The sequence below is a fragment of the Pleurodeles waltl genome, chromosome 4_1, assembly GCF_031143425.1.
Source record: "Pleurodeles waltl isolate 20211129_DDA chromosome 4_1, aPleWal1.hap1.20221129, whole genome shotgun sequence".
Classification (NCBI taxonomy): domain Eukaryota; kingdom Metazoa; phylum Chordata; class Amphibia; order Caudata; family Salamandridae; genus Pleurodeles; species Pleurodeles waltl.
The window spans coordinates 830,510,033-830,935,809 of NC_090442.1; the positions used below are offsets into that span (position 1 = coordinate 830,510,033).

The following is a 425,777-nucleotide window of genomic DNA, read 5'->3' on the forward strand; positions in this document are numbered from 1 at the left end:
GGCAGGGGCCCTTTCCCCAGACACTCGAGCCATTGTCTCTTCCAGACCGAGGTCACAGCAGAACTTGCAGTGTAGGTCCTTTCCTGTCGAAGATCAGGTATCAAGTGATTGAACAGATAGAAAATGGCGGTCACGTCCGCGGCGGTGCGTACCATCACCGTCGGCGTACATCGTCATTGGCTCCTGGGACTCATAGGGTCCAATGTTAACCAATGCAGCATTGCGCCGCTGTCTTCGACCGCCTACCGCAATGGTGTACAACACCAGCGCAGTTACCTCACATCCCATTGTCCCACTTTAGAGGTCAGGCAGCCGCCATTTCAGGGGCCCACATGGCTTCATTTTCAACTGCGTCACACAGACCTAGGCCTAGACTCAAGACACATACAGGCCACCTTTTGGGGCATATTTATACTCTGGTTGCGCCGGAATTGCGTCGTTTTTTTTACGCAAATCCGACGCAAAACTAACTCCATATTTATACTTTGGCGTTAGACCCGTCTAGCGCCAAAGATCTTGGAGTTTGCGTCATTTTTTAGCGTGGACACCTTCCTTGCGTTAATGATATGCAAGGTAGACGTTCCCGTCTAAAAAATGACTCAGAGGCATGTGCGCCGTATTTATACTCCTGGGCAAAAATGACGCCCGGGAGTGGGCGGGTCAAAAAAAATGACGTCCAGCCGATTTAGCGTCATTTTTTAGCACCTGGTCAGGGCAGGCATTAAGGGACCTGTGGGCTCGGAAGGAGCCCAGGGGTGCCCTCCCATGCCCCCAGGGACACCCCCTGCCACCCTTGCCCACCCCAGGAGGACACCCAAGGATGGCGGGACCAATCCCAGGGAACTTAAGGTAAGTTCAGGTAAGTATATATATTTTTTTTTTGTGGCATAGGCGGGCCTGATTTGTGCCCCCCTACATGCCACTATGCCCAATGACCATGCCTAGGGGACATAAGTCCCCTGGGCATGGCCATTGGGCAAGGGGGCATGACTCCTGTCTTTGCTAAGACAGGAGTCATGTCAATGGAGGGTGGGAGTCGAAAAAAAATGGCGCAACTCAGGTTGAGGCAGATTTTTTGCCTCAGACCGACTTGCCCCATTTTTTGACGCCCAAGCTCCATTTTCCCCTACGCCGGCGCTGCCTGGTGTAAGTCATTTTTTTTTACGCACACCAGGCAGCTCCGCCGGCTAACGTCATTCCATAAATAAGGCGCCCGCATGGCGCTTTGGAATGGCGTTAGCCGGCGTTCAATTTTTTGACGCACAACTGCGTTGGTGCAGTTGTGCGCCAAAAAGTATAAATACAGACCTTTGTGTATGAATGGTGTTCTGTGTAAACTGTGGGTACGTACCTCTGAGTTGGTTGACTCTGTGCTCGCTGTTGTCCTTCATAGGCACCGTCCGCTAGGACATGTGAGGAGATGGCGGCATCCTCCCATGTACCGACCGTTGGTGGACCTGTCGATAATGGAGGAGCGAAATTTGATTATCACATACAGGCTTGACCGTGCCACAATCCAGGAACTGTGTACCCAGTTAGAGCCAGACCTGATGTCAGCAATCCGCCATCCCACAGGAATCCCCCCTCAAGTGCAGGTGCTGTCAGTGCTCCATTTCCTTGCAAGTGGCTCAATTCAAACAACTGTGGCCATGGCATCAGGGATGTCCCAGCCTATATTTTCCAACGTATTGTCCAGAGTGTTGTCTGCCCTTCTGAAACACATGCCGAGCTACATCGTTTTCCCTCAGGTGGAGGATGTGCCTACAGTGAAAGGTGACTTCTATGCCCTGGGATATATCCCCAACATCATAGGTGCCATTGATGGGACACATGTGGCTTTGGTACCCCCCCACAGGAGTGAACAGGTGTACAGAAACCGGAAGAGTTATTCGATGAATGTACAGATGGTATGTTTGACAGACCAGTACATCTCCCATGTGAATGCCATGTTCCCTGGCTCAGTGCATGACCCCTACATCCTGCGGAATAGCAGCATCCCTTATGTGATGGGTCAACTCCAGAGGCACCGTGTGTGGCTATTAGGTGAGTACCTGGAAGCAAGTCATTGGGAATGGTTGTCTGGGTCTGGGGTTATCCCTACAGGTTAGTGTGTGTCTAACAGTTGTCCCTCGCCATTTGCAGGTGACTCTGGTTACCCCAACCTGTCATGGCTACTGACCCCAGTGAGGAATCCCAGGACAAGGGCAGAGGAACGCTACAATGAGGCCCATGTGCGAACTAGGAAGGTGATCGAGCGGACCTTCGGGCTCCTGAAGGCCAGGTTCAGGTGCCTCCATATGACAGGTGGATCCCTATTCTACTCACCAAAGCAGGTGTGCCAGATCATCGTGGCCTGCTGTATGCTTCACAACTTGGCTTTGCGACAACTGGTGCCTTTTCTGCAGGAGGATGGTCCAGATGGCGGTGTTGTGGCTGCTGTGGAGCCTGTGGACAGTGAAGAGGAGGAAGCAGAGTAAGAATTCATGCACAACAGGGACTCAGTGATCCTGCAATATTTCCAGTGAGACACAGGTAAGAATACAAACCTGCCTACTACATGTACTTTAACACTACTACCTCTCTACTATCTGTCATTTTCACCCAGTGTATGGTCACTGAGTTGTCACTTTCCCTTATGAATTCACAGATGTGGGTGCCACTGTGTGACATCTGCTTAGATTCCTCATGGACTAGAGCTGTGTGACATAGGTATGTTGACATTACTATTTAAAAAGCAGGTTGTCACTGTAATTGCTAATACACTATTTCGAAATCACAGACAGACTCCAGATCGTTTTGTGCTTTAGGTGTGTTTATTTATGTGCTCAATATTGGAAGGGGTAGTGAAATGGTGAGGGGTGATGGTGGAGGAGTGTCCATGGCAGAGTCCAGTCTATTAGTCTCACAGGTGCATTGCCCATATGGGCATAGGAAGTGGAGCTGGGGCAGTTTAAGTATGGACAGGGTGACAAAGTGAGACAGTAGGATGACAATAAGGGTGGTCTCATTTCTTGGCGGGGGTCTTAGCATCCTGCTCTGTATTTGTCCTGGATCTCAGGGACCGTTTGCGGGGTGGTTCTCCCTCTGCAGGGGGTGGGGTGCTGGTGTGGTGGTCCTGTGGCGGGGCGTTCTGTCCACTAGCGCCGGCGGAGGTGGTGGGCAGTTCATCGTCCATGCTAGTGTCAGGGGCCCCTTGTAGTGCCACAGTGTCCCTCCTGGTGTTGAGTACTTCCTTCAGCACCCCTACGATGGTGCCCAGGGTGGAGCTGATGGTTCTGAGTTCCTCCCTGAAGCCCATATACTGTTCCTTCTGCATGCGCTGGGTCTCCTGAAACTTGGCCAGTACCGTTGCCATCATCTCCTGGGAGTGGTGATAGGCTCCCATGATGGAGGAGAGGGCCTTGTGGAGAGTGGGTTCCCTTGGCCTGTCCGCCCCCTGTCGCACAGCAGCCCTCCCAGTTCCCCTGTGTTTCTGGGACTCTGTCCCCTGGACCGTGTGCCCACTACCACTGCCCCCAGGTCCCTGTTGTTGTTGGGGTGGTAGGTTATCCTGGGTTCCCTGTAGTGGTGGACACACTGCTGATTGACATGTCCTGGGGACGGAGGTATGGGCCCGCTGGGTGGGTGCTGTGCTGGTGTTTCCAGAAGGGGGGAAGGTCTGTGGTGGCCTGTGCCTGTGTGAGGGGAACCGACTGTCCCGAGGTCCCCAATGGTCCGGGCTGGTCATCTAGATCCAATTGGACAGAGGTGCTGTCATCACTGTGGGCCTCTTCTGTTGGTGGTGTGGACATGTGTGGACCCTCCTGTCCGGTGACATTGGGTAGGGGTCCTGCAGGGGTATAAAAGGATGTTTATTAAATCTGTGTGTGCAATGGTGTGCAATGGGTGGGTGACCGTGTACCCCAGTGCTAGCATTCCTGTGTGGGATCTTGTGTGATGTGCAGGGGGCATGCTTTGGTGATGGGTGTCCATGCTTTGTTGATGCATGCAGGGCTTGGTGTTGGGACATATGTGAGGAGTTGGGGTGCTGGGGGTGAGGGTGGGGGTATGTGATAGCATGCAGGTAGGGTGGGGGATGTAATAGTAAAGCTTTGACTTACCAGAGTCCATTCCTCCACGTACTCCTGCGAGGCCCTCAGGAAGCAGAATCGCCAAGACCTGCTCCTCCCATGTTGTTAGTTGTGGGGGAGGAGGTGAGGGTCCGCCGCCAGTCCGCTGAACCACCAGGTGGTGTCTGGAGACCACGGAACGCACCTTCCCCCGTAGGTCGTTCCACCTCTTCCTGATGTCCTCCCGATTTCTTGGGTGCTGTCCCACTGCGTTGACCCTGTCCACTATTCTTCGCCATAGCTCCATCTTCCTTGCAATTGAGGTGTGCTGCACCTGTGCTCCGAATAGCTGTGGCTCTACCCGGACGATTTCCTCCACCATGACCCTGAGCTCCTCCTCCGAGAACCTGGGGTGTCTTTGCCGTGCCATGGGGTGGTGTAGGTGATGTGTGGGGTGGAGTGTGTGGTGATAAGTGTGGTGATATGTAGTGGTGTGTTGTGTGAAGTGCGTGGAAGTTGTGTGGGTCATGGTGTTGTGTGCCTGTGGATGCTAGTTTGTTGATGGTGGTGTCTCTCTCTGGCCTTCTCTCTGTGATTCTGGTCGTTGGGGTTTGTGGGTGATGTGGGTGTGTGTTTTATATTGTAATGGGTGTGTGGGAGTGGTGTGTGTATGTGAATCAGGTGTGTGTATTTTGAATTGTCCAATGTGGCTGTGTTTTTGAAATGTGTGTGTATTTTGAGCGCGGCGGTGTGTACCGCCAATGGAATACCGCGGTTGAAAGACCGCCGCATGGATTCATGTATCGTGATAGTGTGGGCGTATTTCTGTTGGCGTGACGGTGTCGGTTTTGTTTTTGCCAGTTTATCACTGACCTTTGGTTTGGCGGACTTGTGTGGGTGTCTGAATTTTGGCGGATTCCGAAATGTGGGTCATAATAGCTGTGGCGGAATTCCGCGGCCGCGGTGGTGTGTTGGCGGTCTTCTGCACGGGGGTAAGCGGCTTTTACTGCCAATGTTGTAATGACCGCCTATGTCTTTTTCCCCGCACAGTCATTTGTACAAGGATTCGGAAATGTTTGACATAACGATTTGTGCAAGTGCACACTGAAGGGATAGTCAATTTGCCCAAGAGGTCCCCTTCGTTTTTTCTTGGGCACTTTAGTTTTCCTGTGAATTTTACAAAGCAACCGCTATCTTTTTCCTTGTCACAACTGTTGGATCAGTTTTACCTTTGGGTTTCTTTTGGCATTCTTTTACAAAATGACCCTTTTTCCCGCAGTACAAACACTGACCATTTTTTCGTCGCATGTCTTTCTCCTCTTTGGTCAGTGGTGGGGGAACAGATCTGATATTCATAGGTTCAATCATAGAATCTGAAGACAATTGAAAGTGTCTGGATCTTTCCATTCGCCAGTTATTTTTTTCCCATTTTTCCTTACTCCTTTTCTTTCACAAAGTCTGTGATCTATCCGTAGGGTTAGATTAATTAAATCAGTACAAGTTTCTGGTTGTAGTTCAACTTGGGCCAATACATCTTTTAGTTCGTCTTTTAGCCCTTGATAAAATACTGCTGACCTTTTTTCCTCAGGCCAAGCGGTTTCCACCACTAACCGGTTGAAGTGTGACAAATACGTTATCAGGTCTTTATTTCCTTGACGTAATTCTAGTAGCTCTTTGTCTGCAGACATAGTGATTGCACGTCTGTCAAAAACCTTTACGAATTCTTCTACAAAACGACGCCAATTATATAAGAGAGGACTGTCTAATCGGACTAATGGCACTGCCCAAGTAGCTGCATCACTATTTAGATATGATATAAGGAATGCAATTCTAGATTGTGCGTCCAGAAAGGCACTAGGCCGACACGTAAAATGTAGTTCCACCAGTGTCAGAAAAATTTGAAACTTATTGGGGTCCCCATAATACCTCTCTGGTGCAGTAAAAGGAATCTGTGTCGGCACATTCACAGCTATGTTAGTAGGTGCAGGAGGCGTAGGACGAGACTAAGGTTCAGAACATCCACTTTACTCTGTAACTGAGTTACTTTATTCACTAAATCAGCTGTAACATTTTTTGAGTCTGTCAAATCCCTTTGCATCTGAGTAACTACTTGCATTAGGGTATATAGGGTGGCCATTTTACACAGCTCCCATACAGACCAAGAGGAAAGTATAAAACTTGTGGACTCACTATTCTGTCACAGTGTCCTTTCCTCGGGATCTGCACGTCGCTGAACAAAAGGCCCACCTTCCGGCATCACCAACTCAGAAAGCTATTATAGCACAGAGTTATGAGACAGGGGGAAGGGAATTAGGGTAGGGCACAGCAGGGAGAGAGATCTGAAAAGTAAAGGTTAGAACAAATATGCATTTACTCATTCATAGAAATGTAACTCATCAATAGACTCTTGACTAAATGCGTCTCCAAGATATCAGATGGAGACCCCTTTTGAAATGAAGGCAAAGCCCCGTCTTTGAAACATGGAACAAGGGTAAACTACGACCTCAGAATCAAGAGATGGCAAGAACTTTGGACTACGATTATACTCAGAATATCAATCCTGTAACATCTATGCCTTCACAACATAAACCTTTGATCATGACTTAGAAAATCTCAAAGAATTAAATATGCTTTCCACATCTTAAGCTTTTCAAAAACCACAAAGAAAATTGTGATTTGCTTCTCTCCAGAAATACTTTCATTTCACAACAATAAATGCCAAAACGTTTTACTCATTGAACTTGAAGCGCTTTACTTAATAATACCAGGAAGAGCTTTTACTCAAGTAGCCTGAATCACTTAGATTGTTGTGCCAAGAACCGTTTACTCCTGTGAATTGAAGCGCTTTGATTGCCGTGCCAAGAGCGCTTTAAACCTGAGGACTGAAGCGCTTGAATTGCTGTGCCAAGAGCGCTTTATATCTGTGAACTGAAGCGCTTGAATTGTTGTGCCAAGAGTGCTTTACCTCTGTGAACTGAACCACTTTAATTACTGTGACAAGAGCGCTTTGCATCTGTGAACTGAAGTGCTTGAATTGCAGTGCCAAGAGCACTTTACATCTATGAACTGAAGCGCCTGAATTGTCGTGCCAAGAGGGCTTTACATCTGTGAACGAAACGCTTTGAATTGTTGTGCAAAAGAGCGCTTTAAATCTGTGAACTGAAATGCTTTGAATTGCTGTGGCAAAAGAGCGCTTTACATCTGTGAACTGAAACGCTTTGAATTGTTGTGCAAAAGAGTGCTTTACATCTGTGCTCTGAAATGCCTTTGATCGTCGCGCCAAGGCCGCTGTGCTCTAGAAACTGAAAACGCTTTGCTCATTATGCTAAGGGGGCTATTTACCTTTTGGAAGTAATAATTTCCTCCAAACTTGGATTCAGCAAGGCTTTACCGCTACAAGTACGACCTACTCATTTTTTAATGCACCATGGAAACAAGGATACTTTGATTGGACGACACTCTGCCATTCAGGAACTCTGCTTTTCTCCAGAGAAACCCCCACAACGTCTGGCTGCATCGAAGTCTTCAAAATAGTGAGCAACGTGCTTGGGTGTGGCTAGGCTCTATAGGCCTGCCACACCCCAAGATGGCTGCTGCCTCTAAAAACATGGGAACTGTAGTCCCTTCATAAAATAGCACTGATAAGTGCATCTTGTCCTCCAATGTCCTGAACCTGCGGCTCTATGAGCTTTGCCACAGGGCAGACAACACTGATGGTCACCTTTGGAAAAAGAGGGGATGACAAGTGGTGTGCATAAAGCGCCGCAGAGTCACGTAGCGGAGTTTCGGACAAGACCTAGACCGCACCTGGCCTTATTCCTGACACAGTGTATGTATCAGTGTGTATGTGGGTGTGTCAGTGTCTGCATGAGTGTGTGTTTGGGTGCCTAAGCGTATGCATCAGTGTGTGCCTAGATGTGTCAATGTATGTATCAGTGTGTGCCCTGGGTGTGTCAGTGTATGCATCAGTTTGTGCGTAGGTGTGTCAGTGTATGTCAACATCAGAACAGTGCGCACTCTGCAGGTGACGTAATGCAAAAAGCCAATCCTTCTGTAATGTAATAATTCATGCATTGTGTGTTGATGCAGTATGTTTACCTTTTGCGTTGCAGAGATTTATCCTGAAATGTCTTTAATACTGTTTGCAATGTATTGCTCATTTTCAAGGCTTTGCTGCAGGACTGCAGGGTGTGGTCCTTATTCTGAGCCCTTCTAGAATCCCTTCCTGTAGTCAGACTGGGTGTGGCACGTGGGTGGGGCTTGGGTCAATTTAAGGGAACCAGCCTAGCTTCATGTGCTCACTATTCAGAGGTCCAGGTGCAGAGCAGCAGCATTTTCCTGAGCTCCTGTGCCAAAGGCCTACCTAGGCTTTTCCAGGCCCTGTCCTCATTATCTTGGTGATCCCCCAGCAGGGCAGTAAGACAGAGCTGGGGTTAGGCCCCCAACTCCATTATCAGACATATTCGAGTTTTGGGCCTTTTGGGTTGATCAGCAGTGTGCGCGATTCATTCCTGGCATTTGACTCTTGCAGTTCAGATCGGCAGAGTGTGCGATCGTAATCTTGGCATTGAAACATTGATGTTCGAATCAGCAGCAGTGTGTGCGATTCATTCCTGGCATTTAACTCTTGCTGTTCAGATCGGCAGAACGCACGATCGTAATCTTGGCATTTAAACTTTGATGTTCGAATCGGCAGCAGTGTGCACAATTCAGTCCTGGCATTTAACTCTTGCAGTCCAGATCGGCAGTGTGCGCGATCATTTCCTGACATTAAAACCTTGTTGTTCGAATTGGCAACAGTGTGCGCGATTCATTCTTGGCATTTAATTCTTGCAGTTCAGATCAGCAGAGTGCGCAATCATTTCATGGCATTTAACCCTTGCAGTACTGATCGGCAGAGTGCGTGATCATTTCAGGGTTTTTCGCCTCGCTACACAATCTAACATTAAGGTGTGCAAAAGGTTTGACAATTGACTCTTGAAACCCAAAACCAAAAAGAGTGATATCCAATGTTCAGAATATTCTTGAAACTCAGATCGAACAGAGTGTTATTCCATGTTCAGAGTATTTTTGAAACCAAGATTAAACAGAGTGTTAATCAATGTTCAGAGTATTCTTGAAACCCAAATTCAATAGAGGGTTATTCAATGTTTATAGTATTCTTGAAACCCAGATTCAACATAGTGTTATTCAATGTTCATAGTATTCTTGAAACCCAGATTCAACAGAGTGTTATTCAATGTTCAGAGCATAAGATGTTATTCTAAAAAAAACAAAAAAACAAAAACATGCTCCTATGAAAGTTTGCATAATCCTTCTTTATTTTCCAGGTACCCAGAGCTAATAGGTCATGTTATAGAGAAGCTTTTGATCATTCATGTTATCAGTATATAAATATTTAGGAACAAAGTTTATGAAAGTCAATGTGCATACTTTTGCTATTGTGTTTTTAACTCTTATTTCCACAGGTCTCCTTCCCCTTTGTTCCCAACCTAAAACCCCAGCCCCCATTTGGCCATTCTTTAACTCTGTGCTATAATAGCAAGTAGAGTTTGGAGCTGCCAGAAGGTGGACATATTGGAACAGGCGCAAACCCCGAGAATCCAGTCTCCCTGACAGAATAGTGAGCCCACAAATTGTTAATCCTCCTGGTTTGCGCTAGGTTCTCAATATGGCCCCATGGGACGAGTTACTTCAGGTAGTTACGCAACTCCAATTAGCTGTAGTTGAATCTAGAAACATAGCAGCCAATCTAGCAGAAAGGGTGGGTCAGTTACAAAACAGAGTGGGAAAAATGGAGCAAAGTCCTTTGGGTGCGGGTGGGCTCAATCCTTCAACTAACATTTCACTCACAGTTCCCACATCCATTCCTTTAACTCCCCCAGAAAGGTTTTCAGGTGATCCTCAGAAAGCAGAAACCTTTTTGACTCAAGTAGAATTGCATTTTGCATGTCGACCAAACACCTTCCCTGATGCCCAATCCAGGGTGGCCTTCCTGCTATCCTATTTGACTGGAGACGCGCACACCTGGGCAATCCCTCTTGTGCGTAAAGACAGTCCCCTGCTTTATGATTGGAGAAACTTTGTCCGGGAATTTGAAAGAGTGTTCGATCGAAGAACAGTTACTCTATCCGCAGACCAAGAATTGCTAGAATTGCGAAAAGGCGTTAAAGACCTAGTTTCTTATTTGGCTAGCTTTATTCGGCTGATGGCAAAAACATTTTGGCCTGAAGTAAAACAAGCAGCCCTGTTCTATCAAGGACTCAAAGATGAGCTAAAAGACATTCTTGCCCAGCTCGATCCTCAACCTACGGATTGTCAAGATTTTATAAATCTTATTCTGAGACTAGACCATCGTCTTGCTGAAGGACAAGGAACACGCAAAAAGACTGAGAACAATTCCTGGCGTGTTCATGAACGCAGAGAATCACGAGTTCAGAAAGAGGATAATCATGAACCAATGGAAATTGGAACTATTAAACGGCCCTTCACGAATGAAGAGAAAGATCTACATAGAAAAAACGGACAATGTCTGTACTGTGGTCGAAAGGGCCATTTCGCCAAAGAATGTCCTGCAAAACCTAAAAGACAAACAAACTCCTACCAAGAAGGTGGTAGCAAATGCACAGATCAAACCGAAAAACTAGAACACCCAAGGTGATTAGAAGAGTTGCTCTTGGGTGTAACCGTGGAATCTTCACAAGATTGTAGAAATGTTTTACTAGCGTCAAGACACTTAAAGTTAGATCTAGAAGTACTGGTAAAACAAAAGACTTACCTAAAGAAAGCCATAGTAGATTCTGGGGCTACTGGAAATCGAAAATTGATGCACAATCGATCCAAACATGGGGGATCCCATGTAAGAAGAAGAAAACACCAGAAATAGTACAAGTCGTAGATGGAACACTCCTATCTGGAGGTCCGGTGACTCTGCAGACCTTCCCCTTGTCTGTGATCTGTAAAGGGGAAAATCAAGGTACCAAACACAAAGAAAAAATAATCTTTGATGTCATCCATGCTCCTCAGTATGGGATCATCCTTGGAATGCCGTGGCTAAGCTACCATAACCCTGTAATAAATTGGCAAGAAAGAAAATCAAGTTTTCTTCACTCCTGTGTAAAGAAAAATGTCTCCAGACATCAAGTGTCACAGATCCTCGCAAATCCCACATAGCAAAAGCCGCTGAAACAGATGTAACGCTGCCTTTGCAGTATTCATCATTCCTTGATGTTGTTGAGAAAAAAGAAGCCTTCTCCACCGCCCCAGTCTTGACTCACCCAGATAATGACCATCCATTCAGAACAGAAGCAGATGCTTCAGACATGAAAATTGGGGCAGTGTTATCGCAACACAACAAAGGTAATCACCAAAAGGACGATCTATTCAGACAAGATTCTACCATCTTAGCCACAATGCAGCCCCCACAAGCTATCATTGCTCCAGACAAAATCCTTTGTATCATCAAAACCGAAGACTTTTTTAAAGAGATTCGGAATTCCTTCACCATTGGAAAATGGCAGAAATGGGCCCAAGCAGATCCCAAAAGATCAATCAAACAAGGCCTGCCTTTTCATGATGCATGCTTATTTGTTCCAACTAACAAGTTGTGGAAACTAGTGTTTCATTGGCTACACGTTATACCTACGGCAAATCATCCAGGCATTCCTAAGACTCTTGAACTAATACAACGGTACTTTTGGTGGCCGACTTTGACAAAAGACGTCAAACAAATGGTTGATAACTGTGAAGTTTGTGCTTGCATCAAGACAAGTCATTCAAAACCAAAAGGGCTGCTATAACCTTTCCCAACTCCACTTCGACCTTGGGAGAATATATCATTAGACTTTATTACAGGACTGTCAATTGTTCAATCTCACTCAGTAATCCTTGTGGTGGTAGATAGTCTCACTAAGTACGCACATTTCATTGCTTGCAGGAAATTGCCTACTTCCAGTGAATTGGCAACAATACTTGTAAATCGAGTGGTCCGTTATCACGGATTACCAAAAGTGATTCTCTCCGATTGAGGATCACAATTTGCCTCTAATTTCTGGAAAACGTGGTGCAAAACACTACAGGTTACATCTACACTATCTACCAGTCACCATCCTCAAACAGATGGCCAAACTGAGAGACTCAATCAAACATTGAGACAATATCTGCGTGTTTACGCTGAGAAAGCACTTCATTCCTGGAAATCTATGCTTTGGTTAGCTGAATTGGGCTACAATAACTCGTATCATACTTTCACCGGTGCAACGCCCTTTTTTGGTCTATTTGGCTACCATCCTGATACCTTGCCAATCACAATACCACAAGAAAGTTCACTTACGCCAGCGATGTCAGAAACCATACGACAACTCCATCAAACCCAGAAACAAATCCAAGAACATCTAGATAAAGCAAAACAAACATATAAAAAACATTATGACAAAAAACATTGTGAAGAACCACAAAATAAGCCAGGAGACAGAGTGTGGCTTTCCGCTCGCCATATTGATTTCAAGAAGAAACACATGTTTAACCCAAAATTTATAGGTCCTTACACAGTCCTTCAGCAGATCAATCCAGTAACCTATAAACTGCAGTTACCAAAATCACTTCGTATTCATCCAGTGTTTCATACTTCTCTCCTGAAAAGAGCGACCCAAAAAACCCGCTCTCAACCAGCTCCAGTTCTAATGAAAGGAGAATTGGAATACGAAGTAAAACAAGTTCTGGATTCAAAACTTAGAGGTCGTGACCTCTAGTATCTAATATCTTGGAAAGGTTACGGTCCAGAGAACAACTCATGGGTCTTCGCATCTGACATTCATGCTCCACGACTAGTGCAGTGTTTCCATTGCCTAAACCCAGATAAGCCAGGCCCTAGAGCGCGTTCGGGAGTGGGGAGTACTGTCGACATCAGGACAGTGTAAGCTCTACGGGTGACGTAATGCAAAAAGCCAATCCTTATGTAATGTAATAATTCCTTCATTGTGTGTTGATGCAGTATGTTAACCTTTTGCATTGCAGAGATTTATCCTGAAATGTCTTTAATACTGTTTGCAATGTATTGCTCATTTTCAAGGCTTTGCTGCAGGACTGCAGGGTGTGGTCCTTCTTCTGAGCCCTTCTAGAATCCCTTCCTGTAGTCAGGCTGGGTGTGGCATGTGGGTGGGGCTTGGGTCTATTTAAGGGACCCTGCCCAGCTCCACATGCTCACTATTCAGAGGTCCCGTTGCAGAGCAGCAGCATTTTCCTGAGCTCCTGTGCTAAAGGCCTACCTAGGCTTTTCCAGGCCCTGTCTTCATTATCTTAGTGATCCTCCAGCAGGGCGGTAAGGCAGAGGTCGGGTTAAGCCCCGACTCCGTTGTCAGACATATTCGAGTTTTGGGCCTTTTGGGTTGATCGGCAGTGTGCGCGATTCATTCCTGGCATTTAACTCTTGCAGTACAGATCGGCAGAGTGCGCGATCCTTGCAGTACAGATCGGCAGAGTGCGCAATCGTAATCTTGGCATTTAAACTTTGATGTTCGACTTAGCACCAGTGTGCGCGATTCATTGCTGGCATTTAAGTCTTGCAGTACAGATCGGCAGAGCGCGCAATTGTAATCTTGGCATTTAAACTTTGATGTTCAAATCGGCAGCAGTGTGCGCAATTCATTCCTGGCATTTAACTCTTGCAGTTCAGATCGGCAGAGTGCGCAATCGTAATCTTGGCATTTAAACTTTGATGTTCGAATCGGCAGCAGTGTGCGCGATTCATTCCTGCCATTTGACTCTTGCAGTTCAGATCGGCAGAGTGCGCGATCGTAATTTTGGCATTTAAACTTTGATGTTTGAATCAGCAGCAGTGTGTGCGATTCATTCCTGGCATTTAACTCTTGCTGTTCAGATCGGCAGAACGCGCAATCGTGATATTGGCATTTAAACTTTGATGTTCGAATCTGCAGCAGTGTGCGCGATTCAGTCCTGGCATTTAACTCTTGCAGTTCAGATCGGCAGTGTGCGTGATCATTTCCTGGCATTAAAACCTTGCTGTTCGAATCGGCAACAGTGTGCGTGATTCATTCTTGGCATTTCATTCTTGCAGTTCAAATCGGCAGAGTGCGCGATCATTTCATGTCATTTAACCCTTGCAGCACTGATCGACAGAGTGTGTGATAATTTCAGGGTTTTTCGTCTTGCTACACAATCCAACAATAAGGTGTGCAAAAGTTTCTAGACAATTGACTCTTGAAACCCAAAACCAAAAAGAGTGATATCCACTGTTCAGAGTATTCTTGAAACTCAGACCAAACAGAGTGTTATTCCATGTTCAGAGTATTTTTGAAACCAAGGTCAAACAGATTGTTAATCAATGTTCAGAGTATATTTGAAACCCAGGCTCAACAGAGTGTTATTCAATGTTCATAGTATTCTTGAAACCCAAATTCAACAGAGGGTTATTCAATGTTTATAGTGTTCTTGAAACCCAGATTCAACATAGTGTTATTCAATGTTCATAGTATTCTTGAAACCCAGATTCAACAGAATGTTATTCAATGTTCATAGTATTCTTGAAACCCAGATTTAACAGTGTTATTCAATGTTCATAGTATTCTTGAAACCCAGATTCAACAGAGTGTTATTCAATGTTCAGAGCATAAGATGTTATTCTAAAAACAACAACAACAAAAAACGCTCATATGAAAGTTTGCATAATACTTCTTTATTTTCCAGGTACCCAGAGCTAATAGGTCATGTTATAGAGAAGCTTTTGATCATTCCTGTTATCAGTATATAAATATTTAGGAACAAAGTTTATGAAAGCCAATGTGCATACTTTTGCTATTGTGTTCTTAGCTCTTGTTTCCACAGGTCTCCTTCCCCGCTGTTCCCAACCTAAAACCCCATCCCCCATTTGGCCATTCTTTAACTCTGTGCTATAATAGCAAGTAGAGTTTGGAGCTGCCAGGAGGTGGACATATTGGGAACAGACGCAAACCCAGACGATCCGGTCTCCCTGACAGTGTATGCATGAGTGTGTGTCTGGATCTGTCAGTGTATGCAACAATGTGTGTCTGGGTGTGTTAGTGTATGCATCAGTGTGTGCTTGGTTGTGTTAGTGTATGCATGAGTGTGTGTCTGGGTATGTTAGTGTATGTATCAGTGTGTGCCTGGGTGTATATGTGTATCAGAGGATGCAGCTAATAGCACCAAGGAAGTGAGTGCATGCAGCAGAAAGTGTGTTATTATTTTGACTGCCAGCATTCTCGTAGACTCTGCCTGGAGGCCGATGACCTCTTTGTTAACCACTTCTTTGCAGCAGTAAGCCCCTCAGAGAAAGCTTGCCTACTTCCAGCTCCACAACGCCAGTAGAAAGCAAAATGTAGCAGACCTGGCAGTGGGTGAAGAAAGCAGTGGAAAGTAGCCTACAATGACAGGCCAGTCCATAATGAGGTAGTTCCATAACTGGAGCAGCAAGAATATATAGCCAAAGTGGCCACTGAAACCCTGTTGTCACTGGGTCTTATATTGTGGGGTGCTGGGAAGAGGAGCAAGTTATGTGCATATTGAATACCAGTGCTGCAGTATTTGGCTAGGCCTTGTTATCTAAACTGTGGTGTGGAGGTGGTGTTATGCAGGAGCAGGTGTCATGTAGGGAAATACTTCCAGCTACCCAGAGTGTAGTGTGGCTACTCCAGCCACCCTGGGATCTTGTTGTAGTGGGAAGGATGAACTTTATTACCTGGTTTTACTTACTAGAAAGTGTCACTGTAAGAGTCACATATTTGGCATTGAATGACACTCCTAAGTACATTAAAACTATGAAAATGTCACAGATAAGCCATCTGAAAACATGGCAGGTATGTGTTTCCCCTGGGTAGGTTTGGAGGGTCACTAAATACATGGGGTCTTCTGATGTTGAAAAAGGCCTCAAGAGATCTCAAGAGATCACTATTTTTATGCATTGTAATTGGTTCTTATTTTATTTGTGTGCCTGGGTGTGTCAGTGTATGCATCAGTGTGTACAAGGGTGTGTCAGTGTATGTGTGAGAAGAAGCCTATTTTGACATGGTTAGCCCCCCCCCCCACTTTTTGACTGGAAAAGCATGTGGTTTCAAACTGTAAGTGCCCTGGGTCCCTGCTAAACAGGTTCACAGGGCCAGATCCCTTTCCCCAAAACTGTACTATGTTTGGCAATCCAGCCACCTATGTAAGTCCCTAGTAAATGGTACCCCTGGTACATAGAGCATGGGTACTGAAGAGGCCCCCCCAGAGCAGCAGTACCAATTGTGCCACTCTGAAAGGCCCCACACCAGCCTCATGCAGTCTGCCATTGTAAGTGCATGACAAGGTGTATCCAAAGATGCAAACTTGACCTGGCACTCAACAAGAGCGCCATGTCCACTAACACTGCATACACTATAGGTAAATCACACCTCTGGAAGGCCTAGAGGCCCTCAGGCAGGGTGCTCTATGATGCATGCAAGGGCATATGTGTGCATGAGAAAATATGCCCCTAATGAGTCTTTGCTGACTCTTAGACATAGTAAGTGTACAGGGAAGGCATAGCAAATGCATGTGCTAGAAACTGGTCATTACAAATTCCCCAGCTACATGATGGCCTCTCTGAACCCTGGGTTGTTTTGTATCGAACAACTCAGAATAATAAACCCACACTGATGCCAGTGTTGGATTTATTATTAAATGTACCCAGCGAGCACCTCAGAGGTGCCTCCTAACCAGCCTGCCACCACCAAACATGATTCTGGACTCTTGGGGTGATAGCCTGTGCTCTCAGGAACAAGAACACAAAGCGTTTCCTGGGTGGAGGTGTCACACCTCCTCCCCCAGGCAGGCAACCTGAACCAGCAGTCGACTCAAAAGCGTTGCTGCCTTTGAAATCTGACTCCTGTCTCTACTGCTAGCAGCAGATGGCCACCCAATGGTTTTAACTCCTCTTTAGGTGAGAAAACTGTTGGAAACCCTAGCAAGGATAGGAGTGGCCATCACTAGCCTGCATGACCCCTCAGGTGACGAGATGACCACTTCATTTCTTTTTCCTCTATCTTGGATGGTAGGAAAATAGCTAATCGGGGTTAGGGATGTGACCCATTCCCACAGGAAGTCGTCACTTAGTGGGTATATCCACCCTACGGTAGGTGGCCCAATGGCCACTACGAGGTACTCCTCCTAATGCCCCCTAAATACAATATTTAGATGGCATCCCTAGACCACACCCTCAGATTCAATGGACACAAAGAAGACCCAAAGCATGAGAAATGAAGTCTTGCTGCACAAAGAAAAATGCGTCAAACCCTGCCTGCTGCTCAAAGGACTGGACCATTGCTGCTGAGGTGTCGCCTGGAAACCTGAAGGACTCTACAAAACCCCAGAGCACCTCCAGCCTTCTGAAAATTGCCCAAAATCTCCCTCAGAATGAAGGTATCACTCTCCTTCGCCCTGCAGGCAAGGAACCCATAAAGTCTAGTAAAGTGACCAGCGGCTGACCAATGACTCACACCCAGCAGCCCAGCCAAATTCCGTACAACAACCCTAAGGACAGGACCTGCCAAGTTTGGTGGCACTACGACTCTCTAGGGCTGTGGCGTACCACTACCTGGGGTACCGGACCCCCAACTTCGGACACCCATAAGCACAGTCCACTCTGGACCCCCAAAAGCCCCGAAGAAAGCACCAGCCGAGGGACTTCAGGACACCCATCAACCATTCCCCAGAGTGGCCCTGCTGTCCTGCAATCCCCTTCAAAGTTGCCTGCTCCTGACTCCAAGGACTCCAAGACTTACGACTCCTGGCTGACCTATCTGTGCTGCAACCGTCCTCCTTGCATCGACCAGCCAGCTATGCTCTAGGGGTCCCTAATTCCTTGCAACCTCCACCCTCCAAGAGGACCCAGCGGATCTACCTTTAATTCCATCTTTGCAGTGTGTTTCCAAGTGATCCCCTGTTTTTTTGGGGCGCAAACTCCAAGACTTTTAGCCGCTGCTCCCACTTGAACTGGGAGCTGCCAGATGTTTTCTGACTGGCCATTTAACACTCCAGCAACCTCAACCTAAAAATAGAAGGTGACACTTGTGAGAGCATTGCCTGATTTTATATGCATTTTTCTAAGGTTTTCCCATTGATTACTATGGTGTGTAATTAGGCACAAAAATCAGAACATTTTCTAAACTTTGAAAAATTATAAAAAAAGAAGTACTCGCCATATATTGATGATCTTGGTCTTAAAAGTTTTATAAAAATCTGAAGTATTTTTGTAAAATGGTCTCGAGTTATTCTTCTGAGTGTGTGTCCACATTTATTGATACTGTGAGTAATGCAAATGCTTAGCTCATCTCCTGGATTAGCCTAACTGTTCGCCCATACTATCACAAAAACAGAGCATTAGGTGGTCAGCTTTTTATCTCTGGATACCAAGGTCGGGTTGCTTTGAGGCTCTGCACTGTACACGTCATTTTTGTACACAATATAGAGAGCCAGCCTCCTACAGTAAGCATTAATGTGTGCTTAGGTGTTTATGAGTGTAAGTATCAGAGTGTGTCTGGGTGTGTTAGTGTACGCATCAGAGTGTGACTGGGTGTATTAGTCTAAGCATCAGAGTGTACCTGAGTGTGTGAGTGTATGGATGAGTGTGTCTGGATGTATTAGTGTATGTATAAGTGTGTCTCTGGGTGTGTTAGTGCATGCATCAGTGTGTATTAGGGCTTGTCATTGGATGCATCAATGTTCATCTGGTTGTGTCAGTGTATGGATGAGTGTGTCTGGATGTATCAGCATATGAGTCAGTGTGTGCCTGGGTGTGTCAATGTATGTATCAGTGTGTAGAAGGGTGTGTGAGTGTATGCATGAATGTGTGCCTAGGTGTGTCCGTGTATTTATCAGAGTGTGTCTGGGTGTTTTAGTGTATGCATCAGAGTGTGGCTGGGTGTGTTGGTCTATGCATCAGAGTGTGTGTGGATGTGTTAGTCTATGCATCAGTGTGCACCTGGGTGTGTCTGTGTATACATTAGTGTGTGCCTGAGTGTGTCAGTGTATGTCTCAGTGTGTAAAAGTGTGTGTCAGTGTATGGATGAATGTGTACCTAGATGTATGTGAGTGTATGTATCAGAGTGTGTCTGGGTGTGTTGGTGTACGTGTCAGAGTGTGTGTGGGTGTGTTAGTCTATGCAATAGTGTGTGCCTGGGTGTGTCAGTGTATGTATCAGTGTGTAGAAGGGTGTGAGAGTGTATGCATGAATGTGTGCCTAAGTGTGTCAATGTATGTATCTGAGTGTGTGTCAGTGTATTAGTGTATACGTAAGAGTTTGTCTGGGCATGTTGGTGTATGTGTCAGAGTGTGTGTTGATGTGTTAGTCTATGCATCAGTGCACACCTGGGTATATCACTGTATGCATCACTGTGTGCCTAGGTGTGTCAGTGTATGTATCGGTGTGTCTTTGGGTGTGTCAGTGTATATATCAAAGTTTGCCTGGGTGTTACGTGTCAGTGTATGCATCAGTGCCTGCGTGGCTGTGTTACTGTATGCATTAGTATTTGCCTAGTCGTGTCAGTATATGCAAATGTGTATGCCAGGGTGTGTTTTAATGAGTCTGTATTGCTGTTGCAGTATTATTACCTATTTGTACAAAGCATATGTATGTATGATGTACGAATGAACCAAGATGAAATTAGTTACCTACTTTAATGCAAAAAAGACGTCCCGTAATCTGTGTTGAAAGAGAAAAGATAAATAAAAGTTTAACTTTTGTGTTATTAACTTATATATTAAAGCTTCACAATCTGTAATAAAATAGTTATTGTCAATAACAAAACACAAGAAATGTATATAATTGTATGTCAATTACATATATTATTTAAGCATTGAATGTCCCTTTTCCACTGTTCTCAGATTCTATACTTTTGCACTGTAAATGAAGTGTGTATAGATACTCATCACTGATCAGTGGGGGAAAAAAAAGTCATATGGACTGTAAAAAAAAACGAAGTACATAACACGTTATTTCAAATTAACATTACTATGTATCACACTCACTACAAATATTTACCAAACTGTTTTACTTATAATTGTTAAATAATATAATGTATATTGTAGTGTTATAATATAATTAATATACATGAATCATATTGGTAGGTGAAAAGGCATATAAAGACATCACCCTTAGTAGGCCGCATGATTTCATAAAATCTGGTAATCCATTCAACAGGAGTAGAGTATATCAGTGGTGTTATTATTTTTCATAGTTTTCCAGCTGTCCTTCAAACAGAAGTTTAGCAGCCTTCCTTTTTCTCTTCTGTAGAACTTTGTCCTAGTTTATACTTTGTGAACTGCACTTTCAATTTAGAGCTATCTCTGTTGTTTCCTGGCAGGGGAAGTAGATTTCCAAATTTAGAATCCTTTATAAAGACATCACCCTTATTAGGCCGTATGATGTCTTAATTTGTTGAGCTAAATATCTCCCTTGTTTGGCGGTATGATATCTTAAATTGTTGTATTAAAAATCCCAGAGGTGTACTATTCAATTTTTCCAGTAGTAATCCTCTTTAGAACATAGGTTCAAGAAAGAGAAGGTAAGAATTTGGGGCCAGATGTATCATCAAGGCCATTTGCGATTCGGAAATAGCCATTTTTAAGAAATCGCTATTTCCGACTTGCAAAGTGCCATGTATCACATTTGCGAATCGGTAATAGCGATTTCTTAAACATCGCAAATGCTATTACTGAATCGCAAATTGCGGTAACGGCCCCATTCCCAGCTATGGGCCTGTTGGCCCATATCTGCGAATTTTTAGCATTTCCAAAATTGCGATTTCTGAACAAGAAATCGCAATTTTGGAAATGCAAAACCCCAGGGTGCTGGGGGTCTAAGGCCCCCTCTGCTGCACCCCAAAAAATTTTGGGGGGACATGTAAGGTGCACACATGCCAAAAGGGCATGTGTGGTTTACATGTACAATTTAAAAATGCTTTTTAAATTTTGCACATGGTTACCACCAAGTTCAACTTGGTGGTAATTAGCGATTCCTAAATGCCAAAATCGCATTTAGGAATTGCTTCATACAAGTGCTAAGGAATCGCAAATAAGGAATCCTTATTTGCGATTTCTAATTTAGAGAGTCGCAATTTGCAGCTCTCTAAACAGGGTCGCAATTTTAAGGAATCGCTATTTTAGCGATTCCTTAAAATTGCGTTCAGAATGTATTTCATACATTCTTAAATGGCATTTTGCATTTGCAAACGGGCACTCGCACTGTTTGCGAATGTAAAATGCTTTCATACATCCGGCCCTTGGTAACTTATGGGGTAATCTTTGCTTTAATGTAAGATTACTATCATTACACTCTGTCCATCCAGTTGTATTTTTTACGTAGATGGTGTAATGTTCAGATGTAACATGAAAAAATAATGGCTATATAGGTATAGATTGTGCCAGAAATAGAGATTTGTCCAGCTTTAAAATTTGGGATTTGAGTTTCCAATTTAGGGCCAGATGTAGGTACAGAAAATTTTGCGAGCTGCAAATTGCGAGTCATACTGACATTGGACCACTGCCTGCTCTGAAAAAATATTTTCAGCGACATTCACAAAGGGGAAGCGGTCCCATGGGGACCCCTTCCCGTTTGCGAATGAGTTACCACCCACTTCAAGTGGGTGTTAACTGCGAATTGCTTTGCGACCGCTTTCGCGGTCACAAAGCAATTCTACATCGCGGTGCGAGTCGCAAATAGGAAGGGAACACCCCTTCCTATTTGCGAGTCGGATTCACATTTTGCGAGTCGCTACCGACTCGCAAAATGTGAATCAGCGTCACAATGGCCGTTTTGCATGTCGCAAACTGCGTTTTTCGCAGTTTGCGACATGCAAACCGGTTCCTACATTTGGCCCTTAGTTCCATCTCTATTGCATCGCTCTAGCATTAAGATGACATACTTCGCAGTTTGTCTCATGTTCAAAGTTGATAGAAGATCTGACTTACATTTTGTGCAGGTTTTGTTTTGTGATGCATCTTAAAACAATTTTTCAAAACTGACAGTTTTACAGTATGGTAGAGTTAAATAGATGAATCTATCTGGATATATTTCTGTTTTTGAAGAAAAGGATCAATTTTTACAAACATGCTGCCATGAGTAACTTAGTCCAAATAGCTCATCAATAGCTACTTCCTCTTCTACTAAGATACCAAGTAGGACCATCCAGAATTCTTGTGCATCTTCTTGAGTGTTTGAGTGAAGTGTACAGATCCAGTGCACAGGCCTGCAAGATCTCTAATAAAAGATGCAGAATATGTTTTTGTTCTATCACCGCACAAGTGTTTTAACAAGCTAAAGAGTGCAGAGCACAATCTATTATTCTTTTCTGTTTAATTGCATGAATCACAGGAGGTAAAGAGAATAGTGCATTGAGAACTGCATTGGCAAAGCAGTTAACTCCAGGAAGGTTGAAGAAGTGGTACCAACAATTTAATCAGTAATTTTAGTATTTTTTTCTCCAATACCTTTTTTTCTTCTCTTTTTTCCTCTTTTTTGCAGGAATATCAGTATGATCCTTTGTAGTCTTTCATTTTGGTAAGATTCTAGGCTTTTCATAAACTGGGTAGTGTCCTAAATGAGGAACATATAGGCTTCTCAAATGGTTATAATCTATCACACAACTGAAATCAGCATTTACTTTATTGTCTTCAAACTCTATGAGATACAAACCAGACAAAGATCTAGCCCGTGAAAATGCTGCATATGACACCCCTTCTTTGAATACAGTGGTACCAATGTTAATAAATGCTGCATCTACACTTAAAGCTTGAGACTTATGTATGGTTACAGCATATGTTGAAGACACCAGAAATTGCTTTCTGAGAACATACACGTCTTTTACAAGCAAGAAGTGTGCAACAAACCTTGCTCTCTGTTTTACACCTTCAAGATCATCACATTTAATTGCTAGGTATTGAACCTCATTTTTGTCTGGATACAAAATGAAATCTATTATTTTACCCATGGTTCCATTAACTAACCCTTCCTCAACATTTAAATAACGCAGCAAAATCACCCTACAGTTCTTACAAATACGTAACCACTTTTCTAATCCCACAGTTTTGGAAACAGACTTCTGCAAAGAATTGCGTTTTCATTGTAGTTTTTCGCTCAAATGTATTGTCACTCCTCGGTGTTGCATTTTATCAATTGATATCACTTCCAATAATTCTTCATTGAAAGAGGTACATTCTTGAAGAGTAGGTACTAGACACACATTGGATTTTTGTTGTTGAATATATTCAAATATTAGCTGTGCTGCAGATGTTTTGGAAAGAAGTATGTTCTTTATAAGTCAAGTTTGTAAGCAACATTTTCCTTCTTTTGATAGTGTTCCTACTCTAATATCCTTTAGAATATTTACATATTGTATATCAGATGTTTGATGCATGTTTCGATTTAGTTCTTTGTATTGGAAACTCAAACAAATAGTCACATTTCTAATGCTTCCTTAAAAATTAAGAGTTTCTACATGTAAAAGTGTCTTAACAACAGGCCGTTCTTTCATGGGGATACGTTGTAATAAACTACCAAAAACATACATGTACATGCTTTCTTATGTATTCAATATCTGTTGCATTCTTGAATGTACAAAGGTGAGCATTAAGTTTGAGACAATGCTCACCTTACTGATGATTAAAAGTTTTAATTTCTTCAAGACTCTTGCAACTTCATGACAAGCTTTTCCAGATAACTTTTGGTACTTCAGTTTATTATTGTGTTCAACAGAGAGCATAAGTAGATGATGTAAGGTAATTCCTTTGACGTTGTGTGCAGCTAAACCCATACGGGTTGTTACTGCACATGATAAAATGGATTCTGTAGTCCTTTGTACATAAGTGGTTAGAACTTGTATTAAAAAGCTTTTTTTTCCCAGTGTCAATTTGTCTGCTGACATGCAAAAGAATTGGCTTAACTTTACCTGAACATTTACCATGATTGTTTTTGTGGAGGAATCCATGCTCTATTTTTTTCTTTAACTTCCATATATATTTCTTTCTGCTCATCATTGAATAGTTCTACTAACTGTTCTAAGTCAAAATTTTCTTTTCTTGCTTGTTGCATTGCTGTCTCCACCTCATTCATCGCTATGGCAGCTTCATTTTCGATTATGGGCTGTCCAAGAGGATCTTGACTGAGAGGTCCAGAACCCTGGCTACTCTGTGAACTATCCTTAGCTATCTCAGTAGCAATTGTTTCCTCTTGTTCAACTTCTTCATTTAACATTTTCAGATAGTAGGAAAATACTGGACATTCAATGCTGTCTTTTATAGCATTGAAGGAGTCTTCATAGCAGTCATATTGTTGAAGTAACTCTGTTTCAGAACACCAAGGTTTGAATAGTTGGAGAAGTGCTAAGTAGAAAAAAAAAAAATTCTTAGCAGTTTGACAAGTACATTTTCTATGGTTTATTAGATTACCTTTTGCATGCCAAACCCAACAACTGTCGTAACCAGCTACACCATATTTGCCTTCATCAATGTTTGCTGAAACGTTATTTTTGTACCTCTGTTGCTGCAGAATTTTATAAAGACACATTATTTTTTAACCTATAGTGCGGCAGAATTTTGTAAAGACACATTATTTTTGTACCTATAGTGCTGCAGAATTTTGTTAAGACACATATTTTCGATTTTGCTTGGGTAGTTGGTATCCAACATATTTGTTTTTACAATCTCTGTACTCTCCAGATCAAACTCTCCTAGGTACTGAATTTCTGGGAAAGATTTCAACACTCTGCCTTCATGTTGGCAAGGCCTAGACTAACCCATACAATTTCCCTAGACTTCGAAAACAAGCTAGCTGAACTCAACCTGTCACAACAGACAAATGAGCGTATCTCCCTATGCAAGAGCATTTTCAAGCTGAAACTGTATAATTCTTTTGATAGAGATTTTTCTGCAGAAATCTCCTGACACATTTCCTTGATCTCTGTTTTATCTGATATTGTGATGTATGAAGTGACATAGGGAGCAGCAGCAATGGACTTGTCTGCAACAAACTGTGGGGGTCATTCTAAGTCTGGCGGGCGGCGGAGGCCGCCCGCCAGACTTCCCCCCTCCAAAATACTGCTCCGCGGTCGCAAGACCACTGAGGGTATTTTGGCTTTTGCACTGGGCTGGCGGGCGGCCGCCAAAAGGCCGCCCGCCAGCCCAGTGCAAAAACCCTTCCCACGAGGACGCCGGCTCAGAATTGAGCCGGCGGAGTGGGAAGGTGCGACGGGTGCAGTTGCACCCGTCGCGAATTTCACTGTCTGCAATGCAGACAGTGAAATTCAAAGTGGGGCCCGCTTACGGGGGGGCCCCCAGGGGCCCCACGACACCCCATACCGCCATCCTGTTCCTGGAGGGCGAACCGCCAGGAACAGGATGGCGGTATGGGGTGTCTGAATCCCCATGGCGGCGCAGCGAGCTGCACCGCCATGGAGGATTCAGAAGGGCAGCGGAAAACCGGCGGGAGACCGCCGGTTTTCCTCTTCTGACCGCGGCTGAACCGCCGCGGTCAGAATGCCCTGCGGGGCACCGCCAGCCTGTTGGCGGTGCTCCCGCCGACCCTGGCCGCCGGGGTCAGAATCACCCCCTGTATGTCCATATTTACATTCCATAATTTTAGAATGACAGGACTATAATCATTAACATATTTGGAGGCCTCTGATCTTTTCAGATTATAAATCTTTTTGGGCGATTTTCTTGTCAGTGTGTGCCTCACTGCAGATAGAAAGCTGTTCACTCTTCCTAGGGCTTGGAAATCCAAAACGACACCACGTATAATATTTTCCTTTACATTTGTATATTCAGCAGCAATACTTGCCACATCTATTTGTTTGGAAGTGTAGAACTTGCTGTTGTAAGTTTTTTTTTATTATTCTCATCAGGGATGAGTATGATCAACATACTGTTGTATGAAAGACAGAACAAACTCATCAGTATCAGTTCCAAATTTTGGTGCATCCTTTATCCATAAGAGCATGTGTATGTGAGGAGCACCTTATGCCCGTTTTTCTTTTCTCCAGAAAAGAAATCTGCAATTTCTCTAAGAGGAAGATTTGTTTTATTGCATATAAAAGCCAGCATTACTTGAAAATTGTGATTAGAATACCTATATACATTAGCAGCATCCAAGGCCAAAGTTCTCCTGCAGTCTTGAAATTGATATTGTTAACATTACAGTTTGCTCCTCTTAGAAATTCTAGTGAACCATCCCATGCATAGTCTGCTCAACTGTCACAAACCAAGTAGGTGGACCTAAGTTTCAGAGCAAACATTGATCTTCTACATTACAATGTACCAGTATTTTCAGACCAGTGTTGACATACCATCGAATTAATTAAGTTGTACTCCAGATTATTATCCTCACCTTATACTTTATCAACAAACTCCCTAGCAGAATAATTTTGCAGATGGACTCCTGTCTTCAGAATATGGTTCACCACATAAGGGAGTCCTGACAAGTCACTCTCAAATAACAGATGGAATATATTGGGAAATATATAGGGAATACATTGACAAAAGCTAGGGCCGTCTGAATATAATCTTTTTGACTTGTATTCAGCTGCTGGTATTTTTATATGTCAATCACCGCAGCGGCCACCTACTACTGTGGGAAATAGCTGTGGGAAGCAACGAGCCTCTAAACTTTTTTTCCCACACTCATTGGAGCTCCTCTAGCTTGTTTCGTTTGAAGCAGATCAATAGCATCCCCAACAATTTCTTTTGAGTGTAGCGAGTAATTACTATAGTGCTCATATTTTTCTTCTGACCTCTGCTTATCCACTTTTTCTATTCTTCCACTTAATTGCAGTGCTTCGTCATCGATACAACTTATATCTCCAGTAGCATCAACATTTTTGTAAAAAAACATTATTTTCTTTCAAGTACATAGGGGGTCATTCCGACCCTGGCGGTCATGGACCGCCAGGGCCGGGGACGGAGGAAGCACCGCCAACAGGCTGGCGGTGCTTCAGGGGCAATTCTGACCGCGGCGGTAAAGCCGCGGTCAGAAAAGGTGAACCGGCGGTTTCCCTCGGTTTTCCCCTGCCCCAGAGAATCCTGCACGGCGGCGCTGCAAGCAGCGCCGCCATGGGGATTCCGACCCCCTTCCCGACAGCCTGTTCCTGGTGGTTTACACCGCCAGGAAGAGGCTGGCGGGAACGGGTGTCGTGAGGCCACTGGCATGGGCACTGCAGGGGCCCCCTAACAGGGCCCCATTAAGATTTTCAGTGTCTGCAAAGCAGACACTAAAAGTCGCGACGGGTCCCACTGCACCCGTCGCACACCAGCAACTCCGCCGGCTCCATTCGGAGCCGGCTTCATCGTTGCTGGGGCTTTCCCGCTGGGCTGGCGGGCGGCCTTTTGGCGGTCACCCGCCCGCCCAGCGGGAAAGTCAGAATGACCGCCGCCGTCATTTGACCGCGGTGCGGTCTTCTGGCGGTCTCCGCCCGGCGGGCGGCGCCCGCCGCCCGCCGGGGTCGGAATGACCCCCATAGTGCCTTTTTTTACTTTATTCATATCCACTAATTCTTGCCAGATTTTTTCTCTTTTGGCGGGAACTCCATTTACCAAAAACTTTTTTTCAACACCCACAGTGTCAACATTTTCTTTAAACTCTGAAGGTTAATACACAACTCTTCATTTAAGTCCATTCTGTAGTTCTGTTGGTGTCTGTTTACCTATTTATGGCTCCATTTGAAAGATTGCTTGAAATGGATGCCCAGTTGGTCTTAGAATTGATTCATGCACATTTAATTTACTAAGTTCTTGTGGCACTGGTACTAAATCTAATCTATTGTGAATAGCTCTAGCTGACATTTTATTATTCTCTAATTTGTCATGGTAATACTTACATATTGCTTGCTTTGTGTCTAGAAACAGATATGCACAAAGTTCCTGCCACTCATCATTGCTATCTTGCTCAATTTTAGAAAATTCAAACATTCAACTAGATTACGAGTTTGTTTTTTGTAGTGAGTGAGGCAAGAATAAATACAAACCTACTCAAGTTTCTCAGAACACAGTGTATTGACCTTTCCTATCTCCATTCTAAATTTTTCAATACTAATCTGTGTATCCAGTTCCTCTACAGCTCCCCTTAGTACCTCCTAATTTTTCCTCTTCTCTTCTACAGGGCAAAATAAACTGAACTCAATCTCTTCACAAACTTTCTCAACCTTTGCCACAGCATCAGGTAATACATCTCTGTTCATTCCTACTACAAATAGAGCCGGACATTTTATATAGTAAAGCCTCCTAACAAAAGTTTGCATTCTAGAGTGGTATACAGCTAACATTCTGAAGAGATGAAAGGTGCTGTAACACACTTTCTTTGACAAACATTCTAGTGAATGACCTTGTAAACTGGTGTACTTTCTTACTTTGCATGGAAATAATCCTTGTAACACACCTATTTTCTTCTTCAAACTTTTACAAGGAAATGTACAAAGAAAACTTTTGAATAAATCAATTGATTCCTGTTGAGTACTGCATATACTGCTACAGTTACATTTATACACAGGTGCCTGTCTACACCTTCCCTGTACCTCTTCCGCTATAACTTCCTCTACATTTCGAGGTACCATCTCGTCTTTTGGAATTGGACTACAATTGTTCGTATAATAACGTCATCCAGATGTTGCAACTGCATGCACAAAAGTGTTCTCTTGGAAGTAGGTTTCCTCATTAAAATAAGGTTGTGTACTGGAAGTATGATTCTATTCGCCACTGAAAACTTTGCAGAAATTAGTTCTATTTACAAATCATTTTCTTTGGTTTCTCTTCTTCATACTCAACACTATTTTATACAGTATTTTCATTCCATTCAAAATCAAAATAAATACTTTCCTCTTCAGAACAAAGACCTAATCAACTACAGCTTCAACATAGTCCTTTAGTTTGCCTAATTTTCGTCTCCTTTTATATTTCTTCCTAGTTGTTATAAGATTCCAAATTAGAATACAGTAAAACATTCTAACTCTTATTCCTTTAAACACCTTCTGTCCTTCGGTTAAAGTATCTCCTTTACCTTTCAATGTTTTTCTGTTAATATCATGCACTTTTCCACCTTTTTTAGAAAGTTTTGAAACATGCCTTTCTATTTAATTGTTTTTGGTCACTTGCTAGTTTTCCACATACTCTTCTCAGAAAGGTTTTTATTCTCTTACCTTCAGCTCTTTTCCTTTCTTTCCATTTTTTGCTTTTTGTCCTTTTTATTTCTCATTTACGAGGAGATAATAAACTTTTCTCTTTTGCTTTCTTGTTACAGTTTTTGATGGCATTGTGATTTTCTTCTTGTAATTGTAAGTAAATCTCTGTAATGAGAAAATAAATCAATTATTTAACTTTTCTTGAGATATTCTTAAATTATATATTTAACCATGTAACTGTTGTTATGAACGGTTATATTTTGATGCATAGCACCATGTCACATGGCCGACCTACAACCTAAGCGAGGGGTGACATTTCTGCAGTATGAGATCAGTTCAAGACTTGTCAAGCAGGTTTTCTACTCTTGTGGATCAGATTCTAGCTTGAGGCCCAACACATGCATACAGAATTACTTCTCTGGGTGGGATACTATCTTGTCTCAGCAGTTGCCTACATATGTGAATGAGTGTATCAGCAACTGGTTCTCATACTGCAGGACGCACATCTGCTCCTTGCATGTGTGCATGAATGTGTGAGTGTCTCTTTCAGTGTCTGACTGGGTGTCTGAGTGCTTCTATCCTTTTATACGTAGGTACATGAGTTGAGTATAACAGGGCTTCTGCATATATAACTGGGCATAGGGGTGTTCCAGTGCAGGTCTGTCAGTGAAAGTCTCAACCATATGTCTCACCTTTTAATCACATAGCACCATGGCTCATGGCCTACCTACAGTCTAGGTGAGGGGTGACATTTCTGCAGTAAGAGTTCAGTTTAAGACTTGTCAAGCGGTTTATCTACTGCCCAGTCAAGCTGATGTTGAAAACTACACACTGAGAGTCAGCAATAGTAGTCCCAACTCATGTATAAAGCACTACTTCTATAGATGGGAGACTATCTTGTTTCAGCAGTTGCCTACATATGTGAATGAGTGTACCAGTTAGCAACTGGTGGTACTCATAATGCGGGATGCAGAGCTGCTGTTTGGATGTGTGCAGGCTCTTTCATTGTCTGACTGTGTGTCTGAGGCTATCCTTTTATAAGTAGGTACATGAGTTGTAGTATAAGAGGGATTCTGCATATATAACTCGGCATAGGGGTGTCCCAGTGGAGATTTAATTCAGTGAAAGTCTCAACAACATGTCTCATCTTTTAAACACACAGCTCCATGACTCATGCCCCACCTACAACCTAGGTGAGGAGTGACTTTTCTGCAGTAAGAGGTCAGTTTAAGACTTCTCAAGCAGGTTTTCTATGGTCCAGTCTAGCTGACGTTTAATACTACACATTCAGGGTCAGCACTAGTAGACCCAACTTATGTATAAAGCACTACTTCTTGTGATTGGAGACTAGCTTTTCTCAGTAGTTGCCATCATAAGTGAATGAGTGTATACATTAGCAACTGGTTCTGATACTGTAGTACGCACAGCTGCTGTTTGCATGTGTCCATGAATGTATGAGTGTCTCTTTCAGTGTCTGTGTCAACATCAGGGCAGTGCGTGCTCTACGGGCGACTGGAATGCAAAAACCCAGCACTTATGAGATAACGTAATTCATGCATTATGTTGATATGCTGTTGTTTAACCTTTTGCATTGCAGAGTTTAATCCTGAAGACTTATATTCAAGGTGCTTGTAAATACCGTTCATTTGCAATGTATTGCTGCAGGCTTTCAGAGTGTATCAGGGTGTGGTCCCTTTCCAGGGCCTTCTAGAAGCTTTCCCTGCAGCATGACTGGGTGTGGTTTGTGGGCTGGGCCAGACTCCATATAAGGGAGCCAGCCCAGCTCCACGTGCTCACTATTCAGAGGTTCCGGTGCAGAGCAGCAGCAACTTCCTGAGCTCCTGTTCCAGAGCCTACTTTGATCTTCCAGCCTTTGCCCTTCACTGTGTTGGTGATCCTTGATCAGGGCGGTAAAACGGAGGTCGGGCTGGGCCCCCAATCCCGTTCTCGAAGGCTTTCGAGTTCTTGGGCCTAATTTTCATGATAAAAGATGTTACCTTGTGCGTGTGAATGTGCGCTTGGCTTTTTCTGGCATTTGCATGCTGATATTCGAATCAGCAAAACGCGCTATTCATTTCCTGTGTTTAACTTGTGGTATTCAGTGTGCGCTACCATTTCTTGGCATTCACATGGTGGTTTTTGAATCGGCAAGACGCGCAATTCATTTTCTTGTGCTTAACTAGTGATATTCATTGTGTGCTACCATTTCTTGGCATTCACATGATGGCATTCGAATCGTCAAGACGCGCAATTCATTTCTTGTGCTTAACTCATGATATTCATTGTGCTCTACCATTTCATGGCAATTACAAGGTGGCATTCGAATCAGCAAAACGCGCAATTCATTTTGTGTGCTTAACTCATGATATTCATTGTACGCTACCATTTCATGGCAATTACAAGGTGGCATTCGAATTGGCAAAACGCACAATTCATTTCGTGTGCTTAACTCTTGATATTCATTGTGCACAACCATTTCTTGGCATTTGCATGGTGACATTCGAATCGGCAAGACGCGCAATTCATTTCCTGCATTTAAACCTTGATGTACTGATCGCTTACAGTGTGCGCGATCATTTCTTGGTATTAGCCTGTACTTGTGAGAATCGGCAGTTTGCGCAATTCTTTTCCCGCATTTAAACCTTGATGTACAGATCACTTACAGTGTGCGCGATCATTTCTTGGCATTAGCATGTACTTGTGAGAATCGGCAGTTTGCGCGATTCTTTTCCCGCATTTAAACCTTGATGTACAGATCGCTTACAATGTGCGCGATCATTTTCTGTCAATCAAAACTTTGATGTGTAATGTTTCTGGAGGTGCACACAATTATTCCAGCCCCCTTGAATTTTCTGCAGAGGTGTTAAGTTAAAGATGTTACTTTCTATGTGCATGTTAAGTCTTTAGTACAATTTCTATTGTTTTTCTAGGGAATGTTTGGATTGCCTTTTTGTCCTCATGTAACGAGGCAGTGTTTGTTCTGGGACATTGTTCTAGAAGGTTCTTGTATTCCTAATGAAACATTGTACTAACCATTCTTGATTCTTTTCCAGGTACCTAGATTTCTTGAGACCTAATTGGAGTCTAGTTCTAGGCCATTCATGTTTCCTCAGTCTAAGTGTTATTTCATGTTCCGAGTATCACTGAACTCTAGACTCAACAGAGTGTTATTTCATGTTCCGAGTATCACTGACCTCTAGACTCAACAGAGTGTTATTTCATGCTCCGAGTGTCATTGAACTCTAGACTCAACAGAGTGTTATTTCATGTTCTGAGTATCTTTGAACCCTAGATTCAACTGAGAGTTTTTATGAACCTAAATGTGATTTTATTCTGATGTTGTATTGTTTAACCTTTTGTTTCCTACAGGTCTCCTTCCCAGCTGTTCCCTACCTAATCCCCTTTTCCCCACTTGGACTCTCTTAGACTCTGTGACATTCTAATCAGAGTATTGGAGCTGTCTTGTGGAGGACATGTTGGGAACGTGCGCAGACCCTGAGGATCTGGTGACTCTGACAGTCTGACTGCATGTCTGAGTGCTTCTATCCTTTTATAAGTAGGTACATGAGTTGCAGTGTAAGAGGTATTCTGCATATATAACTGGGCATAGGGGTATCTCAGTGCAGAACTAAGTCAGTGAAAGTCTCAAGCATATGTTTCACCTTTTAATCACACAGCGCCATGAGGGGTGCCATTTCTGCAGTAAGAGGTCAGTTTAGGACTTGTCAAGCAGTTTTTCTACTGCCCAGTCAAGCTGACATTTAAGACTACATACTCAGAGTCAGCATTCGTAGGGCTAAAACATGTATAAAGCACTACTCTGGATGGGAGACTACCTTGTCTCAGCAGTTGCCTACATATGTGAATGAGTGTATCAGTTAGCAACTGGTTCTCATACTGCATGATGCAGAGCTGCTGTTTGGATGTGTGCATGAATGTATAAGTATCTGTTTCAGTGTCGTTGTGTCTGAGTGCTTCTATCCTCTTATAAGTAGGTATGTGACATGCATTATGACTGGTGCTCTGCATATATAACTAGTCATAGGGATCTGCCAGTGCAAATCTAAGTCAGTGAAACTCTCAATGACATGCCTCACCTTTTAATCACATCGCACCAACTTCACATGGCCTACCTACAGCCTAGTTGAGTGCTGACTTTTGTGCATTAAGATGTCAATTTAAGACTTGTCAAATACGTTTTCTAGTGCCATGTGAGCTCACATATAAAAGTACACACTGAGCCTGAGCAGTAGTAAGCCTGAATAATTTTTAAGCAATAATTCTCTAACATATCTACTCCGTCACTGAAGATAATGTAGTACATATCTTTCAATTTTTTACATATAAATGCATGATATAGTGTTGCAGTCTACTATTTTTACTATTAATTCTGAGACTTGTAATATTCATTGACCAAGGAATTAAGGACTCCCGATATGACAACATTTGAACAAAAATCTTTCTGTACATAACTACATGACACATATCTATGTGAAAAATACAAGTAGACCCACAAGTAGGTACAACACTGTTGCACTCAAATATTTCTACTATGAATTCTGGGACTTGTTGTATAGATTTACAATGGAAGAAAAGACTCTGCAACTGACAACATTTACACAAATATAGGTATGTACATATGCACATCACACATATATCTATTAAATATGTAACATGTGTGAGAAAGGACCTCTTTTGACATGGTAGCCCCCCACTTTTGACTGGAAAATGAGGTGGTTTCAAACTGTAAGTGCCCTGGGCCCCTGCTAAACAGGTTCACTGGGCCAGATCTCTTTCCCAAAAATTGTACTATGTTTGGCACTTTAGCATCCTTTGTATGTCCCTAGTAAATAGCACACCTGGGGCCAGATGTAAGTAGCCTTTTGCGCCTCGCAAACGGCGAAAAACGCCGTTTGCGAGGTGCAAAAGGCCTCACGCGATGCAGAAACACATTTTGCGAGTCGGTACCGATGTGTCTCCGACTCGCAAATAGGAAGGGGTGTGCCCTTCCTATTTGTGACCGCATCGCGATGTAGAGTTGAATTGCGGTCACAAATCAACTCGCAGTTACCATCCACTTGAAGTGGATGGTAACTCATTCGCAAACGGGAAGGGGTCCCTATGGGACCCCTTCCCCTTTGTTAATGCAAACAAAATTATTTTTTCAGAGCAGGCAGTGGTCCTATGAACCACTGCCTACTCTGAAAAAAACCGAAACAAAAAGGTTTCAGTATTTTTTCTATTTGCAGCTCGTTTTCCTTTAAGGAAAACGGGCTGCAAAAAGAAGAAAAAAAAACTGCTTTATTCAAAAGCAGTCACGGACATGGTGGTCTGCTGTCTCCAGCAGGCCACCATCCCCGTGAGTGCCTAGACTCGCTATGGGGTCGCAAACTGCGACCCACCTCATAAATATTTATGAGGTGGGTCTTTGCGCCCCCATAGCGAGTCGCAGAAGGTGTCTGAGACACCTTTCTGCATGACATTTTGTGAGGTGCAAATTGCGAGTCGCTAGTACTCGCAATTTGCACCTCGCAAAATGTTTTCTTCCTACATCTGGCCCCTGGTACCTAAGGCATGGGTACTGGAGAGCCCCCCCCAGAGCTGCAGCACCAATTGTGCCACTCTGAGAGGCTCCATACCTGCCTCATGCAGACTGTCATTACAAGTGATTGACAAGGTGACTCTAAAAGTTGCAAACTCAACATAGCACTCACCTAGAGTTCCATGCCCACTGACACTGCATGCAATATAGGTATGCCACCCCTCTGGAAGGCCTTGCCACCCCAAAGCAGGGTGCACTATATTGCATGTGAGGGCATATGTGTGCATGAGCAAATATATCCCTACTGTGTTTTTACAAACCGTTAAGACATAGTAAGCGTACAGGAGAGCCATAGCAAATGCATGTGCTGCAACAGTTCTCTGCGAGTTCCCCAGCTACACAATGGCCTCTCTGAACCTTGGATTGTTTGGTTTTAAACAACTCAGAATGATAAACCTAACAGCCCTGGAATGGTTGCTGTCTGATCCTAACCAGCCTGCCACCACCAGACATGAGTCTGGACTCCTGGGGTGAGTGCCTTTGCTCTCAGGAGCAAGAACACAAAGCCTTTACTGGGTGGAGTTGTTACACCTCCTTGCCCAGGCAGACACTCTGCACCAGTGGTCAGCTTCAAAGTCTTTACCTTTTTTTAAACCTGAACCCCAAGCAGATAGCCACCCAATGGTTTCTCCACCACTTTGGGTGGGAAAACCAGGGAAAACTAGCCAGGCTAGGAGGAGTGGCCATCCCCAGCCTGCACTACCCCTCAGGTGGGACAGGCGAGGTGACCACTCCATTTTATTTTCCTCCATCTTGGATGGCCGGAAAATAGCCTTTTAGGGATAGGGATAGGGATGTGACTCCTTAACACAGGAAGTGGTCACTTAGTGGGTGTAGCCACTGTGAGGTTGGTGGCCCATTGGCCACTACCAGGTACTCTCCTTAATGTCCTCTAAATACAATATTTAGTGGGCATCTCTGGACCTACAGATCAGATTTGATGGACACAAGAAGACCAGTGACAAAGAAGGCCTGAGGCATGAGAACAGAAGTCCTACTACAAGAAGAAAAGGGTGTCATACCCTGCTTGTTACACTCAGAACTCGAAAATCGCTGCTGAGTGATAAACTGGACAACTGAAGGACTCTAAGAAACCCCAGAGGACCTCCAGCATTCTGAAAATAGCCAAATACCTCCCTCTGAGTGAAGGCATCACTCCCTGCACCCCACAGTCAAGAAACCAGTGAAGTCCAGTTCACTGACCGTCCGCTGACCAACAAACTGGACATATTATCCTGACCAAACTCCTACTGATGGACCCAAAGGACAAAGCCTACCTGTGTGCCATATTTGGTGGCACTGCGACATTCAGGGCCTGAGACATACCTATAGCTGGGGCACTGGCCCCTAATGTCAGACACCCAGAAGGAAAGTCCACTCTGGACTTTCAAAAGCCCAGAAGCAAGAACCAGTCAGGGGAGAACCACCCCACAGAATGGGCCTGCTGACCTGCAATCCACCTTCCCAGTGACCTGCTCCTGGATCCACGGACCCTAAGAAGCATGGCCCTTGGCTGACGAATCCATGCTGCATCCTGCATCCCTGGCCTCTGCATCGACAAACCAGCTGTGCTCTAGGGGTCCCAAACCCCTTGAGGCTTCTACACTCCGAGGGGATCCACTGAACTTACGTCCATCTGTGCGGTGTGTTCCAAGTGGTCCCCTTCACTGTTCTGCACCAGCTCCAAAACATTCAGCCACTGCTACTGCCAAAATGGGGAACCGCCCGAACTTCTCCGGCTGGCCCACAAGACATCTCAATGACCTCGACCTAAAAACAAAAGGTGACGCTTGTGAAAACATTGCCAGATTTGATATGCAATTTTTAAGTTTTTCCCATTGATTCCTATGGTGCGTAATTACGAACAAAACCAGAACATTTTCTAAATTTTGAAAAATCATAACAAACAAAAGAACTTTCCTGATTTTGATGACCTTGGTCTTAAAGTTTTATAAAAATCTGAAGTATTTTTGTAAATTGGTCTCAAGTTATTCTTCGGAGTGTGTCCACATTTATCGGTACAGTGAATACAGCAAATGCTTAGCACATCTCCAGCATAAGCCTAACGGCTCACTCACATTACCACAAAAATAGAGCATTAGGTGGTCTATTTTATACCTCTGCATACCAAGGTGTGGTTGCTTTTTGTACACTATTTAGAGAGCTAGCCTCCTTCAGCAATATTTATACAACCATTCACAGATTACTGTACAGTATTTCACATATATTGTTGTAAACCTGAGATATGCATTTCCATTTTGAATAACCTTTTTTATCATTTAATATATTGTAAATACCTGTAAATTGAGTTTGTTGGTCAAAATCTTTGTTTTTCTGCTCCTACTAGATACTTTCAAATCTCTTAGAAAATATAAAAATTTAGCATTACAATGGTATGCCATTCTCACACCAAGCAGCCATTAATGGCAACCTTTTCAACTTTGCACTTTCTGATATTGCAATTGTTAATGAATCAAAAGATGCCTTCCATTTTTATCTTTCTTTACTGCAGTTTTGAATGGCTATTCTTTAACACTTTCTTCACTTTTCTGAGTAACCTAGAATGACAGGCTATGTATCATTATTTGCAAATTCTTTGTCACTCTCACCGAGGACCCCTCCACATCTAACTTTGCTGTGAATTCACAAATATTTACAGGGATCCAAAAACATACTATACAACTCCACATTACGGAAGCACTTAATCAATCTAGTATAAAAACTGAAAAGACGTTTAATTCCACTTAAATGTAGTACTATCTCTCTAATACCCTACCACCGACAATCCTTTGATGGGGTTTCTATAGCAACCTAGTAGAACCACTAGGTCAAAAGTACAACTTATGTTTTAGAAACTGAACATTACTCTCCAAGTGAATTCAGCAGGTGTGCTTGACTCTAAGAAAATTTAAGTTCATCAAATAATACATTACTTTTTTATTTCAAACACAGCCAATCATAGACGTACTTTCTTAGTTTCAATAATCACAACCAGAGTTGAAGCATCTGCATATTAAAATCATCCAAGTGAATTTATTATTTTTTTCAAACAAGTGCTCCTTCCAAGTTAACTGCCTCATTATACAAAAATCTCATTCCTGTTCAGCCTTCTCCTGTGAGATATTCATCCTTCTCTTCACAATGCTCAGACTGTAGATTGTAGGACACAGCTTTGTGTTTTTGGCAAGTGAGTTTGCTAGAAAGAATGGCATTGACAGGTACCTGGGTTTGTCAAATGTGTAGATAAAATGGTTTGGCCAGAGAGGTCTAAAGTGGCATCAATTGCTGTTTTTGATAAAAAGCATTAGAGATTGCCGACCCCCTCACCTCATGATTGTGAACTGTTGTGGTAATGGCCTGGGCACACTTATTGGGGTAGGATTGAAAATCCTAATGAAGGATACCTTTGCAGAATTAATGACTCTTTTCCTCCACTGTCTTTGTATTTTCCAACATATGCCAATGGCAAAAATAGAAATGGTCTACCAAATTCTGTCCACAGAAAGACAAAGCCTGGAAACATGTTAATAAAGCGGATTCTGCATTCCTCAGAGACCACAGCATGGGCTATATCTACAATAACAACCACCGCTTTGACATAGATGGAATTTATAGAGGTGATGGTGTTCACTTAACAGACAAAGGCAACAGGGAGTTTCTCACCAACTTGAAACACTGCATCCTATGTTATGTGTAGTTTTCATCCTCTACACAATAAACACAAAGGTTCATTTTAGAGCCACTTTGTTTCCCAAACACTAAGTCATTTTATTTTAACATTTTTTTCACCCTTTTCAAAATTTGCGAATCTGTAGCAAATACAGAAAACAAAAGCATGCATTCAATGCAAAGTACCACTTTTATATTTTACTCCTACTTTAATAATTCAGTACACCACAATGGGAGTCTGACTGGATCTGTGAGTGGGTGCGTGAGTGTCTGATTGGGTCTGTGACTAGGTGCGTGAGTGTCTACGTGGATCTGTGAGTAGGTGCGTGAGTGGCTAAGTAGGTCTGTGAGTGGCTAGGTCACTAGCAGAGTAAATCTGTGAATGGGTGCATGAGTGGCTGACTGGGTCTGTGAATGTGCGTGTGAGTATCTAACTGGGTCCGTGAGTGGCTTTGTGAGTGTAAGAATGGTCTGTGAGTGGGTGCATCAGTGTTTGAGTGGGCTTGTGACTGGGTGTGTCAGTGTCTCAGTGGGTCTGTGGTGGTGGGTGAATATCTGACTGGGTCTGTTACTCAGAGCGTGAGTGTATGAGTGGATCTGTGAGTGGGAGCATGGTTGGCTGAGTGGATCTGTGAGTGGGGGCGTGACTGGCTGAGTGGATCTGTGAATAGGTGCATGAGTGTATCAGTGAGTCTGTGACTGGATAGGTGACTGGCTGAGTGGGTCTGTCAGTGGGTGCATAAGTGTCTGCGTGGGTGCATTAGTATCTGAATGGATATGTGAGTGGATGCGTGAGTGGCTGAGTAAGTCTGAGTGCGTGAATGAGACACTGAGTGGGTCTGTGGGTGGGTGCATGAATCTCTGAGTGGGTCTGTGAGTGGGTGTGTCAGTGACTGAGTAGTTCTGTGAGTGGGTGCATAAGAGTCTGAGTGGCTTAGTGACTGGGCGCATAAGTGTCTGAGTGGGTCTGTGTGTGGGTGCATGAATCACTGAGTAGGTCCGTGAGTGGTTGCATGAGGGTCTGAGTGGGTCTGTGACTGTGTGCATGAGTGTCTGAGTGGCCTGTGAGTGGGTGTGTGAGAGTCTGAGTGGGTCTGCAAGTGCATGCAAGACTGGCTGAGTGGATCTGTGACTGGGTGCAAGAGTGTCTGAGTGGGTCTGTGAGTGGGTGCATGAGGATCTGAATGGGTCTGTGAGTGGGTGCATGAGTCACTGAGTGAGTCTGTGTTGGATGCATGAGGGTCTGAATGGGTCTGTGAGTGGATGCATTACTGTCTGAGTGGGTGTGTGAGTGTCTGAGTGGCCTGTGATTGGGTGTGTGAGTGGGTCTGCAAGTGCATGCATGACTGGCTGAGTGGATCTGTAACTGAGTGCAGGAGGGTCCGAGTGGGTCTGTGAGTGGGTGCATGTGTTTCTGAGGAGGTTTGTGAGTGGGTGCTTCAGTTTCTGAGTGGGTCTGTGAGTGGGTGCATGAGGCTCTGAATGGGTCTGTGAATGGGTGCATGAGTGTCTGAGTGGGTCAATGAATGGGTGCATGAGTCACTGAGTGGGTCTGTGAGTGGGTGTGTCACTGTTTGAGTCGGTCTGTGAGTGGGTGCATGAGGGTCTGAGTTGGTCTGTGGGTGGGCGCATGAGGGTCTGAGTGGGTCTGTGACTGTGTGCATGAGTGTCTGAGTGGCCTGTGAGTGGGTGTGTGAGAGTCTGAGTGGGTCTGCAAGTGCATGCAAGACTGGCTGAGTGGATCTGTGACTGGGTGCAAGAGTGTCTGAGTGGGTCTGTGAGTGGGTGCATGAGGATCTGAATGGGTCTGTGAGTGGGTGCATGAGTCACTGAGTGAGTCTGTGTTGGATGCATGAGGGTCTGAATGGGTCTGTGAGTGGATGCATTACTGTCTGAGTGGGTGTGTGAGTGTCTGAGTGGCCTGTGATTGGGTGTGTGAGTGTCTGAGTGGGTCTGCAAGTGCATGCAAGACTGGCTGAGTGGGACTTAGGGTGCATGAGTGAGTGGGTGCATGAGTCTCTGAGTGTGTCTGTGAGTGGGTGTGTAAGTGTTTAAGTGGGTGCGTCAGTGACTGAGTGGTTCTGTGAGTGGGTGCATAAGGGTCTGAGTGGGTCTGTGACTGGGTGCATGAGTGTCTGAGTGGGTCTATGAGTGGGTGTATTAGTGTCTGAATGGATCTGTGAGTGGGTGCATGAGTCACTGAGTGGGTCTGTGAGTGTGTGCATGAATCTCTGAGTGGATCTGTGAGTGGGCGCGTCAGTGACAGTGGTTCTGTGACTGGGTGCATAAGAGTCTGAGGGGGTCTGTGACTGGGTGCATGAGTGTATGAGTGGGTCTGTGTGTGGGTTCATGAGTCACTAAGTAGGTCTGTGAGAGGTTGCATGAGGGTCTGAGTGGGTCTGTGAGTTTGTGCATGAGTGTCTGAGTGGCCTGTGAGTGGTGTGTAAGTGTCTGAGTGGGTCTGCAAGTGCATGCATGACAGGCTGAGTGGATCTGTAACTGAGTGCAGGAGGGTCCGAGTGGGTCTGTGAGTGGGTGCATGTGTTTCTGAGGAGGTTTGTGAGTGGGTGCTTCAGTTTCTGAGTGGGTCTGTGGGTGGGTGCATGAGGCTCTGAATGGGTCTGTGAATGGGTGCATGAGTGTCTGAGTGGGTCAATGAATGGGTGCATGAGTCACTGAGTGGGTCTGTGAGTGGGTGTGTCACTGTTTGAGTCGGTCTGTGAGTGGGTGCATGAGGGTCTGAGTTGGTCTGTGGGTGGGTGCATGGGGGTCTGAGTGGGCCTGTGTGTGGGTGCATGAGTGTCTAAGTGGCCTGTGAGGGGGTGTGTTAGTGTCTGCGTGGGTCTGCAAGTGCATGCATGACTGGCTGAGTGGGTCTTTGACTGGGTGCATGAGTCTCTGAGTGGGTCTGTGAGTGGGTGCATGAGTCTCTGAGTTGGTCTGTGAGTGGGCGTGTCAGTGTCTGAGTAAGTCTGTGAGTGGATGCATGAGGGACTGAGTGTTTCTGTGAATGGGTGCATGAGTGTCTGCATGGGTCTGTGAGTGGATGCATGAGTCACTGAGTGGGTCTGTGAGTGGATGCATGAGGGTCTGAATGGGTCTGGGAGTGGGTGCATGAGTGTCTGAGTGCCTCTGTGAGTATGAGCATGGCTGTTCGAGTGGATGGTTAATGTGCCACTGTGTTTTTTTGTGTGTTTCCGATATATAAAAAAATTTGTTGCGATGGTACACTTGGAGCAGCGCTGGGTGAATTTGCAAATATTCACAGTGTGAAAAAAACACCTTCGTGTTTTTCCAACACTTCACTTGTCACATTATCACTTTCTCATTTCATTAATGAGGTCAGAGTAGCTCCAACCCTGACCCCAAATCCCACCTTGCCCATTTTCTTCCACCTTATTTCAGCCATAGAGATCATTCCCCATTTTGCAAAACGGCAGCCACAACTTTCAGATCAGGTTGCGGCGAGCCAATGAGAGCATTCCTGTGGCTCGAGGGCTTGCGAATACGCAGCAAGTATGTTCTCAAATTGTTCGTGCCTTCAGATATCTATATATATATTTTTTTAATATCTCAAAAACTACTGAACAGATTTACACCAAACAACAAAAAGGCTTCTTTCTGGACCAAAAGCTACTGTTCTGTAAAATTTGGTGTAATTCCGTCCAACTGTTCGGGCTGTAGTCGTGGTCAAAATTCCTATGGGAATTATAATGGGAAATGCACTTTATTTTGATCAACCATTTTTCTCAGCCCCCGCTTGACGAATCACCCCAAAACTTGCCACATACAACAAGATTTTCTGGAACACTATTTTGGGAAAATTTCGTGATGATTTGTCAAACGGTGCCAAAGATACAGGCAAGGTAATAACCAGAGCCTTGCAAGGGCGTAAATTATAGTTAGACTTTGAGATTATAAATGCTGAATTTCTATGATTTTGTCTGAGTAAATTCAGAACCTAACTATAACGTCCTTTTGGCTTTTTCAGTGAGTTTCAGTGAATTTTTAAGTTTTTTTATACTATTTCCTAACTATAAGGTCCCTGTAACCTTTGTTGTTACAAAGAATTTCTCATTTTTTTAAATGCAACAGGATTTGTCCACAATGCCATGCTAAAAGGGAAAAAAAATGAGTAGGTACTTATGAAACGTGGCAAGAAGGAAGGAGAAAGTAGAGAAAACTGGGGCAAATGAACGAGAAGGCACTTAAAAAATAAGAAAAAGTGCAAGAAAATAAGTGGAATAAAACTAGAAGAAACCATTGATAATGTACATGTAGGTAGATACATTGTATTCTTTAAAAAAAAATTTTGATCCGCGGATCCTCTGCGGTTCCACAAACATAGACAAGATGGACCCTACGATTTTAGTTCATGTGATCGCATTTATCTGAGGTTCCGGATCTGCGGTTTAGCTGTATTTACAAAAAAAAAAAACATCTTCATATATTAGCAACACTAGGGCCCAGATTCTCAAAGGTTTAGCGTCGGTTTAGCATTGCTTTTTTAATGCTAACCGATGCAAAACTTTTTGGGGCATTCACACACCAACGCAAATAGGTATTTGCATTGGTTTGTGTAGCAAAGTGAGGCAAAGCGACGCAAAACCCTGCTTTGCGTTGCTTTGCGTCAAGGGGGTGTTACATGGGTGCTACAAGGGCATACCCATGCTACCACCCATGTGTTTTGCCCCTAAACCCTATTCTGTAAGATTAGCGCCCAAAATTAACACCTTTAAAAAGCAGGAGAAATTTTGTCATTTTTCCCTGCTTTTCCGACTTTGCATGTGTTCTGCATTGTACAGCACGCATACAAAGTAGGAAAAGCATTTGCACTTGTCTAGGCATATTATTTTGTACAGGACGGATACCCTTACTGCACAAAACCTATGCTAGACTCAGGCACACACCGTAGCAACATGGCGCTAAGGTGTGTGCGTGGCACTCCGCTGCTGAAATCAGGGCCGGTACTAGGAAGAGGGGAGGAGAGTATCATTTTTATGTGAATATGGTGCTCTCCTGCTCTCTCCTTGTCACGCAGCGCAGCTTTTTTGGATGCTGCGCTACATGACACCTACCAGAATCTAGGTATAGTACTACCAGTGTTCTGCTATTGGTACTTATCTATAGTGTACCCTATACTTCATATTCTAAATATTACTGTAGGTTACGTGCTTCGGGGAGCCACAGATCCACGTGCTGGAAATGCAGAGCCTCCTGATGTCCAAACCAAACCTTCTCATTTCATTGGCTGCATTTGGAATCCACCCTCTGACAGTTGTAGCCACCCCTTACAGTAGTTATTTCTGGTTTGAGCTCTCTGGAGACAGAAGTCATATCCAGTTTCCCAGTGGTCTTGGCTATTTTTGGGCTCTTTTTTTTTTTTTTTAAGTGGCAACTAGTACATCAGTGGAGCAACCTCTGCAAGATTCTACCATGGTTGAAGAAGAAGAAACAACCCCTCCAATAAAGGAGATTGAAGTGTGGAAGCACTTCAGTATACCAACAGGAGAGAAGAAGGTAAGCGCCAAATGTGTTCAATGCAAAATATATGAAAAGCAACTCTCTCATGGAATATCAAAGAATTACTTGCATGGAACGAGTTTGTATCAATGTGTGCCTGGGTGTGTTAGTGCATAAATCAATATATGCATGGGTACATTAGTTTATGACCAGTGTGTGCTTGTGTGTGTTAGTGCATACATCGGTGTGTGCCTGGTTGTGTGACTGTATGTATCTGTGTATGCCTGGGTATGTTAGTGCATGCATCAGTATGTATCTTGGTGTCTAAGTGTATGCAACAGTGTGTAACTGAGTGTGTTAGTGCATGCATTAGTGTGTACCTGGGTGTTTTACAGTATCCATCAGTGTGTCCCTGCATGTGTCAGTGTATGTATCAGTGTGGCCATGGGTGTGTTAGTGTATGCATGAGTGTTTGCCTGGCTATGTTAGTGTATATTCAGAGTATGCCTTGGTGTTCTAGTATGTGCATCAGTGCATGCCTTGGTGTGCTAGTGCATCCATCAGTGTAAGTCTGGGTATGTTAGTGCATACATAATTGTGTGCCTGGATATTTTAGTGTATTTATTACTGTGTGCCTGGTTGTGTCAGTGTATGCATCGGTGTGTGCCTGGGTGTGTCAGAGCATGCATCAGTGTGTGCCTGGGTGTGTCAGTGTATGCATGAGTGTGTGCCTGGGTGAGGTAGTGCATGAACAGTTATGTATGGAGATGTTATCAGTGTTTTCATTAGTGTGTATTAGTGTATCACATACTTACCTGTCTGGTTACGGGTATTTATGGATGGTCTATGAATGGAGAAAGACGTAATTAGTTACCTACATTACTGCACTAAAGGGGTCCATTAAGCTGTGCAAAAAGAAAGAAAACATAAATAGAGGTTAAAGTTTAATATTATAAATGTGTTCATTAACATTTCACAATCTGTAATGAAAAAGGTGTTGTTAATAATAAAACACATCTAATGTATATAATTGTAAAGAAATTATAAATGTAATTTAAGCAATTCATTTTCCCTTTTTCACTGTTCTCAGCTTCCATACTTTTACACATAAGTGAAGTGTTGTATACAGTGCTTAATTTGTAAATAAAAACGTGTCAGTGTCCAAAGCTCTCCTTTGAAACAAGCAGCTGCTGCATTTAAATGTACGAGCATGGAATAATGAGGCAGCATAATCCTGAAGTCATCTCGGGCCTCTTTAATACATTTACAGCCACTCCCTGCCCCTTCAGCTTACTCTTGTAGCGTTCTGTTTTCTCTCTTTGTGAAACTTTTTAGTTGTTCTCTTCCTCTGTCTTTCCTATATGAGTCTTTAGCTCACAGAAAATGCTTGAGGCAGAAAATTAAGTGCCAGCCCTCAAAAATAAGTGTTGGTGCCCAGTACCGCAAACCACTGGCTCAAATTAAGCACTAGTTGTGTAGAGACTGAACAGTGGGGGGAAAAACAATCATATAGACTGTAGAAAATAACCCATAAGTGCATAGTACGTTACTTTAAATTAACATTACTATGCATCACACTCACTACAAACAAATACCTAACTCATTTACCTATACTTAAGTAATAATATATATATGCTTAAGGTAAGTATTTTTTTAAATTAAGAGTGTTATAATACAATTAATATGTATGAAGAATAGCAGAATATGAAAAGCCTTATAAAGACAGCACCCTTGGTAGGCTGCATGATGTCAAAGTGGAGTTGTAGATCAAGTAGTAGAGTATGTCAGTGTTCTCATTCTAATTCTTTTGTATAATTTTTCAGCTGTTCTTGAAATATCTGTTTGATTAAAATGCTCTTCTTATGATTCTCTGTTCATCCAGTTTAACTTTTTAACAACAAGTTCAATATCCAAAAAGATGTTTAACTTAAATATCTACAGTTTTATTGACTTTTCTATAAAATAGTTGCTTGTTCCCATTTTTAGTTGGTGATCTCTATTTGGCATTTAGTGGTATCTCAGTTTTTTTGTTCCCGGAGTGAGTGCATATCATTATCTAGAATTCTTTATGTAGACTTCACCCCTGGTAGGTCGTATGATGTCTTAACGTATTGTGTTAAAGTCCCAGAAGTGTATTATTCCACGTAATCTCTGCTTTAAAGTAAGGTTGCTGTTGTTACACTCTGTCCATTCAATTTTATTTTTTAAGTAGGTGGTATAGTGTCCAGATGTAATATTTAGGCCCTCATTATGAACATGGCGGGATGCACCGCCACCGACCGTGCTGACGGTCGACAGAAGACCGCCAGTGGGCCATATTCCAAAGCATGGAGCCATTCGCCATGCTGGTGGTCGGTGGCGGGGTGGATGTGCTCCACCCTCACCGCCACGTCAGTCCATACTCCGCCACACCTATAATGATGGAGTTATAGGTGTAGTGGTGTGTGGAGGCGCGGCGATGCCGGTGGAGCAGCATCCAAGGAGCCCATTGTCTTCCGGAGCAGCCAAAGGAATAGGTAAGTGCTGCCCGAGAGGGAAGGGGAGGAAGGGGTGTGTGTGTTTGAGTGTGTGATACATGGGGGTGTGCCTGAGTGTTTGTGAAGGGGGGATATGTGTCTGCATGTATGAGGATGTGAGGGTTGGGGTTTTGGGAGTCCTGTATGTAGGGGGGTAGGCGGGGGATGGTGAGGGGGGACATGGGAGGCGTACATGGAGATTTTGGGGGGGACAATTGGGGGGGTTGCTTTTTGGGGTTCAGTGGGTGGGGGCGGATCTAGGAGCATGGGGGTGGGTGGGGGTAGTGGCAAGGGGGGGCCTGGCATGTCACATACAGGTGACAGGAATGTGAATTCCTGTCAATCGTATGCTTTCCGCCAGGGATTACCAGGCGGGATATCCCGCCAGGAAATCCCTGGTGGAAATGGGATCATAATCCCACCGCCGGTCCGGCCTCCACCGCCGGGTCAAATGTGCCTACCGTCGGTCCGGTGGTCGATTCTGGCCTGGCGGTGGGTGGTAGTGAACTGGCGGCTTTGCAGCCAGTTCAGTACTGTGTTCCGAATATGGCGGTCTGGACCGCCATGCCATTAGCGGTAATGACCGCCACCGCCGGCGTGGCATTCATCACCGCCATGTTCATAATGACCACCTTAGTCTTTCATGAAAACTAATGTCTATACAGCTATATGTTTTACCAGAAATAGAGATTTCTCCAGCTTTATAAATTTGTAATTTGTGTTTCCAATTTAGTTCCATATGCTGTGCATCGCTGTGGCATTAGGATGATATATTTGCCAGGTGTTCTTATAGTCAAAGTTCATAGAACTTCTAAGTGACATTTTGTGCATGTATTATTCTGTGATGCATTGTTAAACAATTTGTCAAAATTGGCAGTTGTACAGTCTGGTAGAGTTAAGTAGATAAATTGTTCCAAATGTATTAGTGTTTTTGATGAAAAAGAACAATTTTCACAACCATGCTGCCATGAGTTAGTGAGTGCAAATAGGTCATCAATAGGTACCATCTCTCCTTCTAAGATACCAAATAGTACCATCAAAAACTCTTGTGCATCTTCTTGGGTGTTTTGAGTGAAGTGTACAGATCCAGTGCACAGATATGCAAAATCGTTAATACAAGATGCAAAATGTGTTTTTGTTCTATCACTGCACAAGCATTATAGCAAAGTAAAGAGTGCAGAGCACAATCTTTCATCTTTTTTTCTGAACCAAAGGAGGTAAAGAAAACAGTGCATTGAGAACTACATTGGCATAGCAGTTGACTCCAGAAGGGTTTGAGATATGTAACCAACAATTTCATTTTTAGAATTCTTTTCTCCAAAACTTTTTTCTTCTGTTTCTTGCACTTTTTCTCAGGAATGTCACTGTGATCCTTTGAAACCTTTCATTTTGCTAAGACTCTCGGCTTTTCATACACTGGATACTATCCTAAATGAAGAGCATATACACTTCTCAAATGGTTATACAATTTTACACAACTTGACTCAGCATTTACATTACTGTCATCAAGCTCTATTAGATACAAACTGGACAACGTTCTAACCTGTGACAATGCTACACATGACATAACGTTCCAGAATACAGTACTACCAATGTTAATGAGTACTGCATCCACACTTAAACCTTGAGATTTATGGATTGTTACAGAATATTCTAGAGACACTGGGAACTTCTTCCTCTGAACATACAGCTGTTTTACAAGCAAGAAATGCGCAACAGATCTTGCTATCTGTTTTACATCTTCAACCTGACCAAATTTAATTACTAGGTGTTCAAACTCATTCCTATTAGGAAAGACAATTAAATGAATTATTTTTGCCATGGCACCATTAACTATTCATTTCTCAACATATCAATAAGGCTGCAAAATTACCCTACAGTTTTTACAAACATGTAAACAATTTTCTAATCCCACAGTTTTTGAAACAGACTTCTCCAATTAATCCAATTTTGATTGTAGTTTTTCAGTCAACAGTACTGTCGCTCCCTTGTGTTCCATGTTATCAATTGCTGTCAGACCCAATATTTGTTCTTTTTCCAGTTGAAATAATTGTTGATTAAAAAAAGAACATTCCTGAAGAGTAGACATTAGACACACAATGGATTTTTGTTGTGGAATAAAGTTATACATTAGCTGTAGAATTTTTTGTTAGAAATTGGGCCCATATTTATAGTTGGTTTGCGGCGAATTAGAGTTTTTTTTTTTACTCCATATTTATACTTTGGTGCTAGAGACGTCTAGCACCAAAGTTATGGAGTTTGCATCGGTTTTTGCTTGCGGAAAACTACTTTGTGTCAACGAGATGCAAGGTAGGTGTTCCCGGGCAAAAACCCATGCTATGGCCCTAGTGCCATCTTTATCCTCCTGTGCTGAATTCACGCACAGTCGGAGGAGGGCCATAAATAATGGCACTAAGCCTGCTTAGCGCCATTATTTAACGCCTGGGTATGAGCAGGTGTTAGGGGACCTGTGGACCTTTTCCCATGGTCAGCGACCATGGAAACAGCACACAGGTGCCCTTCCCTGCCACCAGGGACAACCCCGCCCACCTGCACCCACCCGCACCCACACCTGGAAGTCACCTAAGGATGGGGGGGGACCCATCCCAGGTAAGTCCAGGTAAGTATTTACATTTCTTTTCAATGTGCCATAGGGGGGCCTAACTTGGGCCCCCCTACATGCCAATGTGCCCAATCACAACGCCCAGAGGACATAATTCCCCTGGGCATGGCATTGGGCTGGGGGCATGACTCAGGCCTTAACGGAGACAGGAGTCATGTCCATGGGGTTCTAACATCAGAAAATGACGCTAGTCTGGGCAGAGGAATTTTTTTTGCCGCTGCCCCTACTAGCGTTATCCTCTGAAGCTAAACCCCCTGTTCTCCCTACGCCTCCCCCAACCAGCTAGCGTCCTTTTCTATGACGCTAGCCGGGCCTTACCGCCATCTAGCGTCATACCTTAAATTGGACGCCCGACCGGCATCTTGGTATGGCGCTAGCCGGTGATAAACTTTTTGACGCTGAACTGTGATAGCGCAGTTCAGCGTCAAAAAGTCTAAATATGCCCCTATATTCTTTATGAGTTGATTTTCCAAGCAACGTTTTCCTTCTTTTGAAAGAACTCCTACTCTAATATCCTTCAGAACATTTGTGTATTCCATGTCACATGCTTGACCCATTCTTCTAAGTAGTTTTTTGTTTTGGAAATGTAAGCAATGCTTCCTAAAGAAGTTCGAGTTTCTTCATGTAGAAGTTTCTTAAACACAAGCTGTCCTTTTATAGGGGTAAATTGTAATAAATCACAGAAAACAATTACATGTTTTCCTTCAAAATGTACATCATACTTTGTCTTCAGTATCTGCTGCATTCTTAAGTGGACAAAGGCAAGCTTTAAATTTGTGACCATACTTACATCAACGATGATTAAAAGTTTCCATTTTTTTAAAACTCTAGAATCTTTGTGACAAGCTTCACCGGATAACCCTTGGTACTTAAGTTTATTATTGTATTCTACAGGTAGCATACAGAGTTGATGCAAGGTGATTACTTTGATATTGTGTGCAGCTAATGCAGTAGGTGCTGGGACTCCACATTATAAAATGCACTCTTTAGTCCTCTGTAGGTATGTGGTGAGAACTTTGATTAAAAAGCTGTTCCCAGTGCAAGCTTGTCTGCTGACATCCTATAGCATTATCTCAAATGGTGAACATTTACTTTGATTCTTTTCGTGGAGGAGTCCATGCTCTATTTTTTCTTTCACTTCCAAATATATTTGTTTCTGCTTATCATTCAGTTGTCCAAATAAGTGTTCCAAATCAACATTTTCTTGTTCCATTGCAGTCTCCACCTCATTCATAGCTACAACAGCTTAATTTATAATTATTGGCTGCAGCTGCGGTCTGTCCTTTGGGGCTGAGGGCCCCCCCCACCTTTTGCCCCTCAAGAATAGTGTCTGTCAGGCTGAGGAAAGGTCAGCCTAAAAGACACTTCATTTTCAGGTCAGACAGCCATGAGCTAGACATGCACTATTTGCACAGGCTCCCGGCCCGGCTGCCTGAGCTGAACTTTGCTGGGCTGAAGAAGTTTCAGCTCTGTGGGCTTGACCTCTTCAGCCTATCAAAGGTGCCTCGAGGCTCTCTCCTTCATGACGCGGGGAAACATCACTGATTGCTTAGGACCTGGGTGCTTCAGTTTTAAGCCCTGAAGTGCCTAGGGCTGAACGTAAATCAGTGACACCTTGTCACAGAGTGGGGTGTGGTTCAGTCAGTAGTCCCACTGACCCCATCCCACTCTGTGACCTTAGGTTAGCCAGTGAGGGAAGGCAGCAGTCCCAACCCTCCCGGGACCTCCAAGGCAGAGCTGAAGGTAAGTGTGTGTTTTTTTTTTTTTTTTAAATGAATGTTTGGTCCGTGCGTGTATGTTTGAATATTTGATAATGAGTGTTGTGAATAGATGTTAACGTGCCTGTGTGTGGGAAAGAATGAGTGTGGGTTTGCATGTGTGCCTGCTTCTCCCACCCGTCCCCCTCCCTCCTAAAATTACCGACCACCACTGATGGCTATCCAAGAGGATATTGACTTAGAGGTCCTGAACTTTGGCTGCTTTGTGAACTATCCTTTGCTATCTCAATAGCAATTGCTTTGTCATATGCAACCTCATCATTTAACATTTTCAGGTAGTTGGGAAAGACTAAACTCTGAATGCTATCTTTTGCAGCATCTTCGTAGCAGTCATACTATCCAAGTAATTCCGTTTCACACCACCAAGGCTTTAACAGTTGCAGAAGTGCTACGTAGAAAAACTCTCTTTTCTCAGGAGTTTAACAACTAAGGGCCTCATTACAACATTGGTGGGCGGCTACTCCCGCCCGCCAAGCTGTAACCGCCGGGCGGCCGCCAATGCAGCCGCACTCCCACTGTGCCCATTTGGACATCCCCGCTGGGCCGGCGGGGATGTGGGCCGCCACATGGGAGCCGGCTCCAAATGGAGCCGGCGGTGTTGCGGCCGTGCAACGGGTGCAGTTGCACCCGTCGCGCTTTTCACTGTCTGCTGTGCAGACAGTGAAAAGCCGCATGGGGCCCTGTCAGGGGGCCCCACGATTCCCTGTACCGCCAGCCTCTTCCTGGTGGTGCAAACCGCCAGAAACAGGCTGGCGGTAGGGGAGTCATAATCCCCAGGGCAGCGCTGCCCTGGTGGATTATCACCGCCGGGGCTAAAATGGCGGTATACCGCCGGCCCCAGCGGTGCAACCGCGGCACTTCCGCCGCGGTCGTAATACGCCTGGTAGCACCGCCAGCCTGTTGGTGGTGCTTCCGTCGTTTTAGCCCTGGCGGTCCCGTACCGCCAGGGTCAAAATGACCCCCTAAGTTTTCTATAGTTTATTAAACTATCTTTTGCATGTCGACCCAAACAACCTTTGCAACCAAGTACAGCATATTTCCCTTCATCTACATTTTCCGTCACATTATTTCTGTACCTATAGTGTTGCAGAATCTCATAAAGACACATGTTTTCTAGGTGTGGACTTCGTCTTGGATAGTAAGTATCCAACATATTTGTTTTTACCATATCTGTACTCTTTGGATCAAACCCTACTAGGTACTGAATGTCTGGGAAAGACTTCAAGATTCTGCTTCACGTGTTGGCAAGGCCTAGACTTACCCAAACAATTCTCTTAGACTTCAAGAACAAGCTAACCAAATTCAACCTGTCACAGTACTCATAAGAACTTCCTATGGCACAAGCATGTTCAAGCTGAAGCTGTACAATTTTGTTGATAGAGATTTTTCTGCAGAAATCTCTTCCCACATTTCTATCATCTCTGTCTTCTCTGATTATGTAGTGTACGAAGTGACATAGCGAGCAACAGCAATGGAGTTGTCTGCAACAAACTGTATGTCCATATTTGCATTCCATAAATTCAGAATGAGAGGTTTATGATCAATATACTTGGAGGCCTCTGCTCTTCTCGATTTTACATATTTTTGGGTGATTTTCATGTCAGTGTATACCTGACTGCTGATAAAAAGCTGTTCTCTCTTCCTTTGGAAATGATAGGTCTTGGAAATCCAAAATAACACCCTGTAAAAAATGTCCTGTACATATGTATCTTCAGCGACAATACTTGCCACATCTATGTGTTTGGACGCGTGGAACCTGGTGTCTTAGGCCTTTGTCATCATTGTCTTCTGGAATGGTGCATGTAACATACTGCTCTATAAAAGACAGTACAGAATGACCACTGTGAGTTCCAAATTCAGGGCATCCTTTATCCATATGAGCATGTGAGCACTTGTCTGGTACTCTTTACACCAAAAGAAATCTGTAACTTCACCAAGAGGAGGATTTGTTTAGTGCATATGAAACCCAGCATCAATTGAAACTTGTGCTTAAAATACCTACATACATTAGCAGGATCCAAAGAGCAAAGTTCTCCTGCTGTCTTCAAATTGATATCCTTAATGTTAGAGTTTGATTCTCTTATACACTCAAGCAAATCATCACATACACACGCTGTACAATTAAGTGTAACAAACCAAATTAGGTGCACCTAAGTTTCTGAGCATACATTTAAGTTCTCCATGACAATATCAATATTCGTTGGTACCATATTGACATTCCATCAAATTAATTCAGTTGTATTCCAGGTTTTCGTCCTTACCTTGTACTTTGCCAACAAACTCCCTTGCAGAGATATTTTGCAGATTAACTCCTGTCTTTAGAATGTGGTTCACAGCATAAGAAATATTAGATGGAATATGTAGGGAATACACTGGTGAAACTTAGAGTCCTCTGAAAATAGTCTTGTTGACTTGTACTCAGTTGCTGGTATTTGTACAGGTCGGTCATCGTATTGGCCACCTACTCCAGAGGGAAATAGCTGTGGAATACAGTGAGCCTCTAAACCTTTTTTCCACACACTCATTGGAGCTCCTTTAGCTTGTTTCATTTGAAAGAGATCAATGGCATTGCCAAAAGCTTCTTTGGAATGAAGTGGATGGATACTGTAGTGTTCATATATTTCTTCTAACTTCTGTTTATCCACTTTTTCTATTTGTTGACTTAATTGTAATGCTTTATAATCGATACAACCTACATCTCCAATCATATCAACATTTTTGCAAAAATTATTATTTTCTTTCAGGTATAATGTGACTTTTTCACTTTACTTACATCCACTAACTCTTGCCATATTATTTGTAACTTTTGGTGGGCACACCATTTACAAGAATGATGAGTGGTTCATCAGTATCGCTCTCAAAACCCACAGCCTGAACATTTTGCTTAAAATAGAAAGGTAAGTAGATCACATCATTTCTGAAGCTTTGTTGGTGTCAGTTTCTCTGTCTTCGGTTCCATTCAAACTATTGCTTGAAATTGATGTGTAGCCAGAATGAGAATTGATTCATAAACATTTAATTGTTGACGTTCTTCTGGGATCAATACCAATTCTAATCATTTATGTAATGCCCTAGTTGGCATTTTATTATCCTCTAGTTTATCATAACCATACTTACATATTGTTTGCTTTGTGGCTAAATCAAAGAGTTCTTCTAAAAATAGATGTGCACCAAATTCCTGCCACTTATCCCTGTTTTCTTCCTTGGTTTTAGAAAATACAATTACTTTACGAGTGTGGCTTTTGTAGAGAGTGCGGCGACAATAAATACAAACACACTCTGGTCTCTGAAGATAGTTTGTTGAACATGGCTATCTCTTATGCAACTTTTTCAATACTAATCTCTGTGTCCTATTGCTCAACACCTGCAGTCATTACCTCCTTATTTTCCCTACACTCCTCTTCCGGACCAAAGAAAGGAAACTGTACTGTATATCTTCCCAATCTTTCTCTATCTCTGCCACAGTACCATGAAATTGGGCTCTATTTATCTCTCCTAAACATAAATCCCGGGCCGTAGCTGGAGGGGAGTGGGCTGAAGGGGCCAGACACCCCCTTAAAAATGCCTGTACCCCCAATGCAACTGCCAGAATGTCAAATATTGCTTTCAGAATTAAATTATTTTTAAAACTCTTTTAATTGAAAATTTGTCAGAACAAAAGCTTGCTCTACCACAAGTCATGGGACTGCTGAAGTTCTCAGGCAGGCAGCGATCCTAATAAAGAAAGGCCTCATTTTTTAAATTGATGACTTTTGTTTTTGCTGAGGATTGAGATAGAACCTGCTTGCTGGGAAAGGTGCTGCTCCAGCCAGGAATAGAGGCTTTTTTTATATGAAAAGCATTGTAATGAGTTTGCACAAAGCAGAAAGAGGAAGCAGACGTTTCCCGGGTTCTTCGCCACACTTCTAGCCATGCAGGACCAACATTTCTCTTCAGTCAGAAGCACCTATTGAGCACCTATACAACAGCGCAAGACACCCTGGCCAGGAATCAACCTTACGGTCAGGTTCCGATTCTGTTTATAGCAAATTAAATCATACCCATTCGCTGTGTTGGAAGTAGCATTAATTTAATGAATAATCAGTCAACTCATCCCAAAGCGCCTGTTGCTGTTATATGGGGCTGAGCACGGTAAGTCTGGCCTGTGGGGCAATTTACCAGTAGCAGAAGGACTGGTCGGACAGTTCAGTAGATTGGTTATTTTTGGCTGCTTGTAGTCTGTTTTATGGTATGGAGGGCTGTTTGTTAAAGTTGATTTAATTGATATTACAGCAATCAGTGCCTAAAGCAAGCACAAATTCAGGCAGTCTCCCATACCTTGCAAAGCACCCAAACAGCTTGTCTTAAACTTAAAACTTCTCTGATTTGCAAATGTGGAATTTTTTAGCAATCAAATTTTCTAATGGGTCGCATTTATTTTGGTGCAAGAGCCTTTTTTCTGTCACAGTCCAACAGTGGGGCTGAGAAGGGAGACTGAGGTCCTGTCTTCTGTGATCTCATGACCATGGCATCAAAACTGTTAAAAGAAGAAAGCAGGTCTTGGGAAGTGAGTGGATGAGCGAGTAAACACAATCTGTTTGCATTCTTATGAGGAAATCAGTGGGTGAAGTAGGTTTCCTCTAGTGCTTCAGTGAATATGTTTTAACCCCTAGCCATTCGAGTCCTTCTTTGTCCTTAAGGACTAGCTACCTGACATAACTTTTTATCTTTGAAGGAGGACTCTCCCCTTAGTGTTAGAAACAAATGTTTGTCAAAAATGCTCATTCCAATGGCTTTTTGTAGCAAAGAAATACATGTTTGTATGTCTCTAGAGCTACGCAGATCTACATGGTTTATGGGATTGGGTTGTGGTGTTAGTAAACTCGATGAAAATACAACTTTCAATATATTTCTGAGGGCAGGAATAAGAGTTTTTGGATAGTGACATTCAAGGCCAGTGCTTGCTTTGGAAGGGAAGGGACAGGAATGTCAACTGCAGGAAATACAGATTGTGGCATGGCACAAGCACTCAGCAAAACTAACTGCAGTAAATCTGCATATTATATTGTAGTGAAATAGCACTTCATACTATTAACAAGATGTCAAACTGTGCACTGATATGTATGCTGGTCGGTGTTTCTCTGTGTGAATATATTTTTGTTTCTCTGTGTATTGGGTGTGGGTGGATAGGCTGTCTTTCCATTCCCAACCTAAGGCAGGCATACACTACTATTTTTGTTGAGTCTATAATTGTTAAGACATAAGAGCCTTCATTTTAGCTTTCTTCACTTTGAAAAAATCCTCTGCGTTCAATGTGAATTAATGGAGAAAATAGGTTTCTATGACTTCTTTCATACATATCCTTCTCACCTATTCCAACATGTTGGTGTGTATGGTCATATGTCCACTTTCACAGGTATCACTGCCCAGCTCACTTTTATGCCTGTTTATTGGTTGAAGTAACAATTAATTAATGAGAAACGTCTGTCCGTTGATGATGCCCAGAATCCCCCAGTACCCAACCTGCCACTGAAGCATTGTAAGGTGAAGGGGAATGCTTTAGTATGGCATTGTATTCAGAACCATGTCAAATTGACTTCCACAGCCGACCTATTCCCTGTCCTGGATGCAAGAAAAAAACTGCCTTTTGCAGTGATCTGTGTGCAGGAGAAACAAAGACTGATAGAAAAGCATACAAGATAAATGTTAGCAGCTCCAAAGTTGAGCAGTGCTAGACCTGACATCCTTGGTGTGGATTCACCTAACGTTTTGCCCTCTGACCTCCTGTTTTTCTGCTCGTTTTTGCTGACTTTTAGGATTCTGTGCAGTTTACCACTGCAGACCAATGTTAAAGTGCAGGTGCTCTGTACTATAAAACATGGTAACATTGGCTTCTACACAATTGGCATATTTAACTTACCTGTAAGTCCATAGTAAAATGCACTATATGTGCCCAGGGCCTGTAAATTAAATGCTACTAGTGGGCCTGTAGCACTGATTGTGCCACCAGAGGCAGCTGGTAACTTTTCAAAGTGCTGGGGTGAAGTTTTTCATAAATTAAAAAAAATGTTTGCACATCAAAAACTGGTGACTTCTGCCCAGAAATTGGGAAGTGAGGTGATTCTGTCGCTCCGGCAATGGGAAGAGGGGATGGATCGCTACAAAATTATGGAACAAGAGGTTTATAAGGGTAGAGGTTGTGAGAAGAAGCTTGAGAAGTTCTGGGGCACATGGGACTCAGGGGAATAAGATTAGCTGGCTGTTGGTAGGCATTGCAATTGGAGTTGTAGCATAGATGGGTCGGGTAGAGCAAGGTTGGCGTGAGTGGATATGGTGGAATTGTCATACACTAAATGATGGCTAACCTGTGACTGAATCAGTGTATTGTTCAATTGTTGTTATTGTTCATAATAAATACAAATAAAAATGTTTTTAAAAAACTGGTGACTTCACTTCTTTCACCCAATTAACTTTCAAATTGGATTAATTAGTGGGATCAATTATACACCATATAGTGTGACATATTTTTATTTTAGTTGTATTTTTTAGTTTTAAAAAGTCACTGACCGAAGCAGCTCCCAAATGGCAACAGCTGTTCCTAGAGGAGACCAGACCTTAACTGCTTCTCTTGAGCACAGTATACAGGCACGGCCTCTGCAGGCTGGAAACATGCGAGGTAAGGCGACTTCTCTCTTCCTTTACACTTGTGTACAGTGCAGCCACTTGCACTGTGTGCAAAGAGAAAGAACATGTTGCACATTACAAATGACTGTGTGCCTTAAAAATAAAGCCACACAGTGATCGGCCGCGTTCTTCAATCCACACTTTGCTCTCATGCTGTTTTATAATAGTAGCAGCATGAGAGCAGCAGCAGTATTAGCTGGGGCAGCAAACACAGTGCTCCAGAGTAGACTGACGACAGCAGTGATCACCCCTCAGCTCCCCTAATACAAGGCAGGTTTGATAGGCTTGAAATCTGCATGTCAGGCTGGCCTGAGTAAGAGACCTGTCCAACCTGACATGCGCACCTGGCACAGGGCTTATTACCCTGCTGTGTGCCAATCTGGTACCCTCCCCCAGAAACCTGAATGATGCTGTGCAAGAAATGAAAATAAGAAATCAATTTAAACTAATTATGCAATATCTCATTGCAGCTCGAGCTCTGAGGGAGGGCAAAGCTCCAGGGCTTCCAAAGAGGAACCACTGCTGTGTGCCACCCTCTACAGTAGCCTTTCAATCATGTCTCAGGCCTGCCACTGATGAGCCTATGTGTGCAGTATAAACTGCTACTTCGACCTGAAAAATTTACCCACTTGCCTGGGCAAATCTTCCTTATTATTACATGTAAGTCCCCCCTAAGGTAGGCCTTGGGCAACCCCAAAGGCAGGGTGCATTGTATTCAAAACTTTGGACATGTACTTCCAACTCTTAAATTCATTTTTCACTATTGCAAGGACTATCTCTCCCGTAGGATAGTATTAGGATTACCTTAAAACATCCTCTACGTGTAATTTCCAATTGGGAAGAGATAGAAATATAGAGCTTGGTGTTTCTGGACTCACAATCTAAAATCAGAAGTCAGATTTTAAGTTGTAAGTTTGAAGATGACACTTTTAGGAAGTTGGCATTTTCTTACCTTAAACCATTCTGTGCCTTAGCCTATCTCTGAATACACATCTGGGTTAAGCTGGGTGACTGCTACACTTTGTGAATTTCCTCTAGATATCCACAAACAGGACACTTAGCTGCATATGCATTCATCTGAATACTGATGAGTCTTCTTGGGCAGGGGAGGGCATGACTGTCTCCACACAAAGGACTGATCAACCCCCAAAGATAGCCTGCCACACAGGGCTGAGATGAAAGGGACTCTTGTGCACTTTAGAGAGCTCCTTTGAAGTCTCCCCCACATCAAATGGCTTCTTGGGTATACGTACTGGACCCCAGACCCTGCAAATCAGAACTCTACTGGGACCAAGGACACTCTGCCAGGAAGAAGGGCTGCTGGGCTGACAGGAGGGACTGCCACTCTGCAACTGCACTGCTGTGTTGCCCTACCGCTACTGTGTGCTGTGCTGTAGAAGATACCACCACCTTGCTGTTTGTTCTGTTGGCCTGCTGCTTGCTACCCCTATCGTTGGGTGAGATGGACAGGACTAATTCTCTATATCTACTTCCAAGAGTCTCCAGGGTTTTGCTGGCATGCCCCCGGTTCTGCCAAGATGTCCCTGGGACATCAAAGATCTCATCTATCCGCTGAGCCCACCAGGTACAATTCTAGCTACCAGAGTGTGTCTATTAAAAGGGACTGGGTGTGGCACGTCCCCCTCGGCCTTGCTGGGCAGTGAGTCGGTTGTGCAGGGACCAGAAGATCAAGCACTGTGTTGCAAGCCCCGCTGGGAGTCCCGTGCAGCGTGAAGGTCTCACCCGGTTGCCTGGCAACGTCAGCACACAATCGCCGTACTCCCTCTAAAGCCGAACCACACCGTGCCCCCAGCCCCACCTGCACCTTTGAGCGTGGGCTCCGTGTGTGAGGCTGCCCTGCCACAGCCCAACTTCACTGACAGTAACACGGGCCCCGGGAGCGAGGCCCACCGACGCCAGCACAACGGCTCCGTAGGGTGCTCTGAGCCTGCGAGGGCCGAATGCCTCTCCCCGTCCCCAATAATACAATCAATCAATTAATCAAAGAAATTTAGAGAGCGTCCTACTCACCCGTGAGGGTCTCAAGGCGCTGGGAGGGAGGAGTGGGGGGGAAAGAAGGGTCACTATTCGAACAGTCATGTCTTGAGGTTCTTTCTGAAAAGCAGGAGGTCTTGCGGAGGTTGGTGGGGAGGGAGTTCCAGGCCTTGGGGGCAAGGTAGGAGAAGGATCTCCCTCCTGTGGTGGCGCGTTGGATGCGGGGGACTGTGGCGAGTGCGAGGTCGGCAGATCGGAGGTGGCGGTTGGGAGTGTGGCGGTTCACTCTTTTGTTGAGGTAGGTTGGGCCGGTGTTGTGGAGGGATTTGTGCACGTGGATGAGGATTTTGAAGGTGATCCTCTTGTCGATGGGGAGCCAGTGAAGGGATTTGAGGTGTGATGAGATGTGTTCATGGCCAGGGAGGTCCAGGATGAGGCGTGCGGCTGTGTTCTGGATTCTCTGGAGTTTGCGTTTGAGTTTGAGTGTGGTTCCGGCGTAGAGGGCATTTCCGTAGTCTAGCCAGCTGCTGATGAGTGCGTGGGTGACGGTCTTTCTGGTCTCTTTGGGAATCCATTTGAAGGTTTTTTTCAGCGTGCGGAGTGTGTTGAAACAGGAGGAGGTGACGGCGTTGATTTGCTGGGTCATGGAGAGGGAGGGGTCCAGGATGATGCCAAGGTTGCGTGCGTGGTTTGCGGGGGTGGGTGCGGGGCCTAGGGCGGTGGGCCACCAGGAGTCATCCCATATGGTTTTGTTGGGGCCGAAAATGATTATTTTGGTTTTGTTGGAGTTGAGCCTGAGGTGGTTTGCTGTCATCCAAGTGGCGGTGTCAAGGAGTGCAGCGTGGAGGTTGGTTTTGGCTGTAGTAGGGTGCGGGTGAGGGAGATGATGAGTTGGGTGTCGTCTGCGTAGGAGAGGATGGTGATTCCGTGTGGTCGGAGGATGTTGGTGAGCGGGGTCATGTAAATGTTGAAAAGGGTGGGGCTGAGGGAGGACCCTTGGGGGACTCCGCAGATGATTTTGCTGGCAGTGGAGTGGAAGGGAGGGAGGCGGACTTTTTGGGTTGTATCGGTGATGAAGGAGGTGAGCCAGTCTAGGGCTTTGTGTCAAAACCCTGTGTTGTGGAGGCGTGTGCGGAGTGTATGGTGGCAGACAGTGTCAAGCCTGCGAGGGCCGAACGCCTCTACCCGTCCCTGACAATACAGAGCGCCGATGTGGGAAGATTCACCTGCATTCCGGTCCCCGTGAGGCCGCTTCTGAGAATATGTGTTCCCAGAGGCAGAGCCGGGTATGGTGGGGAACGGGGCATAGTATCCAGTGCTGTAAATCCCCTGAAGGGAGCACTGCAACTTTCTCCCCCAATGTAAATTGATTGAGGCACTTCCCTAAGGACAAGCGTGACCAGCACAGAACAAGGTAAAGACAGGCTCCTGTACCTTTGCTTCGAACCGGAGCGGTTCCAACGTTCTCCACGGCGCTCCTCACAGTCACTTCTCATAACACCGTACTTTCCCCAATTGAAGCGCACAGGCTTCTAAAATAACCAGAGTTTATATCTAACTGAATGTTTTGGTAACTGAAAGTACTTTTTCGCTAACCAGTGAACAGTGAATTTTGCCTGATATACTAATTGGATTTTTTGTCGTTTTTGTCTTATTTTAATCAGATAGATTATATCTATTCTTCTAAGCTGGTGTTGAGTCTTTTTGTAGTGTCTTTTGCTGTGTTGCTGTAATCAATTGTTACACAAATACTTTACACATTGACTTCTAATTTAGGCCTGCCTGTTCTGAGCAAAGATAACAGAGGGCGAGCACAGGTTTATTTAGGTTGCACATCTGATTTACCCTGACTAGGATTGTGGGCCCTACTTGAACAGGGTGCATACCTCTGCCAACTAGAGACACAATTTCTAACAAGCAGTTCACCGGGAATTCATATTAGAGCACAAGGACAAAACCAGGGGTGCTTGAACCATGATTTCAGTGACTGTGCTATGGCTCAGTAGTTTCATATTTATAACAAAACAAAGCACCACAGCAAATTATGAGTGACATGAACGCTTTTCATTTAATGAATGGAGAAGCGGCAGTGGTACCAATACCACACAAGCACACCCCCATCACCTTTTAGGCCTGACACGCTTGAAGCAGGCAGGGTGGTCCAGGACAATCAGTAATATGACAGAAGCTTCCTGATCTGGTGTTTGCAAGGTTGTATTTACATTTAGATTTAATTTAACACCTCTGTTAAAAACAAGTAGGAGCTCTGAAGTCAACTTATGAAATACAAGTAACCTATGAATGTGATTTTTTTTAATCAAGTTTTTAGTAGATTGACATTTATTATATATTCAGGATTACAAAAACCAGCATGCAAAGTAAAACATGAATACAAAAGCTACTACACCAAACAAAGAACAACTCTAGGCTAATCCAACATTTCATGAATGTGGAATTCTGCAAAGTCTGGAAGAATTGCAGGCTGCAAAGTCTTGCAACATATGTACTTATGTTCAAACCTAGTTGGACATCAGTAAGACACTGTACATTGTACAACTGTGCAGTGTATATTGTACAACACTGACAATAGTCACGGTTGAAAGATGCTTGCTCAGAAAATATTTGGAAGCTGGCATTTATCTTAAACCAGTAAGAACAGCAAGCTTCACATCCAGCTCGTCACCCTCAAAAGAGACTGAACTCATAAGCCTCCAGGATAATCAGCTACTGTTGAAAGATTTACAACTAACCATGTGAACCATCTTTTACATACCCAATCATACTCGCAGCACACACAGACTTCAACACACCACATATGTAGCAAAAAGACAGACCACAGACACACAAATAAGCCATCACGATTACAGCACACAGACAGAAGTCATGCACACTAAGCAAATAGAAAACATGTGACAACACAACAAACAACACACAAGCATACACACATATCAAGTACAGCTATTTTTCAGCTGTACTTTGTCTCTCCGCCAATTGACACAGGTACAGAAAGCGCTCCTGTGTACAATCAGTTATTAATGCTTCATTGAAAAGTGGCCTTTTATTGTTTACACACCACACCAATTTTCAGTAAATCTCTACTGTCAGTCAGGGATCTATTAGGAAATAAGGGGCAGATTTACAGAGAATTGGCGTAGGGCAGCTCCGCAAGTCTTTTTGCTGTGCTGTCCTATGCCAAATCGAATGAGCAGGAATGCACAATACTTATGAGATGCAGTGCATTCCTGTCCTTTCAGCCAGCGCTGGCACACAATTTGATTCCCCATGCCAATACAGGCATCCTTGCACCATGGTGCTAGGGTGTCTGCGTTGTTGGCAGATTTTTTTTTCGGGCAGGAAAGGGCACCATCCTTCACAAAAACAATCTATGGAGGCGTTTTCCTCTATCTATGTGTGCTGCAAAGTACAGCACACATAGAAAGAGGAATAAATGAGGCAAAATAAAGATATTTCTCCTTGTTGCGCCTCATTTGGGGAGCTTATGGTTTTCACGCATTCTCAGGTTTGCACATCCTTGTAAGTCTGGGAATGCGTCAAAACTCATGGTGGTTTCATGGGAAAACCCACCGCAATGCCCATGGAATACCCCTCTTACACAGTGCAAGGCAATGCAGTGACTTGCGTGGCGTTGCCTTATACCATATCTATGAGGCCATGAAAAACTACGCAAAGCGCCTTTGCCTGACCTAGTAGATATGGGTCTGCACTCTGCGCTGATGGAGTGTCAAAAAAAGTGACGCACCGGCTGCACGATGGGCTTTTAAATATGCCCCTAGGTGTTTACCAGTCTTGACCCCCAGCCTCAAAAGGTCATTAAGAATATCACTTTTGCGCATGTCTTGCACCACATACAATGGCTAAGGCTTTATTAATACTGATAAGTCCAATCAGCTCTTAATAATAATGCTCACAATGGTTGAATCAGCAGCATTGTAAAAACAGTTGCTCTCCCCAACCAAAAAAATGGCCATCAAAGCAGAGTGCCATTTCAGATGAATTGGCTTTCTAGCCAATTTAATTGAACATTGGTCTAGGGCTATAAAAGCACCATTTGACCCACTTGAAAAAGACAGCCACACTTGAAACAATCTTATTTTGAGCATTATCCATGCAGAAAGAGTAATGGGTGGCGACATTGGTAAAATTGGGAGGCACTTGAGAAAGAAGTGAATGGCCGCCTACAAACACTTTTGGAAGTTGTGCTTATTTATTTATTTATATTTTTTAAATATAAGCACTGCTCCGCTGCATTGTGAAACAAACCTCAAACTGTCTCTTTAATTTTAGAATGATAAGAGAAACTGCTACCGCATGGCTAGCTAGAAAAATGAGCCTGATATGGTAATAATTAAAATATTGCATGGATCACTTTAAGGTATGTACTAATGAAGAGCTTGTTTTACTTTTCAATTCTCCTTTTTTTTAAAGGGTCTCCTCCCTGAAATGCTATTTCATACTTTGTTTTTTCAAACTATACTTCTGAATACACTTCATCATCCCTGATTCACGTTTTATGTAACCAAATCGTGCTGCATGTGTACCATAGGCCTTGTGAATCTTCTATCCCCTTGGTGCTCTGAAGGGGACCTAGGATGGAATAAGTAGTTCATAAGCAAACAGTGCCATCTTGTGAGACACTAAGGCTAGTACAGTGACACAGTGAAGGCCTACACTGAAACTAGGAACTGACACAGGAACAACAGGAATGACTCTGGGGCACTTATAAACGGCCTCCAACACTGTCACTAGCACACTGCCAAAGGAGAAGTATCAGTTACCTGGGGGCACTGGTGTGGCCACAGTCACAAATAGGCACTTATACTTGAACATTAACGAGGGGACGCTGGCACAGAGGCACAAGCAAATGGTAACTGTTAGTAAGATAATGAAAGACACAAATCAACACTGACACTAAGGCACTGGCACAGGGTGACCGAAATAGGGCCATAAATACTAACATGGGATGAGTGACATTGGGACCCGGACATGGAACACAAACACTAGTGCTGGGACAATGACACTGGGTAGTTAAGCTGAGACATGGACAAAAGGATGTCAGGGCACAAGGATATTGACACTAAAGAGTGGGACCTAATAGACATGACATACTGACACAGAGACGCTGACTGGGGGACACATCATTAATGTCCCTGTGGATTCTGGCAGTGGTTACTGATGCAAGGACACTGACATGAAGACACTGCCACTGAGACATGGACATTAGAACACTGGCACAGTGGCATCAGCAATGGCATGGGGGCGTTGACAATCGGCAGTGGAAGACGTTCATTGACATGAGTCAAAAACATTGACACTGCGATACATTAGGACATTAACACACCGGCACCAAGGTGATGCAGACACAAGGGCATTTCCACTGGGACAGTTCCACTGGGACACAGATAACTGAATCCTAACATGGGGATATTGACTGTAGACACTGGCACAAACATTGAAGCTGGTCCAATGCCATGGGGCAGTGACATGGGAAGATTGTCATAGGGACCTTAGAATATAAACACTTAGATACTCCTGCTTGAACACAATAGCAGGTGATACTAGGACACTAACACAAGGGCACTTACTGGGAGAAAGCAACACTCAGGCACTGATTTGTGGTTGCTGACATAGATCACTGACACTGGGATACGGACACAAGGGCACTGACATGGGGGCACATATATAGAGTCACGGAACCTGAAATTAACACTGTGACACTGACATGGACTTTGGGCACTGCAACACTGCCAATGGGTTACTGTCCCGAAAAACTGTTTGGGAACAAAGACAGAGACTAGGACAAGTGGGCACTGACACAGAGACACTGAAACTAACATTGTACATTGAAATTGGGATACTCACGTGGGCACATGGACGATGGCACAGAACAAAGTGACATGGGGACATTGACACTGGGACACTGGTGCCAGAAGACTGGGACATGGGTAGATGCGGGAATAGGGACACTGACAATGCTATTGGAGCACTAGTGATGGAAAATAAATAAAAGGACACATAGCCATATGCAGTAACAGTGGCATGGGGTCACTAACCCAGTAATACTGGTAAGTCTACAAACACTGCTGAGGCATTTACACAAGGGAACCAGCATTGCGGCACAAACAACAAGCATGGAGGTACTGACACTTGGTAATTGTCAGTAGAGCACAAACACAGAGTAACTGTAGCATGGACGAAGACCCAGGGACACCAACGGAAGCACACTGTCAGGGATATAGTGACACAGGGACAAAGTGATATCAATACTAACCGTGGAACACTAGCACAGCAATAGGGATGTTCATTACTGTCACTGAGACACAGCCACAGATTGTGTGGCACTGACATTAAAAATGTGACACTTGGAAAATGACATTGATGGGGACATTACCAATGGGAAACCAACACTCTGTCACCTGGAGGTCAAAGGGATCCATTTGTACTTGGGGCACAGACACTGGTATGGAATAATTGATATTTGGACAGTGAAACGGAGATACTGAAAGACACACACACTAAAATCGGATTATTGACACTGTGGCATTCTAGTTAGGAAATAGGGCTTCATGGGCAAAGAGACACTGACACAAGCACTAAATCATACAGAGGATCACTGATACAGAGGCACTTATAAATGGATAAAAACATAGGGAGACACACCAGAGACCATACATGCTCAGACTATAGACATAAGAATAAGTCTATGGTCCCTTTTAAACAACATTTTTTAACAGCACCAGGAAGGCATAATATTACCATGTGGTGATCGTCAGCAATACATTCTAACCCTCTCTTTTTGGATAATATGGCAGCCTGTCAGCAATGACCCCTCAGACCTGCCTAAATTAACCCCAATCTCTGCCTATTACAGTTTGGGATGACAGAATACAACTTTGGTTTCTAGAAATAGTGAAGGTGCATGATTTCCACTGTCACAGTCCAGTTGGGCCTCAATGAGGTCAGACCTGCTGCAGATGGAGATTTCTGAATACTAAGGCTGATTATTCTTGATTCCACCACATCCCTCTTTCTTCCACCACCCTACACTTTCTGCCTCTTTTTGTTACTCTTGCAAGATATTTTTTGTCTCTCAATTCTGTCTTGTCATTATTTTCCAATACTCCTGTTCCTCTTTCTTTCTTTTCTGCCAATTTTGCTTCTCGTGTGGGTAAAAATCTGATAATGAAAAATAAGTCTGGGACCCTAAAGATAAGTGCCTCTGCCCACTACCTGCAACCAACTACACAAATTAAGAACTGGGTACAAGGCTCTAAAACGATGAAAGGGCAGCTCCCTGGCACGTTTCTGCTGTTTAAGTAGTAGAAGGGGTGCTACCACACACCCACTCCCTATCCTGTGCCCACGCTCTCCCAATACCTTATGCTTACTTTGTCTATCTCACCTACGAACTGTTCCACTTGCCGAAGATGATTTAGAACTGCCTTAAAAACGCACTCAATTATTGCCAATGTTTTTTTAAATATTGTACATTGAAACATTGGATTTGTGTTACTTTTCCACAGAGGTGCCTTGAATGAGGGCACACTGGCCCGTGCAGAATTGCATTTATGCTCCATTTAGTTTTCTATAATTTTACTGGATATAAGTGTGTGGAAAATACCCTTCAACCCATGTAATGAACATTTCCCAGTGTTCGGTGCTCACTGTGCTTTTAAATGTACCATTTCCAATTTATTATCACTAATAGTGGTAAATGTAGAATAATGGTAGTACTTTAGAAAAACTTCAAAATATGCTGCATTCTTTAATATGTCACCACAAAATACAGGAGGGTGTCTGACCCTCCTCACCACTTTCTCCGGACTCTCAGGCCGAGCTTGTGAGTGCCTGCTGCCTACTGTCCCTCCTTCTCATCGCTTTCTCCGGGCTCTCAGCCCCATTTTGTCCGGGCCTACTCCTTGACATTTCTTCCTTCGCACCAGTGCCCTATGCTCTGCCATCCATGAGGTTTCTGCTCCTGCTGTTTTCTTCAGCAAATCTAAGAAACTTGATTGTATGCACTTGCACCCGAGCAAATCTTTTCCCAAGGTCAGAGGGACACCATCCTCCAGCACAGTTCTCTATCAAAAGGCAATGTGCATAAAAGTGTCTATAGAAAATTTGGAATGTGGCAAAATGAGAAAAATATGAAAATAATTATGACCACGTATTTTTTCTCAGTAGCTGCTGAAAATAATGATACCCACTACCAAGGGTGTGTAGTCTTGATTCCCCATCAAGCATCTTTAGTCCATCATCAGACACTCCCTGCCTCTTAAACTCACTTCTGTACTTTTTCTTATGCCTTCTTTCCCTCTTGTCTGTTTTTCTCTTTCTTGTTCTGGGTCTAAGAATGATGAAGAAAACATAAGTGCTCATGCCCAAAAATAGGTGCCGTTGGGCCCAACAGCAACAACCAGCTCAAGTTAAGCACTGGGAGAGATGCGGTGGGTACTTGAGAAAATGCACACATTGCAGCTTGAATGAAACATACGATGGGAGAAATACACATTGAATACATCATGTGGGCACAACTCCCTGTTAATCCCATCTAATTGCTCTGAAGCTAATGCATGCCTATAAAAATGAAGATTAACCCAATGATACATGAGCACATGCTACATAAAAATTGATTGGTCGTGGAAATGACCCCTCTTTACACATTGTGAAACTGAAACGTGTGATGAGAGGACATAGATATGCATGTCATTTACAACAGATTTGTTATTTACATTCAGGGCGATGACATCTGTGTGCACATGCAACAGGTTTGATTGTTGTGGATTTAATGAAAGGGGACATGATGACTGGATGTGTCTACCTGCAGTGATCAAACATTTCATACTCGCCAAGGTGTCTCAGGGAAATAGCAAATGTACAGAGCCATTTTTCCTCATTCACACATGAAAAGTCACATGTTATTGGAAGACATTACAAGAAGGAAACTCGGGTGTAAAGGAGGCACCATGTGGTTCCTCAAGTCCACTCCTTGTCACCTTGGCCCTGCAACATAATGGGGGCCAGGGTTAGGACGGAGACCCATTTCAAGTCAATTTGTATGGTTTGACACAATTCTATATCGTGCACTGTACACCAGTCAAAAACATACTACCAAAGTTCGTCAGGGCTGCAGATATATTCCATTGTTACATGTGTAGCTAACCCTAAGCTGTCACTGTGGGAATGGCGCATTGTGTCCGGTGCGGCTCCCCGCGTATAAAAATCCAGTGCAATCTCAAAATTGAGAGCATGCGCACTTGGTGTCTTCAAAGGTATTTTATTTAACAAAGTCCAGCCCCTGCAAAGCTTTTCTGCGTAATAGCCTTGCTCACACATGGGGTGGCTGTGTTCATTCGGATTTGGGTAAATAAAAAACTTTTGAAGACACCTAGTGCGCGCGTTCTCAATTTTGAGATTGCTTTGGATATACATATATATATGTAGAGACAGATGTTGATTGAAGACATCTCCCTTGGATTGGGACCTCACACTTGTACCATTAAAATGACTACAGACTTGTTTTATACCTATGATTAGAATGTTCTGTCCCCACATAATATATCATGCACTTTGGATTATAAACCTTCAGGCCCAGATTAGAGAGGGCCTAGCGCCATTCCAACGCCACATTAGCGTGTTATTTTTACGCTAATGTGGCGTTAGAAGGCCAAAAACGCTGCACCATATTTACAAATTGGCACAGTGCATGCATTCCGCCACTTTGGAACCCCTTGTGCTACATTCTGCCGGTGTCAGGCATAATGTATGCACTGGGGACGTTCCCCCATTATGGGGGCTGTAAAATGGTGCAAAGAAATCTAACAGATTTTTTTGCGTCATTTTTCCAAGGGATTCTTAATGCCTGCTCAGGGCAGGCGTTAAAAGGAGCTCCTATTGATTTTAATGGGCTTCTGGGTGTTTTCCAGAATTAGTGTCAACATTTTTGATGCTAGTCTTGCAAAGTGCTGAACTAGCGTAAAAAATTATGAATTAAGAAAAAGAAATAGTTCCCTTACTACCGTCGTAGTGCGTCATATTTTACTATACGGTGCACACAAGGTGGAGTCAGGGGGGTGCTAAGGGGCACAAGAAAAGTGGCGCTGCAAAAGTGCAGCACCGCTTTTCATAACCTTCCCCTCATTTTTTAAGACTGGTACATTTTTTAAAAAATTATTGTCCAATGTTCCTACAGATCATAAGAGTTTTGTTAGGAAATGCTGTTCATTGGTATGTTGACTTGTACTCATAGGAAGCGCCAGTACTTTAATTTCTTTTTATTTTAGTATATTTTGTAAGCATATTAACTTGAAGAGGAGTGATGTGTGAGAGTGCCGGGTAGCTGAAAGGAAATGTAGTATTTGCATGTTATGAGTGTTCTCTAAGATGTTAATTCGATCCACACCTACACCTAGAACCAGCATTCCCTGTAATATGGGTGAAAGGGGTATGATGCCCAATGTGCTCAATATCTTGAAGAGCTGTTTAGCTGAACGGCAGCTCTTATTTATAAGGGGACGCCGTGAGAAGCATTGATGATTGTTTTTCTGTGCATTGTGTTGACTTGCACTTTAAGAAAGCGTTCAGCACTTTATAAGCACTTGATGAGGGTTATTAACAATGCTCTCCTAGTGCATTATGCCACCTTGCAAAGAAGCATTAGCACTTTATAAGTCTTTTTATCAGGATACATACAGTAAGGGATTTAGAAAATTAACTTTAGTCGATTGTTTTTTAATTCAGGTCGATTAGCACTTCAAAATGGCATTAGCATTTTATATGCATTTAATGAGGATTACCAGTATCTGGTCTTTAACACACTATGCTATTTTGTACTATACCAAAATATTAGCCCTTTATGTGCCTTTTGGATATTAACAACGGTGCTGGTACTTTGCGGGTTGGGCTCGCTTTGTGTATCTTTGCATCAGCTATTATGACTAACGGATAATGGGCACTGAATTGTGTTATTTTAATTAAGGTTGGTTTTATGCTTACATATGAAGTACACATGCCTGATAAGACTCTCTGGTGACCAATTGTGAGAGTCATATCACTAAAGAAGTTAAATGAAAGAAGAACAAAGTTTGAAAAAATGAAAATAGCGGGCAAAAAATGAGAATCATTGACAAAATGACATGTGGGATATGTATTGTTGAAGATAAATATTTTGAAGTATTTTAAGAGGGGATTTGATATATTCCATTTATTTCGAGATGTTTGTGCCACTGAACTATGCTTCTATACACGTGGGTGTGTAATACATTATTGGAGGGGTCGACTGGTGGCAAATGGAGCAATGCTGAGGGTTTGCTTAGTGTTTAGGACCATGTAAATGATTGAAGTACAATGTGTTATAATGGCGCCCGTCATGGCGTACATACAGGCACAGCGGAAGGTGTCAGGACGAAATGCGTGTGCCGTGGTTAGTTTCAAGTTTGTTATGTCTAAAATAAAACATTTATTTTTTAAATAAGCTGGATCCACTTTGTAGAGTGTATTCATGATTGTGAAAGAAACCGTGAAGTGGAGATGTAGAGATATATATATATATATATATATATATATATATATATATTTTTTTTTTTTGTTACAGGATGTTACAGGAAATAGAATGAAAAAAACCTTAGAAATTCACTGACAAAACCAAAGGTTACAGGGATGTTATAGTTAGGAAATTAAATTAAAAATCCTTAGAAATTGACTAAAAAAGTAAAAGCTACAGGGGCCTTATAGTTAGGTACTGAATTTACTCACACAAAACCAGAGAAATTCAGCAGTTATAGTTACCGTCCCTAACTATAACTTACGCCTAAGTAATGCACTGCTTATGACCTCACATATTACATCACTCATGACATGGTCAGTGAAATCACTGATGACATCAGAGATGACATCTCAAGTGAGTTAGTCATCCATTCCCTTATCATGCTTCAGAAGACCGAGACATCCACAGTAGCTGGCTGTAGTCCCTATGAGAGTATTATTCTATAAAATCCCCACTGTACCCCCAACATCAGTGGATTGTGATTAAATATGGTCTTACTGAGATATTCTGCCAGTATAACTGATTGCTGAAACTGGCTCAATCAGTATATTTTACCCAAAATAACATGGATATTACGGGCATAATAGAAATATGAGAGTTCTTTAACATTTGGGTTCATGTACTCTGCAGGAATTTATAAGGTCTCATATAGAAGATCATCCCCTCATTCTTCTAACCAATCACAATGCTGGAGAGGATGGCATGGGTGGTGAGATCTGTTTCTGACTTTTCTGTGTTTATTTTAATCTGGTGGTTCTTGGGCCAGTAAAATCTGTTGCTTTTAAGAAGATAATGTGAGATTCCACTTTATGCTGCTTAGCTACACTGGTCAAACCTCTAAAGTTCCATGTCATGAAGACATATTTCTGTGGAGCAGTCATTGCCACTCATTCCTGTAGGGCCCCAATCACCCGCCTTCTTTTTTTTAATTGCAGCTCTCAGAAGGATCTGAAATTCTTTTTATCAAGATTTCTTTAGTCTGACATATAAGGCTTTTGATCAATGGGCCTTAGACCTTACACTGAAAAAAACCCAACTAAACTGTCATCCAGGCCTGAAACTCAATGTACCAGTAATAAATGCTCTCCCAGCCTGCTTCATCAGGATGTGGGACCTGTGGGAGTGTCTGCCATTGCACAGCAGCTCTCTCTACAAACCTTTAATATACACTCAAACAGTCTAAGACTTCCTTAATCATGAACCCTTATGCAATATGATTTGTGGCTGATGTTCTGGAGAAGAGATGATGCCCCCCATGCTTTAGTAACTTTAAAGATACCTACTTGGATGGGAGAGCTCATTTTGTTTTTTTCAGAGTTGTTGGGCAACTGGATCTTGGTTACCAGTGGAATTTAGATTAAAGATAAATATTTGAACGCTGTGAAGATTCTCTCTTAGGGATGTTCAATGTGTGCTTTCATGTTACACTTTGGGCCCTTACTGAATCTTATTTTTTGTTTTGCATGCAGCAATCATGTGAGGATCTTGGCCCCAGTATAAAGCAAGCTGCCCACCTGATTGTGCTGACTAGGCGGGCTCTCAGCTCCACCTTCACAGAAGACTCATATTTGTTAGTGATTGTCGTTTAATGGAAAAAGGTTCTTAAAAAAAAACCAATAATGGATAAATGCATCAAAAGATAAAGGAGAGGATCTGGCCTAATTGCCAGAGCTGCTGACTTTGGAGCAGGGGAACAAGGCTTGACCATCGGCATAGGCTCATCATCCTTTGATTATGGCCAAATAAATCCCTTAGGGCCTCATTATGAGTCTGGCGGTACATGGACCACCAGACTCGAGGTGGTGCTCGGACCACCGTCCTTTTATGACCTTAGCAGAGCTGCCATGGTCCAACTGCCGGCACCACCAGGTTGCCAACAGCTGACAGCCTGGCTGTGCCAGCGGTCTCAATCTGCCAGGGCAGCGCTGCCCTCAGGATTACGAGTCCCCTTTCTGCCAGCCTCTCATTGGCAGTAGCACCGCCATGCAAAGGCTGGCAGAAAGAGGGTGCCGGGGGCTCTATGAGGGCCCCTGCACTGCCCATGCATTTAGCATGGGCAGTGCAGGGGACCCCATGGACAGCTCCGTGGCTATTTTCACTGAGTTACAGGCAGTGAAAAGCGCAACAGATGCTGTCGCACCTGACGCACCGCCACATTGCTGACAGCTCAATTATAAGTCGCCATCAATGTTAAGACCCTGTTTCTGCCCGGCGGCCCAGCGGGGAACTTCTAATAGGGCCGGCGGGTGGAAGACCGTCATGGCGGTCTTGCTTGCAAATGAGTTTGGCGGGCGGCCTCTGCTGCCCACCAAACTCATAATGAGGGCCTTAATCTCCCCATGCCTACCACAAATTAATGTTTACTTGTGCAATTTAACTGGTGCTCTTGTAAAGCGTTTCAATACCTTTAGGTCGAGTTTGTGCTATATAAGACTGAAAAAGTACCCCAGGCCACTTCAGTTTGGGTAAAGCTTAAACTTTGGAGGATTTACCCAGGAGTTAAATACTCATGGAGAAGTAAAGTAATTCTTATAGATGTTACAGGACAAGCTTACCCTTACTCATTGATGCAAGGAGGCTACAATGTGTGCCGTCTTGGATCAGGGCCAGCACTTTTATAACATGTGGTAAGACAGCATCCTTAAGGTTCCACCTAGTGGTAGTGCTGACTTTCTGCATAAGGCATGACAAGTGTTTTTTCCACTTTATGGAGATGGTAACAGAAGAGTGAAAATGTTTGCAATCTATCTACCTCTGGTGATTGGTTATACGTCAGACTAAGAAAAGTAAGATAATGGGATGGGAGCCTAAGCTTGGCTTCACCCTTATCGGTCAATGGAGTGTGACCCAAAAGTAAGTAAAGTCTGTTACCTGGTATTCAAAGACAAATTCACAACATATCAGAAAACAGCATGATGTGGTTATTGCATTCACTAGGAGATTCTACCTTTAAGGGTGAGCGCCTACAACTTTCCCTAATATTTCTAGGGTCAGTTTAATGGTAGGGAAAATAGGTAAGTGGTTGGGTGATGAATTTTAAGTGTTAAGCTAGAGTCGTTTTTATATGATGCATGAGTGCAAGTCAGGTTCTGCCTTTGGTGACAATTCTGTAATTAGTTTTATTGGAGCAAGTACTCATCTGCACTGTGAAATCACAGTTCAAGTAGGAACCAATGTGTACTTGACTAATAATACACCATAATTGAGTATCTTGTTTCCAAACACGTTTGATCTCTCCCACTATGAAGGGTCTCACTCAACATACCTAACAAAAGACGGATATTCCGACACAGTTGAAAGAATTATAGTGCTGTACCATTTGTTTACAGTAAACACATCTCATTAGAAGAGATCAAAAGACTGTGATAAGAAACAGAAGGATAATACATTATGCTCAAGACGTTATAATGGCATTGCAAATCTGTGCACTCAGGCATTTGACTAAGTTGAGTTTTGCACACCAAGAACTGAACACCATTTGTAGTTACTTACAACATGTTGAGCATTTGCTCGCAGAGCTGCACAATTTTGTGCTGCACCTATGGGTTTTGAAAATGGTAAGTAAATTGACTCAGCCTTTGCACCACGTGAGCGCTGATCATTGGTATCAAACATATAAAACAGTTAGCAATTTTGTAGGTTCTCCATTTTTCTGCAATAAGATACACAGTATGCACCGCAATTACACTTTTGATCCATCCTACTTGTTTAATTATTTGACGATATTCAAGAAAACGATGTGCCATTCTCTCCTGCTAGCACTGTTTCTGTGTACTGACCTGTACTTATCTGTGGTTTTTTTGTAAGACTTTACTTTATAAATATAACTGTTTTTTCTCTCCCAAGCACGCACTCACTAACTCAAAGCTATGGCTACTAGGGATTCTCACAAGTGAGAATGTGCATTGAGAACGAAGGAGGGAAGTATTTTTTTATTCTTGTGCTTGTGTTATCCTTACTTGAAGATTTTTATGTGGGCTAAAACTTTTGAATAGTACAACAGATTTATACTATTCAGACCATTGGTTTATTGTGCTACGTCTTGGTAACAATTGTTAAACAAAACATTGCTTATTGTACCTGCCGTATAATAATAATAAAAAATAGTTGAGCAAATAAGATTTTTCACCATTACATAACACACACACAAGAAATACATTGATTTTGCAATAATGAATGTAATCTGATTTTTCATTGGCGCAAGAAGTGGCACACACCTAAAAGCAAAATATTTGGAGATATAGAAATTAAATCTGTGATTTGTTCCAGTACTAATGGTACTGAGAAAAATGTTTATAAACATGTTTTTACTTTATTGTTTTATCAAATGTAGGTAAGAATTCTTTACACCAAACACTTGATGAATACAAACAGATAAAGAAGGGATGGTATTCCTGGCGCGAATTATCTAAACTGTGGCAAGTACAATGCATATAAATTACACCATTTCTTGCATTATTTCAATCTTCTCCAATAATTTATCTAGACTGCTCCTTAGCTCCTCGATGGAGTCCTGCATAGACGATAAACTTTTTTCATTGCCTCTAATTTGATTTGTTAGATCTCCCATGTTCTCTACTTTATTTGAAAGTGTTTGTAGATCAGAATCTAATTGTTGAACTGAAGATTCTATACCGCTTACGACTTCTTGCACATTAACTAGTTGTTCAAAATACTTTTCTGTGACTATACTGCTTTGCAGTTGTTCTAAGTCATCTGACATTTGTTCTTGATTTGATTGCAATTTCAATATTTGGTCATTCTGACCATCGTGCAGACTGTTTATTTCCTCCTGCAGGCTTTTCAATTCATCAGATTTTGCATGGATGTGCTGTTTTAATTCATCAATGCCATTAGTGAGAGCTTCTTGTGAATTTGCAAGTTTTGTCACCATTTCCCGCAGTGAATGTGAATCATTATCTGATGCAAGTCTTTCAGCTTGTATTCTGTCTAAAGTATCTAGCCTCTGGTGTAATTCATCTTGCCCCAAAATAAAAGAATCAATTCTCCCAAACTGTTGAGAAGCAATACCATTTAAAGATTCCATATTTTCTTCTGTACTTCTTAATCTAGATTCAAAATGTTCACTTGTATTTTTATTCATATCAATTATTGCTTGCTTCTCTACTAATAAAAGATGTTCTTGTTCAACAACAGTATCTTTCAGCAGTCGAAACTCTGTGTTCAGTTTTTCTATCTCATTTGGGAGATGCTCTATGTATTCTTCTACTTTCAAAACGTTACCTTCCAGAGCTTGAACGGCTGAATATTGTGTGGTTAAAGCTTTGTTGAAGGTGTTGTGTTCCTCTTCAAGTAATGATACTTCTTTGAGTTTATTGTATAACGACGTTTCCACCAACTCTACTGAATTTTTTAACAAGTCTATTGCATTTTTATTAGATGTCACAGAGGTTTGTAATTCGTTGACCCCATTTTTTATTATGTCCAAGTCATTTTCTAATGAATGGGCTTCCTCTAATGATGCAATCCTTTTTTTAATATCGGTAATTTCATTTTGACTTGTTCTTTGTACCTTTGTGAATACAGCAATATTATCATTTATTGATGTAGTTAAATCTGTTAATTTTTCATCCACAGTTTTCTCAAAAAAGGGAACATCTCTTTCTCTGGCATTCTTAACATCCTGAATTCCATCAGAAAGGTCTTTAAGAATTTCATTTTGCATTTTCTTCAGAATATTATCAATTCGTTTGACTTCAGCACCTGAATGCTGCACTGCTGTTTCAGTCCATTCTTGTCTTTGCTTGGTGTCTGTTAGGATTGCTTCAATATTTCCAACTGTGATTTGTAGTGAATGCACCTGAAACAAATACAATTGATTTAGTTTTAAAAATAGGCATTATCAAGAAACAAAACTCAAATTTGGCATCATGTGAACTGGCACAAATAATTTTTAGTTTTCAAAAAGTTGAAAAATAATTCCGAAAAGTAACATTCCCAATTTAATCTGCAGGAATAAACAAACATCCAGGTGCACAAGAATGTAGTGAAATCCAATATTCTGCCTACTACTACCGACTTCAGACAACTAAAATTGCAATAATACTTGGATCAATACTTGGATCAATTGTGTATGCACTATAGTTATGCAAAAATAGATTCTCCTTACACCAAAAGAAAGGAAATTCTCCTATCGTAATGCATAGTAATCAATACCTATGCAGGCATATACCATGATTTTTTTTATTTACATCAAATGGAAAACAAAGGTGGAAAGACAATAAGGAAATGTCAGGTAAAACGAATGATGAGGGCCAGGCACAACTCCGAACATTAATAGAAAAGATAAGAATGGGACTGAAAAAAACAGAAAATAGCAAAGAGACAGGAATTTAAAGACACTAAAAAGCAAGATGTGAGAGAACAGCTTCTGTACAGCGCCAAGTCAAGTCAGTTCTACATACCTGGTGATCTAAGGATCTAAAAAGAACTGTATCTCACAGAAAAGGTTCAAATTGAGTTGAGATAATTTGATTTGTGAATAAAGCTGGAATACTTGAGATATACTACAGGAAAGACAGACCAAATTCCCAACACTATTTTGATTTCATCTTCCTGAAAAAAGGATAAATGTTTCTATTGTAGATTAGTTCCAGTTCCTACTTCCTGAGATCTGAGAGGAAAAGAGCCATGCTGGTGTTGGAAGCTGAGTGAGAAGCATCTGTGACTGAAGAACTAAAGTGGGATATCAGCTGTTGCATCCTAATGGAAGACACTGTTGCGATCACAGCTCATCAACCCTCCAAGGCCTGTTGTGGGGAGAGGGCCACTTTGGACGATGTTAGTCGGGGCCCCCACTCCAGCGCTGTGGAGGAGGCCGCAGCAGAACCTGAGATGATGGCACCAAGGGAGGAGGACGATGTGCATTCAGGTAATGCTGTACCAACCAGTCCCACGCAGCCTCTGGGGTGTCAAAGAACATAGGCCCATATTTATGATTTTTTTAGCGCCGCATTTGCATAATTTTTTGAGGCAAAAGCAGCGCAAACTTACAAAATACAATTGTATTTTGTAAGTTTGTGCAGCTTTTGCATCAAAAAGCGGCACAAATGCGGCGCTAAAAAAGTATATGTATGGGCCATAGTTTGTTGATCATGTATGACTTTTCTGCTTTCACACACATGGATTCTTAGATTGAACATGTGGAAGATACACTGCAGGACAGCAATTTTGGGTTCCTGGGCTACCACAATAGATTTTGGCCCAGGTGTCCCTTAGCACAGCCAACAAGAGATCCCTGGGTACAGAGATACTCCCAGCTGACTCTCCCTTGTGGTTAGGTGAGCAAAGAGTACTGCCTTTTCACCTGACATCTGCAATTGACCAATGTGTGCAGAGATAATGTTATAGTGAAACTGGAAGGCATTCTGGACAGAGAAAGGGTCCTGAAGAAAGCGACTAGCAAATGGGAGATATCCATCAAAGGTGAACTCATCCTGCTCTTCAGTGACTACAGACAGTCCCGAGGAGTGGCTGATCTCTCTCAGATCAAACTCAGATGGTTGCCATGTGACTTAGTCAGATGATGACTGATAGACTCTGTATTTTATTGTGTCTGCTCAGTTCAGGTGTCCATGTTGCCAGAACCTAATGGATCACTACTGTTTGTTTATGGACAGTCCTTCTACACCCTGCTCTTGCCCACCTACAACATTCTCCCTACATGAGGCCACGTGCTTCAGCTCAGTATGATGTGTAAATCTGTTACAGAGTCTCCATGATTTACAACAGAAGTAGAAGCCATGAAGCAGTAGAACTGCAGACAAGAAACTGAATATCGCAAACATAAGTGCCTCAATAATAGAGCTAAAACTATGCATAAAATTGTAAAATAAATTCTTCTTGCTTGCAAATAACATGTAGGACTTTACAGTAAGAAACACTACAGAAAGTAAACCAGCTAGCATATTAAAGTTAGCCTATGCTTCTGCAGTTACATATGATCGGTGACTTGTTTACGAATGCCACTCTCCACTCTGTGGCTAAAATATGGAGGGTCACCAGTCTTCCCACATGGAGAGATTCATTTTGCATAAACTATACAGTACATTACGTTCGGCATTGCCTACATACCCCACAGAACCCAAAGACTTTCCCCTTCTATCTCTGCTTATTTCTTTCCCTGACTGTGCAGATATAATTTCTCAGTTGTATCACTCCTCACTACAGCTTAGACCTAGTGGGCTGGAGAAGTCTAGGGTGGTCTAGGAGAGGGACATTGGCGGATTCCTACCAGATAAGATCTGGTACTATTGCTGCATACAGACCAAATTGGTGTCCAACAACTACCTTCATAAGTTGCTGCACTTTAAATTCCTGCACCACGCCTACACCACCCCGCAAGCATTTGCTAAAATAGACCCCACACAATCCCATCAATACGTTAAGTGCGGAGCTGACTTTACGGACTTCATAGACTTGTCATGGACATGCCCTTACATCCTCGCTTATTAGGAGGATATTCACTCTGCACTGTCACATATGTTGGGACAAGAGATGGTCCTCTTCATGCTTTGCTTGGCTATGTTAAGCTACTTTCACAATCTACTTGGCGATTCGTTGACATAGCACTGCTACTTGCCAAGCGCCGGATCAGCCTACTCTGGGGCAGCAGTACCTGTCCCACAAAAGATGCATGGTTGCAGGATCTTACATACTGTGATACTACCAGTGAATTATACACCTCACTGCAGCCGCTAACAACCCGCTCTAAGGTTATCTGGCAACCGCTCTGCCCCATCTCCAGACACAGGCATGCTTCCAACACCCTTCCCTCTGAACAGAGCGGTAGCTCGTCGCCATTCCCTGGTGCCAATTTCTGACTCTTATGTTCCACATGACATACTGCGCGTAATTTCTGATGTCTTCTTTTACTCTTACAGTGCACATTTGTCTGTTGCAGCGCCTGACTGCGCTCAGGGCATTGTTATCATTTCTGCACCTTGTATAATGTGGATATTTTGTTGTTGTATACAACTTACAACGAAATACATTTAAAAAACAAAAAAGTTAGCCTATGCTGCCATAGACAAACAGGCCACACTAAATATGCCCATCACGTTGTTCATCTATAAAATCCATAAGATATATAAAGCTTTGTCTCCGACCAAAAAATTGTCAAAGCCCAGTATTAAAGTCTCGGTGGTAAAGGTCAGGTCCTCCACAGCCCCAAACCTTTTTAGACCCTGCATGAAAGGGCACCTGATGAGACCCATGCCTCTTTAACAGCCCAAAAGTCAACTAATTCACTAATATTCCCTGCATTTCCTTGGCTGCTGAAACGTGCCATACTTTTTACTCACGCTATTAAACACTTGATCAGCTTTTCCATCAAAATGTCACTTCACTTGAAAGAGGAACATGTAACTCCAAAACTGAACAAAGCTAACCTCTTTATAAAAGAGCATGTCAACTCTTGTATCATCAGTTATAGCAAAGGTTTTGCTAAAACCAATTACCCAACAGTTCCCAGGCTTCTTGTAAGACCTCAACCTCTTGGCTTCAATCGACGCAGTAGACCACCATGTTGGGCACCTTAATTGAATTGACAAGTGTTATCAGCAGGTTAAGTTGTGTCCTCAGTCGGGAGTCAGCATGCTGGAGTGTGGAACTCCGAGGGTTCAGCGTTGTCTCCAATACTGTTTGATATTTACTCGCATATCCTCTTTGTACCTTGAAGGCCTCCAGGTGTGCATACAATCAGACATTGATAAAACCAAGGTGCATATTACATTTTTCTGGTAACAGAACAAGGCATGCATGGAATCTATGTTAGAAAATATGTAGGGCTGGATTGTCCAAATGTTGCCAAAACCTGATTAATCATCTTTGTGTTGAGAGGGAGATCTAGCAATCACCTCTATTGCCTCCAAAGAAAAAAAATATATATTTTAGTCTGTCTTCGGAAGAACAGGTAAAAAATATCAGATGCTACACAGGCCCCTCAGATGTGGAGTATAGCCTCTGTGACTGATCGACTTCTGAGGGCTCAAAATGCCAAGATATCACTGGGCTCAAGGAAGGAAAGGAGAAGTGGTTCTCTGGATGTTTTATTGGCACTCAGTGGTACTGCTCATTAAGATTGCTTGCTTATCTAGCTATCAAATGACTCATTCAACTTGCCCTTTCATACTATACATGAATGTATACTGCACCAGACACATTTTCTAGCAATATGAAAGCTGATATGAGAGGTAGAAGTGGACACCAGAGTGAAGGGATAAATATGCAAATAGGTTACTTACTTTCACTAATTAGGCCTGACATTTTATCTGTGGTTTTAATTATATGTTGTAAAAAATTGCATGAGTTGAAAGGGACCCAAAATTTCATAAAACGTTTGGTATTTCTGGCGTCTAACAGTCTTCGCCTACAATGTTGACAGATTATTGTGCTGAATGAAGGACAGACCATTCAGAAATACCTAGCCCAGCAAAGTTTCCTTGGTCCATGCATCACTAGCTGCTCCACTCCAAGTTTTTTCTTTGAATTATGGGACTTGTGCTCTTGTAAATCAGGCCTACAATTCTCAGAATTCAAAGGACAAGCATGGACCTGAGCAGCTCATCATGCATGGCCTTGCTTCAATTGGAGGGATGTTTCAAACTAAAACCTTAAAATAACCAGGTTTTTAACATTTTTTTAAAAACTACAGACTTTTGGCCGGTGCAACTCGGGAGTGGTAATATATTTCAATGGTGCAAAGCCACAAAAGAGAAGTGGTGGCCTCCACTGTGAGTCGTTCGAATAAGACAAGGGAATGCCAGTGCAGCATTAGGGGAATCTAAGGCTCCTGGTTGTATGACAAAACCTTCTTCTAGACTGAAGAGAGGCTAGACCTTCCCTGTACAAGGTTTTGCGGACATGACAAAGAAACTTACAAGTGCAACACTTTCTTGTGGAGAGCTAATGTAGGGATCTTAAAAGAAGTACTGGATGGAAATAACCAGTTTGGCTGCTGTGTTCTGTATGCAATGTGTTTGTATGTTGTTGCTATACGTGCAAATGAGAGTTTTGCCATTCAAAGACGATAAGTAGTAGAGGATTTCATACCTGCTCTGCTACTTTTAATGTATACTGAAGTCCTCAAGCCTTAAAATCCACTTTTAGCAGTGGTGTGTATATGACCCACATACAGTACAAGGTCCAGTCCGTGGACTGGAATGTTACAGAAATGTTGTCTCTACAACTTGCTTTGCTGAGCAACATACCACACATATATTACAGACACACTGCCTCAAGCAACAGATGAGAATCTTCTAACACTCAGGAAGGAGGCAACTAAGGCAAGGTTATTACATTTAGTGCAGTCACAAACGCAGATAGAACAGAGTTCAGCATGGCTTTCTGCTTGACTAAGAGGTTACCAAAATCAAAGTACAGCATTATTAAAAGGCATCAGATAGGTAAATGCTATTGCACTTCCATTTTGCTACGGCCGTGAAAACCATTCAAAGCATGGATAGAAGCCATGATCCTTATCATCATATATTCAGAGCCCAGAAAAGGCACTCACGATGAAAGAGCACTCATGGCAAAACAGGGAGAACAGGAACTATGAATGAAAAGCAGGAGACTGAGGTACCCGGGGGGAATGAATCTCTATGACGCTGCACAAAGTAATTCAGATGAGTAGTGTGGCCTAGGCAGGATGATTAGGGATAGTCTAGTTTGCCCTGGGGGTGGGTGCAGATGACTGTGGGGAGAAGTTAAGGGTAGTTTCATAGTGGTTGCCAAGGTGAACTTGGGTCCTGCACGGAACGGAAGTTTGCTGTGTCATGGAAGTTTGTGGGTTTTTTTTGTCACTGAGTTTAGTTTCACAGTTACTATGGATTTGAATATGGTGGTGAGGGAAGCTCTGCGTACTCTACAAGACACTGGCAGTTAGGATCTAGTTAAGCCTGACGTTCTGAACCAGGCATGGGTGGGCTTGGCGAGACCCAAGTAAGAGGTGGCAGGTGCTGGCCTATTCTCCACCACGCTTGTGGACTAAGTTTAGGCCTGCTGCATATGTGAGGCAAGGGACAGTAGGTGTGGAGCGGGCCCAAGGAGGCAGCGTTATTAAGAAGGCAGACTCTCCGGCTGAGCTGCAGAAGTGCGAGAGCGTAGAGACTCAAGGGTTGTAAGGGAAGCCCTGTGTAATCTACAAGAAGGTGGCAGAGAAGATCTAATTCTCAGCAATCTGGAAACAAACACTTTTACGCCAATTAATGCTGGAAAGCTAAATGCATGGTTAGCTTTTTACCTATGCAGAGAGGCTGCATTTTTGTTGAGTTGGCTTTCAGGGAAGGGTTTCAGTTGGGATACCAAGGTCCGAGGGTGAAAAGATATGCTGACAATCTACAATCCGCTAGACACATGCCAGAAGCGTTAAGGAGAAGCTTTACTAGCTTTGACAATTGACCTGTTGACAATTTGATGATTTCACCACTTTAAGTTGAATCTACTAAAAACAACACCCGGCTAGATTGATAAACTGTCTGTTGTGGCCAGAACGACAGTCTACAAATGATTTAATTGTCAAAGAAGACACAGCGGTACAGTTTGCTTCAGTGAATGAGGCCATATATTTGGCCAGGTTTTGTGTAGAGGGTGCTGAACTTGTAAAATTGGACAGCAAGACAGCTTTCAGGCTTTCACCTGCTCATCCTATTGACTTTGCTTTACTTGACATCGCTTTTGAGGGCAGATATTTGTGGACAGAGTGCAGCCTATAGCTGTGCAATTTCATGCAAGTTGAGACGTTGAGATGTTTAGCACTTTCTTACAGTGGTGTTTTGTGGCAGGTTATGGCCCCAATTTGGTAACATTTGGAAGATTTTTTTGTTTGCAGAATAGGCTGGATCCGGACAGTGTGATCAAGCATTAATGAATTTCCAGTTTTTGGCAGGGGAGATTGGGGTGCCCAAGGCACCAGAGAGCACTGAAGACCCCAACACACATTTAATATTTCTTGCCATTGAAATAGATACAGTGGCAATAGAGGCAAAGCTACCAAAGACCAAAGCTGGAGAGTTTGCAGGTCTGTTTGGGAAAGCAGTGGTAGAAACAAATTTAAATTGCAGAAAGTAAAAAGGTTTCTGGGTCCTTCAAATTTAGTGTGTAGAGTGGTGCTTGGAGGAAGAGACTTTTGTAGATGATTAGTTTTTGCAATGACTGGAGCTAAGCTTCCACATTACGGAGTGAGAATTTCAGCAGCTGTAGGGGCCAATATGAAGATATGGCCTGGTTTTATGAAGGATTTCAGTGGAATGACAATATGGTACGTGGAGGACAAATACTTGTGATAAGTGCGGCATTGGTGGATACGTCTGCTTTCTTTTGAGACAGAGGATGGTATTCTGAGTGTTAGCATAAAAAATGACATGAAGCATGGAAAAGTATATAATTCTCCGAATTTCTCCTTTATAGACCTTGTCTCTTTGCGGTAAAAAAAAACTAGCTCACAGAAGAATGATTTTTAATGTGCACAACGAGACAAGGAAGGCTCTGGTGAGTGATGAGAAGGCAAAAGGCATGCATCTCTTGAGGTTATTGCAGTCATTCATGCATGGATGCTTGATGTTTAAAATTTTCTTTCAATCAAAACACTTGCCAGATGCACAGGATAACACTGTTGATACTTTATCACTTTCACGATGGCCAATATTTTTGGGACTAGCACCTGGAGAGGATGCACAGAAAGCAGCAGTTTCACAAAAGGTCTGGGCTTTAGGAAATTGAGAGTACTGCAGTTAGTTGAGAAGTTGTTTGTGGCATCAACTAGAAAGAAATGTAAATAGGAGTTGTCTGAATTTCTGGCAGGTGGTGTTTTGTGAATGGCTCAGACAAAGGAGGACAGGGTGGCAAGGAGACAGGATGTGGTAAATTTCATCATGTAGATGACTGAAAAGAAGATGTTAGCATTGACAAAAGCAGGAAAGAGTTTGGGGATTGCTTTCGGGTGCTGTTAGCCTTCTGTGCCTTCTAGGTAACAGAAGACTTCTAGGTAACAGAAGACTTCTAGGTAACAGAATTAGACAAGGGCAGACAAAGGGAAATGGGCCAGCCAAACGTGTAAGGGAAACCTTTTACAACTGAATTGTTGGGGGCGCATGTTAGGGTGTACAACTCCTTGACCCCCTAGTTTCTGGTACAGGACTATGCCATATCCAAAACATGAATTATTTCTTATTTCTCTGTTCAAATAGCATTCAAGTAAATCTAATTGTCCCATCATGCATGTTATAAATTAAATGACTTGCTAGAGTGATATATAAATTCAAATAGATGTATAACTAATAAGAAACAACATATTTCTCCCTTCCCCTAATTAATCCCGTTGGTCATGGTTCGTCCCTTTCCTCTCCCCCCCTTACCCACTGTCCACTTGGAACCTCCGGGCGCCTGGCTTGGAACGTTGACAAAACGAACTGGTGTGAGAGAGTGAAGTGGAGGTGTCAGATTGAAGGTTAAACTTCTCTTCTTAACTACCAGTGTCTCCTGAGGATTTCTTAATTACAACAATGCACTAATGTGTTATAACAGAACAAGTATCTTGCTTTATTGCAAATTACACTAAAATTGGTCTCTCTAGAGAACTGGTAGACTTTCTAACATACTTTTTTAAAACATACAGTAAGAAGTGATTTGGAAAATAGCATTACTCCCATGACTGAAATCCACTCTGTGCACGAAAAGAAACATAGGTGTCCGTGCCATATCGTGGTGCACAGTCATCTAATATATCGAAGATGACAGTTTCAAAGTAAATGCTTTCAAAGTGGCAAAAAACAAAAGAGAACACCAGTAAGCAAGAGTCCACAGAGCATGTATAGGCCTATTTCTATGCAGATGACCTCAAAAGAGTTTAACAAGTATTGTTGGTAGCCGATTAACTGCAGTTTCGGCTAGGGCAGATATTTTCAATGCGTAAGGGACAGCCAGAACGGAGACTATAGAGTGGCAGGCACTTGTTTAATCTTACATGCCTTAAAAAGGGGGCACACAATACAATACATGTACAACTTAAACCTATGTAAGGTTCCTTTCGAAACTTCATGTTATTCCTTTTGGTTTGTATGTAGATGAAACAACTTTTGTATCATCACAAACTCATTTTAACCAAGGTGCTGCAAAAATCAATTACTCAACAGTTGGCTGGAATGTTACAAAAATGTTGACTCTACAACACCCTTTGCCCAGCAACATACCATACATACATTACAGACACATTGTCTCGAGCTGTGGATAAGACTTTCTGATGACATTTAGGAAGGGGGAAACTAAGACTAATTCATTACATTAACTGCAAACTCAACAAGCATTTACAATGCAATGGGTCTTGCGTTTGCTCATGTTAGAGCTGATCGCGTTGTAAACTCCTAACCCGACTTTTCACCTATCAGGCAAAAGTGCATTTATGTACATAACCCGAAAAAGTGAAATTAACTATGTAAAGTGCTCGACTTCTGCCAAGCGAGATCGCGCTCGTAAATTAGAGAAAAAGAAGTCCACGAGCCCGATGGAAAACAGCGAGCCTCGCATGTTTTCTGTACTTGGTCGCTGCGCTCGAGGAGGGCTAGCTACCGGAAAAGGCATGACGTATGCGTGCCTTCGACTAATGAAAGCAAGCAGATTTTATTAGGCAAGCCCACGAACCAATAAAAAACACTGACGTTAAGTTGACAGGGCTCCGAGCCCTTTTCTAAATACTAAAGCGCCTCGCTGCGATACCCATGCGCGAGCGCATGCAACGCAGGCTCGACCCTAAAAATGGAGGCAGAACAGAGCTCAGCCTGGCATTCCGCTACACTAAGGGGTTACCAATGTCAAAGTACAGCATTATTAGGTGGCACCGGGCAGGTAAATGCTATTGAGGCTCCATATTGCAAATGTCCTGGAAGCCATTCCAAGTAGGGATAAATGTCTTGAGTTCTTATCATCATCATCTCTCTGATAAAGTGGCTAAAAGCCAGGAGTTGGCACTAAGGAAAAAGTAGAGTATAACACACTTGAGGCAGAACAGTGAGCACAGGAACTGTGAAAGAAAAAGAGGAGGCTGGGGTACCTGGACAGTTGTCACCTTTTGGTATAATTGTCCAGGAGATAATTAACCTTTTTGGAAAATTGAAGTGAGGGGCCTTACATGGTGGTCTACCACGCTGAAGCAAGCCAAGAGGTGGAGTCTAACAAACACGGATTCAAACTGTTGGGTAACTGATTTTTACAACACCTTTGCAAGATCAGGTTTCTGATAATACAAAAGTTGTTTCATACACCTACAAGGGAATACCATACAGTCTTTGAAAAGAGCTTTATATAGGTTGAAGAAGGATGGGTATTGTATGGAGTGCCCCAGGTAAGGCATGTATGATGAAAGATGTGCCCGCCAACCTACACTCTTCTCCAGTCTAGCTGTCCCTTACATATTGAAAATACCATTCCTAGCTAAAAATAAAGGTTACATGCTATGATCCGTACTTAATCCTGGTTGAGTTCCTCTGCATAGAAATAGTCCTATGCATGCTCTGAGGACTTGCTCACTGGGGTTTCCTAGTGTATGGTTTTACTATTTCGAGAGCATTACCCTTTAAATTGTCAGCTTTGTTGTAACAGGAGATGATTCAAAATTACTGGAGGACCACCTCCGAGGTTCCTTTCTAGACATAGATAAAGTCGCTGGTACTAACATCCTAGGATTTGTAAGATGAGGCAAAACATTGTCTGAATTGAGTAAAATCTGTTGTGACTCCTCCATAATTTCCAGGACCCCCGTTACATCAGCCCTCAATCTAACCCAACATAAAACAAACAACAGAGTTTTTTTTTAAAATATATCTTTTATTGTTTTTATAAAGAAGATAACATAAATCAAACCATTAAAATAAAGATATTTCCCAACTACGTAACCCCTCCCACCCCCCATCGTGCACTAAGGACATCCAATGCAGGTTTGAGAACGACCAGCCTCTGAGGTCTTGATGTAGGTCAAAGTTTCAGTGTTTTTATGAAGCAGTTGTAGCCAACTGTTCGGAGTCCGAGTCCGATGCAGAATTGTCTTCCTCCAAAGAAGGGGCATCCACATTCTTTAGATTCTCCCGCAATAAGTCCCATTGTGTTACGCTCTCTCTGGGTCTTTGGCCCCGTAAAGCTTCTTTCGTTAACACTGTGCTCTCAATTTCCGCCCACTTTTCTAGTGCACTTTGCCATCTATTTGCCAATGGACCCCCTGGATCTTTCCAGTGTGAGGTTATCTCTCTTTTCGCTAAGATAAGGGCTAGGTCTATGAATTTGTTTGAGGTTTTAAGTGTCGTGGGGCGTGGGAACTCCCCCAAAATTGCTGCTATAGGATTTGGCAATAGGGATCTGTCAGTGCAGCGGGCAATTTTCCTGAATACTTCCATCCAGTATGCACTAATCTGAGGGCATTTCCATAACATGTGCATTAGATCAGCTGCCGGTTCGGCGCATCACGGGCAGCAGGAGCTATTTGTGTTATATATTTTGGATAACATTTGGGGGGTAAGGTAAGCTCTATGGAAATGTACTAGTTTATCAGTTTAAATCTTACATTCCTGGATATGGCATAGACATGAGCTGTTATTCTGGACCATTGGGAATCTTCCAATAAAATACCATTGCCATCTTACCTTGAGTTTGTTAAGTGGGGTACAGGTGCTGTTCTGCATGAATTTATATGTCCCTGAAATTATTCCCCTTTGGTCTCCTATGGAACAGAGGAGCTCACATCCCCTGTGGATCGGAGGCTCGTTGGCTCCTGCGCCCCACAGTTTTTGGACGATTCTAGTGAAGGCATTGTGGGTGAGGAACAAGCCAGGTGGGAGGGCGAATCGGTCTTGCAGTTCTGCAAAAGAGCAGAGTTTCCCGTTGAGAAACAGGTCGCCCTTTTCCGTAATATTAAAAGGGGCTAGTTTATTAATATATTTGGTAGTTTGATTGCTTGGGGGGCGATTCAAGCCCCCAAAGGGATCTTAGTGGCGTAGGGGGTCTTTGTATGCGAGCGTTTGAGGTAGAGTTCCCAGCAGTATCTAGCAGCTTCCCACTCCAGAGGGAGAAGCTCTTTTGGTTTCCTGGGGCACAGTGAAGGGCTCGGAAAAGGTGCCACCCGTACGTACTCTCGCTGTGGGGTTTGTGTACAATAATTTCGTCCATCGAATGAAGCCCTCCCCCAGTCCCAATTTTAGAATAACTTGCTCTAGGTAGTCCCATCTCAAGCTATCAAAGGCTTTTTCAATATCTATTGAGATTATTGCAGCTTGCGGCATGGTATCAGGTACAGAGTGGAGAATTGAGATTAAGCGTCTGATGTTTTGCGCTGTACTACATAGAGGGATGAAACCCGACTGATCCTGATGAATCAGTGAGGTCATGAAGGGTAAGAGTCTATTAGCTAATATACTGCTTAATATTTTATAATCTAGGTTCAGCATAGATAGTGGTCGGTATGAGCGGACATCAGTGGCCGTTTTTTCTGGTTTTAATAACGGGATCATTATGGCCTCATTGGTGGATTGTGGCAATGTATTATTATGCCACGCCTCTGTGTATAGGGTACAGAGTCTAGGAGCTAGTGTATCCTGGTATAGCTGATTGAATTCTGAAGGGAGACCTTCTGCTCCCAGTACTTTACCCTTTGCCATGCTTTGTATTGCAGCTTTAATTTCTGCTATTGAAATAGGGGCAGCTAGGGTTGCACTTTCTTCAATTTCCAGTCTAGGGAGAGCAAGTGCCTCCAATTCTGTGATCTGATTGATGTTAATTGACTCGGTGGGTGAAGCATAAAGGGAAGAGTAGTATTCGAAGAAGCAGGCGTTAATTTCTTTTTGGCTAAGTACTCTGTCGCCTGGGGTCCTCTCAATTTCGAGTATGATAGTTTGTTGTTTGGAGGGTTTGGCTAACCATGCCAATAAAGCGCCTGCCTTATCTCCTTCAGCGTGTCGTCTACTTAAGTACTGTTTGTAGTTGAAGCGAGAGAGCCTAATATTTTCTTCAACTATTTTCGTTTTAGTTTCCCGCAACAGAGGGGACAGCTCAGGGTGTGAGGGGAGTTTGCGTTCAGTGTCTCTTAGAGAGTCTTCCCGTTTTTTAAGCTCAGATTCAATAGATCTTTGCACTCCTATATTTTCCCCAATACAGTTGCCTCTGGTTACTATTTTAAAAGTTTCCCATTCTAATGTTCTAGTGGATGCTGTTCCTGTTTAGTTTGAAATAGTCTTTGATACTATTGTGGAGGAAGTGTTTGAAAGCCTTGTTCTCTAGAGCTTCTGACCTAAGTCACCATGTAGGGATCACAGGTTTTTCCCTATGCCAATCTAATGAGATCAGTAATGGATTGTTGTCTGAGATAGTACGGCCCAGATATTCGGCTGTGACTACGATGTGTTGTAGCTCTGGGGAGGCCAGTACGGTGTCTAGTCTAACGTGTAGGACATGTACTGCTGAGGAGAAGGAGTATTCTCTACCATGCGGATTGAGGTGTCTCCAACAGTCCCTAATTTGCCAGTGTTGTTGCCATTCTTTAAAAGCTTTAGCAGTTTTAAGTGTTTGAGTTTGTGAGAGGGGGTGTGTGATCTATCCATATTGATATCTGTTATGCAATTAAAGTCCCCACCGATCGATTAACTTCGGGCTCGCTAGGATCGGGCTCAGCTCCCTAGATAAAGTGTCAAAGATTTTTTTTTTATCCTGGTTCGGGGCATAAAGGCCCCCTATGGTTATTTTCCTTCCATCTAGCCTTCCCGAGAAAAAAACGTATCTATCATCTTTATCTAAGTCTGTGTGAAGGGCCTGGAATGGAACGCCGGGGCGTATCCAAACCAGAACTCCTCTTGCAAACGACGAGTAATTGGTAGCGAATATTTGGCCTCTCCACCTTTTCTTAAGTGCCATAACCTCCTGATCTAGTAAGTGAGTTTCCTGCAGTATAGCAATATGGGCTCCCCTACGTTTAAGGTAACTGTACACCCTATAACGCTTGGCAATATTATTTAACCCCCTGACATTCCAGGTTATTAATTTGTATCCAGAAGTCATAGTCTTGCTTTACTAGTTGTTGGTTATAATTAGGGGGAGAGTCCCAAGGTAACTTGTTGCTATCAGAAGCTGACAAGAGTTGGTTCTAGAGAAATTGACCATTCTAGGCCTCAGTGCACGGTTAACCCCTAATACTAATTGAGTAAACATAAATCCCAACTCCCACTCCCCAGGACCGGCTATTAAAACTCTTCCCGTCCAAACTGTTAACAATCCCATTCTAATATCCTATAGGTGTGTGGCGTGGTAGGGGCCGAGAGCGTGTGTCCTGAGCCACTCCCGGAGCCCGGCCGAGACACAAACAGCTCTTTGTAAAGTCCGCTTTTATCACAGGATTTTTACCAACAGAGTTCTTGAGTTAGTTCTGAGTAGGATCCATAGTTGGAATTTATGATTTTCTTTTAAGTACTCACGGTCGGGTTAAGCTGCACTTAACAGAGTCAAATAATTTCTCCCGAGGTTCCTGGAGTTAATATAGGTAAGCTGGCGGCAGTGTCTCGTGAGGATATCGATGAGCCCCCGCAGCTGGAGTCGGGGTCAGAGATGTTACCAGATGTTCGAGGTCTGTGAGAGGTTCCCCGGCTAAGGGCGGCAGCTGCATCCACGGCGTCTCGCATCTCCAGAAGAGATTGATGTTTAGGGGGGGCTGCCTCCGTGGTCCGCCCAGAGGTGCGACTACATTTCGTTCCCGGTACGTGGTGGGATCCGGGGGGAAGGGCCGAGATGGGCAGGTTCAAGGTATCCAGCCACTCGCCCACCAGTTGAGGTGATAGGAAGAAATGCGTTTTACCTTTGTATTCTATTCTGAGCTTGGCGGGGAAAAGCATTGCATATTTTATCCCATTTTCTCGTAGGATACGTTTGTGATTGTGAAAAGAGGACCTTTGCGCTTGGGTTTCTCTAGTGAAGTCCGGAAAGATCATAACCCGCTGATTATTGCATACAGTTTCGCCTAGTTGTCGTGATTGGGAGAGTATATAGTCTCTGTCTTTGTAATGTAACAGTTTAGCTATAATTGGGCGAGGCCTGGATCCCGGAGGCGGCGCCCTGTTGGGCATCCTATGCGCTCTTTCTATTGCAAAGTAAGCTGAGAGGCCTTCAGGAGCTACAGTGTTTCTAATCGAGTTTTCCAGGAAAGATTCTATATTAATTGCTGAGGATTCTGACTCTTCTGGCACTCCAATAAATCTAAGGTTGTTCCTACGAGCTAGATTTTTAGCATCTTCTGCCCTAGTTTCCAATGTCTTGACTCAAGCAGTTATATGCGCTAGTTCCTTAGTTGTTGTTTGTTGTGCAAGGTCGACTGTAGATATTAGTTTTTCATTCGTCCCCACTCTCTTTTTCAGTTTGCGGTGGTCATCTCTTAGTAGTGAGAGGTCAGACGATAGGCTATCAATTTTTTTCTCAAGAGCTTCGCGGGATTCTTTAATAGCCAGTAGGACAGTGTTCAGTGTTGTTTCTTGTGGGTTCAGATTATCTGGGCCAGCCAAGTTGGTGGGTTGGGAAGGTTGTTTCGTATATACAGGATCCGTTTGTGGTTGGTCTTCTCGCTTTTTAGGTTTCCCCATGATTAAGAACTTTGTTGTGGTCGGAGAGGGGCAAATCAAGTTCCCAAGCCACTGCTGGGGACCGGCTGGATCACCCTGTTTACCCTGATTTTTCTCCTTTCTCAGGGTGAAAAAGGGAAGCGACACCCCCTGCTTTCCTACTCCGCCGCTTCTTTTTACTGGTGTCGTCTGATGGGTCCTGTTAGGTTCCGGGCATGTGGTGGTAGTCAGAGCGCGAAGGGCGTTCTATGCCTCGATCTCCGGCGAGTCCACACAGAGTCTGTGAGGTCAGTGTCCGGGCTCGGTTGTGTTCCCTCTGTGTCCTTTTATGCTTGGGGTCCCATTCAATGCGGTCCCCAGGATGGTCAGAATCAGCTCCTCAGGGTGCGAGTCCAGGCGATGGCCCCACTCTGGGAGTCCATGGATGTACTGCAGGAGCTCCCTGTTCGCCGGCCTGGGGTCCTCTGTAGTGTCTCAGTTATGGTTCTCACGGAGGGGGCGAAATGTAGGAGCAGGACGTGCCAATCTCGGCCTCATCTACGCAGCCATAATTCCAGTCCCTTTAGTTTGCGGATGTATGGGTGGGAGCATCGTTTTCAACATCGGGGGAGTCTCGAGGGGGGACCGGGCGAGACTCCGACGAGGGCCCTCCCCGGGAATTCACACGGTCTCGGGTTCTGAATTATTCAAAGCCCCAGCGGTAGGGAGGTTCCGTCGCTCCTTCCCCCCTTGATGTCTTTCAGATGCGGATTCTATTAATTTCAGGCCGGGGGTGGGGCCCGAGAGTCTCTTTTGGAAGCCCCTTTTTATGGCTTTTAGTGGAACCCAGGGGTCACTTGTTCATTAAGATCCCCAGGTAGGCGGATCCCCGTTCGCTCCCCGCGCTCCGGCGGGGCCTCCCCGTCTTCCTCCGCCCGCGCGCTCCCACTCTTACCGGCGCCCGCACCAGATCAGGGTAACCAGCAGTCTCAGCGGGCTCTTTGAGTCGCCGCTATTGGTTCCAGGTCTACACCGCAGCTCCGGGCATCCGAGCCCCCTCCGTCTCACCAGCAGCCGCCGAGTTCGCCACGGCCGCCATTTTGATTTCTATATTTTTCCCCGGGGCGCCTGATGCACTCATCCAAAGACGCCTTCGTGGGGGCCGTTCCGCCCAAGGAATGGATGTCTCCGACGCCAGGAGCCTACGGGGAAGGATCCCAGTAGGTAGTAATTGAATCGTGATCTCTGCGCGGTAGAAGCGTCGGCCGGGCCCCGATTCTAGCCCCGGAGCTTCGCGCTAAGCTTGCAGCCTCATCGGCTGACGGCCACGCCCCCACAAACAACAGAGTTTAAAGTGGACACCCATACTTGGTGCCCCACCCAAGCCTGAATGGGTCTGAAAGCACCCCATTTAGTTTCACTGCCATTGTTGGTGACTCATAAAGCAGGGCCACCCATTTGTGAAAATTCAGGCCAAACTTGAACTTCCTCAGAAGTAAGTTGGAACTGAATGCCTTTTCAGCATCCATTGATGTAATGCCTAGTGGGGCCTGAGAATTTTTGATTTTGTCTAGCTCCATATGCAACATTTTAAGGTTGAGTCTAGTCGCACTACCTGGCACAAACACTGCTTGATCCATATGTTTACGTGGATTGATAACTTTTACAAGGCACATCCCTGTATTTTTGCTAAAATCTCTATTTCGAAATGGCCCTGTAGGAGACACGGATATTTTCAGGGCTACTTTTTTGCGGCATTACTACAGTTATTGCATGTCTTAGGTCATGTGCCAAGTCCCCTTTCTTTCTGGATTCCTTAAATATTTAAGAGGTGTAGGACCAACAAGTTTTTTATATATTTTTACGGGAAATCATTACATCCTGGTGTATTCCCATTCTGCATTTGTTTCAGAACTTCTGATATCACTTTTATGTTTTTTGAAGAACTGAAATGTAAGAATAACTGGTATATGAATAATTCTAGTGAGAGGTGTTCTTCCAATGCCCGCTAACTGGTTGGTTTTCCTCTGTGCACATTCATCTGGCTTTGTATAATGTCTGGTAATATTGTGCAAATGTCTGTGCTATGTCCCGATCTGTCATGGCTTTGGAGCTGTCCTCTTGAAGGATTTCACTCACCTGGATGCTTCCTCTCGCTTCCTCAGTTACATCAAGAGACGGCCTGTTTTATCTTCTATTTCATATAGTTTCCTCTGTAGTGCAATGCAGTGCTGCTTAGCTGCATTGTGGGTGGCTTTATAGTACTCTCCCCTCATAACCTCTAGCCACCTCAGTTTATCATGTGATCCTGTTGTTACACAAATCTTTTGAATTTCTCACTCTAAAAATGCAACCTGTTTGGCCTTGTATCTGTGCTATTATATTTTGTGCCCTATCTTTAAGGATTACTTTGTATGCTTACCAGACTGTTGTTGATGATTTCATGGAGCTCACATTTTCTTTAAAGTATAACGCATAGTCTTCCTGGAAACCCTTAATTATCTCCTTATATGTTAACTTCCATGCATCCGTGGGTGTCTCATGAGGTTATTCTATTTAGCGAGTATGATCATGAGCGGAGAATGGTCAGTTATGCCTGTGTCCAGATATTCGGTTTCTTCAGTAGTATGATCTCTTCTGGTGAAATTAATATGTAATCCAAGCGAGAAAGTCTTTTATGGGCACCTAATAAAAATAGTATTGTCTGTTTGAGGGATATTTAAGCATCCACACATTGGAAAGGCTAAATGTGTGGGCAAATTGTGCTCAGCGTACAGGTGTGTGTGAGGTCTCTATATGGGATGGTGTTCTAAGTGATGATCCATCACATCGCTGATGCCACCTCCCACTATGTGTGTCTTAGCATATGTTTCTAATACCTATTTTGTCTACAGCCCTCTGTTGTACTTTGGGTGGCACATGTATGTTCAGTCCAATCACAGTCTGCCCCATGTGCCCCGCACTCCCATGCAGCCGTCGTCAGAATCAAACTATTTTCTGGAGATCTGAGAGGGGGAGGGGAGTTTCCTGGCTAAGATGACCACCCAATTTGATCATATTTATTGTGTGATTAATATAAACCATTGCAGTATGATACATAAAAGCTCATTGATAAAACCACAAAATACATACCAAATACTCTTCATAAAAATACATTGAGAGATTTTCAAACACATTCTAATTAAAAGCTACATAGACACTTATGCTTTTCATATCTAAATCAATCTCTGCAACCTATAACGATATTAGGACAGGTTCTAACAATTTTAAGTGCTGCTATCGTGGTTTAGGACGCAAGGGACGATCTACAGATACAGGCAGGTGGACTCTAAAAAGTTCAAGTGCTGATCCGATACTTTAAAGTGCAGGGGGCAATCTGCACATTCATGAAGGCAGGCTCTGGCATTTCAAGTGCAAGTGTAATGGTTTAAAATGCAAGGGTTGAGCTTCAGACACTCATCAGGCAGGCTCCAAGAATTTCAAGTGCAAATTAGATGATTTAAAGTGCATGAGCTGATCTACAAATACTGTTAGAGAGTCTTTGATACCTAGGACTGGGCTTCCAAGCGCCATTCCCAAGAACCGAATAAGGTACTGTGCACGAGGCAGTCTTAAATCTGGAAACAAGTGTTAGTATTTAGACCTTAAGTATCCAGATGATAAATGCAGGAGCATAAGCATAGAAATGCAAAAGGACAGAGATAAAGGATAAAAGCACTAGGTGGTCATCCCACTCTGGTGGCTGCTGGCAGTTGCCTCTGCCCGTTCTGCAACTCTCTGTAGAAATGTTACAGTGGCACAGCTTAACCTGAGGTCTCTAACATCAAAGCAGGCCAGAACTGCCTCCCTGCAGGAACTGGTGCTTCTTGCATTCCATCTTCTTCGTAGGAGCAGTGCCCGTTCTGTAGTAAAGTCAGGCAAATGCACAGAACGTGGACAATGTCCTCTGGTCCAAGTTGGCATAAACTGCAGCACCCTCGCATCTCTTCCAGGCCGGTTAGTAACAGCTAGTAGGTAAAAGCCCCAATCTGTATCTCACTAGCTGAGACTTTGTTTTTTCCTTAAATTGCTCGCTGAGATAACTCAGGGGTTTCAGCAGCTCCTATGTTGAGATTGTCAGCCAACCATGTTTTTTCAAGCTAGAGTGGCCTTGTCTTCAAGTAGAGAGAGACGTTTACTGCTTATATATAACCCTTGATGACTTATTGATAAACCCCAAGCAGGCTTCAAATTTAAGGAGTTCAAAGACTGATGCAAATAAGATCCTGCTTGGCTGCTGAGTGTGGAGTTCCATTCATCCCATATGTGATGGGCCAGAGATTCTACTTTAGCGGACCCTAATGTGTGGCACTGCAATACAAATGCCCTCATAGGTGCCAGAGCTTGTTTAGTTATTCCAAATTCAAGTCTGATCTGAGCAGGTGACATGTACGAGGGGAGCTGGAAGATTGCTCTGTAGATCTTAATTAGCATCTTGTTCAATAGATTGCAGTCTTTCCCCTTGAGGACCTCACTCCCATAAGTCAGTGTAAGCACTACCTTAGCCTGAGCTACCTGCAGGACAGAGGACAGGGTAGGGCCTTTAAGCCTAATGGTGAGAGATCTAAGACCAAAACACAGTGCATTTTATTTCTTCTAAGTTCTTCCAACTAATCTGCCTAATTTCTATTTGCATTGAAATAGACGCCCAAATATTTCAAGCTAGTGGTGGACTCAAGCTGGTCTTTCTCCAGGAACCACGTTTGATATTTTGAGCAGTGGCCTTTGAAAACCAGGATCTTTGTTTTGCTTTTGTTGATTATCTGGCCGTTCTTAATCGCATAGGCCCATCCTGCATCAAAAGACATTGCAAGCCAACCTTCGTACGGCTTATTAGGACCATCAGCATAAAGCAAGTTTGAGAGTCGAAGCCCCCCCAGCTTGTGTGGGTGAGAGTTCATTCCATTCAATGCTGCTGTTAAATTTGACAGGAACAAATTGAATAGGGTAGGTGCAAGAACAGAACCCTACTTACGGCCCTGCGTAGTTTTAATCAGTCTAGATAATCGAGACGCGTCACCGATTTTAAAATCGGACCCATGTATCCTTGTGTAAGAGCTCCAAAGCTCTGAGAAGGTTGGCTGCCATACTAAGATTGGCTAATTTGAGCCATAGCTTACCTCTATTGACTTTGTCAAACTCTACTTTAAAGTCGATGAATCCTAGATAGATTCTGCAGCCATTTACCCTAGCCTGGTCTGATAATAAGGAAAGAGCCATGAGATTAACTGATGTTCAGAAGCTCTTTATAAATCCTGTTTGGGATGATGTTAATCGCCCCAACCCATGCCTGTAGTTCCTCCCGTAATACTCCTGCAAAGCATTTAGTGTCATTATCGATGAGGGCTACCAGGCAGTAGTAGTTTCCCGGGGCACCCCAGTCGCCGCTCTTGTGCATTGGGACTAGTGTTGAGCCATGCCATGAAGACGAAATGCAGTTCAGCTGCGGAATGGTGGTGATCAACAGAGCCAATGGACCAGACTATTGGATCTTCTATATAGATAGCTGGTGGTATGCCATTTGGGCCTGGGGTTCCTTCCTTGCGCACTTTGGCTATCTGTTTCTGAACCTGGCTGGGATAATATGGCCCTGTGTCACCGCTTGGTTCTCCCATACATACTTCTCGAGGCTGTTGCCATCCCTGTTACCCATCCCGGCATGGGGCTTGGTATTAAAATGGTCTTTAAGAAAGTGATACCAGGTTGATTCAGAAATGTTTGAGGAGGATACATGGTGCTAGCTCTTCCCAGGCCAATAATTGTCTGCCAAAAGTTCTTAGACTTTTTGGACCTGCTGTTGTACAGTAATTCGGCCCAAAAATTGTTCCGACTTGCTCAACAGAGGTTCTTTTTTTCGGTTTTCAGATATCTTATAGCCATCAGCAAAAGGAGTAGAGGTCTAGTATCCATGGGGGATTGTAATCCCTACAGCTACGACATCGCCTTGCCAAGTTAACCCACAACACGTCAGGAGCTTCACTTTAAATTCATCGTACTTCCGGAATCATCTCCGTCAGGCCACCGTCTTTCGATTGTTGGACAGATATACCGAAGCTGCGAGCCCTGAAGAAGCCCTATGTTGGGCGAAACGCGTTAGCCATTTTTCATGGACTCATCACCTGTTTATGAACCCGCTACGATTACAAGGACATAAGGATCTTTTGTTCTCTTGGTTTCCTTGGTTGCATATCATTATTTTTTGTTATCATTTACACTGCTATTTGGTTGGCAATCAAAAGACTTATTTCTTTGGACTATTTACGAAATAATAAATTTACAACTATCTTTGTTCTCTACATTGTTACACTGGCCTCGGCCATTTGTTATATTGTTCTTTACATTGCAGTGCACCACCTTTTTTTAGTAATTCCATGGGGGATTTCTTTAGCACTCTCCTTAGTGAGTTAGTCCTCTTTTTGGCCCATTGCACTCAGCCGTTGGTGGCCTCTCCAAAATGAGGGGCTATAATTTTTTAGGTCAGCAGCTTCCTTGAGTGGCCGTGCTTGGCGTGGAACCTTAAAAAACCCTCTGAAATTGAAATTCATTCCAAACGAGGGTCACCAATAGTCAGGTGGGTGGAGGAGAAGCAGGATTTTGCATTTGCAGCTGGAGATGGCAAGAAGGCTGAAGTGCACCTAATACCCTTCAGATCAATTGTGTTCTCGTTTAACCCTAAGTGTATTGTCCTTTTCAAATACTTCACCCTGGTGTTAATAAAAATCTCCTGCCGGCGATGATCACTGTCCAGGCATTCACCAAAACCAAGGAAGTAATATGATGCAGTAAAGACTAGTGAATTTATAATCAATTAAGTAGGCTCTCACTGTTGTTAGGAAGGAAAGTCCTGGTGGTTTGTCAGGGGCAAATCAACCATTTAGTGCCCTGAGACCAAGGTGTTCCAGGGCTTCCTGCAGAGCTCGACCTTTCTTGTCACATTTGTTCCAAGCTGGCAGATCCTGTGGCAGGGTCATCCACAGGTTATCTTGAGCCTCTATAATCTCGCTATCTAAAATCAGGCGCATCAGCCACATATTGAAGTCACCTGAACCGACAAGTCCACCCTTGGTGTCTTCTGACAATAAATCTGTTGCAATGTTGAGCAGCTTTTCCTTTGTGCCCTGTTGGCTGAGGCCCTTGGATGTATGTAGACATTAATCAGGGTGATTTCCCTTAACATCCATTCATGGGGGTTAATGGTTACATCCAGTACTTGAAGGCCAGACTCAGCTATTGATCTCTTTCTGGACTTAATTTGACTAGAAATCGAGACATAAGTAGCAAGGCCTCCCATGCTGCGGCCGTATTTTTGTGCTTTGATCACTGTAGTAAAATGGGTGGTTTAGCCATCCAGGTGCTGGTCCTTCTATGACCATGTCTCTTGTAAAAGGATGATGTGGAAGAAACAGAGCTAGATTATAGTGTCTTTATCTCCTAGCCCATTGATATTCCAGGAGCAGATCTTCAGGGGCCAGTCTGTGGAGACTGCTTGGTTTGATTTTTTTCAGTGCAACAGTCTAGTGGTGTTAAGGGCCCCTGGCAGCCAGTCCCAGTTATCCCTGGCCGGCGAGCCCGACCTCCATTCCTCCCCTTGGATACAATTCAACTGAGAGATCGGGCTAGGTGTTTTGTTTAAGGCATTTCTTAAGAAAGAGTACACAAGTTTGCTTCGCCTTGGAGTAGCAGGCACCTTCTACTCGTGATCCAAGATATGCGGGTAGCCAGGTTCCCTAAAGGGAGATAAAATGATACCCCACTGCCTGAAAGTATCAGCACAGTCCAGGGCCTCCTGCGCCCATTCCTCAGAGCTCCAAGTAACCTTAGTTGTTTCGTTCAGTTGGCCAGTACCAGGAGCAATACATTCTATAGAGGCCATATCCTGCAATGTTAAATCACTTAGTTGATTAGTAGAGTGTGCCAGCCTGAGGATGTTTCCGTGATTCAGAATGTCAAATGAGCCTCTTGACGAATACTCTGGGTAGAAAAGCGTGCAGGCTATGACCGATTGTAACATATTTTGGGGCCCCTCACCCTCCCCACGTGCCCGACATCTTCCCAAGGCTGTGTGAAGAGGGGTTGAATCTTTGCTGGCCACCGTGTGTAGCAACACGATCTGGTTAGCTGAACCTGAGGCCCCATTGTTTTTGCTAACAATAAAAGTTGGATGCGCTGCATTCACCTCAAACTGAGTGGTGACCGTGGGCACCTGGACTATGCTGGTGGACAGAGTGCTTTCCAATGCTGGGCCTATGATGATATTTCAGTTGGTTGTCCCAAAAGTAGGCACAGCAGCCATACTTAACTGGCTCAACGAACCAAGCCACTCCAGAGTTGATTTTGTTAGCGAAGCAGGGGGGCTCTCTGACCATAGTGGTCGGCACTGGGAAGCATTGTCCCCAACTTTCACGTGTATGGGTGACGAATTTAGAGATTTGGTGACCTCTCATCAATGTCCCGCTTGCGTCTAGTAGAGCGCAGACAGTAGGAGGACCTTCCTGGGACCCAACATGATGTCGTCCGTATGGATCGAGTAGGGCCCACGTGGGCCTCCCTTGGGCCCCTTGGAGAGTCCCCACAGCTTGAACCTGGATGCCGTGGGCTAATTAGGGTTGGAAGATTGGGTAAATTGGCAGATTTTTAGCCCAGGGTGCTCCGTTTTTTGCACACTTTCTTTTTCTTAGATCTCTTTGTGTATTGCTCCCTCTTGGGAGTGGGGCCCTCTGCAACCAGTGCCTGCAGAGAGAGGGGAGAAAGGCTGAGACTACAGTCCTTCAGGGACCTCAGTTGACTGGAGAGATTGGTAGGAGAAGGACCCTGCACTTTCCTGACATTGGCCTCTCCCCCTGGTCCGTCGATATGGCAGGATCGTGGCCAGGCCATCCTGGGTTCAAGCAGCTGATGTTACTTCTATTTCCAAGGAACCCAATGGGGTTTTCGGGGTTTGACGTTGGGTGCTTCTTTCAGGTTTCCAACTAGCCTTGCCATTACCTCTGGGAACATACTTAGCTTGTGTAGGATCAGAAAGCAGTTACCTCTCTGAACAGGCACGGATGCATTGGCCTGGGCACTGATTATCAGATTGTTCAGGTTTGAGATTTGTTCATCGATAGTTGCAATATACATATCTAGAGTGTTCAACAGGCTAATCAGTATGTCCATTTTTTTAGCTTGAAAGTTCATGGCCTCCACTGAGTTCTGTAAATTCCAGGGTGCTCTAACCGATAAAGATTCCCGAGACCCCTGGGGATCAGCAGTTCCCATTCTAAAAGGGCTATAGTTCTTTGGGTCATAAGTGGCGTGAGAAGCCAGCATGATCTCCGATTCCTTAGAGTGCAGATATGAAGGATCTTTACCAGGAGTTGATAAGGCCTCATCACAAGCCTGTTTGCTTAACTCAGATTCCTCTATTTTTTACGCCTGCTCCTGTCATTTTCCTCAGGGCTTGAGGTGGAGCCATTGGAGCCCTTTGTGCAAGCAGTACCTTGCCCCCACACTGTCATGGCGCATGAGGGGACCGTCTAGAATAGGTGGGGCTTGCTTAAGTTCCTCTGCGCGTAGCTCAGACAGTAACTGGGACAGGTCTTCACCACCTACGGATGAGGTGAGGGAAGGCAGGGCTGAGTTCAGAATACCCCCGTTTGTAGTGGTGAGTACCAAAGCCCTGTGTTCCCTAGGAGTGTGTTCAAACTGCCCAAGGTCTCCTTCATATGTAGATTGCTTGTTGATGGAGCGTTAGGCAGGGTGGCCCCTGTGTGCCGTACTTGATCGAACCCTCTTCATCCCTTGAGTCCTTTTATTGATAATCACAAAAGGGTCTAGGGGACAGGCAGGCCCTTACCTGGATCCGGTAGGTGCTGCATCAAATTTTCTGTTGCATGGCAGGTGCTGCATCGAATCTTCACTCAGGAAGCCGGGCTGCATCTTCTGGTTCGGCTGTGCAGCGATTTTTTCATCACAACGCAGGCTGAGCATCGTTTCTGGACGGCTGTGCATCAATTTTCAGAGCACAAGGAGTTTCCTTGAAGAGATGAAGGGGGTCATTCTGACTCCCGCCGGGCGCGGTCACCGCGCGCCCGGCGGGAGCTGCCAAAATACCGTACCGCGGTCGGAAGACCGCGGCGGGTATTTTGAGTTTTCCCCTGGGCTGGCGGGCGGCCTCCAAAAGGCCGCCCGCCAGCCCACAGGAAAACGACCTTCCCACCATGAAGCCGGCTCGTAATCGAGCCGGCGGAGTGGGAAGGTGCGACGGGTGCTACTGCACCCGTCGCGTATTTCACTGTCTGCTATGCAGACAGTGAAATACAAGCGGGGCCCTCTTACGGGGGCCCCTGCAGTGCCCATGCCCCGCGACACCCCCTACCGCCATCCTGTTCCTGGCGGGCGAACCGCCAGGAACAGGATGGCGGTAGGGGGTGTCAGAATCCCCAAGGCGGCGCAGCATGCTGCGCCGCCTTGGAGGATTCTGACGGGCAGCGGAAAACCGGCGGGAGACCGCCGGTTTTCCTGCACTGACCGCGGCCAAAGCGCCGCGGTCAGAATGCCCTGCGGGGCACCGCCGGTCTGTCGGCGGTGCTCCCGCCGACCCTGGCCCCGGCGGTCTCAGACCGCCGGGGTCAGAATCACCCCCGAAGTCTTTTTGGCCCTGAGACTTCAAAAAAAAGGATGCAAGCTCAATCCACGCCCTTGGAGAGCACTGCTCAGCAAAGTCAGAAGGTAGCAGGGCAACAGTAGGGCAGCAGTCCTTCACAGCAAAGCAAGCCAGATGAGTCATTTGGGCAGCCAGGCAGTTCTTCTTGACAGGTTGCAGGTTCAGGTCCAGAAGTGTCTACGTTGGCAGGGTCAAAGACTCTGTTTATATACCCAAAAATGCCTTTGAAGTGGGGGAGACTTGAAAGAGCGGTTTTGTAGTGCACAAGGTCCCCTTTAAATACAGGTCTGTCTGCCAGGGTCCCAGTAGGGGGTTTGGCACTCCATTGTGTGAGGGCAGGCCACTAGTATTTGAAATGGTAAGTGTCAGGCCCTCCATCCTTTCAGCCCAGGAAGACCCATTCAGTATGCAGATGAATGCAGATGTGTCCGAGTGTCCTGTGTCTGTGGTTGTCTAGGTGGAATGCACAAGAGAGCTGTCAACCAGCCCAGCCCAAATGTGGATTGGAGACAGGCTGTAAGGCACAAATTGATTTTAGTGCAGAGAAATGCTCACTTTCTAAAAGTGGCATTTCTAAAATATTAATATAAAATCCAGTCTCACCAATAAGTAGGATTTTGTATTATCACTCTGGCCATACTAAACATGATCTGGCTATCCCTTTCGGATCAGAATCTATCACTCAAAAAGAATATGAGAGCAGACCTAACAATAGCCTATGAAAGAAGCAGGCCTCACAGTAGTGGAAAATGAGTTTAGGAGTTTTTCCACTAGCAGACATATAAAACACACATGTATATGTCCTGCCTTTTACCTACATAGCACCCTGCCCTATGGGTTACCTAGGGTCTACCTTAGGGGTGACTTATATGTAGAAAAAGGGGAGTTTAAGGCTTGGCAACTAATTCTAAATGCCAAGTCGAAGTGGCAGTGAAACTGCACACACAGGCCTTGTATTGGCAGGCCTGAGGCATGGTTATGGGGCTACTTATGTGGGTGGCACAATCAGTGCTGCAAGCCCACTAGTAGCATTTAATTTATAGGCCCTGGGCACATGTAGTGCACTTTACTAGGGACTTACAAGTTAATTAAATATGCCAATTGGGTATGAGCCAATGTTACTCTGTTTGAAGGGAGAGAGCATGTGCACCTTAGCACTGGTTAGCAGTGGTAAAGTGCGCAGAGTCCCAAAACCAGCAAAAACAGTGTCAGAAAATGGAGGGAGTCAGGCAAAAAGTTGGGGGATGATCACCCTGGGGCTGTCAGGTCTAACACTGCTTCTTTTAAGTTGAGCTGTAAAACCAAATGCTGTATTTGTGCGTACCGCATCCACTCTGTTTCTTTCAGTCTGAAATCATATTTAAACTAGTTAAAATATTTTATCACTCCTGTAATGCTGGAGTGTAAATTTAGTTTTGGTGGAACAGTACACAAGAAGAGGGAAACAAGGTCCGCCTGAGTTTCTCCACCATTAAGTCCCAGGCTTTAATGGTTGGTGGCCACAGGGGTAAACAAATAAACATTAGGCAGTCTGTCAAATTAATGCAGCCAAATCATGTCCCATAATGGTCATCAATAAAGTCCCAGATATTATCTGTTTCAGATTTCGACCATTCTCCTATCATCTGCAACTGAGATGCCCAACACTACACCTTAAAGTCTGGGAGGGCCATTCCTCCACTTTCTCTTGCTTTTGTAATGATCTCAATAACACCCGAGGTCTTGCCCTCCAGCAGATAAACCTTGGTATTGCTTCATGTCATTGATCAAAGTGCGTGTGCTCAATTGTCATAAGAAGTACCTGGAAGAGATTCAGCCCTCGCTGTAAAATATTAGTTTTTATGGCACCAATTTTCCTTAACCAAGAGAGCATCGGATTTTGCCATTTCCCTAGTTCATGCTAATGTATGCCAGCAGATGTGGGTAATTAGCCGAATCAGGACGGGTTGTGATCTGTAGGCCATGATACTTAATCCGTTTAGTAGTTCGCCTAAATGGCAGTTGTGTCCTCAGGGCATTATTCTCTAGGGTAGACAGAGTCAGATTTAAAACTTCCGACTTTTCCATATTGACCTTTAACCCTACAATTTTTTCATAATACTTTAGTTGGTCAACCACGGTGGGGAGTGATGTTTCAGCGTTTCCCAACATCGAAAAAACATCAGCCGCGTAAAGCCAAATCTTATATTCGTCCCCTCCAAAACGGATACCAACTGTATCACATACAATAGCTGTTGATTATTCACAGATTTTGGTTTTGGTGTGTTTCCTAGGAAAGTACCAGGTCCTCTTTCTGGACTGTTTAAGCAACCTTCATGGGTATCAATCAACCATGAGTCTATCAATCAATATATCTGGCTCATAAACGCAGTCCTGTTTCATTTTACACTTCATTCTTAAACACAAGAATTGACAGAAGGGTAAATTATCCTTGAGACTCTGTCGATGTTGACAAGTGTATCTCAAAAATGTATCACATTCCGTAGACTTACGGAATGGACTTACATACAGTGTGCAGTATAACTTATTGTCATGTACTTGAATGGTCACATAAGGAAAAGTGATCCCATGAGGTTCACAGTTCAAAGTAAACAATATCTCTGGAACAAGATTTCAGACACCATGGAATCAGATGAGAGTAGCTTGATCAGCTCCCCAAATGAGGAACACATCATCTATGTATGTTCTCCATGTACTGACGTTTGTTAAAAATAGGTTTGTGTTAGCAAAGATGTGTTGCTGTTCAAATTCATCCATAAAAAGATTAGCTAGATCAACAACAAAACCAGCCATCATTCCCACTCATTTTAGGGGGTATAAAAATCATTTTGTATCTAAGGTAATTCCATGTGAGTGCTTTCTCTGTAAGGGACAAGATAAAATCGGTGGAAACCAAAATAAGGCACTGACACTTGTTAAAAACATTCTAAATGACAACGCTTGTGTATAAAGACTACATGCCAAACATCACAAGAGTTTGAGGTAAAGAGTTAAATAGAGCCTCGATATTAATTATGAGTGCTATGCTGTCCATGATAAATGCCTTTGTGTCAGAGTTCATATCACAACCTCTGTTGGACATTGACTTTTTCTAACCATGTGTGTGGTAAACATAAAATAGGATAAATGTATCTGATTAACACATTTAAACGTGTGTCCCCTTCTGCTCTTTCTCACTTACCTAGAACAGTGCTGACAAAATACAAAATACACTCTGCTTGGTTTTTGGCCTAGGCAACTAAGGACATTTATTTATACCTTTCCAAATGAGTTCTTAAGGGGGTTCACCGTACACCAGAAACTGGGTCACGAAGCATGCCAGTGATTGTGGGTAAGGGTTACTAACCTATTCAGGTCTCACCTAGCAGGCAAATTCAGTATCTCTTTGAGAACTTTTTTTTGCTAACAGTACGTTTAAAGCCATGCATTGCTTACCATTTGTTGGATTCACTGTCACTTCTGTTTGCTTGCTTCTTATTGGCCAGCTGCTGTAGGCGTCCTTCCTCTTTGTGTGCTTCCCCTTAATTGTATCCTTCCACTGTCATTTTTAGGCACTACTTTTTTCTTTCTATTTAATCACTCTACCAGAGTGTGTCTTTTTCAACTGGCTCACCCAAGTTCTTCTCCCCCTCTGTGTTCCTCCCTCTCTTGTCCATGTTGCGTGCCCCTACTCACCCTTCCTCATTCATGTTGCTTTCCCTAGCCCCTCTCCATCTTCCCTTGTTGTTCATGCTGTTGCTTGCCCCCACCCGTCCTCTCTCCTTCTATTGTTATCTGGGTTGTTGCTTGCCCCAGGCTGCCTCTCTCCTTCCGTTGTTGTGCATGTTGTTGCTTACCCCAGCTATCCATCACCTTGCTCACTTCCCATTCTCCACTGTCTGTGTGCTTGCGCCCAGGCCCTGCCTCCACCACCCATTGTTTGTGTTGCCCACGGAGTCACCCTCTCTGTGTTGCCTCCCATCCCCGTGTTGCCTCCGGTCTTTTAACCTGCAATAAACAAATAAAGCACTATGACGCAGCCAGCGTTAGACGCATCATATTGCTTTTTCCCCACTTCCTCCATGGTCTGTGTTGCTCCCTCCGCATGCCTTTCATCCCTTTGTGTTGCCTCTTGTCCTGCCACCAAAAAAAAAATCAATGGCATGACACAAACAATGCTGCCATGCCAAAGTGTTTTTTTGTTTCTTTTTTTAACTTTCAGCCATGCTGCACAGCTTCCACAGTGCTGTTAAACATGGCTGAAATATATTGACAATGCCTATATCTCTTTCGTAGGCACGACCTATTAGCTTTCCTAATGCTTGTGTTAATAGCGCATAGAAATTGATGTTTTGAGAAAACATGCAACAGGTATAATTTTGGTTGCCTCCAGTCTAAACCAGGCCAGCCCATCTCTTGAGTTTGTCTAGCCACTGGCTTTTTCTGTACTGCAGAAGTAGGTAATGATTTAGCTGAAGACCAACTGTTTGAGAAGGGCATTTGAGAGACAGGACACATTGGACGAGACAGATAAAAAGGCTGTTATTTTTCTAAGAGTGGTATTGTCACCTGAAACACTTCGACTAGATTCTAGTGCTGAGGAAGAATTTGAATAGCCTGGAGGGAGAGGTTAAACATTGGAGAGGACAGTAATTTAGCAGTCTGGTGACACACAAGACCTGTGGGTGGCGATAAATGTTTTGAAGACAGGAGAGGTTTCTATTCAGAAGGAAGTGGTGAAGGCAAGATTCGCTGAGTGGAAGGGCAGGGTGCTGGTCAATATCAAATGGGAGAGGGACTTCTAGAAGGTGTGGAGGTGTATCTTATATCATTGGCTGGTGTTTCAGGTATGCAATTTACTCAATAGTCAAGAGGTTTGAGTTTGTAATACTAGTAACAAAGGGACAGAAAAGTGTTGATACTGTGGGCTAGGATTTTGGGATGGAGCTAAACCGACAAGACGCGGTTTTAGAAATACAAACCTTTAACGCTGTTAGAGGCATCAACGAAGCCTTCACAAGACTATTTATGTTTTTCAGAATGTTGTGAAGTGCGATTTCTATATTCAGGGGAGGCATGTAGGCCTCTTTATCTAAGTCACTGAGTTGAATACAGGAATCTACCAGGTGAGGATGAAGAACAGGTAATAGGTATCCAAGGCTCAATGTGGAATTGTGTTTGATGTTTTGACAGAACTGGAAATAGTTTTCATGTGTGTTGAAACATATAGAACAATACTATTATTATTCAAATAAATAACTAATATATGATTCACTAATATATGATTAAACAAGTGGTGGGCAAAGGATTCACCTACATTGACTACTAGACTACTGGGAGCCAGCACACCTTTGTCTTTGTAACAGGCTGTACCATAGCACAGAGGTGCCAAGTCCTGCCATACTGTAATCACAAGTATTTCAATATGAGGCCAAGAATGCCACCTGGTGCCCCATTCTATAGCCATCTCTGGCTTGAAGCTGCTGCATAATAGAGATCAATACTAGATGTTTATTTATATGACTGTCTGGATCACTGGCCCTAAGTTTAAATAATGAGCTCCAATTTCAGACTCCTGCCCAATAAGAGAGAAATTAGGTGGTTCAATATTTAAGTATGTTATCCAGTTGTGCCAGCTTGTTTCTACATATAGTTTTCGCGAGCGATGAGTAGGTGGGAAGCCTCCCCATGGGTGGTCCACTGACATCCTGTAATAAATTGACAGATACGAGGATGGCATCTCTAAAGATGGGACTATGTATGCAGCAAGAAATGATGCATTGTGGGAACGCTGATCAATGCAAATGATTCCTATACGAGACAGTGTAACCTGGGGGTTAAAGACGTCTGTTTAAGACCCTAATGTGAAAGTATTAATAGCAGTGACTTTTGAGGGTTTGGAGAAAAACGTTAAAACTTTCAGAAGAAAATATTGATTTCCGGGCGTGACACTCTAAGTTATTGGGGACTTTCAGAGTGTTAAAGAGTGAAAATTTGCTTTGTGTTTCGTGACTGTCGTGAAGTGAGTGTAATATGGAGGGTCTGCTTCATAGAATTAGGGCTACAGGCAACCATCATGAATAAAAGGGTCACGGTAGCTTCAGGAATGAGGCTCTTCAAGGCAGGGTTTCAAAAACTCTGGACAGCACAGTCCCAAGAATCTACAGGGAAATTTCCTGTCTATCTAGATGCACCTCACTCGCCCAAATCAGGCTAGACTTTGGTCTAGCCAAACAGTCAATAGCAAGACGCGCTGCACTTACCATCATCTGCTACAGGCTTCAGTCCACCGAAATGAACACCATAAACTACAATATTTGGCTGCAAATAAACAAACCCCATTCAGCGGCCGGAGAAAGTCTTTTTAAAAGTTCAATCGACCTGTTGGGTCAACAGACTTGGGTTCTACCACGCTGAGCCTTGAAATGTTTCGAAGAACCGTTAACAAAACATCAAAACTAATTTCATCTCTGGAGGACAGGGCATCTTTTGAGAACTGTGCCCATGCGTGGATGGTGTTAAACAGTTACACCTCCCTAAGACCACAGCAATATCTGGGGAAGACTTTTAGCAGCAGGACCAAGAGAGGGTTTTAAAACAACTCCTAGGCATCCAGCCTATTAATGTGCATGCAGCTCCATTGTTAAGGGCAGAAGGAGAAGCTCCATGCATGCTGCGAGGTCAAGAAAAAGAGGACGCAATCCACACTATCTTCCTCTGCAGGTCCTTAAATCTGCGCCGATGCTTGCTCCGGCCCTTCTGGACCCAGGCAGGGGGGCGTTCTTGTAGACAAGTTATAACAGCATGCCTAAACTCCGGAGACTCTAGAGTAATCTTAAGTGCAGTAAAATATTTTCCGGGAGTTGACCGGGCCTTAAAGAAAGCACCCTATCAGCCAGATCATTTTACTCAGCCTGAAACAATTGTACCTTCCCAGTTACACCAACGGTAGCACCGGACTAAAGCAACCTCGGCTTACTTACTGTAATAACCACTTGCACTAGTCCTTCTTCTTGCACAAAGCACTTTCCCACTGGGGCCACTCTAATTACTTGCATGTCTGCACTAATGACATCAATAGCAAGGTAATCATCCCAACCGCCATCCTACATAATCGCTGCACAAGTTTTTCTTTTGCAGCGTTCTGTGGCCTCAGGTAGAATATGTTTGTTAAGCTGCTCCTAGCACGCATGCAGAAAGAAGTACTTTCATCTTTTTAGCCACAGACCCGGACAGTGAACACCTTCCCCCCTTATCCGACAAGGAAGTTTTTATCATTTTCATGTATTTGTTTTTCTATTGCATTCGATATATATTGTAATGATTTTAATTATTCGAACAATAAAGATTTACTTACTTACGTAAAAAAGAATAAAAGAACTTCTAACTGGGATTGAAATGCCAAGCAGATGAAAAGCGGACAATATTAGGCCTCAAAAATGACAGTATTAATTACACAAGAAGCCATTTCCAAGATATATCTGCAAATAACTCGAATTCTCAGAAGGCGGAGCACTGTGCATCCCTAGTGTAGGTTAATTGCAAGCGGTGCCACCTGACGATTTCATCATGTTCACGAGGCATTTCAGTTAGCAGTGATGTGCTATACAGATTCTGTCATTCATTCAATAATTCACGATGAAGGCAGCCTTTACCTGCTTCAGGGCGCCATCCACGCTCTGGGCCAGCTCCCCAGTCTGCCTGGACAGGTCCCCGTGCCTTCTACTAATCTCTGCCACTTCTTCGAGGAGGTTGTAGCCACACCATCCTGAAAAGCCAGCTAAGGACAAGAGAGCGGCGTAAAAGAGAAAGTTACAGGCCTTGCCGATGCGCAGCGTGTTAGCAGCAGACCCCGTCCCGGAGCTTCCCTTTGCGTTTCTCTTTGCCACGTCCCCCGGCGCAGGCTGGGCGCTCCTGTCGGAGGAGCTGTGCTTGTGCCTCTGTTTGGCAGATGACATTGTCAAACACCTTCAAGTGAGAGGATCAGTCAGGGGCGCCGGGGCACTAAAACTGCCAGTGTAAGCAGTGTCAGGGTACAGTAACGTGTCACCAAGGAAGAAGCCTGACAGGAAGGGGCCTCGAACGGCAAGGCAGTATTTGAACTTCTCAAATTCAATAGTGCCTCTCCCCCTCCCCGAGCCAGTCCCACCACGCCTCCCAGGGAGGGCGGAAGAGTGCCACGCACACCAAAAGCAAGCCATCCGGGTAGAGCGATCACGGGCCCTAGGTACCCCCTCCTGGAAGAGGCTGGCCGACACGCGGCGAGAATTGTAGTGTCACTAAGACCCTGAAAAGGAAAAGAAGCGTAAAACACCGAAAGCACATTGTGATGCTTGAAACGTGGCATTCCAAGGAAGTTTGCAGGTGTGACTTTACAACAACGGCTGTAGCGAGAGTCTGACCACACATTCTGAGCAGTGTGTGGGGAATACGTCTAGCACCTCCCCGCGCGGGGCAGCAGCACGGGAGGAAGGGATGGGAGATGCCCGGGGGATGCCCTGGAGGTGCTGCCTGCATCAGCAGCGGAGGTTGCCGCACTCCTAGGCACAGGACGCGTCTAGCGAGGCACGCCCCCCACTGGTCTCGCCGTCCTCCTGCTTCTCCCCCTGCCCTCCGCCTCTTCCTCCTCTCCCGCTCCTCCCAGTGCTGTCATCGGTGCAGAGCCGTCGGGCCGGGGGCGGCCCCGCGCCGATGACAACACCTCCAGCCTGGCGTCTCTAGGTGATGCTGCAGCCAAGATGGCGGCCGTCTGACTGGCGGAGGCACCGAGCAGGCCGGCGGGGGCGAGCGCGGGCACCCGGTCCCGAGGGGACAGCGCGGCTCTCCGACGGAGATGACACGGGCCCCGCCGCTGCCCAAACTGATTCTTCCCGGACTGCTCCTCTGCAGCAAGGAGGCGCACCATGGCTGGCATAATCAAGAAGCAGATTCTGAAACACATTTCCAGGTCAGTGTGGTCACTAGTGTGGGGCGCTGACACCCCCTAACCAGTTCTCTGGGAGCGCAGGGCGGCAGTGTTATTCTCTGGGTGCAATGAGATGAGGGATATCAGTTACAAATAGACACGACGTAATGGGAAAACGGATCCCCACTACTTGTGGACGTTGTTCCTTTTGGCTTTCCAAGAACGTCACTTGTTCGCATAGATATATTGTAATGTATCGCCATATACTAAGCGTTAACATGTGTCTACGTGTTTTCCAGCTAGTGGACCCAAGAGAAACCGAGAACGCAAGATCTGCACAGGATCACACATCGTTGTACTTGTGTGATACTGTGCCCAGACTTCTGATCTTTAGGTCCCCTAACCTATGTTTTGGACACAATATCACAAAGTACAGATATATTTACCACTGTTACTAAATGGAGCGCCCCTTGAGCTGCGTACACATCTGCTATCAGTTATGCCCCGCTGCGTATCGTTAAAAGTTAATAAGACTGTCTGCCCGGTGGTGACTGGCGGTGTCACCTGGCAGTGGACTATGACCAGCTCGTGGAGCTGATCGTTGTATGTTGCCTTTTTTTGTCTAAAAATGTGTGTGGCAGGTGAAGCAGCTCGTGTGTGTGTGTGTTGGGTGGGGTGGGGGTGCTTGGGGGATAGGAGTCTATGCGACAGCGCCGCCCTTTAACAGAAGTGTCTGAGCTAGAAGTGCGGCTGGCTCTCTGGCCCTAGGCGTGTACTGTACCGCCGATTGTTACGGGAGGTTAATGATTTAATATATTGTCGGGCTAATGCAGTCCTCTCGAAGGCCAGATGCTCCCACTTGTGTTGTTGGAGCACTGGTAGAAAAGAAGAGACTGAGAAGAAATGGATTCATTCGGAATCCTGAAATTGTTAAAGAGGAAGAAGGTTCAAGACGCTGCTTTCGGCTTTTCCTTAATTTAAGTGATGTATATATTGAGTTTAAAGTTCACTGATGAACTTTTCTGCATATCCGAAGAACGTAGTGCACGCTCCAAACAGCGCCAACAGGCAAGAAGAAATATATATATGTATATATATATACACACACACACACACATTTCCGTTGTTTTTTATTAAACTTGTTCAGTTTCTTGACGTTGTAAATAATAGGCAGCAGACATCTGATCTCACAAAGTGCACGTATTTTCTATGTTCTTAAACACTGATTTACTTTGAACATCGTGATGAGTTCAAATTCCTACCTCCAAGAAGTATGAGGAAATAAAAAGCGATGAATGTACATCATGGCATATTTTCATGACTCATAAATAAGTATCTTAAGGCCAGATGTACGAAAGGATTTGACCCATTCTGTGTCTATGGGAAAAAGCTTTCGTACATATGGCCCTTAGTTCGGAATTGTGTTAGCCGTGGGTTGACAGGGTGTGGAGAAAAAGCTAAACATTGTGTATTCTGTGAAAGTAGTGATAAACGTTTGATAATTCATACTCCATAGTGACAACGAGTGTAGTGCCGCAGTGGGGTCTGCAACAAGTTAGACATGGATTACCTGGGGCAGTTTGGGATGCCAGTTGTTTGGTATCTCTTCCGTTGTACCATTATTGAACGATCCCTGCATTGGTGAATGCCCCACAGAAATGACTGTTGCCCAAATTAATAGTATTCAATCTATCGAACTAGGAAGGATGGAAGGGTGCGTAAGCCTTGGCACTTTGAAACCCATGATCTACCGTTCATAGTATCATTCCCGTAAAGGTTTAATTCACTGAGCTATACTGCAGAATGGCATGTGTTGCGCCTTGAATCTACTTAACCTGTATGCACCGTTGACAGATTAGCTATTAGAAGACTTACTTAACGAACTGTAAAGGTTTGAACTAACCTAGCAACATTGTTGGTTATTTTGCTTAACCGATTGCTGAATGTAAACTGTTTCAGCCTTCCAGTGTTTGAGTTTTATCAGAGTAGACAACAGCCTAGGCCGACTTGTAGACCCATTGATATGATACATGCCAAGGGTTGCAGGCGCTGTCTTGTTACTTTGTTTCAAGTGACCTTCCACCCGCTCTCGCTTGGCACCCCGGCTCTGTGAATAACTGCTGTTGTAGAAGAATCAGACGGAAGGAGCTGAGGCAGGGCAGGGCCTGTGAGGTGAACCAACCTCCGTGGATGCCTTCTAATGGATGGCTGTATCATCAGCATGGCTGTGTCATCGGCATGTTACACAGACACGTGAGTGGAGTGTTCAGTGAGAGAGGGCACGTGATCTGGCTCTACCCTACCAGGTGCCAGGAGACTGGGCTTACGTGGCCTCTTGTTTCTCATTTACTGGCAGCATTTCAGCAAAATCATAGAAGTGACCAAAGTAGCATCAATCACCCCTTGACACTTGGTGACATCATATGACCTTAGATGCCATGAGCCACAATAGGCCAAAAAGTTAAATAGACAAAAGCATACGCAAAATATGCATTGAAGCTAGCTGTAACATGGAGTATAAAGGCCACATTTACAATCCCAAGGTCGGCTTTAGCGCTGGTGGCGCCCTGTGCGACAGCCTTTTTTTGGCACCCATGACCACCTCGTTGGATTCACTCACTACCACCTGACAAACGCACCCCTCATGTCTCCAAGGGCCCCTTTCACATACATGAATTTGTTTTAAAGTGCTTGTGTAAAGGCTGGCTTTACTAACCCACTCACCTATCCACACAAAAAATAGTTTTGTTCTTTGCAGCAGGCATATTAACCCTCTATGCTACTTTATGGTGAGTCAAATCTGCCGGTAGACAAAACTCTCATCCCTCTCCCCAGCAGGAACATTAATCACTAGAGGTATCTTGACATTTCTATTGTTTCCTGAAGGCTGGATGCACAAGGAACTTTTCAGCAGGTGCTTTCAAATCGTACGTTTCATAAGTCATTGCTAAACAAAGACCCCCCCAATCCAGGTCAGCACCCAGTCCAGCACCCAGCAAGCACCACCCTAAAGCAGGCCCTGACAATCCCTGTTATATCTTGAATGACACCCTTGACTTTGATAACTATTCCAGAGAATACTGGGCCATCAGCTTCTTGCTGCATCTCTGGGGAAGGGTGTGGTGTACAAAAGTGTCAATGTCTTTACACTTTTGGGTTCCACATTATCAGTAAATGGCCCATTTGAGAGCTTCAAGTGCATATGGGTTGATATTGCATCGTTCTATAACTCATAAGTGATGTGACAGTCCATGTGTTACATGCTATATAGTGATAGTGTTTTCTTTTAAATCCTGAATGGTCACAACCTCATCTACAGAATGCCAGCAGATGCCTACTATAGATTTGTGCTTCAAAAAGATAGGTTCTGAGCATACACCGGAAGTGAAATAAGTGGTGCGAACCCGATCATTGATGGATTTAATGCTTGAGAGGAGTACATTCCAGAGCAGTGATAGCTGGATTGAGGAAGACCTGACCCCTCACTGGCATTTCTTCAACTTGGATACTACCAGGACTCGGAGCCCAGCTGATTGCTGTGCCCTTGCAGGTTAATCATGACATAAATTAGTAGAATGCACAGCTATCCCAAGCAGTGTCCTAGTGTTAAACGTGGAATGAAAATTTATGGATAGAGAGATCAAGGGAACTGGGAAGTAGAGAAAAATAATGTTTGGAGACTCTTCAGAACAGACAGATAATTGGACTTATGTCACAGGGATAGATGTGAGAGGTTTCAGCCCTTAGTTGCAAGGAAGAAGGCGGCACTGCCTCTCACGCAGGCCTTAAGAGGCTTGGAAACGTGAATGGGAATAAAAGATGAGCAAAGAGTTCATGGAGGCAAGAAAGGTTTCAATTACAAATGCACAGCCCGAGCACAAACACCCTTATGGCAAAAACAGCCAGCTTTAAAAATGCATAGCCTCTCAATATGGAGCCAATGAAATTGTGTTAGAGCACTAGAAATATAAGAGTGATGTGATAATTTGAGAAGAAGCAGAGCAGCCAAATTATGAAGTAGCTGAAAGCGCTGAAGAATATATTAGCAAGATAAAGATAAAAGGAAGTGGCTTAGTTAGGCCTAGCTGGCACTGCGGCTTGCACTACTAACTTTCTACAGTGATTAGGAAGAAGAGAAACAATATTCCTGATCATTCTTCGATTAGGGAGGAAAAAACAACTGGAGCAAACTTTGTAATTCTGAACAGAGAAGGATAACTGGCAGTCAAGAAGACTGCCAGATGTTCTGCAGAACGTGATGGAATCTGACTCAGATGGCCAACAATTAGATGTCCAGATGTCAGAGGAACAACCAATAGTCAAAATGTCGGTTTTGTTGTATTTAGGTTCATCCAGTAGGCTTTCTTCTTCTAGCAGGAAAGCACAATAATTGGACCGAGCAAGACAAGAATACTGATCAAAGCATAAATCTGAGTATCATCTGCATAGGCCAGGGTTCTGCAAAGTCAGTCCTGGAGAGCCAGGTCCATGCCAGATTTTTAGCATATCCACATTTAGAAAAATGTAGAGTTCTGAAACATCTTTTTTGTAAATGTGGATATGCTAAAAACCTGGCATGGACCCGGCTCTCCAGGACCGACTTTGCAGAACCCTGGCATAGGCTATAAGCCTTGGCAGTGGCCAGTGGACTGACATACACAGTGAAAACTGTGGGGCTAAAGGAGGCTGTTACACCAAAGGAGCAATTACAAAAGTTGGATTGATGAGGTGGTGGATGGACCTCCCAATACTGACCCACAAGAAACGATTCCAACCACTGAAGCAGGTTGCCCTGAATACTAGAGTTTGCAAGACAGCGGAGTAGATTGGTTGGAAAGATTAAAAGTGTTATACCCTGCCAACAGGCCAAGGAGGACCAAGGTGTCAGTGCCTCTTGAATCCACCATCATCCTGAGGTCATGGGCAACTGATAGTTGTGCAGACTCAGTATTGTTTAGAGGCTGGGAGCCAGACAGAATGGATCAGATAAGGCAGAAGCTTCAATTAGAAAAGGCATCTGCTGATTTGCACGTTTTCCACGTTTTTTGTTAGTTGGAGCAATATAAATATGGTACTAATGTTAGCCAGCACAGTTGAATAGGCCAAAGGCGTCTTAAGCAGAGGGGTGGCGAAAGCTTTCTTTCAGGCAGAAGGCACTAATACAGAAAATAATGAGCAACTGCTTAAATCTGTAAGAGCCAGCAAATCTAGTTGACAGTACAGCATAAGATGTGAAAGGGGGTAGGGAGGAGGAAAGTCAAGGGTCCAGCAATGAGCCAGATCAGAGACTCTTGCAGCTTAACCGGGAAAACAGCCTTTACAATTTACTATGCTGCCTTAGCCACTCAATGCCATTACCATGCAGCCTTTACAACTCATGCCCTTATCACATATAGTAAGTATTGTTAAGTGTGTGTATTTGTATATAGGGGCGGGTAGTGATAAAGGGTGGTAAGGGCAATTTTAGGATTTAGGGGTGGTAAGAGTATTTTGAGGGTTTAGGGGAGGGAAGTGGTAAGGATCATTTTAGGGGTTAAGTTAAGGGTGGCAAGCCTAATTTTTTAGGGTTTAAGAGTGGGACTGTTAAAGGGTAGTTAGGAGTAAATTTAAAAAAAATGCAGATTCCCATTAACAAAAGAAAACAAACTAAATGTGATATTAATATATATATGTATGTATGTGTGTGTGTGTTTCACTTACCTTGGAATACCATGCACGGTAAAGGCTGCGTGGAAAAGGCTTGTATGCTAAAAGCATATTTAGTATTGCCACATATCCCTTAACAATGGATTTAAGAGTTACAAGAGAATATTTGGAGAGAGAGAGCTCTTAAAGGGACTTTCTTGAATTTAAGTGTTTGATTAGAAATCCCCGAAGGAAATAGGTATGAGTTTATTCTGCCTTCTTGCAGATAGTTTTGAAAGAGCAGTGCAGAGTGTGTCAATTGTAGAATGAAACAAGTCGGATAAACGCAAGTATAGCTCCATAGAAGATTTTACTAGAGTATTAAAGCAGTCAGGTGTGAACAGCCCTTTTCCATGTTAAAGCCTCCCCTTATAAAATTAGCAGCAGAAAACAATAGAAAATGCAAAATATCCTTTACAGGCCTGGCAAATGGTTTTTTATAGTCCTTAATTGCATCAAAGCATTTTATCTTGGAACTCGTGTAATAACTTGTTCAGCATTACCTTTCCATGGACTTCGGGGAGTGCTTAATACTAGCAAGTTCCGGAGGAAATCAAGCGGCAGAGGGATGACTATGAGTGGTGCGAGAGGCTGCAAGGGTGCACAAGATTTCAAAGTGGTAGAAACCTATACTTTCTAATTATTGGTGAAGTTGAAAATTTTGCCCTCAATGAATCCCTTGGCAGTAAGTGATTTCTCGAGTGAGCTGGGCATAAAGATAGCCGATTGCCTTGTAGAAGGTACAGTGGAAAAAGATGAAGGTCTCTGCTGATGAGTGAAAGGTAAAGTAAACGGAATATAGCAATGATCATTCCAAGTAAGGCAAAGTGGAGAGCTCAGAGAAAGAAACACCTTTTTATCCAAAATATGTCCTCCTGAATGAGTGAATGGCTGATTTTAGGAAGCTTACTCTGTATATATTATATCAAAATGAGATATAGTGTGTACAGAGTGCAGGGTTCCCCAGAGGCTTATCAGAGGCTATAGTAGATATTACTAATGCTCTCTTTTGTGGTAGTGTGGCCGAGCAGTTAGGCTTTTCAGAGGGTAGTGCAAAGCATTTGTTGTACGCACACAGTCAATAAGTGAGGCACACACTCAATGACTAACTCTAGGCCAATGTATTTGTATGTAAACATATTTTGTTACTTTATTTCTAGAACCAAAAGAATCTTGTTGCAGGTAAGTATATTTGTAAGTAAGTATCAAGCATAGGTACCAAAGACACTTTGTTTAGATTTCGTAAATAAAACAGTTTACAGGCAAGTAACACTTTTCACTTTTAAAAGTTGACAGTGCAATTTTCAGAACAGTGTTGGGGGGTGAGGGGTGGGGTGGGGGGTGTGGAGAAGGAGAAATGTGATAGTGTGGTTTTGAGGTAAGTACTCAACTTGCACTTCCAATCTGGGGTTCAGGATGACCCCAAAATTACACCACGATCATCACAGGGCCGGCCAGGTGCAGAGGTCAAAGTTGAAGTTAGATTTTGAATGTGATCCTATGGAGACTGGGGGCACTCGGAAACAGATCTGCTAGCAGGTAAGAACCAGCGACTTTGGAGGGCAGACCTGGGGGTTTTAGGTGAGCACCGGGGAGGCCACAGGTCAGCACCAAACCCACACCCTCAGCAGCACAGGGGCATCTGGGTGCAGGGTGAAAAAACAGTGTCGGGCTCCCAATGCTTTTCAATAAAAGGGAACCCTGGGGGGTCACAAGTAGGCTGCAGGCTGGGTCCAGGGGGTCGGTTCCCAAAAACCACAGGCTAGACCAGGAGGAGTGCCGCCTGCTGAACTTTGCTGCACCGGAGGTCAGGTTTCCCAAGGCCAGGGGGCTGCAGGTGTAGGGGTACCTTTTGGCGTCAGAAATCTTTGTCCGGTTCTCGTGCAGTATGGGGGTCCTCTGGATTTAGGCTGTAGGCGTCGTTGTGTTGGCCAGGAGGGGTCAACCCAGCGTGGACACAAGGTCCGAATCACCTGGGGACCTGGTCTGGACCGGTGGGCCACCTGGACATGCGCCCTGGGCGTCTGGTGCAGAGTGGGCATGACTCGTGGATCCCGGGTGGTTCTGAAGTCCTTTATGGGGTTTCTTGTGGACAGGGCTGCTGTCCTCAGGAGTTCTTGGGCCTCTGGTGGGCAGGCAGTCCTCTGGGGTTTTGGAAAGGTCGCTGGTCCTGCAGGATGCGTCTCCTTTTTCTAGCAGGGCTATAGACAGGCCGGTAAGGCTGGGGCCAAGTCAGTTGGTGTCTGCAGTCTTCTCTGCTGGGGGGTCGGCTTAGCAGTCGTCCTTTTTTCTTCTAGTCTTCTTCTTGAGGTCACCAGGACTCTGACGAGCTAAGTTCAAGGGAGCCCTTAAATCCTGGATTTAGGGGCATCACATGGGTCAGGGGGCAGTAGCCAAAGGCTACTGTCCCTGAGGGTGACTACACCCTTTCTGTGCTCGCTCCCTTTGTCTTCCAAACTAGGATGAAGGATTCTGGAGGGAGGAGGTCACTTCAGCTCTGGACACCTTAGGGGTGGTCATAGCTGGAGTGGTCACTCCTCCCTGTTTTACCTAATTTTCCTGCTGGGCTTGCCGCCAAAACTGGGCCTTTGTCCGGTGGTGGGCATCTCCACTAGCTGGAGTGCCCAGGGGCACTGCAACAGGAGGCCTAAACCTTTAAGGCTCACCACCAAGTGTTACAGGTCATGCAGGGGGAGGTGTGAAGCACCTCCACCCAGAGCAGGCTTTTTTCTGGCCTCGGAGAGCACAAAGGCTCTCACTCCACAAGGTCAGAAACCTGTCTTTTAGTGGCAGGCTGGCTCAGACTGGTCAGCCTTACACTAAAGGGTTGGGTAAAATACAGGGGGCATTGCTAAAATGCCCTCTGGCTGCATTGTTTAATAAATCCAACACTGGCATCAGTGTGGGTTTATTTTGCTGAGGAGTTTGATACCATACCTCCTAGCCTTCAGTGAAGCCATCATGGAGCTGTGGAGTTAGTGATGACAAACTCCCAGCTCATGTACTCAATATGGCCACACTGCACTAACAGTGTCTAAGAATGTACTTAGACTCTGTAGGGGCATATTGCTCATGCAGCTATGCCCTCATCTGTGGTATAGTGCACCCTGCCATAGGGCTGTAAGGCCTGCTAGAAGGGTGATTTTCCTATGCCGCAGGCAGTGGTTTGTGGGCATGGCACCCTGAGGGGGATGCCATGTCGACTTTGGCTTTTTCTCCCCACCAGCACACACACACTACACTGGTGGTGTGTGTGTGTTTGGTGAGGGATCCCCTAGGGTGGCACAGTACATGCTGCAGCCCTTGGGGACCTTCCCTGGCCACAGGACCCTTGGTACCATGGGTACCTTTTACAAGTGACTTAGCTGTGTGCAAGGGGTGTGCCAATTGTTTGAGCAATGGTATAGTTTTGGGAGAGAACACTGGTGCAGGGGCCTGGTTAGCAGAACTCCACGCCCTTAATCTAGGACGCTCCTCCATCTGCTTCCAGTCCACACCGACGAACACCAAAGGACGCTTCTCCTGCAAAGCCTGCAATTTCTCCTGCAACCTAACCTCCAAACTCAAATCAAAACAGACAACTGCCTAAGATGCATCCTACTCAACACCCGCTCCGTCCACAATCATGCAATTGAACTCTGGGACCTCCTGACTACATACTCGCCCGACGTCGCATTCCTCACCGAAATCTGGATGAATTCGGCCTCGGAACCAGACGTAGCCATAGCCATACCAGAAAACTACAAGATAACCAGAAGAGACCGAATCAACAGACCAGGAGGAGGAATCGCCATAGTCCACAAAAACACCATAAGAGTCTCCACCAACTCCCACGACACCATCAACTCCACCTAGCACCTCCACTACAAAATCCACATCAACACTAACAACACACTCAGAGAAACACTGGTCTACAGACCCCCTGGACCCAGAACGCAGTTCTGCCATGACATAGCCGACGCCATCAGCTCACAAGCCCTCGCCTCAACAGACTACATCCTCCTCGGTGAGCTAAACTTCCACCTAGAAAATAACAATGATATCAACACCACCAACCTAATCGCCAACCTTGCCAACTTCGGCCTCAAGTAACTAGTCACTACACCCACCCACTCCACAGGCCACACACTCGACCCCATCTTCTCACCCAGCAACCACGTCTCTTTCAGCCACACCACCGAACTCAGCTGGACAGACCACTGCTGCATCCACTTCTCCTACCAGAAACTAGTCACTCACTACCACCGCACACAACCCCCCCCACGCAACTGGAACAAAATATCAATGGATCAACTGATCTTCACTCTTGCCTGGGCCCCACCCCCTGGGACCCCAGATCTCAACAGAGCCACCACCAACCTGCATTGCTGGATAGAAGATTGCGCCAACACCCTCACACCGCTCAAAAAAAAACCAAACACCTCCCACAGAATCAAGGCCAGCTGGTTCACCCCAGAACTACAGGAATCCAAACGGCTATGTCGCAGAATGGAAAAAACCTGGCACCTTGACCCTACCAACTCCAACCACATCGCTTTCAAGGATGCCCTACGCAAACATCACCAACTGATCCGCACCACCAAAAGGACCCACTTCAAAAACCGCATCGACGCCAATGCTCACAACAGTAAAGAGCTCTTCGGCATCATCAGTGCTCTCCACCCCCAGGACCTGCTCCAACGAACCCCCGCCATCACAGGAGTTCTGCAACTCACTGGCAACCCACTTCCATCGATAGATAGAAGAAATCCGCAATAGCTTCAAACCCCAGACCCACCAGCTGACAACAAACACCCAAGAACCCAACGCTCCATGCAACACCCACCTCCTCCACACCTGGACCCCCGTCCACATAGAGGACACCGCCACCACCAATGGCCTCCATCCACTCCGGATCACCATCGGACCCCTGCCCACACCATATCTTCAATAAGGCAAACATCATCATCGCCCCCCACCTCTGCAAAACCATCAACAGCTCCTTCGAGCCAGCCACCTTCCCAGAAAGATGGAAGCACGCAGAAATCAACGCCCTGCTGAAGAAACCAAAGGCAGACCCAGACGACCCCAAGAACTACCGGCCGATCTCCCTCCTCCCCTTCCCAGCCAAGGTCATCGAAAAAAACGTAAACAGCCAACTATCCCGGTTCCTGGAAGACAGCAAGGTACTCGACACCTCCCAATCCGGATTCTGCAGAAACCACAGCACCGAGACTGCACTCACTGCTGCCACAGACGACATTAGGACCATGCTCGACGAAGGAGAAACAGCAGCACTCATCCTCCTGGACCTATCCGCAGCTTTCGACACGGTATGTCATCACACTCTCCGCACACGCCTCCACAACGCTGGAATCCGCGACAAGGCACTCGACTGGATCTCGTCATTTCTCTCAGACAGAACCCAGAGAGTCCGCCTCTCACCGTTCCTGTCAGAAGCCTCCAGAATCATCTGTGGCGTTCCCCAAAGATCTTCCCTCAGCCCCACGCTCTTCAACGTTTACATGGCCCCCCTCGCCAACATCGCACAAACCCACCACATCAACATAGTTTCCTACGCAGATGACACTCAGCTCATCCTCTCCCTTACGAAAGACCCTACAACTGCAATGAACAACCTCCACAATGGACTTCACGCCATCGCCAGCTGGATGGAATCAAGCCACCTCAAGTTAAACACAGACAAGACAGAAATCCTCATCTTTGGCACCAACCCCTCAACTTGGAATGACTCCTGGTGGCCCACCTCCCTAGGAACTGCGCCCTCACCCACCACCCACGCACCCAACCTAGGCTTCATCTTGGACTCCACACTCAGCATGACTCAGCAGGTCAGTGCCATCTCCTCTTCCTGCTACAACACTCTCTGCATGCTCTGCAAAATCTTCAAGTGGATTCCCGTCAAAACCAGGAAAACTGTCACCCACGTCCTGGTCAGCTGCTGATTGGACTACGGAAACGCCCTATATGCAGGAATAACAACCAAACTCCTAACAAAGCTGCAAAGAATCCAGAATGCATTCGCCCGCCTCATTCTGGACATCCCACGCCGCGACCACATTCCTCCCCACCTCAGAGACCTTCACTGGCTACCAGTATCAAAGAGGATCACCTTCAAACTCCTCATCCACGCACACAAGGCCCTCCACGACACAGGCCCAGCCTACCTCAACGACACTCACCTGCCCCACCCGCAATCTTCGCTCCGCCAGCCTCGCCCTCGCCTCCATCCGCCGCACCACCGCCGGAAGAAGATCCTTCTCTCACCTAGTCGCCAAGACCTGGAGCTCCCTACCACTCCACCTTTGCCAGACCCAAGACCTCTTGACATTCAGGAAACTCCTCAAGACATGGCTCTACGCCCAGTAGCTCCCCCCCCCACCACAGCGCCTTGAGACCCTAACAGGTGATTAGTGCTCTCTATAAATCCTTGATTGATTGATCCCAGCACACTCTCAATCAATCAATCAATCAAGTCAGCATCAATATCAGGTAAAACGTGGGGAGGGGCAGGGGTGGTGAACCATACCAAAAAGGGGCACTTTACTACACTGACTTTACTGTGCCAAATCAGACCAAATGTCTGACAAACAAAGATAAAAGAGGCAACCTCAGGTTGGGTATGGAAGAGCCCACACCAAATGTTGAGATTGCCTAAAAATGTAACATTTGAGACATTTGAAATAAAAGTGCCACAGAGCTCTGAAATATCAGGTAAGGCCTTAGTGGACAATCTGGGAGTGCAGTAAATCAGGAGGCCTGAAAGTCAGTAAGTAGGAATTAAAGTTATAACTGGAAGAACTTCAGAGCCACTAACTGTAACAAGAGTAAGTGGTGTGGTCAAAAGATGTTTATAAATAAAAGCTGCATAGCCACAGCTTCCTTAAAACAGTTTGCATTAAGATTTGTTTTTAGCCCATTGGAACAATGATGGCGATGTGAGGCCGAAACACCTCATAAAGCCAGGTCTCCATAATAAAGATAACAGAGTAAAAACGGAGGGAACTTTCTTGAAACAAAAGTTGGGACTAAAATATATGTTGCCTAATTCACCAGGCACAGTGACTTAGTCTAGACCATCTGCAGGCCCAGAGTAAAGTGATAAAAGGGCTGGAGTCGTATGGTCCTAGCAAATAAGATATAATGGCACCAGAGCCACAGTATTTTGCAAATGCTGACATATATCTGCATTCGATGTTGAGTAAGTCACGAGTATAATTTATTAGTATAATATGATCTTAACATTAGTCTGGCCATTACTGACCAGACCAGGCGAGGAGATCTCAGAAATTGAAAGATTTCCTTGGTTGTCCTTGAATAAAAAATGGCTTTGTTGACACTTTACGTTCCAAGCCTACAATCACTCCTAAGTTTTTGATCGTAGCACAAAAGTATCTAGACCCCCGCCTGTAGCATAATTCCTGCCTTACTGAGATTCATAGCTAGGCACTGTACTCATCCAAATATAAATGATGCCAAAATGGAGCATTGAGAACACTTTACTTATACCATTGTTTGTATAATTACAGAAATGGATACCAAAAGAATGCATCAGCTTCCCAACTGTGGCTGTAATAAATAAATCTGAAGCAACAGGGCCTAGTTCTGAGGCTACCTGTACATCACAAGCTAACAGTTGATCTCACACACACAGACACTATTTTAATTCATTATTTGCTGAAGCCAATTTTCGAAAAATATTTTTACCAGTTGCTTACCTAGTGAGCTGGAGAGTGATTGTGTATGATACTGTCCGTAGTGCGCACTAGTTGTCTGTCTTCTGTAATGGGCTAAAATGCCACAGCCTTTATTGAATTGAGTTTATAAAAATATTCATTATCCGGATGGCATTCCGGCACTACAGTGGTGAAGCTCCAGCAAGTGAGATTAGTTCAGCTGAAAAGCCAAGTTTTTAACTTCTCTTTAAACAGTGATGGGCATCCCCTATTCCTGATGGAAGGAGGTAGAGAATTCCAGGATCTGGCTGCCTGGTTGGAGAAAGAACATCCACCTTTGTGACCAAGCTTGAACTGCATTGTCACCACCTGGTTGGTCGTTGTTAAGTGTAAAGCACGGGAGGGATGGTAAAGTGAAAACTTACATATGAGATAGGTGGATCCAGTGTTTTTTAAGAACTTGGCGAACTAGGCAAAGAGCTTTGAAAGCACACCGATTTTGGTTAGGAAACCATCTGAAATGCTTATTTTTCCTCCCCCGTTTATAGAGACCAGTTGTGTTTCGATTTAATAATGGTTTATTAATATTATCGCTCTGAAGCAGATGGTCTGTGGCTTGCGGCACCTACGGCATCAACAGTAGATACAATTCAATGCCATGAGGCGTAAGCAGCATTGGAAAGGGTTGTCTACTGGCGAATCCTGGTTGGTCGCTTGGAGTGCAGAGCTTGCCTGGTTAGGACTGCTGTCCTGTGGGTGCTTTGTTAGTCATTGTGTTATGTGTTGAGTAGTGAATTACATATGTGGTAATGAGAATGGCATCCGGCGCATAAAGAGAGGAGCACATTTTGTGACTGACCCCAGAACTCCAGGAAAACTACAGAACTGGCTGGTTAAGTGTACAACCCGTGTATTTAAAAAAAAATATATATATATACAATAATTGACTAACTTTCAGTATGTGAGATTAAAGTGTCACCTCCTGATGAAAGGACGCGTGGTACATTCTAGAGTCAGGTACTTTAAAAGAAGAGGAAGGTCCTCTGGAGGTAACTGGCAAGGATATTGCATGTTGTGGCAACAATGGAAGGTTGAATGCGGACTTCAGACTACCGTGCTTAAAATGATTCATGTTAATATGATGAGATGGTGTCGGTGTGAGCTTAAGGGATAGGTGTAGCATAGGGCATGAAGATATATGCAGCATACTGTAGACTGCCAATACATGCACAGGGGAGGAAGAGAGCCGGAGCCAATGTGACCAAACTACTTCCCTTACTGTGTAACTTGCTTATGAGGTGCACGCATGCTTGGAAGATCATAGGACTGACTGACAGAGGGTGCGATGACAGCCGACTTCCCACATTTGGATCTTTTACCTTTTGTATCCCAAGAGAGTCCCGTTGCTAGGTATGTAGGAGTCCATCTGAACTTGCAATCATGTGAAATGTAGCAGAGTCGCTGTGTGATAACACAAAGCCGAGTGTATGGTCTGTGCAGTGAGTAAATTGGCTGCTGACACTAAAAGTCTGCTTGTGTGACATAGGTAAGACGTGGACTGAGAGTAATGTGGATAAAGATAAAGGTCAAAGGTGCAAAGAACATTGGCAGAGAACCCTGTAATAGATATGATGGCTGCTGTCTTTCAGCCAAGGGTGTGCGGCCAAAGACAGAGCTCAACGCTTGTTCAGGAGAGGCATTTATCAAAGGCTTGTAATAAGAGCTCCAAAGTGGAGGTTGGAACCGGTGGGGAGCTAGTGTAGAATGCAATGGAGGTGATTTCCATAATATTGAGCGCAAATGCCTCTAAATTAAGACTTCCAGGCACCGTGTTCAACCACAAAAGGATCAGTTGATGCAGGGTCGCTTTTCACGTCGCTACCACCACATGGATGTTATTGCTACATCTAGGAACAGGTGATAATGTTACTAAATCTTGTAGAAGCCCAGGCTCTTATGTTTATGTTCCTCTTAGCTTGTTGGTATTATTTGTGTCACAGTATGGCATAAAAATTAATACTGAGAGGAAAATGATATATTACTTGGAAAAACATAGTTGCATCTGTTAGAATCCCTAAAATGCTTACACCGTAGCATAAAGGTTCACCAGCCAAAGTAACAAATATTATGTTGCTGATGAAACGGCTAGTGTGGGCTGGAATAAACCTAAAAAGTTACATGTGATCCTATATCTTCATTGACTGTGGCAACATGTGCGTGTGAGCGAGTACTCTTTTGTTGCTCATGTGACACCCAGAGGCACTTTGTGAAGCACATAATGTGGGGTTAGTTTAAATGGATATCTGTATTAGCATGAAATAGTGACTTTACCATTCATGGATGAAGTGAGTCAGATTCCCTTTGTATAAGGGAAACATTAGGTAGTAGGCTGGAAAATACATCTGGAGAGAATATTATGTGAACTTATGCAGTCACCTGAATAGCTAGCAGCAGTAGGGCCAGGCAAGAATCTGCTTAGCAGGAACATGTGATAACATTTTCATGCCTAATAGTGGTGATGAGGAAGAGGTCTGTGGATTATTATTGAAATATGACTTCTAAGGAGGCATTTGGGTGAAGAAGGAAGCCTTGTTTTTCGTAGTCCTGGTTAGGAACCGTCGTTGAACCAGCACTCCCGCCAAGCAGAGTACATGCAGGTGCCGCAGGGACTATCCTAAGGTGTCTTTCTGCAACCCCGAGAAGCAGGAGCGAGCACGAAAGATGACATGCCAGGCCTGTACCCGAGTACTAGGAGCACTGTATTGTGCACGTTGTACGTGCAGCATTTTTTGGTACTGGATGATTTTACCATTGCAGCGGATCACTTGTTGCGCCTTATTGTTTAAACCTAACTGTGCCAGGGTTCCTATGTTTTCATGTGAACTGTGTATCCTTTACTGGTTGTGGTCTTTGTCACTGATGTTCCATAGTGTGTGCTACAATCCATTAAAAAGTACAGCGACATCGAGCTTGCAATGTGCTATTTATTCATATTTTCCACCTTCCATGCCCAGCAAATTTGACCTACAAAAGTGCACACGTGGTTGAAACCTCGACAGAAAGCAAATGTTGCAAAACTCCAGAGGTCCAAAAAGTTGAACATTTGAAGGAGTCAATGCAGAAGTGTAATTTCTCTAACAAAGCAAAAGGAAATGAATGGTCAAAAGTAATAGGCATTAAAAGTAGATATTGGTACAACTTGCTAGCAATGGCCTGACATTCACCATAACACCTAGGGAGGCGTTTATTCCAGTAGGGTGCCCTTTTCCAAGAGATCTACGTTTCACTTATAAAAATGGAAAGGCTCAGAAAATGATACCAGTTTTGGATATGTTCACTGCCAAAATTGGTGACAACAGTTTTGTTCCTAGACTGTAGCGTAACAGATCACAAACTTCAAAAGTATATAATTTAGGCCTCAGTGGTAGAACAGTTCCACGGATGGCTCGTTCAAGATGTAGAAAACTAGCTAAAAACTTAAATATTTGATCTTCGCATGGATTTACATTGATGCGCTTTAGCTATGTTATTTTACGACTTGCAGAGAATATTTTACCTTGAGCTGAGTGTCTGCCATATAGATCCGTATTGGGGATTGGCAAAACAAACTTGCTCATATTACATTTTTGCTGTTAATGGCTGAACATAGGAGTGGGTGCATTAACCCTCACATCCTGGGTAAAAATCCAAGTGAAGAACGCAAAGTATGGAAAGCGGCATTATGGTACAAACATTTTATAATCTCTGCTCTCAGTTTTGGAAACTACAGATGTCAGCAGGTCCCTCTTTGATGGAAAAAAATAACATATCTGCTGTGTAATGTTCACAGCGTAAAAGGCATCAGTACAACTCTAAGGATTATGGTGTCACCTGCAGCAACTCCGGGACATTCAATTTGTCACGGGTTCAAATTCTAGTGGGTATACATAGCCTTCCATGCTCTCAGGTTGATAGCACGAGTGCCATAATTTTGGGTAAAAGTAACACAAGTTGTTAACCGTCGTAGGAAACCAAATGTCTGTGACCCCAGTTACAAGAATAGTTACTAATCCAAATTTGTAAGTGATATCTACTCACAGAAATATTCTTGGTTTTATGGTAAAGCTATCAGCAGCTCCCTCTGCCTAGTGTGCGCTCACTTATGTTGCAATATGCAAGTTATGCTGCATTAGCTGTTAGGCAAGAGAAGGAGATCCTAGACCCTCTCTGTGTTATCAAAAGTACAGCGCCTCCTGTTGAGCTTCACGTAGAATCAGTGCTTAATTTGTGTTTGTTGTTTCCGGTGCTGAGCACCGGCACTTATTTTTTTTAGGGCCGGGGCTTAGTCTTCTGTCTCAAGCATTTGCTGCGAACAAAATACACGTTTGGGAAAGACGGAGGAAGAATAAACCTAAAAAGCGTCACAACGAGAGAAAGCAGAAAGCTGCAAGAGTGAGCTGAAGGGGCAGGGAGTAGTTTAAATGGATTGAAGAGGCCCGAGATGGCTTCAGGATTACGCTGCCTCAGTATTCCGTGTTCGCACATTTGATTGCAGCAGCCGCGTGTTTAAGAGGAGGGTTCTGGGCACCGGCACCTTTTTATTCACAAATTAAGCACTGACGTAGATGCTTGGTAGGGTTGCCTTTTGAAGTGCGCTGCATACCTGCACCTGTATCCCACAAACATCAGTGTCCAATGCTCTTGATGTGGACCAGAGCAGCAGTCTCAAGGCTGATGAAAGAATGGGGATTTCTTCGGTGCATATTGCGGCACGCGAAGGGCTCTGAGTATTTTAGGCCTTGATATTTTGGTTGTTAAATAAAACTATGCTCATGACAGTTTTAAATCTGGAAGTGGATCCTCTACAATACCATGAGCATAAAAGCTAAAGCACACAAGTACGGAGCACACATTTATAGTCTCATACACAGGCCTCCAAAGGAGATCATGTGATGAACCTGGCCGCTGCAAGAGGTATGCAAGTGCAGAATGTGAAATCGTGGGACAGTAAGCAATCGACCTTCGAAGGATACAAAAATGTAAACTTTAAAAACTGAACAAACTATAACAAGCATTTCACATCTACGATACCAGGTACAAGAGCCAGACTATACACAGCGGAGATGGGCACAACTCGCTAGCATTGGTGAGCATTGAGTTAAAGGGATAGATGTAGCATTAGTTACATTAAGGCAACAGTTTCAATTCCGCAATAGCAAGAATGGACAAGACTGAATTTGAAACATAGTGCACATGCTCTGGGATCTTTGTTTTGAAGCATTGTAAGGGTGGGTGGGTTCCTACTTGTCTTTAAGGCCCTTGCTTTCTGTATTTATGCCCTGTAATAGTTAAACACTAAGCATTGTGGAATACAATTATTGGTTATCTTGGAGGCAGTAAACATTTGGACTACTTAAACATCAAACAAATAGTTACTAGGTTTAGTGGTATCATCCTTTAAGATTTTGTGGCAGGCCAGTAAAGTTTCTTTCTCTTGAATGTAGTATGAAGAGATTCTCTCTAGGCCAGGAATTCGCTAGTTTCTGATCAGTTGACTCAACCAGAGACCTTTTCATTATAATATCTTTGTCTTTACTATGTGAAATATTTCTCAATTACAAAATAAAGCTTTATTCAGTCTGTTTAGTAATCTGAGTCATATGTTTATGTATGACTCTGCAAACTAAAACAAATGGATACTAACTTTTGAAAGTACAATATATCCTTTTTGTGGTATTGAGTCCTTACCAATTTCTAGAGATGGACCTACCTGCCAGAAGGTTTCCCACTAATGAATATTTCCAGCAGGAGAATGGTTGATGAAGTGTAATTGGCAGTATCCCACATATTTGCAGTAGAGCCTCATGATCGCCAATAGGTACTACAGAAGAGGTTGAGCCTCAAACTGTATATGCAGAATTGGCATAATTACTCCTGAATTGGTCCAGTAATAAATGCCTCCTCTCTGAGCGTGCAGTGACCCCAGGAACAGAGAGAGGCCTTTATATCGTGTAGCGTAAATGCCACAGTTCCACACTGGCTTTCTATTTTTTTTAAACCATCTTTATTGAGGTTTTTCAAATAGCAATAAAGCATAGACATTATACATAGGAATAACTGTCAAAGTTCATCCTGGAACAGATCCCATGTGTGAACCTTTCAGGTATATCCATCTATTTGTAGTATGGACATGAAAGGGTGCAGAAGAGCTGTTGGTTGTGGATTGATGAGTCTGGCCCAGTTATGGTTCATATAATACACAGGGTGTGAAATTAGAGATATAGTTTCAACAGGAAGGAAGTGTAGAATCAGGGTAGAATTCAGAACTAATGAATCAAGGGAGACTGAAAGCTGGAGTGAGCACAGCAGATGCCAATGCAGTCTTCAGTGCGCCCAACAGTGAATTAAGGGACTAGGGGCCTATCTGGGACTGGGCATTGGGAAGTTGAAGACAATGAGGGTAAGGAAATCTGCTCCAAAGGGGTTGAAGGCAAGAATTATGTATGGGTCGCTATCTTTATAACTTGCAGGTACAAAAAAGATTTAGAGGTAATGGGGACGGAATGCAAGCTTGTATTGCTTATTGGAAATAAGGGCGTTAAGGGGATGACTCTCTCTCGGTAATTGTCTGCTAATTTGGATAGCAATCTCTCCCAGGATTCAGCCACTCAGCGTTGGCAGTGGCCTCTGGCCAGTGCTGCCATTCCTCTCTGGATAGGGCGACCACTTCAACTCTTGCCCCTAGCTTCAGGGAATGTTAGCGGGGTCCACTAGAGTGGGGTATCAAATTCCTCCAATCCCTAGTGATAATTGTTTGCAAGTATTAGCGCAAGGTCAAGAAAGTTGGGCGGCTGTGCTAACCTTCTTTGGTCCCTTGTAAATTCCTAGGGCCCCAATTTCCCAGAAATACACCCTTAGTAGGCCTGTTATGTCTTAGATTCGGTCACTTTGGTCCAGTAAGGTCATCTATGGAAATCCCATACCATATGTCTGAGATCCGCTGCTGGGTATTGCACCATTACACCTGGGTCATGCATGTGAAGCCTATGGAAAGATCCTATTTACTCTCGGAGGAGAGAGGTAAGCTCTGTGTAAAAAAATAAAATTTAATTAATTTGAAGCGGGCATTGTGAGAACATTTTGTGGGCATTCCAGTGCTCTCACCCACTCTTTGTCATTGAGGGCCCTGTCAAATTCAGTTTCTTAAGCTTCTCTGATAGGTTGCAGTGAGACCTGCTTATGTGTGACCAGGGCCCCAGTGAGTCACACGACCAGTTTATAGCCATTGTCCATCCTATGCAAGGTCTGCATGAGTGTGTGAGTGGTAGGCTCAGCATTCAAGTTGATCAGCAGGACTGCTACATGAGGCCATAGGTGAGAAACTCAAACTGACCTTCATGGAGGCTAAGGGCCAGATGTAGCAAAGGTTTTTCCCCATTCTGTGTCTATGGGAAAAAGTGTTCATACATATGACCCTAAATTACTCAGGAACGACTGAGAATGAGAGTAACTGTCCCTTTTGAAAGAGGTCTCCCAGGATGGAACTATGCACCTGGTCCCAGGGTTGTAGGTCTTGTTTCATCAGGCAGCCTGTCCTTTTCCAAAGACCGAGCAGAGCATGGAGGTGGATGGATGGACGAGGGTGGGGGTTGTCTTGGATTGGTTATCAATCGGTGATGTGAAGACTCCTGGTCAGGCATTTCAGCACCACAGACAGATGTCGGGGTGGTCCCTGTCAGGACATGTTCGTGGCATCATGAGGGCCAGGACTGTTGTGTGAGCGAGGTGGGTTCCTGTGACTCTTGTTTCTTGGAGGGACTGTGCCACCAGCCATTGTAGCTGAGCTGCCAAATAATGGTATTTGTAATAGGGGTACCCAGGACACCTTGGTCGTATGACAGCTGTATTTGAAAGAGAGCCACTCTGAGATGGGTGTTGTGCCTGATATGTTCCCCCAATAGTTTTTCAAGACTGCAGAAGAATTTATGAGGGAGAAAAACCAGCAGGTTGGCAAAGTAATACAAAGGTTGGGGAGCATTACCACTTTAGAAATGTCAACCTGACCAGTGACTGATAGGGGGAGAGTTCTCCAAAAAGCAACCTGAGCTCAAATGGAGGTCACCCCTGCATAAAGATTGTAATCCATCAAGTCACACTCTGTATGGAATATGCGGATGCCTAGATATTTAAAGGAAGTTCCTTCCCACCAGACTGGGACAGTTCCCAGTTCCAGCTGAACCGGAGCAACACCTGGGTTTAATGGAAAAAAATGACTTGCTCTATCTGAATCGGAGGCCAGATACCAAATCAAAGCCAGTCAGGATGCTGTGCTATAGTGCAGTCACCGCCTGCAATATCTTTGAGGTAAAACAGAACATTGTCCTCTTAAAGTGAAATTGAATGAAGCTTGTTGGTTACAAGTATTCTCCATCCTTCCTCGCAGGGGCGGGCTTGTTTTGCTCAGGGCTCTATTGCCAATACAAATAGAAGAGGGGGGTGGGCGCGTAGAATGGACAATCCTGTCTGCTTCCTCTTTGCAGTTGAACGGGAGCGGAGACCAGTCTCGAGAGGCTGACTGTATTCGAAAGGTCTGAATGAAGGAGTCAGATCAACAGGATGGTGCGGACTCCAAAGCTGAGTCAAGGCCGCACCTGGAAAAAGTTTTCCCAATGTAAAGCATCAAACACCCTCTCCAGCTCCAAACCAATAGACTGGCCTGAGGCCATTGCTGCCACACTGGATTTCTACTTCTTATCTGGTGCCTTTTTTGCAAGAACTCATTTAGCTCCCTGTTTCTAGACTGAATAAAAGTCACAAGAATAACAACTTTTACCAGCTCCAGGCTTAACCGTGGGGAATGAATGAAAAGACTGTGACAAAGACAGATGCAAAGACTAAGCCTAGCTACGTATAGAATCAAATGTAAATGGAGTTTAATAGTGTCAGACGTCAGGGGCATAAGAACACAGATTGACTCATTATGTCTGCTCTTGTTGGAGTTGTTGGTGACATTGCAGTACTCTTAAATGCTTCCATTTTCTGGCGATAATGGCATTACTCCTAGTCCTACTCCCTCGCCTTCCTTTTAACCAATGAGGCCTCCCGCCTCGCCCCTAGACCCTCCTTTCCCCCTTTTAAACCCCCCCCCCATCCTTATCCCCTCCTGTACAAAAACCAAGCCCAAGCCGCAACTCGGACCGTCCGTACCGGGAGGGCGGGAGGGAACGGAAAAGGAAGGCGAGGGAGTAGGACTAGGAGTAATGCCATTATCACCAGAAAATGGAAGCATTACCTCCCGTCCCTCCCTCGCCTTCCTTTTAACCAATGAGACATAGCAAGAAAACACACAGGAGACGGACACCGAGATGCAAGACCTTTATTCAATATCCTGCACCAAGATCACTCCAAAATCCCACCCCTATTACCTCATAGAGGATAAGACTCGGTGACCTAACACCGACTCCAAACTACCCAAGTCCGACAGCCTGTAATGACGCACAAACGTCGAAGGAGAAGCCCAAGTGGCGGCCCTGCAAATTTCCAACACAGAAGTCCCCTGAAGCTCCGCCACCGTAGCCGCCATACCCCTGGTAGATCGACCTTGAATCCCTTCAGGAGGAACCACCCCTTTCAAGGAATAGGCCAACAGAATTAACGATCTTACCCACCGACTCAAGGAAGCCGTGGAAGGTTTTTCACCTTTGCGTGCCGGACCAAAATTAACAAAAAGCGAATCCCCCTTACGAAAAGGAGCCACCACCCTCAGATACTCCAACAAAACTCTGCGGACATCCAGTGAATGCAAATGGACCTCCTCCCGTGAGGAGGGATTTGGACAAAATGAAGGTAGGATGACCTCCTGACGCGAATGGAACGAAGAATTGACTTTCGGAATAAAGGAAGGCACCGGAACTAGAACCACCCTATCGTGAAAAATCTTACAAAAAGGAAAGGAACAAGCCAATGCCCCCAATTCCCCCAACCGACGAGCCGAAGTAATGGCTACCAAAAAGAACGTCTTCAAGGATAAATGGCGCAAATCACACTCCCCCCAATGGCTCAAAGGGGGAATCCGTCAACACATCCAAAACCAAAGAAAGATCCCAAGAAGGAAACAAACGTACAGGGCGAGGAAACAAATTAATAAGACCTTGAAAAAATCTAGGCATCAAGCGCCCTTCATCCTGAAGATTACGCCACGGACCTCTGAATGCCTGAATAGCCGCCCACTGAACCCGTAGAGATGCCACCGACAACCCCAAATGAGCACCGTCCTGTAGAAACTGCATCACCTCAAAGATAGAAGCGCAAGTAGGATCCAACTCATGACTCAAGCACCAAGAAGAAAAAACCTTCCACTGTCTACTATAAGAAAGTAAAGTGGAACGCCGCCTGGAAGCCAGTAAGGTAGAACTCAAAGCCACAGGAACTCCCAGACCTGTCAAGCCCCGCCGTTCAACCTCCAGGCCGTCAAGTGTAACCTCCTCAATGACCCCAATGGGAGGCAAGGAAACTCCAGGGGAGACGGACAAAGAGGCATAGGCCACATCCTCCCGTCTGCCATCAGCCTCAACAACGGGAACCAATTTGCTCGCGGCCAAAGTGGTGCAATTAGGATAACCCCGGACCCCAGATCCCTCACCCGTAACAGAAAGGACCTGATCAGTTGAAACGGTAGGAACGCATACAAAAGGCCCCTCGGCCAAGGACATGACATCCCGTCCACACCCAATCTTTTTTCTGACACCGTCACCAAGCCTATACGAGTCTGAAACCGAGCCCCCATAAACACCAGATCCTGGGACGGAACTAAATCTGACTTCTCCCAGTTGATTAAAAACCTGTGGTTTTGCAGGACCCCCTGAACTTGGGCCACCTGCCTCCGCAAAAGGACTCGTGACTGGGCATGAATCAAGATGTCGTCCAGACAAGGATGGAGGAACACCCCCTCCGAATGCAGCAAAGCCACCAGGGGGGCCAGCACCTTCATAAAAATTCGAGGAGATGATTTTAGACCGAAAGGAAGAACGCAAAACTGGTAGTGTTCCTGATCCACCGCAAACCTCAGGAACCTCTGAGAAGACCTTGCCACAGGCACGTGCAGGTAAGCATCCTGCAGATCCAGCGACACTAGGAAGTCCCCTTGCCTGACCAATGGAAAGATAGTCTGAATAGACAGCATGCGGAAATGCACCGTCCTGATCCAAGCATTCACCTCCTTCAGATTGAGCACCGGTCGAAATCCCCCTGAAACTTTTTGCACAAGAAACAAGACCGAATAAGTGCCCTGACCTCGTTCCTCCATCGGAACGCGGGAAATGGCCCCTTTGACCAGCAAGTCCCGAACTCCGTCCAATAATGCTCTTCTCCGTGACCCCCCTGAAGGTAGAGGGGTGGGACATACCCCTGAATCTGGGGGAACTGCCCCAAAATCTATGACATAACCATTGGCCACAATGTCTAGCACCCAACGATCGTTGACACTCTCCTCCCAAGTTGAAAGAAAGTGACTCAGCCTTCCCCCAACCGGCCCTATGCCAGGCCCACAGTGATTGTCAGGACCCCTTCTTGAACCCACCCCGGTTCGCAGGAGCCAACTTCTTAGGAGAAAAACGTGGCTGAAAACGCCGTTTCCCAAATGAAAAGGATTTGGCATCCCTATTCGGAGAAGATCGGGAATGCTTCTTCCACCCTTTACTTGAATTAGAACCCCCTTTATAAGGCAAGGCATGCTTCCGTTCCTTAAACGCTTTGGAAAGCATGGATGGCAACTGCTCTCCAAACAAGCTACGACCTTCAAACAGCAGTCTCAGCAAGGCCGCCTTTTCCCCTGGGTCCGCTTTCCATGAACGTAACCAGAGGGACCTACAAGCCCCAATCAAAGCACCAGAGGCCAGAGCCGAAGTACGGACCACATCCGATGACACATCTGCCAATAATCTGGCCTGCTGTTCCATACCAGCCAGGAGCTCTGAACATTCTGCCCCTTCCTGAACAGCCACCGCCAGCTTATCAAAGTCTTGCACCAACGACTGGGCCACATAAGCAGAATATATACCTGCCCTTAGCGCCAGATTCTCAGCAGCAAATGCCCTTTTAAGACCTGAATCTACTTTACGGTCCGTGGCATCCGTAGGCACACAATCCTCCGGATTAACTGCCGTTTTGCCAATCAGAGTAGCTAAAATTGAATCCAGTCGGACCGAAGGAGGCAATACCTCCTCACCCTCAAGCAAGTAAAGCTTCTGTAGGAATCGTGGAACCTGAGCCTTATCCACATCCTTCCATTCACGAAACACCATCTCCTTCACAGGTCCCTGAAAAGGCATGGCAAACTTAGAAGGTGTCTGATATTGAGGAAATAAGTGAGAATCCGAGTTCGAAGGCTGAAACACTGGGAAACCCAAATTGTCCCGAACATGTGCCATCACCTCCCACATTTCTTCTCTGGAAACATATTTCCCCCCAGATGACGTAGACGGGGCCTCATCCTCACTGTCTGATGAAGACTTCCTCGCAGCTACTGAGTAATGAGCAATCTTAGACTGACCAGTCCTGGCCATGCCTGCTTGAAGAGCCGTGGTAACAGCCACCTCAATCATATCTTGCACTTCCTCTCTGGACATGAGGGGAGTACCTCCACCCGGCAACTGTGAGCTCTCAGGAGTAGAAATGCCAGCCGCGCCTTCCTCCTCAGAGGAGGAAGAAGAGACAATCCTACGTCTTTTCGCCGGCACTTTAGGCATGTTTCAACATCCAAATAACACAGTTTGGCACCTAAACTCACTCCCCATATATAGGATCCTGGACCACCCCCAACAGGGATCCACCAATCCCTAAAAAGGTCAAATTTAATGGCCAAAACCATAAAATCCTCGGGCCGAACGCCCGTTCTACCTGCAGAGCAATCACACTCGTATTTCCTCAATTCCCCGCGGCTCCGCGGCACGGAAACCCGGAAACCGATGCCCCAGCCACAAAGGGCCGGCTGACCCCGTCAGCCGGCCCCCAGTACACGCCTCCCGAGCAGCCCTGCTGCTCGTCAAAGACGCGACCAGCCATAGCACTCCTCGCGGAGCCCCGCGTCCCGAGGAGTGCCTCCAGCGTCGACCTACAGGCCCCGCCGTGCAGGTAAAAAAGAGAAAATAAAACGTCTAGCGTGGCTAGACAAAAGAACAGGAGGGGATAAGGGTGGGGGGGGGGTTTAAAAAGGGGAAGGGAGGGTCTAGGGGGGAGGCGGGAGGCCTCATTGGTTAAAAGGAAGGCGAGGGAGGGACGGGAGGTAATGTATCTGATGAGCCTCGCCTCGCAGGTAGGATGGAACCTTTTCCTTCTGTCACTGCATAAGCTTGAATGATAATCGATTTGGCATGAAGCTAATTATTACCTGGTTACCACGCCAAAGTGATAATCAGTCTGAGGGAATGGATTTAAGAAATACTCTAGAAGTATTTCATCCAGAATAGAGGTTTAAGAGGGGATTTGCAACTGTCTTGTGTAGCAGAATCTTACGGGTAAACATGTATTGCTATTCTAATTATTTTTAATTGGATATTTTTTTAAGCTAATCGTTCACTCTTTCAAGTCTCTTGGCGCTATCAGAAGCATTTGTCAAGGAGAAATCGCTGGGCTGTACCCCCCCTAAGGAAAAGCTAATGAGGCAGTCTGAAATCTATCTGTGCGAAAGTAAACAGTTCAATTTTAAATGTGAAGAAAGATTGCTAGTTAGTCAAACAAGGTGTACACCAAAGGCTATGAAGACCGCAAAGAGGGCAGGCAAGTTCTTCAGTTGTTTTATGTAATTTCAGGTGGGTTAATCTCTAATGTCCATGTGGATATTACTGCGCAGCCGCCTTCCTTGTGCTCTGGAGGCCCCGGCACCCCGTGTCCTCCGTGTATGAGATGTAATACCGAACAGGTGGGCCGCTGCAGACCTCTATTACGGCCCGGAATGCATTTGTTTCCTTAAAACTGCAGGGACTTGCCATTCAAGATGCTGTACGCTATAAAGGCCGATTTAAACAGAATCCTTTTTCGGAATGCTGGGAGCCAATGAGGTTGTGCCAAATGAATGGAAGCAGAATCGTTGTTTTTAATTGGCATAATAACCTCGCTGCCGCATTCTGTAGCAGTTGAATGTGTTCAGTGTTTTACTTGGGTACCCCAAGAGAAGATGAATTGCCAAAATGTGCTCGTAAATGTACAGAGACATTGAACAATTATAATTCTATTTGAGAAATTTCAAACAGCGAACCTTGTATGTAGAATTCTCCGATGATGAAAGCAGGATTTTGAGTTGGTTGATTCCCAATCCGAAAAAAGCGAATCGAGTAGCATTGCTTACCTGCGCACCTCTTTCAATGTGACTGTTGAGGGGATCGAGGAAGAGAGGGTCAGAGGGCATCACCCCTATGCTGTGGAGCCACCACTGACAAACATGACTGTAGTTTGAGAGATGTAATTGAAAACATATTAAACATATACGTTTGTACATTTTCCAATAATAGGGGCTGTTTTTGTTGTAGATGAAACAAGTTTCTATATCATCGGCACATAAACAACATTTAATGTCAAATGTCTACAGAAGATTTTGAAGGACATAAATACACATTAAATAATATTGATCATGATGGAGATGGGGGAACTCCCTGGGCACACCCACTTGGGAGGTCTTCACAACAGACTGCTTCCATTCCATCTGTTAGGAATAAGTCCATGTGTTGATGCTCTGTCCCTTCAATGGAACAGTTCTTCAGTCTAGCTGCAAGAAGGTGATGATTGACAGCATTGAGTATGTCAAAAAGATCTAATAGTATCACAGTAATTCTTCCTCCATCCACTATCATCCTCACATTATCCATAACTGGGTTGACTAACTGTGTTTCCATCTGACAGGGACTCGTGGGGAAGAGCAACACTCTTTGCAAACTCTTGCAGCTAAGAAGCCACAATTCTTTCTGCTAATTTAGCAGTGCAAGGTATTCGAGAGGGTGGTCTAAAATTTGCCAGGTATTTTGGATCTAAAGAAGGCTTTTACAAAAGTGGTCTCAATATTGTCTTATAGGTTTTCAGTTGCTATTCCTGCATTGTGCAGACTCTGGTGGTGCTGTGATTGCTGCAGAAATGATCAGTGGGGCAATAGTCTCTTTCATACGGTAAACTAATTTTGCAGGACATCTCGTGTCTAAAGGAGAACCTACTCTTTGACATCAGGTTTTCATTTTGCTTTTATGTCCTTGTTACAAAGTCTTCTGAGCTGTGTATAAAAAAGCTGGGACCCTGTCTGAGTACTGAAGCCTTTCTTAAGTGATTGAGCTGCCAGATGGGAAGATCAGGTATACAATGTCAATAGCATGGGTGAGGTGTGTTGTAGTTTATCATTGTGGCAGTCTTGCCACAATAGTGTGTGAGACCCGGGCATTCACCATGCCGTCCCTTCTTCTCCGAGTGTGTGAGTCGGTCATCATGGAGTGACAGAATCAAATTTCCTTCAGGCAGGAAGATCTGGTTTCCTCTGCACAGCTGTGATGCTTGCGAATGAGGGATGGTTGAGACATGAGGAGTCACGAGGCAGATGATTATTTTCTAATTTAGGAACCATTTGTTTAGCCGTTACGGGGCTCATAAATACCACCAATGCTTGTAGGTTTTCAGTGTTTCACCATTCCATGTGCAAGGCATACTTGGTGAGTGATATGACTTTCATGACTGCTCACCACCAGGTTGGTGTTTCACAGTGCATGTTCAAAGCACAGTGAAATCTTCAGTAAGGACTACTAGCTATGAAGATTAACAGACACACACTTTTATTCTATTTTCTTGGCCCTTTGTTCCAAATCCTGAGTGATTATTTCACACTCAGCAAGAAGTGCTGCACAGTAGGAGCAGATAATGGTATGTTGGTGTGGACCATGACACAGCTGTAACATCTGTCAGATAAGCCATAGAATCCTGGGTCATTTTGTGGGCTGCTAACTGATGGGCTCCCTGGCCTTGTATGGCTTGCAGAAAGTGTTGCTGTATGTACGGCTTGCTTTAGTTGTTGCTAACCCTCATTGAATTTCTGTATGAGCACCATGTTGTATAGATCCCGCTTCTAAAACCACTGTAAACGTCTGTAAGGAGAGCCAGATTCGAACTTTAACAGATGCAACACTTTTATTATGCATTATTTAGCTATTTTCCCGGTTCCTGAGGAATTACTTAATATACAGTTCACACTCAACGGGAAATGCCAGACTTTAAATAGTCTCTGTTTTGTTTATCATATGAATTTAAAAATCCTTGTGGGGGTATGTTGTGCTCCCCTTTGGTTCTATGCATCGTCCTGAAATTAGCACAACCGAACATTTGTAAATGTGAAACTCACAAATATTCATCACTTGGCGCGCTAAAATGCCACAAAAAAGGGGCATGAAAAGGGCTCCTATGTTTTATACGCCCTCTGACTCCTGTGCTGCAAGGACAGACCCTTGGCAGTCAGAAGAGTCTCACAATTGTTACTCAGCACCTCGTTCTCAAGAGGAAATTTCCTGACAGTCCATCAGTGGTGGTAGGGTATGTAGCAGCACTGGGTCCCCTCACATCCTTTCTGCTGGAACCATGTCATCCTAGGTAGGAGGGCCGATACCAGCCGATGCCCTGTGGTGGTTAACAACAGCCTTCATCCTTTCCTCACCAGCCCTGATGTGCCATCAGGTGCAACAGACCTTAGCCGTGGTTCTGGATCATCTCAAGAGCTTGAAATCACGATGGACCATGCAGACGTTGGTGGTACGGAGGCTGTTGTAGTAATCCAACTCTGGCTAGAAGGAGCTAGCCCTGCATAGTCGGACTCTTAGCCCTGGCAGCCTGAGATGCTGAGGTGCGTGTCACTCAGGGTAGCAGAGGCGAGATACCCTTGTTGTTGTCCCTTGGTGTAACTTCCCTCTCTCCGGAAGCTGTACCTTACTTAGGCAGGAATGCACCTTCCTTGGAACTCCCAGGCCTCCACTTTGCAGGCATGGATGAAGAGGTGGCTGACTAAGTACTGGCGCTCCCAGTTGTAAGTAGCCATGTTGTGTATTTCCTGGCCCCGACCAAGAGAATCAGTTTTAGGCTGATTAATCTATGTGAAAATCACATTTGAACTCTAGGGTTGTAGTACAAAGCTATCTCAGTGAAAATGTGTTATCCCACAGCATCTGTTACTGCTACTGTTAGCAGCTTACCTTCAACCGTCACTTTCCAGTCCTGTTAGGAATGGTCTGTAGAGTTTCAATCACAAGTTGGCTGCTTTGGAACCCACTCTAAAACAGGTTCACACTTAACCATCAGGGTTCATCAACTAATATTGACTGGAAAGATGGCATAGATTAAATAACATGTGTTATTTTGATCTGTCTGACTGTACAAAGTAAGCGATCTAACATCATTAGGTAATAATATAGTTAAGAAGTAATTTCCCATTCCCCCCTGGAACACATCATCACACTGCTGCCAGTGACATTTCTAACCTGCTGTGGACATTTTATAGGGTTATCTGCAAAAATGACACTACAAATTTAGTTAACACTATCTGCATCTTTGCTTAAGGGTGCTTCACGAGGATATGTTATTCCTTCTATCTCTTTATAAGCTAGGTATTATATTCAGGGTTGTCACCCCTCACTGAAATGTAACTTGAATTCCAACTTCCTAAAATCCATGAAACTAGATCGCTTCTCTCCCACACTTCCATCTCTCCCCATCTTAAACCAGTGCACCTCAGCTGGGTTTCACAAAAGCCCTAATCTTCTCCTTCAGTCATTTCCAGTGGCGTCTTTAGAAGTGATTTTTAGAGGGGGGCACACATTGGGCCACTGATCAAAGCTGCAACAGAGAATCGTACAGTGTGTGTGTATATGTATACATATATGTATGTATGTATACGTGTGTGTGTGTGTGTGTGTGTGTGTATATATATATATATATATATATATATATATATATATATTTGCTTAAAATGTTTAAGGTTTAAATTCGATTTGTAAAAATGTGTGTGTGTAGAACATGTAACAAAGTCAGATTATTTCACACTTTAAATATTTGAAGGCTTTAGGCAAATCTGTAGGATCATGTATTCCCTCAAACCAATTCTCCATTGTATTGAAAGGAGTTGGGTACCTCATTCCCCCCCACCCCGCTCCCGGGACACCAGTGGTCATTTGCCCATTTTGTGCTTGAGAAGAAGGTAGTTCACAGAGCTGCTTCACTGTTGGATTTAATGAGAAAGCTAGTCATGGTGGACTGCTGTCGACGTTTGCCTGCTCTATAGTAAACATCCGACATGTTACCATGGGAACTATGTACGCCAGTCTGAGTACAGTTTCACAGGATTTATTTGGTGTATACTTTGGTGTGCTTCCCCGAAAGGAGTGTCTCAGTTAATAGTACATTGCATTGATTTTTCACGAAGGGAATCCTTTGTAAATGTATTTTTTACACTTGCCACATAGCCAAGATAAATAGTGGAGCTGTCCTTTGTCTACATGTTTGACAGACTCTGGCCTCTGATTTGCACAGCTAACTAACTCAGGTTACTGAGATATTCGTAGTGATGGAGACAAAAGAGTTGAACCTTAAGTTACACAGCTGTCTGCCTTGGGAACAGAGATTTGTCTTAACTCACATAGATCTCCTGTACACAGCAAATGCTTCCAAATCCCTCTTAGAGTGCCCCACAGTTCTTAAAGTGGCACAAGGCAGCAGAGCTAGCCCTCGAATTACACAGCTATTGTCAGACACAGATTGATGAAGTAGTCCTTGGAAATTCAATCCACAAACGTCAGTAATGAGATAGGCAAAGCTATTCTTCAAAGAACAAGGTGGTTGGAATACTGGAGACGGCTCAGCTATCACACAGGTTATACGGCTGGATCTCAGAAAACCTTAGAAAGGAGAACTGTATCTAGCTACATAGCTTTCAGTACCACCTTAAACAGCAGAGCTACCTGTCAGTATCGAACATAATATTCAATAATGGCTGCGGTAGCCGCGCGGTTCCAAGCGGTGGTAGAGCGTTTATTGAGCCTCTTACATCAGTGATGTCCCTGTGGTTACAGACCGGACAGAGAGCGACTTCAACCAGCTACCCCAGTAGTTAACTTGGGCCCCTTAACAGGAAGTAGCGCTGTTACTAGGACCTTGTAGTCTGGAGGCTACAAGATCATGTAGCCCGCATGCCTGTATACAAGAGGAGAAATAGACCAGCCTGAGAGCAAAGCTCCAACCAGGTTCAGTTGCTGCCTCTGAAGACTGTCCAGCAATTTGTTTCAAAGTACAGTATACGCAATGTATTTGTTGCTTTGACGCTTCCAGTTTATTTTGGTTTCTTTGCAACTTTGGCTTTGTTGCACAATGTTACTCAATGTTACCTGTAACCATCCGATCATGGAGGGAAGCCTGAAACCTTTTAGAAGCTCCAGATATCGGAGGTGTAAAATGCCTGGCTTGCCAGACATTCACCACAGAGAGTAAGGCATGCTTGTGTTTTAGGTTACTGACTTGCTGTTAGACCATCTGGGTAAAGACTAAACCACCCTACCCGGAGAAAACACCCTGTCCTGAAATTAGTGGGAAAGAAGCGTCAGACCCTTAGCGCACAAACCAAGAATATGTAGGTGCCCGGCCCCCAACAATTATATATTATGAAGTGTTCGGCCCATCCGTAAATATAGTCCTTAAGTACCCTGTTGAGTATAACTCCGTATAAACCACCACAAGGATTTTAGACCCCCTAAAGCAAAGGCACAAAATTTACACGGGATATTAAGAAGAAATGGCGCAAGCAAGTGTTTTTAGGCATGTTTCTTTGGGGTACGACTCAATTTTACAGCTTCTGCAGTTGTAGTTAATACCAGGGAAAGGCACGTCCATGGATACCACGTATACCTGATTGTACACTCCAAGGTACAGAAGGATCGGTTACAGTGGCGCCATGCCCAATATCCCAGAATTATGTGTTACAACTGTTGTAAAATTAAATAAAGACCAGGCGAATTATTGGTGCGCTGTCTTTTAGCTAACAGTGTACAATAAAGGCTAATTTGATAAAAAAATCTACTAACTGCAGCTTCTTATAGTGACTTCATGCCATACACTCTTTACAGCCGCGCCCTTGCACTGCACCTCGAAGTGCAGCCGCCTTACAGTGCTCTGTGTGTGTGTGCAAATATTGTCATCTTTAAACACTTGTAATCCTCTCTTCAATCTCGACATTCCAATATTTTTGACTTTAAAAGACAAGACATAGATGTATGGCCTGTGTCAGTGGGTGGCTCTATGGCTGTGGGAAAGTGTTGCTGCACTGTCATGAAGTGTGCACCATCTTCTCACTCTTGCTGCTTTGTAGGAGAATTGGTCAGTAGGAAGTACATTTACCATAAAGGTTAATTAGGAAAATTCTGGTTTCCCATACTCTGTGCACAAAACTACTCCATGTGGTATAATTTAATTCACCAGATATGTTGGCACCAATACCCAAAGCAGAACTCTTCCAAAACTATACTTGACTCAAACATTATTGTTCTATCGTTAAATTGTGGTATGTGTTTTCTCATTCTTCAGGGAGGTTTCAGTGCTTTGCAGATAAACCTCTTGTCAAAGTTTCGGATTGAATACCTGGATGTTGAATGTCATTAGTTTCTCAAAAAGCTTTCCATTTTAGTGGCAGAGTTTCATTTGGCATTTGGACAATACCTTTTTGAGCTACCTTAACCCACACGCTTAACTTGCATTACATTTGTTTAACCAATAAAGGATGCTTTTCAGTTCCACTACTTCACCCTGGTTCTTGATTACATCATTAAATAGATCATTTTCACTAGATGAGACCTTCAGCTAATCCCTATTCCCCTCTTTAGTTTGTTTTAGCATTTCACATGTCCACTTGTCCAGGCGTATATTTATGAAACCGCCATCTCAACATTTTGTCAGTTGTGACTTCATGTGACCCGTGTGACTCTGGTTGTCAATTCTAATTTCTATCAGTCTGATTTAGCAAGGATTGAGTGAAAACGGGATGCGTGTATGTTGAACCACACGTGTCAAGATACATTTGAAAGGTGGAACATGCAAGGATTATAAGATCTTAGTCATGAAATACAGCAAAGTAAAAAAGAGCAGAATCAGCATTGGCAAATTTAGTAGACCTGGCTTACGTTTTAATTTTTCATTTAAGTCTCGGCTAAAATATTAAGGCCTATTGCAGACAAAAAAGATTGGTTTCTATACATAATGCACCCAATAGATAAAGAATTTAATATAGCATAATTCACTATATTTTAAGATGTAAAATAGTCTCCGTTATGGGGAGCAGGGAATGCTACTTTAAACAGTAGCTTGAAGCGAGAGACTGATATTTATTCTGGGCAGTAACAACACATCTACCAAACAGTTTTGCAGCCAGTCCTAAAAAAGCAGCACTACTTTGATGTAGACAAAATTGAGGTTCTCCCAGATACAAAGCTCCACCGGTGGTTGAAAGGAGAGTTAATTCTGTTCTAGATTTATGTTCCTGCTGTTTGTAAGGCCTTCTTACTTATATTTAGCAAGTGTTGAGCTGTAGCTGATGAGTGAACGCCTAAATGACGACTTAGTATCACAGTTCTGAGCCACTGGCGTAACAAAGGCCCCTGCAGCCCCCATAGTACAGCGGGCCCCGTGCTTCAGGGAGACGCTTCAGAACAGTTCCTGGGCCTGGGAGCTCCTGAATAAATCCGAGGGGAGGGGAGGAGGGGGGAGTGCTCCATTTACTGTGCAGGGGAGCCCTCCATAAGTTTTTTTACACCACTGTTCTGAGCAGGAGTAAGAGAGAACCAGTTTTGAACCAGCTTTTAAACATCAGTGTGAGCTTTTTCGCTGTCACTGTTTTTCAATTAGAAGCCACTGAATGGACTGGGAGTCTGGCTTGTTACCATTGTTGCAGCTCTCATTTTGAGTTAAGACATCTGGGGTAATACCACATATCTGTACTGACACTATTGCACCCAGTTTTTATGGTTTTACAATAAAATTATCTTTAAATGTTAAAAAGCCTAAGGTAATGGTGGTTTTACGTACTTTCCACATTCAACGTTTTGAAATTACCCTTGTGCTTTAGCTGATGTTAAAGGCCACGGCCTTGCCTTGCAGTGATGTTATATTACCACATTTCAAATGGATAACGACCCTTCATTGTGCTAATTGCGTATCTTCCACTGGAGTCTCTAATTGAGCTTTTTCTGTATCAAACTTAACAGTTTGTCTGCAGCATTCTGTATTTTCTGCAAGTATATGATTATTTTATTGAGACGATCTAGGGCTGCACTGGTATAGTACTGAACATGAGACAGTGATTCTCAGATAAGGCGTTTTTTTGGTCAAATGTGCACTGGAATCTAAGATGATGTGTGTTTTTCTTGCTCAGTTGGGTATGGTAGGGGAGATCGAAAGCCATGATCTTTGAGACAGGAGTCTGTCATTTTCAGTGCCCTACCATCCACTCTGTCCAGGAAAAAAACTATTTCAGACTTAACTAGAGGAAACGACTGAGCCAGAGTGACAGCCTTCTGCTTTGACCACAATGGAGTCCACACAGACACATAGGGGGTTATTACAACTTTGGAGGAGGTGGTAATCCGTCCCCAAAAGTGACGGTAAAGTGACGGATATACCACCAGCCGTATTACGAGTCCATTATATCCTATGGAACTCGTAATATGACTGGTGGTATATCCGTCACATTTGCGACGGATTAACACCTCCTCCAAAGTTGTAATAACCCCCATAGTGTGTTATTGTAAGATATCTGCAAGGAGCTGCAGATATGTGGCGAGTAGGGTATAGGTGAGCCATCTAGCACCACATTGGCAACCTGTGGTTTCAGTAGCACCTTAACATTAAAATTTTATTTTAGAAGAAAGGTCCTTGGTGTAGACAGTTACACCCTGATCCCAGACAAATATAAAGTGGGCCATGACCATTAAATGCTGCCAGCAGTTTCCATGGAACCAGTGTCACAATCTACCTTCTGCCGCGTGTGGTTCTCACGTACTCCTGGCAAATCTGCTTCTCATCTGATTTGACATTGCCTAGTATATCATGCCTCTCTAGTTCTACTGCGGTATGAATCGCACAATTTTAATGTATGCTAAACACAAAAGTTGGTAGTAGATGAGCCAAAACATTTCCTAAATGCCAGCAATGAACTTTTCGATAATGTACTTATTGTGTTCTGCCTAAAGCTCTCTTGTATTTTTGTTATTATAAGCAGATGGTTCAAGAGATCTGTTCCTTGAGCCTGGTGGGTAGGGCCATAGAGTGCTTGTATGAGCGAAGGACTCCACGGTATGGTTCATGATTCATGTCTTCTTATTAGGAGCTGAAATATTATGAAGTTAATGGATTCTACATTACTTCTCCATAGTAATCATTAGCACCCCTGCATTCAATGTATGGCTTTCTGTTTTCCTACCACTACAGATCCCAATGTGAGTCTGTTTTCTGCTCTTGTGCCACTCTATTCCAGCAGCTGATCACTGGCATTATCTCTTGTATCTTGTACAGGCACCACTATGATGCACTGCTTATGACCTCACATATTTATCACTGATGGCCTCTGAAATCTGTGGTGGTTCAAGTTATACTTATGTCAATTACGTGTAACTGGTGAATTCTGTGTTTTGGGGTTTTAAAATGGTAATCTGATGATTACAAGACCCATATAAAACTCCATTTTAACATTTTGGTTTTTTAGTGACTATAGATACAGGCATGTTGGGGGTATATGGACTATGTCTTAAACTGGCTATTGTCTTTTTAAAATATTTTTAATTCTGTTTTAATATATTTACACTAAACATATTTCAAAACCAAACTGCTATTGACAAGATAGTGTTTCAGTGATTACACATTAAGTTGGCAAGAGTTATACATATTCAGTATAGTACCCCCCTCTCTCCACCCAAAACCAGGTGGGGGAGGCGTGGGACTATACTGAAAATGTATTACTCTAGATTTTGTAGTATTTCTGGGGACAACCCCATCCCTAATACACGATGTTTACAGCCACCCTAAACCTATTCATGCTATGTTAACATTTCAGAATGGTTGGTGGTTCTGTGCACCCCCATTTTTTTTGCAGTGCCTCTTTCGGCTGCTGCCACACCTTGATTCACAAAAAAAAATTATACTTAGGTTTTTCGCTTCCCATATTTCCAGTATTGCTGTTAATTCCATTGGTGTTGGAAACCTCATTGTTACTTGTTGTGCCGCCTTTATCATTGGCCAGAGTCTTTTTTTTATTTATCTTGGTACATTTCCTTAGTCTGTGGACAAATGTTCCCTTCTACCCACAGTTATGTGCACATTTACCATCTGCTATTCTCTCAAATTTACATTGCTCCTGCGTAATATTGGATTTGCCATAATGGTGAAACTTTCTGAGAAGTTTGTTTTGAGAACTTAGGATTGCTTTGAATAGAAGTGTTCGCATGTTAATGAGTTATAATCAAAACCTACACAGTGTTCTGGGTATTTTTGGCCGCTAGTGGCTCATTTTTTAAAAGCAACACACGTCCCGAAGCAGACTCTGACCCTTTTTGCATTCTTACAGACTCCGCTGAACCATTGACACACTTGCCCTTCTCAGGTAGATGGGGCAAAGTCGTGGTCACATGTCTGCTTATCTGTTAAGGAGTGCTGCAGGGTGTAGCGAAGAAGGTAGTGAACAATACTAGCCTCTGTTCTTGGCATAAAATCAAACAAGCATTTTCAATGCAACGGGGCTCACATTTGCTCGAGTTGGAGCTATTTGCATTGTAAACTCCTAACCTAAATTTTCTTGCCACACAAATTAAAAGAAAAAAAACACAGCGCGATCACGCTATGTAAAATGCAGCGCGACCATGCTGAAATTGAAAAACGAAAAAACAAAGCACAATCGCGCTATGTATGGGGAAAATTAACAGATAAAGTAGTCCAGAAACCAGGCTCAAAACAATCGAGCCTCGTATGTTTCTAGTAGTTTACCGGTGCTGTGTAGGCGTACTAAACACCGGAAAAGGCATGGCGTATGCATGCCTTTCACAAATGAAAGCAGGCAGATTTTAAAGAGCATGCCCAAGAACCAATGAAAGAGACTGACGTGACCTGGGCGTGGTTTGAAGCCCAAAGAGGGATTACTTTATGGACGGAGCGCTTTGCGCTCGCCCATAAAAACGCAAAGTTCATTCCTCTTGAAGACTAAAGGTGTAAAGGCACAAAAGAAAACTAGTCTTCACAGACACATGAAGACCATTGAATGAAAATGGAGCCTTCTACGAGATTTACCCAGCATACTGTTATTCTTTCCATGAAAATGAACGGGAGGGCCTCAGTCATGCAGGCTCCATTGTGTGTTGTCTGCAAAAGCTTTTGAGCAGAAGAGACATTTCTGTGGGGTAATGTCTGTAATTTTCTATGTGTACCATTGTGAAGCAGAGAAAGGGATGTGCAAAATGGGTCATCCCTTCACACCTCTACCTGAAGTTTTTGTTTTGATGTTATGCTTTTGAAAGGAGCTAGAGCTGCCGTGGCACATAGTAGGTGGGAGCAAGGGTCTGGCCACAGGCTAGGTCACCTACCTCCATTTCCCATGATGAGTCTCGGATCCACTGCCACTTCTGCTATACAGTTCCCCTGATAAATCTCTGAGTGCTGTACTCCCACATTTGCATGTCTTATTTTAATAATCCAATATCACAGGTCCTTGATTAAGGAAAATGTATCCTAGTTAGCAGGATAATCTGAACTGAATGTATTGTGTAAGAGATCCAGGGTTAGAAGCAAACATATCTGTTTCACAGCATATTTGCTAAAAATTTACTTTTTTTATTTTATTTCAGGTTTACCAAAAACTTGTCTCCCGACAAAATCAACCTAAGTACTCTAAAAGGGGAAGGCCAATTGACAAACTTGGAGCTGGATGAAGAGGTTCTGCAGAACATGTTGGATCTTCCAACATGGCTGGCCATTAACAAGGTTTTTTGCAATAAAGCGTCTATTAGGGTAAGAATGTTGCTACATTTAAAAATGATGGTAGATGTATTGATTTGTTTAAAATATGCGATATATGTGAATATTGCAAAAGGTGTTTTATATTAATTCAAATTTTAGTTTCCTAGCTGTTTATGGAATCATGATTAATGAGAACTTTTACTATATTTGAGAATTACTGAGGCGATCCCTCAGGGGAGGTTTGCACATTTTCCATTGTGGTGTATTGAAGTGTAACTTAACGCTTTTCTGGATTTTTGGATAATGTCTCATGTGATTTTCAGAGGAATTAAAAATTATTTGGTGGATATGTTTGCTTCCCGACACACATTAATATTTTGAAGAGGAGTTAGTTTCTTGGGAGGAGAAATATTTTAAAGTTTCACATATAAAAGGTCCTTTTGAAAAGCTACCACTATTGCTTTTGCATTATTTCTTCATGACCATGCATACCATCACAAACATGGTAGATACAGTTGCAGTGTAATGGTATGGCTGTGTTCCTTCTAGGATCCTGACCATTAAACTTGAGGAGTCTGACCCACCCCATTTTGAGTAAGTAGCCTTTGAGCAGTGATCATGGCAAGGGGCTGAGCAGACTTGTCTAGGAAGACCGCTTTTTAAAGAGTCAGATGGACCTTACTGGAGTGACGAAGCCTAACCTACATCTTAGAGGGCCATACTTAACTGATAAGATGTGAGGATCTGAGGTCTTGAACTGAGGGTTAGACTTTATAGCTAAGCCTAAGATTTGCAAGTCCCATAAGTAGCTGAACCTGGCTTGACATGTCTCCAGAACCCAACTGAGCTCTTGGACCACTTGAGACACATCTTTGGATCTCGTAAGGATGCAGCCAGGACTCTGCAGTGAGGGTCACAGACCCTGGAGCATTTACTTGGCTAGCTCCAAAATTCAGACTGGCCAAGTAGCTGTGATGTCAGGGAGTGCAGAGTTAACCAGCAGTGCTCTGAGCAACAATGCAACTCCCTGGTGGTCCTTGGAATAGTTGGTGCATCTCAACACAGTGACAGGTACTGTAGGGGTCACAGAGGATTTGGAGACGAAATTATCATGCACAGAGAGAGAAGTATTTGATTGGCCTCACAGTGAAAGTGGCATCTCTTTTGTAGCATGGCTTCCCCAGTTGAGCCCATAGAAAAGTTCAGTGTTATCTTTTCAAGAGGCATTGCCCTCCCTTTCTAGCTCCCACCCTGAGGGTGAGCAATTGAAGATATTAAGAAGGGCCACTTGTTAGAGAGAGTGTCCCACTAATTTGCATACAATACTGATTAAAGAGTTTGTAAAGGTATAGAAATATTTAGGCTGGCATCCTGTACAGCGAGGATGTCCATGGCACATTTTTGATTTACAGCAAATCAGAAAGGCAACATAATAACTAACTCCACTCCCCTTCATTCACCAGCACAGGGCTCTGGCACATGCAAGCAACATGAAACATTAGGCCCCTGTGTGCATATCTGCGAGCATTGTCCACGCACGACCTGAGGATTATGCTCACATTGTTCCTCTGAATGCCAGCGGTTCTCTTCTTTGGGGTTCACAGGTTAATTGCGGAAACACACCTATATCTGGGTGACCAAAGCTTTTCCAGTGAGCTATTAATAATAGCAGATCAGTGTCACTTCTACAGAAATGGAAAATACCAAACACTTCAATTTATTCAAATTCTTAAGTACTATGTTTTGGTGAAGTGGAAGAAGTTCTGATGCTCATTTCCCTAATGGCAGATAGGAAACAAAGAAAGAGTTTGCCACTAGGCAGATAAGAAAAAAATCACTGCTACAGACATGATTATTTCAAACTCTGCCCAACTGGTTAGAGAATGATAGAATATACTGGACTAAATGCATTATATCATCAAGTAAGTAGTGGAGTGTCTGATGAGATCGGCCTGTTTGATACCTAGCTTCAACTGCAAGTAGTTAATAATGATTATTAGTCTTTTCTTAGATGTATATTGACTTTTCCTGTTTTTATTTGTTACAACACCTTAAAAACAGTCAGCAGACGCATTTCATCCTCATACGGCTAGTGCTTAGGGGTTTTCAAGGCTGAAAATACATGTTTATAAATGAAATCAAGCAAACAATGTCCATATTTAAGTTATGTACCATGGTGTACATATATGTGTTTTATGTGCTACAGCAACCTGTGATGTTGCAAGCTCTGAAATGAAGCAAAATGTCACTCAGTTGTGAGGGAGTACACAATATGTGTATTTTATTCATGCAGCCATGCCTCCTAATGGTATTTTAAATCGCATATGGGATAGAGAAAACTTCATCCCTGTTTGTGACTAGGGTCAAATTAAATTGTATTGTACCGTAAAGTACCTCTGTCAGTAAATTTGTAGAATTTGCACAATCCATTTTCATCCAGTAGATCGAAAAACTGGGCAGTACAAAATAGACCACAATCGCATCAATTAAATCCAAAAAATAGCAATACTTTGCCAACATCTTCTATATGGCCCATTCTTGATTGAACGTAGGTAAAGGAATTATGCCTAATCTGAACTTCAGGTGGTAACTGTTTAGCAAATTGAGGTTCAATGTTGTCCTTTTAAATCTCAAAATGGCCTGTATTGTACCACATTGCAGTGCTTCAGCAACCCTCTTGCAATCTATAAATGTCCAATATATTGTTTAAGTATTGAAGTGTTAAGGCTAATGGATGCTGTATTGTTCCAATAATGTGACAAGCCCAGTGTTTCCAGTGCTAGATTTATATGTCAAAACCACGGCAAACTCTGAGCATTTCCCGTCTGGAAAACCCCATGAAGTGTGTTTTTAGAAGTGTTTTTGACCAAAACCCAGTCCAGAAATCATTGTCTACGTTCACTATAGATTCAATATTATTGTGCACCAGCTCTAGAAAGGAAGAAGTAACAGGAGTGCTCATGTTGATTAACTAATTCTCAGCTGTTGCTATGTTTTTCGAGGTAGCATACCCCATATATGTGGTCCTTAAAGTACAGCTAATTGTGCCTGGACCCCTATACACCTCAAGAGCTGGTGAAACTGCTTACTTGCTTGATTGTCTGGCAAAGCTTAATGTAGCATTGACTCTTATCAAATTGATCAGTTTGGAACGTGGTGCAATAGCTGCTAATTGATCGGCAAGAATTAAATTAATTTACCCCTTCCAGCTTTTTTCCTCCGAGCAGAGGTTACCTCTAAAAGATCCATGGGGATTAAATGCCATAAATATAGTCTTTGCTGCATTAGTAATAATCCCCCGTTCCTGGCAGAATACAGAAAACTCATAAGAGATTGGAATCCCATAAGAGTTTTGGAAATCAGGAGAGAACTGCCCTCAAATAATAAAGCACATATTTTTCCCCCAGCCAATGGTGGTGCATTTCTAAAAAAACAATAGTTATTTTGTTGCACATAAAGCTGGCCATTATTGCAAGTTAGTGTCCTGTTTTTAAATTATCTGAATATAGAATACAACCTGAACATTACATTTCATGTTCTGATAAGTGTTGAAGGAGTACTGAAGGTTTGTGTCTGGAATCTTAGCTATGGTGGATCTTAAACAAGAGAAGAGGTTGCACTCTGTGGAAGAATATCATTAATTTGTTGCCTTAATAAATACATCTTGTCAAGATCTGTGGTCTTTTAGAGTGTCCAGTAGCCCATAAACATTTTGTGATTGAATTTTCTGTGAGCTAGGAGACAAAGAGGCCTCAAAAGAATATTATGCCATATACACAATAGCCTTTTAAGACCTCCTTATTATGCTCCTCAAGGAGTACTACCTAGGTTCCTGAGCTTGTTTGTACAATTATAAATACGAGTAACTGCCTCATTTCATTTAAAATGTTTTAAAATAATCGTGGAAGAATTGTGTTTTTATCTTGAAGTTGGTGGGGAGAGATTACGTCTATAAGTAGTAAACAATATTGAATGTTAGGCAGAGGAGCATAGTGACCTATCAAATTTGATATTTAAGAGTAGCCTTTTCTGAACTACATGCTCAAAGCATACCTTAAGTGAAATATTCTTGGGGTGAATTGTCTGTACCTTTTGGTGAACCTTAAGATAAATGGCTATGCTAAGTTTTAGAAAGACATTTGTAAATTATAAAATGTTTGGAAGTTTTAGTACATGTCGACGTGCGTATGAACTGTGTTCAGTAATTTTGCCACCGAGCTCCGGGATGTTATATTTTGCACGAAGCACCACACCACTTTTGCCTAGCATAAATCATATTTAATTGACGTCTGCGCCTATATGCCGCCTTATCACTACCCAGGTTTTATCTACCAACTTCTATGCTCATTCTCCTAAACTTCAGTCAATTGCCTACGCTTCTGCCCTAGTAAACGTTTTTACCATGGGGGCCACTTTAGTCATGTAGCTGAATGGGTTATGCTACCCATAATCTCTACCTGCAAATTAGACAATGAGTGCATATCCCCAATAAGGCATGACTTTTCTATATGCTTGAATAGGTAATATCTCTAGAGCTTTACTTTGATACAAAGAGACACTCTGGTCACAGGAGTCAAAGAGCTTGCTGACTTTTTCTCACAAGGTAGGGCTTTATGCTTGGTATTATGTTTTTTTAATGGTGTACAGTCGTGGCCCAGCGCAAAGAGGTGCCATCACAAATTATTCATCGATCTCCTAATAGACAAATTTCAGGAAATGAAGGCATCTATTTTCCCAAAGTCCAAAATTAAATTATTTATTGTTTTGTTTAAAGTTTTAAATATTTGGTTTCAGATTTCAAATTTTCTCGTTTTATATCCATTTATAAAGTGCTAAATGGAAAATTTTCAAAAGGCAGGAACTTCCCTTTGACTGACTGAAAAGTCACCAAATTATGGGCATACATTGTACATTTAACTATATAGAAACACTTTTGGAGCAAGTCAGTGAGGAGTTTAGGGATAAACCTTTTGACATTTAGTTGCAAAGCAGGAGATGGTGTTTTTTGTTCTTATCACCATAGGCTCGAATTGATAAATAGCCATCTTTGGTTTAAAAACAAGAAAATCTCTTATGAGATCTCTTTGACCTGTTAGTAACCCATAGTATCCTCAGGAGAACATAGAATAAAGTGAAGCTTCCACTCTTTTGCTTTTATATTTACTGTTTTCTGCTCAATCTCTTCTGATATCTAATAGTCTCTATAGGTGATTTCAACATGTCCTCTTCAAATGCATTTCTTTTCTTTACTCCACTCTGGCTATAAAATGAAGTACTCGTTCTACCATACACGCTGTTAGTCTTCTCACCAAAGGATGCCTCTCGAATGATCCAGCATCTAGTACAGTTTCCTCCTTTTCAGTCTCTTCACCCGTCCCGTCCAGTACTTCACCTACACACTTCTGTTCCATTTTTGGCTGTGTTGAATATATTTAAGATCTTTGTGAATTGTGATGGTATTTGTGGTTTTCAACGTGCTAGTTGCTAAGTATTCCACACAAAATAGACCACACTCCCCCACACCTCTCTATCATTTAACCAATCCCTAAATAGAGCTTTTTCACCTTCATCCTCCTTTGCAAGATCTAAAGTCTGATTTAGAGTTGAAGCAAGATTAAGAGGAGACTGCAGCAGAGAATTACCTTTTCACTTTTAAATGGCATGTCTGCACCTTAAGATTGCTGATTGATCCACTTCAGAGGTGAGTCAAGGTCCACATTCTTTCATCCTTTTACAGAAAGATATGCCTAAAGCAGCCTTTATGACGTGTCAAAAGCCTAACTTGACTCCTTTTATATCAGAAAGCAAGTTTGTATTTCACAATGTCCAAAATAATTATTTGTGGTGTTGGTGGCTGTCAGTGGTATGAAATATCCTACTTTCTTGTCTACAAACCATACAGCTAAGGTGAAGTCAGGAGGCCTGGGTTTAAAGTTAGAATGTATGATAGCACAGGAATTTAAAAACTATATTTTCACATTAGCCAAGCCTGTTGGATTTGCTAATGTTTCATGATAGTGATTGTGTTGGTGATGTTGGTGCTGGTGGTGGTAGTGGTAGTGGTATTTGTGATGGAGGTATTGGTTGTGCTGGTTGGTATACCAGTATTGGGTTTGTGGTTGTAGTATTGATGATATTGGCGGTGGCATTAACACTGGTGGTGATGGTATTGATATTTGTGGTGGAAGTATTGGTGATGACTTTGGACAACAAGGGAACCTTCATTGTAGTCCTGTATCATAGAATTCTGACCATGTGGCCTTTTTTAACACTTGTACATCTCAGGGGCATTAGGAGTACCTGGCTCAAAGATGGCAGTCCAGTGCGATAAACAAAAAGCAGTTAGGAGTTGATGTTAGGGTCAGTGTCTACACTTGAGTAATGACAAAAGAATTTCAGAAAAATACTTGACAAAATAGATTGCATTCTGTATACTTTGCATGGACGAGCCAAAGAATTGAAAGGGAAAGAGTTGTGTACCTTTTATATGTAAAATAGCCCTGTAAGCATTGCATTGAGGGGACTTGATGGAAGATGGAATGATGCTCGAATAGGCAATACCATGATGGCAAAAGTGAAGTACTCCTTCGGGCTGACCTAAGTTGCGATTGACAATGTCTCAAGCCACTGGCTGAAAGAACCTGATCCACAAAAGCTAATGTTTGAAGGGATGTTACCCATCCATGTTATGTATATGGTAAACAGTAGTACTTGCAGACAGCTGTGCCATCAACTCTAACCTAAAAAGAAGACAACATTAATTGACTCCAGTTGGGGCAGTAAAATGCAGCTCTTTTCAAAAACATTTGTGGGCATGCAAAATATTTATACAATTTGAGCATTTGGACTCGCACACAACAAAAATGTGAAGAGCACTATAAGATGGTTGTCGTCCTGTTCATGACCTGCTAGGTTCTGAATGTTGACCTATCTGCATCCTAACTGAATGCAAAGTTTAATTTACTTGTGTCATGAATGGACCACTTCCCTGTACTCAAATAAATGTATTCCACGGAGGAATATCAGGATGGAAATTACACAAAATGCACCACACCGTGTATTTATTTTCGACCTTGAGTAGCAATCCCTTCAAACTAGTTTGGACTGGAATTGCATTTAGATAGTGTTTGCAAAGGTCTTTCCACCATGGCCGCAAATCTTCACTTTAAGCTATCGAAAGTTCCCTAACCAGCATAGATGACATGTAATTTTTCTTAAATGAGCCAAATATTTTCTGCAACTACTCCCTTAACTGCAACTCTCAGCAGCAAGCCCAACAAAACAATAACTGATTCTACATAATGCAAAAAGGCTTCACATTTTCCCACCTTTTTCTTTATTGGGAAAGACAAAGAAATTACACTTGAATTTGAATCCAGCTCATATTTTAGACCTGACTTTAGTATTGATGTTGCAATTTTAGATGTTTGGCTCCGTGGAAAGAGGATGAAGAAAGATTTGCAGTGAGTGAAATGCACCATAGAAAGTACTGAAGACAAAAAATATCATTTGGGAATGTCTTATCAAGAAAAGACAAGACACGACACTTGGATAATGATAGCCATCAGCAGAATAGTTAGCAGCATAAACCAAACCTTCACATATCACCTGAATGATGGATATTGTAGGAATCTACTGCCATGAAAATACCAAGGCCGTTCAGCTACCAAAATGCAGATTATCTCTGCATCAACTATTAAAATCCTGTTTTATTTCAAGGCAATGAGGCACACGTTATATGCCTCTTCACTTCCCTTTGTTCACCAAAATTAGATGCGATCTTAAAAGGCATAAAGTAAAAAGATCTAAAAGTGGGTGCATTTGACTATCTTCTGCCTTCAGAACATCCTCCAAAATGCAACTAACTGCATATACCTAGTATGACATTGTGCCCTGAGTTGACTGGGCCCTGAATCTTGAATTATCAGTTACCATTTCTTTTGGAGACAAATAGATCTGATGATGGTAACTGCCTTTTCAGGCTCCTTAAAGGAAATCAAGAGTCGAGACACAGAATTAGATCTAAGAGAATCTCTTAAGGTGTTACGATCTAAAGGTAGTGAAAGAGAACCCAAGAGCCTGTTTTAGTTCATCCAATGATGTGGAAAAAATACCCTTTTCAAAAACATCTTTTTTTAAATTATAATCTCTTTAACATCAGGTACTCTCTTGAAGATGAGTAATAAGAGAAACATTGTGAGCTTGGTAAATAGCTGTTGGATGAACAAACTTGAATTAAGGAGCCAATGATTAATGCCTGGAAAACGTATATTCACATTATTAATTGTCAGATATAGGGGATGAGAGAAAGAGGTGAATACTTTGCAAACGTTGACACGTCCCCTTGTCCAAGAGCACTGAGGCCACAGAGATGCTCCATAGTTATCTCAGAATAGTAGATGGTGTTATAAGACAGGCCTTGTCAAAGAGATCCAATAGAAAATTAGCTAAGAGGACATGAAAGGCATTTTCGGTATCCAGATTTTTTTCCACTCACCAGTGAACACATGATAGCTAGCTGGACCAGTGGGCATGCTTGGCTCTTTGAGTGCAAGATTCCCCAGTGAGCTTTGAATATGTATACAAAGGTGTGTACTGTCTGTAATCCTACTATCCTTGCAAGGGAAAATGACCTTCTATAACTAGATTGTGCAGGATCCAAAATAGGTCTTACACAATACTCCTCATTCCAGAGTCTCAACATGAAATGCCCAATATACACTTCGACCATGATGAATTCCAGGCCTCAGGGAGCCACCGGCACCAGAAGAGCACAGCAGAAATGGAGGTGAAGCATTATATAAAGAATGATTGCAAAGATGGGGAAGGTTTTGAAAAGGGAATATAAGACTTCCATATTGATGTCCAGAAGATGACTGAAATGTAGGTGCAGAGGCTTCATGGCTTCTGCTTGAAGGTAAATCCACCTGTTCTGCTGGTGAACCTCAAGAAAAACCCTGGATTTGACACTACCTTGACAATGATCGAAGTAGTAGGGACAGACATTCTAGTGTGTGCAACTGGCAGGTTATGTTGCAAGGAGATACAAAAGTGTGCCTTTTATTAAAAAAACATCCTTAATGAAGATTGAGTGTGGACCAGGGTTCTAAATTGCTTTACTTATTTGACATCTTCAGAAAAAGATCTCTGAAAAGAAAGCGTCTCATAGAGTCTTGGCAAACCTCAGGAGATTGGTTTGGGCTCTCAGTGTCCATCCCTATAAGACAGACTTCATACACTCTGGAGTGAATGTGGCATTAGCATTGCTCATGGTTCACCTTTTTGTCCGTATTGAAGGGTCTAACAAGAAGCTTGTAGAATCAAGGAGTTTGTACTGGCAGTATTTGCCATCAGTGCCTTTGCAGGAGAAGCTCCCTAATCAAAGGAGGAAGGTAGCAATGTTGGGGTCGACTTCGGAGATACAGGACAACATTTTCTCTGCCGAAGGCTGATGGCACTCTTACTTAAGAGTGGTTCAGTCATGATTAAACACTCATTTGTTGATTGCCAGCATTAAACAAACTTGGAAACATGGTCAATTGAAGCCCATTCCTGTTACTTTTAGGGTCATGCAGCTCATGAGAATCAAAAATGGATTCCATCTTAGGGTACAGGAAGGTGGAGCTCTTGAGAGTGAAGGGAGGTCCAGAGAAGTTTATGCCTGATGTAAAAGGCTGCAAATTATATTTGTAGGAGTCCGCATCACTATCATTTCTGCCTTTTTGCTAGTTGCACATGGAAAAGAGGCCTGATCCTCATAACCATACTATCCTCTAATTTTAGAAGGGGTGGGCTCAATCAGCCCAGTTCTAGCATGGGTCATTTAAAGGGTCATCAAAGCAAGGGCTGTTCCCTTTCGAAAATGAAACCATTAATTTAGGAAGCAATGTCTTAAGAAGGGGCATGAACATATTTGTGCTTTCCAGCAGATTGATAACGCTTAGTTGGACATGCAAGTCCCATTTTTGTGATGTATGCGATGATCATTACTGGAGTGCACTAAAGAGGGTATTACTAATGCAGTGATAAATTGTGGCTGCACATCCCTAAACTCCTAAGAGCCTCTTTAAGGGAAATGTGTAAGGCATCAGGCATTTGATCTTAGGTCAGCTCAAGAGAAACGACCAAGATTTTAGTAGAGTGTTCCATTAGCTTAAAGACCGGCGTTGTAAAATATCCATGGGAAGTAAGTAGAACCTGGGTGGAAATTAGAGCCCTCCCCTCAGCAAATTTCTCTATGTTGGACATGACATGTTATTTAATATAATCTTTTTTTTATAGCACATATTCACTAGTGACTTGGTATTTTAGTGCTTTGGTGCATAGTTTTAAACGAGATTAAGAGTTTGCCCAGGGATAGGTGCTTTGTGGTGAATTGCCTGTGGACATGCCCTTGCCCCTTCAGTAAGTGTGGTGTGGAATAAGTGAAGGGTTGTCCTTTCGTTTGGAGTCATGTTGGATATGGGTCTGCAACCTACCATTCAATGACAAAAGTGGAAAAGTCCCTCGTTAAAGAACGTTTTTGTTTAAGGTCCTGATGCCATAAATTAAAAAGAATTCAGGTGGACAAGATTTCAAAAGGCGTCATTGTTAATCCAATATTTCCTTATTTATTTCGTAGTGAAAAAAGACGAGATATTTCCAGAAAAAAGGTACATCAATAAATGAATCCAGAAGAGAGACAAAGGAGTCAGCCAACACGTGTTTCGCCCCTAACAGGCTGTTTTTCACAGGAGACGTACGCGATACCCTGCAATCTGATGCCCTTTTTCGATTAAGAAAATTTCTAATCATGTACATTACAACTGTATTACAATGCTGATTTCTATCCAAAGGCCTTGAGAAAGCCCCGGCTTATGCGCCTGTTAGGGGCGAAACACGTGTTGGCTGACTCCTTTGTCTCTCTTCTGGATTCATTTATTGATGTACCTTTTTTCTGGAAATATCTTGTCTTCGTTCACAACGAAATAAATAAGGAAATATTGGATTAACAATGACGCCTTTTGAAATCTTGTCCACCTGAATTCTTTTTAATTTATGGCATCAGGACCTTAAACAAAAACTTTCTTAACGAGGGACTTTTCCACTTTTCTCATTTTATCTCTTCTTTGGAGGACTTGGGTCCATGTCCCCCGGCAAAGTCCCCACATAATATGCAATGAACTAGGCATTTTATACAGGAAGCTAGTGCCTTTGGACCCTCTCCACTTTTGGAGTCTTTTTTTGTATGCAACCTACCATTCAAACCTGTGTTGCTAGATGTGTGCGCTATCTCTGTGGAGTTTATCGCCAGAAGGCACTTGCTGTCTGACCCCTCCAGCTGTGTTGTGGAGGTGGAGTGCTGTTGCGCAGTGGTTCTTAACCTTTTGACTTCTGTGGATTCCCACGTAATCATTGTTAGAACACGGGCACTCTCACTGAGCCATTATTGTTGGAATCTGGGGAACCCCAAGCTAAGCAGTTTTGAAAATTTTAACCCCAAACACAATTTTGGAAACTAGCATTCATCGAAAAAGTACACAAATAATGAAATATTTTATTTAACTTATACAAAATAAAACTTAATGTGAAGGTTGGAGCTTTTCTAAATTCAGTTGAGTCCACAAATTGTCCATGCTGTATTCTTCTTGTTGCACTTGCACTCCTCCCATGCATCAGTCTGAGCATACCAACTTCCATTTTGGCTTCCAATTTCAAATTCATTTACAGATTGTTTAAAAATGTAAAGTTTTATACTTTATCAATCTCTCACTAATGGTATATTTTCATAATAAGTTGCCAACTCCTTGAGTAGGCGTCACGGCGCCCTAGGGGTTCCCAGACCACAGGTTAAGAACCACTGCTGTAGTGTAGTGTGTCATATGCGGTGTCATTGACTTATATACTTCACAGTCTATTAATGCTATTCTAATGTGTTGATTCATTATTGTGTTTGAGATGGAGAGTTGGTGTAAATTACTTATTATGCATTGACATAGGCATGTTTTACAGCCAGGTTATGATGCTCAAATCCTTGGCTTCTGAAGTGTGTTCTACATTGCCCTATGTCCTTAGTTCCCATGTTTACCTAAACCTTTATTCCCTCAAGGATTTCCAGCGGTTGTTTTTTTTTATTCTCCATCCTAGTTGAAGTATGTTTAGGTGGGGAAGAGGGAATACTCAGTACTGTTGCAGATAGGCACAATAAGAACTGTGTACAAAAAACAGCAGTACAGTTCTAAAATAAACACTATCTAGTTGTAGAGTTAGCCGTGTATTTTCACCCTAGAAAAGTAAAGTCTGATTACCATGAAGGGGTCCAATAGAAGTCAGTCATTTTTGGCACGATATTCCTTCCCCTTGACCTACTGATACCAAGAACCACAGATTCCTGAATGTTACTCCCCAAATTCCCCACAGATCCAATATTCTGGATTATTGCCACTCCATCCACGGTAGGTCCTCCCCCAGTACTAGTGATGCACCCAGTATCAGTAACTTTGGGGGGATAGCGGGAATATGAGGTTGAAAGGCACCCAATCGGTAACAAGCTCTTACTCTTCCATGATATGCAAGGGCAGGAGAAGTGAGGTGATTGACCTCAGATTGCTCATTCTTTTCTACAAAGGTGAAAGCAGACAGGCAACCTGAAGAGAAAGGGGTACAGCACCAGATATTATAATTTGTTAGCGCAAAAACCTACTGGGTAGTATTTGTTATTTATCTAATAGAGCAGCGTGGTTGTGGATTTCCTTATTATTCTCTCATGTTAGAGAGTTCTTGCTCAGCATTGTGGTCCCCCGTCTTACAATATGGTTGATTAATGCAATGTGCACAATTTAACTAACACAGTGATTAGTGTACTCAATTGTTCCAGTTGGGTGATGCTTTTTAGAGATGGCTGGCGAGGAGAAAACGTTTTGGGTGAGGCTAAAAAGCTATTTCAGGAACCTAGACCTAATGATTTTCCATGGAGTCTGGAAGGTATTTGGCAGAAGTAGCGGCTGATGAAACAAGTGTCTAGTCTTTAGAGGGATTTATGGATGTGTTGAGACTACTCTGGGGAAGCATTGGTATTTGTCCACAAGGAAAAAGGACCTTACACTCACTATCCAAACAGATAAGGGGAATAGTTCATCTGAGGTTGCTCGTTACGGGTTTCTCTGCGGCATTGGACATTTATTGAGATTCATAGGATCCAGCAATTTCACAAACGAAACTCATTACCACAGTAGCACAGAGGCTCATCCTGGCAGTCATTGCATGTGCAAGTCAATCAGTTAGTTCAGCTTTATATAAATAGTAGCCAACTTCATATGGAAAGTATCCAAGATTTAATAAGAACAGCGTTGGAGTCGATCAGTGCCACGGCAGCAAAAATAATTTAACATTATCCCGCCTTGCAATGTTAGACTCCTCTTACGTCACAGATGTAAAACTTAGCATGTGTGAAATGCCCTGCACGTTTGGTTTCACTGCACCCTACGTAAGCTAGAACTAGATGGGCTTTCTGGCAGTCAGTTTAGGCAGACCAAATGTGAACGGAAATGTGAAGGCGAATTCAGCTGATTTATCATTGCCAGTTACTGGAATGTGTTCCGCCTTAATTTGGCAATTCCACCTCCGACAAAGAAAGAATTGTACCAGGAAAAGAGAGAGATGAAAACGCATTATTTTTTTAAAAAATTCATGAAAAATGAAAAAAGCTTAAGCAAGGAAAAGGTTGCCTTGCTTAGAGCGAAAAAGCTGTCTTCATTAAAGAGCCAGATCTGGTTAACAGTTATGTGGCTAAAGGATTTCAACGTGAATAAAGGCTATCAGAGCAAGAATGTGTATCCCTCCGATTGACTGCAATGAGTTCAGATAGTGCTTTGCGATCCTGTGTATATTCAGATACAGCTTTCGTTGCCATCTTAAAATTAGGATATGGCTACTTCTCTGTACTTGCAGACAGTTATCATATCCTCTGTTTTAAAATGGCGGTGAAAGACGGGTAAAGCTATGAAAGTATTGTGGTAAATAATACATTATTCTTCTCCAGTATATTTGCTACTGTTTCTAATACCCAAAGGGACAATCTTTACCTAAACCAACTCAGCTTGTTATGTGCACTTTGCCGATGTCATGTGTGAGAGCCTCAATAATCAATCAATATGATCTATTTCCTGTGCAATTAGTCTCTTATCAGTCATTTGGGTTTGTATCTGTTTCTTTGTAGATACCATGGACAAAACTGAAGACCCATCCAATTAGTCTGGTGAGTGTTAAAAACGTTTTCTCTTTAAATTAGTTTTCCAAATATATGACGGTTTCCTTTAGTTGAAGTAGTTTTCGAATTTTTTATATATATATTATTTTTAAAAGACCACATACTTCATGAATGGCCGATAGCAGACTTTGCACTTTTTTTCTTTTTTGTTTCTGATGAAGTTCCTGAAAACATTTCACACTTCAAGAGGATGTCTACATTTTTCTCCAAAGTGTGATCCTGTTTCAAGAGTTTCTAATAATGTTCTTGGTTTTTGCTTGTCATTATTTTTTCTTGCCATAATATGAATTTGCCCATGCAGAACACATTTCAAACTAAATCACTTTTGGAGTTCGGACTGGGAACTCTGCCAAATGCCAGTTGGAGTGGCTTTACTTGAATCACCCGGACTAAAATACATTTTAAATAGGATTATGTGCTGAGCACATTTGAACTTTTTTCCAAGAGGGAAATAGTTTACCATTTACCTGGATTTCCAGTGATCACTTCTAAAACTGTCACCATATTATAAAACATAAGGTATTGAAAAGCAATCCCTGTCTCTGCCTATACGCATTTATTTAAACTGTATAGGACCAATTTTATTCTCATCTGCTTTTACAAACAGAGGGGTCTACCCAAAAAGTAGTTTAAAAACATTTGTAGACAGTGGTTTGACATGTAATTTCTGTACAAAGCGTTTGCCTTTATTTCTCAAACATAGCACTCCAAAACATTCTCTTAGTTTGACACTGTTAAGAAGTTTTATCTTACCAGTGTCCTTGTCTTATGTGAGTTAAGGACCTGTGGCTGAGTCCTAGATCATACATATTTACTTTTGGATGGACTCTCATGTGGCTTGTGGGGTTTCACAAGGCGTTTTCCGTCACCCATAATTTCATATCATGTATGATTTTCCCCCTTTTCCTTCATTCACAGATAAAGGTTGATATGTCACTCCTATGTAGATGCCACATACACTTAATGGTGACATTGGATTGTATTTCAAGCCATTAAGACTTTCTTGGCAGCATTAAGGCTTGGAGGAAAGTCAGGTGGCTCCTGCTTTTTATTGCTGAGACCAAAGTCATCCTTTTGTAATGATGAAAGAGACAGTAGCTGTAATTTCTTGCAAGCCGACATTCTATTTGCAGCATGACAAGGAAGTAGTCATCACGGATGCTGTAAGAAATGCAGACGTGTCCTTGGATCCCCAAGTCATGAAATAGGGATTTGTTTTGGCCAAACCAAACATTTAATAAAAGTTCCACCATATCTGTTTAAAAAAAATTCAGACAAGAGTTGGTACACTGATAAACTTGTGTTCATTATTGCAGCAATATTTGCCTGAGCTTCCTTCGACACTACTTAGTCCACTGCACATTGCAGATTGTGCATCATTCTGATTGATTATGTACCGAAACTGCTGTAAACAGGTATTTGAAATACACCATGCTTATATTTAGAGTCGGGTACATTAAGATTCATCTTTTCTGGCATTTAGCTATTATCATATAACTACTTCTTAGTAGCTAAAGGAAAAACATTCAGACACGTCCCACGAAGATACCTGCGAACTGTAGATCACTGTCTCCGGAGAGCTGGATGCCCAGCAGGTAGATAGCTTGGTGGTCTGAGGTGGATGAGCCCATAGACTTCCTGTGGTGCTTGCTCTCCATTGCTGTTATGGGTACTGACAGGATCTCCAGAACAGGGTAACAAACTCAAATGGACGACTACACAGAAACAGGAGTGGGGGGCCCTCACGCAATGCACAGAAAAGAGACCATGCTCAGCCAGGATTGGCTACAAAAACGTCCACAGCTCAGATCCTGATGGATGTTTAAGCAGATCATAGAGCAGATGGATGTCATATCCATCAATGTCGAAATCCTAAGAATGGACCTCCATAAGGTTAATGAGCTGGTGACAGAGCAAAATGTGGCTGGGCTAACCAAGGAAGTAAAGAATCTATGAGCAACTGTGCGCACCCTCACTGACAATAGCATACCTGGATGAGTGCTTAGAGGATACAGAGGGAAGGTTGCAGAGATGACACCTTCACTTTGTGTGTTTCCCAGAGCGGGCGAAGAGGACTGCACTGGACTGTTCTTGGATGGATGGCTAGTACCTGACAAACTGGTTGAGAGAACCCACAGGGTCGTAATGCCCAGGCCCTGTCCAGAGCAATGATTGCTTGAATACTCAATTATATGCACAGTGACAGAATCCTGAAATGGGTCAAATGTCAGGAAGCTATAGAGTTCGAGGGAAAAAGCATTCGGATTTTTTCTTACTACATCTAGGTAGTTCAGGCTCGAAGAAAATCACATCTTAGAGTGAAGAAGAAAATTAGAAATTTGAGTATGTTACATGCTCTTTTTCTTTCTCCCTGCAAAAATCCTACGAGTAGAAGGCCCGCACATATTTCTTCACTAAACCTAGGGATATGTATGACTGGTGCGAGTGTCCACACGCAAGAAGACCTGCAACAGACACACTAAGAGCACCGTACACCAGAATTAACTACACGCCTAGTGGATCAGAGGAGTGAAGGAGATGGGGTATGGTGGCGGAGCAATCTTCCTCGGATAGAGGTGCAACAAGCCGGTACTCTGGCATTGATTGCCACTGTAGACCACACAGTTGATGGGGCCACTTATTTTGAGAGCGCAGCGGTTGTTCAGCTGGTCATATTCATGGACAGGGAGGATGGAGTTGTACCTGGCACTTAGAGACACTTATTCATGAGATTTGATGATGAAGTTTGGGACAAACTATGCAATATGTTCATGTTTTGGTAAAGTATTGCATACATATTCTGGGGCATGTATGATGTCTCCAACTTTGAGCTCACAATGGGGGTAAAGGAAGAGGCTGTTATAGACATTTCACAAAGGGCCCGGGAGTGAGTATACAATCTATGCCATCATCCAGCAGGGAATGCAGCAAAAGAGGTTCCTGGGTGCGGTGTTGTGCAGTGGAGACCAAAAAACTGCTATGAACGGTGAATATGTGTGCAGAGGAGTCTCCGTCCCTGTGAACGCAGCTTGTTCAATGGCCTGCAGGAAGTTAAGACTGGTAGACCTTCCACTGCTTAGGTGAATACTTGCTAGGAGTGCATTTTAGTTGAAATGCACTCGTAGGGAATACTTAGTTAGCATTCAGCCCTGCTGTTTGGGGTGACCTGGGAAATCACGAGGTTTTGAGTTGAAAGGTTGTTTACCCATGGGGTATTAGGGTTGATGGGTGGCTCATGCACATGGGTGTGCACACGGTGGCAGCATGGATATTGAGCATTATGTCTATGAAGGTCTGGACCCCCTTGACAAATGTCAAGTCAGTGGAAATGGAAGGTTGCACGAATGCACCTCACTGAGTTTACCAAGACACTTTATATTGCTACCTGGAACTTCAGAGGCCTAAACGACTATACTAAGAGATACAGGGTGCACTTACCTTCAGTGACATGACATTTGTGTTGCCGTGCTGCAAGGGACACATTAAGCATTAGGAAGCCAATAAAATGGAAAAAATGGATGGGCCAGATGTTCTTTTATGCACAAGGTGTCAAGATATGGATGGCTCCAGTAGTGCCCTCTCAACATAGACATATATTGGTCGCTTGATCGGAGGGAGATTTGTCTCATAAACTTGTATGCACTGATCACTGTTCATAAAACCTTTTACTGACTTGCTATTACCATACATATATCTGCCTCTCATTTGAGGAGGTGGGGGACATCAATTGCATTGATGGGGGAAACATAAATCAATATTCCCCTAGACTTCACAGAAAGCCAGGAATGACTACTGCATTATCACAAGTTATGGAATGGCTAGGTTTTATAGATATCTGTTGTATCCAGCACCCAAGAGTTACTCACTACTCCACAACATGTAACACCCATAGTAGACTGGACTGTATATTAGTGACTCAGGACTTCAGCACTAGAATACAAAAAGCCCAATACCTATGCATGTTCCTCTCTGACTACGCCCCATTACTAGTGACCTACTCTGACAATGGGCGACAGGGACAGCCACTTCCCTGGAGACTGAATCCAGAGGCCTTGAAGGATGTCTTTCTTTGCTCAGATATTAGACCGGACCTAAAAACTTACCTTGAGCATAACTGGGGGTCTACAGGCACAAGAGCGAATGAATGAGAAGCATGGAGGGGGTAATGTCTCTCTAAGACATATGGTGTCAGACTACAGTTAACACTGAGAATTGGCACAAAAGGAGGCCAGGGAAGCACAATTAAAGACACAGGATGTCATGTACTCCGCCCCCCTGTGGAGACCCTATTAGAAGTTGACCACAAAATAACGACCCTCTGGGACACACTTGATAAACACACACTCCAAGAATATCAACAGAAGTTACATAAAGATGGAGACAAATCAAGACAACTGTTAGCAGGGCTCCTGAAGAGCAAGACTCCTCTCTCCCTTGAAAAGTTTTCTCGGAACAGGCCAGAAGGGACTAGGGCAGTGACACAGACCAGCATGAATGCAGTATTAGCTGACTACCTGACACAACTCTATAAGAAACTGAAGAGTATGGGTGAGTTTTGCAGACTTTTCTGGAACAACTTAGTATACTGACAATATCACAGGAGGACAGAGCGGAGTAGAAGACGGAAACCACGCAGGAGGAGCCACTAGCTGCCATAAGTGGTTTAGTAATGGGGAAAGCACTGTTAAGAGATGGGTTCCTGTCTAAATTGTATCAAACGTATGCTGAGCTGATAGGCTCCTTCTGGTCTATGCCAGCCGCCATGAGGGAGGCCATAATAGTACCAAGCCTGACAAGGATCCTGGGGAATTGGCCTCCGATAGGCCCCCTATCCGTGGTGAATGTTGACACAAAGGTGCTTTCCAGGGTGTTAGCTACCAGACATCTGCCTAAGGTGGGAATCCTAGTGCACAAGAACAAATATGGATTTATCCCAGGTCGCAATACCATGACGAACATTTGGTGCTTGCGCCATGTCCTGGTGTACATGAATAGCTCGCCTTTAGAAGGTGCCCTAGTAGCCTTCGATATTGAAAAGGCCTTTGACTCCCACAGTTGCCATTACATGTTTGAGGTCTTGGACAGAATGGGCTTTGGTCCAAAAATGTTCAAACTGATACAACTTCTCTGCGAGGGCCTGACCACGAGGGTCAGGTGAGGCAGGAAGCTCTTGTTGCAAAAGACCATGGAGAGATATGAGGTATGACTGCTTCCTGTCTCAACTGCTCTTCATCTTTACAGTGGAACCTTTGGCTGTACGATGGTGTCTGATGATGCAGCCTGGAGGCATGAGGATATGCTACACATAGTTTCAGTGTATGCTGAGAACGCCTTGGTGTATCTGACTTATCATGGAGAGTCTGTCCTCTTAGAGGGATTGGACTAATTTGTACTGCTTTTAGGTCTCAGAGTAAATAAGCAGAAGACTGTGCTGTAACCCTGAGCAAGTCTGAGGGGCGTGGCTCCCAGACTGATCTCCCAGCAGTCGGAATTCCATGGGAACTGAGAATGTTCTGTTATCTGGATGGCTGACACTATTGCCTTGCACTAGCAGCTCAATGTTGGGAGGGTCTTGCAGCGACTCAGCTCCTCCATAGACTTTTGGAACTCTCTCCCATTCTCGATAATGGGTAGGCTGGAGATTACGAAAATGGTCCTATTTCTCTGATATCTGTAATTGCTACAAAATAACATATATGCAGTACTAAAAGCTACCTTTTGAGAGCTAGATGGCCTCATGGTTTCCTTAATGTGGTCCGTTAAAAGGAGTAGGGTCCCACTCAGAGTGCTGAAACTGGACAAGGAGTGGGTCAGGCTTGGCCTACCAGACCTGGCACTCTACTAAACGGTCTCACAGCTGCGACATGCCACTAAATGGTGTGATGATAAATCCAGCTGGGAGCTCCGACTCTTGGATTGAACTGTATAGGGGGTGTGCTGCCCACTTTATTGACAAGGGGTACGGAACATCCAGACGGTACACCTGAAGTAATTAAACATGTGGCAGCGATTTGGCAGTTAGACAGTTGTTGAGGCAATCCACCTTTAGCAGGTGCCTACCAACTGTCTGACTACAACTGTTTTGCCAAATAAGGGAGGTAATCTCGTTGGGGGCCTGGAGGGCAGGAGGCTGCTTACCTATGGGTGACCTCTGCCAAGGAGAGGAGTTCTTGTCATTTGAGTGACATGCTCCACATGAGACCTTTGGGGACACCATAAGGCAGTTTCTACAAATTGCCAAGCTGACTCGCACAGCTAGGGGATTTGGACTGGCTTCCCTGATAAACCACATACCTCACTGACATTGGAATTGCTCGTGGAGGGGAAGAGGCTTAGTGTCCTGCACACATAAAGCATTGAAGGACTGCAGGTCGCCCATTGTGTATAAGGAACGACAAGCTTGGGACAGAAGCCCACAGCCTCACCTAATAGACGCATTGTGGGTGCAAGCTTGTGCTAAGGTACAAGAAGTGGCTAATAATGCTAGATTTGAATTGATACATTTTCATTTCTTTCATCAGGCGTACATGACGCCAACTAAAATGCACAAAATATACCCCAGCAGACCCTCCACCTGCCCGAAATTTATGGAGCAGGATGCAGATTTCCTCCATATGATCGGGACATACAGAACACTAACGCGGTGCAGGGAGGAGGTGGCGATGAGACTTAAACGAATGAACCGTGTTTCTCTCCAAATATCAATGTGTCACTGTTTCGGGGGATAGTACCTGAACCAAATGCAGTACAGCACATATTTGCAAAATTGGGCCTACTTCTTGGGAAATATCGTAAAGCAGCCACTCATTGCCTGATAGAGGGCCCGCCGTCTTACAGTGGACCACGGATATGGACCCTGGCAGAGGAGTTACAACTAAAAAGTATCCGAACAGATGATCGGCCAGAGGAGGATCTAAAGGAGTGAGCGGATATGATGAACCAAATGGTGCTCTATCCTGCATCGGATGATGATTGGCATAATCTGGGATGAATGGAAGGAAAATGATCTGCTGCACAGTAATAGAACTGTGACTCACTCTGTGAAGGTCAGTCATGTGGGTGCCTCAGTGGCTGAAGAGAGCTGGGAAGGGGTGTGTGGGCCAATGCCTGCTATGTAATGCTCCATGGAGTGTTGCCTTGCCTTGGTGCCCGGGGCAGTTGGTTTGTTACTGTATTGTATGACTGTCCTGTTAGACTACATAATTACAAATAAAGATGATAAAAAGGAGGATTAAGGCTCCGCAGTGTGGAGACGAATATCATCCGCATAGAGAGATTATTTTTCCCCATTAGAAATGCTGACCAAGATTCTAGTCAAGTGCTCCCTCCAGATGCAGCAGGCCAGTGGGTCTAATGGTGACACAAACCACATAGGTGAAAGGGGCACTCCTGTCTAATAGCTAAGTTAGATTCGACCTATTTAATCATCTGCCCAATTCCCCGTGAACTACAGGTCACCACATTAAAGTGGCAGATATGTCAAACAAATGTTACATGGACAAAACGTAGCGCTCTCTAGGCTGTCTCGTGAGGGTGAAACTGGCAATGGGCTCCTAATATCTGAGTTCGAAGGATGCTTTCCTTTTGAAAGTGTGGTGTGGTTTTGCTTAAGGGCACCAGGGAGCACTGAGTGCTGTTGTTTCCTGTGGTGATGCCTCTGCGGTCGGGTTCGTCCTGTTGTGGGCTGCCGCATCAATCACTGTTCATTAAGTGCCCTGTCACTATCTTGCTTCTGTTTCTGTATAAATGGTGCATGGCTTGCAAGTAAATAATTGCTTTTGCTGTACAGCAATCAATAGTGCCTCACTAGAGGAGAGTCAGTCCCTAAGCCGGGCAGAGCACGGCAGATCCTTCTGCAGCTTACGCTGTTTTTACTGCTCTGATGAGCACAGACGCTTGTTACTGTAAGGGAAGGGAGGCTCTAGCTGGAGCTACGGCTTTCACGTGTCAGTTCTCCTGGTTACCATAAACAGTGCTGCGCGTGCTGCTGCCCTCCCCGCTGGGTGTCATGCTTGGCACTGTGCTGTATGCTGGTAGGAGTTACTAACATATACATTAACCCCCGCCACCCACACATCGCCGTTCCTTTGTCACTCTGGCGATAATAATACGAATCATCATTTTAGTACGGCACGTCTTACTTCACTGAACGCTGTCAATGCGATCCGCTTATCACTCAGTGTAGTGGTGCTCAGTTAAGCAGCATAGACGGGTACCTCGGATCCTGCTTTACGGTGACACACACTCTCGCTCTCTCCGAGTCAATGACAGTAGGTGTGGCTCAATGACCAGCTGTTTAAAGCAAGCGTACCAATGAACGCGAACTCACATGTATTGCAATAATGCAAAGGTTACAATCCCTAATACTGCAGTAAACACTGTGTATTCCCTCACTGAGCGCGCATTTAGTAGCATTGGGTGATGGTAGGAGCATCATGACCCGCTGGAGGCTTCCCCGCTCCTGAAACGTGGCTCTTTCCCACGCTCAACAATGCCAATAAGCAGAATATTACATTGTGAACATTTGCATCTATCTGTCTTATATATCGTTGAATGTTTTATCGTACACAGTATCATGGTGTAAAATAAAACCAATATTTCATAGACTCCTAAGGATTTCATACTAATGGAGTCTCAAATTCAATCCGATTTTTCCCTTTACCTCATTAATATGTAAGGATAACTGAACATTTAGCTAAGGGCACCCACAAATCACCGTAGAAAACTTTAGCATTGACTGTTGCACAATTATCAACGTCTTGATGAACACTAAGCAAAATCTTATCATTCCAATTTCAATCTGTAACAAAATATGGGCGCAGTTCATCAAGCCACGCCACTCAAAATTAGAATTGGCTCCTCGTTCTGGAGCTTTCTGAACTTAAACACAATGCTTCCTAAACGTCTGTAGCTGTGATATACTTTTATTTGGAAAGAGAACCTTTCCAAGGAAGATATGTCTTATACTGATATGTTTATTTGGTGTCTCCCAACTTTTTTCGGAACCATTCTCCATATGTATAGATTATGCACTCAGCACTTTAAACCTTTAGTAATTATTTTTGAATGTCATCTAAAGAAGAGGTCTGTGAGAGTTTGAAAGCTAACTTATTTAGCCTGTTTGTATTTTACTTTGTTAGTCCAATAACATTTATCAAAACCTGTAATGTCATTTTGTTGTAGCACACATCAAGAGTATGCTTGCCAGGCCCCGTCCGATTTCTGTTTTTATATGGCTGATTGACCTTCCTCTCATAAAAAAGGCACCAGACAGCCTGTGAGACCCAGCTGAAGAAGCCGAGGGAGCGCTGGAGGGGAAGGGAGACATTTTGTTCCCCTCGTCACTGAGGTTAAAGGCAGCTCCTGCAGCGCACGCAGCACGCCCGAGGGATGCCGGGAGCTGGCCGCTCCCAGGATGCCCCCTTTGCCAGCCTGTGATGCTGATACAGCCAGCAAGAGAGGCATTCTCTCTGGCTGGCGCCAGCTGGCACCCTTCCACTCTGGGTGCTAATATATATTTACTCATGGCTCTGGTTTTAGTTGTCAGCAGCTTTGAATAATTCTGCCGCCAGTCCTGCATTATCGTACGCCATGGCTGGTTAGTAGTGCCAAACCCAGCTTTTCTGATTAATGCCTGTATGTTCTCCATCACGGGATCAACTTTGAATGTATAAACAGCACTGTAAACTGTACCTGGTGCGGTTTAACGCATACCTCAGCTTTTGGGTGTTACGACCGTAGTAAGATATAATTGAGTATGTTTTCTTTTGCTTTGTATCACGTTTGTTAGTAAATCATTTTTAATGGACGCCTACATCGTTATTCATTTTAAATGGTTTTTGTATACTTCTGTATTCACATGTGTAACATCTGTCATTTATGCTTTCAAAGTCCTTGGATAAAGTAATAATGGAAATGAGCACCTGCGAAGAACCACGTGACCGCAACGGCCCCTCACCTCTAGCAACTGCATCAGGACAAAGGTCAGTTCCAATGAAAACACTTTCTTAGTGCAGCACGTTGTACGGATATGTCCAGACAACGAGAATTACAGCACACGAGACAACATTCGGGCATTCCTCTTGGCCTTTTATATTTTTTGTATTAGTGAACTGAGTGAGAGAAAGCATCGTGTTGTGTAACACTTTCAGTTTACTCACTCCTGGGCCAAAGTCTGTGCCTTGAATTATTTTATGAGATTAGTTGGAGGTGTGCATCATATCATTAGCCATAGATCCTGGACCTACGTTGGACAAAATAAGATAAAGTGAGGAAACACCAAGGTTGTCTGGTACCACGTGAATAAATACAAATTGAGAAAAGGGTATCTCTCGACCCATATTTTCCCCATAATGCAGTGTAGAAGAAAATAACTTGAAAAATCTCCAACTATGCTTACAACTACTTCAGCCTCCATCATGCGCGTACTTCCTGGATTGTGTAGTTTTTCATCCTCTCTGGTTGTTTTCTAGAACTGAATATATTATGGACTGTGCAACTATTCCATCGTACCTACCCATATACATAATAACATCACAGCAGCATATCATTTTAGCAAGGCATGTTTCTACTGGATAGTTCAGTTACAAACCTATACGTTATATACTTAAACGTTGTATGCATTATCACTGATTAGAACCGTCACAAGCCGAATACATGGTCAAATTTATGAGTTCATTAGGGTAGGTTTTTATCGAATGAATCCTCTTTCAGCTACAAGGTAAGCTAGAGCGAGACCGCAGAAATGTAATCTGCTTTAGTTTTCCAATAGTGCTGACACCATATTTGTAGTTCTCTGTCTGCAGATTATACCCATGTTAATCCAGAAATATAGACCTCGACTTTAAGTGGTAGATTCCATACTTTAGGACTGATAGTGATACAAAAGAACTAAAATAAATATTGTGCACAGATTCATCATGACCCAGGTGCAAGAATGGAGGCCATCAGCATATTATTGGCAAATTGTCACCATGTAGCACTAGTGACCGTAAGGAATTTTGGCAATGTTATGTCACATACTGTATACAATACATTATCACCATTATGTTGAAAGAGTGACAGTCTCTTCACTCTGGGCATAGTAACATGCATATCTGATGCTATTGTCTCACCTTGGTTCCTGTTTATTTCCCTGTTCTTCCAATCCATTTCCAGTTTTCCTATTGGCCACAATATGTTACTGTCAGGTGACCTTTCGCATGGCTTGCTGAAGAATATATCCTGTTTATCCCCAAAACTGGATATCTTCGGCGATTGCCAGTAGCTGAGATTAATTCAAGTGTTCTATCCATCCCCTTGTTTTTGTTGTTGTTGTTGTTGTTGTTGCACTTAGTGTTTTTAAGGCATCCCTTCTGGGTCATGGATCGGAAGGCTAAGCTGTTAAAAAATCAGATCTTCTTTTGAGATGGCATTTTGGGTTAATAAGTGTGTGAAACCCAAATTGAGGCTTTTATGAAGTTAACCTTTTGAAGTGTAAGTAGGATCTGCAACCTTTTATAACCCACGACACTGCTGATGGCAGGTTTGTTTTCATGCTAACGGAATATCCAAAATCTAAGTTTCTTTATGAAGGGCATCTTTTCAAGCCTCACCCAGCTTCCTCCTCTGAGCAGTGAAGATATATTCAGTGCCAGGAATCCATGCTCTGTAGCATGCAGAGGTCATTTTAAATTCTGCACTTAAAAGTGAGAATAAATCTTTTTAGATAGATAGCTATTGGAGGTAATCAATCATGTTCTCTCGGGGACCATCTAAATACTGTAGCCAGGCTAGAGAGAGAGAGAAAATTAAGTCTATCTCCAGCAAAATAATTGTCATCTCCTCAGCAAGAATTCCACTTGCCCACTCCCCTCTAATGAGTTGCGGCAGGGTTTGTACTCATTTACCATATTTGTAAGATTTCAGGTCACTAGAAACCCTTCACTTGTCTTGAAGTAAGACAGTTTGTTCTTACAGACTATTTAAAATGGTATCCTTGAAGGGATAATGGCATTACCTCTTTTCGAGACATCCTGTAATCTCTAAATCTGTAGCACAAAGACTTGCACATCCCTCGCCCTGGACAGTTCTGTGAGATAATTTCAGTCTCTGAAGGAGAAGAAGCAATTTGAGTCCGGTGGTGTCCAGTGTGTAGCCAAGTCATTAATGTGTCTGTGTTTCAAACAGCTGCTGCCTCATTAGGCCTTCTGCATGAGTTGGACGTAGTACAACTGTCCTTGGATGACTGAATGATTCACACACTATTGCTTGCAACACTAGAGGATGTAAATAGAGCTGAATTATCATGCTTTGTCATAACTAATTACACACATAACCCTCTTTCGTGTACGGAATACATTCAAGCTTTTTGAGGCAGGGTAGGGCCTGGTCTGTCTGCTGGCGGCATGGGCGACAAAGCTATGACAATGTCTGTCATCTTTTCTTCAGTCAGGTCCCAGACGGCTTAAAAAAGAAAGGGATATTGTTGTGATAGTATTTGTGATGTTGTGTCATTTTTAGTTCATTTAAATTATGGGGGTATTTCCATAGTGTGGATATGGAAGCTGGGAATAAAGGTGGGGATAATTTAAAATTTAATGTAGGACAAAAACATTTGGCAGAAATGTTCAATTATTTGTCAAAATAGTACTTGAAAAGTAGACCCAAAAGTGAGTTTTTATATAGTCAATGTGTAAGGAAGTGGCTTATCCACAGATAAAATATGTTCCCGGTGGACAATCAAAAATAAAGTTAATGTACAACAGGACATTAGTGTTAAAATTTCAAAGGCAGAATTTTCCTCCTGGTTGAAATTCTACATACTTAAAATTATGATTGCTGTAGTATCCCTTGACTGAGAGAGTCTTGAGAAACCCTGAAATGTTGAAAATTGTCTTCACATCTAGAACGAGAGCATATTCCTGATTCTCTCTTGCCATCCCTGCATCAGGCTGATTATTACTACACTAAGAGCCTAATTATGACATTGGCGGATGGGATACTCTATCACAAACGTGACGGATATCCCACCCGTCGTATTACAAGTTCCATTATATCCTATGGAACTGTAAAACGGCGGGCAGGATATCAGTCACGTTTGTGATGGAGTATGCTATCCACCAAGGTTGTAATCAAGCCCTATGAGTCCCATTTATTTTTCTGCACTCTTCTTCCCCAGAGGTCCACTTTCTGGTTGGACATCTATGGCTTTTTTTAAAAAAAAACTTTTTCATGGACAAGTTCAGGATCTTGTTACCTTATTCATAGTTTGGGTAGAATGTAGTTGATATATTCATTATGTATCATCATGTAACATGGTGATGGGACTTAAGGTTGTGATTCACAAGGTCTTCTATACATCTAGAACGGAAATGCAGTTTTTATTTTTTTAACAAATGAACATGAAAGACATTGATCTACGTTTCAGTTAAATTTCTTCAAAACTATTACCCTTATTAAGCTATTACCATTAGGATCATTTGCCTTTAATTAAAACTCTGCATTCTTTTCCTAGTGAATATGGCTTTGCTGAAAAAGTAGTGGAAGGAATTTCTCTTTCTGTTAATTCAATAATTATCCGGATTCGTGCAAAAGCCTTCAATGCCTCATTTGAACTTTCCCAGCTGAGAATATACAGTGTGAATGCTAATTGGCAACACGGTGATCTCCGATTCACACGAATACAACATCCTCAGCGCGGAGAGGTAAATCTATTTTGTCTGAAGTGTAATGTGTGCAACTTTGTGTTTTCTGTAATGGAGTACAGTGAGCCTAACTCTCACCCCCCCAAGTTCCCATTTCTCAAATTAAGTTCCATCTGTCAGCCATTTTAACATTTGTTGAAGAACTAAAAATTCCTTGTTCGAAGGGCGGTAGTTGAGTCTTGGGTTAGTGAAGGTGATTGGTTAATTCTGACACATTGTACTGTATGTTTAGAACCAATTTTATTCCTTTTAGTAGTGTTAAGCCTGGGTATCAAAAAGCTGATTATTCTCAAGATTATTCGATGACAAGGAATAGCGCATATGGCTGGGTCCAAACTAGGGTGGCATGGTGAGCAAAAGAACGATGGATTAAACCCAGATCTGTGACTGGGGGTGAGTGTTTGCATTGTTCAGCACTCCGTCCATCATCCTTTTGTGTTGCTAAAGTTGCACTAAGGGGGAAGGGTATGCCCAGACGTGGGTCCCGTGCTCACTGTGCCACTGGATTCAAGCTAGCCTGGCTGATGAGGGGCGAAACCCTGAAACCGGTCCCAGGATGCTTGTTTCCGATCCAGGGAGGACCTGGCTTGGCAGTTCGGGCTGGACTGTTCCCATGAGGAATAGGGGCAAGACTGATTTGCATATGGCTGGGTCCAAACTGGGGTTGCATGGTGAGCAAAAGAACGATGGATTAAACCCAGATCTGTGACTGGGGGTGAGTGTTTGCATTGTTCAGCACTCCGTCCATCATCCTTTTGTGTTGCTAAAGTTGCCCTAAGTGGGAAGGGTATGCCCAGACGTGGGTCCCGTGCTCACTGTGCCACTGGATTCAAGCTAGCCTGGCTGATGAGGGGTGAAACCCTGAAACCGGTCCCAGGATGCTTGTTTCCGGTCCAGGGAGGACCTGGTTTGGCAGTTCGGGCTGGACTTTTCCCATGAGGAACAGGGTCAAGACTGATTTGCATATGGCTGGGTCCAAACTGGGGTGGCATGGTGAGCAAAAGAACAATGGATTAAACCCAGATCTGTGACTGGGGGTAAGTGTTTACATTGTTCAGCACTCCGTCCATCATCCTTTTGTGTTGCTAAAGTTGCCCTAAGTGGGAAGGGTATGCCCAGACGTGGGTCCCGTGCTCACTGTGCCACTGGATTCAAGCTAGCCTGGCTGATGAGGGGCGAAACCCTGAAACCGGCCCCAGGATGCTTGTTTCCGATCCAGGGAGGACCTGGCTTGGCAGTTTGGGCTGGACTGTTCCCATGAGGAACAGGGTCAAGACTGATTTGCATATGGCTGGGTCCAAACTGGGGTGGCATGGTGAGCAAAAGAACGATGGATTAAATCCTGATCTGTGACTGGGGGTGAGTGTTTGCATTGTTCAGCATTCCGTCCAAAGGAATAGCGCTCACATTCTTAGCTTAGTTATTGCGTAGGAGTTCAGGATTTAAGATTGAGAAAATGGCATGGTTTAAAGACAAACATTTTTTATTCTGGTATGCTGCATTGTGTATAGGAATATATTGTATGTCATAAATAGATTTAACTGTGTTGAGTGGTTCTTGGATGTAGTAGTTGCAGGTTTGCTGGGGGAATTTAAACAAGACTTGGGTTAGAGGTTAGTTGTATTCATGTCAACTCTGTTTCGGGACCAGGGGTGCACAGGAACTTAGAAAAGAAAAGGGTGGTATGTAAAAGGGTGCAGCCAGAGCATGAGTACAGAGTCAGTTCCCTCTGTCCTGCAGTTCAAGATGCTCCATAGACCTAACACAATTTCTTCATCTACAGACTGAATGCAGCAAGAACGATATGGGTTCTTGTGTGACTGATGTTCAAAGAGTCTTATGTAGGGTATAGATTTATTTCATGGTTCGCTGCTTGTCCCCAGTAGGTGTCTTGAGGCGCTTGGACCTGATGGACACGTGTTCAGGTGTTTGTACTTTGTAAATATGGTGGGGTTTAACAGAAGATTTGGCAGAACGTTGTAAGTGGAGGTGCTCCACACCATCAGTCACACACTGTCGGTTAGTTGTCCAGCCTGCTTCATTCATTGGTTGTCTTGCTGTATGAGTGACAGCATTTTGCCTGGTAACTTGCACACATCTGTCTGAAAGGTGTCTAGAGTGCCAGAGCTGGGCTGCTGGGCCATTCCTTTATTTTTATATTCATGCCTTTTTTGCATGTTTGTGCATAAATAAATAAATTTAACATTGCACGCTTGTCAGGAATGGACTTATTTTCTTTGCCACTACTTGTTTTAAACTATTTTTCCCATTTTCTTTGCTTCAAAATTAATATTGTTCTTTCTTTCGAAGGATATGTAAATAATGAAACATAATAATTATTTTCTGTTCAAAGGTATTGACATTTAAGGAGATAACTTGGCAGATGATCCGAATAGAAGCAGATGCTATCCAGAGCTGTGATCATGAAATAATGAGTGCTCCTGTCCGATTGATTACCAACCAGTCAAAAATAAGAATAACACTTAAAAGAAGGGTAATAATTAAATTTTTATTATAACAGTGTGTTTATAGAATGTCAGCAGGTATCCTATTCTTTGGGATTTGATTAGCATAAGCCCACCTTCTTAGACTAAAGGCTTTATTTTGAGTTTAGCGGACGGGATGACCCATCGGCCGAACTTCCGATGGGAAGGCTGCTGCCATACTGAGTTCCTCCCTGCCAAGCCCATTACAACTTTACCTACTGGGTTTGCGCCTGTCAGCCCAGCGGCAAAGTGGCAGCAGCTTTGTCAGCAGCTCGTAATCGAGCTGGCGGCAATGCTGCCAACCGCAGGGGGCACCAGCACCCTTGTAGTGCTCACTGTCTGCAGAACTGCCAATGCCAAGTGCATGGGCCCCTCTGTTGCCTCCTTGCACCTTTTCTCTGCCAGCCTTTTCATGGCGGTTCGACCTCCATGAAAAGGCTGGAGAGAACCAGGTCGTAATTAGCAGGGTGGTGCTGACTTCAGTGCCGCCCTGGCTGATTCTGACCTCCACCACCATCAGCCTGTCGGGACCGAAGATCCCAGTGGCGATGGCGGTAGACCTCGTTATGTGGCGGTCATACCGCCACAACCGCGGCGATCCGACAGCCACTGCGAGTGTGGCGGTCCAAGGACCACCGCACTCGTAATCAGGCCCTTAGTAACTGTTTGAAATGGCCACACAGATTAATCTGCTGTCCCTTAATATTGTGAATTTTTAGACTGTGGATCACGATTTTATTATTTTTGTCAGATGTTTAGTATTGGCAAACGCCAGACCTAAAGATGACTCAGCTTCAGTCAAGAGAAACTACTGTCTTAAGTGAGTGCTGCCACATGTGGGCATCCAGTAAAAGTTTAAATACCTTCTTCTAAATTGTTAGCATACTTTGCAGTTTCAAACAGGGACAATAAACTAAATAGAGGGTCACCACCTCTTTCTAGATTCTGCATTTAAATGTGTAGTTGGGGTGTATTGTTTGGTCGTTTTATGTGGGTTTTTAAGTAAAGCTTGCTCTGATTTTTACCAGGCACCTGTCAGATTGAATGTTTCTAGATGGACTGGCTTTCCAAAATACACTAATATAGCTCTGTTTAGTAATTTGTCAGGTAATTAGAAATTTGGTAGTGAGTGTGTATATTAGTGTCCAAAAGTAGATTCATTTGCTGGCATAGTACCCAGAATTATGTTACGCACTGGTGTCTGTGGCCTTTACACTGAAGGCAGCATGAGATATTTCTTTTTATAGATCTACTACTACAAATGCTTATTTTTCTTATCAGGGTGTATGTCTGGATGTGTTTATATAGTGCAGACCTACCTCCAAAGCAGTGTAGCACAGCAGTGTAGTAAAAAATGAGTGACTTAAATAAAAGAGAACTTGGGTGCAACAGAAGTAGTAGAGGAAATGCACGTCAGACCTGGGTTGGACCAAGGTTACTAGTAATGAACTGTGCAGCACAGGGCTATTAGCAAAAAAAATCCCAGTCAAGTATTGATAAAAATCATTGCACATCATATTTAATTCTTTCATGTTAAATGTCACTATACGTTTGAAAAGCAAAAATTGTATTACAAAGTATATATATATTAATATATAGGTAATTCCTTCTCTCGTTTTTTATTGTAAAATGTATATTAAATATACAATTTTCCTGTTGGCACGATTTTAAACCTATTGCTAATGAAATAACTTCACAACACTGGAATTTTAATTTGTCTGTACTCATATGATGGACCTGCTCCTACAAGAGTTTAAGTTGTTAATAAATGAGGGACCATAGTCAACCCATGACCTTGGGGTTCTTATAAAGTTAAAAGTTGTCACAAGGTGAGAGACTGTTGTTCATACAGTTACAAGTTGGGTCATAATGTATGAAATGTTATATCCTGCCGAAAATGACTGTTAGAGGTTTACTTTTATTTTTCATCTTTCCCTTTTGCTCTATGAGGTCTGTTTTTTAATGAATTTCTAGTCAAATGTCTCATATGTGGTAGTTGTATGTGTTGCCTTCAGTGATGTTTTACACATTTGCTGAATTACTCATCACTACTAAGTCAAGATATTAAAATCTTTGAGAGTTTTCTCATTTGCTGTATATTATAAATTAACTGGGGATTATCTGTTTTACATCTTAAAATTCATAAAATTAGAGTAACTACTTAGAACGCCAGCAAAATCGCACATTGAAGGTAGTAACCAATAGCGTATATATGAATAATTTGTAATGAACTAGGCAACATATACTTAAGGAAATGCATAAACAAAAACACTTAGGCAATGCAATCTGATTTAATTGGTATATGTGAATCATGGTCACTCTCAAATCAGGCAGATACAGACCTCAATAAGGGTTGTATTTCTTGAACTGAAATTTTATGTGAACAAAGCACTGAAAGATTCATTGGACATTCTAATTATTAAATGGATATATTAGGTTTGTTTTCAGAGGTTCTAGTTTTTTGGTTAGGTTTGATGAAATGGTGAAGAATAATCATAAATCCAGCCATGAAAGAGATGTGCATTCTATTGGTAGTTAACATACACAATCTGTTCTTCTTCATACAATGTATTTTGTAAAATTTGTTTTAAAAAAATCCATAACTGGAGTGGGATTTCAGTAAATTATCTTGCAACAAGCAGTGATTGGAAAATCCTGCCTCCTGAGAATACAACGAAAAGTGCAGTATTTGACTGAATGGGCAAGTAGGCCTGATACCTTACAAAGACACAGATCCTAATAACAAACTGTGACTGATTACAAATGCCAAATGTTGTCCGTGAATGTAAAAAGTGCTCCCTAATTTCAGTAACTATTTCTCTTTTTCAGTGTGGTTTCTAAACATTTTTTGTGTTCTTGAATAACAGTGTCAAGTAGAGAAGCTCCTTTTTGTTCAGAAGTACCCCATTGAATAACCGTGGATTGGGCATATTCCTCAGCTGCCATGAAATTTGTATTTTACCAAATCCACTCAATGGTTATTTGACAACAGCCCACCACTAACCCCTTAAGCCCTTAGGTGGGTTTTAGTTTGCTCATCTCTGTGTGATCTTCTGTAAATGTTCCTAGAACTCTGAGTGGGAAGTGCATCACAATCAAAGCAGAAAGTAGTTCTTGTACACTCATGTTAAGTGTTGTGTTTGGGAAGGACTCCACCAGGGAAATATTATTGTCTTTTGGCTTCAGTAGCCACTGAGCTGTAATTGCTAGGCCCTTTTATTATGTTGTAGAAACGTAGGAATCCCTCTGACAGACCAAGTGTAGTTGCATTTATTGGTAATGGAAAATTCCCCAAAATTTGAGTCATGCAGAATTCACATCCCTTCTCCCCATTCTGATCCTTGTAAGTCGACCATCAGTGCTTAATTTGAGCCGATGGGACCACCATCACTCTTTTTTTGGGAACTTCTGCTTATCTTTTTTTCATCAGACTCTGACCCAGAAAAAAAGAGGAAAAAGGCAGCAAAGTGGGGGCAGAAGGAGAAAGACAAGGATAGAAAAATTGTAACAGGAAAAAAACAGGGATGATCAAGAAACTGCAGGAATGAGAAAAAGTGGCACAAATAGTATGTTGGTGGATGAAAGAGGCATGAGGTAAAATTAAGACTAAACATCCCTGCAACTCCGCAACCTGAGATTGAGTAGCGGCACTGTTGGCTTCTGAGAAAATATTAGGCCCAACACTTATTCTTTGACAAATTAAGCACTGCTGACCACTCAAGTTATGTTTTTCCCATTTTCCTAGCGATACTGTTAATATTTTTTGACTGTAAAAAGAGTTGAAGACCACAAATTAAAGATAAACCTTTCTTTAGATCTGAAATCTGTATGAGACCAAAAATAACACTAATGAATGCCTGCTTGTTCCATGTGTACATTTTATACCCATGTTTTAGGCATTATTCCCTAATTATCTGACCAAAGCAGTTTGCTGACCTTTGACTCGTACAACCTTTGATATTCACTGTTGCCTTGCCTTGCGACATTCATTGTCCTTCTTTAGTTCATTGTGTCTGCAACAATTATCAGTTCCCTTCTCACCGGGGGGCCAATTGTAGAAGAAATCTTAAAACGCTGAGGAATTGAAACCACACAAATGTTCTGGCTCCTCTGAAATTTGATTACTTCTGAATGCCTGTACTAATGTTTGCAAGAATAATAATAGTCCTGTGACATACATCCTAAAGTGTTTTAATACCTAACCTCTAATGTGCATAAGTCTCAAATAGCTAAGTGTGCCAAATGTTTTTGCTTGTGTTTTGTGGCAATTTCCTAAACAACATTTATATTTATTCAACAGTTGAAGGACTGCAATGTGGTTGCATCAAAATTAATATTGATACTGGATGACTTGCTGTGGGTCTTAACCGATTCCCAGTTGAAGGCTATGGTGCAATACGCAAAGTCTCTTAGTGAAGCAATAGAGAAATCTGCAGAACAGAGAAAGAGCATGGCCTCAGAACATATCCAGGTACACAGCTCGGTTTTTTGATTTTACATTAAAATAAAAAATTATGTATCTTGACAATGTGTGTTAAACACCCAGGTTATGAAAATTTCCAGTGCCTTTGAACCCATGCCTTTTTCAGTGCTTCATTTCACTTGAGCTAGGCTTGCACTGTACAGGTAATGCATGGACAGTTATATACACGCATGCATGCACTTGTGTTCCACATATCATGCAGCATTTTGATATAACATAGACATTTTTAATGAGAAAAGAGAAATTGGCATTTTGCTAAAATAATACATTGACAAAATACCTACATTTTCAGATTGATCAAATCATAGTATTTGATATCCATGGTCAAATTGTTTAGCTAGTGCTTTGGAAAACCAGAAAGTCATTAGAGAGTGGAAACTTACTGTTCGTTTTGAATGGTAAACATGAAGCTTCATCTTTAAAGCTTGTAATCAGACCGGCATGATTGCACAGTAAGGAAAAATTTCAAGAATGTAGTTACCACTTGTGAATTTGGGTTATACAGACTTTTACAGCAGCCAATAGTGACTCCAGTCTGACACAAATTTGTATGGCTAATATTTCTCCTGCTTCTCTTTGTTGATTGGGGTCCTTTAATAGACAGCAAGAGGGGTGTGCTGCTTCTCTAGTTTTAAGACTCAGACATTACAACATATTCTTTGCCTATGTCCCAAGCTTTCTTTTGAGGAATGCATTGTATCAAATCTACCCGGGCCCTGTTTGGAGTGTGAACATGGCCAAAGCAGTTTTTTACTGCCTGAGTAGAAAGACATACATGCAGCTGGTTTGCTTGTTGGTCATGTTTCTTTATGTGGTTCTGAAACTATGCAGCCAATTGGTTTGATATCAAAACCAACTTGAGTAGACACCGTTTTGATTATTAATTTTTGTAAATAATTGTATTAAGGCTTTTTATATGATTGCTTCTGACCAGCTCCAGTTAGGTTTGATTTAAATTGGTTTATGACTGATTTAATTTGACCTTTTAGTAATTGTAATGTAAATACATGCACATGTTTGTATTATTGTTATTGTATTTAATTCTTGAAATTCCCTTACATCTCCTTGTACTTTTCATGTACAAGAAAGATTGTTATTGTTTTTCTAAGACCTTTGAGTAATTACAAATGCACCTCTACATGTGGTACTATGTCTTGTAGACGTCCACTCCAGCAGTGAGCTCTCAGCAAGTTAAGCCCCATCAGACATCGGCAACACCTGAACAGAATGATGCAATTGCAAAGCTCTTCTATCAATTTGATGTAAAAGAAACATCACATCATTTACTAATTTCTCATTTGGACCTGCACATATGTGATGACATTCATTCCACAGAAAAAGGTGAAAAATCTTTTTATAATTTCAGTTGGAATTTTAGACTGTATTTGGCTTTCTACAGTAATATTACATAAACTGGTGTGACATGTTTTTTGTTGTATTCACATGCAATTGAAGAATGCCACAGCCAATCAGAGTTCTTCTTCTTCTTTATGTACATTTCTTCTGGGCCCCAAATGTATCCTTGATTTCAGTTTTTCTGCTCTCCTACCATGGCTGCCCAGTGTGACAGCAGCATGGCTTCCACCTAGGAGATTCTCACCAGCACCACATTTTGAACTCAGCCTTCCATTTGAACCCGTAGCCTTTGTATTTCAAAGCATCTTTAGCAACAGTCTAATATTGATTGGAATTCCTGAGATTAGCAAGCTCAATTAGGTGAAACTGGGGTTGACCTCACCTGCAGGCCCATCCCCAGGAATGGATCAGTTGGTTAAAATTGGTGAAAAAGTGATGACAGGGCCAATAAACTGGCTGAGAACCAGTGGTCCAGGACATGTGCACTTTACTTTCAAAAAAGATTTCAGTTAGAATTAAGATCAGTGGGTGCTGGGGTACAATGAAACCAGTTTAGGTATCCCTTGTCAGCTGTGGTCTTGGTCTCAGCTCACATTTCAGTGGAATTACCATGATGGTCTGTGCAGGTTAACCTCCTGCAGGGTGTGAACTAATCCATCAATTTTGACCAAAGGTTACCCTATAAAGGGGTGCATCACTTGTATGCCTTGTAGCCCCGAGATGAGACGATATAGCACATCAGTTTGCTGAAGCGGAGCTGCTATCTTTTATTTCAAGGTTGACAAGTCAAAGTGTTTGCCAACACAAAACCATGCATTTGTTACTTAAAAGGTTAGGAGTAGGCACACTTGGTTTTACAGGAATGCCACACAGATTTAATTCTGGGCTCTCAGGCAACCTTGATGCTCATGGTATCCAAAATGGTGCAGATGGACAAAGCGCTGCTGAATGCTCTTAGTCTGCAAAAGTCAGTATTGAATGAATTGTTAAAGTTGCCTCCAGTGCGGTTTGCCTTTAAATAAGGATAGGCAAAAACACACCAACATTTAAGGGGCATCCAGCCCTTGAAAGAGAGAAAGGATGATTGATTTCAATTTTCCTGCTCTCCTGCCACAGCTGCCATGTGTTTGACTTGAGTTTGCTACACTGTAATCTTTGTGGGAGCTTGTGATTGGCAGGGAATTCGGAGATAGAGAACGCTTAGTTTGTAGGAGATATTCACAGGACATCTAGGGTGTTTGGGATAGGTCTACATTGGAGAAGGGACAGAATCAGAGGCAGCTCACAACAACTCTGTCTATCTCAGATGCTTCATTGTTGTACTGAGTGGCAGTGGACTCAGCCCATTCTTGCACTGTGCCCAAATAAGTGATCAGCAGAGTGCCCTTATCTTTGTTTCCCCAGTTTGGCTGCAGCATTGGAACATTTGCACATTCAGTGACACCTGACTATGTTGACTTCGGTAAAGGCATTGCTTTACCCTGAAATAGTGAACCTGCCATCACAGAGATAGCCATGAAATGTTCCAGTAGTGGCCTACTTTACTGCCTGGAACTGCAGTTGGGGGAATGGTGAAGTTTTCCCATGCACTGACAGACTTTGGGTAATATAGACAAAAGGCCAGATATCCTGCCTATCTCCTGAGTCATGTCCTAGTCCCTCTTGGTTTGCATGTTAATGAAGCCGTTGTGTCTCACATACCACTACTGAGGTTACCGTATGCGCCTTTGTCACTTTCTTTTTTAGCTTCAAGAGATTATTGGAGAAGCAGAGGCCATAATTTTCTTAACACTCCCAAAATTTGATTTTCCCAGTTTTTTTATATCTCCCTGATAATTTGCTACTGCTTCAATCTCTTGCTCAGCCACAATTTTAAAAGCACCGTTTTGGCATGCATGATCCCTGAGAATATCTTCTTCCATTCATCTTGATGATCTAATATTGTGGTCCGGCTTAACATGGGTAAACTGGAAGAAACATTCTGACCATCAGACTTATTTGAATATATTCTCCTGGGGTGTTTCTGAACTTTATGGTGCTGTATTTTCTATTTCTAAAATCGATTAGGAGGTAGTTATATGATAGAGGCTCATTTCCAAGAACCTGAGCCAATCCTGTGTACATAGTGCTGGAATGAATTAACTTGAAATTGAAGGGCATGCATATATTTCAGATCAGTTATACAGTTTTATGAATGGAGTCCTAGTCATTAATGGTCAGATTCTTTTTATTTTATCTAAGAAGCGTACAGTAAAGAAGTGCTATCCTATAGAAAACAAATACCCATGGATATGATTTCTTAATTAAGAACTAAAAGAACATAGTCTGTATTCGAATTTGGATCTCGTTTTGGACACAATTGCACACATAAATTGTCATCCCTTTATCTACAAAGACAGGTTTTGCTATGCCTTTTTAAACTCAATTTAAAATGTCATGCTTTGCTATCTGTGGTTTCCTGTGCTCCATGCATTGCTATTGAGGCGCTTGTTACATCTCCATTGTAAACGAAACCAGTTTCATGCACTTTATATTTACAGGATTTAACCGGCGTATTACAGGAGGTGCAATGCAGCTGTCGTTTAGCCAAATAACTGTGGACTATTATCCCTCCCATGTTGCAGGTAGGTCGAGGTGTTTTAGATTTTTGCCAGGCATTTTAATTGTATGTTAAGCTGAACAAGTTAACAAACAATTTTCATTATATGACTACCTAGTTCAATATGAAAACCCCTGGAGAGTGTTTGAGGTCAGTGTGATGTAGGTAATCCAAAAGGTTACAAATAATCACTTTCTGTGTTGGGTGCAAAACGACATTCCTGTGTTGATTTTCTCATCAAAGCTCCTTATCCACTCTCCCTGGATTTGCAAACCAAAAGCAGTTTTAGAACAGAAATAAAATGGAGGTTAAACTCACTGGAAAAAACACACTTCTTAAAAAATGCAATCCAGTGAAAGGTTAAAAATCTTTCCGTGTTGGCAAAACAGTTACCAAAATTGTGATATGTAATTGTTCAACCCGCATTGAGCCTCTGTAAAAAAGGATTACCAGTAGTTGTTAAAATATTGTTAGGGTTTTCTACTGTTGGCTCCATGCAGTATTTTCTTGTTCATGTTTTTAAACTTATAATGAACATTAGTTTTGCATCTGATTCGGTTCACCTTGTGGAGACATTTGTTAATGGGTGCAGAGTGGTTCTCTATTATTGCTAATCACATCAGATTTGTCTGCAATGGAAATGTGTTTAAAGTAACTTCAGGCAATGTACGTACCTCGGAGGTTACTTCCAGGGTTTCCATCCGTTTAACATCTTGCTTTGGCAGTCAGAGCAGAAATATGACCCATGAGTAGTTCAGACAGCTCCGCGTTTATTTATGTATAACTTTTATGAGCATTGTTGTTTCTACCAAAGAACATATATTTAAAAGCAACTCTGAAATAAACTTCAGTCACAAGACTATTTACATGTCCTAACATTACAGCCTCTTCCAGATACCACCTCAGAATAATTCAGTCTCACATCTTGTGGTCAATCTTTCCCAATTGTGTAGTAGTAGTATTGGGTTAATTTGTAAAGGATTATTTTCTGCAGGGCAGGGCCAATACAATGCCATACCCAGGCATTGGATTGGAAGGCAAGAGACCAGGGCCGAAAAAGTCCTTTCTTACATGGAAGCCTTTTCACCCAATCTTGATTACCAGGTTGTCTATTTCTTAACGAACATTGTAAAGTAATTGGCGCACTGAAGGTTGTTATTGAGACACACGTGTCCCAGTCTCAATAGCTATCTTCAGTATATCATCACTCGCTATATAAAATGCATTGCTTGTATTTTAATAATGGGTTCCTGCCCTATTCCTCGCTCATAAAACACAAAACCAGTACCTTTTTTTTTTTTTTAAACAAAAAACAAACGTTGTGTTTTATGTACTCAGTGGCAGAGAAAAACGAAAATTTTAAAATGTAATACTAAGATAACTTAGTATATTGTTGAAAATGTTTTCACTTTTCACAATCTCTAGTATAAAGAATGAAAGCGATACATGTGGTTTATGATAGATGAAAATGGCACTAGATTTGCTTGTGTTAATGTTATGGTGTGAATGGATGTGAGGGAGAGGTTTAAGGGGTGCACATGGCATTCTCGGCTAGGGCAGCAAAAACTCTAAGGCCGACCCTGGAATAATGCATGTCCTTTTCGCGCATGTCCCATGTACAAGGTCTGGACGAGGGGCCCATGATACTTTACCTACTTTCTACTTGCCCAGTTTGAACCGCAGATTGAACCATTTTTTCAGCAGTAAAGTGCGGTTTCCCAGGGACAGGGTTTTAGAAAGCAGATTGCTCATTTGAAAGGCTATATGCCATGTAGCCCTTAAGAATAGAACTAAATCACTTCGCTTCATGCACATTCGTTCTGGCTATGACTAGAAGTTCGGTCCTCCCATCTCATGGATAAGCTCCACACTCTGGCCCTCATTCCGGGACTAGCGGTCCAATGGACTGGCGGTGGGACTGGCATATTATGACCGTGGCGGATCCGCCACGGTCGGACCTCTGACACCACCAGGCTGCCGGCAGCCTGGCGGTCCCGTCGGTTGTAATCCACCAGGGCAGTGCTGTGAGCAGCACTGCCCTGGGGCTTACGAGTCCTCATACTGCCAGCCTTTCAATGTGGATGTCGGGGGGGCCCTGGGGGCCCCTGCACTGCCCATGCACTTGGCATGGGCAGTGCAGGGGCCCCCATGCACCGGCTCATCGTGCATTCCTCTGCCCAAATTACAGGCAGTGGAATGCCACACCGCCACTGGCTCAATTACGAGTCTGCTGCAATGTGATGGCCATGTTCACCGGAGCGCTGGTAGGCAGAAATGCTGTTTCTGCCCGCCGGCCCTGCGGTGAACCTGTAATAGGGCTGGTGGTGTTCTGCCCGGACTAGCGGGCAGGTGGTGGGATGAGTTGGCAGGCAGCGGAGGCCACCGCCAAACTCCTAATGAGGGCCTCTGTGTCAGTACCTTGTTTGCTGAACACTATTTTGAAGGGATTCTTTCTTATTTACCCTATCTCACTTCCTCAGCTGTGTCCATCATCTTCATTTTAAGTGACCTGAAAGTGTTTTGTCTTTAAAAACGCATTCAAAATAAATGACTAAATAACATACCAATTTTCTTTAGTAAAAAGCCATTCACTGTGCTTAAACAGAGGGATCATATATAGCCTGAGGCACACCATAAGGATAATATGAGACTTGCCTCACATCGTTACTTTAATAATCTCCAATGCTTTGAATCAAATTAAAAAAATTGTGAAGTCTTGGAGAAACCATTAAATGTAAAAATTAAACATAACAGAGAAGATGGTAACAGGTAGGAAGAACTTTTAAAATTGTACCGCTGCAGAGCGAATGGTCTGAATAAATGGTTAAGAAATTCAGCAAATGAATATGTTGGGGTGGCAGTGGAAATCTAACTCGTTTGATAATATTGATAGATTTTAATGCAACAATAATCTTTGGAAAAAATCAGTTCACATGCAGGTAAAAACCTTCTTAACTGACTACAGAGTAATGCACAGAGAGGCTGCCATTTTGATATGAAACTAAAACTAAAAATAAAGCAAGAGAAAAACTTGTGTGCATGTAGGACAGCCAAGAGCTGGTTTGGTGAAGGGGGGGGCGGGTGGAGGAAATTATTGACAAATGCCACTGCTCCCGCATTGGAAAGGTCAGAATTTGTGGCTTTCAATGATTATTTACCTTTGTGTCTACCAGTTAAGTATTTTTTCCGCAGGTCTTCCATGGACTACATGGAGGATTCTGCATCAGCAGAAAGCCCGCTGTCGGAAGAGATTTACATTCGATTTTGTACAGTACATCATTGAATTCCTAGTCAGTTATGCCATGGACATGCTAGCGGCTGTCCCCTTTGCTTAAAAGAATGTCAGTCGTATTATGTTCAATACTGTTCTCACAAAGAATCAATAAATAAGACATGCATCTTCTGTTAAGCTCATTGCATGAAAGGAAGTCAATGCAGACATAGGGTGGGAGGGTCTGTTAAGAGGGATTTCATCACTGTCAGAGGGTCAGTCAAGAACACCTTTGTAGCCAGATTGCCCTGTACTGAAGCCCACTCAAGACTGCATCACAGGTAAATGCTGCTGCCTTTTTATATAGCCACCTTTTTGCTGAACGTCTAGCACTGAATTGGCTTTTATTAAACACCTTTTTATTCAATTTCTAAATTAAAACTAGCATATTAAATTCAGGAAGGTAGGAAAAAGAAAATGTAGATTCCTCACAATAGCAAGTGTAACAATGCTTGACTGTTGAGTGCTATATTTGACTGTAAGATTTAAATTGGGCAGTCTGGGTGGAGTACGCCTTAAAATGTTTTTGTTGGTCTATGCTGTGGCCCTTACAGTGTGTATTATACTGTGTTAATAATTTGTCTTCAAATGATCTGCCTACAACATCTGCTATGTTCTGTGGTTTTTTTTATATAGTAAATTAAAAATGTTTAGTACAAAAACAGAAGATAGAGTATCTGAGTGGGTGGGTGGGTGAGTGTCTGAGTGGGTCTGTGTGTGGGTGCGATTCGCAGTCCTAGATATACAAATGTATTTTCCATTTAATATCTTAAAAACTACTGAACGAATTTGCAGCAAATAACAAAAACCACAATCTGCAGAACAAAATCTAGCTTTCTGCCAAATTTGGTGTAATTCTGTCCAACGGTTCAGGCTGTAGTCGTGTTCAAAACTCCTATAGGAATTAACATGGGAAACACGCTTTTTTTTTTTTACCCCTTTTCGCAGTATAGGCAAGTCAAAAACTGCTTTTCCTATGGAAACCTGGTCCTTACTAAGACATCTAATATAAAAGTATATTAGGAAATAGAATTTAAAAAAAACATAGAAATTCACTTAAAAAAACCAAAGGTTATAGGAACGTTATAGTTGGGTTCTGAATTTATTTGCACAAAACCAGAGAAATTCAGCAGTCATAGTTAGTTATTTCAAGTAGCTATAACTCACGGCTTAAGGTAACTATAACTCCTGCCTCCACCATACACAGTTTTCTCTTCAATAATTTCACTTATTATGTTTCATTGATATTTTTATTGATGTTATAAAAGTTGTCATGAATGCTGTATTATCTGGGTAATTAGCAGTACGTAGCGAGGGTGCAAGTTATAGTTACGTTAGACCGAAGGTATATTTACCTGAAATGCCTCTAACTATAACTGCTGAATTTCTCTGATTTTTGTGGTCCCAAGGCTCACAGAGCGTCAGGGGGGGAGGGCGCATGTGCCCCCCACTTTTTTTGGGGGGGGGATAAAACCTGACTCACTCAGGGACTCTTTTCCAGACAATCATGGGAGTCTAGGCTTGTTTGTATGAATTTGTGGCAAAAACATTTTTTTTACAGTACTTTTTTGCCCTGGCACCCCAGCACCAGAGCTAAGAGGTCAGGGTGTCCCTCCCCTGGCCCGTTATCTTTTCTTTTTTAAATATTTTTTTGGGGACTTGGCTGAAACATAGTTCCAAGATGGCTGCCAAGCCTTGCTGCTTGGAGGGTTGGCAGCCAATCAGAGCTCTGCACATCTCTCCACGAGCTTGTTATTATTGGTGAAGCCTACGCTCCTCTAGATATCTGTATTTCTTTTTCTTTTAATACCTCAAAAACTACAGAACGGATTACACCATATAGGAAAAAAGGCTTCTTTTGCACCAAGAGCTACATTTCTGCCAAATTTGGTGTAAATCTGTCCAGCAGTTTGGGCTGTAGCCGTGTTCAAAATCCCTATGGGAATTATAATGGGAAATGCACTTTTTTTTTTTTTTTTTTACTACCCACTCCTTTTTTCTCAGCCCCTGCTTGTCAGATCACCCCAAAACCTCCCATGTACAACAAAATTCTCTGGAACACTTTTTTGGGAAAATTTTGTAAAGATTCGTCAAACGGCGCCAAAGATTTAGTCAAAGACGCTTTTTCAATGGAAACTTGGTTCTAACTATAACTACCTACTGGCGACCAACAGCATATATATATATATATATATACATATATATATATGTTCAATGCCATGTGTAGGTGCAGATACACATGCTGTGCATATATTGCGATCTAGTGTCTGGCTCAGAGTGTTACAAGTTGTTTTTCTTTGAAGAAGCTTTTTTGAGTCACGAGATCGAGTGACTCCTCTCGGTGATAGTGTGCATGGGCATTGAGTCCTGTGTTAGATTGTTTTTTTTTCCGCCACCGTGTTTGGACGTGTTTCCTCTCGATCCGGTGAATCTCGGTTCCGTAATTCTGAACTTATTCTATTCTTTCTATAATATCGTTGGTATTGTTTTCGTTCGTGTTTCCATCTATACTTGACCCGATTTAGACCATCCGGGTCGAATTTCTTGTCTTTACCAGGGCCACGCCCTTTAGGGGCCTACTTCAATGTGAATCTGATGGAACGGACTCCGTTTAGATTCTGTCCTCTGTGTCACGCTAAATTTCCGTACACTGATCAGCATTCTGTGTGCAATAATGGTCTATCTCCAGACCATCAAGAGGACAACTGCGACACCTGTAGATCTTTTCGATCAAAAAAGATTCTTCTGGACCATAGAGCTCATCGTCTCTAGATGGCGCCTAGATCCACAGAAGAAACACCGGACATCTTCGGCGAAGAACATGCCCAAGAAGAAGTTCGACAAGGCGCAGTCTTTTCCATCCAAGACTTGGACTCCGTAGAACATTAAGATGACAACAGTCACTACATGCCTGTGACGTAGTACGTGAGTACATCTGCCCCATCACACCACACAAAAACAACTAAGAAGATTTCAGCACTGGTCGCCGATCCTCCAATGCCTTAGGACCATGGTTGGATTCTAAAAGAAAGTCCGGATGACCAACCTTCGGGTTCGGCACCGAGATTTTAGACCAAGGTGCACTCGGCTTCGATCAAACAGACTCCTATATCAGTCTCTCAGTCGAGCCGAAAATCTGAAAGCACATCTTCGGAGCTTAAAAGATCAGCAACATCTTCAGAGCCCAAAAAGATTACATCATCTTCAGAGCCAACACTTTCGGTTTGACCAAAACATAAAGTTTCAGAGTCGCATAGAAACAACTTCTACCCAGGAATCAACAGATATTCAACCTATTATAGAGGTAATGGATGCCAAACAAAGAAAGATACTTATTCAGAAGGAAACAGGAAGAATAATTGCCTCCACTCCAATTTTAAATTTTCCTTTTAAAAGGAAATTGACTTTTAAAGGTACTTCAAAAGATGTACCTCCCTCAAGGAAGGTATTTAAGCAAAAACAGCAGGGAGAGGCTTCAAAGCAGAAACAACTTTTACCACCACATTCTCCTGTTCTTCCTTCCACACCACCATCACCCACAGATGAGGCACAATTATCACCACAGACATGCTCAGTCTCACCACATAGGGATGATCTTAGTGATGACCATCCGGACACAGACCCATGGGATACATATGACTCAAATCACGTTTTACCAAATGACCCTCATGTGTACCCTGCCCAGACCCTCACCACCTGAAGACACTACAGCATATAATGAAGTAGTGGCTAGAGCTGCAGCCTACCATAATGTGCAAATGCACACTGAGCACATAGAGCAGGATTTTCTGTTTTGACACATTGGTATCAATGCATAAACAATACAAATGTCTTCCTATTTTCCCTGGCATGCTCAGACATGCTTCTGATCTCTTTCAAGAGCCTGTTAAAGCTAGGATTATTGCTCATAGAGTGGACAGAAAATATAAACCAGCACCCTCAGACCTTGTGTTTATAAGAGCTCAACTACCTCCTTATTCCATTGTATTTGGTGCAGCCAGAAAAAGGGCAACAGTCAGGCCACAGGCGATGCCCCTCCTCCTGATAAACAAAGCAGAAAAAGAGATGCAGCTGGAAAAAGGGTGGCCTCACAAGCCGCAAATCACTGGAGAATAGCCAATACTTAAGCTCTTTTGGCGAGATACGACAGAGCACACTGGGACGAAATGGAGGAGCTGTTACAATACCTCCCTCCAGAACACCAAAACACCAGAACACTAAAAGAGGGGACAGCAAATAGTTAATGAAGGGCAGGTAATATCCCACATTGCTATTAGATCTGCTATGGATGTGGCTGATGCAGCAGCCAGATCAGGAGACATGCCTGGTTAAGATGTTCAGGTTTCCAATACAGATACAGCAGGCAGTTGTAAACATGCCCTTTTGATAAGCAGCATATATTGGCCCTGAGGTAGATACAGTAATAGACAAACTTAAAAAAAGATTCAGAAACAGCCAAAGCCATGAGGGCTTTGTATACCACAACCACCAGGGGTAATTTTCGTAGACCACCATTTTGAGGTGGTTTCGAAACCATCAGCTACGGAAACACCCGCCAGTCAAAAACAATCCTCACAATTCTACACTAGAGGATCATTTAGAGGCTCCTATAGAGGGTCCAACAGTAGAGGAAGAAGTAAACCCTCCACATTTAGAGGTTCCTCACAATCAAACAAACAGTGACTTTCTCACCATCCCCATTTAGCACACATTTCCTGTGGGGGGGGAGACTGGTAAATTTCTATCCACAATGGCAAAGCATCACCACAGATCAGTGGGGTATGTCAATTATCTAACATGGTTACTGTCTAGAACTCACTTCCACTCCACCAATCATTCCACCTCATTCACAAAAACTAACTCAAGATAATCTCTTTCTATTAATATAAGAAGTACAATCACTTCTACTCAACGGTGCAATAGAAGTGGTACCTATAGCTCAAGGAGTCTATTCTCTATACTTCCTTTTATACCAAAAAAAGATGGTACTCTCAGACCAATTCCGGATCTCAGACCTCTCAATCAGTATATCCTCTCAAAGCACTTCCACATGATCACTCTTCAGGATGTCGTTCTCCTACTACAAAAACAGGACTGCATGACAGAATTAGATCTAAAAGATGCTTACTTCCACATCACCATACATCCATCACATTGCAAAAATCTAAGATTTGTGATAGCAGGCAAACATTACCAGGAGTATTGGCATACCTCAGAAGACAACATATATATGTCTTTCCCTATCTGGATGACTGGCTCATAAAAGCCAGCACCATTGAAACCTGTCTACAGCACACATGATATACAACCAACACCCTACACAGTCTAGGGTTTACAATCAATTACCAAAAATCTAATCTCCAACCAGTGCAAATACAACTGTATCTGGGAGCAATTCTGAACACCTAGTCAGCATTAGCGTACTCAAACCCACAGAGAATTCAAGCTTTCCACAATCTTATATCACAGCTACAATACAATCAAACTTACACAGTAAGGTTTATCATGAAACTACTTGGAATAATGGCATCGTTCATAGCAGTAGTACCCAATGCACGTCTAAACATGAGACCCCTACAACAGGGTCTCTCACTACAATGGTCTCAAGCACAGGGTCAATTCACGATCTAGGGGGTCATTCCGACCCTGGCGGTCCATGACCGCCAGGGCCTGGGACCGCGGAAGCACCGCCAACAGGCTGGCGGTGCTTCCTGGGCCATTCTGACCGCGGCGGTAAAGCCGCGGTCAGAAAAGGGGAACCGGCGGTTTCCCGCCGGTTTACCCCTGGCCCAGGGAATCCTCCATGGCGGTGCTGCTTGCAGCGCCGCCATGGTGATTCCGACCCTCTTCCTGCCATCCTGTTCCTGGCGGTTTTTACCGCCAGGAACAGGATGGCGGGAACGGGTGTTGTGGGGCCCCCTAACAGGGCCCCATAAGATTTTCAGTGTCTGCTTTGCAGACACTGAAAATTGCGACGGGTGCCACTGCACCCGTCGCACCCCTACAAGTCCGCCAGCTTCATTGTTGCAGGGGGTTTCCCGCTGGGCCGGCGGTCGGCCTTCTGGCGGTCGCCCGCCGGCCCAGCGGGAAAGCCAGAATGGCCGCTGCAGTCTTTTGACCGCGGTGCGGTCATTCAGCGGTTCCCGCCAGGTGACCCCCCTAGTGTTGTTGGACTGTCAGACTTACAACTCTCTGCAGAATCACACCAACTTATCAAAAGAGCGGTCATTTCAGTACCCTGTGCCACAGACCATAATCACCACGGATGCATCAATAACAGGTTGAAGAGCCCATCTCAACAATCTTACCATACAGGGAGAATGGGACCCACTAGACTTACCAAATAAACCACTTTGAATTGTTAGCAGTGTTCCTAGCACTCAAAACATTCCAGCCACAGATCACTCACATGACAGTGTTAATAAGAACAGACAACATGACAACAATGTACTACCTGCAGAAACGGGGGACACGCTCATCCCAATTGTCCCCTCTAGCTCAGACAATTTGGAAATGGGCAATTCACAATCGCATTCAACTACTGACAGAGTATATCTCAGGAATACACAACCAACTAGTGGACCTTTTAAGCAAGACACAGCAACAAATGCACGAATGGGAGATTCACCCACAAGTGATTCAACAGTACTTTCACATGTGGGGAACACCAGACATAGACCTTTTCGCAACAAGCGAAAGCGCAAAATGCCCAAACTTTGCATCCAGGTACCCACACACTCGATCCAAGGGCAATGCTCTATGGAGCAATTGGTCAGGGATATTTGCTTACGCTTTCCCCCCTCTCCTACTTCTTCCATTTCTGGTCAACAAGATACATCACACCTCCCTCACTATGATACTCATAGCTTCCACGTGGGCACATCAACACTGGTACACAACACTGTTGGATCTGCCTGTAGAACCACATCACAAGCTTCCAAACACACCAGACCTGTTGACTCAAAACAAAGGTCAAATCAGGCATCAGGCATCCCAATCCCAGTATGCTCAACCTGGTGATTTGGCTCCTGAAGTCATAGAGTTTGGAAATCTGCAGCTTCCATCAGAATGTATGAACATTCTAAAAGAAGCACGTAAACCTGCAACCAGGGAGTGCTAGGCAGCTAAATGTAACAGTTTTGTATATTACTGTCAACCCAAAAACATTGATCCACTTAAAGCATCAGCTCAGGATATTGTATGTTATTTGCTTCACTTACAAAAAGCAATTCTTGCATATTCATCTATTAAAATTCATTTAACAGCAATATCAGCCTACCTCCAAAACAGACAGCATACCTCTCTGTTTAGAATTCCTGTCATAAAAGCTTTTGTGGAAGGCCTTAAGAGTTATTCCACCTAGAGCTCCACCAGCTCCCGCTTAGAATCTTAACATTGTGCTCACAAGGCTTATGGGTCCACCATTTGAACCCATGCTTTTCAATTTCTCACATTGGACATGTGCTTTCCTGGTAGTCATTACTTCCTGAAGGAGAGTAAGTTTAATTCAAGCATTCACTTTAGAAGACCCATTTTTCCAAATTCACAAACACAAAATAGTACTTAGGACAAATCAAAAAATGGTATCCACAGTGGTTTCATCATTTCACATCAGTCAGTCAGTGGAATTGCAAGTTTTCTTTCCACAGCCAGATTCAGTTGCTGAAAGAGCTTTCCAAACTCTTGATCTCAAGAGAGCTCTCTTGTATTATAAAGACAGGACAAAAGATTTTATAAAATCTAAATAACTTTTTGTGGCTTTTCAACAGACTCATAAAGGTAATCGTATTTCAAAACAAGGATTAGCCAGATGGATAGTGAAGTGTATTCAAACTTCCTATCTTAAAGCTTAAAGGCAACTATTAGTAACTCCTAAAGCTCATTCTACTAGAAAGAAATGAGCTTCAATGGCATTCTTAGGAAATATACCAATTGCAGACATATGCAAAGCAGCCACATGGTCTGCACCACACACATTTACTAAACACTACTGTGAAGATGTCCTATCTCGCCAACAAGCAAATGTTGGTCAGGCAGTGCTTAAACCACTATTTCAAACTACTCCAACTCCTACAGGCTAGCCACCGCTTACATAGGAGAGAACTGCTTTTCTGTCTATGCACAGCATGTGCATCTGCAGCTACACATGCCATCGAACTGAAAAGGTCACTTACCCAGTGTACGTCTGTTCATGGCATGTAGTGCTGCAGAATCACACATGCCCTCCCTCCTACCCGAAATCCTGTAGCTGTTGTAGTACTTTAATATGTAAATATGTATATACATTGCATGTACATCTTTAATTACTATATATCTGTACATGTACAATTCTTCGCTCCTTACTTTACCCTCCAGTGGAAAAACAATCTAACAAAGGCCTCGATGCCCATGTGCACTATCACCAAGAGGAGGAGTCACTTGATCTTGTGACTCGAAAAAGCTTCTTCAAAGAAAAACAACTGGTAACACTCCGAGCCCAACACTAGATTGCGATATATGCACAGCATGTGAATCTGCAGCACTACATGCCACAAACAGATGTACACTGGGTAAGTGACATTTTCCTTATCATTTATAGCTACATGTAGAAATGGCAGGAGTTAAAATCTAAATAATATCAGATGAAAAAATATAATCAGTTAAATTACCCAACTTGCCCACTGCAGTAAGTTAATCATTGTAGTGTATCCTTAATTACATAGACTGTCCCTAACATGTATATAATGTCTAATAGTTTATTAGCAGTTTCTGCGCATTTGGACTTGTCACTGCTTGTGCTCCACTCTTGAAAATTGTTATTTTATCATATCAAATCTTCCTATAGTTTGTAATTACAGCAGACCAGTGTTTTGCTTTCAGTGGTCATAGTTCCATTAAAACTCTAGCAAGCCATTCTGGAACCATTCCTCAAAAAAAATGTTGAGCCTGACACCCTTTCTTAGTATAAACAAGTCTGAACCTTACTGTGCATTACAAATACATTAGCATTAGTAGTGAATGCACACCTAATAACTAGGTGGTTGTGACTTCCAGGCTGGGATTCATCCATCCCTGAGGTACTGAATTCACCCTAATGAATATCATGCAAGAGTTGCTCTCAATGCAGGACACTGCACATAGCAGCCTTTGATACTTCTAGACTTCTCAGCTGTATTTAATATTATTGATCTAAAACTCCTCATATTTAACTGGAAATCTTGTGGTTTAGGGGATACTTTCCTTAAATGGATCACTTTCTTCTTTTCTAGTAAATTCCATCAAGCCAAATTCAGCCATTCTTTATCGAATTCAACAACCATAAAATGTGAAGTCCCCAAAAGCTCCGTATTTGCCTTCAATTATCAATGCATATTTGACCTCATTGACATTCATACTACATTGTTATGACTTATGTGCACATGTCACACAGATGCATCTTAAACTTGAGGGCAGTTTTGCAGATGGACAGTGTGTAGCCAACTGTCTGAAGCAGGCCCAACACTTAATTAACTGGCTTTGACCGAAAACAGTCAGATCAGAGTTATTTTGTTAGTTTCTTCTCTGGACCTCTCAGCACTTTCATTTAATTGGCCTCAATGCATGGTTTCCTGACCTCCCTCTTCCAAACTCCAGTCAGGAGGTGTTTGATTGGGGAATGTTCCTCAACAAAGATATTTTCTTTGTTCCTCATGTGAATAGTCATCAATTGAGCCTCTTCCCATCTATGATGGGTTTAGGTTGTCCTCCATTTCTATTCACCTAAACAAATGCTCTAGTCCTAATGTGTTGTCTTCATGCCAGGACCAGTGAAAGAGCTGCCAGGACAGGGCTTTACAAGAAAACACTATGCAGGTAGCATAGGTGTAAAATCAAATGCTGTGCCCCCTTTGTAGATTAAGGTGGAATGATTAAACCAGGCCTACCTCTATTACCATGGTCTGGGCAATTTACATAGTCTTGTCATCCTACCAAACAAGAAAGCACCTGACTTCAGCCACTGAAAAGTCACTAACCTTCCACTTTTAAAGCTGAAATGTTTAAGTGGGTCTTCTTTCTCCCACCGCTGAGACTGTGATATTCCAGTTCATAGAGCTTTACATAAAACGCTAATAAATAATATCTGAGAATATACTGTAGAACATTCAAGTAGGCAACTGGGGCAATTCCACAATAATAGGATATTCACATTTCCTAGGAACATCACCTGTTACCTAAAATTTAGGAAGAAGGTTGAAACCAGGCTCTTTTCATAGTTATTATTTGTTACCTAGTTATTTTCCCAGCTCTAGGATACCCATAGTTGGGTAATTTTCTTAACTTATAAATATAATTTTTCATCATAATCATTGAAGTGTTGGAACATACAGTGCCATTAAGTAAGAGCGGCAAGATAAGAATCCAGATTACAGCAACACTGTGAAACTTTATGTATGTGCATGAGAAATCTGTTCCTTTTTGTGCTAGGTAGTCTATCAAGTAAAAATATACTCTTACTAATAGGTTTAAAGTGTTTTTACAAAGCACGTGCTTTCAAAATACATACACTGCACAGTACTGCATAATCCCTGTATTGTACCACTCATAGGCACACATACACCCAGCACATGCACATCACACATGCACAGCGCAGCACTACACACCAAACCAATGTATTCCAAATGTGAGTTAAGCAACAGTAGCAGAACTTTAAATTAGTGAGCCTATAGGCCCCACTCCAGTGACACAGGTAAAAAGGAACTGTTAACCTCTACTAATCACTACACGTATGCTGCTACTCCCCATGCTTGTGCTGCTTAAATCCTGGTAAAGGCAGTAGCCTTTCACCTCTATGAGAGTAGTGGTTTGGGCACCCTTTCCAGTCCAACAAGATTGCAATTCATGAGCCAGGCCTTTGTCATGGCACACACCCATGATGCTAGTTTGTCTGTGAAAACAAAAATCAGCTTTAGGTATCCAGACATCAGTATAGTTGGTGTACTAAGGGCAGAGGAGCACATCCATCACTGTGAAGAGGACTTTTCTATCCCAATAGGGGCAGCTTCGCTAGATGTTAATGGGAAAGGCACAACAGGTTGTAGGGAGATTTCACTTGGAACTGGATGCGGTCCAAGCATTTTTAATTTAGCATTACAGGGTTGAGCAGATTGTTTGCAGTTTTTTATGGCACAAACTTGGCTCAAAGGCATTGGAGCACTTTACAAGAGAAGCACATATGTTAAACTTTTTTAGGTATATGGAGATTGCATCAGCTATTTATTCCTTAGTCCGTGAGGGTGGCTGAACTCCACCCGACAGGTGTATTAAGTTAGTTTACTTTGTGTTCATTGTATTTGTTTCTTTATAGGGGACAGTTGCTGTCATTGGATGCATTATGGTGATGCCATTAAAACCAGATGTGGCTGGACAAAGGAACTTTTGGATGAGTTCAAATGTAATGTGGATATGTTAAAACAGGCTGTAAAGGACCACAAAGCAGGGTCACCAGCAAGATCCCCACCCCAAGGCTCTCCACAGCACACAACCACAGGTATGTCTCCTCTACTAACTGAACTAATGTGCAAAAAGGCGATATTAAAATATTAAACATGTTCATTAGTAGTTTGCGTTAATGTTCTTAAGATGGCGATACATGGGAGAGTTGATTATATTTTATAATTTGTAAGTACATCATATAAAATGCATTCAAATGGCTATACTCTTTATAGATTATGGGTAGTATAATGTAAAACAGCTTAGGAATTCTCTTTTTAACTCTACTTTATTATAGTTCTATTTATAAACCCTGAAAATAGCAACACTGTAAGGATGGGCTGACACTAGCTCACTAAACATTATGTTGCTAAAGGACATATTTTACAAAAAAAACTTCAGCAGTAACAATAATTGTATTTAGGAGCCTCAGCCAACAAGCCCTATTTGACATGTCCCTATAACTTAGGCTGCTTATGTGTGTGCACTCAGTTACTAATAAAATAACCGAATATGGGTAAACTATGCACCAAGTTGTGGTGCAATAATAAACGTGTATTGTATTTGTCACCATGTTTGAAAATCTAAAGACAGATTGTTGTTTTTATTGGTAGCACTAAACTGAAAAGTCCAGGTCTCCACTTGGGTCACTCAACAGCACTGTTTGATCTAACAGTGGCAGAATTGCTGTGCACTTAAGTGCTTTGTGGTAGGGTAAGAGTAATACATAAATTCTGTTGCTTTAGAATGTATGTATTCTGATGATGCAGCACATCTGTATTTTTGTTTAAGTGCTTTCGCTCAGTATTCAGACTACCACAAGCCCTAGTCAGTCATCCACTTCTCTCTGGTCCTGGAAGAGAAAAGCATCTGAGTGATGCTCTTTGTATTATTTTGGAACTTCATAGATCCTCTTCAGTGTACAGAGGTAGTAGGGACTTTACCATCATTATAGTTTAATAAAGTGCTTATTACCCTCCATGGGGATCTAAAAGATTGCAGCAAGAGAGAGGGAGATCTGTACTTCCAGTGAACAGCCTGGAATCAAGGTGTCTAAATGAGCTAAACATTAACCTCTTCACAAACAAGAGTAAGTCAGATGAAACGCATTGTTTTTGGGGAAGTATATGCACTGGGGATACAAGTAAATATTGATACGGGTCGTGATCTGTCAATTTTAAAGTGTCTGAATCTTTGTTGGCATACTGCTTTGTGAAACTTCCTTATAGTACATTGCTTTGCTGTAACCACCTGTGGCCGATATCTAGCGCCAGCCCATTGCCCCTTGTGCTTTCCATCCCTGACCCTTTGCCCTCAAGGCCCTCAGGGTCTAGGGCTTGATCTCTACATCCTTGGTCCTGTTTAACTTTGTCTTTCTGAGGATGTCCAACCCAGACCTCCAGGTTAAGAGTGAAAGGTTAGGAATATGTCCCTGTGGTGTCTTTCCTGTTCCTGAATGTAAGAGCCTGGAAAAAGGGTCTTGCCCATAACCTCTTCCCTATTCCCTTGTCCCCCTTGCTTCATGTTGCTCTCAACGTAACACTTCTTTGGTATTTTAAAACATCTCCAGTGGGTTGGTCCTCTGTCGCCCTTGGGTCTACTCAGTTTTCATTTGGTGGCTATACAGCTCCTCCAATGCGATGGATCTCAGTTGAACCTGGGTACACTCAACAAAGCTCTCCCTTTGTGGCTTACGAGCCCCTCCAGTGGATGTGATCTCTGTCACTTCTAGCATAATAGTCTCTCCAATAAGCTCAATGTTTTAACCTACTGAGAAAAGCAAACTTAGACACATCTGCATATTTTTTGCTGGTTTCAGCATTTAACACTAGCCCCCTGGAGTTATGTTCCTGCATGTGCAACTGCATCTATTCTCACCCTTTTTGGTACACTGTGTCATTCTGCAGAGTGACATTAGGCTCATCTCTCTTCTACCCCATCATTCAAACCATACATGCCTCGCCCAGCATGTCCCATGTAGCCCACACTACAAACAATACTCTTTCAACCATGTAACCTGAAGTACGCCCAGAACCTAATGCAATTTACAATTTGGCAGCTTCACAACCTAGCCTGTGCTGTGTTGCACTAAATAAATAATGCAAGTTGACCAACAAGCTAGATCTTTATGCCTTTAAAATACCAGTACAATACAATATGTCTGCAGGGGATGATCAGATTAGCAAGTGCTTTAATGGATTAATCAGAACCTTAGTATAGACTCTTACAGGTTCCATGAAACAAATCTAAAACTGCCAAACCCTCTGTTTACTGTACATAGTTAGAGGTATTTTCTCCTGACACGGTGCACAGAAGCTAACTTGCCTGAATTGGGTCAGTTACAGGTACTTCCCATGCTTTCAAAGTGTACAGCACAAAGGAGATCATGTTTCACTATCCAAGTGCAGCTGATCAGAGGGTCAATGCAGTGTGCAAGGCACAATAAGTCTTCCCTTTATTAAGGCAGACTGTAGGTTTTCATTTTAGGGCACGAGTCACTAAATACCTTCCTCATGGGTTCTGATTGCCTTAGTTGCTCAGCAAACTGCGTAGTTGAATTTCGACCATGGGTACAGATAGTTATTTGCCTCTGGTCCTGAGCACTGTAAGAGGTCCATCTGTCACTGCACCCACCTTACATGGGCTTGTAACTACCTTTAGGTACTAAGTTGAGATACCAGACATTGACATTGAAGTGCAAACAGGTGTTCACGTCTAGTGGCAATGTATGGCCCAATGCCAGTATTTAGCAATGTGACCTAGTATGTAACCAAATTTGCACAATTAGGAGATCTGGGTATCCTAACACTTGGATCTGTTTGTTGTAAGTTTGCTTGTTGGGCACAACAAAGTCTGGAAAAATACAGTGGCTCAGGTCACACAGATCTGAACCAGTTCTATACATATGTAGCCTCTCGCAGTACCCAGCCATGTAAAGGTTGTCTGAGAAAGCACCTCATCAATCTGTGGGTGGAGTGCAGAGGGGCCAGGCTGTGAAAGCTCCTCTATAAGGCTTAAGAGGATATTCTATATTCCCTGTACCCTGTCTTGAAGTAAGATCTCTAGATGCCATACTCATCTTTTTTAGATATCTCCAGCTTCTGTATGTTGCTGTTGCATTTAAGTCAACTACTATCATTTGTGCTAAACTTTGAGGGTCTGCAAGTGCTGCAGCAATTTGAAACTTGGTCTTACAAAGCCGATAGATACAACTGCCTAGTTTAATTCTCAGGTGACACCTTTAAACTTCTGTATTCCCATGGTTCCTTACCCCGCTGTTGACTGTGTTTGAGTTCTACTTAAAAAACTGCTCTTCACACTAAAGCTATTTTTGATTTCTTTCACTCTATTAGCACCCCATTTCCTCACTCCTTGCTTAAAAAATACATACAATGAGCATTAATCCCTTTTGCTCTATTCACGTATTACCTTCTTGTCCTCTCAGTTTAGGACTCTGTTGCTCACTCTGTTCAGCAGCATGATGCTTCACTTTTCATTGCCCCAACCCAATTCATAAACCTATTGTCCCGTTCTCAAATAAGAAGCCTGTTGCTGCTGCTTCCGTTCTTAGTCATACTATCTCCATTTCCCCTGTGTCTCGGTAGGTAGAGCAGGAGGAGCTATTAGGCTTCACATATCCTAAAATGAAGTTTAAAGATGACAGAGCTAATTACCTAGATCTCTGATCATTTTACAGTGTGTTGTAGTGCATATTTTGCTTTCACCATATAAACTTATGGAACTCCACTTAAAAGAACTGCCCGTTTTCTTGAGCTTTTTCTACAGAGCTCACAGTGTGATCGACTGCTCACCTATTGTGCCACTTTACCTTGCATTGGAAGCTTACCTATCGTACAAGTTCTTAACAAATAAAAACAGATTAACTGTCTGCACAGACCTTGTCCCCACTGCTAGCCCATGCCATATCTGAAACCTTTGTCCATTTCAGGCTCTTTTGTGTGCCCTTGGATTTCCCACTGACATGTCAAAGCATCCATTGCCATGCCCGGCACATCCAGTGTTTCTTAAGGCACCCCACCTGTCATCAATGTCCCCTCGATAATCTTCTGACTCATTTGTCCTGCCTATTCCTCACTGAGACATGACTATGCCATGGCCCCTCAGGCATCACAGTGTATGGCCCCAACCATGCACACCCTGACACCTGGGAGTACTAACCCTCTTCCACCCTTGCTTGGCCTGATCTATAACAATGTTCCTCTGACACGCTATTACCATCTCCACTTACTCAAGCCTCGTCAGACACATGCCCCCTGTGGCTCCCTATCCAGGAAGGTTTATTGTTATATTCTGATCTGCAGTCTTGATTTCTCTTTGATTGAAATACCCTCACAATAGTTCCAGATAAGCAGCTAAGCTTGGGTGGTTAGTTTGGTTTCCCAAGGACTTTAGTTTAAATTAAATATGTTTGTGTAATTACATTCCCTGTGCTCCTTCATAACAATTTACTTTTCCTTTCCATCAAATGTACAAACATAAATCATTTTAGAACAATGTAAATACTTTCTTTTATTTTTATTTATTTTATTTTCCTGTAAATTCTAGTCTTTCTGATAATACATTTAATGAAATATATTTTTGAAAATGTAACTATGTTCTTTTCCTTTAATTTGTTCATGATGCTTTATGCTCCTCTTATCCACCCATAAAGGTAGATTCATCTATTTTTTTTTGTGCATGTCACCTGGACACATCTCATGGTCCAATCAACCATACGTCCTTCTTTGACATGTCAGCAGCATCTTGAATTCTTACAAGCTTATAGGCTGCTGTTAGATCCAATTTGCAGAGGACACTTGCTCTCAATACTGTGTCCTACAGTTCTTTTACTGAGGACAATGGGTAATGATATTTAAATGTCAGATTGTTGCTTTACTTGTAAGGAAAGAAGTGGTAGAATTCTCATTTTTTTTTTCATTAATAAGAACGGAACTCTTTTGTTCTTTAAGAGTAAAAGTATACACCTTCCTAATCAATGTCTTATTATCCCATGATGTATCAGTAGCGCAATCATTTAGATGCCACAAAATGTCAAAATGCGATTGCATGATTTCGCTAATCCTCTGAAATCACAACCTCACATAATCACTTCTAATTACAACTTTTATAATGGATTTTGTTTCTTCCACTGCTGATTTTCTCTTCATTATGTTCTACACTTAGTACTTCTTCCTAGGAGACGTCTGCAAGCATTATGCATAGTTAAATGTACTTCAAGTTTCTTTCATGGAATGGTTGGATCTGGTGTCATTAATAACAGAGTTTTCCATATCATAGGAAAACCTGTTTTATCCAATTGAATCATCTTGGTCTAATTTTAAACCAAAGTAGCTCTACTGTATTTTCATGAATAACCAGAAGTGAGTCATTTCTGGGCCATCTGTAGCTCTTTACAAGTTATGATTGTTACTTGCCTTCTAATACCTCTTGGTGTGCCTGCACAGATCTGCCATGAATGAAATGCTGCCACTTCTCAACATAACAAGGCCAAAATCTTCTTTTCGTCATATCTGATGTTAATCGGGAATGAAATGTGTATGTCTTACAAGATGTAGCTATCATAACTTCTTGGCTGAGCAGTTGGGCCTTTCTTAAAGCAAAGACATGTCATTTTCGGACAACAAGTTGGGGCACTACATCAAAATGTTCTGTTTTCTGACCATATAAACATAATTGCTCCACTGACATCTTTTCTTCTTTTTAAAGTATTCCTTACTTCATATTTGTCTAGGCTCTACATCCTCCACTTGCCTCTCTTCCTTACATATTTTCTTTCCCACCTTGCCTCTACCTTTGGTACCCTTATAAATATCTTCCTGTGTATAAGACATTGGTTTACAGCCTTAAATGATCCACGGGCCACAGTACGTAAGTGAAAATACTTATGTGGTATTCAAAAACTTCAGGGATTGCAGAAGAGCTCCAGAAAACACCTCAGAACCCAGGAGATTTCCAGTAAACTGAAACAAATGCAGCGTGTTCTGCAGAGCTGCAAATTTAGTGATGCACTCCCTCCCCCTAAGATCCCACAGTAATCTAGGGTCTTATGGCAGTGGATGGTCTCCTGGGCCCATGATAAAACGGCCCCCGTCACAATTGCTTAACTGCCTGGCCTTGGGAAGGGGACACCTACAGTTTTCCTCTGCCTGCAGTTCCTTGTTGCTGCAGGTGCCTGATACCTCGAAAGCAGAAGATAACAACAGCAGCTCTCCACACAGCACCTCCCTGGAGTCTTTGCAGACTATTTTCATGCAGGAAGTCTTGGCCTCAGGTGCAGCTCCTTTGGTAATTAGCTGCAGCTCCTTTGGTAATTAGCTGTCTGTCTTGCAGTTTCATGGATCAGAGAGGAGGAGCATGTGGACATTGTGAATTATTTATTCTTAATCTGAAGTCCCCCTGCTCATGGAAATTGTATTTATTTTCTCCAAAATATCCCCTGTTTTCAGGAATGTTTAATTTGGCGATCACCCTTTTTAATTTTAGAAAGGATGTTTAGATTCACCTTAAACACTCCCTTGTGCTATATTATTGATATCCAAATTCATTTTAATGACTTTTATCTAATAAGTGGGCAAGACACATATTTACACCAATAGATTTCATTGATGGCTCCAAGGTGTGTGCGATTGTGTGCAGAATGTCAGTAGTTTGAGTGCAGCTGTGCAACGGGAGCCTTTTCTTGCAACTGGGACATTGTTTTTATCGGTTAGCTGCACAATGTGTGGCATATGTAGACTTCTGTTGCCAGTTAAGGTTTCTAATTGTAAATGTAATCATTAAAATTATTGATCTTTAAAAGGTTTTTTACATTTTATTTTCCACAGAAAAAATTTCTACAACAAATTCAGGTTCTTTCTTTCCACCTCCTCCTCCGCCAAGGGCAAAACTAATGTCAAGTTCTGTTGTGGTTCAACTTGCGGATTTCACTATTTTTCAGGTACCTTCTTTATGGGTCAAATGATTAATGATAAAAATGTATTCTTTATCACATTCTTGTTCTGGTCAGCATCACAACAATTGTTGCACTTAAAAAGTGAGGATCTTTTGAAGAAATAAAAAAAAATCTAAGGGTTATTTCGTGTGATCTCTGAATGCAGGATAGATTGATTGGAAGAAAAACCTGATGTACAGTAATTTGATCTGTATTGCGGTAGACTTTTTATTCAGATGGCAGAGAACTTAACACAGGAGATGAGAAATTAGAAAGGATGAAGCGGTGTAAATGTAGCTATCACATTGTTTGAAGATGCCATCAAATGTTGGGGGAACACTATAGTAGGAACATTGCTGAAAATGCAAGTGGATGAGACAAACACCCTCCTGAGCCTGGCCTGTTGGCATGACATAAATAAATATGAATTATTTAAATATAAATTTGGCTAATAGTAGAGTGACTTGGTAGAGGAGATGACTTGAGGCATTAGGTAGGTAACACCCAATTTTCTGCCCTTGATATAGTTCTTGAGTTCTTAAAATTGTACTTGTTGAATAAACACCGCAATATTGTTTTCATCGTCAGTCAGCATGTTCACAAAAGTTACCAATCACTAGAGTACTATCCCTGTAAGGATGGATTGAACTTTATATTTAATATACATTGTTGTGGGAAAATACAGTTAAAGCAGCTGGGTATATACTAATTTCATATTGGACCCTGCACTTTTAATTGTAGTCTGATTATGAACATTATTTCAAACAGAGATAAGCAATTGTGAAAATAGTTTTTCACACATCTTTTTGAGAACTTTTCAGCTTAATGCGATTTGAGCAGCCAGGCCTGAAGAACTCATGGTAGTTTAGTACCATGTATCGATAATCCTACCCAGGATAGGGAAATAGTGTCCAACACAAGGGGTGGGATATCAGGTCAAAGTAGTTGGAAAGTCCCTGATGCCTAGATAAACAAGAGGTGAATTGAAAAAGGTGATCCCTGGAGCAAGGTCAGTGCAAGGGCACGGATGTCTCTGGCAGTAATGCCTTGCTTTTAGCTAGTTTAAAAATACTGTATAAAAAGCATGCTTGTTGCCATTAACACTCATGAACTTAATTGTAAAACGCCCTACACACAATAAGGTCAAGTTGGAGAAGCCAATGGCTGCTTTTGTTTGGGAGCGTTGCAAGATGCACACTAAAGCATGAAGGTACATTCTCAAACCTTGCTTCGTGGAACATTGAGTAACTAAAATGGCGTTGTCCATGTTAATGAAGTGCAACCTTGTTGTTGAAGTCAGCTGTCTCTCCTGATTTAATGGAATTCTAAAATAGTATCACACATTTTTTTATTTGTTAAACCCGATGACATACTTTCAAACTTCTGGGAGCCGGAAAGAGGGAGCAGGATGTTGGAGGTGGGTCTAAAAACTACAGAGTGGTAGGAGGGCGGAAGAAGATTTAAAACAACACTGAAGAGCGGGAGGAGTATGGGGCATGGATTTAATAAAAAAAACAAAGCAGGAGGAGAGGGTTAAAAATAGCATCAGTCAGGATGAAGGCGGGTTGGCTTTAAAAACAAGTGAGAGCGGGAGGAGGGCGGGTGGGTTTTAAAAAAACAAAAAACAAAGGAGAGCAAGAGGAGTGGGATGGCTAAAAAATAATAGCGATCAGGATGAAGATAGGGGTGGCTTTAAAAATAACTGCGAGTACGAGGAGGGCATGTAGTGGGCTTTTAAAAAAAAAAAAAAAAAATGGAGGAGAGGGACTGCAGAGGCAATGCACTCTGAGTGCACCCCAAAAAGTAATAATAGAGTACCAGCAGGAGCCTACGGCCAGTGGGACACTAAACATAAGTAGCTGTATTTGGTCCATGCTCCACAGCAGTACAAAGACTCAAAGCCCAGGAGGAAGCCGGAGGCGCTAATAATAGAAAGCAAGGAAACAAGAGTGACATAGGAGCCAAAGAGTGTTAAGAAAAGGTAAGTAATTGGTGGGCTTTGAGTCCTTTTTAAGATTTTCATTTCTTTACAAGAAATTTCACAAGCACTGTGTAGTTCAAACCTAAATATGAGGCATAACTGCCCTATCTGTGGTAGTGGAAGGGAATAGCAAAGTTGTTTGGGAGAAAGCATACTCGTGCAATGCAATAAATATATCTGCATGCTTGTTTTGGAGCTAGTAACACAGTCATGGCTTAGTATATCACTTTTTTCTAGATGGAGAAGATGATGTAAATAAAAATATATATATATTTCTGAAGTTGGACTGTACATGTATTATTTTTGTTTGAAAATGAAAGCTATGATTGTGACGCATTATGAACATAGAGGCATTAAGACTGACCTTGGAGTGTTATTAATGCACATTTTGTCAAGTAAACAGGCAATTAGATGTATCCCTAAAAACATGTGCCCTAAAAAATTTTTTAAAGAGAATTTGACTAGATTGAAAACACAGGAAACCAAAAAGAACTACACTACAAAGAGTATTTCCTTTATAGGATGCTCTATTGGAGGTTGCAAACAATAATGCAAAAGGCATCATCAAATGTTGGTAACATGCATATATCATTGACAATATGACTTGACCTGAAGCTAGCAGTTAGTATTTTGGCTGGTGCGACAATTGGAGAAGGGTGTTTCTAGGCTAAGCGAAAACTGCTGAAAATTTTCTAGGAATAGATCCCGATCTTCAAGTCCTCGCCGCAACATTTGCTCTATAACAGTTCCCAAGTAAAGCTTTTACACACATTAGGTGAACAATAGATTAAATAGAACCCAATTAAGTCATTTGGCCTTATCATGACAAGATTATCTTCATAATCGACATATGAAGGTTTTATTATTTCATATTTGAGTGGAAGAATGCCAACACGCCAAGTTCTTCATTTCATTTTAAAGACTTGTAAAAAAACAAAATGCATTGACGATTGTGGTGTTTTTGCTTGATAGGACAGTGAAGTGGTTAGTGATGGATATTTCTATTTTTCCTGGTTGTGGATGTAGAGGGGGACCTATGTGAACTTTATTGGTATTTTTATTTAGGTTCAGATCTAGGTCTAAAGAGAACACCTTTTTAGGTTGACTCCCATGTTTTGAATACATTTTACATTCTTTTGAAATTCTCATGATTACCCTGCGGAAGCTGCAATAGTCGCAACTTCAAATAGGTAACCATAAATGAGCATTTAGCCAGGAGTAAATGTCCCAGATGTACATTCTTTCATGTGTAAATACTTAGAAAAACTGTAGCAGTTTTTTCTATCCACAGGAATACCCTATGCTCACATCACATTGGCAGTGCCCACTCCCCATTCTCACCCATGGATAGTGAATCAGGAGTTTAAGTAGGATTTGGCAGACTTTAGTCCATCAGCTTTAGTGAGAGACAATGTAATCCCCTCACTGTCCTCCTTTGACTTTCTGCATGGGAAGAGGGGGCTTCCTCTTACACTGGCCCTTATACTCGCTGTGAATACACTGTAAAATCATAATATGAAAATGTTTTAACATGTGAGAGCTATGATTGCTGCTCCGGTCAGTGTTGTTGGCGCTGGTATCTTCCTCTCTGTAATTCCACAAGTCGGATTAATTGAGGTGTGCTGCAATGGGAGTGAAGCTGCTGAGCACAGCCCAGTGCCTTTGGATTATTCTGTAGCCAGTCCATGCATTAAAAAAGTGACGACCTGACCACTGGGCACATATGGTGAAACTAAAGAAAGCGCAACAGCCTGCCACTAGTGAATCCCCAAAAGGAAGACCAAGAATGGGGTCCCTTTGGAGGATTATTTGTAGGTCTGGCCATGCCCCCAGAAGGGCACAATGAGAGATGACCGTTGTGACCAAAGATTTATATAAATTCTTTGGCAAGCTTGTTAAAAGAAGAGAGTGCTGATGGCACCTCTGGGCTAAAAAATAATTTATGCTGTCTAATTGAAATTGACTACAATTGAGTCAAGCCAAGGGTCTATGTGTGCAAGGGTCACCCCAAAAAGCTATGTACTAAAACAATTAAGTTGGATGGTTTTCTGACCTAGCAGAGGGTGATGGATAACAGGTCTTCAGATGTTGAGCAATAAACACTAAAATGAATTGTGCAATTGAATTGCTCTAAAAGGTAGAAAGCTCTAGAAGGGACTCCAATTTGAAGGATGATAGGTTGGCCTGTTCCAGGGGAAACTGGGAGCCTGAAGGTGTGGTTGGAAACTTTGACGTCTCAGAAGTGACTTTATCCAAAACAAAGTTAACCATTAACCTGAAGAGAGAGTTGATCTGTCTACCAGTTATGCAATGGACAGAGTTGGGAGGGGTCCTGGCTTGTCTTCATGTGCTCCACAATGCACCATGGATGCTTCCCAGTAATACAATACTCTCCACTACAGCACAGCTCATCAGACAGTCAACCGTTACAAATACCACAGAGTGAAATAGCCGTACACTTTTGCCACTTACTTGTGCAGCCCAATACAACAATACGAAATCATTCATGCCCCACAACTCAATCACTCATACCCAAACAGTGGGACCATATACTACATCAATAGGAATAATTGCCAAACATTTTACAATGTACACACTAGAAAGAGTTACTGTACTACCTTGACTCCTGTAACTGTGAAAGAGTAATGCCTTTTAGAAATTCACCTTCCGAATTGCCAAGAGCTCAACAAGACCATACTAATGGCAGAAATTTTCTATACAACTACTCATTACATGCGTATGAATACTAGAATGGGTTAATGATGTAAAATACAAAGGTGAACATCATTGCTTATTTTTTAAAGCTAAACATGTTGTTTAAAAATAAATGGACCTTTAACACACACTTTGTAATGATCTTCTTGGAGAATAACGTCCCATTGCATACTAGATTTTTGTGTGCAAAACGAACATCAGAAGGCAAAACATAATTTCTGAATATTGCATATATTTCATTTCAGAAATTAAGTAGCAGTGTAGAAATACCTATGGCCCACTACAATGTTATACCCTGGTCTTAATCTTAAATTTTGTGCTGCTATTTATGTTATTTGCGTGCATTCCGCTTAATTATTTTACTCAGGATGACGTAGCACAGCAAAGTTGATCAAGTGCCTCGCAAAGAGGAAATATGGCGGACATCCAAGAAAGACCACTGTGCTAGAAAAGTACAGGATGAGGTTGAGCCAATTCACGATAAACAAAGGAAAACAAGCGAGAGAAACCAGAGTAAGAGAGAGTGTCACAGGGAATTGAGTAAGAAAAAAGAAAAAATGAACACTGGAATACGAAAACAAAGTAAAACAAGGGGAGGGGGAAGAAAGAAAGATATAACTGTAATAAATAACCAGCAATCATAAATATTAATACTAGAAAAAGTGGAATATAGAGAGGAAACAAGTGGAAGTAGGAGAGTAGAAGCAAGAAATGTCTATGAATAGATTAAAACGTGAACTGAGGTCCAAAATTGTGATCCATTGAATAATACATTGCGTGTCAAGGGATATATGTTTTTATATAATTTCAAAAGAAGATCGTGAGTTATTGATTAGTACTTTGTCCTGGAAAACAATTGCAATAAAATGACATATGATAATAATAATAATGGAAATATAATATAACTGTACCTGACGCCAGTTGAATCTCCATGGCTCACGAGATTCCTGGTCAAATTCTTTTACATTGAGTGCTGCGTGACACTTTGTCGGTTAATTCTTTTTTTATTCTGTGTAGGTTTGCTTAACTCACACCCACATACACCACGTACATCCACTGGCCAGCATGGAAAACGTGAACATTAAATTGGGCAATAAAACCATGTTCTACCCCTCCTCCTCCCCCACCACCCGCAACTCTGCACCCAAGGCAACATTTCTGTAGAGTATGGGTATTATAGATTGATTACCAGTGATGGCCTGGTGGGTATCAGTGACTTCTCTAGGATACTGATTAGTAGTCGGTCTGTTTTAAACACATTTGATGTTATGTGTAATAATTCATAAAACTCTTATATATGGCACTGCTGCTAAGCGCTAAATAGCGCCTGCAGTACAGTAGCACTGCTGCATCTACCTCTGTTTTCTGCCTCCTGCTGCCCTCCTAACTTAGCTTGCTTCAGGCTCCCCAGCCTCCCATGTGCTCTTCCCGCTCTTTTCTGCCTCTTCTCAGGCTCCCCGTGTCCTGTTGTTTTTTCCCCCTCTCTGCTCCCTGCCCGCATCCCCACACCTGATCCTGCCACACCTGGACCTGCTTAGTGGCAGTCGCTGCACGAACCCCAGTGAGCAGGCATCTCCAACTGCCCTGGCACTGCTGCTAAGTGCTATATAGCGCCTGCAGTACAGTGCCTCTGCTGCCTCTGATCCCTGGTTGCTGCATCCTGCCGCCATCCTAACTTAGCTTGCTTCAGGCTCTCCACTGCGCTCTTTCCTGCCCCTTTCAGGCCCCACTGTGCCCCTTTGTTCTTTTTCTGAATGCTCCCTGAACGTCCCAGTCCACCACCCTCCCCCAAGACCTACTTAATTACTGTCACAAAGCTGGCACGACAAAGGCAAGCATGTCAGCGTCTGAACCGTGCACCATGCCAGGACCCCTGGATTTGCAACCTGGCACAGGTACTTCTCTGACCAGATCAAAACATTCAATCTGAAGACACAGAACTCCGACTACAGCATCTCCTCGCCACGACCCACCAAAGACCCCTTCTCCTGCCACAATTGCTGTGTCTCCTGTGACGTTCGAACCACCACAATCTCTACCCAGCAGACCCCTGGCCACAAACTTCAACTCCACTACACACTACTCAACATCTGATCCCTCTACAAGCAGACCATAGAAATCTGGGACACCATAACCACCCTTGCACCTGACATAATGTTCATCACTGAAACATGGATCACCCCTGCATCTGCACCAGACATCGCCACAGCTACACCCCCGGATATAAGGTGATCCACAGTGACCGCCCTGACAGACATGGCGGAGGCATCACCATCATCCACAAGGACTCCCTCTACTGCACCTCCTCGGACGACGACACAACACCGATCATGGAACACCTCAACTTCCAGATCAAACCTGACACCAAAACAACCATCAGAGGAACCCTCGTCGACAGACCCCTTGGCCCTTGCCACAGCTTTTGCAACTCCATCCTGAACTTCATTGCCCTCCCTGGCAATCGACTCAAGCCACTACATCTTACTGGGGGACCTGAACTTCCACCTAGAAGACCCGGACGACACCAGCTCCACCTCACTCCCTGAAAACATGAGCATCATTGTCTTCTCTCAGCTGGTCACCACCCCACGCACAGCGCAGGACGCTCACTGAACTCCATTTTCTCCACCTGCGACAGAGCCAAGTTCTCCCACACCACTAAGGTAACATGGACCACAACATCACCATCGAGGAACAGCCTGAAGCCCCAACGAGACCCCACACCCTTCTCCTCTGCAAATGGAGCAAAGTCACTGAGAAACACCCTGGATCAATCCCCTCAGATACCCTTGAACGCCGCATTCCAAACTTCTCCTCAGCCGCTGACACCACCATCCACCCTGAAAAACACCACCAACAGCAAGCCCACAAAGCCAGCCAAATGATTCTCCCTAGAACTTCTGATCCTCAAACATCACTGCAGGAAACTAGAGAGACACTGGCGCTCCAATAAGACCCCTGCCAAACTTGACTCCATCAGGTCCGCCCTCAACAGATACCACACTCAACTCAAGGAGACCAAGAAAGAAGCACTCACCACCCACATTGAGGCAAGCACCAGCCATGCCAGAGAACTCGTCAGCATCATCAGATAATTCTCCTTCCCCTTTGCCACAGAGAACACAATCCACCCTTTCAAAGCCCTCTGCAACACGCTATTGGACTACTTTCACTACAAGATCGCTGACATCTACAACAACTTTGACCCCCGGCCTTCCAACCTGGACCAACCCCCGCACTCCAACCCAGCCCCCTCCCCAAGATAACTAAATAGAAGCAGCTATTTACCAAAGACACCATTTCCATCATGACTTCTATCACTCCGGATCCCTCATGGACTACTGTCTGCACCGCTTCTACCACCTAGGAAGAGAAGTAATTGGAGCTTCCCTCACAGAACTCCTTAATGCCTTCATCTCCACAGCCACTGTCCCCGGTGCCTGGAAGCATGCTGAGGTCGAGCCCCTCCTGAAGAAACCCTCAGCTGACCCCAACAAGCTCAAAAACTACTGCCCTATCTCGCTCCTCCCATTTCCTGCCAAAGTCTTGGAAAAGGCCATCAACCACCAGCCCATGGACTACCTCGAACACAACAACATGCTCTTCCCATCCCAATCCCGCTTCTGGCTTAATCACAGCATCAAGACTGTTTTGATCGCAGCAACCAACATCAGACACCTCCTCGACCTGGTGGGGAACAGCAGCCCTCATCCTCCTCAACTTACTGGCAGCCTTCAACACCGTCTTCCACCACACTCATCATCAGATTCCACAGCATTGGCATCCAAGACAATGCACTCAACTGAATCTCCTCCTTCCTCCCTGGCCAAACACAGAGGATCCTCCTCCTCCCTCCCTTCACATCAGCACCCAAAGACATAGGGGGTTATTCCAACTTTGGAGGAGGTGTTAATCCGTCCCAAAAGTGACGGAAAAGTGACGAATTTACCACCAGCCGTATTACGAGTCCATTATATCATATGGAACTCGTAATACGGCTGGTGGTATATCCGTCACTGTACCGTCACTTTTGGGACGGATTAACACTCCTCCAAAGTTGGAATAACCCCCATAATCTGTGGCACCCTCCAGGGCTCCTCTCTCAGCCCCACCCTCTTCAACACCTACATGACTCCACTGGCAGACATTGCACGCATCAAGGGACTCATCATCATCTCCTGCGTCAATAACACCCAGCTCGTCCTATCCCTCACAGACGACACCACCACCACACAAATCAGCTTCCAAAACACAATGACCGACATCGCCATCTGGATGAGGACCAACTGCCTCAAGCTAAATTCAGACAAAACGGAGATCCTCATCTTCGGGAAGAAGGCCTCCCCCTCGGACGACACGTGGTGGCCCACCGCCCTCAGTCCTCCACCTTCACCCACCGACTACACTCAGGATTATTCTGGATACCTAAATCACCATGAAGCAACAGATCAACACCATCTCATCTGCCTGCATCCACGTCCTCCACATGCTTCACAAGATCTTCTGATGGATCCCCATCTCTACCAGAAAAACAGTCATTCCATACCCTCATCTCCTGCCGACTCGACTACGGCAACCCGCTCTCAACCGGAACCACGAAACAGCTCATGAACTGCCTCCTGACCATCCAGAACACAACAGCAAGACACGTCCTCGACCTCCTGATAAGAACTAGCATCACACCAACACCTCCCCGTCCAGCAAAGATGCCTCTTCAAGCTCCTCGCGCAGTCATACAAGGCCCTCCACAACACCGGACCTGCCTATATCAACAACGCCTCACATTACACCAACCAACCAGAGAACTCAGCTCAGCCTCCCTGGCCCAGGCCCACATCCCCTGCATTAGCCAAAAACACTTTGGAGGTCACTTCTTCTCCCACCTTGCCACCGGGTCCTGGAACAACCTCTACCTGCACACCTCCCCTTCTGTAAAGGACTTCAGAAGGCAGCTCAAGACTTGGATCTTCAACAGCCATCACCAGCCGGACGAGACCCGCAGCATCTCTCCAGCGTCTGAAGTCCTCCGGGTGACAAGCTTGCACTCTACAAGACCTCTGATTGATTGATTGATATTTGGACATGTGAGCTCGCAGAAGTTAATTAAAGTCACTCAGGCGTTACCAGAGCTGTTACTCTGATGTCTGAATGACATCGCAGTTTTTCTACACCCAAAACGTCAGAGATCTGGTGCAACAGAGCCCTATGATTAGGTACTTTGATGGTCTGTTTTGTGGCCATCCGCTTACCTTTCTGTGAATGTAGAGGGGTCATTGTATGTTGCGCAGACCCAAGATGATGTAAGCCAGGAGTCCGGGAATCAGGATATAAATCATCTCTTAATGACATTTAGGATTGCCTCCCTTATATTTTGTCAGTTTTGTGCAGTCCCAGAGCAGGTGCAGCAGAGTGAACTGTACTCAATCCCCACTCTGGCATGTCCCTGCTTTATTCAGGTCCCATTTGGGTATTCTGACTGGAGTTCGGTATCAATGTTACATTATCTTCATTGTTGTCTGTCTGGTGCATTTCTAGAAGTTATTTGAGTTCTATGAAATATCTCCTCCCATTTATTCATTACGAATTGGTTGACCTGGTGACAATTCTGGTGTTATCTCAGTCTCTCTGTTTCTGGTAGGGCCTGATCTTTTTTTGAACTATTTGAATGGAATGACCCCCTAATGATTGGAGAGGCAACACCTTCTTTTGCTTCCTTCTTTTCACTATTTACCTAGTTCTTTTCCCTCAAGGACCGGTGAAAAATCAGGATTCCCCATATTTGGAGGGACAAAAAAAGGATACCCGTTTCTTCCTCTCTGCAGCTTTGACCCACAGCTCTAGAGGTGGCTTTGTTTATTGGGAATTAGTAGAATCCCCAGTGCACTTTACTTATGGACTCGTAAAAAATAAGGACATAAAAATATACAAGAAAAAGAAAACAAAACCAAAAGTAGGTGTGGTCGTATCGTGGATGTCCCATGTGCTTAGAATTACCTCTAGTGTTCTAGCGTCAGCATTTTGTCAATGGTGACCTTTGTGCCAAGAATCCCCTCCCGTATGCCAATTCCATAATTTTGACATAGTTGCCCCTTACTCCTAGAATCATCTACAGATGCCAGTGCCAGCATTTTTGTGCCTCGATAAGCCCAGAATTACTTGCCGTGGGCCAGGATCAAAGCAGACTCGAAAGTGTAACAGTCATGCACACTTTCACTTTTGCGTACATTCACTCTTGCACTCATTCGCGCTCTCGCTCACCTACTTGCTCTGTCTCACACTCATTCTCACTTATACACTCTGTCTCTCACACTTACTCTGTATGACCATCTCACTTTTTCTCAGTCACTCTTTCATTCTACTTTCGTTTCGTTGACTGCCACTCACTATCACCTATTCACACTCATTTCTCTAACTCTCACTGTCTTTCATACATGCACACAAGCACACACACAAACTCTCTATTTCCCCTGCATTTGAGTATTTTTTATTAACTTTCCCTCAACTGCATAACAGTTACCTTCAGCCCTCCAGTTGCTGGTGCTCTGATAGAACATCGTGGCAGGCGCAAGGCTCCCTCCTGCCTCAAGCACTGACGACTAAAAACCGAAACTTGTACAATGCATGCACCATGCTGATGCACCGCACGGGCTCTAGCTTTCCAGGCTTACTTGTTAACCCTACAATTCCCAATTCAGTGAATTGTAGGCTATTATTCACGATTAGTATAATAAAAAATAAAAAAAACGAGCAGAAAATAAGGAGGGTGTTTTCCGATGCCTAGTACTTATTTTCGTTTCGGAGATTCCCTCACATTAAAGGTTGCAGACCTTGTCTAAACAAACATACCGCCGCTCTGGCTGCCTTTCGGCATCTGAACCCCTTTAATGGATAGGGAGAAATACTATCACCAGAAAGTTAATAAAGTTGGCCCTCACTAGTTCCTGATAGATTCATACACTTCTCTGATACGAGCCCCTAATGTTTGGGGAGTATTTCTGTGGTTTCCCTGGTTCTTACCCCAGTTCTTTTTACTGTGTGTGGATACCCAGACTTGTATCAGTGCTGTTTCAGTAGCACACCCCACTACTTTAACTAAACCTCGGGTTCGAATATTTAAGTCCTCTCCTACTTGGTGTTTTTCCATCCTGCAAGTAATGCATTCTTTCAAAAACCTAGCCTTGATGGCACAGAGCCTTACTTTTTAGGCCTGATTCCCTAGATGTTCATGCTTTTTTGTTCTCAGGCCTAAGGTCCCGCTCTGCTTGGTGGCCTTTATCTTTGCCTAACCATCCATCTTTGCTTCAGTCCATTTCCATCCCTCTGGCCTTAGTGGTATCATGTTATTTCTATTCTGTTCCTCTTCTGTCATTTTAGTGATTTGGTGTAACATTGTATAACATCCATGCCGTTTCACAAAAAGTCTGGTTATAAACAAATTGTCCAATAACAAACACAAAAGATCACTACCTCTGCCTCTATAGTCCTTGCTAGAGGAGCAAGCCCTCTTTCTAAATTGTTTTAATACTAGAAGGACACTGCTGCTCAGTGAAGAGTATTAGGATTTTCATTCGTTCTTTACATCTTTGCTTTCTGGGTAGTGCAGTTGGATGCTGCAGTGTGAACATTCCCTAAACGTGCACTTGTCATTCCGAGGTGCAGGGGCAGATTGAGGTGTGGTGGCGGCCATTTTGTGGTTAGTCTGAAGTAATTTTGCTGACCTGCTGTCCCAGGAAAATCCGAATTTAGCTTGTAGATCTGCTACAGAAAATGCATAGTAATGTGGGTGCGATAATACTAGCCCCTGTTTTTTTTTTTTTTTTTTAATTGGGTGTTTTTTTCCGAGTGTATGGGCAAATCTGTAATTTTTACCTAGCCAAGAATAACTTCCGATCGTGAAGCTGCCATTGCTTCTTAGCATCACATTTCTATCTCCCCTGATGAGAATGTCTTCCGGTGCCTCACACTCTGAGCGGGATAAGCTATAACTGTTCTTTGTCAGTCCTGACTTCCTCTGTATCCTGGCAAGCCCAATAAGCCAACCCAGGAAATAATAAATGTAAATTGGGGCATCAAAAACAAGCCACTTAAAAGAAAAACTCCTAACACTTCAGAAGAAAGTATACACATGACATTCTTCATAACGGTTTTTTATTCATGACCAACAAACTGTAGTATAGTGACAGACTAGAGCCGAATCTAATGTTTGGCAAAGAATAGTGTCGTGTATGCTCTATAGCCCAGGAGTGGCTTGCGGTGGTAACAGGGGGCAGGACGGCATGGTGAAATTCAATTTAAAAAAAAAACAAAAAAAAAACTTACCTTCATTGTTGCTGCCTTCACCACTGCTGCGCTGCTCTTCTAATGTAGGAAAGCTGCGGGCTCCCAGCCTGCCCTGTGGCCAATCAGGATTGGCTGGGAGCACCTAGCCAGGGCGCTGCCAGGCAGACTGGGAACCTGTGCAGGCTCTCTCCGGCCCGGCATTTGTGTTACTGGGCAGGAGAGAGCCTACTGCGCATGTGTGTTTGGCCGCCGCAAGATGGCCGGCCAAACATACATGCACCGTGAAGGGGAGTGCTGTGCACCCCCCCCCCCCCAGTGCTTGTAGCAGCCTGTGGCCCCACCCCTTTAATAAAACGATAATAAACATAGTTTATCATCGTTTTTAGCAAAAGGTTTGCAGCAGCTGCTACTGGCGGGGGTGTGACACTCCTCCCCCCTAGCGGAGGAGCCGCACCTGTCTATGCCATGCAGTAAGAGCGTTCGGCTACAAAATGGCAGCTGAGAAGTGGAAACTCAGGAGGTTCTCAGCTTGCTACCAGGCAGTGGCCAAATTACTACACCATCTAAACAGCTGGTTTCATATGTCCACCCACAGTCCTAAATATGCTGCGGTTACCAATAAAAGGGCTGCGGAAGTCTCTTCTAAAAAGAAATCCTGCGGCCCCATTCTTCTACAGAGGACGATGTTAGGATCACTGTGAACTTCCAAAGTGTTAGAAGATGTCTGGGTTGGTAAAATAGTGCACGTGCCCGTACCACAGCATTTTTGCTGTCACACCATACCTATCCGGTTGTTGGTGGTTAATGACGTAGAGACAAACACAAACATTAATTTTACGTAGAAATAATTACTACATTCAATCAGAACAAAACAAGGGTGCTCTGAAACCAATTCATAGATTCTGCACTTTAATTAGTTCATGTTTAGCATTCAAATTAACAAGTTACTCAAGGTAGCTAGGACATCACAGTTGAAGTGACAATCATTTAAATATAGATTGAGTACTTGTAACATAATTACTGTGCAGCGTAAACATGCATTGCATTTAGAATTATGAGACATTCACCTAAAATGCCATTAGATACTTAAAATATCACATGCTTACTTTAAATAGTCTGTAACTGGTGTGGGAACAATCGTTAGGTATGGATGAGCGAGAGTATTTAGTTTATTGGTGTTTGAAGCACGTGAGATCCTTTTATTGCAATCTCAAATCGAGGAGAGGGTAGGGGCTCATTCTGCAATCGTTATTGAGTTATGTGCGGGGGGCAGCTCACTTCAATCTTTACTTCACTGATGAGGCCTAAGTAGGCCTAAGTAGCCCAAAACCTCTCTAGGGGTGCTTGTGTTCTCATCTGGAGGGGACCAGGCCAAGCAGTTGGGAGCAGACCATGGCGGATTTGCATATGACTGGTTTCTCTAGAGTGGCATAGAGGGCAAAAAGCAAGGACCTGAAATGCAGCAAAAAGTGATTGCCAGTGTCTGAGATTGATTCAAGCATTCCCTCCATTTAGGCAGGAGGATAGGAGTGAGGACTAGATAGTAAGTTTCTAATTAGTTTATATTTCACACAGTGATGTAACGGGCTAAACTTTTGCCCTCATTACGAGTGTCCCAGAGCTAATGAATAGCACCTATAACAAAATCATCCCCTCTCCCCCAATAATCGGGAATAACATGAGCCTTTTGGTGCATGAAATTTGTTAGAGCATTGCAGGGGATAGCTTGAAAGACCAGGGTAAGCAATGTTAGTATGGTTCTATGTTTTGCTGATAACCAAACTACTTGGTGTTCATAGAAGTCAGTGAGGACGTGTCTTGAGACTCACTGGTCCAACTTTGTGATTGTGGCAAAGGTAACGTGAGCCCAGAAATAGGCCAACCCGGAGGCTGCCATTGTTATCAATGTTAGTAACAGTTCATTGACTAAGACTTGGCTTTTGTGGAACTAAAGCTAGAGGAGAACATTGTGTATGTTCAACATCTGAATCCTAGCAATAGTAGCAGTGGAGTTGGTGAATACCTTGAGATTAATACAGTTAGTGAAAATGGCACTGAGGTTTCTGCCTGAGGAAGACTGCAATATGGTATCGGGGGAATTGTTAGAATGAGATAGTGGTAAGTGTAGAGGATTTAGGAGATAATAATGGTTCATGTTTCACAGATGTTAATCATAATTGAGCGGGAGTCATCCATGAAAGAATCGCCTTAAGACAGACAAAAATACTAGGCTTGAAACAGAGGAAAATAATGGTAGAGTCAGAGAGAATGAGGACATTGGAAGCTGGTTGCGATTGGCTGCGGTGTATGTTAGATACATGTCTTAGGGTGCTATTGGTGGAGGGAAGTAATCCGGATCCACATGAAAGCAGGTGGAAAGGCTTGTGAGTGGTGAGATAGACGGTGGGCTGATTATGCACAAATATCACACAACTAGTATGGCAGGGGTCTTTTCTGTTCTGTTTTTCAGGGCAATGGAAACCACACTACAGCATAGTGGCCACAAGAAAGCATAAAGATATTGAGAAAGCATAAAGATATTGATCGGAAAGGCCTCCCCCACTCTTTTGTGGCATGCTTCATCATCGAACAGTCCAACCCACCGTGTTAAGATGATACTTACATGGTGGTCTCAACCTCTAATGTTCTGGTCATACTTGGAGTCCAGTTAATCATGATATAAAAGCTAACTGTAAACCCAAGTATTTTCTATATTGGTGGGTACACTTTGTTGGATTAAAACATCTGGATGCTATTGGGAGTTATGTCTCGAGCATCACATCAGAATGTAATCGCCAATATGTTTCAGCCTCAAATTGGATCCCTCATAGGAGGGTCTAGGGCCTTTGTAAGGGCAGTCCAGGTACCCCTACAGTCAGTCCCTCGTGTTGGTAAGAAAAAGTCTTACCTGTCGGTCCACCTTTGTCACCCTATATTAGTCGGTGGTGTGCCTTTCAGACACACTGGGGAGGAATCTCTCCTGTAGTCACACATTTGTCAAGGTACAGTTTCCTGTGTCTGACCTTTAGCTGGCGTTGGTGCTCTCCGTTGTTGTTCTTAAGGCCTTGGGTTTGCACCTAGATTGTTTTATGATTAACTGGATCCCACTTATGAGCAGGACATTAATTTTCTGATCTCCCTCCTCTATGAGGTTGAGTCCACCGTGTTAGTGTCATCTTAACACTGTGGGTCGGTTTTGTGATATAGGATATTTGTGGAGGATGTGTGGCAGGTGTACCTTTAGCTCCTTCTTAGTGTGATTCCGATTAAGCACAAGACATTCCACTGCAGAAGGGTAACTGAGACATATGAGTGTTAGGACGTCAGTGGTTGTAAAGCCTTGTGGGAGGGAACCAAGTGAGAGGAAGTCATTAAAGAGAGTTGTCAGAAAGTACAGTACTCTGAAGGTGGGAGCTCAGTTTGACAATTGTGGACTAAAAATGTGAGAAGGAGAACTGGAAAAGTCTGTGAACTACATTAAAGAGATGCATTCCCAGGAGATGTGGCAAAGAAGGAAGCAAGTGAGGTAGTCTAGGTGACTGTTGGAATCCTGCACCAGAAAGAGGTGTTGGAGTGAGTAGAGGAGTCATTCTTACTGTGGAAATTATAGAGGAGCAGTTAGAGGCAAACTTTTAAGGCAGCAGTGATTTATATCGAAGATGGGGTAACAGTGGTGAGTAGATAATCGTGGCTTGTTTTTGATGGTTGAGAATGCAGAGATATGATGAGTTTGAAAATGAGTCCAGTGGCATCTAGTGCTGTCATGAGTATGCGTATAGTCCTCCTTTGCGTATATGTACTGCTACCGAATTGCCACCTTTTGCCATCTGCTTAGCAGTTTGTATAGAGTATCTTGACAGATCAAATTGTTAGTGTGATCCGTGGTTGGAATCTGGGTGCCGCTAAACTTATGATTCAGAGATGGTAATATGATTCGAAGACCGACTCCAGGGTGTTATTGAACAGGTCAAATGAGCAGGAGTGAAGTTTTAGGGTGAACGGTGACATAATATTTCAGTTATTAGGATGATGGGAGTGTGGGGGAGGCAATGCAGAGTGTGTAGCACATTCTAGTGGAAGACTGCGTACATTAAAAGCTAATTCAGGCAGAGTTAAGTCTCGGAGGATGGTGAAGGTTTTGGGCTAGGGATCACAGGCTGGTATCAAGGTCTTCCAAAGACGTTCAGCTGCATCGATAGTTGAATAATTGTGTGCAGCAAGGGAAGAGGCTTCACTGTTCAGAAACGCTATGGTGATCTTTAATGTTGTCATGCAGGTGGGGTACATTAGGGGTACGAGAGATTAATGTCCTGTATTATATGTTGTACTTTGCCAAACTTATTCTTTAAGGTGTAATAAATCACTGCCGTACGACTGATTGCTGTTCAGTCCGTGAGTGTGAAAATCAATACACCTCTGCTTGCTGTTTCAACATCTGCGACTCCCAGAACTTAGCAAACACACTTATATAAATAACGTTATCTTGGTCCAAAAAAATCAGAGGTGTAGTCGAAGGTAAACATGCCACATACCCTTGCATTGTATATTCTCCCTACCGTGAAGCCCGAGTGAATTTGTAGGAAGCTACGCTAAGAGCACCTGGAGGGCATTTCACTAGTCCATTGCCACTTCCGGTTGTGAGGCACAGATCATTTAAGACAAAATGGAGGTGGTAAATTAATTGAATACAATAAACAAACCAGAGACAAAGGGACTGCGTCCACACTGCGAGATTAAACTGCAAGTGCAGTTGCTCATAAACCTTTTGACTTTTCAGAGGAGGTCAGGGAGGTGGGTGGGAAATGGAAAGGGCCGTGTGCATGTATATGTGTGTTTGTGTTTGAGAGAGCAGGCTGAATGAAACAGGATTCATGTGTTGACAAATGCTGTACATATTTTAAAACACTTTTAACCGTTTTGATGGAATTGACCATGAGTAAAAGCTGCATTTTAGTCATTTTGATTGATCACACACGTTCCTGTTTTTCTTTCCTTTCCTTTTGCATATATGTATTTCCTCCAGTTTGCAAATCACTTTTAATTGCTCATGCTTTTTACTGTCTGAAGACGTGTGCGTTAACGACATTTAACACCACAGTTGTGTGCGTTTTCCTCTCATAACAGTACATAACAGGACGAAGGCAGAAAGTAAGAGTTATACTAGGTTTGTTTAGGAATGTTTATTAGTATGAAGTCAGTGACATAGGTTGACCCTTATATTGCATACTCCCCATCCTGACTGCTCTGGCTGAGCTGCTCTCTTTTTGGAACAGCACTTTTGGGTGCCGATTTCTGTCGTTATAGATCACCACTTGTAACACGAGAATTACTTGAAAGTACTATTAAAATGTCTTTCCTTGTTCTCTCTTCCCTGTGATGCCCATTTCCGCCGTGACTAGGAGTTGAACACCATATAAGCCGACTCATGCATATTTATAAGCCAGCGGATAAAATGTAGCTAAAGTCCTGAGAGCAGCTGCCCTGTACACAACTGTGTGCACTGCTAGTGCTGTTCCTTTGGCAGTGCTTAATTTGTAAATAAAAACGTGCCGGTGCCCATAGCCCTTCTCTGAAACTAACAGCTGCTGCAATTAAATGTGCGAATACTGAGGCAGCATAATCCTGAAGCCATCGCGGGCCTCTTCAATCCATTTACAGCCACTCCCTGCCCCATCAGCTCACTCTTGCAGCTTTCTGCTTTCTCCCCTTGTGACGCTTTTGCATTTTTATCTTCCTCCCTCATCACATATGTCTTTTGTTAGCAGTAAATGCTTGAGGCAGAAAAATAAGTGCCAGCCCTCAAAAGTAAGTGCCAGTGCAGAGCACCGACAACAGCAGACACAAATTAAGCACTGGCTTTTGGCCGCCACAGCTTCTCTTGGTAATAGGCTGGCAGCTCCCCCTGGGCTGCTTGTGTGTCTCTGCACATTGTTGCTGCAGGAGGGACACAGGGAGAACCAGCACAACTGCAAGAAAGAACTATATGGAAACTAGTTAACTATGCTGCCAGACCCCAGCGCAAAGTCCACGGCTTGGAAGTGAGTTTGGTGTGATTGTCCTCCCCCAAACATAACTTTAAACATACAATATAGGATTTGATAAAAAAAAAAAAAAACAGATCACACTTGTGATTTATTAATTAGTATGAGGCAAATGAAACACTAATGCAAGCCAGACTTTGGGTGTATTACTAGAGACCAGCCACACCCACATCTGATGCAGATGAAGCGTAGTTTGGATAATTACATAGAAACCGAATTTATGGAGAAATCCAGTGTCGGGTCTTTAATTTAGGCCTTGCCTTGAGTCAGCCTTTGCCATCAGCGTGTAACAAAAAGTATAGACGTACAGGGGCTTTGAATCAGTCCTCTTCATCCACTGTTCTCGTCAGGTGGAAGGCAGTTAGTTGAGTGACTCAGTCTAGAATGAGCAGTTCTGATCTGCTTCTGAAATAGTAATGCTAAAATGACACCTTCAAAGCTATGAGATTAAAATGTTTGCAGGTGGGGGCCAGACATCCTGAAGCAGGGACACATGGGCAGCTCTGGTAGTGCGTGATTAGCCAGGAGGAGGCTTCTCTCCATCCAGTGATTAGGCTGTGGAATCAAAGAATAACACGCACTGGCAAAGCCAGTAGGTCTTGCCTGTGTGAGATTTATGGGTTTCGCTGGTTTTTAGCTCTGTTGCAAAAAGGCTGTATGACACAGCTAGCGTTGCCTGCGTTATACCGTTTTTTTTTCTTTCAGTTATGCTGCACCAAAGCTAACACTGCTGTATAAGATGGCTAAAAAACATTGACAAATCCAATAGATCCTGCATGGGCGAGACCTACTGGCTTTACAAAGGCTGAAATGCTAAGTTATAGAATAGAGAATGTTCTTGCTAAGGTGTTACCTTGTCCAGATTCAGAAGTATTTTAGGACCATACAAAAATTGGGAAACTGTGCCATAAAAATGCGCTGAATGTAACTTAAGTTGTAGGTAGACAGAAAAGTCCAATAGGTTACACCTTTTATTCCAGTGATGCTTTAGGCTATGTTTTACTTTGAGTGCAGTGGTTACAAAAGAATAAAAAAAAACTCTCCTGACTGCTTGTTTAGTAGTACAATATAACAATAATAGGTGTTCATTGTACTCCCTAGAGCTTTTGGTCCCTGTGCCGCCGCACCTGCTGCACCATCCAAATCATGGCCTCATGCCTGAAAGTTAACTGCACTCGTTATTGCTTGTTCAGTTGCAACATATAGCATAGTCGGTGCTCGGTGGGTTTCCTAGAGCTTTTGGCCCCTATGCCACTGCACCAGCTGCACCATCCAGATCAAGGCCCTAGTGCCTGTAAGGTAACTGCGCTTGAGACTGCTTGTTCAGTGGCAAGATTTATCAATAATCGGTGCTCGGTGAGTTTCCTAGAACGTTTGGCCCCTATGCCACTGCACCTGCTGCACTATCGAGATCATGGCCCTAGTGCCTGCAAAGTAACTGCGCTTGGGAATGCTTGTTCAGTGGCAGCATATAGCAATAATTGATGGTCTGTGAGATTCCTAGACTTTGGTCCTCTGTGCCACTGCACTTGCTGCATCATCAAAATCATGGCCCTAGTACCTGCAAGGTAACTGCACTTGTGACCACTTGCCTTGTGGTAATCGATCGCAGTAATTTGTGTTTGGTGGGCTTCCTAGAGCTTTTGGCCCCTGTGCCACTGCACCTGTTGCCCCATCCAAATCATGGCCTCATGCCTGAAAGGTAGCATGGGGAAATCATTTATATCCAGTAATGTATGTGTTCTGAAAAAAGCACAGTTGAAGACGAAATACAAAATTATTCTGCAGGTAAACGAACACAAATGCTTTCATAGAAAGTGCCTTAAACTTATCTAACTCTCCAAAACAAGTAGCCAAATTAGTAATAAATAAAGGATATGCTTTACACATCAAAGTGAATACCAGTCATGGTTAAATTGTTAATTGTGGCACTGGCTCTTTTCTGTGAAATGACTTTGTCCTGTGCTTTACAGTGAATGGGCCACAAACAGTGTATATTGCCCAAGATTACCATATGTTAGGCTGTTGCTGAGATTGAAATACTGAAATGGGGTTTTGTACATTATTCCTAAAAAGGCAGTTTCAAACATTAAATAGACTCAAAGAAGAATTTTGCAAAAAATTTACAAATGTTTTGAGCCGATGAAGAACTAGATACCTTTTCAGATGGCTATGTCTAAAATAAAATAAAACAAGGGCACAAGCAGGCTCCATGGAGGAAGGCTGTCACTATGAAGTATGCAAAAAGCAAAACAAAATAACGAGTCTCCTATGAAAACAGCTTGACATTTGACCTCGGTCTTTGATGCCCAGCAAACGTGACAGATAAGAACAACATTTAAAGGTCTGTTGACAGAAAGGGAGTTTATGGAAGTATTCAGTGAACACAGCTTTCTTTTCAGGCAGGACAAACTGAACCTGGACAGCCTAAAGCATATAAAGCCAGCAATTGGTAAGCAAGAAAACGTGAGTTACAAACCACAAGCCAATGGCAAGCGACAGGCAGAATGCATCCCCAGGTAAACTTTCTGAAACTCCCCAAGATGTCCTTAGCATACCACACAGCTACGCTGTATGGCAGGCTACGACCTAAAAATGGATCCACACTCTTTTTCTGAATGCAGGGCACAGATTGAGTGTTGCCGATATTGTCTCATAGGGTTTGCAGGAAAAAATGGAACGATAAACCACTGTCACACCTCCCCCAGGTTTATGGGCAACTTGTGGCCTACATATGCAATAGTTTCAGGGCTCACAGGCTTGATGCCAGTGCAAGGGCATTTCCCTAACCAGGTTTGGTAAGAAACAATAAATCTGGTGTGTGAGTATAAATTAAATTGAAGATTCCGTATCTAGGATTTGGTAGGAACCAAGCACCTAATAACAGGGGAGTGTGGCAGTTCTACGATTAAGATTATCTCTATTGTTGGGCTGAAAAGGTGAAGGGTTTTGGTGAAGGTATGTAGCCTCAGTGCTTAAAAAATGTAATTACACTTTGTGTGCCTTAAGAAACCAAGAATCTGTTAGTGATGGTGACAGTATTCATACGGTTGCAAGGCCTAGTGTAAGATTGTAGGGTGGTGAGTTGCTCCATTGTGTGTGGCAAAAGATGAGATTTATTAATATTTGGGCAGCATCTCGGGCCCTGGTTGCGGGCTTGTAGTGTTCTGTAAGCTGAGTTGAGTTGTGTTAAGTGATGCACTGCGTCACTAAAGATAAATCAGGACATTCTGGGTTCATGTAGTTTGAGAGAAGTGACATGTTTGTGTTGAATAAAAACACAAATTGGCAAATAAAATCACCAAATTGGAGCCTTAGCCACTTCTGTCACAAAATGAAGGCTCCTCTGGAACTGTGATGTCTAGGAAATAAAAAAGGACTATTAAGAGTGATAAAATACAACACATACACAAGATCTGGGGCTTAAAATATAACTGGGCTGCCATGGGCATGCTTGCATGTGTACAGGGAGTGCAGAATTATTAGGCAAATGAGTATTTTGACCACATCATCCTCTTTATGCATGTTGTCTTACTCCAAGCTGTATAGGCTCGAAAGCCTACTACCAATTAAGCATATTAGGTGATGTGCATCTCTGTAATGAGAAGGGGTGTGGTCTAATGACATCAACACCCTATATCAGGTGTGCATAATTATTAGGCAACTTCCTTTCCTTTGGCAAAATGGGTCAAAAGAAGGACTTGACAGGCTCAGAAAAGTCAAAAATAGTGAGATATCTTGCAGAGGAATGCAGCACTCTTAAAATTGCAAAGCTTCTGAAGCGTGATCATCGAACAATCAAGCGTTTCATTCAAAATAGTCAACAGGGTCGCAAGAAGCGTGTGGAAAAACCAAGGCGCAAAATAACTGCCCATGAACTGAAAAAAGTCAAGCGTGCAGCTGCCACGATGCCACTTGCCACCAGTTTGGCCATATTTCAGAGCTGCAACATCACTGGAGTGCCCAAAAGCACAAGGTGTGCAATACTCAGAGACATGGCCAAGGTAAGAAAGGCTGAAAGACGACCACCACTGAACAAGACACACAAGCTGAAACGTCAAGACTGGGCCAAGAAATATCTCAAGACTGATTTTTCTAAGGTTTTATGGACTGATGAAATGAGAGTGAGTCTTGATGGGCCAGATGGATGGGCCCGTGGCTGGATTGGTAAAGGGCAGAGAGCTCCAGTCCGACTCAGACGCCAGCAAGGTGGAGGTGGAGTACTGGTTTGGGCTGGTATCATCAAAGATGAGCTTGGGGGGCCTTTTCGGGTTGAGGATGGAGTCAAGCTCAACTCCCAGTCCTACTGCCAGTTCCTGGAAGACACCTTCTTCAAGCAGTGGTACAGGAAGAAGTCTGCATCCTTCAAGAAAAACATGATTTTCATGCAGGACAATGCTCCATCACACGCGTCCAAGTACTCCACAGCGTGGCTGGCAAGAAAGGGTATAAAAGAAGGAAATCTAATGACATGGCCTCCTTGTTCACCTGATCTGAACCCCATTGAGAACCTGTGGCCCATCATCAAATGTGAGATTTACAAGGAGGGAAAACAGTACACCTCTCTGAACAGTGTCTGGGAGGCTGTGGTTGCTGCTGCACGCAATGTTGATGGTGAACAGATCAAAACACTGACAGAATCCATGGATGCCAGGCTTTTGAGTGTCCTTGCAAAGAAAGGTGGCTATATTGGTCACTGATTTGTTTTTGTTTTGTTTTTGAATGTCAGAAATGTATATTTGTGAATGTTGAGATGTTATATTGGTTTCACTGGTAATAATAAATAATTGAAATGGGTATATATATTTTTTTGTTAAGTTGCCTAATAATTATGCACAGTAATAGTCACCTGCACACACAGATATCCCCCTAACATAGCTAAAACTAAAAACAAACTAAAAACTACTTCCAAAAATATTCAGCTTTGATATTAATGAGTTTTTTGGGTTCATTGAGAACATGGTTGTTGTTCAATAATAAAATTAATCCTCAAAAATACAACTTGCCTAATAATTCTGCACTCCCTGTAGTAACGAAAGCGACTTCCATAGCATGCTCCATATTACGCTCCCCAACATACCCTATGACAGCTACTCCAAAGAAACAACATCTCTCTGCAAGCCAGACTCCTGATTGCTGACAACCCAGGCCCATACAGTAAAACAAGTGCAAGAGACCCCCGAGTGCTGTGAGAGGGCTCCTATCACCTTCTTTAGTTGACAACAGGAAGACTTGAAGACTGCTCTGATTTGACAATTAACATTGATATATATACCGGAAGCACTCAAAAACGGGTATACACGCCAGACAAACATATATGCAATACTAGTAACATCTTGTGATGCTACGAAAAGTGAGACCAATTTACAGTGAAAAGGTAATGACTAAACGAGCAGGGAAATTGAGGCAAGGTAAAATGTATGGAGGATAAAAGGTGATAACAGGGATAATGATGCATTACTAATTAACACTTACATGTCTAACAATTATTTAGCAATTTGGGGGCACACTTAAAATGGTCCATTGAGTCTCAGTACACTGTACTCTCAATGGTGCTGGCCAGTTGTTCCTCCAGAAACAAATTCAGATTTATCATCTGCAACAGGCACTTAGATATATGAACCACGTTCCTGAAACTTATGATGAGGCCTATTTCCGCTACAGTAAATTTGGCCACCTCTTCCTGGAATTCCTTGCGCCTACCTAGTTGATGCAAGAAAATGATTACCAACTCAGGCTTTGCAAACTATTACAGATATGATGATTTAAATCTATTTAAATATATCCTGTGGGTTATTTGCCTTTCAGGTGTGGTGTACATCGCTAAGATATCTTTGTTCGGAGAAGATATGTGTAGGAAGTTGGCTCTGTATGTGCTATTTCAAAGTAAGGAATAGCATGCACAGAGTCCAAGGGTTCCCCTTAGAGGTAAAATAGTGGTAAAAATAGATAATACTAATGCTCTATTTTGTGGTAGTGTGGTCGAGCAGTAGGCTTATCCAAGGAGTAGTGTTAAGCATTTGTTGTACATACACAAGGCAATAAATGAGGTACACACACTCAGAGACAAATCCAGCCAATAGGTTTTTATAGAAAAATATCTTTTCTTAGTTTATTTTAAGAACCACAGGTTCAAATTCTACATGTAATATCTCATTCGAAAGGTATTGCAGGTAAGTACTTTAGGAACTTCAAATCATCAAAATTGCATGTATACTTTTCAAGTTATTGACAAATAGCTGTTTTAAAAGTGGACACTTAGTGCAATTTTCACAGTTCCTGGGGGAGGTAAGTTTTTGTTAGTTTTACCAGGTAAGTAGGACACTTACAGGGTTCAGTTCTTGGTCCAAGGTAGCCCACCGTTGGGGGTTCAGAGCAACCCCAAAGTCACCACACCAGCAGCTCAGGGCCGGTCAGGTGCAGAGTTCAAAGTGGTGCCCAAAACACATAGGCTAGAATGGAGAGGAGGGGGTGCCCCGGTTCCGGTCTGCTTGCAGGTAAGTACCCGCGTCTTCGGAGGGCAGACCAGGGGGGTGTTGTAGGGCACCGCGGGGGACACAAGTCCACACAGAAATTTCACCCTCAGCAGCGCGGGGGCGGCCGGGTGCAGTGTAGAAACAAGCGTCGGGTTTGTAATGTTAGTCTATGAGAGATCTCGGGATCTCTTCAGCGCTGCAGGCAGGCAAGGGGGGGGTTCCTCGGGGAAACCTCCACTTGGGCAAGGGAGAGGGACTCCTGGGGGTCACTTCTCCAGTGAAAGTCCGGTCCTTCAGGTCCTGGGGGCTGCGGGTGCAGGGTCTCTCCCAGGCGTCGGGACTTTAGGTTCAAAGAGTCGCGGTCAGGGGAAGCCTCGGGATTCCCTCTGCAGGCGGCGCTGTGGGGGCTCAGGGGGGACAGGTTTTGGTACTCACAGTATCAGAGTAGTCCTGGGGTCCCTCCTGAGGTGTCGGATCTCCACCAGCCGAGTCGGGGTCGCCGGGTGCAGTGTTGCAAGTCTCACGCTTCTTGCGGGGAGCTTGCAGGGTTCTTTAAAGCTGCTGGAAACAAAGTTGCAGCTTTTCTTGGAGCAGGTCCGCTGTCCTCGGGAGTTTCTTGTCTTTTCGAAGCAGGGGCAGTCCTCAGAGGATGTCGAGGTCGCTGGTCCCTTCGGAAGGCGTCGCTGGAGCAGGATCTTTGGAAGGCAGGAGACAGGCCGGTGAGTTTCTGGAGCCAAGGCAGTTGTCGTCTTCTGGTCTTCCGCTGCAGGGGTTTTCAGCTGGGCAGTCCTTCTTCTTGTAGTTGCAGGAATCTAATTTTCTAGGGTTCAGGGTAGCCCTTAAATACTAAATTTAAGGGCGTGTTTAGGTCTGGGGGGTTAGTAGCCAATGGCTACTAGCCCTGAGGGTGGGTACACCCTCTTTGTGCCTCCTCCCAAGGGGAGGGGGTCACAATCCTAACCCTATTGGGGGAATCCTCCATCTGCAAGATGGAGGATTTCTAAAAGTTAGAGTCACTTCAGCTCAGGACACCTTAGGGGCTGTCCTGACTGGCCAGTGACTCCTCCTTGTTGCTTTCTTTGTTCCCTCCAGCCTTGCCGCCAAAAGTGGGGGCCGTGGCCGGAGGGGGCGGGCAACTCCACTAAGCTGGAGTGCCCTGCTGGGCTGTGACAAAGGGGTGAGCCTTTGAGGCTCACCGCCAGGTGTCACAGCTCCTGCCTGGGGGAGGTGTTAGCATCTCCACCCAGTGCAGGCTTTGTTACTGGCCTCAGAGTGACAAAGGCACTCTCCCCATGGGGCCAGCAACATGTCTCTAGTGTGGCAGGCTGCTGGAACCAGTCAGCCTACACAGCTAGTTGGTTAAGTTTCAGGGGGCACCTCTAAGGTGCCCTCTGTGGTGTATTTTACAATAAAATGTACACTGGCATCAGTGTGCATTTATTGTGCTGAGAAGTTTGATACCAAACTTCCCAGTTTTCAGTGTAGCCATTATGGTGCTGTGGAGTTCGTGTTTGACAAACTCCCAGACCATATACTCTTATGGCTACCCTGCACTTACAATGTCTAAGGTTTTGTTTAGACACTGTAGGGGCACAGTGCTCATGCACTGGTACCCTCACCTATGGTATAGTGCACCCTGCCTTAGGGCTGTAAGGCCTGCTAGAGGGGTGTCTTACCTATACTGCATAGGCAGTGAGAGGCTGGCATGGCACCCTGAGGGGAGTGCCATGTCGACTTACTCATTTTGTTCTCACTTAGCGCACACAGGCTTGTAAGCAGTGTGTCTGTGCTGAGTGAGGGGTCTCTAGGGTGGCATAAGACCTGCTGCAGCCCTTAGAGACCTTCCTTGGCATCAGGGCCCTTGGTACTAGAAGTACCAGTTACAAGGGACTTATCTGAATGCCAGGGTGTGCCAATTGTGGATACAATGGTACATTTTAGGTGAAGGAACACTGGTGCTGGGGCCTGGTTAGCAGGGTCCCAGCACTCTTCTCAGTCAAGTCAGCATCAGTATCAGGCAAAAAGTGGGGGGTAACTGCAACAGGGAGCCATTTCTTTACAATATGCTTTATAAAAAATCTAGTAAAATGTTAAGAATTGAATAGTACAGATTATGAGTACTAATATTTGTTGGGTAGTTTATAGTGGGTTCCCCACTTCTGATCAGATTCTCATATTTGAATGCACTTGGTGTGAGGTGGTCAATTTAAGTAGGTGCAGAGAAAGTGAACCTCAAAATATTTCAGTTGTTGACAGATTTGACTCATTCTTGTAAGTAACTGAAAAATCGTAGTAGAATTCTGTTGCACACGACGAGGAATTACATGGTCTCTTGATCCAATGATTTGTGTGTACAATAACTCTTGCGAGCATGTGCACACCCAATGAAGTAGGTACTTAGCTAGAAATTCAACTATGTGACATTATCAGAACAGGCCGATTAGCTGTGTGTCATTGGCAGACCAATTGTATTTAACACTTTTTAAAACTCTTAAACAAGTTTTATTATTATTATTTTCGATTTTCAACTTACATGGAATTGATTGCACTAATGTTGTAATATACTTGCGTACATATATTTCTGTTGGCATGGTGTTAGTATTTTTTAAGTTCAACGTTATATCATTTTAAAAGCAAACACAAAAGTAACAGTGAACCAGCCAGAAATATTTTTTTCACTGTGCCTTACAAATATACATTAATTCACTGTGTGAAATGCAGCAAGCCCTGAATGAATTAGGTCTGTTCCTGCAGCATGAGTTGCCACACGTGACTTTATGGAAAGATATAACCCAGAGGATTATGTCTACTTGTGTGGTGCATACATGTTGTGGCCCTTGTATCCGCACATAATCAGGAAAGCAGTGTGTCACTTCACATCATAATTCTAACAATGAACGTTTATGCAGACCACATGCCTCGTCTCTTCTCAACGCCTCTTACTCTGCTCTAGCCCATAATTCGACATTCCTTTTCTATCTACCGCGTGTTGGTCCGCTGCTTGTCTTCCATGGGATTGCCACCAACTGCTTGGAAAACGCCACTGCCAAATAAATTTGTCTATTACCTGCTTTTTTCTAGGGTTGGGACAGAAGAATTAGCCCGTAGACAAACCTCAGACTTACATTCAGTCATTTTGTTTAGAGACCTTCCTAAATGCTGAGCTATTTGTGTCCATTCTTGACTTAGTTGGGAGCAACTCCAAATCATGTAAAAAAAGAAATCTGTATCGAGCAACTGGGACCATGTACAAGGCCTATGCTCCCTCCATATATTTCATCCACTTCATGGGGAAGGGATAATGTCTGATACACAAAATAAAATTAGGTGAAGTTCAGCCTAGTGTGTCTCAACAGCAGGGGTCCTACCCTAATATTTTCTGCCATTCCTTATCTTCTATCTCATGTTCTAGACATGTCTCTCACCTGTCCTTGGATTTATCTTGCTGTGGAGCCAATCGCATAAGGGCGACGGGCACCCTCCCTGGCATACCAGCATAAAATTGGCCCAGATCCATTGTGGTAAATGCACTGCTTGGTAACACTCACTTCAGTTGAAAGTCTTTAGTATTCTGTGATGTAGTCAGTGCTGCTTACCCATAGACACGTGTTTCGGGATTGTTGTCCTTCTTCGGCAGAGAGTAAAAAGTGACACTTGGGGGTGCTGCTCACAATCTTCTCATGTTTAGCACCACTTCCTCTCCCAGAGCATAGGCTCATCCCAGAGCTCGTCAGCCCAATAACTCAGCAAGGAGCCAATCACAAAAGGAGGAGGGAGCACACTGGAATACGAGCATACAGTTAACGGTGGCAGCTGGTGATATTTGAAAGTGTTGGGGTGTAAAAGTTGGGCATAAGTGTTATGTTGCAAGCGTGCGAAGTGCACAAGTGTGACGAACAGAAAGAGTGTTTGGGGAGTTCTTTCCCAGAGAAAAATTTGAAGAAAAGTGGCAAAAGGTACATTTTAAAGCAAATTTAAGAAAGAAAGAAAGTTTTAAAGCACATAAACACATCAAAAACTGCCCCATATGTTACTGCACTCAATATGTTCAACAGTTATGGTAGTGAGCCACTTGTACAATTGGTCATAAGTACTATGAACATGTTGCACATAAGCAATCTGAAGACTTGGGAGCTATGATTAAATATTTTGACTGATCACCATAGCGCAAAACCTGCCATTGAGTGCAGATGGTCCCCTGCAAAGAATGATTAACAAATGTCAGTTAACAATTAAGCAACTTCAATTGCTTCAAATGTGGCTGTGACTGTCTAAAATTCAGACCTGCTTTACCTTCTTTATTTTCTCTGTGACCCACTCCAGCTAGAGGCAGTCACGAGGGAGGAACACATTGCAGCTCAACATTTATGACTTCCCAACAATAAAACCAGTAATTTACACAGTGAGTTTTTCATTGCGACAATCAGGTGTTCATGCTTTGAACAAATACCAGGCACCATACCAAACATTCATACAAATGAAATCTCCTAACTTCCCACGCGCCATATACAGAGCTCTTTTATGCTGCGCTCAAGACGGTGCAGCTCTGTCAGATAAACACAATCCGGGCACTGAAAAAATATCACTTGAGCGTCATGATTACTATTGAATACTGGTGTATTTTTAGGCTCAAAAACACACCAGAGTTCAGTAGTAATCACGAAGCTCGAACGACAGAAAGCGCTGCTTGTGTTCAAGAGGATCCTTGATCAGAAATCAAGGACTTTAGTCAGAGGCGGCAAATTTTGCAGAAATATTGGCACCGCAGATGTGCGAGGATAAGAGTATCTTACGCCTGTGTTCTTGTTCATTCATTGCGTGTAGAACTGACATTTATTTCAAAAGTTTAAATAGAGAACATAAAATATTTGCAGAACCGAGATATAGCATACTAGTCCAATAATACTTGATTTGCAATTTTACTCATTTAATTCTTCACATCCTTCATTCGCTGGGTCACGTATGCACCAGTCCTCACTTCTAAGACTTCTTTTCACCCGAGCACAGTAACATTCTTCATCACTACAGTGAAGTGAGGACCCCTACACTTCTTAGTGCCTGTCACCAGTGCTGCAGCTGGAGGTGCTTTCTTTCTGGGGGTTCTGTCTGTTCTCTCCAACACCGGACCGGACTTCAAGGTGCTACATAACACACAATTGAGGGAATGAGCCATGACACTCGGGGAAACACCAGGATAGAAGCTCCCCACTTAATCGAGCCAACCCAGCTCTCCCATGAGGCCAACACCAACTGCGTCCCTCCCTATTCATTAAGATAATTGAAAGTCTTTTAGACAAAATGTGCTTGAAAAGAGTGCGAACAACATCAACATTCTTTAAATTTTCTCTGAAAAATGTGAAATGAAAAAGTTGCCTGCTCAAGCACATTTTGTCAATATGAATTTCAATCTCGGTGCCTCCAAATATCTGACTTTGTGTAGTACAAAGACTCTTGTGTTTCCCGTGTGCCATCAGTGCTGCCAGGAGAATATCAAAGGACAGAAGACTTGCCACAGCAGCAGTGTACCCAGTGATAATCATGATATAAACACACAGGATGCACCTCAGCCACTTGCCTGCTCTAGTGCCAGTGTTCTGCTCTCTGCTCTTCTAGTGTGAGTCCTGGGCACTGCGCTCACCTGTGTTCCGAAGCAAAGCGGCCTACGTAGCATGGAGCTGGGCCCCTTCGCTTGGAGGAGGTCTGTGCAGGAAGGAGCGAAAGTGACCAACGGTCCTCCAACCCCTCACTCCCAGTTTCTGAGCCAATCCTTGGGCAGCTCTCTTGCTGTAAACAGCATGCAAGCAGCACAGTGATTGGCTGGGTCAGGGGCAGCCAACGCTCCTTTGCAGACATGGGGGATGTGCATGTAATCCACTCCGGGCTCGTATCATTGCAGGTTGACGAGGGTTCAAGTGCGCATGTCGGGCTGGACAGAACAAGGCAACCGTCCAACCCGACATGCGCACTTCACCCCAAAGAGCCCAGCTGTGTGTCACAGTGACAGTGACTCAGCCATTCAAGCTCCACTCCCACCCACGTCTGACTTCTCCCGCACTTCACTTCAAATATACAAAACAATGAACTTTTTCTTGTCCTTGCCATGCACTGCTGTGGCTAATAAAAACATTTAAAATGGGGCCCGGGGTCAGGTGGGCAATGCCCCCACACCCCAGTGAAGAAACTGCAGCTGACAGTTTGCCTAAATGCATTGCGGTAAATGCCGGGCATGATAACACTCACTTTATTTGAGAGTCCTTAATATTCACCATTGTTGGTGCAGCCGGTGCTGTGTATCTCTAGATATGCCAGGCAGTGTGCTCCCTCCTCTTTATGCGTTTGGCTCTTTGCTGAGTTATTGGGCTGGCGAGCTCCGGGATGCACCTGTACTCTGGAAGTGGTAATAAAGCTGATGAGAGGGCATGGCTATGGGCGTCAAGATGGCAGTCGCACTCTGAGTGCTCAGGACCCTCCCGTCATCTGCCTCGATATGCCCTGCCAGCCCTGCAGCCGTTTTGTTCTCAGTTGGCCCCCGCCTGTTTGGGAGTCGGCTGAGACGGCGTGGGGGCCTGGGCTTGCAGCATATCTGCGACACAGCCTAGGGAGGCCGTTGGTAGTATCTGCTGTGGCCTCCCGGAGCAGCGCACTGTGCCTGTGGTGGTGCTCCGGGGTTGAAGTGCCGCCTGATTCTTGCCGCTCGATCGTGGCGAAGTCGGCGGGAGGTGCCCTGCCCCGTGAGCTATGGCCTGAAGCCTGTGCTGTGGCTGGAGGTGTGGGGCTGTTCCTCAGCAGGAGAGGCCTGGGCTGGCCCCACGATGCAATTGCTGAGAGGCCAGCGCCGCATGGTGCGGCCTGAGCCCTGTGGCCGGAAAGACCGGGGCCTGAGAGGAGTGACCGCAGATCCTGCTCAGCAACCGGGAACAGGAGTAGCTGTTGGTGCTAAAGCCAGTGGCCTACTGGCATTGGTGCTGTGGTCGCCGGGACTGGCGGGGGCCACGGCAGGCCCGGGCCACACATTAGGCGGTCGGCTCGACGCACCCAGCGAGGGGTGCCAGCGGACTTTGTGGGGTAGGGGTGCCGGCCGTCCCAACCCTGCCTATGCTGAGGCCGCATGGAGTGCACGGCGGCCTGGAGGTGCAGAGGCCAGGAGCCGGTGTGTGCGGGCCCCTGAGGTGCAGCGCAGCCAGTGGTGGGGTGGCCAGCCCCGATAGGAGAAGTGGGGGACAGAAGGCGACTGAGGGGGAGTTCTGCTTGCGACCGGCGAGGCCTGAGTTGGTGGCATGACACGGGCATGTGGCGGCTGGGTGCTGCTGCCCAGGCGGGCTTGAGTAGTTTCAGCTTCTGAAAAGGTCTTAACTGCCTGCTACCCAGCCCCCTCGTTTGCCCGCCGGAGATTGGCCTTTGGGCGACCGGAGTGCTGCTGCTGCAAGTCTTCCACTTGCCTTCTGGCACCAGGATCCTTGGACGAAGCCCCGGTTGCATCTGCGCCGCACTGGACCTGGGTGGTGGACATGGGGAAAGACAAATCAAGTAAGCAGCCGCCGGCGTCGCAGCAGCGTATTGATCAATTCGCCAGGCATGCGGGAGGCTACCGCTGCAGAAGGGGTGAATACGATCCTTCAGGCCATCCAATCCTCGCAGCTGGTAGTTGAGACTAAGGTCGTTGAGGTGAAAGAGGATGTGGGCCTGCTACAACAGGATCTGCGGACAGCTGTGGGTCGCATTAAAGAGATTGAAGGCTGGGTCTCAAAGACAGAGAATGAGATTGCAGACCTCCAGGCCAAAGTCGCCCAGCTGCAGACTTGCACGGGTGAGCTCCACCATAGGGCCGAAGACACAGAGAATTTCTCCAGACATAACAACCTGCGCTTTGTGGAATTCCCGGAGGGAGCGGAGGCGAGCCAAGCGATCGATTTCCAGGAGCAGTGGAACAGAACGTGGGTCCCCAATCAGCGGCTCCCCCCCTAGTTTGCCTTTGAACGCGCCCTTAGGATTCTGGCGCCTCAGCCCCCGCCGGGCGGCCCCATGCGGCCAATGATTGTAAGATTTCTCAACTTCAAAGACCGGGACGTCATTCTTAGGGAGGCAAGAGCATGTCCAGACCTTCGCTGGGACAACCATAAGATCCTAATCTTCCCAGATTACACCTGCGAGGCGCAAGCCAGGCATCACTCCTACGAAGGAGTCATGCAGAAGTTTCGGGCAGTGCAACTGACCTATATGGTCCTACTTCCGCGCGCCTCAAGGTCCTCTTGGACGGGAAATCCTTCTTTTTTGACTCAGCATGGGACTGTCTTACTGAGGAGCATCAGGTGGCCCCGAGGGCCGCCCCCCGGCCTGGGGGTGGCCCACCGGTGTCCAGCCCCATCTGCTCCACGGGACCACGGGGAGGGCACAGGTGCACCCGGTCCCGCCTGAGAAAAAGAAGTGGCCTGCGCGGCGTGTCGGTGGCGGATGGTCGTCCGAGTCTCTTGGGGGGGCAGGAGTACGCCAGACAGCCCAGGGGAGTAGAGACTTGCCTTGGCTGCGGAGGAGTCTCCCTTGCTCTTCTGAGACTGACCTGCACGGACCCCATGCACTTGGGGGTTGGCATGGACGAACTCTCCCTCCCCGGCACTGGGCGCAGGGCGGCAGATGGCCGCATTGCAGAACTCCGACTCAATGGAGGGGGTCCACCACTTCACACCTGCTACCGACACTCTGTTTTCACAGATCTGGGCAACAGATGCTTCTGGGTTGAAAGTATGGGGTCGGAGGCAGTTGGGGGGACTTACAGGAATGTTCACTAGCATTTGTTTTGTGGTTGAGCATGTGTTACGCTATCTTGTTTTTGATTAGTTGGTCACAGTGGGGCATCAGGACTGACACACTGCACATAATACTACTGATTCCTCACACATGCCAAAGCTGGCTAAGCGGGTCCTCTCCTGGAATGTCAATGGGCTCCTAGATAAAATTAAGCGATCTGCGGTCTTTAGTACCCTCTGCCGCTTTGCTCAGTTTATAGTCTTACTCCAGGAGATTCACTTACTTGATACCTGGTGCCCTATGCTCATCCGAGGAGGGTATGACAGGATTTATTCTGCGGGATTCTCCAGGAGCTCTAGGGGTGTGGCTGCCCTGTTGCACCACTCATTACCCATGGTGGTTGCCGCCTCCCGGTTGGATCCACAGGGACGATATGTGGCGATATCCGGACTGCTCGGGGGCACTCAGTCAATATCCTAGGTGTCTGTGCTCCTCCGGGAGTGCTGAGCGCTTTCTCGTGGCCCTCAGGGATGTGGTGGTGGGGCTTCCCCCGGGTCTAACCTTATTGGGCGGGGATTTCAACTCTGTTATGAACCCGGAGATGGACATCACCGGGCCTTTGTCTTCAAGCCGAGCTACCAAGGAGACCGGACTGCACAGATGGGTGGAAGGCCTTGGTCTCTGCGATGTGTGGTGGGTATGGCACCCCAAATTGCGACAATATACCCACACGTCGGTGGCGCACCACACTCATGCCAGGATAGACCTCTTTCTTGTGTCACGGGGGTTAAGATACTCTCCCACGGGGTCTCGGACCACACGCCACTCCTTATTCGGCTGGATGATATTGATGCTGTCCGGCATCCGGTATGGCGGCTTAATGTCTGGCACCTGCAAGATAGCAACTACATTCTGGCCCTTGGGGACCGGCCTACTGAATACTTTGCTTATAATCTTGGGTCTGTACCGTCTCTGGGTACAGTCTTGGCTGCTTGCAAAGCCACCCTTACAGGGCATGCCAAACATATCATTCGTGTGCCGGAGCGCGAGCATAACCAAAAGGTGCCAGCACTTGAGGCCAAGGCAGTACGTCTGGAGGGCCAACTCACAGATCCCACGTATGCATCCGTCACAAGACAGCTCACCTTAGTTAGGGAGGAGATTAGGCACGCTACTCTCGAGACAGCGAAGCACATGTGGTGAGCCTTCGCGTCCCGCGTGTACGGGTGGGGGGACTAAAACAGCAAACTCTTGCATTGGCTTGCACCTACTACACAAGACTCTATGTAGACCGGCCTAGGCCCCTAAGTGGAGAGTGAGACACCCTTGTTGGAGGGGGTGTCATTTCCAAGGATCTCGGTGGTGGAAAGACAGGACTTAGACAAACCCATTAGACTTGAGGAAGTTGGGACCGCTATATCGGAGCTGGCTGCGGGCAAAACCCCGGGTCCGATGGTTTCCCGGCGGAGGTTTACACCAAGTTTTGTGATATCCTAGCTTCCCACCTGCTTGCAATGTTTGAGGCAGCCAAAAAGACCGGGGGGTTTCCCCCTGGCCTAGATCAGGCCACCATAGTGGTGATTCCCAAGACTAGCCCCCATCACAGCACTGTTCTGCGTATCACCCCATCTCGCTTCTAAATACTGAAATTAAGATACTGTCCACGGTTTTAGCCACTAGATTGAAGAGAGTGTTGTCCTCGCTGATCCACCCGGACCAGTGTGACATTATGCCAGCTACGAGTACTTTGTATTAGGCGACTGCAAGTTGTGCTGGCCAACTGGGCCCTCTTAACCCCTCCCCTGGGGCTCTTCCTCTTGGACTTCGAAAATTCATTCAACACAGTAGACTGGTCCTACCTTCAGCGAGTGATTTCAAGTGCTGGGTTTGGCCCTCGATTCTGAGCACTGGTGGGACTCCTCTACTCTAATCCAACGGCCCGGGTGCAGGTAAATGGGGCAGTGTCCGACCAGTTTCCTATCCACCGGGGAACCCGTTAGGTAATGTCCCAGCTCCTATTCGCATTGGCGATGGAGTTGCTTGCGAAGCTCATAAGGGAGGATCCCTTGATTGGCGGCTGGTCGTGGCCCACCAGGAGGGAGGACCGCATCTCGTTATAGGCAGATGATGTACTCTTGTTTCTGGCCAATCAGGCCAGCATTGGACCTAGGGTGATGCAACTGCTGGGGCTGTTACCTGAGGCTTCAGGTTTGATAAGTAACCCCAGTAAATCACTGTTGGTTCCACTATGTTCCACAAGGAACTGCTATGATTGGCAAAGTGCCATTCCTATCTGACGCAATAGCTTCCGGTATCTGGGGATGAATATAGCGGTGCTACCTGAGTTAGCATGGTCACTTAATGTCTTGGCACTTACCCAGAGAGTCAAGGAGGACCTTCAGAGATAGCGGTCTCTACCCCTCAACATCCTGGGACGGATAGCCCTGTATAAAATGATGCTTCCCCGGTTCCTCTATTTGCTCCTCAACTTCCCCTACCACATCCGTAGGCGAAGGTTCAAGGAAATGGAAGCTGCTGCGCGGCAATTCCTATGGCATAGTTCCCGCCCCCGGCTGGCACTTTGCACCTGTCAGGGTGATGTGTACGAGGGTGGTCTGGGGATGTCCAACCTCTATCTTTACCACCTTGCGATGCATCTACTGGTGGTTGATGACTGGCTGAGGGGGGTTGGTCAGATCCTGCATACCAGCTAGAACTCTTGACAACGGGCTTTCCCGGTCTGTTCGGGATGCTGTACTGTGACCCCTTGCGCGTTGTGTCCCGGAGGGGACGAGGGTGGTGATGAAGGGGTAAAGGCCAGTGCTGAAGGTGACGGGGTGGTGGCTCCGTCTCACTCAGCAGACCCCGTTGTGGCAGGGGTCGTGGCTGGGAGAGGTCTCGGCACTAGAGGGGTTCCATAAATGGGACCTCATAGGCATTTCACTGCTGGGTGGGCTCCCCCATGCGGTCCTTCCAGGAGCTTCATCAGCGGTTTTCGCCTGCTAGGACACAGTTCCATAGATATCTGCAGCTCAGACACGCGTTAAACGTGCATGTTCAGGCAGAGATGGTCCTTCCCAAGTTTAGCCCTGTTGAGGCTAAGACACTGATGGACGACCTGGGTACAGGGGAAGTATCGCACCTTAGTCACCAATACAACACAGACACTTGACAAACTTCGAGAGCAGTGGGAGCAGTGGTTGGGTCAGATGGAGGACGAGGACTGAAGGGATGCTCTGATGGCCCAGAGGACAGTGACTCTGACCTCCCGTCTCCAGGTGGTGCAGACCTAGTACCTCCACACGGCTTACCTCACTCCTGGCAGGTTACATAGATGTTGCCTCCTTCCCCAGGCTGATTGTCCTCGCTGTGCAGGCCGTGATGCTGACTTTTTCCATATGGTGTAGAGCTGCCCCCACATAGCACCCTATTGGCAAGCAGTGGTGACGGAGATCTCTAGAGTCCTGCAAGTGGAAGTCGAGGTTACCCCGTTACCAATTTTATTGTGGGTCCTTGAGTGGGTGGGGTCCAGCAGAGCAGACAGGGCCTTTGTGGGAATGGCATGTTTAGTGGCCAAGAGAGACATCGCAGTGAGTTGGAAGGCGGAGACAGCACCCACAATCGCGAAGTGGCAGTGAGGGGTAGATTGGTGTGCCCAGCAAGAAAAACTTGTATATGAGGCGACAGGCTACCCTGCTAAACATGACAGAGTGTGGGGGAAATGGATGGGGACCTGGGGAGATTGTGCTGCAGGCTTGTCTTACATGCAGGAATATTGTGTGCCTTGTCTTTGACTACTACGACGGTTCTTGATCGTATGCCTCTGTTATCTGCTTGGGACTTGTGCAATGTTCAGTCCGCAAAGTGTAATTGTGACCTGCTGGGTTTTATGTTGCTATATAAAACTAATAAAAAATGCTTATCAAAAATAAAGCGGATGAGACTCTGAGCAGCATTGCAGCACCCACCAATTTCACTTAAGAAGGTCAACAATCCTGAAACACGTGTTTAAGGATACAGAGCACTGGCTGCACCAACAATGGTGAATACTAAAGACTCAACTAAAATGAGTGTTATTATGCACTGTATTTACCACAATGCATCTGGGCTAATTGTATGCTGGTATGCCAGTCAATGTGCTCCGCCTCCTTTTGTGCCTTGGTTTATCTAATCTATTGTGTACCATCTTGTTAAGTGTCATAAAAACCTTATAACCAGGTGCCAACCATTCCCTGTTGTCATTAGGGGTCGGAGTAGTGCATGTTGTGGTAACTCAACTGATTCCACCTCCTACAGTTTCTAAAATGTTTGTTGCATCACTCTATAATTCAGAATTTGACAAGTGTCCAGGCCATATTTGTCCATAAACGTCTGTAGGGGGATAATTTCCCTGTTTCAGTAACAGTCTCCCACTGTGAGAATTCCCACCTCTCTCTGGTGTGTTAATACTTTAACATATACAGTCGGCATTGGGTCAGTCCACTTCATACAATTGGCATTCTTCCTCTAACCATTGGCTTGAGACATTATCAGTTAAATCTTAGACCATCTCACTGGCAATCACATCATTCTTAGGGGTGTTTCTGTGTCCTGCCTCTTAGAGAGTCTTTGCATTGTATTACATTAGGAACTATTTTCTCCCAGTGAAAGAGCTTACTTCTGCTCTGTTAGCCCTTCTTGCCCCTCTTCTGTCTTTTCCAGCTTCTCATTCTTGTCCCACTCATCTCATGGTCTCCCGCCCGTTGCTTTCCCAGTTTTGGTTTATGGTTTTTATTTGTTTTGTTTGTTTTATGACGACCCTACATTAGCACGCTACTGCCAGACGCGTGGTGCAGTGAATTGCAAGGCATGCTGTGCAAACATTTTCTTCATAATAAAAGTATGAGAAATTCACTGGTGTCAGCATGCATGAGAACATGAGAATGTATTTCAAGATTGCCACCCATTTGTGCACCTGTGTACTGATGCACTAGTGTTTTTTTGTTATACTTGAGTTTCAATTTACTGATAGCAATGTACTGTGCCAATGCAAACAAGCTGTGTCTGGCTATTAAATGCAATACTGATTCGCTTAGAAAGTGCCTGTTTATGTTGCACCTACAAAATGGATGCACCCAGTTTCACTGTGACTAAAGCTATATTTTTACTTCCCTAATGTGTCCTCATCCCAACGACCTAAAAGTCTCTGACGTGATCAATAGAAGCAATGTTTCAGTAGGTTACCGTTTCTGTTATTCGACCAAAATCATTAATTATTTTATATATTTTAGGCTTTCGGTTCTTGATTATATTTGTGTAATAACCCTGGAATGCACAATTCATGTTTCCTTGTTTTCTAAAGGTTTCTACAGCAGACATGTGTCGGTCCTCCCCTAAAACAATGCTTTCCTGCAATAAGAAGTCACTTTATCTTCCACAAGAAATGTCAGCAATTCACATAGAATTTACTGAGTACTACTTCCCGGATGGAAAAGATTATCCTAGTAAGAAGCTTACTATGGCGTTATTAAAGTTTTGATTGACCATGTTAAACTATTTTATGTTATATAAAATTACATGCTTAACTAGCTGTTTAAAGAAACAACAATGTAGTACTTTAAAAGACACAGAAAAACATTGTTGTGGATCCTTTAGCATAACTGTTGAAATCAATGTTTATATGCGCTAATATTATGTCACATCCTAAATGTTACCATGTTATAAAAACTGAAGTGTAACCCTGTTTTAGATGAGATATGGAGGGCACACACACACCGTCTATAAATAAATTGATAATATTCCTCTTTCCTGCACCTGGGGTGCTTCTCAATATCTAACAGTTCTTTTCATAGACTGTTCGCAACTGTTCTGTCTGATGTTATGTTATGTGAGGCATGTTTCTAGGACACTCATTCTGTCATTTGGATGGTGTTATAGATTTAACACATTTTTGTATCTTTGTTCCATGTTTGAGAATTAAGGGGGTCATTCCGACCCTGGCGGTCATGGACCGCCAGGGCCGGGGTTGGAGGAAGCACCGCCAACAGGCTGGCGGTGCTTCCGTGGGCATTCTGACCGCGGCGGTACAGCCGCGGTCAGATACGGGAAACCGGCGGTGTCCCGCCGGTTTCCCGCTGCCCCAGGGAATCCTCCACAGCGGCGCTGCTTGCAGCGCCGCCATGGGGATTCCGACCCCCTTACCGCCATCCTGTTCCTGGCAGTGACAGGATGGCGGTAACGGGTGTCGTGGGGCCCCCTAACAGGGCCCCACAAAGATTTTCAGTGTCTGCCAAGCAGACACTGAAAATCGCTACGGTGCAACTGCACCCGTCGCACCCTTTCCACTCCGCCGGCTCCATTCGGAGCCGGCATCCTCGTGGAAGGGGTTTTCCGCTGGGCCGGCGGGCGGCCTTCTGGCAGGCACCCGCCGGCCCAGCGGGAAACTCAGAATTACCGCAGCGGTCTTTTGACCGCGTAGCGGTATTCTGTCAGGGGAAACCGAAGTCAGAATGACCCCCTAAGTTTGCTGGAAAGTACCTCCGCAACAGCCGAAACATGTTGGCCATTTGAAAAGGGTGTAGGGATCCATCATAGATTTACCAGAGACCCACACGCCCCATCGTATAGAAGAGGGTGAACTGGTTTTAATTCTACCCTATATCACCCTGAATAAAGATAATTTTTTTTATATATATTGAGTTAGTTTCAACTCTAATGTTTTTTACCACACTGGTACCCTACTGACCTGTAGACAATTTTTATAGATCTCCCTACTCCAGGAGGACCTAGTTCTCCCCTGGAGTTACGGTTGAGACTGCTGAGTCAGTATCATTTTAACCCAGTGGGTTGGACTAGCCAATGATGAAGCATGCCACGATCAAGTGGGTGAGGTTTTTCCATCCATAAAGAAAATGCCCCCTAACCAAGGGGGGGGGGTACTCATGGTAGCGCAGTAGGAATCAAACAAGTATACAACAGTGAATGAAGCTCCTGCCCCATTTTTATGAGTATATACAAGGGTAAAAGTAAAGCATCAAACATAGTTGAACTTAAAAGCCCCACAGAAAGAACTATGATTAAGAAATTTGCCAGAGAACAATCAGCAGTGATTTCACATTGAGGGTCCAGTGCCAAGAAGGCCATACCATCAAACGTAACTATTTTTATTTACAATACATGTGCTATGCTGATTGAATGGTTGACAGGTGATGAGGTTTAATGAATATTGGTTCAAGGTCTTGCCAGCGTGTTTATTGTAATTCCGCTCTAATTAGCTTGCTAATTGCCTGTCATGGTATATGAGTTCATTAACTGGTTTTGAGGAGCCATGACAGCCATGAATTGTTTTATCTGTTCTTTGTGGAGTAGTCATAAATCTGCTTAATGTGTTCTGTTTTTGCTTTGTGGGTAGCATATTTGGTCAGGTGGATGATGTTGTGAGCCCTGTGATATCCAACTAAGGGCTTGATTTAGATGTTAGCAGAGGGAATACTCCGTCACAAACATCATGGATGTCCCGTCCACCATATTTCGATCCCCATAGGATAGAATGGGATCATAATCAGACGGGATATCCGTCACGTTTGTGACAGAGTATTCCCCTCTGTCCCGATCTAAATCAGGCCCTAAGTTGTTTATTTATGCCGTGTTGGCTGTGTTGAAGGTCTTGTGCATAGAACAGCGTGCTTTAGAGTATACCCTATGCTCCACTGTCAGAGTGGTTTTTATAACAATTGATAAATATACTTGTTTTCATATTAAATCGGGATTTTGTGTGTTGATTTTTTTTCATTCCAGTAGAAATGTGATATACTTGTATTTCAAGTGACATTAAATCGTCATTCCACCCCGTCTGATCACTTCTGTAACTCTGCCGGTATCAAACAATAATTCAACTTCACCCCTAAGATGATCCTAAAGTGCAAATTTAGTGTCATGCAATTCCCATATATTGGGTGAATCCAATGAATCTTAGTTGTTTTGTTGTGGTGTAAACAAGTATTTGTTGATGGTATGTCAAATGTTTATTTTATAAGGTCGTTCTTAATTCAGCAGTTTTTCTAATGCAACAAAGCTGCTTTTACATCATAGGTTTTCCCTTTTTCTTATTATAATAAATAATTTACGGAGATAGATCACTCAAGTGTGTCTCATGAAACCTTTCCTGGACCATCGTTTTAATAAAGTGTTCTTGTGAGTTGTTTTTCCAAGTAGCAACTCATTAAAGAACCAAAACCTGACTGTTAAGAATTCTCAAGTTCAAATTTAGTAAGTCTACAGGACGTGAAAAGGAAATTTGAGTGCTCGATGTAAACGGCCAGCGGTGGTAAAGGAAAATGTTAATGATGTCTAAGAAACGTTACACTTGATATGTAAAGGGCTGTGGCATTTGACATAGATCCCTCTTTCTAGGTGAGATAGTGATTGTTTTAGCATATCTATAATATCCCAGCAAGGTTACCGTCTCTTCTTAAATGTAATGACTCCTAAATCAGGTCTATTCCTGATATAGGATTTTAAAGCTAGTTGGATTATCGTGATGTGATGTATTAACTATGAATGTATTCAAAATGTCAGTGTTCACGTTTTACACTACCAAACCCCTATGGTGTTCAGTATAGGTTCTAAGAAGAGAACTCGGTATTTCAGTTGTTACTCCACATGCTGATTGCTGATTTGATGTGTGCTAGATATTTGAATTCTGCGACCCAAATTTCTTTCAATTAACAGATTGTGCACTTTTTAAAAAATGTCAGGGTATTTATTGTCATTAACCAAGAGATGTGAGTAAAGGCAAGAAGAGACGCAGAAAAATCAAGGCATACTTAGTATGTTTAACAGTGCTTACAAAAGTGTGAAAGCTACCATAGTCTCAAAAGTTTACAGATCAACTTATTGAGCGGCAGGTATTTGAATGAGACACTAAGGGGGTTATTCTAACTTTGGAGGAGTGTTAATCCGTCCCAAAAGTGACGGTAAAGTGACGGATATACCACCAGCCGTATTACGAGTTCCATAGGATATAATGGACTCGTAATACGGCTGTTGGTAAATCCGTCACTTTTCTGTCACTTTTGGGACGGATTAACACCTCCTCCAAAGTTAGAATAACCCCCTAAGTGTTGTCAAGCTGGAGATTATCTTGCACTAAACTAGCCCTGTCTAGATAACACTAGGAAGCGGGAGTGGATGAAAATTGCATTATGGGGATTGTTTTTCTTTACTGATCTGGAGAAGGCAGAGGCTGCTCAATCCAGAGTTTAGGGGTGAGAATTAAGTGTGCCTATTTCTAAGTCACTTCTTTACTGGTTTTCTGGATTTGTACTTAGAAGATGAAAGAACTGCATGTTTCCCTCAGAACACGAGAAATTACAATTTGTTTGGCGAGGTAGTAAGCTTTGCATGTGTGAAAAACTTTGTAAATTATACAGTAGCTTCGAACAAGTATTGAACTTGGTACAAACTGGTATGGGGTGCAGTGCATACCTTTTAAGAGTATGGTGATTGGTAGAGTTTCACTTGACCTCTGGTTAGGTGGGCAGTCCATAGGAGGACTGTTTTTAGAGAGCTGAGTTTGGAGTTTCATAGGCCATTCAACAGGGCATTACCTCTGTCACTAGGGGAAAGCACTAGAGTTTGTAGTGTAGAGCAAATGTTGGGTTGAGTGGAGATGCCATTTTTATGGGGGAGGGGAGTCTCAGCCACTACTGTTCAGCTTGTGGTTTCTTGGGGTTCTGATCCTTGAGTACAAGGCTAGAGCCGAGAGAATTGCAAAGTTGAGTCAAGCTCTGGGCTTTTCTACCTGACAGGGAGGTCTGGATTCGATATTGGTGGTTTTATGCACACAGTGGACTGTTTTTTGCTAAAATTCACAGGAGGTCTATGGTAGATATTCAGTTTGGTGAGGCTAAGCAAGATCTACGTTGCTGAATGTGCAATGTATAGCTGTGCATTTGCATATTGCCGAATGGTAATATCAATCAATATGTGAGTGGCCAGTATTCGTCAATAGGGTTCTGCAAATAATATAGATGCCACTCAACGGGGGGGGGTTTAGGCGGGATGGGGTTGGAGAGGGGTGTTGAAAAAACAATTTTTCATTTATTTTTTAAAAGCTTACCTTCGGGGGAGACGCATTCATCCCCCCTCCGTCCTCATCGTTGTCCTCTTCCTGGCTACACACAGGCTTCCAGCCAATAAAAACTCTGCGGTCACCAGCATGACAGCAGCATCATGATTGGTCTGAGCGGCCTGCTTCGCCGCTCAGACTAGGAGTGGGAGTCTGGGCAAGTTCTCCACTCGGCTGTACAATACAGCCGGATTGAGAACAATTAAAGTGTGCATGTCTGTTTGGCTGGCCCAACATGGCAGGCCAAGCAGACATGCACGCTTTGTGCAGCAAAAACTCGCCTACGGCCCCCTCCCTCAAACTCATCCCCTTACTCCCAGGAAAAATAAAATGATAATAAAATTGCATTATTATCATTTTATTTTTCCTATCCCCACAATCCAGTTGGGCGACGCTTCTCTGCCTTAGCGGAGGAGCCGCCAGGATAAATACGTAGTTATTGATTAAAGGTAAAACTCAAGGTTGTTTTACATTTGTTTCACATTTAGCCCTGACACTAATGCTTTTAATATTTTACAAAAAGATCTTAACTTCGACATTCATTAAATCGATCTGAAACATTTGACAGAGACATTCTGCACCATATGGCGAGCTGAAATTGTCCTGGGTGTCGAGGGTGAATCTGTGCCTGCTGTACATGTTATTGGGAGTCTACATTGCAGAAAGATCACCTGCTCTGCTCTATTCTATAGTTACCTTGGAGACCTTTATAGACACACCCAGTGGTCTGATGTGGGTTTCACCGTTGGTTACCTGCCGACCCCTTGCTGTGTCTTACCATTGTATGTGCATGGTGCATCTTTTCCATGTACTCAGAACATGGCGCTGCGTGGTTTGCCGTTGCTATAGTCTTGCTCTATTTGTAATTAAGTTTGAGATGTGGACATCGGTGTTTGAGCTAAAAGACATTAAGCTCTGACTTGTTTATGAAAAGCAGAGTATTGAACTGTAACATGTGAATGCTCAACTAAGCTTCAAAAACTAGACTTAAAGGGTTTGGGAAAAGCTTGACAGACAAATTTTGGATTAGCCTATCTACAGCATTAAAAGTGGATTAATACAAACATCTGGTTTTGCTACAGTCTTTACTAATTCCATAATATAACAATAACATGCCCACAAATATATATTTTACCAGATAATATCTATCCATGTATAATGACAACTAATTGACAACTAATTGCTAGCTTGGGTTGGCGTACAAGTTTGCGTTAATGTCTGTAAAGCTGTTTTATTGGATTTGTAAAGGAATGTTATTGAAATGACTACTTTTGCAATGTTGCATTTACCATCTTGTTCCTCCCTTCAGTTCCCTGCCCCAATTTGTATGCCCAGCTGAATGCTCTGCAGATAATTCTGGATCACAGAAGCATCCTTTGGCTCAATCAGTTTGCCTTGGATTTGAAACAGAGTCTTAGTCAATTCATGGCTATGTACAAACTAAATGACAGTTCCAAATCTGAAGAACATATTGATGTCCGAGTCGATGGGCTAATGCTAAAGGTAAGAAAAAAAGATTAGTCCTCTTTCATTTACATGCTAGAACGTGTTATTCCCTATTATATGTTAAGGTGCGCTTTTGCAATCATACGGATGAAAGAATGTATGTTTGCAATATTATTTGTTAAAGGGTAGATTTTTCTGTTGTAAATTATACTGTACACTTGTTTTCGGACATTTTATTAATCTCTTCTGGATTCTTACTTGACCAGAAGCAACATGTTCTGGGCTATGCACTTGTGAACTCAGACTTTAATGTCCATCTTGTGTACCTGAAGAAGGACAGAAAATCCCAGAAGATTAAGAGCCTTAGATGCTAAATAATTGACCATGGCCCTTTTGCTTTCACTGCAGCCAGCCTTATATGAACTGCCATTTTTCCAGTTAAGGGGTTCTTCTACAGTATGTACCTCTTAGTCATGATCTCCATAATACTTATAGAAAGTTGGATCGCATCTTGGTTTCAGGATTGAATGCTATAGGGCAGTAGTTCCCAACCTTATGACTTCTGTGGATGCCCAATGTATCATCACTGAAACTTAGGGACCCCCGCTGAATTATTATTGGAATTGTGGGACCCTCCTGAGAAGAGGTGTGGTCTAATGACATCAACACCCTATATCAGGTGTGCATAATTATTAGGCAACTTCCTTTCCTTTGGCAAAATGGGTCAAAAGAAGGACTTGACAGGCTCAGAAAAGTCAAAAATAGTGAGATATCTTGCAGAGGGATGCAGCACTCTTAAAATTGCAAAGCTTCTGAAGCGTGATCATCGAACAATCAAGCGTTTCATTCAAAATAGTCAACAGGGTCGCAAGAAGCGTGTGGAAAAACCAAGGCGCAAAATAACTGCCCATGAACTGAGAAAAGTCAAGCGTGCAGCTGCCACGATGCCACTTGCCACCAGTTTGGCCATATTTCAGAGCTGCAACATCACTGGAGTGCCCAAAAGCACAAGGTGTGCAATACTCAGAGACATGGCCAAGGTAAGAAAGGCTGAAAGACGACCACCACTGAACAAGACACACAAGCTGAAACGTCAAGACTGGGCCAATAAATATCTCAAGACTGATTTTTCTAAGGTTTTATGGACTGATGAAATGAGAGTGAGTCTTGATGGGCCAGATGGATGGGCCCGTGGCTGGATTGGTAAAGGGCAGAGAGCTCCAGTCCGACTCCGACGCCAGCAAGGTGGAGGTGGAGTACTGGTTTGGGCTGGTATCATCAAAGATGAGCTTGTGGGGCCTTTTCGGGTTGAGGATGGAGTCAAGCTCAACTCCCAGTCCTACTGCCAGTTCCTGGAAGACACCTTCTTCAAGCAGTGGTACAGGAAGAAGTCTGCATCCTTCAAGAAAAACATGATTTTCATGCAGGACAATGCTCCATCACACGCGTCCAAGTACTCCACAGCGTGGCTGGCAAGAAAGGGTATAAAAGAAGGAAATCTAATGACATGGCCTCCTTGTTCACCTGATCTGAACCCCATTGAGAACCTGTGGTCCATCATCAAATGTGAGATTTACAAGGAGGGAAAACAGTACACCTCTCTGAACAGTGTCTGGGAGGCTGTGGTTGCTGCTGCACGCAATGTTGATGATGAACAGATCAAAATACTGACAGAATCCATGGATGGCAGGCTTTTGAGTGTCCTTGCAAAGAAAGGTGGCTATATTGGTCACTGATTTGTTTTTGTTTTGTTTTGTTTTTGAATGTCAGAAATGTATATTTGTGAATGTTGAGATGTTATATTGGTTTCACTGGTAATAATAAATAATTGAAATGGGTATATATATATTTTTTGTTAAGTTGCCTAATAATTATGCACAGTAATAGTCACCTGCACACACAGATATCCCCCTAACATAGCTAAAACTAAAAACAAACTAAAAACTACTTCCAAAAATATTCAGCTTTGATATTAATTAGTTTTTTTTGGTTCATTGAGAACATGGTTGTTGTTCAATAATAAAATTAATCCTCAAAAATACAACTTGCCTAATAATTCTGCACTCCCTGTATATATTAAAACATAACCATTGCACCAGCTGCCCAAGACTAGACTATTGGCTTTACCATTGGTTATTAGGCACGGAATTAGCCTACCCCTTTTGTTTTTTCTAAATAAATCTAAAACATTCATATATACACAGAAGGGTTTTCAATCAGCATTCTTCATCCATTGGTCTGTTATGGAATCATTTACATTTGGTTCCACTCACCACAGCATAGAGCAGGGGAATAACCCCACCAATTCTGTCCCCTCCCTGCGAGTGATGCCATTTTGTCTGTGCACAGTGTAAACATGTGCCAGAAAAGTTGTAACCCTTCAGTGACAGAGGCGGTTTAGTAAATGTTCTTTTTGGTTTTTGTTTTGCGAGGCTCTCACATTTCTTAAACATTGCTGGCAGACCCTCGCTGCTGCTTGCATTGTACCACCTCTCTTGTTGGCTGTACTAGTATTACCTATCTTTAAATGGGTTTTAAAACCATTCCAAATAGCAGCCCATGCATGGGTGGCCACCTTAGAATGATTTGTGAGACGTTCAAAGAATAGCATTTAAAGAGCAAAGAAAGCAAGCATAGTGAAAGCCAATAGCGCAGCAGTCAAAGCATAACTTGTTGTCTTTCCCAGTGCCTGTTAATGAATGGTAATGTTTACCGATGTAAGAACAGGAAGGAAGAAAACAAGTAGTAGAAGCCTATTTGTGACTGAAACGCCCATGAAGAGTTAATTATATTTCTTCGCAGGAGTTGAAAAGCATTCTGGAAAGCTGTAAACCATTGGTTGTCATTGAAACCTTTGTTTTTAAAAAATATAAATGATGGTAGTAACTTGCTTAAATCTTGATGGTTTGAAGTATTATGCATAGATTGTTTTGATGATGCATATGTTTATACTTTTTAAACTTTGTTTTGTTCTTTCAGTGTATTGTACCTTCGGAAAAGAAGCTGAACTGCCATCCTGATCAACCCCAGGCTATTTCCATTCAAACTTCTGAAATGATTGCTACCAATACAAGGCAGTCACCAAACTGCAGACGTTCAGACCTGGAATCCTTGTTCCAAGACTTTAAAAAATATAACTTTTTTAATAAATCTTTCACTGACTTTCCACGATGCTCTGATAGTTTTGATATTCTACACCCTATATTCCAAAGACATGCTTTTGAACAAGACACTAAGATGCACGATGTTTACAAAGGATATGTTGCTCCAAAATTGAATGTACATGCACTGAAGGCCTCTGCTGCTAGAGATATCTGGGCAATACACTTTTCCCAGTTTTGGGTTGACTATGAAGGAATGAAAAGTGGAAAAGGTCGACCGGTTAACTTTGTAGATTCTTTTCCTCTTTCTGTTTGGATTTGCCAGCCAGTGAAATATGCACAATCACAGCCAGAGTTCACCTCGGGTGGTCACAGTACTTTTAATATTCCAAAAAGCGATTCATTGGACATTGCCAGTCGCTTTCAACGCAAAAAACTCTTAAAGGAATATTACAGCACTGAATCTGGACTAACCTCTGATGTACAAAAATCAAACTCATCACCTAACATTTCGACAGTAGCATCTCCACCCTCTTCTGCCATTGCTGACATACATGTCCTTCTTCATTGTCAGAAACACGTGAGCATGCAGATAAACCACTATCAATATATTTTCTTACTTTTGCTTCAAAAGCACATGGAGCAGGTATTGGAAAATTTAAAAAACGATGGAGAGGCAGTCACAGGCAAACCAGCTAAAGAAACAAATGTATGTGTTGGTACTCTTCTTAAGAGTGCTGAAATTGCCTTATTGCTTCATCCTCTTCCTCAAGACAATTCTTGCAAGTCTCCTATGTGTGAGGATGGAGATGGCCCTGGTCCTGCTGATGTACTAGAGAACAACCTAAACAGCAGAAATGTGGATCAGACCTGCGAGACAGTGAGTGACAGTAATTCTCTGAACACATACCTCAACAAGATCCCTGCGTCAGATCCCCTCCTCAGCAAATCCGCAGGTGTTCCAGATCTTCACAACAGTGTGTTTCCTGACACACTTGCAAATCATACCATGGATTTAGAAACAGAAAAACATGGTGAAATTCTGAATAGAGGCAGCTCAGACAATGGCTGCTTGACAGTAAATGACAAAAACAGTACATTGTGTAATTTGGATACAGTGAAAGTGATTGGTAATTGTGAAGAGGATACCAACAAGCAAATCATATGTAAAGATGGAACTGAAGATGATTTGTCAAGTCTTTCACTAGTCCAGGACATGGTACATGTAGAATCTTTGATAGAAGACCATGATTTTAAACCAGAAACTTTAAATCCTCGAGATATTGAAATGAGCAAAGGAACATTGTCAGCTTGTTCATTGGATTCAGCTCCATTAATTTTAAGGTATAAGAAAAGTTTATTTTCATGTTCTCTTTATGTAACTTTTGGATGTGTGGCAAACAAAGTGCTATACTTTTAGAAAACTGTCTAAGCTACACCTTGATAGAACTATTTCACATATGTTGATTTGTGTAGGTTAGGGATAAAAAAATAATCTGTAATATAGTTTACAGTGTGGAACGGCAATAGAGGAGACCACAGTGTATCAGTTCCTCTTCTTGGACCTGCATGCATGGACGAGCCTCTCACCCCCTTTAAAAGGTTCTTCTGGAAAATTGCAAATCACTTGTGCTTTCTGACCCTTCTGTAGCAAATCAATCTGGCTTAGGTGAGTGCTAGGGATAAAACCTCTAGTGTATATTGCCTGCTTTGGTCACAGAAGGAATATTAGGTCCTTCTGCCATACAAAAAAAATTATTTTGTTCTTGAATGGATGGCAAAAACAGCTTTGTGCTGATTTTGCATTTGAAAGCTGTCTTTAATAGTGCAAGCTTTCTTCAACTAATACTTTCTCTCAATAGAGAGCATCCTGAAGCTCTACTGGTAAAGAGAAATCAAAAAAACTTTACTGAGGCCATTCCCATGTGCCTCCTACAACTGCAGATATTGGCAGGCCCAGTGCAAGATTTTCTGATACGGAGAGAGAGAGAGAGATGTTTAGTTATCGCCTTCTCATAGCAATGGAAAAATTTATGCTTCTAGAAACAATCTGGCACCCACTAGCACATAGTGCCATAGTCGGCAGTGTGGTATAGCAGTATCAGATCCCAGCCCCTGGCAATGCTATTCTCACAAAACAGTGTAATTACTTTGTGTTAATTACAAATGCTTTAATTTCATATTTATTTATATTTTACTTTTACGTTTATTTGTGATTTTTGTAAAGCACTATATGTTGACTTCTGCTTATTTCAAAGCAGTATCTTCAGCTTAGAAGTTAAAGGCCTGTCAGGAGGTATGCAACTGTATTTTTAGTAAGAACCCCTGTCCTTTTCCGGGTTTAGTTAATAGCAATTTTGATTAGTTTATTTTCAAAAGATTCACACGCTGCTTGTAGTTTGATTCAAATCTCAAATTAGGGCACGTATATAAAAGGTCTGAGCCCTTTTATGTCCAATAATCTGTTTCTGTGTATAATTCCCTTAAAGTGTTGTTCGTTAGATGGGAGACATTGAGCAAAGGTCTCTGGTCGGGACATAATACGTTGTACGTTTCTGTATATATTCAGGGCCTTTGCCCCAGTATGTTTTATGGATGGTGCACAAGGCTTTTAATATATTCTTGGTATCTACTGGAAGGAAATTGAGGGTTTAAGGGTAGCATTGATGTAGTCCCAGATGCAGAAGGAAAGGCCCATTCTGGTCTTTGGAGTGTGGCCATGAGTTTGTGCAGTATTCAGGATATAATATATTACAGTAGTTAGAGGGCACTTGGTGGTAATTTTGAAGCATTAAGAGGATTGAGTAGAGCTGCATGTTCACACACTGTGGTGCAGCATCGACTTGATACAGTTGTATTTTATTGTGCAGTTGTACTATGTATCTAGATTTTTTCCTGAAACACCATAGCCAAAGGGCAATTACAAGTACCATTCAAAACCTCTAAAGTCATCAAATAAGCCAGTTATAAGACAATGAAACCCCCAACTCACTTCTTCTACTCTCACACATGCCACAGATCTTAATAGATCTACACATTTACAAACTGCTTCACCGAAACCTAATTGGGCCTGTTCTCCTCTGAAGTGACAGCCAGCATGTCAGGCTACTGGGTTTTCTCAGTGTTGCTTTGAAATAGTGATCTATCTGTGCTTCTCTACCCTTTATAGTATTGCTTCCTTTCTATGTTGCCTGACATACATTTCTGTGGTTTACCATTGCTTGCACTGTGTTAACTAGAAACATGATAAGACTCCACCCCCATTTAGGATACAAAGGAATTGCTCTCACTGAAAAAACATAGCATGTTGGTTGGGTTTTATATAGGCTCTTACGTACTTGATAATGGCATTGCCAGAAATAGCTTAGCTTTTTTAAAACTACCCTCCTCTCAATGCAAAGAGTTGTTCCAATTAAACTGTTTACTTATTGACACCTGCTCCTCTTATTCCGGCATAATTCATCTATTAGACCCTATAAACCTCTTGTGAGAAATTGTGTTGTTGGTTGACTGGGTGTAAGCCCTGGACAAGCAACAGCTGCAGTCGCTTGCATGGTGAACCACAAAAAGACACTAAGTTAACCTGTGCTTAACCCTGGGTAGTTTGGCAGAAAAAGTAGTTTAATTTAGAGGCAATCTGTAAAGTATTTATTACTATTTGTGTGCTGCATAAAGAGAAACACAACACAATAAAAATCCCAAACCAATTTAGAACAATGGAGTACATTTTAATAAAATGATTTGACACCAAAACAACAAAATCCAATCAGTAGTACCGGAGTTATGATTTTAAAAGTTTAACGTTAAACATGCCACCTAGGAGGAAAAAGCGCCACCCGCTGACATCTGGTTGCACTAAACTAGGGTGAAGTCAAAAGTTTAGGCCAACCATGATGGAGGCAGGTTGGATGCACAAAGTGGATTGAGCCTGGTCAGAGCTTACCTTCGAACTTGGAAAAGTTTGAAGAAAAAGTATCTGAGAAGGTAGAAGTTAAGCGGGCAAGGCTGCAGAGGTGTCAGAGGAGAGAGCATAGTCATTGGATAGCCATGGAGGGAATCCACGGTGAAGATATTTACCTTGGACTAAGTCGGCAAAATGGAAGTCGAAAATCCCCAGCGGGACGAACCAAAAGGCTGTAGCCAAAGACAGTTCATGAGGTCGGATACCCCTTTGGCGAAGGACCGCTGAAACTGATTTGCTGCTGTGGAGAAGAACAAAGCAGGAGAAGGTGCAAAGTCAGTCTGACCGTCGATGCATCTTGGACGGATAAACAAGCAAGTTGGTCCTGGTCACCTTCAGTTCTCACAGCACTTTTTGGCCAAATTTTATCTAAGTCCTCAGTTTTGGAAATTGCCCATCCACCTTAAGCACCACAACCAAGGATGTAGGAGTGAATGGAGTCATCTTGTGGGTTCAGGACTCACTCAGGCTGGGTCTTGGTGCGGGTTCAAGATGGTGGGAGTCTGATATGTTCCTCTGGCTCTGAACAGAAGGCCAGCAAACTAGCCCTTGGAATAACTTCTGGAAGTCCTGGATTCAGGTGAAGAAGCAGGGTTCATCAGCATGGCTGGCCTCTGTGGGTTCAAGGCATGGTCCAGCCAACAAAGCAGTCCTTCCAGGTACTGCAACAGTCCAGCAAAGTGCACAGCAGGTCACATCAGCAGGCAGTCCTCTGAGAGTCCTTCCGCAGGTCCAGTAGTGAACTGAAGAGTGTGTCTGACAGTCCTTAATTTATACCCTGGTGCCCTTCTCCTAGAAGGTGGGAGAATTTTCCAGAATGATTATTTGAAATTCTGGGAGTTTCCTGCCTCCCCTGCCCTGGCTCCAAGCTGGCTGCATTGACAATACAGGGATGTTAAGCCTTTTGTGAGGAGACAGGGCACAACCTGTCCTGGTGCATGTGGGCTGTGCTCAGCTCCGTCTGCCCCCACCCCCATCCTGCCAGTTAATGGGGCATTCAGGCTCTGCTAATCCCACTACTGTGTGACCATGTGGGAGGAATTCACAAAGTCCTAACTGTCACCTACACCCAGTCGTATGACCTAAAACAGGTTACAGGTACTCTTGTACATTTAATCCCATATAGATAGTAAGCATCAAAAACAATAATCCACCTACATTTCACACCCGGGTGTTACAACATTATTGTGGGCACAATTGCAGTAACAGATTAAATAAACTGACTCTAATTATAAGACATTACTCATAGTCCTCATTTATCATGTCACTGAATTTGCTGCAATACGAGGTGCCACCACTATGCCATCAAACGCTCACTGGATGTGCTTCTAGTGCGATTATCATTTTGTTTCAGGAAGTGGATTTTCTCGACAGATTCAGAGACCTTTAGTGTTGTTAATTTTGGTAACATAATTACATTTTTAAATCCGGTTACTCCTGGCTAGAGTTTAGATTGAAGCACAGGAAATGTGAATTTCAAGTTCCTCCTCAGAAAGGAAATATAATCTGAAAACAAATTAATCTTATTTTTATTTTTGCGCTCTAGCCCTTTGAATCTAGAGTATTACCAAGTTCTTTGGCATGCCAATTATAAAGCAGGTGAGACATCAGCCCTTTCTTGGTCCTTTATTTAGTTTAGTTTCCTCAGAAAAATGGTTCTTAACTAATTTCCAGGTTCAAGGTTTAACATAACTGGCAGACCTGGCTTTGTGGTAAGTCTAATGTCTGTGATCAAATTGGTAAAGTATGTCCTATGTCTAATGCCTTGTGAAGAATGAAACAAACAGTTCCTGTCTTAGTCCTTACTGAAATACCTAGCTCCCTTTCCAGGTAGGAGGAGTCAATCAGAAAGACTCTCCATTACTTTCTACCGCTTTACCCCCACTTCACCATCACTGTTTGTTGGCCTATTTAAGGCCAGTGAGGAGCTGATCTTATGTTGGTGGTAAATACTACGTTTTTGGACAGTCCTATTACCAATTATGGGCATGATGGCTGTAATCAATATATCACCTAAAGTAATTTCATCTCTGGCGTTAATGCAACAGAGTGTTTTTCATTGGCAGTCAGTATTTATTAAATTTGTATGCAGCCATAGCTTATCATGCCTGCCATTTACCGGTTGTTGTAAGAGTGCCACAATTTTTAAAGTCAAGACCAATGAGGAACATGCACATGTTTTGGTCTGAGTGCAGAATACACTTGTATTAATGTAAAGTAATAACGGTATAACTTAGATGTTTTAATTATATTGTATTCTCTAGTTTTGCATAGCATGTATTTGTTTTGTGTATTTGATTGGCTCACTAGAGCTATTATGTATTGGTCCACATTTGATTTAATTTCGTGGTTGAATAATATTGGCCTATTATATTTATGTGTTGAAAAGTGAAATGGACGATGAGAGTTGCCCGTCTGATCTACCAGCCCTCTCAGTTTCTTACAAGAAAATGCAGAGAACTTCATCACAAGCTTCTTTGGACACCATTTCATATGACAGTATTTTGGAAGAAAATCTTCTAGACAGTGATGATGCCATGCTGATCGAAAAAGGTGAGCAGTAAACGTAAAAACATTGGAAATCCACAGAAGGTTTTTTAGCTGTATTATACACCTGCACATGGAAGGTGAGTAGAAGGAAAACAAGTTACTGTAAAGTGTAGATAGGTTACGAGACAAATAGGGACTTTGATCCCAATGTCTGTGTGTTTTATATTCCATCATGTCACATTTATAGCGCTGGTTACTTTGATATGCGTGTATACCCATGTTTACATTAACAAGTGTTTATAAAGCGTTCCTTCATTTTATATTTACATTGGGTAAATATAATAAACTAAAATAAAAAGCATCAGTCCATCACTAGATCACTGCACTTGCCTCTAAAAAGGATTTATCCAGTTGGTTTGTATTCCTTATACAAAGAACTGCAAAAGTCAATCTGTATGCAAATCTATGTATTCATCTGCTTTGAATTCTTTATATTCGCTAACAGATAGTTTTCTTAAAACAAGTAGGAAGATTTAGCATTATTTGATTAATCTCCTTGCAGTTTGTTTGACTATTTTTTATTTGCAAAGTAGAGCCTTATGTTATTTGTGTTCTCATATAGTGACTGATTTGTGACCTCTCAGTTGATAGTTTATAGAATGGGTCTCAGTACATGATTTCCTGAGCAGGGATTGTGAAACCCTCACCTCAAAAATGTTTTTTTTAATTTTTTTTTAAAATAAAATAAATCTTAGCAGTCACTATTTAGGGCAAGGGGCAGCAGCACCATACTTCACCTTTCCCTTTGTTTTCCATCCTGAGTCTCCTGAGTCTGGCCTCAATTAATCACGTGATCACAGAGGCCCAGTGGCAGCAGGAGGTGTGCACTGATATTCCTAGCTTTAAGTGGTACTGAAGAACTTGTAAAAAATAAATAAAAAAATGCAGGTATTTTGTTTAAAAAGAAAAAGGAAGGACTGCTTGAAAGCTTTTGATACATTTTGACTGCAAGAGATTATCTGTGACTGTTGGGGACATATTTAACACTATTGTGCAGCCTATATAGAACATGGCCGCTCCCCTCCACAGCTTCCGTAGCTTACGTGAAGAAGTAGACTGGAAGGCAACTATGTGACCTCTCGCCATGAGTCTTAGAAAGTCAGTTAGTAGGTGTGGTTATTTAGTAAACAGCACTCAAAAGAGGAGCAGTTCACCCTTTCTTTTTTTTTTTATAATGTAATTGGTAGCACGGAAGGATAAAAAACAGATTGAGCATGTTTTATTCTCTACATTTCTCATTTTATAACTTTTTCTGGTTTATCCTCTTCTCTCTATATCATATTCTTCTCCCTTTTCACATTCCCGTTCTCTTTATTCATTTTCCTGCTCCTCTTCTTTGACTCAGTTTGGACGATTTTCCCTTCGCTCTTCTGCTCCCTTTGTTCTCTTGGAAAGTAACTATTATGCTATGCTCTACTTCACTCTCCTTACCAATGCTGTTACTCTCATTCACTGCTAATCATCCTTTCCTTCATCCTCTTCCCTTTGATCTTTCTACCATTTGTTCACTAAACATCTACCAAACCTCCTTTGTCTGAAGCCAGTTGGGTTTCCTGATCCTAGTCCTTTCCATCCACAATGGTATTGGGCATGTTTTTGCACTAGCTGCCTCTGAGCTGTATGCAAAGCGTGAGTTTCTCTTCCCTGTTGACTTCTTTGCCTTATTTCTTAATTTCCAACTTATTCCACAAAACACCTGTTTCATGGACCACAGCAGCTGCTAAACCGCTTTTGTCAAAGCATAGAATGATCTCATCTGTCTTATCTGGAGGGTCTAGAATGCCTATTCCCTTATGCTTTTTTTTGCTTTTGTGCGACTCTGTTATAATAGAAATGATTTAAATATTTGCATCAATTGATGGACACTTTTGAAGTACTTGCTCTTTGGGAGTTAGTGTTTTGCACTTGAAAGCAAAGTTAAGTATGCATCTCTTAGTGTCTGCCAACAATTCCACTTATATGTTCCTCTCAGACAGACTCTTCCCAGTAGGAAATGCCATTAGTAATCTAAGAACAGATCACTTTGCTGGACACTTCACTGGGTCAACCATGAAATTCCCCCATTGGTGCCTCTGTGTACTAACACTATGGTTCATGCCCACACTGCTTTCACCCAAAAGGCTCCTCATGACAATGCTCAGTATTTTTGCAATGGAGAGTAAGAATTGAAACTCTCCAATGACGTGGGCTTAAAAATGCCTAGTACAAAATTTCTGGACTTCTGTTATTTTATTACCGCATTACATTACTAAATTGGTGCATGGAGTATAGTAGGTAACTTCTCCAAGCATGCCATGCTGGAGGTCTAGTTTTTAGATAAGAATCGTAAGAAGAAGAGCAATTCCAGTTGCACAATCATGAAACTACATTTCATGAGAGGTTGGGCCAGTGAGAAGGCATCCTCCATGTCACAAAAATACACCTCACATGCCCTTCTAATGCCATAGTGACATGGGCCTTTAATTAGTCTGTTGTGCAAAACTGGCTTGAACTTTAACTTCCTGTGAAGGCTTTTTTGTTGAGTCCATTTACACAGTGCCCACGATATACCATTAGTTGTTTTCATTGTCGCCGTCATTTACAATCTTTTGATTGCTTAGGTCCCATAAGCTTACCTTCCTTTCTTGTGTTCGCTCCTCACAGGAGCATGGACCAAGTAGGAGCATGGAACAAGTACATGTGTTCTTCCTTGTCTTTGTTGTTCCTCAACTGTGTGCAATGCTTTTTAATTTTTTCATGTTATAAGCGTTTTGGTATAATCCCAGGATTTGCAATGTGCTTTCCTACTTTTGACACAGGCATACAGCTTCTTATTTATGTTGCTTTTAACCTATCTGCCGTCTCTATTGATGCTTTAGTCACTTACATCCACAACTGTACTACTCTTTTCTACTCCACTCTAACCACTCCATTTTACACCACTCTAATCTAAGTTGCTCCACTCTACTCTATGCTGCTCCACTCTATGCCACTCCACTCTAGTCTACGCCATGCCACTCTACTTTAAGCCACTCCACTCTACACCACTTCACTCTGTGGGGTCTGCCATCAAGCTTTTGGCCATCCTCAGGTGTGTCATATGCACAGATTTTGTGAAGCTTAGTTCCCTAAATTGATGGTGGGACATGGAGTTTATTGATACCATTTTAGTGCTAAATCTGTTAGAAAGGGTTGATCACATTTTGACTCCTAATAGGATATTTTTCACAAATTATTTTGCTTTCTTTTGGATTATCTTTAGGCACTGGTTACAGTTAGGTGAATGTAGGGCTCTTTAAACCTCATAGAAATTATGATATCTGATAGAGACTTCTAGCTGCAGCTTCCTTACCTTAGAATTCCCTGGCGTCAGCTTTGAATCCAGAGTTTTTTCTGAGCAGTACCCTGTGCGAGCGCCGTCGGGCGTCGTCGTTCAGATCCGCATGCGTCGACCAGCTCCGCGTGCGTCGGCGTCGTTGGAGCCGTCTGACGTCACGGTTGTCTATTTAGACGCCGTCTCGGTGCGCGTACGTCAGTTCTTTTCCTTCCGCGCCGGTTAAGCGCAGTTTTGGAAAGAGCTACCCTGCTTCGACCCCAAGTCCTCTTCCTCGCATTCGAGGTCTTCCGAAGGTAAGAGGCACAAGAAGAAGAAGAAGTCCAAGCGGACTTCGTCTTTGTTATGCCCGTCGGCCGACGAGGCGTCTAGGGAACGTCGACGTTCCGAGCGCAGTTCTGCGGAGCTGTCGCCAGGGTCGACTCTGCATCTTCCCCCCCTTTCCGGAGACCGGATCGACCCCCGCTCAGCTCGTTTTTGAGCGGGCTGCACCCTCGGGTGGGTCTTCGGGCCCTGTGGGGTCAGCAGGGGCCCCTTCGGATTTGACGGCGACGGCTTCGGCGGCGTTGGGGACCCCAGGATCCGATACCGGATCCGGACCGGCGCCGGTCTCTCACAGTCGGCCTCCTTCGGCGCCGGGTCCGACGTCGACGATTCCGCCTCCGGCACCCTCCGGTGGCAGCCCCATCCTTATTCCGGATGATCCGGAGCGACGTCGTATGACGTCGACTCCGACTTCGACAGAGCCAATTCGGCCCAGATCATTGTCTGAGCATTATTTGGAACAGCCAGATGCAGGAGAGGAATGGGAGGGGTCTGAGGAACCTTTAGAATCTGGATTGCAACAGGACTGGTATGAGAATCTAGGGGAGGCCAGTGGACTGGACACGTCTCCAGATACTGGTATGCTCTCTCTTCCTAATGTGGCTACGGAGTGGGGTGCTTCTTTCGCTATGGTGGTTCGTAGGGCAGCTGAGGTCTTGGACCTAGATTTGCCTACGGTGCCAGTCAGGACGAATATCCTAACAGAAGTGCTTCAGCCGGGGGTGTCAACATCAGAGCTGTTGTTGCCCTTCAATGAGGCTCTTACAGACGTCCTTCTGGGTACGTAGTCCAAACCCAGCACAGGGGCTCCTGTGAATAGGACGGTGGGCCACCGCCATAGGCCCGCTCCCAGCGACCCTAGTTTCCTGACTCAACACCCCACTCCTCAGAGCTTGGTTGTCCAAGCCTCTACTTCCCGTGGTGCCTTCCCTTCTGCTCCCCCGGATAGGGAATCCAAGAGGCTGGATCATCTTGGGAAGAAGATGTTTTCTTCCACCAGCCTGGCATTGAGGTCCGTAAACACCTCTTGCCTATTGGGCCATTATTCCCATACTTTATGGGATACGGTGGCGCAAGTGCTGCTCCAGGTCCCGGAGGGCATACGGGACACTCTCACCCAGTCTGTCAAATATGGGAGAGATGCAGCCAAGTTTACGATCCGGTGTGGCTTGTACACGACCGACTCGCTGGGCAGAGCGATTTCATTGTCAGTGGCCCTACGTCGCCACGCCTGGCTACGTTCTACTGGTTTTACAGGGGATGTCCAGTCTAGCTTGATGGACATGCCCTTTGATGGCTCTTGCCTTTTTGGTGAAAAGGCAGACTCCGCACTTGAGAGGTTCAAGGATTCTCGAGCCACGGCCAGTTCCTTGGGCCTTTCAGCGCCGGCACGACAGCAGTCTCTTTCGCCCCTATCGAGGCTTCGGAAGGGGTGTGGTACCACGCCAGCCACCGTTTAGCCACCGTCCTCAGGCTTCACAGCATCCCGGAAGAGGACGTGGTCATGGTACCATCAGACCCAGAGGGTCTGGCCAGAGGTCGGCCGCCACACAGCCCCCCTCCACTGCGCCCAAGCCCTCCTAGTGTGGTTCTGCGGGATCATGTCCGTCCAGTTGGAGGGAGGATTCCTTTTAATCTCCCTCACTGGCTTTCCATCACCACGGACAAGTGGGTCCTGCAGATCATACGGAAGGGCTACTCCCTTCCCTTCCAGTCTTTCCCTCCTTCTATCCCTCCGACAAAGGAATGGCTGATGGAGGACCATCTAGGTTTGCTCCGCGAGGAAGTTACAGCTCTCTTGTCCAAGGGAGCCATAGAAAGAGTCCTATATCAGAAGTAGGCAGTGGTTGTTATTCCCGCTACTTTCTGATTCACAAAAAGAACAAAGGCCTTCGCCCTATCTTGGATTTAAGGGACGTCAATCTCTTCCTCAAGAAGGAGAAATTCAAGATGCTCACTCTTGCTCAGGTTTTGTCTGCCCTAGACCAAGGAGACTGGATGGTAGCGTTGGATTTGCAGGACGCATATTTCCATATTCCTATCCTGCCAGCCCACAGGCGTTACCTGCGGTTCGAGGTGGGCCACGAGCACTTTGAGTTTACCGTGCTTCCTTTCGGTCTCACCAGTGCCCCTCGGGTGTTCACAAAGGTGATGGCGGTGGTGGCAGCTCATTTGCGCAGGTCAGGGATCTCAGTCTTCCCCTACCCAGACGATTGGCTGTTGAAGGCTCCTACACCGCCAGGCTCTAGTCACCCACCTCCAGACGACGGCGGACCTCTTGCATTCGCTGGGGTTCACTATAAATGTGCCGAAATCACACCTGACTCCCTCTCAGAAGCTCACTTTCATCGGAGCTGTTCTGGACACAGTGCAGTATCGGGCTTATCCTCCCGATCAGCGGGTTCAGGATATTCAGGTTACGATTCCGATGTTTCGGCCTCTATCCTGGATCTCGTGAGACAGACTCTGAGGCTGCTGGGACTCATGGCTTCTTGCATCCTGTTGGTCAAGCATGCCAGATGGCGCATGAGGGCTCTGCAGTGGGACCTGAAGTTCCAATGGACACAGCATCAGGGAAATCTTACCGATGTGGTTCAGATCTCGGAGGGGACTGCAAAAGATCTGCAGTGGTGGTTAATGAACTGCGAGTGGGTGAAGGGCAGACCCCTCTCCCTTCCCCAACCAGATCTAACGGTAGTGACAGATGCGTCACTTCTGGGATGGGGCGGCCATCTGGGGGAGGTGGAGATCAGAGGTCACTGGTCTCCGGCGGAATCCGGGATCCACATCAACTTGTTGGAGCTTCGGGCAATCCGGCTAGCATTAAAAGCATTTCTTCCTGTTGTGAAAGGGGAGGTGGTGCAGGTGTTCACAGACAACACTACCGCAATGTGGTACTGCAACAAGCAGGGCGGTGTGGGGTCGTGGACCCTTTGTCAAGAGGCTTTACGTCTCTGGCCATGGCTGGAACAGCAGGGCATGACCCTGGTGGTTCAACACCTGGCAGGTTCTCTAAACGCCAGAGCAGACGAACTCAGCCGAAAATGCTTAGAGGATCACGAATGATGTCTCCATCCGGAGGTGGCGCAAGGACTCTTTCAGCAGTGGGGAGAGCCTTGGTTAGATCTGTTCGCCTCCGTAGAGAGCGCGTAATGTCAGCAGTTTTGCGCGATGGAGTTTCCAAGGGGGCTATCGCTAGGCGACGCTTTTCGTCACAAGTGGAGTTCAGGCCTCCTGTACGCTTTTTCGCCTATACCACTTCTGCCCAGAGTTCTCAAGAAAATCAAGAACGACCGGGCCCAAGTAATCCTAGTGGCTCCGGATTGGGCACGGAGAGTTTGGTATCCAGAGCTTCTCAAAATGAGCATCGGTCCTCCAATCAGGCTGCCTCTTCAGGAGGATCTTCTGTCGCAGCAGCAGGGGAAGGTTCTCCACCCGAACCTGTCAACTCTGCGCCTTCATGCGTGGAGATTGAGCGGCGACAGTTGATGGTTTATGACCTCCCTCCCGAGGTCTGTGATGTCATTCTGGCAGCCAGGCATCCCTCTACTAAGTCGATCTACGCCTGGCGTTGGAAACGTTTTGTTTCGTATTGTTCAGAGAGGTCTATTGATCCTCTTTCTTCTTCTCTGTCTAACATCCTTTTGTTTATTTTGTCTCTCGCCCAGCAGGGTTCCTCCTTGGGGACTCTCAAGGGCTATCTTGCAGCCTTATCGGCTTATCTTCAGTTGCCCGATCAACCATCTCTGTTTAAATCACCTATAGTACAGAGGTTTTTGAAAGGGCTTGTACATCTATTCCCGCCTGTGCCTTTCGTTATGCCCCAGTGGGATCTTAATTTGGTTCTTACCTACTTATGTGTGCTCCCTTCGAGCCCTTGCATAACTGTCCTCTTCGGCTGCTTACTATTAAGACAGCTTTTTTGGTGGCAATTACATCTGCCAGAAGAGTTAGTGAGCTACAGGCTTTGTCATCAAAACCGCCGTATCTCACAATCTTTCCTGAAAAAGTGGTTCTCAGAACTCGTACCTCTTTCCTCCCCAAGGTGGTGACCCCTTTCCATCTGGGTCAAAATATCACCCTACCCACCTTCTTTGCACCACCGCATCCCTCTAAGGAAGAGGAGCGTCTCCATCGGCTGGACCCAAAAAGAGCATTATCGTTCTACCTTGACCGCACTAAAGAGTTCCGGGTGGACGACCAACTCTTTGTGGGGTATGTTGGTGCAAAGAAGGGTCGGGCAGTGCAGAAACAATCCATTTCGCGCTGGGTCGTTCTCTATATAAAAATATGCTACGCTTTGGCGAAGAAGCAGCCTCCCGAGAGCTTGAGAGCTCATTCCACTAGGGGAAAAGCTGCTACCACTGCGTTAGCACGTGGTGTACTGGTGGTGGACATTTGTCAGGCTGCAACGTGGGCTTCTTTGCACACGTTCGCAAAACACTACTGCCTGGATAGCGAGGTGAGGAGAGAGGGTCATTGCCCGGTCTGTTTTGCAAGACTTTTCATGTGTAAAAATCTCCTGCAGACCCATCGCCATGGGTTATAGCTTGGGTATCTATTCTAAGGTAAAGAAGCTGCAGCTAGAAGTCTCTATCAGATGAACAAGTTACTTACCTTCGGTAACGAGGTATCTGGTGGAGACTCTATCTAGCTGCAGATTCCTTACACCCGCCCAAGCCTCCCCGCTCTGGGGAAATTTTTCTCATGTAGATATGTATATATATGTATTTATGTGTACATATGTATATTTTTGATCTTGGCATCTTTTTGCCTTTCTTAAAGGCATGAAAGAATTTTTTACTCCAAACAGTTATAGAGGTGAAATACATGATAGTTGGTTCTTCCATGACTCTGCGCTTCTGGCGTGGGAAGTTGTGGAAAAGAACTGACGTACAAGCACCGAGACGGTGTCTATATAGACAACCGTGATGTCATAGACGGTTCCAACGACGCTGACGATGCACGCGGAGCTGGTCGACGCACATGTATCCGAATGATGCCGCCCGACGGCGCGCGCCAGGGTACTGCTCAGAAAAAACTCCGGATTCGAAGCTGACGCCAGGGAATTCTAAGGTAAGGAATCTGCAGCTAGATAGTCTCTACCAGATACCTCGTTACAGAAGGTAAGTAACTTGTTCATTTTTGTTATCCATAACAGGTTGCTGTTAACTTCTGTCTCGAGGCTTTTTATGTAGCTCCTGTAATCCGGCTTTATCAGAAGTACATTTTTTCTATTAACCATTAATTGTTTTGGCTATTCTCTATTGCCTGTATTTTTCTGCCTTTTGAAATATGTTTTTCAAATTTACTAGCAAATGAATTGGCTTTCATTCACTCTATCATTTACAAATACATCACGGTACTAGTGATGATAGTGACTCCTAAGACCTAGATCTGCAAGTTAACTTCCCATGCAATCTGTTCACTTGTTTGGTTCATTTCACAATATTCTAATCAAAGCCATTATCACCCAACACGTTAATCACTTTGAATTTTCATGATAAAATGTTTCACATGAAGGTCAGGAAGATCTATCCCGTATGTGTATCATACTTGTCATTTTTTCCCTCATCATTTCAATTTGTTTCACATAGTTCAATTTTCCCCAGACATGCTGCATTTAAGGTTTGACTTTACAACATTAAGTATGTGTTTTTTTTATAATGCAGTTCTTGGAAATACTTCAGCAAACATTTTTCAAGGCTCGACAGACAATACAAACGAAGCAATAAGAAATGCAAATTTCAATGGATCATCTCCAGACACAATAAGTGCAGCTTCTGAAAGCGTACAAGAAAACACTCAAGAAATGGTAATTCTTATTCTGCATTAAAATATTAATGAATAGCAAGGTTATGTTATGTTCACAGGATATTAAGCGTTACGTTTTAACAATAGTGCAGTTTACAAAACAACATATAGTTCTTACAAATTTGCAAACCCATTGTTAGCTGATTCATCCCTCCTCTTGCGAATTGTTTTTGTTTACTTTCATTTTAGTATTTGTGTGGAATGTGGCAGGTTTTAGTGAGAAAATGTTAATAAATATTGCTAGAAGCAGCTTTATATTACATCAAGAAAGAATCATGTAATATGTAATATGTAATCATGTAATGTCAAAGGAGCCCAAGGCGGACCCCAAGGACCTCAAGAACTTCCGGCCCATCTCCCTGCTCCCTTTCCCGGCAAAAGTGACTGAGAAGATTGTCAACAAACAGCTGACCCGCTACCTCGAAGTCAACAACATCCTGGACCCTTCCCAATCCGGTTTTCGCAGCAACCACAGCACTGAGACCCCCCTCATCGCCGCCACTGACGACATCCGGACCCTGATGGACAAAGGAGAAACAGCCGCCCTCATCCTCCTGGACCTATCAGCAGCCTTTGACACGGTCTGCCACTGCACCCTATCAGCACGCCTCCATGACGCCGGTATCCAAGAGAAGGCCCTGGCCTGGACCACATCCTTCCTCTCCGGCAGAACCCAGAGCGTCCGCCTCCCACCCATCCGCTCCAAAACCACTGAGATCATCTGCGGCGTCCCACAGGGATCCTCCCTCAGCCCGACACTGTTTAATATCTACATGGCCCCCCTCGCCCATGTCGCACGACAACACAACCTCAACATCATCTCCTACGCCGACGACACCCAGCTGATCATATCCCTCACCGAAGATCCCCACACCGCCAAAGCTAACCTCCACCGAGGAATGAAGGCCGTAGCCGACTGGATGAAGGACAGCAGACTGAAGCTGAATCAGACAAGACGGAGGTCCTCATTCTCGGACCCACCCCATCAGCCTGGGACGACTCTTGGTGGCCCACGTCACTAGGCACAGCCCCGGAACCCACGGACCATGCACGCAACCTGGGGGTCATCCTCGACTCCACTCTCTCCATGACCAGGCAAGTCAACGCCGTCTCCGCGTCCTGCTTCAACACCCTCCGTATGCTCCGCAGGATCTTCAAATGGATCCCCCTCAACACGAGAAAAACCGTTACCCAGGCCCTCCTCACCAACAGACTACGGGAACTACTCAGGAATTACAAACAAGCTCCTGAGACGACTCCAACGCATCCAGAACGCCTCGGCCCGACTGATCCTCGATGTCCCCCACCGCAGCCACATCACACTCCACCTAAGAGGCCTGCACTGGCTCCCCGTCAACAAAAGGATCACCTTCAAGCTCCTGATCCACGCACACAAAGCACTGCACAACACCGGACCCACCTACGTCAACAACCGACTCCGCTTCCATACCCCCACCCGAAGCCTCCGCTCAGCCAACCTCGCCCTCGCCACAGTCCCCCGCATCCGAAAAACCACCGCTGGCGGCAGATCCTTCTCCTACCTCGCCGCCAAGACCTGGAACACTCTCCCCACCATCCTACGACAGACCCAGGACCTGCTGGCCTTCAGAAGACTCCTCAAGACCTAGCTCTTCGACCAGTAGCACCCCCCCCTCCCGAGCGCCTTGAGACCCTCGCGGGTATGTAGCACGCTTTACAAATGCAGTGATTGATTGATTGATAATCACCAAGTGCATTTCTGAAATTGCCTACACAACCACATTGAGATTCACTACACTATTTTGTTAAGATAGGTTTGTTGAAACTAAGATGTGTTAATTGTAGCTAATGATTGCTGAACAGCTGATGGCCTGTGGTAAAACAATGGTAAGACAGTGCTAATGGGTCAGTATGTACTTCTAATATAGTCTTCCAATAGGAAGGTAAGCTCATCGGTCTGCCCTACCCACAGTCACTGTAGTGAATGGAGCTTTGTAGCTCCTCCCAGGGCCACTGTTTATGTGTCCCAAAAGCAACCAGATCCATGGTTTTATGATTCAGCACTCCCTCTCGTATGATGTCACTGCTGTAGATAGTGTCTGCAGGTCGGAGAAAACCTCACCCTGTTGTCAATTGCACAGTAGGACATATGCAAAGTTCGCTAGAGTACACACAAGAGATTTTGCACACTGCCTCGGAGCAGTAATTTCTTTTCAGCTGCTCTGTGTTTTTTCCCCTGTTCTCGCCTCTCCCCCGAGGGTGGCAGGGTAACACCCCTTCTGCTCATGAACACCAGTCACCCCTGAGCACAGGTCTGTGGGCCTTTCAGTCTATGTCCTACAACTGCAGTGGGTGTTACTGTGGGCTAGAATGCACCAAGAATGATTTTGCTTAGCAGACCTTTCCCGTACCACACTCTTGATATCTATTCTCATCCTCTGTGTCCCTCTGTTCTCCAAGGAACTCCATGCAATTGCTCCTCTGAAAGCTCTCACCTCAAAGCTGCTGTCCTTTCTGCCCACAATTACAGAACCTTCTTCTTTGTATGGGGAAGTAGGCTAATGTAACACTCTGTCTTATTTGTGCTGTTTCATTTGTATGTCTTAATTTTCCGTTTTCATTTGTAGAAACTGCCAAACACATTTCTCCAATTTTTACATACTTTTTGTTAGCAATCACTTTCCACCTTCTTTGAAGATACACATGAAGTTGCTGTTGACATCCAAGAAGTCATCTTATAGTGTTTACATTTGCAGGGCTGACAATGCATTTGACAGTTGTCAAATTAGATGTTTAACTTTAGAATGTATTAGCACCTAAAAGTATTTCTCTTATGTGTGTTAATATGTCTGTTTATTCAGCAGGGCCATATGTATTAAGGTTACGTTTACAAAAAGTAGTTACAAGTTGCTCACTGGTGTTTTGTTAATGTAACTTGATTTTACGAACCCACCTATGGGTTGTGTATTCACAAAATACTGAATCATATGAGGTTACGGAATGACCTTCCTAGTTAATATTCATTACACATGTTGCAGTTTGTGATCCATCAGCCCCCACCTCTGTGGTTGAATACAGTCACAGGGATTTTGACCTGCAAGGGACTGCAGATTGCCATTCCAGTGGTTTCTTTCCAAAACAAAAAACATTGTTTTTGTTTTATTTTCAAAAACAGCCTGAGTTCTTGGAAAACGGAAGTGCACGCAAGTAGTAGTCCTCTCCAGCTCTGCTCGCTCCGCCTGAAGCTGCTACCCAATTCCCAAAGGGTTACAAAGAGGATCTCTTTCCCTTTGCTTCTTTTATTATTGTCAAAACAATCGGAGAATAATTACATAAACAAGACTTTGCTGACAAAAAGACGTGAAAGAGCGAAAAATTTTACAACAACCAAAAAGAGATTCAGCCCTCAGAAAATAGGAATCAAATTAAAGCAAGGGGAAAGTCAGCCAAGACATGTTCATACAGTATGAGTGTGGGAAGATCAACTAATACAAATTAAAGCTCCAGTTAAATCTGGACCAGATATGATCACATTTTTTAATCAAGTGAATGCCCCTTGACTTGGCAAATACCAATTCTTGCTCATAAATCAGCTTAAGAGTAACCCACCACTTCCCCCAAAGGGGATAACACAGAAACCCAAGCTCTGGCAATGCAGAGCCTCGCTGTTACCATGTCAATGTAAAGCAGTCGTTTAAAACAGAAGTCTGTTCCCAGTCTGTAGCCCAGCATGATTAACTTATGAGAGAGATGCAGAATGTTGCTAACGCTTGCACAGGTGGGCCGACTCACTTCTGACCTGAGCCCCCCAAGCTTTGGACAGGATACAAACATATTTAGGATATCAACAGTCACAGAGCTGCATTTGGGACACTTGGGCCTGTCTGTTCTGCCATTCCCAGCCCACATACTATCCTGTCAGGATGTAATACAACATACATATTGGGGGTCATTCTGACCCTGGCGGCCGGTGACCGCCAGGGTCACCGACCACGGGAGCACCGCCAACAGGCTGGCGGTGCTCCCTCGAGCATTCTGACCGCGGCGGTTCAGGCGCGGTCAGAAACGGAAAGTCGGCGGTCTCCCGCCGACTTTCCGCTGCTCGGGGGAATCCTCCATGGCGGCGGAGCGCGCTCCGCCGCCATGGGGATTCTGACACCCCCTACCGCCATCGTGTTCCTGGCGGGTCTCCCGCCAGGAACAGGATGGCGGTAGGGGGTGCTGCGGGGCCCCTGGGGGCCCCTGCAGTGCCCATGACAACGGCATGGGCACTGCAGGGGCCCCCGTAAGAGGGCCCCACTTAGTATTTCAGTGTCTGCTTTGCAGACACTGAAATACGCGACGGGTGCAACTGCACCCGTCGCACCTTCCCACTCCGCCGGCTCAATTCTGAGCCGGCGTCCTAGTGGGAAGGTTGATTTGCCCTGGGCTGGCGGGCGGCCTTTTGGCGGCCGCCCGCCAGCCCAGGGCAAATCCCAAAATACCCTCAGCGGTCTTGCGACCGCGGAGCGGTATTTTGGAGGGGGAACATTGGCGGGCGGCCTCCGCCGCCCGCCAGTGTTAGAATGACCCCCATTGTCTTGAATTGTTGCACTTTCAGGTTCGTCAAATGTACCGCACCTTCCAAAATGCCCCATGCTGCCAGTATTTCTGACAAGACTATGTCCTGACTGAGAACCTTACTCCATTTCACCATGAGCAAAGAACTATTATTAACTCGTTGCTGGCAGAGACTTTGATATACCATACTAATTAAAGACTTCCTTGGTGCATTAAGCAAAGCAGAGAGCAAGTCAGAGCCTGGAGGTAGGGCTGCAAGCCAACACCTGACCAATAAATAGTCCCTAATCTTCAAATACTGAAATCAAAACATTGGGGGAGCTCGTAAAAGCTTTGTAGGCCACCAAAGGTACGAAAGCCATTCCGATTGTAGAGATATCCTACCCGAGACCCCCCATAATGGGACCATGCCATAGCTATAAAGTAGTGAAGGATGCCCGTAACATAGGATTGACCCACAGAGGCGTATCTGAGCTGATGAGCGGAATGGTATATTTAATGGAAATCTCCCTCCAAATATCTATCTTATCTCTTATATACTTAAATCTGACCCGCTTTAAGTAATTAGGGTCACTAAGTCTATATAAAAATAGTCCACATTCCTCACAGATTGCTAAGCGAAAAGGAAAAGCCAGTGGGGTCCTGATTGAAGTTGGGGACAGGAAGTCCCACCTGGTTGTAGGAGAGATAAATCTGATTTCCTGCTTGGTCCGTCTATATCCCCAAATAAAACTACAGATAACACCATCTAGTTGTTTAAAGAAGGAGTTACGAACTTGCAGGGGGATTGCACGAAACAGATCTAGAATTTTAGGTAAATATTTATCTTTATGATGTTACACTGACCAACTAAGCCTATTGGCAGCCGATGCCATCCTTTGAACTTCTTTACAATTATTTTCAGGAGAGGCCCATAGTTAAGCTTGAGGATTCGACCCACCCGTGGCGTGAGTTGAACCCCCAGGTGAGAGCCCCAGGTATCGGGATTTCAGGCTGAAAGTTAGCAAGTACCTGTGTTTAGCAAGATTTAATTTATAATCCGAATATGTACCAAATTTGCCGGCTTCGTTTTTAATACAATCTAAAGCACCTACTGCATTAGAAATATATAGTGCCACATCATTAGCATAGACTGTAATTTTAAGCTCCCTCCCCTGAGAGACAAAAGGCTGAATGTGATTATTGCAGTGGAGGGAGCACAGATATGGTTCTAAATACAACGCAAATAGAAGAGGGGAAAGTGGGCACCCCTGTCTAGTGCCCCAGTATATTTTGAAGGGAGCAGACAAAATCCCAGCATAAGCCAGTTGGGAGCAGAGACTTATAAAAAGCCTGCACCCATTTAAGGATGCAGCCACTAAAGACAAAAGCAGCTAACATAGCCCAGAGGCTCTCCCATACAACACAATCAAATGCCTTTTCTCTGTTCAGAAGTATCCTCCCCATGTTTACCCCCATTTCCTCAGCAATATCAAAAGCAACAATCGCCATGTTAATGTACCGTAGATTCCCGCCCGGGGATGAAGCCATGCTGATAGTGTGACACCAAGCCCGAAATTAGAGGGGTGAGCTGGGCAGCCAAGGGCTTAGCGACTGCATTAATGAGAAATATGGGGGTATGAACCAAGTTCCTCCGGGGGCTTACCCTTTTTTTAGGAAGACAACTATCCATGTTAGATTCCAGGATGCGGGAACCTTGCTGCTGATCCCTGTATGTTGAATAACATGGACAAAGAGAGGAAAAATGATTTTCATAAAGACCTTGCAGAATTCCAATGGGGTAATATCATCCCCAGCAGCTTTACCAGGAGGTAGTGCTGATATAGCTTGATTGATCTCAGAGGCGGTAAGAGGGAGAGAGAGGGAGAGAGTCAGAGAGGGAGAAAGTCAGGGAGAGAGTCAGAGAGGGAGAGAGTCAGAGAGAGTTAGAGTCAGAGAGAGAGAGAGTCAGAGTCCGACGAGAGTCAGAGTCCGACGAGAGTCAGAGTCCGACGAGAGTCAGAGTCCACTAGGAGGGGCAATGTTTGAATCCAAAAGATAGTGTTTAAACCCAGGTTCGTCAAGTGCCCTGCATGGGCCATAAAGACTCAGACAGACAGCCCAGCACCAGGAAACCTCAATGGTTCACAGACACCCTAAAGGAATCCCAAAAAAACTGCCATACCCTCGAGAAAGCCTGGCACAAAGACCACACCGCAGAAAACATGTCTGCCCTCAAAAACGCCACCCGCGAACACCATCAGCTGATCCGTGCCACCAAAAGAACTTCCTTCACAGACAGACTGGACAAGAACACTCACAACAGCAAAGAACTCTTCAACATCGTCAAAGAGCTCTCCAATCCTAATACCAACTCCAACTCCATCACGCCCTCACAAGACCTCTGCAACTCCCTCGTTACCTTCTTCCATCGTAAGATCACCGACCTACACGACAGCTTCGGACACCAGACCCAGACAACCACCACAGAACCCACTACCCCAGCCATCACCCTCAACGCCTGGACTCACATCAGCACGAAGGAGACCAAAGCTACCATGAACTCCATCCACTCCGGTGCCCCCTCAGACCCCTGCCCACACTTCATCTTCAACACAGCCGACGACATCATCACCCCGCATCTCCAGACCATCATCAACAGCTCGTTTGCCTCTGCCGCCTTCCCCGAGAGCTGGAAACACGCGGAAGTCAACGCCCTCCTGAAGAAACCTACGGCGGACCCCAGCGACCTGAAGAACTTCCGCCCCATCTCGCTCCTCCCCTTCCCTGCCAAGGTCATAGAGAAGACCGTCAACAAGCAACTGACCAATTTCCTTGAAGACAACAACCTACTCGACCCCTCGCAGTCCGGATTCCGAGCCAATTACAGGACAGAAACCGCCCTCATCTCAGTCACAGACGACATCAGAACTCTAATGGACAACGGAGAAACAGTCTCCCTCATCCTCCTCGACCTCTCGGCTGCCTTCGACACCGTCTGCCACCGAACCCTAACATCCCGCCTGCGCTCCACCGGTATCCAAGGACTGGCCCTGGACTGGATCAGCTCTTTCCTCTCTAACCGCTCCCAAAGAGTCTACCTCCCTCCATTCCGCTCAGACCCCACCGAGATCATCTGCGGCGTCCCATAAGGCTCCTCGCTCAGCCCGACTCTCTTCAATGTATACATGAGCCCCCTCGCCGACATCGTACGCAAACACAACATCAACATCACCTCTTACGCCGACGACACTCAGCTGATACTTTCCCTCACCAAGGACCCCACTGGCGCCAAGACCAACCTGCAAGATGGAATGAAGGACGTTGCAGAATGGATGAAACTCAGCCGTCTGAAACTGAACTCAGAAAAAACTGAAGTCCTCATACTCGGAAACACCCCGTCCGCCTGGGACGACTCTTGGTGGCCCAACGGCCCTAGGCACCACCCCAACCCCCTCAGACCACGCACGCAACCTCGGATTCATCCTGGACCCGCTTCTCACCATGACCAAACAAGTCAACGCCGTATCATCCTCCTGCTTCCTCACTCTCCGCATGCTCCGAAAGATCTTCCGCTGGATCCCCGCCGACACCAGAAAAACTGTGACCCACACCCTCGTCACAAGCCGCCTGGTCTACGGAAACACCCTATACGCAGGAACCACCGCTAAACTCCAGAAACGTCTGCAGCGAATACAAAACGCCTCCGACCGCCTCGTCCTCGACATACCTCGCAACAGCCACATCTCCGCCCACCTGAGACACATGCACTGGCTTCCCGTCAGCAAAAGAATCACCTTCCGGCTCCTCACCCACGCACACAAAGCCCTCCACAACAAGGGACCCGAATACCTCAACCGTCGCCTCAGTTTCTACACGCCCACCCGTCAACTTCGCTCCGCCAACCTCGCTCTCGCCGCCGTCCCTCGTATCCGCCGCACCACGGCAGGTGGGAAATCCTTCTCCTACCTGGCGGCCAAGACATGGAACTCCCTCCCCGCCAACCTCAGGACCACCCAGGACCACCCTGCATTCCGGAGGCAGCTCAAAACCTGGCTCTTCGAGCAGCAGTAACCCCCTTCCCCTAGCGCCTTGAGACCCTCACGGGTGAGTAGCGTGCTTTATAAATGTTTTTGATTTGATTTGATTTGAGATAAAAGCCAGAGAATTACTCTGCAATCTCCTCTGGACTTGTATATACCGTTCCATCGACCCCTTTCACCAAGTGAATGCGGGTCGTAGACTATCTATCTGTGATTTGCTGTGCCAGCACCCGGCCCACTTGCTCGCCATACTCATGTTTAAGGGAGCGATACTTACAGAATCTGGCCGCAACTTTTTATTTCAGTTCACTCCCTAGATTATCTTGATTTGCAAAGAGAGTAAGATATCATTTCTGCTGGTCCGCACCCCCTTAAGAATTTCCTTGGCATGGGAAAGTTCTGGCTGCATCACTAGCTGATGGAGTAACTGTAAAATAGTGGATTTGTCTCTATCCTGATGAAAAGTATACTGTTGGGTAATCCCCCACAAAAAAGGCTTTCATAGAATTCCATACAGCATATGGGGAAGCCGTACTCGGGTCAGTTTGAACGAATCCCGTCAGTTCTTTAGTAATGATTGCAACATACTCTGGGTCTGTCAGTGAGTAACAGGGAAAAGAAAATCAACGTCCCTGACAAGTTCCTACCTGAAGTTGGATAGATACTAATACCGGGCTGTGATCCGAGGTGACTCTAGGGCACACTTCCATAGAAGCCTGCTGCAGAAGGCCATCATGCGCAAAGACCAAATCAGTTCTAGAATAGTACTTATGTGGGGTTGAGTAATCCGTGTATGCGGGAGCCAGTGGATGAAGAGCCCTCCAGATGTATGTAAAACAATGAATTCAAACCATTTCAACTCTGGTGGCCCTGGTTTTAATAATTTGTAAAGAAGCCCTGTGATTCGTCGAGTCCATGCCATAGTTCATTACACAGCTAAAAAAAAACAGGAACATAAGCTCACCTGGCCACTCGAGTAACTCCGGGGTCAGCCCATTTATAACCACAGGATCATCGACATTGGGGCCATATATTGTACAGAATACATATTTTACTCCATAGAGCAAAAGCTGTGCAATTACCCAGCATCCCCTGGTGTCGTCAGAAGATTTTAATATCTTGTAATTTAACAGTTTGTCACCCAACATGGCTGCGCCCCAAATAGACATTGACTCAGAGGTGCAAACTATCAAATTATATCCAGATTGCCAAAATGAAGATGTATCCTTAAAAGCTAAATGCCTCTCAGTCCAAAAAAGAAAATGAGGCTTATACATTTGGATCTCCACCTGGACTAACTTACATTTAGCAAGTCAGTTCAGCCCGCACACATTCCGTTCACATAAACTTCATAAGACCCATGGTACTTTCCCTCAGATCCCAGACTTATTAGCCATAGTGCATTGAATAAGTGCCCCTTGTCGCGCCAATAGCGATGGCAGGAGAAATTCCTGAACACAGTATTGTACCAGTTAATCAGTTGATCGCTTGACAATTTTCCCACGTCCTCTCTACCCCAAGAAAGAGACCCCGCCATCCCTACAGGACAGCCTGCACCCTCCGCCTTCTCAAGGACACCCTCCCACAAACCGCTGACTAAGAGAATCACCTCCATCCTATGGCTGCTGATGGAGCTGGAAGCCATGAGAGCTATGACCCCCTCCAATCCCCGATCTTTCCTGTCCCCTGCCCGACTGTCCAGTGTGGTATACCCATGCAAAAAGCCCTCCTGAAACATAAAGTGCAGGAAAGCGAAACAAGAGAAATAGACCACCTCCATTATAGAATTACCCAACAACTAACAGCCAATCCGATACCAAAAAGACATCGACAGACTGCCCGCGCCGGTCCATGATAGCCTTACAGAGATCCGAACAAGCTGAGTTGGCTGTTACAGGTGCCGCAGTGCGAACTTTGATGTAGCTAACCTTTCTCAACAAAAAGTCTCCAATAAAAATCAACATAGGGAGGGGACGACCTGTACTAAGACTAGTAGTTGTAGTACCTGGTTTATCCTTTCAATTGATAGGCAGCCTGTGCACCCTCTGAATTTGTGAGTCCCAGTCAGACAACTCCAGAAAAGCCTTTCCAAGTAGCTGCACTGTGTACTGATGGGGGTCATCCCTTTCTTTCCCCTCCGGGATACCAAATATCCAGAGGTTATTTAATCGCTGCTTTTTCTCAAGATCCTCAATTTAAGTTGCAAGGAGACCAGAGCACACCTGTGACCTTCTAGTGACTTCCCAGCTGTCGCTCCCGAGTCCTCCAGATACGATATGCGCTGTTGGAGCTCAGTCACGTCAGTAGAGAGTGATGCTACTTTACTCGTAAATAATAGCGCTATCTGCTGTGGCCTGCGCATAATAACGGCGGGTCTCCTCCTGCAAGTCTATAAAGCCTGCAAGATAGTAAGGAATGATGGTTCCTGTGTAGGAGGGTGAGGATCAGGAAGGACACCTACGGAAGCCCCTATAACAACACTAGATGTAGGGCTATCGCTGGGAAGGTCAATACCGGGCTCTGACGCGTCAACAGCCCTTGGAGTACTGGATGTGCTGGATGCAGAGGCGGATAATCTGCCAGTCCGTTGCTGCTTCAGTTTAGTAGGAGCTTTAGAGACTGAAGCGGTAGATGACAGGCGTCCTTTAGTCATCACCTAGTCTCATAGTGGGCTGCCCATGGATGAGATACTCACTGTATGGCTTCTCCACCGGGCAGGAGTACCTCTCATAGCTCTCCCATTCACGTGCTTTCCCTGAGGGTTCTTAGAGCAGCATTAGTTGGCTTTTATTGGTTGTTTGGATTGACAGCTCAGTGTGCCAGTACCATGTCCCAACTCCATAGTTGTCTCTGTTAATGTCACGTCTGCTGACGGTAGGGCTCCTTTGTTAGCAACTTCAGGATTATACACTGGCCGGAGAGTAAGCTGCTCAGGATAGAGCCCAGAGAAAGACTCTGTGAATACAGTGAGGGCAGGGCCAGCGGGAATGTGTCCTGAGTATTTGTGGTTGATACTAAGAAATTAGCCAGACAGTCACTTCTCTACCCCCCCGGCACTGTTGTTTTCCTGCGCCACACTTCAAGTAGCCCCCCTTCCTATTCTTTCAGAATCAGCTATAGTATCGAAGAGGCAGCCCCCTCCGCCAGGAGTAGCAATTTTGGAGACTTCCAAAAAAATGGTGAGCCGCAACCTGGTATCAATGAGTTAGTTCCCCCAGGCACTCCTGTTCTCAATACATTGTTGCCCCTTTCCGTGATTCCTGGATCAGTGTTGCCGGCTCAGGCTGCCGCCATTTGCACTTCAGTGAGCGGAGGCTGGTTATAGATTTCCAGAGTCTCTGCTTCATGCACCTTGATAATCGAGGAAGTGGTGCCAGAACTCAGCAATTACTGGATCGGGTGCCCGACTAGAGATTCATCTGGTTCCACAGGTTGCCGCACTGTTGGTCGGTGGCCCCTCTTGTCTTCCTTTCTGCTGTCGGCTCCAACTTTGTACAAGTTGCAAGCTCCTTGGCCAGAGCGGCCAGCAGTGACCCAGGAAAAAGCCATCACCTAGCCCTTTGATATGATGCGGATACTTGTACCGTCCTTGAGTGCCCTGGATTTACTCAAGAACGTGGTTGTAGAAGTTTGGTGTATGCCCTGGCTCAGGATCTGCCACATTCAGTCCGGCAGCAGCTGACAGCATCCACAATGGGGAGAAGGTGGGCCATACAGTCAAATCCTTATCGTCTGGTAATCGGTAATTGCAGAGCAGCTTCAGGGCCAGTAATACAGTAGTAGTCTTGCGACCGGGCAGGTGAGCAGGACACAGACAAGGATCGTCAAAAAGGGTTGGGAGAGATCTCTCTCCGGTGACCTCATTGCTAGCCACCTCACCCCCCCCTTTGCAAATCAGTTACCACCCTTTACAAGTCAGTAGCAAATCAGTTCCATGCAACTAGAATTCAGGTTGTAAGTCATTGATAAATGTGATACTTAATCAAAATTTGGAAGGGACTCTCTAAACATGCCCTTTCCAAATCGAAATCTAGCACACATTTCAGAACCTACTTCGCATTTAGGAAACACTTTTTTAAAAGACATTAAGTATATTAAAATCTAATTTTGGAGTATTTTGTTTTAATCATTTAGGTTGTATGTAGTGTCATTGTGATAGATATGTAATTCAGTCAAAAAATCTCTTTATTGTTTCCACAGGTGAGGTACAGGCTTCAAACGATGAGTCCTCCCATACTATTTTGATTTACAGCCTGCTACTAAATTGGTGTGTCCTGCTCATAGCCATGGATAAAAAGGATAATATAGTTTTCAAAACGTTTGTCCCATTTTCTGAATATCTCCTTAAATATAGTTAAGTTTTAGGGTTATTTCAAGTATCTTGTCATAATTTACGTTTCATCAGCCAGTAAAGATGGCTACCATTCTTGATCTCTTGGAAGTTATTGAAAGAAAAATTATAAGATTATAAACTCCTAGGACTAATGATAGTTGTCTTGTGAATGCTTTGTGTATGAGAATGTGACCTGGTCATAGACATTATAAGTGTACAATAATAGCTGAATAGTCTGTCTGCTCAAAATAATGTGTGGATATAAGTTAAGATAATCTTAATGATGAAGACCAAGGTATTTATGTAGTTTGATTCTAAACACCTAAAACTCCCACTAAATCCTAAACCTGTAACAGGCTAGCAATAAAAGCATTTTAAGGCCATAGCCTATTGGAGAGAATTTGCAAACAAAGTTTATTCAATGATAGACAGTAAAGTGAGTAAGGTAAAATACAATATATTTACATTTGACTTTACTTCTTGACAGACATCGGTTGTTGTTTTTAACATCTTTGATGTCAACTGTGGGATTGACATCAGAGGTAAAGACTTGGCAGTTTGTCTCTATGTGGGTCAAGTGATACCTAAGGAGCTGGGCAATGTTGCTATTCGACACTACTACAGCAATCGAAGCATGGGTAAGAACTTTTGCAAGCATTTCTTATACTCCCCCTTCAATGTAACCATTAGTGCTTTGTGTAAAATAATTATAAGAATTTCAAAATTGTAGAACCTTCTTTTTAATGTTTTTTTGTAACAATATGCTTCTTAATTAAGATATTCCCTTATAAATATTTAATTTGTGTTATTATTTCTTACAACACTCTTTACCACCATGTTTTCTATTTAAAAGTTTTTTCTGTTTGTTAATCCATGTTGTGTGTAAACCAGTGGAACATCTGAAATATCCATGGTGTAATCATTTTTAAGTCTGGTGTTCTGACATCCCTCAGCATTGCCCTGAGCCCTTGCCCACCTAAAGTATTGCAAACACTTGTTCTGGTTTTGGGTCTTCTAGCAGCAGAGACCTTAAACACCTTATTTCTCACTAGAGTGTACCCAAATGAGTAGAAGAATACAAGGGTGAGGCAATTGTTTAAAACACAATATTGGGTCCTACTGATTTTGAGAAACTATTGCCCCATGTCACAGCTGACCTTCTTTCTCATGGTCAGCATCGTGAGGCCACTTTCTTTCGCAATTTGGATTTGATGCATACCAAAATGCTATTTTGCGGTCACCAACTGGCCCATTTGGCGAATCGGCCTGTTTGCGATCACAAAAAAATTGATACCTCTGGTCCTTTAAGCATCAATGTCACATACAAACAATGTAATATACACTTATGAGGAAGCGATCTTAGTGAAGTAAGCATCCTCTACTTAAATTTTTGTTTGCGTATCACATGTAAGTCATGAGTTCAAATCTTAAGATGACCAGCTCAGATTTTCACCCTCCTATGTTTGACAAAGTGTTTGGCGGAAAGGCAAAACTTGAGTTCTGAGCACTAAATATGATGCCTTTATAAGGTCTTGTAAGTGCTGGACCCCCCTGCATATATTTAAATATACACTACATGTTTTGTCCTGAATAGATCCACTGAAAGTAGGGTGTGGGTTGAAATGTCACCACTGGAATAGGGATTAACCAGTATATACGTTTCAATACAGAAATCGGCATTATATATAATTGTGCATATCTCTATTGTATATATGTATCATTTTATTGTTCACATGGCTGCACTTATGAGCACTGCGCTATCTGCACTATTTCACTTTATGAAGCACCTACTGGAAGATTAAATACTGTAATCATTGTTGATATCGGGATTTGAGTGGATCCGTCATGGTAACTTATGAATGCGACCCATGGAACCATTGTGCTTATTCTATGCACATGTTCCGATTTACCACCAAAAAGGGTTTGGTCCTGTGCATCCTTCTACAGCCCATGCTGATGGCCATCACTCTCATGAGACCATTTGCAAAGAGCAGTATTAGAGTGTTATAATTTTTGTAATTTATTTGTTCATGATTCATGAATCCAAAAATTGGAGGGTCCACATGACCTAGAGAGGAGTTGTGCACAGTTTGATTAAAATAATTGTTTTGGCATTTATTTTAATTCCAGGTGTGGGGAGTGCGTTTAGTCCCTTCCCCCTTGTTCTGCCACCCAACATGAGCCTGAAGGTCAGGGGAAGCTCACCCTGCCCTGCACCCTTATGCCCTGTTTGTTTTTATTTTTCCAACATGTTTAGTAATGCCAGCTGCAACAGATATTTTTCAGTGCCTGCCAGCCCCTGAGAAAGCATCTGATTTACAACATATATTTTCAACCAGATGTAAGATAACCATCTGCCTGGGATTAACTGCAAATGTGCAAACTAATTGAAGGTTGTCTCTTTTATTTTAAAGTTGTACATGTCCTCATTTCACCTCAAATAAGCACACTCAGAACCTAGACTGCCGCTCATGCTGAATATTGGGGTTGACTTTAGTCAATTGAGTAGGCTGTGACTCTTTGCCTAGGCCTCCACAGCCACTACTGACTTGAGAGGTTTAATGATTGGACACAATGTTCCTCATCCAATTTTAAGCACATTTCTGAACCCTTCTTCCTCTATCCCGTTCTTGCTCTTATTGTCCAGCTCCTTAAAATACCTCACTGACTTCCACCAGTCAAATCTAGTGGGGGCTGAGGGTTGACACCACTTTTTTACAGATCTCCCTCCTTGCAGACAGGATCAAATCATAGATCAACATATGTTGTAATATCAAAGGGTCACAACTCCAGCCTCTTCCTGTCCCAAGTCTTGCCTCCATGGTCGTTCCCAGGGTATCAGAGATTCTTACCCACAGTTAACTAGTAACCTTCCAAACTCAGGCAACTGGCAAACATGTGGACATCCTCTGCATTTTGAGCACCCCACCTTCTGCATCTGGGATCCTTACTCCTCTTATCATATTCATCTTCAGTGGGTTCCAATGGGCTCTGTGAAAGGTGAAGAAGTGATTTCTCCTTAGTGCAGCAGATTTATTCACAGAATAAAACATGTTTGTTAATACTTGCCATAATTCCTCCAAATCCAAGCTAGACAGGAATCCATCCCAGAGATGCTGAGGGGGTTTCATGTTATCCTCCGAAAGATACAGATACCAATATGACACTTCCTTCTTCCTTGCCTTAGGTTCGTAAATGTCCTTTTCCATAGTGCTTCTCAGTCTCAGTCCACTCCTAAGTTCTACACTGTACATTCAGCTGATATCATTTTAACCTGGAAAGTGCCCTATTTGTCAACTTCATCCAAGTGGATACAGGATAGGACCCTGCACCTTCAACCAAGTGTCCCAAGTTAATTTTAACACACTACCTCAGGGGCTTTGCTAAATGGTTCACCAAGCATTCTGGGGTCCCTGGTGAGTCCAATACTGAGGACAACTTGCTATAGTATGGGATCCCCAGGAATGACCTGACCCCATACCACACTTAGCAGCTGCCTGCAAGCACTTTAACAGCACCTTCTTGAAGTATTTGGGGTGCCTGAACTTATATGAAAAACCTTCCCCAGGAGGGTCCATTCACATGGAGCTGTACATAAGACCCACTGTCAACTTATCCGGGCAAAGAAGAAGCATCCTGTTATTCTTCCCTTGAAAGGTCCAGCAGTACAGTTGACAATCCAATTCTGTCTTGGTCACAGTCTTAGAGAGACTATTAACAATGGCTAGAGACTTTTTAATGCAAGTTAGAGGATCTCTTTGAGGCAGATATTAGTGCTATAGCTCTGAACAGAATGCCCCCTTCACCAAGGAACAGTGCACTTCAGTATGTTCCTTTGCCTTACTGCAGGGGAGGTGGACTTTGAAGTTTGTAGCAGGCAATGAGAGGTTGCAGTGGGGCAACTGGAGATCACCACAGGTTTGTAACGCTTCTTCACCAAATCAAATTCAAGGCTATTCTGGGCTTATTGAAGGCATTCATCATTTAGTCATGTTGCGGTATCCAACTCCACATCATATATCGGAACCCGAAGTAGGCTTTGTGGCCTTGAATTTTCTCCATTTCCGTCCCAAGGACAATTGCTCATGTGTACATCACACTATGAGGGTCAAGCTTCTAATCAATGGAATGGTTTGGTTTTGACAATTTTAAAGGAATTCAAAGGGCTGCAGCACAGACCTGCAGGGAACATTACAGTAGCAGGTGTCTTTTACTTCCTTACCAAGCACTGCACAGGATGATTGATCAGTTCCTCTACCACATTAAGAACATTCTATTGCCTTACATCTAAGGGTATTTAAATCTATCCTATAATTGTGGACTACACAAACACCCCAGAAGAAAATGTTAGTTTTATTCTATTAAAGAGTAGGAAGTTGTTTTGTCAGCTTGATGCACCCATTGAGAGTAATCCCATATATAAGTATTTAAAATATTGTTCATGATTTGTTTGCTAACCATCATGTCTATGTCTGTAAATAGGCAGATTTAAATCAATTATTTGTAAGACATTTTTGTTATCAACACAATTGCTAAAATCTCAATAAACTGCAACCACTCTCTGCATTTTAGCCATAATCTTTGTTCTAGTAGCTATAACTTGGGATTTGAAACTAAATTGTTAATAAAATAATTTCTGCAAGCAGTAATCCCAGGTTGCAGTGCTAAAAACCAATCTATCCATATATGGCTTTATTCACAATACCTATGTTAACGTATACATTATTATTTTTAATATAACTAAAAATTAAATAATGTAATTGCGTTAGTCCTTCTTTTACAATGTATGTCTTATAATTTCTTGTCTTTACTTCTTGTATTGTACAGGCTCTGATTGTAAAGCATGTGTCGATCAGAAGAAAACCGCTCCTGAAATAAGTTTAAGATTAGAAAGTGGGCCTAATGCAATAATACACTCTCTACTTGCTGAGAAAAATGGATATCTGCAGTGCCATATTGAAAACTTTAAATCTGAGTTCCTCACATCTTCCCTTACGAATATTCAGCATTTCGTAGAAGAGGAGTCTGCTGCTGAAGTCATGCCTATGAGGATAAAGGTTTCTGACACATGCATCTGTTTAAAAGTAAGTTAAATATGTTCTAATGAGTCTACCAATTTCTTCTACTAGTTCAGTACTTTTATAGTAAGTATACATAATGGATGCCAATTATTAGTAGCCAGGAGTAGCAGTTTAGCCCTAAAAGTTCCCCTTCGTACCCTTGGCAATGCCTGTGTTTCACCTGATCTTGGGAGTCGTACAGGCAGCGATTGCACAGAAAGTCAACAGCTCGAAGAGCCTTGTTGACATTTTCCTGTCCTCAACTGCATACAGCAGACTGTTCAGGACCCTTGTGTAGGACAAGGTGACATCCATGTGATTACTTTGGGCGTCACACTGTGGGAAGGGACACTTCTGCTACTCATAATATTTGGTGAATCAACGTCCCTGGCTCAATTCACATTTTATGCACCTTGTTCATCGGAAGAAAACCCTGCGATGATGCATGTTAACAGCTATTGTAATCTTCTAATCCCAAATAAAAATCTGTGTCTAAACTGGAACTTAAATGAATCACAAAATCTATTAGAATTTGTGTATGACAAGAGGAGAAGCAGAGTCTTACAGGCTGGCCTGAAATATAAAGTTTCACTTGTTAGGTGTATTCACTAAGATGGATATATCTAGGGAAACTGTGAGATACCTTAGATCAAATATAGTGTGTTCCACTGTGGGCTTTATTATGGAATCAGGGAACAAAGGCAATACAGTTAGTGACTGCGCACAGCTCCTTATTGATTCTTGCAGCTACCATATGCATGGCAGAAGGTTGATGGGCCCTGGCCAGGGCAATAGTTTCTAACACCCCAGGCCATGTGCCGTTCGACTTCCTCTCTCTAAATAATGGAATCATGTTTTGTGATGCTAGGAGCAATCCTGCACCCCTGTCATACAGCTGCAGATGACTGATCAGAATTGCGTTGTAGTAGAAACAACTTTTCAGGGAGGTATCACAAGCTTCATGCCCACATACTCGAGAGCAATTTGTAAAAAACTGTAATGGTGCAGGTGTTTTGTTAAATCAGTTATACAGTACACAACCAACATTAAATAGTGAGGTCAGCAATCCTAGCTTAAGAGATGTTCTCCAAGTGCAATTTTAAATTGTACCCTGGAGTATAAATTGTTGGTGGGTAGGGGGTGTAAAGTAACAGGAGACTGGAAGCCAAGAATAAAGTGCCAGCCCTGAGGCATAACATACAAATATGATGTGTAGTTGGAGCAAGCAGGGATCACAAATTTGGGGCTTAGTTGCAATTACTTAGAAGGTGGCACCTGCTCAACCGGACTACTTTTTGGAAAAAACACCTCTGATTAATATGTACAGTACAGACTATCATAAGAAAGTAAGCAAAACAAACCTGTTAAGGAAGGAAACACCAAAATGGGAATATAACTATGCAATTCATATGCTTTAGATATTCAGAAAGGAGCAGCGGTGGGGTGGTGAAACCTTTATGAATATGCAAACTATGTGGTCTGTTTTCTGGTACAACAGCTAGCTCATTTGAATTCGGTATCGCTCAAAGACAAATTCGAACCATTATTGATAATAGTTGCTGTGTATGATACAGGTACTCCCACTAGTGTAAAGTTACAGACGGACACAAATGAGACATTACAACACCCAGCCTTTAATGACAATAGACTGGTATAGTGCAGAGCCCATAGGTTGCCTTGCCTCCTTCCAGGATTGCAAAGGCTACCATTTGGCCATGTCATTATAAAAGTTGAAAATCAAACTATCATACAGGTTTAATGTAAGAACACATGAACCATTCCTGTCAATTGGTTGTGGGAAGTGGGAACAATGAAGTACTTGAACACAATACAGGTGGAGTTTGGACTTATTGTCCAAAATGTTGAGAAGTATACATATAACTTACTACACACTGGGCTTCACTGATGAGCAGACAAAGTGCTGCCTGATTGTAGACACCTGGTTTAACTTCTAATCTTTAACACCAGAACTGTTTTAGGATGTTTTTGGAGAGGAGTATTAAAAATGACCTGAAAAAGACTGGTTTTGAATGTGAAAGAGAAGGCCGATGACCATAGCGGGAATACAGCATCGTTAAAACAAGCCTCAACGTGGCACTATTTTAAAAATATTCATGATTTTGAAACATGGCTCAAAGTATGTAGTTGTTTTGTCTTTGGTCCAGTCTCAGTTTGTTCTATCATCATGTTGTCACTGCTCTGGTGGCATTTTGTTCAATTCTAATTAAGCACAGATAGTCAATACAGAGAATATTGCGTAACTGAGTCATGTTTGTTGTCTAGAATGCATACTCATGAGCCAATGCTTTAAAGTGGGCCACATCTGCACAAATTACTTTAAAAAAATATGATGTATTGCTTGCCAGTATAGACTGATCAGAATTACCTCCATTTCACTCTTACCTCTGTTTCATTTTTGGCAGCAGTTATGTTTCCAGTAGTGTATAAAAATCAAGTAAGACTGTAAAGCATTACACAATTGCACTGTGAAGAAATTTTGTTTAGGTATTTTCATTAATTTAATAACGGCTCCCAAGAATTGTCAGCAGTGGTAGTTGTAATATTTTAAGAGATAGAAGTAATCAGAGACAATAATTTAACTATATTACTCTTTATTGTAGGATGATAGCTCTAGTCACAATCCCACAATTCCTGAGTCTGCTCCTGTAACGCTGAATATTAAGGACATTCTTATTGAAAGGAATGATGATGGCTCCTTTTGTATCAAAGGTATGTGTTTTTTTATGAAAAGTATGTGTTTTGTATGAAAGGTAGGTGTTTATTGTATTGCAACATTTATATAGCGCTTACTACTGCTTTGTGGGCCTCTGAAGCACTTACCTACATGGGTAGCACAATACACCGTACTGGGTGGTAGGAAGAAGAGTGAGAGACACATGCACAGCTTATGGTTTTCAGTAAGCTGACAGCTTTGAGCAGCTCTGCAGGTCCCTATTGGGAATTCCTTATTTTCATAGTTCAGTCCACTTAACTGGTTTCTGAACTGAAATATTTTATTTGCAGTTTATGGTTCTGAGCAGGCATAATTGTTACTATCCTCCCATATCTGATTGCCATTGTGAAATGTCAAAACATCATAGTGTGTACCTAGTTGGGACCCCCAGTGGTGGAATAAATTAAAGTCCTCCCTTGACCAACCGCATTTGGCAGATCTCTTCCGGTATTCCATGTATGTTCAGTTGGCGAGGGTGGTTTATTGCCATGAACTGGTACACTACTAGGTGATAGACATGACCTGTAGCAGTTTTGTCTTATGTTAGTGTGAGCATGTCAAGCAATACATAGAAATTGTTATGCAGTCTGTATGAATTACAATTGACAGCCCAACCACTGAGTGTTATGAAATTTATATTAGTGTGGTTTATATATTGTATTGTATTTATATAGTACTCACTACACCTAAAGAAGTATTGTAGTGCTTACCTCTGGGCAGGACACTGCTCTGGAAACGCAGGGTTAGTAGGTTTTCTTTGGTTATTGTCGGTTATTGGGATTAGTCTTGCACTTTTAAGGAAACCACCCCATGTGATTTCTCCAGCTTCTATGTGGCAGCTTGAATTAATAGGAGTTAGGTGTGATCTTTATGGGTGATGTGTGAGTTCCTGCAGAGGTTGGCGGTGTTAAGAGATGAGCTAATAAATAATAATAAATTAAGAACAATAATAGACTTAACGACAACCCTGAGACAAACCTTTGACTACTTTTATTACTGCTGTGGAAACATCTTGCTGTGTACTTCAACGTGCCTTTGTGTACAAGAAATTAGGTATCATTAGTTTGCAGGGATATGACTTTTAAAGGAGAGGTTGTGATCTTTGAAATTAGGTTTGAGCAGTTTGTAGAAATAAAATAATAGGGATTAAGGCGAGATCCTTGTGACTTAAAGTAGGATGTGCTCAGAGAGAGAAGGCATGCTGAGGATGGAAATGAGATTGGAATGACAACTTTTATGTCAAATTATATTTTTAAGCAGGGCGTTTAGGATTATTGTGTGAGGCCTTTTGAGGGAGAATGCAAACCTGTAGAAGAAATAACATTATTTGCATGTGTTGCAATATCATTGTAGGGCATGAGGACACGTTACCCTGTAGGCATTTGTTCATAGCATGTAGTACTGCAGCTTCACATGCTCTGCATGCTCCCACCATCCAGCCATGGGCCCAGACCTCCGCATGCTGTCCCTCTTAGAAGAAGTCCCCAGAGCCACGAGGAGCACAGTGGCTAGTCCGCCAACCCCACCCCTTTAGTTGACAATGCACTATGTTAAGTAATTTCAGAATTACAGCCTAACTTGCACCTGAAAAAACAAATTGTAAAAATCTTGGGAACGCCATATGCAGATCAACTGCTTCTGATGTCAATGCTAGTCTCCCCTTTAAATTAAGGTTCCTGGTGTTATAAAGAAGGTCACATGTTTACCCCATTCTAATGTTACGAAAAGTATTCAAGAGAAGACCCTAGTGATCAGAAAGGACCATTCTTCTCATCCCTTTCTCCACTCACAAAATCACATGCGTCTCATCCGACCTTCCAAAGTTTTTAGAACTGTTGGTTTTTTAAACCTTTGGATACTTTTTGTATGAAATGTGTCAGAGAGAGGAAATTATCAGGTCTTGTTTGGTATAGGTTTATCCTGCATATGAAAAATCAATGTGAAATTTCCAGTCTTTCTGCATAAATTACAAATTGCATTACCTAGAGTATGAATGTAACAATAGTTAAACCTAAAAAGCTGGTAAGTATTTTTTTTTTATTGTTTGATTAATTAAAATCGTTACATTTATAAATATGAGTTATGCATACGACATATGATGAGAAGGAGCTGTTTATTTTATGTCTGCAGTATTACATATGAAAGAAGTCTGTACATAGAAATATCTGAATAAGTGCTGGCTGCAAATCTCCCCTGAAATATTGCTCCTCAGCTTAGAATATGGCAGGGATTGTGTGCCAAAAATAGTTCCTAGGTAATTTTAGTGCACAATTTAGTGATCATTCCCTCATGAAAATGGCAGCTTTAATAGTGGTAAGTGTTGAGGACCTCAGGTAATCGGTGCAGTGTGCGTTAATATACCCTTTTCATTGTATGTAAAAACCTTACTGTCAATTAATTCTAAGTCTCAGCATAAAAATGCTTTATATGCTGTGAGAATTTATGGCCTGCTAGTAGTAATAAGCCAAGTCTTCAAAAATGTGGCCTTGATCTCAAAGTTTACAAATGGCTCCCACAGCTCTATTTGTTACTAGCTGTAATCTAGTACTAGAACTGGCCAGAAAGCCAGATTACAGTAGGTCATCTTGGCCCATCTGCAGCAAGATGGTGGCTTTCATCAGTGAGGGCTTGGCTTGGATGTTCAGCAATAGGGTGGTGCCTTTTTTGTGAAGATAAAGTGGTAATGGTGGGTCTTGGATACTTACGAAATTTGCTTGAATAGTGACACGTCCTGACCATACCAAAAGTTTAAGGGAGTCATTTCGGTCTGACCACCTGGCAATCCTGGTGCTTGACGACAGAGACCCTGCCTCTGCTGCAGCAGATGGCTTGCTCATTTCAGAAAAAACTGCTTCTGTGGTTAATTTCTAATGCATGTGCACCCGCCAACAGAGGGGAAGCACTTTTGTTAGAATTGCATGCATGGCAGGGCAGGGCAGGGCATCATGTCGTAAAAATGGGTCACTGAGCATTATTTTTTGTTCTAACAAAAACAAAACTCGAAAGCAGTGAATTTAATTCTGAAAATTAACAATGGCCCTGACACACAAGGTGATCTCTTTCCTGTGGAGGTGCCACTAGTGCATAATCAGCAGTTCTCCTACCTCTCACCGGGCTGCTGGCCACACAGGTTTAGTACTTGGAGGGAAGCACTGCTGATTTATGTTAGCGACTCCCACTAAACCAAACCCTAAATGAGGCCCTATGCATTTAACTCTTGGGATGATTAGGAACACTGGCCCTAAGCCAGCCCAAAGGGGACCACAAGTATTTCCACTCCCACCTTCAAAATCTTCGTGGGCGCAAATTACAAAGAACTGGGTAAAACTACCCCCTAAGGTTTGCGCACAGATGTACATGTATCATCATCATTTCACCAAATTCAAGGAGTGTTCAGGAGAGGCTGCAACAGTTGCATTTTTCAGTTCTCACAAGCAAAGGCACTACTAGCTCAAGGCATATATCTGAATATTCATCTCATTGGTCCTTTTGACCTGTGTCAGTGGCTGCACGTAGACATTAAGTGCTGGAGTGGGTAGTATTCCTTGTGGAACACCGAATCCCAATAAAAGTACTTTGGATATGCATTAATCCAATTAGTGCCAGCAGTACTTAATAGTCACAATTACAAGAGCTGATAAAAAACTTTGTCTCGACTGCATCAAATACAACATGCTGCTGCTAGTCTCCTGTGCGAGTTGTGTAAATATGATCACATCGTAGAAACTTTAGTGAAATTCCCATGATTGCCAGTAAGAAAAAAGATTTACATTTATTTGTAGTTGTGCATAAATACATTTATGGAACTGCGTCCAGCTTTCTCATTACCAAATTCAACAGATACATTCCTTTCTCTGCTCTCCTGTTCATGAATCCGAACATGCTGGTGGTTCCACATTTGAGATTTGATCATGAGGTAGGCTTTTCAGAGTTCTTATCTGGAAATGGTAAGGTCTGTGATCCGGCATGTGAATATATTTCCTCTGTCAAGAAACTATGGTGTGCGCACTGTCTAGAAATAGATTTATCTTATCTGTCATATCATACTTCATCTATGTCTTCTCATCACAAAAAGGGCCAAGTCCATTTCTGTCATTTACCACAATTAATACCTTGTTCGACCAAGAGTTGGTTTAGAAATTGACTGACCGATGTGATAAAATCACTGCTGTTGGCCTTCTGTCAACTTCTGTCTAAAATGAATGGTCTATAATATGCAGCAATGGCATTTCATCTTAATGGTCATGGAGGAGGCCAGGTTGATAAATATTAAGTAGCTCATGTTGATATTGGTGTTTATATACCACTACCTACCCCTAATGTTGCACTGAATCGCTTTGAGAACAGGTAGCATTCCAGTGAATCAAATCCCAGAGTTAATGTTTTATTCAGTCATAACGCTTACAGATAATTGTGATGTTTCCATTCGGTATCAAGCAATTTGTAGTACTTTTCATGCGAAGGTGGGGGCAATTTTGTCCCACTCCCATATTTGAGTGTTAATTTAATCTATTCGAGATAATGGTCTGCTTCACTCTATTTGGTAACATGGTCATTGTTAGACCTAGAATCCTTGGCATGGTTTCGCTTGACTTTTTGCGTTCAGACCTCGAGTTTTGGTGACTTCGTTTTTGCTGTCTTTAGGATTTTGCTCACGTTACCACTGCTAACGAATGCTGAAGTTCTTGTGCTCTTTTACTAAAACATGGGAACATTGGCTTATCCCTAACTGGCATATTTAATTCACTTATAAGTCCCTTGTGAAGTGCACTACATGTGCCCAGGGCCTGTAAATTAAATACTGCTAGTGGGCCTGCAGCACTAATTATCCATTTAAGTTACCCTTTAAACATGACTCAGGCCTGTCACTGCAGAGCCGGTGTGTGCAGATTTGAACTGCCAAAAAAAAAACATTTTTGGCAGGCCCAAACCTTGCTTTTTAATTTAATCACCCCTAAGCAGCGCTAAGGGCAGGGTGCAGTGTATTTAAAAAGTAGGATGTACTTTTGAGTTTTAGGTGTCCTGGTGGTGATAAACTCTTCAATTTGCTTTGCACCACTGCAAGGCATATCTCTCCCATAACATTGGAGTTGCCTTATTACGTTTTATAAGTCTAGCGTCCAAATTGGAAGAGATGGATCTTTCAAGTTTCCTCTCTCTGATCACATGGCTGTAGTGGGTGATAGCTGGACTTTGTGCATTACCCCTTAGACAGCCACACATAATGGGAGCTTAGATATGACTTGATGGGCCATCCTGGCAGGATGGGAGGGAGGAGCTGGCCGCAGCCTCACACCTGAATAGGTTGTGTTCTGTCCCCACACAAAGGGCTGTATACTCCCCTGTAGTGAATCTAGAGAGATGCCTTTGAACTGCACATATGTCCTGCTCATCCTGCTACGTCTCCAAAGTCTTCCCCCAGTTCAAAGGCCCAAATGGGCATACGTAATGGAGCTCTGACAGCACCGACTCAGTACACTTCTGGACCTGTGGATACTCTACCAGGAAGAAGGACTCCTGTGCTGCTACAAGGACTGCCACTCTACTGGACTGCTACTTGGCTGGCCTCCTGCTTTGCTGTGCTGACCTGGTGCCTGCTGCCCTCTTGCCTAGAAGTGAGAAGGACTGGAACTGCATCTCTCCAACCCAGAGCTTAGAGTGCCTCCTAGGGCCTGCTGACTGGTCTGAAGTCTAAGGGACATAAAAGAATTCTAGCCAATCTACATCTGCACCTGGACTCTGCCATCTGTGAGTCTTCCCTGCCAAGTGGTGCCACCCCAGTCCTAGACCCTTCGAAGCTGGCCTAAGGTGCTTGCTGCAGCTGAAACGCCACTGTGCAAACCAGTGCATCGCCCCTGTTGCATGGATTAGATTTGGTACATCACCTCATAGCATGGATTGGAGTTGACACATCATCTCTACTACACAGTTCGACCTCGGCACATCGCTTTTGGAGCTGCCGCAGCTCAGACCCAATGCATTTCTGCTGTTGTGTGGAGAAAATCAACGCATCTTCACTACTGCACGGGATATATTGATGCACTGTCTTCGCTGCGGAGATCAATGACGATGCGTCGCTTCAGCTTTCTCCCTGCATCTTCGACGTCAATGCAACCAGGATTAAGGTACTTTTGTTCAGCGGACCTCGCTGGGTTTGTGTAGCTGGCCCGTGCTCCATCACGGTTGGCCTAAACCTTTGACTTTGTCTCAATCCGGTGCGACCAGAAATCCCTGATTGGCGCTTCTTGCTTTTAATCGCATGCAATTGTACAATTTATTCGTTAAAATGTCATAACTCAAGTTCTACTTGTTGGATGTTTGTTATTTTAGACTTGTTTTATGTATTAAATTCAATTCTATATTTCTAACCAGATGTGGTATCTTTTTGTGTGGTGTTTTCACTGTTTTACTGTTTGAAGTGTTGCTCAAATACATTACACATGGCCTCTTAAGTTAAGCCTGACTGCTGTGTGCCAAGCTACCTGGTGGTGAGCACAGGTTGCGTTTGTGACTTACCCTGACTAGGATTGTGGTTCCTTCTTGATCAGAGTGCATACCTCTGTCAACCAGAACCTAATTTCTAACAGTCATGCATTCACGTAACTAGCTGTCATGCTCCTTATCTGGTTTTCAGGCCATTTATGCACAACTTTTGCTCTAAGGGAACAGTGACCGTGAGGACTGTGACCAGGACCAACACAGAGAAACTCACCGGAGACATTGTTAAACCAAAAAGTACTATTATATGTTGTCTTCAAGAAAGGAACAGAACAGCACCTGATTGAGGACTTTGCTGCACGTAGTCACCCGCTATTCCTAAATAGAATTGATAGGGCAGGAACCGTATAGCTGCAGCTTTTGCATTCATATACAATCGTTTTTCACATCTCTAATCTTGGCCATGCCAGAGGTGGTTTTGGCACATTATGCACACCTCCTGCTTCTGGGGCTACTCCAGGGACTACTCCAGACCCCATTAATGGGGTTTGAATGTCACAAAGAAAGTCTACACATTTTTTCCAGTGGCAATAATTGAGCGCAGAGTACTTATTGCAAAAATTGGGTAAGGGTAAGGCACTTGTGCTCAGTTAAGCTCATCATGGGGATTATGAGTATTTTTGACTTTATTTTGCCCACAAATATTCTGTGGGCCAGCTGAACAATTACTTACACCTTCCTGCTGCTGGAACCAGCTTAGGTACCCTTAAGGTGTGTGTAATTGGCCCATAGGCTTCTGTAGGCATGGATTGTGTACTGGGCCCCTGCACTAGCACACTCTGAGGAGACAGTGAGTGTACACTTTGCATTCTGATTGCTACTGGCACATACTTGAGGAACCCAAATCTTGAGTGTGCTGCATTGTACCGGAGGCATGCATTAGGTCATCTCAGAAAGAATCTTTACCACACATGAAATGTTAGGGAATGTACCAAACAGCTTCATTCAGTTCCACAACTCTAGAAAAGATGAATAAATCTTTCTTGGCACCAGGAACCACTTAAGTGAAATTTTGTACTAGAAACAAGATGTTGTCCTGTTTTTGCGAAGTGAACCAATGAAGAAAAAGAAGGTGCAACTGTAATATGTACAGGGAGTGCAGAATTATTAGGCAAATTAGTATTTTGACCACATCATCCTCTTTATGCATGTTGTCTTACTCCAAGCTGTATAGGCTCGAAAGCCTACTACCAATTAAGCATATTAGGTGTTGTGCATCTCTGTAATGAGAAGGGGTGTGGTCTAATGACATCAACACCCTATATCAGGTGTGCATAATTATTAGGCAACTTCCTTTCCTTTGGCAAAATGGGTCAAAAGAAGGACTTGACAGGCTCAGAAAAGTCAAAAATAGTGAGATATCTTGCAGAGGGATGCAGCACTCTTAAAATTGCAAAGCTTCTGAAGCGTGATCATCGAACAATCAAGCGTTTCATTCAAAATAGTCAACAGGGTCGCAAGAAGCGTGTGGAAAAACCAAGGCGCAAAATAACTGCCCATGAACTGAGAAAAGTCAAGCGTGCAGCTGCCACGATGCCACTTGCCACCAGTTTGGCCATATTTCAGAACTGCAACATCACTGGAGTGCCCAAAAGCACAAGGTGTGCAATACTCAGAGACATGGCCAAGGTAAGAAAGGCTGAAAGACGACCACCACTGAACAAGACACACAAGCTGAAACGTCAAGACTGGGCCAAGAAATATCTCAAGACTGATTTTTCTTAGGTTTTATGGACTGATGAAATGAGAGTGAGTCTTGATGGGCCAGATGGATGGGCCCGTGGCTGGATTGGTAAAGGGCAGAGAGCTCCAGTCCGACTCAGACGCCAGCAAGGTGGAGGTGGAGTACTGGTTTGGGCTGGTATCATCAAAGATGAGCTTGTGGGGCCTTTTCGGGTTGAGGATGGAGTCAAGCTCAACTCCCAGTCCTACTGCCAGTTCCTGGAAGACACCTTCTTCAAGCAGTGGTACAGGAAGAAGTCTGCATCCTTCAAGAAAAACATGATTTTCATGCAGGACAATGCTCCATCACACGCGTCCAAGTACTCCACAGCGTGGCTGGCAAGAAAGGGTATACAAGAAGGAAATCTAATGACATGGCCTCCTTGTTCACCTGATCTGAACCCCATTGAGAACCTGTGGTCCATCATCAAATGTGAGATTTACAAGGAGGGAAAACAGTACACCTCTCTGAACAGTGTCTGGGAGGCTGTGGTTGCTGCTGCACGCAATGTTGATGGTGAACAGATCAAAACACTGACAGAATCCATGGATGGCAGGCTTTTGAGTGTCCTTGCAAAGAAAGATGGCTATATTGGTCACTGATTTGTTTTTGTTTTGTTTTTGAATGTCAGAAATGTATATTTGTGAATGTTGAGATGTTATATTGGTTTCACTGGTAATAATAAATAATTGAAATGGGTATATATTTGTTTTTTGTTAAGTTGCCTAATAATTATGCACAGTAATAGTCACCTGCACACACAGATATCCCCCTCACATAGCTAAAACTAAAAACAAACTAAAAACTACTTCCAAAAATATTCAGCTTTGATATTAATGTGTTTTTTGGGTTCATTGAGAACATGGTTGTTGTTCAATAATAAAATTAATCCTCAAAAATACAACTTGCCTAATAATTCTGCACTCCCTGTATACTACTTCTCTTCTGTGTACCTACATCTTAATGGCCTGCATTCCAAAATATTACTGAATTTAGAACTAAAAAGGTGGGATCTAAGTCATATATGGAAGGAATATTTTAGCAACTGAATTTACCCTCTTCTCTCCTTTTCCCAGCACATATTTGTTCTCTTCCCAGCCATTTCTCATACTAAAAGATATATGGGGCATTGATCCCTACCTCCCGGGGTCTAATGCAGGCCCCTGTGGCTTAGCGGCATCATTCAGGTTTTCCCCATTAAGTCTAAAGTCTATGGATAATGGCGAGATGTGTGAGTCTCGGTGCCATGCATCACCTTCTTGGGGGGGGTTGGCCATCATTTTGCATTACGCCATTGCCTACCTCAAGTGGCTAGAGACTAAGGGCCATATGTACAAACACATTTTCCCATAGACACAGAATGGGTAAAACCCTTTGATACATCTGGCCCTAAGAGACTAAGAAGTTATATGTAGAATTGTGCCCTGCAAACTGCCTATTAACATATTTTACAATACAATGTTTTAATGGCTTGGTACTTTTTGCACCGATATTTAAGAAGTAAAAATCCACATTGCCATGCAAACATTGTTCAGGGCAAAACTTGTTTTATCTTTTAATAATCCTAGGTTGTTAAAAATCGTTCAGTGGCCATTTTGTCTTCAAAACCAACACAACCTAATGTTTTAATCTTCACTGTCTACATTTTTGGTCTTCCATGCCACTTACGCAAAAAAGCATTTTGCTCTCACTCATGCAGTAGTCTCTGGATGTATTATTGTGTTTCCATAGGTGATCCACTATAAATTCCATGTTGAGTAGAGTTTTAGGGTCAGTCATCAGCAGGTTCTTGCATTTGACAGCAGTCAGTCATTGTAAGATACTTTTGTTTTTGATGTGTTGTTACATTTTGAAAGTTTAGTACATTACTTTTCTGTGGCTCACCTGCTTCCTACTAGTTTTTTTATAGGTTTCTCGTACACAGGGCTTGCGCTGTGCTTGCTTAGAATTTTATAAATAAAAGGAGCTTAGAACCCGCCCCTTACTTACCTGAATTTACCATTGGTTTATTCCAACGTTGCTCTGATTTACGTGCTTCTCACTGGCCAGCACATCCTCCGGAAGTTGTCCGCTTTCACTTCGTCTTGCTTTGCCATCCTTGCCTGCCGTGGTTCTTTGACAGAGTACAGCTTCCAGGCACTGGCCACTGGTTAGTGGCCACTGTCTTTTCACTGCCTACACACCCTAAAGGTACTTTATTTTTTATTTTTTATTATTTGCTATTGCACACTCTATGCACGTGGATGTGCAGGCCCTGTCCTCTTCACCCCGGTGCTCTTCCCACATTGTTCCTTCCAGACCACAAGTTTAATTTTGATATATGGCATGGCAGCGCTGCCGAAGCGGTGGCTTAACTATTTGCCAAGCTAGGAAGCACGGGGTAGTCGTAACATGCATCAAGTTGCTCCTGCAAATTGTGTTATTCAGCCAAAAGGAATTGTAGTGAATGAGTGAGTTAGAGATGTGCCTGTGAGCATGGGCACATCTGAAATTGCTGCTCGGAGCAGTTCATGAAAACTTAAAAGCACTCTGTTTTCAGCAAGATTTAAATGTAAACTAGTTTAGGTTCTCATTTTCTATGTGGGCTGCAGGAAGTGCGAATTATTGGATCCACTGGTAGCTGAGGAAACGTGCCACACAGAGTAGGTGGTACTATTCTTTGTCAGTGCTGTGAGCCCAGTCACAGTCTTCTCTGAATAAGCACCCCCACCTGGCAGTCAACTCGTTCACACTTCCCGGATGTTTTTCCTAAAACTTCATTATGTATAAATATTCGCTATGCTTTTTTCATTCCAAGGTTAGAGATTCAAAGCACAGCTGTCTTGACGTTTGTTGTTTTGTCTTAGTCCTATGTGAACAGCTTTGACATAGAACGATATGATGAAATGTACAACTGCTGTATACAAAACACCACAGATTAGTACATCTCGAACTTGAAGTGTCTGTGAACTGCTCACGCTGTGCGCTGTTTTTATTTCTACCATAATCTCAGCTGGATGTCAGGCAGTCTCTGCTTCTGCGGTGTGGTATAAAAGGAGGACTGTGTGTAATCAGCTGAGATATTTAATAATTTTTTATGGTGCATTGTCACTTTAAGTTTAAATCATTACAATATCGCACAGTAAACCTCACCTTCTAGTGAGCAGAGTGACGCATAGTAAGCGTCACCTTCTAGTGGGCACAGTGAAGTCCACCTTAACTAAAAAATAATTACCCAGTGCAAAAGTTAAGTATGCCAGAACTGGCAACAGACACTGTGCACTGCCTACAGCACATTAAAAACCAACAGGAACAGTAAATCTCTTGGCTAAACCATATTAGCAAAGAGCTACTAGCAGGTAAATGTGAATCTTAGCGTTAAATATGCCAGTGAAAACGAAGCCAGCTTAAACCTGTTCGATAACTTGGCTTTTCTTGAGAAATGCTCGGCGATTGATGAGATAAACGGCACGACGCAGGTCGCAGGATGACTGCAACTAAATCAGAAATGTCCAAGTTGCTGTAATGCTAATTGTTATATCTTGTGATATGTCAAATGACAATCTATTCTATGTACTTTTATTTTCATTGTACTGCTCCTGACAAGCTATGGAATGTAGAATGTAACCGGAGGGGGGATTCCAGGAGTGGGAGACAGAGGACAGTTGATGAAGGCTGCGGTCAGGGGTCCTTGTTTGGTGACTTAATAAACAGCTTCAACATATTTCCAAGGAGTGCCTTTTACTTATTTGGAAAAGTGGCGACGAGGGTGGGATGCGGAGATTAAGCACTCTATGGTTGGAACTGGCGAAACCTGTATGAAGATATTGGACCCCTGACTCATTTCTGAAGACGTTGGTGAAGTGAACAGTGTGCTTGCAGCATTTGTGGCAAGTATTTCACAAGAAAGAAAAGAAAAAGAAGATTGGGCTAATGACTGATGGAACCCAGTTTATTGCTGATGTGTGCGAAGGGTCAAATTGGAGAGCGACCGTGCCGTGGTTGTTTACGCATTCCGAGTAGTGTGGAAGTTTGAAATGTGCTGCAGCAAATTCAAGTAAAACTGTAAATTACAAAGGAAAGTGATCGTTGTTGCCCTGCATGACTGCTGTGATTTCCAGTAAAAAAAAACATATTATAACCAAGTTTATGGTTATTGAACAGTCAGAACTTCGTAGGGAGCTCGCGCTGTGAGCACGTGAAGCATAACTGAAAAACAGTTGGAGAGATGCGTGCGAGTGATTGAAACTACAAGCTTGGGAGAGACCTTGGAAATGCCCTGAACATTCTGTGACTGAAGGAATTTCTATTTTTAGCACAGATACATTAACATTGAACTTACGGTTTCGTTTTGACACTCGGAGGCACAATCGAGTCTCTTTTGTACGGCGGCGCAGCCACACGTCACAACGTCATGACAAAGGAAGTCACGGGAAAAGTCTAAAACGACATCTGTTTCCAATTTGGGAACAACAAGGAAGTGTTTCATTCGGTTTTTGATATGGTCGAAATTCTTGGACAATAATTGAACAACAGCTCCACCTGGTGGCGAAATTTCAAACTCACCACACATATTTATTTTGTATTAATCTGTTTAGTAGTAGGAATTAGCCTTGTACATTGAATTATAATTGTAAAAGGTTATTTAGCAAAGAATATTTACACCCCATGCATGTCTAACTGGTGTAGACCTAAAAATACATTGGTGTAAAAATGGCAGGACAGTCTATATCTGCACCGCCAATGTTTGTGCAAGAACCAGGATGCCCAAGTATAGCACGGGAAGATTGGAAGGACATGTTTGAAGCATATTTAGAGGCCATTGAGGGGGACACGTTTGTTGCAAAAAGGAAATTGGCCATTTTGAAGTATTGTCTGGGTGTGGAAGGAAGAAGAGTTTTGAGAACGTTACCTATAAATGTTAATGAGTATAGAGATGAAAATGCTAGCTCGGACGCAGATGGGATAGAGGAGGATGAGTATGCAGATGCTTTAAAAGCTTTGGAAGATAATTTTGGAAAAGAAATAAGTGTAGTGGTTGAAAGACATAAAAAAAATTCGCGAGCTCAACTGCAGGGTGAAACTATTGAGCAGTATGTTGCAGTCCTGAGAAGATTGTCCATTTCATGCAAGTTTAAAGATATACATGATGAAATAATAAGGGATCAATTAATTAATAGAACCAATAATGTTAAAATTCAAGAGAAATTGTTAGATTTGAAGGATCCCACTTTAGAAAAAACCATAGAGATAGCCAGACGTATGGAAGACACTTCCCGATATGTAAAAGAATTGAGCAGCAATGCATTCAAGGAAAAAATAGAGCAAAGTGAAATTGCGGCTGTGAATGTGGTTAAAAGACCTGCACGCACTAGTAGTAAGAGAGAGTTCGGAAATGGCTTGATGAGATCACAGGACGGAGATAGAAGAAAGACATGTTATAGGTGTGGAAGTGCAAGACACACTGCAGAAGCAAGTAATTGTCCTGCTGGCAATGCAAAGTGTTTTAAGTGTAAGAAGATGGGACACTTTGCCAGAGTGTGTAAGATGGGTACAAGCATGTATGTGAAAAAGGGAGTAAACCTGGTGAATGAAGGTGATGCTCAAATTGAACATCGGATGGTTACGGATAATGATAATGAAATCGAAGTGATGGTAGTATGTGGTGTAGAATCACAATACAAGGTAAATCAATTAGGTGAACAATATAATCCTCCAAAATGTACTGTGAAAATGAATGCCAAAGAAGTACAAGCATGGGCAGATTCATGTTCGCCTTTTACATTGGTGGATGAGTCCGTTTGGGAGAGCATAGGCAAGTATGAGTTGTGTCCTACTGATGTTGAGCCTGAAGGGTATTGTGGGACTAAATTGCCTATAAAGGGATATTTCACAGCAGATCTAGAATTTTTGGGAAGGAAAGCAAAAGGCAAAATTTATGTGGTTGAAAAAGGGAGAACGTTGCTGGGTTGGAGGGAGCAACGAGCGTTAGGAATGATATTGAACCCCAATCATCCTGACCAGGTGTTGCTGACAGAGCTCAACAAGAAAAGTAAATGGTGCTCTTTATTTCCAAATTTATTTGCTCAAAGTTTGGGTTGCTTGAAGGGATTTGAACACAAAATTGTTTTAAAAAAGGGTGTGACCCCAAAGGTACATAAAGTACGGAATGTTCCATTAGCATTACGAGAAAAATTGAAGGAGGAGTTGAAGCGTTTATGTGATGCTGGTGTGATTGAGCCTATTGAAGCCTCCGAGTGGCTGAGCCCTATAGTTATAGCGAGGAAACCCAATGGCAAGATTCGCATGTGTGTGGACTTGCGTGATCTTAATGAGTGTATATGGGTTGACCGGCATCCTCTTCCTTGCATTAATGAAATGTTGATGTCCGTGAAAAATGCTGGATATTTCACTACGTTAGATTTATCAAATGCTTATCATCAAATACAACTGCATTCGGATTCCAGGCATCTTACATCTTTTGTAACTCCAGAAGGGGCTTATAGATTTACTCGCATGCCTTTTGGCTTAGCATCAGCTTTGGCAGTGTTCCAAAGGGTCATGCAGAGGATATTGCAGGGCATGACAAATGTGCTTGTTTTCCAAGACGACATATTAGTGTGGGAAAAAAATGAAAAACTGCATGATGTAGTGCTATCGATGGTTTTGAAAAGATTAGAACAGGTTGGTCTTACTATTGGTTTGGATAAATGCAAGTTTGGGGTGAAAGAGGTTGAATACTTAGGACACACACTGACAAGTGAAGGGATTAAACCCAAGTGCAATTTGGTGGAAGCGATTGAAGAAGCACCAGTTCCTCAAGATAAAGAACAACTGCGTTCTTTTTTGGGGCTTGCAGAATATTATTCGAAGTTTGTGGATAATTTTTCTGAAAAGGTCCATGTGTTGCGAGCACTTATGAAAAAAGGAATGATATTTAATTGGACACAGGAATGCCAACGGGCGTTTGAGGATATTAAGGGCTCTATTGTAAAAGCGGTAGTGTTAAAACCTTTTGATCCTGCTGATAAGACAATAATCATAACAGATGCCAGCAATTACGGTCTAGGAGCAGTGTTAATGCAGAAGTGTGATGGTTGGGAAAGAGCAGTGGCATTTGCTTTTTCGTACACTCAAAGGTGCTGAAAGCACATACTCTACCATAGAAAAGGAAGCATTGGCTTGTTGGTGGGGTATACAACACTTTAGAACATTTGTGTGGGGTATGGAGTTTGAATTGCGCACAGATCACAAGCCTTTAATTGATTTGTTTTCCACGAGGGGAGCTAGCAGAGCTACTCCACGCATAGCTAAGTGGATATATCGACTTCAAGAGTTTGTGTTTACCATAAAGTACATGCCAGGGACAAAGAATGTGAACGCCAAACTGTTTGTCGAGACTACCATTGGTTGGGGAAGAGTATCCTGAGGACGAGGAATGGATGGTGGCAGAAATAGCTGAAGTGAGCAATGGTGCCGTCAGTGAGGAGGAATGGGAACAGGCCGTATCACACGATACCGAATTGAGTTTGCTTACAAGGGCGTTGTTATCTAAGCAGGGTTGGAAGATGTCGGAAGATTTGTGTGTTTTCAAAAATGTGTGGGATGAATTGTCTGTCTCTGATGGTATTGTGAGGAGGTGTGAAAGGTTAGTGGTACCCAAAAATGTACGTCACAGGCTAATGGAGTTACTACATGTGGGGCATGGAGGAATGTCAGCCATGAAGCGAAAAGCCCGGACTGACTTTTGGTGGCCAGGCATGGATATACAGATTGAACGTTTTGTCAGGAACTGTATTCCATGTGCATGTAGTGACAAGTCGCACACATCACAGGACACACCTTTGAATTTCATTCCATTTCCTGATCGAGCGTGGGAAAAAGTAGTCATAGACATTTGTGGTCCTTTTGAGTGTTTAGGTACTAATGACAGGTTTGCAATAGTAATGATGGATTACCATTCTAAGTGGCCAGAAGTGGCGTTCATGAGGGATATAAAGTCATCCAATGTGATTACATTTTGTGAGGAGGTTTTTAGAAGGGAAGGATGTCCAGGCATTATTTTGTCTGACAATGGTCCTCAATTTGTTTCTGAGGAATTTGAGTAATTTCTTAGCAAGTGGGGTATTAAGCATCACAAGACACCTGTCTATCATCCCAGGGGGAATGGTTTGGTGGAGCGTTTCAACAGGGTGTTAGGAGATTGTATACAACTAGCTATGTCTGCAAACCTGTGTTGGAAAAAACAAGTGAAGGATATGTTATGGGATTACAGAATTACACCACATTCTGTAACTGGGGAAACGCAATTCAAGTTGATGAAAGGTAGAGTGCCGTGCACAGTGGCCGTGCCTGCTTGGATGGAAAGGACAAATCGACAGGGGTTGAAGGAAAAAACAATGAAAGAAAAGGTTAGGAAGTACCAAGACCACTATGTGCAAAGACATAATGAAAAGTTGATAAAAGGGAGAAGGAGGTGTGAAAAGGGAATGTATGTCCGAGTGTGTGAAGGGGGTATGTTTAAAAAGGGATTTTCCAAATGGTCAGATCCTAAAGGGGTGCTCGAAACCAAAGGAAACTTGGTGAGATTGTCAGATGGAAAGTGGTGGAATATGAGGAAGGTTACTTTGTGCAGCGAGATTGAAATGAGACAATGGTTTGGGACAAAGAAAAAAACTGCAACCGAGGTCACTGAAAATAGAACATCTAATCGCGTTAAGATAAAGCCAAAGAGATTTTGCGATTATGAGTGTACTTAAGTATGTTTCATTGATTGGTTAGAGCGAGCATCCTTACCATGCATTATATGGTCCTGTATATATTTTGTTTTGTTAAGCATAGATGTTACGTTTTTTTTATTTTCATTTTTTTTTCCGTTGTTATATTTAGTTTGTTTTAATGTTTAGGAAAGGGGATGTGTTATATCTTGTGATATGTCAAATGACAATCTATTCTATGTACTTTTATTTTCATTGTACTGCTCCTGACAAGCTATGGAATGTAGAATGTAACCGGAGGGGGGATTCCAGGAGTGGGAGACAGAGGACAGTTGATGAAGGCTGCGGTCAGGGGTCCTTGTTTGCTGACTTAATAAACAGCTTCAACATATTTCCAAGGAGTGCCTTTTACTTATTTGGAAAACTAATATTATGTGAAAAAACACAGTTGCTAACAACATTATGGTTCCAACGAATGGGCAGTGATTTCTGACTGCTGTGGTACCCCATGAAAAGGCCTCTGAAGCTCGGAGCACATAATGTGATTTGCGGGCTGAGGGTTTAGAGTTGGTGTGAGCGAACAGAGTATTGTTTGTGAGAATGTATAATTCTGGCACACTTCTTTTATAGGCACGGGTCATGGATCTCTTCCATCTCCAAGTAATCTGTGATGGTTGAGGTTGAGCACGTTTTGGGGAACACTGTAGTTTTTGTTCACTGATCTTCATCACTGCGCTGCGTGCAGCGTCCATGAAAATGTGTAACTTGGGGAGTTAGCCCTGTACATGTGTAAACTTCCACTGGCCGCAGGTTAAAGACCGTAGGAAGCTCGTGTGTGTGTCTGTCTGTCTGTCTCTGGGCCGGCCTCGTCCCACCAGGAGCACCAGCTGTACTGCAGAGCTCAGGCTTTCCTGCTGTGACAGATGTGTGATTACTGAGTTGATACTGCTGACCTCCGTTGTTCAAATACATTTTTTCACCCTCTGCAGACTTCCTGCACGTTCTTCTCCTCCTTTCAAACTGAAAGTCACAAGGTGCCGTCCGGCTAATCAAACAGAGGTTCTTGGCCCTGCGTCAAACTGCTGGAGGCCTGGTCTGTTTCTTGCAGCTCCTGCTTTTGAAAAGTTTTATTACACATTTTAATTTGTGGATGCGTGTCCGTAAGGTGCATAATTATTTCTTGTATTTGAATCTCAAAGGCAACCTGTGTGATCGAGAAAGGTCTCTAACCCCTTCCCCCTCCCCATGACTCTCTTAGATGTTTGCTTACCACATAGTCTGGAAATTAATTACTGTGAGTTCCTGGTTGACTTGCGGGTGGTGCATTTTTTTTCCTTTTTAGGTTTCGCCTGCTGCAGGGCATGCGCTGTTGCTGCTAGTTGTATTGTTCATTGTTAGAGGCTCAGATTCTTAAACCATTACTTACCATTTGTTGGCTTTGTTGTCACTCTTATTTGCTGCCTCCTAATTGGCCAGTGTTTGCACATGACACTTCTTTTCAAAAGTTTGGAGCAGCGACCAAAGCACTTATTGATTTAATTTTATGAATGTTGTTCCACTGTCCATCCACTCCTCGCTGTGCTTCAGATACTATTTATTCTTCTCTTGTTGATTCTTCCCCTCCCGCTCCCCACCTGTTGTGTTGCTTCTTTTTCCCCTGATATCTGTTTTGCTTCATCCCTTCCACATGTACCCTCCGATTGTCTGTTTTGCTTCTTCCCCCCGCTCCCCGAAATCTGACATAAATAAGGACTATGATGCACCCATAGCACTTTTTAGGTTTCACCTACAGCGTGCATGTGCTGTCAGTGAACCCTATTGTTAAAGAATGCAAAAAGCTTTAAAGCAGATTTAGAGACATACCAGTACTTACCATTGGTTGGCTTCCACGTCATTCTAGTTCCCTTAGTTCTTACTGATCACGCCTCCTGTTTCATGCTTGCTGATCGCCCCCTCCTGCATTCTTCCCAGGCCTTCTGTCCCTTCCTGTTTGTGGCCAGTGTCCTTCCACTGGCCGCATGCTGCTCCAGGTTCTTATTTTTTTTTTTTGCCATGCACCCTATTGTCTCCCCACCCGCCCTCCTCCTGCTGTCTATAGTTGCTCTCCCACCAAACCACAGCTCACGTGTGTCCCAACCTCCCAACCCCTCATCCCGCTGTCTGTTGTGTTCCTCACTCCAACTCTCGTACTGCTGTCTGTGTGTTCCACACACCTTGCCCTCCTCCTCCTCCCTCTGTCCCTTGTGTTCTCCATTCCCCCCGCCTCCTCCCTCTGTCTGTTGTGTGCTTCCTCCTGCTGTCTGTTGTGTTCATTCTCCCACTGTTGTATTCATCTTCCCACTGCCTATCGTGTTTCCCGTCCCAACCCTCCTCCCCCAGTCTCTAGTGTTCCCCATCCCCACAGCCCTCCTCCCGCAGTCTGTCATTTTCCGTACCTCCACCCTTCTCCCACAGTCCATTTGATACCCCGTCTTCCTCCCACTGTTTTGTACCTAACCCCATACCTGCTGTCATGCTGCTGTGCAACATGTCAAAAAAACACATTGACCAAAGCCAATAGAGTTTGCATAGACTAAACCTATTGGCTTTGCCAATGCTTGTTTAAATATGAATTTGTATATGTGTAGGACTGATTAATCAGGGATGACAGTGCCGCTGTCTGCTTGACATGCTGTTACTAGTTCATCAAAATGTACATAGAGTGGCCCTTGGCTCCACCCAGCGGAGTACTTCTCTGACCACATGCTATTGGCTGTTTGGTGTATAATTCAGCCTCATATGGTGTGCTTACATTGCAATGCATCGGGGAACTGTATAACAAATATCTTAGAAGTACACTCAATCATCACAAGTTAAACTCTTTCTCTCATAGATGCATTGTATGCAGAAAGCATTTTTTTTTTTAACTGAGCAGTAATGGTTTAGTCAGAACGCAAGCCAGACCTACTGTCTTTGCCAACGTCTGTGTTTTTTTATTTGGCAGGGTTTTATCAGCTTTGTTAATTTGAAATGATGATTGAGGTTTTGCTAGCTTCCTTCCTAAATTTTAATTCTTCGTAAATATTAATTGGTGTTCATAATAGCTTTCAGTCAGCTCGAGGACGATTAAAAAAATTAACAGCAACAATTGTTATGTAGTTTTACAAAAGTCTTTTCATAATTGGGTAAATTTCAACACGATGGTATTGGATGTGAAAAGGTATGTCTGGGAACTATTGTAAAGTGTAAAGAATGAATAACCATTGTTCTGTTTCAGGTTTCAGCAGTCACCACGTGCTTTGGTAGTTACACCTTGACATTGGCATAAGTGCTTCAAATGAAGTCTTAAATTGTGTGCATCAATTTCATTGAACGTACAGAGAGAAAAGATTGCAGCTACATTATGATTAACTATTGCTCTATAAATTACTGTTTGTAATAAACTGATGTAATGAATTCATGAGTTTTATATTTTTCTATTTACTCTAGGGGTGCCATCCATGAACAGCGAAACCGCACTTCAGCCCACAAAAATTCAAGCTCCACTTCAATATATTGACGATACCAAATTCACAAAGCGGAAGGAATGTTTCTCTATAGCCATTCAGACAGAATCAGAAAAACCTGTTTTGTCTGACAGTACTCGAATCATTAGATCTTCAGCCTGGAAACCAACCGATGTTAGCAAAGAACAGGTAGATGGATTTGTTTCATTGACCAGTCTACATCGGAATGTATAGATCTATGTTAGAAGCTCTAGACTAGCATTAAAAAATGACTCCAATCTCCAGTGTGAAACATCATATTGTTTTAAAACAGTAGGTGACTGACGTGTGACACTTGGGCTGGGAAACGGGGACCCGATCCCCTAGAGGGCTGTTCCTGCAAGGGAGAGAGGGAGACACCCACACAGAGACACCCAGACACACTCTTGGAACTTTGTTGTAGTTAACTGTTTTCTTGGTTGCCTTCAGATTTTATATTTTTTTCATCTTTTGATTTGCTGTGTAATGACCTTCTATTGCCTGACTTGACTAACCTAATTGTATTGCACCTTAATATTGCTGCTGAGGACTAAACATACCACCTGACAGCTGGTAATTCACTACCAGCAGACATGCTGAGGTGTGTTTTGACAAAAGATATTCATTTAAGCAGCTCTATCCCGAGAAAATATGCATGCTCTTTAAGCTAGTTGGATTCACATTTTATAGTGTAATGTGCAGTTTGTCATGGTGTGCAGTGTGCCTACCTTGGTCACTCCAGATGCTTTCTTTAAGCATTCTCCCTACACATCTGTTGCAGGGCAGGGTGTGCTTTGCTGAAACAGCCCTACAGAATGTTTGTGGCTGGTCCATGCTATCACTACTGCCAGCCTCCATTGGGTTCTTGCTAGGTCATCTCCCCTACATTTGACATTAAAGGGGAGAAAAGTAGATCAACAATGTTCCTGATACACTAATAACTAAACTCTGGTCCCTAAGATCCCCTCAATCACTTTGACAAATACTCTTGCCCGCACAGCTTCAGCAACATTGAGTTATCCCCCTATCGCACAGAGGCTCCTAACTAATCAAGCCGCTGTCTCTGCAGGGACTGCGCTGTATGGGACTTGCTGGTGTGCCGTGCATGTAGCTGTTGTCTCAAAAAAAAAATTCTGGAGGCCTAAGAACAGAGGTGCAGATTAATGCGACTGTGAGTAATAGATGCCAATCTACACAGAGCACCCACAGACTGTTTGTAGCCCTCGACTTGAGCCAGGTCTTCTACCGACCACACAGTAAGCCACATGGCTTATTATGGATTGCTGAACCCATCACCGCCCCACCCCCAGGCACTGACAATTTCGCAAGGCTCACTTTGATATAATTTATTTTTCACAGAGATGTTATTGTTGCTGCCCTATCTTATTAAAAGTGTTGCTTTTATACGCTACTTTAAAAACCGACCTTCACCAATATTATTAAATTCTCATACTTCTTGCCCCATTAACTTTTTTTTCTCTCTGTGATTTCAACCTTGCCTTGTATAACATCCATTAGATGCGTTTGAAATCATCTGCTGAAACAAACAAGCTCAGTCTCAATTGTCAGTGTTATTTTAATTGTGTAAGAGTGTTACAAGAGTATTAACAATTCTTAATGATAGTGATTATTTTTTGTATTAATGGTCTTTTATGTTACAAGACTCTGTTTTTCACACAGAGTAAACCAGACACACACAACTTCACTGTCCCTACTTTGTGAGCATCAGGGTTGCTGTGCCACACCAATGTAACTCATTGACTTAAGAATCACCAATCGTAAAGTATTTCTCATCAGTGGATGCATTTTTGCTATAACATATGTAAGGTCTGGTTGCCTTACTACTCTAATGATTATCACTGTAACATATTTTCACCTTTAAAAAAAAAAGCTCCTGGCCTGCGACTGGCAAAACATGTTTTGGCTGCCCCCAGTACAAAAAAATCTGTTATTAAAAACAAACTCGTCATAAGCAAAATGCTCTAAAGAACAATATTAAAAGAACCATCACACCCATGATGGACTGCTGAAAGAAAATAAATATTTAATTTGGTGATTTTCACCATATAACTGGGTAGTTTGCTTCTATCATTTATGTACATGTTGTGCATCAGCGGTGGTTGAATCTGCATGACGACGCCACTGTGTACGCATCAGAGAAAAACAGAATCCGTGCTCCCTTCCACTGGGTAAACGCCCGGCACAACCTCCGCTGCAAGGATCAGAGTTTCTTGAGCTGGTGGTATTATTGGCAGACCTCTGAGGTCCATTAGCCAAGCAGAGGTGTGTACCAGGCAGATGAGGCGCTACACGTGGGTACCTAGACAGTACTGAGGAAGCAGCCACTGTGCCGTAATATATGTAAAATAAAGTGTTGCTAGATAACCAGAAAATTAAAGATAGGGTAGAAAAGAGTGAAAACAGGAAACGCCCCAAAGCGTCTGCATTTTAGGTGGTTTGGAGCCCAGTATTTGGCATAATTCATACTGTAATTAAAAAAAGAATAACCGATTAGCAAAACCTCTATACTGGGTCACATTTTCCTTTGCCAAACTAGTAATATTTTTTTAGTCACCAGTAGAGAGCACATAGGAATTAGGTTATGTGTTTCTTTAACCAACCATGAAACGCCTGTTATCACAAATCTAGCAACATCGCTGACTTATTTCATAGTCTGACTACGTCTTGTAACTGCATCTGTCTTAAAGGCACTGCAAATCTGTTGTAGGATCACAATACCTTTTTTATTCAGTTACCTTTGCGCTTATTACACTCCAAGGATTTACTCGGTTCCATAAATCCAAGACATAAATGACAGTCTGACAGTTAACATCGGGTGTATTACTGGTAGCAGTGTTTTACAACAGGAAACTTGTGAGTGCTGTTTAGAACGGCAAATGCCTGAATGCATACTGATAGTTTAAGGAAGTGTAGATATCATGATACTTTTCAAAGGACATATTGTGACAATTCATGGCGTTCATGGACCCTCAAGCACCCGCTGCTCCTAGATATCTGCGCAGATAACAAAGGAAAGCGCTCGTCTGTGCAGGGATCCCTTCTGGGCCCCCAGCGGAAGTAATGATAGTAAGTAGTCCTAATACCTAGAATTGGATCAGCACTTGGTGATCAAGACGCTCTGGCCCATCTTCTAAGGTTGAGGATGAAGATTGGTATTGAGTATCGTGTTTTATGTGCTAGAGGTGCTTCCTGCCATCCAGAGTGCTGCAAGCATTTACCTTTCTGGGAAACAGCAACTCATTTCCTCATATGTTGCTTTCCTTTTCAAATACATAATGAACTAAGGATTCTGCCAGGTACTACAGATCCCTACAGTGCTCACCGGTGCTTTTAACCTTCGTCTTCTGTCTCAACCAAAGGTCATCTAGACTCTGGGCTCCGTCCATCCTCCGTAGGTTTGGTAATGGGCCTACTGACACTCTTTTGCTGAAGATCCCCTTCCACAGATAGGTATAGTCAGACTTCTATGTAGCCATCTTCTATTTAAGGCACTATTTTTCTCTATGCTACTTCTTCAGGCACCTGTGTTATTAAACCGAGCCATCTGTAATAGTCATACAGGAGCAGGCACACGTCCAGCTGCTCCCTTTCTTTTTTGTCTTTAATTCAGGCTACTGAAACCTTCATCCCTCCTCCCTCGCTTGCGATTCAAAGAAGATATTTATGAGAATGGAGCATTATGAGGTCCACCGCAAAATGTCCTCCTTTGTAGATGATATTTTCTTTTAAGTTACCAGGTCAGGTAACATACTAAAAGGGAAGACTTTATTATTGTTCTAAGCCAATTATTGTCTCCTATATTTCCTAAACTACACAAATGATTGTGGATGTACTCAGAAGTGTTTTTACATGATCGCCTTTGCCAGAATGCTATCAGACATCAAGATTGTGCTCACAAGATGGCTTGGTTTGCCACTGGCCAGGGTTCAGAGAATAACCTCATTTAAATTAGCATCTTGCCCTGTATTGTATTTTGTCACAACTCATGACAGGTGTGCGTTCATTTTCTTAAGGAACGTTACTGCTAAGATATCCTGGCAGTCAGGTAAGGGCAAGTAAACTGTAAAAACACGTAATTATTGGGTACAAAGGCAGGTCTTTAAGGCTTTATAAAAAGGTTAAAGCTGTTGTAACTTTCACAGGGAGCGTGGCAAGGAATTCCAAAGTTGATCATCTTTCACTGAAAAAGTCCTGCAACCCAGTCTTATACAATGGTACTTGGGGATGGTGATCAAAACGGCATCAAATTAATGCAAATTTCTAATAGGCACAAAAATGTGAAACTTAACTTCACAAAAAACGAGAGATTTTAAACGGACTTGTTTGGAAAACAAAAGCCGATAAGAAACATTTAGTACTGCGTGGTAGATTATTTCTGATGGATACAACTACCTGTGGATTCCTCACCTAATGAATACTCCCATCGCGCCAGCATTCGACGGAAATCTTCTTACTAGTCTCTGCACGTCGACGAGGACGTCACTCTAGCCCACGCGACGCCGTCTGACGTCATACAGGCAATAAGAGGTCCTCGACGACGTGCGGACGTCAGTTCCCTTTTTTCCGTGCATTCGAAACGGTTATCTTCGAGGGAGCAACTGTTACTTTTGTGGTTACAGTGTATTTTTGCTGCGTAGTCTTTCGCTGTGGTAATAATGTCGCAGAGAAAGTCTGGATTCAAGCCTTGTCGTGAGTGTGGAGGCAAGATGTCGGTGACGGATCCTCATTCCGATTGCCTTTGGTGTTTGAGCTCCGACCACGACGTCTCGACTTGTGATTCATGCCAGCACATGAATCCAAAGGCCCTCAAGGAACGTGAGGCGAAGCTGTTTATGGCGAAATCGAAGGAGAAGCATCACAAGAAGTCTTCTTCTCCAAGACATCGGCGTCATCGAGACTCCCGGCGCCGTAGAGAATCTCGGCGTCATTCGAAGGAGACTCGTTCCAGGTCTTCGGATCGGCGCCAAAGGACATGGGAGATCAGTCCCACGGTTACGCTGCATCCTTCGACGCCGTTGCCCTCTCCGGCGTCTCCAACTTCACCTGGACAGGCGTCGGTGATTGAGGTATTGGAGCCTCAGGAGTTTTCTCCGGCGTTGCAGACGTCGAGGCCAGCGTCGGGGTCGCCTCCGAGACAGGCATCACAGTATCCGGCTTTTCCCACCCCTGGAGCCGATAGTTCCGCATTCTTGAATGCGATGTATGCCATCTTCCAACAGAAGGCTCCAGGGGGTGCTCCGGCTGGGCCTTTGGCCTTTTCATTGGGTGATCCTGCGCCTCTTCGGCCGGCACCCTTTATGCCCTTTCTCCCTTTTGGGAACGTGGGCTCGGCGCCAGTGTCGGCGCCGGTGGCCGCTCCGGTGGCTTCAGAAGGATTGGCCCCGGGGATTTCCATCCCGTCGACGTCGGGATTTCGGCCTGTGACTCCGGTGGGTCCATCTGCTTCAACTGCTCTTTCGTCGGCGCCGAAGTTACCTGTGTCGCCGGACGCGGCGTCGGTGGCTTCTGAAGATCGGCGCCGATCTTCGACTTCGGCGGAGGCATTGTCGACTCCGCGTATTGAACAACGGCTTCATTCGAGGAGACGTGCTCTCCGTGTATTAGAGGAGCAGGAGTACCAACGAGCCCTGGAGGAAGGAGAGCTAGAGGACTCGGGTGATGGGCTGCGTGGTCTGGAGTCGGCCAGTGGGCTGGACACTTCCCCTGAGTGGGATCTTTCGTCCCCGGGAGAATACACTGAGGAGGCTGCTTCCTTTCATGCAGTGGTACGGAAGGCAGCTAGTTTTTTGGACCTGCCTTTGCCGGTGGTGGAGGCTAAACAAAACCTTCTAACAGAGGTGCTACATCCGGCCTCAGCTGCGGCGGAACCTCTTTTGCCATTTAATGACGCTCTGCTGGATCTGGTGTTAGAGGTGTGGAAGAGGCCGGCATCTTCCCCAGCAGTTCACAGAGCCGTGGCCAGGAGGTATCGGGCGGCTCCGACTGACCCTGGTTTTCTGTCTAGGCACCCTACGCCGGAGAGCTTGGTGGTGCAGGCCTCCTGTTCATCTAAGTCAGCGCCTGGTTCTTTCCCGACGGTGCCTGGGGACAGAGATTCAAAGAAACTAGAGGCGCAGTCCAAGAAGATTTTTTCGTCCTGCAGTCTGGCGTTGAAGGCCACCAACGCAACCTGTATCCTGGGGAGGTATATTCATGCTCTGATGGATGACATTTCCTCATCATTTACAGAGCTTCCCCAGGGTCTTTTGGATGTTGTTTCAAATGCCCAGGCTGCTGCGACCCAGATTATCCAGACGGGACTGGATACGACCGACTCGGTAGCCAGAGCAATGGGCACAACTGTGGTGGCAAGGAGGCAGGCCTGGCTCCGTAACTCGGGCTTTTCTGCAGATGTACAGTCCACATTGTTGGATCTCCCGTTTGATGGGGACAAACTGTTTGGAGCCAAGGCTGATTCGGCCTTGGAACGTTTTAAGGAGAGCAGGGCCACGGCTAAGTCGTTAGGGCTCCAAGCTCCTTCTTCCACGGCCTCTTCCAGATTTTTCAGGAGGTTTCGTGGATTTGGGCGTGGCTCTTCCTCCTCTTCCTTTCGGGGAAGATATCAGCAACCTGCCTCTTCCCATCCCTATAGATCTTTTAGGGGGAGAGGTAGGGTCCGCACCAGAGGAGCCTCTCAGCAGCACTCTGCCTCTTCCTCATCCTCTGGCGGGGTGCAGCAGGGGAAGCAGCCTTAGGCTTCTACCATTTCCCACTCACTCCTCTCCTGTAGGGGGAAGATTACAGCATTTTCTCACCAAATGGAAGGCTGTTACAACGGACACTTGGGTTCTCAGTATTGTGGGAAAAGGCTACACCCTTCCCTTTCGGGAGTTCCCGCCCCTCATCCCGCCCCGCCCTTCTTATTGTTCAGAAGAACACCTCCTGTTGCTAGAACAGGAGGTACAAGCCCTCCTTTCAAAGGGCGCGGTGGAGTTGGTCCCAGAGCAGGAAAGGGGTCGAGGATGTTACTCAAGGTATTTCCTGATTCCCAAGAAGGATGGTCGTTTGAGACCAATCCTGGACCTGAGGATCTTGAATTGGTTCCTCAAGCAGGAAAAGTTCAAGATGCTGACCCTAGCACAGGTGCTTTTGGCGTTGAACAAGGAAGACTGGATGGTGTCTGTCGAGTTGCAGGATGCTTACTTTCATATCCCGATACTCAAGTCACACAGGAAGTATCTCCGGTTTGTGGTGGGATCGCAGCACTATCAGTTTGCGGTCCTTCCGTTTGGTCTTACTTCAGCACCTCGAGTCTTCACGAAGGTGATGTCGGTGGTTGCGGCAGAACTCAGAAGGAAGGGGATAGTAGTATTCCCTTATTTGGACGACTGGTTGATCAAAGCCAAGTCCCCGGAGCTTGTGTCGCATCATCTGCAGTCAACAACCCAGTTGTTGTTCGACCTGGGTTTTTCGGTGAACGAGCCCAAATCTCACCTAGAGCCCTCTCAGCGCCTCCTGTTCATAGGGGCAGTACTGGATACAACATTGGGTCGGGCCTTTCCTCCGCCTCAGCGGATTCAAGATATTCAGGATTTGGTTCCAATGTTTCGAAATGGAGCGGTAGTTCCAGTCCTCAAGGTCCTTCGTCTGCTCGGTCTGTTTGCCTCCTGCATTCTGTTGGTCACGCATGCTCGCTGGCACATGAGGGCTCTTCAGTGGTGCCTCCGAAGGCAGTGGTCTCAACACAAAGGGGATCTAGAGGGTACTGTCAAGATCTCCAGAGATGCTGCTGTGGATTTGAAGTGGTGGATTGCAAGCAACAATCTTTCACAAGGAAAGCCGTTCCAGCAGTCGCCACCAGTGGCCACAGTCATAACGGATGCTTCCACTCTAGGGTGGGGAGCTCATCTGGGGGATCTGGAGATCAAAGGTCTTTGGTCTCCAGAGGAACAGATGTTTCACATCAATCTGTTAGAGTTACGGGCTGTACGTCTGGCTCTCAAGGCCTTCCTCCCTTCCCTTCGTGGTCAGTCGGTACAGGTCCTAACGGACAATACTACCATGATGTGGTACATAAACAAGCAGGGAGGAGTGGGGTCGTACCTTCTCTGCAGAGAAGCTCTTCGACTATGGTCCTGGGCAAAGGACCATCAGATTTGCTTGATAGCAAACCATCTGGCCGGAGTCTTAAACGTGCGTGCGGACAGTCTCAGTCGCCAATTCTCGGCAGACCACGAGTGGCGTCTCCATCCAGATCAAGTCCGTTTAATCTTCCAGAGGTGGGGGTTTCCTCGGGTAGATCTGTTTGCCACTCGAGAGAACGCGCATTGTCCGTTATTCTGCAGCCTCCAGTATCCGATGCAGGGAGCGTTGGGGGACGCGTTTCAAATAACCTGGTGCGGCCAGTTGCTTTACGCGTTTCCTCCCATACCCTTGATTCCTCGAGTATTGAGGAAGATTCGCCTGGACCGGGCTCTAGTCATCCTAATAGCTCCGGATTGGCCAAGGAGGGTATGGTACTCCGACCTTCTCCAACTCTCAATGTGCCCTCCGCTCCGTCTCCCTTTCAGGGCAGACCTCCTCTCGCAGTCGCAGGGGCAGGTTCTACACCCCAACCTCCAGAGTCTGCACCTACATGCCTGGAGATTGAACGGGGCAACCTGAGTTCCTTCTCTCTCCCGCCTGAGGTAGTGGATGTTATATTAGCGGCCAGGCGACACTCCACTAAATCTATCTACGCTAATAGATGGTCTAAATTTGTTGCGTGGTGTGGAGAGAGGCAGATTGATCCTTTGCATGCTCATCTATCGGACGTTTTGTCTTTTGCTCTGTCTCTAGCGCAGAAAGGTTGTGCAGTGGCTACCATTAAGGGTTATTTATCGGCCTTGTCAGCCTTCATATGTCTTCCAGACCAACCATCTTTATTTAAATCCCCTATTGTTATCAGATTCTTGAAAGGTCTTCTAAATAAATATCCTCCAAAGCCTTTCGTTATGCCGCAATGGGATTTGTTCTTGGTCCTGACTTTCCTTATGGGGTCCCCTTTTGAACCTATGCATTCTTGCCCCTTAAGGTATTTGGTTTTAAAAACAGTCTTCCTGATAGCTATAACATTAGCAAGGAGAGTGAGTGAGTTGCAGGCCTTATCAGTAAAGCCCCCTTATACAACTTTTTATGGGGATAAGGTGGTGTTGAGGACCAAGGCTGCTTTCCTCCCGAAGGTTGTTTCACCCTTCCATTTGGCTCAGGCAATTACTTTGTCCACGTTCTATCCTCCGCCTCATCCTTCCAAAGAGGAAGAAAGACTGCACCGTCTGGACCCAAAGAAGGCGTTGAGCTTCTTTATTGATAGAACAAAGGATTTCAGGCTGGAGGATCAGCTGTTTATTGGATACATGGGCAAGAGGAGAGGAAAGGCAGTCCACAAGAGAACGCTATCCAGGTGGGTTGTTCTTTGCATTAAAATCTGTTACTCTTTGGCAAAGAAGGATCCTCCTGAGGGCATTAGAGCTCATTCCACCAGAGCTAAGTCGGCCACTTCGGCCTTGGCCAGAGGTGTTCCTGTGGTCGACATCTGCAAGGCCGCAACTTGGTCGTCCCTTCACACTTTTGCAAAACATTACTGTTTGGATTCTGAGGTTAGAAGGGACGGCCATTTTGCACGGTCAGTGCTGCAGGATTTCTTGGTTTGACCATTTAGGCACCCACCGCCGGGCGTGGTACTGCTTTGGGACTCTATTCATTAGGGGAGGAATCCACAGGTAGTTGTATCCATCAGAAGAACGAGTTACTTACCTTCGGTAACGACTTTTCTGGTGGATACATTAGCTACCTGTGGATTCCTCACGGTCCCACCCGCCTCCCCGTTGCCTTTCTGGTCTTACCAAGTAATCCTTGAGTACGCTCCTCTTGGTCTTTGAGGGTGCAATAGATGTTGTATATATTATATGTATATATGTATATATCTTTGTGTATATACTTGATGTGTAGATATATATTTTAAAAAAGAGAGAGTTATATATATATATATAAAAGATTTACAGTTATTCATGCAATGTTGTGTATTTTTACAATGTAATGGGATGTTGCCTTGCTCTTTCATTGCATTGCCTGGTTGTTCTCATGCATGTAAAAAATGATTGGTACTGATGTCCGCACGTCGTCGAGGACCTCTTATTGCCTGTATGACGTCAGACGGCGTCGCGTGGGCTAGAGTGACGTCCTCGTCGACGTGCAGAGACTAGTAAGAAGATTTCCGTCGAATGCTGGCCCCATGGGAGTATTCATTAGGTGAGGAATCCACAGGTAGCTAATGTATCCACCAGAAAAGTCGTTACCGAAGGTAAGTAACTCGTTCATCCAGTACTTTGTAAAGCCAACCGCCCAACAGCATTGTTAATGCACTGGAGGTGCTTCAGTAGCCCCACTGAGGCCCCCAAAAAAAGAAAATTGCAGTAGTCCATGTGGCAAAGAACTAGTGCCCGATTTATTAGTTGGCAAACATGTGGAGGCAAAAATAGACAAGATTTTATGTAGGAGCTGCATCAATGAAAAACAAGTGCCGCATAGATGGTTAACCTAACCAGGCAGAGACAGTTTGTTATGTAATTGAAAGCCCAGTTTCAGACTGCCAACAGTACTAATAAAACAATTGGATGGAAGGGCATGAGGCTAACCATGGCCAGGAAAAAACACGACCTGTAGATTGTCTGCATTGCATTGCAGATAATTATCTGGTAACGAAGAGACAACTGCTCCCATGCAATCTTGAAATAAGCACCCAGGTCAGATTTTTTCAGATATTGTCATTTGCATAATTCATAAAATTAAAACCATACAAGCAAATCCGCTATGCTAGAGGACCCAACTGTATGTTAAAATGCATTAAACGGAGTGTAGAACCCTGGGGGACTCCAGCAACAAGGCCATAAACTCAGAACAAAAAGTGGGCTTATGAACAGCTTCATACCTAGAACTAAGATAAAACTTGAACCACTGTGATACTGATCCCTGCATACCAACCTCAGCAAGTCTACAGAGCAAACCTTCATGATAAATTGTGTCAAATGCATTAGACCAATCTAACCATATCAAAGCAACAGAGTGGCCTTTGTCTGCCAGCATTCGGCAGTCATCCAGAATAGACACTGTCAGTTTCCATCCTACGACTGAGATAAGATCACGACTTAGCCGCATCCAGAATACAGAGATATAATGTTATTCCATGAAACAATCTTAATTAAGATAAAGCCTAGCAAGAAGAAGCCATTTTCTTTCCCCCTGACGAAAGATGATTCAAAGGGGACCACGGTGAGTTGGAATTCGAAATCTCTCTAAAATTTTCCAAAAATAATGTGTCTGAAAATTACTGAGACGATGAACCCTTGTATTTTATTCTAAGTCTTCACTAGTAGAGCTACCAGATGGAAGTCCAATACTCAGAGATTTTGTGGATTTAGTCCATAACAAAATTAGATAAGATATTGCATAGCTCCTTATGTTCCACTGTCTGGGAGAAACAGAAACGAGCCCACAGAAGGGAACAGTGGAAAGTTCAAAGTATTCTGTGCTGCAAGAATTTTACTGGCAAAAAGTGGCTTTGGTTGATCATATCTGCTTTTAATATTTATTCAAAGCTAAATTTAGCTCCACCTTAGTCTTAGAGGTACAATCTTCCCTCAAACGAGGCTCTAGGTTTTTGCCAGCATGCTTAGCCTCCTTCAAGGAGGCATCATACCTGGGGAGGGCTGTTGGGAGAAGGCAGAAGAACGAGTACGATGGTAACAGGAAGAGGAAAGGGGAAGAACCACTTCCAGCATGCAAGTAATCCCCTTTTAAAAATTACCATAATTATGTGTTGCTGAGCTGTTCCATAGAGAACTTCTTGTATAGTAATCGAGCACATGAGCAAGACTTTAAAGCTGGAGCATTTTTAGCCATTGCCACCAAATTCTCAGATAAGACAAAAAGTAGTTAGAAATTAATGAAGAAATGATCAGTCTAAACTAGTGGAACAATACTCTTGCAAACTATTTACTTATCAGGAGCAAAAATTGTATCGAAGTAATGTCCACTCTGAAGTGTAAACCCGTCAATGGATTGTGTTAGGTTTAGCGCAGATAGCACATTGACGAGGGCCGCTGCTGGCTAAGTGTTAGGTAGCTCTGATCACACACTGAAGTCTCCCCAAACTACGGCTTAACAAGGGGATTAAAAAATCACTGGAACTTGTGCAGTACCTAAGAGGTTGATATCAAAGAACACCTCCAATGGAGTATTTAGGAGGATGCATAATAGTGAACCCCACAATCCTGTGGCAAACATGGCACAACTTCTCCACAGTTCATGCTTTGGTTGTGAAAAATAGATCTAGATTTTCAGTGCCAATAGTATTATACAGTTTAGTGGCTTGTTTTAATAAAGAACATGCATTTAATAAAGCACATTTAAAGTGTTTACTCAGTATGTCATCAAGGCGCACAAGGGTGCAAACAGGCTTGCCTTTGACATACCTATAGTGTACTCACAGCGCGGACGCGCTGCAAGCAGCTTCAAATAGGCATCCTCTTCGATGAATATCTAGCTGCAACTCTAGACCGTTGACAAAAATCGCTGCCGTCTTTATTCAGTTGAGGCGAAAGATGAAGAGTTGCCCATGTTAGCTCAACTTAAACAACTAAAGTGAAGGTAAAGTATGAATGAATAACCTGAAGTGCAAATGACTCGGTATGCAAATGACCGCTTTGCCCTGGTTGCTGTTCTTTCCTACTGGGCACAGGTACAGCTAGAATTCCTGGGTCACGAACGATTGAGGGTTCATGAGAAGCTGGTCTATTTGGCAGTGTGGAAGGTGTGGTTGGGAAGATCCATCTAGGGTGTCCATTTTGTATTTCAGAGCTGCATTCAGTTCCTTCAGCTGATAACTTCAGGCTGAAAGAGGTACTTCACATTTAGAAAAGAGAGAATCTGATACTTCACACTTTCTACAGGGTGGCAAGTACTGCAGATGTATTTTCTATTTTTGTGTCTTAAAAACAGTAATGGTTCAATTAACTTGGACCATCCTGATCCACGAAAAAATTGCCTGTGGAGTCTCCTCCACAGCAGAGAGTGATATTTCCCTATCCTTGTAATGTGGAGCCACCTAGAGGTTGTGGTCTAAGGCAGTAGCCTTTCCTTGCCACATGGGAACGCTGGCCACGCCCCTGGAGCATGGAGATGTGGTTCTGTCAGCAGGTCACACTAAATGTTATTATGGTAATTGTTTTTCACATGCACGATATTATAGACACAAGAATGAGGAGGAGCAAACCCAATAAACGAAGGAGTGAAGTGAAAATAAATCATGAATAGATATAGGGAGATAGAGGAATGTGCTACACACTGTATGTAATATATGCATTTTTATTATGTATAGACCGACACATACCAAATGAATATGTATATCTAACTCCAGTGCAGACGTTTTTAAGCACTATTTGTAGGGTTAATCATTCTTAAGAAATAACAATCCCTGCCTGCTCAATCCAGCTTTTTCAATTTTTTGATTGTCCATAAGCCACATAATTATTAGACAGGTACTATAGTCGTAATAAAGGAAGTATGTGGGATACTCGAATTTCCTCTTTAATTTCGCTTTCTAAAACAAAAAAAAATGTATTATGTTTCTATAATTTTAGCTCGTGGACGAGAATGAATGTCTGAAGCAAGAACTGGCCAAGACGAAACTAGCTCTTGCTGAGTCCCAGATGGAGAGAGACAGCCTTCTCCATCACATCAAACGAATGTCACTTGAACACAAGCCTTGATCCTGGCTGCCCATGACAACAGGGTGGACTGATGAACGCTGCCTACGCTAAAATACTGCTTTTGTTGAAAAGATGGTGAAAGCAAACAGTGAAGAAAACATTTTCATCTACTTGAAGTAGTTTAATTACTACTTTGCCGGTTGCTACAGCAAGCAGTATTACCACTTTACATTATGATTGTATTTTTCTGTGCAATTTGATAATTTAATATTTACTTTTAGCAACTGAGATTTTACAGAATGTTGCTGTGAATGAGGGACAGGGGAGGGGTGGGAGGGTTTTCTGGGGAATAATGGATTTAATAAGTAAAGGGATTTACCGTGCACAATTGACAGCCTTCGTCATCAAGACTGAATGGTTTAGTTTTAATTGAGGATACATTAGGTACATGCAGCATCAGCCACACTTTTGCAATATTCCTTTATTTGTTTTCGTCACTGCATCGTAGCTCTGTTCATATCATAGGACGTCCATCAGTATAGTGGCCACTGCTGCATGTCACCATTGTATGTATAGCAAGGATATTTTATTTGCACTATTAATAAACCTTATAATGTAGTAAACTTATTTCTTAATTCTTGTAAAAATATATAATTAAAGAGAAATTTTTAAACGTGTATTTTATACTATGTATTTGTGTGAGCTATTCCATAATGTAATTTCATTGTCCATCATAACTCGAAAATAAAATGACAATTGACATTGTGATACATTTTACAAACTGTTTTCTTTTTTATGACATTATTAGTTTATTATTTTAAGAGCTGCCTGATATGGTTGCGTAATAAAGCCAATGACGAGTAGTTGAATTTAATCGCTCTAATACACCTACATTTGCCACACTTGTAAGTACGGCCACCGAAAAGAAATACCTTACATGGAGCCTGATTGCAGTCTGCCCGAGTTTATATTTCTAATGTTGTTTAAAAAAAAACATACCCAAGAAATTTTTGTGTAAGTTCCTCCGGTGAATTGTTTTGAGTTCTCACCTTAACAGGTTTATGGACTTCACACAACTTTAATTTAGGTGATTTGTTATCTGAAGAAAAACTGTGACGGAGAACTTCCCTGCCCTTTTTTTGTGGAATGCTGACACAAAAACCTTTTGCAGGAAACTTCTGCCATCATTCACAAAATCTTAACTTTTAGTAGTTTTTCGCTGAGTTTGCAAAGTTTAAAATGAAAAGGAAAACGAACCCAGCAAAGCTTGATCAACTTCGCCCAGTGCTATAATGTTTCTGCTGTTGAGTGAGGTGCACTTCATGTGCTTTTATAGTCTCCAAAGTTTGGCAAGAAAATTCACAGCATTTGAAAAATGTATCAGAAGCAATAAATCTGCGTGTATATTATTACGATGCATCTTTTGATCTTGCTTGAAACCAAGAAAAGTTTTTTTTGAGGGGGTGGGGTTTATGAGAAGGGTGTCTTGACAGTCAGTTAGTCCAACAAGCACTTCACCTCTGTGGCTCCCTGGCACTTCCTAGCTCCAGGAGCCAGGGCTGTCCCGCCACATGTGCGGTTAGACTGTTATACTGGTTATACACTGTGCTACCAGAGCCTTAAGCCCCTCTCCTTCATATCAACAGAAAGAAGGATGGGCTACCTGTAGCCCCTTTACAGGTAGAAGAGTGGAGGAGGAGGAGGGATACGTGCGCCTCTCTTGTCCGTACACTCTGGTGCTCTAGGGTTCTGGCACGCGTGAACAGCACAGCGCAGTCACTCATGTCTCCTTCGTCTCTCTCATGCTCAACGGAACACTTTTTCAGAATCAGGATTAAGGTTGTGTTTTCCAATCCATAAAATAGTTCTCTTCCACAGAGGGTGAACATTGTTTTCCCCAGACTCCATTTTGAGACTGCCTACTTTGCAAGGTACCAGCTGAACTGAATACTTTCCTCCCCTTTTGCCTCGGTAACTGATCGTGCGTCCAAGGGCCCGGCGATCCCGCTCATTACTGCTGCAATGGAACAGATGTGATCAGAGATTTGCAGCCAAGTGGCCAGAGCCATTGAAACACTTTGATAAAGCCTTATGCAAAACATTTTGTTGGTTTGGCAGCAGGCCGTGCCTGAAGAACTAGTAAGCGGCTCAAGAACATTTCCCACCCTTGTGGTGCCTCCTTTCTTGAGAACACGCCGCATTGTAGAGAGACTGCTGGTTCAGGAATCTTTTGCCAAGTCCCAGCCAAACGCATTTCACTGTCTTCCCCATCCCCCACTACCCCACCATAAAAAAAATATATATGTGAAAAGGCATAAATGTCTTTGGGTCTATGGTCCAGGACTTATCGTTAGCAATACAGGTATAAATGTTTCTCCCATGTCTTGTGGCGAAATGGCAAACACGACCTCTCTACGTTTACCTGAGAATACAGAAAGCTCCTTTGGGCAGATGCTTAATAGTGGCATAGAGGCCTCTGGATGGTTGTATGGCGGAGCAACCCATCCGCTTAGCACGCATGCCTTTACAACACGGGCAAGACAACAAACGCATCGTTACTAAATGTTCCTTTATCACGCAAGACGTTACAACAACTTGCCCTAGGGAAGCGCTGGACTTTGGAATAGTATAATTTACTATTCAAACTCCAGTCTGCGCAACAGTTGGGAAGGTGTTGGACTTAAAAGCCAACACTAGTCCAGCAACACATTCCCTGAAGCATTCCCTAAAGCAAGTTGTTGTAACAACTTTCGTGGTAAAGGAACGTATGGTAATGACGCGTTTGTTGTATTGCCCGCATTGTAAAGGCACTGCGTGGTTCCAGCTGCGCGGTAAAAGCTGTTTCCCCTCTAGACATGCTTTGTGTATTTTCCTTGAAGCAATAGATACCGCTGCTTAATTCATGAGAACTGGTGTTGTAGTCCATAAATATGCATTCCACGGTTTCTTCTGCAACCGTCCAGCCATGCTGCATTGATATACTTTTCGATGGAAGATACAAGTCTTAACCATTTTAGGCAACACAGTAGAACTGCCATGGATTTAGGATTGGCATCCTTTGCGTGGACTTCTCTCTAATAGCACTGGTTTTCTGGAGGGTGCTGGACTGCTTTTAGAAATGACATTGGGTGCATCTACCAAAATTATGGTTGTCATCATGGATCACCTTTGCTGCAGTAGATGCCACTACTTCCACTACTTCAACAACTGACTTCTGAAGCTCAGTCACCGTCACCTGCATCCTAACTGCTGTCTTTGGCACACATGAGGTTTTCAATCATCGTGTCAAACTCTTCCTTAGAATGGAGTCTGAGCACTTTTGGGGTTATGCATCGAGCATTTCCAGTATCATGGGATCTGTGGCTGGGTCTGGACTGGTAGAATTTGCAATGTTCTTAGCTACGAAGGACTTGAAAGTAATTATGTTGAAAGACTGTCTGGCAGTATGGGCACATTGTTCAAAATGTTTTCTTTCCATTTTATTTTGATTGGATTCCAGAATGTAGTTCCAATAATTGTTTTGTTTTCCATCAACGGAGCCTTGAATTATGTTTTACATTTAGGATATGAGCTCCATTTCAGCACAGGCACTTTTTTATTTGAAACATTTGATGCTTGGCGCCTTCCTGTTTTCTTAATGTTGGTCATAGTGATGGGGAAATCCCAAGTGCTTTGCATGAATCCCACTTTCATGTTGTATTTGGTGCAGAAGGTGTTTGTGTGTGTGTTATGCCTTCATTCTTTATGAACATAGTTTAAATTCTGTTTATCACTGAAAATCAGCATGCCTATATTTGTCCTTTATCGTCCCTTTGAGCATAAGAAGTGGATGCACCTGCTTCATCCCAGAATGCTCTATTATTTGTAGCTCAAATTAAGATTATTGCTTTGATAAAAACTTGTTTTTGAATTGTTAGTTTCCCAGGATAATCATTTTATGTATTATACTGCTTAGGGAGGACAACAATGATCAAAAATATCCTAATCCTGGTAAATCTGAATTTTAGGGATCCTGTTGGGGAGGGAGTAGAAAATTGTCCAAGAAAACACTTTTACATAAAACTGAAGAAAGACCACTTGGATGTACTTAATAGACTCTCAGGATGTAACTTTCAACATATTCAATGCTAAGAAATATTGTAAATTACTAAAGGTTTGTTGCAACAATCAGCATTACTTGAAGTCAGTGTCACATCTTTTTCCAAAGGCATTATGGTAATAACCCATTTCATCACACTGAAAATCTAAGGATGTCTAATCCTGGACCATTTCCACCTGAAACTCCTTCAAGATTTCCACGATGACCTAATATTCATCCACTATTTGGGGGCTCCAAATAAACTACAGTAAGAAAATGTCTGTATAGGTAGAAAGAATAAAACTGTGCTGGACATAGGTAATCTAAAAGTATCTTTTTCAGAGGAGAGACCACTGTCTGCTTGACAGGACTGTTTGCTGATTTAACCGATTTCTTGCCTCTTGGCCAGGCACGTAGCTTCTTCTCCTGGTTCCTTAGCATCGTGGATAGTCATTGTATATAAGCCTGACTTCACAAGAGACCTCACAGGAATGTTTTGAAGGTTTGTGATGGTAAACATCAGGAGAACGGGAACGGAACCTGAGGGTAACCCAACCAGCTCTCCAGTTCCTTAGCTGGTGATGTCAGAAGAAGGCTTCAAGGAGAGCATTTTCCAGAAACAAATACCTTCACAGTCAAAAATGATGGATTTTTCCATGGCATGGTGGGTATCAACATGGACTCCATGACAATCCAAAGTCGATAGTAAAAAAGGAGACAATTTTCATCATCAACATGCTGGAATTAAGGGTAGTTCATCTAGCCCTCATTGTTTATTCTCTCAATAAGATCAAGCACAGCACTGTTGCAGACAGACAATACGAGCACCATGTACCAATTAAACAAATAAAGAGAAAAGAGCTTAAGACCATCATGGAAAGTCTCAGGTATTTTGTCACTTGTTCCCGCTGAGCAGCTCACAACAGTCCATCTTCCATGTGTGGAGAATGTAAAAAGAAGCCTTTGGTATGTCTCTTTAAGAAAATCGTAAACACAGCATCAATTACCCTGTGCTCGGAGAATACTACAGCTTGTTGGGGGTTGGCGTGGAGGGGGTAGGAAGATCTTGTTAAAATGCATCTTAACAATAGCAAAAAATGCAAAACGCATACTCCTCGCATCCTGGTGTCTGAATCTATACTCCAAGGGTCATGACCTGCCTAGACATTTTTTGTACGGCTTTCCCATTTTTCTTTTTTGCTTAATGTTCTGTTCAAACTAGGAGCAACCAGACTATGGATGGTATTCATGGATTCAGGGAGTCTATACCTATGGAGATTTTCAAACTTAATTTGCTGATCGGAGAAGCCATACAGACAATTTTGATGCCGAGAAGAACTCCTGTTCAGAATGAAAAGCAACATTCACCATCATGGTGTCCCCTTCCCAAACTTAGCACAACCCCTAAATATCTACCCCCTAAACATTTTCAGGCTGTATTGACTTTTCAAGGATGCCATCTACAAATATTCAGATCCATTTAAATTGAATTCTGTAATTGCTGTTTAACCAAGAAGAGTCAATAAGAACTTGCCAAGAAGAGGCCAGACTGCTGATCACTTCCTTTAAGGTTAACCATTCTTCATGATATATATAGAAAATACCCTACTTGGACATCTGTTTTCACCAATATTGTGTTTTATAACTTTTAGAGACACAAAAAAAATCTTCTGTTTAGCCCTGCTAAATGTCCTACAAATCGTGTTTTTTGGAAATTTAATCCAGTGCTTTTCATACCGATAAGCCATGTCTCTTGAACCTATACACAAAGTAGACCTCCAACATCCATATTCGAGAGTAGCTTTCTTAGTGGTCATTGTACAGGCCTTAGCAGACAGCAACATTCAGATACTATCTCTGCTCATTAGATATGTGCCACAATCCATAATAGAATTTCTCTTGGAATGCATTTTATTTTCTCCATAGGTATTGTGACCTTTTATGTAAAACAAATAATGTCTATTTATCTTTCATTCGTGATCTTCCCTCCCAAGCAGAGAAGTCTCTCTTTGCATGTGAAAAGAACACTTTAGTACCACACAACAGAATCAAAGGAGATTAGAAACTTTAAACAGGTCTATGTAAATTACAGAACTTTACATACAGAAATGCCTACTCCAAGCACTCTGTCATTTGGCTTATAGTCATGCATCTATAGCATACCTCTGTATCTAAAGTCCATTCAACCAGCTGTGGAAAAGCCATTTTAACGCATGGTCACTCCAGATGTTTCATCTTTTGCTGGACCCTACTGTTATGATGGCCTTAGAACTCTGCACTCTACTTCTGCTAACCAGTAGTAAAGTGTCTGTACCTGCTCTATGAACATGGTTGAAATGGCATACTCTTAGTTTGCATATTTAACTTGTTTATAACTCCTTAGTATATGGTGCAAATATATCGGTCCTGGAGGCACCTAAGGTGCCAACCACTATAGTAGCAGTGCAAACGTGACTGTAAGCCTACCACTGTAGCCAGAGTGTAAAAATGCCAAACATGCCCTGCAACTCATAAAAATAAACACCTTTTGACAAGTAACAACCTCCCTTTTAAATATTACTAAGTCACCTCATGTAGGCTTTGTTGCCCAGAAAGCAGGGGGCATAGTATTTAAAAGGCAGAAATGTAGAAGTTTAACATTAACATGTCCTTATAGTGACTAGCACCCAACAGCTATTTTCACTGTAGGGAGGATGATTGGTTCATAGAGAACCACTACACTCAGAAGCAATATTACAAATTAAAACTGTATCTCGGGAAAGTGACCAGATAGAAACATAATTAAACAACTATTTTAATAGGTATTAAAAGTCCATTTGAATGGAAAGGTCGGATTTTTAATAAATGATACGGAAAGGCAACTTTTAGAAAGTTAATTTTCTGTGCCTGACATTCCAGGAGGCTAATTTGCATTGGCTCACCAGCTACTCCCAGTCTGCAATTAGCCCCAGTAGGTGTGGAAAAGGTGTGCAGTGCCTCCCAGGAGTAAACAATACGATGACCTAAATAGACAGAGAATATTCCTCTGAACTCCATGGAATACACAGGGTGGAGACATGTGGTCGTCCTGTTGATGGCATTGTGTCAAATCCTGCTTGACAGTTATTCAGAGCCACATGTAACACCTCGTGTTAGAAATGGGGTCTGTAGTTGGCAGTAGGTTGGAACCCTGTCCAAGTAGGGACCTGCACTCTAGTCAGGATAAGGGAGATACCCACTCAGATAACCCCTGCTCACACCCTTGGTAGCTTGGCACGAGCAGTCAGGCTTATCTCAGAAGCAATGTGTAAAGCATTTGCACATAACACACAGTAATACGGTGAAAGCACAACAAAAGGACACCACACCAGTTTTAGAAAAATAGCCAATAATGATCTATTTAAAAAAAGACCGAATACGATAAAAATCCAACATACATTAATAAAAATATGAATTCTGCAAGATTTACTCAAAAATACAGTTCCATTAAGTCAATAGCTCCACCTGAGGCTATCACTGTGTCGTGATAAACAAAACCAACAGTTCAGGCTGGCCGCGGTGGTGCGGGCCAACTACAGGGTTGGGAAGGCCTACAAACAGTACCTTGGATTTGTAGGGTGTCGTGATCCTCGCGGTGAGCTCCAGAGAGTGGCTTCAATGATGTTGCAGTGTCGGTTCCAGAGACGGTGCAGGATTCGTTGGGCCCTTGAAGTCCCACGCTTTGCAGATTGAACTCCGGGCTGATGAAGTCAGGAGCGCTGCCGTGGATGGTGTTGGGGCTGCCGTGCGAAGCGGAACGATGCGACGTGCGGCGCCCACAGATCACGGTACAGGCAGCGGCTCGGTGACGGCGTCCAGTGGCGTCGGTGAGACTAGGGCTGGCGTGTGAAGCGGGGCAGTGCAACATGCGGTGTCCACAGTGCAGGCAGAGGCGTTGTCGTTGCTGAAGCACTGTCAGTGGTAGGCTCAAGCCAGCAGTGCGGGATGGTGCTTCATGACCCTCACGAGCGGTGTCCACAGGTCACAGTGCAGGCGGGGATGCCTGGGGACGACACTGGAGTCGATGGTGCTGTTGTCAGTGGACCGGGGCTGCAGTGCGGGATGGGACGGTTCTTTGTGCTCCTCACGAGCAGAGTCCACAAGCCACGGTGCAGGCAGCGACGGCGTTGGGGAGGCCCAGGCTGCGGTGTGAGCAGGCGATGCCGGAATGCGGGGCCCACAGGTCACGGTGCGAGCAGCGGCTCGGTGAAGTTGTCTGATGATGGGGTCAGTGAGACCAGGGTCGTGGTGCGAAGTGGGGCAGTGCAACTCCGTGCGGTGTCGGCAGGTCATGGTGCAGGCCAGCAGCGTCGTTGGCGGCGGCGCAGTGGTTTCTCCTCTTGAAGAGCACAAAACTTTCCGTTCCCAGGGCTGCAGGTCGAGGAAACTGAAGTCTTTGGTGTCCCTGAGACTTTTTTGCAGATAACCCTGCAAAAAGGGCCATTTCCTACACATGGGGAACACTTTGCTGCATCTCTCTGTTATTATTTTTCATACCCACACACATTGTTGCAGGATACGCTTGCTGCTTTATTTAGTGTTTAAGTTTGTTTAATAAATGTTTCTTTCTTCCTTGAATTAATTAGTTGAACAACTGACACTACACTGTGTTCAGGGAATCTGGAGCCTCTGGGCTCCCTTAAAATGGCAGGTAATTTTCTTTTCAAAGGTTAACTGCGTACCTGTATAGGTTTAAAACGAGACAATTGTGCTTTGCAGTTACTTAAAAATCGACTATTTAAAAAAAGGCAAGTCTGTTTGTTGGAGAGCTATTTCTTTTTAGAATAAGTGTGCTCATATTTTTTTCCCAGGCAAGATGTTCCGTGATAATGGATTTGATGAAGGTGCAGTTACTGAAGATTTAGGATTACAGGTAAGTAATGTTTCTTTCTGGGTTATCTACCAAGTGCCACCTGCTTAGCTTCCCCAAATCCCTCTTGACACTTCCTGCCCTAGTGCAATGCCCCCTGCCAGGCTCCAGTGCCATTGTTGACATCCCCTATAAAAGTAGAAAATGAAAAGATCTTGTCGTTGATGGAAGACTTGGGGTGTGGGACTGGGGGAGGGCGGGTCAACATCTTAATCCTGGTGCCCACTCATGGCTGGGGAGCTAACCAGGGTAAGTTAGTAACAGGAATTCGCCTCCCTGCAAATCTCAGTGCAATCCACCCTCAAAAGTTGCAAAAAACGTGGCTAGGTTGCTAGGGGCTCAACTAAGGATTTTTCTTCCATGTTTGTCACCGCCAGGGCAACAGAATTGAGATTCGGGTCCCCTTGCCAGGGACGTACAAGCATATTTAAGATAGAGTACAAGAGGAAATGTATAGCAAGAACAACTCTTTGTAAACTACATGTGACATTTTTTGCTGCTTCCACCGAGCTTGTGAACCAGAGCGTGATCCTTCAGGCTAATTTGGCTTTCCGTGGAAAGCAGAACTTGACACATGGTGTTCCACTGAGCAAATACATTATTTTTAAATCCAATAAATCCTGCAACACTCTAGATAGTCAACAGATGTCTCCCTGTACAGGTCCTGATTTCCCTACCTAGCAAAAGAAGGTAACCTCTGCAACTGATCTCTATGGAACAAAGTGCAACAAATCACTCACTGGATTCTAGCTTCGCAAAAAGCAAAGTCCTGTCCAAAAGAGGTGACATGAGGACAAGTCTGACCTGACTTGTCAGTAAGATGTACCAATGTCACCAGAGTTCATCAAGCTACTGGTCAGAGACAACTTAGCAATGGAGAAAAATGGCCTCTCCGAAGGAGCGAGACAGAAAATAAAACATAATACCCCTGCTCCAGTGAAAGACAAGCAGGGTGACCTTCAGCAGAAACAAAGCATCTATCCACCTTGCTCCAGAGTTCTCAGAGAGACACGTTTGGCCAGATTATTTGGACTCAATACAGGTGGAACCCTCCCCTGGTGGTGACTATTTCCATTTGGGGGGGGTGGGGAATAAAGAGAAGCAGTGCAAATTGTGCCAGCCATGCAGTTTGAAAAGTTGTATTCTCTAATTTATATTTAAGAAGGCGCTACACGTGTTTTGGTGTGCAGGGGAATTGCCTACTCCAAAATTATTCAGTATTGATTAATTGTTACTGAAACTTGCAAATGTACAGCTGATAAAATGTCCTGTGCAACTAATATAATTTTGGAATCTGTTTTTGAAGACGATCGCATTATGCAATTAGTGTGGCAAGGAAGTTGGTATTCATCAAAGAGTAATTATTTAATTGCTAAATATATTCCTTTTACAAATAAAGTTTTAAAAAAAGACATAGGAGACGATGAGAGGTAAAATGCAGCATATATGGGATTTTAATGCATTTGTTGTGTGGGGTAGCAGTAGACGAAGCAGAATGGGGGTGTTAAGGGGTACCCATCATTAAAAGTTAATTGAAGTAAATCCTGTGAAATCTTACAGATCAGTTTATTGGATACAATCCGTACGGATTTTAGTGTAAATTAACATCATATTCGAAGACTGCAATGTCTCTTGACCATAAACTAACTGCCCGAGAAACACAGCGGTCTAATTTCAAAAGGATGTCCTTCTGAGACTCTCATAAAGTGTGTATGTTTATTCATGCATGCTGATGGATGCAGCCGTCGGCGTGGTATTTTCATTTGTTAAATAGCTATTATAAACTCATGCCACTGTGGAGCACCTTGGCAGCGTGTAACATTACCTCACAACACTAAGCAGAAAGTTCTGATATACTGAACCTTGTTTTAGGAACGTTCGGTGTTCTCTGAAAGGGAAAGATGTGTTGTGTTTCGAGCAGCTTTCTGAAAAGGTGGGCCTCTGTGGGTAGGATATGTGAGAGAGGTGGGGGTAATTCTGAGCCTGAATGATCCACCACCCATTCTTGCCTTATTCAGTTTGGAAGAGCCAGGAGAGGATCATGGAGAGTGCGTGAGTTCATGGTGCTTAAATGTAAAATGAATGAAGTATCAGTGGCCTAGTAGGCGCAGTGTGCGCTGGTGAAGGCCGGTGGGATTCCGTCTCTGTGCCTCAGGTGAAGCATGAGATAAGCATGTGTATATGACATGACCAGTTTCAACATGGCGTGAGTTGTGTGGTGGTAACAGAGTAAAGGAAAATGTACTTCTAAAGGCGCGGCAGAAGCAGCCCTCCTTGCTTACAGGCGCCAGCTAGAGAGTCACAATGTTTGATATCTAGTCAATCAATGTAAGATTTATTTCTGGACCAGGTCATATAATCACAATACATCTCAAATAACAAATTCACATAAGCATTGTATTTCCTGTATTATGCCCAAGATTATCAGCAGTGGAATGGCAGTCGCCTAAGCTCCAGGCAAAAGCTTCCCCGTTCATGCTTGTCCATTCATGCTCAGTTTAGTGTGGGCCGGAGCGGCCTTTGCTCCATCAGGCATTCCCTGGGGCCACTGAAGGCCAGTTGGGAAACCCCAGGGCCACTTCTGGTGCCTCCACCACCTTTCCTAGCGCCCCGAGGGTAAGTGCAGCAGCCACAGGAGGGCTTCAGAGGGAGAGAGTGATGGTGAGGAAGGAATCAGAGAATCAACAGACAGAGAGGGGAGAAAAGGAGAGAGGACGGATGGAAATAGACAGACCGAGGAAAGGAAGAAAATGGGGCTGGTTTGAGCATTTTTGCTGGGGCTGCTTTTGGTTCCCTGACAGGTACGGGTCCTCTAGATGCTACCTGATAAACAATTAGAAAATTGTGCTGTGAGCATAATTGGTGTAGGTAACCATGGACACCCACTGCGGACCATCAGGAAATTTTCACATATTTCGGTCAAAGTATCGAATAAGCGTAAGTGAGTGACATGGCAAATACCGAAGAATAAGGCACTAATCCTGTAGGACCCCCAACATGCACCTTAAATAAAAAAGTTATAGTGGAGAGACCACCATGCCTGGCGACTGACGCACCAGGATGTTCCATGCAAAACAAAACAAGCTTCTGAAGCTCATCCTCCTCCAGTGTGACAACTAATTTTGTTTACAATTTAGATGAGACCAGGCTAAGTGCTGCACACTGGGTGATTGCTAGTCTGCCTTGAACTAAATCTTTGACAATGACCTCAAACAGATTCATTATTATTGTTCCAAGGTTCTAGGAGAGAAGAATATACTTGGAATTGACACTTAATTTCTCTTATTTTTAATATGTGCGTACGCTTTTACTGCCACTGTGTATTTTACTGTAATGTAAAACTTGCATGAGCCCTACCTTGTCAATGCACCACCCCTTATGCCATGGGGTACCGCCTCCCGCTCTCTGGTGTGTCAATCGTTGCAGGTGGGAACTGTTCAGACAGCACATGTCCCAGCATAAGTAAATGTCCCAAGTCTTACCACCCATGTGTACCTCACAGTAATTCCTTCTCAGCTGTGGGTTCCTCACTCACCAAGTCTGCCACATATTGTAGGTATAAGATGAGATAGTACAATATTAAGTCTGGAAGTGCGAGACCGTCTTATTCCTAGGATTTCTACAGGGTCATCATTTAATTCTCACTCTCTTCCTTGGCCGTAGAATGAATGATATACTTCCAAGAGCAAAGAATATGTACATTGGCATTCTGCTTATTATAAATAAGGATGCAGCTTCACCATTATAACGAGTGAATTGTGTTCCAAATATGACGATGTGAGCATGTCCAGGACAATGCTGACTGTCCAAGTACAACAATCAACTTTCCAATGTTAAGGTGGAAGGGTTCACATATGAATATGTGTATGTATATTGTATTTCTATAGCACAAATCTAATCAAAATGCAGCACAACCCTGCATAGGGTGAAAGACCAGTATAAAGTCAATGAGTAATAGGAGATCAAGCTGGTTTGTGGTTGGCTGATTCATTGTGATGTAGTATTCTTTAAAAAAGTGACTTTTCAACTCTTTCCTTTTGGGGCAGCATTGAGTGGCCCTAATGGATATTATTCCAGATCCTATGTGTATAGAAGGAAAAGGCCTGTTGTCATATTTCTTTTCTTTTTTACACTTCTTAGTCTACATTCTGATGGTGTCCTGGCTCTGGGTGTGCCGGGATCCACTAGAGGTGTCTGCACGATAAGTGGGGATGCTGGTCAGGATGGCTTTGTACATAATAATGCTGCTGGTTATAAAGAGCTTGCGAGTGGAGCCAATGGAGTTCCAATAAGATGAGGGTGTTCGTATTTCTTCAGGCCCTGGATGAGGTGTACTGTGGAATGTAGGATGCCCCTAAAGGGTGCCAGTGCGGAATCTTCACATATAGAGAGTACTATTAATATACATAAATATTTAAGGGCTCCCTCCACCAAGACAGGCCCAGATCTGGAAACATTGAAATATCCATACTCAACAGAATCCACATCAGGAATAATTTAAGTGTATGACAATTTGCAGTAAGTCCTATGACTGCTGTGAATCCCTGCACCTGTCTTAGCATGCAGGGAACTGCACTCACTACGCAGAGTATGTTGGTTTACCAACTAAATATACATTAAAAATAGTACTAGCACGTCCAGCCCAATCTTACAGTTTTGTGTGGCCTGGAATTGTCCAACCTGACACATTTGGGCAAGCGTGATGCTTAGTTGGGAGCGTTTATACTGCCATTTAGCAGCAATGGCAGATCCAGGTAGCAGTGCAAGCTTCAGAGACCTGCGGAGGAACACCATGGACCTGGCACTCTTAATATAGAAATAAAAGAATGTGCCTCGACACTTTCTGTCATGGTCGTGCTCATTAGTTTAATCCAGGCAATTAAATGTGGGCCAAAGTTGCACCGGCTCCATGCAGCAAAAAAACCTCCGTGCCACGGTGTCAAAGCAGTGGCAGCCGGTAATTTTAGGAGGGAGAGGGGCGGACAGGCAGCACACTCACACTCACTCATTCATTCACACACACACACGCATGCACGCACATCCATTCACAACACTTATCAACATTCAAACGTACACACACGCACCAAACATTCATTTAAAAAAATATATATATAATCTCTCTCCCTCTCAGCTCGGGAATCCCAGGTGGGTTGGGACTGCCACCTTCCCTCACTGGCTGAGGGAAGGCAGCAGTCCCGACTTTGTCACAGAGTGGGATGGGGTCAGTGAAACCTCTGACCCCACCCCACTCCGTGACGAAGTGTCACTGATTGACACTCGCCCTGGGCGTTTTAGGGCTTAAACCTAAAGCACCCAGGTCGAAGTCAATGGGTGACACTTCCCTTCGTCACCGAGGGGAAGGGCCTCGAGGGCCCTTTCCAGAGCCGTGGAGATCACGTCCATATGAGCTGTGACCCACTTCAGCACAGCAAAGCTCAGCTCATGCAGCCAGGAGTCTGCGCAAATCACTCATTTCTCGCTCATGGCTGCCTGAGATGAACATGAAGAGTGTCTGTCAGGCTGACCTTTGCTCAGCCTGACAGGCACTCTTTATGAGGGGCAAAAGGTGGGGGGAGGGGGGGGTGTCCCCTCTGCCCTAAAGGACGGGCTGTGGCTGTGTCAAAGGTTTTTCCTAGGTCGAGCAAGCCGCCGAGCCAGACCTCTCAGGGAAATGTTTCATGTGCACCACGTGCTGTAGATTTAACACATGCACACCAACATTTTAAGTTGCAAAAAAGGAGATTGTGAAAAAAAATACAGGGGAATGTATTTTCCTTGCTGGCTTGCATGGAAGCGGGGGAAATTTGAGGTGAGAGATGGCTAAGATAAAGCCGTCTGGGGCTTTAAAAGTCGGTTGGACAGCATGAACATTTTAATTGGATGGATGAAGATATTTGTCACTCTCTGAAAACAGGTACATTTATAAAAAGTAATGATTTAACATCAGACTTGTAAAATTACTCACTCGTGAATGCATATTTAAGATTACAGGATGTAGCACAAAGTAGCGTTCACATTTCACAGAGAGTAGTTGTTAATAGCTGTCTCGTGCTCATTTCCCAGGGCTTATTGCAATTATGTATAACAAATGGCAAGCGGACAATGCTGAACTTGCTCTAAACTATTTTCAACAAATATGCTTTTGTGTTACAACATCAAAACCAGGAGAGGGACGCGCTGGGGAGTGGCCGTTTGGGATGAAGTTGACAACCACAAAGTTTACAGTTTGTGAGGACTCACAAGCTTGTTTACCATCTTTGATACCCTGATGTAAGAATAACTCCTCCTGTGCCCGCAGAAGCATAGCAAGGATGCCACGGGTCCTGGTGCACAACCACGGGAAAATCCCCTTTGACTGCTGTTGGGGTAGTAGGTATTGCAATTATCCGGGTTCGAGTGGTCCTTCTGGGCCCCGGTACCACGTTGCCGAGCTGCGCCCCTGCGTACATGCTCATGATTGGAACATGTGTGACTAGCGAGAACCTCGAGAAGATGTCATTGTGTGGGGGAAATGCTGAAGCAGGAGCCCCATTTCCCCAAGAAGTCGTCTTCGTAAATCTGCCCCTCCGTGTTCTGGATTGACATTCAAATGCGCTCTTCTGGAGTCACTAGTAAAGAGGCGAGGGGTGATAAAGTGGCTCTAGGCCCTCTTAAATCAGGGCCTAAGTGCATCTGCGAAATAGGGATGCATAATGGCGCTAATTAACCCTTCTTTTATGTTGCTGAAAGAACTCCTGGAACATGGCATGCTCCACCGCGCGCCAGTGAGTTGCAGGTACAGAGTTATGTAAGAAAGGCCATGCACGTTGGGATCCAGGAGTGGAGGCGGAGTGGTCATTTCCAGCCGCAGGCAGCCCGGCACACGCCATGCCCGGCTGCCGACCTTCTCTGCTAGAACCAACGTTTCCCTAGGAACAAGGAAAGAAAAACGCAAGCTTGATATGCTAATATGCATTTCCTCCACATTTCGTGATGCAGAAATGGCACTGAAGACGGTCTTCGGGAGTAATCAATTGTAGGAGCGGAAGAGTAATCTGCAAGTCATAGATTCCAATGACTGTTCCTGCGGACTGTTGTGAATCCTAAAACAGTCAGAAATCGAACCAAACCTCAGGAGAAACTCACAATGTGCAAATATTCGACTTAAAAAACAGTGCATATAAATCAGGCAGCGTGGCTTTCGAGGGGAGATACTTTAGGTGTGTTATGTCATGCCAGTACAAGGACTCGTGTCGAATCTCTCCAGATTAGACATCAATACCTCTTCTGTAGTAAGGGCAGGATAGGCAGTGATGTCCAAAACACTCGATCCCAAACCACGTTCTTAGTTGTCAACTGGCTTTTGCTCAAGCAATGCACCGATCTGACAAATAACCACATGGTGTCGCCCTAATACTGTCATAAGTTTGGCAACGTTCTTCAACTAAAGATACGTGATGCACGCCATTGTACCAGGTAGAATGATAAGCAAGTGAGAAAGCATTAAAACATTTCATCTATTCAGAAAATGGTGGTATGCGGTTTCTATTTTACACATTTTTAAAAGGTTTATTTTAAGATAGTTGCTACAAATAAATGGTCCGATCTTTCCTATTTTAGCATTAATGAAAATAGTTTGGTAGAATCATGTTACCGATAAAGCTCACCTCAGCATTACCACTTCATACATTTACTCACCTTAAGCAAACGCATTTCGTTCAGGGTACATTTCTTATACAATCCTATTAATTTCAAACTCCCACTGTGGTGTTGCATCCTACATCAAATTAAAAACATTAAAAGATCATTTAATAATGACATTACAAAGTGCTTAATTTGTCAATAAAAACGTGCCGGTGCCCAAAGCTCTCCTCTGAAACACATGGATGCTGCCATTAAATGTACGAGCCATCTCGGACCTCTTTAATACATTTACAGCCACTCCTTGCCTCTTCAGCTCTCTCTTTTAGCTTGCTTGTTGTAATTCCAACTACCTTTTTTGCGCATAGATGTGGATAATATCACCGTATTGCCAGTAAAAAGGCCTCTCCCTGATGTCAGAGGTAGCTATATACACTCCTTGCCCTCATGGAGTCCTTCAGGGGATGGACTCTCCTTCAGATTGCCTGGTCTGGGTCATTACTTTTAGGGTATCTTTTGCATGTTTGCTCGTTTGTATGTTGTAATGGTTAGTGCTGTTTGTAATACATAGCCAAACATCTTTACAAATTTAGGCTAATGTTTACTAAGGACTTGCGTTGCCCTTGTGGCCCATGAGGCAAAAGGCCTTAAGTGATATTTACCATGCCACATAAGAGGCGACTGCTACCCCTTGCATGACTTTGTAAACAATTGTAATACAATGCAGCCGCTTGCGCTGTGTTACATTTCGTAATGGTGGGCATTCCATGGTTGGCGCATGGGTGTTCCTGTGATCCACCAAAGGACTTCTTGATTCAATCCAAGATTTCTAAAATAAAGTGAACCAAGGACTGTGCCAAAACGGTGCACCACGTTTTTATTTCTTCTTGTTACTTTCTCTTTTAGGGGTGATGCGTTCTGCATCACACATAAAAAGAGGAAATTGCCTCTTAAGAATACTTTCCTGCACATACACAATCCTGCCTGTAATGCAGGCACCCTTGCACTATTGCGCGAGGGTGCCATGGTTGGTGGTTGGCAGCACACAGTGCGCCAGCGCAAGGAGGGAGCAGAAGTGTGCCAGATCTTGGTAGATATGGCCTATTTCTGCTCTCTGCATTTCATGCAAGTTCCCTTTCTGTTCTCCATTACATGAAACTTTAGTAACCCCAGCCCCTAGTACTTGTCATCATAGAGAACTGCTGAGTGCATTGCTTGGCTTGAAGTATTTGCCCGAGTCACTTCAGAAAATGGCTTCTTGTTGCGTCCATAGTTACTCTTAAAACAAGCCTAGCTGTGGCGGCACTAAATGAGTGTTGGTTTAGCACGCTGTCTGTTGTTATGGAATAATATATTGCTTTATGAAGAATTGAGTTGTGTTTTGAGCCTGGTAAGGTACAGCATAATGGTCCCTCTGAGCTGTGTTGGTTGAGTGTGCATTGTTCAGATTTTTCTATTGAGGGGCTGTGAGTATCATTATGGTTGGTGCAGGTGTGAGCTCTTGGTCACCCAGCTATACAGAATATCAGAGATGCGTTGAATGTCTGCCAGTGTTACATCTAATGTGTTCTTTTGCATGCTGTGTGTTGTTTCATTCTGGGGTGCTGTTGTGTGGACAGTGACATCAAAGTAACTGCTGTATCTGTACATTTCTGTGCTCATAAATGCAATTCTGTCCAGTGTGCACTGTTGCGAGTGTTGTATTTCCACTTGTTTTGTAGCCAACTTGTTAATGCTCACCTATGGGATATCTGAGCTGTATTGGTCACAGTGGTTATATTTTTCTAGGCCAAATAGTGTGCCTTTAGATTTCCTTCTGCATAACTAATGTCAGAGACACTGTTTACCATCAAAATAAAAAAGGGATCATTTAGAGGTAGACAAACTACAAATTACCTCATAAATTAGCAATGCTTCCACCTCCCCAAAGTTAGGGCTCCTCCATCCCAAACTGAGGTGGGATAACTGATGGATTTCTATCAGCAGAGCCAACGCTCTACCAGAGGAATCTCCTGAACTGGCAGCCTGTCAATCACTCGGTTACCATGCCACAGATACAGTCACCCCACTTTAATCATTACACATTTTAGTGTTTTTTTATTGAGAACCTGGTAACCATCTCGTCCTGTTTCGCAGTGCATTAAATACCAGGGGCTGTGTTTCAAAAGTACCCTGGCAGCGCACAAGGTGAGCAACCCTGCCAATTTCCACACATCAGGAGTTAGACTAATGCATTTTAGTGCTGGTTCCCACATCACTGCACTAAAAAGCTTTAGTCACGCATAACAGCTCCCCCTGGGACCACCCGAGTAAGAGGTACACCAAGGCTGCATTTCATCATCATCAAAGAACTTTATTTCGGCCACATGGGCCATAAAAGCACATAACAAGGACACAATAAATACATCAACAAATATATAAAATACATAATTTAAGTACATATTAAAAGAATAAAACCTAAGTGCTCTTCCTGTACAATTTCGATACATGGTTGCTAAAATCCATCATACAGATAAAAAGTTTGCTCTAAGAACCCAACTTGTCCCAAGGAACTTGGCGACAGCATTGACCAATGTCAAGCGGGTGTCTGATCTGAGAATTCGTCGAGCAGCAAAGTACCTGCAAACTCCCAGCAATCTGCAGGAAGGAGCAAGCCATTTCCTGCGAGGGGTAGCATAGGCAGGACAAACAAATAAAAAATGAGGACTGGGGCTTTGCAAGCTGGACAAGTGGTTGTCCCCTCAGGTGACCAACGGCTGGTAAATAATCTTAATGGCAAGGTTCCTACACGACACTGCAAGTACAATTTCCTCTCTCTAGAGACCGGAAATACATCCCAAAAAGATATATTTGAGCCGGGGAATGCTAAGAGAGAGGTCAGTCTCTAAGATGACCTGCAGGGCAGCAGTAAAGGAGGCACGCTCTGGTGTAGTCCAAAGACACTGCCAATACAAGAGAGGATGTAGGCAAGACTTATAGCGTATGACCTAGTCCATAAGGCGAGGGAACAGCAGAGTGCTTGATGGAAGAGAAACAAGGGGCCATATTTATACTTTTTGATGTAAAACTGCGCCGGGGCAGTTTTGGATCCAAAATAATACCGCCGGCTAACGCCATTTTGGTGCGCTGTGCGGGCGTCAAATTTATAGTTTGACGCACGGTAGCGCAAACCACAGGTGGGAGTCATTTATTTTGACGCACACTGCAGCGTCAAGTCGTAAAGCAAAACGACGTTAACGCAGCGGAAATGACTGTGGGTCGATTTACGATCCCGCAAACCGGATATGTGCCGTTTTTTGACGCAATAGCGTCAAAAAACCCCGCAAACACTGCCATTTCACCAGAGGAGAGCCAAAATGGAACCCAGATGCCACTACAGACCCCAGGAAGATGACAACAGACCAGGAACCAGCCAGGAGGACCCACACAAGAACCAGGACACTTATAAGAAGAAAAGAAAGTGTCGCTTCAGTGCAGAGGAGCAGGAGATTCTGGTAAAAGAGGTGACAGAACATCAGCACCAACTGTTTGTCACCTCAAAAAAGCCAATTAGTAGGAGAGAGGCAATATATAATCAAATTGTTGACAAGATCAACAGTGTGGCAGAAGTGCGCAGAACAGTCATCGAGTGCAAGAAATGCTGGCATGACTGCAAGCGCAGGACCAAGGAAAAGATGGCCAGGAACAGGAAGGCAGCACTGCAGACTGGAGGTGGGAGTTCAGCACACCAGGAGGCCCTAGACCACATGGAGGAGATGGTCGCAGCAGTCATCCCTGAGGAGATCGTCACAGGGATTCAAGGACAGGACAGCGCAGACTACCAGGAGACAACGCACATGCAGGGTAAGTCGTATGGAGAATTAAAATGCACTAATGTTAACTGCAACCGGGGGGGGAATACCTACTAAACATTGCATGTAAGTTATTATATACATGGAGTGGCATGGGTAAGGGGGCACGGCATGGGGGCATGGCCTGCACAGACAGAAGCTGGGGCACACCATTACACTACACCAACAACAGTCCCATTGGGGCATGCTGCCATGCCAACGATGGAGCAAAGAGAAAGCCATGCCAGGAGGGAAGGGCACAACGTCAAACTGACATCCCAGCACACGTCAGCCACCATACCCCCCACATTAACTAGGGCCCTATTAACAACCTCTAGCCATACCGACAACTGTAATGTAACTACGACAACAGTTGCCACTACCACCTCCGCTCTGTGTGCAGCTCAAGTAGCCAATGGCAGTAACCTCCCCATGGATCATACACACCTAAATTAGAGGGTTGAGGATGACAACTTCAACAATCCCCTGAAAAAAGACAAAGGCCCCAGTACTGTCAAATGTCAATGCCCATAGTTGTTGCAAACATCAGCCAATGTCAACAACAATAGGACCTACACATCACTAAGGACATACCCATGCTGCATATGTCAGGGCCCATCCTGTTCCTGGGTCACAATGTAACATCCCAAATGTCATACTGCTCAGACAACAGCATTGAGGGGGAGGACACATATAACTGGTCACTGAAATATACCTGCACAGTCTGAGGAGGAAATAGGACACTGATACGATTATCAGGGGAATCTAATGGACCACACATTCCCAACATCAGCTGTACACATTACCAGTGCCAACATCCATATTGTGCCATAACATTGCTATGCATAGGATATGCTACATGTCAACTACATTTAAGTGGATGTGAAAGATCAGAGACTGGGGCAGGTCCAGATTGGTAAGTGTGCTGCCAGTGCCATCAGAACACCCACAGCCAGTGAAAGGTCTCACCATGAGAATGGATGTAGACGGAGGGTTGAGTAGGACAAGATGGTGGCAATTCACTATTTGGCCAAAACCAACACCTAGAAAAGATGATGCCGACAAGTTTAATAACTTAATAACATACATGTGACATGCAGGTGGGCCATAGGCCTGGGAGAATGCCCATCTGAAAGACTGGAGCAATAAACACGAAACAAGATCACAATGTGAATTCATCACAAGGCAGGCATGTCACATCACTAATGCCACAACACAGATACACTAATTGTACCCCGTTTCATTGCAGAGGACGATGGATCTCCTGCGGATATGCCTGTCCCAGATTACCCTGATGACATGGATGATGAGCTGATAAACATTCCCCAGGAGACCATCCAAGAGGTCCTTGAAACCCTTCAGACCCCACCTTCAGTCACAAGGAGGAGCACAGAACAAGCAGCCATCGCAGAGCATCCACCCACCACCCCAATTGTAAGACCTGCCAGCTCCAATACAGCTGAGGACTCAGACGACAAAGGCACCAGCTTTGAGAGATCTGTAGTTGGGGTACAGTGGGAGCTGGCCAAGGAGGTGCGGGTGGGGATGCAAACTATGGCAGCCAGCCTAGAGGGGGTGCATTCGTGCATGATGTCATCTGCAGATCAGGCAGCAGCTATGCAAGCCCTAACATCCATCCTGCAAGGACTACAAGAAACTGTCAAGGAATTCACCACTGCAGTAGGCGAGTTGCCACAACACCTCGCACCCCAAACCTTCCACTGCATGCACGAATGCAATCATGACCCCCTCAGGGCCGACCTGGCTGCCTACCATCGTCATGTGGCTGCTATTCTTAAGAACCAGCAGATCCTCCTTGCAGCAGTACTGCCCTTAAGACCTTCACAGGTAGCAGCGACCAGGATGTCTGACTCCACGTCTTCTAACACTGAGGTGTGTGTTGCCCCTCCACAACCACCACCATCAAGAAGACAGGAGGCAACACACACATCAGAAGAAGAAGACATGGACCAGATCACCTTCACACGGAAAAGTACCCGGAAGCACTAGTCCCTGCCACATGGCCAACTATTACCAAGGTCCTGCGTTTTGTAACATGCCAGTCTTACAACAACTCTACTTAATGACTGTTCTGCTTACCACTATATATCTTGTCAGCCTGCCCAGTGATTGTCTCTCTCTTACTCATTGGAAAATCCTGTCCCTCTGCACAGTCTGAAACATCACCCCAGCCTGTCAAAAGCATTTCCGTAACCCCTTGTGTAGGATCACAATGTAAGATGTCACTCTAATGGACTCACAATCATGGACAATGTACATATAGCACTACAGCACTTTTCAATAAATAGCACTTACACAACAAATCATAGGAAAGGATGTAGCACACTGGATTGCTATTGACAAGCTGTGTGTGCAGGAGAGGGAATATCAGGGTACACATCTTAGTAGTCCAGGGACCTCTTCAGACAGGTGGGTTGTGACCAGGTGCATGGGTGTGTCAGGAGTTAGGAAATGGGCTGACATGTACATGGAATGTCATGTGCGCGATGCTGCTCATAAGTGTGGCACTTGTGCTGTCTATGTACTGCTTCTATCGAACTCTGGTCACAGATAGTCCTTGCAAGTATTGGATGCAGTTGGACTTACTGTTGTCAAGGGTCTGGTCAGACATTCCTGTTACTGATGCAAAAGCACATCAACTGCCTCATGTTTGAGGCTTGTTTTCCCCTTATTGAGTGATGGTGTCTTAGTTGTGTGCCATATGCTGCGTTGGACCATGATTTCAACATATATGTGTGAAATAGGTGTGGTCCTCTGCTATTGGCCTTCAAAGGAGAAATGTACATGATATATGTCATTTACAGTGTGTGTGTATGTGACCATTGTATGATACGCATCACATTAGCTCTGGGATTTTCGGTGTCCTAATCAGTATATCAGCAATGCTCCATGAGGCAACACTCTTAATCTGATAGTTCAAAAATGAATAGCCAAACGATGATATGGTGATTATTATAGGTGTTTATTTAAATTAGTTCGTAAACCAGCTCTGTTGTTCCCCCTCATGTTGCAGGCCACTATCCTCCTCTTCAGGCATGTGTGGCTCGGGTTCCAGAAGGGGAATGTTCCTTTTTATGCAAATGTTGTGCAGAATAGCACGTTAGGATGATCTTACAGACCATCTCCGGGTAATATAGGAGGCTACCACCAGTGATGTCGAGGCACCGGAACCTTAACTTGAGGATGCCGAAGGTCCTCTCGACTGTGGTGCGTGTCCTCCTATGTGCGTCATTGAAGGCACGCTCTGCTGCAGTACTCGGGTTGCCAATAGGTGTCATTACCCACGGCTGGATGCCATACCCCTGATCAGCTGCAAGAGAAAATGAAGGGGATCATGTTGATGTAGCTAGCCCTATTGAAATGACCTTTCATGGCAGTAGGTGTCTTGTGTTGTCTGTGACTCTTGTGTGATTATGTCGCATCCTAGGCTTGTAGGATGTACCATCTGCATTGTGTTGTTTCCTTGGCTGAACGAGTTTTTGCCTGCTGACCGGTTGTCAGCAGTATGTTTTGGGATTTGCAGTACAGTGTGCCCTCCCTAGCATCGTGACTTGTGATACAGGTGTCCCTGTGCCTTCACTGGGGGTGAGATGATAGTTCCATAAACAGATTCATTTTGACAGTGTTGTAAACATGTTCATATCAATGTACCCTGGACATCCCATACCTTTATACTTATGCAATGGATTAATGTAATCATTGGGACACTTACAATTTGCAAGGTGACATTTAGGCAACCCACTCCATACGTTGTGATCTTTGACGTCTTAACATTAGACTGTACACTAATTTCAGATGTGTGACAGGTTCAATGGTGACCTAAGAAACATGCCTAGCAGTGTCACGACCTCAGTGTGTTCCTGTCAACATGTTGCTGTTGTGGAGAATGTGTTGTGTGTCCTAGAGGGTTGCTGTGCAGTGTGTAAGTAGGTTTCTGTACTTACCAACAAGTAGACCATTGCCATACCGTCGATCCTGGAAGTGTTCATTGATGGTGCAGTGACGGAAGATGAATGAGTCAGGGACAGTCCCAGGATATTTAGCCACGATGTTGGTGATCAGTCCTTGGTGATCGACAATGGCCTGCACATTGATGGAATGTGTGTGCTTCTTGTTGCGGTAGAGGTGTTCAGTTGCAGCAGGTGGCACAAGGCGTACATGTGTGCAGTCGATTGCACCAAGGACGTGTGGGAAGCCACTAATGAGGTAGAATCCCTGTTTTGTTTCCTGCTGCTTCTGCAGTGTGTTAGGGAAGCAGATGTGGCGGGCTGTAAGTCCAATGATGGCATCCAGTACTTTGGGCAAAAAGGCAGAGAATGATGGTTGTGATATTCCGGCAACCAGGGCACCAGTTGTTTGAAAAGAGCCACTTGCCAGCATGTGAAGTACGGTAAGCAGCTTGGTTTCTGTTGGGATGGTGCGGGGTGTCAGCAAAGTGGGTGCCAACTGCGGCTCAATGTTTCGCCGCAGCTGCTGAATGGCCTGCCAGTTCAACCTGTAGCTCTGAATGATGTTGTGTTCACTGAGGCCATGAAGGGTTGTTCTGGGGCGGAATATCCTCTCCTGCCTTCTGCGCTGCCTTTGGGGTCCCTGCTGGTGTTGTGGTAGCTGCTGTTGTAGCTGCTGGGCTCTGCATCTGCGTGCACGCTGGATAAGAATCACCTCCATGTCTCCCTTTTTCTGCTCTGCTGCTCTGCTGTTGCTTCTGTGTGTTCTGATTAAATATAGGTATGTTCAGTGCTTTAAATGGGCCGGTACTGTCCGGTACTGAGTACCAGCACTTTTTTATTTTGAGAGGGTGAGTACCGGCACATCTCAGAAAAAACGTAATACTTTTAATTGGATAGTACCGGCACTTCTCGGAAACAAGCAGGTACTCTGGCACAGAGTACCGGCACTTTATTTTTTCCATTTCAAGCACTGGGTATGTTTGCCCCATTTTAATGCCTGCCCTGACCCAGGCGTAAAATTTTGACACAAATCGGGGCGTGTGTTATTTTTCCGGCTCCGCCTCCCGGCCATGCGTAATTTTTGCCCAAAAGCATAAATACGACGCACGGCCGTTTAAGTCATTTTTGGGACGGGAACGCCTACCTTGCATATAATTAACACAAGGCGGGTAGCCGCATCCAAAAAATTACGCACACGGCGGACTTTTGTCGTCCGCGGGCTCGGGTGTCAAAGTTTAAATACGGGGCAAGGTTTGCGCTGAATGTGCGTCAAAATTTTTGACGCACATTCGCCGCAGACGGAGTATAAATATGCCCTTAGAATTCTTAGGAAATCTGTTTCAAGAGTTGGTAGTTCTTGAGCTTTGGCACAGCCACATAATTCAGCCCCATAGAGAGCCTAGCTCACAGCCCTAGCTTCGTAAATCTGGAGTGCAGAGCGTATCGGCTTGGTGTGCGAAAGGTTAAAATCCTTACTTAAAACCACTGTGGTTTGCTTTAGTTTCAACACCTGCTTTGCAAAATGTGACTTCCAAGACATATTCTCTGTTAACATTAAACCCAGGTAGCTAAATTTGTTCACCTTTTCAAGTGGAATACCTTCAAGCATAAACTTCCCTTTGAGGAATCTATGAGGATTGAACATTATCAATTTAGTTTTGGAAGTATTGATTTTAAGTTCCAGTGCAGAACAGAACTCCTCGAAACATGTAAGGAGTTTCCGTGAGCCGCTTGGGGTCTTAGATATCAAAACAGTATCATCAGCAAATAGCAAAACCGCAATTTTATGTGTGCCTTATGATGGTGCGTCTGCCTCCACCCTGAGTAAAGAGGAAACTATATCATTAATATATATGTGGGAGCAAGAACACACCCTTGGCGTACTCCCCTTGACCCTGGAATTTTGTCAGTGAACTGCCCCTTGTCACCTCACCTAACATGCGCTTAGATGCCCTCATGAAGCCGTATTAACAGTGCAAGAATGTGCGCGGCGATTGCCAACCCAGAAAAACCTTCCCACAACTTATTGTGAGACACTAGGTCAAACATGGATTTCGAATCAACAAAGGCAGCATACAAATTCCCCATGCAAATAAAAAGTGTCTTCCAATTAAAAGCAGAAACCTGAAGGTTTGTTCAAAGGTGGATGCTTTCTTATGGAAGCCAGCCTGTAGTGGACTAAGGCCCTGATTTATACTTTTTGACACTAAACTGCTCTAACACAGTTTAGCTTCAAAAAGTATACCGCCAGCTAGCACATTCCAAGACGCCGGCCGGGTGTTTTATTTCTGGAATGGCGCAATCCAGCGCAAAGGGTGGGCAAACATCATGGAGAATGACATTAGCCGGGTGGCAGTATGGGAGAAGGGGTTTTTGCACCAAAAAAATGACGTCAGGCTGGTTAGAGTAAAAAAAGATGACTCTAGCCAGCCTAGTGTCATTTCTTGATGCTAAACCTACCATACCACATGACTCCTGTCTTAGGGAAGACAGGAGTTATGCCCACCACCCCAATGGTCAGCACAGAGGACAAGAGTCCCCTGGGAATGGTCACTGCACCCAGTGCCATGTATGGGGGCCCATTTCAGGGCCCCAAATGGCACCTTCAAAAAATATATATATATACTTACCTGGGATGGGGTCCCCCATCCTCCGCTGTCCCTCTGGTGTGGGTGAGGTTGTCCTTGGGGCCTGGGGAGGGCACCTGTGGACTTATTCATGTGTTACACCATGGCAACAGGCCCACAGGTCCCCTAACGCCTGCCCTGACCCAGGCGTTAAATAATGGCGCTAAGCTTGCTTCTAAGGCCCACCTCCCGTCTGTCCACCATTTTTGCACGGAGGATAAATAAGGCACATCAGCCTTAGAGTCATTTTGTGCCCGGGAACGCCTCTCATTGACGCAAGGTAGTTTTCCACAGACAAAGAATGACTTTAACTCCAGGATGACTTTAACTCCAGTCTGACTTTAACTTTTAAAGACAGGTCTAGCATCAAAATATAAATATGGAGTTAAGTTTGTTCTGAAATAGCGTAAAAAATGACGCTATTTCAGCACAGAGTATAAATATGCCCCTAAGTATATCACACTCAGACAACCAATCATGGATCTTCCTCAAAAGGCAGACGACTTTCTGCACGCAGTCTAATAGGCTAATTGGTCTATAATTACAAGGTAGGGCTCTATCATCCTTTTTAAAAATCAGGACTACAATGGCACCCTTCCATGACTCAGGGATTAGTGCCCCTGTAGCTATTGCATTTGATATGATAGTAATGTGTCTTGACCATACTTGAATATCAGTTAGAAATAGGTCAGCCGGAACACCGTCTGGGCCAAACACCCTCCCACGCTTTAGAGTACCCAATGAGTGTGCACATCCCCGAGGGTGAACAATTGCATTGGTGGAGGGCTAAGGTTTGGGTCTATAATGGGACAAAGGTCCTTATCTTGTTCAGATACCGTACTAAGATGATCAGCAGAGCACATTCGGCTTAAGTGGTCTACCCACTTCGCTGGAGCAATATTCGTTGTAATATTCAATGCACTGCTGTTGGGGCCACGCGCTGCCAGGGACCAAAATTTGATACAATTCCTCTCACGTGAAGCATCATTAAGTGCAGCCCACCAATTATCATCTTGTCCACGTTTAGCTCTGCAACCAGCTAATTTAAAAGACTTTCTAGCTGAACGAATATCATTTACATCCTTGGATTTAATGGCTTGGATTAAGTGCTTATTCGATGATCGTCATTCCTTATTAAACCAGTGATGTTTGCCCTTGGGCCTTCCACCACCAGAGTCAATGCCTGCTGTAAAATGGGCCCCAGCACCCTCAAAGCATAAGGTATGAGATACACTTATTTGTTCATTAGGCGTAGTGAAGCCCGCCTCTAAATGCAACAATGAGATCTTCAAAACACCATTAGCAGCGCTAATGATATCTGACCAGGCCAATGCCTTATTCCACTTTAGGTGGCGTTTGTTGTTGGTCAGAGCGATTCCCACGGATGATATAGCTGGGGAGCTGATTGCAAACATTTGATTACACAAAGCAAGCATATGGACTGAGAGTGGGTTATGATCACTCTCAATTCTCTCAATAACCGTCATATCAATAACTAAAGGCCAGCCTTATATCAACTAAGCAATAGTCAATTCTGCTAGTGTGGTTGACCTTGTTATAAGTGTGGCAGCCCTTTTTATCAGATTTTGTCCTACCATTGAGTGCTCTGAGCCCAAATTCAATAGTCAATGTTTTTGCCTGGATGGCAACTTGCGACCACCTTTTAATGGGTGGAATGTCCAATGCGGGGACAGACCATACCCGATCCTCCTCATGAGTGAACCCAAGATTATCCCAATCAAGAGGTTCAAACGTGACATTGAAATCACCTGCCGTAATGATCTTATAATGCCTGGGGCATTTCTGCAGGAATGTCCCCAGAACACAAACACAAAGGGTTTCGGAAGCCTGACCACCCCTAACCCCTCTAACATAGATGTTGAAAATGTTCACAACTGCTGTTACCACAAATGATAACCGGATGCCTAATGGGTCGGGGGAAACAATGGATAGCTGAGATATACAACAGTTTAAAGATGTTCTGGCCCTGATAGTCAAACCACCAGAAGGTCTAGCCATAGTACTAGAAAGGGCTGGAATATAAAAATGTAAATAGCCAGACAGGAAGAGTGATACCTGAAGGAGACATAGGTTGTGTTCCTCAATACAAGAAATAAAAGTTGGAAGGGGGAGGACAGAACTTAAACCTGCCACATTCCAGCAAATATATCTCACCCAACACGTTGGGTAGCTGCCCTGACCATGGTTGTAATATTTGCACAATTGGCTATCTGATCCTGGGTTGTCAGATGAGATTGGTGGGGGAAGGTGCAATATTATCACGATTGACCAGTTGGTCCTGAGTTGACTGGCGGAGTCTATCCAAGGGAGCTGACCTGACCATAGATGTAATATTCGCACAATCGGTTACCTGATCCTGAGTTGTCAAATAAAATTGATGAGGCGTAGAGGGTGTGGTATTATCACAATTGACCATTTGTTCCTCAGTAAACTGGTAGAGTATATCCAAAAGAAGAGTGTAAATACCTTAAGAATCAGCGATAGAAGAAACAACCAAACCAGGGTTAGTTATATCATGTGAGTGAAGTGGTAAGTCAACAAGGGTTTCAGATGGTACTCCAAGTCAATTGTTCTCATTTAGAGCAGATGGATTACCCGCTGAATGGTGGGTAAACCAGGCCCCTTGATACGCGGAGAGCCTAGGATATTTAAACTGAATACAAGAGTACCCAGGGGCGCTTGTCCTCGCATCTAGGGCCACCAGGTTATCCAGCATACTCCTGTCCCTAAGTGTCAACTCAATCATATCATAGCATGAATCCGGATCAGGCCTTCTGACTGCCTCGATTATATCCTCAGGTATTATAGAATAGCAACCTCTCACCTGATGAATCCAATGGATCACCTTGTTTCTGACAGAATCTCCCACTTCTCTTTGGGCCGATGGATGTAATTTAGGCATGTTAACCGTTCAAACAGTGTGTTAAATTTGAACCGGTCAACAACAGGCTGTGCAGCACAATTTGGGACATTATCATTCATAGGTTTAGAAAGCTGACAACAGAGTCTTGGTTCCTTGCCCACACTTAAGCTATTACGTATGAAGCCTGACAAGAGTTACCAGTCCTGCTGCCTGCTGGAAGATAGCCAGCACAAGGTGCCAAAGTGACCGCAGCAGAGCAGGAAGCACAAATATGATTCTTACTACAGATAGTCAAGGGCAATTTGGGAAGCATCACAGGGGAGCCTGCGGGTTTAAGCGTGGGGCTGCGAGTACGATCTATGGTGGTCGTGGCATTTAAAGGCATTAACTGTTTAACCATTGAAATTAAAGAATGAACCATAGATTTGAGCTCAGACACCTGGCTCTTTAGATCTTGTATGCATGAGGTGCTGAGCTTTGGACAGATCTGGGTTCACATTTGTATCTACTGGCCCACCCACCATGGTACTTAAGTCAGGATTGTCATGTAGGTCTGAAATATTGTTTTGGGGGCTAAAGCGATTGATACAATGAAGAGCATCAATATCAGCAAGTGGTAGCTCATTCACTGATACTAAGCAAACGTGGGTAATAAAATTTCTCCTTTATCCCTGCCCTGTAGGAGCTACAACCTGTGTCCCACATGTTTTAAACATATCTGGGATTTTCTTATGACATGCCCCGACCTAGCTAACTTGCTCCATGTGCCTTTAGAGACACTATCTGGGGAAGAAGTTAAAATGTCCTCACATTCACCCAAGAGATTGTCATTTCTATCCATTACACAATTGTTTGCTGCATACTTCTGCCATTTTTGTTTATTCTTGAGAACCACCCCTGCCCCCCCACTAAATCACTTTCTTTTTACCCATCAAAGTGCTTTAACCAATGGATGGTCCCTTAATGGTCAATTAGATCAATAGAACAACCCACAAGAGGCTACAACAATACAAAGGCACCAACAAAGCCTACTTGATAGTAAATGTTAGGGGGGCAGCGCAGCCCAGCCTCCTTTGGTTTCTGACGGGCGTGGACAGGCCTGCCCCTGGCTTGCCCGGGCACGTCCCATGCTGCGATAGGGAAGTGGGAGGAGCTGTGCCTGGAAATGAACGCCTCCTGGGGACAAAAGCAGTCTGGGATATGTAGTCCCCCTCCTAAGGCTTTGCGCGTCCATTTCACAAAAGCAGCAACTGAACTGCTTTTTAAACTGTCTTGCTGTGACAGAAGTGCCTGTGGCGCTGCTGGTGACGGAGTGGGGTGGAGTGGGGGGGGGATGCGGTTGGTGGGGGACGTGTGTGTGTGTGTGTGTGTGTGTGCTCTCTCGTGAGAGATGAGCGCTGAAGGCTGAAACCTTGATAAAACGAAACATGGATAGAAAGTAAATCTCACCCAATGTTTAAATACAGCCCATTTCTGCTGCAACTTGTAACCTACTCAGCGACTGGTACAAAAATTATCCTCATTTGTGTTTTCTATTACTAACTCCTTTAAAATTTAAGATTTTTTGAACAGTTTGGATCGTCACAACATGAAAAGTGTTAGTGCACTTACTTTTTCAATCAGACTTCTTCGTTTTTGTACAGTATAAACCGTTTTTTTTCTTCTCTCAATATAAATTTTGGTGAGATTTACTTTCTATTCATGTTTCGTTTTATCAAGGTTTCAGCCTTCGGCGCTCATCTCTCGCGAGAGAGCACACACACACGTCCCCGACCAACCGCATCCCCCCCACTCTACCCCACTCCCTCACCAGCAGCGCCACAGGCACTTCTGTCACAGCAAGACTGTTTAAAAAGCAGTTCAGTTGCTGCTTTTGTGAAATGGACGCGCAAAGCCTTAGGAGAGGGACTACATATCCCAGATTGCTTTTGTCCCCAGGAGGTGTTCATTTCCAGGGTCAGCTCCTCCCACTTGCCACACCAACGAGCGCTATAGAACACCAGGAAATCTATTGCAGTGCGGGATGCGCTAAACCTCAGGAGGGGGACTACATATTCCAGACTGCTTTTGTCCCAAGGAGGCGTCCATTTCTAACTCAGATGCTCCCACTTGCCACACCAGTGAGAGCTATAAAGCACCAGAAAGTCTATCACAGCGCGGGATGCGCTAAACCTCAGGAGGGGGACTACATATACCAGACTGCTTTTGGCCCCAGGAGGCGGCATTTCCAGGCTCAGCTGCTCCCACTTGCCACACCAATGAGCGCAATAAAGTGCCAGGAACTCTATCACAGCATGGGACGTGCCCGGGCAAGCCAGGGGCAGGCCTGTCCACGCCCGTCAGAAACCAAAGGAGGCTGGGCTGGGCTGCGCTGCCCCCCTAACATTTACTATCAAGTAGGCTTTGTTGGTGCCTTTGTATTGTTGTAGCCTCTTGTGGGTTGTTCTATTGATCTAATTGACCATTAAGGGACCATCCATTGGTTAAAGCACTTTGATGGGTAAAAACAAAGCGATTTAGTGGGGGGGCAGGGGTGGTTCTCAAGAATAAACAAAAATGGCAGAAGCATGCAGCAAACAATTGTGAAATGGATAGAAATAACAATCTCTTGGGTGAATGTGAGGACATTTTAACTTCTTCCCCAGATAGTGTCTCTAAAGGCACATGGAGCAAGTGCTCCCTAGCTAGGTCGGGGGCATGTCATGAGAAAATCCCAGATATACATTTTCCTGGGGATTAAGATTCATTTTGACGTAGGTCCCTCGCTATCCTAGGCCTCCAGCTGCAGTACATGGGCGAGTCACACCTGACCCTGTTCTTTAAACTTGATCTAGAGACTTCTCAGAACACAATGCTACATGAAGCCATGTTATTTATGTCATGCCCCATAGACTTTCATACATTGCATTGTGGAAATAACCTTCACACTAATCAAATGTTTATAGAGTGAGGTGTACCATACGCCTTCCATTTCTAGGCACTATAGGTTACTTCTCAAACTGTGAGCCCACACCTCACTTTTCCCATTTCAAATCACGTTTCCATTGTTTATGAGGTGCCACAAATGTCTTCAGTTTAATCCTGTTAGAAAAGAGATGTAGGTTACAGACCTAGCAGTTTAACCACTTCTACATTGTTACAGCTGTTTCAAGACTTTTCATATACCTTTAAGGGCACAAAAAAGTAATTTGTGAAATGTAACTAGTTACATGGCCATGGTTGCTTTCCTCCACTCATGGCTCACTCAAAGTGTCACACCTAACACAGTGAAATGTCACACATAATCAGCATGAAAACACAGAAGTGTCACACATGATCACAATGAAAACGTGGCAGCTATGGGTGAGTGCACCTGCTTTGCAGTCTATGAGGCACTTTGGGGTTACAGAAGTGATCACAGACACACGTGTGGCCTCTTCTGTAACCTGCACATACACCTCTGAAACAATCCTAAGTTTGGGATCCCTCATTTGCTTCGGTGCATGGTCTCATGCAAATGAGCAAACACTTTATTAATTTGCCCATACCATATCACAGATTAGGTTCAAATCAAAGGAGCTATCAGGAAGCGCACTGATTGTGCACCACATTGAGGCCGCGCACAGTGTGCCCTACAAAGGCAACCCTTAAAGTTAGGTTACCCCATGCAGGTTGGGTGCAGTCACTTACCTGCCTGCAGGGGATCCCTGTCCTCTTTTCAAATGCAGGTCAATTGCCACCTAATAGTGAAAGGCAAATAAACAGCTTCAAACAGCTAGTCCACCTTTCACTAATGAACTGTCTCCCAGGCACATTCTCTGTGATATTGTACACTGAGCTGGTCTACGTCTGGCACTCCTTTAACTGTTATATGATTAGTACCCCTGCTGCTTTTGGCCACTAGATGTTTTTTGTCTTCCCAGATAGCTTTTCCTAATAAAAATGCCACTAGATGAGTGTCCACTACCTTTAGGTCTCTGGGATTGAATAGTGTTAGACCTGACAGCCTTAGGGTAGTCACCCCTAACTTTTTGCCTGCCTTCCTCCACTTTTTGGACACTGTTTTTGCTGGCTTTTAGACTCTGCGCACTTTACCACTGCTAACCAGCGCTAAAGTGCATATGCTCTCTCCCTTTTTAAACATGGTAACTTTGGATCATACCTGATTGGACTATTTAATTTACTTATAAGTCCCTAGTAATGTGCACTATATGTGCCTAGGGCCTGTAGATTAAAGGCTGCTAGTGGACCTGCAGCACTGGTTGTGCCATCCACTTAAGTAGCCCCCTTAACCTTGTCTCAGGCTTGCCAATGCAAGGCCTGTGTATGCAGTTTCACTGCCACTTCGACTTGACATTTAAAAGTACTTGCCAAGCCTAGAACTCCCCTTTTTCTACATATAAGTCACCCCTAATGTGTGCCCTAGGTAACCCATAGAGCAGGGTGCTATGTATGTAAAAGGCAGGACATGTACCTGTGTAGTTATATGTCCTGTTAGTGTAAAACCCCTAAATTTGTTTTTACACTACTGTGAGGCCTGCTCCCTTCATAGGCTAACATTGGGGCTGCCCTCATACATTGTTGAAGTGGCAGCTGCTGATCTGAAAGGAGCAGGAAGGTCATATTTAGTATGACCAGAATGGTAATACAAAATCCTGCTGACTGGTGAAGTCGGATTTAATATTACTATTCTAGAAATGGCACTTTTAGAAAGTGAGCATTTCTTTGTACTTAAATCTTTCTGTGCCTTACAATCCACGTCTGGCTGGGCTTGGTTGACAGCTCCTTGTGCATTCACTCAGACACACCCCAAACAAAGGGTACTCAGCCTCACTTGCATACATCTGCATTTTGAATGGGTCTTTCTGGGCTGGGAGGGTGGAGGGCCTGCTCTCACACAAAGGACTGCCACACCCCCTACTGGGACCCTGGCAGACAGGATTGAACTGAAAGGGGACCTGGTGCACTTCTTAGCCATTCTTTGAAGTCTCCCCCACTTCAAAGGCACATTTGGGTATAAAACAGGGCCTCTGCCCTACCTCATCAGACACTTGCTGGAGAAGAAACCTGAACCAGAAACTACATCCTGCCAAGAAGAACTGCCTGGCTGCTCAAAGGACTCACCTGTCTGCTTTCTACATAGGACTGCTGCCTTGCTGTTGGCCTGCTGCCTTGCTGAACTCTTGTCTGGCTGTGAAAGTGCTCTCCAAGGGCTTGGATAGAGCTTGCCTCCTGTTCCCTGAAGTCTCAGGACCAAAAAGACTTCTCTTTTTCACTTGGACGCTACGTGCGCCGAAAATTTCTACGCACAGCTTGTTCCGCGGCGAGAAAAACGCCACACACCGACGCTGATCGACGCGACGCTCTTGGGACAATCGGAAACCCGACGCACGGCTTCGCTAGGACAACGCCGCCCGACCTCTAGAGGAGAAATCGACGCGACGCCTGCCTTGAGATTGTAATTTCAACACGCAGCCCAGCAGAACGACGCGCAGCCAGAAAACAAGCAGGAAAATCCACGCACAGACATGGGACATCTGGTAATCCCCGCGACACGCAGAAAGAGACTGTCCGCGCGCTGGAAAACGACGCACGACTTCCCCGCGTGGAAAATAACGACGCAAGTCCGTGTGTGCTGGGGAGAAATCGACGCACACACCCTTTTTCCACGCACCTCTTCCTTTGTGGCCCTCTGAGGAGATTTTTCCACTCCAAACCAGGTACTTGTGCTTGAAAGAGACTTTGTTTATATTCTAAAGACTTAAGACACTTTATATCACTTTTCAGTGATATCTCTACAATTTCCCATTGTAACTTTATTCTTTTGACCTACAATTATCCTGATAAATATTCTATATTTTTCTAAACACTGTGTGGTGTATTTTTGTGGTGCTATATGGTGGTATTGTATGATTTATTGCACAAATACTTTACACATTGCCTTCTAAGTTAAGCCTGACTGCTCGTACCAAGCTACCAGAGGGTGGGCACAGGATAATCTTGGATTGTGTGTGACTTACCCTGACTAGAGTGAGGGCTTTTGCTTGGACAGGGGGTAACCTGACTGCCAACCAAAAACCCCATTTCTAACATTGGTGATCAGCGGTGAGGATAGGACTTGTATTTGTGCAGTGACATACAGTAGCTAAGTATTTCACTACCTACCCACAGTTGAAGGTCAACTTGGTTTTTATCTCTTTTTGCAAATCCGTTTTTTTCCTGACAATTTTCAAAAACTAAATCCTCACTCAACATGTCTCTGACTGGGTCTCAGACAGGGGACTTTGACCTAGTCCAGTTGGATACATATACGGTCAAACAACTAAGAGGATTCTGCAGGGCAATGAGGGTACCCACCCAAGGGGCCTCCAGAAAGGAGGACTTTCAAGTGGCGCTGAGGGCCTGGGCAGAAGCCCATTTAGAGGATGATGAGGAAGAGGAGCCAGAAAATGGCCCCTCAGAGGAATTTTCACTATCGGTGGATGGTGTTACCACTGCAATTGTGCCCCCTTCCAGACCAGGGAGCAGTGTCTCTGTGCAAAGCCTGACCGCAGAGGAAAGGAGAGAAGAAAGGGAGTTCCAATTGCATATGGCAAAACTGAAAATTGAGGCTCAACAGGAGGAGAGAAGGGCAGAAAGAGAAGCCAAGCAAGCTGAGGCTGAAAGAGCAGCCAAACAAATTGAAGCTGAAAGAGAAGCCAAACAAGCTGAAGCTGAGAGAGCAACCAAACAGGTGGAGGCTGAGAGAGCTTTGGCTGAAAAGAAACTATTGTTGGCTCATGAACTGAGTCTCAAAGAGCTGGAGATCAAGGCGAGACAGTCTGAATCCAGCAATAATGGTGGCAGCATACTGACAGGACCTGCTGGAGAAAAGAAGGTTCGTATACCCAAAAATGTGGTGCCCAGTTTTGTGGTGGGAGATGACATAGATAAATGGTTAGCTGCTTATGAAGTTGCACTAAGGGCTCATGAGGTTCCTGAAGGGCAATGGGGGGTAGTTATGTGGGGTTATGTACCGCCATTGGGGAGGGATACACTCCTCACATTGGATCAACCTGATCAAAACACATACCCACTTCAGAAAGCCACTTTACTTGCCAAGTTTGGGCTGACCCCTGAGGGATATCGTCAGAGGTTCAGGGACAGCACCAAACAAACCACACAAACATGGGTAGATTTCTTTGACTTCTCCAGTAAGGCACTGAATGGATGGGTGCGGGGCAACAAAGTAGCTGATTATAAAGGTTTATATGACTTGATTCTGAGAGAGCATATGCTTAATACTACTTATACAGAGTTGCGCCAGCACTTAGTGGATAGTAAGCTGACTGATCCCAGGAAGCTTCCTGAGGAGGCGGACCTCTGGGTTAGCACCAGAGTGTCCAAGAAGGTACCTGGGGGGGACTCCCACAAAGGTGGTCAGGGTTCCCAACAGAAGAAAGAGGGGGGAGATAAACTTGCAGATAAGGAACTCTCCAAAGGCCCCCAAAAGAATTCCCAGGGAGGGGGTGGCAACCCTTCCTTTTCCAGATTTGGGAAAAAGCCAGGGACATATTACAAGTCAGGGAAATCTAACCCCAAGTGCATGGAGTGTTACCAGTATGGTCACTATAAAGGCGATCCCCAGAGCCCCAAGAGGGCACCGTCCACTCCCGGACAGGCACCTGGGTTGACTAGTGTAGCGCTTGGGGGGAGATGGACCCAGATAGCTTTGGGGAACAGGTAGAGATTTCCCTAGTGTCCCTGGGAGAAGGAGAAATGGTGCCCAAGGCCCACATGCCCAAAAATACTTCCAAGTACGGGCAGTGGGTCACCATTGATGGGCAGAAGGTGGAGGCTCTGCGTGACACAGGAGACAGTATGACTACTATCAAGAGTCAGCTGGTGTCAACAGAGCAGATAGTCCCTAATACATTCCACCAGGTCATAGTCGCTGACAATCGCGAGAGTCACCTACTGGTGGCTCTGGTTCCCTTTGAGTGGGGGGGGGTCTCTGGTACTCTGAAAGTAGCTGTGAGTCCTGCCATGCCTGTAGATTGTCTGTTAGGCAACGATATTGAGCATACTGCTTGGAAAGAAGTGGAGCTCCAGTCTCACCTTGAAATGTTAGGGTTACCTGAGTGGGTCTGCATGACCACACGGTCCATGGCTGACTGAGAGGGAAGTCAAGGGCGTCTGGAGCCTGGAACAATGGCCCAGGGAGCTGCCAAGAGGAGGGACAAGGGGCGCTGGAAACCGGCCCCAGAAGTTCCCGCAGTGGCTGACGGGGCTCCTGAGGAGGAGGCTCCCGAGCCAACTGGGGAAGACATTGCCACCCTAGGTGACTTACCTGAGCTTGCTGGCTGGCAAGTTGAGGGTGGACCCACCAGGGAGGAGTTCTGCAAGGCGCAGAAAGAATGTCCCACTCTGGAAGGTCTGAGGAAACAAGCCTCAAACCAGGCGGCAGGTGACGCCTCTGGCGATCACCACCTATATTGGGAGAATGATCTCCTCTACAGTGAGCTTAAGGTTCCGGCCTTTGGGGCAGCACGTACGCTGTTGGTCCCCCAATGTTACCGAACCTTCCTACTGGGTCTGGCACACAACATTCCCCTGGCAGGACATTTGGGGCAAGGCAAGACCTTTAACAGGCTTGTCACCCACTTTTATTGGGCCAAAATGAGGACACACTCAGATAAGTTCTGCAGATCTTGTCCTACCTGCCAGGCCAGTGGTAAAGCAGGAAAAAGGGTTAAAAAACCCCTGATTCCACTTCCTGTTGTTGGCACCCCCTTTGAAAGGGTGGGCATCGACATTGTTGGTCCCTTGGATCCCAAAACTGCCTTAGGCAACAGGTTCATCCTGGTTTTGGTGGACCATGCCACCCGTTACCCAGAGGCAATCCCTCTGAGGACCGTAACTGCACCGGTGGTGACCAGAACTCTGATGGGGATATTTACCCGTGTGGGATTCCCCAAGGAGATAGTGTCTGACAGAGGCACTAACTTCATGTCTGCATACATGAAGTCTCTGTGGGATGCGTGTGGTGTAACCTACAAGTTCACCACACCCTATCACCCCCAATCTAATGGTCTTGTGGAGAGATTCAACAAGACCCTGAAAGGCATGATTGGTGGCCTCCCTGAGGCCATGAGGCGTAAGTGGGACGTCCTCTTACCATGCCTTCTCTTTGCTTACAGAGAGGTCCCCCAGAGGGGGTAGGGTTCAGTCCCTTTGAGCTTCTCTATGGGTACCCTGTCAGGGGACCCTTAAGCATTGTCAAGGAGGGATTGGAGAAAGCTCCAAAGGCACCCCCTCAGGACGTGGTCAGCTACATGTTGGCCCTCCGCAACCAGATGACCCGCTTCTGGAAAGAGGCCCAAAGTAACCTTGAGGCCAGTCAAGAGGTAATGAAACACTGGTATGACCAAAAGGCCACCCTGGTAGAGTTTCAACCTGGAGACAAAGTGTGGGTAATGGAGCCAGTAGAGCCCAGAGCTCTCCAGGACCGCTGGTCTGGCCCATTTGAAATAAAGGAGCGGAATGGGGAGGCCACTTACCTAGTGGACCTCCAAACCCCTAGGAATCCCCTAAGGGTGCTCCATGTGAACCGACTAAAGGCTCATTTTGAGAGGTCGGAGATCAACATGCTTCTGGTCACAGATGAAGGAATGGAAGAGGAGAGTGAACCTCTCCCCGACCTCCTCTCTGCCCAAGAAGGTGATGGGTCAGTAAGCGGGGTCATTCTTTCTGACTCCCTGACTCTAAACCAGAAAGGAGACTGCTATGAGCTGTTGGAGCAGTTCTCCCCCCTGTTCTCCCTTACTCCTGGACTGACCCACCTCTGTGTTCATGATATTGACACCGGTGACAGTCTCCCTGCGAAGAACAAAATTTACAGGCTGTCGGATAAGGTGAAGGCCAGCATCAAGGAGGAGGTCTCCAAGATGTTGACTCTAGGGGTTATCGAGAAATCCAGTAGTCCCTGGGCCAGCCCAGTGGTGTTGGTCCCTAAGGCTACTGCCCCAGGTGCGAAGCCAGAACTCCGGTTCTGTGTGGACTACCGTGGTCTCAACTTAGTCACACGGACTGAGGCTCACCCCATCCCCCGAGCTGATGAGCTCGTTGACAGACTAGGCGCTGCCAAGTTCCTGAGTACGTTTGATCTTACTTCAGGGTACTGGCAGATCGCCCTGACTGAGGGGGCTAAAGAAAGATCCGCATTTTCAACCCCTGATGGCCATTACCAGTTCCGGGTGATGCCGTTTGGATTGAAAAATGCCCCCGCCACCTTCCAACGGTTGGTTAACGGGGTCCTAGCTGGCAAGGATGCCTTCTGTGCAGCCTACCTGGATGACATAGCTGTCTACAGTTCCAGCTGGGAGGAACACCTGCTTCACCTCAAGGAGGTGCTTCAGGCCCTGCAACAGGCAGGCCTGACCATCAAGGCTAGTAAGTGCCAGATTGGGCAGGGTTCCGTGGTGTACTTGGGACACCTAGTGGGTGGTGGCAAGGTGCAGCCACTCCAGGCCAAGATTGAAACTATCAAGGCCTGGCAACCACCTAGAACGCAGACGGAGGTGAGAGCCTTTTAGGCCTCACAGGATACTACCGTAGATTTGTCAAGGGCTATGGTACCATTGTGTCACCCTTGACAGAACTCACTTCCAAGAAACAACCTAGGTTGGTGAATTGGACAGAGGCTTGTCAGAAAGCCTTTGACGCCCTGAAGAAAGCCATGTGCACGGCCCCGTGCTCAAGGCCCCTGACTACTCCCAGGAATTTATCGTGCAGACAGACGCTTCAGAGCATGGCATAGGGGCAGTTCTAGCACAGCTAAATGAGGAGGGCCTAGACCAACCGGTAGTCTTTATTAGCAGAAGGCTATTACCACGGGAACAGAGGTGGAGTGCTATTGAGAGAGAAGCTTTTGCTGTGGTCTGGGCACTGAAGAAGCTAAGACCCTACCTGTTTGGGACTCACTTCCGGGTTCAGACAGACCACAGGCCCCTCAGATGGCTCATGCAGATGAGGGGTGAGAATCCAAAACTCTTGAGGTGGTCCATTTCCCTACAGGGGATGGACTTTACGGTGGAACATCGCCCAGGGGTTGACCACGCCAATGCTGATGGTCTCTCCAGATACTTCCGCCTTAGCGATGAGAGCTCCCAGGAGGTCGGGTAGCTCTCCCCACTTTCAGCTGGGGGGACACATGTTAGACCTGACAGCCTTAGGGTAGTCACCCCTAACTTTTTGCCTGCCTTCCTCCACTTTTTGGACACTGTTTTTGCTGGCTTTGAGACTCTGCGCACTTTACCACAGCTAATCAGTGCTAAAGTGCATATGCTCTCTCCCTTTTTAAACATGGTAACTTTGGATCATACCTGATTGGACTATTTAATTTACTTATAAGTCCCTAGTAATGTGCACTATATGTGCCCAGGGCCTGTAGATTAAAGGCTGCTAGTGGACCTGCAGCACTGGTTGTGCCACCCACTTAAGTAGCCCCCTTAACCCTGTCTCAGGCTTGCCAATGCAAGGCCTGTGTATGCAGTTTCACTGCCACTTCGACTTGGCATTTAAAAGTACTTGCCAAGCCTAGAACTCCCCTTTTTCTACATATAAGTCACCCCTAATGTGTGCCCTAGGTAACCCCTAGAGCAGGGTGCTATGTAGGTAAAAGGCAGGACATGTACCTGTGTAGTTATATGTCCTGGTAGTGTAAAACCCCTAAATTCGTTTTTACACAACGTGAGGCCTGCTCCCTTCATAGGCTAACATTGGGGCTGCCCTCATACATTGTTGAAGTGGCAGCTGCTGATCTGAAAGGAGCAGGAAGGTCATATTTAGTATGGCCAGAATGGTAATACAAAATCCTGCTGACTGGTGAAGTCGGATTTAATATTACTATTCTAGAAATGCCACTTTTAGAAAGTGAGCATTTCTTTGTACTTAAATCTTTCTGTGCCTTACAATCCACGTCTGGCTGGGCTTGGTTGACAGCTCCTTGTGCATTCACTCAGACACACCCCAAACACAGGGTACTCAGCCTCACTTGCATACATCTGCATTTTGAATGGGTCTTCCTGGGCTGGGAGGGTGGAGGGCCTGCTCTCACACAAAGGACTGCCACACCCCCTACTGGGACCCTGGCAGACAGGATTGAACTGAAAGGGGACCTGGTGCACTTCTTAGCCATTCTTTAAAGTCTCCCCCACTTCAAAGGCACATTTGGGTATAAAACAGGGCCTCTGCCCTACCTCATCAGACACTTGCTGGAGAAGAAACCTGAACCAGAAACTACATCCTGCCAAGAAGAACTGCCTGGCTGCTCAAAGGACTCACCTGTCTGCTTTCTACAAAGGACTGCTGCCTTGCTGTTGGCCTGCTGCCTTGCTGAACTCTTGTCTGGCTGTGAAAGTGCTCTCCAAGGGCTTCGATAGAGCTTGCCTCCTGTTCCCTGAAGTCTCAGGACCAAAAAGACTTCTCTTTTTCACTTGGACGCTCTGTGCGCTGAAAATTTTGACGCACAGCTTGTTCCGCAGCGAGAAAAACGCCGCACACCGACGCTGATCGACGCGATGCTCTTGGGACGATTGGAAACCCGACGCACAGCTTCGCAGACATCGCCGCCCGACCTCTAGAGGAGAAATCGACGCGACGCCTGCCGTGAGATCGTAATTTCGACGCGCAGCCCCGCAGAACGACGCGCAGCCGGAAAACAAGCAGGAAAATCCACGCACAGACCAGGGACATCTGGTAATCCCCACGACCCACAGAAAGAGACTGTCCGCGCGCCGGAAAACGACGCACGACTTCCCCGTGTGGAAAATAACGACGCAAGTCCGTGTGTGCTGGGGAGAAATCGACGCACACACCCTTTTTCCACGCACCTCTTCCTTTGTGGCCGTCTGAGGAGATTTTTCCACTCCAAACCAGGTACTTGTGCTTGAAAGAGACTTTGTTTATATTCTAAAGACTTAAGACACTTTATATCACTTTTCAGTGATATCTCTACAATTTCCCATTGTAACTTTATTCTTTTGACCTACAATTATCCTGATAAATATTCTATATTTTTCTAAACACTGTGTGGTGTATTTTTGTGGTGCTATATGGTGGTATTGTATGATTTATTGCACAAATACTTTACACATTGCCTTCTAAGTTAAGCCTGACTGCTCGTGCCAAGCTACCAGAGGGTGGGCACAGGATAATCTTGGATTGTGTGTGACTTACCCTGACTAGAGTGAGGGCTTTTGCTTGGACAGGGGGTAACCTGACTGCCAACCAAAAACCCAATTTCTGACAAATAGCATTTAGGTCCAATGCAGGAGCATCTGCCTGTAGATCTGTGTCATAGATAGGTGATTGTGAACACTTAGGACCACATTTACTAGAAACTGGGGCTGCACCAAAATTAGCAGCGCCGCACCAGTTTTGACGGATACGGCACACCCCTGTATTTCCCCCTGCGCTGGCACGAAACTAAGCAGCCTGCACCAATGCAGGCATCCTTGCACCATAGTGCAAGGGTGTCTGTGTTGAGAGGTGTGATTGTTTATGTGCAGGAAGGTATTCCTTCCTGCACATAAACAATCATCCATGGCATTTTGCTTCTTCTGTGTGCTGCAGAATGCAGCACACATAGAAAAAGTAAAACATGAGGAGGAATAAAAGTATTAATCTTTGCTGTGCCATGCTCACGCCACCTCTGGGTGGCATTAGATTTTGGCGCTGCCTCAGATTTACGCATTCTTGTAAATCTGGGGCAGCATCAAAAGCAACGGGTATTGTGGTGGAGCACCCACAGCAACACCCATTGCACGCCCCTCTGACTCAGAAAACTGTGTCGGAGGGGCCTAGATTTACAAAGAGGCCTAAAGCCACAAAAAGTGCTGTTACACCTCCTTATAAATATGGAGAAGTGGGTAGCCCCACCGGACCATCGCAAAAAGTGACGCTCCAATGGCACTAGGGCATTGTAAATCTGGCCCTTAGTATAGTGCTTAAATGTAGTGACAGCATCTAGGAATGTAAGGATAGCATAGGAGGGGCACAGGATTAGGTGGTTTCCAGGAACAGGAGTGATGTAACTCATTGCAAGCAAGGAGTGCCAAAGGTTTAACAGTAAAACTGTGGCACAACTGTGCACTCAAGCAGGAGTGAGATGTGGCTTCATATAATGCTATGGCGTACCCTAGATAAGATGTACCATGGGAGCGGCAGGAGCTGGGATAGCATCCTAGTTCATAAACACAACATTCACATGTTTATCTTGTGTTGAAGCGTCATAAATCCTTAGAGCACAAATTAGGGTGTCCAGATGTTCCGGTTTTGCCCGGACAGTTCTGTTTTTTTAAGGGCTGTCCTGGTGTCCCGACACTTTTTGTCAAAACAAAGAAATGTCCCACTTTGAGAGAGGGTCTGATGAACGTGCACATTAATCACAGATTTGTGCAAGCTCATATTTCACCCGGCCCTCTTATTACACTAGAGACACAACTTAACATTTGTAGAGTCACCTGTTGTGCTGCTTGCACCATTCAAACAGCACAGCAGGATTTAATGAGGTGTGAATAAGGTCTCCCATAAACCAGGGCCGGGCTCATCCAGTCAAACCTGGAGCTTCTGACAGCAATTGGGGGGGGGGGCAGGGGGGGGGGGGGGGTAATGAGGGAGGGCGTTTATCTCATATATATGTATATATCACTAAATGACACATAAATATATATATTGCAGAATTAAGTGTCAACACTTAGTCCTATTTCTATGTTTGTGTCCGTCCCGGTTTTTGGTTGTGAAAATCTGGTCGCCCTAACACAAATGCAAATTACAAGCTAATCACTGTATTTTATCTAGACTTTCTTGCAAACCAGTTCTTCCAACCTTCGAAAAGAAGTGAGAAAGTAGGCAATGAGCACAAGCACCTTCGTAGACACGTAATGCTTATAAAAGTACAATGAGGAAATAGAAGGCTTTCGAGCAAGAAGATTCTAGAAGGCGCTGTTACCAACTTTATCTAAATATGGCTCTACAGCATATATTTGATGGAGACTCGACGTAGACGTGGGCCACAGTGCTACACTACATAGCTGCTCTTTCTAGGGGTGCTTCACAGTCATGGTCTCCGGACACCAATGCAAAGCAAAGACTGGAATGCGAAGTATCACATGGGTTACTTTCGTTACAGCCCTTTTTCTAGTCCTATAAATATACTATGTGTGCTTATTTCCATCATTATATGTATGTTATAATAAATGCATGCTAAAACCTCCACCCTAGGGATTGGTATAATTCCTTGTGTTGGGAGCTACATGATTGCACCCGTGTCCCGAGGACTCAGTGGCTGGGCTTTGAGGCTCCAACTGTTATCACCTACCGGTTAGTTTCTCAGTAACAGGTAGATGCCGGACGGAAATCTGGCTTCTTCACATAAATAACCTTTGACCCAAAAGTACCATCTTTCACCTGTCAGAGACAATCTGCATGCACTAAAACAGCTGTCCTGGTGAATTTCCCCTTCAAAAGTTACACATGCAAGGTGGACTTTCTCTGCTCACACAAAACACTTTCAAGTTCTTGAAGTTTGATGTTCCTATTTATGAAATATCCAGATGAACCTGCAACAAAAAGCTTTTTGATATGCCCGATGCAAGTGGACACTAGTCAGTCCATGATCGCGTGAAAATTTGTAGGGTAACTATATAAAATATTTAGGTGGATGACAAACACTAGGAAATCTTTGGTGACTAAATGGTAGCAGCACTTCTCTGACAGCAAAAAAGTTTAATGTTCCTTAAGCTTAGGTATGGCAGCTCAAATATGTCATGTGTTTTCTGATAGATGATTTGTAAACAGCTGGAGATCTGTCAACATGCTCGTGAAGCACTGCATTGATGAAATACTGAAATTTGAACTGAGTTGTCAAGACAAAAAAAAATACATTAAATTTGAAATGCCCATATATTGCCCAAAAGACAGTCTTCGATTTATCCCAACCCTTGTTTAAAAAAACAAAATCACAACTTCCACATAGACGTAGCTTGATTAAAATGTATGTTCTCTTTATCTAAACACATAGCATCAAAATAAATGGCATCAGATATTAGTTTTTTAATATTGTTCTGATTCACCCGTTTTCTTTGTAAGAAAGAAAAGTGGTGATAATGCCGTAGGCTGAGAAAAATGAGTGAAACTTGTCTGTAGGTTGTTTTCTATATATACTTTTAAGTGGGTGTTCTAAACTTCTGTAGAGCTATATGTATGGCTACAAGATGTACATTATCATGGTCCCAAACCAGTTTATTAAATTTACATCATCTCAGCCTCCACGTACTAACCAATAAAATGGCCAAAATGCCCATTTCTTGGAGTGTGAGGCAGCAATACAACATCTTTATTAATGACGATATTTGGTTGACGACTATTTCTTTTTTCTATGAAACGGTATAAGGCACTCAGTATTGCTGACAACTTTGCATGATGATACATCATGTTTACTATATTACTGAAAGCTTGGCACAGATTTATCGTGAAACTAATCACAGTTGTCCATGATGTATAGAAGCAAAATGCAAAGCCTGCTCATAGGTCTTATTCTCTCTAGACTTTGAGAGGACATCAGGATGATACTACAGACAGAGATCGCCAGAGTGAAGACACAGAGAACGCAAGTGAAGAGATAGGAAAGTCCTCATGTACCTTATGCACTCGCACATCCCAGAAGAATTGGGCCTAGTATCCCATCCCATGGAGGCTATGAAAACATAGGCCACTAAAGTAGACCGCTAACCTACCAGTGTTGTCATTTTGTGGGTTGGTGATCCATTTCTGGGGCATTTTAGGCACCTGGAGGAGTCGAGTCAGTTACAAACATGCAGAGACTGTCTGACAGCTTTCCGATTAGTTATATGGCTTTACGCTTCTGGCTAGTTTGGCACACAACTACCTGTTCCTTCACCTTGCTTGTATTCCTCCCTACACGTTCCTCTGAGTTGTTAGGATATCAGGCAGTGTTCTTCTTTATGGTTGTTTGTGTTGCCTAATCCGAACCCCTCCTTTGAAAGTTTCTTTGCTCCATGACATCCAGGGGTTCTTGGTCCATTACCTAGTTGGCACAGGGACTCACAACACCTTAATCCACCTTGGAGTCTGAGGAGCTCTGATACATTTAATTGTTTGTTTAGTATGCTAAGTACTTACCAAACTTAGAACAATACTACTCTTCTTTACAAATAAGAACTTATACCCTTCTTACTTGCAGACTCCTGCTGAAGTACCTGAAGATTACATTGGGGGGGAGGGTTCTTTCCCCCTCTCTGCTCCCCTTTTGCCCCTCTTCTCTCCGGCTGGTGTGCCTTCACTTAAACTCTCAGCAGAGAGCGTGAGTGGGACAATTGTTGCATCTCTTGAATGTCCCATGGCCCCTTGCTCAACCTGGACTTATTTGTGCTTATTTGTGCTCAGTTCTCATTTTTTATCTCTCACATAATGGAATTCCTGCATTCGACCATTAATCAAAATGTGTAAAATGATGTCTACATAGCTTGATTGGAAGGGAGTCTAACATTTATAAATCCATCTGTCAAGCTGTGCATTCTGTTAACTTCTTGCCACTGATGTGGCGAAATGTATGATCGCCAAGCAAAGGAAGAGCTCAACAGCCGCTCACTTCAAACTTCTGCAGGGACAAGCAAACTATACTAGTAATCTGGAGTGAGCAATTACACATAGGATATTAAACAAGAAAAATAACATTTTGACTGCTATAAAATCAATGACAGGTAATGGGGCGGGAGGCGGGGTAAAATGAGGTGTATTGTTCTCGGACAAATATTGAAAAGAATAGCCTGACACTTAAAGCCCGTTGAGCTCAGTTTCGATGTATTTTCGACATTATTTCCTGTTATTTTATTAGCTTTGGGTCTTTTTCTCATCCTATCTCTCCTCCTACACATGTCCCATCCATTTACTTGGGTATGTCCAAATAACGTGCATTTCTAATCCCACCAGGCTGCAAACGTTGCTAGAACAAAAACTACTGACGCGTTGATTTTTTTTCTGCCGAATGAATGGTGGTTTGGTACTTTTCCAAGAGAGTGGTGCTTCTTTTAGCTACTGCCCGGGCTTTAAGTGGGGTGAAACAGCGAGGCAGTCTCTATAAGGTGCGTGGCCCCTGTAGTTGGATGTGGCTTAAACATGTAAACTACATTTCTTTGGTCCGACAGCGTGCCACCCGGCCTGTATCTTGGTGCCTCTCCAAGCTTTCTGTTGTTCCATTTGGATACATAACACAAGTGCCACGCACCTAAAAACCAGGCAGGACTAGTGGCTTTGCCAATGGTTGTTAGCTGTTTAAGCTAAAAGAGTAACAAGAATAATTTTGTTATAGATAACTAATATTGAAACGTTTTTATTTCTGAAATTTTGAGTGTGAATTAAACATTACTGGGCCTGTGGATAGGTCGTGCTCTTCGGATTATCTCTTTCACTCCCACAATTTTCCCGCTATATGTCAGACATGTACGGCCTTTTTCTCTCCACACCTATCAATCTACACGTCTTACACTCACATCTTCCCTCTTCAGCGCCCTTTTCACGGTCTCCTGAACGCGCTTCTTCACATCTCCTTCACTTCACAACCCCCCTCCCCCAACACACAAAGCGCCCACCCGCATGTAAGCACTGTATTTTATTTTACTTTCACATTGTCAATATTTGGGCAACTCTATATCCGTCCTTCACACACATTTGCAGAGACTCACGATTGCAAGTGGAATACTTGACCTTTGGGCTGTGCGCTCTGCAGAGAGGCCGAGGATTGGATGACCATGAATTCTGAACCCCTTTTTGACCCACTGACAGGTAGAACGAGAAACTCACTCTGCCTCTAGCCTGTGCTCCAGAGTTCTCAAACGTGGCTCGTTATAAACACCTGAGGCGACTCCGTTCAAATTATTCACCATTCACGGGTGAGATGTTAAACGAAAACAAAATACAAAAACGCAACATCCTATAAAGAGCTAAGACCCCTAGGGGATGCAAGATTGAATAAGGAACACGAAATATAAACAGGAACAACATGCAATACTTGAATGTTATTTATCTTCATTGTTCAGAAATCAATTACTCATTTTACCAGTAAAACATGAATATAGGTCCTGAAAGGGACCCGTTTTTACTTACTCCCGGGTCTGAGGCCCCGACGGACCGGGCACACTTCAAGCACTGGACACTTCTGCATTCCTCGGGTGGGCGTCTCGTGAGCTCTGACGGATGGAATCATTAGCAATAAACTGACAGGCAATGGGGTTGTCGTGTCTTTTAATACCAAGCACACCTTCAATAATTGGTTTCTTTTTATCGGATAGATGTAGAGATACGTTAAAGACCACGCAACACAGTCCTGTGGTCAACATTCGTAAGAAGGAGTTTTGATCACATCCCCCATTTCTCATTACTGTGCAATGGCTTCCTATCACTGCTGATTATTTTTATAAAATCACCTGCGTCCGTAGAATCAGGCACACGTATCTCTCCAAATGTGGCACAAACATTTAACATTTTGAGGGTCTTTGATCACTGAGAAGCTTTGAGGCGATTTGCCAGCAGATACTGGGGGCATATTTATAAGTTCTTGCACCGCAGTTTTGTCACTTTTTGTGATGCAACAGCGACTCAAATCTTGAACTCGTATCTATGAGGTCACGCAAAGCCACTTTGTGTGGCTCTGAATGGCCTTATAGATATGGAGTAAGGCAAGGCAGTAAAAATCACCCACGGATTTTGACGCATCCCCAGATTGACAAGGCCTTGTAAACCTGGGGTTGGGCCAAAACCTTACACCCCCAAGGGGAAGCGCAGAGAAGAGAAATAACTTTTTTCTCCTCGTTTTTTTCCATTTTCGATATGTGCTGCATTTTGCAGCACACAGAAAGAGGAAAACACCTCCCAGGATTGTTTTTGTGCAAGGAGATGTGTGCCCCTTCCTGCACAAAAACAATAAGGCTTGCAATGCAGGCATCCTTGCACCATGGTGCTAAGCTGCCGAAATGGCGCTTGCGCAATGGAAAAGCACAGGAATGTGCCATATGCCATACATACAGCACAATCATGCCCTTTCCCTTTGACGCGTGGCAGTGTAGCGCCCTGCTGCAATGCCCCACACTGCCTAGGTTTCAAAAGGCACAGCAACCTCGCACGCCCTTTCTCAAGCTTTGACACTTAAATTTGGAGCTCTCTCCTCTTAGCGATCCAAGTATCTACTTCCCATGCCTCAATAAGAAAAGAAATTAAATGAATAATGTATGAAAGACATCTCTCATTTGCTAAACCTTTTCATTCAGAATGGAGTGTTACTCTCATGACAAACATTTGCTATTCCACTTTCTCCCACGTCATATGTAGACATGGTTTCTGTCTTACTTTGTAGCCATCGCCCATCCATCTTGCACTAAAGTCTATTGCCTCTGTAATAAACGCCAATCCCCTTTGCCTCCAAAACCTACTTTGCACGAAAGTAATATAAAAAATAACTATACATGGCATAGATAAAAAAAAAAAAAAAAAAATCTTTATAATTTTCTGCTCATCCCTTTATGGGCGTCAGCAACACATGAGTTAACGTCCAAGTGTGGTTCCAGTTTGTGCAAAATCTTTGTGCAGAGCACTGCATTCATGTACATTTTAAACAGAACAGTAGTAATGGTGGGTTCCAATAGTACAACTCAGTGCATTGAGGGGTAAAAGGAAAAGGCAAGGTGATCTGTTGTGGTTTCAGACAAAGGCTGCGATCCAATTTAAAACCTTGCCTTGAACACCCACCTCAGGAAGATGCCGCGGGAAGGCAGGTGATGACCACATGAAAAGCAGCGAAGAGGTCAAGAAACATGACGGGGGTGGCACCACAGCAAGGGCCGGAGGTAACTTAGGTGTCTGCAGGTAGGCCCGTGGCCTCCATGTACTTGTTAGGCTTCCAGTAGATTTACAGGAAGGAGAGAGAGAGGATTGAGGGGAGAGAGCGTCCCGTACAGGAAGGATTTACACTGTACTTTTAATTGGCTCACCAAGGAAGGATCAGTTGCCAACTGATCTGCAGTTGGGTTACTGGGATCATGTGTGGGCTTCATTAAATATGGTTTAATGTATGAGGTTTTCAAACTATACAGAAAAAGTACACATTTCACGGCGGAGCTGACTCTCCTTAGATCTTCTGAGGAGGCTGAGTGGATTTTGTATTTTTTTTTAACACTGTCAACGGGCTGTGGTTAGTTGGCGATCATGATTTAAGTCATGAAACAACAAGCGGGAATAAATCAGTGTCTGTGAACTAAGAGTGGAAAATGGCAGTTCAGAGTCATACAATGGTGCTAAGCTTTGTCAAATGTTTGGCAGGTTGAGATTCAATATCCACAGATTCCTTGGCAAAGTGTTCAGCCAGCGTATTGTAAAAAAAAAAGTCAAGAGACGTGAATAAGGACAATTTCCTGGCGACATGGCTCACAGTCCTATGTTACACGTGTGAAGACAGGGATTTTTTCTTTACCTCTGACATTAAGAGCTCTACACTTGATTGATACAGAAATGCAACAAGTGAGATAATACCAAATGTGGGTGCCAATGCTCGAGAAAATGTGTGTCATACTCCACAGTTCATTGTATATATGGAGAGGAGGTAGATCCTGCGAGTTGGCAGGTGAAGCCAGCAAGAGGTTAGTTAGTTTTCAATTATAGAATGGCCTTACTGTATATACATTGTACAGTGAGGATCGCACTGTAACCTTTAAATAGATGGGTATAGGATTTGATGCACATGTTGAATTTAACATTTTTTTTTCTAAATACATTTTAAGCTGAAGCTGATTCAGCTATAGTCGGCTACAGAGCCCTGAAAAAGATTTTGAAGAGTATTAGAAGGGCATATGGCATTATATGGGTGGCACCGTACTACTTCCTGTTTGTGTAGCGCCTTGTCAGTTAAATTAATGCTGTGCTGTTGTGTGTTCCTTGCAGCAATTTCTTGTTTTGATTATACTGAATTCTTTGATATACCTGGTGAGGCCAAGTAAGTGCTGCATGGTGGCTACAACTTTGACTTCATCAGTAGCACGTGAGGTTTAAGGCCGTGTTCGCTGAAGATAGGGCCTGAGTTGGTCAACAACTCCATAAGGTCTTCCAGCCTGGTGCAGCATAATTTGTTCCAAGGTCAGATGAAAGTTTTGGCCACTGCAGCGTTTTTAGGTGGCATCCACTCAAAGAAAGGTGGGGGGATACTGGTTAGTCCAGATGAGTAGGCAGAGCTGAAGAATGTCAGTGGCTTGAGATAGAGACAATAGTATCCAGGTCCTGCTTAGCTGAATGGGTGGGTCCACCCATACAATGATGAAGGTCTGTGGTGATTTGCTATGTCTTGATTTGGTTCCTCGAAGGAAACACTGAAGCAACTAAGGGACATATTTAAGAGTAAGGCTTTCAGTTTTCTGTTTTTACTGATTTTTACAGCTAAATACAGACAGAAAGCAATCTATTTCTCGTCTGTATTTATTTTTTAAAGCAGAAAAAGACTGAAAATTGTGCTTCTTGTGAGTGACGCTCCCTGTTGTGCTTCATGAATTCCAAAGTACTGCTAAGCAGCTAGACACCATGGGATTTAAATACAGAATGAGATTCCCTGAAATTCAGGCTTATGTTAACATATATTTGTATATAATGCTAGTATTTACCTCTCTGTGTAGCGTTTTGTTATATTTCTCTCCTTAATTTGCTAAAACGCTCAAAGTATGAGTGCATGATTATCAGGTAAATAAATGTGGAAATATACCATTTTACAACTCCATTTATTCTTAAAGCTTAAAATAAATATGGATAAATACCATAAAAATTACTAAAAATAAATATGGGTAAATACAGATGGAAATGTTAAAAATTAATACCATAAAACCTGGAGCCCTATTCATGAGCCCCTTGTGCTTTCTGTCACTTTTTGTGATGCAACGGTGGTGCAAACCTTTTAATCATGTTGAGGAGGCCACGTACAGCCACTTTGCGTGGCTTTGAATAGCCTAATAGATATAGAGTAATGCAAGTCAGCGCAAATCGCTGTGTTGCCTTACTCTGCATCAGGGAGGCATTCCATGAGCCTTCGGTGGGTATTCCCATGCAACACCCATGGATTTTGACGCCTCCCCAGATTTACAAGGCCATGTAAACCTGGGGATGCGTCAAAACCTGGGCCTATCTTTGACCAAGGGAGAGTGATTGAGAGCCATCAATGGAAGGATTTACACGCAAGAGTCTAAACTGCCAGGAACGTGAGAGCGGGTGACAATGATAGTAAGCCTACCCCCGTTCACTTTAGTTAGCCGGTCCTGGAGGATGATCTTGCTGCCATCATGGATTGCTCCAAGGAAAATGAGGCACATAATGTCCACTAGCTAGGTATCACTGAAGAAGAGAAGTTCAGGACTGTGATCAAGGTGAAGGTCGTCTATGTGCTGCATAAGAGGTGTATAAAATGATTTGTCTTTCATTAGTGCAGTTAATTCTATTAACATTCATCTGAAATTGATACCTACATTTTTTGGCTTGGGAGTCATCGCATCCTGTGGCAACAAATGTGCCTGCTTTTGCATGTGCACGTCTCACAGTTATTGCGGCTATTCCTACATCTGGCTTTGTGCTGGAGTTAATGTGTGCTGAGTCAAACTATTCCATGTGCATACTTTTAGGCAGGTCTTTCATAGCACTAATCCGGTCTGTGAAAAAGGGGAGAATGTAGCTAAAAATACACTGTAGAAAGTTTTCAGCGTTCTAAAGCCATGTGTGGTATACAAATGCTGGAAATATTACATAAGAAGGCAACCTTTGGCAGTCCCCTAAACATGCTGGATCTCACACAACAAACTGATGAGATTTGAATGAAGTCATTGTGTTTCATGGCCAAAGAAGTGCAGCAAATATTTCAAAATGCCACCTTTACTCACCATGGAAGTTCCTTTTGCAATTAGATACACAACCAGTTGCTGTAACGTGGCCTCAGATCATGAGTGACATTTTCAGACAGTTCCTGCTTTTTAATCAACAGCTATTTCAGTAGGGACTGCTAAAGGCAAAGTACTACAATCCAAAGTGCCACTGGTTGAAAATGGTAGGAAAAGCTGGAGGTTCCCACATGACCAGATGGGGGGACGTCTGGATTCGTAAAAAAAAAAACAACAAAAAAACAGGAAAATTGGGAGACAGGTGGGTAGGATGGAAGGTGTGGTGGCGGACTGGTGAAGGTGGCTAGGGTGTCATAGGCAGAGGGAGACCTTCCAGGGTATACACAGACAAGATGCTCGGGATTGGATAAGAAACAGCTAACCAGGAGGAAGATTGACACTTTTGGGTCGATTTAAGAAGAGGCAGTGGGTAGCTACAGACACCTCGCAACCGTCTTTGGTTGTATGGTTCCCACTGCAGATAGTATTCAGTAACTGTCTGCCATTCTTGCACTTTGAATGCTTTTCCTCTTCATACCTGCCTCCTCGCTAATCACTGTTGTTGCTATGTGTAAAAGTCACATTCCTGTCAACCACACCTCCTTACACCACCGACTAAGAGCCTGTACCTTTAAACCAGTTACACCTGATCCCTGGACAATAATTTCAGATAAGCTCATGCACCGCCTGAGGGTGCAAGACAGAACTTGAGTGTTGAGCTGACTCCCTCTTTCTCCCTTTCCCTACAGCACAATGCTGGGTCATATCTGGAAAGAGCCATTGATCACTTCTCATAAAAATACACCTTTTCCATCAACCCTCACCATGATGAATCTCAAAGGATAAGTATTCTTTAGAAAAATGGGTGCTGCCTGTGACTAGTGCTTTTATGGAATTCTATTTATTTATTTTTTAATTAATTGCCACTATGGAAAACTACTGGCACATATTTGGCAAATATTATTTGCTAACGAAATAGACAATTTAACAAGAAGTAACTCGATTTATCTATCACTTATTGAAGCACTATGAAAAAAGTGCACCTCGTTACCTATTGCTCTTAACAACTTGTAACATGGAAAACTAATCAATCACAAGAAGAACTTGGCAGCCATCTTGGTAAAGGAGTTTGAGTCGCACAAGTGTCGCACTAATGTGTTCACTGAGCTGGTAGAACCGGACATACTTGCCAAGCCTCTAGATTTAGATGATAGGCTGCGATTTGTTAAGATCCACTACTGCCTACAGAGTTAACAGTGCCACCCTGTATTTTTTCTCTAGGTTACTTTACATCAGGTTTGCCTCCATGTATAGCCTTGGAAATGTAAACAATGTATGAGCTACCTAGATGGGTCCAGACTGTATCTGACAGAACATCATGGCCCATCACATGTTGTGGTGACAGCTGTACTAAACGGGTTTGGAAGAGACCGGGAGAGGTACGGACCTGTCATTCACAAGGATGGTCTATCCCTGAGCTTTGATGCTTTTGTGTATCAACCGACTGTAACAACTAGCCTTGTAGTTTAAACTTTTTGTGTGAACGAAATTAATGCTGGGTGTACTAGCAGGCGAGAGCAACTAGCCGTGGCCTCAAATTCAATACACGAGTCTTAGGGCTTTTTGCCTATGCCCTACAAAAACTTCAGAGACGGCGTAAGTTTTATTCTTCCTCACGCCACAGGGCCTGGCTATAGGGTTGATTCTAGCAGGTAATGGACGCTGTAGGTGCAACCTCTGCCACCATAAACTGTTTCCTTGATGCACCCACCAGGCACTGTAAAAAGCGCCCAGCCTGGCCCTGCACAGACACTGTGGGTCTTTTCTGACACACAAACTTCTATCTGCTTTTGATTTAGATTTGCTAAGGCTGGTGGTTTGTTCTCTGATGGACACTTCCAGAAAGAAAAAAGGACTTGAATAACTCAGCACAAAGTTGTTTTCTCCCAAAAGAAACCTCAAAAGTACCCGTCTGACTTTGGAACACTAGCCTCGGCAAAACTAATCTCAGCAGGGATGGAAGAGGGAGGCTTGGGACCACCTGCGGTTTCTGTGCAGGGCAGACCGGATGGCAGTTCTAGGTTCTGGGTCCATCTGGAAGGCAGCAAGAATCTGCACATGCAGGGGGCTGCTTGCCAAAATCAGGTCGCTTCTACAACTGTGACGGTGTAGGATTAGTGGGTAACCAGCTGGAGCTGGTATATGCATGATTCTTACCCCAACCCTGGATATAGCTGCAAACACCAATCAGACGGGGGACTAACGCAAAGCATGTGAAGACCGGGGAACGGGTGTGTGTCAGTCTGTGATGCAAGAGTCTATGCCATTGCCCCAGGGGACATATTTAAGCAGTCAAGTAGGTATATGCCCTTATGCTCGCTATGGTTTGATCTAGTTAACACGATGAAAGACCTGCATTTGTACTCCTGCGGTACATGTTTCTGCTTTTGTGTGCGTGTGAGCGCGTGCACTGCTGCCCATGCCTGTGCTGCAGGTGTTGCGTGTACCTCAGGGAAGCTTGGACAACTGCTCAACAAGCTGAACCTGTTCTGTGTGTCAGCAGCTGCGGGCACAGGTGTACAACGACGCACACACTAGGCGCACAGGGTTGATACTACTACAACGCTCAGAAGACGTCAGTTTAAAACCCAACAGCAACTTCATGAGTAACAAGTATTCTACATTTTGTGTTAATCACGCCGGGAAAATGGAATATTCATTTTGGGATCTATTTAAAATGCAATTATTTCGGCATAAAACCATGGCACTGGTTTATTCTGTTAAGGCACTGGTTGGATCTGCGGCGTGCAACTCATCTTCTCCTTTTCACTAACAAGTGGCATGGTCTGCAAGTCCCAAACAAGAACGTGTTTGCTGTGTTAAGTGAGGTGCAAGTCTGGGCGGCTCAACATCTTGTGATGCTGGTTAAATCACTTAATCTCCTTCTCACAAAATAAATGCATAAATGTGTCCTTGTATAATGTAACTGGTGCCTATGTAAGACTTTCAAACACCTTGGTTAAGTCTGTGCTATATAAAACTACAAAAAAAAAAAAAGTCACCTGACCTTATGTGATCAACAAAAAAGAGCTTGAGAGTACTAATGAGAGAGGGGCTTATGCTCCACCCACATATTGGTTCTCCTGATTACAGGATTTTATTGGGCCGAATTTGTGTGATTCCTCTCTGAGGACTGTTTGTGTTGCTCTTTTTGGATTGTGGCACCATTTATACTTGAAACAACAGGACAAATGTGGTTATGGTGGCAAGCCAATGATCATGGGTAGAGGAATGATCTGTTTAGAATTAAATGTTAAGATAAAAACAGTAGGCCTAACATATTTATTGTGAAATGCCTATGTATGATGAACATCAACAGCTACTTAAGCGTGGATCATTATTAGATCATGTTAAAGTCTACCGACAGGTATTTTGATACATTGAAATACACAGATTACCGTAATAGGCAATGGTTTAAGTATTGGTTACCCCATGTTACAAACTGTAGAAATAGAAGGTCTGTTCTGTGAAAATCTTAGCCAGGCTCTCTTAAGAGAGATAGTCTTTTGCTTAGACAACTGTAATTTTCTATACCTTTCCAATTTTATGATTGTGTGTCTGGTAGTTGCCTCGTGGAAAAGCTTCCACTCCAATCTTCTGACCTGTGATGGTGATAAGCTATAGGCCTGACTGGTGCACTCAGAAAAGTTATGACCAAGCCTTATGTCTGGTCTGCTTACTATGATACGTTATGACAAAGGCAGTTGGTCTAGCTTATTAATTGTGAAAAGTATTTGTTTAAGCCAATAGGCTTTTATTCATTGGTTGCTATCATATTGTGTTTGAGGCTATAGAGAAATATTTTATTACACTAATTACTGGAGCAGGCATGGGTTTTGGCGTTGGCCACTCATTCTGGCAAATCCTGGGGGGGTTTCGTTGTGATGAAACTAGTTAGGCCCTTATGAGAGGGGTTGTATATTGTTTTGCACGCTGTATTTTTTGACATATTTGGAATTTTATAACTATATGTATGATGGTTGCTAGTATATATGCACTTGATCAGGCCTGTATTGAATAAGGTGTAAAGCCCAATGCTAAAGGGTAACAGCTTCATCAGTGCATTTGGAAAAATTACCAGATTTCATATGTTTGATCTGTTTGTCACAAAACATTATGACAAAGCCAGAAGCCCTGATCTACCTATTGTTAAAAGCATGTCTTAAAGATTATAGGCTTTTAATAATGGATTATTACAGTGTGCTAAAGGGTTTAGTCGGGAACTTTGGTATATGGAATTTGACCGATTACCGTAGTAAAAGTAAGTAAAGGTTTTGGTGTTGGCGATTCGCCTGAACAAACGGTAGAGATAGAAGATATGCACTATCCTTGTTAGGCTCTTTTAGAAGAGATAGTATTTTGCTTCACCAACTGTAATTTTGTATACATTTAAACCTTTATGACAGTGGAAAGCTTACGCTCAGTATAATAGGCTTGAATTAGTTATGGTGTGAAACCAATGATAAAGGCTATAAGCCTTATTGGTTATTATGAAACATTACAATAAAGGAAGTTGGTCTGGGATATTGATTGTGAAAAGCATATATTAAAGTCAATATGCATGTAAGGATAGATTGCTATGTCTCTGTACTAAAGCCTAGATCTTTGTTTCTTGTGACAAGGAATTTCACAGATTATCCTAGTAGGCAAAGGGTTCTGGAGTTTGTTAGACCCTCTTGCAAACTATGAGTTATAAGATTTGCACTGTGAAGATTCGTGTCAAACCCTGCGAGGAGAAATATTATTTGGTTTGCCAATTGCAATTTTGTATTCACTTGCATTTGTATGACTGTATGCCTGATATTTACCTTGTGGTAAAGCCTACACTCAGTATCACCTAATGATAACAGTTATAGTCTTGATTGGTGTGCAGGGAAATGTTATGCCCAATGTCATAGGGCTGGCCTATTTCTTACTAAAAGTTATTAAAAAGGCTGTATGGCAGGCTTATAAATTATGAAAATACATATGGTAAAGCCAGCAGACCTCTCAATGTGGATTAGTATCACATTGTATTGCTGGCCAAAGGCAATTAGTTGCATGTAATCTCAGATTACCATAGCAGGAAAGGGCTTTAGTGTTGGTCACCTCTCTGACAAACCCTGGAAGTAGAATTTCACGGTGATCTTGTTAGACACTATTGAGAGGGGCTGTATATTGTGCTGCCAACAGTAACTGTGTACATATTTATAATTTTATAAATGTATCCTGGATGGTTGCCAGATTATATATACCTCATGAGTCCTGTGCTGTATGGGAGTATCAATCCATTGGTAAAGGCTAGAAGCCTTATCGGTTCACTGGGAAAAGGTATGTCAGATTTCTTAAGTGTATTCTGTTTATAATGTAAAGTTATGACAACCAAGTAGGCTTTAAGTACTTATTGTGAAAAGTATGTGTTAAAGGCAATATGTTTCAGTTGTGGATTGTTATTACACTGTGCTAAAGACTGTAGGTAGATATTTTGTTACATGGAATGTCGCGGATTACTGTAGTAGGCAAGGTGTTGGTGACCCACCTGAAGAAACCATGGGGATAGAAGATTTCCAGTTTGGTAGTCCTTATTTTATACATCCATGTATTGTATTACAGTATAACTGATAGTTGCCTTGTAAGAAGCCCCATGACCAACACAGTTGGTCTGAGCTGGTTATGGTGGCAATTCAATGAAAAAAGGTTACAGGCCTGATTGTTTATAATATAACGTTACAATAATGGCAGTAGGACTGACATATTGATTGTGAAAGGCATATGTTAAAATCAATCAGCATTTAGGGGTGAATTGTTATTTCTCTTTATTGCAGCCTAGAGATCGGTATTTTTCTGCATGAAATGCCACAGGTTACCTTTACAGAGAAGGATTTTGGTGCTGGTTCTATTGTCTGACACATGCTAGGGAGAAAAGATTTGCAGTGTAATATTTCTTGATTATTTTCTCTTCTAAGTTGCCTGCCAGAATCTTGTAATAAACAAATCATTAAACAATATATACATTCATATATATAAATACATATCCCTATAGATACATAGAGGCCCTTTTGGTCAGCTCTTTTCTGCTATTGATCAGAATGTCATTTACACTCTGCTTCCATCCATGACAGTATCCTGCATGGGATAATTAGGTCCATATCAGTCATTGGCTTTCAGGCCCTGTCAATGACAGCATCTTCTGATCACATACACTTACCTGAAAATGAGTGCACCTCAGTGCCAGGGCAGGTTGCCCGGTCCTTCTGTTTCCAATTTTCTCCTTTTTCTATTTCCTCTTTTATTTCTTTGCTTCTTCTCCTTTCATTTTAATGTTCTTTAAGAGGATACTAAAGCTGTCAAGGCAGTGCAAAAGGGTTACTTGCTTGCTGCATATTACATCTGTTGCACACTGCATCCCACATGGTCACTTCCTCTAAACCCTAAACCAGGAGTCAATTATGGAATGCTGTTGCCCATAGTGTATCTTTGTTTTACCATTTCAAGATGGTCAAAATGTTGGTTCTAAACTTGGGCGCCACGCTGGAACTTTAAAACAATGACAGATTATTTTCAGTACCTCTATAAGACAGACACTGGCTGCTATGTTTTGTTATTGCAAGTATATACCCACCACGTATAGAAACAGCATGTTTTCTTGTTTCTACCTGTATTGTTTTAATTTACCTTGCATAAGCTGTTGCGTTTGAGTGTATTTTATTGCGTTGTTTTAGAGGGTGAATGCAAGAATGAGTCAACAGAAGGCTGAACGGACGCAAAGATGAGTAATAGAGTGTATGAATGATGATTCTATGTCAGGACCTGAGGCTTCGGATTACGCTTTCTCTTTCATTTACTGACAGTACAGCAGCCAATGAAACATTACAAAACTTTAAACTACAAATCCCATGCACACTGAATCATCCAATCATGGCTCTTCACTGTTAATATAAATAGCATAAATGCTACAGTCCTTCCTCTTTCTTTGCTGTTGCTGCAGCCAGTTAAGTGATTCGATTACACTGCGATTTTATTGCAGGTTAACCATTTGTGTGTTTTTCTATGTATATTTAACTACGTGCACGCACACGCTCCCTCTTTAAGCTTCACGTCTGTTTTATCTTAAAAGGGATCTACGATCCCTTTGTTCTTTTTGGCCGGTGTGGAGCAAGAGCAGGGCCATAGAAGAGGCATTCTTTCTCTCTTTTCAGAGGACGTAGTCCTCTTTTTGTTTTGCGCATTGAGCCTGATCGGAGTTCTCTTTCCGATTGGCTTAACGTGCGTGTGTCGGACTTGACCCATTTTCCTCATCAATTTAATCGGCCTTAAGATCGCCCGACGGGGATACAAAAGTACGCAGTGGGCCCGGTACTGGGGGATTGATTAATTATCAATCTTCATTGACAATTTTCAAATGAGTATTTGTTAAGAACAGGTGGCTCCCTCCACAAACAATACTTGCTGGCCAAACAGCTTATAGGTGTTTTTTTCTTGTTCACCTGCTTCAGGGTCCCCCACTCCCCCCTGCTAACTTCTCCATGCCTCCCACCCATTACTATGGCGTACTACACAGGAGAGAACTTTTGGGCGAAGGCAGTCAGCAACCTCTCCTGCAAGCTGGAGAGTCTAGGGAGGTGTCTGGCCTCTCTGCAACGTTCTGGGGGTTCTCCCTCAGCAGAAACACTGGAACAGATGGCAACTTCAGTGCTGCATGATCATGAATATGGGGGATTCCTCCCTCAAGAAGCACCAAATATATTTCCTAAGTCCTCATTTTCACAATCAAGTTTGCATGAGCAACCATCTTCTGACTCGCAGACAGATTTAGTTCCACACAAAAAGAAACGCAAGTCACGTCATGTCATTCCTGACGCTCCAGTTTCGGCTGGTAAGAATCTCTTATTTTCTCCTAAAGATATAGTCCACCCACGTTCCACTGAGTGGGTTCCTACGGCTGAGGTGGCTCGTTACGTGCAGGATAGGCTGCGCAAAAGCTTTGAAAAGGAAGTGCGCAACACTCTCAGATCTGAATGCCCACGGCCTTCCTTAGTCGGCAAAGTAGCGGATACTCCCAAGTTAGATCCCAGAATGGCGACGTTTCTGAGAAAATTTGGTAAGATCCCAAAAAAGGTCTGGATCGCGCTTGGCGTGGTTGCCAGGACAAACGATTAGATTTGTCAGGTCCATTGACAAAAATCCTGGATCAAGCTATCCAGTCTCAAGACACCTTTGGATCCAGAAGTCATGCTGGAATGGGCGCAGCGAGCTATCTGTCTTTTGGGCAACGCCAACTGGCCATGTCAACGGAACACAGGCGTTCTTTTTTTTAATACGCTTAGATCCCAAATCGGCAGAATTAGCAACTAACGAGGCTGGTTCTTTAACCAATGGTATACTGTTTGGCGACAAGTTCATTAAAGATTCGGGCAAATATGTTGCAACTTCCACAGCTTTGGATAAAGCTCAATCCACCATAAAGAAAGTATTCAACAATTCTCTTTTTGCCCGGGCCGGGCACTTCAGGAGCCGAGCACCAGTCCGTAGATTCCAGGCTTCCAGATTTGCTTCTCAAAGGAGCAGAGGTGGTTCCGCAGATTATCAAACTTTCTACCCAAATTGTTATAGAGGACGTGGTCGCTCCTCCAGAGTGGATCGTGGAGGTGGTTCCACTCAAGACACCAGTAACCCAGGTAAGTATTATCCCTTTCTCTGAATTTGGGGGGCAGGGTGCAACAGTTTCTTCTGGCATGGCAAAGTATTACTCAAGATCCATGGATTTTACAAACAGTCCAAGGTTTCCACCTAGAGTTTTATGCTCCCCCGGTTCAGAGGGTTCTTCCTCCTCCACTTCTTTTTTCCCCTCGCAGACTGTGCAATTATCGAAGAGGAGATTTTTGCACTCATACAGAAAAGGGCGGTGGTACAGACTACACCTCACTCTCGTGGGTTTCTTCAGCATGATTTTCTTAGTGCAAAGGAAGGGAGGCAGTTCCTGGTTAGTTCTAAATCTCAAACATTTCAATTCTTGGGTGGTATACTGCCATGTCAAGATGGAGGGAATACACCTTCTCCGAGATCTGTTAAGACAGAGATTGGATGGTACGACTGGATCTCAAAGATGCGTATCTTACAATCCCGCTCCCCACAGACATTTTCTTCAATTCCAGTGGGGCTCCCATTGGTTTGAATTCAACCTTCTTCCCTTCAGGCTGTCCTCAGCTCCTTGCTGTTTCACCAAACGTCTTCGACCGGTGGTCGGTGGTCCAATTCTTGAGGGAACAACGAGTGAGACTGATTATAGATATTGACTACATTCTTATTACGGCTCAGGACAGAGATACGATTCTTTGTCACCTCAATTGGACAATCCATTTGTTGCAAGATCTCAGGTTGTCATCAATTCTGAGAAGTCCAGCATGGTGCCAGCACACACTATTGAGTTTTTAGGTTTTCAGATAGACTCTGTCAAAGCCTTGTTACTACTCCCTTTAAGCAAACCGAATTAGATCAAGAAGGAGTTGAGGAGAACCTTTACCTCTCCGACTATATCATTGAGGCTGTTGGCCTTCTTACGTCGTCAATTCAAGCAATTTTCCTGGAGCCGCTGCATTACAGGGCCCTTTAGAGGCTGAAAATCATACATCTTCGAAGGGGTCTTCAGTATTCAGAGTTGATTCCGCTCTCGGAGGAAGCTAAGATCTAAATATCTTGGTGCCTCTCCCACATGGATGCCTGGAGTGGCAGAGTGATTTTTACCTCTAGTCCAGACATGATAATAGAGTCGGATGCCAGCCGGTGGGCCTGGGGAGCTCGTTGCGGCTCAGTGGAAAGTGGGGGGGCGGGGGGGTGGTTTGCCCCCAGGGAACTGAACTATCTAATAAATTGTCTGGAACTCTCAGCGGGAGCGTTTGCAATAAGATCCTTTTCCCCTCGCAAAGCCCATTGTTGCATCCTCCTTCGGATGGACAATGTGTCCGCGGTCAGATACATCAATCACCTAGGAGGGGCCAGATCTCGTCTATTAGCGGAGATCGCGAAGGATTTTTGGCATTATTGCCTGCATCACCAGATCTCGATGATAGAGTACATTCCGGATCGTTCCAATATGACGGCGGACTGGAATTCGTGCTTTCTGGGGGATGGCAGTGACTGGAAGCTCAAACCGCAGATTTTCCATGCTCTTCAACTGCGGTGGGAGATTTGTCAGATTGCTTCCCGGTTGAACAACCAAGTTCCATGTTAGTTCAGCTGGAAGCCAGATGCTCAGTCATGGGGATGGATGCTTTCCTTCAACCGTGGCTAGGGGATCTGCTTTATGCGTTTCCTCCCTTCGCTATGATTCCAAGTGTCCTGGCCCAGGTTTGGAGATACCAAGCGGAGGTTATCTTGGTGACTCCATTTTGGAGGGCACAGCCTTGGTTCCCATCTGCAATGACCCTCTTGTGCGACTTTCAAGTGATGTTACCAGTGTGCGAGGATCTTTTCAAGGATCAGACAGGCAGTTCACATCCTCCGATTCTGCAGGGATTGTCATCCCTAATGGCTTGGAGACTTTCAGCAGACGATGGCAAGTGCCTGGAGTGTCAGAATCTGCACTGTTTTTCTTATCCCAGTCTTGGGCTCCCTCCACTCATAAAAGATATGAGCGAGCCTGGAGGAAGTGGTTATGTTGGTGCAGTAGGAGTTTGGATCCCGTGGGGTCAGAGATTCATGTCAAAGGCAATTTTCTGTCCGACTTGGATTCACAAGGTTTGGCTTATATGACAATTCATAATTGTCGTTCCACTCTCTCGTCTGGTCACCCTCATATTCAGGGTAGACCGGTGGGGGAACACCCTTTGATTTGTAAAACTCTTAGGGGCATTCGTACGGTAAAGCCCCCTCAACCAAAATATACATCTTTATGGGATGTTAATATTGTCCTGCATTTTCTTAGAAATTGGCCTGATAATGAGGGACTGACTCATAAACAATTGTCAGCAAAACTGACGATTTTGTTATGTTTACTTTGTTTTCTTGTAGAAGAGTCTCAGATGTTAAAGCTTTAGACTTAGCAGGTAGAGTATTTATTCCTGAAGGAGTATCATTTGCCATTACCAGACGTACTAAGACTTCATGAAAATGTTTTTCTTATCCGTCATTTCCGCATAATAAATAAATAAATAAATAAATAAATAAAAAAATAAAAACTTTGTGTTGTTCAATGTATAAAAGTTTATGAAGATTGTACACATGAATTTAGACAGGATGTTTCTGGTCAATTGGTAATTTCCTTGCAGAAGCCTTTTTGTCCAATCACTGCGGCAACTTTGGCTTGTTGGGTTAAATGGTTATTGGCAGAAGCAGGTATAGATGTAAACATATTTGGAGCTCATTCTGTTAGAGGAGCTATGGCTTCTAAAGCTTGTTCAACAGGAGCAAGATTAGACGATATTATGGCAGCAGCAGACTTGTCAAATGATTCTACTTTCAAAGTATTTTATCACAAAACTATTGTTGATGTTGTATTTGATGTGGTGAATAGACTTTAAACTAGCATAATCCAAAGCCTCCGGTCCTGACATAGAATTAAAAATTTTCTAGCTATTGCGTCAAGAAGACACGGAGGCGAGGATTATCCAACCTGTTGTAAATATATGTTATACATACTTTGTATAATATGTCTGTTATTTATAGAATATGAACGTTAATAATTAATAAAAGACCCACCTGATGTTTATGTGTAGATATTAGTTTTTGGTGGTCTTCTTCTGCAGGGGCGAATAACACTGCTTCTTGAATTCTTCGGTTCTGTTCATGGATCAAGTGGACGTTCTGTTTTGGTTGAAGTAACCAGAAGGAGTTGTTGGGACGGTGTTACACATTTCTGGAGAGACTTCAGAAGACCAATGTTCTGCAAGTTCTTTATTGACTCTTAATGTTTGTTTTTTCGCAAACGTTAATGCTATTTACATTAACAGGGAAGAGCCATGATTGGATGACTCAGTGTTCATGGGATTTGTAGTTTAAAGTTTTGTAATGTTTCATTGGCTGCTGTGTTGTCAGTAAATGAAAGAGAAAGTATAATCCTCGCCTCTGTGTCCTTAATAGAATCTAAAATTCTTGATGCAATAGCTAGAAAATGTTTAATTCATTGAGTGCCTAAACTCATCAATGACACAAAAGGCAACTTTCATTCATAAGCTAGACCTACTGACATTGTCAGTGCTTGTTTTCTTTTCTTGTGTCACTTAACTGCTGAGGCTTTTCCCACGCCAGGGTTGAGTCCCTTTTTCATGCTTCGAGTACTTTACACTTAACCCTTCATAACATTTTTTCCCTCAAAAATTATTGTGGCCAAGTTGGAAGTTGAAGGTGTTGCTATGTCCTAGTATCCAAACTCCATGTAGGCTCTCATTGATCGATGCAAAATATCTTTTTAGCATGCCTGTTTTAGATTAATCTTACTGTTAATGCATTAGAAGTGGGATGCTTCCATCTCCACTCTTTCCCACTGAACTAACCATTGATTTCCTACAACAGCTAAAGCAGAAAATCACGAACGAATTTTACTTTGTGTTTCATAAGACTACAAAGTGACTCCATTACCTCAGTCAGGCTTGCTTTTCATGCAACAGCATGTTGCATTATGGGCTTTTAATACTGTGATTTTGGGCACAAAATCTTGCAATGCAAAGCAAAGTTGCATAAAGAGCCAAAAATGGCTTAAGGAGTCAAACATGGCACACGGTCACAGGAAAGTTCTAGTTTAAATTACCAAAGTCATTAAGTCCATTTCAAAATCTGTGCTTGTTTCACAGGCAAACCAATAAGCTTTGCTTACATACTTTGTGAAGATATTGTCTTTCATTAATTTCATAGAAGCACTGGCAATAGCAGTGATTCGGATTTTCATTTTGTGAAAAGATTTATCCCAAATTTCCCACAACCCAAGAGCCACTTAGGCAACATCAGTTCAACCATAGGTGACAATATGTAAAGAACGGGTGAAAGTAGCAGGAGGAGCAGCATAAGTTACTGTCACACATACAACCTGAACACATGTAACCCAAGTAGAAACAAAGCAAATTTCCTTTCAGAGAAAGTACAAGTAGATAATCAACGATGTAAGTTACTCTCCATCACAGAACAGGTGTAGACGGAGAAACACCATGGAAGTAACCCATATAAAACAGACATCAGAACAGCAGCGATACGAGTGCCCTCTCTCACTGAAAAGGTACAGTTTTGGGCAGTAGAAGTGCAAGCTTTCCCTCTCACAGAACAGTTATGGGTACAGGATGGAGGTAGCAAAACTTGCCTCTCGCTCACTTAGAAGATAGTTGCAGTGCAAGCTTCCCTTCCTTGCAGACCACAGTGCTGGAAATGGAAAATGTTTACTCAAGGATGCCATAAATTGAGGGGGCAAGATGCGGAGCAGAAAGAGGGTTTGGTCACAAGGGGCGGAGTCTCAAACTTCAACTTAAAAGTGAAATCAGATTTTTCATATCTTAAGCAGAAAAGTAACTTTGTCCAAACGTACCTGAGGCTGCCGGTACAAGAACTAGCTCAAAACCAGTTCAGCCACACATCACACCTTCAAAGCTGGAATACAGGTGGCATGGCCAAGATTGGCAGCCGCATAGTTAGTCCCCAGAACTCCTCCGTTCACCAGCCACTAATATCACTGCAATGGCGGGGCATCCAGGGACCAGAAACGCGGCAGCAGGAGTGTGAATGATGCACGACTCCTCTAACGACCCTTTTGAGCAGTGGGCGACCCACTCTGCTGAATGCAGAGACCGGCGCGTGTGCGGATCCGACACCGCAGCCCTTAAAGTGGTGGCCGTGAAGGAGAACACAGAGGGTTAGAGAGGAGAGAGCCCCTCTGTGATGAGAATCATAGCTGAAGCCCTGCTCACCCTTACGGGTCAGATGCCTGAGGCACAACTCAACCTACCTGGGTGTAGTGTCTCTCCTGGAGCATGGGTGCGTTCATAGCAGGGCGAGCTGTTCCTTCCAGGGACTCCTGGGCCCAAGCTGCCACATTCAGGCCTCGAGCGCCAGTAGCGATTGCTGGAACTGTGACAGGTGAGGAAAGCAGGCACCAGTCAGGGGACACTTGCTATGTGCAGCATCAGTGCTGCATATACTTCCTAGAAGAGAGTAGACTTGATACAGATGCAGAGGCAGTGCAGCAGAGAGGGAGGCATAGATCTCTCCCTGGAAGCACAAATCTATGGAGCCTGTGCCTAACTGTAATATTGGAGCTTCATGCAGATCCTATTTTGCCAAATCCTGGGGCTACAACACAGAACAACATTCAGGTGGACAAAGTCTGTAGGATGGGCTGCTCTGGGGATATCAACAGATGCTCGCAAGACATCCTCGCATGGGCCCACGACTACCAGATCAAAGAAGCTCAATCTCTTGTGTTCCAGGACCATAAATGTTCACTCTTTCATGTCCTGTCCAAGCTGACCCTACAGAAATGTAGAGTTTGGATCTATCACAAACCACCTAAAAAACAAATGCATTGCCTGCAGCCATTCACTCCACATCATATTCTGCTGGAAGGACAAAATCAAAACACTGGCAGAGACATGTCAGATTCTTGATATACCAGAGAGACCCCACGACAGTCACGGAAGAGATCCTGCAAGACTACAAAAGAGTGTTTGCTTCAATGGCAGCAGGTTCAGAGATCACCAAAGTGTCTATGTCCCGATCCTGATACCACTGCACAGAAGGGGCAGGCAGTTCTGGACAGCCTCACCATAGAGGCTGTCCACCAAGAAATAGAATGACTTTGAGAACTGTTCATGTATTGTATAGCTTGTGTTTTACCCTCAAACTGCAGCCCTTTACCCCATTCTGAAAGCACAAAGGGAGGGGAGGGGGATGTTGGAAAGCATTCCTAAACAGTGAATGACGATTAATGGCCCCTACTCCTGTCCTGCCACTGTCCATTGGACTCTCAGTATGGTTTGCCATGTTGAATGGACTTTTAACCTGTTCTTTTGTTCATGTAGTTGTCTGGGGATGGTAAAGGGGATACAAGCTACACTAGAAGGGCAGACCTCACCTTACTCAGTTATGGACGCGTCCTCTACACGCACTACATGTTGGGGCCGAGCCCTATCCCTTAGGTTGGGCCCCAGCAGTGCAACCAACAATCTCCCTGATATTACCATTCATGTGAAAATAATTAGTCTTATGTGAGAGGCTTAAACAACCCAGTTAAGAGAGCATTCTAGAACAGAACAGGCGAGACAAGATACATCTCTTAACACAGGACTTGCAAAGACTGAAATAATACCATTACCCACATCAATACCTATCTTCTTGCCCAACAAAAAAAAGGGGGTAGCCATTCTTTTATCCCTGAACTTTTGAGGGGTGGTGGTGGGCAAGGTTGCTGAAATAAAGGTGAGAGCACTTGCCAGCTGAATGCAGATTGAGGGACACCTGCTCACAATTGCAACTATTTATACAGCCAATGAGAAACAGGAGCAGACCCACCCAGGCGGAGCCCCGGAGATCCTCCAGTCCCCGTACGCACCTGTCTGAATATGAAGGGACCTCAACCTTGTTCTGAACAACGACCCCAACAAATCGGGTCAGCGCTTTGAGCAGACAGGGACCCTTTCCTAAGGGGGTACAGCGTGGTTGCGAGAGGGATGGCTTGAAGAACTCTGGAGACTGACACATCCAGACCACAGAGTCTATACATACTATTCCACCACCCATGAAACATACAGAAGCATTGCTTATTTCCTGGGTTCACCTCCGCTCCAGACTAGTCTGAGGAGTACCTACTGAACCCATGTCATTATCAGATCATGCCCCGCTCTTTATCTCCCTCCGGGTGGAGAAGGCCGGAACCATGGAGGCTTCATGTTGCATTGTCCAAAAATCAGATATTCTCTGATAACTTACTCAAACTATCACCGACTATGACAAACAACAATGGGCACGTTTCGATAGACACACTGTGGGAAACACTAAAGATGGTAGTCAGTGGGGACAATGGTTTCTTTCTCTGCCAGTGAAAACAAGCTGCAAAATGAAAAAAGGGCAGAACTGGGGGGGACAGATGAAAGAACTCAAAGCCAACCATAAATGTATCGGAGCCGCGAGGGTTTGGGGCAAGTAAGATGCAGCGCAAACCCAACTTAAAGGCCTCGACCAGAAAGTGCAATGCTACATCTACAACATACCTTTTCCAAAGGGGTGACAGGTGTAGCACATTACTGCCACACAAGCTGTGCGCCAAATGACATAGTGATAGACTAGGCCCTATACTCAATATAGGCAGAACAGAGGTCACCGGGGACAATCACATAGCAGCGGTATTAATAGACTTCAATAAAACCCTCTATGTTGCCAAAATATGCAAGACAACAATATCACTACATATCTGCAGGATAACCATATGACTAAACTAACTTACCCCACAGCAGACCAAAAGCCTTGACAAACCGGATTGAAGAGGTTATATCAGCTATAGAACGACTGAAGCTGTTTAAGTCTCCTGGCTCAGATGGTTTTTCCTCATTATACTACAAAGGTTTTCTGCCAACACTTAATTCAAATTCTTACAAGGCTCTTTAACTCCTTTGCACACACTAGGACCCTACAGTGCTATATATTGGAGGCCTCCATAACAGTGACTGCCAAACCTGGGAAAGATAAGTGCCTGGGTAGCTCCTACAGAGCTATTTCATTTTATAAATGTTGAAGCAAAACTTTTCACCAGCATTTTTGTCACCATACTGAATTCTCTTATGCCCATATTGGTGGACCCGGATCAGGATGGGTTTATCCCACACAGGCTATGTGGGCACAAAACCATTAGGATACTTCATAGATAAGGTTAAGCGGTCTCAGCTGGAGGTGATGTTTCTAGCTGTGGAATGCCAACAGGGTTCACTGGCCATACCGGGTTGCCACTTTGAGACATTTTTGTTTCAGAGACAGGTTGCGTCAATTGATTCTAAGGGGATATAACTCTCCAGGGACAGCAGTTCAGGTGAACAGGGTTACGTTTGGCCCCTTTCCAGTACACAGAGAGATGTGACAAGGGTGCTCATTGTCTCCACTGCTCTCTGTGCTCTATATGGAAACTATGGACCGGCTCATTCGGGATGACCTACTAACCACCAGAGTGTGCTTTGGTGGGGACACTCACACTATCAGCCTGTACACGGATGATGTGACAGTGGCGTTAAGTAATCCTCTTCAACCTTTGCTCAGCCTATTAGATGAACTTCAGTGCTTCGAGGATGTATTGAGCTTTAATATCAACTTACAAAATTCTCAAGCTCCCAACCTCAATGTCTCTCCACCCCATCAGGCACAATTGTCAGCTTAGTATCTGATAAAATGGGCTGCCTCCACTATCCTCTTTTTGGGGGAACAGACTGCCTCAACCGATACTGAGACAACCAACTATTGCACCTACATTGACAGGTGAAATTGGATCTTACACAATGGCGATAATATTGAATTTCATGGTTACGTCACACTGCAGTCTAGAAATATTACCATCTTCCCTAAGGCACTGTTCCTCGTCCAGGCCCTCCCACAGGCACCTCCGCCCGCGACTTTGAAAACGCTACATACTGAACTTAATTGTTTTGGTCTCAGGCGGTAAAGCGGCTGTGCATGAATCACAGCACAGCCTGATTTTCAGGGAGACTGTGGGTACCTGATCTTGCCCAAATATTATCAGGTGGCACAGCTATGCTATATGGTGGAATGGTCATACCAAAACCAAGAAACATTGGTGCGCCATTGTCTGTGTGATAGCAAATATGCACATATGGACGGTCCCTTGGCTTCGGAGGAAACACGGGGCCTTTACTCCTCACATTTCACACAAGCCAATCCTGAGTTTACTCCAGGCCTCCACTGGACCAATTTTCTTTAATGGCAGCAGGCGGGCTGTAAACAAATTAGGCAACTATTTGGCACGTATGGGGTTACCCCATTTGATAAACTGGAGGTCGACTATGGGTTTCTAAAAAGAGGATGCCTACATTATCTTCAGATTTGATACCCCTCCATCAGAACAGGTGCCCAGCAAAAGAACACCCCCTTCGAGAAATCGATTTTCCTGAAAGATGGGGATGAATCCATAATTAATGAACTCTATGCAATCACAGGACAGTCTCCTCCAGGAGAGATAAATCCAGAGCAGAAACATTGGGAGGCAGAATTAGGGAAATGCCTTGCACACAAGGAATGAGAGGATGTTTACTACAGTGCACAACACGGCATATTAGTATTTTACCACTGTTGGTCTGCACAAATGGTGCAATGATTGTGCAGATGTGGCGCCACTGTTACACTGCTCTATTTATTAATGACCCACCCAAAACAAGCTCAATATTTGTAGAAGATCCTAGATGACATTGATACCTGTCTAGGAACGCAGATCACTCTCTTTCAAGCATATATCACATTTTGGTTACCCGACCTATTAACATCCATTAAAATCCTGGAGAAACCACCTAATCACCTTGGCATTGGGGGCAGCACATCAGGCAATTCTCTCCCTCTGAAGGACAAAGAGTTCCCAAGCATACCACACGGCCAAACAAGATATGGCATATCCTAGAGATGGAGAAACTAACACTATCCACATCCCAGATACGCACCAGGAACTGTTGGCCTCATATCATCCCCTTTTCAACCAAATTCAATAAGCTGAGTTGTCCCAGATATCTTAAGGTGCTATATTTGCTGTCCCCAGAAGGGGAACCTATACACATATAAGCTGACTCAGGACCTCGGGAGGATGCACTTTTAGGAGCCTTTCATCTACACAGACTGGAACGAAGTAGGGGTTGATAGATAAACAATTAAGTATGGGTAAATGGCAGTTGGGATCAATAGGAGAGAGTGGCCAATTCCTAAATGAGTTTTGTTTATATTTTTGTTCTCAAGAAAACAGCTCATGTCAGCCCGGCATTGGGGGGTGACAGTCTGAAAGAGTGGACAATGGCTTTCCTCTGGGTCCCTGACAGGCTAAAGGGTGTTGACGACTTAACAGGGATTGCCTATCAGTGAGTGGACAGAACTGCTTTAGCACTAACTCTTCTGATTTAGAGAAGCCAGGGAGGGCGTCTCCTATTCATTCCCAGGACTCTCACTGAAAGTTAGGCTACAGTCACAGCAGAATGGAAAACCGGTTTTGACCCTCTTAGGTAGGTAATGGCCAAGAAGCTGAAAATGGGCCTGCCTAGTGGGAGGTGGGCCCTTCCATTGTGAAACATGGACTCCTTGATACTTTTACAGTAAATCAAATAGGACATGTTGCAAAGGAGGTGAAGACTACAACAAAATCATGAGGACTGGGTGGTAGAATTCCTCCAATCACTAGCTAGTGCACAGGATAAATCTAGCACCTCCACCATTCCCCTCCTCAGAACATTCCTGAACCTGAGAAGACTCCATCTGAAGAAGGCCCTGCAGGAAGAAGAATCCTGACTCCTGGCAAAAGAGATAAATTCACACAATAACTTCAATGACTCCAGAGTCCTGTTGGCACCAAGGGACTACAATGGCTCTCCAAGGATTGAAAGGTTGGCCTCCTGTTTACCAGCTTCAGAGACACAAAAAGCAGAAGGACTTCTGATTGCAAGGCGGCCTAGATGACAAAAGAGGAATAGACCCTGCAGGAGACCTGGCTGGAGAGACTGCAAGACTGACAAGAAAAAGCTTTCCCAGAAGTTGAAGTCTAAGTCTGAAGGTAAACCATCTGACTCGAACAACCCACTTAGTGTAGCTGACCTTCACTCCATCGCTATCAGCCTGACACTGCATCTTAGTCCCAGTTCACTGTGAAGTGATGTTTTTCCATAGTGCTTGACTTCTTTGTCAATACTTTTTTCCTTAAAAATACAAACATTCATATCTATAGTTTCTCTGAACCTATTTTAGGTGTCTTTTTGCTAATTGTGGGCTTCATATACAAAAAATAGTGAGTGGCAAACAAGTAGCAAACTGTTAGGATGTTGTTGAAGCACAACCAATTGCTAATCGTATGTCCTTTCAAATTGTACACAGTACCAAATAATTTGTGATTTCCATAGCTATGAAAAATACTGACTTGCTACCAATTACCAAATTTCTATCTAGATATACTATGCATTCACAATTAGGAAATTGGTCAAAACACAGCAAACTGCATGTGCAAAATACCAGCAATTGGAAGCAGATGATAACCAGGTGCCAAGTATTAAAGTAGGCACAAAATGCATTGCAAGATTTCGGAGTGACTGCACTCTATGATGTAGTGAGTAGGAAGTGGATTTTTGGAACTGCCTGCCTCTCCTGTGCAGTGGACTTGATGCAAGTCCTGGCCAGGCCCTGCGTCCAAACCCACAACGCACATGGCCAAAGGCTGTGCATGGCATCAGGTTTGCTGCCTGAAGCGGGCTGGCTTTACATATGGTAATAAAATATTACTTTACATTTAAAAAAACCTAAGCAAAAAAACAAAGGTTGAAATGACATTATAGTTAGTTAAAAAATTCAGTGGCAATGTAATATTAAAATATTTTCTTTTTTTTAAAAAGTGGAACCCAAGGGGGCCCTCACTGACTCTCCGGGGCCCAAAGGTGCCAAGGGTGGATCGTCTGCCCAAAGATGAGGCGCATGGCCTCATAGAACTCTTTAAGCTGGGTAGGGTGGCACCGGCTCCTGGAAAGTTGGGGAGGCGCAGAGCTGACATAGACGCAGGCTCCAAAGGTGGTGGCCCAGAGCGCCAACACTCTTCCTGTGTCGCGTTGTCCGAGCGACAGGGTGAAGTCTAGGAACATTTGGCTTTTGACTTCTTTTTCTTGTGACCCAATGGTCCGATGACTTGGACGAAGAAGAGTGGTGATGACTCAGTGACCGGTATCCTGACCTTCCTCTCAAACAAGACCGGGAGCGACGCGGAGTCGAGTGCTGGGCCTCCATGAGCTTCAGGGACCGCTCTCTCAAAGCCTTCGGGTTCATGGCCCAACACTCGGAGCACGACTTTGGGCTGTGGTCGCGCTCCGTTCACCAAAGGCAGACGTGATGTGGATACGTCACAGACATCATTCTGTGACAGGAGTTGCAGGCTTTAAAACCGGTCTTCCGGGATTTCCCTCGATGCATCTGAAACTTGTCAAGAAGTATTTGAAAAAAGTGTTGCAGTTAGTCAAAAAATGACTAGGGGTAGCTCTTCTCCGGATCTGCGTGTAGGCTGGCACGGAAAGAAATGAAACTGACATCAGCGGGCCAGAGTGGTGCCTATATACGACCGCCATGTCATCACGGCGACCACGACACCCGCAGAGTCAACTGACGCAACCGGACGCCGCACAGGGGTACTGCTTGAAGAAAAATCTCTGGACCCAGTCAGACGCCTGGGGAAAATTCTAAAGTAAGAAATCTGCAACTAGAAGTCTCTATCAGATAATATATGTTTGCATTGCAGTTATTACCATGCCCAATGGTTGGAAAACTACCATGATGTAACCCAAGTAGTAAAAGTCATTGCATTGTAAAACAAGCTGGGTGGAAAAGGTATGCATGCTAATCACATACATCCCTGCACAGTAACCCTTAACAGTCTTCTTTCTCCTTCAAATAGTGGCATGAAAGTTGTAGAAGGATTTATGGAAACTGCAGATACAGAGACATGTGTTAGTAGTTCTTTTGCAGCAGGGATAGGACTTTGGCTGGTAGATGGAGTAACTGCCTATTTAATAAATGATGTTGCTGTGTCTGCTGATTCTGCCTCTGTGTGTCAGAATAATTCACTAACATCCTATTTATGTTGAGGTTGTCTGAGTAGGTTGAGCTTTCCTTGTTAAAAGTATATTACACTCAATAAGATTCAAAAAAATAGAAATTCCCATTTAAGAGTCAAGCTTGACAAACCTACAGTAATAAGTGTGTCCTTATTTCCTGTAAAACATAAGCATGGTTACTATGGATGCCTCTCTGTATTTGTAATGACTGTTCTCTTATGTGTGCATTTTCGAAGACTACTCGAAGGTTCATAAAATCTGAATGTTCCACATTGGGTGCCATGTTGCATAAAACTAGGGCTCTAGCCTAATTCTACAAGTATTGGTGCACTGAATAAGGTCAGGCACCCATGGGAGGGGAAAGCCAAACCTTCTAGAATTAGGCTAGCGCCCTAGTATATGCAACATGGCACCCAATGTGGAACATTTAGATTTTATGAACCTTTGAGTAGTCTTCGAAAATGCAAACACAACAGAACCATGGGTGCCTGAACTTGGTTCAGTACACCAATGCTTGAGTGAGAAAGTGCAAGTTATTGTAGTCAACACAATTAGTTGCCAAGTTACCAGTTTGCTTATGTGTAACATTTCCATGTTTTAGAATGCTTATGTGTGACATTTAGAGTGACACTCTATAGTGAGTAGAATAAAGTACTTATGTTAATGAAATAAGTATCTGAAATGTCCCATTCTGAGGAATGCAATGGTTTAGAAATTGTTAGAAAACACTTCTGAAGTGCTTGTGGTCACTAACATATCCTTTTATAAAATGACAGGTGCCATCTACCGGTTATGGCAGCTAGATGTTTTTTCTACTGTGTACCTTTAGGCCCTACATTGGATAAAGAGAAGGATGGAGGGTGAGTGACTCATGATGACCTTGTCTAAAAAGATTCCACAGAGTAGTAACCAGTGGCTGCCTGCTGTAGAAGACACTGACATTTGCAGATTTGAACTATTCACACTAACTTTCAACTACCTTTAGTTCTGTTGTTGCGCACATCTTTAGCTCTACATGTTTCCAATGGTAAGCTAGGAAAGCGAAGGGGTCTTACTTTGCCTTTGGCAGTGGAGAGGTCTATGATCTAGTTTATAGTTTGGTGATAACATAAAATCTATTGATTTCTTGAGGAAGTGCTAAAACCAGAGGAGAAACTACTGGCAGTATTCCCTTACCCATACTAACCCTACAGTGAAGGAAAGTGCAACAGTGGCTTCTCCTTGAGTGCAAGCTCTCTTTTTAGGAATCAGAATTCTCCCACCCACCTTCAAGTAAGACTCCTACACTTCTGAACAAAGATAGTGAGTGTGAGGCGCTATCTGTTCTCTTGTTGTTACAGACATAAAAACTACTGATACCCTATGCCCACCTTTCACTTTACCACTGGTTTTACTCCAGCAAGTAAACAATATTTACCTTAAAACTGTCTGGGCACAGAGGCAAGAAAGTTATTTGACAACATTGCCCAGTAGAAGAGGAACAGGACTTGGATGAATGGGACATATTCATCAAAGTAAAATTCAGGATGCAATTGTTCTTTGCCATTACCATGAGCATCATCAGGGAAAGATACAACTTCTACTATCGCTACCAAGTGCCTGGTGAATCTATCGAAGCATATGCTGCAACCCTGAGAATGTTGGCAAGAACATGCGCATTCAAGGATATGGAGGAAATGATCCGGGACCAAGTTGTAATGTACACAACTTGTGCAGAAGCACAAGAGAAACTTTGGTGGCAAAAGAACCAAAGCCTTGATAAAGTGGTGTCAACTATTAAAAGTGTGGCGAGATCTTTAAAAAGTGTCAAGTTGTTGCATAAGCTGGATTCATAACAATTCGGTGTATATGGATGATGATTATTTTAAAAGAATAACTCATTAAAGAGAAGAAAGCAACAGGCCCAAAGCTCATTTTGTAGAAGTGGTTCAACATACCATTTCTTATCAAATAAATCCGGTCCATACCTGGGAAAGACATGCAAGGGTTGAGGTAAAAAGGGACACTTTCTCAAGGTAGACAAACCAATACAAGGCAAAAACTGTATGCTGTAAAGAAAGGAGTTGAAATGCAAAACGACGTAGAACTCTTGGAGAATCTAGTGCTGTTGGTTGATATCATCAGCTAGCATGAAGATGACAATCAACCAAAATATAACTTTAACATTAATGGAGCAGTAATGGATGTATGGTTGACACTTGCTTAAAAATAACAATAATAATATGAGGAGAACCTATGAACACCTAAAAAAGGAGACTTTAAGATGTAGCATAATAGTAGCTGGAGCATTAGAAGGACAAAAAAGTCAAACTGGAAGGGGTATTTAATGCTGAATTAACATTTAATGGAAGAACGGAATAACCAAGTGTCTTAAGTTGTTGACTATAATTTATTATCCTAGATTGAGTTCAGCAACAAAATATGAAAATGGTATTTAAACCAAGCAACCACTGCATATTTTTAGAGTGCAAGAATTTTATGTAATGCTTTCACTGGAAGAAAAGGAAGAAGTGTTTAACAAGAAACATAGATGTCTGAAACGCTTTCTTCATAAAATAATTTTACCAGCATTTTAAACAAAAATTAGAAACATACCCCTTGCAACGTAATCGGAGGTTAAGTCTATTCTTAAAGAGTGGTGCAAGGACAGAGTCACCAAACCCATCAACACATCAGAGTGGTTATCTCCTGCTGTCATCAAAAAACAGAAAAATCAAAGTGTGCATCATTTACACCAATTCAATCGATGCGTGGTGTCAGGCTGCCAACCTTTAGCATTAATCTATAAAATGGTGATAACATTAAGTGCAGCAAAAGTGTTTTACATTCTTGACTTACAATGAAGTACTTCTTCACAAAAACTTCAAGAAATATACAGAGTTCATCACACCAGAGGATGCTTATCAATGTTATTGAATGACGTTTGTCATCTGTTCCGCATCAGCTGTGTTCCAAAGTATTATGAACCAGTTATTTAAAGAGATAAATTGAGTTAAGGTTTTCCAGGATCCCCCCCAGTCTTTTTATTTGTTTTTTCAAACCTGCCATTGGTGTATACATAATAGTTAGCCATACATTTATCATTGTTTCGTACTTCATCAACAACTGCTCCCATCTTCCAGTCTCTTTCGTGAGGGTCTTCCAAGATGATGTTGTAATATGTAAGTAAACTGTTTGTTAATGTATTGAAAATTTAAAACTGTGGGGAGCAGCTGTGGGCTCGATTTCTCCCGATTTCCCAGGATTACCAGCATTTCCAACACTTTAAGCACCTTTTAGGCCCTCAAGTATATACAGGGCTTTTTGCTTCTTCCAGGACTTCGCCGTTCTCAGTGCTTGTCAGAGCTCTTCAGCACCCTGGGTAACAGGGGCAGTGAGTACTGGGTGAGCCTTGTCAGAGGGGTCCTCCCCCCCCTTACTAAAAATCTCTTGCACCTGGAGGTGCCCGTCCAGCATGTAGCAGCGTGGAAGGCTGTGGGCTAGACTTCTCGGACTTCTAACCGCACCTTCCTCTTTATCTTCACCCGCTGGACGCTCCCTCTGTCTGGGGTGGATGCTAGCAAGGGAACTATCGGCCGGAGCGGCCTACTGACGAATCGGAGTACCCTTCCACCTTCTTCTCGCCTCTCCACCTTCTTATCGCCCCCTCCCCCTTTAAAGACTTCATCCCTATCCTCACAGCCCTTACTTTTTCTCCCATCCTGGAATTTCAACAAGTCCACAGGATTGGCCCCCTCCACAAGAATACTGGCGGGAGGCCACGTCCCATCATAGCATGCTTTCTATGGCATGAACAGGTCTGCCAGCTGTTAATGACTGCAAGGACCCATGGCCCATACCCCCACGAGGGTCATGAGATCTGTATTGCTGCAGACTTCTCCCCTAAAGCGAATGAAAAAAGAAAGGCGTTCCTCGCACTTGGGCCCCAACTGCGTCATTTGAACATAAAATTTGGACTCTTTGAGCCAGCCCGAATGTGGATAATGATGGATGGCAAATTCAGAGACTTTTTTCAGCCTACGGATCTGCTCTCTTTCTAGGATGGCCTATCCCTTCAACCCATGGACCATGAACCCGCAAACCTGACGTCAAGCCCCTCCAGCCAAGTGACTCTATTCTACACAGGACGCCGATCCTGGCGCCTTTCACATTTGCTCTGCAGCACAGAAAAAGGGACGATTTCTGGACCGCCCACCGAGATCTCAGGATCGCAGAGACTTGGCCCTCCATGTGGTGGCAAACATCACTCGGGGCTGCAGAGAGACAATTCGAGGTCCCCTTTGAAGCCCCCGACCCCTGCTGACTGATTGCCCGGCAGGATCTCTGGGGACAATTGCTGGACCATCTACTACCCAACTATGGGCAACCAGAATGATCATCTGTTGAACGCTAAGTACCATGTATGTTTAAAATCACTACCATATCATGGTTATCGCTGTTCTTATTGTTGTTGTTGTTACTGATGTAATAGCCACATCAGTCGCCCTGCTAGGGATACACTCCCCCTACTCCCTCTTTGGACATTCTCAGACCCAGCACATAGTGGTTACAGTGAACCTACCATTTTGTTCGACACAAATCAACTGTTTATTATTGTATTATTGCACTGTTCTCATATAAGTATTGTATACTCCTATGATCAAGGTTCTGTTTTCATAGAAAGAGTGGTACCCCTCAATTTGCTCGCTCTTGCTGGGCTACCCATCCCATTGTCCTACCCGACTGGCGGCTACTGAGTGCCCCCCTCCCACCCTGTATTCCAGAGAATCTGTCTCCACTCTTCTGCCCACCTACCCCCGTCCACCACCATATATCTTTAAGTGCATCTTTGCTGTCTAGGGGGCTCCCTTCGGACACTCCCTTTTCGTCCTGGTTTGACATACCCTCCATTATCGCAAAGACCTAAGGGCACACTTGTGACCAAATCAGGGCCCCCTCCTCTTCCCCACCCACCTTTCCCATTAGACACCCCTTTTTCCTCATCCTTGTCACTTCTTGATGGTTTCACTCATTTACGCCATGCCACTGCTACCCCTCGTCTGTGTTCTCTTCTGACCACCTCCCCCAGCTAGTGCCACTGTCTTTGCGAGAGACCAGCGATCCAGCCTTCATACTCAGGACACGTCCCTCCCTGCCATCTCCCTCCCCTGCCTACTCTCTCCTTTTCCCTCCCCTCTCTTCTCCTCCTCCCCCCCAGACCCCCTCTCTAAGTCTTGGCACCCCCACCCTCATTCATTCTGGTTTTGATATGTCCTAGCTTTCTTAGCGTTGGCTCTCTGCCGCCTCCCCCCCGTGCACGCCCGGCAGGTTTCACAGGATTAGACCCGCGGTTTTCACAGAGTTAAGCTCACACGAGCTGATCTCAAAGCAAATTTAGTCTACCTACTCCTCTCTCTCTGTGAGACGCATAACTTTCTCTCTCTCTCTCTCCTTCTTTCTTTGCTTCTTTCTTTACTCTTTCCTTTTCCTCCCCTCTCTTTTCTTTCTTTTCTCTGACTGGTCCTTACCTTCTGAGTGCGACCGCATATCCTCCCCCCTCACCTTTCTCCCTTGCCCTCTACTCAGACATTGATAGTCCGAATCGTCACGCCGTACCTCATAGACCAGACTGTGCATATCTTACTCCCGCAGACCAAACACGACAACTCCAAGAATGGGGACTTCCCTCCAATTGACGACAGTATAGTGGAATGTTGATGGCCGCCGCCCACGTCAGGAGGCTCAAGCTCCGCACTAAAGTGCGGGGTCGCGATTCTTTTCCGCTGTTCCTTATAATTCAAGGTGCTCAAGTCATGGCCCGGCCCTGATGGTCGATACATCCTTAACAAACTCAAACTTTGAGATCGTACACTCTGCGGAGGGTACACATAAGCCCCTACGGGCTCTAAACATTCATTCTTTCTACATCTCAGTCATCTCCCGACGGAGACTGGAGCCTCACAATATCTCCCAGGTGGAGACTGGAACGTGGTTCTTGATCGAACGGGCAGATTGGATATCAGTAACAACGTGGATGGAGCACTGTCGGAGGACATACTGTTGGACCACTGGTTGGTAGACCACTGGTACCTTTCACACGCACTCGCTCAGGAGTACATCTTTATATCGCTGGTCCACAGGACACAGTCCCAGCTAGGCTACTTTCTCATTTCCCATAAATTGGTTGCCACGGTTAGGGTCTCCTAGATCCAGGATGCAGCACTATCCGACCATGCCCCGGTTTTCTTAGTGCTATATTTAGGCCTTGCTTCTCCTGGCCGCAAGCCATGGTGCCTGAGTGTATCACAATACCGCACCCCACAGGGCAAGGGTCAACTCTGTGCCTATGTCTCTACCTACACGGCTGACAGTAAAGGCTCGGCCTCTTGTCCTCAGGTTTTCTGGGCTGCGGCGAAGGCGACAATCAGAGGACAGCTTATAAAAGAGACAGTCCTTGCTAACGCCAAGCGACGCTCTCGTCAACAAGAACTGGAGGGAATAATAGCAACACGCACTCGCGACTACACTGCGACTCCTTCCCCGGCCACGCACTATCACCTTGAAAAGGCGAAAATGGAGCTTAATGCCCTCTATACCTCCCAGGCAAAGTACGCACTGCAAAGGATGAAGGGCAGGCATCATGAGCAGGGAGAAAAGGCAGTCCGACTGTTAGCAGCCCAACTACACCAGCAAGAGGCAGCGCTAGCTATTCCTGCCATACAGGATATTGATGATACGCTCCTCACACCCCCACAGGACATAGCTGGTGCATTTGGGTGCTTCTGTCAGACCCTTTACACCCCTGAAACGGCAGTGGATCACAACAGACTTGCTGTGTTATTTGAGGTGGCCCGTGTACCTAGTCTCACAACAGAGGGAAGAGGACTACTAGTGGGGGTGAGGGATGGGTGAGAGATAACCAAGGAGGATATCCAACTTACCCTACCACAAGGCCCCTGCGGAAGACAGTTTCCCAACGAAATTTTATAAATGGACGGGAGCGGAAACAGTGGACTCCCTATATGGAGCCTTCCAGGGTGCGGAAAGTACAGGCTCCTTGAACCCTATTTCCAATAGAACTTCCATAGCGGTCCTACCGAAACCAGGGAAGGACCCATTATTGTGCGACAGCTATCGCCTCATTTCCCTCCTCAATGGAGATGTCAAGAAACTGGCTGGCGTCTTGGTGGCCTGCCTCAATAAGGTTATTCCGTCCCTTATTCATCAAACCCAGGTAGGATTTGTACTCGGGCAGTCATCAAGTAATCACCTTCACACGCTAGTACATACACTTGGGACCACTAGAGACTCTAGTGAAGAAGCTGTGGCTCTGTCCCTTGATGCTAAGAAAGCCTTCAATAGAATAGAATGGTGGTATCTCTGAGACCTTGAACCACTTCGGTTTAGGGGATGGATTTACAAAAGTCGGTTGGCTGTATGAGTCGCCCACGGTGCAGGTCAACTGCAGGGCATTCCTCTCCAAGGTGTTTTCCGTTAACTGAGGAACACAGCAAGGCTACCCACTGTCGCTACTGTTATTTCTCCTGACATTTGAGCATCTGGCAGCACTTATCCGAAGGTCACCCCTCATAGCTGGCGCCCCCATACCGGGAGGATGCTCCACGATCTACTTATATGCCGATTACATACTGCTCACACTCACAGACCTTATTCGCTCCCTTCCAGCACTACAAGCTATTCTGGAGGAACTTAAAGCGATATTGGGGTATAAAATCAACTGGGATAAAAGTGAAACGCTGCCCCTGTCCCCACTGACCATGAGCGCAGCTACAAAGGCCTTCCCAATTTCCTGGAAACAATTGTGCCTTAAATACTTAGGAATCCTTATCAACAGGGGCTTGGATTACATGGTGCAGGAAAACCTGGAACCTCTGCTAGCTCACACCAAACGAGATTTTGAAAAAATTGTTCCAACTGGGACTCTCCCCCTGGGGGAAGAGTGCAGGCCATCCCCATGGTTACCTCACCACGATACACATATGTCCTTCGGATGTTACTGCCGTTAGTAGCTCTGCCAATGCTCAGGAAGGTAGATAACTGCATATGTAAATTTGTATGGGGCTCTATGAGGCCATGGCTTTCCAAAGCTAAACTCACTGCGTGAAGGGAATACGGAGGACTGGGATTATCTTCTGTGGAACATCATTATTCGCTGGCGCTACATCTGTCTCAGCTGGGCTCAATGCTCCTGGGTGTACCAGATCCACCCCTGTGGGTAAAGGCAGAACGCACACTATTGCACATGCCACGGGACCTGGATGTGCTTTATGGCGTCAGAACTCCTGACACCGCTCACCCAGTAATGCAGGCCATGCTGCACTCTTGGCACCGGGCTCACCGCCTTCTAGGAGTGGACCCTCGGATTCATAAACATGCGCCACTAAGTTCTAAACTTCCTTATGAAGTTTTTTGTTGTGAGGGTTTTTCACTGCCATTTAGTAAGTTACAATGGAGTACAATTCACTTCCGAAGAAATATTAAATTTCCTCAAGGCTAATGGAAATTAATATATTAAATCATCTCACTATGATCCACAAAGAAACGGACAGGAAGAACAAGTCGAAAGTCTCATTAAAGAGACCATTCAAATATGGCAGTACCTCATCCTGAACATCTTTCCTACTCTCTGAGGCTGCATTACCTCTCCCTTACAAGAACAGCTACCCACCTCCTGTTCACCACACCACACTGCTCCACAACGGGCAGCCTAGCATATATCCCACTATTCGTTAGCCCTCTAGTGCAATAAGGTTGATACTTCCCCTCCTTACAGCGTTACTCTCCAGCTCCATCCCCCTTGGTTTTTTCTGTTTCCTTTTATTATTTTCAAAGTTTGACGCAGAATGAAACTCTCCACCTCACTGCTAGGCCCGATATCTCCGATCCTCCACGTGTGACCAATTCAATTGTTATTTCATGTGTTACTGTCCACTGGTTAAACGAAATGGCAATAAAAACAATTTATTTTAAAGTTTGAATTGCACAAGCTGGTGGCAGACAAACAGTACGAAATGAAGCACAACTATGCCAATAGGAATAGTCAAGGACTCATGTGTCCAAGTTGGTGACCAAGCTAGGATTAAATATGCTGAGAAGAAAAACAACGTTAGTATGTTCAGTGATCCAGGTAAGGTGATCGAGAAAACGAGTACAGCACTTCTTTTGAAAAATGGACAGTGTTGGAATAACTCGTGTTGTGTTGTTGTAACCACTAGGATGCAAAATTTCACTGTGTTTGTTTCATAGGGTGACCAGACGTCCCGGATTTCCCCAGACAGTCCTGGTTTTCAGGGGACTGCCTGGTGTCCCGGTTTCATGCGAAGCAGAATTGAAAGGTATGAATTATCAGCAGAGTGGGCAAGGGGTGCAGGTACTGCCATTCCTAATGTTAACGTAGTCTTGTGTGTCAGTGGTCGAAGTGCATTTAAAAAAGTATGGGAACAGTGGTGCTGCATGCAGTGGGGGCAGGGTCAATGAGCCGGTGGCAGGGTCAAGGGTGTGGTTAAAAAAAAATTTCTGTAACTTTATTTGGTCATTCACGGTCATATGAAATAACATGCAGCTTAAATGAAAAATCCATTTAAAAAAAAGTTACTTATTGGGAAATGCACTAATGTATATTACACACAGAAAAACTGCTACAACTTGCGCAATGTCGAAGATAAAAAGCTTCTTCCAAAATATAGATTGTAGTAATACCCAGAGTGTACGCAGTGCTTTTTTTTTTTTTTTACACAATACTGTCCCTTCAACGCTTCCAGGTGTATCAAGCGTGTAAGCGTGATATAATTACAATTAAAAGGACACACTTTACAGCCCAATTGTTCACTCTTTGCACTAACACTCAAAAAGAATAAATCTTTGTCATCACAAATATTCAAGTAATTAGGTCATTTAAAGCCAGTACCAGCTCCAAAGCATCCTTTACATTTGCCAATTAACTCTTAGCACACATTTGCATTTCTTTCAGGGACAAAGACACCCTGGCACAAAGGCATGTGTGTCTGGCTTCAGTTTCACCACACAGGAGACTCACTTACTGACACTTCAAATAAGGTATTTAAACTGGTGGCATTAACTGTCCAGGGGCGGTTAACTTCTTACAAAAAGTAGGGTAATGGTGCTTCATAAATCATAAAAGTATAGGCACATCGTGCCACTCCGATCGCGCCCACTTTGACCACTGGTGTGTGTACATACAGGTACAGATTTACAACCCTAGCGTGCACACACATTTACAAGGTGTTTTGCTTTCACTAATGACCAAGCTGACAAAAATCTCTGGAATGCACTTTAGTTTAAAGAAGACATTTATTATTATTCCACCATGAGGTTCCTAAAAAATGAAGGAGATTAGTAGATCGGAGGCACACGTTTAAAAATAGTCACAGCAACGCCAATTGATCCTGTAGGACAGCTGAGGCGTGAAACATGTTGACCTTATAGTTAGGGGGAGAGCCACTGTCCTCTATATCCCTCATTCTTATGGTTAGAGCATAGGAACATTATTTTCCTTTTACTCTCCGTGTTTTTAATCTTGCCCGAGACCCACCTTCCCTAATAAATCTGATTTTGGGTGGTTCTCGAGTCAATTTTATTTTCAGTTCCCTCTACTTTCATAGTAGGTCTGAATTCTCTCCTACTTACTTCTGTGGCACGTGTACTATAAAAACCCTCCGGCACAGATCCCCCTCGCAGGGGCCCGTCGGGCATTGCAGCGCCAGCCCATCGAGGAGCAGACCCAATGATGAAGCTTGACATCCAAAGGATGTGTGAGGGTTCTAGCTTCTAAATTTAAAAGTGCCCATAAGTTTGTTTTTTCTTTTAGGAACAGTGTGCTCCGTTGTTGGTTAAATAATTTTATCAGTCATGTCTCTGAAGAAGCTGTGTAAAAATGTGATTAAATCTTGTTATGGTCACTATCAACAGCACGAGACACACTGCTGCTGGATTAAAATGAGTGATATGAGGATAACCAGACAGAGACCTGGGCATATACACATGCATGTGGGAAGGTGTGAGCACACCTGACAATCCTCTGCCCCCTCATACTGGAATGCTGTAGCTCCAGCTAGCTGGCACCACCAGCCAATAAGGAGCTCATGTTTGTCCACCTGCACAGCTGCCGATGATCTCTTGCACGAAGTTGAAAGGAACAGCTACCAGTCTAGGGGAGTGCTTAGACCTTTTGCCTGCTGAGGGAACCGTGATTGGAGCTGCTGAAGAAAATCCCTTTTTCTGCATCCTTGAAGTTGACCTACTCTCACAGGTTTTATGCTTCACACATCCATCAACTCAATTTGGGGATGAGTACTGTAATCAAGGCCAGAGAGGTGGTAGCAGAGGGGGTGACATTGAATGACAGCATTGTGCATGATGTCCTGAAGAAGCAGGAGAATGGCACAAGTTATATTCATTGACAGACATTCAAAGAATGAAAGTAGCAGCTGTACTTAGTTTTAAAAAACAAAAAAATGCATTTTCTCTCCTCTTACCATCTCAGTCACATTTGCCTCTTTTTTCTTTTTCCTCTTTCATCCCACCTTATTGCCTTACCTGTTGCCTCTCTTCTCTATTAATATTCTCTATCTTGTCTTTCTAGCTGTTTTTGACCACAATTTCTTATCTCAGTCCCTTCCCTTTCACTCTTATCCTCCCTTCTATCTTCTCCTACTAACTCCTTTGCAGAGATAAGTTAGGACAGACAGTAACCACTCCCACAAATTAAGAACTGGTGACTGGTATCTAAATCTCCACACAAGTTCGACTTTTACATTGCAGAAATGAATGCTGAAAGAGCTGAACTCTGCCTGTGAACTGGCTCAACACAAAGTATGAATCAACAAAACTGTGTGTCTATGTATACAGAAACTTTGCTCTGGTTCAGTGCAAGAAATAAGCTATCTGCAAAGAAACTCAACATTATATCTGGAGGAGCTCAGCTACATCCTTGCACAAACTCTTTTGTTTCTGTGCAGGGGTTCCGGACTATGTATGGAGAGACTCAGCTGTATTGTTACAGCTAGAGCTGCCACCTTTGGAACAAAGAAACCAGGATCAGGTCTCAGCACTGGCTCATCTGGGAAAATCCCTTAATCTGCCAATGCCTAAAAATGTATGTGACCTTGAGTAATGTCAATGGAGCTCATGTAAAGCACCCCATTACCTTCCAGTTGAGTTTGTGTTATTTGAAACTGTGGAAAAAAGTTAAACCCATGTGTGAATGTGCTCTACTCTTCAATAGGACGGGGTCTAATTATGACAGAGGCTCCCTGAGACAATTTGGGAAACAAATGGCAAAAATAGTACATTCTACAACACATTTTTCATTATATATTCAATTGTCTTAGTGTTTAAAGCATAGTAAATGGTGACCTTACAGAGCACAGGATATGGCAATCTTTATTGGGGCTCTTCAGTGATTCCCTCACCATTGTGAAAGCTGAATTCATTACTAATGATTTGCATTTATTATGGGTTAGGAATTTGTATAGAATTAGGCTAACAGAGAAAATCATGTGCGACTTAGACAATGTGCCCACTTGAGTGGCACCATCAAATACGTAATGCTACTAGTCAATGCATATTATTATTAGATAATGTGCATGTGTAGAGAAAAATGTATTAGTACATCATATTAATGATTTCATGCTATGTATTTGCTTTAATAACTTTAGGCCATAAGATTGTGAGTTTTGGGCCTAGCTTGCAAAACCTCATGTCAAGCTGCAATGTTTAATAAATGGTCAAAAATGTATTGTAAGCCTAGAGAATTAATGTTTTCTCTGTTCACACTGTGCTGACCAAACAATTTGTAAATGTCTAACTTTCTCATGAGAACTGCTTGTAGAACCATGCTGTACTAGAGACTGTAACATTGTAAACTTGATGCGGGAGATAGAAATTCTTTCAGGAGCAGACAATGGATGCACTGAATGGAGTATGGTTTGCAACAAGAGAAGTACCTGACGAGCTGTAGTTAAATGTGTGCTTTGACCACTGACTTCGTGTTGCACCACTTTGCACTTGGCTTAGTTGCCCACCGTCACATCAGTGTTTACCAGTTACAGGCTACATTTTGTAATCAGTTTAGCCTTGGCTTCATTCTGCCTATTGACTTTTTCATAGCATTAGACACTGCCATGTTAAAGGCTGCCTGTAATTTTCTACATTGTATGTGCATTCTGTCTTGTTTTCGTGCTTTTTCTCATCAAGGGCTTTTGTTGATAAGGATGTACTCACACAGCAGGGAACGGCCTTGCTTTGATTTAACATCTTGGGATTGTGGCCAAACCCCAACGTGTTATTTTCAAAGCATACCTAAACTAGCCAGCATGTTTGAATCGCAACAGGAGGGGGTTTTCCAGAAAGCTCCTTTTGTTTTTTAGGATATACAAGAGATCCAGTGTGACAGTGAGAGATTTAGAGACCTCAATCAGGATTCAGACGTCGAATGCCTGATATAGATGTCCTGCGAGGGCGGAGATCTCTCTTTCTCGCAGTCTAACGGGGTCATCTGCTTGCTGGCATGAGAAAGATGAAGCATCTGACAGGCCCTACATTTTTAGTAATTGCTTTGCATTATAATATAGATACATATATTTGCTGTGTATATTGCAGTGGAAAATCATTTTGGTATGTTTTCATTTCATTGCTGTGACTATTTTTAAACGTGTGCTTTCAACATGCTATCTCCTTTTAGGAACCTTGCGTAGTGAAATAATAAATGTCTTCTTTGGACTAAGAAGTGCATTCCAGGGATTTTTGTCAGCTCGGTCATTAGTGAAAAGCAAAACATTTTGGTGTAGATCAGACAGTCTTAAAGAGAGGTTGGAGGTTGAGAGTGCACAATTTATAAGTGTAAATATGTTTTTATTCAGAGAGTTAAAAGGAAGCACCGCAAACCATGTTTGAAAATGCATGTGAAATTAAAATGCCTTATGATGTCTTGGCAAATGTGTTTTGTTGTTTATCAGGACTTTCTAAATTTTGGGATGGGTGCTTGAATAAAACAAAATTATTGAATGTTTGCACATGTATAGAAAAGGTGCTTTTTGAACGGAATGATATCCCTTTTGTTCTTGACAGGAGGGTTTGGATAATTTTGTTTGCTTTCAGAAAAATGCATGAGAGATGTAAACAGTTAGAATATGAAAATAAGGAACTGAGAGAACAACTTGGCCAAAATAAATTATTACAAGATAAAACTGAAATCTACCAAGATGTCACAGGGAAATATGACTTTTCACATTCCAGTAATGAGGAGGTTAAAAAAGGTGGGGGCCAGTGTGAGCTGCATGAGCAGAATGTAGTTCGTGTACAGCCAATATTTGGATGAAAATACAGAGTAGCCCACAGTTTTTGGCAGGAGTGGAAATGTATTCTTTAAAAGATTACACCCAGCAAGAAGTTGAGAATGTTACTGATATAGTCACAGAACTTATGCAGAGTACGATGTGTACAATTAAATCAAACAAGACACAAGGACTGTTGCAAAATGTGAACTTTCTAGGAATTCAGTGGGATCCAGAACATAGAGAGAGATGTTGTTACAGGTAAAAAAACTAAATAAAAAATTGGGAGTTTGCTACTCCTCGCACTAAGCAAGAGACACAGTTTCATGGGATTGTTTGATTTTTGGAAACAGCATGACCCTCATCTGAGTAAAATCTTAACCCTTTGGTACTAAGTAACCAGAAAAAAACATGAGTTTGAATGGGGTGAAGAGCAGCAGTATGCTTTTGATTTGGCAAATGAAATAATTCAACAGGCTTTAAGCTTGTGGCTAGGGGCTAGTGCAAGAAGGAGACATTAAGTTACATGCAACTGTTCAGGGACACTATGCAAATTGTATGTGGCTAAAACAAGGGAGGACGAGGGTGCCCCTAGGATTTTAGACTAGAAAACTACCCGACTCTGGGGAACATTATACTCCTTCTGAAAAACAGCTTTTGTACTGTTAGTGGGCTCTAGTGGATACTGAGCAAATAACACTAGATCATAATGTAATTCTGAGACCTGAAATACCAATCATGCAGTAGGTAATGAGTTCACTTAAATCTTACTGCATAGGACATGCACAAGAGGCGTGTATCATATGCTGGAAATGGTACATACAAGACAGGGCTTGCGTAGGACCGGCAGGCACTGCAGCCCTACATGAACAGCTGTCACAAGCCCCTGTACAGGATGAGGAGAGGGTGCAGGAGGTACCACAGGTCAAAGAGTCACCAGTGAAATGGTGTGTGCCCTTTGAAATCTTGTCCCCCGAGGATAGGAAGCATGTTTGGTTCGCTAATCGTTCATTCAAATACATGGGTACCAAAAGACATTGGAAAGCAGTGTCATATAATTCAGTTACTGAAAAGTTGTTGACCACCACAGGAGAAGGAAAAAGTAGCCAATATGCAGAGTTGTACACTGTGTATCAAGCTGTAAAGCAAGAGCTTCTTGGGACTTGTTATATTTACATTGATTCTTGGTCCACTGCCAAAGGCATGCACATAACTGGATCATTCGCACAAAGGAGGTGTGGAGCAAAGATTTGTGGCAGGAAATTTGGGAAATGTTAGGACAGAGCAATGTCATAGATGCTCATTGTTCCATTGACTCACTAGAACGCTGGTTCAATTCCCTTACAGACAACAGCCAAAATTTCAGAGGCAGAAGTGGCGACCCAGAACTCCTACATGGTGGGAATGGCTAACTGGGCACACCAGAAATGTGGACACCTGGGAAAAAAGCCACTTACAGGAGGGCAGAGATTAGATGGATGCACATTCCCCAGATTTGATAAAAATGTGATTTTGCAATGTCCTATTTGTCAGCACACACAACAGAGATCTGTCACTCAAACAGACAAAAGTCAATTGGGGAGAGGAAAGTTACCAGGACAGATAGAAATCAAAACTATTCTGTTAAATAGTGGAGAAGCTGATTTATTCATATGGATTAGAGACAGAATTGTCCAATTTGTTATAAGTTCAGTGTATGGAGGATTGGTGAGGAAGGGGACAGTCCCAGCCCTTCTGACAGAGCAAGGAAGGGGAAGTTGTGGTTCAGCTGATAAAAACCCCAGTGCTAAGGTGTGGGTTAAATCCCCAAATGGCCCTCCAGAACCTACAGAAATTGTAGCTAAGGGCCCCAATAACGTCCTGCTGATTATAAAACAACTAAAGGAAAAATGGGATCACAATTCAGATGACAAATGTTATTTGCAAGAAAAATCATACTTGTTTCTTTTACAGATCATACGATGACTTGCCACTGACCATGAGTGTCCTGTGTGGTCTCCCTTCGGGCGTTTGCGTGTGGGGTCGGGGGAGGGACAGCACCACCAACTTGAACCTGATTGATCAACCATTGTGCAACGCTCCTGCTGCTTTTAAAGTACAAAACCTATGGATCCATTTAGCGCTAATTGTGCTTCACAGCTCAAAGTTCTGCATGGGAACAATGCAGAGTACCATGAATGTTCTGTCAACATGTTTGATTACATTTTTCCTCGAACTAACCCATGGCTTGTTATCACCTGATGACTGCTGCCAGTCTCATTAAGCAAAGTTGCTAGTTGGCTGACTATTCTCATTTGGAACCTCACTTTTATTTATATTCCAGCAAACATTACAGGTGGACAGTGTACCTTTACATGACTAGAACTCATGATGTTTCCATCTAATTCCATACCAACTTGCTATCTTAGAGACACTATTTAATATTTTGACCAGACTTCGTGTTGCACCACTTTGCACTTGGCTTAGCTGCCCACCGTCACATCAGTGTTCACCTGTTACAGACTAAATTTTGTATTCAGTTTAGCCTTAGCTTCATTCTGCCTACTGACTTTATCATAGCATTAGACACTGCCATGTTAAAGGCTGCCCGTAATTTTCCACATTGTAAACTGTGCATTCGGTCTTGTTTTCGTGCTTTTTCTCACCAAGGGCTTTTGTTGATAAGGATGTACTCAGACGGCAGGGAACAGGCCTTGTTTGACTCGACATCTTGGGATTGTGGCCAAACCCAAACGTGTAATTTTCAAAGCATACCTATACTAGTCAGCATGTTTGAATCGAGGCAGCTGTTTTTTTTTTTTCCAGAAAGCTCATTTGTTTTTTTAAGATATAAAACAGACCCAGTGCAACAGTTAGAGATTCAGAGGCCTCAGTCAAGATTCAGACGTCGAATGCCTGAAATAGATTACCCGTGAGGGCGGAGATCTCTCTTTCTTGCAGTAGAACGAGGTCATCGGCTTGCTGGCATGAGAAAGAATAAGCACCTGACAGGCCCTACAGTGATGCATTTTTATAATTATTTGCTTTGTATTATAATATAGATACATACATTTACTGTGTATATTGCAGTGGAGAATCATTTTGATATGTTTTCATTTCATTGCAGTGACTATTTTTAAACATGTGCTTTCAACAAGCTAATCTCCTTTTAGGAACCTTGCATAGTGAAATAATAAATGTTTTCTGTGGACTAAGAAGTGCATTCCTGAGGGTTTTTGTCAGCTCGGTCATTAGTGAAAAGCAAAACATGAGCCTGATGATGGGAACAGGAGAAGAGGAGCCAATCACCGACGTGTGAAAGACAGTTTAGTTATATCTTAGATTTGGGTTTTAGTTTTCATTGGGCATACTGTAAACATGCGATTTCCTGACCAATGAAGGTGTGGGAAGATTCTTTATGGAGTTTTAACTTGGCTTGATTGCACAGGGGAGAGGGCTCACTTTCTTATCCTGATTTTCTCTGTAGTGGTTCTGTTAGAGGACATAAAAAGGTTCATTCAGGTGCATTCATGGCCACATGGGTTATGTGAGTGACATTTACTGACTCAAGATTTTGGACGAACTGATTGTTGTATACGTTGTCGTCACTTGATTTGATTAGGAGCACTATTAGGAAAGGATGGTGAGATTTCTCTAAGTGTGGTCAAAAGGTCCATCAAACCTCTAACGCGTACCCTTATGAATAAATTACAAAAGACCAAATATGGTCAGACACGCTCACAGTTTTTGGTAGCAGAGGATGGCTGGTCTCCTTAAGAGGACACCATCATTACCAGAGTATTGATAGAAGAATCGGATGATCCATCTCAAGAGGCCAATATTTTCAGTTCCTGGGAGCAATCACAGAGTGTTGCGATTCAGTAGACACCCCAATGATTCCCAGACATGACAGCTACAATATTTCGGATTTGGTAAAGGAAACAAAAGATTATGAGGGTCATTCTGACCCTGGCGGCCGGTGGCCGCCAGGGCCACCGACCACGGGAGCACCGCCGACAGGCTGGCGGTGCTCCAATGAGCATTCTGACCGCGGCGGTTCAGCCGCGGTCAG

At 43.8% G+C, this 425,777-nt stretch overlaps 2 protein-coding genes across 2 annotated transcripts; one reads left to right on the forward strand and one right to left on the reverse strand.

The window, feature by feature from the left end:
- Positions 1 to 75,367: 75,367 nt before the first annotated feature.
- Positions 75,368 to 112,046, reverse strand: CKAP4 (cytoskeleton associated protein 4). The gene is made up of 2 exons (XM_069229569.1): positions 110,975 to 112,046; positions 75,368 to 76,896 (listed from the first exon to the last, which is right to left on the reverse strand). The coding sequence occupies exons 1-2, from the start codon at positions 111,275 to 111,277 to the stop codon at positions 75,514 to 75,516; spliced, it is 1,686 nt and encodes a 561-aa protein (XP_069085670.1). The 5' UTR covers positions 111,278 to 112,046; the 3' UTR covers positions 75,368 to 75,513.
- Positions 112,047 to 112,131: 85 nt separating this feature from the next.
- BLTP3B (bridge-like lipid transfer protein family member 3B) lies at positions 112,132 to 332,573 on the forward strand. The gene is made up of 21 exons (XM_069229568.1): positions 112,132 to 112,266; positions 151,448 to 151,610; positions 165,757 to 165,795; positions 175,699 to 175,790; positions 179,303 to 179,492; positions 181,846 to 181,986; positions 186,279 to 186,449; positions 187,622 to 187,802; positions 190,358 to 190,441; positions 205,011 to 205,193; positions 211,981 to 212,093; positions 251,667 to 251,808; positions 257,743 to 257,936; positions 260,859 to 262,324; positions 267,331 to 267,494; positions 276,801 to 276,943; positions 290,324 to 290,474; positions 294,664 to 294,920; positions 297,518 to 297,626; positions 318,016 to 318,221; positions 331,730 to 332,573. The coding sequence occupies exons 1-21, from the start codon at positions 112,223 to 112,225 to the stop codon at positions 331,856 to 331,858; spliced, it is 4,362 nt and encodes a 1,453-aa protein (XP_069085669.1). The 5' UTR covers positions 112,132 to 112,222; the 3' UTR covers positions 331,859 to 332,573.
- Positions 332,574 to 425,777: the final 93,204 nt, after the last annotated feature.

What these genes read in the sequence shown, in the direction of transcription:
- CKAP4 (XM_069229569.1), bottom strand. Translation starts at nt 111,277, where the DNA reads ATGTCATCTGCCAAACAGAGGCACAAGCACAGCTCCTCCGACAGGAGC. An exon ending in TGGATGGCGCCCTGAAGCAG is followed by an intron (nt 76,897 to 110,974) that starts GTAAAGGCTGCC and finishes TATTTGTTTCAG; the next exon opens with GTGCATTCACTACAAATCAC.
- BLTP3B (XM_069229568.1), top strand. Translation starts at nt 112,223, where the DNA reads ATGGCTGGCATAATCAAGAAGCAGATTCTGAAACACATTTCCAG. An exon ending in GGATGGAAAAGATTATCCTA is followed by an intron (nt 251,809 to 257,742) that starts GTAAGAAGCTTA and finishes TCCTCCCTTCAG; the next exon opens with TTCCCTGCCCCAATTTGTAT. An exon ending in CCGATGTTAGCAAAGAACAG is followed by an intron (nt 318,222 to 331,729) that starts GTAGATGGATTT and finishes CTATAATTTTAG; the next exon opens with CTCGTGGACGAGAATGAATG.